This window comes from Eleginops maclovinus, chromosome 5 (assembly GCF_036324505.1).
Source record: "Eleginops maclovinus isolate JMC-PN-2008 ecotype Puerto Natales chromosome 5, JC_Emac_rtc_rv5, whole genome shotgun sequence".
Taxonomy (NCBI): Eukaryota; Metazoa; Chordata; class Actinopteri; order Perciformes; family Eleginopidae; genus Eleginops; species Eleginops maclovinus.
In genome coordinates, this window is record NC_086353.1 from 19,551,883 (window position 1) to 20,068,650 (window position 516,768).

The 516,768-nt window shown below is 40.9% G+C and overlaps 26 protein-coding genes and 5 non-coding genes across 56 annotated transcripts; 20 read left to right on the forward strand and 11 right to left on the reverse strand.

Moving 5' to 3' along the window:
• Positions 1 to 4,180: 4,180 nt before the first annotated feature.
• Positions 4,181 to 12,109, reverse strand: LOC134864250 (C-type mannose receptor 2-like). The gene is made up of 10 exons (XM_063883081.1): positions 11,937 to 12,109; positions 11,779 to 11,851; positions 10,768 to 11,048; positions 10,129 to 10,251; positions 9,364 to 9,463; positions 7,027 to 7,092; positions 6,481 to 6,572; positions 5,670 to 5,783; positions 4,628 to 4,727; positions 4,181 to 4,396 (listed from the first exon to the last, which is right to left on the reverse strand). Exons 2-10 carry the CDS (start codon positions 11,837 to 11,839, stop codon positions 4,329 to 4,331), a joined length of 1,005 nt encoding a protein of 334 aa, XP_063739151.1. The 5' UTR covers positions 11,840 to 11,851; positions 11,937 to 12,109; the 3' UTR covers positions 4,181 to 4,328.
• A 966-nt stretch (positions 12,110 to 13,075) lies between these two features.
• Positions 13,076 to 25,183, reverse strand: LOC134864249 (ribosomal protein S6 kinase beta-2-like). Of its 2 annotated transcripts, XM_063883078.1 has the most exons (16): positions 24,963 to 25,183; positions 23,268 to 23,322; positions 22,939 to 22,976; positions 22,720 to 22,834; positions 22,460 to 22,528; positions 22,187 to 22,334; positions 22,014 to 22,071; positions 21,730 to 21,830; positions 21,167 to 21,257; positions 20,776 to 20,866; positions 20,395 to 20,502; positions 18,218 to 18,280; positions 17,795 to 17,872; positions 17,563 to 17,670; positions 16,798 to 16,910; positions 13,076 to 16,656 (listed from the first exon to the last, which is right to left on the reverse strand). In XM_063883078.1, exons 2-16 carry the CDS (start codon positions 23,319 to 23,321, stop codon positions 16,479 to 16,481), a joined length of 1,413 nt encoding a protein of 470 aa, XP_063739148.1. In that variant the 5' UTR covers position 23,322; positions 24,963 to 25,183; the 3' UTR covers positions 13,076 to 16,478. The 2 variants fall into 2 exon arrangements, with proteins under 2 accessions (XP_063739148.1, XP_063739150.1); XM_063883080.1 differs by lacking the exon at positions 23,268 to 23,322 and having other exon boundaries at positions 24,963 to 25,182.
• Positions 25,184 to 31,828: 6,645 nt separating this feature from the next.
• Positions 31,829 to 31,901, reverse strand: trnak-uuu (transfer RNA lysine (anticodon UUU)). Its single transcript has one exon. It is a non-coding gene; the product is annotated as a tRNA-Lys (tRNA).
• Positions 31,902 to 39,909: 8,008 nt separating this feature from the next.
• trnat-ugu (transfer RNA threonine (anticodon UGU)) lies at positions 39,910 to 39,982 on the reverse strand. Its single transcript has one exon. It is a non-coding gene; the product is annotated as a tRNA-Thr (tRNA).
• Positions 39,983 to 40,758: 776 nt separating this feature from the next.
• Positions 40,759 to 70,524, forward strand: LOC134864738 (E3 ubiquitin-protein ligase DTX4-like). 2 transcript variants are annotated; one of them, XM_063883948.1, is made up of 12 exons: positions 40,759 to 41,070; positions 42,123 to 42,349; positions 54,619 to 54,833; positions 55,464 to 56,329; positions 65,008 to 65,069; positions 65,183 to 65,344; positions 65,507 to 65,568; positions 65,856 to 66,022; positions 66,106 to 66,259; positions 66,346 to 66,435; positions 67,203 to 67,301; positions 67,411 to 70,524. In XM_063883948.1, the coding sequence occupies exons 1-12, from the start codon at positions 41,039 to 41,041 to the stop codon at positions 67,540 to 67,542; spliced, it is 2,268 nt and encodes a 755-aa protein (XP_063740018.1). In that variant the 5' UTR covers positions 40,759 to 41,038; the 3' UTR covers positions 67,543 to 70,524. The 2 variants fall into 2 exon arrangements, with proteins under 2 accessions (XP_063740018.1, XP_063740019.1); XM_063883949.1 differs by lacking the exon at positions 40,759 to 41,070 and adding an exon at positions 41,368 to 41,829.
• trnay-gua (transfer RNA tyrosine (anticodon GUA)) lies at positions 64,178 to 64,264 on the forward strand. The gene is given in 2 exon segments: positions 64,178 to 64,214; positions 64,229 to 64,264. It is a non-coding gene; the product is annotated as a tRNA-Tyr (tRNA).
• A 680-nt stretch (positions 70,525 to 71,204) lies between the features above and the next one.
• On the forward strand, positions 71,205 to 71,292 carry trnay-gua (transfer RNA tyrosine (anticodon GUA)). The gene is given in 2 exon segments: positions 71,205 to 71,241; positions 71,257 to 71,292. It is a non-coding gene; the product is annotated as a tRNA-Tyr (tRNA).
• A 216-nt stretch (positions 71,293 to 71,508) lies between these two features.
• On the forward strand, positions 71,509 to 71,580 carry trnaq-cug (transfer RNA glutamine (anticodon CUG)). Its single transcript has one exon. It is a non-coding gene; the product is annotated as a tRNA-Gln (tRNA).
• A 126-nt stretch (positions 71,581 to 71,706) lies between these two features.
• Positions 71,707 to 76,146, reverse strand: exosc9 (exosome component 9). 2 transcript variants are annotated; one of them, XM_063882800.1, is made up of 12 exons: positions 75,972 to 76,146; positions 75,323 to 75,417; positions 75,105 to 75,224; positions 74,800 to 74,902; positions 74,532 to 74,669; positions 74,327 to 74,409; positions 73,408 to 73,540; positions 73,195 to 73,283; positions 72,973 to 73,119; positions 72,741 to 72,895; positions 72,570 to 72,648; positions 71,707 to 72,158 (listed from the first exon to the last, which is right to left on the reverse strand). In XM_063882800.1, the coding sequence occupies exons 1-12, from the start codon at positions 76,035 to 76,037 to the stop codon at positions 72,065 to 72,067; spliced, it is 1,302 nt and encodes a 433-aa protein (XP_063738870.1). In that variant the 5' UTR covers positions 76,038 to 76,146; the 3' UTR covers positions 71,707 to 72,064. The 2 variants fall into 2 exon arrangements, with proteins under 2 accessions (XP_063738870.1, XP_063738871.1); XM_063882801.1 differs by having other exon boundaries at positions 71,707 to 72,162.
• A 638-nt stretch (positions 76,147 to 76,784) lies between these two features.
• On the forward strand, positions 76,785 to 90,020 carry clgn (calmegin). Of its 2 annotated transcripts, none has more exons than XM_063883520.1 (15): positions 76,785 to 77,029; positions 79,273 to 79,575; positions 79,676 to 79,749; positions 79,926 to 79,984; positions 81,080 to 81,221; positions 81,343 to 81,424; positions 82,364 to 82,556; positions 82,663 to 82,852; positions 83,724 to 83,837; positions 83,930 to 84,086; positions 84,923 to 85,138; positions 86,037 to 86,153; positions 86,721 to 86,862; positions 86,948 to 87,154; positions 88,815 to 90,020. In XM_063883520.1, exons 1-14 carry the CDS (start codon positions 76,790 to 76,792, stop codon positions 87,043 to 87,045), a joined length of 2,127 nt encoding a protein of 708 aa, XP_063739590.1. In that variant the 5' UTR covers positions 76,785 to 76,789; the 3' UTR covers positions 87,046 to 87,154; positions 88,815 to 90,020. The 2 variants fall into 2 exon arrangements, with proteins under 2 accessions (XP_063739590.1, XP_063739591.1); XM_063883521.1 differs by having other exon boundaries at positions 76,813 to 77,029; positions 79,131 to 79,575.
• Positions 90,021 to 90,514: 494 nt separating this feature from the next.
• Positions 90,515 to 107,727, reverse strand: scoca (short coiled-coil protein a). 3 transcript variants are annotated; one of them, XM_063883558.1, is made up of 4 exons: positions 107,592 to 107,727; positions 93,409 to 93,480; positions 93,218 to 93,298; positions 90,515 to 92,023 (listed from the first exon to the last, which is right to left on the reverse strand). In XM_063883558.1, exons 1-4 carry the CDS (start codon positions 107,725 to 107,727, stop codon positions 91,881 to 91,883), a joined length of 432 nt encoding a protein of 143 aa, XP_063739628.1. In that variant the 3' UTR covers positions 90,515 to 91,880. The 3 variants fall into 3 exon arrangements, with proteins under 3 accessions (XP_063739628.1, XP_063739630.1, XP_063739629.1); XM_063883560.1 differs by lacking the exon at positions 107,592 to 107,727 and adding an exon at positions 94,840 to 95,090; XM_063883559.1 differs by lacking the exon at positions 107,592 to 107,727 and adding an exon at positions 94,844 to 95,067.
• On the forward strand, positions 95,289 to 96,669 carry LOC134864512 (zinc finger protein 70-like). The gene has a single exon (XM_063883551.1). The coding sequence runs from the start codon at positions 95,498 to 95,500 to the stop codon at positions 96,524 to 96,526; it is 1,029 nt and encodes a 342-aa protein (XP_063739621.1). The 5' UTR covers positions 95,289 to 95,497; the 3' UTR covers positions 96,527 to 96,669.
• LOC134864508 (zinc finger protein 501-like) lies at positions 96,961 to 99,285 on the forward strand. The gene is made up of 2 exons (XM_063883546.1): positions 96,961 to 97,195; positions 97,642 to 99,285. Exons 1-2 carry the CDS (start codon positions 97,024 to 97,026, stop codon positions 98,754 to 98,756), a joined length of 1,287 nt encoding a protein of 428 aa, XP_063739616.1. The 5' UTR covers positions 96,961 to 97,023; the 3' UTR covers positions 98,757 to 99,285.
• On the forward strand, positions 99,792 to 102,557 carry LOC134864509 (zinc finger protein 501-like). The gene is made up of 2 exons (XM_063883547.1): positions 99,792 to 100,592; positions 100,712 to 102,557. The coding sequence occupies exons 1-2, from the start codon at positions 100,421 to 100,423 to the stop codon at positions 101,803 to 101,805; spliced, it is 1,266 nt and encodes a 421-aa protein (XP_063739617.1). The 5' UTR covers positions 99,792 to 100,420; the 3' UTR covers positions 101,806 to 102,557.
• On the forward strand, positions 103,281 to 105,484 carry LOC134864510 (zinc finger and SCAN domain-containing protein 2-like). Its single transcript, XM_063883548.1, has 2 exons — positions 103,281 to 103,555; positions 103,668 to 105,484. The coding sequence occupies exons 1-2, from the start codon at positions 103,333 to 103,335 to the stop codon at positions 104,624 to 104,626; spliced, it is 1,182 nt and encodes a 393-aa protein (XP_063739618.1). The 5' UTR covers positions 103,281 to 103,332; the 3' UTR covers positions 104,627 to 105,484.
• Positions 107,728 to 128,454: 20,727 nt separating the features above from the next.
• Positions 128,455 to 239,833, forward strand: maml3 (mastermind-like transcriptional coactivator 3). The gene is made up of 6 exons (XM_063883505.1): positions 128,455 to 129,514; positions 179,400 to 180,116; positions 182,354 to 183,286; positions 232,673 to 232,939; positions 234,259 to 234,340; positions 235,724 to 239,833. Exons 1-6 carry the CDS (start codon positions 129,143 to 129,145, stop codon positions 236,827 to 236,829), a joined length of 3,477 nt encoding a protein of 1,158 aa, XP_063739575.1. The 5' UTR covers positions 128,455 to 129,142; the 3' UTR covers positions 236,830 to 239,833.
• Positions 239,834 to 245,233: 5,400 nt separating this feature from the next.
• naa15b (N-alpha-acetyltransferase 15, NatA auxiliary subunit b) lies at positions 245,234 to 261,063 on the forward strand. Its single transcript, XM_063883518.1, has 20 exons — positions 245,234 to 245,422; positions 250,269 to 250,353; positions 250,448 to 250,552; positions 251,535 to 251,692; positions 252,386 to 252,520; positions 253,346 to 253,499; positions 254,524 to 254,643; positions 254,755 to 254,850; positions 255,570 to 255,676; positions 255,882 to 255,954; positions 256,513 to 256,682; positions 256,769 to 256,921; positions 257,386 to 257,514; positions 257,660 to 257,873; positions 257,979 to 258,172; positions 258,285 to 258,393; positions 258,486 to 258,584; positions 258,695 to 258,838; positions 259,101 to 259,198; positions 259,553 to 261,063. Exons 1-20 carry the CDS (start codon positions 245,369 to 245,371, stop codon positions 259,748 to 259,750), a joined length of 2,595 nt encoding a protein of 864 aa, XP_063739588.1. The 5' UTR covers positions 245,234 to 245,368; the 3' UTR covers positions 259,751 to 261,063.
• Positions 261,064 to 265,165: 4,102 nt separating this feature from the next.
• LOC134864519 (ras-related protein Rab-33B-like) lies at positions 265,166 to 270,702 on the forward strand. The gene is made up of 3 exons (XM_063883562.1): positions 265,166 to 265,398; positions 267,558 to 267,736; positions 269,293 to 270,702. Exons 1-3 carry the CDS (start codon positions 265,180 to 265,182, stop codon positions 269,612 to 269,614), a joined length of 720 nt encoding a protein of 239 aa, XP_063739632.1. The 5' UTR covers positions 265,166 to 265,179; the 3' UTR covers positions 269,615 to 270,702.
• Positions 270,703 to 274,868: 4,166 nt separating this feature from the next.
• mgarpb (mitochondria localized glutamic acid rich protein b) lies at positions 274,869 to 289,398 on the forward strand. Of its 2 annotated transcripts, XM_063883532.1 has the most exons (7): positions 274,869 to 275,067; positions 278,418 to 278,518; positions 279,439 to 279,502; positions 281,515 to 281,985; positions 285,343 to 286,335; positions 288,170 to 288,232; positions 288,636 to 289,398. In XM_063883532.1, exons 1-6 carry the CDS (start codon positions 274,995 to 274,997, stop codon positions 288,214 to 288,216), a joined length of 1,749 nt encoding a protein of 582 aa, XP_063739602.1. In that variant the 5' UTR covers positions 274,869 to 274,994; the 3' UTR covers positions 288,217 to 288,232; positions 288,636 to 289,398. The 2 variants fall into 2 exon arrangements, with proteins under 2 accessions (XP_063739602.1, XP_063739603.1); XM_063883533.1 differs by lacking the exon at positions 288,170 to 288,232 and having other exon boundaries at positions 288,636 to 289,397.
• Positions 289,399 to 290,070: 672 nt separating this feature from the next.
• On the forward strand, positions 290,071 to 307,018 carry elf2b (E74-like factor 2b (ets domain transcription factor)). 8 transcript variants are annotated; one of them, XM_063883525.1, is made up of 11 exons: positions 290,071 to 290,425; positions 292,685 to 292,919; positions 296,384 to 296,541; positions 297,279 to 297,531; positions 301,516 to 301,629; positions 302,000 to 302,182; positions 302,409 to 302,495; positions 303,135 to 303,330; positions 304,066 to 304,473; positions 304,570 to 304,744; positions 305,316 to 307,018. In XM_063883525.1, exons 3-11 carry the CDS (start codon positions 296,464 to 296,466, stop codon positions 305,898 to 305,900), a joined length of 2,079 nt encoding a protein of 692 aa, XP_063739595.1. In that variant the 5' UTR covers positions 290,071 to 290,425; positions 292,685 to 292,919; positions 296,384 to 296,463; the 3' UTR covers positions 305,901 to 307,018. The 8 variants fall into 8 exon arrangements, with proteins under 8 accessions (XP_063739595.1, XP_063739597.1, XP_063739594.1 ...); XM_063883524.1 differs by lacking the exon at positions 290,071 to 290,425 and adding an exon at positions 295,848 to 295,943 and having other exon boundaries at positions 290,448 to 292,919; XM_063883526.1 differs by lacking the exon at positions 290,071 to 290,425 and adding an exon at positions 295,851 to 295,943 and having other exon boundaries at positions 290,448 to 292,919.
• Positions 307,019 to 308,818: 1,800 nt separating this feature from the next.
• LOC134864511 (nocturnin-like) lies at positions 308,819 to 323,202 on the reverse strand. 2 transcript variants are annotated; one of them, XM_063883550.1, is made up of 6 exons: positions 323,055 to 323,202; positions 318,797 to 319,050; positions 313,069 to 313,181; positions 311,966 to 312,131; positions 310,576 to 310,907; positions 308,819 to 310,106 (listed from the first exon to the last, which is right to left on the reverse strand). In XM_063883550.1, exons 3-6 carry the CDS (start codon positions 313,171 to 313,173, stop codon positions 309,585 to 309,587), a joined length of 1,125 nt encoding a protein of 374 aa, XP_063739620.1. In that variant the 5' UTR covers positions 313,174 to 313,181; positions 318,797 to 319,050; positions 323,055 to 323,202; the 3' UTR covers positions 308,819 to 309,584. The 2 variants fall into 2 exon arrangements, with proteins under 2 accessions (XP_063739620.1, XP_063739619.1); XM_063883549.1 differs by lacking the exons at positions 318,797 to 319,050; positions 323,055 to 323,202 and adding an exon at positions 314,288 to 314,489.
• Positions 320,433 to 323,043, reverse strand: LOC134864495 (coiled-coil domain-containing protein 175-like). Its single transcript, XM_063883519.1, has one exon. It carries the CDS (start codon positions 322,666 to 322,668, stop codon positions 320,452 to 320,454), a length of 2,217 nt encoding a protein of 738 aa, XP_063739589.1. The 5' UTR covers positions 322,669 to 323,043; the 3' UTR covers positions 320,433 to 320,451.
• Positions 323,203 to 323,918: 716 nt separating the features above from the next.
• On the forward strand, positions 323,919 to 332,987 carry LOC134864489 (uncharacterized). 2 transcript variants are annotated; one of them, XM_063883503.1, is made up of 8 exons: positions 324,912 to 326,437; positions 326,533 to 326,696; positions 327,070 to 327,401; positions 327,523 to 327,587; positions 328,155 to 328,312; positions 328,941 to 329,429; positions 330,583 to 332,032; positions 332,756 to 332,987. In XM_063883503.1, the coding sequence occupies exons 1-7, from the start codon at positions 325,416 to 325,418 to the stop codon at positions 331,902 to 331,904; spliced, it is 3,552 nt and encodes a 1,183-aa protein (XP_063739573.1). In that variant the 5' UTR covers positions 324,912 to 325,415; the 3' UTR covers positions 331,905 to 332,032; positions 332,756 to 332,987. The 2 variants fall into 2 exon arrangements, with proteins under 2 accessions (XP_063739574.1, XP_063739573.1); XM_063883504.1 differs by lacking the exons at positions 324,912 to 326,437; positions 326,533 to 326,696 and adding an exon at positions 323,919 to 324,384.
• Positions 332,988 to 335,590: 2,603 nt separating this feature from the next.
• LOC134864504 (equilibrative nucleobase transporter 1-like) lies at positions 335,591 to 342,179 on the reverse strand. Of its 2 annotated transcripts, none has more exons than XM_063883540.1 (12): positions 342,016 to 342,179; positions 340,525 to 340,654; positions 339,903 to 339,949; positions 339,236 to 339,312; positions 339,017 to 339,109; positions 338,645 to 338,784; positions 338,434 to 338,564; positions 337,360 to 337,503; positions 337,120 to 337,227; positions 336,857 to 337,043; positions 336,084 to 336,207; positions 335,591 to 335,936 (listed from the first exon to the last, which is right to left on the reverse strand). In XM_063883540.1, the coding sequence occupies exons 2-12, from the start codon at positions 340,545 to 340,547 to the stop codon at positions 335,790 to 335,792; spliced, it is 1,221 nt and encodes a 406-aa protein (XP_063739610.1). In that variant the 5' UTR covers positions 340,548 to 340,654; positions 342,016 to 342,179; the 3' UTR covers positions 335,591 to 335,789. The 2 variants fall into 2 exon arrangements, with proteins under 2 accessions (XP_063739610.1, XP_063739609.1); XM_063883539.1 differs by lacking the exon at positions 342,016 to 342,179 and adding an exon at positions 341,025 to 342,004.
• Positions 342,180 to 342,358: 179 nt separating this feature from the next.
• Positions 342,359 to 352,206, reverse strand: LOC134864503 (equilibrative nucleobase transporter 1-like). 2 transcript variants are annotated; one of them, XM_063883538.1, is made up of 12 exons: positions 351,753 to 352,206; positions 350,817 to 350,946; positions 349,410 to 349,456; positions 349,256 to 349,332; positions 349,047 to 349,139; positions 348,808 to 348,947; positions 348,571 to 348,728; positions 347,362 to 347,502; positions 346,750 to 346,866; positions 346,264 to 346,450; positions 346,019 to 346,142; positions 342,359 to 342,678 (listed from the first exon to the last, which is right to left on the reverse strand). In XM_063883538.1, the coding sequence occupies exons 1-12, from the start codon at positions 351,943 to 351,945 to the stop codon at positions 342,673 to 342,675; spliced, it is 1,413 nt and encodes a 470-aa protein (XP_063739608.1). In that variant the 5' UTR covers positions 351,946 to 352,206; the 3' UTR covers positions 342,359 to 342,672. The 2 variants fall into 2 exon arrangements, with proteins under 2 accessions (XP_063739608.1, XP_063739607.1); XM_063883537.1 differs by lacking the exon at positions 342,359 to 342,678 and adding an exon at positions 344,464 to 344,731.
• Positions 352,207 to 354,333: 2,127 nt separating this feature from the next.
• ctnnd1 (catenin (cadherin-associated protein), delta 1) lies at positions 354,334 to 390,105 on the forward strand. Of its 8 annotated transcripts, none has more exons than XM_063883506.1 (23): positions 354,417 to 354,550; positions 363,453 to 363,600; positions 365,917 to 365,991; positions 366,224 to 366,349; positions 366,689 to 366,969; positions 367,477 to 367,567; positions 368,157 to 368,350; positions 369,209 to 369,470; positions 371,432 to 371,503; positions 373,248 to 373,398; positions 373,654 to 373,855; positions 376,162 to 376,279; positions 377,335 to 377,491; positions 379,033 to 379,050; positions 379,280 to 379,345; positions 379,490 to 379,617; positions 381,395 to 381,545; positions 381,625 to 381,820; positions 383,036 to 383,229; positions 384,654 to 384,701; positions 384,824 to 384,906; positions 386,488 to 386,542; positions 388,139 to 390,105. In XM_063883506.1, the coding sequence occupies exons 2-23, from the start codon at positions 363,460 to 363,462 to the stop codon at positions 388,195 to 388,197; spliced, it is 2,868 nt and encodes a 955-aa protein (XP_063739576.1). In that variant the 5' UTR covers positions 354,417 to 354,550; positions 363,453 to 363,459; the 3' UTR covers positions 388,198 to 390,105. The 8 variants fall into 8 exon arrangements, with proteins under 8 accessions (XP_063739582.1, XP_063739576.1, XP_063739578.1 ...); XM_063883508.1 differs by having other exon boundaries at positions 354,418 to 354,550; positions 386,488 to 386,582; XM_063883512.1 differs by lacking the exon at positions 363,453 to 363,600 and having other exon boundaries at positions 354,334 to 354,550.
• Positions 390,106 to 401,963: 11,858 nt separating this feature from the next.
• timm10 (translocase of inner mitochondrial membrane 10 homolog (yeast)) lies at positions 401,964 to 404,716 on the forward strand. The gene is made up of 2 exons (XM_063883561.1): positions 401,964 to 402,211; positions 403,531 to 404,716. The coding sequence occupies exons 1-2, from the start codon at positions 402,141 to 402,143 to the stop codon at positions 403,724 to 403,726; spliced, it is 267 nt and encodes an 88-aa protein (XP_063739631.1). The 5' UTR covers positions 401,964 to 402,140; the 3' UTR covers positions 403,727 to 404,716.
• Positions 404,717 to 404,865: 149 nt separating this feature from the next.
• unc93b1 (unc-93 homolog B1, TLR signaling regulator) lies at positions 404,866 to 420,413 on the forward strand. Its single transcript, XM_063883531.1, has 14 exons — positions 404,866 to 405,049; positions 406,860 to 406,973; positions 407,070 to 407,205; positions 407,280 to 407,433; positions 407,538 to 407,699; positions 409,408 to 409,537; positions 409,758 to 409,851; positions 411,541 to 411,665; positions 413,714 to 413,896; positions 414,485 to 414,758; positions 414,859 to 414,980; positions 415,320 to 415,442; positions 416,689 to 416,890; positions 419,374 to 420,413. The coding sequence occupies exons 2-14, from the start codon at positions 406,860 to 406,862 to the stop codon at positions 419,376 to 419,378; spliced, it is 1,824 nt and encodes a 607-aa protein (XP_063739601.1). The 5' UTR covers positions 404,866 to 405,049; the 3' UTR covers positions 419,379 to 420,413.
• Positions 420,414 to 420,615: 202 nt separating this feature from the next.
• On the reverse strand, positions 420,616 to 424,924 carry cryba1l2 (crystallin, beta A1, like 2). Its single transcript, XM_063883556.1, has 6 exons — positions 424,786 to 424,924; positions 424,393 to 424,469; positions 424,132 to 424,250; positions 422,214 to 422,355; positions 421,512 to 421,654; positions 420,616 to 420,958 (listed from the first exon to the last, which is right to left on the reverse strand). Exons 1-6 carry the CDS (start codon positions 424,796 to 424,798, stop codon positions 420,811 to 420,813), a joined length of 642 nt encoding a protein of 213 aa, XP_063739626.1. The 5' UTR covers positions 424,799 to 424,924; the 3' UTR covers positions 420,616 to 420,810.
• Positions 424,925 to 428,996: 4,072 nt separating this feature from the next.
• crybb1l2 (crystallin, beta B1, like 2) lies at positions 428,997 to 433,244 on the forward strand. Its single transcript, XM_063883555.1, has 6 exons — positions 428,997 to 429,099; positions 430,035 to 430,135; positions 430,536 to 430,654; positions 431,436 to 431,568; positions 431,708 to 431,850; positions 432,771 to 433,244. The coding sequence occupies exons 2-6, from the start codon at positions 430,040 to 430,042 to the stop codon at positions 432,940 to 432,942; spliced, it is 663 nt and encodes a 220-aa protein (XP_063739625.1). The 5' UTR covers positions 428,997 to 429,099; positions 430,035 to 430,039; the 3' UTR covers positions 432,943 to 433,244.
• Positions 433,245 to 458,616: 25,372 nt separating this feature from the next.
• Positions 458,617 to 464,083, forward strand: rtn4rl2a (reticulon 4 receptor-like 2 a). Its single transcript, XM_063883544.1, has 4 exons — positions 458,617 to 458,931; positions 459,441 to 459,667; positions 459,817 to 460,050; positions 460,685 to 464,083. The coding sequence occupies exons 1-4, from the start codon at positions 458,874 to 458,876 to the stop codon at positions 461,537 to 461,539; spliced, it is 1,374 nt and encodes a 457-aa protein (XP_063739614.1). The 5' UTR covers positions 458,617 to 458,873; the 3' UTR covers positions 461,540 to 464,083.
• The last annotated feature ends 52,685 nt before the right edge of the window (positions 464,084 to 516,768 follow it).

Sequence of the window (516,768 nt, forward strand, 5' to 3'; positions counted from 1 at the left end):
AGATGACACAATGAGAGGAACTTTATTTCATTTCTGTGATTTAGGACTCATTACTGCACCACTCTATTAATGATAGTATTTGTGTCTGCAGTCTACTTTCCTCCAGAGCTGACCTCAGATCACCAAGCTAATAATTGTGGATACAAAGCTCGCAAGCTAATGTGCTATTAGAGGTTCATATCTTTGTCAACACAGCCAGACATAAACCCTGAGATTAAGGCCGGAGCTGAAAATAGATGCTGAAGAGATTAAGAATAGACTCTGAGGATCAGGCATGCATTACGCTGGACTGAGTAGAGCTAATTGTGACGTGTCACATGATGTAATTGTAGCCCACCTTAAAGCTTGCCTAATCTGGTCCAGTTTTTTAGGTTGGGCAGGTACGTGTAGGTACGAAAACTGATGATTCAAATAGAATGACCAGACATTTCCTTTAAATTTAAAACAATTCTATCTCTTATCCCTTTACCTACAAAAAATGTGAACCTCTGATAGAATCGGAGGATGAAACCCTCTTTATTAGTCACATACATGCACACAGCAGAGCACACACAGTGAAATTGGTCCTCTGCATTTAACCCATCCTAGTAGTAGGAGCAGTGGGCAGCTATCGTGCAGTGCCAGGGGAGCAATGGGGAGGGGGGATTGGAGGTGTCCGGTGCCTTGCTCAAGGGCACCACAGCAGGGCCTAGGAGGTGAACTGGGACCTCTCCAAGTAGCAGTCCACTTTCCATATTTTCTCAAGTCTGTTCGGGGACTTGAACCCACGACCCTACGATTCCCAGTCCAAGCCCCTACTGACTGAGCCACTGCTGGACCAAAGGTACATTGTTTGCTGTGGACAAATGACACAAGCTAAATATACTGTCGGACAAAAAAAAGGTCACAAGCCTGTGGGGGCAGTGCTATGATCTGGGGTTACTGCAGTGGGTCTGGTCTAGGATCAGCAACGTTATGTGCCAAAAGAAGAGGTCAGCTGACTATAGCTGAATGACCAGGTTATTCCATCAATGGATTTTTTCTTCCCTGATGGCACGGGCATGTTCCAAGATGACAATGCCAGGATCCATCGGGCTCAAATTGTGAAAGAGTGGTTCAGGGAGCATGAGACATCATTTTCACACATGGATTGGCCACCACAGAGTCCAGACCTGAACCCGATTGAGAATCTTTAGGATGTGCTGGAGAAGACTTTGCGCAGTGGTCAGAATCTCCCGTCATCAATACAAGATCAAAAAAATAAATAATGCAAGACAGAAATAAATGTTGTGGCATTGCTTGTGGAAACGATGCCGAATGGAGTTTTACAGGGATTTCTGCATTGAGTAAATGGGATCTATTTTTTGAAAGTGAAGGCTCTTTCCTAAAGCATCTGACATCTTTAAAGCTATTTGATCAGTTATTACTGTTTTTTAACCCTTTTACGCATGTCATTATGAACACACAATGTTCATTCATGTTACGTCCTGAGTGTAATTACTGAATTACAGAGGGATAGAGATAAAGGACCTTTCCTCCAGAGTTCTCATAAACAACGGGAAATTCCCTGGAATAACTGTATTTCCCCAAAACATTTGACCTCTGCGAATAACCACATAACGGGTTGTTTGCGTGCTTCCATGTTATATTCCAAGTACATTTAAATAAACACACTTGAATGAAACCTTAATTTGACTACTTGCTAGGGTTGAAACAAAAGAAAACCTCCACCTCAAAGAAACTGAAGAAGGAAGAAACTCACAGGTAAATTAAAAAGAAAAGGAAAGTTTGAGAGTTTTTTAAGATTTCCTTTCAGTCTTATTCTGCTGATTTCTCTCTGCAGCTTTTAACGTCTTGCCTTCTGTCAACTTTTTTGTTGACTGAGGAAAATTCGCCATCATGAATCCTGCAAATTTATCAATTGGAATGGATTATTCAACTAAGACATCTAATAAAAATAAACAATAATTATATAGAGACATAAATACACTACACAGTCGTCGAGCCCACATCATAAAGTAAATGTGTTTAAAGCCACTTTATATACAATATTTAACAATTGCCAAGCCCTCTCACTAAATCTGCAGTGGCTGGTTAGTTCCCCCAACTGGTCAGAGAGGAATACTACACACTTTTGTCAACTGCTGCTAGTTAAAAAATGTAGTGTACAAACATACAATGTTGAAAAATGTATAGGCAGTTGAGTCACAAAACTCTCAAAATAAGTGAACCACAATATATTCGAAAATATAGGAAAAACACAATCATTAGGCAGTATCCATCACATTCAAAAAAGCTCAATTATATTTCATCAGAACAACATTGATGGTGTATTAAAGACAAATCAAAGATGGTTGCATATTTTCTTTAATTTATGTTTTTTTTTTAATTAACCCAGATGTCACAAAGCAGCACCACATCCAAGTGTGTTGAACACATTGAACTCAAATAGAACAAATGTTATGACTCCGACATTTTATTTGATTTCACTCTATTAGATTGCGGGATTTATATATATTTTATATATATATATATAAAATAAAACAGTAACGTATAAATGAACTAATTTTATGTCAAATGGCTTGCAAACTAGCCACTGGTTTACTCTGCCTAAAGAAACAGATTTATGGGGTAAATTCATCTAGAATCTATTGATGGTTATGTTGAGTTGCAACAAAACAGCTTAGAAAAGCCACAAAAAAAGAAGCATCCTCATGTGCTGACATCATATGTATGGCAATGGGCTGGAGGATTCAATCAATTCAATCATCTCACATGTAAACAGCATAGCACACAAGGGAGGAGTAGTTGGCAAGTATTTTATGTATATATAGCCCATCAGATCAGTGTGGGTGTCCTTGCCTTGCTGAAAGGAACCTTTGGCCCAAGAGTTTAACTAGCACCTCTCAAAGTACCATTCCACAATCTCTACTTTCTCTGTTCAGTGCTTGAACTGGCGTCTCCAGGTTCCCAATGCAACATGCTACCGTTGCTAACGAAGGTAAGCTGATGTCATAAGGACATGTAAACACCACTTTTGGAAATGACCAATGTTGTCCCCACCACTTTGCATTAAGATCATTTGTTTAAAATGTTCTGAACATAGTGTGCAGAAATGTTTATTTGCAGAACAGCACATGTACAACATCGAGGACTGTTCACACTTTTTGGGTGTATTTCTGGTGACCCAAGTGGTGCAATTTGGACCTGCGAAATGTTTAATATAATTAATAATTGAATATAGAATAGCTTTGGAGCAGCAAATGGTTACTGCACTAGTTGTCAAAAAATTATTGTAACCAAGCATATAAATGTATATGTATGTATTGCAGGGACGGTGGTGGCAAAGTGGTTAGGGGCTTGGCCTGGGAACTGGAAGGTCACCAGCTCAACTCCCTGAAAGACCAAGTACTACCATGGTGTCCCTGAGCAAGGCACCGTTCCCTACACTGCTCTCCGGGTGCCGTACATATGGCAGCCCACTGCTCCTAACACTACGATGGGTCAAATGCAGAATCCTCACATTTCCTCACAGGGATTAATAAAAGTACATCTCACTTTTCTTGTTTGCAGAGGGTGTTTAATGCAGTAGTGTTTATTATCTGAAAAAAAGGGTCATCACCACTTTTTCTAACAATATGATGCCCATGGTAACATTATCCTGAACTGTGGAGTTATCGCAAATGTTAGTTTCTGTGTTGCTATGGAAAGGAATCAGTGAATTTTAGGAGAAACGGAACATTTTCCTATGAGAGTCATAACCACAAGAACAAATGGGCATCGGGCTACCATAGTCTGATAACAGAGCAATCCTCAAACCGTAAGTTATTTCAAATAACATCACAACAGTTACTAATTGTAGGCTTCATAAGTGAAATTACCATACATTTTCACAGTTATTGATCATATATCATACAGGGGGAAATGCTTTTATAAATATAATAATTATTGGACTATTCTGGCAATATTGCATGCTAATACCAATGCCAATGTTAGGTGAAAATAACTAACTAAGGGTGAGTGTTTCTTTTAATAACTGACAGTTTACAAATTAGAAAAACAGGATTGAATGTAGAATTATCTATTGAGTTGTATGTAGTATTTGGGCAAAACAGCGTGAATATGAGATACTTATTTTAGAGAAATGTACACACAAAACTACATATTATTAGTTAAAAAAACTAACTACCCTGAAACTCTGGGATGATAAGATCGTCTTTATTTTGGATGGGAAATTAGCATAAGACAGATACTTTGCATTTCAATTGGGCTAAGAAAACATTTGGTTGAATGCATCTTTGACTGAAATTTTGCGTTACTCTGTCTGTACGATAACTCAAGTACATTCTTCACGGCGCCACATTCTTCACACAAAACGAAGGAAACATTTCATCACATGGGTAATTGGTCCATCCAGCTGTAAAGGCAGAAAGAGAGAGCGTTAAAAAACTGAAAAAAATCTAAAAAGATGCAGTTCATAGATCTGATTAGACAGGTTATGGATTATAAAACAAGTTCTTACTTTTCTCATATACAAACCACCAACTTTTCAACAGTTCAACTAAAATTTCCTTTAAACAATAATGGTGAGCATTTTATTCGGTTGGATTAAACTGGAATATACCTAATCTATGTAATGTGTTCTTACCATAATTAAATGTTGAAAGGCATGGGTTGGAACTGTCTGGAGACATATCATCATAAAATCCCTGATAAAACCAGGAGCCATCGAGCCACATCCACTGGTCCTGGAGGGAGACAGAGAAACGTTATGTTTCAATAAAAGTAGTTTGATAAATCATATATTGGTGACGACAACAAGACTATTTAAAGCTATGTTATCATGCCTAACTTAAATGTTTGATAATAGACTTTTGCTTAGTATGTCTGCCAAATATTGTTGATTACACTAGATGTGCTGTGTCTCAATTTGGATACTTACCTTAGTACACTGCTGTGATGTTCACTGTGAACAGTGCAGGAAGAGTTTTATGGTGGTATATGGTATATATTTCTGTTTTCTTTAATTGCACATGGCTGTTGTGCCTTCACTGGATGGGGTGATGTTGGCTGTTAGCTATCTAGCTAGCCAGCATTTGACACTCAACTTTTTGATATTCGTGAGTGCACCTACCGGGTACTTATCGTGCATTATTCATACTTAGCACTGAAAACAGCATATCTCAGTACGGAAGTATTCAATCTGTCTTTCAGTATAGAGGAAGATCATGGGCTATGTATATCATTTCAAGTACTACTAATGCAGTTAAACTGCAACCTATTTAGAACTTTTTTTAGCCATTATTTAAAGGATATGCAAATGGTTTATGTCTGTGAATGTTACTTGGGGACAAAGCTTCAATTAAATATAGTCACTCATACAATGTTATCCTGTTTCACTATTAAATGTGTGTATTTCATCAAGTTACTTACATTGGAAGGCTAATGTTATTGGTAGAAGTGGCTTAAATGTTCTCATTTACATCTCAGCAAGAAAAAGGAAAATTGTATTGCCACCAATGTCAAACTTCCTACGTAAACTCGGAAATCCACACATCAGTCCCAGAACAGTTGCAGAACAGTTGCTCCAAGATGCCTTTGGAAAGATACTTAATCCAAGGAAGACCATCTCTAATACTGTTAACAAACACAGAAATCTTAATGGTTATTGTATTGCTAAGACCTCTCACCATTAGGTAAAATCCACCCAGCCAGGCTGTAGTAGCAGCAGTTTGATAGAGGAAGTTATACTCTTCGAGACTGTGGACGGAAACCAGATTTGCCCCGAGACTAGCACAGGTAGACTGGTGGAGAGAAGAGGGAAAAAAAGCGATTGTTGGACAAAATGGGAAACAGTGATAGGAGGGAAACTAAAATCAGTTTGACTATTACATGTGTCTGTTGTATTAGACTTGAAGCTCCCTTTTGTATTGAAATCTGCGATAAGTGATTGTTTAGACACTTAAAGGCAGAGGAAGCAAAATGAATTACAAATCTGAATCATTCCCTTAAAGTTGGATGTGTATACCATTGAATAAAGCTGAGTGTCAGCCCTTCAACCTCTAAGTCCTTGTTTCATCTTAAATCCAAATTGTCAGTTCCCACTTCTGAAAGGTGATTCCTTAAACCAGGCTAAGATGATTTGAGTCAAATATTAATTTCAAATACAGTGTACATACAAACTTACAAATATGAGACAGACTCTGCCAACTGAGACAGTTGGCCAACTTTATAATCCCTGAACATCAGAAAGTGCACCGGTCCCAGCTGTGAGCATCACTTTATAGTGTCCCTGTTTCTGTTTCTGTTGTGAGCTTTTCGCAGTGTTTTGCAGCATTTTTGTATTTGAAGTGCAGCGCATTTATACAATTGTGTTTTGGGCCATGTTTTGAATCTTAAGGGAATACAAAGTAAAAACAATAACACGTTACTTGTGTGAATACTTCAACGCCAAAATAAATGTATGATTGAATTTTAATGGCAGTTTTTATGTGTATTTACGTCAGCGTCATGCCAGCTCAAAGTTTCCTGGTTGTGGTAGTAACAGCGGCCCTGGAACCCCGTCCAGCCATAAGGACACACCATGAGCAATGCTGTGAGGTTCAAACAAAAGGGAGTTATACACGTTGCACAATTCAATTCATGACATTTACCTTTGATATATTGTCTGTCCTTCGCTTTTGTACTGCTGGTCAATACTTATAGGCAGATTTGTTACAAAAAGTCTCCCAAAGCAGAGAGAACTTGCATACTTTTATTTACTTGGATTTGACTTAATACAAATCTGCATCAGAGCTAAAAACCAAAGAGCTTAACTCATCACCAGCACATGTGAGTGGAGGCTCAAACTTAATAGATTCAAGCTGTTAATGTCACAGTACAAAAAAGCTATATGCATGTAATAATAGTTTGTAAGATGCAACGTATCAAAAAGGATAATGTACATGTAAGCCTCTGTCTCATTCTGACTATATCTTTTCTTCACTGTAACATCATTGTTAATCTCCCCTATGTTTTTTTGGCGTGTTAAGAAATGAATTGACTTACGGACGTTAGAGTTCTTCACACAGATGGACGGAATGTAATTATTGCATTGATAATTGGAGTATCCCTCTATGGAGAAGAGGAGAAGAAAAACAAGTCATGACAAATACGGAGCAGAGCTCTATGAAACTGTGCAGATAATAAATGCCTGAACTCACTTAAGTGTCTCAACGCTTTGATCTTTCATTCTGAAAATGAAGTCCATGTGTGCGAGCTTAATCATTCCCACAGAGTCACTATCGGGGCCATCCATTAGATATGAATTACTTTCTGAATGAACCCCCTATTGATCGTAACATACGTTTCCTACATGTTAACCCAAATAAGAGATTGTTAGAACTTGGTTTTTCTAGCCAGAAATAAATGGTAAGTTAACAGCATTTATAAAGAGCTCAACATCACCCATTCAAATGAATTTGCAAACTGTTGGCAATGACATCGGGAGCAATTTCAGGGTTTAGTATCTTGCCCCAAAAAAACGTATAAAATATTATAGAATAGACTCGTCTTTACTGATGTTTTTTTATGTTGTGGCCAGGCTTGGAATTTCGTCATTTTAAGGGCAAAGCCATTTGGCCTTTTGTGTCACACATTTTTTTAGGGCACAAAGGCCACATGCCAGGGCACAAAGGCCATTTAGGGAAAAATTTGGATTTGGAGCTTACAAATAAACAACTTCACTTTCTGATAATAAAAACACATGATTGACATGGAAAACAAATCACTTTTTTACTACAATGCACATTGAATAGAGTAGTTTTTCATTCAATGTGTGCGGCAAAAAATAAATCATAAGTGGAGCAAAGCGCTCGCAGCCCCACTGAAACATCATCTCATAAGTCAGAGCTGATTGGCTGTAGGTGTGTGTAAGAAAAGTGTAGTTATGCAGAGGAGACGAGAGGGCTTAGACTACATCACCAGCGGTAAATAATACAAACAGAAAATGAAAGAAGTTGACCATCTGCTGGAGCTTTGGTGAGCGGAAGTATAGTTTATGTATCGATGGATCGATTGCTATTGTAACCATGGTGACGAGTGTCTGTGTTTTCCTACACTCTGATGTTTTCATGCTGAGGCATCACGGTCATTGTTATTGTTAAGTTTTGCTTTGTGATAGCACTCTTTATTCCATGTATTGAGGTACAAGAAGCCTTTATATATCCAAGTTGTTCGTGCCCCACCAGTTTTGTACAAATAAAAACGCCACTGGGTGAGGAGAAGGGAGGTTCATAGAGAGAGAGAGACGGGGGAATGCTAAGGGAGAGCTAACGGTATAGAGTATATGTGTACGAGTAATAATTAACGTTCTTCTTTGTTGTTTTGGCGTGGCTCCGGACGACAGTAACCTGTCTCAGAAGTGAATAAACTCACGGACAAAAACAGGCACGAGGCCTCCTTGTATTCTTATAGCGAGACGCTGCAATGATGATTGAATGATGCGATGATGAGGTGTGAGGTGCGTGCAACCAATCCAAGCTACAAGGACTAATGCAGTTCAGAGCCCAGACCACCGCTCTGACGCTTTTAAGGCAACTTCGATTTTAACAGTATCAGGGCCACAAAGGCCATGGTGGCCGTAGGACGTACAATTATTTTCGGGGCATCACAGCCAGACCGAGGGGCAATGAAGGCCATGGCCGTCATGGCCGCCGTGAAATTCCCACCCTGGTTGTGGCTGGTTTCAGTTGAGCTACATAATAGTTTATACTGGGCATGCCAGGTTGGGCGCAGTGCCTTGCTGTGAAAACAGTCAGATAAGTTACACTTCTATGGTTACTTACCCTGTTAGCTTGCACTGCTTAGCCCAGCAGTAATCTGAATGGTTGCGAATCGAAAGGTTAGCGGCAATCGAAGTAAAAGTAGAAATCATTTGAACTTGAGCACAACGCTCGGAAACAATTTTGAGTGTTGCTCAATGCCATGTCTAGCACTTCCATGTTGTTCCATTCTCAGTGGCAACGCCAGCAAAGAACCTTTTCATATAAATGAAGCTTTAATGTTGCCTAGGATTTGCAGATTCGCCTCAAATATAACTTGCATTTTCATCATTACGTCACTGGATTAACAAAACATTTAAATAAAACAACTTCATACGTTTCCTTCAACAAAGCTAGGAGAACAACCAGGATCTACTTCTGAAATGGTGGTGCAGTGCAGTATAAAAACTGAATAGTGTTCTAGAACCTATGGCTCCAATCTAAAAATCTTAGTATGGAAGCAGAGTTGAACTTCTTTGTTCATGGCAAAGGACCACATGATGGCATCTGGAGAACACCAACACATCTGGCAACTACAGGTTGAGGGACATCCGGCTACTTACTTATGTTTGTATTTTCTCACCATTAGAATTTAGCATTAGGCAGGGGTTACTGCTGTCTTCTGAATGGCTGGCCCAGGTGTTGTTGTAAAACCAGGAACCATCAAGCCATAACCACTGGTCCTGGAATGAAAGCACAACATCATCAGAATTGTTGTAGAGGGGAGTCCTATTTTAAAATCGTCAAATCAAAAATCAAAATGATCAAGACATTACATTAAAGCAACAGCATTAAGAGTAAGATACAGAATGGAAACAATGATTCAATATTACTTTATGATGTAAAACTTTCTCTATGTTTCCGATGCAAATACCCATAATCCAGAAAGATTGACCCTAAAACATAGACATAAGTTCGCATTTTACCATTTCGGGTTACCTACGTCATCAAGCCGAATATGAGACGATGTTATCACGCACAGCCAAACAGGCAGGACTTTTACTAGCTTTTACTTCTGGAAATAGCATTTGTGCTTCAAAAATCACATCAGTGATGTGTAGGTATCATAAACCCATATAATCATACAAGACATGAATAGTGTTTTTTTTAGAATATATTAATTTAAATGTGTGTGTCCATCAAAGCATCCACACACAGAAAGATAGATTCCTTTACAAGACACAATACAAAAGCAAAGTCAGTGTAAAACTCATCTGAAAACATGAAGAACTTACTTAAACACTTAATTTTCCTCTCTGTCTCACATACCTTTATTTCTTTGTGGTGCTGTGGATTATTATTGCTACTGCTATTGACTCATATTACTACATCATTAAATGGTAAGTACCTGTAGGTAGAAGCCACCCAGCCAAACCTCTGAATTATAGTTGGAGGTGAGTCGTTGGAGGAAACCATACTCCTGGGTGCTGTGGACGGAAACCAACATGGACCCAACCGCGGCACAGTTGGACTGTTGGAGGAGAAGAAATCATCAAAAAACAAAAAGAGAAACATAAAGGTCTGAATAGTGGATGGTCACGAGGAGCATAACAAGTAATTTTACCGTTTATAAGTTGTTCTGTACCGTTATTGTTATGCAATGAATATAATATGAAGTATCCATCAAATATATTTCACTTAGTCAGGGGTCGTCAGTTCACTTCATTTAAGATATATCTATTTAGTTTGGATTTGTTTTGCGTTTTTTCTCGAAATCCTACCATCATCATATCATATCATGCTACTCACAACCACATTTCTACCTGCTCTCATTAAAATAGGGGCTAATTGGGGTTTGACCATGTACAACATCCCTCCGGTTAGAGACTGCAGATGGCTGTAAAGATTAAGTAAATAAGTAACCAGTAAAAGAAAGGCTAACATTGTCATGTAAAAAATGTAGTATTTGCCTTTGAAGCAATGAATGCATTTACTACAGACATTTTTTTTGGGGGGTGGGGTGGCTGTAGCCTTGTTGAGTGTTTACCTGAGCCTGGGACCAGGTCAAGTCGCTATTCACATACATGTAGCAACGTCCCTGGAACAGCTTCCATCCTTTTGGACACATTATCTGGCTCGGGGAGAGGGGAGCTTGTGTAGTCGGAACTGGTGTTGTTGTTGATGGAGAAGAGATAGGTGGAGTTGCTGTGACTGTAGGGGGCCTTGTAGTAGTTGAAATAGTGGAGGTGGTGTCATTGTAAAGCCCCGTGACCGTAGTGACAGGGACCGGGGTTGTAGTGAGAGTGACAGCCTCTACATTGGTTAACACTGCGAAGGAAAAGAAAGAATATGATGTAAAATCTGCCACCAATCAACATGTTTTGCTTGTTTTAAAACATAAGTAAATCTGATATTTACTCAGATGAGATCACGGACAACCATCAACTAGACAAATGTGTGGTAGCAAACAATCACTTGCCTGGCACACCCTGCTTTATTGTCTGTTTATTCTTATTATGACCTGACTATGACTATTATTATGACTATGCATATCATGCTAAATTAAAAAGTACAATAGATTGAAACTCAAAACTTGTGTGGAAAATGTTCTCTGAGCTGGTATTAATAATGAGAAGTATTGTCATTTTTTCAGAGACTTCTATATAATTATTCCTATACTTGCAACCAGAGGGGTGGCCCCGTTTAATATTAGAGAAAATGCATGTATAAGCAGAAAGGACATCATAATAAAACGGGAATATCATTTAATTCTTCCCACATGCTGTATGTGTAGCATTTTGTTGAATATTAATTAGAATCAGAATCAGAAGTACTTTATTAATCCCAAACTGGGAAATGTTTGCATTGCAGCAGCAAAATACAAAGAGAAGCAAAACTAATAATAAATAATTAGAACAAAAACAATAAAGTAAAACAGTATATAATGCAGAGGTAGATACAAATATTGAGTAAAATCTCCTAAATTGTGGTTATTCATTTTGATTTATTTGACAAGAAATAAGACATTAACCGTTAATGTCATTTTGAGTTTACATACCTTTAGCCCTAACAGAGAGGACAACAGCAAGGAGAAGACACAGGACGAGAGACAACTTCATGGTGACACGTTCCTGCCATAAAAAAAAGAATGTTTATCTAACAGATTCTCACTTTTTATGGTTATGATGAGGCAAAGACGGCAGCAAAAAGGCTTACCTGATACGATGAATGAGGGATAGTCTTCTGAAGGGAGATCTCACACAGTTCTGGACTTTATAGTCCCACATCACGCTAACACATATCAGTCTGATGTGTACTTAACATGCTTGTGATTAACTAATCAGCATGTTTGCAACCAGATCTCAATCTATCACTGTTTAATCAAGTAGTTTCCCGAAAAAGTTGGAAACAATAGCACCAGTAAGAATACTGTATTGTTCCCAAATCCTCGGAAAGTAACAACCGTGTGATTTGAGATAATTAAAAGGCGAGTGCTTATGACTGTTGACTTTGTTTCATGTTGTTTTGTGGGAGGATTTTTTTGTTTCTAGGTGACATAAGTCAGTGACCTTAAGAAGCACCTGCTGATTTTAGTAGCTGGGAAATGAAACAAGTGGCTTCCTTATCAGTAAGCAAAGATCACAAACAAAGTCAAGCAGCTTTTCTGTGAAGGTCGACCGGATGGTATTTACCATATAGCTGTACTTGATGTAGATACAAAAAGTTATCAATGAGTCTTGGATAACTTATCAAATATTTGTTTTAAAATACTGTTGCCCATTTAAAACCAAAGGCATACATTTGCCGTTCTACAACTCTTCCGGACCTGCATGATTTATTATTCACTATTTATGAACCACTCCACTAAAAAACAACTTCATCTGGATAATGGATAAAGGCGATTCTGGTGATGTGGTTGATATGGTGTTCAAATAGGAGGTTTCTGTTGAAATGACTCCAAGTTTGCAAATGTGTGGGAACGGGGACAGAGTGGGGTTCTCAATGGTAAAGCATCATTTGTTATTGGTTTTAGTTAGGTATTTGGGACCAATGATGAGCCTGTTGAGAGCAGAACAAACATATTCTGTCTACTCTCAAGACCTGATGTAAACATAAGTCATACTCATGAGACAGAGCTTCCCACACTTTAAGTGCGGGATCACATTCCTCTTCCAGTGTTCTGAGCAACAAGCAAAGAGATGTGCTCATCATAGAGCCATAGTCACATTCATAATCTACAATCTTTTTCAACCTCATTTTGACCTCCAAGTCTTACCCTGGACACTTTAAATTAGGGAATATATTCAACCAATCAGTTCAATTAGCATGTATGAATAAAATTCTTAATGGAACAATTCAGCAATTACTGGATCTTTATTCTGAACACATTCATCAGAAAAAAAAGAAGAAAATCTTAAAACATCACAACATTAACGTATAGTTTAGCACTTTAAAATCACTCTAGAATTATTCCTTAATTTTGTAAATAAATACAGAAACTGAAGATTATTTAACAGTTGTTCCAGCTGTGCAACTGCAAATTTCAAGAAGATTGGCAACTTGGAGTAGAGACAAAATAGAACAAAAACAGATCCCCATATCCTTTTATCTCGAGTAACAAATAATGTATCCGTAGTTGAAATGTCACTAGAAACAATGCACTGTGACAGTTTCAGGCACATTAGCATTAATCATGTACTGTACCAACTGCATACGAAAGGAAGATATCAAATGTGAAACCCATTTTCCGCGCTCCTACAGGAGCAGCAAAGCAGGAAAACAGGAATTTAGATTCTATAGAGACCCAATGTGCTCAATATTAAATACCTACAGAGTATATTAGGAATTAATCATATGAATAATACAGACAAAACATACTATGATATTTTAATACATATCTTGCTCACTTGAAAAATGCAAAAAAACTAAGCTCATTGTTAGGAAATATTATTTCTTTGCTGGTCAATTTTATTTAACTGCAGCAGTTTTTTGCGCCATGCCAGCAGCTGCAAGCTAAATGCCAAAGTCAGCTTGTTAGCATGATACCAATTGTAATACTAACATGCTGATGTTAAGAAGGTAGTCTGCAATCTGTATCATGCTTAACATCTCAGATTAGCCTGCTAACGTTTGCTAATTGGCATTAACACAAAATACAGCTCAGGCTGATTAATAAGCAGGGATTGGGAATTCTTGGAGAAATGTCAATCTCCAGGTGGCAACAGAGGAAAAGTTAAGGAATAACCAAAATCAGTAGGATTCATCCTCTATAATACAATGTCTGTTCAAAAATGTGTAATGCATCAGAAGTCAGAAGATCGTAATTAGGGTTGTATCTTCTGTGGAACATGAACATCTTTACATTTACTTTTTTCAAGATGTATTATTCATTGATGATATATTGAACACTTTGGGTCTCTATGCTATTCAAGGGATACTTTACACCTGTTTTCTCCAGTGAACACCCAAATGACACAGAGGCAACATGTTAAACCTAATGCATGACTAAGCCAACAAATATAAGCATATTAATATAAGAGCTTTCCCACCTCTTTAATCCAAACGAAACTTATCCATTATGTCTAATTGTACATTACTGGCTAGATGAGAATGATTTGAAAGCTGTATAGTTCACAGTTTAATGAAAAGTTAAACATTTACTTTATTTCCATAACATAATGTAACCTGATTAAAGTGCACTCACAATCCCTTCTGAAGACAATTTCCTCTCAGTAGCCATAAGTATTTGGTTTAGGAATCATGTAAGACTAAATGTTTTTTTATTGTCCTGTAACAAGACAGTGGCATGGGCCAGGGTCTGCTTGTGTCTACTTCAAACTATGAACTATTATGCTAAAAACAGAAATACAAAAATCCCAATCGATAGACTGAGAAGATTTTGGCATCATTGATTTCATAACCTGTGAACCATCTGCTGCTGAACTAGTGTTTGACGTAACCCAGCATCCCTCCTTATGATTATGTCAGGCAACAACATTCAAACTCTTTATAATATGTAGGACTTACATTTTGGGGTTTTTTAAAATACAATTTTACGTGTTTTATGTGCAAAAATAGTTTGTTTAGTAACGCAAAATACTTTTTACACATTATATTTAGTTCTCTAGAGGACAGCTTCTAACATTCTGCCTTGACTGTACATTGTATTAACTATATTCAGGTATGTGTTAATGTGAACGTAATGTTTTAATTGTTATAAATGGGGAATATTTTAGGCAACAATGTCTTTACTCAGCCTACTTACTAAATAAAATATAACCCTCTTGTCAAGTGTATTTGAATATAGACTTTTTGTACAATATAACAGGATGTGTTCAAAGCTTTGGCAGTAGTTCTGAAGATTCTGTTAAGAAAGCTCAGAGAAATGAGAAACACTGATAACTGTTAGCTTATTTTCACAAAGAAAAGCTCACTTAGGTTCATTTGTAAATACTTCTTCCTTCTTGTGCGATGCAGCCTTTAATTCAGTAGATATATGATATAGTCCCACCCAAAACATATGAACAAATCTAAGTCTGTGATTTTAACTTAACCCGATGGCTAAAGGTCCTTTTCACAGTTCATTCCGACTCTAGTGTACTAATCAAGGCTAATGAATTAAACCCAGAAAGCTTTATGCAACAGCTTCCCTTTACAGTGATTGTTCTAGCATGTACATGAAACACTGTTACCAATCATTTACCTAAACCTCACTGCTCGTGATAGATTGAGTGAAGTTGGTGAAGAAACATGTGTTCTTCTTTTTTTGTGTTATGTGATTGTTTCCCCACTTATTAGTGCCACAGTGTGAACTATAAGTGCAGATATATGGACGCTGTAAATTAAAGAGGACATATGATGCTCATTTTCAGGTTCATATTTGTATTTTGTGCCTCCATTTATTTGGCTTATTGTATTTATTTATTTATTTTAATGACATGTATATAGTGTACTTCATCTTCATTACTTGCACTTTGGTCTTCAACATAATCTACACTATTCAATTCTACTCGGTTTCTTCTTGCAGTATTTTATTTTGTATTAGTTTTATGTCTTATATAACTAAGTAAATAAAAGTCTTTGAATCCTTATGTTCAAAAAGTTCAGTATGAGTTTATATTTCTCATACTGCCTGTGCAGCAGCACCTCCTTTCACCCTCTGTCTGACCCCAGAGCCCAGTCTGCACTGATTGTTTTGCTGGCCAACTGTGTTATGATTGATCAACAAGTTAGAGATGTCCTGCCCCTTAGCCTATCATGTGATGTTTATCTTACAGATGAAACAAAGGAGGCAGGGGGGAGTGTGTGCGAGAGAAACTTTTGGATTTTAGTTTTTGCAGACCATTTACATGCACAGAAACCTATAGAACACACTACAGGAAAGGGAAAACCCCAAACAGCATAATATGGCCTCTTTTAAAGCTTATCTCAATACTGTAACCACCTGAGACAAATCAAAGTAAAAGCAAAAAACATTGATCCAGTGAATCTGTGTGGAGTAATCTTCCTCTAGATGACAAACAGAACAAAAGCCCCCATAATAATAACTTATCTGTTTCATAAATGAATGCGAGAGAAAAGCAGTAAAACAATTAAAACGTTCCACTTGATTTTGGCTTTAGTTAAACCACACCAAAGTTAAACCACACCAAATAAAAATCAGGAAACCAGTGCAAAAAAAAACTGTCCATTTACTATGAAAATGTTTAATCTGACCAATGATTTGCATCGCAGGCTGGCTGTTAGAAAGATTTCTCCTCATCTCCGGTGTCCCTTCTGCTTGTTGTTCCTTGCCGGAGTCCGGATCGGCTGACTGGCCCCTCCGTTTTCCAGTGAGGCATGACCTGAAGCTGCTGGTGGTGAGGTGGGAGGGAAAACATCATGCTCTCTGTCCATGCTGGTCTTGAAAGGTCCCGCCGAGGAAAATTTCATAGGACTAAAATTAAAAGACGGAGAAGTCATGAAAAAAATGAATAGTTAGAAAAGGTAAATAAACAAATTCATCATCTTGACGTCAACAAAGATGGTGTGTGTGTGTGTGTGTGTGTGTGTGTGTGTGTGTGTGTGTGTGTGTTACCTGATGGGTGTGCGTGGACTGCTGTTGTGTCGGCGTACAGGTCGTGTTCGGGGTTCGAATGAGAAACCTTCTTTTAAACTCTCTAGGACGGATGGAGCCACGTAGGTGAAACCCTGATGGGAAAGGATCATTAGATGCTACCATATTATTGGCTTTTTCATTAAAACAGGCATTTTTATAATACAGTACTAAAATAGAAGACTGCAGTGCACTGATGTAGGCAGTGACTAGTGCAAGACTGGGTCCTAAAAACCAGAATGAGTCAGCATTTCTCTTCTGATTCCCTTGTCTGAAAGTCAGCATTTTTTTTTTAAATGTCTCTGTTAGGAAGCCTGAAATTAGGTCTGTGGTTAACACAAGCTTGAGAAAATATTAAAGTTTTGTTCTACGACATAAAATGCGTCTGTAAATACCATAGTGGTACATTTTCAAAGTTTCCGTGCGTCAACAAAATGAAGGTTAAAGTGACTAAATGAGACTACTGAATGTCATGACACCGACACGAGACCGCCTTTAGTTTGGCGCTGTCATGCAACCCTGATGTAGTTTGTTTAAAGCCTAACGTTAGCTTTTTACATCTGGCAATTACATTTACGCTTCAAAAATAAAAAGGTGGCGTTATAACGTGGAGATTATACCGTTAAACAAGTAATATCATTTAATCCAGCTGCTTTTTGTCAAGGGAGTCGCAGGATGCTAACTTCCAGGTCGGCCTACAAAATACATCATCACTCTATAGCCCCCACGTGAAGAAAGAAATCTCACAGCGAAAGCGAGCTCTGCACTGTGGCTGAGTGTTGTGTCGTCAGGACTGTCCACTGGTGTCTGTCGAGTGAATCTGGTGTCAAACTGGCTCACATCCTCGTCCGATTGCTACAGGGACACAAAGGAAAACAGATGTAGCCACAGAGTAGAGACAAACGTTTTATTTTATAAGGTGAATGGCTGCATTGATTATTAACTAACAAGCAATTTGACATCACAATAGGCTACTTACCAGGCGTGGCTTGTAAGGCGGCTCTACGACCTTATTCAGCAGGTCATCCCAGTTGATATGCCTGAAGAACGGATGTTTCTGCAGCAGAACAGAAGGGAAAATACATGTTTTTTTCATGTCTGAGATGTAGATGAATCCCTTAAGAGTGAACTGTGTGTCTATGTCCTGTTGTGTACAAGCTCTGGTTGTGCCTGAAGTTGGCCACCATTTCAATCATCATTATTATCAGAGTGCATCTATGACAAGTATAATGTGTGTGTGATTTATGCCTTTACTCAATCATACATTGAGTTTAAAATGATCAACTCTCCAAAATATCTTAGGTGCCTTTACACATAGATTTGGTCTATTTCGGCTTAACGACGAAACCATGTTAACACCAGGTAAAAAGCGTATGGGTGAATATTTCTTGCAATGGGGTACCTGGATATCGGCACAGTCTTCCTTACTGGAGCCAAGTCTTTGGGATGCACTCTTCTTCAACAACTGAAAGAAATAAATAAAAAGAGTTGCACAAGTCACTTTAAAGGTTGATGATTGTGCACAATAATAGCAACGTTTGAAAATAATCACTTATTTTCAGGATTCTCACCAAGAAAATAATAATGAAGATAGAGAGGTCCAGATAGATATATGAATTTGTGTTGAATTTAACTTATCTATATTCGCCCCCTTGTCAAAGCACCCCAGCCAGTTCAAATTGAACCACATGTTAAATTTGCTCTGTTTAACACCCTTTCCCTAAATAGCAAGGTGCGTGTGTTTAATGGATAATAACTTAAGACTTAAGTATCACAGAAAAGGTCTTTACATACAGTGGGGCAAAAAAGTATTTAGTCAGCCACCAATTGTGCAAGTTCTCCCATTTAAAAAGATGAGAGAGGCCTGTAATTTTTATCATAGGTATACCTCAACTATGAGAGACAGAATGAGAAAAAAAATCCAGGAAATCACATTGTAGGATTTTTAATGAATTAATTGGTAAATTCCTCTGTAAAATAAGTATTTGGTCACCTACAAACAAGCAAGATTTCTGGCTCTCACAGACCTGTAACTTCTTCTTTAAGAGGCTCCTCTGTCCTCCACTCGTTACCTGTATTAATGGCACCTTTTTGAACTCGTTATCAGTATAAAAGACACCTGTCCACAACCTCAAACAGTCATACTCCAAACTCCACTATGGCCAAGACCAAAGAGCTGTCAAAGGAGACCAGAGACACAATTGTAGACCTGCACCAGGCTGGGAAAACTGAATCTGCAATAGGTAAGCAGCTTGGTGTGAAGAAATCAACTGTGGGAGCAATTATTAGAAAATGGAAGACATACAAGACCACTGCTAATCTCCCTCGATCTGGGGCTCCACGCAAGATCTCACCCCGTGGGGTCAAAATGATCACAAGAACGGTGAGCAAAAATCCCAGAACCACACGGGGGGACCTAGTGAATGACCTGCAGAGAGCTGGGACCAAAGTAACAGAGGCTACCATCAGTAGCACACTACGCCGCCAGGGACTTAAATCCTGAAGTTCCAGCCGTGTCCCCCTGCTTAAGCCAGTACATGTCCAGGCCCGTCTGAAGTTTGCTAGAGGGCATTTGGATGATCCAGAAGAGGATTGGGAGAATGTCATATGGTCAGATGAAACCAAAATAGAACTTTTTGGTAAAAACTCAACTCGTCGTGTTTGGAGGAGAAAGAATGCAGAGTTGCATCCAAACAACACCATACCTACTGTGAAGCATGGGGGTGGAAACATCATGCTTTGGGGCTGTTTTTCTGCAAAGGGACCAGGACGACTGATCCGTGTAATGGAAAGAATGAATGGGGCCATGTATCGTGAGATTTTGAGTGAAAACCTCCTTCCATCAGCAAGGGCACTGAAGATGAAGCGTGGCTGGGTCTTTCAGCATGACAATGATCCCAAACACACTGCCAGGGCAATGAAGGAGTGGCTTCGTAAGAAGCATTTCAAGGTCCTGGAGTGGCCTAGCCAGTCTCCAGGTCTCAACCCCATAGAAAATCTTTGGAGGGAGTTGAAAGTCCGTGTTGCCCAGCGACAGCCCCAAAACATCACTGCTTTAGAGGAGATCTGCATGGAGGAATGGGCCAAAATACCAGCAACAGTGTGTGAAAACCTTGTGAAGACTTACAGAAAACGTTTGACCTCTGTCATTGCCAACAAAGGGTATATAACAAAGTATTGAGATGAACTTTTGTTATTGACCAAATACTTATTTTCCACAATCATTTGAAAATAAATTCATTAAAAATCCTACAATGTGATTTTCTGGATTTTCTTTTCTCATTTTGTCTCTCATAGTTGAGGTATACCTATGATACAAATTACAGGCCTCTCTCATCTTTTTAAATGGGAGAACTTGCACAATTGGTGGCTGACTAAATACTTTTTTGCCCCACTGTAACTCCTGGACCTTCTAAACGTTTTCAAAAGCACCCAAAAGGTTGACTTTTCCTATCCACGGTGCCCCGCAGGGCTCTCTACTTTGTCCACTGCTCTTCATCATTTACCTCCTGCTACTTGGACAGATCATTCATTTTCATTGTCACACCCAGTTCTACCTCTTTTGTGTGTCTTACTTACCTTCTTGATGAGGTCTCTGGCATCAATGGTAAGGTATGGAGGCAGATTGATTTTACACTTAAGAATCTTATCCATGGTCTTCTTCCTGTTTTCAGCTGTGAATGGAGGCTGGTGGAGAATCACAGGGACATTATTTACAGTAAAAAATAGATCAAAACTACTGCTATCGGTTATCTATAATTAGGGATCAAAGCGACAATAAAGAGGATCACCAATAAATGTCTATTCTAAAAGTTAGACTTTCCCAGAATAAAAGGCAATTCTTAACAGCTACATGCTTTTACCACTGATAAAGCTCAATGGTTGAAACCATTAAAGCCCATTTGTGTCTCCAGACAAAGATTTATGTTATCACGTTTATTTTTCTCCTTTCGCGCTTACCGATCCGGTCATCATATCGTACATCAGGGCTCCGAGACTCCACCAGTCTACGGCTCTGTTGTGACCCGACCTGGTCAGGATCTCTGGAGCCCTGAAAAAGATACACAGAGAACGAACAGAAAGTGAGGAAGTAATCGGAGTAAAGAAATATGTGAGGATATGTGTGATATGGGCAGAATCATGGTAAATAGTTTCAATGATTCAAAAACATAGTGCTTAACAATTACACAACGTTTAAGTTACATTTGAGTTTGTATAGGACAAACTCTTTTATCCTATAATGATACTGGTGTATTACACTAATAACAACACATTCAACAGGTAGCTAAGAGATCGTAGGAGCATGAATTTGGACACAAAGGGATTAAAAATCTAGGAACCAGATACCCACATGTACTCTATGGTGCCACAGAAAGTGTGGGTGACAGTTCCATCATGAATGGATTCCTTACAGAGACCAAAGTCAGTAAGCTTGATGTGTCCTAAAAACAAAAACAAAACTTATTTTCTTAAAACTATCCATGGTTAGTTTGTAAAACTTTTTATTAGTAGTGGGGAAATGATGAACAAAAAGCTATGGTTTACAAAGAACACAAAGAGGGAACAAGAAATAAACAAAATACATAAATGTGGTGGTTTAAGGTCCTTTTTGGTCAAATATTAAACTCATTTTCAGATTCAGGTATGTTTTTTGTGGCTCTACTGCAACATTGATGTCTCTACTGTGGCATTTGTACATGCTTTACAGACTGGCCTTAATCCCATTTTGAAAGATATATTTTGACTTTATTAATTCTAGATATCTCTCCACGTCCGTTACCATTGAGCTTTGGTTTTGGTTACAAGGTCAACAGTAAAAAATGACCGCACCTCCGATACCAATGTATTTATGATCACTCTGGGTTTTAGTAAAGGTTTTACAAGGCCCATTTATTTCCAAGTTGTGTGTGTTACCTTGGTGATTAAGCATGATGTTTTCAGGTTTGAGGTCTCGGTAAATGATCCCGTTAGAGTGGAGGTGACCCAGAGCCATTGTGATCTCTCCTAGATAGAAACTACACACAGACACAAAGAGCGGCAGAATGATATACTCTAAATTTCAATGATAACTAAGAGTAAAACAGAGCAGAATTGTCTGGCTTAAGAAAAAGAAATTAGCATCTTTTGCTGTTTTTCAAGATTTTGTGCAGGTTTTCCTGACGGTTTGCAAGCATTTCCCCTGGAATATGTATCCTTACCAAGCAGTGTCCTCCATGAAGATTCCCTCCTTCTCCAGCTGCATGAACAGCTCACCTCCTGATGATAAACAGTACAGATGGGTTTGTTTCATTAGATAACCTTCTTCCCATTCTATACGCATAACATTAATCCCTTTATATGTTTTCACCCCCCCACATCCACTCAGTCTTACCACTCAGACACTCAAGTATGAGGTAGAGTTTTCCCCCAGTCTGGAAGGCGTAGAGCAGATCCACGATGAACGGGTGTCTCACGGTCTCCAGGATCTCCCGCTCTGCTCGTGTATGGGCTGTGTCTTTAGCATTACACACTATCTTCGCCTAAAGGAAAAAACGAACACATTGCCATGGAAAAGAAGGAGAAATATAAAGAGGGGGACTTCTTTGTGTATGGTTTATCCTACATTTTGTGTTTAAGAGGAGAGATGTGGGATGGGACAACGTACCTTTTTCAGGACCTTCATGGCAAATATGTTTCCAGTCTGGGCACCTTGAACCTTCCTCACCTGGAAAACCTGAAAAGGAGACAATTTGATTTTAAATTGTGATGAATTAATCCGGTTTAATGTTTTTAAATGTAGTCATATCAGGAGAAATTCCAGTGAAATGTACAGAATAAAGTACTATGTGAAGTAAAAATGCGCAGAAAGGGATATTTTATATAGAGTTTATCTGGGTAGGTAAACACTGACACACACACACACACCTTGCCATAGGCTCCTTTTCCGAGCACGGTTAGAAGCTCAAAGCAGTCCGGTCCCACTCTCTCACTGTCTCTGTTGACACTCTCACTGGTCAACTCCACCTCCTCCGTCTGCACACTGGGATGAGCATGACACAGAACAATAGCAGCATGAGTTAAAAATACATTTTGTGCACTACATCAGCATACCATTTTGTAGGTTTTACGGTAAATTCAACTTACTTCTCTGGTTCTGTTACAGTCAAGTCACAGACATCATCCTACAATAGCAAGACAATGAGGTTAGACAAAGGTTCAAATGTTTTTCTGTTTTAGTTTTACATATTAGCCATATTTCTCCTAAAAACTCAGAGATGTATTCCACATTTTAGAGTTAATTGAGGCAGTGTATCAAATCTGAACTTTTTAATAAAACGTGTACGTTTTATGCATAGAGTATCATGCATTTCAAATGTTTTCTAAAAAACAAACAACCTGGGCGAAGGCAAACTAATACTATTCATGTTCCTGTGTAGTTCACATAGACGTAACAATGACAGGTGCATACAGACCTCTGTATCGCTGAGGTCTTCAGTTTCCAAGTCTATGTCGAACACTCCCGCCATCCTAAAAGAAAATATTTGACTGTCGTTCAACCAAAGGAACATTTACTCTCATCCCAGTAAGTGATTAAGCATTTCTTTAAAACTATGCACATCTCAGGGACAATAGAGGGGTGCACTGATACTGTAATTTTGTGAGAAAACCAGGAAATTAGCAACAGAAGGGTGATTTGACAAAAAAACAAAGCAAATTTTTCCATTGATTTTGGAATATTGCAGTATTTAAGAACTTTGGAAACATATGTTTATCATACTTGCAAGTTTTGATCAGCAAGATAATCTAGAAGCAACAAATAGACCTGTGAGAAGTAGAACACTACCAAAGGTCTACTGTAAGTCTTGGGTTGATTTGACCATGCATACCATGAGACTATAGAAATATAGAACTCTTCATAGAAATTATGAATAGTCTAATAATATACAGTCGCGGAAAAAATTAAGAGACCACTTCAGCATTATCAGATTCACTTTTTTTTGTTCTATTTAAGGGGATATCTTTGAGTTCAATTATTATTATTATTATTTTTATTGTATTCTATAAACTACTGTCAATTTGTCTCTGAGTTGGAATTCAACAGATGCTGGAATGGCTGCCATACATGTAGAGTTAAAGATTTTAGAAAAATGTGGAGTGGTCTCTTGATTTTTTCCGGGGCTGTATCTGCATGTATAAGGCCACAAGTTTTATTATTTTATATAGATATTAGTTGTACATGATTGCTGGATCAATATGATGAAGTACCTTAATTTGTCAGTATCAAGTGTGTCAAAAAAGACATTTTAATGTATTTAAATATCTAATGTTTTAGATATTTGACTTTCAGCATGTATATTTATCAAACTAAAACCTGAATGAGTATTTGTCTTTAGTGTCCCAAAAATGCCCAATTTATTCCACACAACAACATTTTTGTTTTTAATCTGATCTGCAAATGCCACTGAACATACAGAATTATAATCAGTGTAGCTTGGGGAACCTGTGATAACCTGGTGGCTTAAGGTTGTTGGTATGCTATCCTGCTGATCAAGCAAAACATTTGTATTTTTTGTTTGTTTGTTTTTTTTGTCTAGCTCCTACAACATATTCCAACTTACTTAAGGTCTTTGACCACATTTGTGTCAGTAAGTGACCGAACATTTTTTGAAAAAAATACACTAAAACAAAATCAGGGTAAGACTAACTTCGTATCACTTGGCCCATTGAAACCCTAAAGTTAGCCTAGCCTCTATCAAAGAGTTGAGTTGGCAAACACAACACGGCTAACGTACTCCTTCCAGGTTAAAACAGACGTGGACGAATCGTGTTTCTGTTTCCACAACGATGTGGCTTTAAGTATGGGATTCAACCTCAAATTACACGAATTAAAGACGCAATTGCTTAAAGACAGCTAGCTTAATTTCTCACGTTAGCAAGCTAGCTAATCAGCTGGCAAACAAACAACATGAGGGTATAACTTAAATGACACAACTCGTTTCATTAGACTGCATTAGGCCCACAAAAGGCGTGTAGGGTCGTTACTTGTTTAGGCAAAATATCAAACTGGTTAACAGACTAAAAATATTAGGTGTGAGCTAACATCAAGTTGACAGCTGGTTTGACAGGTATACAGCTAACAAACATGCTAATGCTAACTAGCGTTTCACCTGTGAACGCTCCTTCATCCGGTGGTTCTTTGTCGCAGTCAGCAGTCCGATAGTTAAAACCCAAAGCAATTTCTATACACAATCAGCCGTGAGCTCCATTTGTCTTTTTACTCTTTCGTCAACTAACCAGCAACCACACACAGAGCTGTTTAAGTTCCCTTTATTTGCCTCTGTGCAGCATGGAAGCTGCGAGACGTTGTTGTATTGAGTGGAACTTTAACCTCCTACGTCATCATATATACTGAACACAGAGTATAATGTGCATGAATGCTATTCATAGGAGGAGATGAACTGACTCCATACCGAGTTAATGTAAGATGGAATGCTTTTATATTTTGTTGGAAAAAAATATATACATGTATAACAGGTAGTCATGATGATGACGATGATGATGATGATGATGATGATGATGATGATGATGATGATGATGGGGATACCACATCTGCTACAGTATCACAACAAGTGCTAATGAAAATCCACATTTAAATTAAAAAACAAGTTAATAATAATATGTATAATGATTATGAAATACAGCAAACGTCACAATCAAAATAGTTAGCAATTTAATGAAAATAATGAAAAAAATGTGTTATAATACTCATATCACCCCATCCTTTCATACGATTCCATTCATATATGTATAACTGAAGCAGTGATCAGTGATTGGCACATCATTATATAAAGTATATTTTCTCTACACAATCTACAATGTATTGGGAGGGAGGCAGATATCTCAGAGAAATGTGTAGCGTGCCTATATAATCTAATCATAATCACCTGCACCTGCCAAACGGAAGCATGCTTATATGTGTTGAAGAAACAAGCACTGAAGCACAGATAACAAAGAGCGCCAAGACTTGATAACACACACTTTTCTTGCCTCCCACGCTTTCAAACTGATGAAATGCTACTGCTCGCATTTTTGTAGGTTATATATTTAAATATATTTTTAAGATGTTCAACTCAATTCACAGACCAAAACCAAAAAAACATTAGGTTTCAAGGTTTCAAGGTTTTATTGGTCATATGCACAGCATATACAACGTAAATGTTGGCAATGAAAATCTTGTGTCCCATGCTCCTCCAACAACTCAACATACATGGTGCGAATAAGATAAATAAAGTAGTGCAAAAAGAGAGAAAAATATTTACAATAACAACAATAAAGATTTGAGGATGTGAAATATATACATATGTGGAATACATTGAGAGTATTTAAATACTTTACACTGTTGAATGAGGAGGTGTGGACAGATGCATATATTATGTATAGCAGATGTATATGGCAGATATGTATAATATATAGATATGTACTATAAACAGATATGTATGGCAAATGTGTATAATATATATATATATATATATATATATATGTATGTATGTACTATAAACAGATGTGAGTAGACATTCACAGAGCTCAGGAGTTCAGCAGTCTTATAGCCTGTGGTATAAAACTGTCTCTGAGTCTGGTGGTCTTGGCCCGGATGCTGCGGTACCGTCTGCCAGACGGCAGCGGACAGAACAGATTGTTGCTGGGGTGATGGGGGTCCTTTAATATCCTACCGGCCTTCTTCCTTCACCGCTGGGTGTAGAGGTCCTCCATGGATGGCAGCTCCGTCCTGGTGATGTACTGAGCAGTTTTCACCACCCTCTGTAGAGTCTTACGGTTGAGGGCGGTGCAACTGCCATACCAGGCGGTGATGCAGCCAGTCAGGATACTCTCGATGGTGCACCTGTAGAAGTTGCAGAGTATCCTGGAGTCCATGTTGAACTTCCGCAGCCTGCGGAGGAAGAAGAGCCGCTGTCGAGCCGTCTTGGATATGACCCTAGTGTGATGTGTCCATGTCAGGTCCTCACTGATGTTTACCCCGAGGAACCTGAAGCTGCTGACTCTCAGGAGTCCCGTCGATGGTGATGGGTGTGTGTGCCTCTCTATGCCTCTTCCTGTAGTCCACAATCAGCTCCTTTGTTTTGCTGACGTTGAGATGGAGGTTGTTGTCCTGGCACCAAGATGTCAGGGCTCTGACCTCCTCTCTGTACGCCGTCTCGTCGCCGTCTGTGATCAGGCCGATGACGGTCGTGTCGTCAGCAAACTTGATGATGGTGTTGGAGCTGTGTGTGGCCACGCAGTCGTGGGTGAACAGGGAGTAGAGGAGAGGGCTGAGCACACAACCCTGAGGGGCTCCGGTGTTGAGGGTCAAGGTGGAGGATGTGATGTTCTCCATCCGCACTGCCTGGGATCTGCCCGTTAGGAAGCTCATGATCCAGTCACAGAGGGCGCTGTTGAGCCCAAGGTCCCTGAGCTTAATGATGAGCTTGGAGGGCACAATGGTGTTGAATGCTGAACTGTAGTCAATGAACAGCATTCTCACATAAGTGTTCCTCTGGTCCAGGTGGGAGAGGGCAGTGTGGAGGGTGAGGGAGATGGCATCATCCGTGGACCTGTTTGCTCTGTAGGCAAACTGCAGGGGGTCCAGTGAGTCAGGGAGGGAGGAGGTGATAAATGTTTTGACTAACCGCTCAAAGCACTTCATGATGATGGAGGTGAGTGCAACTGGACGGTAGTCATTGAGGCAGATGGGTTTTGTCTTTTTGGGGACAGAGACAATGATGGACTCTTTAAAACATGTGGGGACTACAGACTGGAGCAGTGACCTATTGAAAATGTCTGTGAACACATCTGCCAGCTGAACTGCACACACCTTGAGAGCACGGCCAGGGATGCCATCAGGTCCTGGAGCCCTGTGTGCGTTGATCCTTTTCAGAGATCTACACACATCTGCACTGGTTAAAACCAGTGAGCAGGGATCCTGGGCCTTCTGTGCCTCCACAGCCGGGGGCTTCTCAAAGCGTGCATAAAATGTGTTCAGTTCATCTGGGAGAGATGCAGACACTTCCTCAGCACCACTCGTTGTCCTTTTGTAGTCTGTTATTGTTTTTAGTCCAGACCACATATTTCTGGCGTTGGAGCCCTTGTAGTTAGACTCCACCTTGTCCCTGTATTGTCTTTTCGCACTGCTGATAGCTCTCCGGAGTGCGTACCTGGAATTCCTGTACTCCAAATCACCGCCACTGTGCGCGATGGCCCGTGCTTTACTACAGGGAAATGTTTGTATACGTTGTAAATTAGATACCCTGTCTGCAACACTTACTTCTAAAATAATAATCTTTAAAAACAGCTGGGAAAGTAACTTTTATTTTGTAAAAAATAAAAAAGTAAAAAATAATTTATGTCGCCTGTAGTTAGAACATTTTAATTAATGAATAAGATAGTACATTTGTTCACAGTGGATTAATACACTTTAAAGAGTATTAGGTGAAGTGTTAGTTAGTATTTACAGCAGGCGGGTAGGCCTATATGTTGGTATATATCCACCAGTGCAACAGTGTGGCTATTTAATTATATTCCAGACAACATTGGAGCTCTATGGCACAGACAAATAAAAAATGTGTTTGATACACAGGCAATACTTTTTAGCCCATCACTCAAGAGGACCTTGGGCTAATTGAACATACGAGGCCTCCTTCTTCAGTTTGACAGCCTCCTTACCCCTATCTGATTTTAAATTAATTTGAAGCCAACCTTGAAATATCAAATTCAATCTAGAAGCAACTGGGGTGTGATAGAAAGTGAAAAATGTCCTTAAGCAAAAATATAGATAAAGATAAAGTAGAGCTTACTTTTTTTCTAGAATGACTTTTAAGCTGCTAGTTAGTACTAAAATGTAAAGCACAGTACAGAAGAGGATTGAGCACAGAAGGGTGTTTTATTCTTGGGGTAGATATGGTTTCATTACATGTTGTGGTGTTCACTTCCCTTGAAGTCAGCCAACTCCGGATGCATAGAGAGGAAGTCAACATTCATACAGTTTATTTTCATAGAACCTTTAACCCATGCCAATACAATTCAGTTATATACACATAATGTCTGTAAATCTCAGATAAAACATTGAGAGGTCGATGGACTGCACATATTTATTACGTCTGTGTTTAATATTTATTACATCTGTATACATGCCACAAGCCTGCATGCACCTTATGCGTAAATGCCAAACCTTGCACCTTATATGAAAAATATTTAAACAACCTTGTCTTTACCGTACTGTAACCCATAAATATGAACATCCTTTAACTTTAAATATAATAATACTTTGAATATACTGTAAATATATTACAACTGCCTTTTATCTACTGCTTGCACTTAATGATTGGATTCAAACTGCATTTTGTTGTATGTGCAATGAAAACAAAGTTGAATCAAATCTAATCTTATCTAAAGGATTAAAGCTGTTATACATACAATATAAAGGGAATTTAACATAAATCTGAAACAATATAAAAGCAATTACATGTATAAGACCCTAAAAACTAAAAAAACTGTAAAGCTAAAATTACAAGAAAGTCAATATCCTGCTATAAAACATTTTTGAGCAAATGGTTGCCTCAAATCTTCTGGCTTTAGGTTAGTAGTTTGTTTAAAGATCAGTTACCACTGGTTAAAAAGGAAATACACCTTAAGTGGAAACAGTGACACGTAACTGAAAGGAAGTCTGTGGTCTTTTAATATCACAAACAGCAAAAAATTAGGACACAAGCAGAAGAAGTCAAACCCGATAACAATGATCTTTGCTGGTGAGTAACAAAAACATATCAATATCATTTTGGATAGCAGAAAGTAACCTTGTTTTATATATGAAAGGAATTAGTTATTTACTTGTATCAGATCAAGGTCTCCGACAGACATGAAACGATGACAATGGCACAAACACGCAGGGGGATTCATCCTTTTAAATGTTAAGTGATGAGAAGCGAATGATAGTAGTTGAGTTGAGGGAAAATGAGAATCACATGAACTATAATATAATATAGAGGTAAAAAATGGGTAAAGAAACAGAAGAAAGGAAACATAAAACTGCAAAAGGCTTAGTACGCACAAGTGAATTTGAGGACGAGATTTAAAAATACTAACTTGGTATAGTCAGGAGTGGAGTTCTAAAACATATATTTGTTGTTATCAGATGGGTACTTTACATATTTTTGGACCATGCATCACAGAGGTGTGCACAATGCTTAGAAGGCTGTTACACAAGAGACAAATGAATTTCAAGTAAAAAGGAGATATTTCACTAGCATCAGCACTACTTTATACTTTTTCCAAAAATATCTGGAAACTCAAATGATTGCATTGTGGAGATCGTATTGAAACGCAGGAGACGTTCATTAAAGTTGAGCACACGAATGCGTGTCTCGTTTAATCACACAGTCAAAGTTATAACAAAACAAGATGGCGCTGTCCTGTAAACCAACAAGCATGGGGCTCCACGTCATCGTAAACACAGATTAATTAAAGGGACCACGATCCCTTTTTACAGTTGTACTTTTAAGCATAAACCAACGGTCATACTTACAGGCATGAAACAACAGTGTGTAGAACCACACTTAAGAAGGAGGTGAATTCTGTATATTACATTCACTACAGCATGTCAGTTAACACTGTTATTTAAAAACATCTTCAAAAGTTTGTTTTAAGTTTAAACTGAGATAATAATGCATTTGATTCATTTTAGGGTTTATCATGATGGCTGGTTTTTGGATGCCATTTGTGCCTGCTGCTGAGTACCAGTATGTCCAGTATGTCGAGTACGGTTCAACGGTGACTCTTCACTGCAACATATTCTACCGTTATGATACAACCTGGCTTAAGAACAACCCTGATACCAAGCCAATTGTGGTCCTCCGCGCCTGCCTCAAAGAGGCAAAACCAGTCCAAGGTATTAAACAGTCTCCATTGCTGATTACAACGAAGATTGAATCATTAAAAAAACTGAGGTCTAAACTCAACTGAACTGAGGCAGAAGTCATGTATACTGTAAACAACTGTTTACATGGCAAATGTGTTAATAAAACTGGGGTACCAAAAACTAAAACTGGGAGTACAAAACATGTCATATAGTTGGATATGTGCTCAACTGACTACAACTTTTTGCTCAGTGTCTCAACTGAACCATCGTTTTTCATTGGAAATAATGAACCGATCTCTGGCACTGAGGATCACTAATATTGAGGAGAAAGACCTGGGGTTGTACTACTGTATTGCCAATGTGGAAAGAAATTTAACAGTTGGGAGTGGAACCACCCTTCAAGGTAAATGAATATATTGTGTTGACTTGGCCTTGATGCACACTTGCTTGTAGAAGTATATTTACCTGCATTTATTACCCATTATCAACATTAGGGTTTTGTGTGAGTAAATGTAGTATTTTTTAGGCAACTAAATGGTTTAACATTAATCATATTTGATGTGGAGGAACAGAACATTTCAGGATAAGTGTAAAGTGTGATTTCCTTATACAGCGTTGACAGTCAATATCAAGTAAAAGTGATCCTAACAACAACTTTTTTTTCTCTCTCTATTTTTTTAGTTTCATCTCCAGGTTCCCCTTCTTTTGGCTTTACACACTGGTACTGTTTGATTGTGGGTTGTGTTCTGCTGGTTATGGTGCTGGCTGTTTGCATCACCCACTGGAAGGCAAAGATTAACAGGGAGACCACCAACTAGTCACCGACTGCCAATAGCATAGACAACATCGTAAACACCAGATAATGCAGTAAACGTTTTATCTCACATCTGCTTGCAAATGTATAGTTAATAAGAGTCTGATCCAAGCGTTTGGGGAAAGTCTCCAGAACTACAGTAAATGCATTTTAGTTTGTTTCTTACTTTTGTAAAAATATGTTTAACCCCTCCCTGCTTCACTCAAAGAATATTTCAAAATAGATTGTTGAATATTGGAAAAGTATCAAATAAAACAATGAAAAGCATTAATAAAGTAGTTCAAACGTAACAAATAAACACAAAAATCATCCGCCCGAACAGGGACTTGAACCCTGGACCCTCAGATTAAAAGTCTGATGCTCTACCGACTGAGCTATCCGGGCTCTGAAAGTAGCTGAAAACAACAACCATATTTGAAGATTCAAATCCTTAATGATACTACCTTTATTTCTTTTATTAGGTTAGTTTTTGAATCTGACACTACGGATACTGTCATTTGGCAGCGTCCTTCCTAAAAGGGCTTTATGGGGGATTTAAGGTTTGTACATTGCTTAAAATAATTGTCATAACAGTAAGAGGTTACGTACGCACGTGAATGATCTCAAAGCCCGTCTACGGAAAGCCCCTTCACTCTCTATTCACCCCCATTGTACCGAATTTGGCTGCAGTTCACCTAGGGGGCGATCGCGGGCGAGTGCAGAATACATGGACCCCTATGGAGCTAGGCGGCTAGCTACATCATTCTCCTAGCACAGGGGTGGGCAAACTTTTTGACTCGCGGGCCACAATGGGTTCTAAAATTTGACAGAGGGGCCGGGCCAGGAGCATTTGGATGGAGTGTTTGGGTCGGATATACTAAAGCATTACATGTAGTGTGTGCAAACCTTATAGCACAGTAAGAACACTATAACCCAATTTATTAACTATCTTTCAAATGAGCAAAATAGCCCTTATCAGTTAATAAGTTTGTCTAAAGGAATATGCAAGATAGGCTATGGCGTTTACACACTATTTTGCACGATACTGGGAGGAGGAAATGTAAATAGATTAAAATAGCATACACACTGTGATTTATCAAGATTGCGTCTGTTTTTAAAAAGTTTCAATCGAAGGTGCAAAGTTAAAGAAATCAACATTTATTGATAAAATTGAATCACTTTTTCAACATTCAAAACATATTATTACACAACGAAATATTCAAGCTCAATAATATCTACTTGTGTTAAACCCCGCAAAATCATGGATGGATTGTCTTGACTGCGCGATCTACAAACTCGCCACAAAATTAAAATTAAGAGCGATGTGTGGCGTGTTAATTCAGCTACTGTACCGCTGCTGTGCGTAAATGCGCATTGCTCTTAATTAAAAGACGCACTTCCAAACTTTCCATATGCATTTTTTTATAACACAGCAGAAAAACTCACCAATTTCAGTGGGAACAGTGTTGTTGGTCTCCCTTTTTTGCCAGTGCATCAAAGTCTGGAGTTAGTTTTGTTGTGGCAATCCTCAGGACAGATCTGAGGTGTTGGTCAGTTAACTTGGATCTGTGATGGGCTTTGTTGATGTTCATGACCAGAGGCGGCTGGCCCATAGGGGGCGCTGGGGCTCTGCCCCACCAGCTGTTGAGGGGAAAAAATATTTTTTGCATATTTTTTTTAAATCAATGTCAGTTTTACTTAATAGTGTGTGTGCCTACATGCAATTTAAATCATTTAAACAACATTTCCACCAACTAACACTCATTAAACAGTGAATTTCCACTTACAGACAGTGTATCATTCTCTCATGGGGCGATCGGCAAAGTGCCCCTGACCGGCAGCTAAACAGCCAATCCGGTTATGGTTGCTAGGGGGAAATTATGAATAATTGGCCTATCAACGTCGCCAAATTTAACGCCGGTGGGGCGCTGGAAATTTAGCCCCAACTGCTACGTAAAATGCGTGAAGGTTTAGGATTGCTGTAGCTACATAAGGAGCCAGCCATAGTTTTTTTTCGTAGTGCGACTCCCAGACTCTGTCCTACTCTACGTGGGGAAAAAATATGCGCGACGACGCTTTGTTGTTTCTCTCAGGCTGTGACATGCAATGACAACTGTGTGGCACTGATGCTGTTTTCTCCAAGTAAATGCATTTTTCCTTGAGAGAGGGTATTAAAATACGGAGCCCCTAAGGTGACATGAAAAAAAAAAAAAAAAAAGTTTAGTTTCATGTGCTCACGTGAAACTTTCACGTGCTCACGTGAAACCTTCACGTGCTCACGTGAAAGTTTTAGGTGAGCACGTGAAAGCTGTAGATTGATGTAGCCTGGCCCATAGGGCTACTGGAGACAGTCAGTGAAAGAAATGACTACAGTAGCCTACAGGAGTTAGTTGCGCTATATTTCAATCTCGGTCTTTATTATAAGGACATTGCTGCTTTGCTCGCAAGTCGTCACCATTTTCACGTGCGACACCAGTTTCACGTGCACACGTGAAAGTTTCACGTGAGCACGTGAAACTAAACTTTTTTTTTTTTTTTTTCATGTCACCTTAGGGGCTCCATATTAAAATAATCTGTTTATGTAAATTTTTTTGAAAATAACTTGGTTCTAAATTCTTTGTATATGTTACATTTTAATAGGAAAGTTCTGTTTCATTCTCTCTTCTCAACCCACACTCACTCATTCACTCACTCACTGTTGATTTGTATAGATTCAGCTGAAATCATACCCTTGTTGTTAATTTATCCCTTGATTGTATTGTATAGTATTTGATAGCATAAAGTCTAATATAGCTGTAAATTGTTACTTTTTCTGTGAAGCTGGAAACTGTGAAATGAAATTATTATTGTGGAACTGTAGTCATTTTCTGACTGTTCATTTGAATGCTTATGCTAGATTAGGCAGGGAAATCTGTTGGCACACTAGCCCCACCAAGATTTTTTTTCACCAGCCGCCACTGTTCATGACGCTAAACGTCTGCTCACACACGTAGGTCGAGCCAAACAACACCAGCATCTTCTGTGCAGTACTCCGGAGGCCTGGAAACGTGGTCTCGTTAAGTGAAGCGTAAAAGTCATTCAGTTTAAGAGACTAGAACTTCTCCTTTAAGACGGAGTCAGACTGAAGATCGATCAGTTCCAATTGCAGCTCCTGCGGTGCTGCTTCGGGGTCTTGTGACAGGGGACAGGACACCAGTTGAAGTGACTTGTCAATTTTTTCGAAATCACAGAACCGACGGCAAAATTCTCTGTGCAGGTCGTCCAGTGATTTGCAGTATTTCTTCGCATTTCGGGCTGCCTCTTTCTGCACAGCGAGTGTGGGAAAATGTGTGAAAGATTTGTTTGACATTTGCCTGGAGAATAAAACCAGCTTGGATTTGAAGGCTCTCACATTTGTGTGCATGTCGTGCACAAACTGATCTTTCCCCTGTAGCTTCACGTTCAGTTCATTCATGTGTGAAAATATGTCCACAGCAAACGCAAAGTCACAAAGCCAGTTTGTGTCGCTCAGCTCGGGGAATTCGTCGAATTTCCCCATTAACTCCAAAAATGAGCGAATCTCCTCTTTGAGCTCCCAGACTCGTTGAAGCACTTTCCCCAGTGTCCGAACTACGGGGGGACTCGGGGGATCCGACAGCAGCCCGACGTTTTTTCCAGTTAAATTTGGCGATCCATCCGTGGTGACATTGGCAAGTTTACTCCAAGGTAGCTTCATTCTCTCGATGACAGCAGACACCTGTTCATATAAGTCCTCTCCTCGCGTTTTCCCTTTCAGTGATTCCATGCTCAAAAGCTCCTCTGTTATCTCAAAACTGTCGTTAATCCCTCGGATAAAAATTAGGAGCTGAGCTGTGTCTTTTATGTCGTTACTTTCATCCATCGCTAGTGAATATAACTGAAAAGACTCCGCCTTTTTGTTTAACTCACTGACTATATCTTCGTCAATCAGTTCCACGTGGCGAGTCACTGTCCTGCGTGATAAACTGATTTTTTCAAACTTGGCTTTGCTCTCCGGACACAAGAGACTAGATAGAATAGATAGAATCGGAGGATGAAACCCTCTTTATTAGTCACATACATGCACACAGCAGAGCACACACAGTGAAATTAGTCCTCTGCATTTAACCCATCCTAGTACTAGGAGCAGTGGGCAGCTATCGTGCAGCGCCCGGGGACCTGCTGTCTCTACCATGCATTCTTTCAAAAACTCGCCTTCGGAGAAAGGCTTGCTAGCCTTTGCTAATTTGAATGCCAGCAAATAACTTGCCTTGGCACTTGACTTTTGAATCGCAGTTTGTCGGTGAAAAAAGTTCTGTTGACTCTGTAAATTAGCTGCCAACCTCTGAGCAGTAGCCACCCGTTCTTGTGTTGATTGCTTGCTAGCATAGTTTGCATGCTTCGTGGCAAAGTGAACGCTGATATTGTACTCTTTGAAAACCGCAACAGTTTCTTGGCATATCAGACATACAGCCATTGATCGAACTTCAGTGAAAAAGTATTTTGTTGTCCACTTCTTATTAAACACTCGGCATTCGCTGTCCACTTTCCGTTTCTTTGGTCCGCTCATTTTCACAGAAGGGCTCAATTGAAAATAAAGAGTGCCGTATTTACCGCACTATAAAGCGGTTTAAAATCCGGTGCGCCTTATGGTGCGGGAATACGGTAATATTCGCCACTCCAATAACGGTTAATGTGGTTAGAGTGCGCCATCTATTGAGGAAACGTGGGCATTGCAGGGAAAGTGGAAAATGAAGGAGTTTTTACTATAATCTGGACAAGTTCGGCGGGCCGGATTAAAAAGCCTAACGGGCCGTATGTGGCCCGGGGGCCGTGGTTTGCCCATGTCTGTCCTAGCATATCGTCTACAAAATCCAAAATACTACTGTGGTTTCCGAGAGGTCGACAGGGATTTTTCGTCAAAAGTGGAATAATCTGGGGGTCATAGCCTTTTGTTTTCTTACAGGTTGGGCAGTTGCGACCCAGGTTCTGCTAGCATCTGGCTAATGAAAGCCGATTGGTCAATGAAGAACTCACGACTGGTTACGACCGAAGAATACGCTTTGTGGTCCACAGAACATCAACAACGCTCTTAAGGTGCCAACCGCCGTTAAAAGAGAAGAAGAAGAAAGCTCTTAAGGAGGACTCTGAAAGGACATTACAATCGAACTTTTTTATTTGATTATGGTCAACTTTGGATGTACTGATCCTACCACACACATACATTGTATTGTAAAAATAAATTTGAAAGTTAACTGATTACGAGCATGTGTTTGTTTTCTTACCTTGAGCGTATGTTCGATATTGCTATATTGCTACCTTAAGGATAAATCCCGCTTTCTAGAACATTAAACATTAAACATTCCGTAAAAAAAAGTTGATTAAGATAAAGATGCCGCGTCAGTGTGCTGCAATTAATTGCAAAAATTCTCAAAAAGGACTGTCCTATAGCCTCGTTGCACGGTAACCGTAAATTCTACTTCCGCTGTTACTGTATGCGCTTCTAAACTTCCGGTGTGATATCGGTGAACGTCAAACATGGCGAGTTTCTACACTAGATGCCTGCAGGATCTCCCAAACATTTCCATCTCAGATGTCCACCGACTTGTTCGGATGGGCAGTTCTACACCGAAGAGCAAACGTGATAAGGGATACAAAATGTACCTATCCAGTTATATCGACAATTATGAAGGTAAGTTGTAACTATGGCACAATATTATTGTAGCTACATAGCTAACATTAGCGCTTACATAGTGATATTACTGTGGTAATAGCTTTACTTACTTTTATAATTTAACGTGGTCTTTGCTCGACTTTTCAATGTTAGAAAGATATAAGATTATTGTTTTGTATAAAAGGTGCCGATAGCTCAAACCCGTTCCAAGAAAACAGAACAGGGACTGATCCCTTTTGGAGTTTTCTTAGTCCCCCGGCTGTCACGACAAAATCTGTGCTTTTAAAGTGCCTACTGCAGACCTTTGAATGTTTCGTCGGACTGAAATTATCCCTTCGAATTCTCCTCAGCCACTCGGCCTGTACCGCCGGGTCAACGGGAAATGAATGAAAGGAAAGTAGCTTATTGTACCTCGAAGAATTCGTACACTGAGGTACACAACAGTGCAGTGCCGATGTCCCCACCCTTTGAAAGGTCAGTCGTCTTTCTTTTATTGTGAACACACTCATTGTACACTTCTAAATAGTAAAAGCCGGTTACCGGTATCCAGCTGTCAAACGCTATCATAACACGGAAGTGTTCGACCGGAAGTTTAGACGCGCATACAAGTAACAGCGGAAGTAGAATTTACGGTTACCGTGCAACTAGCCTATTTCAGCTTCCCCAAGGATGATGAAAGGTAACATGTTTTCCTTCTATATTCAGTTATATCTGTACTATATGCAGCCTATCTGCGCTCGGCTTCGCAAGAAAGCCGGTATTTAAAAAATTTGGAGGGAAAATCTGCGCAATTGTCAATGCCTGAAGGAAGTTGACAAATGTGACTAGAGACATAACTGATTGTACTTTGCTCAATTACTTCATAAACACAGGTCTGCGAATAATTTGTCAAATGCTAAAGGAGGTGTGCCTTCAGGGTAATCTTAGGATTGATTGCCCATCATCATCCTAACACAGACAAAAAAAAAGCATGCATCAGCCTTGTAACTGGACTGATTTTAATGACTTTTATTTAAAACACAAACACATACACACACCACCCAGAAACATGCCAGCTAAATGAGGCGATCTCAATTACATAATTTACAATGTGCAGGCTAAGGGCCGAGATCAGAATATGGAACAGGGACGGGGGCCTCTCCATGAAAAAGGTGGCAGAGAAAAAAAAATGTCAGCATTTAGGAGCTCAACACATGGTCTTCATGGATGTCATTACTCCATACATAGATAACATAAATACATATATATATATATATATATATATATATATAGATAGATACATAGATAAATACATACAACTGCAGACTTCAAAGCCTTCGTGAATGAGAGATTACAAGAACAGAACAGAAGAAAGTAATACCCAATTCATTGTACCCAATTGAAACGTGCAAAAACACCTATACAGCTAAAAACTTAAATGAAGGGGATGATGTGAGCGGTCTAAAATAGGAGAGAGCAATTTAACAAGAGAACACAGAGAAGAGAGCACACACACACACACACACACACACACACACACACACACACACACACACACACACACACACACACACACACACGTAAACAAAACAATACAGCAAACAAAGTTGTGGCTGAACAGAAACGGAATGAAAACCAAGACACCTACAACAGAACACAGGTCCAAAAAGACTACATTTAATCAGATTTCACTTTCAGGAGGAAAAGATGGCTCATTAATATCAGAAGGGCTGACCTCAGACTTAGTCTGTCCCATGCAGAAATGATGCAGGGAGGATATGTGGTGTGTGAGCTACATTTTGAGGAGCGCTTTCTTCGAAAAGTGAGTTGTGCTGGTGTGTAACATTAGTGAAACATTTTTAGTCAACAGTGACATTACTGTCCTTGACGATGATGAAATGATAAGGTCACATGGCGCCGGGAGCACGAAGATCTATGCATCTCGTCAAATATCGTTTAGCTTTAGCCTAGCTCCCATTTCTGATCTCACTTACAACTTTGGATGGATGACTAAAACAATATGTTAACATTATATAATCGACAAACTGTTTTTATACACGCTTGTATTAACTCGTCAGCATCATACTTTCACCAGTTAACCACACACTTTTATTGTCAAAGCTTTTTTTTTTCTGCTGACCATATCTAACGTTAGCAAAGTTCCCTCTGGTAATAGTACTCACAGTGCTAATATAGCCAACTGAAGCAACCAAATAACGTATTTTTTCAAAAACGACATATTCACATCAGAAAGTCTTCATTAACACTTAATTGTTTGTTAAGATTTGTAAATTATGAGTATCAAATAATGTCACACCTTTTCAAAACATGTAGAGCCGAGTTCAAATCAGTCCCACGGAGCCAAATCAGCTGCGATCGTATGCAGCTGTTGCTGCGAGGGAAAGGAAAGGGAAGGAGAGACACAAGGTGCCGTAAAGCAATTTATCACGCATGACGTCATCCGATTTACAAAAACCTAATTTTAGTCAAAATCAAGCGAATATAAAATACTAGCTATGTGTCGTTTGTGAGGATTATCCATTCCATGTTTAAAAAACTATAGCAGTGATTTAAAAAAAAATTATATCCAAAGAAATGTAGGAATCTATGGGTGGGGCTCCATAGGACCACATTCATTCTGCACTGGCCCACCAGCGCCCCCCAGGTGCAGTACCATACCGGAACGGTTTTGAGAGTGAACGTTCTCGTCAATATTAAAAGTTCTCTGATGATCTGTACCAAGTTTAAAATGTAAAAGTTGGCAGGCCCCAGCGAGATTTGAACTCGCGACCCCTGGTTTACAAGACCAGTGCTCTAACCCCTGAGCTATGGAGCCGACGCCGTACATACGTGACGTCACTTTAAATTAAATAGTTATAGCAGGTTTCTGGATTTATTATTTGTTTTTTTTCTCTATTGTTTTTATTTGCCGTACTTTTTTGTTTGTGTATGTGTTGTCTGTCTGTCCTCACAACATGGAAAGTGCTATATAAATTGAAATTATTATTATTATTATTAGTATTATTAGTATTGTTATTATGTATTTTTTAAAGAAATGCAATATATGTATGTAATCTATTGGAATTGAACTTCGACCAAAAAATCCGTCCTGGTAAACTCCCTACGATGCATTCAACACGAGTTTTACTGTACCTGTATCTGCTTTAAAAGTGTGTGGTTCCAGATTGTTCCACTAGGTGGCAGCACGTCAACATCTTAAAAAATACAAATGTCTAAAGCGATCTCTAAATTAAATAAGCAAAGTAAAATAAGTAATACGCTTTCATTTCAAGGTTAACCATATGAAGTTGTTTATTTGTGTTGGTATAAGAACCATAATCAGAACATGGCTTAAATCCATTGCGCTTTCACAAATGTATAAATTACTGGTAACAGCGCAGAAAGAAATTGAGGGTCAAACAAAACTGTGTGAAATAGGTCAAACCAAGGCATATATTACATTAAGGCCGGCAGTGTTGCCTAGACCATAAACTGTTTTGGGAGACCGTGTTTCTATTGGTTGTTGGCCGCCCTCAAGGTTGGGGCTACAGGGCGTGTTGAGAGGCCGGCTGCTGTCCCCCCACTCTGCAGCTACAAGTTTTCCCACAGCAAAATGAAGATGGACGCGGAAGGATAGTAAAGGGATTAACATGGCAGAGTTATTTTCAATGCATCGCGGAGGTTACATTTCCTTAACCTTAACCTATTTTGAGGCAGTTTAGTCCATCTTTGTTTGGACTTCGCATTTTTTGAATAGAAAGACGGGGCTTTGGTTTTGTGTGACCGGCTGAGGAAAGAAAGTGCCATGGTGGAGCCAGGAGGACGAAAGAGCAGATTTAATTCATGAAGAGGTCTTTGAAGATCCTGGATTTCGTTTCAAGTTTCCAGGACCATGATAGTGGACCAAGAAGTTCACATCAACAGGTTAGTGATTGATTAAAATTAAAACAATTTTGGTGCAAAAGTGTAAACGAAATGACAGATTCTAAATTGGTGCATAATACCATAATACCCAACCGAGTGTTAACATGTAGTGTCGACCACCACAGCCTGCCTAACAATACTGTATTAATGCTTGCAAATGACAAACGTGTCTTTTATGATCAGTTGCTTGAAATTACTAATAACCACTCGACTCTGGTCAAGTGCACACTGTACGGTTTTTGAGATACATGTCTGTTTAGTTCATCCCTCTAGTGTTGTGTTCGAGACCAGTCTAACCTGTTCGGATATGACCCGGGTTGCTTATTACTGAGGTTGCGCTGGTGGGAAGCCACTACTTTCTCAACATTTCGGAATGCTACGCCCCAAACTACAGGAGACAAACACACTCCAGCTGTTGCTATCCTCACCCTGTTGAGTCTGGTTCTGACGGGATTTATAGACACCTCTAGTTCATGCTCAAGAAGAAATACCAAGCGATATTTTGTAAACGCGTTTCCCCACACGGAGGCGGGTTCTTCCGCTGAGGCCGTCGCTGGAAATACACGACTCGACGGAGAAGCTATCGTTGTGTCTGGAAAACTAGCAATAATACAACACACTATTAAGGCCGCTTCGTTGCCAGTTATTGTAGTCGGGTGAGGACCGTGGTTTGCTTCTCCGCCTGGCCATGCGAGGAGCTCGGATCTACGTAGAAGAATGGTTCTGCTTCTCCCGGCGTTAGCTCAGCGGCGGCTCCATGTAAGGAACTGGCTTTGTTTTAGCTTCGGGGGTACAGGCGGCCTGTATTCATTTATAACGGGGGGGGGGGGGGGGGGGGGGGAAGACACTCGTAAAAATAGAAAGGGTATCACTACAATTGATATCGCAATTAAAAGGGGAGTGTGTCTGAATTCGGTCTTGTTTGATGTGTATTTGGCCTCTACTCTGAGCAGGCAGCCTTTATTTTGGCAAACAAATCCCTCAGCTGTGGTTAGCAATGCATGAGGCAAATAAGTGTTTACCTGGTGCTTCATCTTTCATTTCCTCTCCAGGGCCAACAGTAACAACATGCTCCTGGCCTCTGTCGTGGTCGTGTGGGAATGGCTGAACGAACACGGACGGTGGCGGCCCTACGGCCCCGCGGTCTCCCACCAGATAGAGGCGGCCATCCGGAGCAGCGACCCCCGCGGAGGAAGCGTGGTCCTCGGCCAGGTGGACAACCGGCTCTCGCCGTACATCATAGATCTCCAGTCAATGCACCAGTTCAGACAGGACACAGGTAAGACTTGTAGTGGGAGCTAAAGACAGGGGGTTAACCGTGTATGGGTGTCACGTGTGGGCTTCTTATCCATGGGTTTGCAAAAACTTAAAACATCTGCTTCTTGTTCATTTGTTTGGTACACAATCATGGTCATACAGGATTCAAGGCCACACGAAACTGCTAAGTACACATCTAGATATTTTATAATATTATCAGTATCTGCTGATATCCAATACACATATCTATATCTTGGAAGACTTTTCTAAGCTGGTCCAACCAAGCAGGTTCAAAGTAAGGTGATTAGTTCTTTGGTCCATTACTAAGCCGGTTATATGTATGCTTATTTGTTTTACTCAAATAAACATATCAACACACGTAACTGTAAAGATTGCGTTATAGCAAGAAACAAATTCTTTTTTTCTGTTGTGCCAACTGTCCTGACTTTTGTGAACAAAACCATAACATAACCAGTTCTGTTTTGATTGGACTTGGGGCCCCTTTTTATGGTTACATTTGGATCACATCCATAACCCTTTTTTATACTATCCATCTTGGTTGAATGAGATTAGTTACTCAATGTTTATTGTTAAAGGTACAATGAAGAGCAGGTCAAAAATACCTTTAATTGGAAATGGATTTTATGATTAATTACAAATGAAGTTGCAAGCAGCATCACACGGAAAACACAATATGAGCAGTATCACAATATCATAATGCAAATACAATTGAGGATTTCGGGGGTTTAAATGAAACTGAAGAAATTAAAGGTCTCATATAAAGTCATTGAGTGTATACACTACAATTCTGAATCTGTCGATTTCCTCTATACTTTAAACGCTTGCATTGGTTCAGGTCTATCTCAAAGTTAAGAGTGTCGTGGAATTTCTGTCAGAAACAGAAAGTGTTTGAGTGGTTTGCTGTGTTGTGTTGAAATTCAACAATATGATGGTGTGGAGCAGCTGCAAATGACAATTGCACCTCGGAGTGAGCTGCATTCTTTAGCCCTTACCCACTATCACTACTAACACACACACACACACACACACACACACACACACACACACACACACACTCCCACACACAGCAGCTGCACACTCCTGACACCATGAACTGGAGAGAGATCTTGGTTCCGTGGAAAGAATGGAATATTTCAAGGACTGATGAGCAGAGAGTTCACTTTGGTTGTCCACCCTCCCCCAGTTCTCGCCCCTTCCTCTCCCTCTGTTTGGTACAAGTGTTACGTTTCGTCAATGGGGAAAAGTCCCCAGGGCCTTTCTGTTTTGGCTCCGACATGGGAGAGATAAAAAGATAACTTGTGTGTATGTGTGTTTGTCCAGTGGGGGGTTGTTGAAAAGTTGGGAGTGGTTGTTGCAGAAGGAGTGAGATAATTGGGGAGTCTGTATTCTCCTTCTTTCTGTCTTTCGCTCTTCCACCATTGTTGGATTTTGTCGAACAGATGTGAGGTTCTCCATTGTGGCTGCAAGGCACACACAGGAGGCAAGATTCTGAGGGCTACAAGCAGACCTCATAGGCAAAGTGGGGGGGTTGTGGGGGGGGGGGGGTTGGGGTTGACTCGTTGCTACAAGGTCAGTAAAGTGTAAGATCAAGGCTATAAATAAATACAAAGAAGGGAAGAAGTACCGTCATTGTTGGGTGCTGAGCCAGGAACCAGTTCTGGGTAGTCAAAATTTGCTGAACTGATATTCCCATTCCAAATATTGTATTTTTTCCAACCTCCTTTTAGTGTGCAAAAACATTGAAAATAGCAGGAAATGTTTATTTATTCCAGTTGCATTTAATTAACATGAGTGTACTTCTTATATTCTTATATTCAACAGGTCTATGTGAGGATAAACCCTGTGGGGGGGGGACTTTTTTGCAGTTATTGATACGTGTTGTGGCTGACAGGATCCATCCACTTTATTACTTTTTTTCTTGATCACACTTGCTACGCCTACAATATCATCAAGCTGCTCCCCAAACACGCTACGTTACTCTTACAACAAATGAATATATTAACGCATGTTTTGCACTGACTCCAGGGCTTGGCAATTGTCACACCACCTACTGCTCAAACTGTTTTCTTCATCTACTCTAATTCACTTTTTTCATGTGTAGTGTAGGACTGCTTTGAATATGAAAACACTTTTTTTTTTAGCAATCTCAGCATCTAAATGTTTTGAATACATGATTTCCTCAAACAGCAGCAAAGAAAGATCTTACTCTGTTTTTAAAAAAAATCTTTGTTCTCAAATTTAAGTAGCTCAGCAGGAAACCGATGGACTGTCCACTCCAGGTAGGGAATGAGGCCTTACCCCAAGTGAAGGAGTTCAAGTATCTCGGGGTCTTGTTCTCGAGTGAGGGAATAATGGAGCGTGAGATGGGCCGGAGAATCGGAGCAGCGGGAGCGGTACTGCACTCGCTTTACAGCACCGTTGTGACGAAAAGAGAGCTGAGTCAGAAGGCAAAGCTCTCTGTCTACCGGGCCATCTTCGTTCCTACTCTCACCTATGGTCATGAAGGATGGGTCATGACCGAAAGAACGATATCGCGGATACAAGCGGCCGAAATGGGATTTCTCCGCAGGGTGGCTGGCATCTCCCTTAGGGATAAGGTGAGAAGTTCAGTCATCCGGGAGGGACTCTGAGTAGAACCGCTGCTCCTTCGCGTTGAAAGGAGCCAGTTGAGGTGGTTCGGGCACCTAGTGAGGATGCTACCTGGGCGCCTCCCTAGGGAGGTGTTCCAGGCACGTCCAGCTGGGAAGAGACCGAGGGGTAGACCTAGGACCAGGTGGAGGGATTATATCTTTTTGCTGGCCTGGGAGCGTCTTGGAATCCCCCAGTCAGAGCTGGTGGATGTGGCCAGGGAAAGGAAAGTTTGGGGCTCTCTGCTGGAGCTGTTACCTCCGCGACCCTGACGGAAAAGCGGGAGAAGATGGATGGATGGATGGATGGATGGATGGATGGAGGTCTTACAGTTTTTCTTTTTTTGAAAGACTATAACCGACCCTGCCACCGGTTGGTATGAAGTGTTTCTTCCTCTCAAACAGGCGCTTGTTGGACTTTGGCTGTAGTGTTGGCGGTGGCCAAGACGATGCAACAGACGACTCCTTAGCCACTATTTCTTTAGAGGTCCTTTGGTGTGTCTGGGCCGTTCTGTAAAACATTGTCTTTTGTGTGTTCTGTATGAAAAGAGGGAGCCAATGTCTTAGTTTGGGGTACTTTCTGGCCCTTTCGGCAGCGGACCCAGCCGATAAAAAGGCATCACTCTGGATGGCTGTCCAGCTTAACGAATCCGTGCACCAGAAGAGTAACAGATGTGAGGAAAACAATTAAGTCAAGAGGACAAACATAGCATGCTGTTGTCTTTGTGATGTGTTCAAGTGTGACTTTTTGGCGAATACTCAGTTCTTTAATGTTCGTTGGTTGGTTTTTGGGGGGGCTTTTGTGTGTTCTGTACAAAAAGTGGAAGCCCATTTCAAATCTTTGCTACTTGTGCTTATTGGTATACAAGAGTTTTGGAATGAGAGAGAACAAACTCAGTCCTTAAGAGGGAATCTGTGACTTGTGTTCTTTTTAGCTTTATAGCTGCACTGTTCGAATGCAATTCAGTTGTCAGTTCAGTATTATATATCGTTTTATATAATATTAAGTATTGTAGTATGGCTGCCTTGCCCTCGATAATGTTTTACTGAGTTCTTTTGGAGTTTTAATCCTGGTAGCAGCAGATGCTTCTTACGATTCTAAATACGCCTCTTTTGTCATAACACATAAAGGACCTGAGTTACTGATGATGGAACTGGCAGAATCTCATGATTTGACTTTGGACTTTTCTTCACCAGTTTAACGCGATCCAAGAGTTGCTAATAGACTTGAAATGCTTTCAGATTGGAAAAATTATGTTACAAGAAAAAATGCCACTGTTAGCAAATGCCCCCCCCCCTTTTATTTCATGGGTATTACAAAGACTGACTTGTCATCAGTTTCTTTTGACGGGCGCTTTCAAGCTCTGAGGGCATGCTTCTCTCCTTCTCCTGCAGCATGTTGCTCTTCTTGCTCCAGCTGGTCCTGCTGAAGGAGACACATTCCCAGACCCCCACAATGCCCCGGGGCGTTAGGGTCACAGTAGAAGGGGGGCGGGGTTGGATGTGGGACTCCCAAGAGACGCAGGGGGAGGGAGATGGATTGTGGTGACGAGAAAGCACGAGGGCTTGTAGCCTAAAATTAACATTCACATGCACACATGAAACCAGGTTAGTGGGACACCAGTGTTGACATAGGAAATACACAACATGTTTACATGGTTCTGTATGACATGCGCACCCCTATGGGAATTCCTGGCTACCTGCTAAATGCCCCCACTTGTGTTCTGATGGGAAACTGCAGAATAGTGCGACAGTGATAATATTGAAACAATAGATTTGACCTCTGGGGATCTAATATAATTTTTTAGTGCCGTGTTTTACACTTATGTCTTAAGCTAGCAAAGTTCTTGCCTTTGTGATGGAAACTTCTGGAGCAATGGAAACGAAACTGAGGGAGACACGGGGAGAGCTGGAACTTTGATGGCAAACACTGAAGGTTTATTATGAAGTTAACTGCCGAAGAATTGACAAGACATTTGCTGCAGACACGAGTTCACAGAGCGGTCGCCCGAAGTATGTCAAAGTTTAACTACCTAAGCCAAAATATTCCAACAGCTTTAGGTACATGATTTGGAAATGAAGGATTTTTTCAAAAAGCCAAAGCCATGGAGTTTTGTGCAGAAGTGGAAAATGGTGGCAGACGCTGCTTTGTTGTAATGTGTGTTTCATTGTATTATAGATCTCAAGTCCTAGTTCTGAGGGTTTCTCTTATTCAATGACAAATACAAATGTGATAATGAAGGGTTTTTTTAAGAAACCATCGCGAAAGTATTGCAAAAAAGGTTGAATGGTCAAGATTTGGAAATTTAGGATTTGAATGAAATCTTTTTCGCACACAGTGAAAATGAGTTCATTCATATAACCAATCCAGTAGTAGAAGCCTTGGGGGTGTTTCTATACAGCGTCCCGGGAGCATTGTTGGGGACTTGGGCCTTTCTTAATGCCCTTTGGCAGTGTCTACCGTTAAGTACTTGGTTCAATCTTGAACCGGGAACCCTGCGATTCCCAAGCCAAGTCCTTACAGATGAGTAGTGAGTAATGATACAAATGTTGGACACCATGCCATAGTTTGACGTGAAGTCTTCATAACTGTTTAAAATCAGGTTTTTCAAGATATATATATGTAGATATATATATAGGTATAAAATTCCATCAAAAATATCAATTGGTTTTGCAATTCCAAACAAACAGGCATACAAATTGAATGTGTCCAACTAAAAACTACATTGACACAATTTCTCATTACTCATATATAAGCAGTGTGGAATATGTTTCCCTAACCCTGTGCTTTTGTTCCTGTTCTCATAGAGAAATTGTGTCAATGTAGTTTTTCGTTGGACACATTCAATTTGTATGCCTGTTTGTTTGGAATTGCAAAACCAATTGATATTTTTGATGGAATTTTAGCTTTTGCTTTTTGACTCTTGATCTTAGTGTCTCTTCTTCCTTTGTCCTGAAGCTTTCTATATGCCCCCATCTGACCCATCTTTCACTATCTCTTTTCTCCTCTGTCACACTTTATCTCCACTGAAAATTGACTCTGAAAAACTCAGGGGAATGGACTCTTTGAAGGTGAGACAAAGTAGAGACAAACACAGAGAGAGGGAGCTGAAGGGAGTAGTCGGCACGACAACGTGTGGAGAGGGCAGCAGGGTTACACAGCAGTTAAACAGCAAGGGAGAAAATTACTGGGGGGAGATGGAAACAGAAAAGATGTACATAGGATGAGACAGCTTAGGAATCAAGATGTAGGAAGCAGCTGAGGACAGGAGAGAGGAAGGAAAATAAAAGTGACATCACAGAGAAATTGAAAGGGGCAAGTGAAAGAATAAATGCTTTTTAAAGACTTTTTTTTGCCAATTGGGCTTTCTTGAAACCAAACAACTATACATTTGCTTAAAGAGGCCTTAAAGATTATGCTTTTACAGATTTTCCCTTTCCTTTAGTGTGTTATATAGGTTGTTGTGCATGTAAATGGTCTGCAAAGGCTTAAATCCCAAAATTCTCTCAAGAGGTAGTTTCTCTCCCCCATACATGCCCCCCCTGCTTTAAATGCCTCCGTTTTGACTCCTTTGTTTACTTCCATAACGTAGTGACATCAATATGTAACATTTGTTCTTCTACTGGATAGCGGTCCAACTCATTGTTCGTGATAGGCTAAGTGGTGGGACTTTTCAGACACATCTCTAAAATTTGACCAATCACAACAGAGCCGGCTTGTCAACCAATCAGAGCAGACTGGTCTCTGAGTTTTTTGAACATTAAAGCATGAAACATGTCGCAATTGAAGCACAAAATACAAATATGAAACCTCAAAATGAGCCAAATATGTCCTCTTTAAATCACACTATTTCTGAAAAGGAAGAGCAACATTTCCTTTGAGTTAGAGGACTGGATACTGCCAGTTTGATGTGTGTTCACATCATAAATCAGAAGAAAATGACAGGAAGAAACCCCCGGGAAAGTTGAATGAAAGAGGTGGGGAGGGTCGGCTCGCTTTAAGTTGTTGTGAAACTCTAAGTGTCAGGTTACTCTGACTCAAGACTCTGGGGGGACATCACTCACATGCAGGACGTGGGCGTATCATTTGGAGACACCAGTAAATGTGTACGTCACTGCTGCCTTTCTGTAGTGAGTGTTTTGGCAGCAACAGCATTTTAGACTACAAGTTAATTTTAAGACAGTAATCCCTTAATATGCCCTTACTAACACCCTGCACACTGTGAAACACTGATCAGGCATAAGCACCACACACAAATAGAGGATTACCTGTGGCTGATGACTCTCATGTGATGGGGTTTAGAGGGGCTTGCAGAGGGGGCAAAAAAAAGACATGGAAATTGAAGGAGAGAAGGACTTCAACAGAATTTGAAGACACTTTAATACTTTAATCATGAGGGCAGCACTTATCAAGGACTTGTGTATATGTCCAAGTCTGTTCACAGTTTCTCATACCAACAGATAATCATACATACTGTTTTTCTAGAAAAATATAGCATTAGGGCGCCAACATCACTTCCAGACAAAATAATGCATTAGAGAAAAGCAGAAATGAATAGTTTCTTCATGCGTTATAGCTGCTGAGTCATATACAGCACGTCCAACAATAAGAAACAACCAGAGTTACAGTTTCTTTACGTCCCCTACAGAAAAAAGGGCCGTAAAAAAAAACAATCTAATTCAGAAATCAAAGTTTAAGGACATTGATCCCCTATTTATTCAGAGCTCATTAAAAACAAAACTGTCTATGCCGTCTGACGTTTTTCATGTTTTTGGAGTTATTATTCAGTTTTTGACGAACAGAAAAATGTTGTTATGGCATCTCTTAAAAAAGTTACAGGGAAAATCGGCATTTTGGTATGAGGGCAGGCCCCCTGTTACGGCAAGAAGAAAAACTAATATTCGCTAAAGGACAACATTGTAGACTACACAAAGTTGTGCATTTATTTTCCGAGAATATTTCTTTACCTTAGCCTAACTGGGAACACACCTGAATCCCACCACAAAAGAAGAAATGGTGACAGCAACCAAGATATCAAGAAACAAGAAGTGAGGAAACAAGGGGGGTTGGGAAAGTGTTGGAAAAAGGAAATGAGCAGGAGGAAAGGAAGTGAGTGTCTGAAAGAAGTTAATAAAAAAAGATATAAGTGCTGCTGGCTCCCAGCCAGCTTGACCTTCTAGATCATTTGCGAGCCCATCCTGTTTCAGTCTCAATGTTTTTCTGTTCTCTCATGCTTCTACTTCATCGTTCCACTCTCTCTTCCTCTCCACTCACATCCTCTCTTTTGTGAGGGATCTCTCTCACTGCTTCCCCTATAGTTCTTTGTTTTTAAATCTCATTTTCTGTTCTCATTATTTGTTGTTGGTGCTTACATTTCCCTCAGATTCTTCTTCCCATGTCCTAATTTGTCCTTTTAGATGTTTAACCTCGATAGTTACTCCCATTCTTTGAGTTTTGTCGTTTTGAAACGCATCTCTTGGACTCCTTTGTTTACTTACAGTACATAGTGACATCACTATCTAACACCTGCCCTGACAGTCCAACACATTGTACGTGATAGGCTATAAGGCGGGACATCTATAAGCAGTTGACCAATTACAACATATCTGGCCAGCTAACCAATCAGAGCAGACTCTGAAAAGAGGCGCTTCCACACAGGCAGTATGAGAAGATAAAGAGCTTTTTGGACATTAAAGTATCTAAACATGTCACAGTAGAGACACAAAATATGAACCTGAAAATGAGCAGAATATGTCCTATTTAATATAGGCTATCTATTAAAAAATGGATAGATACAAAGACATGAGGTCACACAGTTTTGATGTCAACTTGTGGCTGATTTAGTGGAGTTAGACAGTCAGGGAAGCACAGGAAGTGTGTGTGAGTGTTTGTTTTGTGAAGTAGAAGTACACTGTCATCACCACTTTAAGTGTGAAAAGGAATCAGGGGACATTTATTGTCATTCTGAATCACAGGGTTGTGCAACAAAATGCAAATGTAGCCTAGTGTTTTTGCTTCATTGGTGCTTCATTAGAAAAAACGGAATGAAAACCTTAGTGTGTTGCTGTGGTGCAGGTTGCCTTCCCATTTAGTGTAAACAAAAAAAGTGGACGCTATCTAGTCTCTGACTGGACTGGTGTGAGTCAAGTTTGACGACGCATGATTGTGCTTTATAGCCTCATTCAATCAATTATGACATAAGTTTGTACAAAACCCCTTTGGGAATTTCAGCCATGCATATGGTTGCGTGATGAGGAAGAGGAAGTGCTGGCTCATCTTGGATGCCAAATTTCAGAGAGTCACTTCTGTTGAATTCTTGGTGTGTGTGTGTGTGTGTGTGTGTGTGTGTGTGTGTGTGTGTGTGTGTGTGTGTGTGTGTGTGTGTGTGTGTGTGTGTGTGTGTGTGTGTGTGTGTGTGTGTGTGTGTGTGTGTGTGTGTGTGTGTGTGTGTGTGTGTGTGTGTGTGTGTGTGTGTGTGTGTGTGTGTGTGTGTGTGTGTGTGTGTGTGTGTGTGGGGAGTGGGGAGTGGTCAGTGGTAGTGAGAACAATAAGGACCAGATGGCCAGTCTCTCTCCACCTGCCTTTGGTCCCTTTGTCCTTCCTCTCCTACATTTCACTGCTTTTAATTTCTCTTACTGGTGCTTTTAAATATTCACACATATTTCCCCTGTTTACTTTAGCTTTTAGCTCTCCACCATGTACATAACAACAACGTGTTAAATCCATTCAACTCAAGTTTGTATGGTGTTGATTTAAATGACATTTCAAGCTTTTCGGTAGATTATGTATGGACCATTCTTTCATATTTGGGCTGTGCATAACTACAGTGCGGCCACACCCATACAAGCTGCACTTGATTCCAGCTGTGAGTGACATGTGAAAACAGCAGCAGGCCTACAGTTGAATCCAGCGCTGACAGAAGAGGTGTGGTACTGTGAGAGAGCAACGGCGTTAAAGCTTTGGCGGAATTTCTGTGCATAACACATGGACATAATCGTGTAAATTATTCACGTGTAACAAACAGTCCCACAGCTGTAACTGTCAGAGCCAATAACATCTGCTTTTATATGTTTGGGCATGTACCTAAACTTGACCAGTAAATCTGATTCAGATTTAGTTGCAGACATGGGGCACACCCAAGCATATCTACTTTTTCATAGCATGATTACACACACACACACACACACACACACACACACACACACACCCAGTCTCCTGTGCTGAAATGGAGCATAGTTGAGGATTTAAGGAGGCCCTTTTGGTCATGAAGATATATTATGAATTAATGCCCACGTTTGTAAACTATCTGTCTGTCTGGCCTTCTTTGTGTGAGAGAAATATCTAAGCCAATTGTTGATCTTAATCATATTCATTCATATGCACCTTTTTTATGATTTTACACCTATCAAACTTTCAAGTACTTTGTCTTTTAGGCTATATGTATGCTAATACATTTATTAATTTCTAGTTTGTCTGCTAAATGTATGCTAACTTTGCGTTTGGCTAACATAGCGATAGTGTTTGCATAATATGATTTCAGAGTATCAGTATCCTGGACAGTAAGAATGGGTAATAAAAAGTCAGATCCCACAAAGTCTCTTACATGCATCTTACATTTTTATTAGCATGATGCAGAGGTTAAAATAGCATGTGGTTTTGACAAGTTAGAATGAACTAGTACGCTGGAAATGACACAATAAAACAGATTCATATTAAGCGAAATATCTTTTGAATATTAATAATGGCCAAACATTAACAATTGAAACCTTTATTTCTCGGTTGTCCAAGTTTAATTTCTTTAACTTTCCATTTCTAGCGGTGATGCAAGCAGACGTGCATTAAACCATTAAAAACTACTACTCTATTTTTACGTCTTGGCAATGTTCTGAGCTATTTGTGGAGCTGCCTCCTCTGCCCATGTCAGAATCACAGACAGCAGCGCAGCTTGTTCTCAGTCTGCTGTTTGTCTCGCTGTGAACAGAGAAATAACATTTCACATGTTAATCAGCAGGTCAAGTGCTCCCCGTTGCGCTGGAGTCATTCAACACAGAACCAGAGAGTGAGGCAGGAGTCATAGACTTCCGCAAAATATAATTTGTCTCACATACTTTTTGGAGCCACATATATGTCTAACTGTAACATAGACTTAATCTCTTTAGGGATTCAAGTAGCTATGAACTACACTAGAATATTCATACACAACAGACAATACAGTGGAGTTCATCTCAGTTTCATTCACTCTCTCAGTCTTACTGTCCACATCAAACAATCACCCCCCCCCCCCTGCATTCAACTCGTTCCTTTTGATGCGACTGTGCCAATATCCCCTCTTTGTGCTAGTCTCTCATTTACTCTCAAACAAACACACACACACACACACACACACACACACACACACACACACACACACACACACACACACACACTCTCTCTCTCCTTGCCCTGGCATTGACTGAATAGACTGTTACCCCTGGGGACTTAGGTAGTTTCTGGTTGGTTGGTTGGTTGGTTTAGGGACCCTCCTTCCACCCTTCTGCCCCACTTGGAGACACACCTAGTTGTCCTCTGGTTGTTTATTTGTATTTTGAATCATTTGTTCAGATATTTTAGTCACTCATTAAATGATTGCACTGAAGTAAAGGCACACGTTTGAATGTGAGATAAAAAGGGGAAATTAGACAGGATGCTACTTAGAACTCAATGCCCTACAGCGACCAGTATCACAAGGCTCATATCATCTTGGAGGATATTTTTACCCTCTCATCAAAGTATTTTAATGAAATCATGCATCTATGGCCATTTGTTGTTGTATCATTTTGTATCTTTTAATACTTCATTTTTTAAAGGGCTGACCTCTGTCGGCACATATTGGTATTGGAATTCACGCATCAAGTTATATACGTGTTCCAATCTAATACCATAATTTGACATCAACGTGTAACTGATATTGACATCTTTTTAGGAGAAATATGATCCTATCAATCCTTAGACACCCATTGTTGAGATGAACTAATGATTCACTTAACTGTTAAATACAAACATATATGTACATTTTTAAGTGCTTAAACATATATATACAAAAGCATCCTCAGACATTATTAATAACAAGACTACGAATGTTCAATTTGTAGATTTAGTGTTAGAAATTAACAATAAGACGACCTATATTCCAGACATATATCCTCAAACGATTGGCCACAGTGTGACAGTGTTGTTGTTTCTCCGAACTTTAGGTCACTACCACATCTGATGCCATTAAAATATCCAAAGGCTTGTACAGGAAGTGGCTCTTCACCCATGTGATGTCCTCAAGTTCATGTCCTAAATACAGACCATGGCAGAACTATTTTTGGCCCATCTTGTTGCATTTCATCCCCTGGGAATTTATGATAACTACATTTGTATTTAGTTTTATTTGGTATTGCTGTATCTAAATATTTCATTGTTTTGACCAAATGTTTTATTTGCGATGATCTTAACAAGCTTGCTTCAAATAATCGTGATGTTTGAAATACATCTCTCTACATCCCTATTTTACTAGCTTTTTCTTTGCTCCTAAAAAGTCTTTGTCAATCTGGCCATAAGGCTCTTGGTTACGATTGCAGAAACAGGACAACTTAAAGCTTTTTCATTCTTTTTTAGGAACCATCCGTCCGGTGCGGAGGAGTTTTTATGACCCAGCCTCGGCCCCAGGTCAGGGCTGGCAGTGGGAGTGGGAGAACGATGCAGGTTCGTGGACGGCCTACGACATGGAGGTGGCCATCGCCATCGAGAACGCCCACAGCCGGCAGCAGCCCTGTTTCGACCTGACACCACTTGGCTTCTGCTACGTCATCGATTTTCAAAACATGACACAGGTGTGTTTAAGTTCTTTACAAGGACATCAGTGACAAAATCAACTTCCTCCATGCAAGTACTTCCTTGACTTATTGATATTGAGCTACAGGCTGAACGACCCTCTTACAGCTATGGATAATGTGCAGCGAGCCAGACATTAACCGGGGGGGGGGGGGGGGATCCTGAAGCTAAGCGCAGAAGCAACCTGAAGCAACATAACTTAAAATGAGGGCTGCACTGATGAATGTTTTCTGTAACTTTCCAAGTCTGTTCACATTTTATTTTCCATTAACTATTCTTTAAACAATGCCAGAGCCCTCACTATGATGACATTACTTCCTGTCTGTCTTCTGGTTATTTCTCTGTGTCTTTACCATCTGTCTCTGTTTTGTGCTGCTTCGTTGTTCTTCTTCTATTTCTGCTTTTGTTTCTTTGGGCCACGGTTCTCGTTAATTGACTAGACTTCTTTCTGTACATTTGATTTGACTTCACATGGTCCATTGATCAGTCCGTACCTATCGAAAAAGAGCAGACCACTAAATGTCGAATTGACTAATCAGAATGAACTATTCAACTAAGTGGTCTACCGATGATAGTTAGTTAAAATTAGAAATGTCATCCAACTAATGTTTTGTTCTGTCCTCCTGCAGGTAAACAGACAGAGCCAGAGGTGTCGGAGACTTCAGAGACGAGCAGACATAGCCTACCCTGTGGTGTCCGGTCCTGTCCAAATACCTAAAGGGGGAGGAGGAGGAGCCCTGCTGGGTGTCGGGGTGTCGGGGGCCAGCACAGGGACTGGAAGCTCTATATATCCCAATGGTGGCTTACCGGCTCCTGGACTGGGACAGCCTTGTTCCTGCCAGCAATGCATGCTGGTCCTTAGTGTGAAGACCAGTACAGGAGGGGCAGGGATACAGACTCTAGGTAGACGCTCACTAACCATGCAACGGGCCAGGAACCCACCACCCATCTCCTCAAAACCCCTGAGTCCATCTAAATCTGCCACTCTGGGGCGAGGACAGCAGCTGAACTCCAACGGCAACTCCAACTACTACCAGACGCTGCCGCACGGCCTCGCCATCTCTAGGAACATCTCCTCGCCGAGAAGGAATGCTCAGCTCTTCGCTCAGTCCCTGGCCGCCCTCACCGTCGGAACCTCCACCCTGGTCGTCTCCTCGTCTTCCAACAGGCCACCCCCACCATCCCTCCCGCCCCCTCAGCCTCCATCCTCCAAACCCAACGCGGTCCCTCCGTCCATCCCGCCCAAGCACTCCTCAATGTCAGCCAACGACACAGTGCCAACCGCCACATTAGTTACCCCCGCCAACATTGTGACCACGCCACCTTCCCCCGTGCCATCCCCGTCGCCGATGCCAATGAAGCCGCAGCACCCACTGGCGTCGGCGTCAACAGTGTGCCATGCCCCGTTGCCACAGAGATCAAGCTTAGCAGGGCTGAGTAGACCAGCCTTGCAGAGGATAGCCATGGCCCAGTCCAGAGCGCTCATAGCGTCAGGGTGAGTAAATCAAACACACCCATAACAAGAATACTGACTGAAGTTCAACTTATATACTCTGACTGAGCATGTGAGGTATACATTTCCTCATAAATATCGAGTTGGAGGATCAGAATAGATGGTTTGAATTCACAATCGGACTCAACCAAACTAAAATGTAGACCAACATTTCATGACCCTTCTTTCGTTGTGCATTATTTGAACAAGATGCAAACTGGTTTAACAGAATGTTGTTATTATTGTTATTACATCACGCAGGGGTACTTGTAATACCCAAATGTTCTGAGTCTGTTCAGACATGTAGAAGAGATGCATGTTCCAACACGTGAAAAATGCTCTTGCATTACGGGACATGCAGCGCTAGATATGCACGTACACACCAACATGCACACACAACTCTTATTTTGGATGTGTTTAGCACTTTTTTAAATAAATATTTTGGCGGGTTGAACAAAATCAACCAAGCAGAAATGAAAGTAATGATTGATTTCTCAGGAAGGTGACAGATAGTGTAACAGAAGAATGTTAAAGAGTCAAATGGCGTTCAGTAACACCTACTGTGTGTTGGGTCAGCAGGCTGTGAATTCTAGTGAATTGTATATTTGTAACACTTAATCAAAGACTAAGACAGTAAATCACAAGCATACAAAGACAGAATTTGAAGAATCATTTAACCAAAATGGAAGCAAGCTAAAGTGACCTTTTATCAAAAGTGCATGTGTGTGTTTGTCAGAAGTCAGCCGAGCCTTCTCTTGGGGGTCAGCAGTTTTCCTCAGAGATATTTTGTGTATAAGCTATGCAAGGTGCAAAGGTCTGAACAAAGCGCCGCTCTGCAGGGGTCGGTGCTTCTGACCTTCACCTTTCTTTCTCAAATAGAAAGCCACTGTGGAGACTTCAGGAATCAGGAGAACACATAAATTAAAAACACAGTTGCAGATGAAATGGTGAATGAGCTACGATATGACAAACAGTCCGCCTCAGGCATCTTTTACAATCATTGTCCAGCCCCCTTCTCCCTCACCTGTCATCTCTTCTAAATCATCATTTATTTCTCTGCTAATATCGTCCTCTTTTTTCAGTTTCATATTGTTATTTTGAGCCTCTACTGTGACATGCTTTAATGTTCAAAAAGTATTCTTCTGATACTGCCTGTGCCTCTTTTCACCCTCTGTCTGAAACCAGAGCCCGGTCTGCTCTGAAAATTGATACAAGCATCCATGAAGTTTTGATGATCTCTTAACAACATTTCTGCAAAACGAATGCCACTTCCACCACAAAGTTTCGCCTGATCACCCTTGCTGTTGCTGTATTTCCGCTCTTCCTTTACCCACAGAGTCCAATTTTAATCAGCTTTCAGTTACTCAACTTCTTCACTTTATTTTGTGCTGCAACCAGAAAGAAAAAATACATTTCATCGTGATATAACTTTCTAGGATGTCACACAACTTCCTGGAAGCTTTCCCATTTGTCAGTTTAAACAACAGGTTTTTTTGTGTATCTTCTCTTGGCAAAAAAACAAGGTTGGATGGTTTAGATGTAGATGTTTTTTATTGGTAGAACCCCCCTCCCTATCCCTGTCGTATGTTCCCTGCCCCCTCTCCTCCTTCCCTGGCTCCTCTCCTCCCTCCTCTCCCGTCGCGTCTCAGCAGTCTGGGCCCCTCAGAGCCTCATTGTTGGTCTCCACAGTAACCTTTGTTGGATTACCCATGCCTGGGCCGCATTAGCAGCACAATGCTGAGCCTCTGCTAGTTTTTCGTCTCCTTCCCCCTCTCTCTGCTCAGACCCCTTTCCATATTCTTTTCCAACTTTGTATTTCAGACTTTTTTTAGATTTTTATGAGCTCTTGGTGTTTTTTCTCTGGCTTTGCTTCCTTATAGCAGCCTGTATAGTTATGCTACTTAAAACATAACTCAAGTAAATAAATACGCCTTATGGCCGTGTTGGCTGTGTTGATTATTTTGGGGTGGATGGAAGTTGTGAAATACACTTTTTATCTCAACAGGAAACAAAAATATTTTATTATTCGTCCAGCATTGTTTCGATCCCCTGACAATCATAATTCAGACAAGAGGAGGGGTGTGTTGATACATTTATGTATGTCTGAGCTTGTGTGTGTGTGTGGACAGACTCAGACTCAGACATGCACCAAGACAAGGGCTTGTTGGAATGGTGTGTGTGTGTGTGTGGGGGGGGGGGTTACAAGACAAAGAAACGAGTCAGCAAACTGTCAAAGATTGATCACACTGTGTTGCAAGAAATCAGGCCAACACTAGAGAGGGAGGTTAAACACACACACACTCACACACACACACACACACACACACACACACACACACACACACACACACACACACACACACATATATACACGGAGTGTTGCCTGGCTGTGAAGGCATTTCACAAATGCACGGACCAACACGCACACATTGTCCTTCCCTATCGCAAACAGTAAATATTGACCATCCTAACAGGAGATGCAGCGTAGAGTGTGTGCTCACTCTCTCTCTAGAGGGGGATTATGGGAATGAGACAAAGGGAGGGAATGAGTCGGGGGTGCTTTGAGGAGAGGGGGAAGCACAGACAGCATACAGAGTAAAAGGAAATTAGGCAGGAAGAGGTGGGGGAAAGATAAAACTCCATCAAGTCTGACTGTATTCTGTGAGAGGGGAGCAGAGGAGCACGGAGAGTGTGTTGGCACCTGTTCAGTAAACCAACAGGTTTATATTAAAACACATGTGACCCACAGAGGGAGCTGTAGCAACACACAGGGAATATTCTTATCTGATGAATGAAATAATATTTTTTAAGCATACGAAAAGATTTGATTTTGAACAATAGTTCCCCAGAGAACACATATTTCTCTTTGAGTATTGTTACATCTTCACTAATACGCATAGGATCTTTGACCATTCAGTTAGCCGTAGTCCATAGGCTCATAAAATGTTATATTTTTATTGGAACGCAGAGACAAAACTTTAAGGACTTGGCTGTGACACGGTCAGCAGATTTACCCTGTAGGCCCCCGCTAGGCTTTTTTTTGTAAATCCATGAATGAATATTGATGAAGAAGAAATACAAAAAAAGTATGCGTGATTGGAAAGTTCAAACGTTACATACATGCATTGTATAATACGGATCTCTACAAGAAAAACATTTTGATATAAATTGCGTAAAATATTTTTAAATTTCTAAATCTATCAGCACAACAAGCAACCCCGGGAAAAAATAAATTCATAAGTATTTGTCATTTAGCATTAGCATTTGCATTAGCAAAGCCTTTCATTCACCTTCCAGATTTTCCTCTGTCATCCAAAGGTTGTTTACGAGGTAAAAGAAGCATCACTTTGTAACATTGCAGCACAACAAATAATAGTTTTGTAGTCTCAAAAACTGTAAGAAGGATTTGTCTCTTTTACTTATTTTTTCATCACTTTTTCATCCCCTTCTTATTTGCATTTTAAGAAATGATTTGGTTACAGGGCATACATTAAAAAAAAAAAGATACAGTTCAAACTAAGGTAAAATAACAATAAACAAATCAGAATATAAATATTAACAATAACTTATTGGAGGATTACTCAATATTATTATTTAACAAATAACAAGGAACTGATAAAAAAGATTATGAACTCAGAATTTAAAAATCTGTCAAATGTAATTCATAGTGGAAGAAACAACTGAGGATAAGAAATGAAGTTCATATCTTTGATGAAAGATAGGAAAAAAATAGGTGGGACGTAACAATTATTTTAAATGACTAATAATTACTAATTGAATATCTGTTATTTGTTAGCTATATCCAATACGTTTTTGGATCCCAACAATTATTATTATTTTCAGAGAATGCTTTCTACTAGTTAAACTTCTCTTAATATCGTGTAAATAATGACATCTTATCAATATCAAAGTTTTGAATCAGGGCCTTGAGTATTGGTTGCAACAAGCTACAGAAAAATAAAGCGTGTCAGTTAAAAAACACCACACTTCCTGTCACACTTAATAATTGTTTACAGTAGCAGGGGAATATCAATATTAGTGTTTGAGTTACAGTGTTTGTGTGTCCATAAGAATGTGTGTGAGGCTGTGGGTGTGTGTCACAATGTGTGTGTGTGTGTGAGAATGTGAGTGTGTGTTTTATTGTCTGGTGTCTGAATCAGGCCAGCTCAGGTCCATCTGGGCCCCGAGGGGACAGCAGTAGCAGAAGGGGGGTGTGTGTGTGTGTGTGTGTGTGTGTGTGTGTGTGTGTGTGTGTGTGTGTGTGTGTGTGTGTGTGTGTGTGTGTGTGTGTGTGTGTGTGTGTGTGTGTGTGTGTGTGTGTGTGTGTGTGTGTGTGTGTGTGTGTGTGTGTGTGTGTGTGTGTGTGTGTGTGTGTGTGTGTGTGTGATCCTGTGGGAAGCGGGCGGAGAAAGGAGGGCGGGTGTGAGGTCACTAGGGGTCAATAGACCGGGGTCCCATCCTGGCCCTCCCCCCCTGACAGGGACAGGACCTTCCTCTCTCGTGGGTCTTGTGTTTATTTTCCTCTTCTATGACAGTTTGAATGTCCCCTCTGAGCTGCCTTGGTTCCTGCCTCTGCCCAAACACTTCCTCAATTAGTTTTTATTGTTTTAATTTATAGTTTCTCTATACGGGTAATGTTGAACGTTGTCACCGAAAAAATGTACACACCAGGTAAATTATGACTAAATGTAATAATGCATCTCTTCTTCTTCTTATGTTCTTCTCGCCTTTTTCAAGTTCTTCGTCCTTTTCTTGTTCATCTTCCTTTCCCCCTTTTTCTTATTTTTATTTTCCCCTTTCTTCTTCGTCCCTTTCTCATTCTTCTTATTCCGTTTTATCTTATTGTTCCTCCATTTCCTGTTCTAACTCTTTCTTTTTGTTCTTCACTATCCTCTAATTCTTCTACTTCTTCCTTATCTTCTTCTTTCCCTTTCTTCTTCGATTTCTTCTTTTTCTCCTTCTCTTTATTGTGGTTCTTCATCCCCTACTTCTTCTAATTCTAAACAATGAAGGAATACATTTCATTTAAAATTATTTTAATTAATAAAAATGGAACACTAAAATTATTTGGACCATTTATTTTGGTACATAACTAGCACTATGTTGAAATCTGGGAAGTGCTGCAACTTGTAACCAACTATAATCAGAAAAATCCAGTGTGATAACGGGTCCACTGTGTAAACAAAGGAGCTGTGTGTACAGTATGTGTGTGTGTTATCAGTGGGACAGCTTGAACGTGTGTTAATGAGCTACATGAAGCTTATCCAGGATCAAACTCAACACGCTCTTTCTGTCTCACCAGCAGCCTATTAAATATTAATAGGTCCGGTGACTAGGATATCTGTGTGGGTGTTTGTGTGGGTGTGTGAGATTACTGTTGTTGTCACTCATTGAATGGATCCAGTTCAGATTTAATATAGGTGTTTCCCATCCGTCATCAGCACAGAATCTATTCATAGCTTTATGAGAGACCTTTGTATAGCTCAGCTGGTAGAGCGGAGGACTGTGGTGGCTAATGCTGAAATCCTTAGGACACTGGTTCAAATCTGGCTCGAAGGAGGTGCTCTTTTAATAGAAAATAGTTTTGAATCATTTATTATTACTATTGTTTTCCAACTTAGCTTAGCGTTGTTGAGTAGTCATATGACTGAGAAGAAGTCCGTTAACAGCCTAATGCTAGCTTTTTACCACTGCCAATAACACCTACGATTAAAAAATCATAACGTGGTGATAATATGTTGAAATTATTACATTATTATGTGTTTGCTGCATATCTTATTTTCTGCAATATTCTTAAATCCAATGGGAAATTCCCATTGCTTTTTTGTCAGGGGAGCCATGTGACCCTAACCTCAGGGTTGGCCCACTAAAAATACATTATGACTGCACTACTCATGTGTAGCACTTGTGTGTTTTGGAAGCTTCATCTATGAATGTGAATCAATACCACTTTACATCCGTGTTTTATGTTATCTGAAGTGAGATAAAACCTCACACTTCTTCCTCCCTGGTGCAGACTTACACACATATACAGTGGGGCAAAAAAGTATTTAGTCAGCCACCAATTGTGCAAATTCTCCCATTTAAAAAGATGAGAGAGGCCTGTCATTTTTATCATAGGTATACCTCAACTATGAGAGACAAAATGAGAAAAAAAAATCCAGGAAATCACATTGTAGGATTTTTAAAGAATTAATTGGTAAATTCCTCGGTAAAATAAGTATTTGGTCACCTACAAACAAGCAAGATTTCTGGCTCTCACAGACCTGTAACTTCTTCTTTAAGAGGCTCCTCTGTCCTCCACTCGTTACCTGTATTAATGGCACCTTTTTGAACTCGTTATCAGTATAAAAGACACCTGTCCACAACCTCAAACAGTCATACTCCAAACTCCACTATGGCCAAGACCAAAGAGCTGTCAAAGGAGACCAGAGACAAAATTGTAGACCTGCACCAGGCTGGGAAAACTGAATCTGCAATAGGTAAGCAGCTTGGTGTGAAGAAATCAACTGTGGGAGCAATTATTAGAAAATGGAAGACATACAAGACCACTGCTAATCTCCCTCGATCTGGGGCTCCACGCAAGATCTCACCCCGTGGGGTCAAAATGATCACAAGAACGGTGAGCAAAAATCCCAGAACCACACGGGGGGACCTAGTGAATGACCTGCAGAGAGCTGGGACCAAAGTAACAGAGGCTACCATCAGTAGCACACTACGCCGCCAGGGACTTAAATCCTGCAGTTCCAGACGTGTCCCCCTGCTTAAGCCAGTACATGTCCAGGCCCGTCTGAAGTTTGCTAGAGGGCATTTGGATGATCCAGAAGAGGATTGGGAGAATGTCATATGGTCAGATGAAACCAAAATAGAACTTTTTGGTAAAAACTCAACTCGTCGTGTTTGGAGGAGAAAGAATGCAGAGTTGCATCCAAAGAACACCATACCTACTGTGAAGCATGGGGGTGGAAACATCATGCTTTGGGGCTGTTTTTCTGCAAAGGGACCAGGACGACTGATCCGTGTAAAGGAAAGAATGAATGGGGCCATGTATCGTGAGATTTTGAGTGAAAACCTCCTTCCATCAGCAAGGGCACTGAAGATGAAGCGTGGCTGGGTCTTTCAGCATGACCATGATCCCAAACACACCGCCAGGGCAACGAAGGAGTGGCTTCGTAAGAAGCATTTCAAGGTCCTGGAGTGGCCTAGTCAGTCTCCAGATCTCAACCCCATAGAAAATCTTTGGAGGGAGTTGAAAGTCCGTGTTGCCCAGCGACAGCCCCAAAACATCAGTGCTTTAGAGGAGATCTGCATGGAGGAATGGGCCAAAATACCAGCAACAGTGTGTGAAAACCTTGTGAAGACTTACAGAAAACGTTTGACCTCTGTCTTTGCCAACAAAGGGTATATAACAAAGTATTGAGATGAACTTTTGTTATTGACCAAATACTTATTTTCCACAATGATTTGAAAATACATTCATTAAAAATCCTACAATGTGATTTCCTGGATTTGTTTTCTCATTTTGTCTCTCATAGTTGAGGTATACCTATGATACAAAATTACAGGCCTCTCTCATCTTTTTAAATGGGAGAACTTGCACAATTGGTGGCTGACTAAATACTTTTTTGCCCCACTGTATACACATTGGTGAGTCATTCACTCCTGCGTCGTCATGTGTCACTGAGTGGGGTTAACTGAAAGCAGCTTAGTGCACTAACAGAAAGCCTGTTAAAGCTAAACCAACGAAAGGAAACAACAGATCATCGTCCTGCTGCCGGTCACACTGCCTACTCTGGTCTGTTGGTGTTAGGGACTGTGTTTCGATACACGTGCAGAAACTCCTTTTTAACCCCTTCGATAGCTCAGTTGGTAGAGCGGAGGACTGTAGTGGTTAAAGCTGAAATCCTTAGGTCGCTGGTTCAAATCCGGCTCGAAGGAGGCGGTGTTTTTGTTGTTTATTATTAATATTATTTTCAATCGTTTGATTTCCCTCTTGAACCACAACTCCTCTTTTTCTCAGAGTTACATTTTTTTTAAACATTTGCAGACCGTAGAATCTTCAAATGCACAAGTCCACAATTTAAAACAACTCTGTAGAAACAGTATCTGTGCGTGACAGGGGGGTTAGTTTTAGTTATTGTTTTTTTAATAGTTTTTTATTAAATATTGTTGAACTTTAACTTCAGTACTGACTGCTTATTGGACACGAGTCACAGTGAAAAGCCAAGTTTAGCCTCTCAGCGAGATCTTTTATAGGGAATTTTGTAGCTATATGAGGGTGATGATGATGATGATGATGATGATGATGATGATGATGATGATGATGATTTAGATAATCTCCAGCAATTGGCTGTCTGTGGATTAGCTCTCATAAATACACCGACAGCAGAGAACGAAGCAATACAGACAGAGGGAGAGAGGAAGAAAACACTGTTATTGTGTCTTTAGGACCGTGTCTTCAATCTTTTTTCGGTTTTGAACGTTTCTCAATTGTTACGCTGATTTGAATTGCTTGTCGTGATTTATGGTTGTAAACATTTAGTGCTAAAATGACAGTCATCCATTTTTCAATGTGAGTATCTGTCTGCTACAGTGTAGGGTAACCGCCAACTATATTTTCTGTCTTTTAATGTATGTCTCTGTCTCTGAAATACTCAAGCAGTTTGTGTCTTCTCTTACAGTGTGCCAACCGTCCCAGTGAAGAACCTCAACGGATCCAGTCCTGTCCACCCTGCACTGGCCGGTAAATCCAAAACACACACTACACTCGGGCTGCTTCCTTTGACAGATCTATAAAGAGAGAAAGATATTTGTTTCTGTTCTAACCACACTCATTTTCTCTTTGCTGTGTCTCAGGGATCACAGGTATCCTGATGAGTGCTGCCGCTCTGCCTGTGTGTCTGACCAGACCCCCAAAACTGGTGCTGCATCCCCCACCTGTCAGCAAGAGTGACATTAAACCCGTGCCAGGCTTCGGCCACTGCTGCAGGAAGACCACCAAGAAGCAGGCTCGCAAGGGTAAGCAAAAGCAGTCAACAGAAATTCAAAATAACCATAATTAAACCTCCGTAATCAGCTTTTGTACTCCGTGAGAGTTTTTGAAATTATTCATCAATAGGATAACATTTTAACCATCTGGAGCTTTTCTTGCCTTTAACCCTCTTTTCTTGCTGTGTGCAGGTAAAACTCCAGAGGATGTGGTTAAGAAATACCTGCAGAAAGTAAAAAGTCCACCAGAGGAGGTATGAACAGCATTATTTGGGATGCATAGTTAATGGAAACCTTAGCAAAATAGCAACATTCATATCTTACAGTACTGTAGGTTTTTCTCTTCTCATTTATACCCGACTTGTTCTATATTTGCTATTTTGATTTTATTATCTTGGCTTTTTATTTACTGTTCAAAAAGTCATTTTATAATTTGTTTTCTATGGATTTAATCTTCTTTATATTATTTGTAAAACACTTTTAATTGCTGTATATAAAAAAATGTGCCTATAAAAAGGGTGTTCTTTTTTATCTCTTTTAGGACTGTACCATCTGTATGGAGCCGCTGGGGGGTCCGTCTGGTTATAAAGGCCCAGGGGTGGCGCCTGTGTCTCGGGCGGAGTCAGTTGGGCGGTTAGCACAGTGTGGACACCAGTACCATTTCCAGTGTTTGGTGGCCATGTATAATAACGGCAACAAGGACGGGAGGTACGTTAGAGACTGTTACTCCTAATTGCCGCTCAAACTGCTTTGCAAATGAACTCATCCATTCTCCCCTCCTCTCTTTGCAGCCTTCAGTGTCCCACCTGTAAAACCATCTACGGCGTGAAGACAGGCAACCAACCGGCGGGGAAGATGGAGTACCACGTCATCCCTCACTCCCTGCCGGGGCATCCTGACTGCAAATCCATCCGCATCATCTACAACATACCGCCAGGCCTTCAGGTACTGACAGATGTGTTGCTCTTATTCCCACATCAGGTGCTTCAGTTAGTTTGATCAGGATGCTAACATCAGTCCTCTCCTTGCAGGGACCAGAGCATCCGAACCCAGGGAAGCCCTTCACTGCCAGAGGCTTCCCGCGACACTGCTACCTCCCCGACAGCGAGAAAGGACGCAAGGTGAACACAAAACACCATCAAAACTATTTACAACCATTCTTTACACACAAGTATTTTATGCCGTTGTCCCTGGTAGACCACAACACAATACAGACTGTTACAATTCTGTTGTGAAAAATACACTCTTTTTGTACTTTGACTGCTATTTGTGTACCTCAGAATTCATCATTATTGTTGAAGAGATAAGAGATAATTACTGTTTTGTGCAATATTTTTTACAATTTATTAATGTTATTGCTGGCTGCTACGTCAGTACTTCTTTGACTTATTTCATGCAAAGGATTATTTAATCTTTTAATAATGCCCTCTTTATTTAATATGTTATTCTTCTTACTTTATTTTTGCCTTTGTAGCAGCACTTTTGCTGTAAGAATTTACATTTCCCCACTGTGGAAATGCTTTAAAGGGCCCTGTTATGGGGTCTTCCCTTTTCTGTAGTGTGTTATGTACTTTTTTGTGCATGTAAATGGTCTGACAAGGCTAAAATCCCAAAGTTTCCTCCAAAGGGAGTTTCCTCCACAGGCTAAAATCCCATTAGGCTTTCCCCAGGCAACCATTCACACATTTTCCTCCAAAGGCTAAAATCCCAAAGGGAGTTTCCTCCACAGGCAGCACAGGCAGTATGAGAACAATAAAGACCTATTTGAACATTAAAGCATGGAGACATGTCACAGTAGAGGCACAAAATTCAAATATGACCCTGGAAATGAGCATAATAGGGCCCCTTTCAAACTTTTTTCCTTACCTTTACCCTAACCTGTGTTCAGGTACTGAAGCTGCTCCTGGTAGCGTGGGACCGCAGGTTAATCTTCTCCATTGGAACTTCGAGCACCACCGGGGAGTCTGACACCGTCATCTGGAACGAGGTACAAAACAATATTAAACTTCATTTGAAAGACCAAAGTTTGTGATATACTTACCTTGTTTTTTTGTCACTGGAAGAAAAAAAACCCATTACTTTCCCCTCTCTTCCAGGTCCACCATAAGACAGAGTTTGGCTCCAACCTAACGGGCCACGGTTTCCCCGACCCCGGACACCTGAACAACGTCCTGGAAGAGCTGCGAGCTCAGGGCATCACAGAGGACGACGGACTGATGGAGAAGTGAGAGGACCATGAAACAGGGCGGTGTGAAAGGACGGAGGAGAGATAAAAAAAACATGAAAATAAAAGAAGAAGAAGCAGGAGGAGGACTGAGACTCTCCCTGCCAGCACTTAACAGGGGTGCAGGGGACTTTTGGGGGTTATAGAAGACATAGCTTTTGTTTTGCGGAGGGAACCACTTTTCAATATGTCGATCGAGTCTGGGATCGCTTGTCGGTACAAGTCTGTCAACACACTTTTCGCGCAAGCACATAAACAGCAGTGGGGGGTTTAAGAAGAAGCCGCAGCAGAGAAAGAAGAGGAGAAGGAGGCTAAAGAAAAAAATGATAGCACTCATGGGTTTAGGTACTACTAAATGTCTGAGAATGAATCGGTACTAACACTTAGGACACTAACAAGTTCAATTTACTGAGAAAGAGCGTAACCAGGAAAAGAAAGTAAAAAGAGAATGCAGTTATAATGAAACCTGCTGGGAGAGAACGGACAAAGGAAGAAGTAAGAGCAGCGGGGGAGGGGACAGGAGGAGGGAACGATGTAGCAGAAAGAAACGGAGATGGTGTATGAATGTAGCGTAGGATAGGGGTAGAGTAAAATTAACTTGTATGGTACTCAACTGGGCTATCATTAAGAGGGTACAGAGAGTGGTGGAGGAGGAAAGACAGATGGATGGTGCTCGCTTTTGTACACAGCACCTGCCTGTGAGTGGCTCAGTGCTGCTGCTCTCCCCTGTGGTGGTGCTGAGAAACTACAACTGCAAGATAAAACTGTTACTATGAGTTATCCACCTGTTACGTTGTATCATTGTTACCTATAATCCTCATTTAACGTCATTCCATACTTTACCTCTACATTGACCTAATGGGTTTTTATATGTGTTTATGATTGCGTGTGAAATGACAAAAAGACCAAACGCAGGCCAGGTCTGTTTGGAGTCTTACTTATCGAGCCCTTGCGGTGAAAATGATCCGTACATACACAGGTACCAGTATTTACTTATGTAATTTTATTTCTGTCCCTTGTGACGGTGCACAGTGGATGTAAATGCTGCGAGAGGAGCTGAAGATGTGAATAAAAACCTGAAGATAAAACCAATTTGAGTGTTGACAAAAATGCTGAGGATTTGAGTTTGGATCTAGTCGAACAAGCTTCACTATCAAACTCAAGAGAAAGTAATCTGCGGCTGGTTCACAGCCAGAAAAATCCTCAGATTTGGCGGGGGGGTGGGGAGGATGAAGAGGTAGACTGGAAGTCATGACCTACGGAGGAAGGAAAAACCAAAATATTCCAATACATTTAAATTGTTCAATTTGGCATTTTTTCAATGACACTGTATGGTGGCCGTCAAGTGCAAACGCGCTACAAGAGCCTGGAACAGTTCCATTAGGAGAAACGCTGCATAAAATATGCAAATATATAAACACAAATGTTTCAAAATACATTCAAATTTAGAAACTAATTCACCAACTTGACAATACATACCAAGTATTCAAAAAACATTCAGAGTGTTTGCCATAATATCAGAAGCAATCATGCGATCACATTGTTAAATAAGGCGATCAAATTTAAAGTACATTTTAGGAAACTTTCCAACAACAGTCAATCGGCAAACTTTATAACTATGGTCCCAGCTGTGGACATACTTTTTTAGTGTACTTGGTTTACGTTGTGTTTTTAGCTTCTTGTTTTCTTGTCTTCTCGCTTTGTTTATGCAGCGCTTTCAGTAAATGCTGAGCATGGTTTGTCAAGTTGGTGAGGTCGTTCATTATTTGCACGTGATTTAGCTAATTTTTGTTATTATATCTGTTTATGAAAATGCTGTGCGTTTCTTCTAATGAAAATGTTTTGGGCCGTTGGAGCGCGTTTTCACCTGTCGGCTACCGTAACACTGGGATTAGAAACTCCAATCAGTCTTATAAACTATTATGAATGCAAGCATTTATTTTTTATAACATCCAGTATTCATTTAAATGTGAATTCCTATGTTATGTATCATCAATAGTTAATGACTGTCCTCTTTTTTTATTTAAGATGCCCAAAACTGTTTTAGACCAACAACAGGGAACTTCCAACTGGGCTTGCTTCTGATTGGCTGGCGTCCCCAAAGTCTATGAGAGAAAAACAACTGATTGTAAGCAATACAGAGTATGGGATTTTTAATATTGGACTTGTTCACTGCAGTTTGAGATCAGAATATCTTATCTTTAAAATAAAAATAGTTTAAAATCCTCTTCTTACCCCTACCCTTCCTGACCGATGTCACACAGCCCAGTCTTTGAGTTGGGTCTATAAAGGACCCCTTATCACCATGTTACAAGAAGTGTGTGTGAGAGTGTGAAAGATAACCTGTGTACTGTGTATACTACCAACATGCTCCCAGTTTAGGGTTTTGTTTTGGTACTCTATCATTCATTAACTCTAATGATGATGGCTCCCCCTTCCTTCTTCATCATGTAATTTTATTTTGAAAAGTAGGTACACTTTTGTTTTCAATTTTCTTTGACCTTATTATAGATTAAACTGCCTTTTTTATATTGTATGTTTATGTCGTATTAATTATGCCCTGTTTTTATTTGTTACAATTGGTTTACAGAGACGGTATTGTTAAATACGATGTCTTTTTTTTTCATTGTGTACAGAAATTAAGCTGATCTGTGTCCTTTTGTCTTTGGAAAAGGAATTTGATGGTAGACTTTTATTTGAGTGTGAAATGTAATGACTTGTATGAGCAAGTCAAACCCTTACACATGTGCTCTTCTGTGAGGTAAAGAATGCTTTTATTTTTACATATCATCTGTCTTGTTAGCTTTATCTGCTCTGAACCTTAGTGATGTTGGACGGTTTTGTAGCGGGTGTGTTGATGGACATTTTGATGTTAGTCTTAAGTTCACCACTCTTTAAGCTGCAGAATGGTACAAGTGCCAGTGGCATGATGAAAATGATTATTTTAAACAATTTAAAATGTAATAAAATCAAAATTTCCTCCTGAGTAGTTGCAGATTTCTGTTTTTTGGGGCCCAATTACTGCACAAAAACATTTGTATAGTCAGTAAGTAACTCCATTGTTGAATTTGAATTGTCTGTAGTTATTCATTCTGTAGTTAAAAATAATGTTGTTCATTTCCAAACAAGGTAGAAGTAATTACAATAAATGTTTTGATTACTGTTTCACGTGATGAATTGAGTCTGATTTGGCCATGATTTAGTTATTACAGAGTTAAAAAATATTGTTGATGGAAAGAAAAAATGTAGACATCAACGTTTTGTCCCTGGCATTGTGTGCAATGTCTGAAACCACACTAGCAATGTAGCAAACAGATAACTCACCATTTCAGTTTAGTGCTTTCTTCCTCCTTTAGATGTGGATGTATTTCCCCTCACCTCCTCTCATCAAACAGATAAGGGCCTTTAGTTATAATTAGACGATCATAGGTGCTGGTTAGGAGAGCATCAACAGCGAAGTGTACAAATTGCAAGCTATCTGCTGGGGTACGGATAATAAACACACATGAATCAGAAATAATTAATTACACTTATTTGTGTTTTTCAAATTTTATGAGAAAATCAGCGACTTTATCTGTGTTTTATTTATTTTTAATGATAACAGACTGAACATCCGAATTGAAATAGTACGGTTTTTAGTATCATGTGCCATGTAGGTATCCATCCCCTTCGATAGCTCAGTTGGTAGAGCGGAGGACTGTAGGTGCTAAATGCAGAGATCCTTAGGTCGCTGGTTCAAATCCGGCTCGAAGGAGGTTCCTTTTCCTTCATATGCCAACCTGCGGTGTTGGGCAATAGGTGTTTGTATACACATTAGTTGCATCACCTTGTCTTAGAAACTGTCAGTATTTAATTCAGCAGCAATACATATCCATCCATTGACGTCATAAAAATCATTTGCAAATTATCAATAATCTGGCGCTGATGTTTGTACAGTATATTATTATATCAAACAACTTCGGAAGCACATGGTTCTATGGTGTAATGGTTAGCACTCTGGACTCTGAATCCAGCGATCCGAGTTCAAATCTCGGTAGAACCTAAGTTTTCTTTTGTAGCCACAACTACCTTTTTATGCCCCCATGACCACAGAAACATGCATATCAGCATACTCACAGTATTTTCAGTTAAATGTGTTATATTGAACTAAAATAACTGACACAAAATACATATTTATATATTTTCATTTTTATTTTGTTTCCCAATTAGCAACACAGTTGTCTTTTTTCTTACAAATTCCATCAGTTTGCTACTTGTAAACTGCAAATGTAAACGTATGCTTAACATCGAACTCTGATGAGAATAACTTTTTTTTTTTTTTTCAAAAACCTTTTACAAAAACTGTAAAAAATGTTCTATACAAGCACAGTACGATTTTTAAATCCATTGAAAGGGCTAAAAACAAGAACTAAACTATCCCTTCTTCAGTAAGAATCCAAGTTTCTATGTACTGTAACATCTATTTGATCCAAATTTTCAGCCATAAAGACGTATTTCTTATGAAGACATGCTGCAGTTTTTGAGGCTTATATACAGTTTGTGGTCAAGGAGTTCTTGCTTTCAATTTTTCTTTCTCTGCTTTGACGTCTCTGCCCCCTTCTGGTTGGAACTGGATGCAGCCTTTCTGAGAGTTAAAAACAGACAAAGAGACAATAAGATGTGAATTTAAAAAACATTTAGGCAACCCTTCTTAATTGTTACATTTTTGTGCATATAAATGGTCTTCAAAGCCTAAAATTGTAAAGTTCCCTCCGGAGGGAGTTTATTTCCCTCCCACTCCCACACTGCCTTAAAAGCCTCCATTCGACTCCTTTGTTTACTTGAGTAAAATAGTGACATCTTTACATAACACTTGCACTTCTATTGGCTAGCGCTCCTACACTTTGTACGTGACAGGCTAAGGGCAGGACAATCCTAAGCAGTTGACCAATCACACCAGAGCTGGCTTTTTAATTATGATCATGAAATAGAGCATTATATGGCCCCTTCAACTCAACTCCTATATTAAGAAAAGAAAACTGGTGCACCTACTTAGAAGTTTTGTCCTGTGTCTCTGGATGAAGTATGACCACTTCCTCCTCTTCACTGTCAGATATCTCAACCACATCTCCTGTAATTGAAAACAAAGTACCCATTGTTCAAGTTGTTGCCTTTTCAAAACAGAAATTGTATGTATATAACTTGACACAACAATATAATAACCTTCTCTACTGTCCTCCTTTTCATCTTGTTCTTCTTCCATTTGTTGTTCTTCCTCCTCTTCATCACCATCCTCCTCCTCTTCCAGTCCCCAAGTGTTCTGCAGGCCCTCACCCACCTGCCCTACCCCTGGAGCGGGCACCACTGGGGAAGGGACCCTGATATGTTTGGTTAAGGAGCTGCAGTGGTAAAGGTACAAAGATACATTTTCCTTGTAGATACTTTTAAAGGATACGTTTGAAGCGGGACCTCAGCTTTCTGGACGATGTCATTTGCTGTTTCTGATGCATCAGTCATCTCCACCGAGGTCTCGTCCGTTTTCAGAGCTGTGATCCGCTCCTGTGGCATAGACTCCGCAAAACCACACCTACCACCTGCTTTTCTGTGAAATGTGAAAATAGTGTTTGTATAGTTTCTATTGACAACGACAGAAGTTAAAATACTGTTTAACACTCACCTTGCTCTCTTGTCGTTCTCCAGGGCTTTGCTGATGAGTTCTGTGATTTCAGACACTTTGACGCTGGCTATTTTACTGCATCTCATAACCTAAAACACAGTTGAAATAATATGGTGTTAAAAGTCTTCTGATTTTTCTCACAGGAAATATGAAGTTCTACAGTGACTGATGGCTGCAAAACTAAAAGACACCAGTCGAGTGGGGTCTCCTCACCTGCTCTTTAAGCAACATGATGCCCCCGCTGGACTGGATGGAGCAGATTTCTCTGTGTTTGTTCATGGCGATCATCAGCAGGCCGTCCATCACCCGCTCCTCCCGTTCACAGGGATCCACCAGCAGGTAGGTTCTGCACAGCAAAAAGGAAGCAGAGAAGAATCAAACTAGGCGTTAGGAAGGATGAAGTTCTTCAAGGACTGGTGAGCATCAATTAGTCTGCTATATACTTAGTTTTTTTGTGTGTGTTGTATACTCAGTTGCTGCTTGAATAGGAACAGGAAGTTTAAACTAATGCAGTCTGATTCACAGTCCTGTAGTACATCCTACTGTTATGAATGTCCATTTAACTCTGTGTTATAACAATATTAAAAATACATTATATTTGTATCACCTTTTAAAAACCAAATCTCATCAGAGAACAGAAAGGAAAAATTTACCCAAATAAAGTTTATTAAAACATAATCAAACTAAATAATAGTTTTTTACACAAAGGCAGGAAGGAGTTCATTTAGTAAGAGCAAATGAAAATAAACAATCGACATTTAAAAGAGGATTAACCTTTGATTTGTAAGTGGGCCCTGGTTATCGAAATGTGATTAAGCTTGAATTGCCGATATATGTGCACTTCTTTTATAATTAGTCTGTAGTCTTGCCAATAAAATTAAGATTAACTGAAGTTTTGAAAGATTGTGTTTCCTGAAGCATGATTTGAGTAATTCATTCTAGATCTAAACAGGGAGTGAGGAATGAGTTTCTTAGAGATTCTGTAACACTGACGAGTGAGTCTTCTATTTTGTCCAGCTGTTACATCAATGAGAGTAGGCTAACCATCTCCACCAACATGAGCATGTAATTGAATTTAAAAGGGCGCCCTTCAAACAGGGAGGGATGACTGAATTATTATGTGTTGCCTTACCCTTGTTGGAAGAAGGAGAAGCTGACACTGATGGGCATGTGGTAGATACTCAGAGGAATGGGGTCCCTCTCTTCTGGACTGTACTGAGGGAGCACAGGAAAAAATGCAGAATTACAACCTATACAAAGCAAGATAAAACCACTGGAGTTTGTCCCCGCAGACTCAGAAAAGCTGAGTCACTACCTGCTGTTTGCTGCCGACTCACCACAGTAACTTCATCTCCCTGGATGCCGACATCAGGACGCTTGAAGTGGCACAGAGCGGTGATGGCAGCGATGCTGGCTGCATCCATCAGGTTCCCATCGTGATTCAACATGTGAACGTCCACTCTGATCTGCCACACCTGAACACACACATCACCATCATCATTATGTCAATGAATAAGGTGATTTTTCCCCCTCTACTTGTGTGTATGTGTGTGTGTGTGTGTGTGTGTGTGTGTGTGTGTGTGTGTGTGTGTGTGTTTGTTTTACCTTTACTCCAGACACCACACACAGGGACTCTGTATCAATGCACTTGGAGTTCCTCAAGCATCTCTCCAGCTGTCTGTTAAGCTTCACTGACAACTCGGACTGTCTGGAGACAAAGAAAAGCCCAGACGATTTACACGTTCTTTACAAAAAGGTTGGACTAAAATGAAACATGTTTCAGACACAGTCTTAGTATAATATGTATATAATGTAAGAATATTTTAACTCCCTATTGTCAAATAGAATCTCACAGGAAATGCATGGTATAGTTTGGTATCTAAAAATAATCTCTTTTTGTCTTTTCTTACCTGCCTTGTTCAAATGCTGGTGAGGCCATGGGTGACAGCTCGATGTTGAAGAACATGATTCCCTCGTTTGGTCGATTCTCTTTAGGAGCCACCAGCTCACCTGACACCTGGGCCATGACCCTGAAGAGTGAAATACATTGATATTCCAAGTTATAAAATAACTTCATTTAGAATAAACACAAAAATCCATACATACACATAACTGGCCAAAGTTTAACCTGGTTCTTCCGAGATCCACAAAGCAGCATCCATAGTCAGTCCCGAACGTGATCTTCATCTTTCTGTAGTCGTAGGTCTGTCGTCCATCCAGGCGCTGCAGGGAGAGGACAGCAGGCATTATATGGAACACCATTTCCCTTAAAGCACATATACAGGAACAACTAACAGAAACCTTAACATTTCCAAAACTGGAGACCAATAGTGGAGAGTATCTAAGTTCAATTACTCAAGTACTGTATTTCAATACGATTGTGTGGTACTTTGCTTGAGTCTTTCCATTTCTCACTACTTTAAACTTCTACTGTAATTCAGAGGCTAATAATAATAATACACTTTATTGATCCATTCTTAAATGTGGCAAGCTACTAGTCAGTATATCCAAAGATGCTCTATAAATAAACCGTCCCTGGTAAATATAACTAAGGTATAAAGAAGTAGCTCCTCCTTTACCGGGTGCAACAGTAATAAACAAATCAATGCATCAACAATTACAACAATAAAAACATTTGAATCATATAATTACCCAGCTGAAGACTTTTAAGATTTAAGGATTTTTATACTGTATCTGTCTTTTTTTCCCCATTTGTAGAAAATCCTTTTCGGTGTTAGTTTTGTACGTCAAAGCGCAATGTTCGGCTACCACCTCACCTTTTTCTCTTCTATGGCTTTGAGCAGGAAATCCCGCTCACAGTTAGACAGCGGTGTGTCCTTCATTTTGCAGGTGCTTGAGTAGTTGCAGTTCTATTTTACTTATTTACTTCACAACTGCACTGCCACACGCATGTGGCCACCATCAATATATCCTGAACTCTACCCCGGAAGTTCATAGGACATGCCACAGTAAAAGTGGGGGTAAATACGTGTCTGTTATTTAATTATTAACAATGACTGTGAAAATTCAATTATGTATCACTATTTGTGCTTAACGACTGTGAAAGCCCAGGTATTCATTGGTATTATACTCACATTCTTAGAACAACATAGCGTATGTAAATAGTATGCTTTTACTTTGAAATGCAGCTGCAGACACAGTTATGATGCCTTAATGTGTTTGTTGTAAACTCGTCGTGTGGGGCTTTCGAAGCTGTAAATATTGAATGTAAATCATTTGCTGGAATTCATTCTGACATTTTAATATATTAATGCGTATCTTAATTACTTGTTTGTGCCATAATGGATCCTATTGCCATGGTGGTCTGGTTGGTATTATATAATCTGCCATTTGGTCCTGAACATTGTGTATATTGGTTAAATGTGAAAATATCAAAAATACTTACAGACATTAATGAAGTATTCTAATTGTTTCAATAGCACATGTAATGTTTTAATCATGCAGGAAAAAAGCACAATCAAACCAAAATGATTCTACATTGCTTAGTGACAACTTATCCCTGTGTTCTTATTCTTTACAAGTGTCGGCGGCACTTGAAGGCACCATTCACTCTCCCAGTCTACCTGATATGCGCATGCGTCGTTCCCATTTGCAGCGACTCGCTCTTGCACTCAACCGCGTACCGTTATCTGGGCCAAACTGTCATCTAGATCCCATCTTCTCCACCCGAAAACCGGGCTTTCTCCAACCGTACTCGGCGGGCCTCGGTGATATTCTCAGCGGGCCGAACGCAGAGCTCACCTCCTCTGTTTTTCTAAGGGGAGAAACAGCGTTTATCAGGACATATTCTCTGCAATTACCACGAAGGCGCAAGGTTTGTTTGTGTGCACTCATTCATTCTCTCCATCCTCCCCCTGTGCGACACCACTGCTAATGTAGCCTGCTAACCGTTGCTCTGCACTTATTTCTGCACTGTGTTCCGCCAACCTTCACTTTAAATTATTTTTGCCGTTTGTGGTTTTATAACGCCATGGCATGTTTAATTAAAGGGCTGCTTTTATATAAGCCCATTACTTTACTAGATAAGCTTATGTTATGCTTACGTTTGCTTTTCAGTTAGCATAGCTAGCTAGCATAGCAGGTGCTGCAGCCGGAGCTGTTCATCTAAAAAGAGTTTGGACATCGCAGTGTTCGGTGGCAGCCATGTTAGCTCCACAACCCTGTCCCATGACCTTTTCTGTGTTGTTCCTATACAAGTTCAGTGATACATTTCCCTTACATACTTTAGATATATTTATATACATTTATTTCTAAAATTAAACAAGCCTTTACTGGCTCTGTTAAACGTGAGGCAGAGGCTGGTAGTGGGTCATTGGACTATGACTGTTAAATACGAGCACTGAAGCCTAGAAAAGAAATAGATCTGGTTTTGGTTACTGATATTCAGACAACTATTAAGCCAGTTGATTTGCTTGGATAACTTAATTACGTGTATGGCATATTAATAACTTAAGCCACAACTACATTTTATTTATATATTACACCTGGATAAAAGATTCATTGGCTTGCTATGTCTGAATGTGTGGGGCATAGATGGTCTCCACATTGCTGTTGAATCCTGTCTTAGATTTCAGGGGTTACTATTCTGCTCATTTCCAGGTTCATATTTGTATGTTTAGCTCCACTGTGACATGTTTACATGTTTGAATGTTCAAAAATGTCTTTATATTTCTCATACTGCCTGTGCTGCAGCACCTCTTTTCACCCTCTGTCTGAAACCAGAGCCCGGTCTGCTCTGATTGGTTAGCTGGCCGTCTCTGTTGCGATTGGTCAACCACTAAGAGATGTCCTGCCCTTTGGCGTATGATGTACAATGTTTTGGGAGCGCTAGCCAATAGAAGTGCAAGTGTTGCATAGTGGTGTCAGTATGTTAAGGAAGTAAAAGAAGGAGTCAAATGGAGGGGTTTCAGGCAGGGGAGGAGTATGAGGGAGAGAAGGAAGGAACTTCTCATTTAAAAAAAAGAAAGACAGAAGGGAAAAAGCATGATAGGGCACCTTAATTCACAGAAAGGACACATTTGCCGTAATCATGTCTCAGAGCAAAAAAAAAGCTCAGAATACGTGTGTGCTGCTTCTTATGTTTTTAACATAAAGATATGTTTAATATATTTCACATTAATTTTCCACCCCTTCATTCATGGGCTGTGGCCATGATTTCTCTCAAGCTGTTGCCTTGTTTGCATTTTTTTCACAGATGCTGACAATCCGCAGCATTTTATCCCTTTTCAAGAAAAGACGGCTCTTAATTGTGTTTTCTGTTCATCATCTCCTCCTTTATGTTTATCCTTTTGATTCTCATGAGCTCTGATGATAGTAAATAGAACAAAAGCAGTATGGGAAATGGAGCAAATTAGGAATGAAGGGAGGCGTGCTGCTGTGCTGTCTGCACTGATGCGTTTAGATTACTCTGCTAACTAGAAGAGTGAGCAGGTGTGACCAGATCAATAGGTCATTGCAGTTGTTGTTTGGTGCTACAGATGTATGAATTGTACCAGTATTCAGCTAGATTAGTTAAGTTTTAAAGGCATTTTAGGACAAACAAAGTATTCTAATCTAAAGTAAATTACTGTTAAAAATCAGGAGAAGTAAAGATGTTTGGGAAATTATATGTACAATGAATCCAAAGTGTCTGGTTGCGTCATTTTGCCCTGAAGGCGCCTATCTTCATGATTTAGCAGAGTTTTTTTGAGAGAAAAAACAAGACAAGTGTAATTTGAGAAACCGTTCCTTGTATCAAGCTGCACTGTGTACTAATGTGACCTCAATCTCTTTGTGTTTTTCCATCTATCCTTTTATGCATTCGCTATTTATATCATTGATGCCCCCCCGTCCTGCACACACCCCGTCATTCTCCATAAATAACGTCTCACACCTGCCTCTTCTTCTCCTCCCTTTCCCTTATTCTCCCATACCAGACTGTGTTCCTCTCTGGCGCCCTTATCTCACACTCTGCTAACCCCTTCTGCTTTCACCTCCCCCCTCTCTCTCTCTCTCTACCCTCTCTCTCTCTCTCTACCCTCTCTCTCTCTCTCTACCCTCTCTACCCTCCCCCTACAGATGAAGCTGGACAGGGGTTGGATGTGGTGCCTGCTGCTCCTGTCCTCCCTGGCCGGGGCAGCTGCGGCGGCCCAGGAGAAGCAGTTGGAGCTGGATGTTTCGGACGTCGATGAAGACATGGGGCTGGACGACGAGGAATTGAATGTTCTGCTGGCGGGAGAGGAGGAGGAGGAGGAGGAGGAGATGGAAATGGAGATGGAGGAGGAGGACGATGAGGCGACAGTGATGGATGAAGATCATGGTGATAAGACAGACGGTACAGCCAGTGCGAAGGCTGGAGTGGATGCTAACGTCTCCTTCCAGGTCAGCAAGGGGTCATAGGTTACGTAAAGGTCATATGGGAAATGAAAGCATGCTCAAATCGTCTGTATAACAACTTCTAATTTACAATATTGTTCCACAGGTAACTTACAAGACTCCTGTTCCCACTGGAGACGTCTACTTTGCAGAGACTTTTGATGATGGATCCCTAGACAGGTATGATCTGTCCACAATGGCTGCTAAAAATACAGCGTAATTGTTTAATGCATGCTGCTAGGACACACGAGCCTCCAATGGTACTGAGCGACCAGGATAGGATAAGTTTACACAATCAGTGGTTGCAGTGTGTGTGTGTCTGTGTGTGGAAGCTAAGAGTTTTGTGACCTCCACAGATGGCAGCAGTCAAAGACGGTGAAGGGGGATGCAGATGATGACATCGCCAAATATGACGGTTTGTTGCTGTTGGCCCTTTCTAATCATCCATGTCTGTGTATCAGAGTTTTTACAGGGTTCTGTTATTGTCTTTTCCCGTATTTACTTTTTTAAGACCACTATTGAGCCATTGTAAGTTGGAAAAATAACTATTAGGGATGGTATTTTACAGTGGCCGAGGTGCAAATGCACTACAACGGCCCAAAACACTTCCATTAGGAGAACGTACTGCACTTTCAAAAATTAATCTAAAAACACAAATGTGGCAAAACACATGCAAATGAAGAAACATATTCACCAACTTCTTCAAACCTGCCCAGAGTTTACACGAAACGCTGCAAATAAAAAATGCTGCTAGAAGCTCAAAACACAACGAAAACGGGTACACTAAAAAGTGATGCATACAACCGGAGTGTTTGTTGCATTCAGGGTTCATAAACTTGTCCAACTGTCTATTTTTATTTTCATCATATTTGGAACTTCAACGCGTTTCACCTTATGGAAATGTATCGGGATATTGTAAGGCATTTGCACCTTTTCTGTATTTTCATGATTTAAAATTGTTTATTTACTGGAGACCATAAACAACTGAGATTTTAAAGTCGTACATTTTTACATGTGGAGTCACTAATTCACGAGAAAAAAAACTCTGAAAATGTTGTCTATTTGTCAAGGAACGTTGTCACAGAGTTGCAACAGCACGGAGAATAAGATATCGTTCATCAATGTATTGTGTTGTAGTTTCTAAACGGACCAAATTCACGATAATGTCTTTTTAAAGTCTGGATGCTTCTTATAATATGGTGACAAATGTCTAAAGTAAGGAGTATTTCTGATTGGAAAATCCCATTATAAAGTATAATTTGAATAAATCCTCCTGCAGGAATAATAAAATCATAATCTTGTATTTTTGTCTTTTGAATAATACCGCCCTTTTACTTAAATGGCTCGTACTTTTCACACTTTATCTTCTGGGACCAACACTATTTGTTGTGAATCACTTGGAAATGTAATGGCTGTATTCTGTTAACTACACATAGCTTTTCTCAAGCAGAATCTTTTGGAGCCACACTTCGAACATGATGGTAAAAGCTTGTCTCCTCCCCGGCTGTAGGGAAGTGGGCTGTGGAGCAGCTGAAGGAGAACAAGATTCCAGGAGACAAAGGTCTAGTGCTCAAGTCCCGGGCCAAACACCACGCCATCTCCTCCCTGCTGAACAAACCCTTCGTCTTCCAGGACGATACTCTGGTCGTACAGTGAGTTCAAACACACACACTCACACTCTAATACTTCTTTAACCAAGCGTACCTTTCTATGATTAAGTGAAGGATTTAAATCAGGTTTTGTTTAAATTGCCTTGTTGTGTTCTGTCTACAGGTATGAGGTGAATTTCCAGGATGGTATCGACTGTGGTGGCGCATACATCAAACTGCTCTCTGACACTGGAGATCTCAATCTGGTTGGTGTGCATGTTTTCTTTCTCCACTGCTCCATTTGTAACGCCCAAATGTACTTGTTTGTTTTTATCTTATTAAGTCTTCTAATCCTGTTTTTAAAGGTTAAAGTTAAATTATGGTTGACTTAAGTTTGAAATGTAAGTATTTGGAGCAGCATCTGTATAAACCTTGACATTCACTACCGTTATCTGGCTGCTATCACACTGATTCTTCGTGCTACACTTGTTTTAAATACTGTTACTGTGATTATTGTTGTCCAACTGGATGGGTACTTTCATAAATTGCAATTTGTGTGATTTCTCTCTCTTATATTTTATGCCTGCATTTTATTTAATATGTTGCCTTTTTACTCTGCTGTAATTTCCTCCCTGTGGGACTCAAAGGTATTCACCCAGTGCCAAAATAAAAGCATAGAACTACTTTACTTAACTAAATTACTAACACTAAATAACGATAAATATACTATAAACAAAAACATCAAGAAGATAAATGTTTTCTATTCATTATATTGAACATTTCAGTCAATTAAGTGCAGGAAACCTTTTATTATTACTAATCCTGATATGCAGTGCAGGAAATGGAGCTGCAGCCAATTACAAAAAACCCTGTTTAGAATATTACGTCTAATAATCTTTTTACCACAAGCTTCATCTTTTTTTGTCAAAAAACCCCCGTGTCAGTTGATAATGAGCGATATCCGTGCTATTTTTGCCGTAAAATCGAAAGGTTTCTGACATGTTCTGTCCAATTTTTCGTAAACAAATTGAACACAGCCACATGAAGTGTATCAATAAAAACCGAAGTTATCTTTCTTAGTATTGGTTGAAACCTTTGCACCATTCCTCCTCTATCTTGTGTTCATGTAGCAAAACTCGCTAAACGCTGTCCAGATTTGAACTAAACACAAAATCTCTATTTACCCTTTTAATTCTGCACCGTAGGAGCAGTTCCATGACCGTACCGCCTACAGCCTCATGTTTGGACCCGACAAGTGTGGCGAGGACTACAAGCTGCACTTCATCTTCCGCCACCTCAACCCCCTGAACAAAGACACGGAGGAGAAGCACGCCAAGAGGGCCGACGTGGACCTCAAGAAGTTCTACACTGACAAGAAGACTCATCTCTACACTTTGGGTACAGAGACAATTAAAGAGAATATATGTCTGTTTACCTTTAAGTGCTTTTATCAACTGTCTCATTTTGCTCACACATTCATTCAGCATTTTTTTCCCATTTTCAGTCCTGAACCCAGACAACAGTTATGAGATGTTCATTGACCAGTCCAGCGTGAGCCGTGGCAGCCTTCTGCACGACGTCATTCCCCCAGTCAACCCCCCCAAAGAGATCGATGACCCATCTGACTCCAAGCCTGAAGACTGGGACGAGAGGGCCAAGATTCCTGACCCCGAGGCCGTCAAACCAGAAGACTGGTGAGTACAAACCCTCTCCTACTCCAGCAGCAGCAGATAGTACAGATTGTGGATTTGATATCTTTAAGGGGACACTTTAGGGGCTTCCCTTTCCTGTAGTGTGCATGTCTCTGAGACTTAAATCCCAGTTCCCTCGAGAAGGAGTTTTCCCTTGGGATGTTCATGATTATAGAAAAGGAAATCCTAAACAAATTATAAGGCGGTGAGTTCTGGCAGTCAGAGGTGCGTTGTTGTACAGGGTTATTGCCTTAGCAGGGCTGGAGCAGCCTGTTGGAGAAGGAGCTCTGCTGTCTGTCCAGCTGCTGGTGGAGAGGGTGGGCAGGATTATCCATGATGGATAACAGATCAGTGTCTTCCTCTCCACCACAGCTCCGATCTTAAAATGACCTTATGTCTCATTTTTACCTTTCAAAATAAACCTGATCCTGTGAGAAAATATGTAATTCCGGGCTCCTCTGTTTACACAGAGCCGACAGGACTGACAAAAGAGTTTCTAAGTTGAGGTTGTACAAATGTTAATAGTAGCAAACGTGTTTTATTTTTTGGGGGACTTGGAACCCACTTGTTTATATAGAAATGTTGTAAAATGTATTATTATAAAGTAAAAGTTATGACGATTTATCGCTTCATAGCTGTGTTATTTTGCACCACATTTAACATTTTTGAGTCACCTGTATTTGTAGCAAAGATTGTGCTGTTTTACCACAATAAAAACAATTGAGTTAAAGTGACAGTAGCAAACAACAAATCTGAAACTGTTTGGGATTCAGAGTGTTAGATGTTACGGCATTGGGGACATTATTAACGTGTGTGTGTGTGTGTGTGTGTCTGTGTGTGTGTGTGTGTGTCTGTGTCTGTGTGTCTGTGTCAGGGATGAAGAGGCTCCAGCTAAGATTGAGGACCCTGACGCTCTGATGCCAGAGGGCTGGCTGGAAGACGAACCAGAGTTTGTCCCCGACCCCATTGCTGAGAAACCAGAAGACTGGTAAGTGATCTGATTCACCAAACACACCCATAACAAGGGCTTTAAATGGTTATCCAGTGAGGGAGTGATGGAGCTCTCCTCTCTGTGTGCAGGGACGAGGAGATGGACGGGGAGTGGGAAGCCCCGCAGATTCCCAACCCGGCCTGTGAGACGGCCCCCGGCTGTGGGGAGTGGAACCGTCCCACCATCAACAACCCTCTGTACAAAGGAAAGTGGAAGGCCCCTCTGGTGGACAATCCCAACTATCAGGTAACCAGAACTACAGCAGGGGCCATCAGCTGTTTGTCTTGTTTTATCGCTACCTTCCTCATGCTTTCTTAGCCTTTTAGTTTGAAGTATAGTCAAGAAAAAAATCTAAATCCACCCACAAAATCTCAATATTCAAAATAAACCTAAAATCCTTTGCAAAATTGCTATAATTTGACTGGTATTGCAATTGCGATTTCAAAGGGAATCGTTTTGAGTAATGTTGGACATAATCATTGAAGAATATAAAATATATGATCATGGGGTTTATTTTCTTTCATTTTTTTAAGAGGATCTGTTCCAAGCTATAATTATTTTTGTCTGCACAGCATTAAAGTACTGCATTCAGATATTTTCACATATTTTTCCTTTCAAATATTTCGTTTTTTCCGATTTGAATTCCACATTAGTCCATATTGCAATTTTGATCAAACTTCAATTTGTTTTAAAGCCATATTCTAAATGTAATTCAAGTTGTTCAATAGTAAGCCTTAATTGCCTTGTTAACTTATGATAAAATGCACTTGAAGTATAACAGAAACAAGCAATCCTGAAAAAGAGTCTTGCTCAGGGTTTTCACTGTTTGAACATCACACATACTCTGACATCTCACGTTTGTTTGAAATAACCCAGCTGTCAGATCCTTAAATTAGTTTAATAAAATGCCAAACATGGGCCTGTAAAAACCCTGGCTCTGTACTCAGCCAATATACTGATACATTCAGCAAATCCCTCTGTGATGCTGCACCTATCAACCCATCCTGTCGGAGATGCTGGATGTTTAACAGCGGCTAAAACCTTCCTAATTGTTTCCTCTGCCTCCGTTGTCTTCTCTCAAGGGAGTCTGGAAGCCGCGTAGGGTCGATAACCCGGACTATTTCGAGGACCTGCATCCGTTCAGGATGACGCCTTTCAAAGCCGTGGGATTGGAGCTGTGGTCCATGACCTCAGAGATCTACTTCGACAACTTCATCATCACCTCGCACAAGGAGGTGGCCGACCGCTGGGCCTCTGACAGCTGGGGGCTGAAGAAGCTGGTGGCCAGCGCCAACGAGGTCAGTGTGAGATTAAATAAGGCAGGAACACCCATACAAACGTTGACATGGTCACTTTGTTCTAGGTCTGCACCATTATTGCCAGAATTATAATCCCGATTTATTTTTGACCAATATTGAGATCGCAATTTCTTTATCACAATTATTAGATTTATAGCAATAAAACATTTGTAATGCACTTTCACATTTAAATAAACATCCACTTCCTCGTGCTACAATTAGGACTGCAGAACTTGTCAAAATTATTTAATTGAGATTACTTTGACTAGTTTTTTAAATTCCGGTATGATTCACAATATTGGAGGAAATGATCATTACTGCAGCGTTATACTCATTTGCCTTAAGAAATTTATAAAAATAATGATGTGCTGATAATGCTAATCCTCACCATGTATACCATACCATATTTAGCCCTTTAACAAATATTACTCTTCCTGCTATTTAAATATTGCTTCGTTATAATTGCCATCAGCTGTGCAGCGCTAGCTTCAATCCTACTAATGCACAAGTCAAGGTTGCACAAATTACGTAGTAAAAAATGACTTCTGATATTACATTTGTGCTGTATGTATTGCAATATGAAAAAGAAGAATATTGAACTTAAATGTTGTAGCTTAAAAACAAATGAACCAATCTGATGTGCTTCCAGAGAATAGGCTTAAGTAAAAGAATGTTGAGCTCTTGTGAACCAATCTAATCATAACCAAATTGGGTGTATAGAATTGTTATTAACACATCAAAAATGATATGGTTTTCTCTGTGCTCATGTTCATTTAATTGTAGGAACCAAAAACTCAAGGTTGAGATTTAAAAGTTATTGAATGTACAGCCCTACTCTGTCAGTTTCTGTCATAAAGGCTTTTGTTTCTGGTCTCTTTTCCTCCCTCAATCTCTCCAGCCGGGGATTTTTGCTCAGCTGACGATCGCAGCAGAGGAGCGGCCGTGGCTCTGGGTGATCTACATCCTGACGGTCGGCCTGCCGATAGGGCTTGCTGTGCTCTTCTGCTGGCCAAAGGTACAGTGATGCAGAAAAATGTGTGAAGTGCATGTTTCTGATCCCCGCACGCAAACAGACCATCTAATAAATGAATAAAGATCAATCTAACACAAATAGGAGAACAGATCGCCCCAGTTCTCTGAAGCTCTGTGCGGTTTTACATCTCAAAAAATTCATTTCAAAATGATATTGTTTAGATACAAAGAGCCAAATGGTTAAGGATTACATGTCTGTCATGCTCCCTCTGGAGGGAACTTTGGGATTTTAGCCTTTGCAGACCATTTACATGCACAGAAAACCTATACAACACACTACAGGAAAGGAAAACCCCAAAAAGCATACTTGTGCCTTTTTAAACAACAGTTAGCACTTCTGCACCTCTTGTTTTTAAAATGTGGATTTTTTTCCTACCTTCTATCTTTTTTATGAATTGTCTTCTTTTCTGTTTTGTTTATTATATTTACCCTGTGTGCTAATGCTTATGAAAACATTTTGGATTGCCTTTTTTGTCTGAAATGTGCTATATATTTAGACTAACCCTAAGCTTTAACCGGACTGTGATCCCATGTCCTTTTCACGTCACAGAAATCAGACGACGAATACGTGTACAAGAAGGTGGATCCTCCTAGAGCCGATATAGAGGAAGAGGAGGAGGAGGATGAAGAAGAGGAAGTAGCAGATGAAGGCAAAGCAGCCGAGGGAACAGAAGCAGCAGCAGCAGCTGCAGGTTAGAAGCTCAAACACAGGACGTCCCACAGCGTCTGCAGACGTATTTCTTAGTTCTCACTGTCATCCTGTTACTCTCTCAAAAGCAACCGAAGAGGCTGAGGACGAGGAGGAGGAGGAGGAGGAGGAGAGGAGGAGAGGAGGAGGAGGAGGAGGAGGACGAAGAAACCGAAGCAGGAGGTGACAATCTAGAAGGGGATGATGATGATGAGGAGGAGGAGGAAGAAGAAGAGGAGGAGGAAGAGGAGGAAGAAGAGGAGAGCAAAGCTCCTGAGAGAACATCAGAAAAGGAGGTTGGTGTCATCCTGATTTCTTCTGACCTTTTTTTTTAAAGCAAATCTGTATCTCACGGGAACACCTAGTTAAAATTCATATCACTTACACTAGTGCAGGAACACACCTCATACCTGTAAATGCATTTCAAGACTTTTAGCTCCTACGTCTCAAAGTAACCAGTCTTTGAACATGTTTGTGGTTAGCCACCTCTTGCTAAGCGGTGGTGAGGCGCAACCATGTCACCGTGATGTAGTTCCTCTAAAGCCTAATGTTTTCATTTCTGCCAATTGCATTTACGCTTCAAAAATCCCAAAGTTGTTGTTTATATCTGGAAATGATCCAGCTGAACAAAACGTGTAAGTGTATTTAAATATGTGTTCGCCACAGATCTTATTTTCTAATGTCCGATGAAAAGATCCCAGTGCTTTTTGTGTAGGAACCCTTGCTACACTAACCTCCGGGTTGGGCTTAAAAACGATGTCATCGCTGCAAGACCCCAAACACAATGTCTTGTAGTGGATGCAAATCACCTCATGGACCTGTAAATGCCACACATTAATATATTTATTTATGTTCTCACACTCAAGGTTAGCCAGCAGACATCACACTGTACAGGAGTATTCTGTTTAGACTACGTCCTGTCTCTGGAACTGTGTCCTTGTCTTAGCGAGAAATGTGCACAGTCAGCGAGTCAGGCTGCTCTTGTTTTCATTTTCAGTGAATGAACATTACTTTCATTCTACATTTTACCTTATTTCAAACATGCCTGGCAGCTTAATGGTGGAAAAAGCTCCACATTGATATCAGGACAGCTGAAAGCTACACCCAGCTGTTTCAACTACACCTGCAGTCATTAAAACACAGAATGTAGCAGTGAAAGGGTTTTAGACAACAGAAAACACACACAAAGGTTTGGCTTATTTAAAGAAAATGTATGTGCATTTTTTTCTGTTGTCCTGAATTTGTATTGTCATAGTGTACTTGCCAGTGGTGTGAACCCGGAAATGTTGAGTACCCCAAAGTTTTATGTTAGAAATGTAAAGTACGGGATCCCAGCACGTGAACATTTTCCGAGGAGTGGTTTTGGAGGGGTTATTGAGGATGTTGAATCAATTTCTGACATCTTTAGGATAATAAATGGCAGTTTTGAGTCTTTTCCACTCAAATGTAACCCAAAATGAGTCAATCAGTCCACTGGGAGGACAAATATTGCCTTTCTGGTAACTGCATTTTATTTAATCCTGAAACTGTCTGAAAATGATTCAACATCTTCCATTCCACCCCCAAAACCACTCTAAAATTGTCCAAATCGACCTAGCCATCTTTTAGCTGCTGTTTGTATATGCTAATTAATGCAACTTGTGCTAATTGTCCAACATATGCAAGTAAGCGTCCAGCAGTTTCTATGTGCCGGGGACCCTTACCATACATTTCTAACCTAAAACTTGGGGGTAACATTTCCGGGTTCACACTAGGACTCTGGTTGATAGCTCTTATTGTTTAGTCCCTCTGGATAAGTGTGTAGGTGTAAGGCATAAAGGTTTTAAATCACCTGAGGACGTGTCCAGATAACTCTACACTTTCATCAACATATCGGTCCTGTGGCAACAGAGAGGGTTCTTTGTCTCACCCATAAACTTCCCATTTTAATTGAACACCAATTGTGCTCCGCTTCAGAAGGAGGGAGGAGACATCGCTGAGGAGAGCCACAAACAAGCCGTGAGGAAGAGGAGGGTACGGAAAGACTGAAGAGGTGAACCCCCCCCCCCCCATGTCTACACTCTCCTCCTGGAGGGCCGTCTCTGCTGCTGCTGCTCCGCCTCCTCTGAGTGGAGCAGCATGCGTTTCCTCCACACCACCTGGTAGCCTGCAGTCGTCGTCGTCCCCCCCCCCCCACACACACTACTTCCAGCTGCTCGCTCGCAGGGCAGTGTCTCCCAAACCATATCCTGCATCCTCCCCCGTCTTGTTTCGACTCCCCCTTCCTGCCTGCTTATCGAACTATGAGAAGAATCCTTTGGAGATTCTGTGCATTCTAGATGTTTTTCCTCTTCTTTCCTGAGCTTTCCTTTTTTCCATCCTTCTCTTCTCTAAGCCTTTGCTAGTCTATAAAAATCCCCCCACCCCACCCCACAAAAAAACTGTCCACTCCACTCGTTCCTTCCATTACACTGCACATGATATGGGCTACATCTCACACGTTGGTTGTTTTCATGTCCTTGATTTCAAGGACAAGGTTCCTTCCTGTTTTTTTTTTGGGGGGGGGGGGGGAGATGTTACTGCAGGACATTTCAGTCGCCTCAGTTTAGGTTTAAAAGTTGACCTCTTCAAAACTCCCTGTTCTGTTTTAGATTTTAGCTAGTTTGTAAAGAGCATCAGTTGGTTTGAGTTATAGCAATGTATCAATGGAGGATGAGCACAGCTGGTCCTACCTGTTTGTTTTATGCTGGTATGAATTCAGTTTTAATAACGCAGTGTTTCCAGAAAGGCAGTTTTCTTAAATATGATACACCACTGGTGTGCTTATTCTGAACCTAGGCCTGTTTGAAATGCTTTACCTGATTAAAAAAACAACAAAAAAAACACTGAATGCCTTGGCCATCAGTTATCAATAAGACTGTTTCTAACGGCTGGATATATTAACCCTGTGAAAACACATCTCGATCAGTCAGTACACAGCAGTGCTTTCGCACAATATCAGTTCACAGCCCAGATTGTTGCCTGGGGAAAACATTGATGCTAATTTATTTTGTTTTATATTATTGTATTGAGCTTTTGTAGTTCATGGTCTTGCCAGACTCTGGCAGATATCCCTGTTTACATTTGTTTGCAAATTGTACATTGCTCTTGGAAATAAAAATATTTAATACAAATGATGAAAGAACGGACATTAGAGGCCCTATTGTGCTTTTAGGATTTTGCTTTCCTGTAGTGTGTTTTATAGGTTTAGTGCATGTAAATGGTCTGTAAAGGTTAAAATCTAGAAGTTTCTCTCCCACACACTCCCCCCCCCCCCCCCCCTCCCCCTACCTGAAACACCTCCATTGGACTCCTTTGTTTACTTCCGTAGCATAATGACATCACTATATAACACCTGCACTTCTGGCTAGCCTTTTCCAACCTATTGTACGTGATAGGCTAAGGGACAGCACATCTCTAAGCAGGTGGCCGATCACAAAAGCCAGCCAGATAACCAATTACAGCAGACTGGGCTCTGGTTTCAGACAGAGAGGGAAAAGAGGTGCTGCAGCACAGGCAGTATGAGAAAAATAAATACTGATTCGAACATTAAAGCTTGTAAACATGTCACAGGAGAGGCACAAACACATGAAAATGAGCATAATGTCTTGTGTAGGTGTCAAAAAACACAGAAAGGATTGATATTAGGTTTTTATTTAACAAAAATGTCTAAAAGGTGCAGGGTGTCTAAACACAGACAGTCGGTACAGGGTGGTTGTGGGAAAAAAACACGACAGCAAATAAAAGAAAGACTGTACAACTGTTATCAAAATAACCTTAATAAATTACAAGCATATACAGCATTTATAGCATCCTGTATTGTTAAACACTTCCGAATTTGACATTTGAACATGGATAACTGTTTTCCTGATATTATTGAACTAAATATTTTAGTTCAAAGGAAATTCTTCAGATTACTTCTTCCACCCTCGTCCCTTTAGTCTCTGAGCTAGCAGGGGTTTGAGGACACACCCTCCTCTCTGCTGTACTGAGCGCATCAGCACATTTTACAGTCATACCCCTCCTCTAGCAGGGTGTATTCCAGGCTGAGTGGATCAATAGCACTCAAGGCCTCTTAACTGCTCTCTTCCTCCCCGTCTCACCTCCTCTTCGTGTCATCTGGCCTATTTAGTCCCCTCCTCCCACAGAATGAGAACACAAATGAAACCTTTTATGACCCGATCATTTCCTTTATCACGCTTACATTACAACACCACACGACATGATCAACTAAAAAAGGGTCGCCAATACTTGTAAGTACAGAATGGAAATCATGTATCGTGATTCAAAAAAAAGGCATACTTGCAACTAAGAACAGTTTACACCACTTTCAGTTTCTGTGCTTTTAGTTGCATTATCTCCATCTCCATTGTTAAAAAGTTCTTTGTACACTCCGTTATTTAGTGGTTATTGATTTAGTGACATCATTAGATGCACTTTAAAAAGACTCCTACATGCAATCCAGTTACATTTTTTATCCTCACTAATGCTGTCCAGTTTGCCAGCTTTTTTTTTTAATGGAGGAATAGTCATGCTTTAAACTGGCGTGATGACATCCGAGACCTACCCCAAGACCAAGATTTTTTTTACAAAAATAAATAATTAAAATAAACCGGTGTTGAAATGAGGAGCAGTATTTGAAATATTTATGGAAAACCAAGCAGGGCTACGAATTATTTTACAGATACGACTTCCACAGAGAACGTTAAGAAGAAAGTCAAGGTACAAATGACCCTCAACAATTTTATTTACATAGTTCTGTTTTAGTGTTGCTGATTAAAGGGCGATGTCTACCTTTTCTGTAGTGTGGAGAGGATGCTGCAGCTAAGCAGACCTGGGCAAGACTCTGGTTAGATTCATTTAGTCAGCAGGAATGGGGAGTTTATGTTTATCCATTTGTTGGTTTTGACTCGGGGAAAGTAGCAGTTACAGAAGAAATGCCCAGGTCTGCTGAGATAAAACAAATCCCTCTCCATGCCTGGATGGCGGGTCCCTCTCTTTTCCTCACTTCCGTTTGCTCTTGGTGTCGGTGGTCTGGAACACACTGGAGGCAGACATGAGGTTCTCGATGTACTGACCCAGCACCTGGTTCTCAGACTTTAACTTCAGGTTCTCCTCCTTGACTGCGTCCACCCGCGCTGACAGGTCTGGAACAAAAAAAAGAAAGAAAGGGAAGCTAAAACCAGGGCTGTATCAAGTTGTTTGTACTCTTCAGTTAATAAGTTGAAATTCAAGTAATTTTCCCAGTCGCAAAGTAAGATTAGGCTACACTGAAGCTGCAATCACATGCTACACGATTTGGTCTTTGCTCACCACGGTGAAAACAGTCAGTTCAAGTCTATGGTAACCTCCTCTGCTAGCTTGCGCCGCTACATACATCTGATTGGATGCGTGTCGAAAGGTAAGCAGTGAACAAGGTTAAGGTTGAAATCATTTTAGGTTTCAGCGCAATGTTAGGAGACAGTTTGGAGCGTTGGGCGATGCAGAGAGTAATGCTACGAACTAATGGGGCAGCATAGATTCTCTCCATAGAAATGTTAGTCAATGCCACCCCAAAGCCGTTTTGGGGTGGCGTTTCTCAACCGCTTTCATTTAAAAAGGCAGCGTCTTTTTTTCAATTAATTACAATGACGTGCAGCTGCTTTGAGACAAAATGATCTCCCATTTTTAGAAAAGAGGCAGAAATGTCACGGTAGAAATGTAAGGAAAAGCTTGTTTTTTTCCATGTCTGTTTGTCGGAAATGATCATAACGAAGACGAAAAAGATTGTTGACATTTTCAAGATAAGGGCGAAACCTATCTCTCATACAACCACAAATGTCAAGATGTCGCTGTCATAGAAACAAAAACAAAAGATAATAATGATGGTTTTTTTGAAGAAAGCCCGGGAGGAGACTGTTCAGCACACTGCCAGCGCCTTTCTTCCTAAAATGTCCAGCTGTGTTCAGTTTGTCTATCAGCTGCGTGTATATATAGTTATAGTCAAGTAACAAAAAAAGCAGACACAGGAGAATGAGTGAGCAGACTCTTCTGGTGTAGTCGTACTGAAACCTAATCTTACTTGTCAACAAAGTCTGCCTGCGTTTGTTGAACACTATTAAAAAAGTAAAAGCCATTATTACCATTTTTTCTTGATAACTTGGCGAGTAGCCCGGTGAATGTTTTGGCCATCGCGTTGTGTTTCTCAGGACATTAAACTGAATTCACTTTCTTGAATTAACCTCAGTGATATATCTACTCCATCAAAATCATGTGTTTGTGAATGAGGAAAGGAGATGGAGGGAGAGGTGGAGTTGAGTGCATTAGCACAGTATTATATCGAAGTTGCGCGTGTGCGTTACCTTCGAGAGTGTGCTGAAGTTCCAAAACTTGATTTATTAACCTCGTCTTCTCCTCCATCTCCACCTGGTTCTCCATGTCTCCTGTAAAAGAAACAATTGCTTTTCACATAAACCTAAAAGCATTGTATCATTATTAATACATGATCCGAAGTAAAATTGTGTTTTACGATGATGCATGTAAGCCGGCCTACCATCTATATCGCAGTTCATGATGAAGAGATCGTTCTCCTGTTTAGTATGCAGGGCTGCAGATCCACTGTCCACTGTAAGAGAGGAGGAATAACACTGTGAGCACCATAAGGCAGATCATAAGATAGCATTGTGAATATATCAAAAGCAGGAAGAGATGCCTGCCATTATCAACTTCTCTGTCCATATAAATAAAACCAAGTGCTTGGGATTCAGGGTTTCCCGGACTCAATATGCTTAAGTCATGATGTTAACAAGGGTTGAATGTTTAATCTGAATTTTCTAACGCAATATTAACCAAACAAATCATTTTTAAAGGTTAACACTATTTGAACTAATTATTGAGGTGCTGTAGAGATTTAACAGCTTACACAATGAATTTGGCTGACTTTTAAATGTGTTGAAGTTTGTACAGATCCTTGCATGCACACCACTGTAATAGTGATGTATTGTATCTTTTTGAACATAGATGCAAAAATAACTACTCCCTTTCAATATGGTCGCAATTGCAATATAAGTAAAACAAATGATCGCATTTATAAATTGTTCCCAAATCGTTTCCATCAACTGAATAACATCACCGCCCACCAGCTTGGATTTGCCATGCAACGATGCTACAGGCTGATTGGTATGATTGATGCTATGTTTACTGTCTGTTTGACAGGCTCAGGCATGTTTTCCTGCCGGGGATGATAAAGGCAGCTGGGTGGAGCAGACACCGCACCCAGGGGCAGGGAGTGAGATGATGTGGTGATGCTGACTACTGATAACAAGCAAAAGAACCCTTGTAAGGCCCACTTGGAGCCAAGCACTCGTTGATATTGGGGTATGCTTTATTGTGTCTTATAATAAATAAACCAGCAACAAACCACGTCAAATGAACAGTAGAGCGGCTCAATCTCAGCGGATAACTGTTGGTGCTTAGTTAGCTTGGCTGGGCAAAGATGCACGATGTCGGTGGACCGAGATAAAGACATATAATCGCCCGAATTTTTTTTAGAAAGTCTAATACACCACTGTGGTGTTGCTCAATGTGGCTGTGAGCAACATTTTGGAAGAAAATTGGGAAAAGCAAAGCAACCCGTTAGGAGTGTCCGAAAATGGACGCTAACACATTAGCTATGTAGGCTAACTAGCAATCGGGCTACTGCTTCAACGACAATAGCTAGGTAAATGGCTCACAGTAGGCAACAATAACAAGCTCATATTTAGAAGTCAATATTTCATAAATAAATATCATAAAGTGCCACCGGTCATCAGACGGAGCGCTGCTAACTGTTAACGATACAGACTAGCTGCTGCCAGCTTTAGCTTCAGATGTACATTACGAGGCTGTCTTTCATCGAGAAGCTTAACATGTTATATTACTCAAATGAAAACAGCAGGTACCGACGTTTGGACCTTTATTCATACAGTCTATGGTTTGGACTCACCTACAGCAAGAAACGTCTTCTCCGTTTAGCGGAGTGACCTGTAAACAGACCAGAGGCTCTGTGGGGAGGATGGGGATGCTAACGAGGATGATGGCGACGTCACTGTGCATAAACACACCGGCCGACAGTGGGAGCACTATTGCGCAGACACACACACACACCGGCCGACAGTGGGAGCACTATTGCGAACACACACACACACTCTCAAACACCAGATTATCATTGCCATAGAATCTAGCTACTGTACACGGACAAAAATGCCTTTGAATCTTTGAATCTTGAATATGTTATACAAAGTTGTGATTCTCCCTCCTGAGCAGAAAGTGGCAGTAGTGCCAACCGCCGTAGAAGAAGAAGAAGAAGGCGACCAACAGCGGAAATAAACAAGAGCACATGTAAGGAATTATCTGAGACGTTGAGTTAAATGGAATAATATTTGACTAAATGTAACATTTATGCAACAATGTCTTCAGCTGAGTGCTTGAGAGTGTTTGTCAACGAGCGACTCTCTGCTGCCGCTGAAGAAATCTTCGGAGTTTTTCAGAAAAGTATTTTTAATTACGAGGAAGGGATCAGTAGGCAGGGCAGACTGCTGGATGTCGTTTGGAAACCGGAAAAACATAAGTATTTCCAGCGATGCTTGTACTAAAGAACTATAATGTCTTCAGTAGAATGTATTCTGTTCTCTGTCCCTCCAGATCTCCCACAGCATCATGTCTGTAAGGAGGAAGAGGTTCCCGCTGAGCAGCAGCTCTGTATTCAAGAGAGGAACTCCAGTCCGCACCAAGAGAACCCAGAGCCTCCACAGATTAAACAGGAGCAGGAGGAGCTGTGCCTCAGTCAGGAGGGAGAGCAGCTTGGACTGAAGCAGGAGACTGATGCCTGCATTATGACTCCTACTGATGAGGAAAGTGTACACCAGCTCCTCTCTCACAACTCTCATGTAGCTGAGAACCAAGATCAGAAAAGATGTGATCAAGACTCAGGATCAAATAGACAGCCAGAGCCAAATCAACAGGATCAACATTGCAGTCACAGTAATAATGTGCTAAAAAATAACACTTGTGAAAATGATTTACAAAATAAGTCATCACTGGACACACACCTGAGTATCCACACAGAAAAGAGCCCCTTTGTATGCAGTACATGTGGAAAAAAATTCCAGTTCAATAGTTACCTCACATACCACATGAAAATCCACTCAGAAGAGAAGCCGTTTACATGCAAAACATGTGGGAAAAAAATTCGATATGAAAGTCACCTGAGAAACCACATGAGAACACACACAGGGGAGAAGCCATATTCATGCATCACCTGTGGGAAAAGCTACAGTCGTCAAACTCTATTAAAAAATCATAGTAGAATCCACACAGCTGACACAACATATCCTTGCCTCATATGTGGGAAACTATTTGCCCTAGAATCAGTATTGATCGGTCATTTAAGAATCCACACAGGTGAGAAGCCGTTTGTATGCAAAACATGTGGAAAAGTTTTCCGTTATGGATCTCACTTGGCAGTTCACAGGAGGACCCACACAGGGGAGAGGCCGTTTGTATGTAAAACATGTGGTAAAGATTTTATAACTAATAGTAAATTAAAACAACACATTAAGATGCACACAGGATCAGGAGGAACTCTGCAACTTGAATTAATGACACTGTGTATTGATTATACAGGAGAGTGAGAGGAGGGGCAATAGCTAAGAAGGATTAACTGAAACTAAAGGGCCATATAGAAAATTCTATATCATAAGCAACTGAGGAATTGAACAAGAATGACCAGAAAATAAGGAGGCTTAAGAATGTTCATGCCAGACTGGTTTGTTTCCAAGTTAAATGGCGCATCAGAGTGACACCAGCAGACTCAATAAACTAATTTGTTAGCTTATTCTGTGTTATTGCATGCCTCTTGTTTAAAGTAAGTAAGTAAAATAAAGGATTTCTGATTCTGAAGAAAGCTGTCTCTGTCATCGGCTTTTGTTTTTCCTGCCAAATAGACTTTCACACTCCAGTCCACTAGTTGGCGGCCCTTTAACCCTGGTTGCCAGCCGCGATCAAACCGGAAGTCAAAGGGGAAATGCTAACATTATTAGCCGAGCTCTGAACGGTACTTGAGAGGGGACTACGTTTGGGACGACGTTGTTGTGGTTTCGTCGATAATTGTTACTTTATTTTGGCAGTGATGTATTCTGTTGAGTGTTTTAGGACATTTGTCAACGAGCGACTAGCTGCTGCTTCTGAAGAAATAGTCGGAGTTTTCCAGAAAACTATCGCCGAGTACAAAGAGGAGATCGATCGTCAGAGCAGACTGGTGGAAGTCGTTCGGAGACAGGAAATAAAGATTCACACGATAGGTAATTATCGATATAAAACAGAGCAATTTGAATTATATATGAATCTGTGTTTTCATATTTGAGGTAAATAAAGAGGGTCGTTCACCCAAAACCCAAGGTCTCAGTTCATATTTACTTGAGTGTGCCAAAAAGCAGTTTTAAAACAGGTGGACTAATGCTATTTTATTTTTGTAAGTAGTAAAATAGAAAGTATTTTAAAAATGTTGCGACAGTCCCGGGGTTGGTGTCTATTGCAGTATCAGACATTTTCCTTTCAAATATATATTGGGAACATTCTGTGATATGTAGGCCTATTCATCTTTAAATGGTAAGGGTAGTCTCTGATTAACTAAGGGAACTGCAAAAAAGTGGTGCAATTGTGCCCAGGCTCTCGTAGAACGTTACACGTACTAAAGTGCTCTTATGACTGCAGTAGTATTTATTCCTCTTGTTCTCTGTCCCTCCAGATCTCCCAGAGCAACACGTCTGTAAGGAGGAGGCAGAGGACGAAGTGGATGAGGAAGAATCCTTTGATGAGCAGGAGCAACCAGAGCCTCTGCAGATAAAAGAGGAACCGGAGGAGCTATGCACCAGTCAGCTGCTTATAGTGAAACAGGAGATTGATGCCTTTATCTTGACTGCATCTGATGAGGAAACTGAGCAGATCCTCTCTCACAGCTCTCATGTAGCTGAGTGCCAAGATCAGGTAGAAGGCGAGCAAGCCTCAGGATCCACTAGCAATGCAGTGCCAAAACAGAATCAACATTGTGAAAGCGAAAGTCACAGTAACGATGTAAATAACATAAACTTGTCAGAGATGCACAGTGATTCTCACACAGGTAAACAGCTTTTAATATGCGTCACATGTGGAAGAGATTTCAAATTTCAATCATCACTGGAGAGACACCTGCTAATCCACACAGGTGAGAAGCCATTTTCATGCAACCAATGTGGGAAAGCTTATAAAAGTAATAGTCACCTGATAAACCACATCAGAACCCATACAGGGGAGAAGCCATATTCTTGCCAAACATGTGGGAAAAGCTTCTGTCGACCATCAGAATTGAAAAACCATATTAGAACACACTCAGGTGAGCAGAACCAATTTCCCTGCAACACATGCGGGAAAATATTCACTCAGAAATCAGTATTGAAAATTCATATTAGAACCCACACAGGTGAGACGCCATATTCTTGTCAAACATGTGGGAAAAGTTTCCGCTATTATGGTCACTTGACAGAACACATGAGAATCCACACAGGAGAGAAGCCACATACATGCAGCTTCTGCGGACGAGCTTTCAGGCTGAGAAGTAACTTGACAGACCACATGAGAATTCACACAGGGGAGAAGCCGTATCCTTGCAGCTTCTGCGGCAAAGATTTCAGTTCCAAAAGTAACTTGAGAAGCCACATGAGAACCCACAAAGGGGATAAGCAGTTTTCGTGCTGCTTCTGTCAAAAAGATTTTAGATCTAGCTGTAACCTGACAAGACATATGAAAACGCACACGCAGGAAGAGCTGTATGACGTCAGCACAGAGGGTCCAGAGACTCAAGAGAATCAGGAGGAAGCCAGTTAGGAAAACATGTAAATGGATTGTTTATTTATCATGAAAATGTTCAGAATGTACTTGTTCTTCTTTGAGCTGAAAATAAGTTCAACATTTTGAGGTGTTTTGTAAGGGTAATCTACTGGTCAGGTCCACTCAAGATCCAGCTGGGCTGTATGTGGCCGAATAGCTAAAATTAATTTGACACTATATATATGTGTGTACTATTCATAAACACTGCATCATCAATGAAGCATCTGGGGGTTATGCCCTTGGATGTAGTTCTACTTGTGAAAAACTGGAGCGCCCCAATGCACACAAGTTTTGGCGTGTTTTGAAGGATATGTAACCACTGTCATTTCATGCTCTCCCGCAACATTTGAAGTGAGGCACCATTCAACAGACATGGCATGTTTTATCGTATGCCATAACTTGCTAACATGCTGGTATGTACTGTATATATTGAACTTCAACACTATTGTGAACCCAAAGGCCAGACTTTGAACGGTTCGCTGATTACTGTTGTTACATGATCAAATAAAATAAACATTTCATGGTTTATTGAGTTGTGAGAGTTTCTTTGGCACTTTTTTTATAAAACATGTTTGAAGGGTGATTTGTATTTTTGTGGATTAATCACTACTATTAAAAAAAAAAACAGTTAATGTAAGGCTGTATAGAGAATGACATGAGCAAGGTATGTAGATTTATGCTATTTATTGTAAAATAAGAGGATATTGACATTTAGTTGGGTTACAGTTAAATACAGAAGGGGTGCATCAGGTATTAAACATAATTCATTTCAGGATTCATTCACAGATAAAAATTTGGTACAATTCTGATACATTTCCTGAAAGCAACATGAATAGAAAGCAGTATTTGTGACTTAGGCTTCTTTTGTTTTATTGAATGTTTTTTTTCCTGGCTTCTGCAACTCCAGCTCAATAGGTGGCAGTGAATCACTAACTCGTTGCCTGCAAACCGCCAATAAAGAAGAAGAAGCAGCACAAAAAACTCTGTTACCCTTAGCTCAGAGTGGAATAAACAAATGTATTCTTTTCAATGGGAAAAAACAAACAATTTTATTTAGAAAGTGCAAGTAATACAAATCAATATTATGTGTAACTACAACACTGTCTTATTTTTAAACTTTATTTTTGTAACCGGATGTATACTACACTAATGAAACTTCATGTGTGACGGTAGAAAACTGCCGTTTTTAGTTTCGGTTTCCTTAGCGGACAGAATGTAGAGAAAGAGTAAATATGGAGAGAGTTGTGTTGTTTTACATTAAACACACAATGTCTGATTCTCCTTATTGACGATATAATATCCTAAGGAGGGAGACGACCCAGTGCCACATAATCACTAAACTGACCGGAAGTTCTGTTTTGCGTCGAGGCGACCAATAGGAAAAAGGCGACCGCAGAATAAAAGGATTATTCAACTGAAGAATCGATCTCTTTGTTTGCTGACCGCCAGACAGATAACTGCTTTTCTTTGAGTCTCTACTCTTACGTGGCCTGTGAAAGCGTGTTCCGAACAGTTGAGCCACAGCTGTGAAACTTTTGTAAAACCTAGCTACCGCATCATTTTGTTAAATACTCCTTTTAAAACTTATATGAGGAGCCTCACTTTGTTTTCTTTTAAACCTACTCCTGGACTTGGAATAAAAGAACACTTCTACTAAAGCAATGTCTTCTGTTGAGTGTTTGAGAGATTTTGTCAACGAGCGACTCTCTGCTGCCGCTGAAGAAATCTTCGGAGTATTTCAGAAAACTATCTTCGAATATGAGGAAGAGATCAAACGTCAGCACAAACTGCTGGATTTCGTTTGGAAACCGGAAATAAAGCTACTCAGAATAGGTGAGTAAAACTTGCTAGCTTCAGTAACAGAAAACATAGGTATTTGCAACGTTGCTTGTACTAAAAAACTATAGTGTGTTCGGTAGAATCTATTCAAATTTTTTTCTCTGTCCCTCCAGATCTCCCACAGCATCATGTCTGTAAGGAGGAGGAGGTTCCCGCTGGGCAGCAGCTCTGTATTCAGGAGAGGAACTCCAGTCCAGACCAAGAGAGCCCAGAGCCTCCACAGATTAAAGAGGAGCAGGAGGAGCTGTGCTTCAGTCAGGAGGGAAAGCAGCTTGGACTGAAGCAGGAGACTGATGCCTCCGTGTCGATTGCTACTGATGAGGAAAGTATACAGCTCCTCTCTCACAACTCTCATGTAGCTGAGTGCCAAGATCAGGAAGAAGGCGAGCAAGACTCAGGATCAACTAGACATGCAGAGTCAAGACCACAGAATGAACATCAAAGAAATCACAGTCACGAAGAAAACAGCATTCATTTGTCAGAGATGCACATGTGTAAACAGCCTTTAAAATGTGACTCATGCGGAAAATATTTTTTCTCAAAATCCAAACTGGAGAGACACCTCAGAATCCACACAGGTGAAAGGCCCTTTCCTTGCAACACATGTGGGAAAGCTTTCAGACATAAAAGCCACTTGAACCGTCATAATCGTATTCACACAGGGGAGAATCCATTTCCATGCCAAACGTGCGGGCAACGATTCTATCGAGCATCAGAGTTGAAACATCATATGAAATTACACACGTTGAGTAGCCATATTCTTGCAAAACACGTGGAAAACGTGTCTGGTAAAAATGTCATATTGAGTGGTAACTTGGGAAGCCACACAGAAACACACACAGGAGAAGAGCTGTGCGCCAGTCAGGAGGGAGAGCAGCTTAGACTGAAGCAGGAGACTGATAAAATGTGCGCTAATAAATCAGAATTAATCATTCATACAAAACTACACCCAGATGATTGGTTATATTCGTGCCGAATGTGTGGGAAAGTTTTCAAAAATAAAGCTCACTTGAGAGATCATTTGAGAATCCACATTGGTGAGAAGCCATTTCCGTGCGAAATGTGTGGGAAAGCTTTTAGAAATAAAAGTCACTTGAAAGAGCATTTGAGAATTCATACAGGGGAGAAGCCTTATCAGTGCCAAATTTGTGGGCAAAGTTTCTGTCGAACACACGCTTTGAAAAATCATATGAAATTCCACACATGACAGGAAGCCATATTCTTGCAAAACATGTGGGAAAGGGAAGCCCCACAAAAAAACAAAAAACAAAAAAACATGGGAATTGCTGAATCCCTGCAGCACAGAGCCTCCACAGATTAAAGAGGAGCAGGACGAGCTGTATACACCAGTCAGGAGGGAGAGCAGTTTGGACTGAAACAGGAGACTTATGCCTTTATGTTTAGTGCTACTGATGAGGAAAGTGGGCACAGGCTCCTCTCTCACAACTCTCATGTAGCTGAGAGTCAAGATTAGAAAGGAGCCGTGCAAGACTCAGGATCAACGAGATGTGCAGAGCCAAAACAACAGAATCAAAGGAAAGTCACAGTAACAATACAAACATCACTAACTTGTCCTACATGCTCTGACATACACTGATAGAAAGCTTTTATAGTTTTACAAATGTGAAAAAAAATTGAAGAATGAGCTTGTACTCAAAATACATATTACCTTTTTAAAACGTAATCCATAACCTAATCCAAGTATCACAAAATACAACTAATGTGACCTGATAACTTTCCATTACTTTTGGATTGTCTCTATTAAATGCAATGCCAATACAAACAAGAGAAAAGAAGTATCAACAAGATGGGAGTACTTAAGTGTATGTAAGATGACAGAAAAAGAATAAACAAACACTTTGTATATTAAAAAGTGTCTTCTGCTCAGTGTTTTTGACTGAAACCTAGCTTTCATTAAGCATATGTATGAAAAATAAAAGTCAAATAAAAAATGCACGAGTAATCTGTTTACGTCTTATTTTGTGCAACTGTATGAGAATTATTTTAACATTTGATTAGGGGTGGAGGGTGCACACAGATGATTTACTACAGTAAAAGTAAAAATACTACTGTGTTATAATGCTCAGTTACAAATATAAGTCCTGCATTCAAAATTGTAGTGTAGTAAGTAAATGTACAAAAGTATTAACTAGTATTAAAATATACTTTAGGTACCTGAAGGAAAAGTGTTCGTCATTCAAAATGGCAGAAATAGGCACTACATATTTTAAATGATTGTAGAATAATTGTTCATGTATTCTTAACTGGCAGTTGGTAAAGGCGGGGTTTATTTGAATTATTTTATCACACACACACACACACACACACACACACACACACACACACACACACACACACACACACACACACACACACACACACACACACACACACACACACACACACACACACACACACTGGCTAGCTAAACCTATAATAATGTATTAGAGAATTCATATTTTGTATTATCTAACTGGTAACTAAATCTGTAATATAAATGTAGTGATTAGAAAGTTCAACATTTGCCTTCAGAATGTTGTCAAGTTAATATATATAGTAGCAAACTTTGAAAATAAGCAATTTTTTTAATACCTAGACTTCTGCAACTCCAGCCCAATAGGTGGCGTTGAATCACTACTCGTTGCTTGCAAACCGCCAATAAAGAAGAAGAAGAAGAAAAACCTCAGCAGAAGTAAACAAACAACGCTCTGTTACCGTTAGCTCAGTGCTATAGATGAATGGTTCAAACAAATGTATTCTTTTCGTTGGGTTTATTTATGCAACAATGTCTTCTGTTGAGTTTTTGAGAGATTTTGTCAACGAGCGACTCTCTGCTGCCGCTGAAGAAATATTCGGAGTATTTCAGAAAACTATCTTCGAATATGAGGAAGAGATCAAACGTCAGTGCAGACTGCTGGATGTCGTTTGGAAACCGGAAATAAACGTACTCAGGATAGGTGGGTAACACTTACTAACTACAACAACAGAAAGCATAGATATTTTCAACGTTGCTTGTACTAAAGAACTATAATGTGTTCAGTCTCTTCTTCTTGTTCTCTGTCCCTCCAGATCTCCCACAGCATCATGTATGTAAGGAGGAGGAGGTTCCCGCTGAGCAGCAGCTCTGTATCCAAGGGAGGAACTCCAGTCCAGACCAAGAGAACCCAGAGCCTCCACAGATTAAACAGGAGCAGGAGGAGCTGTGCTTCAGCCAGGAGGGAGAGCAGCTTGGACTGAAGCAGGAGACTGATGCCTTTGTGTTGACTCCTACTGTTGAGGAAAGTGAGCACCAGCTCCTCTCTCACAACTCTCATGTAGCTGAGAACCAAGATCAGGAAGGAGGCGAGCAAGACTCAAATAGACATGCAGAGCCCAAACTACATCACAAAGGCAAAAGTCAAAATAAAGATGTAAACAACATGAACTTGTCAGAGAAGCACCGTGATACTCAACAGCCTGTCAAATGTGGAAAATATTTCCAGAAAAAATCATCACTGGACAGAGATCTGAAAACCCTCAAAATTAAGGGATCACATTCTTGCAACACCTGTGAGAAAACGTTCTCTAGAAAATCCGATTTAATCATTCATACAAGAATCCACACAGGTGAGAGGCCATATCCGTGCCAAATGTGTGGGAAAGCTTTCAGAAATAAAAGTCACTTGAAAGAGCATGTAAGAATCCACACAGGTGAGAAGCCATTTCCGTGTCAAACATGTGGGCAACGTTTCTGTCAAACATCGGCATTGAAAAATCATATGAAATTCCACACGAAGGCAAGCTGTATTCTTGAGAGACATGTGGGAAACAACTCCTGTAAAAATACCATATTTAGGAGTAACTGGGGAAGCCACACAGAAACACACACAGTGGAAAAGTTGAATCCATGCAGCCCAGAGTCTCTACAGATTAAAGAGGGACAGGAAGAGCAGTTTGGACCTAAGCAGGAGACTGATGCCTTTATGTTGGCTACTTCTGATGAGGAAAGTGAGCACCAGCTCCTCTCTCCCAACAACTCATGTAGCTGAGAACCAAGATCAGAAAGGAGGCGAGCAAGGCTCCGGATCAACTAGATGTGCAGAGCCAAAACAACAGAAACAACATCCCAAGACTCACCTTAACAGTGTAATCCACCCTGATTTGTCAAAGATGCACAGTGACACTCACAGATAAACAATCCTTAAAGTGTGACATGTGGAAAATATTTAAGGAATGATTCATTACTGGCTAACCACCTGAGAACCCACACAGGTGAGAAGCCATTTTCCTGCAGAACATGCAGGAAAATATTCACTCACAAATCCATATTCATCACTCGTTATAGAACAGATTTCGCCGGTTTCTTTCTAAAGATTTGGAAAACGATCCACACAGGAGAGAAGCTGTTTTAAAGATATGTGATTGAGCTTTTAGGGTTAATCACAACTTGAAAGCCCACATGAGAATCATATCGACAAGCCATTTTCTTGCAAACAATGTGGAAAGGCTTTCAGAATTAGAAATGACCTAAGAGACCACATGAGAGTCCAGGTGAGAGGCTGTAAACTTGTCAAACTTGTGGAATCGATTACAGTCAGTCATTATTTGACAGTTCACATGAGAACCCACCCTCGAGCTCAATGAGTTTCTTATCTCCTGGTGCACTTGAAATTCCATGTGAAAACACACAAAAGTAAGAAACCAAAATTAAAGAATGGTACTCTTTAATACTCGTACAGTTGAATTCTACAAATAAAGGAATGTGATAAGCTGTATTACTGCTGTACAGTTTCCAAAAACTCCGGTGGAACGCTGCATCAGTCAGTAATATTTGTAAATGGACCTTTCATTAATTCTGATCGTATTCAGAATCAACCTCTTTACACTAAAAGAAAGGAAAACCTTGAGAGGTGTTGTAATGTGTATGTTATTTACCGTTCTGTCCTATTTGAGATCATATTGGGATGTGTTTGGCATATAACCTAAAATTAGTTTGAAACCTCTTACCTCAGTTAGGAGGACACTGGGATTTAGATTTATCAGTCATCAGAGACGAAGAATCGTGTTTTTCTTAAATTAGATGTCAGGACAGGGCCCTCTTTCCAATACCAAAAGCATACAGTCACAGTTTGTAGTGAAAATAGTGGATCTTTTAGCAGCTAAAGAAACAAATACTTTCCAAAGGAGTTGGGAGGGAACGAAAAACATTTCGCCAACAAGTTGGCCATAACTACCTATTATGAGTATATACCACTATTGTGAGTAATTATTGTTGTTGTGTTAGGTGCCCCCCCCCCCTTTTTTTTCATTTAGAATGAGGTGTTGGTTTTTCAATATTGCACTCACTTTTTTGTGTATGTGTTTCTAAAAGAATGTTTTCAGAACTTGTTTCTGCTGCCCCCCACTGTCCAAGATAATATTTATTTTCTTGCAGGTAAATGTTATTAATATCAAATGAAACATTAATACCAACTGCACAGCAAATGTTTTCCTCAGATGTTTCAAGGGATTATTTGTACACAACAGTTATTAGATTTTAATTACATATAAAGCAAATCCTAGTAATGGCCTCATCAGTTAGTTGAATTTCAGATAAGGTTGTTCACTTTTTTTCCTTTTAACTACTGAGCAAAAACTTAAATTGAAACTCTCCATTATCCCCCATCTGTGTCCTGACTTCCTGACATTTAGTTAAAAAATTGTTCCCATAACATTTTGGCAAAACAATACAGGTATGTTTACATGAAATGTCTTCTCTCAGAAGAGTGGAAGTAAATCATCCAAATGCACATGTCGGTTAGCATTTCCGTACTTCCTTTCCATGTTTAAACTACTTTTCAGAAAACTGTACAAATGTTAATTATCACAATGGTAGATTTCATGATGAAAATAAGTTAAAGGGCAGAAGATAACATTTGTACTTTAACTTAAAAGGATGAGGTGCATGTTAATGCAACAAAATGGTTAGAAAAAAAATGTCATATCGCATTTAGATTAGTTCCTTATAAACATTTGACTGCTTACAGGATATCATTTTTCCTGCTTCCAAGTCAGGTTTCCCTTTCACAATAAAGGCCCTAGACGTGCCCTGAATCACTGCCTACCAGAAAGCTTTCCCAAAGAGGCAACCCAACTAAATAGCAACAGCTTATTATACAGGTTTTGAACTGAAGTACACTTCACTGTGTGAACTCTACTTAGCAAAGGAGCCCTGAGGAAGCTAGGAAGGTGAAGCGTACAGTGATGAGAGACATTCTTCTACTAAACCACATCATTAAGTGAAAACCTCCCTACTTATTTATACACTGGGCATTTTACTCTGCCTTTATAATCGCTTGAGATCAGGTTTCAAGTTCTTTGAGGTTCTTCAGTTATGTCTTACTTTGAACATTAATGTTAGCCACTCTGCTACCAGTAGCTAATATTTTTGACGACAGCTCAGTCCTGCCAAAAACACACCAACACTTTTGTGTACAAGCTGGCCTTATGGCACTCTGTTGCATCACTAAACTGCCTTAACTACCTGTCCCGTGTACTGTCATTCACAACGAAACACATGCTGACAGTCTACGTATGGAGAGCATGTTCTATATCTACAAAAAAGCTTTTACAATGAAAAACAGCGTAAAGCTGTTAGAAATGTTGACAGAAGACCATTTAATGATAGGGATTTTTAGAAACCAACTATTATATTCATAATCTATCATCTTCACATTATTGTTGTTGGATTAATCAATTAAATGTCAGAAAGTGTGTAAAATGTTGATTGATTTTTTTTTTTTTATCCAATTGATTTGTGAGGCTAAAACCAACCATTTTAGCATGAAAAACTTCTATAGTGATGAAGTGATTATCAAAATAGTTGCCAATTATTTTTAAATGAAACACTTGTCAAGCAAACTTCCCTGCTTTCAACTACTGAGGTTTGTTTAATGCATACAAACGGCACAAAATCTTTAAAATATACCTTTAAGAAATAAACCCAATTGCAGAATAGTCCCTTTGAGGCTTTACCTGTGTCGTCTCCCAGAGAGATGTTAGTGAACGTCCCATCATCCTCCTCATCCTCATTATCCTGCGTGTCAATGTCCTGAGTGTCCTCTAATTCCTCCAGCATGGTGTCCTTCTTGTTTTCAACTGACAGACTCATTCATCGGCTTTATCTCTTCCTCTCTTCAAACTTTGCTCTTCCTTGTCTTTGGGCCGGCCTCCTGAGTGACGGTTACCTGCCTTACCTGACTGGTGGATCAGGTTACTGAGTTGTCACAGGGATCGGTCTCCATGGTGACCACTGGAGAAAAACATCCGACCCACAGCGCAGTAAAAAGGGGTCAAAGGTTAAGTTCCATTGAGCCATAATAAAGATGGCACACACTGTCACACATTAACCTGAAAGGCATGAAAATACAGTTCCAGCATTTAGTTTGGCCTGCTGCTTTTCTCCCTTTTCGGTCGAAAAGCAGAATATAACAAATCTGCAGTGCTTTCACATTGTGTAAATGCCTTATTTCAAAAGATTTTACACAATTATGTTCATGGATTTTCACCTAATTAGACCATGTGTCAGTGTGGGGTTGACCTAAGTGACATGCGTAGGAAAGTTTCCTTAGATCTGTAGGAGCAGCCTGCACTCTGGTGGTTCATGTTGAGTACTGCAGATCAGTGACAGAACGGGTACACTTTTAGATGTTTGTGTAGTCTTTGCTTTTTGATGTACCTGACCAGAGGTGGTAAGTAACTGAGTACATTTACTCAAGTACTGTACTTTAAAAAAATTGAGATACTTGTACTTTACTTGAACATTTAAATGTAATGCTACGTTGTACTTATATTCCATTACAATTCAGAGGTAAATATTGTACTTTTACTCCACTACATTTATTTAGTACCTTTAGTTGCTTTACAGATGTGGATTAATTATGTGAAATATAATCAAACCTTAAATAACACTTTAGTTACACCTTGATTAGTTTCACAATCTACTTTGCAGGCTACAAAGTCATTAAAACTAGCTGCACCTTTACCAGCTCTGACCAAACACATTAATGCATCAATAATTCTTATCAAAACATATGATATAAATTATTTGAAATGGACCAATTTGCATAATAGATACTTTTACTTTCGGTACGTTAAGTATATTTTGAGGCTGATTATTTTATACTTTTACTTGGGTAACATTTTGATTGCAGGACTTTTACTACTGATTGTTCCTACTGTTATACTTTTACTCAGGTACAAGATCTGAGTACTTCTTCTACCACTGTACCTGACTAAATTGTAGGGGATGTTGGACCCTGCGTGCGGCTGGAATAAATCTAAGTATTCATTAGGGATCAGGGAAACTTTTGGAACAAAAAGGAGAGAAAGTGCGTCAGACAACATGATCTAGAAGTGTTATGTGGATCAAATGAGAAAGTTCAGTTAGATGGAAACAGTAGTTTGATCGAAACCTGGAAACATGCGAGATCGACTTAAGGACTCTTCCAGAGCTTTTAACAAAATGTAATGGTTCACCTCGAGAGTATGAGTTTGTTTAGATATCATGTTTTTGTCAATTTTCACCATTTACCTAGAAGGGAAGTAGGGAACATTGGTGACAACCGAGCAAACTCCATCCGTTGAAGAAGATCATGAAATCAGATTGAAAGCTCTGTAAAAAGCCGCGAAGTGGATTGGTTGAGTTTTATTTTGTCAACATGTCTTTATTGATTTTATACATTTAACACATGAAGCAATCATTAGGAAACAGCTGGATTAGACATATGGCATTGTATAAAAAAAATACAGCATCACATTTATAGATCAGACTATAATAATAATCATAATAAAATCCCCCCCCAAAAGTTGAGGGGAGTCAAACTGTCTAAGAAACATGCCAAAAACATGTGTTACGTCAAATCACGTAAAGACAAGAAAAGGGTAAAAGACGATTTCTATCAGCCAGTCTTTTCTGCTTTGCTATTTTGACAAATGGCCGTTCAATGAATGATAGTGGTGAACGGCGATGTTGGTGACACAACTTCTGTTCAAACTTTTTCTGCTGATAATAGTGTGAAGGACTGGAAATACTTTGGTATATAACATAATAATACAAACAAGAGATGGACCCTCAGCAAGCAAGCAAGTGTGTGTGTGTGTGTGTGTGTGTGTGTGTGTGTGTGTGTGTGTGTGTGTGTGTGTGTGTGTGTGTGTGTGTGTGTGTGTGTGTGTGTGTGTGTGTGTGTGTGTGTGTGTGTATTTTAGTATGTGCTGATCTTCTGCTCACTTTTGTTGGTGCTTTGGTGTATCTACACAGAAAAGATGGAAATGTTGACTTTAATTAAATGTATTATGTCAACAGATTACACATAACTGTATTGGGTAAGTTGAAAGCAATAATAATAAGTTTAAATAAAAAATATTAAGTTCAACTTAATATTATTGCTTTCAAATAACCTAATACAATTATGTGTAATCTGTTGACATAATATAATCAATTAAAGTCAGGGTTTATTTTTTTCAGTAAATGCTTCTTTTTTTTTGCTCGATCATAATTCAGCGTGTCTTGTCGTGTGTGTTCGCAGGCATGTGTGTTTGCAGTGGATTCACTCACCCAATAAAACGTGGATGAACAAACATTTATGGGAAACATTTCACGAGCCAGGGATAGCCATTAATGTGCAAAAGTTTGCAGCATTTAAAATCCTGAAACACCTCTCTGACATAGGAGTAAGAGATGTTTACTTCATTGTTGTTCATTCTCTTTTTGATGTTTTTTTGTGTCCGCTAAAAGCATCTTACTGTTGATTTGTGTCACATTGCTGTCATTTGTCATTTGTTTGATGTGATTTGTCTTTGTAGTTGTTCTATGTGTCTTTGTGCTCATTTCATGTATTTTCATAATTGTGTTCGTTCTCTTTGCAGTTGTTTTATGTCTTTGTCTTCACAGAATAATTGTTTCATTGGTTGTTTTGCCCTTCTTTTTAAATGTTTTGTTTCACTTTTACTTATTTTATGTCTCTTTGTAGTTGTTTTCTGTCTCTTTGTGTTAATCTTGTGTCTCTTTGTAATAGTTTTTTTGTCTCCTTGTAATTCTTATTTAGTTCTGTACATAATTATATTTTTCTGTGGTTGTTTTGCTCTTGTTTGTAGTTGTTTGGTTTCATCTTGAGCTAATTTTTTGTCTCTTGGTCTAGATATTTTTGTTATTTATTTGATTGTTTCGTCTCTTCTGTAGTGTTTTGTGTATCTAGAATTGTTTACATTTTTACTTAACTTTTTTCAGTGGTCGTTTTTGCCTTTCGTTACCGTTCTATCACCTTGAATTAAATTTTGTAGATGAAGGACGTCGGGGCCACTGAAACTTTGGGCCCTTCCTAAGGCCTGAGCCATACATGCCTGAGGCCGATCACATATTAGCTTTATCACTTATAGAGCTATGAGTGACACTGCCAACAAAAATTGGCTGGTGACACTCAAGCAGCTGTTCCACCCAAAAACAGTCATTAACGCTTAAAGGTGATAAGAAGACATATCCATACCTGGTAAAGCATGATGTTTCACTGTTTGGAGGGACGTTTTGAGTAAAACTGTCAGTGTGTGTAATGGCCAGTCTTAAGGTAGCACCTGTCATTCACCGGTGTGTGTGTGTGTGTGTGTGTGTGTGTGTGTGTGTGTGTGTGTGTGTGTGTGTGTGTGTGTGTGTGTGTGTGTGTGTGTGTGTGTGTGTGTGTGTGTGTGTGTGTGTGTGTGTGTGTGTGTGTGTGTGTGTGTGTGTGTGTGTACAACCACTTGCTGTCAAAACATGCAACCAGTGATGTGCTCTTTCTATCCTTGTCTTTGTGTGTTTACTTAATAATGTAAATGCAGCAACATCCAACAACCAGAACAAGATCTGTAGCAGGATCAGCTGCAAACACAGAGAGAGAGAGAGAGAGAGAGAGAGAGAGAGAGAGAGAGAGAGAGAGAGAGAGGTTATATTGGTGTTACGGTTCGCTCCCTTGTGATAGATCATGGACCAGATGCCCACTTTGGCACCAACGCTCTGCTGGTGTTATGCTAGGCATGGGACACACACACATGCACACACACACACACACACACACACACACACACACACACACACACACACACACACACACACACACACACACACAAACACACAAACACACACACACACACACACACACACACACACACACACACACACACACACACACACACACACACACACACACACATAGAGATACATGTGGAGGGGAGTAGAGGCTGTAAAAAAATAGCACCGTCCATCTGTCCATCTCTGGGCTAAACTGGTACTGCGCACATCAGCATGTTTGTGTCTCCCTACAGTGTCCTGATTTGATAAGTGCAATCAAACCTTGAAGTTACAAAATCAAAACAGCAAGAATTATTTACACTATTAACGTATTTGAAACAGTTGTTCAGTCTTTTTTATGTCATGGCAGATGCATGACCTAGTGTCTGTCCGTTGATCCATTTATTCTTTAATCCAGACTCAAATATCTCAACAACTATATTATGGATTGCCAAGATGATTCCCAATAACGTTGTTGGTCTCCTGACATTTCCTCAGGCACTAATTACTAACATTTACATTTGTCACCTTCAGTAAAACGTTGTTGGTATATGAGATATAAGACTCTTGCACTAGCTTAATTCAGTATATATTCAGCCGTGTCAAAAAACAAAACAACTGTTCACGACAATCCTCTCAATCTCTCACCCATGTTTCCATCATTGTTTTGTAGCAACACGTAACCTCTCACAAGACTTAGGAACAAGACTTCCCATTAGGACCCTTTGACGTAACAACATAGGTCCAGCTGAGCCCATTTAGCTTCAATCAATATTTACCGCTGGTCATTGTTCCAAACTGCCAAACAATAAATAAGATCATCCAAAAAAAAACTTAAAACTTGTATTGTACTGTAGGAGATTCCTGGTAATAAGCAGTTGTAAAAACTCCTGACCAAAGACTTTCATTAATTCATTTTTGAAAGTTCATCATTTATTTAATCTTGTTTTGAGCTGACCTAACCAAGACGAGCCTGTACGGCTTGTTTGATATAACTGAATATTTATTCAGTCTATATGTTCTCTCCATCCCCTAAGCAGTAAATCTCTAACAGAATTAATTTTCAAGATTGGTATTCAAATTTTGCAGCATTTTATCCACAAGCACACTGTTATCTTACATCTTAAGGTGAAAGTGCTATAGACTATTTAATTATGTTTTAAAGTTATTATTCTGCTATTTCTGGTCAGGAGAGTGTTTATATTTATTGACAGTGGGAGTTCAGTGTAAGTAGTTTCATGTTTGGCTATTCCTTCAGTTGACGTTTTTGAAACAGAAAGTCTCCTTTTTAAAAGGAAAAAGGCACATGAACATTAAATGCTGTTAGTATTTCTTTCTTTTTTTTCATTCAAGTTTTTCTAAAGTTAAGTTGTTTCTATTTTCTTCAAAACCCAATAACACTTAAATGTATGTCCTCAGACTACAGAAAGGAGGCCACAGGTAATAGAGTTCACCAGCTTTCCTTGTACGTGCACAATTTTATACAGTGTCAACTTGTGTTGCTTGATGTGTGTGTTAGTCCCATTGTGGCTGTATCCATTAACTAAGTAAATTGCTCTAAAATATTCAGCAGCCTGAGGGCAAGGCATTTGGATTGAGGATGAGTTTTTTCTCCATTCTCTCTCTGTCTCTTCTAGTCCCCTCTTTTAAAAAAATAATCGTATCTAACAAATGACTCATTTAATGAACTTCATTCAATTGTGGGAAGGATTTCTATCCAATAATCTATCTATCTATCTATCTATCTATCTATCTATCTATCTATATCTATATCTATCTATATCTATATCTATATATATATATATGAAAAATGGAATATATATATATATATATATATATATATATATATATAGATATATCAAAAAGTGAGTAATTGGAGTCACTTTACGGAATTTTCATTCCATACAGTGTGTAGCCTCACCTCAATCTAATTACATCCATGCAATATAATGTAATTGAGTTAGTTCAACTAACATAATATTTTTATCAAATACAGCTTAAATATTGTGATTCCATTAAATAGTACAATTATATAAGAAGGTAAAATAAAACCATTCATCCATCCATCCACATAGTATCTTTAAAAAAGGACTATTGGATGAACATAATTCAATTATACAAATTATTTTCCATCCAATAATAATATAAATGAAGCCCAAATTGCAAAGAAAATATAATTTAGTTAGTTTAACTAACATTCCATTTTTATGCAATACAGCACAGTAACATAATTTACATTTACGAATTGACATTAATGTACAATTGTAGTAACAGATTTACGAGGTAACTTTAAAAATGTGTTCCGTTTCAATTACTAGTTATCTGTAAAAAAAAATGTACTCATTTATTAATGAAAAATATACTTTACAATAATAAATATATAAGTAATGTTACCTGATTTGGATTATCCCAAGTTCCATGCAAATAAGTAAAAGAAGAAAAACTGTAGTGTATTCTGTGAGAAAACAGAACAATGTAACTTTAGAAAAGAAGAAACCAGGATGTTTAATATCAAAAATGTGTCCTCTGCTCAGAGATTTTATATACAGGAAAACCTGCCTTTCATTACAGCATATTCAGGCAGTAGCCTATACAGAAACAGTGGAACACGTGAGCACATACTAAAGTTTAAAAAAACAGAAATAAAAACTGAGCTGACAGAAAATACTCCGTTTTAGTTTAATCAGAGGCGGAAGAAGCACTCAGGTCCTGTACTTCAGTAAGAGTAGAAGTACCAAAGTGTATGAATACTCACAACTAAAAGTCCTGCATGCATAAGGTTACTCTAGTAAAAGTAGGTAAAGTAGTAAAAGGATAGGCATCACAATATACTTCAAGTACTAAAAGTAGAAGTACGTATTGCAAATTGGCCCATTTCAGAATAATATCTGATATGTTTCATAATTACTGATCATTAAAGTGTTCTCAGAGCTGGTAAAGGTGCAGCTAGTTTGAATGGCTTTGTATACTGCAGGGTAGCTGCTGGATTTACTCCAGGTGGAACTAAAGTCTTATTATTATTTTATGTAACTGTGAGGGAATACTGTTACCTTTCTTTTAATCCTCATTACGTAATCCTGTTACATGTTATCCATTACTCTGCAAGCCTTAATGACATTGATCAAAATCAACTAATAAAATAATGACATTCAAATTTGGAACCTAATTCGCAATAAACTCAAATTACTCAAATGCGTTCGGAAATAAATAGTAAAATATAAATCCTGTTGAAGTAAAACTCCACTCCAGAGTTTGCAGGCAGCATGAAAAGCTACAGTGTTGGTTTACAATCTTCCCCATACATGTTTCACTCACCCCTTTTCTCTCCCCCCTTCTCCCTCACTCTATTCTTCCTTCCTTAATCTCATCCCACTCGCACATACTCTGCGGGGGGAGCACAGTCAAACACACACACACACACACACACACACACACACACACACACACACACACACACACACACACACACACACACACACACACACACACACACACACACACACACACACACACACACACACACACACACTCCTGTAAGAATACTTGAGTGAGTAGACTCTGCAGTCTGAACTGCCATTTCTTTTGACTCCCAGTCTTTCTGTCTGCCAGAAACCACAGGACAGAACAGAGCTGCAGATTCATCAGCAGCCTCACCTGCTCCACTGTCCACCACAATAACACACTCACACTCTTCAGTATTGATGTATCAACAAAACAACATAGTTTTAGAAACTACAAGTTTGATTGCTCCAGGGGAAAACAAAAAACACAATAGATACAATAAATAGATCTCTCAAAAATTACAAATATTGCTAGAGGCAGATACAGATTATATGCCCATCATTATTTAGTGAACACACAGTGCATCTTTGTCAGGTATTGCTATAATTAGTTTTAACTTTTCTATTGTTAGAAATAATATTGATGTTTTCCTATTTTTCTTACTTTTACAAATGCATCAGGCGTGAGTTATACAGGTTTTTGTGCATATAAATGTTCTGCAAAGACTGAAATCCCAAAGTTCACGCCAGAGGGAGTTGCTAATGGGCGGGACTTTTCTAAGCTGTTGACTAATCACGACAGAGCCAGCTAACCAATAAATCAGAGATTCAAACAGAGGGTGAAAAGAGGTGGTGCAGCACAGGGAATATGAGAAAGATAAAGGCCTTTTTGGACATTAAACTATGAAAACATGTCACAGTAGGCTCAAAATACGGCTTCTGGAGCAGCTTGAGACCTTGAGGGTCAAGTTTCGAAAACCCTAGATTCTACATCTCAAAAATTCCACACGACAGTATGTTTTGTTAGATCCTTTTTGCCTTGTATATACCAATGTACAGTATATGTGTCCAGTTTCTATCAAACGCTTTGCAGTCTTGAAGCCTGAGCAGAAATAACCCTAATGATTTGATCAGGAACTTTAGAAAGTTCCATTCGGTGTCAGAGACCAGACACCAAATCAAATTCCTTGTATGTGTAAACATACCACTACCTGTCAATAAACTTGATTCTGATTCTGAGAAGATTTGATACACCTGGTTTCATAGGCATAAGACTACGCCTCATGAAAAGTAAACATTTTGAATTAGCAAACTAGGCGTCCGCCCTAATGTATATTTGTAAAGTTTTTGTAGGAGAAGCTGAGATTTAAAAGAATATACTATCCGCACAAAATGTACACATAAAAAGGAAATACAATACATGAATGTTATTTTACTAATCCTACACCTTTAAACCCTCCAAAGACAAACTTAATGAGACATATGTGATAAGCTAAATAAAAGGCAGGTTTGTTTATTTCCTTAATTGAAAAGGTGGCATATTGAAAGTACAAAGGTTTTCACAACACAGAGACAACAGATGCATTCGGGGCCCCCTGTGAGTCAGGGCCCGGGGCTTGATCAACCCTCCATCATTAGTTACATTGTGTAGACTGACTTCAGCCAAACAACAGTTTACCACCTGGTATGCCTGAACCACTACAGATCTGTATATAAATCTATGTCAAAGTACTTTGTAGGTTGTTTTTCACTAACTACTTGCAAACTTTGTCTGGCTGCTGCAGGTAGGTGTTTATACATCCTATCTGAAAACAGCTGGATGCTTTAGCTCATGATGATGCTGATGAGAGCTGTGACAATCAACCAAACAATGAACTGAAAGACGCTCCGAAAAGAAAACTGGAGGGTAGGGTTGTCGTTCACACAGTTAATCTATTGTTATTATAAATATATTGATTTGAGCTACCTTAAAGTGGCATCAAACAACTTTCCAACTAGTCTCATTTTTAGCGATAATGTTGCAAAGACAACTGGATAGTCCCAAGCCTAAAACTAATAACAAATGTAGCTACTTATTCAGACCAAGCCCCCATTTCCCATTGACTTAAAATGTGAATTTAAACATTTGTTTTGAGCAAAGTCAACTACCCAGAATCAAAACTTTTCTTACCCTTTTAAATTGATTAGGGTCCAAAATTTGTAAATGCGCTCATAGACGAAACCACAGTTTCTTCTCTCTCCGTTCATTTGACTGGAGCCAGAGCTTAAGGTAAACTCATGTGTGAATGCTCTTCGGACCCAGATATCACTACTTTTTGAAATCTTCAGTTGTTCCATTTTTGGCTCCATGCACCACTGAGCAAATTTTATAGGAATAAACTGCCCGCCTCCAACGCTGTTTCAAGTTTTCTTTATACAAGCATGATTCTGACCGACACGTAAAAAAATATATGATATTGTTAATCATTCAAAATGTTGCTTGGAGTAATTTCAGTCATGGACCCCCTCTAAAGCACAGGGCCGCTTCCTCCCACTAAGCTTGATGTGCCATGGTTTCAAAAATGCTAATGAGCGTAGCATTCATTATCTGGTTAGTTTGAGCAACTATTTGGCTCGCTGCTGTAGTTACAAAAGAGTTGGCATCACTGAACAGGAGACACTGCATTTTGTTACAAACTATTTAAGATTTTTCTACTCCTTCGATCACTACTGAAGAAAGTAACTGTAAAAAACATACTTTCTTCTTACCTGGGGTTTGCTACCAAGCTACCTGGAAAAACAAAAACGCTTTCCTTCTCCTGGTTGGTTGCGCGATGGCCAACGCATTTAGTGCTGTAAAACAAACTTTCCTGGTTGCAGACAGAATTGTCTAATGAAAGTGAGGGTTTCAGGTAACCAATCTAAATGCTGATGGTGTCATTATTTTATAGCCTTGGACGTCAACTAATACCTAATAATGATAACTTAAAGGAAAGTTGAAGCGAGTGGTAAATTAGTACCTTTACAGCATAGTACCAATGCTACCATTCAAGTCAATGACTAAAACTCCTCTTTGTGACGACCTGCCTAAACATTTTTGCAATACCCTGTGAATAGCAGTCAGTTTGGAATTGCGCCACATAATGTTAGCTACAACAATATGAAGATCCGTTTTTCAATTCACACAACTTGGTCCAAAGAATCTTGATAAATCACTGATTCAAGCGTTAGAGCTGCAGGATTGTTGCCACTTTGTTTTTCTAGACAAAATAGACAAAAACAGTCTTATTTAATTGTTCTCCTTGCCTTGCGTCATTATGACATGGCGAGAAAGTGCCAAATAACAATCATTAGAGGATTTGAGTCAGTGTGTGTGTGTGTGTGTGTGTGTGTGTGTGTGTGTGTGTGTGTGTGTGTGTGTGTGTGTGTGTGTGTGTGTGTGTGTGTGTGTGTGTGTGTGTGTGTGTGTGTGTGTGTGTGTGTGTGTGGTTGAGTGTGTGTGTGGTTGAGCTATTGACATCAGTCTACAGCTGACCTGTGTGAACACGGAATGTCTGGATGGTTTCATTAAGTCATGAACACATTATGATCTAAATTTAGTCAGACCTTTACATCGTTATGTGTCTGTGTGTTAAGTGTGTGTCTTAAATCTCAGTTGTTTTTCATGCTGACATGAATTGTTATATTAACCCTTGTCTATCATGAGAGACTTTTTCAATTTTGCGAGGTGAGGTCATTTTTGGAATGTTGGAAATCAAAACTCAGCTCCTATAATAGCAATGTATAAACTATGTACCCAAAATATGGACATTATATCATAAAATCATGCATTCTATTGTATTAGACTAATCTAAAGTTTGTTGTTTTATTATTTTCCACCAGATTGAGCCATTTTCTCATGTCAGCCCTATCGAGAGCACACATGCTATTTAATTGCTAAAAAAGTTAAAGTTGATGTTTTGTCATGACCCACATCAAACTAAAATCCTCATACTATTTAACATTACATTCAGTAAAAGTGGAAAATAGTTTTAGGATGTTATACCTTTTTTAATTTTTGTTATCTAATGACTTAGAGAACAAAACATTCATTATTTAATTCATATTTAAGATGTGCACCTTGTGTGTGTTGCTGTGCTTCTTTGTGAATCTATACATATGTGTGTGTTTGTTTCCCATAAAATCTGATGTCACAGTATTGTTTATGACAGCCATTTAATCCCCGTCATTTCCAACGGTCCATCAGTATACTAGTCTCATATGCAAATAGGTCTTGTGTCTATATCAGTTTGTGTGTAGTTGTAAGCATTTGTGTTTGCTTAAGTATAGAGCTCTGTGTGTGTTTGTGTGTTTGTGTAGACGGGGTTAAGATGTGTCAGTCCTGTGCCTCTGTGTGCGTCTCCTCGTATGTCTCAGTAGTGCGTGCATGGCACTCAAGAAATTAACATATTTTGAAAGGAAAGAAGATGTTGTTCCTTAATGAGTGAGGGCATATGCATCTTATTATGGAATCATTAGCATAATTACCCAGCATCCTTTGTGATCATGACACGCATATGAGGTTGTGCGTATAAATGTGTGTATTTGTATTGTTTGCAGGGCAGATTATTTTTCTGTGCCTTTTTGTCATTAATAGTCCACCCCCAGGTGCATATTTTTCTCTTTTTTTTTTATTCATACATCTTCTTTTCACTATATTCCACCACATGAACATGAATTCTGCCTCTATAATCAACAATAACCACAGGAAAATACATGTTTGTCACCTATTTCTAAAATCAAGGCTTTTTCAGTGAAAGTTTGGTTTGAAAATGGTCTTGAAATCTTTTTCTGCTTTGCCTCCGACTCTTCAGAAACAGCTGATCAGGCAGAAAACAACATGATTCTCCTTCTCCAGCCTTCACAGTGAGCATGGTCACCACCTCTTGTCTCCCAGCCAGAGGTTTAAGACGGTCCCGGCAGCGTGCACTGGGAGTAAACACTGGGGTAATGTGTGTATGTGTGGTTAACAATAGCATTACTCTATGAAAAGCAGCAGCTATTGCAGCCGTCAGAGTCTAATGCCCGGCCATGGACACACAGCAGATTTAAACTCACACAGAGATATCCCAATTGATTTCTCAGACATTTCATTTTCTTTTTCCTCAAAATCTTTTCTCCATTTCCCATGAGACAATGTCCAAGATGAAGAGAGATAAAACGAAGTGAGTCCTGTTAGCTTGCCATAATTGTATACAACAGTTAAAGAAGTAGTCTCGAGGACAAATTGTACGGTTCATCCTCAGTTTCAACAGTACCTCGCTGCTGAAGTTAAAGACAGAAAAATGTGCAAATGTATTCCACACAAACTATACATTCTTAATTAAATGCTTAGATAGCGATATTAAGAGTCAATCTATTGCAAAAAGTGAATTCTAAATTTCATACAGGTTTATCATGTACATTTGTCAGATTGTGAAGGTAACATTTTAGTGAGTATAGAGTTCCACCTTTCACATAGAAAAGTGTTTAGGAAAGTGTTTATTTTGTGTTTAGTTGTGCTGCAGCTAGTTTGTTTTTTTAAGCTACCATTTATTGTCTACAATACAGTAGATAGTCACCTCAGATCTAACACACTTGGAAATGTCTCCAATTACCTTGCAAGGCTTCTCAACACATAGCAAATACAATACCTTAGAAATATGAAGGTGAATCGGAAAAAAGTCAGTAACACTCAGCTGAGACTCCTAATGCTAAAAACAGTCAAATTACTTTAGCACAATGGCTAACTAGCTAGCTGGCATTTTCTGGCCATCATGTGAGGACAGTTTAGCTTTGTGTTCGCCTAAAATAAGTCTGTAACCTGGTTACTGGTGAATGATAGATCTAGTCTTAGCTGTGTTTTCAGAACTCCAACTTGGTTCTGGCATCACAGGTTGCTTTCTTTCTGTAAAATAAGAACAGTCTTTGCTGTGTACACTCCAAAAGGAATCCCCTTGCCTCAAATGGCTAATCGTTGTCAGTCCGCTAGACAATGGGTTCTGAGATTGCCTTGTTCTTGATATTGGTGATTTCGTCACATCTTCTGTTACATCATCCACCTTTCAAAGTTACGTTTCAGAAAACAATGCGGAAACACATTTTCTCAGAGCAGACTGGGCTCTGGTTTCAGACAGAAGGTGAAAAGAGGTGCTGGCAACATATCACAGTAGAGGCACAAAATAAAAAATATGAACTAAAACATGTACACACTATGTCTCGTTTAACTAAGTAACTTGTTTTAGTCTTGACATCTTTTAGCGGGTTGGAAATAAATCTGGGTGTGGACAACAAACGAGCAACTCCCTCCACTTCCTCACTAACTACCATCACTGTGCCCTTGAGCAAGGTTGTCTCTCACATCCTTATGTCCTCCCTCTGCCTTTTGTTCTTCCTTTTCTCACCCCTCCTCCTCCCTTCCATCCATCCAATCATGTGCCCTCCCTGTGGCTCATCAATATATCAACCACCCGGATTCTCTCTTTATCTCACTCTCAGAGGCAGTGCTGCGAACATTAAATATTTAGAGACAAACGGTCTAGTGCAACAGCCTGGCAACCACTCCACTGGTAGAGAAAGAGAGCAGGGTCCTTTCTCTCTCGTTCTTTGCCACTCCAGGGAGGGGAGTCTCCGGAAGAGCCCGAAGGGTGGGAGACCCCCGATCTCCCCCTGGGTATCAACAAGCACGTGTCGGGGGGTCACCACAGGGTGAACACTGTAGTCTGAATGTCAAAGCGCTGTGGAAGTCGATGTGGTGAGAGCAGAGGAAGACAAAAAAGGCCCATGGAACAAAAAGAGTTAGAGATGTCAGTGTAGGAGGAAGTCCTCAAATTAGGTTAAGCACATTTTGCTTCTTTATTCTTCTTTTGCGGTTATTTGTGTATCTGTTTGATTGGTTCTATGATGAAACAAAAAAACACGCAGCCAAACAGGTACACAGGCATGGTTGTTGACCCTGAACACTCAATTCTTCCTTCCAGCACTCTTTTATGAATGCACCTTTTGTGTAAACTCGTTCTTTACCTCCTACACTTGAAGTCATGAGCAGAAAAACCAGCATGACAGTGAAAAAATAAATATGTCTCTCCCTTGTTTGACACTGTACCACAAATGATCTTGTGTGCCTTGTTGAAGTGCACAATGAAAAGGCAGAGCCGGGGAAAACAGCGATTAACATCTCTGAATAAACACTTTAACCTCTAAAAACAACACTTTTAGAGCGATGAGTCTTTAGCTACAAGTGTTAAAAACCATCTGCAGTCCTGTTGTACCTTTCTACAGTTTAGCCTATGCATTCTATCCTAATGCATTTCAGAGATGGTTCAAACTGGAAATTATTCCTGGTAGGAAACCTATATTTTACTCAACAATGGCTGTTTTGAAGGGAAAATACTTTTGGACACTCCTCCACCTTAAAATCCTGCAAACATCCACAACCACTTCTCCCCAAATGTCAGAACTGACAACCAAGAGGCTTGGAAAATAAAACCATTTCACTTTTAGAACAAATGTAAAAATGATAAATATGGCAGGGGAGAAGGAGAGGAAACATAAGACTGAGTGAAAATAGGTGAAAGTTATTGAGAATGTTGTTCATTTGGGCCTTCTTTGTGTGTGTGTGTGTGTGTGTGTGTGTGTGTGTGTGTGTGTGTGTGTGTGTGTGTGTGTGTGTGTGTGTGTGTGTGTGTGTGTGTGTGTGTGTGTGTGTGTGTGAGTGTAAGACAACATTCCATTCATTCCTGAAGCACTAAGCCGGCCAGGCTGGGCAGCAGCAACCGGGGCACTGGTTACAGCCACACACACAAACACACACTCAAATCCAGTGGCACACAGCTGGATCTCTTTATCAAACGGTGCTTGTAGAGCTAGCTGGACTACGTGACGCAAAGTAGAAGTCATTGTTTGTGGTGCACAGGGGAGTGGAAAAGGAAGTCACAGTGATAAGTCAGAGCAGGGTTGCCTGGAAACCAGTTGTATCTTTGAGCATGTGTATTATTTGCTCTGGCAGATTTGCTTGGTCCCCCTCAGCTTTGGACAGATTTCCATAAACTTGAGATCTGACAGGCGAATAACAACCGTTATAAGCTAATATCAGGCTAGTCTGAAACAAAGACTGTAAAGAGGATCACTGTTGAGGCATTATCAAGATAATTAGATCTGACATGAGACTTTCATTGCAGCCACCATCGTGTGGCCTGTGGCAGAACAAATAAAAGTCAAACTTGCAGTTTAATTTACAAGTCAAAGTAAAAACACCTTTTATTTTCTAATTCTGATGAGATAAAGGAACAAGGTGATGCTACACAACCACAGCTGACCTCTGCCGTCTTTAGTTTGTTTACATTATCTGTTAGTCCAGTAATGTGCTCAGTTATTAAAATTGGTTGTGAGTTTATCGAGGTCTACCGCGATGATAAAGCCATTTGCAAAAATAAAAAATCAACTGAGAAGTTCCAGACCAACTTACATTTGTGAATTGGCCTGCTAGCTTAGAACAATGCCAAATATTTTCAGAATATGCTTGTCTTTTGTCTAAAATCTGAGCTGAATAGAAAGCAAACAAGGACAATCTCAATGTCTAACAATGTTTTTTATTACACAGCTTAGTTGAATACTTGGTTCTGATTGGTCAATTTAGACATTTCAGAGTTTGTTAACTCTGTCTAACAGACAACTGCTAAGGGCAACACACTGTAGCCAAGGAGGATCAAGGGACTTCACGTTGGTCACCATGACGGTGTTCTTTTTCATTAATGAAACGTGTCGCTTCATTTTTAAGGACTTTGTTGTCATTATCCAACCACGTCAAACATGACTTACACATTTTGGTTTAATTTCCGAAACGTAGGTGGTAAAATGTGTAAATCGAATCCCATTGTTTAAGTAGATAATTCCCTCACAGGAAGCCAAGGCATAGCGTCTCTTATAAAAGGGAATAGTGCGAAACAATGGTGAACCAATAAAAATACTAAATATCTGAATTAGAATACCTTTATTCGTCCCACAGAGGGGAAATTATGCAAAGTTCAATCTCTGCCATGCTAGCAATGTGGTTCTAAAAAGGTGAATACTTCTATAGGAAAGTTAGTCTGCCCATCAGTTGGTCTGGATTGAAATTTCTCATCAACTATTGGATGGATTGCCAAGAGTTTGGGTATAGACATTTTTGGTCCTCTAAGGATGTATCCTACAGACCTATGTTTTTCCTATTGGCCCAACACTTTGGCTTATGACAGTACAACTAATTCCCATCAACTTAAGCTGTACATTGCGCTTGGTGCTTATCAGAAAATGTTAGCATGCTAACATGCTAAATGAAGCTTTTGTGAATTGTAAACATTGTTTCCTCAACATCAGCATGGTATCATTGACACTTCAAGCATGTAAGCATTCCCAGATAGTGTTGTTGTATGCCAATTCACAGATGAAAATCTAAACCTAGGTCCAAACCCTGGTCCTCAGTTACACAGTACTATCAAAATATGAGGATTACGTTTACTTCTTATATGCTGTCTATAGACTAACCCCCTTGATTTTCACCCAATAGTTGAGAAGCAAGACACAGGAACTTTACATGAACATCAGTGTTAATCAATGATGTGCAGGGCTACATCAATTAATTTGACATATCCAACATTTGGTACAGTTTGTTTGTAAATGACAATAAAATACAAATTGCTGTTGGACGAATCCACTGTTGAACTTCACTGTCGCTGGCTGAAATATGTTAGGTACTTTCTAAATCAAAGCATCACTCTCTTCGAGGGTGTAGTGCAATAAAAGCACGTAAAAACACGTTATTTGAGCCCAATATTTTGCCCAGGGCGAGTGAGGCCATCTCATCGCTCAACCCAGAACAACAACAAGCGAACCAAAGCCTTTTCTCTGTCTACAAAGCAAAGTGAAAGCCAAGATGTTCCAAGAAAAATCCTCATGGCTTCAGGTCTGGCAGATGGGGAATGATGAAATAGTCAGAAACAATGTAGTAATCTTTTTTATTCTGCCACAAGTTTTTCTGCATGCCATTGTCATGTCGTTTTTTAAAAAATATTTTGGTGTACCATTTGTGGTACTTTGGACAGATCACATCTTACTATGTGCTCAAACACTGTCTTAAGTAATATAAATACTATTTCAATGGGTGTTCAGTTGAACAACTTTGCTTTTCAGGACAATTCTGCTGTTTAGTTGGAAACTGCTCCTTTTAACTTCTTGGTTCTTCTTCTGTTAACTCCAGACAAAACCAATGTTTTTTCGCCCTTACTATGCCTTATTGTTTTTACCCTGGAAAGAGTGCTATCACTTCAAACAACAAATGTAAAGCATTCAAGAAAAAAATTGGATTACTTAAAAGGAGTTAAATTCCATTTACATTGTCTATCATAAATTGTTCATATCCTTATTGTTTCGAGTGTTTAGAAAACCCCATTGAAAATCCGGAAAGTTGAAAAAAATTGAAATGTCGTGAAGAAACCTTTAATGCTTGGCTAATGCGGATGCATAAATAAAACCAAAATATGACACTTTTATTAGTTTAAAGTTTGACAAGTAATAGTTCAAAATGTTACTCAATTAAAAGTACAAAAGTATCAGCAGCAAAATATAGTTAAAGTACCCATTATGCAGATTGGTTCATTTCAGAATGAAAGTGATTATAACAGCTGGTATCGCTGCTAGTTTTAATAATTGTGTATACTAGAGGGTAGTTTGATATTATTTCACATCATTCAACAACACCTGCAAAGTAACTAAAGATTAAATTAAATGTAGAGGAGTAAAAGTACACTATTTACCTCAAAATTGTACTTAAGTACAGTACTTGAGTAAATGTGCTTAATTACTTTGCAACACTGCCCTACTTTAAGTTTGGCTGCACTTTAAGTTTGGGAGCTCTCTGAGCTCGTGGAAGGCGCAGCCACTTTCTATAAACCTTGAATGGCCACACTTTGCCACTGCTCTGGTGTGTCTTCGATTTGAAAGCAGTGGATGAAAAAAATGCATGAGATACATTCATATAAACATTGCTCTAAATTTGGATGAAAACTTGGCTTGGAACAATGTTTCACAACCTAAACTCATCAGATTCAGAACATAAAACTAATTTCTGATAATAAAAACTATGGTTTTTGAAAATACCTTCCAATCTTTCTTGGGAGCCTTTTTAAATGTATTATAATTACAAAAGTGGAGCAGGGGGAAATCATGGAACCTATGAGGAGGACCCGCAAGGATGTATTTTTCATTTTAAATGTAGCTTAGCCTGAAATATTGGCAACCACTGGTGTATACTATCAATGTGAGAGGGATATAAAACATTTTTATAAATGTAACTGGCAGTAAGTTCTGACCCGCAAAAAGGAAAATGTTGTCTTCTCTGGGTAAAGCTTATGAATACTAACTGCTATTGCACACATGTTTGTATTTCAAGTGTCATTTTGATCACTCATACTGCTCATACAATTTCACTTCATTGATAACATGTTATTACTGAAAGAATATATAAATAACACCCAATGAAGAAGCAGACACATACTGTTTTGATTGTAGATTGTGTGAGTGTGTGTTTTAAAGTGCAGGTCCAAGTCTCTGTTGGTTTACAGTGTGTGTGTTGGGGTGGAATGGTGTTTGTGTGTGTGTGTGTGTGTGTGTGTGTGTGTGTGTGTGTGTGTGTGTGTGTGTGTGTGTGTGTGTGTGTGTGTGTGTGTGTGTGTGTGTGTGTGTGTGTGTCTGTCTGTCTGTGTGTTGGTGTGTTGGTGGGATGATTAGAAATAGACCAGAGAGCACATATGGCCTGAACAGTCGGGGATGATACTCAGAAATCCCTCATGACATGGCAGATCAAAATTAAAACGGGGAAGAGACACACTAAGAGATGCGGAAAATGACAGAGAGCACATTTGTTCTACTGCGACATGACATTAAAATACACATTCTTGAGGATAATATTCCCAATTTTGTCAGTGTGTGTGAACACATGACTGGTGAGAGGAGTGCCATGAAAAAATTTCTGTGATTCACAACATGACTTAATACTACAAGAAATCATCAGTCAAGACTGCATACAAGAGCATGTGACAATATTATTCAAATATTAGATCCTGCAAGTTGATCAGAGGATGTGAATTATTTGGTCATAAAAAAAAGAAGAACCTTATAAGTGCTAAAACAAAAGCAAATTCCTTTTCCTTGTTCTTGCACTGTACTGTAGCAGGAGTATTTTTTAACAGCTATTCAAGCACACTGATTCTTTACTTCTCCTTATTTTGGGGGTCTTTAAATGGAACTGGAGCCTACAGTTGCACCTCAGTCTTGTTTAAAAGAAAAATCACTAAGTAACCTGAAGTGTGAAATGTGATCCTCTAAATTCTTCGAGAATAGTATTTTTCTGGAGTTAAAGCAACTGTTGCCCCTTACATTTCTGCTTCTGAGATTTAGCTGTACATGATTAGACATTTTTTATCAATTTGAAAAGTAAAACAACTGTTATTTCAATTGGATGCTTTTCTTTTTGTTACACTTTTACTTCATATAGGTTATTTCTAATGGAAAATGTTTGAGATGTAAAACCTGAACCTGTCTTATTTTTAAGAAGTATGATATGATCAGTAATGTGTTCTTAATTAATGTGTGTCATTAATATGTCTTCACTGTATTTTTTTCTTTGATGATTTTATGTTATCGTATGACTTTGCTGCCTTCTTGGCCAGATCACTACTGCTTCAATTGTTTAAGTAATCATTCATCAGCCACAACAAATTATGTCATTGTTTCTTCACATGACATCCTTCCACAAAATATGTTTTGGTAATGGCATCCTGCAAATCAAACTAAATGCTCGGCCACTAAAACTGCCAGCTTTACAAAAGTCTGCTTTGCAATCAGCTCATAAATGTATGCATTTGTGCAGAACAATGCTCAGTCTTTAGCTGGTAACTATTGAAAATGTTTTATCCTAGTGTAAGTCAAGGCCCTATTTCCTTGCTCCACGGATGTGGAAGCAATGTGTTATGATAGCAATTACTTTATTTACAATATAATATATAGCTTAACAATTTCCTAAGCTGCATGTGTTTGTATGCATCTCTGAATATGTTTATTGTAAAGGTGTGTGTTTGTTTTATGTATTTATAGAGTAAAACAACTCGAAACAATCCTTCTATATAAGTCAGACCCCTGAAGAAGTAACGTGGAAGCCTAATGAAGGAATCTGCCAGCCAATGGCAACATGTTTTTTTCTCGGGGTCGGCAGAAATAGGGTGTTACTTTATGAACACAACACAAGAGGGGTTGCAGGTAGGAACAGTCCTGTCCGGGATACACTCCGGATCGCAATCCGGGTTTTCTCTCTGTCCCTCAACGGGCTCCTCACAGCCTCTAGCTGGTTTTTACTCAACTCCTGTCCTGATATCACTCCGCTGGCATGGTGGAGAAGCGGACCTGATTATTGTGATGGTGGCAGGCGGCAGCAGCCAGTGACTACAGACTTCCGCCACTGCTTCCCATATCCGCGTTTTGCCTCGTCTGGGCTACTCTAGTTGCCTCACAACCGGACTACCGAGGGCGCTTGTGCTCTTTCCCCCAACTAAGCAACATCTTCACCGGGATTTCTTTCAAACCAAAACCATATGAGATGCAAGTTCACTGTGAAACTCCGGAGCCCGTTCGGTTCAGGCAGCAAAACTTTTTCTCAAAGGACAACACCGTAACACGGCGGTTGGACTGTTGCTGCTGCCGCTGCTCCGCGGGACAGTGTGTGTGTATATGACCGTAGAGTGCCTGCAAACCTTCATACCTTTGCGGTATTGTTGTTTTTTTCAGCGGAGTTGTTGTAAGCAGCGTGGCAGCAGCTTTATTGTTCAGTTTGGGGCTTGCTCTCGGCTCACTCCGGCTGGTGTTATTTGTGTTTTCGGGAGCGGTTTGTTTGGAAACAGTGTCGAGGAGGGAAGAAGAGACGGTCATTCTCCTAAACATATGACTGCAAGGCTTGAAGCCCTTTAAACCTTCCCGGTTGGTGCTCGCTTCTGCGGCTCTTGTCGGTCGCACCTTCCGTCCGCTGTCCGGCTGCTTGGGACCCTTCACAGGGAAGGACATAGAGGGACACTCGGTAGTGGAGGTGGAGGAGGAGGTGTCCGGAGGAGGAGGAGGTGGCGGTGGTGACTTGACGGGGAGAAAAAGTTCTTCCAAAATAGCAGCCATTCGGCCTTGTGATGGGGGACTTCGCCTCCCCCCCTGCCGGACCCAACGGCAGTATCTGCATCAACAACAGCATGAACCCGGGCGCCGGGAACGTGGGGCCCGCCGGAGCGGTGGGCATACCTAAGCACAGTACGGTGGTGGAGAGGCTGAGGCAGCGGATAGAGGGCTGCCGGAGACACCACGTTACCTGCGAGAGCAGGTACCAGCAAGCGCACGCCGAGCAGCTGGAGATAGAGAGGAGGGACACGGTCAGCCTGTACCAGCGGACTCTGGAGCAAAGGGCCAAGAAGTCGGCCGGCGGCAGCAGCAAGCAACCGCAGAGCAAGCAGCAGGACCAGGAATCTGCCTCCACCACGGAACAGAGGAATAACACGCTCATAGCGGTAAGGACAAGCTCTCAATCACGGCCAAGAATGCCCTATGACACCCTTCACTCACATAAAAACACAAGTACACTCTGTCTTTCATTGCCCCTCCATCTCTGTGTCACCTAAAATATTGGACCCCTAATAAGCTGCACTGCTCTTACTACTTGTTCACCACTGTGAAAACTTGTTGAAAACACGTTCACTGAGCGCTGGCAATTGCTTTGGAAACACACACTTTACTTTTTCAAACCAGAGTGCCAACTAGTGCTTTTGTTTACAAAGGAATCCAGCCTCTCGCTGAACAAAACAGGCTGCTGAGGCTTGAATGCTGCAGGACTTGGAAAATGACAAGCCTGACAGCTGATATTTGATATTTTGCAAGATCAGTGCTGCTTTGTGCTCAAAGGCAGACAGAGCGTTTGGAAGGAAATGCTAATTGTCAAGTTTTCACCATAGAAACTTCTAACTTACTTCTGGAGGCTGGCTGCTTCTTTTTGCCTGAGAACAACTTCTCTTTTTGTGTGTATTTGATGGAAATTGTTCTGCAAGACAGGCAGCATTAGCGTTGCAACATTGCTTCATTGCACTCAACAGTAGGAGTTTATGCTCCAGCCTGTTCAGTAACCTTTGTAACATACTCTGAAAAAAATCAACAGCCTGGACACACAGTGTTGCAAACACCTAATAACAGCCAACCCCTTAATCAGAGCACTATTCAGATGGCTGCTTTATTGTTATAGAGCATATTCACATGGCAACTAACTTTTCGGGATTCATTCATAATTAACTGTGGAGCTAGCTTCACGATAATAAAACTGTGATTACATGACCCCTCTCACAAGGAGGCTCCTCTAAATCTGCATGTCCTTGTAAAAAGAATGTGGCTTTAGCTAATATAAATAAAGTAACTCTCACTATCAGCTCACAGTATTTAACACGCATGCTACAGTGATTTCCTGTTGGTAGGGGGCAGTGCTAACATATGGAGGACTGTTCAGTTTCTTATTTGGATCTTGGTAAGGAGTATATTTTTTTAATTCATGGGCCGATCTTAAAATTGTGTAGACAGATGAGGACAGAAACCTGCAACTGTGCACACCCCCACCAATTTACTCCACATCCTTTGTAGAAAAGACCAAAGGATACATGTCGGGAATGTCAACAGTGTTGTCCCTTTTGTTTAGCCTAGTTCCTCCCCTTTTGAAATGCTAAATCAGGACGACTTTTAATTTCTGAGACGGCTTCAGTTGCTTTTTAGGAGCCACACAAGCCTGACCAGTTACAGCCTGAGAGAGCAGCAGATTTTAAGAGCGCAGGACCTCCCCGTCGAACCTTGTGGACATTAAACCGAACCGCCCATTAGATGGCCGGCAACAAATGCTACGAGAATGAAGGGATTACTGCTTAAAGACACAGTGGCACCCCTCTGCTCAGCTCCGCTCCCTGTTAATGATGGTGACACCTCAAATGCACACACAGCATTCAATAGCCTGGTATTGGTAACCTTTTCAAGTTATTTAGGCATGAATTGTAGGAGGAGAAGAAAGGAAATGAGATGAAAAAGTATCCCGGTCTTTTCCTCCGAGGAACCGAGCTGCAGCTAGATGGCTGTATGTAGTCACTGCAGAAGCAGGCATTCTAGGAAAGCCAAGTGTGTTGGTAATGTAACAACACACACCACATATACTCATGCAACACCCCTCCCCAAACCTGTAGGTGTTGTTTTACGCACTGCTTTAGGAAGTAACTGTTGAGAAGGAGCACTTGAAGGCTCTTCCATTGAAGTTGTGTATGAAGATTTCAGTGTGCTCGGCTAAAATGACACAGATGACTCTTTGGGTGTGTTCTGTTGGTTTCCAGTGTCAGTATGTGCCACTTTATAAAATCTCAGGAATGTGTACATTATAAAAAAAGTAAAAACATGAAGATCTATGTTTTTCTTAGAGATAAAAGCAGAATGATAAATTGTTTTTTCACCTATGGCAGATTGTGTTTATACATCGGAGATAATAGACTTGTAATTCCCTGGTTTACACTTCCTTTTGAGTGATTTTCTTTAGCATTTGGTATTGTCTTCTACATGGTCCCAGTACACTGCGCTCTGGTCTAATAGTTCTCAGACACACCCACATGGTGGCAAGGGCAAGCCTATAATTATGGAAAGCGTGTGTTTGTTTTTATAGGATAACTATTATTGAGAAAGGAAGAAAGACATTCAGAGCTTCTCCCTTCTTTCCCACCATTTCTTTCACAACCTTCATAGTATAGAAGCAAAATACAAAGACACAGCACTGGGATAGTCAATGATTCATTTACAAATTAATAAAGTTTGCACTGTTGACACTGTGTATACTCTGGATTTGATGTCCACAAAATTCAATAAATTATGACATGAAGCAAAAAAAAAAAGGTGTCCAACTTTGGCACATTGCAAAAGCTCATAATTACAGTAACCGTGGGGGATACTGAAGCTGTGTTGTCAATTGCTCGTGCACACAAACAAACCCGTAACTTACAAAGTGATGCTCAAGAGTGTCTTCCACATCAACACAAGATTCACACAAGGCTTATTAATTAAACGGTAAAACTTTTTTTTTTTTAAACTCAGATAAACAGATTTGTGCAGAGGGATGTGCAGGGTTCAAAAAATAAAATTGAAAAATACCAAATAAATATCTTACAAGCATTAGATGTTAAAGCAATTATGTGCACTGGAAAAAAGAAAAAATGTGAAGATCAGAAGTTAAAGCAAGACAGTGCAATAAAAGATCAAATAAGAGAATCTCTATAAACATAAGAAGTTAAAGTGAAAGTGGGCACATTGTACTACAATATATAACTTCATGTTTACAATTCAAACAGTGCTGCGATGGTGTTAATAAGACACTAATGCTGAATTGCACAGTTTGAGGGTTTGGCTGGTGGTCGTTGAGTAAGTCCAATTAAAAAAAAAACATAAATTGAAGAAAATGGGGGCTTATTTAACATAAAAAAACGATATCAAAATATCTGATTTTGGACAAAGATGCATCTCGTGCAGTATCATCCAAGTCTCATGTATCCAATCGCATGCTTAGTACTTCCCAAACACATGTATCGTAAAGAACATACTGTTTAAAACACTTAAGTGCATTACTTTTCAATGCAAGTGCTGTTCATGCACATGTGTTTTAATGAGATATTATTAGGTATTGTCCATCTGTGATGACGTTTTTCTTTCGCTTAAACAAGGTATTTTGTGAAACTTCAGTGACTGTATACAACATCTATCGTGATGTGACTTTGTCTACATTTGGCTGGTTCCCAAAGGGCACAGACAAACTACAGAACAGGTTCTAGTAGCTGTCATGTTTTCACTGAGATCCTAAAGGAAGATCAAACTCGTGACCTTTCAGTTACACACACGTGGCTCGGGGGCAAAATGGGGTTAATAAAGAGCAAAGCTAATCATACTAGTTATAAACAGTTTTCTGTCATGCACACACATACTAATTATGTAGTGTAGGCCTACCTGTTAGGGAAGTTATATCTGCATAATCAATAATTGTTCAAGAGGGTATTTCAGAAGGCCTTGTTCATGTTTAAATCTTTAAATATTCGCTCCACCAGTTCTCACCCCGGAATCGAGTATTGTTTCTGCTTTGGGCTAGTTACCTAAGTGCATAGACAAAGTACAGAACATGATCTAGTAGCAGTCATGTTTTCTCTGAGATCCTGACGGAACGCCAAACTCGTGACCTTTTAGTTACAGGCACGTGTCTCTGAAACAACGGGCAACGGGCCACGGTGTTGCTTAAACACGAGATGTGACCTGTACTTTCTGACAAAACATCCAGTCAGATGTGGTTACCTAATCGCTAACAAGTTTACAGCTGAGGGGCCGAGGTGCACAGCGAGGGGCTCGTTAGTTCCTCTAAAACACAGTAGCTCAGGACAGTCTGTCTTCAGCTCTGCTTGCTCTTTGGCATCCACCTCGCCGAGGAATGTCTCACACACACGAACACACACGCACACACTGTTGTCCTGCTCCACTCTTGGCAACAGAGGCCGGAGTGTGGGCGGCTGAGTTTTCATGATTCCGAGGCCTTCCCCTCTCTCTCTCCCTTCCTCTGCTCCCCTCCCTCTGTTCACCGCTTCTCCGGTTTCACCCGTTAGCACAGCGCTAATGTAGCGTAGATGGCTCTTGGTGGCTATAACATTGTTAGCATCAAATGGGACTGTCGCCCGAGTGCTATATATAAACATCTGAGCTGGCATGGAGCTGACACTCACCAATACGCATACACGCAGAGTTGTGACGTTAATACTGTACCCGTGACATCACAGTCATGCTGTTTTTGACTCATGACACCATGTCTTTCAAGCTCTCCCCTTTTGTCTTTAGTCTTGTGTGCGCTTTGTTCAATTTTTGCCACTTTTTCTTCGTGTTCCTTGTAACCCTTGACCCTCAGTCCCTACACACACACGCTACAAACTCTGGATGTTTTTGATTTGCGGCCACATTCTCTTCCACCTACGCTTATTCACATGTTCTGCAGGAACTCACACACGTTCAGCTCGGACCCTTGAATAATCGGGGGAGCAGCAGTCCCTGTATTTCGGCTGTTGGGGGGAAAGACAAACTCCTGTCCGGAAAGTTTTAGTTACTTAAGATAAAAGAAAGGATCTGTTAACCCTTTGAGCCACAAGTATTATCAGGGTGTTTTTGCGCCCCTGTCATACTTAACTTACCCTGGCTTTGTTGTTCACTGCAACATAGAAGACCTCTCGGAAGAAGCCCAATGATGGCTAATAATGCCGTAATTTTTATGGTAATTTCACTGAGTTTTATCTCATGTGACTGTTGACCTCAGGCTTCCATGAATGTACTGTCCTTTACACGATGCTGTTGATGCAAACTGTTTATTTTTAGTCAATTTAAAAAGAAATATTTCTGCCAGTAAGAGGTTTTTGGTAAAATATTGCAATTTAAGGCTTTGGTACGTCACCTTACGGGAGCGAGGTCCGTGATAAAATGGTAAATCTTAAGATATTTGCTGTTTTTACAGTTTGTAGCTATGATAAATGGTGTCTTTTTTGTGATTCAAATAAAGAAAACCTGCATTTCATGGGCTGTGGGGTTCAGAGGGTTAAATAAATCTCAACGCTTAACACAGTAATTCCAAATACTGGTTTTCCGTCATGCACACATTATTACTTACAGGTGTGGTCTACCTGTCAAGAAGTTGGTATTTGTGTTATAAACAAAATGGTTCAAAAGCGTAGTGCAGAAGGCCTTGTTCAAGTTGCAGTCTTCAAATATTTGCTCAACTAGTTTATGTGCTTTATTTAGTCTTCTCTCCTCCTGACAACTGCAATGAATTTTCCTTCTTAACACTTCCTTTTTTTTACTTCAGTCTAGGGTTACTTGAGAGGTCGCATCCATTTATGTTTGAGTTTTTCATTCGCATTGGCTGTGCCCGGTATCTTTGCACCCGTTGCAGATATTTGTGGAAGTAGTGAAGAATGCTACAAAATCACTTTCCCTTTTAAGAATTTTCCAGACTTATCAAACAATTTGAAAGGGTATTAATGTTGAGCATAGAGTAGCTGCCATCTGTAAATGAGGTTGTTCCAATCAAGATGTTGACTTTGTCACTATTTCAGTTTTATTTTCATTCCATTAACCAAACAATTACCAGATTAGTCAGAAAAATAAGTAATTATTGGTCAAAAATAATCTGCAGTTTTTCATTCTTTTCATGATGCAGCATGTTATTTTTTCTGTCCTTTGTTAGAATTTTGTTCTGCTGCTAGCTTGCGTCACTGCATTTGTGTCAAAGCATTAAAGAACCATCTGAACCGCAGTTACACTATTGAAACTGGTGGGAGCCCATCTTCACCTCCTGTGTACTCTGACACAGACTCTCAAACACTAAAATAAAATATAGATGAGGTTGATATCAGATGCCTAGGTCCTGTGATCCCTACTCAATTGTGTGTGTGTGTGTGGGAGTTACTGAACATACAATACGTGTGTTGTATTCTTAATACATGTGAGTAGAATAAACGTATTGTGCTTGAAGATGTTTGAGTGTGTATAGATTTTCGCCCTCATAGTATTCACTGCACAACTTTCTGTTTCATCATCTAACATGTAGCATATGACATTTGCATTTCATCTGTACATGCCACACACACACACCACAGAACTATATTAAAAACAGCCTTGACCGAGTGCCTGTTAAATATGGCTTTTGCTTTTTTTTCTTCTGTACCAGCACTTTGTGAGGTAAGTGACCACCAATTAGTAATCTGTTCTACAACCAAGTACAACCAACGACCTTGTTAAGGGAGTCCTGAAGTTGGCCACCCACTCTCAGTAAAAGAGCTTTTTTCCTTACACTACCTCTTATGACAAGTAAAATAGAAAATATAATATTTTGTCTTAATTTATAGATGCATACAGTAAGGAGAAGGATGCTTAAGACAACCTGAGTTGTAGTTGCAGCCAGCATTAGGTCATATATTCTTCCACTGTTGGGCATCAGACAATCCCATCATGCTAGTTCCAGCAGTTTTACAAAAGTGTGCTTTAAAAAATAATAAGCGAACTACCTTTATGTTAGCCTAGGAAGCTATGTATTCAGTTTGGATTGTTGGTTTGTTTGTCCTTTAGGGTAAGGGTTTATGATTACCACTTGCCTGATGTTCATGAAACTTGGTGGTAGGGTTTCGCACTGGCCAAACAAGACCCCATCACTTTGACCGGCGGATACACCTAATTAGATTGGAAATGAAATGTATACAATCCTCTGTTCTCGCTTGTCAGTAATTCCTCCAATATTATTTTCTCACTCCAAAGAAAACCTAAATAGGAAATGTACCACTACAACCATCTAATGAAGGTTTAATCATTTTAGCGGACAGCATCCTGTAATTGTGGTCGTCTTACTCATGTTTTTTACTCATCTTTGTACATTTTTTTAGTCTTGCCAATGTTAATCTTGTCATCATTCACCTTATTTGCTACAAGCTGTTTGATGATACTAATCATCCAACTCCCTCCTTTTCACTCTCATGTGATTTGTTGTTCACAAGATAATGTTAAACACACACATCATTTGTCAATAATTAACAATATGTAAGTAGCAATTTATTGTTGTTGGTGGAGTTAGTTTTAACTGCGGTGTACATTTTGGTAGTATAGTGGTTGATGTTTTGTAATACTCATACTAGTATTACAAAATGTTATCTGTTTGGGGCTCTTTATCAAACCATATTGGAAATGTATCCTTGGTGCGCTTTCTAACAGCTCATAGATATCTTATACATGACATGGTTTCCCAAAAACATTGGGAACCCATGGTTTTACATGCACAATGCAAATTAAGATTTTATAACCTAACCTACGCCAAGTTGTTAGTAGGTTTACGCATAAAAAAACTGGCCTGATTTTCATGAAACTGGTTGGAATCTTCAAGGATGGTCCAAGGAAGAACCAAATCTAAATTACGAATACACATTATTTTTCATTCACTTATGGCTATGGGACCAAGTGTGTCTTTCTGGCATTGGGTTTTAATACAAAATCTTAATCTGGCAAACTACTTGAAGTTATAGCTGTCCAATTAATAACACAGATCATTTCCCTCTCAAATGTACTGGAGGAGTAGCAGAATATTGAAGAAAGTACCGTTTTATATGATGTACAGTTCTTGTTTATACAGATTGTTGTGTTGTGGTTTCACTGGGAAAAACCCTGTCAATGTTACGCTGTTTTGATCTGTGTGACTTCCTTTTCTGCTTAGACTGCAGGCCTTTTTGTTTGTGATCCATACAAACAAAAAGCATTCACCTCTCATCAACATGACTCCTCATCTCCTTTATGCACGCACAGTTAAAGAACACTTAGTCAGTGGTGACTGCCGAGGAAATACCACCTCCTCTTTGACGGACACTTTTCAGCTTCCTGCTTGGTGCCAGGCAACAACCCAGTGACCTTCCTGTTCCCTTCCTGTTTGTCTGTTTTAAACTCAGAGTCAATCAGGATCTGTTTCAAAGCCCCTTGCCTGGAAAAAATAATTGTCTTGAACCAAATCATATGATCCCCTTCCACCGTTTCTACATCCACCGGTCACACAGCTCCTACCTCCGTTTGACCTTTCATATTTTCCTTGTTCCTCCCTCCCTACTTTCCTTTCCATCATTCATACCCCGGCCACCTGTGCTTTTTCTTTATCCAGCCCTCAGTCCATCTCGTTGCCCCTTGTCTCCAGTGATCCCTGGTTCAGTCTCAGCTAGCAGGCTTAGCGCTCTAAAGCTCTCCAAACGCAGGTCGGTGGTGTGGAGAAATCCGGCGCTAAGAGGGAATTACCTAACACACGGACTCAAGCAGCACACACAGACACAGGCTGTTACTGTATACCCGCTGATGTACACACACACACACACACACACACACACACACACACACACACACACACACAAACACACACACATACATCTGTTCAGTTAACAGGTCTGTTTAAATGTAGCTTGATGATTTTACATATGTGCACACATTTACCCGTATTCATTTGAGCAAAATGTTGGAGACCGGTATCAGTCGCCTCTTCCCTCCTTTGTTAAATGACATTTGTTGTTCTTTCGAGGGCTAGCCAGACCCCCCGCACCTTCCTATTGAGCCAGTGTCATGAATTTTTTATGAATGTTTGTGTGAGCAAGTGTGTGTGTGGGGCCCTCAGCTGCATCAATAGCCATTAGTGCAGCAGCCGGGGTGATTGTGCCACAGTGGCTGCAGTGCAGGAGGAGAGGGAAAAAAACGACATTATCTGATCATACTGCAGAGGGCAATACGGAGGAGAAAAGATGGGGCGAGGACACGGCAAGCAGAGCAGGACAGTGAGGGAGGATATTAAATGTGTGGTCGGACAGTTACGGCTGACATGGTTGCTATGCCGATGTCTGCTAACTGATTTATAACAGGTGATTTCAGAGTGGAAGTCCTATGGTACTGCAGCGGTGGGACCTACAAATATGACAGTGATTGACTGATGGCTTCTAATATTGCCTGAAACCACACCTAGAGCCAACACGTGGTTGAAAAAGAGCCGGGCTAGATGTTGTCAGTGTCAGCTGATTTATTTAGCCTTACACCGGCCTGAATCTGAGTATGGTGTTCATTAAATCTCAGTTTTTTAAAACAATGTTTTGTGCATTGTTCTCCATTTTTGTCCTTGGAAACGGTAGTTAAAGCTCACTTATCTCTGGGTCCACTTACCTACTTTGATTTCATCTTGCCATAAGCAAATTGTCTGTAGTGTGACGCAGTTGAACATGCAAATGGCCCTTAAATAAAGATTTTTTTTTTTATGAAAGAGTTTGAATGTTGGTTGACTATTACCGATCCACTTTGGAGTCTGTTCTGATCTGATACCTGCATTCAATACATGTCAACTAAATGCATAAAAACAGCATTTCATTTTAATTAACAATGAATTGAAATGTAGTGCACTCTATTTGAAGTTCAGGTTGAGTCCTCCTCAGATAATTAACAAGTGTAGGAGTTTATATAGCTCAAATAATTCCTTGAATGTTTCGAAAAACCCGAACAAACCAAGTGCACAGCAACGTCTAAAGAGTAGATTTTTATACCGGGCGACTGTGGCTGCGAGTTCTTTAATGGGAAAGTTGTGGGTTCGATCCCATCCCTTGCTGTCAAAATTTTGATGTATCCTTGGGCAAGATACTTAACCCCAATTTGCTCCTGATGGCATGGCCAACGTTGTGTGAATGTAAGCTTACATGGGCAAATGCCACATTGCTCTGTATGAATGGGATGTCATTGACTGAATGATGACTTGCAGAATGTACAGCACTTTTAGGGGTCATAAAGACTGGATAGCGCTCTATAAATACAGAACCACACACGTGTTCATACGATAATTTCAAAATGTTGTGGCAATGGCAAATTGAACACGCTATCAAAGCCAGAATGCCTTGTGCTTTTCCAAGTCATTTTGCTTTTAAACTTAATGCACCAAATATTTTTATCCAGGGTCGAGAAAAGGCTATCAGCAAACGTCATGTCAAGCAGGAGTGTTCAAAATTTTCGAGACGTATATTCAATGTTATGTTTTAGAAATTCTTGAAATTGTTGTTGGGGAAAAAGGTCACATTTGTAAAATTGAAAAAATTTTTACTAATCTGGAGCAAAGTGAGTAAATAGTCTGTGATGACACTTCAGCATAAAAAGAGATGTAAAATCCCTGTACAGATGTACAACTCCCCTTTAGTTCCTCTGTCTCTGTGGGCACTTACTCTCTGTTCCATTCCGTTGTACTTGTTTTGGTTCGTGATGCGTTGAGCTGTGTTTGGTTATGCTGAATACTCTGTCAGCAGCCTGCCTGCAGATCACTTCCTGAATGTTTCCTAAAATAGCAGCAACAACGATCACAACCAAGGAAACACGCCAGCTGCTCTCTGCAAAACCACACTCACTTTCTGCTCACTCCTTAGTCTGGGTTACAAGGATTACCATTAGCTACTTTTAAACACTCAAAGCAACAAGTTAATCCAAACTGTATTTGCGGCAGCAATTCTTCTATGCTTAAAATTATAAAAATAAAAGTAACAGATCGGAATAAGGAGTTAAAAAAGTGTTTATCTCTAGCACTTCCTTGACAGAATAGAATATACTGTATTTGCCTTACAGGTGATACCAGAACTGACTACATGTGTAAACTGGTACCTTTACACCATCATATTAATCGCCTTTAAATCTAAACCTTTCATCTTACACCCATACCAGCTGTAGTTCATAAAGCTCCTCGGAAAATAAAGCAACCTTTTGTTTGTCATGGAAAATCTAGAATGTCTAAAATGAATTAAAGCAACACAAATTGACCTACAGGAACCAGGAAGGAATCATATCAGGATTATCAGAGGTATCAGAAAAATAGAAGTGTCAGCTTAGTAAGGGAAGTCAACTACTGTTACACAGATCATCAATAGCATTAGAAAATACTTCAATCATGCTCCGAGTTAGACAACAAGCCAAATATGAAGCTAGAGCTAGCAAACATGAGCCTTAGCTTAGCTCACCTAGCTGCAACAAGTATTCAATTGATCAATTAGTCAACCAACAGAATTAAAATCCCCAATTATCTTTGATAATCAATTAAACGTTATCAAATAATAGTAGTTTTTATTGGCATTTTCTATTTTTCTTGGTTTTCTATCATTTACAAATGATCATCTTTGGGTTTTGAACTGCCAAAAAAAGATTTTAAAGACATAACCTTGGACCGAGAAACTATGGAGGACATTACAATCAAGAAATGGCCACAATGATCTGCAGATCATTCCATAATATAAATAATCAATAATGTTAGCCCTATTAGCTTAGCATAGAGACTGGAAGCATCTAGCTTGGCTCTGTCCAAAAGGAAATATCACCCCTTTTCCATTCTAATTATTCTAATTCAACTATCATATTGCTGTTCTTGTGCTTACCCAATAGAACAAGCTATGATAATTAGTGAGCATCAGAGGTATGCTGATGGTATTACTCTTAGAGAGAGACAAGCTACCAGTCTTTATGGCAAGTTAAGCTAACAGGCTGTATTTTCATATTCAAACAGCAGATATTAATTTCATAGAAAGCTCACATAAAGTCCGTGCAGCTGGAGTTGTTTATCTTGCTCTCCCAATCACATTTTCTATTTAATATTGATCACATTTGCCTTATCTATGTTGCCCAATCCTACTTTGTCATGATTGTGATGCAGAGAATGTAAACAGAGCGCTGACGGTTACGTCTACATTCCTGCTAGAAATAGTGACCATGCTGGACCGTAGTTGGGATGCCCAACATGTTATTGTGTGGTTATGACATATGACCTCGTAGTTGGATGTTTTTTATTTTCCGTTTTGTAGATTTGGTATCTACGTCACAGAGAATCTTTCTTTTTTTCCTTGGCGTCTCGTAGTCTGTCTTTTTTTATCTCTACCACTAACTGTGTCCTTGCTTAAATTCAGCTTCGTCTTTCTTTCTGACATTCAGTGCCTCTTCTTTGCCTGTTTTTTTTTTTTACCCCCCTCCACCTTTTAGTCTGACTTCTTCTTCCTCAGCTCCGTGGTTCTGCCCGCCAGCATCACAGTACCTCCGTAACCTCTGCTTTCTGTACTAGTCCTCCTTCTTTCCCATCTCTCTGGACTCTATTGGGAAGCAAACACCAGCAGATGTTTCCCCTACTGTCTGCTGTCACAATTCACTTCAGTGTTTCATGCAAAGGACTGGAACCCACAAGATCAGTGCAAGGTAGCAGAAATAGCCAAGAAAAAATACATTTCCCTGAAGAGTTTGAGGAGATTTGGGTCAGACGGTTTTGTCAAGTGAGCTTTGTGGAGTTAGCAGCTGAAACCTTTTGGTTATAAAGCCCCAAAAAGTCTTTCATTTTGGGAAAAGTTTCAAAATGCAGAACTTCCCTGCACATAGCGAAAAGAAGAGATTATACTCCTTTCCAGCTTTGTAATTGTCACTTATCCCTCTTCTTGACAGTGAAGAGTGTGGGATTCTTGTTTTATTTTTGGCTTGTTGACAGTTAAGGAGCCATTGGGTTTTTTAATGGATGCTTAATGACTGCTGCACAAAACATAACAAAGAAAGCCCCTCGAGGATCCGTACTGTCAGCCAATGTAGGCCCCCGGAGAGACGGAAAAGTCCTAATCTTTGTCATGCACATATGCTTAATATTTTGGTACATTAACAGTGTATTTTCCACACCATTGCTTTTCCAGATCATTACACCTGTGTGCTTAGCGAAAAACAACAGCATGCTCTTTGCAAATACAAGCTGCTCTCAGTATGCAGACAGACAAAGATTCTCTGACTTTAAATGCTGGAATCGGAGTCTGGAAATAGACCATATAGGTGACAGGACTGATCAACGCCTACCAGGTGATGGCCGGTCAGACTAAATACTACATTTCAGCGGGTTTCAGACATGGCAATGGATAGAAGTAACAAATATAAGCAGCTTTCAGAAATACACTCTGTATTTGTTCACAGCTTATGAAGAGGATCATTCTACATCCTACTAATGCTAATGTTATCTTACTAAAATACTGCAGCATTTTTATTATGACGGTCCAGACTGAAATAACTATTAGACCCATTATGTTTGACATTCATAGTGCCTTGAGGATAATCCCTTTTGTGTTTGGTGAACTCCTCAAAATATTTCTCTAGCACCAACATTAGATTTAGTCAATTTCACTTATGGCGTGAAATATCTCAGTAGTGACGTCGATGGATTGGAACATTATGTGCAGGGTTTCGGTTTATTTCCAAATACCTGAAGAGTTAACAACATTCCCATCACCCCTAGCTGCATAACTCGTTAACTACCAATTGCGAAATATTAGCATGCTAACATGTTGAGCTAAAAAGGTGAACGTAATAGCCATTATACCTACTAAACACTAGCTGGAGAGTCTTAAGCTGCATCCACTTGATACGTTATTTGGTCATTGCTCAACGTGAGGTTTGGCGTGGTGAAAAAAGTTCAGTTTTAGTTCTATGGTCACCTTCCTTGCTAGCTTGTACCGCTTTATACAACTATGTTTTTATTGGTGGCACGTCGCAAGGTCAGCGGTAATGAGGTCAAAGTAGAAATGATTGACTTTGGCGCAGCAACAGTTTGGAGTAGTGCGCGACACAGAGGGTAGTGCTTCCACTGCTCTCCCCATAAAAACACAACCGCAACGCCAGCGCAGAGCCGTTTGGCTGCTCGTCGCTGCTTTAAGGTGAGGACCACACACAAAACCAGTTTCCGATTTGCTTGAAAACAATGGATTTTTTATTAATTTCTTGAACATATTTTGCTCACCCTTAACCCCCAAGGGAATGAATTCTTCAGCAAAGGAAGTTACAAATGGACCACATATTTTAGCTGTGTTTATTTGCCAAATCAACCATGGCCAAAGAAAGGACTGTTGCTGCCTTGAGCAAGGCACCGGACACCTCCAATCCCCCCTCCTCATTGCTCCCCGGGCCCTGCACAATAGCTGCCCACTGCTCCTAGTACTAGGATGGGTTAAATGCAGAGGACCAATTTCACTGTGTGTGCTCTGCTGTGTGCATGTATGTGACTAATAAAGAGGGTTTCATCCTCCGATTCTATCTCTTCTTAAGCTGTTGTGGAAGTCCCAGAGACGACTGTTGTACCAGGTTTAAATATTGCATCTCTAGGGGATGCCTTTTAGTTTTTTGTATTGACTTTGTATGAAATGGCCCAAGGCAAAACAAATTGCCTCACACTTGGTATCTCCTTTAGTCTTGTTTCGTTCAACTTCCCGATTGATTTCCATAAAGTATATGTAATAACAACTTACTATAGGATGGTAATGCAATATATAATTCCACTTGTCATGACTGAGACTTATCCGTAGTTCCCACTCACCAACTGTGGTGTATTATCTTTGTGAGTGGCAGTTGAGAGGGCTCCCTGGTTCTTTCTCATCCTGTTCCTTTAGACTCTTGCCAGCATCGTGATCAGGTTTCAGTTTGGACAAAGCCTGAATTATACATCAGTGTTGAGGTGTCGCTGTGGCTGATTCATTCTTACCTAAGCTGTACCTGTTCTCTGTCAAAGCATCACTGCAAAGCTAGATTACAAGTGTTGTACATTTATTTTAATAGTAATCACATAGTGTAGAGACTGCCATGGAAGTGCCTTTGCTAGAAAGGGAATGTATTTAGACATATAGGAAACAACATCGTACCATTTCACTTTGTTCACCCTTAATTCTTCAGCTCTAGCCAAAGTGTGCCAAGTAATATTCTGAACATTTCAAAGACTCAGATTAGCTTTGACTGCCTTGGACCTGAGTGGGCCAGGCAGCCACAGTCTCTTGTTCGGGAGCCTTTTAACTCTGCAGTATAATCTGCTCTGATTATCGGACCTGAATGCCCTGAGCATCAAAATGATCCTGTCGGAGGGTTCTAATCTTCCATCAGAAGTCATGGAAAAACCAGGGGAAAAAAGAAACTGGGACGGGACTATTTGTGAGAGTGTTTCGCTCCTGAAGAGGGCAGGTAAAGGAAACAGACTCGGGGATACGGCAAAGAAATGGCACGGAGCCCGATTTCGTACAGCTGCACGTACACATGAGCTTCCCATTAGCCCCCCCCTTTTTTTCTTCTTCTCTGTCTGTCTCTCTCACTCTTTGTCTTTCTTCCTCTCCCTTTCTGTCTATCTCGCTGACTGTCTCTCTGTGTCTTTCTCTTTGTGTGTCCGTCCCCCCTCCACCTCCCCTTCTCCCAAGTGGCTGTTTTTGTGGATTGTTCTCCCCGCCGTTGTCATAGCGACTGTGATGCAGACCGCCTGAACAGGCTGCCTGTCTGCTTGGATATGTCAAGTGTGTGTGTGTGTGTGTGTGTGTGTGTGTGTGTGTGTGTGTGTGTGTGTGTGTGTGTGTGTGTGTGTGTGTGTGTGTGTGTGTGTGTGTGTGTGTGTGTGTGTGTGTGTGTGTGTGTGTGTGTGTGTGTGTGTGTGTGTGTGTGTGTGTGTGTGTGTGTGATAAAACGCCAGAGTGCTCTCGGCTTAGAGAGGAAGTGTTTGGAGAATTATGTAATGTCCTCTTTTTTTAAAGGGGGAAAAGTAAAGAAGAAGAAGAAAAAAATCTCTGTCTTTGTCTGCATATTCAGTATACTGGGGGGGGATAGGGGTTATGAGTGCCCCACACTTAAAGGAATGGGTGTTTTAGTAGCTTTCTGTAGATATTTAGTCTTTTAGTAAGTACGATACAGTTTTTGACGCACACCGTCAAGCTGCATGTTGAAGCGAGGCTCTTTCCTGTGTGTAAAGTTTCCATGAAGCTGTTGGGCTCCGTGCCAGCAGCCACCCTGTATAGCTGAGGGAGGGGAACGGGGCAGAAAGGAGGAGTTGAACAGTGGGATGGGATGGGATGGGAGGGGAGGGGGAGAGTGAAAAAAAAAGAAGAGGGTGGTAAGAATTTGGGCTCGGCGCCAAATGGGAGGTGTGTGAATCCTTGTGACGCCGCCATTCTCCCGCAGAGAGCCCTCTTATTGGACAACATAAGGGGGTCTATAAATAGGCTCCTAATCTGCGAAAGTGAGAGCTAAAAATAGAGAGAGATGCAAACAGACAGACAGAGGGGGGTCAAGAGAGGTAGTGTTGAGCAGTGTGATGAGTTGTAAAGATTAGTGAAGAGCCAAAAACTTTTGAAAAGTCGGGCAAAGGGTGAAAAAAAGTGAAATAAGAAAACTCAACCAAGGACATCAAAGTCATAAATAATGAGTCCTGGTTCTCTTTAGACCTACTGTCACTTTAAGAGACCATTACGGTGTTTGTTAAAGTGTGAACCCATCTTTTATGAAGTCAAACCCATTTAAAAAAAACTCCCTATAAGTTCCCGAAATAAAAGGGTTACCTTGTTGGGCTGCACAGAATAGTTTATTCATTTATTTTGGCATGTTGATTCATTTTGATTCAATGTTGTTTTTTCTGCAAAATTGCCGTTAAAGTTTAGGTCTCACTAATATTATCATTTTTATAGACTTAGATTCCATTGGGGGCTGTGTAAGAATTATCCAACCATTTCCCAAAACTCCAGAGCATTGTAAAGCTCTGTTGTGATTGGTCAATCGCTTGGAGAGGTCCCGACCCTGAGCGGGACAATGTGTTGGAGCACTGGCCAATAGAAACACAGGTGTATAGCGTTTTTACTATGTTAGGGAAGTAAACAAAGGAGTGTTGTTGTTGTTGACAGGTAACTTCCTACAACATTCATGTCCATATGGTGTTTACAGTTATTGTGTATTGTTTTTATTACCTTCATTTGGCCTTTCACATCTGAAGTCTACAACCTTTAATTCATGTTTTTTGTGTACATCCCAAATTGTGCCTAAAAGGAAGTAAATGAAAGAAAAACTATGCAATAATAGGCCTAAAAATAGTCAGTAAAAATAAGTACTGCAGTCAAGGCAATAATGAGTTCCTTTTTTTTTATCCAGTCATCTTGATAAACAAGCATGGATGTTGTGAAAAAGATAATGTCAGTGCTGTGATTATTTGCATTGAAAGATTGCAATTCTCTTTCTGAGAAACAGATACAAGCATTTTATTTTGCGTCTGGATCACTGGCCTTACACTCCCCATATCTGGTTGAGTAAAAACTCCAAAAATCAGTGGGGTGAAAGTGAAAACAGCAAGAGTTCCTCCCTGATCTTTAACTCTTAAGATCAACTTTTTTATGTCTTTTAATCTCCTCTTTTCTCCGACCTCCCCTTCGCCCCACTCATTCATAGCTTTCTCAAGTCTCTAATTATGTTCACTTGCAGAGTGAGTTGGGAGGGTGGGTGGGGGGGGGGGTGTGTGTGTGTGTGTGTGTGTGTGTGTCCTACAGTCGCCCGCATTTTTAAGCCTGTAATTAGAGCTCTTTAAGATGACAAAAAATCTTAGAAAATGTTTAAAAGAGCAGGCCTTGGCGTGTGTGTGGACGTGCACACGGGGGCCACGGAGAGGGGGTGGGATGCTTCTTCTTAAAAATAATCTTCTCTCTCAAAGGTTTGCAAGACTGCTCGTGGAGATGTAGTGGAGGTAATAATTTGTTGTGAACTAGAACAAGTTTTTGTGTCGGTCAGGACTTTAAAGAGGCCCTATTATGCTTTTTGTTGGGTTTTTCCCTCTCCTGTAGTGCGTTGCATAGGTTGTTGTGCATGTTAATGGTCTGCAAAGGCTAAAATCCCACTGCCGAAAACGCCTCCTTTGGACTCCTTTATTTACTTTCGCAACATAGTGACATCACTATGTAACACCTGCACTTCTATTAGCTAGCACTCCATCAGATTGTTCATGATAGGCTAAGGGGCGGGACATCTGTGAAAGATTTCTAGGTGGTTGACCAATCATAACAGAGCTAACCAATCAGATCATACTGGGCTCTGGTTTCAGACAGAGGGTGAAACAGCGGCAAGTCAGTATGAGAAAAATAAAGACGTTTCTGAACATTAAAGCATGTAAACGTGTCACAATAGAGGCACAAATTACAAACATGAGCATAATGGGGCCCCTATAGTGGCTGGTAACAGAGATAGTGGTGGATTTGAGTATAATGAGTCTATATTTAAAGGTGTGTGTGTGTGTGTGTGTGTGTGTGTCAGAAAGTGACTCATCATTTGCATTTGTGCACGTACAGTAACCCAACACTCGACCCAACCCAGCCAAGGACCGGAGCAACACTTATTATTCATTCTTCCTCTTACTGGGCATTCCATTTTTCATACTGGCATATTATTGCTCAGTTATTGGCCTTTTTAGTCTATCTTTTCATCTTAATATCCCTTCCCTTCGTTCCAATGCCAAACTTTCTTAATGTTGAAGCCTCTCAGTGCAGCCTCTGTTGTTTTCGTGCTCTTAACACCAACAGTATCAGGTCTCAGTGAAACCACTTCCTCACTTCCTCCTGATCTCTGGGTCGCATGAGGTCACATCAGCCTCCATTGTGGCTGCAATACTGTGTTCAATTGCAATGCGAGGCTGCAGTTGACACAACTCGCTGCACTCTGTACATAATCATTCTGGTTTTAGAAGTGAAATACCTTGTGGTTTTGATTTTCACACTATTTGCATTTCTGTTCAAGTGATCTAGCTTTTTTTTAAGAAGGTTGATGTTATCACTTTCAAACTAGTTTGATTGACTTTCTTTGGGTCTATTCATGACTTCAAATCCATTATTAGATTATAACCAAGCTTAGAAAAACTTTTGAGAATAATATGAAAAAACTGTGAAATATAGGTTAGCATATTCTGATTGTATGTGTTGTTGACTGTTTATGATGCCCATAACAGTTTAATCAAGTTCCTAAAGATGATCAGATAGGTCCTTATTTGTATGAAAATACAAGGCAAAGTTATTTTATGATGACCGATAGCCGTGGCGATATGGTATATAAAAAAACCTCTATCAAGTGAAGATGTTAAAGAAGTATAACTTGGCATTACAAAGAACAGATGATTGGATAAAGCAGGTTGATTAGTGTCTAAAAGCCAAAGTCAGAATGTGAAGGTAGGTAAAGACAAGGTTGTTGGACGGCCAACTCTGCTTTTTATTTAGTCATTGAACCTGGAGGCAAGATCTGTGCATCCTTCTCTGTGACTCTCTCAATCTCCTGCTCTGTCTCGCCCTCTCTGCTTTCCCTCCCTGACTGTCATTCCACATTTATGACCGGCCTGTGTGATGTGTACCCAAGACAGATGGGGCACGGCAAGATGGCCGCTGTTGCCCTGGCAACAGAATGGAGAGGGAACAGAGGAGAGAGTGAAAGATTTCTCTCTTTTTTTGGTTTGGATGTTCAGGTTATCGGGGAGATGCAGAGAATGTGAAGAGGGCAGCAGGGACACACAAAAGGAGTGCTTCACTTTCTCTGCAGCAGCTCCTCTCTGGACAGCGGAGCTAAAATCTGAAAATCAATGTCTCTGTACAGTGAACGTCTCACTGCTTGGTATTTAGATAGAACAGTCCGTTTGTTCATCAGCAATTTCACACAGACCCTGAGTTTAACGTCCAGGGACACAGTGTGTCTATGGCTCTCTAGGTGTGTGTGTGTGTGTGTGTGTGTGTGTGTGTGTGTGTGTGTGTGTGTGTGTGTGTGTGTGTGTGTGTGTGTGTGTGTGTGTGTGTGTGTGTGTGTGTGTGTGTGTGTGTGTGTGTGTGTGTGTGTGTGTGTGTGTGTGTGTGTGTGTGTGTGTGTGTGTGTGTGTGTGTGTGTGTGTGTGTGTGTGTGTGTGTGTGCGGAAGCATGGGTTGTGGTCTTTTGCTGTCTGTCTTGATGCGGTGCTGGATTAGAGGGGTTACATAATGCGCTCTGAGCTTCAAGCAACATACGCTAAGAGGATTACCACTAGTCTACTAAAGACACTGGTCCGCACACACAGTGTTCGGGTGTGTACATTTAAAAAAATAGTGTCCACCTGCAGTGTGCATGCATACCCATCTAGTACACAACATTGAGTCATTTGTTTGGGTGCACACAGAGAAAGATACAGATGGTGACAGACCTCTGACTGGTGTTATGTAACAGTGTAATTCTCATCAGTTCTTCAGAGGGCAACACACTTAGTTTTTTTTTATCCACCAGTTGCATGACTTATGGTTTTCAGAGAAACAGAAACCCACAATTCTGGCATCAACATCCGAGATGGTTTACAGTGAACAGTAAAATGATGGTTGGTAACCCAAAAAAAGAAGTGCCCAAACTAACCAGCCTCACTTAAAGCTGACTAGCATGTGGCTAGTGCTACATGCAAAAGTTACTTTGTGTGGTTTTCATTGCAAACACATATGGTGTTTTCAGTCCATAACCCTCTGAAATGTGTTTCTCTTCCCATGGCACATTTCTAAATCTCCCAAAAATGATTTAAACTTGCACTCTTTTTCTATTCCTCTTATTTTTGCATACTGCGTTACTGTTAGCGCTAATCGTATATCCCATGCTAGTTTTCTGCCTTTATGCAGATTTTGTCTTTATGGCTTGTCTTCATTGTCCTCCGGTCTCTTCCTCTAATTGCCCTACACACACACACACACACACACACACACACACACACTCACACCCTGCACTGTTTCAAGGCTTCGAGATCCCATGTGTATGCTAATATGATCAGATATTTTGCCTCATCGCACATATTGACACTTGTGCATGTTCTCGCATTTTTATGCATGCGTACACGCATGTAGACAGATGTAATAATACTAATGTTTATCCACTGCAGTGGTTGCTCTGAATATGTTTAATAGGAGTCAACTTACTCCCCTCATCCCCCGGTCACTGGGGAATAGGTGGAGGTCTTGAAAACCGGCAATGAGGATGCGCTCTTTTTGTGTTTGGTGTGTGTGTGAGCTGCATGTGCAGCACCTTTGCCAAAAAGACTAGTGTCTTATCTTGTTGTGAGTGGACTTGAATCTTAGTGTTGTACACTAGGATTGGCCAGCTGTGCGGAGGTTGGAAAATAAGCAGTTAGAATCCTCTCTTTTGCTCTTTTTTTCTACTAGTATTGTTTGTTTTCATGTGGAAAGCAGAGTGCAACACCAGTCAGAAAGTCTGTCTAAAGATGTGCGCTATTGTCCTGAAATGTACAATATAATACAATCTATCTATAATATGCTATTTATGTACCCAGTTAGCTAGCTTAATTTAGCTACCTATCTAACAAGCTAGCTGGTGAATGTTAGCTATCACTGTTGGCTAGATGGAAAAGTTATAACTTAAAGTTCATTCAAAAACTTTGACACAGTTCCTTTGGCTTTGAATATGAGCTGTTTTGCAGATTTCAGTGCACTTTGAAGAGGAATTGGAAGTAAGGTTGTCACAGAACTTTACTTACATGTCACTGTATGTAAGTAAAGGTTTGCTGTACAGCTTTTGTCCGCTGTCGTACTGTAAATCCACTGAAAGGGACTACACTCTGTTGATGTGAATTGGTTGTATGGTACTTGGGTCAGAGGTTAGTATAAGAGCATGAACCACACTAATGGCAGCTCACAGAGAGCATACATGTGTCTGGTTGGGGGGTAGAATATGGTAGCTGGGGGGGCTGGGACAGAGAATAGCAGCTCAAGCATTTTATTGATGCGTAAAAGGAGACCCTGAAGGAAGGAAGTAATGACAGACCAAACCTCCCCCACCTCTGTTCATCACACACACACACACACACACACACACACACACACACACACACACACACACACACACACACACACACACACACACACACACACACACACACAAACTCGTGTTCCATATCCTGTAGTAATTGACCCGTTTTCCTATCCTCTCCTTTATCCCCTCAATTAGACTATCTTTGCCCACTCCCACACACATGCAGACTCAAACAGATTCAATCGATGAGCATATTTTGACTTGTCACACCAGATGTGAACTACAGTTGGAAAGTGAATGGAAGAAGAGAGAGAAACAGAGGGATGGCGAGTGTGTAGGGGAACAGGTATAAATAAGAAGGCTGTGTTAATGAGTCTGCAATGAGAAAGTGGACCCTCACATTATTGGAAAAAGGGACTCTAATGGAAACGCCATGATTCATCAAAACTCAATGACCGAGCAAACGGAGTCTTTGGTACCTTTTTGGCCTGGAAAAATGATATTCCCATGCAATGAAACTGCATTGTTAATAACCTTTTGAGCTGCACACATTTTCTTTCATATTTAGGTGTATTTTTACACATGACAAATCTGTTCGAATCCACGTTTCTTTTACTTACCTAACCAAGTATTTTTGTTCAAATTTGCCACATTAACCACATGTTTAAAACTGAAAACTATTAACAAAAATGTCCTGATGACACGCTCTGTTTCTCCTACGATCATGACTTGTGGGTTTTGGATCGGCTCCAGGTGTTGTCATTGACATTAAACAACTTACTTGACTTCGTACTAATGTAAGTGGTAAATACGAGAATGATGACTAATCACTTTTTAATCGTGTTTGTTCGCATGTCGACAAACACCTTCATATGCTAAAATAATTAGAATTTTACATCCTTTTGTTCTTAATTGCCTGATCTCTCCCATCTGAAGTGGAGAAGGGTTCCCTGAAGTCGTTGTTGTTGATCTGAAGGCTCTGAGACAGCTGTGGCTCTCTTTGGGCATTGGCACGCCAGGCAGTCTGATCAAAGCCTCCCGTCACCTCACCTCGCCTCACTTCTTCTGTTCAAAGCACACAGTTTCCCTCTGCACTGACAGATTATTACCAGCATTTTAGGCACTCTCAATGTTGGATTCATCTCCAAATAAAGGGGTTTAGATAACTGTTGGCGTGTTTACAATGCGTCTGTTCTCTCTCGGCCCGTCGGACCCTCTCAGACTAATCACAGCAATTTCCTTAGCGATTACCATTTAATCGACCAGAGTTATCATTTATTGGTTTAGAACAGCCAGTCAGAGAGCTCTTTCTCACTGGCTGCTTCTGATCCCAACTCAGCATACGGAATCATGTGAACTGCCTTTGATTAACCAACTACCGCCAACAGCATGCAACGCATGCTATGGACAGTAGTATCGCACTGACAACCAGCGGCACTTTTAGTCAAGGTGGTTTGCTTTTACATTTGGTTCAGTACAAAGAAAACACTGTTGGGACTATGTTTAAAACAGGAAGGACGTCTCAAATTTAAAAAAAATGAAAAAGTTACTGAGTATTTCTAGATTTGTGAATTTTAAAACACATTTTTATTAGTTAAACAACATAGTTAACATTAGGGCTGGTTGATGGGGCCGAAAAACGTTTATTTTTCAAATATTTATGTATTTCTATAACTATCATGATATACTGTATACATTTTGCCCTCATCTGGTTGCCTACCAAACCCTAACCCTACCCGTTTTAACAGAACTCGAAAGAACCCAGAAGGTTGATTATGGTTTATTTTATATTAAATATAATCAGAAAAGGTTGGGTCATTGAGGGTTGTTTACACTTCGTGGTTGGCCTTCTCAGTGCTGGGTAGGGTTGCAAAATTCTGGGAATTTTCAAAGATGGAAACTTTCCCTGGGAATAAACGGGAATAAACTGGGAATTTTCAAAATTGAATGTTGGCTCTACATAGGGAACTTAAATATAGTTGGGGAATGTATATTTTAGCATAATCTTGACTAAAACAAACAGATGCCATTCAAGTATATCCATGCCATTCCTCAATCACATGCACATAGCACACTGCTTACAGCATGGCTGTTGAGACCACACCCCCTACAGGCACTGTGCATTCCTCCATCGCATGTATATGATTTCTAGAAGACTGGACCACACTTTTGAACCCAAAGCACAAGACTATTGAAGCCACACATTTGAACCTGTGGACTACAAAAAGTGAAGTAAGGTTTGATGATATTACGTGGTAATATATTTATTTTATGTTAAATTGCAAATATCACATACAAATCTATTCATCTAGTAGATAGCTAGCTGATAACTTAAATGCTAAATAAGCCATAGCTAGCATCACTTCATTTACCATCTATGAGGCACTCTTATAAAGACGCTAGCTACCTCAAATGTGATGCTGTTGTTATCTGCCTCCTGCAAGATGTTTTGAAGATCATTCTAGTTGTTTAGCTAGCACAACTATTTATATATATGTTCATGCCATTGCATCAATTACCAGTTAGTTCCCATGGTTCCCATTAATTCCCATAAATTCCCATTATTCCCATGTTAAGTTTCCAATATGGAATATTTCCTAAATTCCCCAGCTTAACTTCCCGTGGAAATTTACCGGACATTTTTCGGCCATTTGCAACCCTAGTGCTGGGTGCTACTTTTGAGCATGCTCACCTAAGACTTCCGCCAGTTGAACAGGCTAATCTCCGGATTAGCCCTATGCTAACTTGAACTAAGATAAAAAATAATTCAAATATGTTGCTCTTCTAGGCTTTCAGAATGATAATGTTTAAATTTAATAATAGGCTGATAAGGAAACGAGCTATTCAGTGACACTCATGAAATATATCTACCTTTTTAAAGCCGCAACATTAGCGACAGTGCAGGCCACATCAGAGCCTACTGTTTCCTGGGCGGATCATGGTCATCATAAAAGATTTCACAAAATACCCCCCTGTCACTTTTCATCTTTGAAAGAGTCGTGAATCAGCAGCAGACATTTCTCCGGCCTAATCACAGTAGCACGAAAATGCTGAGGTGGTAACCACTGGAACTGCGGCAACTGTGATTGGGTTGCCCAGTGATTACATCGAAGGCGTAATATCCTTTCAATATCACTCTGTTGATAGAATTCCTACAGTTTTCCTCTTTGGGTCTGCTTTACTTCTCCTGATGTCCTTTTTTCAGTTTTTAATTTGAGTCTGTACACACATTTTTTCCATATTTGCTCTATGGTTGCTTTCATTGTGGATTTAATTTCAGTGACTTTAATATGTGACGAAACCTAATGAGTGCCAATGAGGGCCTCTCCTCTCCTCTCCTTGTTCAGGGTTTCATGTTTTCTTTTTATTTCCTGGCTTTTTGGCAGTAAAAATCGAAAAAGGGTTTGAGGGTCAAAGTTTTCGTAGCAGGTAGCTCTCAGCGAAAACTTTAGCTGCAAATTCTCTCGCGTGGATCCATTTTCTCTCTTTGTTCCTCCCTGTGTCGCTTGCTGTGTCCGTTAATATCCTCTCGTTATTATTTGTCTCTTTATACGCTATACTTACCTACAAGCTTCTCTCTCAATCTGTGCTCGTCTCACCCTCTGTATCTCTGTTTCTCTCAGTATCTCTCTGTGTCTCTCCCTAACTGTGCGCCCAGCCAGCCACAGGAATGTATCTCGAGGAACGCCTGGCGAGACGAACTGGATCAAACGAGTTCAGAGCAGCGCTGGAGCCCGGCTGTCTGTAGCTCTCCCTGCTTCCATCCTTTTTCACCGTCGTTTCTCTGCGCTCCCCCTCCCTGTACTCCTGTTCCATGTTTTCCCTCTGTCTCTCTCTGGCTCCCCCCTCCCCTTTTTAGGTCTCCCTCTATCCTCCTATGCTTCCCTGCAAACCCCTTTTTCTCTCGCTGCTCTTTTTCTCCCGTCTGTGCTCTCTTTTTTGCCTTTCCTTCTCCCTTTCTCTAGTCTTTCTCCTCTATTTCTCTGGCACGATACAGAGACAAAGAGGTCTTTTGAATGGCTTCGCGTGTAGGAGGTGGACCTCAAGGGAGGGGTGTGTGTGTGTGTGTGTGTGTGTGTGTGTGTGTGTGTGTGTGTGTGTGTGTGTGTGTGTGTGTGTGTGTGTGTGTGTGTGTGTGTGTGTGTGTGTGTGTGTGTGTGTGTGTGTGTGTGTGTGTGTGACTGTGTGACTGTGTGACTGTGTGACTGTGTGACTGTGTGACTGTGTGTGTGTGAGTGTGTGTGTGACTGTTTGTGTGCACATATTGGAGCCCTTTAGCCCAAAGCATTAGTTATGAGAGGGGAATGCAATTTGATACACACACACACACACACATACACACCTTCCTAACATCAGACAGCGAGCCGTGTCGCGCTCTCCACCCTGTCTGTCAGTCACTCAGACGGCACTCCTAATTGGCTTATAATGCCCCTGTTACCATAGGGGGACACTTTTGCCCCACCCCCCACTTCTGTCTGCTATAGCCTGTTTGTTGCTCTTCAAATAGGCCGTCAAGCATGGGGGTGGGTTAATATCTGCGTGTGTGTGTTTGTGTGCATTCATGTGGGGGTTAAGGGGTGGGTGCAGAATCAGGTCTCCCCCAGGGACACTGGGATGTACTCCCTCCTTTGTCTGGGGGAAAGAAGAGAGCAATGCGTGTTTATATACCTATCATGGTTTTGATCTCTGTTTGCGTGCTCAAACTGTGCGCGCGTGCGCGCGTGCGTGCGATAATTAGTGTCCCATTTGTGTATTACACTGTTGACTCCTAACAGATTCCAAGGTCAAAGATCTTCCTGTCTTGACTTGAGTCCCGGTGAATGTAAATTAGCGAGTAGCATTTTTGCTAGCTAGATGCTAACAGATCTTATGTAAGTCAATGGCCTAAAAAGGGTTGTTTGTCATTAAAAGTGGACTGAACGTGTCGAAACTACAAAGTGCCTCTCATGTCCCTAAATAATGTATGTTACAAAAGAAAATCACAATTATTAACACATTAGCAGTCTCAATCGAGTCTGAATATAAGTAAATTGGTATAAGGCTGTTGACATTCTTTATTAATTTGAGAGAGGTGCAAGTTTCTTCATCAATTCGACAGAATATTAATAAACATCCATCGTTTTCTTACCAAGTCTTCCACCAAAAACATTGTTTACTGGTTGACATGTTACTTATTATGGTTAATACGCCAATGTTGTTTATTTAGGTAAATCCCACCTTCTGGAACCTCTTCCATAATAACTCACTAGAGCACCAACTGCGTGTTCATTCACAGCAGGAAGTAATCCCCCAAAAAGCAAGATTTACAGATTTTTGGAATCGGACAAATGGACTTGTGGCTCAGACAGCACATAGAGGTTGTAAAGTTGTATTGAGAAATGGACTTCTAAAGCACTGTTGGTTTTGGATCAGTCCAATCTTAATCTTTGGTGTTATCTTATCACAATTGCTTTCCTGAAAACCATCAATGGGTTTTCACTATGAAAGAGTTCAGATCAGAAGCCAAGAATAATAAACTATTCATACTTATGGTTTGAAGAACAAGTAAGATGTATTATCACCCTACAAAGTGGTTTTGGCTAAGCCTCTCCCAGCAGATACAGAGCAGCTTAACATATCATTTGGAATTGTGTGTCTGGTTGATGTAAATCTAACATTGACTTTGTTCTGGGTCTGTGTTCTGTGTTGGTTTCCCCTTTACTGATGGATAACTCTGGCTCTTTAGACGATTATTGCTCCACAATGTTCTTCAGATAGTTTCTAACTTTACTTTCTTGCTGGACAGGTAACACACATTTGAGGGGTTTTTCCTCTCCTGAAAATATTTGCCTTCTTTGCCTGGAAGGGATCGTCTTTAAACTTAGTAGAAGGGTGTATCCTGTGCCTACGAAGAAACACATCAATTTGATTGAGCGAAACCACGCGCAGTTGATACACGATTTATTCATTTATTTGCTAGAAATTGTTGAAAGTATCCACCATCAGAGTGCCTTCCTAGTTCTCTTTGGGTTTGTCTGACCCCTTCATGTTACTCAAAGACTTTTGATCCATTGTTAATAGGAAAATATGTGTTATTGCAACTTTACAGAGTCATTTCGACGCAGGTTTTCTAGAATATTGCTGACAATGTGGGGCAACTTTGTCTGACTTTTTAGTATTTAGCCACCTCGTTAAAAGTTAATGCGGCGAAACATTACTCCTCTTTAATTGTAATGAAAAGGAGCCAAAGTTTCAGAGTGCTAGGAATGAACATTTAACCCGTTCTAAATTGTAAATACCTTTGTAGTTTCGAACTGGTTTTCTGTAGTAACCTGTGTTCACCTTCTCAGGGTTCTACGTGAACTAAACCTTGGTCATTAGCAGGGCTGCAGAGCTGGTTTGGATTAACCCATGCTGACCCATCATAGCAACAGCAAACAGGACTTTCCCGGTTGTTGCTTTGTAGTGAGAGCCGTATCTCTAAACTGGGAATTCCTTTCCCTTTGTCTCTCCCCGTCTGTTTTCCTCTCTATCTTTCTTACGCTCTGTGTAATTGTCCAATGCCTCTTTAAACCACATGCTGTTTGAAATGAGGAAATGGCCTGCCGTCTTCTCATTGGCTGCTTTAGTGGGTTGTAGGCGGGCTCTAGTCACTGCGACTGAGCTGGGGATAAAAGCCGAGGCGGCTTCGGAGCCGAAGGCAGGCTGTGAGCTTCCAGATGATCTCCCGACGGCAAACACACACACACACACACACACACACACACACACACACACACACACACACACACACACACACACACACACACACACACACACACACACACACGCATAAACAACAGTGTGACAGATCAACAGAGATGAGTGAGCTGTGTCTGTGTGGGTGAAGATGAAGTGAAATACGGAATAAAAAAATGAAAGGAGGGGTTGGATAGCAGTCGGATGTAGAGCGCGAGGTCGGATGGCAATGTCAGAGGGGTAAAAATGATAAGAGGTAAGAAAAAGACAGCAGAAATGGGAAATTAGAACAAATAAAAAGGTTGACACAGGTGGTGCTGGAGGATCACAAAAAAAAGGCAAGTGAAGGGATACAGAAGGAGAGAAGTGCATGTCACAGCCAGGATAGAACGAGAGGGAGGACGTGAGAGTAAAAGGAGGAGGGAGGAGAGAGGGAAAAAGTACATGTGACAGGGAGAGAAGGATGGATGTGGGGGGAGGGGGGGGAGAGCAGCGGCGTATGTCAGGTCGAGAACAATAAGAGGCGTTCATGACACGTCTCCAGGGGTATGGACTTGACGCGTTCCTCCTAATAGGAGCTAAAATAATTAATAACTTCCTGTTTCCTCCTCTGCCTCTATTTCTCTTATACACACACACACACACACACACACACACATACACACACACACACACACACACACACACACACTTTCTCTTTCTTCCTTTCAGACACCACACATATGTACACACACATCGGTGGGTAAACGGCAAGTAAACTGGCTCTTGTGTGGATATAAATCTCCTAAATTCACACCCCAATCTCACACATTTAAACACACACACACACACACACACACACACACACACACACACACACACACACACACACACACACACAACCCATGTTATTAAGCACCCCCCTCTCTGATAAACAAACACACTGTGGAGAGATGCAGATCCAGAGAGAGGGAGAGTCCCGTTCTAATGTTCACTCACATGAATAAGTGATGGTGTTAAGAAGCGACAGTCTGGGTGGGAGGGCGGTTGGGCAGCGGTGGGGGGGGGTAAGAGTGTGTATGTGCACGCAGACACACACACACACACACACTTGATTTCTTTGCATGAACGCTTCCTCAGGACCCCGGAACCAGCACTGTGGAACAAAGCCTAATGTGTGTGTGTGTGTGTGTGTGTGTGTGTGTGTGTGTGTGTGTGTGTGTGTGTGTGTGTGTGTGTGTGTGTGTTTCATGGCATGTGTGTGACATGCGGATGTTTATGGCCTGGGGGCATGAGGGGATAGAGAGCGGGTAGGAGGAGGAAAAAGGCAGAATTACAGATAGGGAGGGAGGGGAGGACCAGTGAGGAGAACATGGTGAAAAAGAGAAAGAGAGAGGGTGTGTGTGTGTAGTCATTGAGATGTTGAAAGCGAGCCGCAGGCAGTCTGTGTGCTCTCTCGCTTTACCCCCCACCCTTCCCTTCCCTTCCCCTCCCCTCCTCTCTTTCTCTCTCCCTCTTTGTGAGCCTGGAGAGCAGATAAAAGCCGTCCTAGTCTTGAGGACAATAACGGCCATCACGGCTTTGCTGCAGTCAGCGTCGCCTACCTGCCTCCTCTTGTCTTTTTGCTGCATGAGAAAGTGTCTCCGGTGCCAGCTTAATGTTAGCGCCCAGCCAGCCGCCGCCTGCAAAGCTTCTGTAGCTGGCTTCTATCACAGCGTTGTCCCGTGTCACACCAAAACCCCCTCTGCTCCTTTTTTGTACCCGTCACATAGGTTCCTCTTACACATTGCTAGGTACTGTATCTGGGGGAAGGTTGCACAGCTCTTTGTTTGAACTACTGCATGGGAAAAACATTCTGTCCACCCAACACTGTGCCGTACTGGAGAGATGAGCTCCTTTTTATTCACCGCTAGAGGCAGCATAGCTGGGAAAATAAGGACACCACAGAAGAAGAGTCTTTGATTTGTCATTTTTATTGCAAGTAATAAGTCCTGCATTCAAAATCCTGATCAAATAAAAGAACAAAAGTATTAGCATAAGAATATAGCTAAAGTAATACGTATTCTTGTGCAGAATTTCTTAATTGTATTTAATTCAATATTGTTTTACTATCATTTTCTTTTTAATTTTGCAGCTGGTGAAGAGTTTTAAAAACTGTAGGTATTCAAATGGTAACGTATTTAAATTAATTCGTTGATTATTTTCATATTAAGTAATTACATTTTCTTGAAATGAATTACAACAATGTCGAAATTATTCTTAAGTACAGTACTAAAGTAACTGTACTCAACAATAATAAATCAATCAGAATGTCATTACATGTTAAGAAGCTGAAAGGGTGAGGATGGGTCTAATGGGTCTCTTTATTGTTGCTGGTCTACCACTTCCTCCATCGGTTTGATTGTCGTGACTTGGCGGCTTGATTGGGATTCAGCAACACTAAACCAGCAAGTCCAGCAGTGGCTCAGTCAGTAGGGGCTTGGACTGGGAATACAAATTACAAATGGACCACATATTTTAGCTGTGTTTATTTGCCAAATCAACCATGGCCAAAGAAAGGACTGTTGCTGCCTTTTCACCTCCTAGGCCCTGCTGTGGTGCCCTTGAGCAAGGCACCGGACACCTCCAATCCCCCCTCCCCATTGCTCCCCGGGCGCTGCACGATAGCTGCCCACTGCTCCTAGTACTAGGATGGGTTAAATGCAGAGGACAAATTTCACTGTGTGTGCTCTGCTGTGTGCATGTATGTGACTAATAAAGAGGGTTTCACCCTCCGATTCTAAGTCACGACTCTGTATAAGTAAATCATACAACCTACTTAAAAAAATGGAAACTATTTGAACCCTTAAGCTGCATTCTCATGATATGCGATTTGCTAATTGCTCAATGCGAGGTTGGGCGCAGAGCCTTGCGTGGAAAACCGATAGTTACGTTTTGTTTCTATGGCTACCTCCATTCTAGCTTAAGGAGCTACATACAACATACAACCTCTGCTTGATTGTGCGTTGAAAGCTCAGTGGTAAACAAATTCAAAGTTGAAATAATTTGAACTTTGAGCGACAACAACAGCAACAGAGATGCTGTACCGAGTTTTATGTAAATGCAGCTTAAAAGTTAACTCAACCAACCCTTGTACGCCTACTTTGGGAAGTACGTTGTCTATTACTTCTAAAGGAAGGCCATATGATTGTTAAGATACAGCTTTGATTCTGGGATGTGATTGGTGGTTAGTATCTTACCAAGAAGTTTGATCTTTTGACAGAATATTTTTTAAAAATCTGTTGTGGAAATTTTTCCACTAGCCCTAATTGTACCATTTTCTGTAATGTACTTTGTTATTCTACAGTGCTTGTCCTTATTAAAGCCTCGCTAAAAAGACATGTAAAGAAAACCTCCTATATGTGGAGACTGATGTAATTTGGCAGACAATATTGAGCAAAGATTTAAGCATTGATGTAATTCATACAGTGGTTACAGCCCAATTTGTACTACAGCTGAATAACAGAGAAAAGACAAGCAGGAATAACAATCTCCATTGTCAAAAATTCACAAATAAAGCAGCTAATACCAGCTCAAAGATAAGTCGTGGACGGTAATAAATCTACGTGTTATCCCGGGAAACTCAAAAGGTGTGAATCTGTTTTAAAATACATCTGAATGCTAAGGTGCCAAAGAATATTTACACTCAGCCCTCTCAGCGCAAATGAAGCTTTCTACGGTAACACTTTACAATAAGACTATCTTTATAAAGGGTTTACGAATAGTTTGTAATTCATTTATTAATAAGGTTTTGAACACTTTATAAATCATTAATAAGCTTTATAAGACAAGAGATAAACAGGGCAACTGTGACCGGTTTCTTGCCAAATAGTGAGCCCACATGTATCTGTACTGCTAGGCCTTATATAAAGAGATGCCAAGAAACATCAAGATGGATGGGGGGAGAATAAACTCAGTGAACAACACATACCAAGGATAGGATGCTGGCTGCTGAAGGAGACAAAGTAAGCTAGGTAGCAATATAAGGCTTAGTCATCTTGCCACGTAGTGAGCCTGTGTTATGTATGAAAACTATGTAAGAACTGGTTTATAAATGGTTCTTAATTATTAATAAAGTGTTTACAACCTAATCAATAACCTAATTATAGACCCTTTATGAATCCTTTATAAGGTAGTCTTATTGTAAAGTGGTTTACACACAAGTGAGCGTTAAAGAAACACTCATTATTTGAAGTGGTCATAAAGAGGAACTGGATTTCAATCCGCTAGCATGCTGCATGCCATGTGCTGCATAGCTGTTACTCCAATAGCTCTGGCTTGGCCTCCTTCCTGCGGGCTCCAAACCCCGTCATTTTTTTATTGTGCGGTGTGTGTGATTTGCATGGTTGTGGTGCACTGTGTGAAATCTGCTGTGTGTGTGTGTGTGTGTGTGTGTGTGTGTGTGTGTGTGTGTGTGTGTGTGTGTGTGTGTGTGTGTGTGTGTGTGTGTGTGTGTGTGTGTGTGTGTGTGTGTGTGTGTGTGTGTGTGTGTGTGTGTGTGTGTGTGTGTGTGTGTGTGTGTGTGTGTGTGTGTGTGTGTGTGTGTGTGTGTGTGTGTGGCAACATTAGCAGATGTGTTTGGCTGAAAGTCATTTATATGGTAATGATGTCATTTACCTCTGAAATGCATCTTCCTCAACACTGCCAAATAGGGCTTATCCATACTGGCAAAGCAATGTGTGTGTGGCACATTTCTGTGTGTGCGAAAATATGGATTTGCTTCTGGAGAGGATAGTATGGTGGGGGTGCAGCACCTGCATCCTGTAATATATCAACATGAATTGTGTGTGTGTGTGTGTGTGTGTGTGTGTGTGTGTGTGTGTGTGTGTGTGTGTGTGTGTGTGTGTGTGTGTGTGTGTGTGTGTGTGTGTGTGTGTGTGTGTGTGTGTGTGTGTGTGTGTGTGTGTGTGTGTGTGTGTGTGTGTGTGTGTGTGTGTGTGTGTGTGTGTGTGTGTGCAGCGGTTAGGTTACCGTATGTTGATGGGAATTTGAAATTGCCATGTTTTGGGGAAATGCAGAAGTCATTTGTCCAGAGCGAGACAAAGCCTGCAACTAAACAGCCTCACTTCCCTTTCGCTGAAGTGCAGCAGTGAGCACACAAACACACACAGGGCCTTACTACACACACACACACACACACACACACACACACACACACACACACACACACACACACACACACACACATACACACACTGCTGTTATTTAAGTCAGTTCAGTTAAAAAAAGATGATCTAAACAGGCTGGGAGCAATCCTTAAATATCTAATATCAGACTGTTTAATATTATAAAATGTCTCCATGCCTTAAAGTAAAAAAAAAGGTCTTTATTTTCCTCATACTGCCTGTGCTGCAGAACCTCTTTTCACCCTCTGTCTGAAACCAGAGCCCAGTCTGCGCTGATTGGTTAGCTGCTCTGTTGTGGTTGTTGAAATGCTAAGACATGTCCAGCCCATTAGCCTATCATGTACAATGTGTTGGAGAGCTAGCCAATAAGATAAGAGGTACTTTGTTAATCCTAAACTGGGACATTTTTGCATTGCAGCAGCATAAACAACAACAAAACAACTTTTAATAGCATAATCTACAAACCTTTATATGAGGATACGGTATGTTGGTGGATACGGTAGCCACCGTGTATACAAATACACACACTCACCTGCAGCAGCTCTGCTGTGAGCTCGTTTTTTATGATGGACAGACAGCAGGAAGCATCCTCACTGCAGATTTGACCCAATGAGCCCCAGAGCAGCACTCGCCCTCATTAGAAACACCAGCATGCCTCCACACACCCCCAAAACACATCCCTATATGTGTGTGTGTTCAGGCTGCCAGCCTCTCGCTGGTATCCACGGGCCTGGAATAACCGCACAGAGCTTGTCGCTTTGGCGATAACTATCATTAACACGCTGATTACAGGTCTGAGCATCTTAAAATAACACATGCACACTGGGGCAGCGGATCAATACTTGCATGCTGGGTAATGATGGGTCTGCCTGCTCTTCAAGGATCAGAGAGATGATGCAGGAAGGGAGAGACAGAGGGGGAGGCAGGGAGGGAAACAGGTAGGGGGAGATAAAGGGAAGGTGAGGAAAGATTTAAAGAAATGAAGTTTGAGAAGGGAGTGTGTGGTATAAAAGATGGGGGTTGAATGGCCACACACACAGGAACACAGAAACACCACAGCAGAGAGGGGCTGTTGCATTAAATGAAGATCACTCTGCCATGAGATGGGATGAGAGGGATGGAGAGAGATGGAGAGGCAGAGATGGATAGGGAGGCGTATTGTAGACGTCTTGATAGATTAGTCTTTCTATCTTCTGGCTCCCCTTGTGATTTCTACCCAGAGGCAGAGCGGTGAACAAACACACACAGCAGAAATACCATAATGGCCAATTAAAGGCATTGAAATATTTCTTAACCTAAATAATAGACTGCATATGAACTGTGCAGAAGCTGTTTCCGCACATGTACGTGACTATCAAAAGCAGTGGTTCTTTACAGTGTTGGATTTTTTTTTAAAGTTCTGTAACTAAGGCTGTGCCCTAAATCCCTTCGTAGTTATCACTACATTTACTGCCATTTTAGTTAGGTGTCTAATGTATATAAAACCATCACAAACCCCCACAATGTAACAAGAAACTAGCATGTAAGCAATGGGCATTTCTTTCTGTTGACAATCCTTTTTGCAATCATGTGCAAAATTTTTTTTTTTTAAATGAACAGACGGTCAGTGATGATGCAACAAAATATGCATTCACTGCTCACTGTAAGCGCATTTAACAAATCCTCTTTCGAGGTTTTCAGAGCTTTCAATGTCTATTGCTTATTGTATGACATCATTACCCAAATAATAATAATAATAAAAACACATCTTGATAATTTTAAATATATCATTTGAATATAATAATAATAATAATAATAATAATAATCCATTTTATTTATAGAGTGCTTTTCTAAAAAGTCAGAGACTTTACGAAATTCATTCGTAAAATTCATCAAAACAACACACTTAAAATTTGTAAAACACGACATTAAATTACAGATTTAAAAGCAGTTTAATAATAATAGTCATGATGCAAAAATGACCAATCTATCCAATATCGTGAATTTTATTTTCAATTTTCTGTAATCTGTAAAAATTGCGATAGTTATTTATTATCGTGCAGCCCTAATTAATTACCAAACTGATCTTTGGTGTTGAAGTGACAGGGAGTCCGTTGGATTTCAGTCAGGCACAGGCTGCACACTCGACTGATTGAACTTCAAGTGAAATCCCCTCAGTGGAAGCACCAAGGATGTGTAGCAGCTTTAAAATGTGAATGTATTAACCTCTAAAACAAAAAGATGATGTCATGTTTGGCTGCTCTGGGTGGTTAGACTGCTCTTACTACTGGCAAGCAAAAACAGACGTGTTGGTACTTCAGACTTTGCAGTATTGGAGTAAACATAAAATATCCCTTGATGAATGTAAGCTCAAACACACCCTCTCGGTCTTACAGCTAAACCACCTTATACAGATGCTGCCTCATTATTAAAGGGCTCCTATTATGCTTTTACTTGTCTCTCTTTCCTGTGGTGTGTTATATAGGTTTTAGTGCATGTAAATGGTCTTCAAAGGCTAAATTCGCTCCCACACACTCCCCCCTGTCTGAAACACCTCAATTGGACCTTTGTTTACTTCTGTAACATAGTGATATCACTATGGAACAATCACACTTCTCTTGGCTTGAGCTCCAACACATCATACATGATTTGCTAAGGGGCGGGACATCTCTAAGCGGCAGACTGGGTTCTGGTTTCAGACAGAGGGTGAAAAAGACAAACAGCCAATATGAGGAAAATAAATAGCTTTTTGAACATTAAAGCATGGAGACATGTCACAGGAGAGGCACCAAATATAAATATGAATATGAGAATAATATGTCCTCTTTTAGGGACATATATTATCTGTGTGTGAACGTGTATGCGTACTCACATTTTGCATTTGTTCACTGAATGCACACACACTCGATTGGACTTTGTTCTTTCCAGGTCTAGTTGAAATGTGTGTTTAGGCTGTGTAAACACACACATTCAAAGAATTGCACAGTGGCGAGGCAACAGCAGTCTACTACTGCATGACCTAGTTATGCTCACAGAAAAAAATGAGAGAGAGGAGGAGAGAGTGAAGGCAGCCAGGGAAGGGAGAGCTGGAATAACATTATTTTGTTCCGACAACATCCTGCAGCTGTCTCATCGTTGCTAAATAATAAAGCTAGATTGGTCAATCCCCGGGAAGGTGTTTGGTTATTAAAACATATTTTAATAGAGGAAGAAACGGAGGCAGAGAGAGGGATAAGGAGACGGGTGTCGTGACTCAACTTAGTGGGATGTGCTCTCGTGTGGCCATCGATCTGCACGACTGAGGACATCTGGAGCACACACACACCAGCTCAATGGGTTCATTCCTCCCAGAGAGGCTCACACACACACATGCAAACACACACTTCCCCTTTCAGCATGTCTCCCGGTCAACAACACACATTTACCACACACTCATTCACACCGACGCGTGTGTGCAGCCAGCGAGAATATGCCGTTGCTGCCAAGTAGCCATCAGGGCCCCTGCACTCGCTGCCACAGTGATCTGTTACCATAGCAGCCTCTCTCCCTCACTGGAGCTCTCTTTCTCCCCCTCGGCTCAGAGGCAAAAGTGTAAAGAGGGAAAACTGGTGAAAAAAAGGAGGCGGGGGGGGGGGGGGGGGGGTTAGAAACTGTCGTTCCTGCTACTGAGCATCCATAAATCTGCGAGTGTGTGTGTGCATGTGCACCGCTCTGTCCTCACGACAGGCTCGGGCAGAGGCGGGAGCCGACTGCAGCCAATCGTATGTGGCCTTCTGTGACACATTGCTAACCTAGCCAATCAGAGGAGCCCCTGGGAAACACATACAGTAGACTCACTAACACACACACACACACACACACACACACACACACACACACACACACACACACACACACACACACACACACACACACACACACATTATTGGCTTCAGAAGCCATCCTCCACATGTGAAATGGCTCCATATGATGACACAGCGGTGTTAATCCTTCCGTTAATTCTCCGCCTAATATTTTAACTGTTACATTTTGCACACGTCCCTCTTTTTGTTTCGAGTGTGTTTGATGTAAGCCCACGTTGATTATAGCTGGCCTTTTTTTGCTTTCTCTTTTGTTGTTGTGTCCAGGGAGGACAGGTGTTGGACACAATCTGTCCCTATCTCTCTCTGTATCTTGCTCTCTCACTTCCACAAACACACACACACACACACACACACACACACACACACACACACACACACACACACACACATTATTGGCTTCAGAAGCCATCCTCCACATGTGAAATGGCTCCATATGATGACACAGCGGTGTTAATCCTTCCGTTAATTCTCCGCCTAATATTTTAACTGTTACATTTTGCACACGTCCCTCTTTTTGTTTCGAGTGTGTTTGATGTAAGCCCACGTTGATTATAGCTGGCCTTTTTTTGCTTTCTCTTTTGTTGTTGTGTCCAGGGAGGACAGGTGTTGGACACAATCTGTCCCTATCTCTCTCTGTATCTTGCTCTCTCACTTCCACAAAAACCCACTCACACACACACACACACACACACACACACACACACATGCGCACAGCTGTCAGACCCCTCCTGGTGACCATCTGGCCATGAAGCCAGGAGTCCTCACTTCACTCTTTCTTTTCCTCTCTTGCTGTACTCGTCTCTATTTCATATCTACAGTTGGAACATTGGCCTCTGTTGGTAATAAAATACAGATTTCCTTGCTTTAATGTCATATTGACAGACTAATAGGGCTTAGGAACAATTACTGGACTCCTTCCAAAGTCCCCAACAGAACAGAGAAACTCAGAAACAGCAAAAGGAAAAAACAGAAGAATGTTCTTATCGAGATTTGAAGCCCTAAATCAATCTCATTTAGTATATATGGTGTCCCAATTACATTTTTGTATCTTTTTTGTGTGAAGAATTTCCCCTGCAGCCAAATCAGATGAACTCAACAAGTTCCCCTCCATCAACACCAAGAATCAGTCTCGAGATGTTTTCATTTAAATGTATCAATGACTGGATATTATACTGGATAAGAGTATTCACACTATTTTGTCATCCAATTTAAACAATCTTTGACACTTGTTGCTTCATTTTATACAATTAAACTCCCAAGGTTTAATTGTACTTTTGCTATTCTAGCGTCAAGAGCAGCTAAATTTGTTATACATATTAACCTGAAGTGGTTTTGGAGCCTTAAACTGCCCTTCTATGGTCTTCACCAGCAGATGTTTTATTAGTTGTCATGGAGGTGGCTCAGTTGATAATCCTTTCAAGCAAATACAGCAACAAAGAAATGTGAATTATGCACGTTTCCATTGGCATTGGCCAATTGGACACAATTGGAGTGTGTGGAAGAGAAACTCCCTCTGGAGGGAACTTTGGGATTTTAGCCTTTGCAGACCATTTACATGCACAAACACCTATATAACACTACAGGAAAGACAAAACTGACTTTTTGACAATTATATTGGGGACTGGCATAGCACATGGCTGATTGCATCTTTGGAAGATTTTGGGCAATTTGTTTTGCTATGTTAATAGTCTCCCGCCAAAGAACAAGTAGTAGCTGCTTAGCTGAATCGCTTTGCGGAGAGTGGTCGAGCTATGCAAGACCATGACAACGACTCTTGTTTAGCAAGTTAGCACAGCAGCCAAAGAGGCACAGCGGGAGAAAAAGGTATCAAGTAAACTTCCCTGTATTCTAAATGTGGTAGTTCATGCAGCATTCCCGTCAACCCCCATTGCTAGTCTCTTAGTCACACTTCTTATAAAGTCCACATTTTCTGCTCGGTCTTATAAACAAGTAGACAAGCAATCCAACTCAGCAGTCTCTTGTCAACTGCTGGACTTTCCCAGTGTCTCTTAGCTTTGCACGATCCATGTGAATAGGCTTTTTTAGACTAGAGCTATTTTGTTAGAAAGAAATAGTTCACACAAATTTGTTTAAAAGAGAGCACAACAAATTGCATCCAGCTTTGTTTTGATTGGTCAACCACTTAGACATGTCCCGCCCCTTAGTGTATTGATGTCATTATGTCACAGAAGAAAACAAAGGAGTCCAATTGAGGCGTTTCAGGCATGGGGGGGTGGGAATGTGTGGTAGAGAGTAACTCCCTCTGGAGGGAACTTTGGGATTTTAGCTTTTGCAGACCATTTACAGCCACAAAAACCTATATAACACACTACAGGAAAGGGAAAATCAACTTTTTGTGTCTTCAGTTCCAGAGAATAAAACAAACCTGAAAAAATGAAAGGGTTTCAATCACACAGATACCACACACTTTCGTAAACGTAATACCTCATGAGCTGTTGCTGTTTGCTCTGTTATTTCAAGTCAGCAAACATTTATTATTTATACATTAGTGTCCCGCTGTGCAGCGCCATCAGATCCAGAAATATGGCACAAATCATCCTTTAGCGCTGTTCAGTTCTGTCTGTTTCTCCCCCCTGTTTCTCCTTCTCCCTCTCTGCTGTGTAGTTGTATTGAAGCTGCCGGAGGAGCCCATGTTGTTGAGTAAGAGAGGGAGGGGAGGGAGGGGGAGAAAGACAGAGAGAAAGAGAGAGAGAGAGAGAGGGGGGTGGAACTGTTGATTTACTAAAGACTCAAACATGACCAGTCTCCCCTCCCACACACCCACTCACACTTCCCTCTCCTCAGCTCTCCCTTTTCCTCTCTCTCTCTCTCTCTCTCTCTCTCTCTCTCTCTCTCTCTCTCTCTCTCTGTCTCTCTCTCTCTGTGTGTCTCTCTCTCTCTCTCTCTGTCTTTCTCTCTCTCTGTCTTTCTCTCTCTCTCACCCCCCACCCTCTCTTGGCGTGATGGTACAGCTCCAGAAACAGGAAGGAGCCGCAGCTCTATAAATAGAGAGGAGCTGCTCAGCCAGGAACCACACACACACACACACACACACACACACACACACACACACACACACACACACACACACACACACACACACACACACACACACACACACACACACTCACAGTTTCCCCTCTTGTTCCCTCATTTTCTTTCTCTCTCTGCTTTTTGTTGCCTCTCTGCTTTTTGCTTGCCCTTTTTCTTACTTATACTTTATCTGGAAAATATAAACAGGAACACACTCTAACATATGCACATTCAGAGATACACACACACACACAGTTCTTGACTTTGATGATAATTAGTTGTGCGTTTAATGCTAATGATTTGTAAATCTGTCTGTTAGCATGCACTGCTGCTTGGACCACTGCCTTTTTAGTAATGTTATGCTCTCTCTCACACACACACAAACAAACACACCATGGTATTTGTCATTGAGTTCGGTGGGGTCTGAGATGGATGGGGGTAAATGGGGAGGGAAAAGTGATGGTTTTCTGTGACCACTACGATTTTATGTCAGGTCAGCAGGTTTGAAACTGCTGAGGACATGTGCACACCTACACTTTATGTCTTACTATAGACACACATACACACAGACATACATTCACACACACATTATATATGATATATATGACAAAGGGCTGTACTTTGATAAAATGTAAGACAATCCTATTCTGTGTAGAGGAGAGCTAGTTAGCTTTAGCTTTTTTCCATTCCTGTGAAAGGAGGCGTCATAGAGTTGCATTACGGTGCGTTCAAGCTCCAGTCAGTAGAAATTAAACAAGATTTTAAAAAGACTGTTAAATGTTTCATAATTATATTTTGGGTTATCCATAAAGACGCATAACTTGCTTACTAACCGACTAACTAACTGCAAAAGAAACTTGGATTCATCTGCATAATTTGGAATAAGGTTGAATTTAAGTCAACAAGTTATGTTTTGAAGATTAGAATGACGTGTGTTTTCAAATCAGCGGTGTACAGGCCCCCTGTGTACAGAAGGCAGACTGGCAGGCGCTTTCTCAAACACACACACACACACACACACACACACACACACACACACACACACACACACACACACACACACACACACACACCATTATCTGGGATGGCAGCCAAATAGCTCTTTTGTTTGTACCTTCCTCTTGTCACTTGCTGCTTTCTGTCCCTCACTCCCACAGACTTTGTTTTCACGTTCTGTCCATCTATTGCCCAATGTTCGGGGATTTGGTCAGGAAAAGTGGTCACTGTCTGTGTGTGGGTGTGTGTTAAAAGGCTAGCATTGAGAAATAATATACACCAAACCACAATTTTGCAATAATCAAAGTGAATTAATATGAAATTGTCAGTGCCAAAGTGGCCCTTGTAAGAAAGCAAGCGTACCGACTTCGTTATGGAGAAGAGAAAAAGACAGAGGTGAATTTTTTCCTGTTTTCTTGCTATGCTAAGCTAAGCTAACAACAGCTGGCTCAACCTGTTGTCATTCCCAACCCTTTACATACAGACGCTGGGTGTCGATTGGCGTTTTTATTGCACTGGGAACTCCTAGGTGTCCCTTTTTTAGGTTAAGGTAACAAAACTACTTGGTTAAGTTTAGTAAAACATTGTGGTTTAAGATATACAGCTCCGGAAGAAATGAAGAGACCACTCCAAATGTTTCTTAAATCTTTATCTCTACATGTATGGCAGCCATTCCAGTGTCTGTTGAATTCCAACACAGAGAAAAGTTGTCAGTAGTTTAAAGAATTCAATAAAATAAAATCAAAATGTTTTTAACTCAAAGACATATCTATAAAAAATAAAAGCAGAGAGAATGATAATGCTGAAGTAGTCTCTTAATTTGTTCTGTGGCTGTACATGCGTAAGTTAAGTGAGTTACATAACATATCAAAGTGACAGATCCTTTACGTCAGGGTCAGTCACAGAAAAAAACAACCTGGCGATTTTCATGTACTTGCTCAAGGACACTCCGGCAGTACGGGTGTTTGCTGACGTGTGCTTGAACCAGTGCCCTTGGGATGAAGGACGAATTCTGCCTGTTTTTCTTTCTTGATGTTCTCAGTTCCTTCCAGTTGTAGTAGTAGAGTGCAATTTAGAAAACAGTGTACGCCTTCTCTGTTAGATTACCGGGTACAAAAACACCTAAAAAAAAAAACATTCAATTTGATTTCCGCACTATTTTTGCTGCACCCCTTCAGTTATTCCCCCGAAGCCAGCCTTAGAAAGTTGTCAGTTCGTAAAGACGGACTTGTGGTCACATGTTAAAGACTCCTGCAACTTAACCGCATCATTGGCAAGCGGTTTGTGCTTTAAAATATCTGGATACACGCCACAGCATTTTTTTTGCCATAATCCCATAAACATCACTTACACACACAGCAGCACACACATTTACTTATTAAAGCCCTTTTTGATTTAATTGACTCATTTCACAGTCTAGTGGGCAGTCCAGCAACAAACACACACATATACACACACACACACACACACACACACACACACACACACACACACACACACACACACACACACACAAGGTGCATATTGGCCTGCACCAGGGAAACCAAATGAAATTTCGACAATTATGACTCATATTTGTGTGCCTCTGCTACCTGATTTTATCCACTCCACATTAGTCATGCTAGCAAGCAAACGCGTGTATATGTTCAAACATGTAGATAATGATACATTCTCTTTGACGGATAAATGTTATATGTTCTCTTTGGGGCCACATTTTGAATAACCAGTATCGGCAAAGCGGGTCTCTTAAAGAAAGACTCCATCTGTATATTGACCATTTTGTCTACCACAGAATTTACACTGTGTTACCTTCAATTCGTATATGAACCTTTGTTTCATTTGCATGCCTCCACAGTGACAGAATAATCCAAATAAGATGTTTTAATATAGACTGGCTGCTCTGAAATGTGGTCTCCATTTACTTCAATTCCTTTTTTTTTTCACTGCAGAGGCATGCAACAGGTTAAAGTTTTTTCAGTTGGGTCTCGGTGAGTAATTGATGTAATGATCATTTTGTGGGTGAAGTATGCCTTCACTTTCCTTGGATAGTGGATAGGTCAGTTTTCACTGCAAGCATTAAAGCTCTGTGTGCACCGCTCTGAGCTGGGATCAAAATGTATCTCAAAGGAGCCTGCTGCTTGTAGCTAAAAGCTTTTACATTATTTGTTTCCGACCAACCATCCAAGGCTTGCTGAAAACCAGCTCCTTTTTTCAACAAAAGCAATGCATAAAAAGGCCATACAAAGATTACATTCAAAGGCTTTATTGTATATAAAATATATAGAACATAAAACCAATACAAACAGGGAAAGAAATAACACAATAGAAATAAAATAGTGCTAGAGAATGTTGCAAGATGTGCAAGTAAATAAACATACAATATACATATATATGTTTCCAAAAATAAGATCCGTGGCAAACACATCCTTGTGATACTTACACTTTTCTTAAAGGTCTCCTTTTATGCTATATTTGAACAATATAGTGTTGGGCAATATCTATACAAAACATGTCTGTGAAGTGTTTTGCTCAAAATACCAAACAGATCACCCATTTTAGCATGCCTCATACCCCTCTATTTCAGCCCTGTTCCTGAAGTGCTGATTCTGTGACTGTCGCTTTAAGTTTGAGCTGACCTGAAGCTGGCCACGCCCCTTTGGAGCGTCACACAGCTCTCTGTCTGAAGAGAGATGTTTTTAAGGGAGATACTCAGCTAAATGCTGCCGTGATTAAACCCCATATTATGTTCCAAACCACATCAAGCATTATTTCTGAAACGTTTCTCTCCCGCGGGGTTTACCACAAGGACAGTACCTTTTATACTACACATACTTTCTCCAGTACAGCGTTAGCTCTGAGTGTTAGCGATGCTTGCTAATGTAAACACAGACCATATTACTTCCAAACATGTCGTGTATTGTTTCTGATCCAGCACATAGCTTGTTATTTCTTCAGTGTTTACCACTAGAACAGAGACATTATATGTATTATATATACAACAACTCTAAGTCCCTCCTGCAGACATCCTGCACAGAGACACAGAGGTGCTCCGGAGGGGATTCAGCTTGTGACTGTATATGGGGGATAATAGGTTGGGACGAGTCACGTGGGCGGGACGTTGCCAGGAGTTCAATGTAAAACCAGCCCACATCCCACATTCCTTATTACGTAAAGGAAAGCAAATCTGGATCAGCTCGAGGAAAAAAGAGAGGGTTGTATTTTCTGACACTTTGTGGGTCTCCTTGCACACACAGACACATATCTAAGTATAAAAGACATCAGAAAGTGCATTTTGCATAATAGGGGACCTTTTAAGCATGATCATATTAGAGCCACTTTTATAATTATTGAAGCGTAAATGCAATCACCAGAAGTAAATAACTTCAGGTAAACACTGATAAACTAAAGACTTTTCATCCCTTGTAAGCCACCACCTTTTTCAACCCACATTCACCCATGCAATATTTACTTACGTATTTTATTTGGTATACGTAACGTTAAAATGACCCCAGAGCATATTTTGGGCATTTCACCACAAACTCGTCAAGAAAAAAAACTTGAAAACTAAAGCCGGGCTAAAATGCTAACTCATTACCAATTTAGGACTCATTTCTGCACCACTCTTTAGCCACTCACTGTGTGTTTGTGTGTGTGTGTTGCATTGGCAGGTCTGTCCCCTGCAGTAGAGAAAAAGTGGGGGAGATAATATGGAAGTGGGGGAGGGATGGTTTTGAGTAAAAGCGCTGAAGCCATTTTCCAAGAGGATGCAATTTCTGTGCGACTTTGGATTGGGTTCACAACTTTCTGTGATCAATCTCAGGACTACAGTCAGTACATGTTTTTCTAGTTGTCCACCTTCTGGTAAACATGTAAAAAAAAATAGCCCATAATTTGGAAGCGTCTCAACATGTTTTTTTAAGTGTTGAGAATTGGATATGATGCTCAACCTTTAAAGAGAGGGAGTAAGTGAGCGATCTTGAGTAAGGAGGAGGAGGAGGAAGGAGGATGCAGTGCACAAAGCAGCAGAGCAGCAGGTTGCTATAACAACAGCGCCTTAGTGGTTCCATCTCTCTCCCTCCCTCTCTGATCACCCTCTCATCGTTTGCTCCCCGCTGTCATTTGGCGCGCTATGCCTTTCCATCAAGCCACCTATCCCCCACCCTCCTGCCTCTCTCCCCTCGCTACCTCTTCCGTGCCTCACCCTCTCTCCTCCTCTTCATCTTCATGTTCTGGTTGCTCCTCCACTCAAAGGAAAAAGACCATCTGCCTGACAAATGAGTCTTCCTCCTCATGCGTGTGTGTGTGTCTCTCTTACCTTTGTCCCTCTGTATCTTTGTCATTCTCTCCCTGTCTGTGGGGGGGGGGCGCAGTCAGCAGGTGTTTGTGTCAAAGAATACAGAGGGAGACACAGGAGGAGAAAACAAGCGCCACTCTCTTCTCTGCTCTTTTAACATCCTCACGTCCTTTTTTCTCCCGATGCTCTTTCCCGCGTGCTCTCGCTAAGAACTTGAGGAAACTACTTGAAAATTCTTTGTCTCTGACTTTCCGTGTCTTCGTTCTCATTTTCACACATGCAAACGTTTCCTCTCAATCCTATTCCAGTGATTATCAAACATTAGACACATCGTCAGAGCATGGCAGGTATTATTGCTGGATTTTAGAGCCGTAATTAGGCTTGCTAATTGTGCTTAAAGAAACACATGATTAACAGCGCAGTTATATATAAAGTGTCTGACAGTTTTATTATTCTTGCATGTTCCCTCAGGCTAGAACATGATGACTTATAGTAGGGCTGGGCAACGTGAAAAAAAAAAAAAAAAATCATATATATCACAATGTTTTTTAACTAAATACCTCAGTATCCATACTGAGGCAACAGTGTAAGGTTGGTCCTTCCACAAAAAAATGTACGCAATGAAGATTAAAATAAAAATAAAGGGTCTGCAGGCTAGCTTACCAATCAGAGCACACTTTTTGAACATTAAAGCATGTCAACAGGTCACCGTAGAGGAACAAAATACAAATATGAACCTGGAAATTAGCATATTATATCCAAAATAATGATTAAGTGGATAAAGCCAGAAATTAGAACCTATAGAAGAATTTGTTAAATATCATGTGATTTAACTATAATGCAGCCTTTCACACCAGAAAAAATAATATCACAATATCTAAAACATAATACACTATATAGTCTTATAACACCATAATGATATAACAAAATATAATGCCCAAACAGCCTATCTCTTTCTATCTGTCTTTTCTTTATTTCTGTCTCTATAGTCAGGATTTAATCTAAAAGGTTCAACTGCTAATGCTTTTTTCTATAAGTGGGTGTGTATTCTTAAACCTGTGTGTGTGTGTGTGTGTGTGTGTGTGTGTGTGTGTGTGTGTGTGTGTGTGTGTGTGTGTGTGTGTGTGTGTGTGTGTGTGTGTGTGTGTGTGTGTGTGTGTGTGTGTGTGTGTGTGTGTGTGTGTGTGTGTGTGTGTGTGGGAGGGTGCTGTAGTTCACACCACCTGCATAATTATGGGAGTTTTTATAGGTGGGCTTTGAAAGGCGAGTCTGTTATTATCAACATGAGTCACTGGCATTTAGGGAAAGCCTGTAACACACACACACACACACACACACACACACATACACACATACATGCATGCATGCATGCACAAACACTGTTACACACACACCAAACCAAAGGCGCATACAGGAGACCTGAATAATTTAAACCCATTGATTGCAGGACCGTACACACAAACACAGTTGATGGAGCCGTGTCGTGACAGTGGTGATGTGTGTTTTCCTCAGTTGTTCCTCCTAATGGCTACACGAGACACACACACACACACACAATGTAGTTTTGGCTGTCAATACTAATGATGTTTATCATGCCATAAATATAATTAGGCTGACTGTCACTCATAGTGGTGAACAGGGGGGAAACCTGACAGCCCCACCCCACACATACACACACCAGTTAACCAAGAAAGTAAAAAAAAGAAGAAAAAGATTTGTGTCTTTTTGTGGTGCGTGTGTGTGCTTATCTGTGTGTGTGCTAGCTTGAGTGGGTCCACCTCAGGGTCAGAATACAATCTGAATATATTTTGTCTGTTGTTCCATCTGAATAACAAAGAGCTAAGCGTACATTTCCGCACATACGTGTGTGTGTGTGTGTGTGTGTGTGTGTGTGTGTGTGTGTGTGTGTGTGTGTGTGTGTGTGTGTGTGTGTGTGTGTGTGTGTGTGTGTGTGTGTGTGTGTGTGTGTGTGTGTGTGTGTGTGTGTGTGTGTGTGTGTGTGTGTGTGTGTGTGTGTGTGTGTGTGTGTAAATTGACTGAGAGGAATTAAATAAAATCACATTTTTATTACACCATTCCACATATTTTTATCTCCTTTTGTTTACAGTGTGTATTTCATTACATGCTCTTTGTAAAAAAAGCCATATTGAATTAATTTCCTTGAGAAAGGCATTAGCATCTAACAATGTACAATATATTGACTAAATGATCAATTACAATTAAATTAAGTAACTACTGCTGACAAATGCTCTTTGTCAGCTCTTAAGAATAGTTATATATAAAACAAAAAGATGAAATAATATTTTAATACTAAAAGAACTGTAGCAAGTATTTTTGTGTACAATGAAGTTAAGGTGATCCTGCTTTTACCACATAGCTCATCTTTTGAAAGAATCCCAAACTTGGATTTGGGTCAGAGCACAAAACGCGCACCCTGGGAGCTTTTCATAAATTAGGTCCCTGCTTCCCATCCGTCATTTTAACAGCATTTATTATTCCTCTGCCAACTTCATTAAGGTTTGGAATTAACAGGAGTAAAGAGTAAAATTGAGATTGAGAGTTTATTAAAGTGCATAGAAACCAACATTTTTATGCATTTTCCCTATCAATTTATTACAGTTTAGCCATTTGCGGTTCCTATTGCTATCCTCAGCCTCCAGCGCTGCCAACTCCTTACTGCAGCATAAGTCTGAATACACAGTGTGCCGACTTTTGATATATACACCTCTGAAAAAAATGAAGAGACTACTTTATCTCCAAATGTATGGCAGTCATTCCAGAAAAATTGTCAGTAGTTTATATAATACAATAATAATTTTTAAAAATCATTAACTCAAAGACATATCTATAAATAATAAAACAAGAGAAAATGATAACGCTGAAGTGGTCTCTTATTTTTTTCCGGGGCTGTAAAAGTCATCTTAAACCCCGCTATAGTGTTTTGTCTTGACTAGCCAATGTTCCAATGAATAATCTCCCATCACCAGAGTGTAAACTTTGACACCAGATGAGTTGGCACACTGGGTATCAAATGACTAAATACAGTGTTTTGACACGTTTTGGTTTTTCTTTTGATGTGGTCTTTCAACATATTTGATTCCCACAGTCTGATACAGAATTTACGATCTGTTGCAACAAAGAGTTTCCTTTGCGCCAAGCTTGAAAGTGCAGCTCTTGTTGTTCAAAACTCCAATGGAAAAGTTGTTTTTGGAGAGAACTCCTCCAGACCTTTCTAACACCCCAGATTTATGGTTACACATTTTTCTGCCAATGGGGAGTCAATATTCCCTTTGACATGCTTCATCGTTTCAGCTGGGCTTTGAACCATAAGCCCTGTATCATCAAATGTACACTATATAGCGAATGGTAGAGCTATCCCACTAATACATTGGTTTTCTAGACCCTGTTTCATATCGGCACTCCAATGTAAATCCCCTGTTTTATCAAATTGGTAATCCAAAAAAAGAAAAAACATTTTTGATGGTGTTGATAAAAGGAGATATTTTACATTTCTTGCGTGGCACACAACTTTCCCTATGTTCTGCCCTTACTCATTTGCTTTGTCTTGAGTTTCTGTCTGCTGTCCCCCTACACCTCTCCTCTTTAACCCCGGTCTATGATAGTGATTACCTTAACTGCCAGCCGGCGTTCGTTAGCACCCTGTCGTTATCTCGTCTGTGCCTTGACAGAGGCAGTGAGACTGTTAAGTTTGTCCAACTGTGCGCTAGCTGCCTACAGTGAGGCTAAGATTGGGGTGTGTGTTTAGACTGGGCTTCCTGTTGGCTGATGCTAATGATGGGGAGCGTACTACAGACGAAACGTTCTTTGATCTTTCCTCCTCAGGTCCAGCCTGCTCCGAAGAGGTTGCTCATTGCATTACCCCTAGTTTTACTTTATGCTGATAAAAAAAATGTACGCATGCATGTGCTCTGTGTGAGAACTGCTCTGATCATTATTTCATTTTTGTACAGAATGTACAATTTGTCTTGGTGATATTTAGATTTTCATCACAACCCTTGTATTCTATAGACTCTTGTGGATGTGTGTAGAGAGAAAGCTGTGTAATGCCTTATTGATTTGATATCTCGTGTTGCTTCCCTTGTTAGCACCCAGAAAACCACAGAAAAGTTTTTTATATTGCCAACATGTCCCACCTCTTATTCTTCTCCAGCCCTAATCCATTCTCTTTTTTTCTTTGGTACAGCTCCAGGAGACTGTAAAGAGGAAACTGGACAGCGCACGATCTCCGCTCAATGGAGAACAGAACGGTATTTGTGATGGAGGCAGCTACTCGCCGACTACCAAACGGGTACGGAAGGAGGGCCCCAGCAGTTTGGACTCACTAACGGGTCTCTCCAACAATAACGTACCACCCATCTCTCCACTGCATCACCAAATGGACATTAAGCCCTTACTTGGCGGGCCAAACACTTCCACCGGAAACAACACTACAAACAGCAACGGCAACCACATAGGCCAGGGGTCAGATGATCTTGGAAAGAATGGTGGAAGCCATCTCTCGGACATGAAGCTGAACGGCTCGTTGGACCTTGAGGACAGCTTCGGCCTCCTCAAAGACTTAAAACAGGAGCCACTGGACGACGGAGGTGGGATGGAGTCCTCTGATCCCCAATCTCTTTCCAATCAGAACAAACTGTTCTCCGACATCAACCTCAATGACCAAGAGTGGCAGGAGCTGATCGACGAGCTGGCCAACACTGTCCCGGAGGACGATATGCACGACCTCTTCAATGAGGACTTTGAGGTTAAGAAGGAGGCGGAGTTCGGCAGGCCGGCAAACAATCATACACCAGGCCCACAAGAAGCAGCTGGGAACACGACGGCGCCGCCAGCAGCCGCCCTGCCTCCCCCTCCGCAGCCTCCACAGGGAGGCCCCCAGGTTCCCATGGGCTCTCCACAGGTCAGTACTCAGAGGGTCAACAAAATGTACAAGTCCTCAAAAGGAGAATCTGTAAAAATTAGGGATGCACCGATACATCGGTGAGACATCGGTGAGACATCGGTGAGACATCGGTGAGACATCGGTGAGACATCGGCATCGGCCGATGTTAGCCCTATTTACCACAATCGGCACATGGGTAAAATAAGGTGACATCACCGATGGCAGTCGCCGATGTTTATGTTTTGCTACGTGACCGGGAGAAGTCGCATTAGCGTCGTTATTTTTAAATCTGACGGACCAAATCTTAAATCAGGGCATCATTTTGAAGGCTTAGATCAGTGACTGTGGGTCTGCCGTAACTTTAAAGTCATTCAGAGGGGAGGGGGGGGGGGGCGTCTCCTTTCCTCTACTTTCCTCTACTTTCCTCTCCTTTCCTCTCCTTTCCTCTCCTCTCCTCTCCTCTCCTCTTTGAGGAGCTGCGCCGCACCCTTTGTACCGGGTGTCTGCAGGATCGGTAAATTAAATCCATTCTCGAGTGTTCTTGGGAGGCCGTCGTTTATATTTGTGACTTTGTTATACTTGCTGCTACTCCCGTTAACTTCCAGAAACGTACTATAGCTCGCCCAACCTCTCTCGCTCTTACACATGCACACACTATCCCCCACTCTCTCTCTTAAAGGGACAGGCTACTATTACAGTTTAAATAGTAAAACATCGGCCATCGGCAAAAAAAAAGTTCTTAACATCGGCATCAGCCGACATTTTTGCAATCGGTGCATTCCTAGTAAAAATAATATTTTTTTTCATTTAATTATTAGAGTAATTATATTATAGAAAAACTTCTTGCATGTCTCCACGGTGAACAAAGAAAAACCTGAACAGTTGTTGATTAATTGAATTAACTGGGGGCCTTGTTTAACAACAGCAAAACTCCCCATTTAATTCAATTCACCAAACCTCTTAGTTTTTCCTATTCCTCGTTCACCGTGAAGGCATGCAAGAAAAACAAAGTGTTCTACAAGAATTCAAGGTTACGTCAGCTGAGTAATTGATATATAAATGATATTGTCTTTTTTCTTTTATGATCTTTTGGGTGAAGTATTTTTATCCCATTTAACCCTTAGCTAAGTTGTTACAATCTTAGGTGAATCAGCCTCAATGCGATATTTTTCTTATGTTAAGAGTACAATAAAGGATAGCATTTTACTCACTTCAAAATGTAACAGAAAGTTAGACATGTCACAAGAGCAACAGTTCATAAACAATGTATAATCTGCATGCACAGTGAAACTCGGTTGTTTTCAGCTTTTTTAGCAATTTCATATCTTTTATTGTTACATATTTTTGAACCACTTAAGAAATCTGATCATTTGAATATGTTTACACAGTTGTGTCCGTTATTTTACTTTCTAAATTATTTTATACATAAATACAAATTGTGAGATTTGCAGAATGCAAAACAAAAACACAGGAAATGTTTAGTTATTGTGTTGTGATGATAAAATAATGTTTAATAATTTAGCTGTGAGGTATTTTGGTCCAAGACAGATGGCTTCCAGCAATACTCAGATTTCCCTAGACATGTGTAGGTGTGATGGTCTTTTTAATCTAAATGGATAGTCAAATTAATACTTAGTAAACCAATACAGTTAATTCCTAAAACAAACTATATGAAGATAGTTTTATATATAAAAAAAAAGGTTGTTTTCAGTTAATACATGAATACAGCTCTGCTATCAGGGAGTTAAGTACAGAGCTGATGCAAGGAGGCATTCCTTTCAGTTACATTCAGTCAGCTTTGCTCTTTCCAAAGTTAATGTAAAAACTAAATGATAAGAGGCTTGCATCTCATGGCTATTTCTTGATGAAGAAACAATTTACTTAGAGATGCACCAATCTCGGGCCGATACTGACTCAAATAGCTGGATTGGGATTCCTTGACAATGGGGCTTTAGTATACACTGCTCAAAGGTACGAAACCTTCTGACAACAAGTTTCTGACAAGTAACTCCCCCTAAAACCACACATCATTGTTTTTACTTTGCTGTTTGTGTAAAGACTGAAAAACGAGACAATGTGTAAATTAGAAAGCTTTAGCGGTGTTGGTGGTTGACTTTTTTTTAGCTTTGGAGAGAACTAGGGAACCTGTTGTGTCTTTATTTTAAACCAAGTACATTTCTTCCAGATTTGTATTGCACCATTCATTTAAGAGTGCATGAGTCTCATGGTATTCTTTTTGTTTTTGGACCATTCAGGTCCGACCGTCGTCGTCTGGCCCACAGTTTGCCACCACTGCCAATGGAACTCCTCCTCAGCAACCTTTGCAGCAGTCTCCAGCCGTTGCCATGGCATCAGGTTCCCCATTGCACAACTGCGTGGCTCGCTCCCCTCAGACCCCAACCCAGGCTCAGACGCAAGCAGTCTCTAGGCCAGGGAATGCATACATGATGAACCCAGGCCCGGGGGTCAGTCAAGCGGGCACGGGACCTGGAGCGGCCGGAGTTGCACCTGGAGGCCAGCCTGTAGGGCCAGTGACGCCAGAACTTTCTCCAGCAGAGCAGCTAAAAGCAATGGCCCAGCAGCGTGCTAAACTGCTGCAGCAGAAGCAGCAACAAGCAGCTAACTGGTCCCCTGCAGGAGCTCCAACCAGTCCCTATAACTCTGGTCCCTTTAACCAAGACAAACCCAACAGCCCCATGATGTACCCACCGCAAGCCTTTAACGCTCCACAGGGCCCTCTAGTGGCTGGGATGACCCCGAACAATGGGCCCAAAGCCCCTATGAACAACTACCTCCCTCACAACCACATGGGCATGATGGGCCAGCAACAGCCAAACAGCATCAACCAGAACACCATGACCAAACAGCAGCAGCAGCAGCACACGGCAGCCATGTTGTCATACAACAACACCAAACCGCTGAGTCACTTCAGTGGCAGCGGGGTCGATCACATGGGCCAGAGGATGACTCCCCCCATGGGAGGGAACAATCAGGTCAAGAACCCCATGATGCCTCCCTACATGGGCGGCGGGGGAGGCGGTGGCCAGGGTGCGGGGCCGGGGCAGACCCAGGGGCCAATCCCGGGACAGACGGCCCACCTGAGTGAGGAGCAGAAGAGGATGCTGCTGATGAAGCAGAAAGGGTTGAACCAGAACATGCCCTACAGCGCCATGCAGCCTCATGGACAGGTAAGGCACCTGTTGCTTTCTTCACCTCTGTCGGTTGCTGCTGGGTTGAACTGTTTATTAAGATTACAGTATGACTACTGGCAAGATCTTCATCAAACTTGGTATAAGGGTGTGCAAAAAACCAAGGATAGTGCTCTCTGAGTGGCATTCTGGTAAATCAATACAATGGGGTAAAGAAAAGTTGTTTGCATTGGATTGGTTCAGATCAAGCGAAGTCAACACCATTGCTTCTGCGCAGAACCAGAAGGTTTCCTTCAACTGTCTGTAGCTCGAGCTCCGATTCCTGAGTTGGAAGCTGGAGATGAATGCCATGGTAAAGGGTGCTGGTGTTAAAGAACTCTCAACCTAAGACCTTGGGAGGAGAACGAAACACTTGACAGGGTTTGCTTGTCAATCTTTGATGTGCAACAGGAAACACTGACTGTCCACTGGAGACTTTCTATAAAATGTATAGGTAAAACGGATGCAACACACAGATTCAAATACAGACAAGCTCATTCGAACAGTTGACCAGGGCAGATTATGGAAAAGGGGTTGATGTTTTACAAAACCTTCCAGAGGTGTAGCCAGAGAAGGTAAAATGGCGTTAGTTTCCCCAGCAACAAGCCAGGGCTGGGAATAGGCATAGGAAAATGGCCTGTCGACAGTGTATTGATGCCTCTGCAACACTAGCAGCACTGATAGCCTCTCCCCCCCACCCACTCCTCCTCCCCCAGACACACAAGCGCATGCACTCACACACAACGGCAAACACCAAAGCTAAACGGCTCCTTAGCTCATATCCCCAATCTGTCACAGCTGACTGATGGCTGAGATTGGACCGCTAAGCCAAGCTAGCTGCTGTCATTACCGACAGCCAGCCTCGGGCAGTTTGTTTCCCGAGCACCAGCGACCAGCGCAGCCCGCTGCAACGCTCTGGTGCTCCGGCCAGGTGTCAGGTGTCTTTAATAACCTGCCGGATGGAGGATGTAAAGGAAGTGTAGGAGGACTATACCCTCACAAATAAACAGCCACACAAGTGCAAGATCACACTCCTTCTTGCTATCTCAGGGCCATTGTGCTATCGTCAATAGAAAGTGTGTGTGCGTTCTTGTTGATGATTCACTTGTCAATGTTGTCTCCCTTTATCTCTCTGTCTCTCTCACTCTGCCTCCCTTGCGTTCATGATATGGCTACAGTCAGTCACCTCCTCCTCCTTCTCCTCCCTTCTAGAGATCCCTGCGTCTCCTATCCTGCTCCTCCGCCCCCCTCTCCTCCCCCTCTTTCTCCCCCTACCAGAGACACTCAGCACCAATAAATGAGCAGATTTATTAATATGGGGCCATTGTGGCTGCTGCCTGAAGGGCTGTGTGTTTGTGTGTGTAAGTGAGCGAACGAGCGCGAGTCTGTGCACACGCATGTTTGTGTGTGTCATAGATTCTGGGGGGGGGGGGGAGATTTATCTGAGTGAGCAACGTAGAATTGAAGACCGGCAATGGAGAGGAGAGGGATGCGCGGAATAGAAAAAGAGAAAGACTTAAAGGAGAATGCAGAAAGAGAGAGATTTATGTAGAGTGAGGATGGAGCATAATAAAAAGAAAGTCAAGGGCCTGGAAATAAGTGAGCAATGCAGAGTGGAGTGTCTGAAATGCAAAATATTCTCAGTGCACGGTGGGTGCAGACGACTTAATTTTAGCAAGGATATGAACAACAAGTGGTAACATTTAAAGGGGAAGCTGAACCTTTTTACAAATCAATATCACTTCACTAGGGATACTACCAAGGAATTAAAATAGTTTTATAAAGTCTTTTAATGCTTGGTCGAGTCTGAGATAATAACTGATGATGTCATTGTATTTTTTAATAAAAAGGGAATTCAACAAGGATGTAACTTAATTACAAGCACAGTTACAGCGTTGGGTCATATTTAACTAATTGCAGTTGGCAATTTTTGTCATCCTTTAAATAGATAATTAGCTCTCTTTTATTAAGGTTTCAAACTTTCTGTGCCTAAACTGTAGTCGCATTGGACTAAAAGTTGCACAATTCCTAAGTATGGCAAAGTGACAAATGCTAAAAAACCAACAAAGAATTGCTTCAGGTGATATTAATGCTTTTCTTTCCCACATTGAATATATAACGATTGAGAACATCATCTGAATATAACATGTGTTTATGAAGGTAATAATTCAAGCAAGGAGCAGCGTCATTTTCTCATAGACTTCTATACAATCAGACTTCTTTTTGCAACCATGTCCCCTGCTGGATATTAGAGAAAATTCCTGTTAAAGGCACTTCTGCATTGGCTTCCCTTTTCAGACTTGTGAAGTTGTGGCTAAAGAGAGGGAAAAAGACAGTTTGGATTGGTACCATAGATACCTAACGTTGAATAAGGTGGTGACGACCCATCCCTCGCTTTTAGATGTCTCCAACAGTTTTTCCCCTGCAAAGCCATACTATTAGATGATAAACCAATGGCAGTATTAGCATTACTTTCTAATTTCTACGTATCATTAATATGTGTTTCAGTTCAGAGAGAAAGAGTTAGTTGGACCATAAAGGTAAACTTATATAGGCCTATGTCTGTTGATATCTGTCAAAGCCAAGCTGAATTAGTAGTCTGTGTATGTACTGTATATTTCTTGATGCAGAGTAATTCGTTTTTTATCTGCAGATTCCCTTGGTAGTATTTGTTTTTGTTTGGGCAGGTGATGCTAGCTGTGTTTGGATTCAGGTTCCTTTGTTTCCATTAGAGTGTGTACATTAAGCTTTGGCTATGTGTGTTGTTTTGTCTCACAGGTGGAGCTTAAACATCACCATCTCTGCTCCATGCTTGCTTACTGTGTGTGTGTGTGTGTGTGTGTGTGTGTGTGTGTGTGTGTGTGTGTGTGTGTGTGTGTGTGTGTGTGTGTGTGTGTGTGTGTGTGTGTGTGTGTGTGTGTGTGTGTGTGTGTGTGTGTGTGTGTAGGCTAATCCAGTTAGCAGCTGCTCAGGGAAACTTCAGCCTCGCTCCTCAAAAGCTCGTTAGTCAAGCTTTAATTGTTGCTCCCTCGTTTTGCATATCGCCATGACGCTAATTTATGCCCGTTGTCGCGGTTACCGTCACCACGGTGGTGGATGTCTCAGAGGAAGCAGCGATCGGCGGGAAGCAAAAGGCGCGTGCACGAGTTTGTGGAAGATGTTTGTGTGACTGCCTGTCTGCTGCGGTTGCCTCACTGCATGTCTGTGTGTGACAGAGTTGTGAGACGGATGTGGCTTGTTGCACAAGCGTGTGTGCAGCTGTGTGCAGCTAGCAGCACGTGGGCGGGTCTCTTGGGTTATCTGAGTGATGATTGGATGAAAATGGATTGACAGGTGTTGGGCTCATAGGATGGCTTCTAGTGTCATCCTGATAAATTAGAGTGGGACGTTTGATTGAATGTGCGTGTGTGTGTGCCTGCGTGTGTGTGGAAGTGAGCATGCGTGTGTGCTTGTACGTGTAGAAGACCCGGGCGTCGCACACAGACAGCAGTGCACGAATGAGCCGGTGCTAATAGCCCTGTGAGTCACGGCATCAGCCCACACACACACACACACACACACACACACACACACACACACACAATAAACAGGCTTTGAAAAACACCCACAGGCATGCACACTCTGACAAAGCCCCTCCTGCTTTCCACCTTCCCCACCCCTCTCTCCAGAGGTAAAGCCTCTCTCATCATCCCCTCTGTCCTTTTTTTTATCCCTTTCTTCATCATAGGAGAACTCTGACCTCCACAAGGTATCAGGGGTGGCAAACACACACACAAAGCTAGTTGGTCATATAACGTCTCATGTGCTGAACTAGAACCTGAAAAATATGTTTTCTGGACTGATATTAATGACTGATTTTAGTTTTTAAAACTTTAACATCATTATTATAAATTATTATAGTAGTAGTAACAATAATAAAAAACTTGAATAATAATAATACACTATATTTATATATCACCTTTCAAAACAGATTCAAAGTGCTTTCACATGAAACAGAACTAAGTAAAAATTACAGAAAAAAAAACATCATCACGTAAAACATGATAACCTCTATTTATGCTGTATGCACTTTGAAAACATCGTTATGAAGCGCTTTACTAAGGAGAAAACATTTAAAGGGGCCTTATTATGCTCATTTTCAGTTCATATATTTATTTTGTGTCTCTCCTGGGTCATGTTTCCATGCTTTAATGTTCAAAAAGCTCTTTATTTTTCTCATACTGCCTGTGCTGCAGCACCTCTTTCTGCCCTCTGTCTGAAACCAGAGCCCAGCCTTCTCTGATTGGTTAGCTTGCCGGCTCTGTTGTTATTGGTCAACCGCTAAAAGATGTCCCACGTCTTAGTCTATGAAATACAACGCGTTGGCTGGTAAGCCGATAGAAACGCAAGTGTACCGTTGTGATGTCAGTTTATCGTATACAAATGATGATTAGCAGGGCATTTCAGGCAGGAAGGGGGGGTGTTTCATGCTATACGTTCCTATGAAAGACACATTTAGAATTATTAAAACTCCCAAATATCAAGCACTGATATCTGCGTTGTACTTTACCCAACCACAATGTGAAGGATGCAGCAGAAGGGCTACAAGGGGGGAGAGAACTGGGGACAGCAAGTCTTGTCCTTCTCTCTCTTTCCTCCATCTTTTCCCATGAGCTGGAGATATTACCTTCCCGCCCTCTCTCTCTCCTCACGTACACACATTTTCACCTCCTGCTCACTCTGTCACCCCCCACACTCTGTCTGAGTTGCACGCACAAACACACACACACACACTCACACACACACCACACACCACACAAGTGAATACTGCTCACTCTCTCACTCCTCCATCTCTCTCACACGTGTCAGGGCTTGAGCTGAGCTGCTCTCAGATCCTGTAGAGAGGCTCTGGAGATGGGGAGGGAGGGGGAGGCAGGTTGTGGAGGGGGTGTGTCGGGTGGAGGTGGAGGGGGGGACAGGGTGGAGACTGCTGTGTATTTGCTCTCTCTGTTTCTATATCTCTCTAGCCTCTAAAATGCTTCTTGTCAGGACAAACACAAGACAAACAGCACTCTCTCTGCTCCTGCTGTACGTTTCCTTTCTTCTCTCCTCATCTCCTTTCCTCTCCTCTCGTCACATTTCCTTTCTCTTCTCTCCTTGCCTTCCTCACCCTGTTCTCCTAATATTTCTACTTCTCGCATATTGTGTCGTTTCCTCTCCTGGCATCCTTTTCTTTCCTTTTGAAAATGTTACTTTCCTCTCCTTTTCTTTCCTCACATTATCTTTCCTTTCCATCCTCTCATTTCATCTCCTCACATCCTTTCCTTTTTTAAAGATTTCCTCACCTCTCTCTATCTCCTTTCCTCTTTCCAGATGTTCTTTCCTTTTTTCTTCTCCTTTCATCTCCATACATGTCCTTTCCCTTGCTCTATGTAAAAAAAAAATTAATGATTCCTTTTCCCCATTCGTTTTCTCTCCTCGTCTCATTTCCTTGCCTCATATTTCCTTCCTCTCCCATCTCTTTCATTCATCCTCACTCTCCCTCCCTCTTCCTCTGCCTCCTTAACCATATATATATATATATATATATATATATATTTTAAAAAGTGTGTGCGCGTGGTGTAATGCTAGACTACTCAAAAGTGTGCACATGGTTTTAATGGCACTGTGTGGATAACTTATGTAGGATTTAATGCATGTGTGTGTTCATAATACAGTGCATGATAGTGAGTGTATTATGCTAATGTAGGAGATAAGAGTGGGAACATAAGTGTGTGTTTATGTATCTTGTGTGTGTGTAAGAGCAGCATCGACAGCAGCAGGAGGGAAAACAATTCCCAGGGTCCCCAGACACCCCACAACACACACACGCACACACACACACACACACACACCACCAAAGCTGTTTGGTTTACTCCGACAGCACCAGAGAAAACACACTGAGGCAGACCATCTCCACCCATTCGACATGCCCGGGGGGTGTGAGTACAGGGTTGGAGAGGAAATATCAATACTCACCTCCACCAACAGGCTGCTGTTTTAGAGGAATGTCACTGTAATGTGTGTGTGTGTGTGTGTGTGTGTGTGTGTGTGTGTGTGTGTGTGTGTGTGTGTGTGTGTGTGTGTGTGTGTGTGTGTGTGTGTGTGTGTGTGTGTGTGTGTGTGTGTGTGTGTGTGTGTGTGTGTGTGTGTGTGTGTGTGTGTGTCACTTATATTAACCGCACCTGCAATATTGACCTTCAGGCCTCAATGTATAGGAAACCAGTCAAGACACAATATGTCTGCAGGCACCTGCCGTCTGAGTGTATGTGGCTCTCTGTGTGTGTGTGTGTGGAGGTACAGTATATCATTCTTATTCCTTGTCTGGGCCAAAGGGAGGCATGGAGAGGAAATGCAGTCAGAAGGCTGCATACTAAATAGACTGCTGTCACCCCGCCAGCACCACACACACACACACACACACACACACACACACACACACACACACACACACACACACACACACACACACACACACACACACACACACACACACACACATCCAGACACACACAGATGCACGCACAGAAACATAAATGCATGCTTGGTTGCTCTACCTCTTATATACATACTCACAAACACACACACACACACAGACTCCCCTCGTGCCAGCTCAAAGTTTGGCTGCCTTGCTCGGCTGCCGGTTACCATAGCAACCATTGCCCACAGCACCTTGCAGCCCAAATCAATGGCAGCTTCAAGATGAGAGTAGGCAGGAGTGTGTGTGTGTGTGTGTGTGTGTGTGTGTGTGTGTGTGTGTGTGTGTGTGTGTGTGTGTGTGTGTGTGTGTGTGTGTGTGTGTGTGTGTGTGTGTGTGTGTGTGTGTGTGTGTGTGTGTGTGTGTGTGTGTGTGTGTGTGTGTGTGTGTGTGTGTGTGTGTGTGTGTGTGTCCACACACACGACAGTCTGTCTCTGTCCAATTGTTCCAGGCTGTAAGCAGGTTGTTCTTGTGTATAGTTTAGAGATAATTATGGCATAAGGCTCAGCTGCAGATTGCATTAACAGACCGCTATCAATGTTGCACGAGTTGGAAATAAGCCTACGTTTTTTGGGAGAGGGATGGGAGGAAAGTAATTTGGCTAAAAGAAAGTGTGTGAGGTCAGTTGGTTAATTCAGACCATGGTTTGTTTGTGCCAACTTGCTAATCATCACCTTGTTTGTGTTGATGCCTGTACATTTTGCCACCGAGCCAAGAGACACACACACACACACACACACACACACACACACACACACAGACAAAGTCGAGGGACGACACAGATGTGACCCCGCCCTTGTCCCCAAAATGCACCCCACCCTCCCCATCTGCTCAGTCAGATGCTAACACACACACACACACACACACACACACACACACACACACACACACACACACACACACACACAGCCACTTACCATTAACACCACTCACCACTGTTCAGTGACATGCTCCAGTAAGTATACACACACATACACACATGACCAAAGCACCCAGTCTTGTAAAGTCGTACGGTTCACCTACATGCGTCTGTCGGAGGCTCTGCATTCATATTCCAGCCCTTCCTCTTAACCCCCACCCCACCCATCCCTACGTCTATCACTCTACATCACTCCACTGTGTGGGCTCAAAGAAGGAAGGAGAGAATGGCGGAGGGAAATGGAGAAGGCAGACGGGGGGGGGGGAGGTGTGGTAAGGCTCTTTGAGGATTAGGTTTGAGAATTTTGACTGTCTTACTGAGGAAAAAAGGAGGCGTTGGTGGTGATGGTAGTGGTGGAGGGGGTAGATTGACTCCTCTGAGCAATTTACCTCAAACGGCTCCGACACAGCTAATCCGCTCTTAAAGGAACCTAATCCAACAGTCTTGTACCTGATACTGAGAAAAAGAGAGTGGCAGAGGGAAGACGGGAGAGAAAAACGAGGGAGGGTGGGGAGAGTGTTGTGTGTTAAATTGTCCTCATACTCCAAACTAAATCAAATTATCCGTGTTCACTCCGGCTAAATGACAAAGCATAGCCAGATTATATGTTGATCTTGAACACTGCACAAGATGGACAGCTAAACTCGACAACGTTTTTTCCAAAATGTCATTCTTCTCTGCCATTCCAGTGGTATTCCTTTAGGCTGCTTCATTTTTGTTTTCTTCTTGTTCTTTTTTAATTTTTGTTTACATAACAGGGACAATTAAAGTAAATAAGCCCCAGTTAGCTTCAAGCTAATAAGCATATTTGTCCCTTAGCAGATAGAAGTAAAAACAATCACAAACAGATTTGCTACAATAAACAGCAGAAACATGTCCATCAATGTGAGATGATAAATATAATCAGTAAATCAGATACATGGAATTCAAGGCAATCACTTGTTATTTTTAGAAGCTTGCTAGTAATAATTACTACCGAACATAAGTCAAATCTTCTGTTGGCGCTAATATAAACAACAAGATTGAGGTTATACTTGCAAATACTTTAAATTACCTCCAACATTCTCCTTTACCTGGTTACTGTAAGGGATATAGAGTAATTCAGCATGCGTCCTAGCAAAATAGGTGAGCCTTGGTGATGAAGAGAACCTACTCTAGCTTGAAAGCTAATGGAACAGACTAGCAAGCCGTGCTAAGTGTGACAAATGTATTCTGTATACAAGAAGAAGAAGATAAGTCCTCTTTTTGTAGTTTTTGGCCTAGATAAATAGTGTAATTGTGTCCATCTAAGAAAAGAAACTCTGCCTTTTAAAGCTGTTATGGGGTTCAACAGTGCTAAAAAAAGACAGTCATAGTATATCATATCTTTAAACCGCACAGTGCCCAGAGTAAAAAGCACTGTTAGCATGGGTTAAAAGCCAGGATGGACAGATAGTGACAAGGAAAGAGAGAAAAAGGAGAGAGTGATGATAATAAAACTGTAGAGGAGAAGGAATGAATGAGCTGAATGGCGAGGAGGCTTTGTGTGTCATATGTTAGCAAAGCATGGAGAAGTGGTCTGCCCTGGAAAGAGAGAACTATCTAACGCAGGGAATTGAGGCTTGTGCTTTCTGTTACAGGGCAAAGGAGGTAGAGAAAGATGGAAACTGATCACAACAAGAATCACATGATGCTCAATGATAGATTGGGGAAAAGAGCAACACGGAGAAATAGAAAGGGAGAGTAACTTACATACAAAAGTACAAATAATTATAAAGAGCCGATGACAGCTCTTCTTTCTCTCTTTCTACAGATTTTTAGATAGTTATTTTGTTTTTCATGCTTGTACAAATGTCTGTGCACAATTTAGCACATATTTGAAGAGGCATTCTCCCGCTTTCTGGCCTCCATGCGTCTTCTCCCCCTCTTTTATATTCCTATTTTCTACCCATTCATCATTCAAAAGCCAGGTTTCCATCCAAGCGTGTCGCACATTTCCCCCAATTTACTATATTTGATCTAAGGAAGGTTACTCAGATTTGCGTGACGCGATGTGGAGAACATTTTTAGTCACTACGATTGGCGTTGACGGCACATGGGTAATGTACGTCATAATTTATTCGCTCGATTGGGTTCCCTTGCACTTTGCCACGTTTTACTTTCATTGTCACACAAACTTTCCCTCAGCCAAGCATTTCAAGACTCTTCGAATGTTACATTACATTACGTGTCATTTAGCTGACACTTTTATGTATACGGTAGACATCCCAACCAAAATAATTTTGGGGTTAGGTATTTAGACCAATTAAATTTCTGCTGTGAATGGGAATCAAACCACTGACCCTCTGATTGGTAGATGTCCTTTTGCCCCCTGAGCCACTACTCCGCTACTTACAATTGAAGATGTGCATTAAAACCAGTGGATAGCAACACACCTACTGCCTTCTTCTTCTTCCCCTCACTCTCAGGTAGTCCCCCCCTCTCCACCTGCATTCCCCGCTTCCTCTCTCCCCCATTGCTTTTTTCACCCTCCATCTTCCCTTCTTTCTCTCCCTCCCCCTGGCTCCTTTCCCTCTCTGTGTGCTGTGTTTTTCAAAAAAATAAAATAGAAAAAATGAAGCCAAATAAACTTGAACCCCAAGAAGGTGATAGATGGTTGCGCATAGCTCCCTCTCTCCATCTTTCCTCTGTCTTTATTCCCACACTCCCTCCCTACCTCCCACCATCCTTCCCGCTCCCCTCTCCCACCGGTATTATGGCTCCCTCTCATTCACACACACATATATACACACACAGAAGCCGACACACACTGTTTGTGTAGTTTGATTAATTATTTGGGGCTGCAGGTTACAGATATGCTCAAGTAAGTCATTTTTATATGTTGGAGTGTTTTCTATAAGATGCACAATCATTGTAGATGCTTCTGATGATAACAAATAATGCTTACTTGGTTAAAGTAACAATCTGCAAACGTTTTCACATACAGTACATACTCTTTTTTTTGTTTGGTATTCTCTTCGTCACTCTGTCACTTAAACTCTGTGTTCTTTTACTCAATACCCAATTAATAAAATCATCACCAGTAAAACACAAAACTGGACACATTGATGATTTAGGAAATGGTAAAAAAAAACTTGAATAAAAAATACCACCTTTTAAGTTACAACTAGTTCATGACCTCTAGCTGTTTCTCTATAAACAACTTTATAACACATTGAGATAATATTTAAAAGGGTAATTTTTCCAGACAGATCGATAGAGTTTGTTATTTAATATCTTGGCTTATTTAAAGGCATTGATGTAGATCCGCATTTTATTTGCAATCTTTATCGTGTAAGAAGCATCTCAAGATCACGCAATAGGTCATGTGAGATAAGATGAACCTTAAGTATCCACAAGGGGAAATAGTATTACTCGAGCGAACAGAGCTGCAGTATTTGTAGTTTAAAAGCTGTTTAATTGGAATAAACCGAACTGCAATTTAGTATAAGAATAGATTGATGGAAGATACTTGAATGTGCACAAGGGTTTATATGTATTATTTCACATTTCTTACAGATTTAGGCATTTATAAGTAATTTTGCTATATAATTTGGAATTTGAAATCCTACTTCAGAGTGCAATGCTGGCACTTAACATCTTCAGTTTATATCATATTTTATTATTATTATTATTATTATTATTATTATTTTATTGGATTGTTCTTTGTACAATTAACTTTAAAATAATTAGTTTTTATAACATCTTTTTAAAATCTTTTTGTATCTTTTTATTACATATTCTTACTTTATTATTTAACTATTTTTATTTTATTCATATATTACTTCATTTTATTCTAAAATGGAACAAAAACAAAACCCAATGTCTTGGAATGAATACGTATATACAGTGGTATGCAAAAGTTTGGGCACCCCTTAGGAAAACCACTGCATCAGTTTGTCACTTGCTGAGCTTTTGAAGCAGCAACTTCATTTTAACATATGTTATACCTTATGGTAACAGAAACATCTCAGTAGTGAAATAACTTTTATTGGTCAAACAGAAACATGTTTATGTGCATTCAAACAAAAATAGGCATGTGCATAAATTTGGGCACCCCTAAGAAATAATTCCATTAATATTTAGTATTGCCTCCTTTTGCTGCAATAACGGCCTGTAGACGCCTCCTGTAGCCACAGACAAGTCCCTTAAGCCTGGCAGGTGGTATTTTGGCCCATTCTTCCACACAAAACGTCTCCAGTTCAGTCAGGTTTCTTGGCCTCCGTGCATGGACAGCCTTCTTCAAATAAATCCATACATTTTCAATGATGTTAAGGTCTGGGGACTGGGATGGCCATTCCAGAACATTGTACCTGTGCTTCTGCATGAATTCCTTGGTGGATTTTGATCGGTGCTTAGGATCATTGTCCTGCTGAAAAATCCAACCCCGGCGTAGCTTCAACTTTGTGACTGACTCTAGAACATTCTTGTCAAGAATCTCCTGGTACTGTAAGGAATTCATGTGGCCCTCAACTTTAACAAGTTTTCCAGTACCTGTGCTAGCCACACAGCCCCATAACATGATAGATCCTCCACCAAATTTTACAGTGGGCAACAAGTTCTTTTCATTGAATGCAGTGTGTTTTTTTCGCCATGCATACCTGTTCATGTTATGACCAAATAACTCAATCTTGGTCTCATCTGACCACAGTATTTTGTTCCAAAATGCTTCTGGCTTGTCCAGATGTGCTTTTGCATACCTCATGCGACTCTTCTTGTGATTAACACTCAGGAAAGGCTTTTTGCACATCACCCTTCCAATGAGCTCTTCCTGGTGCAAAGTACGCTGGATTGTGGAACGGTGAACAACTACACCATCAGCAGCCAGATGTTGTTGTAGTTCTCTGGAGGTGGTCTGTGGCTTCTCTGTGACCATTTTCACCATCCTTCGCCTGTGCCTTTCCCCTATTTTTGTCGGCCTACCACATCTTTCCTTCACACGGACTGTTCCTGTGGCCTTCCATTTCACAACTACGTTTCTGACTGTGGAGACAGACAGTTTAAACCTGTCAGATAATTTTTTGTACCCTTCTCCTAATTTATAATGTTGGATTATCTTAGCTTTCAGGTCAGTGGAGAGTTGTTTTGAGGTCCCCATCTTGCCACTCCCTAAGAAAGAACCTAGGCCAGGCACAGCCAGCTATTACCTATGTTAAATAGCCTTTTTCATGATTGGTTCCACCTGTCTTTGTAATTGAAGGTCTAATGAGCTAATCAAAGCAATTTTGTGCAGCAACCTGTCAGCTATAAATCCGTACAGGTGTTGAAATGAATGCTATTTATAAGGGTGCCCAAACTTTTGCACATCCCATTTTTTGCATTTTATTTTATTATAATAAAACTATGTAATGCTACCCTAAGAATTTTGGTCTGGAAAACACTAAAACGTCTACATCTTTGTAGGAAAACAAATGTTGTTGCTGTGATCTTCTATTATAAAGGAAAAGCAAATTGTCATGAAATCTCAGAGGGGTGCCCAAACTTTTGCATACCACTGTATTTAAAATGTTGATTGTGATGAAACCATTTATTTTAGTATTCAACAGGCTTTACTTATTTTTTACATATTACAACTATGTCTAAAAAAATTCTTATCCGCCAAAACATATTGATAATAAGCTATATTTACAATGTTCTGACATATATTGTGTTCATCAGTTCAAATGTATATAATACAGTGAAAGGTTAACAACACATCCCTGTTACATGTACAGCTGGGCAGAGCGAAGTTTGTGACTACCTACTGCTTGTTTTTGTGTACGTGGTGTCACTACAACAACAGCTACTCAGTTGTTTTCACTTTTTAGTACCTTTCAAAGCTCGGTGCACATTCAGAGCAGGACAGCTTGTACCTTTTATCCTTGTTATTGGTTGATTGTAGTTTGGTGACTTGGCATGATTTACAGAAAAGCTTAATCTTAATTCGCAGAATTTAATCTGTTGTTTTACCTAATGAAGAAATTAGAAAAGCAGAGCCTACCAGAATGACAGTATTGCGAGAGCTCTTTTTTACAAGGTGCTAATGTGTCACTTAACATCACTGTCTGACACACATGCACACCTGAAGACACACACAGTTCAAGAGGGTAAGATACATCTTGCTGTTATTTTAGAAGCATTGGTTAAATAAATCCTGTTAAATAATTCTAACAATAAAACACAATCCAATCTGCAGTGAATGGTGTCATTGTGAGGCTTACTGAGCTCCCTTTATAATGATACTGTTAAAATATGTACTGCGTGACCGTACAATATATTCATATACCCCCGTAACTGGAATACTGTTTACACTAAACCGTGTGTGTGTGTGTGTCTGTCTGTCTGTCTGTCTGTCTGACTGTCTGTCTGTCTGTCTGTCTGTCTGTCTGTCTGTCTGTCTGTCTGTCTGTCTGTCTGTCTGTCTGTCTGTCTGTCTGTCTGTCTGTCTGTCTGTCTGTCTGTCTGTCTGTCTGTCTGTCTGTGTATTAGCACGCCTCCCGTCTGTTGTTTTTTCAGTCTTATATCACTATTTCTCAAGCTTCCCAACAACCCGTCAGATTGCACAAATAAACAAACACACACCCTTACCAGGAAAGATGCGTTGTCAGGCTAATTCCGGGACACATTCATACTCACCCACACATTAGAACTTCAGGGGGGGATACACACACACACACACACACACACACACACACACACACACACACACACACACACACACACACACACACACACACACACACACACACGACACGCACAGCAGCCCCAGCCAGCCAAAGATAATCCACTTTAGACACAGAGCCTCAATTTGGCGACACTGAGCGTCAGTCTCACATGCTCGATGTCACTCTGTGCAGCAAAATCCAATTGCCGTGAATGCGTGTGTTTGTGTGTGTGTTGAAAATGTGGTTGAAGTTGCTATTTTTGACTTGTCCCAACGTGCTTGTTTCAAATTTGTGACTATACGGTGCGTCTGGCTGTATGTACTCTTCGTCACTGGGCACTGCAGTGTACCAGTAGATAAATTTGGTGCAGCAGCGTTGGACCGGGGGCGGCAGTAGTTTGCTTTTCAGATTTATTCCATATGCAGCATTAATACGTGTTCAGTGCCACCAAGTAACACTGTTCTCAGTTCTAAGAAGTACACATCTATTTGATAAACAATATATGACTGCACATTATCCCTTAATCCTCCTTAGCAACCTCTGAAATGACCAAATTGACCAATCAGAATCAGTTACTCAACCAAGCTGTGAACAAATACATTAATTGACTGTTCTAAGACTTATACATCTATCAGATTAAAACTTTTGCAGAGGAGGCCACCAAAACAATTTTATTTGTTTTGTTTCAAAATGTAGACACTTTTTGGTATCAGTAATAAGTGAGTTTTTCGTAAGGGAAAAATAAGGAATAACTTTATGTAAGCTCTCATAAGAACTGTTGAACTAACGTTTGATACAATAAGTGATCTTTTTTACAGTATTAGAGGGAATTACTATTTGATGTGGAAAAAAAACACATTTTCATCAAAAAATACTTAAAATAATATTTTTTAAACCTAACAAGGGTTTTTTAATAAGTTGGTTTAATATGGTTTGGCCGGGACTGCTCTGCAGCATCAATACTTCATTCAGATATTTTCACACATTTTGCCTCAAATACAGTTACCATCAGGATTGAATTCCTTCATTAAACACTTGATTTAGGACAGTGTAGGAACAAATTATTTCACAATTGATAATTTTTTTCTGGTCTATGAATGTCAGTAAATAGTTAAGCGTATTGGGATTAGCTATAAAAAAATAATAGCCCAAAGTTATTTTATGTGTGTCTGTAATCATATTTTAGGAATCCGTGGGTCGGTGTGCTGAAACATCCCCATTTTAAGATGACTTCAGTCTACATTTGGTTTCATTCAAATCCTTGGAGACTATTTTAAACATAAAAACCAATTCAAACTACCACTACTTCCGAATTCAGTAGGTTGAGTTGAGTAGAAGCAGTGTTGAGATTTGGTTCAGGTATACTGTCACATGATTCCCTCGCTGTGAGATCTCACCTTCCCTGTATATTTTCTGACCTTTCCCCGTCTACCTTCATTTTGTTGAAGGTAAGCACTAAAACACATTGTCATTCTCTGTATCTCTCTCTCTCTCTCTCTCTCTCTCTCTCTCTCTCTCACACTCTCTCTCTCTCCTCTCTCTCTCCCTTTGCCATGTTTTTCCTCCCTTCTCTCTCTTTCCCTCCTCCCCCCTCTCTCAATCCCACTCTCCCTTATTGTAGTTTTTGCGCAAGAAGGCAGAAAATCTGCTTACTCTACACACAGGAATGTTTGCCAGTCTCACACAAAGTTCAAATTGCTTGGGAAAGCTTTACCTGCGCCATCAACAGCAAATGTGTGCGTGTGTATATACTGTATGTGCTTGCATATTCCTTCCAGTGGCTTAATTTTGTGTGTGTGTGTGTGTGTGTGTGTGTGTGTGTGTGTGTGTGTGTGTGTGTGTGTGTGTCTGTGTGTCTGTGTGTCTGTGTGTCTGTGTGTTAGTGGCACTGCACCTTCATGTGGGAGCAAGACCTCGTACTGCTTTTTATTGGAGATCAGATTTGTTAAATGACGGTGATGAACAAACCCCAGAGCATGCTGCAACACAGGAGTTCTCAATGGTTTAATCGCCAAGTGCCAAATTAGCTCGGCAGCATTAAAAAGGGCATATTCTGTTAATTTTAAGTTCATATTTGTATTTTGTGTCTCTACTGGGACATGTGTCCATGCTTTAATATTCAAAAGCTCTGTATTTTTCTCATACTGCCTGTACCTCTTTTCACCCTCTGTCTGAAACCAGAGCCCAGTGTGCTCTGATTGGCTAGCTAGCCAAATCTGTTGTGATTGGTCAAATGCTCAGAGATGTTCCACCTCGTAGCCTATACGTACAATGTGTTGTAGCGCTAGCAAATAGAAGCTTGAGTAGTGATGTCATTATGTTGCGGAAGTAAATAAAGGAGTCTAATGGAGGCGTTTCAGGCAGTGGGGGAGTGTGTGAGAGATCCCCCAAAAGTATAATAGGACTGCTTTAAATCCCTTCTTGCTGTGGTCCTGCCAGACGCACACCTTCCCATTTTCTCGATGGCACCTGGAAGATTGAAGGCCCGAAAAAGCCCAATAGACAAAAACCAGCTGAATAATGCCAAGCTTCCTAAAATAATAATCAATGTGCAGACAACCAACCCCCCCTGCAGTTGAGATTGCATTCTGTCATTGTTAGCAGTGGGAATCCTGCCTGTCAGCATATAGACGACAGCGAGAAACCCCCCGTCAGCTCACACACCCCCGGTGGTCCCACGACCAGCACCTCGGACAGCAGCCACACACACACTGTTTTAATGATCCTCCTGAGCTGAACAGGAGCGGGACACTTATATAAACTGCAGATTTATTGACAATATTGAAGCGTTATCACAGCTGAACATCCTGTTATTCGGGGTCAGTGAAGTGGTCACATCACTGCAGCCTGGCCTCAGACATTAACCTGAGCCTGTGCTGAAACATAAAATCACATTAAAAAAACAGTAATACAAAATACACTTTGTGCTCTACTGCCTCGCTAGTTGAGTTTTGTTCCCATAGTGTCCTTACTTTTCGTTTTGTTGAGATAAATGTATTTAAGTCTGCCGGTTCTTTTTGTTTGATTGCGTAGTTGAACTGTGAAAGCATGCTATGTGATGGGACAAGTGTGTTTTGTCCATGATTCTTTTTTGAGGTATCAAAAAGATATTTCTTTTAAAAGTCTGCGAAAGTTGATGGATGAGGTCAGGGTGGATGAGTGGATCAACAAACTGGGCCCTTTGAGCAAGAAATCTGCTGCTCGTGTCGTGTTAGAAACCAAAATGTTGTTAGTTAGTTGTTTGTTGGTTAAGGAATTGATTGATTAATTGTGATTGACTCACGTTGGTAATTTCAGTTACATACACATTTTTACCCAAACCATAATCTTTTACCAAACCTAACAAATTTAAATGAATGTTAACCACAATTTTTTCAAAACTTGCCCCTTAGCCTATCACATGCAATGTTTTGGAGCGCTACCCAATAAAAGCGCAAGTTACACGTAATGATGTCACTATGCTAAGGAAGTAAACAAAGGAGTCCAATGGAGGCGTTTCAGGCAAAAAAGTCTATATAACACACTGCAGGAAAGGGGAAACCTCCGAAAGCCTAATAGGGCCTCTTTAAAAAATGTATTTAAAGACATTAAAAGGTTAGAATTGTTATGGTGTGAAACTTGAATAAATACAGTTGTTTGAATGAGGTGTTTTCACATCAGAAGGGCATTGACAATTGGTAATTTTAGTTACATCCCTTATTTTTTACCCATACCATAATCTTTTACTGAACCTAACCAGATGTTGTTTGAATTCCCTTAAACCACATAAAAATGGGATGGAAACTCTGGAGGAAATATGTTTTCGGCGCTGGCGCTCCACCAGGGCACCAAGTATTCAGGTTTGACTCCGGCCTGTGTAAGTATTTCGGCAATGTCATCCCCCCTCTGGACATCTCTCTGGCAGGAAATACCTTGAGTAGACATGTTTTCCTGAAAACACAATTGAATATTTATTTTCCTTTTTAAGGTAATTCTCAGGAGACAGGATGGTCAAATCTACACTTTATCTGTGTGTGTTTGTGCTGAGCGAGATTTAATTTCAAAATCCTAAAGGAAGCAAAATGTGCTCCCCCTCTGGTTGACAGCGGGATGTAGCTCTAAATCCAGAGATGCTAAATACCTGCATTACATCCTTGAACACATGTACGGTTATGTAGGCTAATCCACAGCAGCACTGTCTACTGCTACAGAGCTGGGCGGCAGCAACAGCTGAGCCTGCTGGCTGGACGCTAATAGACCACAGATCATGCTGACAGTATCATTCAGAAGACTATTTCTGGACATTAGAGGTTATGTGTTTCTGTTTTGGGAGAGACAACAACACATACACACCTATAGACAGAAACACAAATGAGCCACCATCAGTCTTCAGTAACAGTTTGACACCGGGGCTTTTGGCTGACGGCTATTTTGCGTCACACAAACACAAGGGCATTTGGGGATCGTTTTTGTCAATTCACAGAAATAAATTCCTGTGTATGAATCACAATGCCATGCTTAGAGCAATAGACATTTTGCACATACACAGACATTGAAAGCAGACACTAAAGTTTGATTTAACATCATTTAGTTTCACATCTCTTCTAGTGAATGGACCAGTAAGCACAGTATATTGCTAAACTAAGGAAGTTCATCCATGTCTCCTACCCCGACCCCATAGGATGAGCCATTTTGGCCATTAATCACCCCACCAGGAGTGTTAGGTTGTTGTTTTGTTTTTTGTTTTTTTTTGGGGGGGGGGGGCGGGTGTTCAAAAGCAGCAGTTTAGGTAACATACCTGCCTGCCACTGGGACTTAAATCATCTTTTTTTAGCTGGATTTTCCCCAAAATGCCTGAACTTTTTCAGCTGTAGTTGGCCTTAGATCTTACCCTTGAATAGAAAGAGACTCCAAAAAATCATTAGCATTTAAAAAAGCAAGGCGGAATAATATTCTGAACGTTTGACTCCTTTAGGTCAGTTGCAATCTCTACACCTCTACATCCTTATTGTCCCCCTGATTGCTGGATGTAGATGGGAAGAAAAAAAAAATCATCGAAAAGTGTGTGTGTCTGTGTGTGTCCGGCAGTTATCCCTGAGTCGCTGCTCACCGGACCAGTGGTTTGCCACTAGCAACATCTATTTGTTTTCCTACTCCATTTCACCTTGACATGGATGGCAGGCCTGGCTTTATGACTGTGTGTGTGTGTGTGTGTGTGTGTGTGTGTGTGTGTGTGTGTGTGTGTGTGTGTGTGTGTGTGTGTGTGTGTGTGTGTGTGTGTGTGTGTGTGTGTGTGTGTGTGTGTGTGTGTGTGTGTGTGTGTGTGTGTGTGTGTGTGTGTGTGTGTGTGTGTGTGTGTGTGTGTGTGTGTGTGTGTCTCTCTGTTTGAAAGGCAGGCTGGTATATGTTTCTCCTTCTCTCATGGAAAGCAATCTCCCAGGTTGAGCTCATAAATCAGGGTAGGGGGGATGGAAATGTAGATGGAGAATGTGTGTGTGCGACTCTTTCACCAAGCTCATACCTGTCGTTAGTGTGTGGGGGGGGGGGACTTGTGCATCTCCCTCAGATGTGTATTTGCTTTTGCTTGACGTCGACACAGTGTCAGCCTCTTTGTTGATGACATGAGCGATCTCTCTCTCTCGTTCCTCTCCTGCACGACTTCCCATTTCCTTCCCCACGCCGGGATTAGACCACGGGGCACCCCGTTGAAAATGAATAGCGATTTAGGAAACTAATGAGCTGTAATGGACAATGTGCCCTCAGAGCAATGGTAATGCAGTCACTCATAAGGCAAACTCCTCCCACAGTGTGAGATGAGAGAAACCTGCGGTGTGTGTATGTGTGAGGAAACAATGTCTGGTTTTGCTGATGACAAGCTCCACGAGGTGACCTACCTGTTTCATCTCTCCTCTCTTTCTGTCGTTCACTATCTCTCGTCCTGTTGACTTTGTGTCGCCGATTTTAAAGAAAGACGCAATTTCACAGTGTGGGGTGTGCAGACAGTAAATGACGTAAAACTCTATGTAACTAAATAAAAACCAGACTAGATAAAACATGTGTTAACACGTCCATCCATGCAGACACCCAATACAGTATAAAGAGAACAGTGTGTGTCCACTCTACTCCAAACCAGTGATGTCACCATACAGGAAAATGTAGAGGTCGATACCAGTGCCAGTGATATTCCATGATTTAATCCAGTTCAATACCACTGTAAAAAAAAACATGATATCCTGTGTACTGCAACATACACTCCTTGTATAACTATTTGTTTTATTTGTAAGTTAAACAGGTCATAATTCCCTCTTAAATCTGTAATATTGTTGTTTAAACACTTCATTCAAACAACTGTATTTATTCAAGTTTCACGCCATCATATCATTTTTTAAAATACTTTTTTTTCTTTTTTTAAAGGGGCCCTGTTATGCTCTCTGAGGTTTACCCTTTCCTGTAGTGTGTTATATAGACTTTTTTGCATGTAAATAGTCTGCAAAGGCAAAAGTCCCAAGGTATCCTCCCCTGCCTCTAACAACAGTTGGACTCCTTTGTTTACTTCCACGACCAAGTGACATCACTATGTAACACTTGCGCTTTTATTGGCTTGCCCGCCAACACATTGTATTTGATTGACAAAGAAGCGAGATATCTTAAAGTGGTTGACCAATCACAACAGAGCCGGCCAGCTAACCAATCAGTGCATACAAAGCTCTTATTTCAGACAGAGGGTAAAAAAAGAGCTGCTGTAACAAAGGCAGTATGAGGGGAAAAAAGAGCTTTTTGAACATTAAAGCATGTAAACATGTCACAGTAGAGGCACTAATATATGAACCTGGAAATTTGCATAATAGGGCCCCTTTATTGCTATGGAAAAAATGTAATAGAGGTGCTGCTAGTATTTTGATACTGGTGAAGAGTCTAACGTCATTAAGCTCTCTTATCGTGAAGTCAAACTTTCAGGGACATTCAGAGTTGATCTTTGTTTCATGTCCTTGAGTTTCTGCGGATCACAAAGTGTCAAATCTTTTTTGGCTCGACTTAAGTGAAAACCACACTTGTGTTTCGTTGGTCCGTACCCCTGTTGACTTTCTCCTTTATTTCTGTGCCGGTGTGATTTCAGACTGCAGGTTAGCAAGCAGTGCTTAGCTTGAAGGATGCTTGTGTACGGTTTGTCTGGTTTAATACAATGTAAGCTCTCCTGTCTCACCATTGTCAAGGAGTCTTAGGAGTGCTTCTTATCCAAATGCTACACCACCGAGCTGATTAGGGATGAAGTGTGTGTGTGTGTGTGTGTGTGTGTGTGTGTGTGTGTGTGTGTGTGTGTGTGTGTGTGTGTGTGTGTGTGTGTGTGTGTGTGTGTGTGTGTGTGTGTGTGTGTGTGTGTGTGTGTGTGTGTGTGTGTGTGTGTGTGTGTGTGTGTGTTTATCTGCTTTTACATCATGTTAGCTTAGCATACGTGTATGTGTTTGCGTAAAAAAGCCTGACTTCTGTTACAACTGCAAGCCATGTGTGTGTGTGTCTTTTGAGGCTCCTCAAAAGCTGCCTTTTTCTCTCTCATGTGGCTTCTCTGGTATGTTTGGTATTTCACAAAGCCTCAGATCCTCCTCTCCTCAAAGGCTGGGGGAGGTGTGTGTGTGTGTGTGTGTGTGTGTGTGTGTGTGTGTGTGTGTGTGTGTGTGTGTGTGTGTGTGTGTGTGTGTGTGTGTGTGTGTGTGTGTGTGTGTGTGTGTGTGTGTGTGTGTGTGTGTGTGTGTGTGTGTGTGTGTGTGTGTGTGTGTGTGTGTGTGTGTGTGTGTGTGTGTGTGTGTGTGTGTGTGTGTGTGTGTGTGTGTGTGCAAGAAAAAAGATGCTAGCTAACACACTCAGGGATCTTTTCTCTGCCTTGTATTCCTGTGTTTGGGGGGGTGGGGTTGTAAGGGAGTGTGCATGACACTGTGATTAACACACACACACACACACACACACACTTATACACACACATGCTGGGGCTCTGTCGCTCCAAGTTCCTTTCCTTGTTAGCGTGCATGGTAGGGATTTCTTGGTTGGCTGGAGAGGCAGCGATTGTGTGTTTGTATGCGCATATGCTGTGTGTGTGTGTGTGTGTGTGTGTGTGTGTGTGTGTGAGCATGTGTGTGTGTGTGTGTGTGTGAGCGTGTGTGTGTGTGAGCGTGTGTAAACGATGTGAGCGTGTGTCTAAGGAGACCAGGATGTAATTAGACACAATGGCAGTAGCTAATGGAACAGCTGCCTCTTTGTAAATGTTGCTTGCCGCTGCCATGTGGACGCACAAACACACACACACACACACACACACACACAATTTGTGTGACCCACCAGTCGCTCGGGGCAGCTCACTGTCTTATCCATTCTTTCAGTCTTTTTCTTTCTCTCCCCTTGTCTTCTCACCTCTCTGTCACCTCTACGCTTCCCTTCTTCTCCTGCCCTTTTTTTCCCCCTCGCTTGTTTTTCAACTTTTCTCCTCGCTTGATCTCGCACACAAAGAACTCTCTTTTCGAGCCTTTTCCCTCTTCTTTCACTTTCAACTCTTCCCTCTGCCCTCTTTTTCCTCTCTCTTTCTCTTTGTGTACTCTTTTCCTTTGTGTGGCATTATGACTCTATCTCAACCTCACTTTTCCTTTTGCCTCCCTCCCTCCCTACCCTTTTCTTGGCTATCAGACCATTTTTCCAGCAATGAGACTCGTCACCCCTCCCCCCCTTCTGTCCTCTCCTTCCATCCCCTGCCTCCTCCTCTTCCTCTTCTTGTGGCAGAGCTCCTATCAGAGAAATGATAACACTACGTCACTCTGTAATCTGGCAGAGGAGGGCTGCAGCACCACACACACACACACACACACACACACACACACACACACACACACACACACACACACACACACACACACACATACAGAGCTCTCTATTTTCTCCATTGCTGCCGTAGCAAAAGACCAGATCTGTCTCGTTTTCCATCTATCACTCTCTCCCTCCATTTCTTCTGCTTCCCGTGTTTGACTCTCCAGACTGGAGACCTTGATGTGTGCGTCTGTGTCAGATAGTCAGCACAGTCGCCTTCCACGTCACGCTGCCGTCAAATCTCCATAGTAACGTGACCTTGCCCATCGTAACCCTCAATCTTGTCCTGCGTTTCCATCGTTCATCTCTCCTCCTTTCTGTCTCGCTATCCTATGAAAGGCAGCTGCCTGGTCCAATTGATAAGGAAGTAAATCAGTCTTTGACCTCATTGTGGGCAGGCCTCGCCATCGTTCTAACCCTGAGAGAGGGAGGTGGAGATGGAAGGGGAGGGGTTGTTTGCCTACATGTAACAAGAGGTCACTGATCATGACATTCCCCGTCATGCTTTCACCAAACCTTCCATAGAGGGTTGCAGATACAAAAACCGATCCGTTAGCATCGCAATCAAACAAACATTTATGATACTTACACATATTGTTCATCAGGATAATCTCCACATATTATCACCACTTTACCATTTTGGAAGCGTAAATGCAATCAACAAAAGTAAAAGCAAATGTTAGGCTATAAAAGAACTACATTGCAATCACACAGCTGCACATCACCACCGCTAAGCTAAAGGCGGCTAATGTTCTCCGTAGTTATGTTTAGTTGTCTCATTTAGTCACTTGTTAGCAGCCGCTGTTTTTATGACACATATAAACCATAGACCAAATATATAAAGATATAAACTATAGGTAATTATGATGGTGTGGTATTTCCTAACGTATTTTATGTCACCAAAACAAAGTCTCTTATGTTGCGTTGATCAAAGACCTTAAGCTAGGCGTCTAAACAAAACATTCTTTCTTTTTTTTACGCTGAATTTCGAAACAAGGGAAACGGAATTGTTAAAATGCTAACTCATTTCCAGGACAGTTAAGAATGTGGTATTTAGTAACGTATTTCATGACAGAGAAAAAAGTATTTTGTTGTATTTAGTTATTACATTGACTTCAAGATGAGGTAACAGTTAATGGTCAAATGCTAACTCATTTCCAAGTTGTAAAGAACTCATTCCTGCACCCCTCAATTATCTCCCCTGGGTCTGTACCATTTAGGAGTCGCATAGAGTGGGCTGAGAAGTCACTTAAATTGAGACCCACTTTGATTCGTGATGTTCCGGTGGCGCTGATTGTTTGTTAATGTCTGCCACCGCTATGTCACCCTGCTCTGGAAAGGCACAAACAGTTCCTGCATAAACTACTCAAACGCTCCACCCCCTTTCCCACTCCTACTCCAACTCTCCCTCTGTTTCTATCACTCTCTCTTTCCTCCCCTGACTTTTTCACACACATGCACTCTGCGCTGTAGTTAACACCCGTCTGCTTTATCTTTCGGTCAGCCCACCACTCCAGCTCGGCTAAGGTGCCGTCACTAAAGAACGGCTCCGAAACAATAATTCCCCTTTATTCCAAATTGGGTCTTATTCTTATAATATTGAATATTGAACCAAGTTAATTGAGATCTTTGAACACAGCAACAGTTTTTTTAAAGGAGTAGTTTGATGTTTTTAGGAATATCCTTATTTGTTTCATTCCCAAGAGCTAGATGAGATTGGTCATAAATTGAGATAAAAGACCAAAGCTTGTGAAATGTATCTCGAAAATAGCAAACAGACAGAAAATGGTTTGCCAAAGTGTCAGTCTTCATTTAAAGACCAATTTCCTATTTTGACCTTGCCTTAGTTCTGTGTATGCTCACCGTCCAGTGAAGGGTTGTTACTTACATTTTGGGCTTTTATTTTTATTTTCATTTGTTTTTTGTTTTTTTTATTAGTTTCGATAATCTGTTGGCTCTCCAGTCTGATGGTCTGCCTTGTTTTGTTTCTTGTTTTTGCACTATTGGACCACAATCATGACAGATCTCAGCTATCACGTCATGACTATTTTTTTGACTGACCTGCTGAGTTTATAGTTTTTCTTAAAAGTGTAATTGACAGTACACTTTTTTACTTATCTTTTATGGAAAAAACATTGACTATTAAATATTTTACATGTTTCCTAAACTACACCATCTTACTGGACTTTCTTCCTGTCAGAACCTTGTTTTTAAGTTTGTTCCTCAATGTTAGATTTGCAGATGTTAATAAATGCCAAGGTTATGTCTTCTTCAATCAGTCTGAGGAACTTCCTCCACCAAGGACAACATGTTTCTGTGCTAACACGATTATATGTGTGTGGCTGTCTGTGCCACTATGTGTGTGCAACGCAACATCAGTGGATATCAATGGATATATGGGACTGGTTGCATCCTATCCCATAAGGATAGGCAGAACTACACAAAAACAAATCAGAACCAGGTAATAAACCCTTCTATGAATGAAATGTATATATATATGGGTAATTTTAAAAAAAGGAAAACAGTTATAGGGTTGATTCAAAGGTTCAAGGTTCAAAGGTTTTATTTGTCATATGCACAGCAGATACAATGTACAGTGGGGAGAACAAGTATTTGATACACTGCCGATCTTGCAGGTTTTCCCACTTACAAAGCATGTAGAGGTCTGTCATTTTTATCATAGGTACACTTCAACTGTGAGAGACGGAATCTAAAACAAAAATCCAGAAAATCACATTGTATGATTTTTAAATAATTAGTTTGCATTTTATTGCATGACATACGTATTTGATCACCTACCAACCAGTAAGAATTCCGGCTCTCACAGACCTGTTAGTGTTTCTTTAAGAAGCCCTCCTGTTCTCCACTCATTACTTGTATTAACTGCACCTGTTTGAACTTGTTACCTGTATAAAAGACACCTGTCCACACACTCAATCAAACAGACTGCAACCCCTCCACAATGGCCAGAGAGCTGTGTAAGGACATCAAGGATACAATTGTAGACCTGCACAAGGCTGGGATGGGCTACAGGACAATAGGCAAGCAGCTCGGTGAGAAGGCAACAACTGTTGGTGCATTTATTAGAAAATGGAAGAAGTCCAAGATGACTGCCAATCTCCCTCGGTCTGGGGCTCCATGCAAGATCTCACCTCGTGGGGCATCAATGATCATGAGGAAGGTGAGGGATCAGCCCAAAACTACACGGCATGACCTGGTCAATGACCTGAAGAGAGCTGGGACCACAGTCTCAAAGAAAACCATTAGTAACACACTACGCCGTCATGGATTAAAATCCTGCAGCGCACGCAAGGTCCCCCTGCTCAAGCCAGCGCATGTCCTGGCCCATCTGAAGTTTACCAATGACCATCTGGATGATCCAAAGGAGGAATGGGAGAAGGTCATGTGGTCTGATGAGACAAAAATAGAGCTTTTAGGTCTAAACTCCACTCGCCGTGTTTGGAGGAAGAACAAGGATGAGTACAACCCCAAGAACACCATCCCAACCGTGAAGCATGGAGGTGGAAACATCATTCTTTGGGGATGCTTTTCTGCAAAGGGGACAGGACGACTGCACCGTATTGAGGAGAGGATTGATGGGGCCATGTATCGCGAGATCTTGGCCAACAACCTCCTTCCCTCAGTAAGAGCATTGAAGATGGCTCGTGGCTGGGTCTTCCAGCATGACAACAACCCAAAACACACAGCCAGGGCATCTAAGGAGTGGCTCCGTAAGAGGCATCTCAAGGTCCTGGAGTGGCCTAGCCAGTCTCCAGACCTGAACCCAATAGAACATCTTTGGAGAGAGCTGAAAGTCCGTATTGCCCAGTGACAGCCCGAAACATCTGATCTCTGTAATTGCAAACAAAGGTTTCTGTACCAAATATTAAGTTCTGTTTTTCTGATGTATCAAATACTTATGTCATGCAATAAAATGCAAATTAATTATTTAAAAATCATACAATGTGATTTTCTGGATTTTTGTTTTAGATTCCGTCTCTCACAGTTGAAGAGTACCTATGATAAAAATGACAGACTTCTACATGCTTTGTAAGTGGGAAAACCTGCAAAATTGGCAGTGTATCAAATACTTGTTCTCCCCACTGTATATGTTGGCAATGAAAATCTTATATCCCATGCTCCTTCAACAACTCATGGTGCAAATAAGATAAATAAAATAGTGCAAAAAGAGTGAAGAATATTTACAATAACAACAATGAAGATGTAAAATATATACATATGTGGAATACATTGAAATTATTTAAATATACTGTACAGTAATTGAAATACTTTACACTGTTGTATCAGGAGGTATAGACCGATGCATATTCAATGATTATTTGGTGCCAGCTGCCCTTGTTTATTGGTCACTCTGCTTGCTGATTCACAGGAACACAGTGACAGATAAAGGTCACTTGTAACACACGTAGCAGGTCTTTTGATTCAGGCACACACTTACCTGGTGGGCGACGCACCCCAAGCTGTGTGTGTGGTCATGTGAGTCTGAAGAGCACGAACACACACGCTTAATCACACAAAGCAACAACATTGCTGGAACCACCCCATTAACTCGTTTCTTGCGTATGTTTACACCCATGTGTGCGTGCAATAGGGAGTGGGGCTATGTTTTCATACTTTTTTTTAATCCTTATCCTCTCCTCCACTCCCTCCCTCTCATCTTTCCTTCACTTCCTTCTGCCTCTATTCTCCACTCCCTTGCTCTTTCAAAAATTCCTTCACCTCTCTCCTCCTCTTTTTTTCTCTCCCTCCGCAGAAGGTCAGGGATACGAGGACGAGAATCACATGATAGTTTCCCTAAGCAGTCAGGCGCAGAAAACTTCCACAATCACCGTCAATGAGTGGAGACTTTTCATACCGCAGCATTGTTTCTTTTTAGCCACCAAACAGTGTAAAACTCTCATTGGTAGTTTAGATTTGAGTCCTTTTTTCACATGTTTTAGGGATCCTCATGTCTCTGCATACGTCCCACCTCTGGTGCCTCCCTCTCCCTCATCTTCCTCCACTCGCAGCAGCAGGGGGAAGCAGTATTATTCTTCTCTGGAATGTCGCATCGGGCTAAATTTAGAGCCTTAGTTTCCGTTCTTCCTTCTCCGACCCTCCCGCTCCTCCTCTCCTGCTCCTCCATTTCTCCCTCCTTGCAGATGAGACTGAAATAGCCGGCGTTGTGTCTTGAGACTCACCTGCAAATATGGGCCCTAAACGCTTCTCCACATAACAGGGCATGGATACTGACCTTGCAGTATTGTAATATTCACAAAACTAAGTCCAGTCTGGCTTAATATTTGGTGGTCAAACATACTGGCTTGTAGGCTGAGAGTGCAAATCAAAGAGTGATTATGGCCTAAAGTTAACAGACTTTCTACTTTGTATTTTGCATTGTATACACGGCAGAAGTGTGGAAAGTAGTTAAAACGTTTGCTGGTCTTTCAATTTTAACATTTCCATTGAAGTAATATATCCCATTGGTGTAAATGTTAATATTCTTATTGACTGTCAGAATTTTGGCGAGTCATTTGGTCAGTAATACCAATTTTCCACCTAAACAAGCGTGTATATGCTGTTTTTTTAAACAAGATAAAATCTTGCTTCAAATAGTCAGTAGACTTCTTTTCCATTACATCTAAACTGCCTTTGTGTTTTGGTGTGTCATATTTCATGTCACTAACAAGCTGGAGATGGTAAACAGTGAAAATGTCACGTCTTTTTATACTTGTAACCTTTTTGGTCTCTCTTTTAGACTCAATGCCGAAAACTTTGGAAAGTTTGGAGCGCGTCTTGGGCAGGAAAGATTGAATTTTTGTCAAAAGAGTTAAAATATTAGTATTACTGTTGGTTGTCAGTTGCAAATGGGACTTACGATGGTTCCACTTTGCACGGAGCCAAGTGATCTATTTCCCTCTCCTTCCATTCTTTATGCCAAACAGTAGAGCTAATGTTCATTCTTGACCTCGGAAAAAACTGTGAGAACAATGCCTTCAAAAGGTCAATTTTGTAATTTTCCTCAAGATTTCAGTGAAATCCCCTGATCTTCATCGGCAGATGGAATTTTTTTTAAGGCTTCATGGAACCATTGGATTTGTGAGCATTTTTAGAGCATCATGTTGTATGATTGAGAGCTTCAGAATAACCTCTTAATGGACTTGAGGTGAGATTGCTTTGGCAGAGTGTGAATTTCTGCCCTGTTGATACTCGGCAAAGCAATAACTGAGTTTTGATTGACATTTCGCTCAACCTCCTGCAAATTTGTTACAGTCACGTTCTGGTTAGGGCAACAGAAATCCTTCCAATGGTGTGTTCACACTGACATCGAACCTGTTGTGTTAATCGCAGCCCTTTTATTAATCTCCAAGGCCACACATCATTTGAAAAGTGATGCCCCGCTTCAGCAAAAAGACAAAGGGTTGTCCTTTCTAGCAATGCCCTGTGGTCGCCATTCAAATATGGGGACAAATAAGTTACAGCACAAAAAGTGAACTTTTACTGTAAAACTCCAGATTTTCAAGGTGGAAGGTAAATAATTGCTGTGATAGCTTTCCACTGTTTGTGACATTGCACTTTCTTCCGCCTTTTATTGTACCTGCAACCTGATTGGTTCTGATCATAAATGTATGAAGGGCACAATGTGAAACCTATTTGTTTACTTCCAATCCCTTGGACATGTTCTCTGCTTATAAGATGTGATGCTCTAATTTTGTGTTGCCATATGCTACATATATGTGTGTGTGTGTGTGTGTGTGTGTGTGTGTGTGTGTGTGTGTGTGTGTGTGTGTGTGTGTGTGTGTGTGTGTGTGTGTGTGTGTGTGTGTGTGTGTGTGTGTGTGTGTGTGTGTGTGTGTGTGTGTGTGTGTATACGTTTACGTGTATGTGTACGTGTGTGTACGTGCTTGGACATGAGTAACAATTTATCAATACGGCCCCTCTCTTGTAGCCATTACCACTGATTCATGCCTCACTCTTAATAGTCGAATCATTACAATTTTTGAGAGAACGGGCTGCTTGTGGATATGGAGTGTGTGCATTCTCTCCCTCCATGTTTCCAATAGAGGTATGTGTGTGTGTGTGTGTGTGTGTGTGTTTGTGTGTGTGTGTGTGTTTCTGACTGCCTTCGGGCCGCTCTAAGTATTGATCTCCATATGGTCAATGAGCAAGGCTAATGACGCTACAATATGCCGCTCTTGCCCAGCCCCAATCAATCTCAGCAGCCCGGCACAAATGGCCCTCTCCTCTCTGAGAGGACCTGACGCATTAGCCCACCTCGGCCGCCATTAGCCAGCGCTAATGAACACCTCCTAGGTTTGAAAGACATTGTCACTAGTGAGGATTAGCAGATAGGCAAGCACATTTTACGGCTGTATCTATAATTCCCCCTGGAAAAGGATGTGTAAATATCAGCTAACAACCTGGCATAGACATCCTTATACACACTGTGCACACATGACAAACACACGTGTGTGCTAACCATCCCATCATTGTTTTTTCTAAGGTGGAAGGGTTGTGCTGTCATTGATTTCTCTGCAGCAGAAACTGGAGGCATAACATTAGTCTCCCAGGACAAACACACACATGCATGCACACAGAGAAATGTGGAACCTATCAATACGCCGGGGTCAGTAATGGTGGGATATCTCATCTGTTAAAGACGCATCCGGGATGGGAAGAAGGATATGAAGTCAGAGAAGAGAAATTAAACCGAGGGGTATCCCTTCTTTCTTCCACGGCATGTTCTTTTTTATCTCTTTAGCTCTCCAAGGAGCAACGTTACTGCCGCACTGGTGGCATCGCCTTCACCGTTGGTCCCTGTAGATTTCCCTATCACTCACTAACACCAGTACGGCACAGTTAAACACTTACACGCTCAGTGAGTCATTCAGTGCACTCTTTTACTCCCCCCTCCCCTCCTTGTCTCTCTCCTTCTCTCTTTCTCTCTCTCCTTTCCTCTAACTGTTTGAGGTCTAAATCCCTCCATACTCAGCGACTTAACCCCTCTCTTTCATTTCGCCCCCTTCACTCGTGCTTGGATCTGCCGGTAACCATTAGCTGCAGCGTGTCTGTGTGTGTGTGAATGTGTGTGTATGTGATCAGTAAACTAATGCTTTGTCGAGTGCCACGTTCCTGGCACGTGGCGTTACTCAGTCAGAGTAAAGCGCAGGAACTGCAAATGAGCTCGCAGCATACACACACTTCCTCTTTACATTTGTCTTTGCCTTTCTCTCGTGGGCACAGAAGAACCAAGGCATATCTAAATTACAGTCATAAATCATGTCACAGGAGTTTCTGGAAATGTTTGCCAAAAATCCACCTACCTAACTTATCCTTACCCTGAATTCCACTAGAGAAACATCTGTGTTAACTTTATGCTAACTTAGCTAACGTTAGGTAGCTACAGCTAATAAAATCTTCTTGGAGCATTAGCATCAGTAGTAGCATTGCGTTTAAATTAGAATCCTGCTGTTAAAACTTTAATATATCGCTATCAAATTAATTGAGTGAAGTTGCTTGTAAAGTTATCATAAGATATAAATGATGCCTCATAAGTATGGGAAATGTTATTGCTTTGCACGTGCTAGTAGCTGGAGACGTGTTGGAAATGAGTTGCAAACTACTGACACATTGTTTAGAACGACGAGTATTGTTATTGAGAAAACCCTAAAGTACACTTTTTACTTTAGAAAATCTTTGAAACAAGTAGCCTACATATTTTGGGTATTAATTCATCAAAACATATAAAAATCAGCAGACATTTATTCAAAAAAGGACTTGTGTTCACGATGCTTTTTGTGAGTACTTTTTTGGCTGTGTCATTGCCATTTATACCTATAGAACCAATGGGTAGAAAAAAAAGGTTCCATAGAGCACACACAATTGATTATTTAGCCTTAATTTGACTTCCAAAGAGCGCCAGATTGATTTTTTTAACATTAAAATGTAGCCAGCATTTTGAATATTTATTTTAGCCTACATATTTTTGATGAATATTCCTTTATTGTTTCATATCTTAAAAAAAAAAAAACTGCTTTTGTCTGCTTTTGTATAATCAAGGACTCGTTTAACTAGCAAACCTGCCACGAGACTGTGTTTGTGCCGTGCTGGAACGGAAAGCGGTTAACGGTCAATTGTACTAATTAAATATCACAACAATACCTTTAACACATGTCAGAAATGTTATTTAATGCTTTGTTATACACAGTTCAAACGTAGAAGAAAAGTGTAATTTATTGCAAGAAACCACTCGAACAGAATGATCTTCTCGGCAATTAATACTTTTTATAAAACCACGAGAAACCCTTCCTCCGCACCACACACTCACCCTGCATCGGCCTTTTTTATAAGTAGCAATTATTAGACTCCAGTCAGTGTTTAAAGATGACTTCCCATCATTGACATGCGTGTGTGTGCATTATGTGCAGTGTGAAGAGTCTAAATAAGGCCTTTTAATTGTTAGTTGATGTAAAAGCTGCTCAATGCATGGGTAAACAGACGTCACACGTTCATCCCCCGGGGTTCGCTCTCGTTCTTCTTCTTCTTCTTCCTCTGTTGACAGGGTGGTTTCAGATAACTCTAGACCCACATCACTGCAACCTCCTCAACCCTCCCACCCTCCTTCCTTTCGTCCATCTCTGTTCATCCGTCTTGCTGTGACTCGTCCCCCCTCCCCGCCCATATTTGTAGCTGCCGCTCTGTCCCACCTCATCTTCCCTCTCTATTTCCCTCCCTTTCCTTGGTCCCTCCCACCCGGGCCATCAGGGTAGTGTGAATCCTTTGGTAAACGTCTGTTGCCTTTGCAGAGCTTGTCAGTAAAGCCAGAGCTAATTAGCGGAATCACAGAATAATTAGTTCTTCTTCTTGTCGTTTAATTCCCCATCACCCCATCCCTCCCCTCCCACCTCGCCTTCGTTTATTCTGCTGTCAACAGTCAGCGCTGTCACCAAGCTATACTGTCACTGTCTGCGTTCCTTTCTGAAAAATCTCCCCTCTCGACTTCTTTCACTCCATACGTCTGTTCCCTTCCCCTCTCTCTCTGTCTCTTTCTACATCTCACAGTGCCTGCTCCCCTTCTACATCTGTCTCTCTCCCCGTGGAGTGTTTTTTCCCGCCCACACCTTTTTTCTCTATTGAGGTTTCTCTTGCTGCTGTTGACTTAAACACATGGTCGAGCTTGTTTTCTCACTCCGTGCCTTCCTCCCACTCTGCTTCCATCTTCCCCTCCCTCTTCTGTCTCTCTCTCCGGCTCACTCTTGTTTGTCCCTTAAGCCGGTGTTTGTTTACACATCTATTTCTCCCTCTAGGTCGGCCCACGACAGTCCACTCCTTCAAAAATGATTTCCCCTATACATCCCCTCCCTCCCGCCTCCTGCCTTCTTCTCTTCATCTCCTCAGGGTGGCTGCTTGCTCCCTTCCTTTATCAACAGCTTTCCCCTCCGTCCCTCCTTGAGCCATTCCTCCACCCACCTCTCACCCGCTTCCCTCCCTCCCTCTTAACCACTCCTCAATTGCTCTTGTTTTGTGGAAATGATAAGGCGGCGAAAAGAAGGGTCTCTGGTCACCACCGAGATAATTGACTCTTTACGGCTCAGTTTTGTGTGGATAGCGCTCCGGTTTAGTCTGCCTTAGCAGCCTCACAACCAGAGCCTTGCAACACGGTTTCAGCCAGTGAACGTCTGCCATTATCTTCACAGCAGGTAGACTTTCAAAGAGGTTATATGTTAGCTTAAATGAACAGATGGATGCTCTTTGATGAGCAATTGCATCTCTTGCTACGTGCTTCGCTCTTACCATGCCACTGAATTCATCACAGACGCACATAATGTGTACTGTGTGTGTTATATGGCATCTTCTCGTAACTTAACATTTAGTTTTCAGTATGTGGGTTTATAAGTGTTTATGTTTAATGTAATGGGGTTGCTATGACAGACAGTATCACCACACTTATGAGTTCATAACCCTAACCCTAGCCTTACCTCCACAAGGAGTTTAGCGTAGCCCAAAATAAAATGTTTTGTTTAACTCTCAGAACTCGTATCGAACTATTCAAGTAGCAGGAAGCTGTACCAAAAAAAGAAAAAGACCGTACTATACAAATGGTACACTACCTGCCCAACATACAGCTCCGGAAAAATCTACATGTTTGGCAGCCAGTCCAGTGTCTTCTGAATTCCAACACAGAGTAAAATAAACACTCTAGATCTGTCTTACCAACAATTGAAAGATCTGAAATAGAGGCAACCAAAAAGGTTCATACTGATGTATTTAGCCTCATTAAGCAACAGCGATTTGGGTCGCTTTTAATTGACAGAAGCCAGTTGTCTACCTAGGCTAACGGGAAACATTTTGTGACCAAATCTTGGTGAGGTAACTTTGTCATTGCAGTTGTTGATTGTGAAGTTGTAAGGTTCTCGAGAAAACTGCATGTAGCCATACATAATGCCAAGAACTCGGCGCAATCTGAACGTTTTGGATGGTCATAGGACTAGTTTTAATCAACTTTGAATGAACAAGCAAACGTCAGTCTTAGCATTAGCTTGGGCTAATGCTAACTGAGTCCTTCATGACCTCTGCAGCAGGCCTTTACAGGCAGTTCCTTTCAACCTTATAACTTCCTGGAATCTACAAACAATTCCAGACAACCCAACAAGCAGCATTACTAGGTGAAAGCGTAGATTACACATGACTAATTTTCCCAACCTTGGACAGGCTCTCAACTAGCTAACTTGACGTAACCTTTGCACAACTTCTAAGATGATTCTAGCAGTTTAACTTGTAGGTTAATGTTGATTTTAGTGCTGCGGGAAAGTTCATTGCTACTGGAACAGGTAGTACTTGACAAGCTGATCCACATTTTACAGTACCGGATTGCAGAAAGACTCTCCAGCCACAGAAAATAAGCTAACATGGTGTTAAAAGATCCCCATACTTAAAACAGGAAACTGGATTCCAGCTGTAAAGATTTTTGAAAACAATATTGATTAGCTCTCCGGATCTGCAATCTACATTCACGCTACACACACCCGCACATTTACAGACACAAACACCACCGCGTAGCCCCTTTTGTTCGGTCTAAAACTGTACAGCTCTCTCTTTCTGTCCATCTGTTCTGCTGAGTCGTGCGATCAGGAGAGGGTCCATACATCACCTCTCCAACTCCCTTGGGGACAGCGCAGTGGAGGAGGGGAGAGAAGGAATGGGGGAGAGATGGGCCTGGTGCACATTCACTTTCTCACACACACACACACACACACAAACACCACCAGCAGCTGTTAGCAATGACAGCAAATTGTTTTTTCCTGCGCTATTCGTGGTACGCTACTGATTGGAAGGTCCTTTCTCGCTCTTGTGTTTGCATCCATGCTCACTCATGCCTGTCCATCTGCAAGTGTGTGTGTTGGATTTGAGCTGCATTAGGAAGAGCCTGAGACCGACACTTAGTTTAATGGAATTTCCATTTTCAGCTTTTTTTGAGAACCGGGACTTATCCAATCGACACACACTCGTGGAGAGTCACATATAGAGGAGAGAACGAGAGGAGGGCAATAGAGAGGGACAGAGTGTGTGATTGATGCAGGGAGGGCTATCGCCAAACAAGCAGAGAGAGAGGGACAAACAGAGTGAAATGGAGAGAATTGGGAGGAAGACACAGTAATGCAGTGAATGTGGGAGGGAGGCAGACAGAGAGAGAGATGAGTAGAATGCAATAATGTGATAAAGCAGCTGAGGAATGGAGGTTTTTCTACACTCCGACGCTTTTAGTCCCATTTCTACTTTTTACGGCAGATTTCATCATATTACCAAAGGCCATTTTGGCTCTATTGTGGATAATAGGCTGCTGTGGAATTATTGCAGATGCTGCCTCCGATAATGGTCACTCTCTCTCCATATTTCCCACTCTGTCTCTCTCCCCCCCCCCCCCCCCCACATTAGAGAGGCAGAGGAGGTAAAGGAGGAGAGATTAATGGCGTACAAAGATGGGCAGAGTCTGGGGCGATGGAGATAGCTGGAGGTGCGGCGCGTAGAAAGGCGGCTAAGTGTGTAAGACAAAAGGCGTCGGGGTAGATTGTGCACCGTAGATAGCACTGGTGTGCATGTGCTCGGAACGATTTGGGAATGTTTCCCTTCTAATACAATAAGTGGGCAAGAAAATTGGATTTCTTCATCATTATATCCCTCCTGCAGAGCCGATAACCCTGCCAGATTTCTGCGGCAGATGTTTTCCTGAAGGCCTTTTTAAAAAAAACACAGTTTGTTGGTGAAATATCTATATCTGTGGCATATATTTAGATACAGTATGGAGGGTATATAAACCTAGCGCTACACTGGACTATCTTACTGGAATATGGTAGGATGGAGGGAAAGGTGGGGTAGGGGGGGCAGTTGGAGAGGTGGAGAAATCAAGATGGAGGTAGGGCGAAGAGGATGGAAGAGGATGATGATGTGAAGATGCGGGGAGAGGGGGGAGGGAAAAAGGGAGGAGAGGCAAGATCGCCTGAAGACACGCAGGAAGAGAGAGATGGAGAGGAGGGATGGCGGGGTGGACGGAGGGGAGGGAAGGGGGGGGCCTATTGCCCCGAGACTACGGCAGAGAGAGGAGGAAAAAGAGAGCAAGAGAGTGATAGCCTTACAGCAGCACCTAATGGCTTCTCTGGAGAGAGGGAGAGAGGGAGGAGAAGGCATAATGAGGGGGCCATGACAGAGGCAGAGATAGATTTAGAGAGGCGGATGGAGGGGGTGGGGGGACAAAGAGAGGTGGAGGTTATACAGCCGTTCAGTAAAGATGGAGTCATGGAAATGAGGAGGAGAGAGTGAAAATAATGGTGAAAAGAGAGGAGGGGGGGTAACGGAGTGATAGCTGCTGAGCAGGGACGGATACCGGACATTAAATTAGCAATTACCAATAAAGATGGATGGAGGGAGGAAAACAAACGTGAACAGGTAGAGGAATAAATGAAAGCAGAGGGAGGAGGACAGAGAGACGCCAATGGGCAAATGAGGCAGGCGAGTTCGACCCTCGGGGTGAACAAAGAAGGGAGGAATAAAGGGAAGATGGATGGAAGTGGAAGGGTGGACGGAGAGCAAGGGAGGAGTGGCTAGATGGAGGTGTCCGAAAAAAGAGGGAGGGATTTGTGGAAAGAATGAGTGGAAGAGATGAGGAAGGAAAGGAGAGATGGATTGGTTATTCACAGAGACGGAGGGTGGAGACGGGGGGTGGCTGGATGGATAAAAAGGTAGTTTACTGTCATAACGCGGGAGGGTGGATCGGTGGGCGGGAGGGAGGGAGGTAAACTGAGATGGGAAGATGGAGAGATGTGTGGAGTGTATCTTCACCTCCGCAAAGAGCCGTGTTATAGCACTGATCGCAGCTGTGAATAATTCAAACCCTCTAGTTGGGAATTCTCTCTGGGAAGAGCCCAAATGTGAAAACACACACACACACACACACACACACACACACACACACACACACACACACACACACACACACACACACACACACACACACACACAGTTTATTGCTACCTCTAGCTACAAGCTTTGTATATTACCTTTGATACACATATATATGAACATACAGACAGTCATAAAGGTTGTGATATGAAAGCACACAGGACACAACAAAGAGCAGTCCACCTCTGTGTTGTCACTCGGACGTACCATTCTCAGCCGCCACGATTAGATTATATAAAACACATCACTCTCTCATACACACTTGTTTTAAAAAACACACATTCACACGGACTCTCTCTTCCAGTGTGCGCACGTGTGTGTCTTTACGGTCTCCATGGCGACCGTTTCCAGGGTGATTTACTATAGCACCTGGTCCCTCTCAGGGTGGTACACTCGTCTGATCACCACAATTGCTCCCCGGCCACCAATGATCTCATCGCTCCGCTCACTCTCCTTCCTCCTCTTCCTCCTCCTCATCGCTCGCTGACATGAGCATGATTTACTCCTGTCTTCTCTCCTCTCACTGCGCGTCATATTCCGCTCTCTGCCACCGTCCAGCCACCACAGTGCTAACGTTGATGAGAGGGAACTGGTTTTGGAGCTGAGAGTAAAAACAACTCTTCACAGCTGGGTCCATACGATGTCCAAATGAGCAACAGGTAATACTACGGTTAAAAAAAAGATATGAATTGACAATTCAGATAGCAAAGACCAAACTAGAGAACTGAACAACATGCTATTTGACTGTAGACACAGTGGTTCTTTGAGAATGCTAACATTATCACAAGAACAGAGCTAGAATGTTTTATTCCAACCATGTTTAGCCCTTTAGTCCCGCCCCTTACACAATGTGTAGAGCATAACTGTTACATACCGATGTCACTATGTTAAGGAAGTAAATAATGGTCTACAATGGAGGCTTTGTGACAGGGGGGGCGGGTGTATGGTAGAGAAACTCTGGAGGGAACTTTTTTTAGCCTTTGCAGACCATTTACATGCTCAAAAACACACCACAGGAAAGGGAAACCCCAAAAAGCATAATAGGGCCCCTTTAACTTTCTTAGTTAAAGTAATAATTTGCTATTAACATGGGAATTATTTGTGCAGGTGGTTGAAAATTAGAATTTTAAATGAGGGATACCAAGGGGACGACAAAATACATTTTGAGTCCGTACTCTTTTGTAACATAACTACAGAGGCACTTGGAAAGATGCAACCTCCTGCTAGAAGTGAGAAATAATGCAAATGTCTGTGCCATGACTTGGTTCTGCTCAAAACTCGAATGGGCTCTTTCTCGACCCATGCTACACCTTTCCACCAAGTCTCATGAACATCGGGCCAGTCGTTCACTTTGTAATCCTTCTTGACAGATTAATCAACCAGCCAAACCAGAAACAAAACCTCCTTGGCGGAGATCATATTAATGTTTTTGTTGGGTCATTTTGAATTAAGAGAATGTGATGCTACATCATTGCAGCAAGCATTGACTGACATCCAAGGCTCTGTGCCGTCTGTGGGTGGCCTCCTGTGTGTGCAGAGAAATACCTTGGTTAAGCACAGTGCCTCCAAACAGCGTTCATGCTGCAGGGATTCATTTACTTAAATTGATCCACTCCTGCGTGCCTACATGCATTTCACAGCATCCCTGCACGGCAACACTTTGGTTCAGTTATGGTTAGAGGATGATGGTTATGGTTAAAGGAAACATGTTGTGTGTGTGTGTGTGTGTGTGTGTGTGTGTGTGTGTGTGTGTGTGTGTGTGTGTGTGTGTGTGTGTGTGTGTGTGTGTGTGTGTGTGTGTGTGTGTGTGTGTGTGTGTGTGTGTGTGTGTGTGTGTGTGTGTGTGTGTGTGTGTGTGTGTGTGTGTGTGTGTGTGTGTGTGTGCGCGCACACACATTCTGAGGATTCAGAAATAGGCCAGTTAGGGTTTAGAGCAGAGAGATGTTAAGAGATTAAACAGACCTCTGTGGGGAGCAAGACTCCTCTCCAGCAGTTTAAATATAACTCTCTTCAGGGACAAACTGAGTAAGGGTGTGTGTGTTTGAGGAGGTGGGGTTAGGGCGTGTGTGTGTGTGTGTGTGTGTGTGTGTGTGTGTGTGTGTGTGTGTGTGTGTGTGTGTGTGTGTGTGTGTGTGTGTGTGTGTGTGTGTGTGTGTGTGTGTGTGTGTGTGTGTGTGTGTGTGTGTGTGTGTGTGTGTGTGTGTGTGTGTGTGTGTGTGTGTGTGTGTGTGTGTGTGTGTGTGTGTGTCAAAGCGATGTCTTCTTTACCTTTGGCACTCTGGGGATAGTCTGATACTGTGAGGTCTGGCTACACCATCTGCTTGGGGTTAGTCTGTGTCTGTGTGTTGCGTTTCATCTACATGTTCTGTTATGGTTGTGCGTCAGGTGCTGCGTAATACTTAAATTCTCTAAACACCACAGGATGTTTTTTTTCATTATAAATACAATGGCGCAGGAATGACTCCTTAAACCTGGAAATGAGTTAGCATTAGCCAGATCCGGTCCCCTCATCTCAGTCAACCATTTTTTTTACATGTTCTTGGATGCCTGGAATAAGTTCTGTGGTAACACAAGTTCAAGTTAATTTCATGTTTTATTCTATGACATAAAATATGTCAGTAAACTTTAGAATGACATTAGCGGTTGCTAACAAGTGATTGAATTAGCCGACTTAACGTCATCACACCAAACATTAGCGCCTTTTGCCTAGCAGTGGTGTCGCGCAGCTATGTGACCGTGATGTAGTTTGTTTATATCCGAACATTAGCTTTTTACTTCTGGCCTTTACATTTACGCTTCAAAAATTACTGTGGTGTTCATATGTGGAGAGTATCCTGCTGAACTAAAGGTGTTAGTATCATGAAGGTGTTTTGGCTACAGAGTTTATTTTCTGCGATATTTTTAAAACCAATGGATAAATTCCTTTGCTTTTCATAGAGGGAACTGTTGCGTTGCTAAATTCTTGGTCGGCCCAAAAAAATAATCAACCAGTTTTAAATAGAGAGAAACATGCTGACATTGACATAAAATACTCGGATATTAACAGATTTTGGTACAAATATCGCAAACAACCTTTTCAGGAGTATGACCAAAGGAATGAAATACTTATGGTTGGTCTCTGATGGAAAACCTTTTTGAAGACTTTTAGTAATATACTCAGTTAAATAAGCCATGTAAACAGCTCAGTAGGAATATTTCCTTACGGAATAACAATATATTTTTATGCATGTTTACATATTTTATGCTCTAGGTAATGTACATGAGTTAGCAAGAGCTAATGGTTATTAGCCTTTGTGAACACAACTTCAACTGTTTATAAAAAATCTGATTGACGTGTACATATTATATGGTTATTATCTAGAGCAGTGGTCGCCAACCCATCAATTGCGATCGACAGATAGATCTTTGAAACATTCCCTGTAGATCCCGAAAATAATAGAAAAATAGTTTTGTATTTTGTAAATACTTTTGTATTTTTTCAGTGTAACAGGCGGCATTAAATTGACTAATAAGATCAAAGAAGGATACTGGCACATTTACTGTTGCAAAATGACAATATACGGCACTAGCAGGTGATAGCTAATAGACGGCAATGTTGTCAGCTGGCATGGCGGAGGCTCCGAGAAAGAAATCGAAAGCGTATCATTTCCAAGATGAATGGGAAGATGAATTTATTTTCACCATGGTGAAAGACAAGTGTGTTTGTATACTTTGCCACCAAACTCTAGCGCTGTCTAAAAGAGGAAATCTGGAGCGGCACCACAACACCAACCACGACAAATTCAAAGAAGTTTCCCCGCCAAGAGCGCAATCCGCGCTAAGAAAGTTGCTGAGCTGAAAGCGGGGTTGAAGGCCCAGCAGTCGCTTTTCACAAAACCTGCTGCTCAAAATAAGGCTGAGGCTTCATTTCGTATTAGTCACCTTTTGCTAAACACAAGAAGCCTTTTACAGATGGCGATTTATTCAAGGAGGCAATGGCCACTGCACAGACGGTTTGAACAGCTTCAAAAACAAAGACGACATAGAAAACCGCGCTCTGCAGTGTCCAGCTTGGCCTCAATACAGTGGCGAGGAGGGTCGAGCAAATGTCAGGGGACGTGGATCGACAAGTGTTAAAAGATTTGTCACACAGTGAATATTTTTCACTACAGTTTGATGAATCCCTGGATGTAATGGACACAGCTCAGCTTGTTGTATTTGTCAGGATGGCGTTCCCGGACTCTACAGTAAAAGAGGATCTTCTCACTCTTTTGCACTTAAAGGAGAGAACGAGAGGCGAGGATATTTACAACGAGTTTAAAAAATATGTCCGCGATAATGACCTCCCGATTCACAAACTGGTGACAATTACCACTGATGGAGCCCCAGCGATGCACGGTGTGCGCGCTGAATTTATTGTGGTGTGCCGTAATGACCATGATTTTCCTGACTTTGTGAATTACCACTGTGTCCTTCACCAGCAGGCCTTGGCGGGGAAGGTCGTGAACTTTTCTCAAGTTATGACTCTGGTGGTCAAACTGAGAAAAGTCTAATTCACCAAAACGCCGAATTAGACTCGATTAGAGGAAAAGCGCTTCAACACCGTTATTGGATGAACTCGATGCCGCGTACGGAGACCTACTCCTCCACGCTGATGTCCGGTGGTTGAGTCGCGGCAAAGTGCTGCAGCGATTTGTTGATTTGCTGCCCGAGATGAAGACTTTTCTGGAGACAAGGAACGAGGAGCATGAGGAGCTGTCAGATGATCAGTGGCTGCTGGACCTTGGGTTTCTGAGAGACCTGACAGCTAAACTGATCGCACTGAACAACGAGATCCAGGGAAAAGACCGACACCTGCCCCACATGATAAGCGCAGTGAATGCGTTCAAGGACAAGCTCGGTGTTTGGAACACACAGCTGAAAAATGGGAGGCTGACACACTTTCCCAACCTGGAGAAAATGTCACAGGCCATCAGTGACAAGGACGCTTTTCACCCTGAGCAGTACTGTGTTCACCTGGACAAAGTGGCAGCAGAGTTCAGTCGGCATTTTGGTGAATTAGACGTCATGGAAGAAGTTGCTGCATTCGTCTTAAACCCATTCCTGACCATTGATGTGGAACAGGTAGCTGCCAAATTTCAGCAGGTATTTGCTCTGCCTAGTAGGGTTGACATGGAGATGGTTGAGTGAGCTTACACCGACTGACAATTTTGTTAAAACACAATTACAGTTCTATTTTAATAATAATAATACATTTTATTTATATATATTTTCTAAAATGCCGATGTTATGTAACTTGCATGGAGCTTGAGTGGATAAGCATAACACTGCATGTGATCTGCTCACTGCTAGTGGTTTTTGTGTGTGTGTGTGTGCCTTCTATGAACAAAATGATTACCTCATACAAAAGGAAATAGGCCACACCTTTATTTTTTGTGTTGGACATAAAGGTGTACTTGGCCTAATTGCATTGAGAATTTTGTTAGCATTACAGTTCTATTTTCTAAAATGCTGATATGAATGTGACTTGAAGCTTCCGTGGATAAGCATAACACTTTATATGATCTGCTTGTCTACTATAAACGAAACACTGTCCTCATATGTGGAAAATTCCACATTCCTTTTTCTTTTTGTGTTAAAATGAAATTGAATAACTTAGAATTGGAGTTGATGTGTTGGAATGAAGTTGATGTGTTGATGTGAAGCTATGGGCAGTTTGATATGCTAGTTACAGAACGTTGGACCAAAGCATTTCACGTAATTCAAATACAAGTTGGAAGTACAATCTGGGCTGTCTTTCTCTTTCAACGCTTAAATAGGTAGATCTTGCCTCTCACCAAGGTGGCGATCAGGGATCTTGGGCTTTCTATTCGCCCTATATACATCAATACATGCTATTTACAAAGGCATTGATTCAGGCTGGATGTGAATAGACACTCCGTGAGGCGTCAAGTACCGTTACCAGTTGTGTCTTTTCCGGCATTATGATTTGCATATTTCTACACACGTGAGACATCACCAGCAGGGTCAGAGTGCAAGGTCAGCCAGTGTGGAGCTCAAGGACGTTCAGACAAACGCTGGCTGTGAAGGAGATGTGACCCTTTGACCTTCAATCTTTACCTCGTTGCATGCATCTGTACCGCAAGGCTGCTGCAACATGCTACTCTCAATGCAGAATACTTTTTTTTTTTTTTTAAAGGAAAGATTGCAGCCGTAGAGTGTGTAAGAGTCTAATGAAGCATTTCCTCGTCCATCCAGCCCTTTCTCTCTGTTTCCTCTCTCTTCTTCCCCTCCTCCTCTTCACACTCCCTCCCTTCCTTCTCTTACACAAGTGGGTGACAGATGTGAGCCACTCTGGAGAGCACACAGACACCCAGCACTCTGCTGCCAGGCGCCGTTGCTCTTATAGAGTGTGTGTGTGTGTGTGTGTGTGTGTGTGTGTGTGTGTGTGTGTGTGTGTGTGTGTGTGTGTGTGTGTGTGTGTGTGTGTGTGTGTGTGTGTGTGTGTGTGTGTGTGTGTGTGTGTGTGTGTGTGTGTGTGTGTGTGTGTGTGTGTGTGTGTGTGTGTGTGTGTGTGTGTGTGATGTACAACTGTGTTACACAGAATATCTTTATGCATCAACTGTAAGGTATCATGCTGTAGTAGTCCTTCCATCTGTGTTTATCTTTGGCGTTTGAATGATGGTTGCATATGTTGCGCTCGGTGTGTGTGTGTGTGTGTGTGTGTGTGTGTGTGTGTGTGTGTGTGTGTGTGTGTGCGCGCGCGTGTGTGTGCGTGCGCGCGTGTGGGGCTGTACCAAAACATTTGAAGCTTAATCCATAATGTTCACTTTAGAGGCAACTCATTTGAATGCCTTTTTGCATGTCTGTTGACTCTGTTTTAAGTTAGTGTTTCTGCAGACACGTGGCTTCACTAATGCTGTTAGTATTATACTACTATCTGTAGTTTTAGATATCCGTGGTGGCTCATGGGATTGTTTCAGACTCGTTAGGTTAGGGTGACGATATCATAGATCATGATCTATCTTTATTAAAAAAAAACTATTTTGAATGTAAAAAAATTGGGGTTTCCTTTTCCTGTAGTGTGTAATATAGGTTTTAGTGCATGTAAATGGTCCGCAAAGGCTAAAATCCCCAAATTCCCTCACTCCCCACCTGCATGGAATGCCTCTATTGGATTCCGTTTATTACTTCTGTAACATAGTGCCACCAATATGCAACACACTTCTATTGGCGCTTCAACACATTTTATGTGATGGGCCAAGAGCGGGACATCTCTAAGCCGTTGTCCAATCACAAATGAGCTGGCCAGCTAACGATTCAGAGGATGAAAAGGTGGTGCTGAAGCACAGTTAGTATGGGGAAAATAAAGACCTTTTTTGAACATTAAAGCGTCTTAACACACAAAATACAAAAACAAACTGTAAATGAGCATAATATGTTAATCTGGGCACTGTGTGGTCGGAACAAATCCCCAGTTCATAACCATACTAGTGTATACACCGTTAAAAACACACACATCGAATACAGTAGATTAATATTTCTGCTCCATGAGACCCACCCCCCCACTTCCGCTCACTTCACGTGTAATGTAATCACCTGGGCTCTCCATGCTTCCTAACTCAATAACGCTGACAGCCTCCACCGCACGCACACAGAAACAAACACACACATCCTCCGGAACAACCTGACACATTTCACCTCTGCTTTTATTCCATCCTCTCTGATCCCTCCTACTACAAACTATTTACTCTCATTGCCAGGGCTTCTAAAAGCCGCTCCTCCTGTTAGTTAGGAGCTAACCATTGAGTCTGATTAGCAGCTGATGACCCATTTCTTTTCAAGTTCAGGGACTTGCAGGAGCCGGTCTGAGGGGCCACGGACTGTGGGGGCTCTTTGTTACATTATTCAGGCACATTCAGAGAGAATGGAAGATGCACTAGTAAACAGAAAGAAAAGCCAAAGTAAAACATGTAGGATATATGCGAGTGTGTGTTGAGGGTGACCAGGAGCGGACATATCCGCTCCTCCAAGCACCATCTGCTCCTCGCCACAGCAACTGTTGCCAGGGTACCTGCTCGCCTCTCCTCCCCTCGATCCCACCTTTTACTCCTCCTCTTTTGGGTCGTCATTTCTCCAAAAAACGTTCTCCATTTTTTCTGCCTCCCCTCTCTCCTCACACATGTTCTTTCTCATCCTCAATTAATTTGAGGTTACCTGCTTTCTATTCAATAAGCTTTATTGGCATGACATTTAATTTGGTGTCGTTAGCAACGCTTCATTGAAGTACTAATAACACTAAAATATTGCCGTTAATTCATTAGCTCTTTTTTTTCATCCTTCTCTTTTTCTGCTCGTTTTAACCGTATACTGCTAATGTGCCACTTTCCCCTGCAACACGCACCTCTTCCGACAAACCAAACTCTTCTTTTCTCCTATATACTCTCCCCCCCACTCCTCATTTTCTTTAAAATGCATCTCTCTTCCGTACTTTCGTTCCCTGGCAATTGTGCGGACATGACTCAGGGCCCCCTGTCTGCAGAGAGAAAGAGAGAGATCCGGAGGAAGAGTGGAGAAAGGAGTTTGATGGTGGGGTGTTTAAGAGAAGAGGGAAGAAAAGAGGTAGAGTGAGTGGGGGGGGGGGGGTCGTAGATCAGAACCGTCATGATTGAGCCATCTGCTGAGAGTGGGCCAGTGAGACTCAAACAGACACACACACACACACACACACACACACACACACACACACACACACATGCATGCTTAAAGATCACCACTGCCACCCGTTGGTCATTTTCTGACACTACGCCTCCCCTTCCTCCCTCTTTGCTCCCTCTCACACCATCTCCCTGCCCGTCCGGTAAGAACACGCCGACCGGAGATGAGACACGTAGCTCTGAGCATCGATCAGTCTGCTCTTGCTGTCTGGTGAACCAGTCTTGAGCAGCCCATTCTGTTAGCTCCACGGGGTTTTTTGTGCTCTAATATATGAGGTTTATCTCCACCTAACTCCTTTCTAAGAAGAGCCGAGCCTCAGTACGGATTATGAGGCTTTGGCTCTTTCAAAACATATTGAGTATGTGTTACAGACTCTGGCCAGCGCTACAATGTGCTGTACTGTAATCCTGCTTCTGCTGTTTCATCCTCACCCTGCAGTTAAATGTGATTTGTTGTACACTGTCTGTTCCTGTGGGTGGCTGTGTGTTGTTGCATTCTTATGTGTTTGCTGGCGTGAATCGCTCTTTCTTCTCCTCTCAGCCTCTCCCCTCTCTGGCTGTCGGCGGGGCCCTAAACGGTGTCCACTCTTGTTCAGCTGCCTAACCTTTTAATAGATTCATAAATGCTCCCCTCCTATTGGCCTGAGCAGGCCATTTCATCCTATTAGAGATTAGCATACGGCTGAGTGGCGGAGGAAGTGCTCTTTATATGCTAATGTTGAGATAATGTATGCAGCGCGGACCGTCCAATGCCCCCATTGGGAGGACTCGGGGTGGCCTGACGAGTAGAATCTTGAGGCAGTCCTGTCGCTATCTTTTGTTTCACTCCATTCACAAACAGCTGGACAGTGTCTTTGTGAGCTTTCTACAACACACGGGATGAATGTGCTTTCATGCCTTAAACATACTGTACAGATGTGCCACTGTCTGTGGAATCAGCGCTGGCAGTGTGCTGAAGGTGCTTTCCTTTTGTGCCTGTGACAAAAAGCAGGAAGGACGGAACCAGAGTTTTAGTGATGGGCATTTCGGCTCTTTTCAGAGATTCAGCTCTTTAGGATCGGCTTCCTTAGAAGAGCCAGCTCTTACGGCTCCCAAACGACTCTCCATTTAGTACCCATCAAAGCCTTCTATTTTAGCCTAATTTAGCAAAAATAAATCGTTTTTGTGCCGGTATGCATTTTTCATTCAGTCGTTTCATAAAAGCCTTATTTTGATGCATTTTTTGTCCAAAAAAACATAAACAGTTACTTTATTTTACATGTTAATCAAACCTTTAAATGAACAAGTCAACACAAAACCACAGCAAACAAATAAAGCCCTTTTTAGATAAAAGTATTGAGTGCTGGTTGGCATAAAGAAATACTAGATGCTTCAGCTTGGATGGGTTGATGCGATTACTGTGAGGACTGACTGGAATACTTTTGGAAGCGCTTGCCTTTAAAACCAGTTCTCTCTGTCTCTAATGCTGCTTTTCCACCAACCCGGAGCCGGAGCTGGAGCTGGAGCCTATGAAGATCTGGCTTTTCGTGTTTCCACCGCAGCGGCGCCGGCTTAAGGCGCCTAAAAAACGGATCTTTCTGGCCCCACTCGGCTGCCCGGCAAGATTCAATACGAACCAATACGTCACACTTACTTCGGAGGGGGGAGATTAACCTGAGCAATAACAGTTCATGACCAGTACAAGTTGTAACAAGCAGTAGCGCTGAGCAAAGTCACTAGAACGCGACCACACACTTTATTAAATCAGGCCACAATAAACAGGCTTAGTTTGATGCTGTTTATTTTTACCTTAATCTCCATCCGTTCACTGTTATTGATCATTGTGAGGAGCAGGCAGATGCTTTCCTGTTGTTTTGTATTATTGCAGCTATCAGGCCGAATGAATACATGGGCTACACAGGTTGCCATCAGACATAAAATCATAACGAAAACTACGCTGGTAAAATATGCCTGTAGAAAACGGCGTATGCCACAATAGGAAAGCAGAGTAGTGAAGACAGTCAGAGTAGCCTCGCTTGCTATGCTAACATCACCTGTCTAATGCTAGAGACACTTTCATAACAGCAACTGCTTGTGTGACAGTCAAGACAGTGAATATGAATCAGTCATAAGAGGGCACGTAAACTGTTACGTCATGACGCAAACGATGACGCAGCTCCACTTGAGCTCCATTCGGCCTCTGAGCAGTGGAAACACAAGCGGTGCTACAGGCTAGAACCAGAAAAGCGCCAGAAAAGCAAAAAATACGGATCTGGTTTGGTGGAAAAGGGGCATAGGTGTACCTGGCCTGTCCCACCATACTGACACTTGGTGTCTTTTGTTTGTCAGCGTCTGCCCCCCTTCCTTCTTTCACCTACTGGTATGATCCAAGTCTGTCCTCCATGTGATTGGCTGCATGGTGTCCCTGCATGGATTCTCAGCCGAGCTGAGCAGGGGTGGCTGAAGAGTCGGCTGTCCCCGACGAGAGTCGGCTCTTCTCGTTTGCCACAAAGCATCGGCTGTAACAGCCATTTCGTCCGCGAACGACACATCACTAGAGAGTTTGTCAGTTCAAAATGGCTTTGCTAGGTGTTGTAACGCTAATTCAGTTCTCTTTTTTTGTACCCTTTTAGCTATAAAAACATTAAATAAGACTTTAAAGCAATAGTTCAACATCTAGGGATATACAATTATTTGCATTTTTGAGTTGTAAAAAACCAATACCTCACTAATATCTGTATGGTTAATATGAAGTTACTGCTGGACAGCAGTTAGCTAAGCACTTGCGTTGGAAATGTGTTCAATTCGCTGGAATGAGGGATTATTTTTATTTGTCAATAATCTGTTTATTACTATTTGGAGTAATTGATACATTTCTTTGTCTATTACATTTTAGAAAGCAGTGAAAAATTACAATCTGTGTTACATCAGGCTTAAGACACATAAATGTCCTGTTTTTTCCACAATAATTTAGCATATTGTCTTAAAGGAAACCTCGAGAATATTCACATACGACGAACTGTAATGGCACAATTTCCCATTTTTTTAAGGAAATGATCAAAACGATTCATCAATTATTGGACACTGCAATTCATTTAATAGCTTATAACTAATAGTTGATTCTTTGCACCTAGCTCTTTCCTACTTTTGTCCATTCACTATGCTAAGCTAAGCTTGCCCGCTGCTAGGTGTAGCCGTGTATTTAACCAAAAAAAAATGAGTTTTCACCTTCAACACCCTTGGTAAAATCAAATTAGCAGACAAATCTCAAAGTATTAAACTATTAGTTTTATTTTCTTGATGGCTAAACAGTCGACCTGACCAGCTGCCCCCTCTCTGTGCTTGCAGGAACAAGGTGTGGTGGGAATGTCACGACCGCCGGGCGCCATCCCGCCTCCTCACCCTGCTGGGGGCGTGGCTTCTGGGGTGGGGCCCAACCAGGGGTCGGGGCCTCCTCCGAGCTACGTGGGCAACCAGCAGCAGGCGGCCATGATGAAACAGATGATGGCAATGGAGCAGGAGAAGAGGGTCCAGATGCACATGATGGAGCAGCAGAAGCAGCAGCTCTTCAGGGAGCAGAGGCAGCAGCAGCAGCAGCAACTACTGGCCGAGCAGGTGAGTGACTTTACATCGCTTGTGGCATGATGTTTTTTTAATTTTAAAAAAGACGAGGCCTCAGTGATTCATCATCTGTCATGCATTAAATCTAATTGGTTTTGTTCATGCAGTCCTGTTTGTGTGTCTGTGAGCAGCTCATCCTCTCCTCTTCCTTACTGTTGTCTGGTGTATGTATAATTACTCCTCAACCAGCCCCCTCTTCATGCCTTCCTTTTCATCTCTGCAACATGTGTGTATGTGCGTGTGTGTTTTATTTTTGCCACATGCCACCTGCTGTGATAATGTGGTGTTTTCTTTTCATTTCTCTCTCTGTGAGGGAATCAAGTGTTAAAGAGTTCTGAACTCTGGAGTCACCACCCACTATGTTGGTTTTAATTGGATCTGCGAAAACATACACAGACTCACAAATATAGGTGTCTGAGAGAAAGTGCGTCCTGCTGTGGTTTAGTGGATGTTCTTAAATGGTCCTCGTCCATTTAGATGAGCAACACATCTTCTGCTTTCCAGGCTCATATTATCAGCTGCTCCTTACACTGATAGCATCCAAAATACTGAATAGCCATAGCTGCAACTTCAGTAGAGCTTCAGGTCCAACGTTGATCCGATATGGACTTGTTTATAGGACAGCTTCTTGAAGATAGTGTACACTAATATAATCCTAAAAGCACACATCTGTCTCACATCTACTTTACCAAACGTCTGTCTCACATCTACTTGACCAAACATCTGGTTTATTTCTGCTATACCAAACATCTGTCATATTTCTGCTATACCAAACATCTGTCTTTCTTCTGCTATACCACAGCGGAATTTAATATCAAAATTCAAACTTTAGGTTGGTCCCTGTATTTATAATTGAATGAAAATAATAATATTATTAATAATATATCTCTCTCTATATATATATCTATATAGAGAGATATATAAGTATATATAGTAGTATAGTATATATGTATATATAGTAGTATAGTGTATATATATAAGTACAACGTGTCTCCTTTAGATAATATTTAATGTCCATAAAATCTGTCTAACTGTTATTTCTGCGTGACCCCTATTGTGTCCCGTAATGATACAACATCTTGGATTGATGGAATAGAATAGGAATAGCCTACCTTCTTTACAATTGTGTGTGTGTGTGTGTGTGTGTGTGTGTGTGTGTGTGTGTGTGTGTGTGTGTGTGTGTGTGTGTGTGTGTGTGTGTGTGTGTGTGTGTGTGTGTGTGTGTGTGTGTGTGTGTGTGTGTGTGTGTGTGTGTGTGTGTGTGTGTGTGTGTGTGTGTGTGTGTGTGTGTGTGTGTGTGCGCATGTGTGTAGCTCCAACAGCAGCAGCAGCATCTCCCCAGACAGATGGGCCAAGGCCAGAGGAATCCATACCCCCAAGTCAATCAGTACCAAGGTGAGACACACCAACACCCGTTTCAACCATCCAACAAAGCACACAATTTGCGCAAAAACCCAGAAATGGCACCACCTCAACAGATTTACACTTGACTTAAATTCACCTGCACTTTATTGATGACCACGTTAGTGAATGGATTTTTGGTAAATCAGTTTCTAGTCCATTGCAGGGCATCCTGACGCACATGCACAATTGGTCTGCAACAAGTATGGTATACATGGTGGAGAGCCAAGACATTTCACAGCTTTAACAGTTCACTCTGTGACATATTCAGAGACAGATAGACACGTAAAACATGTATGCCAACAGCAGCGCTGACTGAGACCAGACCCTGCCTCTGTCCGTCTGTCAGATGCATCATTTGGCGCTCAGATGCTCTTCAGCTTCTTTCCCTCCTCTCCCATTTCTCTCGCTCCCTCCGAATAAAAAAATTACAGAATATTCCTGCTCTGCCTGTTACCACGGCAACTTGTCTGTCCTGGATCCCCCAGAGTTCCGGTGAAGTCAGAGAGATGGATGAGAGGAGGGAAGTGGGAGAGAAAGAGGAGGGGGGCTGGCAACAAGAGGAATAGGTAGATGGTCTTGTAGGTAGAAGAAGAGGTTTGGGAAAAGAAATAGAGAGAGGAGAAGTGAAGGAAAATACAGAAAAGGAGGAGGAGAGTCAAGCTGAAATGCCATTTATAGCCATCAGAGTCTGTCTAGGAGATAATATAGAGGAAACTCTGGCCTAGAAATGTATCGGCTACTGTGGAGCAGCAGTGATTTGAAAGCACTTATCCCCTGCAATCAGATTGTCCTGTTTTCTGCTTTATATACATGAAAAGGTATATGGGATACGTGTGGCTATTGTGTCTGGTTATATTACCTCAAACTTTTCTCATTTCCTACTTACTCTCAAGTCTGGAGTGTGTGATCCTCTCCGTTCCGACTCCGAGAAACACAGTCCGAGCTGGGAGGTGAGGGATTAGTGGAATGATGTCAGCAGTGGGTTTATTAGAGGATTTGGAGCCATTTCCACGCTAGCAGGCAGACCTCCTCAGCTCTGGCACTGCATAGGCTCTCATTGGAAAAAGTGGAGAAGCGAGGTGCCGGTGCTTCAGTGTGTTCAGTTTTATTTTAGCCTGGTCGGATTTGAACTAAATTTGGAGAGAAGCGTTCCTTTCCAGAGTAAACAGGTTGTCACGGAACATAAATCTTTGCCTCAGCTCTGACGTCTTACGTGCCAGTTGGTGATTTAAGTGAATCAAGCATACAGACTGCAAATCTGTTTTCACAACAGCCCAACTCCTTGATTCATTCTGTCTCCATATGCCTCTCGAATTCTTCCCCGACTGCATTTTTTTCCCTTCATCTTTAACTCTTCTGATACTTCTCTCTTAGGTCCTCCTCAGGATCTGGCCTCAAGAAGCCAGGCTCTCCAGAACATCCGGGCCGCCCGTCTCCTACAGCAGCAGCAGCAGCAGAACCAGCAGCAGTTGGTCCAGATGGGTTCTGTCCAGGGTCAGGGGGGCTCCGTGGGACCCCAGACTGACATGGGTCTACCCTACGGCAACCAGGGGTCCAGCCAGGGTTCCTTGTATGGGCTCAACCCCTCCATGAGCCAAATGATCCACCAGCAGCAGCACCAGAGCCAAAGTGTCCAAGCCTCCATGGGTCTTCCACCGCAGCACAACCCCGCCGGAGGGCCACCCCGGCAGGCAGGTGCGGGTCCCGGGGTCGGAGGGATGCCAGGAGGTCCTGGAGGTGGTGGAGCCGGAGGGTACGGAGGCCAGGGGATGTTAATGAACTCGATGACACAGCAACCCCTCAAAGGACCCCCCAATGCCAAAGCCCAAGCACAGAGACTGCAAAGCATGCTGGGAGCAGGAGGTGGAGGTGGGGGGATGGCGGCGGGTGGCTGGCCCCAGCAGCAAGGACAGGGTCTGCAGGCCTTGGGGGGAGGAGTCGGAAGGACTACAGGAGGGGGGGGAGGGGACATGGTGGGGTTTAGCTCCGCCCAGGGTTATGGGATGCAGCCGGGTCAACCCCAGCGCATGGCCAAGCAACACTTCCAGGGTCCGGGCCAGGGCATGAGCCAGGGGATGGATCCCAGAGTGGGCAACCCAGCGGCAGGTATGGGGGGCCCGATGATGGGCCCTCACATGGGCGGTCAGCCAAGGACCAACCAGCCCCGGCCCATGGTCATGAACCAGGGAATGAACCAGGGGGTGATGGGCCAGGGGATGACTGGGATGGGGGGTTTCGGCCCGGGCCCTGGTGGGCCTGGGATAGGGGCAGGAGGAGGAGGAGGTGGACCCTATGGACCAGGGGGAGTCGGGGTTGGAGGTCAGCCACCGGGCTACCAGAGGACAGCCAATCAGGACATGTCATCCTATGGATATGGGGGCGGGCCCTCAGGGGGAGGAGCCTTTGGATTGGGCGATGGTTCAGGAGCGGAGCTGGACTCAAGCGATGGTTGGATGGACGAGTTTTTCCCAAACCAATAGCCAAGGGGGAACCTGGAGAAGAGTTTTTACTGGATGAACTAAATGTCAGAGTCGGACAAATGTTAAAAACCTGAGAAAGTAAAACAAAAAGGAAGACATGATGCAGACTGGCATGTTATTGTTTTGTAAAACATGAGCAAGGTTATACACGTGTTATGTTTTGTGTGTGTGTGTGTGTGTGTGTGTGTGTGTGTGTGTGTGTGTGTGTGTGTGTGTGTGTGTGTGTGTGTGTGTGTGTGTGTGTGTGTGTGTGTGTGTGTGTGTGTGTGAGTGAGAGAAATTGAGAGCGATCATTAAGTCTTGTGCATATTAATGAAAAACCATAATAGAGATTAAGAGGTGTGTTTCATTCCTTTCCCTTTTTTCTCCGCAAAATGAATTGTTCTCATGTTCCAGTGTTTGAAAGCGAGCCCCGTTTACACAGCAGCGCTTTGAGCCCAAGCTTCAGCGGGGTTGACTGAACACCGCAGACTGATGAAGGGGAAGCAAGACTAGTTCTCAAGACAGCAATTTATTTGTGTTTGTGTGTTTGTGCCACCCAGCTCTGTGCTTCAGATCTCTCAACTATGTGAGGAGCTGAAGGGAGTAGAAAGCACTCTCAGCGCTCCCATTTCCTCCCTTAGATTTGTGCCCCCTATATACACACACATGCACACACACAAATCTGTCGCCTTGCACTCTCCCACTTTGTTCTCTCCACTTCATCTCTCTCTCATCCTGCCTTTCTCTCTCCTCCCGTCTCCCACCTTCTCTCCGGAGACTCGTTCCCCGCTCTCTAAGCTGTGAACGTCACAACAGAACAAACGATGTTCCTCTATTGTGCCACACAAGCGTAGTCTGCCCTCTAGTGCTTTTGCTACGCAACCAACCCGGGTGGCGTTTTTTTTGAGGGGGTTTCATTTCCTGCGCGTGGCTGTGGATGACGGGTATGCATGCAGAGAAGGACAAAGAGAGCAAAAAGGCAGAGGAGAGAGAGAAAAGGCAGCTAAAGCAAGCACACACACACACACACCACACACACACACACACACACACACACACACACACAAATAAACAAACCGACAAACAAGCTTCAGCCTGGGAGGATGAGCGGATGTGTGAGAGGCAGCTAACGGAGCTAATATTCCTTTAAACTCCCTGCCTGTGTGACACAAACCACATCACAAGCAAAACGATCGCTGGGCACTGAATGTATTCAAGCACCACAAGTGACTTCTTCTTTTTAAGAAAGAAAAAAAATTGAAAAGCCCACCCACATGTTTCGTTTGTTGCCGTGTTTTATCTCTAACAATGATGCTAGTTATGTGTCTTTGTCGATTTTAAAAGTGCAAAAAAAAAAAGGAAAAAAGTTCTTTATTTTGTGTTGTCTTTTGAAAAATCTGTTCCGTCGCAGCACAGCCTTCCCTTACATTGTGACACCGCTGGTTGTCAATCACCGTAGCCCTGCTTTCCACCGTGGCTTCTCTTGTACCGCAGCTATAAAACGCCCTGGCTCCAAAACTAGAACGTAACTGTGCTATACTGTAACACTACTGTGAAGAAAAACAAGTCGTCCCCTTCCAGCGCTTTTCTAGGAGAATGAACCACTGCTACGCCTTGAGTTTGTTTTGTAAACGGTAGAGAAATAGCTGATTTAAGAGTGACAATGCCAGTTAGCATCCATCAGTCAGTGCTTCCACTGCGGTCTCCCCTTCTCGGAGCTAACCCACGTAAACTTTATTCGTCATCATCAACAAGCTCTCCACTCTTTTGCCCTAATGGTTGAGTAATAAATATGTGTCCGATTTTTAGTCGTCAGATAACACCTTACTCCTCTAACTGTTCTGTGGTATTGGTTAAAAAGAATGAAATGAGAGCGTGTTTGTGCTTGCATTACTTTGTAGTTAACGCATCGAGAGTGAAAGTTTGGAGGACGACGCTGTAATCAACAAACCAAAAAGCCTTCTTCTCTGTAAACTAGCTCCTCGCCATCGACGCTGTTTGTTCTCATGGCTGTTGACGTTGTATAATCCAAACCCTTTAAATACAAACTTTTAACCGCCATCGTCCTGTTAGCGTCGCTGCGTTTTGTAGCACCCAACAAATGAGGTTCGGTTTTTGTCAGTTTTTCGGGGAGCGGAAGTCCTCCGTGTCACTGTGTGGAGTCTGAAGGGTCGGGGTTGTAGCCCTCCCCAGGTTCATTAGGGGAGATTAAATAAAAGTTAAGTTCTTGGGTTGTTTGAGCCTTCCTCGTGCAGGAAATGCAGTGCAGCGCTCACGGCTTCAATGGCTCCGCTGCTCAAAGTCAGACGTGGAGGAGATGTGTAGGATAACACCTGAAGTTCACCACTCCAAACTCTAGGCATGAAGATAGAGCGACACTTCTAGGTCAGTGTTAAGATAGAGACCTTTTTTTTTTGTCTTCTTCAAAGTAAGGGGTCATGAGATGGTTTGAAAGGAAGCTTCCTCCAAATATCATTATGTATCGGGACCAAGTCTGTAGACAACATTTTAACAAAAACTGTTGTTGTTGATGTTCTTTGTTTTATTTTATTTGTTTTTTTACTGGTGCTGACATATATGTGATTATGAGAAAAAGTATATAAAAGATAATGGCTATTTGTAAATATGTTTTTACAGGTTTAAATACATCAGATAATACAGTCTCTACTCTGTAAAGAATTTACTGTTTGTTGGAAAATAGAGAAGTATTTTTATTTTGAAGTTTTTTGGTTTCACGTTTAACCCATCTGAGCTATGCCATTGCACTTCAGACAATGTCTTACTACTAATTTGTATTGTAAACCTCCTCTTTTTTTGGAATTATTTTTCATTTGTTTGTTTTTTTTGTTTTGTTTCCAGTTTGAGATTTGACTCTGTTCTTAAGCAGTGCTTATTTCTTTTTATCCTGTACAGAATTCTGAAATGTTAACAAAAGAGAATTACAAACACCCTTTTTTTTCGTTTGTTTTTTCAAAAAGATACAATAAAGAGAGAATGTTCTCGCTGATCATATTAAACTAAAGTTTCTGTTGTTCATTGGGTTCATTTGTTAGCGCATATCTTTATAGAGAGGCAAAGTCCCGCCCCTCTCATGGGTCCCACATGGAAACTTATTTTGGACAAATTTGTGAGGAAGTCATCTGCTAAAGACAATGTTTTTTACCTTTTTGAATTGTGCCATTATACAGATTAATTTAAAAGATACTTTTTTTTCAAGTCAAGAAAGTCGAAGTTTGTCAAAGTACTATTTAGTTTTGCATGAAACCCCAAAGGGAACTACATTCTTCTTGCACAATATACTTGTATATAAACAAAAATTATAACATAGTATTGCCTAACGTGATTTATCCAACACCTGTTGGATGTGTTTACCAGCTAGCATGCGAAACACAGGCATTGTGGGTTCAGCAACAAATTGCGACTTTTTTGACTTTCAAAATGATTTTGATCATGATCCTTTTTGGCTATTTAAAAGGTTATTGTGGAAGTGAAAAAAGATGCAGCTTTTCACAAAACAGTTGGAATTAAGACTGTGGAAAAAACTGACTGACTTCACCTCGAAAGGTTCTCTTCAGTGGCATTAACTTTCTCTCCCAACTCCCAACTTTCTCTGGGATGTACTCGCATGAGAAAAGGACCTTCTGCTTTCCAGCTAGCTGAATTAAACACATAAGGAAAGATAATTGTACACCTGTGTGTGTGAAATAAAGCTATGTTTCCTCGCTAGCTAGCAAGCTAAGGTAAAAGTGTTGGTGAAGTATATTGTGTGACACGAGAGATATAGTTCACTGACCAATTTATCACAAAACTACTTGTTACCTTCTGACTATTTTTACTTTTAGAATTATATACTTAAAATTGACAAACATATTATGTGTTTTTCATGGCACAATTCAAACTGTATCAGAAAAAGATTTTCCTCCTGCCATTGACTACAGTATTTCCTCTAAAATAAGATCCCATGAGAGACACAGGAACGGGGCGGGACTTCACTTCTCTATTAAGATAATTGTATAGTCATGCTAGCTAGCTTACTTTGTTAGCCTGATTGCTAAAATGCTTGATATAATTTTCAAGAAAGAAAAAGGGTGCTACGGCAGTGAATGGATGATTAGCAATACTCGCCCTGGCTGTAGTTTCATGGCAGAAGTTATTTTGGTCAAGCTAGCTTGCCACATAGTCCTTTCCAGTCAATAGTAATGCTAAACAAACACAAACCTTGGAACTATCACTTCTCTGGACATGCACAGAAATGCTAATCTTATTAATACATATACATACGGAACATTATAGGTTGCTATGTTCCACAGCTCAAGGCTGTTTCTCTGTTCCTTTAAATCAGCCACAGCTAATAGCCAACTGTGTCCTCAATAGTCTCGTACCTGCAGGCAAACCCATTTTCTTTATTTTAGACATTGATATCTCCACTGCGGTTAAAGAGATTTTTTCCATTCAAACTACATTTGAAACACTTATTTAGACATGTAAACTGTGACAATAGGCTACCAATCCCTTAGAGAACTTAGGGATAACCCCAGTTTCAATATATTGTTTGTCAATTGCTTGGTGGTTATTGTCCATGGGCTCCAAACACGACAACACTTTGTCTGTGCACACACAACAACATCAATATCCCATTATGCTGACAATCAAGTCATTTCGTTTTGTTTCAGGGTCGCAAGACTGACGGAGACAAATGCAAACACATTCATTTAGCGCCTAAAACCAGACTGACTAACTGCTGTAGTAATGTTTTGTCTAACAGACCAGATTTGCATAATTAGACTTGCATATGCTAAAGAGCAGAGCTTTAATTCTGTCTGGCAGTAATAGCGACGATGAATCACGGGCTCCCTGTTGGTGTCAGCCGACAGACCACATGCGGTGCGGAGACCTTTTTGTTCTGATTCATCTTCTCCGCCCCTTTCAAACTCACTCACTCATCCCCATCCTCTGGAAGTCACGCCTCTTTTCTTCATCTCTGCTCTTCATCATGGCCACCTTCCTCTTCTCCTCTCCACATTGCCTGCTACACCTTTATTTTTCCCTTTACCTTGTTTCTCCTCGATTCTCTACCCCCCACCCACCAGCACCACACACACACACACACACACACACACACACACACACACACACACACACACCACACATACATATCCACCACACTCCCGCTTCCCGTTTGACGTTGATAAATGGAGACTAGCAGAGATGACAACATCATTACTCATGTTCAGTAGCGACACCACCTAGGACAGAGAAAAACGAGAGGAAGAGGGAGGATGAAGGACAGGACAGGAGGAAGATGGGGGAGGCGGGAGGGAGGAGGCTGCAGTTGTGGTTGTTTGCTACAATCCACCCCCATGCACACACCTTATAACATCTCCAGAGAGCGCAATGGTGAGGTGTTCATTACTGGTGTGGAAAAGTAGAGCAACTGTTGATAGAAGCATTCAGAAGCCTGGAAGATTTAAACTCGTGGATCTCCAACAGTCCTTTCAGAAGGGCTGTAAGAAGCCACTATTTTATTTTTCATTTAAACTGCTGCTTCTTTCTATGAACAATGTATTAGGGCCTTATTTTCATGACACATTGGTAAATAAGCCATGGCCAGAGTAGCTTGATGTATTTATTTATTTATCATTATATCTACTACAATAAGGGAACATTTCAGACGATAAAACCAGCAAGCATTTTTTTTGCTTTCATGTTCAAAATGATCTTTATTTTTCACCTCTTTTCCCCCTCTGAAATGAATTGGTCAACCGCTTATAGATGTCCCTCCCCTTAGCCTATCTCATACAATGTGTTGGAGTCCCAGCCAATAGAAGTGTGAGAGTTACATAGTGAGGTCACAGTGCCACGGAAGTAAGCAAAGGATTCCAATGGAGGCCAATCAGGCAGGGGTGGAAGGGAGTGTGTCGGGGAGAAGCTCCCTCTGGAGGGAACTTTGGGATTTAAGCCTCTGCAGACCATGTATATGCACAAAAACGTATATAACATACTACAGGAAAAGGAATAACCCAAAAAGCAAAAAAGGGCCCCTTAAACATTTTAAAAATAAAGTAAAAAACACAAAAAAACTTGAATAGCACTCTAAAAGGGTCCTATTTTGGGTGTTTCTAGAAACAACATAAACGCTATGAAGAAGATGTTTTGTATTGCAGTTTTTGGCCCCATGCTTCAACTTTCCACCAACGTTCTTGCAATGATGAAAATACAACCTCTTTGAGGTAAAAAAGAGTGGCCAAATGGTGGCACTACAAGAAAGTTAGAGGATCTCCACAGTCAAAGGACTTAATCCTCTGTCAAAGATGGATGCCAAACTGTATGGTAATCCAGCCCTTAATTGTCGAGATGTTTTAGTCTAGACCAAAGTTGGTTGGGCGCCCAGTCAATAGCCTGGCTAAAGTCTTTTTTTTTTAATTATAGAGAAAACGTTACTGAATGTTTTATGTTGAAAAAAAACGAGTAATTGGTTATTTCACGTTGCAGGAGCAGGTAAAACGTCCTCATGAACTCACTCACAATGTCGCTATTGCTCGACAGCTCTCTGGAGGTCTAAACCAGCACAAACCAGTCACACGTTAAAGTCCAAGTTAATGACAGCCAGTTTGCTCCTGAAGCTTAACACTTACACACACACACCAGCCTTGCACAAACCCCAGAGGCACCGTTATGGGCTCTAATCACAACGACAAATGATGTGTCACAAAGAGTGGGAGATGAGTTGAAAGAATCATTCACTCTCCTCTCCCTGGCTCTTGGAGAGTAATAAGGAGAAGAAATGTAGCTGCAGAAATGTGGAGTGGAAAGACATATGGAGGGGGAGAGAGAGGGAACAGGGGATGGGATAGTGCGGAGTGAGAGGGAGAAAGGGTGTGTGTGTGTGTGTGTGTGTGTGTGTGTGTGTGTGTGTGTGTGTGTGTGTGTGTGTGTGTGTGTGTGTGTGTGTGTGTGTGTGTGTGTGTGTGTGTGTGTGTCAAGTTGATAAATGTGGTTGCACAAGCCATTGTCGTGCTGGAGGACTAGGAGGCCACCAGATAACAGCAGAGCAAGGCCTAAGTTGTCTTACACTATGAATAAAACACCGTGAAAATCACACACACGGTCACACACACACACCTGCAGATTTCTAATTACTTGCAGAAGCCTTTAGCTTTCTGTTTCATTGAGTTATATAAACTTACAGTATCAGACTGTGGGATAAGTGCTCTTCATGCTTTTCCCAACATGTTTAGGATAACTGACAAATGCAGATTTAATATTTAGAACATATACACACATATATACATATGGTTAGGGAAGTGAGTACCTTTTTCTCTCAACCTAAAAGTAATTAAAAGTTTGCTTGTTAGCTAATGATAAACAACAAACTACAGTAGGCTATGTGCCCGTAAGCAGTGATGTGGTTTCACTTCTTTTCTGTCAATCTGGCGCCCTCTACTTGATGCTGGCAGGAACTAAGGAACAATTTGCTGTTCACTGTAATGCTACATTTATTTTCCCAATTTACATAATAACAGCAGCCTTAACGTGGAGAAATTAAGACATGTTAGACCAATTACAGGGCACTCAATATTTCACATCAACTTCATTTGTCACAAGAAGTGCTACCTAGACTAGTTGTAGAATGTCTTGCTCTTGGAGCCTCCTAAAGTCTGACAAAAATAACCCTGATATTGTATAGTCATGTCATCGGCTACCAGAAGTCAAATTAAAAATGTTGGACAACCCCAGGTTACAAGTTATTATGCCGATTCCTATAACTTTTTTGTAACTTAAATTAGTTTTGATTGTTATTGCCCAGATGAACCATTACTACTGATTGTGTGTGTTTTTTTCTGTGAAGCAGTGGCTCAAAGGGATAACCAATTACGCATGCATAGCAGCGTTGTGATGTTATGGAATTTGAAAATTTACTTAGGGAAATGTAACCATTCATCACTGACATGGAGCCCACTCAGACCAGTGTCTCGGGCCTGGTGAGAATCGAGCCAAAACGGTAAATTTGGTGTCAAAACTTAGTTTCTTAGCATAGTTTATTCAATTATGTCTTATTATCTTTCTTTATATTTCATACTATTGCAACTTCCTTTCTTAGATTGTTTATGTTTGCAGCAACAGACACCAAAGCAAATTCCTTGTAGGCTATATGTTTGTACTTTGCAATAAACTTGATTCTGGACAATTAAATGTAAGGGTTGTATTTTCATTTTTTAACCAGGTAATTGTACTTGATGTGGGGAAAAAACATATCAGACACAACTTTTTAATGTACGCAGAGTATTTGTATATGTTTGAAAAACATGTTTGAAGGGAAAATTTGACGTTAGTTATCACAATCTGCCAGGGTCTGTCTCATTAAAGGCACCCGCCGCCATTTTGAAAACTGTCGGAGCTTCCGTCATCACGTGAGGAGGAAGTGAGAGGAGACGGAGCAATCGAGCGGCTGAAGCGAGCAGGCGAGCCATCACTCAGCTCTACTCGTCTTGACTACCCGGGCTAACTTTAGCTACATGTGCTGAGGTCGAGGGAGAAACTGATCTCAACCGCAACAATGCCGACAGTTACTTTGCCGCCGAAAGAGAACGCTCTCTTCAAGAGGATTTTGGTGAGTTGATTGTTAAAGAGTTGCATAACGTTATATGTCACTAATGCATAAAACCGGTGAGTCAAAATCTTTATCGGCGGCAATCTGTGTACCAGTGTAGCTCCCCGGCTGCTAGCGCTAGCTCCAGTGTGTTAGCAAAATGGCATAATTGAATGGGCTACCTAGCCTGGCCCTGACATGCGCTGTCACCGTAACGTGAAGCTAAAATGGTTGTTCTTGACTTTGTTGTGATTTTGTCAGACATGTTGATCTTTTTTTAAATGCAGAATCACTCATAAACTAATTGGTACTGATTTAAATAGCCGGGTATCTAGTTAGTTGCAGGAGGCCTCACCGCTTGTCACACACAACAACCCATAACTTGACGCTAGCCTCCACGATGCTAAGAGGATAGCCAGTTTAACGGCCGTGTTTGTTCTTAAGCTGGCTCTTCTAACCACCTCTTATAGCCGCTTGGCTGAACATTTGTTATTATATAATTGCATAGCAAGTGTTTTACCTGTGTGTATATATATCTATGTTTTACTTGTGTCTGATGGCCATGCTATCCAGCTTTGCGAGCTCAGCACACCGGCTGGCCATTTGACGTTAGCTAATCGGCTAATGCTAGCAAACTAGTGTTGGATACCTTGGTTTAGCAGACTTTAGGTAGCTTAGGCTAATTGTCACTCTTAATCTGTCAGTGTAGGACCCCGTTCTGCACACCTTACCCTAACCGATCTAGCTTGACTAAGGTCAGACTGGTAGAGCATGTGTGAAAACGAATGGAAGCAAAGAAGTGACCGGTGCGACTGTGTCAGCAAATCTGTAGCTGCCTCAGGCCTGCTGTGCTCTGGCAGCTAGCTACCCACCCAACCATCCCTCACGACCATGTTTGAATCTAAGTACTGCTCACAGCTTTATGTGGGCCAGAGGGATCGTTTAACATGTGTGGTGTAAGCATAGCGTTATTGCTATGGGATATGACTGTGTGGGAACTTTCTAGGAACTCCATAAACAAGTCTTCTTCAGTGCGTATCTTGCTGTATGATGTTAAGCATCTCTATATCTAGCTACATACTTTCCAGAAAGTGTGGCAGCGACCCCTTTAACGTCGCTTTCCAGTTTAGATAACCTTCATTGTTTTGAAAGGCAAGGGCTCTGCTGGCAGTCTGTGGCTGTTTATCAGCATACTGGCAGAGGACATTATTTCATTCAAACAGACCTGTAACCTGCAAATGATATTGAGAAAGTTAGTCTGTATGTGCTGCATACCTCGGAGGGATCATTTTCCCTTGCTTTTCCTTAAACAGTTGTTGTACCACACTGTTGTGTAGTCTGACATTTGCATTTTCCTAATACAATTTTTGATTATAGTGCATTTCTTGTGGAACCCAGATTGTTTTTTTAAGTCACTTGGTGTACGACAACTACTTTTTGAACATTAATGCAGGAAACATTTAACAAAGTGAAAGAAAAGCCTTTATTAGTTCTTTTCATTTGTGCACTGCTACTTTTTTAATGTATGGTACTGCAGGTTCCACATTCTTCTGTTGCTCTGTATCTCTGCATGAGTATGTACAAAAAGTTGGGATTGCAAAACTTTTTTAAAGCTTAACACGTTCAACCCAAGTATGTAACACACCTTGTCTTTGTAGTTAAGAAGCATAAGAGGATTTAGTCTTGTTACATTGTTACGTCAATTAAAAAATACAGAATAAATGTACTGTTACTACTGGATGTGATAATGAAGTATGAGATTTGAATCCGGTTCTCTTTGGCTGTAGTCAGAAGTGGACCACACCCCATTTTATTTTTTGCTTTCCCAGACTGAGTGCCCAAATGCATTATTAGAAGTTGGCAGGTCTCTAACTTCTGCATGGCAGTGGAGTTTGATGAGTTTCCATTTTGTTCTGTTGTGGGTTAACACTTTTCCCTACAGATAGCTTTAACCTGAAGTTGGCCTTTGCACCAATAACCTCATTAAATGTTTTTCATCAGCCTTGTTCTGAAATGCATGCTTTGTGCTGGGCAATGAGGTTTGATCAGCCACGCCTAATTTGTCTTCATGTTTAATATTTGAGGTCATTTTTTAAAGAGGCCCTATACTGTTCTTTGATTTTGTTTTTTACCCTTTCCTGTAGTTTTGTTATAAAGGTTTTTGTGCATGTCAATGGTCTGCAGAGTCTATAATCCCTTTTTTCCCCACACAACTAAACTTTACTCCGGAACATAGCAACATCAATATGTTACACTAGCGCTTCTATAAGCTAGCATTCCAACACTTTGTACATGATAGGCTAAGTGGCGGGACATCTCTAAGCAGTTGACCAATCACAACAGAGCTGGCAAGCTAACAAATCAGAGCACCAAGACTGGGCTCTGGTTTCAGACAGAGGGTGAAAAGAGGTGCTGCAGCACAGGCAGTAAGATACAAATACAAACTTATTGAACATAAAAGCATGTAAACGTGTCAAAGTAGAGGCACTAAATACAGATATAAACCTGAACATAGGCATCATTGGGCATCTTTACGATTTTTAGACCTGGACATCTCTTCAGCAACTCAATACTTAATTTAACAAATATTGTGCCTCCATAAAGTTTGGATATTTCACTGGAACATATTGCGATTTAGATAACACTTCCATTAACTTCCATGCACTTCCTAAGAGTTGTAACCCAGAGACTATCCTCTTCCACGCACATCCTTCCCACATGATGGGATTGTAGCAGTACCTTTTGGAAAATGTTTTCCCTCAATCTGCCGCGGTGAGCCCTGCAGCCTACAGACAGCACTCTGGCAGGATCTATCTGTCATAACTCTGGTGGGGGGTGGGGGGGGGGAGTTATTTTGGGTGAGGTAGAGAACATGCTGAATAAGCCCAGCTAGTAGTGTTTATCTTACTATGTTTACATCAAAGTATGTGTGTATACTAGCTTCTGTATTTGTGCCTAATGCTTGTGTGACTTCCTGAACTAGCACTAGTTGTAGACATTGCTTTTTTGTTTCAAATTGGGTCACAATATAAGAAAAAACAACAATCAAAATCCCTGAGATAAACATGCTCAAAGATCCTTTAGTGTGCATGACCTGGGATTTAGCTCTGTGTTCACTGTTGGGACAAAGGAGCGCTTCAGTCTGGCTTTATTAAAACAAGGGACCCTGCATCTCTGATTAGATGGCAACCATTCATAGTGTCTGTTCAGAGCATGGTTGGGTTCAGAGATGATGTTGTTGGACAGCCTCACTAGGTTATTATGGTATGCTGACTCATAGTCTCTGACAGGGTTTACCAACAATCTTGGAGCAGATTTTCAGCTGGCAGAGCCGTTTTGATTTTAAAGCTGTCGACAAACATTTGTACCGTGTAGTTGGATGTTTAATGCAGTAGTGGGGTAGTGCTAAGACTCTGTGCCTTGCTGTCATTACGCTGGTTAAAGAAACAAATCTGGACAGTACAGAACTGACTAACACATTTTCATGTAAATGTTTGGTATAGTTTCTGCAGCATTGGGACAACGTAAATGTTCTAGCTAAAATCAATCCGATTTGCAATCTAGTCCTCAAAATATGCTTAAAATTCTTAGAACTGGGTCCAATTCACCTAGTATTTGTTAAGCAACCAATATTTGTATTGCATGTCCGATACAACATATCTTTTTCTTCTTCTTCCGCAATCTTAGAAAAGAGTAGTCATAACTACCCCCTAACAAATATATATATATCTGCAACATTGTGTGATTCTCTACCTCCTTGCATAAGATCTTTAATTTTTCCTATGCTATATCTTTGTGAGGAGCTCGATGCATGTCCACTTGAGGAAAAGCAACGGGATAATCCCATGGCATGACATCGTGATGACCTTTGTTAGTCTGAGTTAGCCGTTTATTAGCAACCGCCATCTTTAAAAGCTTCACATGTTCATTGGTTTGGTAATCACAAAACATAATAATCCTTTCAACTTGTGTTAGCCACAATCCTTATTTCAGGAATTTAACAAAAAGCACTTCTAGATGAGGCCCCCGAGAATTGCCAAAATGCTGACTTGTTTCCGGTTTTAGGACTCATTTCTGCACCACTATGCAACAGTTTTGCACACTTTAGTCACCTTGTTCTCTCATGCTGCTCACTCAGAGCACAGTTTGTGAATATAGCAGCAGCTCATTGCAGATGCCACCGTTTGTTCTCTTCTAGCCTCACGTCTCTGCTGATGGCGCAACACTCTTCAACAGTGAATAACTCACAATTTCAAAACAGACCTTGTTCAGTAATGTAATCATTTTTTCACCATTAGTGAAGTGGGCAGTGGGACACCGAAATGCTCTCTGCCAACTCTACTCTTCCTATCGCTCTCTCACACACACACACACACACACACACACACACACACACACACACACACACACACACACACACGTGGAGATCAGTTCTAAAAGAGAGGTGCTGATTGTGCAACTGCATACTAAATATAACTCTAGGGTAAAACGCTGGTAATTCCTTCAAAGTGGTGTAATGCTGTGTGTGTCTGAGTAAAAATCTGATTCAACATTTAAGCTCGGCTGTGTGCAGAAGCATGATAAATGCTCCCATGCTGAGTTTTATGGCATCATTCTGGAGTAAATTGTCTGATTATTTTCTGCTGATCTAATAATATTGTTGCTGTGTCTTTTTAAAGGGGCCCTATTATGCTTTTTTGGGTATTTCTCTTTGCTGTAGTGTGTTGTGTAGGTCTTTGTGCATGTTAATGGTCCAAAGGCTAAAATCCCAAACATCCCTCCAGAGGGGGTTTTGTCGCACACCCTCTGTGAAATGTCCCTCCACTTCTCTTGGATTATTATGACTTATCTCTCCTTCCTTTGACAGCGATGTTACGAACACAAGCAGTACAGAAACGGGCTCAAGTTCTGCAAACAAATCCTGTCCAACCCCAAGTTTGCAGAGCATGGAGGTAAGCATCAGACTTATGAATTGAAAGATGGATGAAAAAGCAGGCAATATGTTCCGTATTTCTCACTGGGTGTTGTTTCCTTGTCCCCCTGCAGAGACCCTGGCAATGAAGGGACTGACCCTGAACTGTCTGGGGAAGAAAGAGGAGGCCTATGACCTGGTGAGAAGAGGCCTGCGCAATGACCTCAAGAGCCACGTCTGTATCCTTACCGCGTCATCCTTTGTGTGTTTTTGAAGGAGATATTCTCCAGGTTAGGTTGGTAAGACCTTGAGCTGGTGTGTCTTTAGTAAAATGAAGGACCTTGTGGTGCCACACGTTGTGGAGCTCTGTTCTTTGTGGAGGAGAGTCAGCACTTCCTCTATTAGCTGCTCTCTTTCTGTCTCTCCCTGTGACTCCCAGGCCGGAGGGAGATCTATTCACTCTTCCAGCCGATAGTGCTGAGCAGCCTAATCCCATAGTCAACACTTCTCTGAGCAGAAAACACACTGCTGTCTTTTTAACTTCACCAGTCATTTTTATCTTAAGAACCTTTGGTTAACACATCTTGTTTTGTAGGTTTTACTTTGATATAAAAATATATTAAGTTTTAAAGAGCAGAGACTAGATGGCAAATCAACATTTAAATTAATTGGAAGAGATTTTGATCAATGGGTCCTAGGCAATTGTGATGGACATTTTTCTGACCTATTTATAGACTAAAATATTCAACCATTTAATAATACAATTGTTTTTCGATTATTTCAAGCCCTATTTAGACAAAAAGAAACCTGTGACTTTGAATTAGTTGGTATAGTATCACTTAAGAACACGTACAATTTTTAAAATTAAAACAATCCTCATGAAGTGATTGATATCACGATAATAATAGTTGATTTATCCCGGTGGAAATTGGGTTTTGTGACAGTTGCTCAATTTTACAATTAAATAAAAAATCACTAAAAAAATTATAAATCAGAAGAGATAAAATGTCCAGTAAATGATTAAAAAGGAATAGAAATCTGTATATAGTATACGGTGTAAGTTAAGCTAAAATGGATAAGTAAAACTTATGAGATGAGAGCTTTGTTAAACAGCAGTAACCCCAGTAATCACAAGTGTCTGTGCATTTGTTTATAACCGTTTAATAATAGTGTGTTATCGGAGTGAATGGAGATTATTCCTTAACTCCTCGTGCGCCCCAGGCTGGCACGTTTACGGACTGCTGCAGCGCTCGGACAAGAAGTACGACGAGGCCATCAAGTGTTACCGCAACGCTCTGAAGTGGGACAAGGACAACCTGCAGATCCTCCGAGACCTGTCCCTGCTGCAGATCCAGATGAGAGACCTGGAGGGCTACAGGGTGAGCTTTCAGATCATTCTAGTGACCTCATCTGAATTTATAGGGAACATGGCTCGAACATTACATTTCAGATTGCTGGGATTTCTGAAATTCAACATGTTTAAACTTGTGTAGGCTCGTCACTTTTGCTCTCCTCAGGCTCCTTCCCAGTTTCCCTCAGGATACGAACACACACACACACCCCATACACCAGGCTCACTTGTGCTGGAGAGATTGTAAAAGTCACAAAGTGGCTTAAAAAATGAGTTAATGACCGCCTCGTTTCACATTATCCCAAACTTTGTAATGAGAGAATAACATAACTTCGTGGAATACACACTCCCATCTGTCGCTATGCCTTATCCAGGACCAGGTTTGGCACTGATTTAGAGGAGAACAGAGCATCAGCAGGCAGTCTTCACAATGTAGAACAGCTCTCACAGGACACAGCCTGGGATTTAAATCCTTATTAGTAAGAGGTATGAAGATCAAAGACTGTTTTACAAATAGTCCGAGTGTATTAGGTGTGTTTTTTTTTAAGGTTCTCCCTGAGCCAGCTAGAAACAACACAGTGTAGTAACACGCTAATCCCCCCAGCTACACATCAATTATTTGGCACTCACATGAGATTCTTCACACAAGGGTCAAAACTTCTTATTTTTTAAAAACGAGTTGTGATGGTAAACATATATTTTTCCTTCCCTTTTTTTTAAGGAGACGCGGTACCAGCTGCTGCAGCTACGTCCAGCACAGCGGGCCTCTTGGATCGGCTACGCGATCGCCTATCACCTCCTGGAAGACTACGAGATGGCTGCAAAGATCATTGAGGAGTTCCGGAAAACACAACAGGTAACACCCAACGGAGGGGTGCAATAATGAGTCCTTAACCCAGAAATGAGTCAGCTTATGAGATTTCTCGTTTTGATCTACGGTTTAAATACGTCAGTAAATACCCCACTCTTGAACCTCTTGAAGCTTTTATGTGTCGACAAAAACTGTGGTTGCTAACAAGCGACTAAATAAGACTAAATGTAATTACGCCAATTTGGCTATTAGCTTAGCAGTGTTGACGAGAAGGCCTGTGAGCGTGCAGAAGTTAGTTTAAATCTTTTAGACGATAGCTTTTAACTTCTGGCAACTGCTTTAATGCTCCAAAAATCATAAGTTGGTGATAATATGTGGAAGTTATCCTGCTGAACAAATTGTGTTAATATCATAAACATGTTTGCCACAGATCTTATTTTCTGCAATATTCCAAAATCCACAAACAGTTGGCTCAGTATTTGTCTTATATTATATCTGTCTTTTCTCAGTCTTCATATATAAGGTGAGCCGGACTTAGAAACTGTTAGAATTATTTTCTGTCTCACCAACACCCAAAGCATTACCAAAATGTCTTGTCATTTCGCATCAGATCTATCAAACTCGCTTATTGATTTAATATGTGCTTCATAGCCTGGCAGTCTTTCTTCTCAAAGGTTTGAAATATAGCTCCCTCCCTCTGGCTCACTCCGGATTAGACCATTCTGCTTCCTGCGTTTGTGCCATTATATATTACACAACAAGCTGGCGTGACTAGGCAACCGCACCAAGACTGAGGATAAGTCCAACCCACAGCTCCAGTAGGTTTTGCTTGTAGAATAATATTGATTTGACGCCCATTTGTTTGTCCAGACGTCTCCAGACAAAGTGGACTACGAGTACAGCGAGCTACTGCTGTACCAGAACCAGGTGCTGAGGGAGGCCGGCCTCTACAAGGAGGCCCTGGAGCATCTGTCCAGCTACGAGAAGCAGATCTGTGACAAACTGGCTGTGGAGGAGACACGAGGTGGGTCACTGAGGTCTCACCTGGGGAATCTCTTGTTAGGACAACATGCATATCAAGATTATTAACAAAGAAGGTCGCCAGTTGGATACGGGGCCCCCCTGCTCAATATGTCATCAAGTCACTTTGCAAAATACTAAACCCTACATTTTTGTTGTGTTTCAAAGTACTTTGATTGGTTGCTGAGATTCCAAAAAAACTTAAAATGGGAGCCTATTTACCATACAAAGCTACAATTTTACACCATGGATGTATAAAGATAATTGGATACAGCATTGGAGTTATCAATTACATAAAAGTATTTTTCAGCCCAATCACGTCATGTACTGACGACTCACACAGAAGTTGTAGTACCAGTGCTTTGCCACTACGATGTCCGGTGCACCTTCTGGGTGCTGGTTGTACAGCTACTGAGGCGGTCATGGCTCAGGGGTCCAAAGTGCTGATCTACCAATCAGAGGGTCAGTGGTTTGATCCCAACCCCTGCAGTCTACATGTAGAAGTGTCCATGGGCAACCCCTAATAGCTCCGAAAGGTGTCCACGGTATTGAAGTGTGTTTAAGTTGCGTGGAATAAAAGCATCAGCTAAGTATTAACATGATATGTAATAAAGATAATAATAATGTTATAATACAATAGTCCATATGCAAATTAAATTAAGTTCTTCAGTAATCTCTGCCCTTTGTTCTGGCAAAGAATATGAAACATGATGGGCAATGTGTTAAGATAACCTTGTGAAGCATTCTGTTACTCAGACTGTCAATATGCAGCTTGAGCTGGAACCCCCATGGACGAAAACAGAAAAGGATGCTTGTTCATAACATGAAATATCTTAATGCTCAACAGAGCAGGTGTCACTTCTACCTGCTGCCTGTTGGAAGTGATACGAAGATTGCATTTATTTTACATTTTTTGAGAGACTCCAATTCATACTTCATACATTCCCTTTCTCCAGCTCTAATGTTAGGCTGTCCATGTTGTAACCCTTTTTTATGTACATTGACACCCTCCTGTCATGTTTCTATAGGAGAGATCCTGTTGAAGTTGGAGCGCCTCGATGACGCTACACAAGTCTACCGCCGCCTTCAGGAGAGGAATCCAGAGAACTGGGCCTATTACCGCGGATTGGAAGGTGCCCTGAAGCCAGGTGGGACACTTTACGCTTTCTGTTACAAACACCATATAAGTTGAATATTAAAATGTCCACATTGATTGTACAAGCTGCATGGCCAACACTACTTTTTTTCTTAAACTCTAGGCAGTATAGAAGAGAGACAAAAAATCTATGAAGACGCCTGGGAGAAGTTCCCCAAAGGACTGGTTCCCCGCCGGCTCCCCCTCAACTTCCTGTTGGGTAAGGCCAATAATCTCCTTTCAACCAATCCATGTCTGAGCAATAAAAGAATAAGCGAACAGCTCACTTCAGCTATCGTTGTTTGATTGTGTTCATGTTATAGAGTGGTGTGGGAATGAGTTCTAAAACAAAAAAAAGTTAGCATTTTAGAACTTCAGGTTCCCTTGTCTCAAAGGCGACTTTGTTTTTGATTTTATTTGTGTGTGGTTAGATTTGTTAAATAAGGCCTGTGGTTAAAACAACGTGAAGCGATTTTCACGTTTTGTTCAACTTGTAATACATCAGTAATCTAGTAAATGTTTCATAAAAATGGCGGTTACTAGCTAATGGCTAAATAAGACGACTAAACATTAGCCGCCTTTAGCTTAGAGGTGGTGATTTGCAGCTATGTGACCGTTATGTAGTAGGTTTTTAGATAACCGTTAGCTTTTTACTTTTTTTAGTAGTAAGTATTGTTAATAAGTGTAATATAAGTAAACATGTGTGTATAATAAACACATGTTTGCCAAAGATCTTATTTTTCTGCATTGCGCCAAAATGCAAAAATCCCACTTTTAGTCAAGGTAGCCTTCTGGGTTGGTCACTACAATACGTCATCACTACCCCACTCTATTTGTGTTCCCAGTTTTTATTCCACTTCAATTTGTTCCCTTAGTTTCTTTCCGTCTGTTGCAAAGTTGAGTTTTCAGATTTTCTCCATCTCTCGTGTTTCTCTGTAGGTGAAAAGTTCAGAGAGTGTCTGGACAGGTATCTGCGGCTGAACTTCAGTAAAGGCTGCCCTCCCGTCTTCACCACCCTCAAATCGCTGTACATCAACAAAGAAAAGGTGACTGCTCTGCTGCGAGACATGTCAGATAACTGATCTAAATCACAGAGACACTCTTATCCTCACCTCCCTGTGAACCAGCTTACATAATGCATTGAAGCAAGCGAGGTCAATCTGAAGGAAAGATGCTAGTGTGCTAGATTTGAAGTTATTCCCAAGGCTTCTGCAGGTGAGCTAATGTACTCTGTCCTCTTTCTCTTTGCAGGTGGCAATAATAGAGGAGTTGGTGGTCGGATATGAAACCACATTAAAGAGCTGTCGAATGTTCAACCAGAATGGTGAGGAATAAATCAGGGTGATAATGAATGGATGTCTTTCTAACAGTGTGTGCCGTGTAGCGTGATAGAGCGTTTACATTTTTTTAATCATTTGTTTTAAAGAGGACATATTGTGCTCATTTTGTGTTGTATTTATGTTCAAAAAGCTCTTTATTTTTTCACATTCTGCCTCTACCGCTTTTCACCCTGTCAGCTGGCCGTCTCTATTGTGATTGGTCAAACTCTTAGAGATTTCCCGCCCCTTAGCCTAAGACTTACAATGTGTTGAAACGCTAATAGAAATGGAGTCTTATATAGTGATGTCATTATGTCAAGGAAGCAAAAAAAGTCCAATAGAGGCAATTTCAGGATTTTGAATCCATTGCAGGAATGGTACATTTTACCACTGTAAAGAAAATAATTACAAGAGGAAATTTGCAACAAAACGGGATGGACTTCTATAAAATCAGGATTACTCCCAAGGTGTCTCCTTTGCATTCATAACTTACAAGGTTTTGTAGTCTTTTCTTAACAATCGTTAAGACGTGAACTTACCCACTCTCTCCTGTACTGTGGCAGATGACGGTAAAGAGGAACCTCCTACCACATTGCTCTGGGTGCAGTACTTCCTGGCTCAGCACTACGATATGATTGGCCAACAGACTCTGGCTCTTGATTACATCAACGCTGCCATCGACAGCACGCCCACACTCATCGAGCTCTTCCTCATCAAAGCCAAGATTTATAAGGTAACGCACGGCACACATTAGTCCAAGTGTTTACAGAGTCGCTGTGCTAGTGTCATGACTGCTGTACTGACCATATCCTCCCGCAGCATGCTGGGAACATCAAAGAAGCTGCTCAGTGGATGGACGAGGCCCAGGCTCTGGACACCGCCGACAGATTCATCAACTCCAAGTGTGCCAAGTACATGCTGAAGGCCGGCATGGTGAAAGAGGCCGAGGAAATGTGCTCCAAGTTCACACGGGTGAGAAAAGTACACACCGAGCTGACAGAAGGTTCAGAAAAAGTCCAAATAAAATGTTATTAAAATGACATGAACTCTGCAAAGAAGTACAACACCCAAAGTTTGCTATGACTTTCCTTAGGAAATGCATTTTTCAGATTATTCCAAAGCATAAATCTTTAAGTATCACAAGGTTAACGAAACTGAACAATATTTCATGTATCCAGGATTTGCATCTGTTTCAAAATGTTATTGGTTGTCTCTTTGGCTGTGCTTCCGCCTTACACCAAATTTCACAAAAGTTGTTGCTGTAGTTTTTCTGAAATCCTGCTAACATGGCCAAACCTAACATCCCTGGGTGGTACACCGTGACACATACTGACTCACCAAATCTGTTTGCAGCAGTTGACCTGACGTAACAATAGAGCACGCCCCTGTTTTGTCATTGACTTATCTCATGCATATGTTTTTGCTTCTGTGTCCAGGAGGGAGCGTCAGCAGTGGAGAACCTGAACGAGATGCAGTGCATGTGGTTCCAGACGGAGTGTGCACTCGCCTACAAGTCCATGAACAAGTTTGGGGATGCCCTCAAGAAGTGCCACGAGATTGAAAGGGTGAGCCCTTTATTATCAGGGAGTGTACTTGGTGTATTTTTCCTAGCAATGTTTGCATAAGACTCAGCTGCCCAAGTTAAATGTCATGAACAGGTCAAATCCTTGTTTTAAACATCTTCGTCCTTTTCCTCCCATCTCTCATCAGCATTTTGTGGAGATCACGGACGACCAGTTTGACTTCCACACCTACTGCATGCGGAAGATGACGCTACGCTCCTACGTGGACCTACTGAAGCTGGAGGACGTGCTGCGGATGCATCCCTTCTACTACAAGGCCGCCACCTGTGCCATCCAGATCTACCTGAGCCTCCACGACAATCCGCTGACTGACGACAGCAAAGAGCTGCAGGCCGACACCGGTAAGTGCTGCACTGAGTTTTATTTACATTTTAAAAGCTGTCCTGGGCCAAAAGAAAACAGGAAATGGGTGCTTTCATCCTAACGTTAACTTTTCTGTTCTCTAGCTAACCTCTCGGACAAAGAGCTGAAGAAGCTGAGGAACAAGCAGCGGAGAGCCCAGAAGAAGGCCCAGCTAGAGGAGGAGAAGAAGAATGCAGAAAAGGAGAAGCAGCTTAAGAACCAGAAGAAGAAGAAGGAAGATGATGACGAGGAGATTGGAGGGCCCAAGGAGGAGCTAATACCTGACAAGCTGGTCAAGGTTAGAAAGAAGAACATGAAAAAGACCTAAATTGTCAGTGGCACTGGTGCACATAGAATAGCAAGCAATCAGTGATTTAATGTGTTTCCCTGCTGTCACTTTCTGTTTATAGGTAGAAACTCCACTGGAGGAAGCTGTCAAGTTCCTGATGCCTCTCAAACACCTGGTCAAGGACAAAATCGACACGCACCTACTGGCCTTCGAGATCTACTTCAGGAAAGGTTGGCAAGAGCATTTAAATTCACTGTATTTTCTTTAGTTCTTACCACGGTGTAACTCAAGTCTTACCTTGCATTTTGTCTTCTTTTTTCAGAAAAATACCTGTTGATGCTCCAATCCGTGAAGAGGGCTGTGGCCATTGACCCAGACCACCCATGGTTACACCAGTGTCTAGTACGCTTCTTTAAAGGAGGTACGAGAGGGTTCCACTTTGTTAATTAGCGTATTCTAACTTACTACACAGTTTGTTTCTACATTCGTCACACCATTGCTCACATCGCTCTCCCTCCTCCGTTTTTTCAGTGTCTGACAGCAAGGAGCTGCCGGAGACGGTCAGGACAGTTCTGAAGCAGGAGATCACCCGGCTGTTCGGAGACAGCAACGCAACAAGCTTTAACCAGGCTTACCTCACTAAGCACTCCAACTCCATACCACACCGACTGGCTGGTAGGACTCGCATGCACGCACACGTACATACAAACTGTTATAAAAGGTTGGGTTCCCATTAAATATTCTATATGAAGGCAGATAAGGTTCACTGTATTTAAACATTTCAAAAATATTACAGAAGCCTGTGTCATTCCAATGAACAAATACACAATGGCTGAAAAAAAAGTTATTTGATAGTCTTAAATTTGCATTCCACGTAATTTGACTTTGGAAGGTTTGACCAACCTTGTTAACAAACATGCACTCCTCCCTCTTGCAGCTGCTAAGATGATGGTGCATCTTGACTCATCGACGGAAACAAAGGCGACAGAGCTGGCCACTGCACTAGATGAGTCGCTGAACAACAGAACCATACAGGTACGCATCATTTCACTATTGGAATTTGATCACTTGGGACAGATTGGAAAGGCCTAAAAAGCTGCACAATGGAATTTTTTGTCAACACTTTTACTTTGAAGGTGTTTGCATAAGACTGATATTAAATGGTTCTACGAACACAGAATGTTAATAAATGTATGACGTGAAAGGCTAAGGGAGGGGACATTTCTTAAACGAAAATAAAGTCTGTTTTTGAACATTAAAGCATGTGAACATCTAACAGTACAGGTCCAAAAATACATTTAGAGAAAACAACCTTTTAAGGAGCTAAATTCTCTAAATGTTTCGAACTCCTGTGTTTATAATTCTTCTTCTCTTTGCTCCCCTCTTCAGATCTGCACAGAGGTCCTGGATTGTCTCCGAGGCGGCCTGCTGGGCGACTGTAAGGAGCACGCTGAGTCATATCGCGCAGAGTGTCGCAAGCTTTACCCCTACACGTTAGCTTTCACACCTCCCGGTTATGAGGAGAACACAAAGATCGCCAACGGAGACGTCTCCACAGAGACAGAAGAGCTAGCCAACGAGATGTGAGGATGCTACAGAACAACAGTGGATGAGAAAAGGAATTGGGCCAAGCACTGAGCCTTGTGGTACGCCTGGCAGCCATTTTGTTAAGAGCCAGTCATTAGAAGCGAAAAATGGGTGTTTCGATCTTTTGGCTCCGCTTAAATTGGGTCTGTCTTGGCATGGCGTGGCTCTCTCCCACTTGGTGAAATTCAGGACTGTGTGTGTGTGCGTGTGCGTGTGTTGAGAGCATGTGTGCGGTTGTGTATATTTGTGGGAAAGGGGGGGAAGAGGAAGATTACAGAATGGCCATTTTACTTTTTTTTAAATAAAGCTAACCACCGAGGTGACTATGAAAAGAAACTATAGTTATTGGCAAACTGTCGGGAGAAAGGCGACGAACTGACACGGACTTCCGGTTTTCCTCGCTGATCAATAACGGTTCTCCTTATTTTAAAGTTATTTAAATTCAAAAAGGACACAGCTGTCACTTTGGGACGTGAGACTGAGCTGAGTGGGTCTGATCTCTCACAGATCTGTAGGAAGCTGAGCAGGAAGAGTTACTGAGGAACAAAAGTACACACCGAGGACATCCAGTGATCAAATGCCAATCTGCATCTGCTGTAACGCTCCACAAGTGGCAGTGCAGTTGAGTGAGGAAGGCCTGATCTCTGCAGAGGCCAGGCACAAAGAACGTCACCGCACATGTTTTTGTTCTGGTTCATTTGGTCAGACCGCGCTTCCGTCACTGCTCCTTGTTAAACTCTGTTCTCTGTGTGTTCATTTGGGGCACATCGTAGCACAGAAAAAACTGTCAAGGTTGTGTGGAGTGCTCCTTTTCAAATAGACTGCTGTTCTAACATTTTTACCAAGTTCTGAGAGTTGGACAGATCTAAGCAATACCGTAGACACCTTCCTGTCCATAATGGATCAAATAAACATATTATTGATGATAATCATTTGTAGATCTGATTGAAGTGGTTCAAATGAGCCTCCTGGCCGAGTCACTTGTGTTGTTGCTGTTGTCACTCTTAGAAATGGTTTTATCTGCATGCACACAGGGACTCTTAACACTTAGTGGGAACTCTGCTGGATAAAATTGCTCCTCTGGAGGTCAGTATTCAGCATCCAGGCCCGTTGCCTAAGGTGACAGAGATGAACATGTTACAAGGCAAGTAAATGTAAGAGCATCTGGAATTTGTTGTATTATTTTCCCCCTCAATAATCTCTTTTTTCCCCTTTTTCCTCTAATTTGGGTTCTAATGTGAAAGATTGAAATCTGAGATGGCGATGTATGATATCTCTGGATTTTTGTATTAAAACCAAACGAAAGAAAACAATCGACTGTTTTTCATCTGTATTAGTCGCTGTTGTGGAGAAACCTCTGAAGCTGGGCCGGATGTGTGTGAGATCCTCACATTATGTTAACACTTATTTAACTTTCAAAAAATCAACAGAGTCAAGAGTTCCAATAGAATAGAATTTACTGAAGATTCAACAGGGTACAGCAAACACGAAAGTGAGAGGCTAAAATACTTATACAGCAAACTTGTCATCCAGTGAGGCCCAGCGATTCACAGTATATAATGGGCAGTGCTCATCAAACATCCAATCTACGTGTGACGAGGGACAGTCTGGAAAACCTCTCCTCCCCTTTGGCTGGGAGTGAGTAAAAGCCAAACTACCTGTACCTTGCTAGAACTGGAAGGGAAAAACCTCCAAACCAGTAGTGAGGAAAAAATCCCCTAGCTCTAACCTCACATTCTAAGACATGGTAACAAAAATAGTGACAAGCGGTGACAAAATATGCAATCAACTATGTACTAACAAACCAGGTCACGTTCCCTTTTTTTTTTCATTCACAGATCATCCGTTGTGACCTGGAGTTGCAAACCCCTCGCTGTTTCTCAAAACCTGTGACCCATCTAATAATTACAAGCAGCACAATATTATACATTTCATTCATACAGTGTTATGTGATACACACTAGTGATAACTGCAAATGATTACACAATGTGTTTACGTTAAATGTCTACTCAAGACTAGCAGTACATGATCTTGTCACTGCTATCAAACTAAAACACAGGTGTCGTTTATGGGCAAAATGAGCTTGCTGTAAATACAAGAACAGTGTTAGCTGTTGGCATCAAGGCGGTCGTATCCAGTTGTGTTTTCCAGTGCCTTCTTGACCCAGAATACTTTACGTATCGAAGAGGGCCCCCCGGCATTGAGATCTGTGGTGGTTCTACTTCGATGGTTATGCCAGGGTGAGGTTCCATGTTGCATGAGGGGATTAGGCTGCTTTGCTGGACAGCCCTTTGGATGGTTCCAGTTTCAGTAGTTGCAGTACCTACGATTTATGCGAGGAGTCTGGTTAGTAGGTTCTTAGAGCTCAGGAGGTACATTACATCTGCTCTTTCTGCCACAGCTCAACAGGAAAAGGGTTGTTGGGCAATGTAAAGAAGGTTGGTCTACATGCCAATTCGTAGTCCCATTTAGGAATGGTGCACATCATCTTCTCCTGCAGTGGGCAGGGGACGAGGGAAGTACTGAAAGGTTTGTTGTGAATTTTTAAAATTCCGAAACTACGGTGTGTGATTGGGGGTTGTATCCGATACTAGTGGGGAGTCTGTCTGGTCCCTTGGCTGGACAAGTTTCAATATGGAAGCTCATCAAGCCAGTATATGACGCTAAAGCCCAGGGTCTAGCCTTACCCGTAAATGATTCCTAATTCGGACCTTTCACCCATACTCCTAATCCGTCAGTTAAGAAATCCTGTTCAGGGGTGGTAAATGGGGTCATAGGATCTTTGTCTTTGCAATATGCCAGAATAAGGTCAACCAAATCCATTCGACCTTCGATTGTTTTAATTTTAGCTTGTGTGTGGTTGGCTTTCGGAGGTGGTATCACTGTGTTTCTGTTGAAACAAAATGACAAACACTTTGATCCAAAGTTGATGTGAGCATGTTTGCCCACATCATGTTTCCCCCACATAGATCTTAGTTATGAGTATGGTTTTTGTCATCCATCCTTTTTTCTCAATGGGACTACACCATGCCTCATTTGGACATTCATTCTTGTAGTATATTGAAAGTAGCCTTCACAATTTGTATCGGACTCGCTTTATGGATATCAACGGGGAAGTTTCAAATGGTGGTGCCCATAAATTTTTCTGTTTCTCTATCACACATGTAGTGGTATAGATTCTGTCTGGGTGTGGAATTCTTTTGATATGCATGTGTGTGTCTGGTTTCATTTCCCAAGCTTTACCGTCTAGGATGGTGTCCCTGTCGATATACTCAGGAGGAATATCTACTTTCTCCTTGCTTGGGGTCCACAGCCAGTCTAAGTTCAGGTCTTCTTCCATGGTTGATTTCTTCAACTTTGAGTGTGGTTGGCGTTGGCGTTGCTAAGATCACTGAATACGGACCCTTCTGGGCTCGTTCCAGATTTGTCTGAACTTCTATACACCCAGTAACCAGGCTGTAGCTGCTGCTGCTCCTCTGGGATGTCACTATTTCTCCCAAGCGTCACCCTTTACCTGCTGGAAGATATACGTGTATGGTAGTTAAATGTTTGACATAGGTACCCAATTCTCTTTCCTTATTTTGAATGCTAAAATGTTAAACTAATGCTAATTTCTAGCCAGGGGTATCTCCTCACTTCAGCGCCCCCAGGGGAACCACCAGGGGTCCTACGGTCAATTTACCAAAATGCTATTACACGTCTGTTATATAAGTCTTAATAAAGCAACAGAGTCACACAAATCACAAAGGTAAACAAAAAAAACAACAGCTAATACAGATTTTATAAAAAGGCTCTGCTTACCTTTAGTACTAGGGGACCCCGCTATTCGGAGCTGCAGTGGCCTCGCCCGGGTCTCGGGGCCTCGCCTGGCTGGCTCGCCAATTATGTCGTGGAGAAACCTCTGAAGTTGGGCCGGATGTCTTCCAGATCTTTACAACACTATGTTAACACTTATTTAACTTTAAAACAAAAAACAAAACAAAAACAAGAGAGTTCCAATAGAATAGAGTTTACTGAAGATTCAACGAAGTACAGCCAACATCAGTCAGGTCCATTGAGTGATTTCACAATGCTCACGCTTCTATTTATACACATTTGTTATCAGTTGTTTCGCTTTTTGATATGTCTGTGTGTGTTTGTGTGTGTATGTAGCCTACTTCTCTTTCATCCCAGTAATAATCTAATTAGTGGAGTATCAGATGATGTCAGGTACTAGGCACCAGGAAACTCTCTTTTTTTATCTTGATTTTTTCCATTACGTAAGACACCATTATTTCTTCCACCATCCTGAATTCTCCCTACTCAATCATATTTTGACATTTCGGCCTGGATCATTTTAATGATGTCTCGACCATGCTATCCTTATCTACTAACTCCATTTCTCAGACAAAAATATCAATGCGTTAATTCCACCAGTAGAGGGCAGCACGATGTCTCTGAAACAGCAGGTGAGTGGCTGAGGGAGAAGCAGCAGTGGAGTTAAAGAAACAAATGGTTAAATTCAGCATGTAGGTTGAGGTGTTGCTGTGTCTAGCCAGCAACTAATCAATGGAATAACATTTAAAAAAAAATGTAAAGACAGGTAGCCCACATGTTATGAGGCTTTTCTTTATATGGCTTTATTTTAAACAAATTAAAAGCTGCTGGGACTTCTAACATAACCATGTGTATTCAAAGTGTTTTCAAAAGGTGGTGGGAGAAGTACTCATACCTTTTAGTTAAGTTAAAGTAGAAGTACAAGAGTGAAAGAATACTCTGTTTAAAATGGAATGTCCTGCAATCAAAATGTTACTTAAAAAAATGATCTAAATATACTTAAAGTACCAAAAGCAAAAGGACTTACTATGCAAATTAATCCATTTCAGAGTAATATATATTATCTGTTGTCATTATAATTATTGATGCATTAAAGTGTTTATCAAAGCTGGTAAAGGTGCAGCTAGTTTTAAAGACGTTGTATACTGCATGCCAGGGTAGATTGCGAATTTAATCGAGATTAAATTAAAGTCTGATTTAAGGGTTGATTATATTCCACATTATTAATTAGAATCTGTAAAGTAACTAAATAAATGTAGCCAGAGTAAAAGTACAAGATTGACCTCAACACTACTTATAAATGTACTTAGTTACTTCCCACCTCTGGTTATCACTCAGGATGCCAGCTAAAGCCTGGCGCCTACTCGTCACCTGATGAACTCTCCTCCCTCAGTCTGCACCCATCATCACCATGCTGTCAAATGAGGCTCCTCTCATTCACTGCTCAGCTCCGCCAACAGTGTCCAAGTAACTCCCTGGCGGAAGGATACACTAAACTACCTGAAGAAAGTGTTGAACCCCTGAGGCTATACTTTATTTGTTTGTCTGTGATTTGTCGGCTGCAGCTTTAAAACAACTTTTTGAGAGTTTTTGAGTGAATTTCCCTCGGCAAAATGGAGTCCTCTCTGGAGTTTTCCAGCTCTCTAGGCAGTGTGTCCTCGCTGCTGACCCGCTGTCGGACCTTTAAGGTGCTGGTGATAGGAGACTCCGGGGTGGGGAAGACCTGCCTCACACACCGACTCTGCGCCGGAGACTTCCCCAGCAGAGTGGAGGCCACCATCGGCGTGGACTTCCGTGAGAGGCTGCTGGATATCAACGGAGAGAGAATTAAGGTAACTGGAATTGTGATTACATCAACAAACAAACTAACTGTGAACCCGACATAAGAATAACAGTGCACAAGAATGTGACAAACAAAATGGTACGCCGGTTCTTTAGTTTTAACTCGAAAAAAACCAGATTAGTTATCAACGTCATGTTGGCTTTTAAGTTGGGCACAAAGTGCAGAAATCACCACCACCTCTACTACTGGGGAGTAAGAGGCACATTTTACAGTTGTTATAGCCTCTCTTTGTAGTTGTTTTCATATTATGTAGCTATTTTAGTAACTTTGTGAATGTTATTCAATGTTTTTGTTTTTTATAATGTTATAGTATATTATTTGTATAGTTTATTTGTGTCTCTTAGTAGTCAGTTTGTCTCTTTGGTGTCATTTTGTATCTATTTGTGGTTTTATGTTCTTTTTGTAGCATCTTGTGTGTATTTAGTTTCTTTTAGGTAATTTTGTGTGTCTTTGAGGTTGTTTTGCCCCATTTACATAATAGTTGTCTCTTGACGTCTCTTTGCAGCCTTACCATCTTTTTGTAGTCTATTATGTTCCTCTTTATTTGGACTGGACAAATAAAACAAAAAAACCCTCTTTTGTCTAAAAGAGGATCTATTCCTGCAGTTAATCTGAGACTGCCTTAACTGGGACTTTATCATATTTTCTACTGCTTCTTTATTTCCTTTGTTAACGCTCTTAGGCTCTTTAGTAATGAATTTCCCTGCAGTGTGGCTCTGCTGAGTTATTTGTGCCACACTGAACACCAGACAATCCCCTGGATGAAAGGAAATGAGCAGAGCTGCTGCTGTTTGCAGAAATAACCCAGCATGTAAATCACTGTGAAGATCACATACTTGATTCTGGTGGTATGTGAGCTTTTACATCGAGTGTGATTCGATCCCCTCATGTAAACACATTAGTGACACTGTTTGTGCAATGATATTCAATCTGTGGGTGTTGAGCTACTTCCTGACTGTTTTGAACTGACCACATGACAGAGGAAGTGTCAGTGAGTGGTGACAGAGGATTTGTTTATAACTTTTAGAGATTTCACGCTTTGTTCCCAGTACATGGTATTGATAATGGAATGGGACAAGTCGTATGCTCCTTTTCAGAGTGAGCTTGTAGTAAAAGAAACATCTTCTAAAATGTTGATAACCTGTTTTTTTTTTTTAATGCAAAGTCACCTTTTTTTTTTACCAGGGTTGTTAATTCGACAATGAGGCAAGTCAATGACAGGCATCTTCAATCAGATCAAGTGTCAAGTCAACTTTCATGGCAATACACAAGTCCTTTTATAAGCTTATTCAAAGTCAGTTGCAAGTCAAAGTCTTTATAAAGCATAGACTTAGTGATCCAATATTTTTTTGTTAATGTATTTGTATTTTGTTTTACATATCTCATGTTGTCTCAATTGTATCCATTTTTTTTAGAGGTAGTGACACACCGTGGAAAAGAAATCTAGCACCTCTTTTATCTTATTCAGGTAGAGTGTGACAAAGCTAAAACAATCCGATTTTTAAAAAGCACTGAGTGGAGTTCAGATCATGTCAGGACCATCCCTTTTCCTTACATACAAGATTGCAGCAACAAAACAAACAAAAACACATATTTGTTTCCCGTTTATTCTGCCTTACTTCAGTGGGTAATTACATATCAGGTGTATAATTACTATGCAGATGGTCCAGGTCCAAATGAGGGGAAACTCTTCTATATAACGATAGGCCAAAATGTGGCCTGCATCAGACTCCGCAAAGGTGTTTGAGGCTAGCTTATTGCTAGAAAGAGCCTCATGCTACTGAAGCAGTTGTTGCTCCTTCCGGACAGTTAAGAGGATACAGAAGTTGCTGCTAAAAATAACCAATAAAAAGGTTTATGTGTCAATTGCAAGACAGAAACAAATTCAGAGAACAAAGAAGAGATCAGACTTTCTAAAGATTAGATCAACTGACTAACTCGTTTTGATTTGTCACCTGTCAGTGATGATTCACTGCATGTGTCTCAGTCTGGTTTGGGATGTTTCAACACACAGCTTCCCTCTCCGTGCCTTCCTTCTCATTCATTTCCTCTTTTGCACGTTTGCCTCTACCATCTCTGCACAATATGGCTGAATTGACCAAATGTTAATTTTCACTTTCTCCTTTTTATCTCCCCCCTCCCCATCAGCTCCAGCTGTGGGACACTGCAGGGCAGGAGCGTTTCCGTAAGTCAATGGTGCACCACTACTACCGTAACGTTCACGCTGTGCTCTTCGTGTACGACGTCAACCGACCTGCCAGCTTCAGCGGCCTGGCTGCGTGGATAGAGGAGTGCAGGCAAAACTCCCTCGGGCAGGATATCCCCAGGTAATGTACTGCTGCTCACAAAAAACAGGAGGATTTGTTTTGATATTCATTTACAACTTTTCTAATTCTACATCCTACAACCATATTTCTTTTTTGTGCAATTCTTAAGGGAACATTTTCCCAACATTTTTGCTTACTCAAGACAATCCACAGATCATTTTGAGGAGTTTTATGTAATGTAGGCATTTACCCGTGAATAGTTATCGTTGTCACTAGGTACTGTAGCTAACGGTACAAGTTACATGTTATGCCTTGCACAGACTACACAACTTTAAAAGTCGTCAGATCGCTTGCCAGTTCACACTACACAACTCGTTCAGGAGTCTTGAAGTCGTTGTGGTGTGCACACTACGCGATTGAACGGCGACAGGGGGTCACACACTACACGGTCTGTCACCAGGAGAAATCCCCGAGGAGTCTGTCTGGTCTCCAAACTACGTTTTGTCACGGGAAATGACGCGGATTTCAAACGATATTATTATTTTACCTAGAAACTGTCAATACGTTACTTTGCTTTAGCTTGTTAGCACATCAGCTAATGTTAACTTCAGTGAATTGTGTAGCCTAGCTACAACTTTACAGTTCAAAATCAGGTTTCAAACAGCTGTGTCGTCTTGTTGTGTTGGACAACGCTTCTTCTTTTGTGAAAGTTGAAAGGCTTTTCCTCACCCCGTGTCTTGCGCTCTCATTGGCTGTAGCTTTTCGGCGCACCCATCACCAGGCACAACCCTATTCACACTACAGGATTTGGACTCGCCGACAGGTGAGGCCTCTGGGAGTCTCTCACCTCGCTCTTTGAACAGTTCACACATAACGACCAAACGCCAACTGCCGAGCGCCGATTTAACGCCGATTTGCCTCTAATCGCCCCCGAGCTCCAAAATCCCTCTGGGAGCGGCCGATTGGGCTCAAAATCTTGTAGTGTGAACTTGGCATTAGCTAGCTCAGGAGAACCTCTCGCAAAAGATACCCGCTTCCTCCTGATACGGTTGTTGGTTTTAATTCAGTTGGAAAAGAAAAGTTCCTGGGTGAAACTGCTCAAAACCTTTCTGCCGAACCATGACAACTAACTTTATCATCATCATGGAGAAGCAGCATCTAGTCTTGGACTTAAGAGGCTTGTGCTCACTCGTTGGTGGGTGTAGTTTGGTTGAAAGAAAATAATTCCTATGTGACACTCCTAAAAACACTGTCTGTACATTATCTTTTGTAACAAAGTCATGATATCTGGAAATGGATTGACCGTTGAGATGTTGAACTTTTCTCCAATACAACATATCTAAATTAGATGGCTTGTGTAAATCAAAAATAAAAATGATACTGAACTACATCCACCAATGGTCTCTTGCGCATAACATGTATCTACTCATGGACGAGAGTGCTAGTGAAAGAAAATAGTTCCAACTTGAAAATGCTCACTAAAAATTATTCGGGTTATCGTGAGTATGGGGGTCATGATTTCTGAAAACAGACTTTCCTGAAGAGTTTTTATACTCTTTATTTTCTGAGTGACTTTCTTTTAATATCATCCTTCATTTTCCTTTTTCTGCTCCCAGGTTCCTGGTGGGTAATAAGAGTGATCTGCGTGACCCCAGCTGTGCTGACAACCAGGTGAGCCAAGAGTTTGCGATGATCTTCGCCAAGTCTCAGGGCATGATGTTCTTCGAGACGTCCGCCAAGAACTGTCCAAACAAATGCGGCAACAGGCGAACGAGTGACAAGGAATTGCCGTATCATCAGGATAAGGTGGAGGATATCGTTTTTGCGGTAGCTGCCAAACTGAAGAGGCAGAAGAAATCTGCAAGCCCCCCCATGAACGGGTCCTTCAAAATCCCGAACAAGAGAAGACCAGAGAAAGACATGTGGACCTGCTGCTGAGACACAGAGGCATTTTCAGATGGACGAATGTTTTTACTGTGTGTGTGTGTGTGTGTGTGTGTGTGTGTGTGTGTGTGTGTGTGTGTGTGTGTGTGTGTGTGTGTGTGTGTGTGTGTGTGTGTGTGTGTGTGTGTGTGTGTGTGTGTGTGTGTGTGTGTGTGTGTGTGTGTGTGTGTGTGTGTGTGTGTGTGTGTGTGTGTGTGTGTGTGTGTGTGTGTGTGTGTGTGACACAATGACCATACTGTGCATGATATACATTTTTGATCAAAGACAAAAATGCTACTTTTTTACTATTCTTTGAAAAATGTTGTTACTCACACACAACTTTAATATTTATACTCTTAAATAATGTGAGATGTCCTTCTTTGAAATCTATGTATATTTTGATCTTATTGTTTACAATGGGTGCGAAATAAAGACTGTGAATGTAAACATTATTTAGTAGAGGGTTGCTTTGAGGAACTTCAGTGCAGCGGGGTGATGTGGGGTGGCTGTTCAGAGTTTCCCACCGCAGCACCGGGTCCAGATGGACACATATCATGACAGGTCTGCTGCATGACTGCTGCTGTGTGGGTGTAATGCATCACGTGTTGTGATTGTGTGTCGAATAGATGATTCACAGGACGTCACATGACGACAACTGTAGATCCTGCAACACACCAGAGGGACGGGCAGCTGAGTTTATTTGCACATGCATATGTCACGTTGGTGCAACATTCAGCAGCAATCTGGTAGATGTCTTTCACTACAATTGAAGAGGTTCTATTGTGCTTTTTAGGTTTTCCCTTTCCTGTAGTGTGTTATATAGGTTTTTGTGCATGTAAATGGTCTGCAAAGGCTAAAATCCCAAACTTCCCTCCAGAGGGAGTTTCTCTTCCACACACTCCTGCCTGAAATGCCTAAATTGGACTCCTTTATTTACATAAAATAGTGACACCACTTCTTTTGGCTAGTGTTCCAACACATTGTACGTGATAGGCTAAGGGGTGGGACATCTTGCGGAGCCGACCAGCTAACCAATCAGAGCAGAAAAGGCTTTTTAAACATTAAAGCATGTAAACTTGTTACAGTAGCGACAAAAATAAATGAATATGAACCTGACCATTTGCATAATTTGTGCTCTTTAAGAAAGAACACATATGCAGGAATATTTGGTCTTATTTGCCATTACGCAAATGAATAAATGCTATGTGGAAGAGGAAAAAACAAAAGGAACAGTTAAAATATCTCCCATTTTGCTGACCGTTTACTTTGAACACCAACATCATTGTGATTGTCTGTTTGTAGAAACAGAGTTCAATTTCCAGCACTATTTACTACTTCCAAGGTGCATGCAGAAGGGGTAATATCTGAAGTTTATGTTTAAACCATAGTCCGTATACAATATGATATACTTTATCGTCCTGCAGTTCCACATACATGAAAATCACATTTACATATTATCACTCGTACACAATACACAGACGCACCTAATGACAATGGCGACCTATTTCATAACCCTCCTGGCCAACATTTAAATGTATATCTCATTATATGAGGGTTGAGGAAGCCTAATGGACATACAGTATCTCACAAAAGTGAGTACACCCCTCACATTTTTGTAAATATTTTATTATATCTTTTCGTGGGACAACACTGAAGATATGACACTTGGATACAATGTAAAGTAGTCAGTGTACAGCTTTGAATTTGCTGTGCCCTTAAAATAACTCAACACACAGCCATTAATGTCTAAACCGCTGGCAACAAAAGTGAGTACACCCCGAAGTGAAAATGACCAAATTGTGCCCAATTAGCCATTTTCCCTCCCCGGTATCATGTGACTCGTTAGTGTTACATGGTCTCAAGTGTAAATGGGGAGCAGATGTGTTACATTTGGTGTTATCACTCTCACACTCTCACACTGGTCACTGGAAGTTCAACATGGCACCTCATGGCAAAGAACTCTCTGAGGATCTGAAAAAAAGAATGGTTTACATAAAGATGACCTAGGCTATAAGAAGATTGCCAACACCCTGAAACTGAGCTGCAGCACGGTGGCCAAGACCATACAACGGTTTAACAGGACAGGTTCCACTCAGAACAGGCCTCGCTATGGTCGACCAAAGAAGTTGCACGTGCTCAGCGTCATATCCAGAGGTTGTCTCTTGAAAATAGACGTATGACTGCTGCCAACACTGCTGCAGAGGTTAAAGGGGTGGGGGGTCAGTCTGTCAGTGCTCAGACCATACGCCGCACACTGTATCAAATTGGTCTGCATGGCTGTCGTCCCAGAAAGACGTCTCTTCTGAAGATGATGCACAAGAAAGCCTGCAAACACTTTGCTGAACACAAGCAGACTAAGGACATGGATTACTGAACCATGTCCTGTGGTCTGATGAGACCAAGATAAACGTATTTGGTTCAGATGGTGTCAAGCGTTTGTGGCGGCGACCAGGTGAGGAGTACATAGACAAGTGTGTCTTGCCTACAGTCAAGCATGGAGGTGGGAGTGTCACGGTTTCGGGCTGCATGAGTGCTGCCGGCTGAGGGGAGCTACAGTTCATTGAGGGAACCATGAATGCCAACATGTGCTGTGACATACTGAAGCAGAGCATGATCCCCTCCCTTCGGAAGCTGAGCCGCAGGGCAGTATTCCAACATTATAACGACCCCAAACACACCTCCAAGATGACCACTGCCTTGCTAAAGAAACTGAGGGTAAAGGTGATGGACTGGCCGAGCATGTCTCCAGACCTAAACCCTATTGAGCATCTGTGGGGCATCCTCAAATGGAAGGTGGAGGAGCGCAAGGTCTCTAACATCCACCTGCTCAGTGATGTTGTCATGGAGGAGTGGAAGAGGATTCCAGTGGCAATCTGTGAAGCTCTAGTGAACTCTATGGCCAAGAGAGATAAGGCAGTTCTGGAAAATAATGGTGGCCACACAAAATATTGACACTTTGGGCACAATTTGGCCATTTTCACTTGGGGGTGTACTCATTGTTGTTGCCAGACATTAATGGCTGTGTGTTGAGCTATTTTGAGGGCACAGCAAATTTACACCGTTATACAAGCTGTACACTGACTACTCTACATTGTATCAAAGTGTCATATCTTCAGTGTTGTTCCATGAAAAGATATAATAAAATATTTACAAAAATGAGAGGGGTGTACTCACATTTGTGAGCTACTATAGGCAGGAATGACTTGTTATAGCGGTTCAGCTTGCTCTTGGGAACCCTGAATCTTCTCCCAGAAGGTAGGAGCTGGAATTCTGGGTTGAGAATGTAGGTGGGATCAGACACGATTTGTTGTGCCTGTCTCATAATGGACAGCTCATATATGTTTTGGAGAGATGGATGTTTTTTAACCCCAATAATGTTCATAGCAGTCTGTACCAGGCGAGCGATATGTGACTTCAACTGCACTGTCAAGTTACCATACCTGGCAGTGGTACCAAATCATATGAAACTCTCCAACACTGCAAAGTAAAACAATAGCATGAACTTCTGCTCAACTCTGTAGCCCCTAAATGTGTACGCAAAAAAAACATCTGCTGTAGTGTAGACTGAGCACAGACCTTCAACAAGGACCCTCCAGCTGAGTGTACACTGTTGAATCAATTGACAGTAATGTCACTGTAGCAATACTACGGAGTAAGCTATTTTCAAGGGGTATTTCACCAATGTCACACATACAGACTTAAAAAAGACACCTCAGAGTTGAATTATGGGAAATGGAGGGCCCAGCCATTTTTAGGAAATCTCTGCTGCTTTAATATGGACCATTCTTTTGTGAGTCCCACATTGTGAAAGAGCAATAAATATGGAGCAACAAATAATCACTTTAATGTTAGACTCGGAGACCTTAGACAAGTCTTACCTCTTAAAAAGTTTGAAATGTGTCTTAAAAGTCCACAGTGTAAGGGTTTATAGAGATCTGTGTTGACATATTGATGGGTCAGACCATTTTAATACTACACTGTATTATTTGGGCTCTTCCATTTAGAGCCAGCCTTGGTGCAGGCCAACAATAGCTCTGGGACAGGGTGCGTTATGCAACTAGAACAAGTTCACTGTCTCTATCCGTGCCACCACATGGGACTTTAATCCACTTGAAACAAACCAGCGTGAGGATGTCTGATCCTGCAGAGCACAGTCAACATGATTTTCCTCACGTTATACAACGTGCTTCATACTCCAAACTTTTTTTAGATGAGGAATCTGTAATATTGTCACAATGAATCAAGACAATGTTGAGTGTCCCCTGGACAGACATGCAAAAGCACCACTTCCTTTGCTACACAGCAGCAACATAAACTGAACTTCCACTTGTTTAGCCTCTTTGTGTTGTGTTCTTAGAAGTCATTTTAGGTCCTTGTGTTTTTGCTGAATTGTGTTTGGCTTTTTGTTATGTGTTTCGTCCCTTTCTGTAATCATTTTATGTTTCTTTGTAGTTGTTTTTTGGTCTTATTGAGTTGTGATTGTTGTAATTTTGAGTCTATTTATACTTGTTTTGTGCCTATTTGTGATAATTTCACCCTTTTTATTGTCATGTTGAGCCTTGGTACTTAAATAAACCCTTTTTTATTGTCTTTACGCAGATGTTTTGCCTCTCTGGTTACATCTCATCATTTATTTAATTTATTATCTTAATAGTTATCACTTAGTCTCAACTACTCACACAGTATTTAATTGGATTTCACTGTACACTATTTACCTTACATTTTTTTGTTGTATATTTTTATTCTATTTACATGTACATATAATCATGCATAACTTGGTCACTTTCAATATTCCGTGCATAATTTGGCTTATTCTATTTATTTATTTAATCTTCTGACTTGTATATAGTTAACTTCATCTGCACTGTAGCCTGGTCTAGAAACATAACCTGCTGTATTGTATTATAATTTGTCCCACTCTGTTTTATTTTGCACTTTTATCATTTCTGTTTTTTTGTCCTATATATAATATGTTGCACTGAGGAGCCCTAAGATTTTCATTGCCATAACTACACTGTAGCTACTTTGCATATGACAATAAAAACGTCTTGAACCTCTCTGTAGTTTTTGGGTCTGTTTGTAGTTTCTTTGTGGTAATTTAAAGTATTATTGTTGGTTATTTTGTGAAAGCTAAGGGTGTCGATGAAACTTTGGGCCCTTTGGTCTCTGTAGTTAAAGAATGCTTTTGCAAAAACCCACAGCAAATCCATTGATGTAATACATCCATCTGGCCTGCAGGGGGGCGATAGTGTCCTGATTTTTGAGAGGGGGGTGTCCTGCAATCAGCATTGGACAGCAGCTGAGCTGAGTGCTCCTCCTCGCTTCAATCTTCTTTAAAACCTGCTGGAAACCACCGACACGCATTCATTTACCTGCTGCTCATAGCCGAGGAAAGATGTTCTGCAGACGTGCATTACAGAGAGTTGGGCCGTTGGCACGGAGGGCTTTCGCACCAACATCCAGAAATGGTAAGTAGCTCAAAGATTGCCAATTAATGTTAATTCTGAAAGGGGTTTCCAGGATTTGCTATCAAATGTGTTGAAGTGAATATAAATGCCTGTCTTGTGCGTTTACTAGCTCTTCTGAATTAAAATGAATGGACTTATTTAAACGTTTTCTGAATGGTGGTCTCCCAAGTCAAACTGTTGGAAGCGTGGTTAAACGTACATGCACTGAGTTAAAACAAAAATGAAATTAATTTTGCAGCAAGTATTCCTTTTTAAATCTTAAAGATGTTAGTAAAAGTCCGATAAAGAGGTCTATTCATTCTTAGGGTTTCCATTGTGCAGAGCAGCAGCAGCAGCAGTAGGAGGAGGAGGTGTGTCCTGCTTTGGGAACACACCGTTCTTCCACTCACTGGTTATAAAAGAGCGCACCACACACGACAAGAATTACTTGTGATTTAACGTTTTATAACCAAGTTTCATCAAGTGCACAAGCTTTTTTTAAATAAGCAGTCAATCGTCAAGCATTTAGGGAATTGTTTGCAAAGGAATAACGAATTATTAGCTTTTCTTTGTCGTGGTAACATGTTGTCCTAGGAATTGTTCAGTTGGCCACATGGATTTCAGAATATGCAATGCATACGTGTGTCCCCTCCTAAAAAGCATACGAGTAGGGGGAAAAAACGCAACCCCCCCCCCCCCACACACACACACACACACAATTTAATGCCTATATACCTTTTGCATAAAAAAAACTTGACTCAACATGCACATTTATTTAGCCAATGTATGTTTAATTGAAGAGGATTTGAAACTTAAAGTTTCTTTTTCCTTGCCCTACATAATCTTTTATCATTGGGATCTGAGCTTGTGGAATTCACCCTCATCCAGAGGTCAAACCACTGCTTCTTTAATTTCCTGTTTTAAAAAAACCCAACATTTCTGCTCAAAGCAAGAGCACACAAAATAAAATCTACCTGCAACATTGTCTTTTTTTCTTGATGACTGAATTCTGCAAAAGTTAAACTTAAACTTCATGGCTGACAGGGCTAAACTATGACCTGGTTGTCCTACAGGTCTGCATAATCAATCCCCTCCCTCATGTCTGAGCACATGTCAGCTGACAGATGGTAGCAGAAGGGCAACATACATGTGGACTCAACACATGTCATCATAGCAGCCATCTTGTGTGTTGTTGCCTGATGAGCGTGTCCCTTTTTTTTTTTTTACAGGATTGAACCTCTGCAGGGATTAACTGATTACCTGTATAAATAACCTGTACTTGGCTTTGTCCCTGCATGACGCTGCTGTGTCATAGGTATTAGAGGACTTACTGTTACAATGGCTCAGCTTCCACAACAGGACAATGTCCAGCTCTGTTTTTTGGGTGTTCTAGTTATTTTAATATGTCTGTTTGTAGATTTTTTTGTCTACTGATTCTTTATTGATTCTTGATCAAGTTGGCGTCATGTTTTTTAAAACCATTGCGCCCAACGTAAATGAAACCAAATACAGTTTGCAAATGTCATTTTATGTAAAACACTGGTGGATATTGTCTTGAGAGTAATAAACGGTCACTGAGGTCTACTATTAAAAGGAATTGAACTGGTTGTTACTAGTAAAATCTTGATTTCCATCAATAGTCACTTTTAACTTTAGTGGTAGCCTATTTCTTTGAATAAGTACCTTGGGCCAGTTACGCTAGTTTGGCACAAAGAAAACTGGAACTTGGGTAAATGGTAGCAATATCTGCCCAGGGGAACTTCTAATGCTAACAAACATGTATACATGTTATCCCGTTCTGTTTTTTTCAACTGCCACTGCTTTGGGCCAAGAAGCTGTTGTCCCATAACCATCTGTTAAACTCTTTTTCTTGTAAATGTATAACATAATTATTACTGGTAGGTGCAGTTTTAATACCTTTGGCCAGGCTAGCTAGTTTCCCCCCTGGTTTTCAGTCTTCATGCTAGGCTAAGCTAACTGGTTACAGGCTTTGGCATTTGGGTGTACAAGGAAGCAAGTTTGACAAAGCCTGGCTTTCTTTGCATTAGATGGCCTGACATAGCCTAAAGCCCCAATATATGTGATACCATGACAGCGGTTAGCCAAGGGGGAGCTGCAGATTTGGATATCAACTCCTTTTAAATAATTCTGAGTAGCAACTCCTTCCCCTATCGTTTTCACATGGTCATTATGCTACCAAGACCTTTTTATTAAAGGGAACTGTGTAATGCGTGAAGAAGGTAATAACCTTTTGCAATATCTCTATATATCTTAACTTTTTCAAGTTGAATTTAACATTTAAGTTAAATTAAGGTCGGAAGTCTTCTTTAATTCTAAATCTTGAATTGTTTAAACCAATTTAAACAATCTGTACATCTGTGACTGGCTATTGTGTCTTCAACAGGTGAGCAATTATCTGTATATAGATGTTTGGTGTCATTGGGAAAAGTCACAGGGTGAGTTATGATTTGACACACATGAAACATGGGAAGGACGAAAAGGGGCGTGCTGGGCTGTACATTGTGTTCTTTCACCACTTCAGATGGCCTACTCAGGTTGCCGAGTAAACCACATACATGTGCACACACAGAGGGCGTGAATCTAGCTTGAGATAACGTATGTACTGTAGCTGTGTGCACTTACACTCTTTAGTCTATGTGATAGATCTAGGTAGCAAGGGATTAGGCTGAGGCAGTGTTGGGGATGCAGGGTGGCTTTATTAACGGCCTTCTCTGCATGCACCACTGGCAATCCTTTAAACACAAGCAAATCTTTTACAGGCTGCATCCAACCACAATCACCACCGCAATGAGCCTATTAAGAAGCATTTGACTGAGCTTTAGTAATTGTTGACGTGTGTGTGAAAGGACATAACATGACTGGAAGCCCATTAAATAATTTAAAGTTTATTTATTTTTATGCAGATCTTAGCTTGTGAAACAGGAATTGTTGTGGAATTAACTTGAGGGACAATTTGGTGTTTAACCAGGCTGCGGCCAAATTTGTCCAACTCCTCTGCTTCTAATGACCAGGGCTGTATTGTGTAACTGGATTAAGGGACGTGTTGACGCTGTCGGAAGGCAGTAGACTTTGTGCCAGTCCAACTTCTGATGGGAGAGTTTCCTCAATAACGGCCACATGTTTATTGTAGTTTCTCTTTCATTATAATTTCTTATGGTGCTCATCTTGTATCTCAAGTGACAAAAAGCATCTGTTCAACCTATGATTAAGTTAAGTGCATGCACTCCATCCAATTAAATATTATGATTGATTTCTTTAATGTATAAATTCCCAAAATACAAACGTGTTTGCTTTCTGCTTCCAATCATATTTCTAAGCTAACCCTATACCTGCCCTCTTGTGTCTCTCAGCAACTCCAGTGCGACACATGGCCTTTGGGGTCCCCGGTGGCTCCAGCAACATGGCATACTTTGTCCTGTGTGGAGGAGGCCTCACTGCTGCAGTCGTCTATGTGAGTATCTGTGTGAGATTCCTCCACTGTGACTACCTATTCTGCATTTTTGTGGTTCTGCTGTGATTTCTTAAAGTGCCATTTCACTCAACCTGTCCTCTCAGTATCAGTGCAGTGTAATTCAAAAGGTTAGGGAGGAATATTGAGTGATTTCAAGAGGGTAATACCAATTATTGACTGATGCCAAGCATGGGGAACATCCAAGTGACCCTTGGCGCCCGTATGGTGTATTCAAAAGTCTGAGTGTGGAATACTGGCACATCCCACACTCAACCGCCATCTTTGCCAACAAAAGTTGCAGTCGTTTATGCTTTGCTACTGCAGGTGATAGCTTGCTAATTGGCTAGCAACGTTAACAGCAAGGATTGCCAATTCAAGCAGGGCACAGCAGCAGTTTGAGACCACACCAAAGTCATACACTGCAAGTGTACAAAGTGTACAACATGGTAGTGTGATAATTAGAGTATCCCTATACAGTATATTTCAGTGGTGCTGCATATTGATGTAATAAAAATGAATTACTTTCAATTATTCAATTGAAGTTATTCTTGAAACTACATTTCACACATTCTGAACACAAACATTGCAAGCTTAGTTCAAACCACAATAGAAGATGTAAAAAAAGAAACAATGATACAACAATCCATAGTTATGTGGGTAGCCAGTTACATGCATCCTCAGACTGGATTGTGTGTAGCAGACATCGCCACAACTCTGACAATAGAAGGGACATAGAACATTCTTTGTGTTTTCTACACACGGTAAACAAGTCTGCGACTAGCAGGCTCTTGGCAAAAACACAATTGTATACCAGCTGTTCATGTTAGACAAAAGTCAGTGTAAGCTATTTTTTTAATTTTTGCTTTAATCATTTGCTGTGTTGAAATGTAATGCTTGCATATCTGCCCTCTTTCTATCAGGCCTACAAAACAGTCAATGGTGATGTTGAGGAAAAAGTTGCCAGCGTTGACTCCACAGCAAAGGGTCAGTTGTGCACACACCACATCAATTACTGAACCTCCTGAGGTGGCATTTTTAAATAGTGCTACAAGAAATTGTATAAAAATGTGCATTTCTTGTAACCTACATAATTACATTTCTAACAAAGGTCTACAATTTATTCCAAAAAACATATCTCCGAATGAATAAAGTATCGGCAGCGCTTATGTTGAACTGATTACCGCACTGGACTAAAATCACTTCAATCGCTCCCGCTTTTAGATCAAAAGTGGCGTAGCCTTTTTGCCAAATGCAATCTCTGAGCCCTTTGGCTGTCTTTTTTTTAAGCAACAATTTAGCTGTTTATTAGCCGAAAAACTTAATCTAGAGTAAAAATTGGCATCATAACCAATTGGGTTTTAGACTTCATCTACATTGTTCTATCTCAAGTTGCTATCTGACAGTAAACAATGACTAGTTCAGAAATGAGCATATTGGCCGGATATCTGCTGGCTTCATCCACAAAGTATTGTCATTGAACTAATAGCCAATGGGTCTGCAAGTAGTCTACAGCAACATTGTTCACTACAATAAATGATCATGTTAGGCCAAGACGTTCCCCATAAAAGTTTCATCTGTTGGCATGCTAGCTAATGAGCACTAAACATAAACTACATTAGTTTTGCAAGTATTTGATCTCTTGTAAAGAATGGTTACATTTTTGACCTTATGCTCCAGTTAGTCCAATTCTGAAAGACAATCTTCATTGTCCCTTGATTCTAAGGACTTAATAAAAAGACAATGCTAAGATAACCAACTGAGTAACTGTGGATGGAATTGCTGTGTACCCTTGAGTTATTGACTGAAAACCTTTGGCCTCTATTGATTAGTCTAATGTGATAAAGGCAGTTTAATTTTGCTCAATGTACAATTTAACAAGTACTTGAGCTGCTGTTCTGAGATATGGAATGCAAAATAAAGCTGATATTGCTGCATTTCCGAATTGGTTCTGGCTTCACCGTCCAAATATCAAACATGGTTGAATGATCACTCTCAATAGCTTGATCTTGCCTGTCTGTTTTGATTTCTGTCTGAGATTGATTTGTCTATTCAGCCGGTATGAGTCTGGATAGAGACTGGCTCAGCGCCTAGAGCAGCAAACCGGTAATGTGGAAAAGTTGCCTCTGGTTCGGTAGTGTTCATGCAGCCTGGAAGTGTGTTTGTTTTTGGTCAAAGTATAAAGCTCCGCTCCATCCAGCACTAGAGAATGAACTACTATGGCTTTAAACTGGGTTTGTATCACGTTATGTAATGAATGTCTTGGAAATGGAGTCACACAAACCTCTCAATGGTGATTAAAGCGATTGTAATCAAGGATCAAATTGTGCTGACACGTAAATCCGAGTACACATCACTGAGTGTCATTACAGTGCAAGTCATTTAATTCCAATATTTTTAATGACTTGAAATTTTCATAGCAGTACCCTAAATAAACACTTAATTCTATTTTCCACCTCTTAACATGTGTATGAGCTCAAATTGAACAGTTTCTAAGAAGAAAAAAAGAACACCTTCAGTGAGGTCAGCAGTTTTATTTCTGTTAAGAGGATGACCTGTTACGCTTAAGGATTATCTTTCTCTTTCACTTACAACACACAGCTTTGCTTTTTAAGACCTTATAGACCTAAACATTTTGAGACCTACAACTATTTCTTTTTCCCACAATTATATTAAAGACTGCATGTGGCCACACGTTAATATTTTGTCCCTAATGTGTTGGATTTCCAGGATCAAGAAAGTTGATGTCAGGTCATCTGAAGAAGTTAAGGGGATTGGAGGAAGAATTTGACCTTAGTCGCCTAGAGCTGATTACTGAGACGCATCACTTTTTAAATGGATTTATCCAATAGCGTTTCCAGTGGTTCAAAAATCTGAAGTCTATTTCTGTCTCAAAAGTTTACATATGAAAATGGGAGTTTGGACAGTGTAGTAGAAAGTGCATTAACGTTACGACTGTTGACTGTTAGTTTTTTTGCTTTCACCCTATTAATCTGCAGAGTCAGCAGCAGAAGTAGTGGCACCCGCTGCAGAGGTGGTCGCTGAAGTTGTCACAGAAGCTGTTGTAGCTGAGCCTACTCCTGCAGAACCAGTCGCGGAGACTGCTGCGGAACCTGCCGTTGAACTGGCAGCGGAACCTGCTGCTGAAGCTGCCGTGGAACCTGCTGTTGAGGCCGCACCTGAAGAAGCGTCTGCCACTGCAGCCTCTGAGGTGGCCGTCGCTGAGGTGGCAGCTGAGCCAGCAGTTGTAGAAGAAGCCGCGGCACCTGTAGAGGCCGTGGCGGCTCCTGTAGAAGTTGCCGCTGCTGAGGAGACACCAGCGGAGACGCCAGCAGAGGCCCCAGCTGCTGAAGCCCCCGTAGAAGAAGTCCCTGCCGCAGAAGCTCCCGCAGTAGAGGTCCCAGCCACAGAAGAAGCTCCCGCAGTAGAGGTCCCAGCCACAGAAGAAGCTCCCGCAGCAGAGAGCGCTGGTATGGAAGCAGTAGATGAAGCCCCTCCTGCCCCCACCACTGAGGCAGAGACTGCCTGTGCAGCCCCCGAGGCTGAGGCCGCCCCTGCTGCAGAGGTGGCTGCGTAAAAATGTGACGTTGCCATAGTTGCCCAGAAAGTACGGGCTCCGAATTAGTTGTGCTGTGTCCCGCCTCTGGCCCAGGAAAAAAGGACTCATGAACCACTACATTTCTCTTCCAGTTGCTCAATAAATTACCATAGGGGTTCATCAGTCCAGTTTTTCAGGTGCCTTCCTTCCCTTACGTCACCCAAACCAAAACATTTGGCATTAGGCGGTTGGGATTCAGTTTGGAAATACCCATTTCCCATAGGAATTTGTTTAAAATAACTAGAGCAAATGCAAATAATGGTTTGGGAGATGTACAGTTAATAGGAGTGTGGAAACAGGTGATTTAAGGGATAGAAAAGAGTTATGTTCATGTGAATTTGTGTTCTAAAGTGCCCTTAAACAGGACAGCCTCTTTCTTAACTAAATATGTCCGCATGGTGAATGAATGTAGTCCATTTGACATATTGTCTAAGTCTCATTCAACATCAATTGCACTTGGTCTACTCTGCTCAGAAATTATTCACATATAGCTATGTCCCATGCCTCATGCCTATTTGCTTATGAAAGGATTATCATGCAAACCGGGAGAAACACAATTGACGCACATTTTGTTTTAACCGTCACGTTTGACCAAAAACAGTTTGCTCTTTTCCTGGCCGAAGCACTTGCCTAGTTTTCTTTTTTTTTGCACATCTCTTCTCATATTTCTAATCCATAATGATCTTATTCAATTTGTTTTTCTTCTTGCACATTGAACCACACATAATTTGCCAGCCAACTCATTTCTCCTGTTTCTTTGCTCTTGTAATGTGAAATCGTTTCAGGGAACACTGCGGAAAATTCCTTCACCTGTTTTTGAGCAAGTTGTGATTTAATACAGTTGAGTTATTCAAAGAATAAAACATCACTGGATGAGAATGAAGTGTCTCTCTATTGCATTTTTTAAATGTATAGTTGAAACTATTGAGTTTTTTTGCGCTTATTAACATTCTCTTGGTTACATAGGTTCACAATAAGTATTTGGGCATCTCTCTTATCCTGTAACTATTGTATGTGTAGAAACACCAGCTTCCTGTAGAAATGCTTGATTTCCTGGAGATCCCTGTGCCTGTAAGATCAAGCTTGTAGTCAAGTTTATAGTTTAATCACATTGAGTTTTAAAGCTGCCTCATTGTCTGTCCCCGCCCCCCCCGGCCAGAAATCCATTGGCCTCCTTTGTTTGCTTCAAACATGTTGACATCAGTGTTACATTCTCACTTCTATTGGCTGGCGCTCCAAGACATTGTACATGATGGGCTAAGGAGCGGGAAATCTCTAAGCGTTAGACCAATCACCACAGAACTGGCCAACTAAAGAATCAGAGCAGACTGGGTGGTGGGGTGTGTGTGAGAAGCTCCCTCTGGAAGGAATTTTGGGATGAAACCCTGAGGTGCAAATGAGGCATGAAAAGAGGCAAAGTCAGAGGAAAAATAAAGACCTTTTTTGAGAGTAAAACATGTAACAGCAGACACATAATATACAAAATTGAACCTGAAAACAAGCATAATGAGGCCCTAACAACTAGCCATAGCAAATCACAATGAGATTTCTGCACGTATTAAAGGCAACGTACAGAAATATCTACCTACAGGTAGTCTGTAATGCATTGATCTGAAGTATTCAGGCTGTCATGCCAAAGGCCCGAGGCAACTGCATGCAGAGCTCGCTAAAGAGCCTGTCAGATGGATGTGGCAGGTGCTTAACAAGTTGAGGAAAAAAGATGTGCGAGCACTTTGGCTTTTTGTTTGCAGTCTTAATTGTGCAGTGTAATCCCTGGCAGACAGGTTAAGACTAATCCTAGATTATTAAGGTTGTTTTAGGGTGTCCTATAGTAGCTGACAACAGAAAGGATCATGGGAAGTTATTAGTGGCAGTCCAGGGATGTTTGCTAGCGAACAACACATACTTTCAGAAAATATTTTTAAAAGTGTCCCAATAAGGGTTCACCCCAAAATCAAAAGTAATTAGTTGTGCTATGTATCAATCTAGATGTGTTTGTATCAGTTGCAGAGATGTCTGCCTTAGGTGTTATGTAATGTAACTGGATAGCAATTGGCTAATGGTGCTCTAAGTGCTGGAAAAAAAACATTTGAAACCTCACAGCAATGTGTTTTTCCAGAAATCCTGAAACATTTTGAGGAGTTTCATCAATGTTCTATTTACTTCGTATCTAATCACTGTGCGGACAGAGGACTGCATCTCTGGACCATTGGCTATCCTGAGTTAGCTGAAGTTGTGTCTCAGCCGAGGAGGAAGCCATTAATCATGATGGCTTGATCATGAGCTCCAGTAGATGTACGCTTATTTGCAGTGTTTCTGTCGGTGTAGTTTTTTTAAAGAAAAAAGTTCCTACATGAAACTCCTCAAAACAAGATCTGGGGATTGGGTATTGTAACTGGGTCAGGATTTCTGTTCTGAGAGATTGCTGTGGAGTTTTCTAATGTCATTTGGGGCATTTAGCATCATAAGCTCATCTAGACCTATTAGAAAAAGCAAACATTTCTACAGCCGATATACACTCGGCAACTCACACCTCAACAATCTACATTAATAAAAAGCACTACAGGTAAGAAGAAAAATGTCTAATTGGATTTTGGTGTGAACTGTCCAATTAAGGCTTGTGTATTGAAATCGAGGTATTTCAGTCCAATTCTTCCAAAAAAGTGTTAAATACATACCCAATCTAAGATTTAAACGTTTGAAGTGCTGTTTTTGTGTAAAAAAGGTTACACCAGCAACTGGGCAAGTAGTCTCCTGTAGAGTATTCCCTGAACCTGTGGTGACTGTAGACCCTGCAGTGATAGAAACATGACTAAGGTAAGTGGAACTCACAAAAAAAAAACACAGCCAAGCACTTGGCATATACCAGGATTAGTGCTGCAATGGCCTTCGTGCAGTTTACATTAATTCAAGGGCTGCAACATAGTCTTTTTTATTACTGGTTATCTGGCAATTACTTTGAAACGATGAATTAGAACCCAGTGTGATGTCATCAAATTGATGACATTCACAATTGAAATTGTACAGCACCGAAATACACAATCAAATTTCAGTTTAAATCATTCAACAGTCAACCTGTGTATTATCAGGATTCCAATAAAGGATAATACATTGATAATAGAGCAACCTAACTGCAAATAAGTTCATTTACCCTCAAATATTAAGAGCTGTTATGTTTGAACATTTAAAATATCTCTCAGCCAGTATTTTCTGTCGTCCTGTCCCTCAGAGCCTTCCCCTGGCCTGCTCTCAGCTATGAAGGTCTTGACCAGCTCTACAGTGGAGATTGCAGCGGCTTCTGTTGGTGAGACAAGTCTGGTGCAAGCTGTTCAGAATATAGAGGACATAAAAAGTCTGGATGTCACACTGGAGGAGGAGAAGCCAGAAGTCCTGGAAACAATCCCAGATGAAATATCTGAAGAGGTATCGGTTGTGGAGAATAAGGAGGAGCTAAAGGCTGCAGAGGATGGTGCAGCTGATGCAGAAGATGCTGAAGCTCCAGCTGCAGAGGAGCTGATCCAAGAGGAGACGCCTGCTCCTGTAGAAGCACCAGAGGACGAGGAGGTGTTTCTGTCTGAGGAACCTACAGCTTCAGCAACTACGATAGAGGAGGTGGCTGAGGAACCAGCAGCTTCAGCCCCGACAGTGGAGGAGGTGGCTGAGGATCCGGCAGCCTCTGCCACAATGGAGGAGGAAGTGGCTGAGGAACCGGCAGCTTCAGCAGCGGTTGTGGAAGAAGCGAGTGCAGTTGAATCTGAAGAAGCTGCTGCAGAAGAGAGTGTCACCTGCACAGAACCCTTACCTGAAGAAGCTGCTCCAGCGGAGGAAGAAGCTGCACTAACTGAGGAGGCAACCACTGCAGAAGCTGCTCCAGAAGAGGAGACAACACCTGCTGCTGAGACACCAGTGGAGGAGGAGGCAGCAGCAGAGGAGACGATGGAATCTGAGGAGACCACAGCAGTAGTTGTGGACACGAGTCAGTTGGCAGCAGCTTCCTCCGGGTCGGACCTGGAAGTCCTTCCTGCTGCTGAATCTGAGTCTACAATCACATCAGAGGCTGCAGAGCACGAGGCAGAGCACTTCCACTCCTGCCACTCTGCTCCATCAGAAGCAGTGGAGGCGGCGCCACCTGCTGCTTGGGGAGAGCAGCTGGCCATTGAGGAAGCTGTGGATGTAACACATAAAGTCAAGGAAGAAGAAGTGTCCCTGGTGGAAGGACAAGGTAAGAACATACTGTATGAAGTGCTTGTCAAAAGTTTTTGAACACGACATACCTACTTATGTGTTGTCTATGATGCAGCATGATTGTCGAAGTAAGGAAATAGAATAGAATTAAACCCTCTCCATGAAAGCCCTGAGGCGAGTGAAAACAATTCTAACTCTGATCTCATTTCTTTTCTCTCCGTTTAAAAAAAAGAAAAGAATTTAGAATATATTTAAATGCAGTTATTTTTCCAGGCTGATCTTTTGAAATCCTAATTATTTTTGTAAAAAAACTTAAAATAGTTGGGTTTTTCAAGGTGAAATCATTTTGTGGGCAGGAACATTTTCCTGAGGTATTTATTTTTCTACTCTAAATAGGACAAAAATTATATATGTTTTCATCCAGGTGGCGTTAAATGTCCAGACATGAGGTACATAAATTGTGTGTCAGCATTACTGTGTGTCTTTCTTTTGGCTAGTAAACCTGAAAGCCTATTTAGAATGATGTATATCTTTTAGCGATGTTTGTGAAGATGATGAAGAAGTCTCCGGAGACACCAGCTTGTATATAATAAGGTTTATTACAACAGCATAGTATCATACACCAACATGGGCCATACGAGGTTCCCAGAGCCAATTGTGGAAGTCCCCCCAGAACTATCTCTGTGCATGCCATTTATAGAAGAAAATATGTGTACATCCAAAGCATGTGTGCTCACCTGAGGTAATCATTAACAATGTGTGCCCCCCTAAGGTGACATAGGTCCATTCATAGGAGCCCCCTGACGTATGCCAGATGTCGTTTTTCCCTCTCCTATTCCTCTTACACAACCTATGTCCTCAGAGAGTATCTACCTTTGAATATCACCACATTTAATACCACAAGAACATTGTGGTGCACTTCAGCCCCTTGTGGCTGAAATCAACATTACAACAACAAACACAAGTTTTGCAACTTTTTCACTAACTGTTTTGGAAACCTACTTCCCCCAAGGCTTGAATAACACATAGAACATTTAAATGTAGACATATATCCATATTATACTTGTATAATTGACTATGGTATGTAGGCTATGGTTGAAGAAGAGTTCGTATTCTGACTTTCATTTATCTTTGCCAAATAGATGAATATTAGTCTGAGATAAAAAATCACTGTGCGGACACTACAATTTTAAGGAAACTAAATGGCATCACAATAGATCTGACGTACTGCTAGCATGAAAGCACTGAGCAAGAAAGCATTAAAAAGTACATCTATTTTTTCTGGTGATCCATCTTTTAACTGTGATCTAATATGTTTTCTGTACTTTCCGTAAGGCTTAAAAATAGCTAAAACTGATGATTTTGCTTGTTTTGCCAGGTGAATTTACTAAATTGCCTTTGAGTGCTTCAGTAGACAGGTATAACGTATACCAATAATGAATCAACTATATTTATGTTTCAGGTCCTGGTATTGCAAATGATGGTTTACTTAGATGGCTTGATCATACAGGATTCAACCATCTTTAACATGGTTTTCAGTTACACCGGTCCATACCCTGTTTTGAGAAAATGATGTAATTCGGAAATCTGAGGAGTTAATTAGCGGTCTATGAACAAGACCTCATCAAAATAAATTATAAATATTAGAAACTGAGTTTGCAACATATTCAAATATGTAAAAGAAATGTCTACATGTGTTAACACATTGCATGTCATTACTCAGAGGTGCAAACGTAAGGGACGTACTCTAAGGGACGAATTGTTGAGAATCCCGTTAACACGACACAAAAAAAATGAATATATATATATTTTAAACTATTAAACTCCCTGTATTTGGCTCTGACCACATGTATTTCTGCCTGTATCCACAGAGCCAAAGGGGTCTTTCTGGACTGTAAAAAGCTGCTCAGTGATGTAATAGTACAGTTAAGAAGGTAAAAAGCAGCATAGCTATAAGAAGAGTAGAGCTACAGTCAGTAGAATGGACATCTCCAGGATAGCTATTTTCTCAGAAAGCCACATTTTAAATGTAATTTATAGAACTTTATTCAAACACAATGCAACTAGATTTATATTTAAAAAAACAAGACTTTAATACAAATTTAAAATGAGAAAAATGGTAAGAAAGTACATATTTTTAGAAGAATAAAAATAAAATATGTATCTCCTTTATTAGAAAGTAAAAAATGACGTTAAAAAAGCCCAATGAATGCTGCTGCCCATGTCCATTTTACTAACTTTAACTCTAGGATATGTATGCTGCTAAATGACATAGTGACTTACACTGAATGCGCTCATTTGTACCATACAAACTGATGTTGTGCTTGTGTGTTTCAGCCACAGAGACTATGTTGGTGGTGGCAGCCCAGTCATGACAGACAGACAGCGTGCCTTCCACAACACTCAAGCCAGCATCACTGATGGAAACAGGAGCAGCTGGTTTAACTAGCTAATGTGTCCTTTATGAAAGGTTATCAGAAGTATTTTTATTTTGTTTCCCATCTGTTTCTGATCATATTAGCATTTGTGGAGTTATTCCCCTAATGGCCACTAGGCCACTGTTGCAAAGCTTTTCATGCTAGTTAAATTGAGACGTTTTTGTTGTAGAAGGTGGATTGGAAGCGGGTTATTGTAAGTGTAATGTAATCAACCTAACAATATCTACAAACTGTACCATGATATTCAAAACAACCATGTTTTTTCTTCAAGCTGATATAATAGCCATAAGATACGCATTTTTGTCACGTTTGTCATAGTGTACATTTATCTTGAACAATCTTAAGTTTTTTAAGGCCATTACACTTATTGTCATGCATTCCTAGGAGAAAATGTGAAATGTATATATTGAATATATTAGTATAAATCTTAACCTTCAACAGCAAAAAAAAAAGTTAATTATAAAGGTCCGAACCAATATACATTGATTTTGTACCATTTCACTTAATTGTGTTCAAAGTAAAATGTCTAGAAATCTTAAGAGTTGTCCATGCTATTGTTCAAATATGATAACTATATAACAATACAGTAATAATTTAATATAGCGATTTCTATGTAGTTAATTGAGTTGTTCTGTTGTCATGATAATGTGTTCACATATACACTTTAAATAAAGTGATTTACAAACAATTGTATTCAGTTTTGCTGTGCATAAAATTATTTCTAGTGTTAATTGATGTTAACATAGTGATGCACTATGATATGTCAGTACATTAACCACTTGGTGGAGACAGATAACTGCTATGAGATCATTTGTGGAATACATGTTCAGATCCTTTACGTAAGTGAAAGTACCAACACTTTAATATTCAAATATTTCATTACAAGTAAAAAGTCCTACATTCAAAAATGTGGCATTTGAAAAATGAAGACAAACAAAGTTCTACAATTATTTATATTTAAGACTTTCTTTTTTAAAATTCAAACTGTATTTCCACTAATCTTTAGAAAAGGATGATTTTAAAAGTTGATCATGTCCTTGTATAAATGTAGTGGAATAGAAGTAAAAACTAGCTCAATTGGAAATATTTAAGAGAAGTACAATCACTAAATGTATTTAGTTTTCATAAGGGAAAAAAAAGCAAGGAAATTAATTCCTAATAAAACGAAATATTCCTGTATGTAGCTGAATGTGACAGGGAATTATTAAGGACTTAAAAGCCAACTTTAAAATAATTAAATGACACTGAAATGCATGATCCGGTGAACTGGGACTGTTTATTGTACGGCGTGACGTCACGGGTTTAATTCGCCTGAACGAGCAGAGTAAACTGACAACCCGAGTCTGTCTCCATTAACAGAGGAGCAGCCTGTCCTCAACCAGCTGCGCTACTGTCTCCACATGGAAACAACTACAGCACCGAGAACTATACACTCATCTGCCCGCAGGCTCCGGGCTCTTAACAGTGTAAACAAACAGCCAACGTTTGGTTAGCTTGCGTTACCGTTAGCAGCGGGACTCGACAGTCGACAACAGCAGCAGCGGGATCAGAGCAGAGCTGCCCCGGGAGGAGGAGAGGTTACTGGGTGTCACACACACTGCAAACTCTGTTTAGCCAGCCATCTAACGTCAAGTTTCCCTATTTAAACTAAGTTGGTTACCAGCACGGAGCGTGAAGAAGAACCGCACGGTAAGTGAGCTGACCTTACTTTAGCCAGCATTAGCCACATGGTTTGTTATGTTTGTTTTTCTGACAGCTCGTTGTTCTCATAATGCTAACTCAGATAGCTAACATTAGCCAAGTACATGTCAACGTTCATGTCCAGTTTCTTAACGCTTTTCGAGTGCGACGTGCTCGTGAAATGCGTCTTATGGCACAGTATTTAATGAATACAACTATGTAAATAATGCACGAGCTGGCTAATAATTCATTGATACACTTAGTGAGGAGCAAAGGTATCATTGCAACAGTGCGACTCTGTTTGTCTGACAAAATGATAGTCTTTCATCTCTGTTCCTTTTTAAGCATTGCAAAAGAGCGGCCAACCAGCTGTGTGGTGTTCAAATTCTTTGGTTTTGGATCCAAGTTAACTGCTGCTTTTTATTTGTGGGATTGATTAGCGTAAGCAGGCAAATTTGGTGTCAACGCACTGAACCTATAGGCATTGTAGGACGAAATGAATGCATGTTATTGTAACCCTGCTGTGTGATGTAGTATCAGGTGGTGGGAAGTAGGTCATCGATGCTGGCATGCTGTCAACCTTGTTCTTAGTTTTTACAATATTCTAATGGCTTGTTGACACATTTAAATATATATAATTACTGATGTAAAGATTCACACCCCTCATTCTACTTTAAAAAATGTATATTAAGTGTATTTAGAAAGTGAAACATTTGTATTAGTATTATTTTTATAATTATTATTTAATTACTTTTTCTAAATCAAAATCTGATTAATTGCCAAGTGGGTTTCAAATTGGCTTGTTTTTTTGTATATTGGAGCATAGCCTACATACACTGATAATAAGAAAGAAATACAACCAAAAACTAAAAGTATGTAAAACAATTATGAATATAGAATAGGAAAAAAATACATCAAAAATGTGAAAAAAATATCAAAAGTAGCTGATCAAACCAAATACAAAAATGCAAAAACAATCTGAGTTTGAATGAAAAAACCGTAAACCTTCATCCTTTCCTCAGCCCCCCTTATGACTGTAAATTAGCATTATGTAATAGCCTGGTAGTCTTTTTTAAGTTACTGCTCTTTATGCCTTAGAGGTAGTTTTGATTTTGTTTTGTGAGCTGTACTGAAGTGCTGGTAAATGATTGACCAGTCTGTGTTTTGCCCAGTTATATGTCCTGCAGGCTAAACCAACACATGAAGCTGCTGTCTGAAGGTCTGTGCCGAATGTTCTGCTATGAGGCTAAATCATACGAGGCCTGTCGAAAAAGGACTAGATACAGACTCTGAGCAAAGGGAGCGGTGCCTCTGAGATAGATAGATAGTAGTAGAATGCACTGTAATCATTGGCAGGCTAATGGTCATTTACACACTTCCCTTTATTGTTATTTTAGCGTGAATACACTTTAAATCTTCACAACACATTTTTGTCATGTTCATGTTTCGTGTCTTTGGACATGCAGGTCTTTCTCCTGTTGATTTGCTTTTGAATTTGTTCAGAGGGTTTCAACAAAGTAAGCCTTTAAATTACATAAAACATGGAAAAATTAAAGAGGCCCTATAATGCGTAAGTGTGTTATAAAGGAATTTTGTGCATGTATATGGTCTGCTATGGCTACAATTCGCTAAGTTCACACCATTAAATTCTTAATATAGCACATTTCTTTTTGTTTGTTAGTGTACAGTAAATCTAACATCATTTGTTGTCATTTCTTTCTTTGCCAATGCTGAGATATAAAGCAAGACGATTGTGTTTTTTATAAGAAACCAGGACAGTTCCAGGCTTATTCCGACACCAGACACTATAACACTAAAGGATAATTTATCCCGACCATACCATGTCGATCATGAATTATAGTGGAACTCACTTATGTGACGTAGGGTGGATGTCAAGTAAATTCTGAGGTCATGCTTGAGATGTATGTGCACATTGTGTCATTTGTGTGTGTGTGTGTGTGTGTGTGTGTGTGTGTGTGTGTGTGTGTGTGTGTGTGTGTGTGTGTGTGTGTGTGTGTGTGTGTGTGTGTGTGTGTGTGTGTGTGTGTGTGTGTGTGTGTGTGTGTGTGTGTTGGCTGGGCACAAGGCAGGGCGTTGTATCTTTACCAGCAGCCCCAGTTACTTGGAACAAAAGCTCTGTTGTTGAAGGATCATGTGACTGTGTGTGTGTGTGTGAGTGTGAGAAAAAAGTGTTCCACCCTTGTCATGTGATCTGAGCTCGGGGCAGGGTCTAAAGTGCTGACTCTCCCTGAGAGGATTCTTCCACAGACAGGCAGCAAGCATGCAGGCAGAGAGGGAACGACCAGATGGATGGATGTCAGACAGAGAGGAGGTTTGGACGAGGGTCAAACACAGGTGGAGAGACAGAGAAAGGTGCAGAAAACAGCACTGTTGCTTTTCCTACAACCGCTACCACTGGAATTATTTCACTCTCCTCGTGTCTCTTGGTGGATTTTAAGTGGCAGCCAAGTAAAGATGCAAGCTTCAACTTTTCCACAGCAAGGCAAGTTCGGACTGTTTTCCTCTTATTAGTTTTGATGTGTTTATGTCAATTTCATAGTGGGAAAGTGGGCCTGTCAGGATGACACTGCTGTAATGTGTAATGTCTTGAGACTGCTACTGATTCACCATGAACCAAAACAAGATTAGAACAAGCTAATTGTGTTCTTCCACCCTAGGTTTGAACGTTTTTAATGAGATGCGTTTAGCTGAATGTCAAATATTCGTTACATTGCAGCAGAAATACTTTCCATTTCTTGCATACCAACATGCCTAGTCGATGACTGGGTTAGTGTAAAGCTCAGTGACTGACTTTGACTTCTTTTAAAGGATTCATTACTTTCCTTGTACCGTGATCTTCTTTTAGTTTCTGGATTACATGGTTTGCTGCAGTGGCACTCATTAATGTTTGAGCTCAGAAGGGAGAAGGCAGCCACGTGTTAGCAGTTGTCCAGCAGATCCTGTTGTACCTGTTTCAAATCAATTCAATTCAACCTTGCTGGAGAGACTCAATCCTTCTGCAGCACCTCTTTTCACCTTCTGTCTGAAACCAGAGCCCAGTCTGCTCTGATTGGTTAGCTGGCCGGCTCTCTTGTGATTCGTCAATCGCTTAGAGATGTCCAGCCACTTAGCCTATCAAGTACAATTGTTGTGTAGTGATATCATTATGTTATTGCGGGAAGGAAACTTTGGGATTTTAGCCTTTACAGACTATTTAAATGCACAGAAACCTAAATAAGACAAGACAGGATAGGGAAAACTTTAAAAGCACAATAGGGCCTCTTTAATATCTTACTTGGTGAAGATATCATGAGTCCTCAAACTGAGTTGAGCATTTTAGCATTATAGGTCTCCCTCGTCTAGAAGCTAGTGTGAGTGTGTGGTTTTATTCCCCGAAATAAGGATTGTGGTTATACGAGATTTCCACGTTTTGTTCTACAACATAAAATACGTCAGTCCATACCCCACTGGTGAACTTCTGAAGCTTTCTGAAGGCTGAACAAAAGGTCTGTCATAAACGTGTTTTTGCCACAGATCTTATTTTCTCCAATTTTCCAAAATTCTGTTGACTAATCTAGGGAGCCCTTGCGATGCTAACTTCAGTTTCGGCCTACAAAAATCTATAATTACGGCACAATTCTTGGAATAGCATTAAAGAGAAAAAGAACATATGCAGACGTTATTGCCATTTGATGTGTGTTGTTTCTTTAGTGCCAAATTATCCTACTGACGGATAAATAACACACACAACAACACACCACAACAGGTCTGAGCATTCTGTGCCTGTGTTTCACTAAATCTCTGTATGGCTTTGTAATGAAGTTACTTTAATGCTCTGGATACATTACAAAAGTCAAGTGTGTCACAATCTCCAACTCCTCCATGAGCTTACATCACAACTTCTGTCAGTTAAACAGCAATACAACGACACATAGCGCAACACTGTTGCTGTGCCAGAGAGCGAAAGGCTTTAAACAACAGGGGAAACCAGTATTCTCACACATTGAGAATAAATGGAGGAAAATTGCTAAAATACATAATTACTCTGTCCTGATTTCACCACATCATCTGGGGAAAATGTGGATGTTTTACATGTTTATTAATCATCACTCCTGCATTCGTACTGCAAACCCAGATTAATCTAGCTCTCCAAAGCAACACACAGCTCTGTAGATGAGTGTCTGCTCCACGCTGTTGAATAAATAAAGAGAGAGGATTTGCATCCGGGCAGATAGCCTGTTGGTCTCTGTAGCAAGGGAACACCAGCACAGCACGGCGCATCTATTATGCAGCAGTGAGAGTAACAGAGCATGGATCATACACTCTGTGCTGCAGGACGTTCATGCTCAGTATGTTTATGCGAAATGCAAAAAATGCTCTGGATCGTCAATGAAGGATTCTACATTGGGTTGTGACTATCGAATGTGTCGTTACAAATAATGTATTTTTGATGAGAAAGTTATTGCTAATCCTTGTGAGTATAGAAGAATATGTGTGGGATTATTTTAAGGCCCAAAGTGGGGAGATGTGCTGTGGTTGATCAAAGGGTTGTTGATGTTAAAAATAAAGTGTCAAGCTAATTCTTCGTCCAAAAACAAAAGAACACTTTAGTAGAATTGTTCAGAAAAATTGAAAAAAATGAACCAGCTCCTCATAATCGCTTAAATAGAGGATAGAAACGAGAATAATTATCATTTTGGAATATGCTAAACATTTTTGATGAAAATCTGTCTAGAAAGAGGGCAGAGATGCAAATAATTTGATAAGTGGAAACCTATAGGTTCTTCTTATTCATGGCATTTGGTTTTCCACAAGAAAAGTTAAGTAAGAGAGATTGTAGTGCAAATTTCAAACCGTGTCTCCTTTGTCACCTCTGCTGACCTGAACAACAGCAACTCAAGTTCTCTTACTGACTTGAGTGGACGTGCTAGTCATGAACAAGCCATTTTTTTTTCTAGGGCTGCTAATATAAATAACACTTTATCAAATGCAAAATATGGACTAATGCAATATTCAAATTGCAGGAAGCACAATATATCTTTACGGCTACATATGAGTAACCAATCAGCAGACTGGGCTGTCTCTTCAGACAGAGGGTGAAAAGAGGTGCAGTATGAGACCAAAAAAAAGACTAATTAAGACATAAAACATGTAAAGATGTCACATTAGAGGCACAAAATACAAATATAAACCTGAAAATGAGCACAACAATGGGCCCCTTTAATCAGTATCAAGCAGTTTGAGTATATTAAGCTCCTGCTTGCCTTTGCCTCGTATCCTGTCACCCTGCAGAGTAGCACAGAACAGGGATCGAGGGTCCAGTGGTTGATAGCAACTGTTACCATGACTCCAGTCCGCCCCGCCCAGATCTTCCGCTGGACACTGCGTGGGAGTTCAAGGGACTGACTTCCTGTCTTTCTTCCTGTTACAGCAGACGGAAATAGCTGGAAGAGATACAGGAGAAGCCTTCTCTTTTTACAACATCTGAAGTTGGGACAGATGGAGGGAGTTGTAAAGGATTGTTCAGGTTGTTGAGCGAGAGCAGTGAAGTTTTGCACCTTTTACATAATTTCTTTCAGTAAAGCAACTGGATTCACAATACTTAGTTTAACGGAATAGTTTGACAGTTTTAGGCAATATTTTTGTTTGCTTTCTTGCCGAAAGCTAGATAAGGTGATAATAGCACTCTCACTTATTTACAGCTGTTAGCTTAGCCTAGCATTAAAGACTGGAAACAGAGGAAATGTTTCTATCCTGGCTCTTCCAAAGGTAGCATCAATATACCAGTACCTTTGTAATCGTACGTAATAATGGCAAGAAAGTGAATAAGCATGTTTTAGTATTTCTTAACAACTCTTGTGGTGGGTGTTTTTTTTGTATTATCATGAACACTACACAGGCGTGACAAAAAGTAACTTTATGGTGTTGGGAAAAGTTTTGTTTACCAAGTGTGTCTTCTGTCTCCAGGGCCCTCTGTTCGCCAAACTGGTGGAGTCCAGCAGACAGTCGGGGGTGCTGTGACCGCTGACACCCGAGGAGCATGAGTCATGACCTCAGTGGTGCTGGTCGACAATGGTGGGACGGTGGTGGAGTACGTCACCGCTGAAGAGGAGGACTCCCAACAGGTAGATCAGACCAGAGTTATGTTCAAAACTAAAACTGCTACTTAAACTAAAAAATATTGTTGTAAACTTAGAATTAAGTAAGGGATAATGTGTTTAGCCGTAATCAATCCTGAGTTACGCGCTGTCCACAAATATAAAACATTTAATTAAAAAAGTATTCCATGCTGTTTTCTGATGAACTAATGTCTGTTCTCCTTAGCAGCAGTCTGTTATCGAGAAAGAACAGACCTCTGAAATGTCCAAATTGACCAGAATAAAGTATTCATCTAAATATAATAAATATGCTTCTAGAAAAACCTAAACCTTATTGCCCGGTTTAAACACTTATATAGCGATAATAGGTCACTGTAGAGAAAAGGGGGTGGCATGAATATCCTTCAACTACCTTCTTATTGAACCACAGAAACTGAGACGACTTCCAGGAAATGGTGCTACGCAATTGCCTCACAATCAATCCCAAAACAAACAAAAACTGCCAAAGAATCAAAAGCAAACCTTTCCGCAAGACTGAAACTAAATTAACAGACACTCTGAATACTTCCTAAAACTGAACTAAAATGACAATTCAAAGACATATTCATGAAATAAAACTCAAAGCTACATTAACCCTGGATCAGACATAAGCAAGAGTTACACTACAACTGCAGTGCAGAACAGAATCCTGTCTTCTTTTCTATATCTTTTGTATTCTCTTGTTTTTTAAATGTCTCGCTGTCTTTCATACCTTTCCCCTGCAGGAGGGAGAGGGTGAGGGGGACCTGGAGTGTGAAGGAGAGGAAGAAGGCGAGTGTGAAGCTGAGGAGGCCTATGAAGAGGCACAGGACAGGGACGAGGCTGAGGACTTCCCAGCAGTCATTGTGGAGGAGATGCCCAGCGCCAGCATGGCTGGCGAGCAGGGTTACTCGGCCCAGGTCTTGGTGTACGATGACGAGGTCTACCCGATGCAGGACGTGGGCGATGAGCAGGAGGTGGAGACAGAAGTGGTGGAAGGTGAGACGGAATATTCCTGTGTTTAATTTCCTTTTGGCGCTGTTGGTTGGTTTATCTAATGACTATCATACAGCCTCTTCTGCACAACACAACACGCCCCACTAACAAACCTTGGTCAATAAGCTACCTATTTTGTGCTGATATATTTGACACGGTTCACATTTACTCTGGGTTGCATGTTTTAGAAAGCAATTATGTTCTATAGGAATACTTCACCCCTAAAATGACTATTTCTTTATCAATTAATCCGATGCATTTTCAATAAAACATTGCTATTTAATACTCTCTGGAGTCAGGACGAGTAGGGCGCCTACATGCGTTTGAGACTGTCTATGAGCGTGTTTGAAATAAATTCAAGTTTACAAAGTGTTTATTTTTGTTGTTGTGAAACTTTACATATTTGTGGGCTGTGAAGCCTCTATGTTCACTCACTGCCACCTTGTGGGTGTTTTTGGAAAAAGTAATTATTACATGAACTATTTGGGTATCCAGTAAATGCGTTTTATCTCTTATTAATGGCAGCCAGTGTCCATTCTGTTGCACTGTATACTAGTAATAGTAAGTAATACAAGCTGCATTCATTCACTGTCCCAAATTACATTTTAAAACTCCATTTTCTCTACTCTGAAGTAAAAGTGATTGATAGCAGGATGAAGATATTGTCATCATTACCAGTAAATGTTTGTTATCAATACATATTCAGTTGATACTGTACATAAAGTATACAGAGAACATGTACTGAAGTTTACTGGGCCTGGTTCCAAATCTGAAATTGTGTTTAAAGCAGATCGATGAAGTGATTAAATGCAAAGCTAAAAATGTAGTAGTTGGAATTTACCACCACTGATAGTGATTCATAGCAGAAGAAACTAGTGTGTCCACAAATGCTGTTGTCTTTTTGTGGAAATTGTTACATTGTCTGCTTAATAATTTTTGGTTAAAAAAACAAACTTTGCACTCAGCAGCAGTTTAGTTATTGTTGACAATAATATATGTATATACATTTTTTTTAGTCACATAATAAACCTTTGCTCTTCATCATTTATAGTATATAATTCCTCAGACAATTAAGAATTGTAAAAGAAGCCATTTGAATTATCTAATTAATAATCACCCGGTTGGAACATTTTCATGAAATGTTGTAAGTGCATTTGACTCGTTCAAAATGCTTCTTAAAAATGTTAAAACCACAAATTAAGTGTGGAGAAACTCTGATCAAAGACAGCAACAAACAGGAGATCTCAACCAAATCAGTTAATACACATATCATTGTTTTGAGCTGAAGTTGGTTATATGGGCTGTCTTGTTGAAGTTTACTACACTTATCCGGCAATTCCTGTGCAAACGGCAACCCTGTTTTCTGATAATACGATTTTTGTTGAGTGAGATATTTAAATCACAGTACAGCTTTATTTGACGTAGTCACTACGCAAGTAAGGGAGGGCGAAGGAAGGATTTCCTGTGTCGGCCGCGGAGGGATACCATACTGCCGCTGTAGTGTGTCTCGTTGAATTCGAGGAGATTTCCCATTAGCGGCGGAGTGATCTGAGCTCGTAGCTTCCTATACAATTCAGTGAGAAGTCAATGTGAATCTGCAGCAAGGGGAAAACATGGCGACTTCGCAGCATGAGGGGCACGCCAACCAGCTCGATCTGCTCATCAGAGCCGGTAACGTATTTATATGTACTTAAAAAATCGACCCGGGAGCTAACTTTTACTTGCGGGGTATGTTTTTAAGCTCGACCGCAGCGCCTCAGTCCACTCAGTAGTGTGCTAAATTAATGGAGGGCAATCAGGAAGTGATCACCTTGGTTAGCAACCTGCATGGCGTTGCTACACGGTTTACCGAACCCGCTTTAAAACAGGTGAAAAACTTCTGCAGGGCTTGCCAGTCTGCACAACCCGGACGATGTCTGCACGAAGTGTATTTTGCATGTAGGAGCAGATTTTTTCCACCGCTGTGAGCTTGAATAACGGTTTACGGGTCGGCTTTGCACAACCAGGAAGTGTAAAGATGTTGTCTTTCTACGTCTTTGCCACGCTGTCTTGAGTCGGAAGGACATGTGGGTTTATTTTTACTAGCATAACTGTGGTGCACACCGTGAAATATCAATGTTGGTGTTGTGACTGACGTTTTTTGATGCATTTAATTGTGGTTGTCATAAGTTTGTGGGAATGGTGTGCTGTAACGGTCCTCATGCATTTTCCCTTTCATAGAAGTCCATCATAGCTGAAAAAGTTTTCACCATACTAATTTATTATTGTGAATTGTATGTGTTGGGAGTCTATTTTCGACATTTTTTTATGTGAGGTTATTTTTATATATATAAAAATAGCTGTGTGTTTCCGTTATCGTGGTGTGCAGCTGCTGACTGAAGCGTGGGACGGCCTGCCTCACTCGCTTTATTCCCTGTCGTTGTTTCTGGTGCGGCTTCAGCCTTCGATGATACACATTTGCAAATCTATTTGTTCGTTTGATTTCAATAGCTTTATAACCGTCCCTGGTAATGAGCGATATAGTGTGAATACATGGTGTTGTTTCCACCTCTGTTTTTAACACATTTTAAAGTATTTATGTCCCATCTCGATGGCGGAAGCATTGTGTGTGGAGAGGGCGTGGTGTGTTGTTGAGTGATTATCCTTTGGTCCAATAGCCTGGAAGCTGCTTTATTACGTCAGCACATGTCCGATCAGATTTAACCGGAGGCGGAACCTCAACCGAATAATAAGCCAATAGTAGGTAAGGAGGTTGTTGAGTGACAAGAGGATTTGTGAGCTTCTTCGAAGAGAACTGGAGGGAAAGGATGAAGACTGTAAACACGGAAGTCATCAGAGGCCGCACTATTTTTTGTCGGACTTGCTGTTATTCTTGGTATAGGTTTATAAAAGCCATTTAAAAAAGAAACACTTTTGAACATATTACTTTTTCTATATTGTACCCACATAAAATGCACATTTATTACATGCATGTCTATACATTTTAAGTGTATTAAATAAATAATGATAAATGTAAATACTAAGATTTGGGTCGACTAACAAATGGCCAAGTGTCTATTTTTGGTTGTTTAGGTCATGCCAAGCTGCAGTTCTTTGACCTCACACCTTTAAGTGGTCTTATAAAAGTATGGTTGCCTGTTTTGAAGGGCAGCTGAGCTCAGTATGCTATAGGGTCTCTGCTGTGATGGCCACCAGCATGTCCTGTTTGTTTCTGAAAGGAATTGAAATCTAAAGATAGCCCATTTCTCCCCTATGCTGTGCCTGTTGCCTCAGTGAGATAGCCAAACATGGACAAGGCCGGGTGTAACACGATCTCGTGTTTCCCACCCGTGATTGACACCGACAGCAGGTGCCCAGGGTTCCTTCTCAGGAACCCTACGTGGCCAGGCCACGTACCATTACTTTCAGTATTAATTGTAAACTACACTCTTTTATGCCATATTTTTAGAGTAATAAGGATGATATAACTAATGTCACTCAATATCCAGAACCAATCCTGGCAGCGTTCCGAATCCTAAAAAGATTTAACGTGCCATGTAAAAACTGTCAGATAGTTTCAGAAATAAGGGGACAAATTTCTGAAGACATTTCCCCCTGTGAAAGTTGACCTTTTAAAGCATACAATGCTTGGATCAGTATTTGTTGTCAACTAAAATTGCCATCATCTTTGGCCTTTTATTCTTTTCACTAGGAGGCGCCATATAGTTGCATTTTGTATGCTGCAGTGTTTAATCACTGGGATAGAGTATACATTAATCTTCCAGTATTTTTGCCCTTTAGGAAATTATGTAAACCATTAATCTGTAAACTATGGCTTAGGTATGTGAAAGCAAGTTAGTGTAGGGTTCTTGAGCAAGACAGAAGTTTTTACCGTCGGGAATATTAAAGAGTAACTTATATATTTTGCTAAGACGGGCTCCACTGGTCTCAAAGGTTATTTTTTTTGCAAAATGATTTACTAATTAATTATGTACGTTTGTGTTTTAGTGGAGGCTTCTGTCCATGGCAACCATGTGTACTGCTCTGACAAGACCATTGAGGCTGCAGAGGCTCTGCTCCGCATGGATTCACCTTCCAGCATCAGAGAAGACCGTAGCCCAGGTAACACACACTAACTCATAACTCTTCACAACCAACAAGTAGAAATATTTATAATTGGTTGTGATTTAAAAAAAAAAAAAAGTTTTAATTAATTTTTGGTGTTTGTTATATTTTCTGTAGTTTCTACTTGCAGAAAGTAATGTTGTATTCTAGCTCAAATTTGTTTAAAATTTCCAAAATAGAGTTTTGAGGAGTTTTCGAAGAGGCTTATCACAGTATCTGCTTTTGTTGGACAATATTATTGTCTCTGAAGTAATTGCCATTTTTTGCCAGTGAAATAATAATCATAATACTTATTGACCCCTTATGTAATCATAATGTCACTTCAATGCATAATTCTGACTTTTTCTCCATTATATCCTCCATCCAGACTCTTATGTCGCGCCTTGCATCGTCACGCCAGACTTCCTTCACGCTGCCATGCGTCCAGACATGATTTCAGAGACAGAGGTGGAGATATCCACTGAGGAGTGCTGCGAGGATGAAGACGAGGAGATGGTCACCCTGCTCGAAGAACCAGAGCCAGGACACGAGCCTGTCAGGAAGAGGAGGGGTAAGCCATGTAGAGTTCGTGTTTGCATAATGATACAAATGTAAGGCCGCTTTGTCACAAGCTAGTCCCCAATCCTCAACCACAAACATTGAGTTACCCTGTTTAATAACAGTTAAGTTTATCTAACGGCACCATCTAGTGGTACAGCATTGGGTTTATTTTCACTAATCAGGGACTCAATTTAAGCAAATAATTAAGCCCTATTTGAAATGTTTTCTTGTAACAGCTGGACGGAAGCCAAAGACACATCAGTCAGCTATATCCAACGGCTCCCTGGACCTCGGCATCAAGAAGAAACCAAGAGAAGGCAAAGGTAATTACATTTCATTTCAATTCATTTCTTTAAAATACAAGTACAATCATGAGACATTATGGACATGTGTAAAATGGGACACCCAGATAAACTATCCAAAGCTTTAGAATAAGGGTTCAGACACTAAACAGAATACAATACAATATATTTTACTAGAATTGGAAAGATTACAAGCTAAACAACTAAAAAAACACTATAGCCATAACATTAACTTAATTGGTCCTGAGATTGGTCTGAAAAAGGTAAGCTATGATAAACGTGATTTTTGAAAATGGTATAAATTAAAGGGGCCCCTTTATGCTCGATGGGGTTTCCTGTAGTGTGTGTATATTGGTTTTTGTGAATATAAATGGTCTCTAAAGGCAAAGATCCCTGCAAAAAACACAACAATAAACCTTAAAAATGAGAATATGTCCTCTTTAAATGCAGTTCAGAGTAGAGTAACTTGTTTAGATGTCCCAGGCCATTTAATATTTTCAAGCCTCAACATATTTAGTCAACAAATGCTGTTCTTAGCACTTTTGAAGACACACTGTTTTTCACTTACTGTGATAAACACTAATATAGACAGAATTTTTTTCATTTGTAGAGCACAGATACATTTTGGTTAGCGGTGCGTTAAATTAGCTTGACTTCCAGCAGGAAGCACCACCTACCTATGGGAGTTCCTGTTGGACCTCCTCCAGGACAAAAACACCTGTCCCCGCTACATCAAGTGGACCCAGAGGGAGAAGGGCATCTTCAAACTGGTTGACTCCAAGGCTGTGTCCAAGCTGTGGGGCAAACACAAGAACAAGCCAGATATGAACTACGAGACCATGGGGCGGGCACTCAGGTCAGTCTGTGTAGAAATATGTAAATAACTACAGCTGTAACGTGCTAAGATTCTTCTTACTTTTGCCCGTTACTTTAGATACATTTAATTGATAAAAGCCCAATGAGCTGACTGGCAGCCAAATTGAAAGATCAATGTTCAGTTTTGTCACTGATATAGTATAGTAGTAATACAAATAAATAATGTTATATTGGCATAATAATGCAAGTACACCTTTTCAAAAGCAATGAACTTTTAAGTTTAAGGAATATTCAGACATTTGAATTGTAAAGTTTAAAAGAAACAACATAGATATATAATATGCTGCTTTATATTTAGTTTACTGTACACTTTTATTCCAACATGTATATTTTATACTTTTTTAATGCTATTTTATTTCTGTTGAGATGTTTACATTTAGATGTTTTAATTTATAGTCTTTTAATTTGACTGTGTAGAATGCCTTGTCTTTTTATGCTGCCGCAACGCAAACATTTCCCAAATTGGGATCGATAGTATATCTTATCTTATCTTAATTGAATATATTTTTTAAGCTTATTTATTTTTAATTAACTATGGAAATCATGGGAATCTTGATTTAATATTCTAATTGATTGACAGCCGTAATAAATATGTAGTTTACCAGAGTGGTAAAAATTACTTTAATATGACTTTGTAAAAGTGTAAGAATTGTTTCTTCAGATTTGTGTTTTTGGGATGCAGACTTGTAACTCCCGACCTTCCTTCCCCCCTCAGATATTACTACCAGCGCGGCATCCTGGCCAAGGTGGAGGGCCAGCGGCTGGTGTACCAGTTCAAAGACATGCCAAAAAACATTGTCATCATCGACGATGACAAGGCAGACCTGCCCTCCCCCGACGACATGATGGACTCTGAGACCGTGTCCTACGAGCGCGTAACGCCACCCTCGGACATGCTGCTGCAGGCCTCCGAGCTGTCCTCCAAGAAGCCCAACATCCTGCGGGGCGGGAACAGGGCCAACATGGTCCACACCACAGTCAACACCGGCAACAAGATGATGGCGGGAAGCGGTGCAGCGATGATGGCGGGCATTCATAGGATAGTGTCCGTGTCAGGAGCGTCGGACGGGAGTCAGACGCAGCACTCTCACACGGCTATCATCCCAACAGCAACCGGGCCCAGGTGAGTCTTTTTAACGGAGATGCTCGTGTACTAATGCTACATCTCCCAGCAGGAAGGATTGACTTCTGACTGTGCCACCTTTCCTTTCGTCTACAGGACTGTGCGAGTGGCGATGCAGGTGCCTGTAGTCATGACGACATCGATGGGTCAGAAGATCTCCACAGTTGCCGTGCAGCAGCAGACGGGAACGACGGGGGCAGCCGGACACACCACCCTCCTCACTAACAGCTCCGCCATCGGAGCTACCGGGAACACAAACTCACAGCAGAAGGTGTGTGGAGACTCTTATTGTTCATCACTTTAGGAAAGAGTTTATTTTTTAAATCTTTTTAAAATTGTTTTTTTTATTGTTGTTTTAATATTTTAATTCAACTTGGTTTTTTTATGAATCATTTTTATATACTTTTGGGAAGTCTGGAAATAATAACAAATACATCTTGCCCATATCAACACTACTATATCATTTAATATATATTTTACATACTTTTGAAACTGGCATTGTTAGTTTTTAGTCATTGTTTTTTCATTTTCATGAGCTTTTTTCTTTTTAAGAAAAGTGAAGTAGAGCTGCATGGAATAGTCGATGGAAAAGTAATCTGCAAATGTATTTTAAAATAATTGGTTAATGCAAAAAATATAGAAAATGCGACTTTCAGCCTCTGAATATTTATAATGTTTTAATGAAAACGTACTACTTATTCCTGTCTGTGCCATATTAATCTTAATTTTTTTGGGACAAACCACCTTGGACTTTGAGCAACTGGGATGGACATCCTTCTCTTTTTTATAGACTAAAGTATTAATCTAGAAGATAAATCATGATGCTGTTTCCTTTTGTGCAGGTTGTGATCCAGACCATCCCCACCATGGTCCCGGCCACAGCAGAGAACGGAGACAAGATCACCGTCCAACTGGCCAAGATCATCACCATCCCCGCCCACCAGCTAGCTCAGTGCCACCTCCAGACCTCCCACGGCTCCCACAAGTCCAGCATGGGGGGCACCCCAGGGGGCATCAGTCTGCTTGGGAGCCCCCTCACAGTGCGGGCCCTGGCGCCTGTCAACGTTGGCCCGGGAACGCCGGTGATGAGGCTTACCGTGCCGACGCAGGGGCAGCAACAGACTCTAGTGGTGTCGCAGTCGGGCAGCGTGGGGGGGGTGATGACGTTATCCACGGCCAATCAAGCGATGACGACGCAGTCTCGAGTCATAAGCGGCATCTTTAACGGTTCGGAGCTGGTGATCGGAGCACCGGGGGCCAGAGGCGTCACCATGGAGAAGCTGAAGGCCGCGGGGGTCCAGGTCCAAACGCTGCCGGTGGCTGTCCAGCAGAACCAAGCCAAAACTGTCCAATCAGACGATGGGGAGTTGGTTGTAAAATTGGACACACCCAACGTGACAATAAAGACTGAAGAGCCCGAGTGCTGAAACATTTCAGAGTTAGTTTGACCTTGTTTTTACTCCTGAAATAACCAGCAGCCGTCTGACAAACTTTAAAGACTCCAGAAGGCCAGTTTTGTTTTTTCACCCCCCCTCAGAACCACACCTACACCCCTCCAACTGTCTCTGCATCATAGACTTCAAAAGGGACTTGTTGAATAAAAGGTAAAAGGGACCAACCTGGATCACTACATCGTATGCCTTTCTGAGCGGATGGCCGGCACTGACTGATATTGGAAACCTTGAAAACAAGTAGAAACACTACAGATGGAGGCAAATAATTACCGCTAACCAAAATGTGACCTTGAAGTCACAGTCAAACGCAGTGAGGGGTGTAATGACCATGTGTTCATAGTTCTGCCTATACTGATGTTAAAAAAACCAGCAACTTCTATCACTGTGCAGATCAACAGCGAGACAGAAAGTGGAGCTGCCAGAAGCTATGAGAAGGAACGTATCAGACAGAAAATGGTCATGTATGTACATATTTATATATATATATCTACTATATTCAGTTTACGGAGCTAAAGTTAACAGAACAGCCTTAGATTAAAATTTTTCTTTTTGTCTGAACTGTAAGCTGTTTTTTTTCTGTGTGTTTTGATACCTTGTACCAAGCACAGTATTATTGAAACTAAGAAGAACTAATGTTTGTATTTTGTAATATTAGTTCCTCTTTCGCTATCAGGCTGTTACACGCTCATATTGGTTAGAACGACAACCTGTTGTGTGGATCAGTGTGTCCTCCAGCGTCTAGGGAAATCTCTAGACTTGAATTTCACTTTTATTAGACAAAAGCATCTCGGATATTTCTCAATTTGTTTTGACAAAATATATATATATATATATATATATATATATATATCCCAGGTGATTGTTACTTAAAACAGATGTGCAATTTGCCAGCATACATTTTGTGGACCCCCCTTTTTGGCCCCGACTCTACATTTCATTTTTATTTTTATGTACAGAGAGGAAGTTGATAGTGTTCAGACTGAACTGTTTGTATATTCAACATTTGAAGTATATTCTATTTTGTTGTACTCTTGTTTCAAAGTGTATTAAAGTAGATTTTACTGAAATATAAAAAGACATTTGAAACCTAAGTCCAGTTGTTTCTGTTGTGGTCTTATTAATTTATTTAGTTTCATTTATGTGTGTGTGTGTGTGTGTGTGTGTGCTTTGGATTTACATCAGGTCATTTCAGCTAATTTTATCCATCCCTGTAAATATCAACCACATACTTTAAAGCCCTTTTATCCCTTTTGGGTTTTCCCTTTCCTGTAGTGTGTTATATAAGTTTTTGTGCATGTAAATGGTCTGCAAAGGCTAAAATTCCCTACACAGAGTTTCGCTCCCAAACAAACCTTGTATCGGAAATGTATTGAAAGGGCCTTTATTTGAGGGGCACTTTAGACAAGTTTATACCCCGATCAGCCATGACATTTGGATCACCTTCCTAATATTGTGTAGGTCCCTCCTTTTGCGGCCAAAACAGTCCTGACCCGTCGAGGCATGGCATCACTCAACCTCTGAAGGTGTGGTATCTGGCACCAGGACGTCAGCAGCAGATCTTTTAAGACCTATACGTTGCGAGGAGGGGCGTCCATGGGTCGGACATGTTTATTCAGCACATCCCACGGATGCTTGATAAGGGGTCCTCCCTTCAGTACAACATTTATATTTTTGAAATACTTTTTAGATAAGGGTCCACCCCTTATTTCCTAAACTATTAGGAACTTATTTCCCTTGAATAATACATTTCATTTTTGATAATGTTCCCCCCTTATGTCCCGAACTAACTTTATAGAGAAGGCTCCACCTTATAAAATGTTTACTGTTTTAGGATCCCCCCTTAAACAAAAAAAAGGATTTTTGATATTTCATTTTTTAGACAAGGGTCCCCCTTATATCCCCCTTTATCAAAAAAGTTAGTTCTGGAAAAAAGGGGATGGACCCTTCTAGAGTGACATGTCACAATAAGAAATATGATTACGATCTGCTCAGTTATTTGAACTGATTCAAAGATATTAAGTTATTTTATTCGATAATGTTAAATTCAAAGAAAATTCTTACAAATGTAAACGGAAAAATCTTAATTTATTAAATTGTAAAAAATATACAAAGAATAACTACCATTAACAACCAATATGACAAATAAGTAACTTTTCAGATCTTGTATTGTTACTTTTAAAGTTGCCTTAGAATACATTTATCTGGTATTTTAAATTGTTCTCTGAAGTTTACAAAGAAGGTACATTACTTTGGTTGATCCAACAAATGTCCAGATGCGGTTTTAGAGGCCCCTTTGCAGCCCTATGATTTGGTCCTAGAATGAAACAAGCTGAGTTGCCTTATTTTGGGGTTCATTTAAGACTATTAGCATCCAACCTTACATGTTTGAGCCTTTATCGGAGGAGGAAACCGATGAATTTGAAGAACAGCCAGTTGGTCGGAGATTGGAGAGCAACGTTACAGAGTGGTAAGTGTTAGCGTTAGTGTTTCCAGCAGCTGGTGTATGCAAATGTTGGGGCTGGACTACCGTATGTGACGTCACACACAGGGATTGTTGTAATTCACCCGTTTAACCGCTGGGATATGCATATTCATGATTTGCACGTGAAGGAGGAAACAATGGTGTTTGAGGTTCACGGTATGTCAGTTCAATGTACCGAGCTCTCCTTATTCAACTATGCCAAGGGAAATACAGTTTTCCATTCTATGGCACCTTTAAAACAATGTCAGAAATGTGTTCGATGTAGTTAAGTAGAAATCGGTCCGGGTTCTAACGGGAATCACTGGATGATCGGGGGAACATCCCTTTCATTACCAACCTACCATTTAAAAGGCAAGACATCGAGAGAGAGGGGCATAACACCAATATGCAAAGAAACATCAAGCTCAACTGAAACCACACAGCAAGAACTTTATTCTCACTGTATACAACGGCAGTGTGAATCACAACATTTATTAGTGTACATTTTATAAGTGTTAGGAATGACAACACGAGATTTTCACTACACAATTATTGTGTTATAGCTTATAGATTATAAAAATAAAACAAGCAAATTCCTCTTTTCAGTTACACTCCTTTTTTGTGACCGTTTCAATCCCTGGCTCTTTAAGTCCAAATGTCGAAGTGTCCTTGGTCAACCCTAAATTGCCCCCAAAGGTATAGCCATTGGTGTGTGGCTATATCTTCCATTAGTGTCTGAAAGAGTGTGTGAGGGAAAGTGTTGACATGTAGTGCTAAAGCCATCCAAGAGGACAAGAAAGGCACGATATAAATGCACCATCACCATCCATTTACCAATACTTACTATTTAAATATTGCTATCATCAATACTTGTACATTGGAACACCCATTACATTAAAAATGGAAACATTTTTTATTATTTGTGTTTCAGACCAGAGGTCCGGATCGGTATGCTGGTGCATAAATCACAGTGTTACCCTTTGGGGAGGTAGACCATGTTTTTGCAGCTTGTATCTCTAAAGTGATCAGACTCTCAATCGAGTTGCAATTCCCAATCTATCTCTCTAGTTTCTCCGTGCCCCGTCTCGATCCCTGTGACGTCTCATCCTGGTGCTTTCTCCTGGAGAGAAGCCAACCAGGAGCCGATCGCGACGTTTTTTCTCCTCAGTGTCGTCCCTTCCTTTCTCTGCTTCCCCTCACTCGTTCTCCTTAAAGCTGATGTCACAGACCAGAGAGAGATGGTCGGACGGATAGCTGAAGGACGGCAGCCTGTTGGGCCCTATCTGTTCCTCAGTAGGCATGTCCAAAACTGCTTCCACTCTCAGTGTGTCCCGACTGTACCAGATGTAGTCCAGGGTTGCGCAGCACTCCCCCGTAGGACGAATCTTCCAGGTTGTGTACTCGGGCTCAGTGGACCCGTCCTCACTGAGCCTCTTATAGGCAGAGTCCAAACCGAGAGGCGATGCGGCGAAACGTCGGTACACCTCCTCGGTTGGGATGGCGTTGAAATCTCCGCATATGAGCAGAGGAATGTCGGAGATTTGGGCGTCTGCGGAGTCGTCGGCGTGTTGCTGGACCAAAGTCTGGAGATGTCTCAGCAGGTCGGAGCCCTGGGCGCTGCGGAGCCACTCCCAGCCAGACCGAGCCTTCAGATGGGTCGCCGCCACGCACACGCATCTCCCCGAGCTACGACAACGCAGGATCGTCACCACAGCGACCTGCGGCAAGAGGCGAGCGTGTAAGAGGTGCATTTTCATTTTATTTTTTACATTATCAAACACATTCAAACCCTTGACATCGATGCAAATGGCGTGTAGAGGCTAAAATTGCAAAATTCATGCCAGAGAGAGTTTCTCTCCCACACTCCTTTTGTGAATTACTTTACTATAATTTGAATTAATAAACAAAAAGTTGCAGCAGCAGGTAAATTACATCTACATTTAAAATTAAATGTAAAGAATAAGTAATGAATTGCAGAAGATGAAACAAAACTCTACTACGACATTTATTCAGACATAGTATTCTATACTTTTTGATGAATATAAATTCTATTACTTTTGGTAAAAGTTTATTATATAATTTGTTTTAACTATGAATTTTGTATTACATATATGAGCATACATGGTGACATGTTTTGACATATCACTTTTTTATCCCACACTACAGTAAACCATAAATTCCTCCCACCTGATTGGTTGGAATCCTCATGGCAGAGAGCCGTAGGTTAACGCTGTCCAGGAACTCCAAACGCGACTCATCGAAGAACAGTGCGCAGCCGTCGGGGCCGTTGTTGCCCTCCACATCCAGGCACGGGGACCAGGGTTTTGGGAAGAAGTGGCTGCTGTAGCCCAGGCCTGCGAGGACCGGCTGGAGGGTGTCATAGTAGTGGTCGACTTCCTGCAGACACAGGATGTGAGGTCGGTAGGTGAGGATCTCCTCTAAGATGAGGTACTTCCTGCGGGACCAGCTGAGGGCCTCCGGGGGACACTGGACAAAACTGTCAAGCCCCTCGCCAAGAGCTGCATGACGGTAGGGAGAGAAGAGGATTAGCGTGGGGATAAACAGGAGGAGCTGAACAACAGTTAGCCAGATAGGGGCCCCATTCTAGAACCGATCCCTACATCCCCCCCCGGCATTACGGAGAATACACCACCTGTAGTCACACTCTGCTGAATGAGGCCCCTTTAAAGTGGAGGGTGTAAACACAGCGGCCAGCTTCGGGACAGGCTCCCCTCTCTTAGGCAGGAAGAAGAACTGCCATAACCTTTTATAACATGGTTGCAAATGAGCATCCCTTGGACAAAAATAGTATATAACAATAATTATAAAGTTCTACAAAAAGTGGGCAATCACAACAGAGCTGGCCAGCTAACCAAACAGGGCAGAATGGGCTCTGGTTTCAGACGGAGGGTGGAAAGAGGTGCTGCAGCACAGGCAGTATGAGAAAAATAAAGAGCTTTTTGTTAAAGCATGTAAACATGTCACAGTAGAGTCAAAAAATACAAATATGAACCTGAAAACGATCATTATATGTCCTCTTCAAACAATTATGTTTTGTTAAGTCTGTAGAATATGATTGGTCGGTCTCAACTCTGCAGTTCCACAATACTTAATTAAGAATGGTATTTTAGAGCATTTAAGCCTAACGAATAAAATAATTCAAGTTTGTTTGTTACAATTAATTGTGAAGCCCCAGTTCGGAATTGGTCCAGAGTTTTTATCCTGCAAGAAATTAGTTTTAAGAAAACACATACTTTTTGAATATTGCTTTTTATTTTACTTTTTTATTTCATTTTTTTGTTAATTTTCAGTTCCAGCCGTTGGTACGCAGTGGAAGAGACCATTTTTTTAAATCAACAAAATCATTTAAAATCAATATTGTGTTGTTGGTTTATTTATTATGTAACCGTGTAATAAGCGGGAAAAAGAAAACCTTTCCCCTCCGGTGTTCTTTTTTCACTAATGACCGCCTCGCTGCACATTATCCCTTATATAACTGTAACAATTTCTAATAACACTCTAACTAATCCGAGCCCACAATCGCGTGTGTGTATTATTCAGCCTGAAAGCAGACTACCTTGGGCCAGTATGTTCCACTGCATCACCCTGATGGAGCTGCTGGAGGCGCCGTCTCCATCCTGGAGCTGTGTGAACTCCCTGTGGAAGCGAGGCGCTCGGCCCCTGAGGGCCTCTTCACACTGTTGAAGCAGCTCCGCGGGACATACAGGGGACCCCTTCCGCTCCTGCAACACAGACACAACACATCATTGCTTTGACTAAATATATTTTTTTAACAACTTTTTATAGATTTTCCCAGCCATCTATATAAGATGAAACAAACGTACAGATACAAAATATACAAATCAGAATCAAGTTCATTGCCAGGTACGTTAACACTAATTTGATTTGGTCTCTGGTGGTGCAAACACAAACAATCTGAGAAAATAAGAAGCAATAGTAGGTCAAAAACATATCGATAAGGCCCCAGCCGTGGCCCAACTGGCTGGGGCACCTGCACCGTACACCGGCGACCCGGGTTCGATTCCCGACCCGTGGTCCTTTCCGGATCCCACCCCGACTCTCTCTCTCCCACTTTGCTGTCACTCTCTACTGTCCTATCCGATAACTATTTATACTATATATAAATAATAAAATATTTTTTTAAAGCCAAAAAACAATATATCGATACAAAATATACTTTTTAAAGAAACTATTTAGCATTAAAAAAGACAAGTATTTACTCAAATTTAAATTTAAAGGTAAAAAACAAAAAACACTTAGGACAATGAAAATATGGCAAACTGGACTCTTTTCTTTTTACAGAATTCTGACTTCAATCTCAGAATAAACCTTTTTTTTTTTAAAACAATGGTCAGTTCTCAAAGATACATTTCAAATGTGGCCCTAATCCTCTTCCATAATTAACAAATAGAATGTGATGGGGTTTCCATTGTGTAAAAACCAATTTTTTGGACACTATTCTGTTAGTTTAATACATTGAGTGAATCATTATCATTTAGCAGTACAATGTTTTGGCTTGACTCCGAAACGAAATCTACGTATGTACTAATAATATTTTGGTTACACAGAAAGCATTTTGGGCTTGGGATGATCCTTAGCTTCTACTGCGTCACTTTTTTTTACATTTGTCCTGTGAGCAGAAGAGGAAGAGCCACTGACCTGACAGAACGCAGGATCCAGGTTTGTGTCTGCAGGCGGGGGTAGAGGAGAGCTGCTGTGGGGCGGAGTCAGAGCACTGTACAGCCTGGTGGCCCCTCCACCCATTGGACACACTAAAAGGAAGAGAAAGGAAACAGACGGTGAGGTGTTTGAGGATGGAGAATAAAAACATTAAGCATTTTTGTAATTTGAATGACACATTTGTGGCAAAAAATTGGAAACAGATTTGATCATGTTGTTTGACGGCACATTTTATTCAAAGTCCTAATATGTATTAGCACCCTGTGTTCAAGGGCTCAAACAGAAATCATTTACTTGTTACTCAAAGTAAAATAACATTATTCATTTACACAGGATGTCCCGTACACAAAGCAAAACATGGTAACACTAGAAATCTGATTAATTCAGAAATGTATGTCAAGGTTAGAGAATCTCCCTCTGGGGGGAACTTGGGGATTTTAGCCTTTGTGGACCATTTACATGCACAAAAACCTATATAACACACTACAATGAAATACTGGGGTGTATAACGTTGATAATAGTAGCTTTAAAATGCATATTGCTAATGCTGTTAATACTGTTTGTAAACCAGGCAGTATGAGAACAGCACTTTAAGGAGGCCACTTTTAATTTTACCACACCCACACACACACACACACACACACACACACACACACACACACACACACAAAACCTAATTTCCTCCAGGGAATGCACTCTGAATCTGATTTCTAAAAGCAGACTACATTTATTGCATTAATACAATTTCAGAGAGAGCCATAAGTGGAAACTTTTCTAACATTGCAAGCCACAAATAAAACATTTTAAAACTGAGAAGAAAAAGCATGTTTAATTCATACCAAACTGATACTGAAAAACGTTTCTGCTAACTTCTCCTCGGCTCCTCTACACCATAGCTATTGGACTACAGGAAACAAAGTCACATCCTGTTTGATCACTGACGTTCAGGATCAATCCAGTTGTGAGTGATTGAGCCACACACTCTCTGTGACAAGAACCAGCTTCCAATTATTTCCACATATTCTACATAAAAACTGACTTTTGTTGTCTTTCTGGGTCCATGTTTATCCATATAAACCAGCCAGACCAAGTATTAAATAAACAAACAGCAGCACTATAACTCAGACACACAGTACAGCTGATATGATGCATCCAAATGGTTTAGTAATAAGTAAAAGAAAGAATAGCTGCCTCTTACCAATAGTGTCCATTATGTCCACGGCTATGTCCACTCTGAATTTGAGTTTGTTCTTATTGCGTCCTTTTAAACTCTGCTAATACCCTTTTTACAGACACAGTTTGTTACGGTTAACTAGTTTAAGCTTCTGCGTCTGAGCAGAAAGGGTTTTTCTGTGAAATTGGAGACAGTGACAGATGTGTTTGCACTCGCACTCTCCACTGCTGCCTATAAAGCCTCGGAGGACAGGGGGGAGACTAGGAAGTATGTACGTCATCAGGCCATATGGAGTAATTCACGTCATGTGTTGGAGTGAGGGAGAATGGGATTCACTGCGCATCCAAACAGCTGCTCTCTCACAGTCCCACACACACATAGGCCTGAGTGTGTGTGGGACTGTGAGAGATTACACATTTTAGATCGTCTCACCTTTGCATAAACAACTAACAAAAGCATAAAACCAGAGTAACATGGAGTCGAACCCTCACAAAAACACAAATTGCAACAATGATTGCATGACTAAACCAATAATGAGTGTGTGTGTGTGTGTGTGTGTGCGTGTCTGTGGTTTGTAACAGTGACTTCCTGGGTTTGCGTGTGTTAACGACACTTGGGTCACTGTGAGCGCAGTTTACCGTCACTTGTATTACACCAGAGTTCAATGTTTTTTTCCATGTGCAGTAGTGCTAGGTATTATTATACCATTTAGGCACTGGAATAAAACTAGCTGAGCAATTTGTAAACTGTGATTCTAGGCTCCCCTAAAACTAATTAAAACTGGGTTGGTTCACATTTTTAAGAATAACATTTTATTTAAAATCCCTGTGAGAAAAACTCCCTCTGGAAGGAACTTTGGGAGTTTAGCCTTTGCAGACCATTTACAAAAACCTAAGACACTACAGGAAAGGGAGAAAAAACAAAATAGGGCCTCTTAAAATGAACTATTTCCTTATAATTAAATTGGGTAGTTCACACAAAAAGCAAAGGTGGGGAATAACCCTTTATGTATATCCTTTGCATTTTTCTCTCTTACAATTTTTTATAAACCCCTCTACATTTTTAAAGAACTCTGTGCAGCCTCCAGCTGATCCTTTTGATGAATATAAAATATTTCTCTTGTGTCCTTGCTCGTTAAAATAATGTTTTATAAGCAGAGACACAGACACAGTTTTTCTCTCTATCGTGAGCCCTTAATCCAACAAAATGGAGTCAAGGAGCGATCCAGCGTGTTGCTTTGACGTCAATGTGTCAGCACACAGACGAGCGCACATTACAGAGATCTAAAAGCTGTGCTGACCTGTGAGTGGTGACTCACGTCTGTAGATGCAGGTCTGCTTATTCTCTGAACATTAAGGAGTCACAACACATCATGGTGGGTGCCCACGTTAGACGGACCACAGGATTTCTACAGAGCAGAAGTGCCAGAAAAAAAACACCTTTTAAAAGGCACCTTATTTACAAACAGGGTCAATGTGCATTCATTGATAAAGTGTGAGGGCAGCGTGACTCATATTCTGTAGACAACCTCTTGTGGCTCCAGGCAGGAATAATTAAGTGTAGTGGTGTGTGTGTGTGTGTGTGTGTGTGTGTGTGTGTGTGTGTGTGTGTGTGTGTGTGTGTGTGTGTGAGAGGGTGTCTCTATCCTTTAGTGACATATTGACATTTCCACATTAAAGGGCAGCTGCCACATGATATTCAAATGTGAGGGCGTGTCTATGTGCGCAAGTGAGTGTGTGAGATCTTGTCCCCATAGCTGAAACCATTTCCAAGTGATGTGTGTGCATTTGAGATCTTAAAATAATACTACTGTATTTACAAACAGACGTACTTTTGGAGCATTTGAAGAAAATACAACAGTCTGCATGGCTGTGTTCACAAACAGAAATTGAAAAGAGAATTAAGTTGAGAGAATTAGGTAATGAACTCAAACGAAACCCTGAAGATGGTAGGGCATTGGGCTCCAAACATAAATAAACCATTTTTGATTAGTTCTGAATTGACCAGGATGTTAGCACTCGACGGTTAGCATCGCAAGCACTCGCGTGTTAGCAACGGCTTTAGCTTTTTCCATTGGACTTTGATTATTGGAATATAAGTATATACTACAAATAAATACACTTGAGCCTTTTTATGTTAGGCTATAAACAAACTACATCCTGGTCGCATGGCTTCGCGTCAGCGGGCTAATGTGGATGCAGCTAATGTCAGGCATGCCGACGTTAAAGGTGCTTTCACATGTTACCCAATTTACTGACCACGATGAAAACAGCCAGATAAGTTTTGTTTGTGTGGTGATCACCCTTGCTAGCTTGCGCAACTTAGCACAGCTGTTATGTGATTGGTCGCATGTCGAAAGTAAACGGTAAACAAGGTCAATGTTTCAATTATTTGAACTTTTAGCGGGCAATTTCGAGGTGTGGAATGCCAAGGGTAGCTGTTCTACCAAGTCAGGCTGCGCATATTCTCTAGCATTTACCGAGCATCATGTAAATGCAGCTTAGGTGGTCAAATTTAGTAACTTTTTACCAACCGCTGTTTAAATGACTCTGGAATTTGGATATTCATCAGAGAGTTATTAAACAATAACAAAACGTGAAAATCTCATAGGCTATTGTTAACCAAAGACCTTGTTTTGGGCATCTTAGCAAAAAAAGTTCTTCTAACCAACAGATATGTTCCATATGGACTCCCTTTGGAAGCTTGGTCCTACCAATGTTTTCCTTCATCATTCAGTCTAAAAGGCCTATTATGATTATTGCTTGTTTAGTTTTCGCCTTTATTTTTCCTGGAAATTTAAATTCTCACTATATCATATGATTGCATGCTCTGAGTCTGTTAATAAAGGTGTTTGTTCATACAATGCTTGTTTGTGTGTCTTATGATGACTATGACTGATCTATTAAAACTTGTGGAACAGATGGGTGTTGATGGATGCATTGCAGTTTAGTATTATGATACTTTGTCTCTAACAAACAATATTTTTAGCAATGCATCCTAAGCAGAACATGAATAACTAAACCAAATGTCATGGCAATCCAAAAAATAGTTGACATATTTCAAGCTGGGCCAAAGTTTTATTTTGTTTTATTTACATTGAAGGTCGAGACTGGAATGAAAACCATAACCTGAAAGTAGAGCAAAGGAACACTTTTTAAAGAGGACATATTCTGCTTATTTTGAGGGTCATATTTGTATTTTGTGCCTCTACTGTGACATGTTTACATGCTTTAATGTTCAGAAAAGGTCTTTATTGTTCTCATACTTCCTGTGCTACAGCCCCTTTTTTCACCCTCTGTCTGAAACCAGAGTCCAGTCTGCTCTGATTGGTTAGCTGGCCTGCACTGTTGTGACTTAACCTATCACATACAATTTGTTAGAGCACTAGCCAATAAAAGGCAATCATTACATAGTGATGTGATTATGACATTCAGGCAGGGAGGGTGTGTGGGAAAGAAACTCCTTCTGGAGGGAACTTTGGTATTTTAGCCTTTGTGGACCATTTACATGCACAAAGACCTAAACAACATGTAGGAAAGGGAAAACCCCAAAAAGCATAGGAAAGGGAAAACCCCAAAAACCAAAGTTCACCAAAGATATGCCATCCAATTTCAATATTTTCTTAAATTGTACAGCTACACAAGTGCATATGCATGTTTGAGAATATGTGTGCTTCAGACCCTAAAGTCGTCAACATGTATGTAATGTAGTTGGTGGTATTAAATTGCTACTTTAACACCCCAACCTTTAGAGGGGGAGCCTACATACACATGATGCATCAGTAAAGTAGGTGGCAGTTCTTTTTAGTTGTGAACAAACAGGGAAAGGATTTTTGCAATTAATAAATCCAGTTGTTAGAAGGTGATGTTTCACAGAGAATGATGACCTTTTTAGCTTATTTACACTAGCTCAAAGCAGCTAATTTGAGTATTCTCTATAAATACTTCAGCAGACATTACTTGGATATAAAGTCAACATAAAAACTGGTTTGAAAACGGTCATTTTGCAGCGAAAAGACAATCACTTGTCAAATTCATTTGAAAGATTACATCACTCAAAAAGGGTTTCAACTTTACAGCAGCATGAGCCAACAGAAGATAATGAGTGGAAATCATCAAAAAAGTTCCAACGTCCAATGTGACACAGATAACCACAGAAGAAAAAACTCACACGCAGATACAATACTGATTTGTAAAGAAGCCACATATACAGCCGCAGAAAAAAATTAAGAGACCACTTCAGCATTATAATTTTCTCTTGTTTTATTATTCATAGATATGTCTTTGAGGTCAATTTTTATTTTTATTCTATTCTATAAACTACTGACACATTTTCTCTGTGTTGAAATTCAACAAACATTGGAATGGCTGCCATGTATGGAGAGATAAAGATTTAAGAAAATGTTGGAGTGGTCGGAGCTGTACAGCCTGTTGTCAGCCCCAAATATATCTTATGATGTTGAGCTACAGGCCCTGTCGTAGCAGATCACATGACACAAACAAGTTCAGAGCAAAGTTTACTTCAAAGACTAACCTTCTTTACTGGAAATAACGGCAGATTTCCTCCAGCTCCACGTAGGCGTGTGCAGCTGCGCCCTTGTGTTTCAGCTTTCTTTCTCTGCGTCTGTGTGGTCCATAATATTGTGCGACACAGGCGGCGGGAACGTACTGTTTTCGTTTAGAGGGAAGGGGGTAGTTGTTTGACCCCTCGAGCTGCAGAGGAAGGTCACAGGTGAGAAAGAGCCAGTCTCCTCTGCCACCTGCTGGTAGGAGCGAGTGTCAAAGAGCCTGAAGAAAGAAAAGTTGAGTTTAATTATATTTACACGCTGAAAGTCAGTATGACAGCTGATGGATGTAATAGGCAGAATTTAATAAGGGGATTTTTTAAAAAAGTTTGTTGCTTTGTTTCTTTCTTTTTTAGCAAGTCTTAGTAAAGTTAAAATAAGAAAAAGTTGTGTGGAAATACTGCGTTCCTAAAACAGGTTTGTAACTAAATGTATATACATATAGTAATAACAGACAGTGTTTATAACCTTTGACTATTTGAGCATTATAATATTGAAGCCCATTTTTGCCAATATGATGTGCTGGAACGTGGAACTTATTATTACTTAGTAAAAATAAATAAATAATATATTCTATAATAATAAAAATTTGGTTTCAAGAAAGTTCAAATTAGTGGAGATATTTGAAAACTCATTCTTTTTCAAACTATTTGATTTCTATAAAACACTCCACAACAGTTTGAATAATATAAACATTTTGCAAATCATCCAAAAATAGTTTTGGGATTTTCTGTACCAATTTCAACCACATCCAGTGAAAAATAAGTCGCTGGTGAGACTTACAATACACTTCTGAACATCACACTCTTACATTCATTATTTAAAATATATCTTTAAAGAAAATTCACAAGTTGAACAGAGAGCTCTTGGTGAATTGGTATAGAATGACCCAATGAAGAAATGAATCATGTTTTTTGGTAGAAGTCAAAAGAAATATTCTTACGTCTACTATTACTACTTAAAATATGCTGTTTTAATATTGAGTAGAGCTTCACCGATTAGTCGACTTAGTGTTAAATTGATAATAAAGGGCAAATATTTTGATATTTTATTAAAAGTTATTTATTAAAAGTTGTTTTTTTAGGCAAACATGGCAGAAAACGCCGTTTTTAAGCATTTTAAATAATGAGATTTTTCTCTGTTTAATATCATATTAATATCTTTGGGCTAAAATAATAATAATAATAATAATAATAATAATAATAATAATAATAATAATAATAATAATATAATAATATTATTATAATAATAATAATAAATAGGCATTTAAAGACATCACCTTGGACTTTGAGAAACTGCAATCGACATGTTTCACTATATTCCAATATCTTTTATAGTCTAAACGATTATTGAAGAAGAATTTAGGTAGTTATTTGATGATAAGAATAATTGTTGGTTGCAGGTAATATAAAGTATATTAGATGCTGTATTAGAAAATTGAATATGCCATATGGATGCCTTTTACTGAAGTCTAAACATGTATATGAGCCTGAAATGAAAATAAAATTAAGAGACAACACCTTATAATTTCTTCTTGTTTGCTGAGCTTTATTCTTCTTTTATATATCAATTTAACAACAACATTGGGAATTCAATGCACAGATTATCTTTATTCACAGAGACACTAGCTCTGCTGTTGTACAGTAGATTTATCCCCCAGCCGCTTGCTGAAGTCCAACATCAGATCGTGTAAGTGTGTTCTGATGGTGCTTAACTGCTCTCTCCTGGTCTTCAGGTGGTTCAACATGGCGCTTATGGACTCCAGCAGAGTACCGTCACTGTCCTGACAGTCCTGGATCATCTGAAAATCCGCTCTCCATGCTTCCTGTAAGCGCTCAAACAAGACCTTTGTGTTCCGCTGGAACCGGTGAACCTCCTGCCGGTATTGCTCTTTGTCCTCCCTAGCTCTGGTGACATGCTCTGTCATCTGCTGGATAGCGAGGTGCAGCCGGCTGTTCTCCATGCTGACCTGCTGCAGTTTCACGCTATTGTCGTAGACGCTTATCTCCACAGCTCTCATCTCTGAGGCCTGTGTTCCGAGCATGTCCATGTAGCTCCTTCTCATCTCCTCCAGCTCAGCCTTCGTCTCCTTTTTGGGCTGCAGCAGGGAGCCGGTTTCCTCGCCCAGCTTCTGGATTGCCAGCTCCAGCTCACTCCTCTTCCTCCTCAGCTCGGAGGTCAGCATTTTCAGCCTCTGGTGCCTGGAATGCTCTTCATCTGACTTCACCTCCACGTCCTTCAACAGCTCGTCTTTCTCCTCCACCTCCCTCTGCTTCTCCTCATGGCTCATGGTGAGAGTTGCTACCTCCATGATGCACTGCTCTATTTCCTCATGGCATTTAGTCTCTTTTTGTCTGAACTCCACCTCACATTGTGTCATGTGGCTCATAAGCAAGTCAGCATTTGCGCTTTTGGGGTGGCGCTTTTGGAGCGCAGCCTCCTCTTGTCGGAGCTCCTGGTATCTCCTCCTGGTGTTGCTGATGTCTGAGTTCATCTTTGCCACATGTTCCTCCTGCTTCGCCTGCATCTCATCCAAGAGACTCATCAGCCGCCTCTTTTCGTCCTCGTAATGTTCGACGTTCTTCTTCTCAGTATCCACGTTGTCGCACAACTCTTCCTGATTCCTCTCAAACACGCGCTTTGTGATCGTGTCCGTTTCCAGGAGTTCTAGGATCTGCTTGTCCATCTCTTTGATCTCCTTGCTGTGTTTGACCACGGAGGCTATGCGCTCCTCCAGCTGCAGCCTGGATCTCTCCAGCTGCTGCGACACGTGGAAGTGCTCAGCCCTCACTTCATTCTCTTCTTTGCGATGATGCTTGAATATCTCATAGATTTGAGCCAGGGATTCTTGACAGATCAACCTGGATTCTCGACCCTTCTCCATTTTACCTTCCACTGTGGATATTTCCTCTTTAAGACCCTGGACAGCGTTGCTAAAGGCTTCTCCTAACTCAAGCAACTCCTTCTTCAGCGTTTCTCTCTGTTGCCTCAACTCTTGATGCTTTTGGCTTTCCCCCTGCAGCTGTTTCTCGTTCTGGCACCGAGATGCTTCCAGTCTTCGTAAGTTGCCCTCCAGCTTGGACAGGTTAATCATGAGCTCACCCAGATGATTGTGGGTTTCTTGTTTCCGGTCATTAAATCCGTCCAACTTTCTTCTGCTCCTCCTGATCACCTGCTTCTGCCGTTTCATTTTCTCCTCAACCTGGTCCACCTCTGTGGACAACTTGCCTTTTTTCACAGAGAAGGACTCCATCTCCAGCACCATCTTCTGCTGCAGTGTTATTTTGTCCTGTACGACAGCAGCAATGCAGGACTTCAGATCCTCTATCCAATCACGTGTTCGATCCAACTGCATCTGCAGCCCATACTTTAGGGTGATTTGATCATTCTGAGCTGCTATGATGTCTTCGTGCCCAGCCTTCACTTGCTCTCGCTCTGGGTGCAGTGCTTTGTTCTGGCTCAAGAGGACTTCCTGTCTCTTCTCTGTGACTTCCTGTAGTTGAGAAACTGATTTGAGGTCTTTGTGCAGCTGCTCTATCTGCTTAGCGTTAGATGCCCGGGCTGCTGCTAGATCAGCCACCAGTTGCTGTCTCATTCGTTCTCTTATCTTGTTAATTTGGTGCCTTAACTTGCTGTTTTCTATGGTTTCAACTTCTAAATGTTCATGAGTGGCACGACGGTCAGCTTCCAGTTCAGTGATAGCCGCCGTTATCTCCCTCAGGTTGCTGCTGGCTTCAGGTAAGAAAGGTACTCTCTCCTCTTTCAGCTGTTTGTCCAGCTCCTTTAAATGCTCCAGAGCCACCATGACGGCAGGGAAGTCGGGAACCAGGCAAGAAGCCATTTTTGTTGTATGTGTGCTCACGCTCAATGCTATGTCTGCAGATTAAAGTTCAGTTTCTATCACCGATAACTTGTGATTGGGGTTGCCATGGCAACCCCTACCCCACCACGAAGAAGACAGCTACGGCAAGTCCGAAGGGCCATGATGCTGTTAGCAGTGCCGGCTAACTGTCTGAACGTGGAAATAACAACAAGTATTCTCAGCCCCTAAAAGCTTAATTTACTGCAAGAAACTAACGTGACGTAGAGATAAAGCTATAACGTAGGATAAAGTCCAGTGAGCTTCGCATTTGATCATGTGTGGTCATAGCAAAGAGCGACTTCTGGTCATAGCCAAGAGCGACTTCTGGCCTGAACATACCAACACAAAGCGAGTTTAGTGCTTACCTGATTTGCAGCAAACACCGAGCTGGCCTTTGTAAAGAACCTCGGCTTTCCAGATGTGTGTATTACTTGAAAACAGAAATCAGACTCCTCACATCTCCATGAACTCATCCGGTATGATCAACGCCAAACTGTAGATGGCAGCAGCAGGAAAACGAGCACGTGTTGCCAGATTTCGAGATTTCACGTCAGAATCAGAATACCTTTAACAGTCCCACCGAGGGGAAATTTGCATTGTTAAAGCAAAAAGAGCCAGAGACAGCTTAATGTTACTCCCAAGATACTGAAAAAATATATATACAAGAATCACACAATAGCAAAATACACAACAATAAAAGTATAGCAATCAGTAGTGGTGGAAAGCAACTTAGTATATTTAGTTAATGTACTTAAGTACAGTTCTGAGGCACTTGAAGTTTACTTAAGCATTTCCATTTCCTGCAACATACCCTACCTGTATTCCTACATTTCAACGGGTAATAATTGAATTACTTTGTACTAGTACTAAGACATATTGGTATAGATTAACTTAAAACCATTTTTGAAGTGATATGTGATTAGAAACAATCAGCTGCTACTACTATAAATAATGCAATATAATACATATCATTATTAGATGGTATATTCTTCATAATGAGTAAGTCATTGCCATACTGAGTCTGAGTATGAAGTTTGTGAGGTCTATTGACAACAGAACCTGGCAACCCTGACATGTCGCAGTATGTTGTCGTCGGTCTACCGAAAAAGACGTAGAAAGCATAGAAATAGAGCAGGTAGAAGACGTGATACCAATTCAATTTATGTCATCCTATGTTGTTTTTTTATTTTTTTTAATTATTTTATTTTATAAAAGCCACTGAAAGTGAATTTGTGTTTGACGGTGGTTAGCATCTGTGCATGTCACAAAACATAATACGAAGATAGAAAATGTATCCACTTTAAGACCCACAATTTCATTCTATTTGCACATGCATGGTATTTTCCCGGTAACGTCCGTTCTATTCAGCCTAACTCTGTTGGCAGTGCTGCAACAAGCAGCAATCCATCCGCCAGCCTCAGCCTGCAGAAAAAACAGAGAAGGATCAGCCAAACATGGATCTCATCTGTAAACCAAGAAGCAAGTCAGTCGTGTGGATGTACTTCGGCTTGAAAGCAGATGAAAGGGGACAGCCGTTGAATTCCGGCGAGGCTATTTGTCGTCTATGCCGAAAAATAGTCCTTGCAAAAGGTGGAAATACCACGAATTTGAGAAGTCACCTAAAGCGTCGACATCGTGCTGATTTTTTGGAGACTCCTTCTTCCACGACCTCCGGACCTTTGTTTGAGCCTCAAGGTATACCACATGCAAAGCTTTTACTGCAAAAACAATGTATCTACAGAGTACATCACATTTCGTTATTCTTGCATTAGACACTGATTATTTCATCCATTCCCTTTAAACGAACAAAACACAATTGCATAGGTGCATTGGTGTGGGGTTTAAAGATGCATTGTAGTTGATGCAGATAAAGGTTCGACCACGTGGGAGCACAGATCATGTTATAAATTAAAGCAATAACTCAACCGACCCATGTCAATGTATTAAATGTGTTACTTCATTGAATGCAACACTTACTTCTGAACATGCAGTGAGATTGTATCAGACATAACAGCGTCGGTTAAGTCACACCAACCCGCAAGTTTTCGTAAGAAGAACAGTTCATTAATTACTAAATGTCGGGTTATTTCATACATAAAGTAAGTTCCATGTCACATTAAGGGACGCTAGATTTTATTTTCGCCGTGTAGCAGTGTGATTATAAACAAACATCTGTTAACCTTCCAAATATACGTGTACGCATGCGCAGAGGGAACACGACCCCAGTGCTTAAAGTCTGTTTTACGGCAGTCAGTTTTAAGCTGTTGTTGCTATGGCATCAACTACATTAACTAAATCCGTTGTAAACTAAGGAGCCAAGGGGAACATCTGGGAATATTTTGTTATTTAAAATATTATTCCTGGATTGGTCGATATGTTGCCTCGCTGTTCTGATATCCTGCAATAAACAACCGTCCTGGAGTTGGTGCAGCGACTCAGAGCCGCCATCTTTTATCGTTCTGTTATTCCGTCTCTTCAAAACAAGCTGATAATGACTGTGCTATAATCGCGGTATTGCATTGGAACCTGACTAGTTCAACTGTACCACTCCGCGCGTTGTTAACATGGTCAAATCCTAATAACGCCTCGTTTTACATAAAAATATAAACATTGATAGCTGATTCAGCTAACGGCTAACACTATGAATGCTGACCTGAAGGATTCCTGTGAAACAATGGATTTGTTTCAAGTGGACACCAAAGAGGAGATCATTGTGAAAGAAGAATATGAGTCAGAGGAAGAGGAAGGAAGAAGAGGAAGAGTGTGTGCTAAATCCTGCTGAGATTTCTAGACAAGTAATGCTGTTAGATTTGGAACTGGATGAACTTGAAGAAAGCAGGGGTGAAATAAGTAAGCTTGCACAGAAGCAGACACGATGGGCTATGAGCTCCTTCACTTGCTGGTTGGAGTCCCAGGGGCTGCAGGTGGACCTGGCTGTAGTGCTGAAGACCGAGCTGAACACTCTGCTGAGGAGATATTACGGATCAGTACGAAACAGCAAAGGAGAGCTGTATGGGATTCCTAGTTACCTCGCCCTTAGAGCCGGACTCAACCGCTACTTCAAAATTCCTCCTCTTAACCGCCCTGTAAACATAATGAGAGATGTTGAGTTCACCTCAGCAAACAAGGTGTTCCTGGGCGTCCTGAGGAAAATAAGGAAGTCCGGTCTAGACATGTCTTCATCCCATCCGGCGCTGTCCCCTGATGACATCCTCATCCTCAGACGCTCAAAAGCTATGGACTCCAGCACTCCAAAGGGACTCCTGAACAAAGTCTGGTTTGATATTCAGGTACATTTCGGCCGCAGAGGGAAACAAGCCAACAGGAAGCTGAGAAAAGATTCATTTGTACTCCAGCAAGATGGGAAAGGACTCCGATATCTCACTTTATCCCTAGCAGAAGATGCGAAAACTCTTAACGAGAAGGAAAAGAGCTCTATGTTTGAGAAGCCGGGCAACAAATACTGTCCTGTGACTTCTCTTTTAAAGTATATCAGCATGCTCCCATCCAAAGCCACCGCCTTTTACTTGCAGCCTAAGAAAGAACATACAGATCAGATTTGGTACAGCCACCTCCCCCTAGGAGCCAATACTCTAGGTGCAATGTTGTCCCGCATGTCCAAAGAAGCATGCACGTCAACTGTCTACACCAATCACTGCATCAGCACCACACCGTTTCAAGTACTGTGTGAAGCAGAAATGGAGGCGGGATCAATTATTCCTGTTATTCTACAAACTACCGTGCAAAGGTAGGATACGTTCATTAACCTGATGATGATTTCATCTATATGTTCCCCAGAAGAGCTACTGAAATAACCTCAAAATATAATTTTTCTTATAACAGGGCTGAAATCACAATCCAAGTTCACCAGGCGCCAGCCCCCGGGGACCATAAGCCGCTGAGGAAGATATTGCCGAAGATCGATTCAAACTGCCCAGCAGGATTGCCACTAGATAAGGGGGCACCTTTAACAGAAGATCTGTCAAATTCTGCACCACTGCCGCCAAGTATTCAATATTTTAATAAATACAGTCTGTGTGAAACATTCAGATAAATATCCCATTGATTCACACTGAGGCTGCACACAAGGCGCTCGAGAAACACATTGCTCTTGGGTGGGGGAATGAAATAAAAGGATCAAAACAAACTTAAAGCCTCTGTCTTTGCAATAAATATCCCAAAATATTGCGTACCACTACCTGCTATAATGTAGTAAAGTAACATCACATTCTTATGCTGTAACATCCTCTCTCTTTCCTAGTGTTGCATTATTCCGTAAACGTTGTAACCAATACAAAACAGGCTCCTTGAAAATGTAGCCCTCCTCCGTGTTTTTAATAACATTAACTTAACTATTTCTCTGCTTGTTTGCGTCTTCAGGTTTGGATTTAAACAATGAAGAGTTCTTTGAGGATTTTCCGTTGCTTCACAGTTCTTCAAATTCCAACTATGTCCCGGACGCCGTGCTGCCTCCTGGGGAGCCTTGGCTTAATGGCGGCCCCTCCCGGGCAGTGCTGTCGCTGCCCTCCTGCCTCTGCCTGTGCGAGAACACCGCATCTTGGACGTCTGTTCCTGGATCTGCCGGCAAAGAGCAGATGGAAGAGATCAAAGTGTACGCCAAGTGTCACCTTCAGAAGGGAGTCATGTTTGGGCCGTTCGTAGGAGAAGTGTGCAAAGGACAAATGCCGACCAACCTCAAATACGCCTGGGCTGTGAGTAAACGCTTTTTAAGATGCAGTCCCAATTAAAATCCACTTAAATGGAATTTGTGTGTCGATAACCACCAGGAGTGTTTACAGAATTGGTCACTGAAATAGTTTGTCCCTTTTCCAGATCCGGGATGATGCCTCCTTTGTGTACATCGATGCATCTGATGAAAGCAAGTCTAATTGGATGAGGTGAGCAGTTTCAAGTAAAGTTTATCTCTTAAAAAGTAGTTTCTTGTCTCTTTTGTTGTATTATTGTTTTCTAATAACCCAGTTGATGTCTACGTTTACATGCAAACTCACACTACCTAACAGAAGTTGGATACGTAGATATAATTTAGGTTTTAAGACATTTTTAGAATCTTAATTGGTCCATACAGATGCCCTTTTACAGTCAGCTCAGTGTGTTCTATTCAAACCAACTACAGACGCATGCCCCCCCAAAAACCCACATTTCTGTTTGGAAGGAGAAACACACTTAGGAGCTTTGATGAATTATTGGTTGTGAAGAGATTTGTTAATATAAATTCAAGAATGTGGTTGAAGGAATGAACATTAGCACACTTTATGTACATTGTGTAGATATCTTTCAATGTCAATATGTATATATTTTTTATTAGCTATGTTAACAACTTGAGTAATATTGCTTTTTTGTAATAACAGCAAAAACCTAAATATTTAGTCCAACTATACCCTTTTAAATCAGAGTGTGTGTCTGCCAGAGATTAGCTCTCACTTCATGTTTGCTCTTTATTTCAGGTATGTAACATATACCGGCAGTGAGGAGGAACACAACCTGGTCATCTTCCAGTTCTACCGCCACATCTACTACAGGGTTTCCCAGCCAATCACGGAGGGAGCAGAGCTCAAGGTCTGGATCGGAAAGGACTATGCCACCCTGCTGGGCCTCGGGACGGGTGAGTTCCACATACCACAGTATTTTCAACTGACAACAGAGCCAAATTGAACTGTAATTATAAATCTTAAAGTGTTGATAAATACTACACCTCCAAAATGGGCAGTTGTATATCAATTACTCACCCTGTAAAACCTTAATATTTTTGTGCCTGCTTCCAATACGAGCAAAAAATCCAAAATTCAGAAAATGCTCCAAGTACAATGGGGCACATTTAACAACAAAAATATATTAAAATATCCTTATACACACTCACAGTAAAATCCAAGCAGTTCAATCCAAGTCTCATTTATATAAAACAAATCTGTTGTAAGAAAAGCACATAAAAGTCTCACATTTCTCAAAAATATCAGATTAAATGACAAGAATTCTCTTTACTGTGAAAGGTATTTCTATCCCCCAGGGGTATTAAAAAATGAGGTTTACCATTTGGTACATACTGTACAACAATTATTTATATATTTAATAAACAGAAAAACATGCTGTATTGTGATAAAATAACGTATATTGATAAAGTTTTCTGTTGTTAAACACAGGCCCCTATTTACTTTAGTTGCTTTAAAACTGAAAATGTAGCTTGCTAAAATTGGCCAGCATCTTCTGCTTGTGTTTGTGTTCGGTGGACCTAGGTGACAACGTGAAATGTGAAGTTGGAGACAAAGAAACAATCCTGCGCCTTCTGCAAGACATCCAGCTGGTCACCCTGCCAGAACCCAGCAGCTCCTCCCTTTGGTCCGACAACAGCCAATCACAGAGCCCAATGCTGTTCATGAGTGACGTGGCGACCATGTCAAACCCAGACGCAGCCAGTGATTCAACGTGTGGCCCCTCTCTGATCTCCCTCCCCTCTCCGTGCTTTGATAAGCTGTACGATTTCATGCCTGGGACTGATAAACTGCTGAGTAACCCGAACACCACACAGAACAGCCCCTGGTTCTTCTTCGGATTTGAGCCAGACCCCACGGGGCGGCCTCTGGACAGGAGCACCGGGGTGTGTAAGCTGTGTTGGGATCATGTGGGCTGCGGAGGTGGACCAACGGATCTCCAAAACCATCTGATCAACAAGCACCACATCAAAACACGGGATGCTAACAAAGATCGGAGCCATCTCTGCACAGGTAACTACCAAGTTTCCTAGTAATCCAGCTGTAGTCGTCAAGACTTTATTAACCCTCTGAGGTTGACTCTGATGCCGGTGACAGAAAAAAGTTTTCTGCACTCTCACAGGAATATCTCTGCAACGGAGCGAGCATCATTTCAAATGCAAGATATAGCCTAGCGCCACGTCTTCATCACACATGTTGCCACTTGTTTGTACCATTTTCAGGCGATTTGTAATCTATTCTAAAAAATAAATAGATTTTTTTTTTTGAGATTTCAATATAAACAAACATTTATCCATGTTCGAAGTATATTTAGATTTTCTAGGAGTTAGAGATTATAGATTGTAATTATGCATCCCATGAAGCATTGCATGAAGTTGTTGACGTATCAGAGGCTGTTGTTGGGGCTGCATACATTTTTTTTTTGTTTCAAGCATGTCACACTTAAGTACAAAATAACTATATGAACCTGGAAAAGAGCATACTAGGGCCCCTTTAAAAAGTTTGACCGTCAGCCTCAACGTAAAGCAGGTGTTTCAAAATCAATTACACTAAGAAGTGCCAGAGTAACATCGTTTATTGACACTTTTATTGCCCTTTTAACAGTTGAGAAACCAGAATCTTTAGACAGTCTGAAGTTCTGATAAGGTTTTTTTTCTTCTTCCAAAGAAAAACAAATAATATAAAAAAGACAAGCTGGGTAAGCAGTAATATTGTTGGAAAAACGTGGATATTCTATGATTTGATTTATGATGTTTGTTTATAATATTTTCTTTCTGTAATTCATTTACTTATTGTGAGCCTGCATTTAAGAACAGTTTTTCATATTAGTTAAATATGCATTAATGCATGGTGCTGAATCACAGGACCCAATCTGTTTGGATTTTTATTCAGACAATTAAATAAAATATTGTTGGTTCAGCTGTGTATTAGTCGTGTGTGTGTAGAGCAGTACTTTGGGTGCTGAAATGCATTGCTTATTTATTTATTTGTTGTTAAATGACCAAAATAATTTGGTTTTATTGTTGTTTTTAAGCAATCTCATTAAAAAGGAACATCCATGAAGACTCTAGTGTAGTTACAATCGATCTATAGCCTTTTAAAAGTGTAAAACTGTTGAAGCCTTCTTACTAATTGATAATGTATTCCTTTTTTTCCTTCACACCAGGCCAACAGCGCCCGCAGCCAGTGATGCTCAACAGTGGTCTGGTCAGCACACTCCCCTTGGTTTCCCCGGCTCATGTCACCAATGCAATTGTCAACTTTCTAATCAAAGACCTCCAGCCCCCGACTCTGGTGGAAGGGGACGGCTTCAAACAGCTGATGCACATCCTGCTGCCCACCTACAAGGAGCTGCTGTCACCCCCCCACCTGGAGCACCTCCTGAAAGAACAACACAGCAAAGGCAAGACGAGCCTGGCTCTGATGCTGAGCAACAGAATGGTAAGCGGCGATAACGAGGAGATACCAGACTACACCGCTCCACTCGAGTTCGAGTCCAGGAGACGCGGGCGACCTCCCAACCAGCCGAGGGAAGTGCCTCATTTCGTCACTTTAAGTGTGGACGTTTGGTTTCACCACTGGCAGGGCAACCCCGAGAGGTACCTCACCCTCTGGGCCCATTACATAGACTGTCGTTTTAGTTTTCAGAACCTGGCTCTGGCAACACAAAGACTTACAGAGAGCAGTGGGGAGAACCTTTGTGAGGTGGAATCTCAGGGGAAAGTGATGGCCCAGGAGTGGGGGATCTCTAAGCCTTATCTGGTCCTGCTGGGAGGGGAGGGAAGAAACAAGATGAGGCCAGTGAAGAGAGAGAAAGGTGCAGAGGCTGCAGGCAGCGTTCCTCACCCAATCTCGACCACATTCCTTGAGAGGGAGGATTCCGTGTCACCCCAGGAACCGCCGGGACACTCTACGGAAGGTCTACCGTCTGTGCCGTGTTTCTTCAGTGCTGTGCAAGGCTGCATCGAGGAAGTGATGTCCCATCCTATTATCTCTAAAACCCTCGGCCAATTTCAGATGATTTTCGCAACCCTGTTCCTGCCGCCGACTCAGAACAGAACGTCGTACGAGCACCACATTCAGAGTCTGTCGCAAAGCCTCACCAGGGAAGAACATGTGGAGCTAAAGTCCTGGACTCACTGTCGGCCAACGTGGAACAAGTTGTACATTTTGCTGAGCACCCTCGTCAAATACAAAAGCCTGTTCTATGACATGATGAAGAGATTAAAGGCGAGTCGAAAGAAGACACCGGCTCAGAATCTAGTTTGCTCCGCAGCTGCCACTCCAACTCCACCTCCAACTCATCATCTCTGCACTTTGAATGGAAGGTTCTGGAGGACCTTCGTTTGGTCCTCAAACCTCTGGACGTGGCGTGTCGGACTCTGGCCAAGGAGACGTTACCCCGACTGTCCCTCGTCAAGCCTATCCTCACGGGCCTGCTCTCCCGCCACCTCGTGCTGCTGCCGGGGGAGTCGTCATCAATCGTGAAGGAAGTGAAGAGGATGATGAGGCGCAACTTGGCGAGTTGTTACGACAACCCAATGGTCAACAGGGTTCTGTGTGTGGCATGTGCCCTCGACCCACAGTTCCATGGTCTGCGCTTCATGGACAACAAGGTGAGTCTCGAGCTACTGACACTGCGCCTTTTTGTTCTTTCTAGCCACGTATACGATAATAATAATGGCACACTATGTTCAAGCTCTTCTTATGCTCCATTAAAGCGGTCAGAGGCTGGCAATGCAGTTTTTTATGATCGGCTTTTTTATTCCAACCCCCGGTCCTTACCAGTTATGAACACATTTTGGTTACAAAACATGATATACCACCCTCTGACTAGCACATACCTTCTTAAAGCAGAGTCAGTTCTGATACTAAGCATGTCCTTCAAGTTGGTGTTTTAAGGAGGTCGTGTTATGTTTTGGGGAGTTTTCCCTTCCCTGTTGGGTTCTGGTTTCAGACATTTCCATTCAGTTTTTAAATATGCATAATCCTGGGCCAATGAATCAGGTTGGTTGAGATGTAGATTTTGTATTTATTGATGGTTTCATGATAGAAGTTGCATTCTCTCAATAAAAAAAAGACTTAACGCACCTGAAAGTGTACAAAATAATGAGCAATATTATATTATTACTATTAAATAATATAAATATTTTCGGAATATCACAAAGAATATTGTATTAGAATTATATAGTTACATTTAAATTGTATATGTTTTTTGCTATTTTGAAAATGACATATACACCAATGACATTTTTTTACTAAATAAACTTAAGTAAAAAGGTATTACACTATAATAGCGGATAGTAATTTCAAATCTTTTGTTTGTCTTTCTCTTAAAGGAGCGGGAAGCCACTTTTGATTGGCTAAAGAAAGAGGCTGTCAGGATTGTGAAGGAGGACAGGAAAAAGAGCCAAGGTAAGAAGCAGAGCCAGAACAAGAGGAGCCCCTCGCCTGGATCTCCAGAGTCCGAGTGCGACTTCCTACGGAGGAGCAAGCGCATCAAAGAATCCCGCCCCATCAACTTCAGACTAATGGAGTGTGAGGACGATGAGAGTGACGCGGATGAGAGCGAGTGTGCAGAGCAAGCACCTCAGGCAGGACTCTCTGGGATGGAGTTCCTCCTGGGAGACTTGTTCTGCTCCCCTAAGAGCAGGCAGAGCTCCGTGGAGGAGTCTATAGACATGGAGATGTCCGTCTACAAAGCCGACAAGGGGGCATCGCTGGGGGTGGAGCCCCTGCAGTGGTGGAGGATGAAGGCTGGTCAGTTTCCTCTGCTGGCCATAGCTGCACGGGCCTACTTAGCTGCCCCCGCAGTGGCAGGTAGCGCCGCACAGGACTTTGCTCAGGAAGGAGCAGGAGCAGTGCACAGGAAGAGAGGAAACATTCCACCAGAAAGTTTGGACTCCATCTTATTTCTGCATTATAACTACATGTCCACCTCTGAGAGCGGGCGAGCAGCAGTTAGGAGTGACGACAGAATCTAAAAGGTTGCGTAAACACACAACCCCTCTTTTTTTTGAGACTCATCTATTCTACATTGAACTCACCTTGTAGCACCTAGTGCCTTATCACTTTGGATACAATTATATCCTCAGTGCGTATTTTTAACAAATATAACTTTGATTCAAAGTGTGTCAATCGTAGATGACAGACCTTCATGGTAGAATTTTGCTGTTACCATGTGTCTTTGCTTACTTTTTTTTCATTTATGAATTGGGATATTATGAAGAAAAACTCCAAAGACCACGTATCATGTCACATTTCCACTGCCTGGTACAACACGGCTGTACTTTGAATACGTGAATTGTACGTTGTACTCTTTCGATCGAGGTTCTAAGCAAAATGAGCCGATACTAGCGAAAGTAATTTAAAACATGGAAGATCACTAATTGGTCGGAGAGAATCGTTGATAAAGCAACACGGTCATCCTGCACAAACTAGTCATTTTAACTTAACCACTCTCCCACCATTAGTGACCTAAGTGTTTATATTAAGACTAACAAGATTTTAAAGAAGGCATCCTTTCGTGTTGGCATCGCTACGGCCGTCAGCTGAGACCCCGCCTTCACCAAGCACCCAGGAAGTGATCCGGAAACAGGGAGACTACAACTTCTGTGTAAGTCTGTGACATCATTGGGCCCAAAAATACTTTTTTCAATTAACTAACATTGGGGAAGAGATGTTTGTAAATAAGTGTATAATTGTTTTTGAGCTAAATGAATTTCCCATTACGAACACCTTTTCAGCTCTTACTCATATCATTAGGATCTTAAAGTCGTAAAAGGCACTAAAAGCCGAATCTAGAGTTATTTCCCTCTCAACTCATTTGACTGGTCGTGATGTAGCAGAGGGAGGCGGGACTTAATAAAACCCAAGTGTACACACTCTATAGGCCCAGAACCTCGGATGATCCAGGCTGACTTTGTACTCAAGAGCTGTTAATTTCTTTGAGAGTTGCTCGGTGGCACGTACGTGTAATGCCGAAATTGACTGAGGCCTGAGTACAAAATACAACCGGATCATCCTGAACCTCTTGGCCATAGGGCAGGGGTATCCAGACTTTTTCCACTGAGAGCCGTATACAGAAAAATAAACAGAGGTCTGGGCCCCTAACTCTCCACAGGGTTTCATTTATTTTGTTAGAAAAAGTTTTGGCAGCTCCTGAATTTATTTGAAAAACTAGGCTTCTTAACACATGAAAACTGTGTAATATATTGTTACATATATTTAAGAAGTACAATATAAGACTAGCACAAGTATCATGTGTGGGCAAAATTCCATTAGAATTAGCTGAGGGCCATTTAAAAATGGACAACGGGCCACAGTTGGCCCTCGGGCCGTAGTTTGCCATGGAGCATGCACAATTTTTGCCTCCGATCTCCAGCCCTCGGCTCAGCCATATTAATGGAGAGGGAAAATGTCTGGGTTCAGCTTTTACCGCCTTTTCCAACCTTTAGACCCTAATGACTTAAATAAGGGTGTAAATGTTTTTGTACTTGGTAGTTTGTTGAGCTCAACAAAATGTGAATGCTGATTTACAGACGTTACTTTCCCAATTCAAGTCGATGAGAAAAAGTATGTTTTTTAAGTAAAGTTTTGGGCCAAAATGACGTCACGGACTGACATGGGAACTGTGGTATCACTGTCCGTCCCGAAGATGTGCTACCACCTGCAGGGAAAAAAACGAGATTGAAAAAAGGAGCTGGTACCAAAAGTGAGTCAAACCAAACCGTGAGGTGGAAATGGACTTGGCTTGGGAACCAGAAGGTCACCAGTTCAAGTCCCCAAAAGACCAAGTGCTACCGAGGTGTGCCTGAGCAAGGCCCCGCTCCCTACACTGCTCCCCGTGCGCTGTACATAATGGCAGCCCACTGCTCCTAACACTAGGATGGGTCAAATGCAGAATGAAAATGTCCCCTGTTTGGGACGATTAAGAGCATATCCTGTTCTTCTAAGTGATCATGAAAGAAGTTTTAAGAAGGAAAATATTACCATAATAAAAGATATTACCATATGAATCATGAATTATACTTGTATACTATACAGAAAGTACTTTTTTTTTTTTACTGTCTATTGTGTACTGTGGTAATACAAATAAGTGGACAAATGAAGTAATATTTAAAGCTTAAGAATGTAGAGCACTCAAAATGTCAATCAATGTTTACAAACAGTAAATCAATAACTAACGTGTTTTATTAAACTATCAACATGTTTTGCATTATAAAGAACATTTGAAATTTCAGTGTGATACCATAAGAAAAAAATTATACAAAAATGTGTAATCTCTAGTAAAAATGTAAAGGGGAATGAAAGAATTCTTCTTTCTTGTTTATGGAAACGTATAAAACTTGGACAGACAGACAAACACTATTTCTAGAACTCGGCTTCGGACATTTTAGAGCCGTTATTGTCCCTCTGAGTGTTGTCCTTCCTTTGGCGTGCTACTTCCCTGCAGTGGATGAATACGTAGAGGGGATGTATGAACACCAGCAGACTGAGGAGAATGAGGGCAGCGTCCACCTGTAACAGAACATCCATTAGTCTAAGGTCAGTCACAATATTTAACTACACTTGATACAGAATGTCACTGCTGACGATGTGGACCCTGACAAAGATATGATATCCCATCGACGCTTCTTCTGCAAAGTTACTTCTTTGAGCACTTGCCAAGAAGGGGTCTTCACGCAGAGCTCCTTTGACTAGGTTGAAACAGGGGTACTGCAGCAGGGAGATGATAGCAGACAGGGCCATCAGCAGGCCGTACAGCTTCCCGAAGTGACACACTGGAAAACTAACAGAAAGAAACATGCCATTTTAGCACAAACCAAAAAATGTGCAGCTCTTCGGTGGGATGGACTGTAGGCGGTAGCTAAAACTGACGTGAAGCTGATCAGGATTTCACTTAACAGTAGTGCCTTTGTGATGTATTTTTGTAGGCTGACCCCAAAGTTAGCATTGTCCCTTGACAAAAAGCAATTGGATTATCCCATTGGAATGCTGTATATTGCAGAAAATAAACTTTGTGGCCAACGCACGTTAAGGATACTTCCTAGAGGTAAGAAGTAACTAAGTACATTTACTCAAGTACCGTACTTGCATACATTTCACAAGCTACCTTGCAGTATACAAAGTAATTCAAACTAGCTGCACCTTTTACCAGCTTTGAGAACACTTTAATGATCAATAATTACAATAAAAACATAGCATATATATTATTCTAAAATGGACCAATGTGCATCATGAGTACTTCTACTTTTGGTAATTTAAGTATATTTTGATGCTAATACTTTTGTACTTATACCTGAGTAACATTTTCAATGCAGGACTTTCAGTTGTAACACTGTGGTACTTCTACCTTTACTCAAGTACAAGACCTGAGTACTACTTTAACTTATGAAAAAGATCTGAGTATTCCCACCTCTGGGATAATTGTTACTCACGCTATGCTAACAAACGCTGCATTTCCGCCGTAGAGGAAGGATCGATTGATGACTTGCAGAACAAAGGTGATGTACTGCAGGGGGAGGAGAGGAAAGGAGGCGCACAGACAGAAGAGCACACATTGCACGGAGGTCAGGAACAGAGACAGAGAGGAGGAGCGCAGGTCGGCCTCCAGCGCCGTTTCTCCTACAAGAAGAAATGAATGAAGTTCCTCTGTTACACACACACACACACACACACACACACGAGCAGAGAGTTTTACCGGGAGCCAGAGGCTTTACCTTGTGTCTGTCCATGAGGAGTCCGTTCCAGGGAGCACACAGCACTCCAAACAGCTGGGTAATGGCAAACGCATTGGTGTAATGACTCACTGAGCAATCAGGGAGAAAGAAGCAAAGAAACCCAACCAAAAAAAGTTGGATTTTGTTGATAATGACAGAAAGGTGAAATAAGAGGAAAAAGATAAATCCTTAAATCAAGTTATTTTTTTCAAATGAGTTACCCAGGTCAGGGTCATTCCCGGCCAGCCGGTTGAGCATGGGGTTGAGCGTGCCGATGAAGAGGTAGTGCCTCAGCTGCATTATGGACAACCACAACAAGTGCCACAGGAAGAACCAGGACAAAACACAGCTCCTGAAACTCGCCACTAAACACAAAACATTGGAAAAAGGAATCGACAAAATAGTGAATATTGCTTTTAAGTTTAAACTGTATTACCTTCTGCTGAAAGGACACTGACAGTGCAATATCAATATCATGTCCAATATAACTTTTTCTATTTAACTAATTTCACAAAATGTATCTTACTCTTTTGCAACTTTATTAGGCACTGCTGTTAGTAAAAATGATTATACACTTAACTCATTACTTTTATTTATTTTTCACTTTTTTTTAAAGCAATCTCTGCCACAAGAACTTTCATTGAGATTAATGAAATGTTATTTTATGTTGAATACAGTGACTAATTTGCACCGTGTGTTTTATGTTTAAATAAAATAGAGTTTTGATACGGCCCTGATTAAAGGAATAGTTCACCTCTGAATTTTAAATCATGAATCGTCTCATTAACTCTTGAAAATACAGAAAATGTCCCTCAGAGCTACAATGGTTAGTTCAATAATCAATAACTAAATCTACAGAAAATGTATCGGCAGCTATTTTGATACCTGACTCAAGTGTTTCAGACATTTTTGAGCAAAAAAGGTCAAATATTCCCTGGTATTATAGAAGATTCTCAAATGAGACAATCTGCTGCTTTTTCTTTGTTAAATTTGCAGAAACACATAAATTGAATACCTGAGTTCAAGAAAATTGTGGCTTCAATTTTAAAAGAGATAATGTGGACTAAAAGATTATAAACTAATACAGAGATCTATTGATGATAAAAACGTTGGTAGGGTTATTGGTCATACATGTATGTTGTCTATTTTAACTTAGTTGTCAATTTCATTAAATGCACTTTTTTTTGTAAAAGACATTTTTTAAAGTTTTATTTTTAAAATGTAGTTCTCTGTGTGAAGCTTTATTGAGCATCTACAGGCACTCCTGACTATGTGGCAAAAAGAAGGCTGAGTACCATTATCTGAGTCTTGGTCCTCTGCTTCGTCCTCAGGTTCTGCTGGAGACTCCTGTGAAGCTGTCACGCCACCGTCTTTCGTCCTATCAAACTGCTGTAGATTGTAAGTGTTGGCCTTCCTGCAATTCAATCTATATAGAGAAAACGATTGTTTATTCCATGTCCTATCCATGAAATAGTAGCTACTTCAAAGACAAGCTGATGTTCGTACCCGTAGGTGAAGTGTTGCGGCAGAGGGTAGGGGATGTGGTTTTTGGGCATCAGCAGGAAGGTCCTCAGCAGGTGTATGACGCTGCAGGAGGACAAAACAAGGAGGGAGGAGCGCAGAGAGATTCCCTGTCCATGCAGAACCTGGAAAGCAGAGAATATTTTGCCAAACGAAAGCCAATTTATCCCTTTAATCACAGAGAAGTTCATGTTTTTTCTTTTAATATACTATCTTAATATAAAAACTCCAGGGATTTTTTTCTTTTCATAACCCCCTCATTCAGGGCTGTATTTTAATTTTATTTAATAACACTTATACGGAAATAATGATTACAGAAGTTGTCAGGATATAACAATATAGGGGCTCCCCTTGTACCTTGATGATCAGAAAAACAGCAGAAGAAGAGTCAAAGGCTCCATTGTACAGGGTGATGATGGTGGAGCGATGAGCAGAGAACAAGTTCCCCACCTTACCAACACAAAGACACAATTCAGCAATAGAAAATGTGTAGTAATGGTTACTGGAGTGTTTAAAGGTCTACGAAATATAATTAATTTTGAGTATATTTCTACATTAAGTTATCTCAGAAGTCACCTGCATGTTGGTTAGAAGGAGTAAAATTCCCCCCACAGCAATACACGAAAGGGCAGGATAAAGCAGCTCTGAATATGCTATATGAAGCAGGAAACAAATATGACTGAACAGTTAAGACATTTTTCGGTTCGTAAAGGTTTGTCTTCACAACTGGCAGTGTGTAATTCCACATTCTATCTTTTCCTAACTTTAACTGTATTTTCACATTTTTTGCCCAGATTCATGCTACTGAAACTACAGTTAACTAGCTATAAAACAGTACAGGGGTATGGGGTGGGGGTTCTCATTGTAGCTCCAGACCTTTTACACCAAAAACTAACAATAAAACTTTATTTTTTCTCAGTCGTATCTCATTTCTAAGTGGATTCCAGTGGATCTAAGATTGTGGGTAATTTAGTGAACGGTATGGAAAATCATTTGCTAAAATTACTTCATTAGATAAAAGAAAATATCAAACAAGTTTTAAAGTAATTATTCTCACCCTGTAGGGCAAAATAAATACCAATAAAATTCAGTCTTTTTTTTGTACCATTTTGTGTGTGTGTGTGTGTGTGTGTGTGTGTGTGTGTGTGTGTGTGTGTGTGTGTGTGTGTGTGTGTGTGTGTGTGTGTGTGTGTGTGTGTGTGTGTGTGTGTGTGTGTGTGTGTGTGTGTGCGCGCGCACTTGCCTGCACTGGAGAAGGCAACAAGAACTGTCCCAGTCGTGTATAAAGATCTTGGAATATGAAAATGAAAAATACAAAAAATAGCTGTAAAAATGTTAACAGCACTATGAACTCACATTTGTTAAATGTAGATGTTTTGTGTTTGGCTTGAATTCTTACCAGCATCATATCACATAACTAGGATGCATCTCATGAGTTTGAGATCTGGTTGAAATTAATTAATTAAATCATTTTTTAATTATTTATATACTACATTATATCTAAGTGTTTTTCATGGGTGGACTCTTTTACCTGATTAAACTTTCCACTAATATATTTTTTAAGATATGCATTTATATGCACAGGTAGCGGTAAATACATGACTTATTTACTATTAGGTTTTCTGCAACCATTTTACTTTGTGTGTAAAATGGCACATGAAAGGCAAATAGGGTTTGGGATCAAGAGATAAGCCGCAGACCTTGTCCCATAGCTTCGTTCTCAGAACAGTTGCAGAACAATGACCAGGGTACAGAAAAGGAGGTCTTTGCCCGGATATATATTTGCAGAAATTGTTTTTTTAAATGGAACCTTCAGATATTGTATTTTTTTTATGGTCATAAATAGGAAATTAAGAGGAACTCACATTGCCAGCAGCCTGGTTACCATGGTGCCAAATCGATCAAAGAGGTAGCCATTGACTAGAGTCAGGAAGTTGTTGAGGAATGAGGCGACGGTGAAGACCAGAGAGAACTGCTCATCCTGCCTAGTGCAGTCTGTAAGGTTGAGAAAGCTTGGGATAAGATACATTATTGAGAACATGAGGTCAGAAAAAATACTAGAACTAGAATTCTCAGGGTTCAGAACAAAATGTATTGTATATTTTACTCTTAGTGTGCCCATAACTTACATATTGAACAACATGCATTATTAGAGAAGATTTGAATCTAGTGATTGAGACCAAAAACTGATCCGAAGAATGTTTACTGCATTAAGAATTGTTTTGCAACCGGGGTCGCCCCCTGCAGGTCATCATGAATAATTTCACTTTTGACACACTTGGCATTGGCTTTACTTTTCAGACCTGGAGGCTATTCCCACTTCTTTTATACAGTCCGTGATGAAACCTGAACTAGAGTTGCTCACCTGTAGTGGTCTTGGTACCATTGGTACCTGGGATGTTAACACAAAGATGACTGAAGTAGCCATCTTCCTTCAGCACAAACACCAGAGAGGCAAATCCAAACACTACACCGGCAAAACACAGACACTCCAGCATCCCCGAGGCCAGAGTCAGCCTGTAGCGCATCCTGTTACCAACCTCGAACCCCTGCATGCTTTCAAGGCCTATCTCCAGGTCACCAAAAGATGTATTTCCAGTTTAGGTTTGGTCCTGAAAGAAAGTTGTCTCTCTGTTTCTCTTAGGCATGCAGACCCTCTTATTCCTCTTCAAACTGACTTTTGGAGTTTCCCTCAGAAAGAACAGGGCAGTGAAGGTCTCTGTAGATTAAAGTTCTACAGAAAAATCAAGAGGTATTTTTCATCTCTCTGTTACAGCCCACACAGTAAAATATGGTTCCAGACATAACAAATGCTTCTGTGTGGTAGATTAAATAAGTGTAACTCCTATGGCATCACAATTTTACAGCAAGTGGGTGTTGTTAATTTAATATTTAAAAATTGGCAAGTTTCTGATTTATTTTTCCAAGATTGTTCACTTTTGCATTTTGTAATTTAATTAAAACACACCTAGATATCTACATCTACTTTCACTGTGTTTTATTTTCTATTGCCACATGAGGACAGTGCGGCCGTTATCGGCAGGCTGTGCTGATTTTAATCCAGATTAGTTCACTTAATCTATGTGTACTGACACACACGGCACCACTTTGACATAAACACACTTTATAATAGACCTTTATAAACGTAACCGAATGGATTTATTAACGATAATTTGACATAACGTGACTGGACATCTGATATCGTCAATATGCAATGCGTAGGCCATGAAACATAATAGATTACTATAGAGTCGGTGTTTTTTTCTATGTAGAGACGTTGAATACCTCCGTCTCGGGACAAAGCATGCATCATTTCGCCCGCACCTGCTATTATTTACATTTCAAGTGACGTTTACCTTGTTAGTTCCACGTGATCCACACATTACAGTCCTCATGCGCTTCTGCTCCGCAGTATCTGTCTGTCTGTCACTTAGAGATAAAGTTGTAATCGCAAACCTAAGACCCATATGTTCCCAGGGCGGGAAACATATTAGTTTTAGGTTTAAATATATCCGCATAATGCTATTGAGGTGTTATTGTTGTTGTGAATTATAGGATAATCTTACGGATTTGATACTATTTAGTGTAGGAAATGTTCTTTTATTCGAAGCCCAGGAGTCGATTTAAAAGAAACGAAGTGAAGCTCCTCTTGTAAGTTTTAAAAGGAATATTTAATAAAAGGATGCAGCAGTAGGTTTTACAAAAGTTTCACAGCTGTGGCTCAGTAGCTCAGAACACACTTGAACAGGCCCAAAACATGAATAGGGTTCACGAGGTGTTCACTGTCCTTAGTTGCATTGCTCTTTGTCCAGAGGTCGCCTCTTCCTATTGGTCGCCTCAAGTCGTAACAGTACTTCCGGTCAGTTTAGTGAATACGTGGCATAGGGTCATCTCCCTCCTTAGGGTATTACAGCGTCAATAAGGGGAATTATACATTGTGTGTTTAATGTATAACACCACAAGTAATTCCCCTATTCACTCTTTATCCAGATTCAGTCCGGCATCAAGTGTCATCAGTGCTGTATACATCCGGTTACAATAATAAACAATTTCAAAATAAGATTGTATTTCAAAATAAGACGCTGTTGTGGTTACTCTTAATATTGATTATTATTTCTTACATTAGCCAACACGATGACAACATTTTAATTCAACACCTCCCGGAAATCCTGGAGATAATACAATACATTAAAGAAGTAACAAACTGTGACATTTGATAGGATTTGAAAAAATATATATTATAAAGAGTTGCTGTTTTATGCTGAAAACACTGTGAATATAAGAGGGAAATAATGACTGTAATAAATGCAAAAAACAATAAATCTGTAGATTTGATTTAAAGAAGAAGAGGCACCTAAAAACCAGATTGGTCTTTAAATACATTATGTTGACTTGTCCTTTAAATTGTCTGGCTAGGAGGGGAAAGAGGAAACGAGTTGTTGAAAATTCTACGTACAGACCACCTGGTACAGAACACCAGAGATCATGCTACATATCCCCTTAACATGTTTTGTTGAATTACTCCAGCTCTGGCCTGCAAGAGTCAAGATGTAAAGCATTGGTTAAAATCATTGTAATCCATTACCCTGTAGGGCAATGTAGAAATGAAATTGACTTTAAAAAATCAGAAAAGAAAAAACATTAACCCCTTTGTGTTCACACTATTTACTCAAATTGTATTTTCTCAATTTGACGGTACACCTACGTATTTCTTTAACTGCTTAGCTTACAAAATAAAAATGATTGACCTCCCTTGCTCCCCCGTAGATCCGCCCCTGGACATCTTAATGAGCAAATATTTTTTGTCATAGACACAAATCATCTCTTATCGATAAGGTGGTCCTCTTTTATTTTTTCCTTCGCTGAGGTTGGTTACAGAACAACTCCAAGTTGAGTATGTCACAGGTCAGCACATAGTGACTGATTCAAATTCAAACTTTACGGCAGAGTTGCCAATAAACAACCTGTATTAAAAAAAAATCTGTTCATATATAAACAGAAGAAAAGGAATGAGTCCCAAAACACAGAAATGCTTTGTGAGTCAACAGTTTTATGAACTTGTTTTTGGTTAGATGCCTCACATAAGGTCTGTGGTTAACACAATCTTAATCTTTAATAAATACCCCACTGGTGAATGCCTGAAGCTTCCATGTAATAACAGTTGCTAACAAGTGACTAAAGGTCAGTGCCCTAAACAATATGTGCCTTTAGCTTAGTGGTGGTGTTGATGTAGGTCCTATACAGCCTAACTATAACATATTACAAAAAAAACCTCTTTGTAGTTACGGAGTGGTGCTAGAAGGATTCCTAAAACCTGAAAATTAGTTAGCATGTTCCCTCCTCTACTAGTCAACAGGTTTTTGTTTAGACGCCTGATTTTGTAAATTCACAAGCTTGAGAGATTTTCACGTTTTATTCTACAACATAAAATACTTCAGTAATTACTCCACTGGTGAATGTCCGAAAAGTCTACGTGTCATAAAAACAGCAGTTGCTGACAAGTGACTAAAGGACTATACGTCACCAGCGAGAGCATCAGCCACATTTAGCTAAGTGGTGGTGATGCAAAGGCATGCCGACTCCAATGTAGTTCCTTTATAGCCTAACTAAAACATACATTTAGTTATATATTTCTGGATGTTTCCTTTATATTACATTTATCAAAAATACATCTATCACATAGAGCCTCCCAGATATGAAAAAGAGGGTTTCTAGTGGCTCAAGTACATACAATTCCCTTTCTAAATAATCATATTTATATTCTTATAGCTAAGTTAATGAACAATAAAAACAACCAAATACAGTTCAATGTTGATACCATTTTAATGTATGCATTTAGGAAACAACTTTAAACATATATTTTAAATATCTGGTTGTTTGGGACAGGAATGTTGTTTGTTTCTGCAAATTCTAATTTCAAATTGGATGCACCTGATAATGTCAACATTTGGCAGACCCTACACCATTTGCGTCTTCGGTCTTTCTCTGTTTGGCCAGCTTTTTGCAATAGAGGCTGACGTGGACTGGGTGAATAAAGGTGAGCAGAGACAACACTGTGAGACCCACATTTACCTGAGAGAATGATAGGAAAAAAAGAAAACGAAGAAGGGTGTAAAAAAGTCATACTCGATTACCTGATTGCTCAGGTTTACAATTTAGGTAAAACACAACATCTTATGTAACAGTTGCTAAAAACATGTACATTCTATAAATCAGACTCTTTAGTTTTGAATTCTGGAAAAAGTCCATTATGCTGATTCTGGGGTTTTTTCATCTTCTTTGTAATGATGAATTTTTGAGCTGAAGTTAGCAACACTGGAATATTGCGGCAAATCATCTCTGTGGCAAACAGGTTTATGATACTTACAAGTTTTGTTTAGCAGGATAATCTCAAATGATTTTAGAGGCGTAAATGTAATTGCCTGAAGTAAAAAGCTAACGCGAGGCTATAAACGAACCAAAGCACCAACCCATGATTTCACGTCACTGCCGCTAAGCTAAGGTGGCTAATGTTGGGCGTGTTGGCTCATTTACGCATTTGTTAGCAACCATGTTTTTTAAGACACACAGAAGCTTCAGACCAGTGTAGTATTTATTGATGTATTCTAATTTAACAAAACGTGAAAATCTCTTCAGCTTGTGTTGACCACAGACCTTAATTCAGGCATCTTAGCAATCTGTGGTAAAATGCTAACTAAATTCTGGGTTTTAGGACTCATTCCTGCACCACTCTTAACTAAATTGTCATGATCTTATTTTATGTGTTAAATGTTCCCTCTTTTTTTTTTCTTGTCTGGTTTTACTTCCTTTCTTTCTGTGTGATATGATTGTGACTTGCTGCCTTTGTGTTTGCCTGCCCCCTCCAACTGTGTCTCGTCTATGATTAGTCTTGTGTGTATACTGCATAGGCCGGTCCACCATTGTGTTGTCTATGTTCCTGTCCTGTTTCCCCGAGGTCCAGCCTGTGTTCCTGCTCTTGTTCCTTGTGCCCATTGATCTGTACTCATTCTGTCTACTCTTTATTTTTGTAGTTTTGTTTTGCTTTTTCTGGTTCTCCGGGTTTTTAAAAAAATCACATATATTACATTTTCTATACCTGCCTCCCTCTTTTACTGCTTTTGGGTCCAGTTTCATGCCAAAGCCCTGACACTGCAGTTGCAGAGTAGAGAATACTGTTTATTCTTAACATAATTTTGACACTTTATTTTATATATTTATAAGAAATCATTTGAATCATTTAAATTGGGCTGGGTAGTTAACATTTACTGTGGTCTTTCAGACTTAAATCCAATTTATTTTTTCTTTACTGGGACAATCGGTAAAGCAAATCACAGTGTCACAAACCCTTTGAACACTTACATAAAGCGGATCGCCGTGCAGCTGGTGCTGGATGACATATTGGATTGGAAACTGGAGAAGCAGCACCAGAGATGATAATGTCATCACCAACCCTGACAGCTTCCCAAAATGTTGCATTGGAAAGCTATGTGAGAGAGGAGACAATAGCAGAAGATAGGGATCAACGTCAACTAAAAAGGACTTTTTCTACTGAATCTGGATTTTGCTCTAAAGTGTAGTGGATTGAGGATGATGTGTGAACGTACGCTGTGCTGATAAAGGCTTGGTGTCCTGCGAAAAAGAAAGCGCTGTTGACAACCTGCAGGATGAAGGTGAGGTACTGCAGGGGAAGGACAGGACAGGTGAAACACACACAGAAGAGGAAACACTGCATGGAGTTCAGGGAGAGGGCGAGAGGGAGTGAACTCAGGTCTGCTTCTCGCTTTGTCTCTCCTGAAAAACAGATAGAAGACGATGATGGTTAACGGATATAGGAAGTCTGTGAAGGAACAACCAATAGCAAGACAAGGTAGATGCAGGCAAATGTAAAACCAGAAAAAAGTCAGAAGTCTGTATTAAAAAGTAATGAGTGTAAACCACACATATCCATCTACACGTAAAATAAACTGCTCAACATTTTAAATTGGACTTCTTTCTTAATTAATTCTGAACCTGTCAAACATACCAATCAGTGACATATAGTTCCAACATTTAGTCAAATAAAAGCTGTTTTGAAGAAAAATGTAACTTACCTTGAGTTAAAGGCTTGTGAGGCTTGTGCTTGTGTCGGTCCATGATGAAGCCGTTCATGGGGGAAAGCAGCACTGCGCATAGCTGGGTAATAGCAAAGGCATTGGTGTAGTGACTCACTGAAGGGGTGGAAGGAATGACAATGCTTAGCTTTGAGGAGGAAACTCTTTTGGTAAAGAATTAAAATGGCAAAAATGCTTATCATGTTATGTTTGATACAGCAGCAGCTACAAAACATGTCTATATTATTCCTTTTTGTTGTTTAAAAGCATAATCTGGTTTAATTTTAAATCCTTGGCTAGACAAGCTTCAACAACCAAGACTCCTGAGTACACCAGTATTTAAATTTTACATCAGCTCCTCCCTAGCAACAGTGTATCTGAATCAGTGGGAGATTCAGATGTGTTATGCTAGTGGAGTGTTATATAGCCTAGATCCTCTACCTTCAAACAAAAAAGAAAATCAAGTTAGAGCTCTGGTAAGATTTGTCTTTACCAACTCCAGATCATTTAAATAACTTGTAGCCTTTAGGCTCATCGCTGACGCTGACTGCTGACAAGTGACTCACAGAAAAATGGTCGTTATTGAAATTGAATAATTGTATACTTCCTCACCCAAGGTTTGGTCATTATTGGCCAGCCGTGTGAGCATGGGATTGACAAGAGATAGGTAGAGGAACTGACAGAGGAGACTGGTGACCACCCACAGCAGGTGCCACAGGAAGAGCCATGACTTCACACAGCTACCGAAACTAGCTGGATGAAAGGAAAAGGAAGAGCGAAATACAAAAATGTAATACTTCTAGAGGAAAACTTTAACTTTGGTTAATCTTACACAAATATGTCATTATCGTTCAAGGTCCCAAGAGTTACTTTGTAAGGAAACATTGTGTATTTCATTATTTACTGTACCTGCCTTATATCCTAATCTGCTTGAGCTAGAGTTGACCTATTCCCAGAATTACTTTGGATTATTTGGCCCAATTGATGTCACAATCCTTTAAATGCTTCAGAAGGGGCAAAATGGTCAAACTACACTGCCTAGACATCTTAAAATGGTTGCAGGTAATTTTAAACACATTATAAATTCATTGAAAGGTTATTGGTTATGGTAAGAAAAAAATACATGGTTTGGGTTGAAATAAGTATGGTTCTTATACAATTTAAATAATTTATGTTAGTTATCTTACGGATATATATATATATATATATATATATATAATATATATATATATGTTTGGTTTGTAAAACATTCAGGACTTTAGGAGCTATTGAAAGAAAGAAGAGCAGCAAGCATGTACCTCCTTAGTGAGGTCACTTCTACGATGTTAAGGCTGCAAATTGAGGTTTAGATGGTCCGAAACTCACAAAATGCTAGGCTTGTTGTGACAGGGTTGCTACAGGGGCAGTGCACGCATTAATTGGCATGGTAAGTGTTTATGCACATTTGCATTTCTAAGCTGTTGGAGCTTGCAGCCAAGCTAGCTAAAATCAGCTTTCCACAAATAGAAAAATACACAACATTGTTATCAACCCTGATATATATAAATATATATATATATATATATATACAGTATATATATTTATATAAGTCAATGTTTTGACTATTTGTTTCCCTATGGGACACAAACCTAACTTCCTCTTTTGCTTGTCATAAATACTGTTAACCCTAACTCCATTTACCGATCGATGATAACAGCCAACTGAGACAATTAGTGGGGGAGGAGGGACAAAAATGTATTCTCCAGATGAATACTGATAACCGCCATTTAATGGGCGGATAACTGTAAAAAAAGGTGGGAAAAAGCATTGTTGACGATTTACCTTCCTCTTGCTTGGGCTCATACAGTAGCTTTTTGTGCAGATGCAAAGCAGATGTCTCATCCTCTGCTGTCTTATCATCTTTATTCCTCTTCACATCTAATTCCTTGTCATTCTCCTCCTCCTCTCTTCTTTCTCTTCTTTGGCCGGGGCAGCTTACCCTATCAGAGCAAAGCAAGTGGGTAAAAAACAATTCAACTATCGCAACTAAATTCATCGGGATGGTGTTGTTTGAACTACCCGTAAGTATATGTGTCTGGCAGCGGGTAGGGGATATGTCCTTTGGGCATTAATAAGAAGGTACGTAGAAGTTGGAATATGCTACCTGAAGTGAGGAAGACAAAACAACAATGAAGAGATACTCCTTTTTCATGTAGCATCTGTAGATAGAGAGACAAAAAGAGCAGACATACACTTTACATTTGGTTTCTGGATTGAAGAGCTTAATAAAATGTGTTACTGAATTGGGTATCCATTACCTTTATGATGAGAAAGACGGCAGCAGAGGAGTCATAGGCCCCATTGTAGACGTTCATAATGGTGGAGCGATAGGTGTCAAACAGGTTTGCCACCTAACAGATACATTACATTTTATGACATCAGGTACTTGGTTCTTTGTCTCCTCATACACAGCATCCTTCTTACCATACCATTACAATAACAAGATTTTACGGCAGGTTGAACAAACCTGGACATTGGTCATGTAAAGGGTTGTTCCAGCAATTACGAGACATGCAGTCGCAGGGTAAAGCAACACCGACGTCTCTGAATGAGTGACAGAGCAGAGAGTTATACAGTGTACAGTAACTGCTCATAAACTACAATGTACAAAAACAACCTACCTGCCCTTGACAGTGCGATGAGCAGAGTGCCAGTGGTGTAAAAACATCTGCAGTAAGAAAATGTCTATGATTATCAAATTAAATTATTTTGGGACACATTTTTGGCATTAAAATTGCCTGCTTTAATCCTCTTGGTGTAAATTCAAAGCTCAAATGCAACAAGTTAAGTGAATAGTTTGTCTGTTTTGAAGTGGCATTGTATCTATTTATAGTCATTGTCTGACCTAAAGTATGGTGTTCTTCTTGGAGAAGAAGACAAATAAGGAGAGATGGTGATTCCAAACTAGCTCTTTAAAAAAAACCAAATACAATTCCTACGGACTTCAGCACCACCACCTTTATTGGAAGTTAAGACAGCAGAATGGACCTAGACATGTGCTGAGACACCAGATTTTTTCTTACTCACTCCTCAATAATTATGTATTCCTAACAGAATAATTGTCATTCCATGATCAGTCGAAGCAAGCTCTGCCCCTGGCACGGACCGCTCTCTGACACTAACTGATGATGACATAATTGAAAATGGTTTGGCCCATTTGCTGCTAATACACAATATGTACGTCGCTTTGGATGACAGTGTTAGCTTAATCAATGTATATAATTTCATGGAAACCCCTTACGGAAACAGTGAGATATGTCGTGTGTTTCGTATATATATTATGTGAAACATCCCGTCACTTAGCCTATTGCTTGCAATGCGAGAACTTCGGGATTTTAGCCTTTGCATTAACATGGACAAAAAACATTATAACACAGTACAGAAAGGGGAAACAACCAAAGCATAAAAGGGCCTTTTAAGGAATAACTTCAGTAGCCTGTATTGCCAGATGGTTAATGTCAACATAGGAAAGTTGAACATTTTACCCAGGGGGGAATCATTGCTGAGGTCTTTAAATAGACTTAATATTGTGTAATGTTAGGAGGATATTGAGCTAAGCAACATAGGGACATTCCGGTGAAATAGATACTCTGACCTTTCAGTGTGTGGGTGGGGGTGGGGGGTGGGGGGCTGTGTGGATACAAGTGAGAGCAATGGTAGTGGTTGGGGCTTCAGGGTTGATAACAATGTTGTGTATTTTTCTATTTGTGGAAAGCTGATTTTAGCTAGCTTGGCTGCAAGCTCCAACAGCTTAGAAATGCAAATGTGCATAAACACTTAGCCTACCATGCCAATTAATGCGTGCACTGCCCCTGTAGCAACCCTGTCACAACAAGCCTAGCATTTTGTGAGTTTCGGACCATCTAAACCTCAATTTGCAGCCTTAACATCGTAGAAGTGACCTCACTAAGGAGGTACATGCTTGCTGCTCTTCTTTCTTTCAATAGCTCCTAAAGTCCTGAATGTTTTACAAACCAAACATCAACAAAAAAATTAATGAAACAGAGTTTGTTTCATGGCATGCTCACACAGCTATTAGCCTTGCCACTGTGGTTCCACAACGGTCGAAAACATATCCAATGGGGAAGCGTGTTATTGTGTTGGCAATGGTAGCAACAGACATGACCCAAGAAAGGTGCTCATCCTGACCTCTGCAATCTGGAAGAAAGAAAGAAAGATACAAGAATAAGAGGCCACAATGGAAAGAGTTCAACGTTTGTGTTTGATAGAGTATGTTTGGTTAATCAGGTTCAATGTACTCTCACAGCTTGTAGGATATCTTGCAAAAAATTATTATATTCTTGCAAATGTTCAGCAACACAAGCCAACAGTGCACCTGCCCTAGCCCTGCAGTTCAGAATCTGGGTAGTCAACAAAACTACTGGGTTAGGTTTAGTAAAAGATCTTATTTGGATTAAAAATAAGTATGTTCTATAATACAGTAGGTTGGAAATACAGTACTAAGTGTAGTTAAGACAACAAAACTACTAAGTTCAGGTTATAGGTGTAGGAAAAGATTGCATTGCCGTTCAAATGAACTTAGTTAGGCTTAGAAAACAAAACCAAAACAATATTGTTAAAAAATTGGTTATTTTAACAATATTGTATTTGGGTTAACAAACAATATATGAAGGACTTGTGAGTTATGTAACAAATAACCATATACTGCATTACTCATTGTGCTCCTTGGTGAAATGCCTTTTTATTTTGACCCCGTCACCAACTCCTTCCCACATGGACTTTGTGGCTCTTTATAGAACTGTAATTGTCCTGGGTCACGATAACCTGGCTTACACACGGCATAGTGCAATACTCTATCCAATAAAAGTACTCACAGTGTGTGAACTGACTATTTGGTTGCAATTGTGCCCTTTTTAAGTCTGGAAACATAAACCAATGCCATTAAGTGTTGACATGTAGTGGAGTAGGACACATGTATACAATACATATATATATTCATATACCTATAGACACGTCTTGGTCCTCCTCTCTGGTGGCGTTTGTGCAGTATCCAGCAAAGTATCCGTCACTTTTCAACACAAACACCAAAGAAGCCCAGCCAAAGGTAATCCCTGTGAAGAACAAACTCTCCAAGAGTCCAGAGAACACTGTCAAACAGTAATGCAACTTGACTCGTCCTCCCTGGCATTTGAACATGATGCCAAACAATGCTACTTATGCCTGAGCAGCCAAGACAGGTGAAGACGTGAATAAAACGATAAGGGTCAGCGTGACACAGTTATCCTTGTCGTTATTGTTATCACAGTTTGAAGTCCTGCAAGACACCTTGTAGACCCACTGCGAACTGCTTGAGGAATGAATGCTGTTGTGGTGGTCAACAAAATATCCTGTTACAGAAAAAGAAATGTCATTCTTATTCAATCCCCTACGTCTGTCTCTGCACCTCAGCCTGAGGACATCTCCTTGCTTACTCTGATATCAAGTTTGCTAATGCCCTTTTAAAGCCTTGTATGCTTTGGGGTGGGGCTTGTTTAACTAAGGTTGGAATGTAACTTGTGGGTTGTTTAACTGGTTAGCTTAATTTGTGTTATGGTAAGGTTAATATGTGCGGTCTTTTGCAAATGATTGCAAAAGACAGCCACTGCAATCATTTTGGAAATGATTGGTAGCTTATACTAAAGTAGAAGTAAACACTATATCTCTCTGGATGAATGTACATTATATACCTTTTAACCTGCATTTCAATTATGAGTTTATTTTTCTTCTCTGATTTTGGCAGGTTTTGTCCTCCGTACCTTGCCATCCTTTCTATTTATTTTTGTTTCCCTGGATATTTGTCAATAATTCCCTTAATAATATATATTACTGTCTACCTGATATATCAATATTAGTTTTCTGTTGGCCTCCTATTTCTTCAAAATCTATGTATCAACTAGAAAAATGCCAGTTGTTTCCAAACAGTCTCATATTTTGTTGTTGTATGCCACACTTTCTTATAACTGCTGTGTTCTTATTTCTCTGTGCATGAGTAAAGCTACCAGCTGACATCACTTCTAATCAGCTTCTATTTGGAAGCAATTATAATGACATCAGGTTTAAATGATACAATGAAACTTAATTCTTAAATTAATTAATAGTTTTTCAGAGCATCAGATGATTCTCTGGGCTGTTTGTTCTTATTGCTATACGATACTATGTCATGGAGAATTGAGTAAACATACAAGAGGTTTAGAGGAACTCTGACCTGCATTTCTTTAGTTACACTATAGTGCTACTCACTGGCTGTCTGCAGGACTGGAAATGTCTAAATGCTGTCTTGCAAAATTATGAACTAATTTATTTTGTCTGAACAGGTTGTTCTACGGTGGCCAAGAGGTGCAAATACGTTGCAGAAGCCCAGAACATTTCCATTAGGATAATCCCCCTGAGGTATTAAATAAATGCAAATAAAAAATGCAAATGTGCAAACACACATGCACATGAAGAAACATCTTCACAAACTTGACAATACAGTCACAGCTTTTAGAAAACATTCACCAACTTGACGAAACAGCTGCTGCATTTACTAAAAGCGCAGCAAAACTGAAAAGCTGCAAAACGCTAAGTTGGTTATTATGGCTAATTATTGTAAATGTATTATTGTTAGCAATTAGAAGCAATTTGATGTTGAAACTGGTAAAGACTTCGTTACTTATAGTAGAGAATCTATTCATTTAGTCAATGAAAAATCAATAAATAATAATAATCTAATCAATTCAACCAACAGTTGCTTAAGTAATTTTGCTTGAGTGATTTTGCCCATTCAATATTCTTCTGGTGTTGGACTGTCGAAAACAAGCAAACGAGGACATTACTGTCAGAAATTGTGAGGGGATTTTCTTTCTACCTTCTGACCTTTTTTATTCAAATGATTAAACAATTTAATCGTTTTAACTGGGAGATAACATTGTTATTAAAATCAATGTTTGCAGCCCTACTCATTTGAACTTTTATATTTGCTACTGGGTAGTTTACGCTACAGTAGTACAGTGTTAGCCTCTGATATGTTGAAGTTGAAGTGTAGAGTAGAAGTATACAGTAGCACAAATCGGGATACTGAAGTAAAGTACATACAGTGTTTTAGTCTGCAGTAAGGTAAATGTACCATAGTATAGTTACTGACCACCACCAGTGCAATAGCATAACAAACTTCTAAAACGGAGGCATTCGCTGTTATGCTGCTCCTCTGTAATAGCACCACTAAGACCACATGAGGGCAATATTGGAACTCTAGAGGTGGTGTGTTTATTTTTAGAGAGTATTTCAATGTGCTAAACAAAAATAATGTTAGGTGTTGTGGCTGGAAGCTGAGAAAATTCTATATTCGTATGAAGCTGATGGGTTATTAATATTACCATAAACTGTGTTTGGAAAAAAATGAAAATAGTAGTTTTCTTCTTTATTTCTGGCAAGGTATTAGATAATGATTCATTATATATATTTTCTTCTATTAAAATAATGACTTCGTTGTTTAATCAAAAGCCACCCCAAATCTTAATTATTGTAAAGTTTTTAGTTGAAGTGATGTAGCCAATCATTAGAAGCCCTCTTTCGAATTAAGCTTGTGAATTTTAAAAAGTACTAATGCCGGTATGTCAACTTATATTTCAAAAACGCCCCCCGTAGCGCTGCCACTCTGCTCGATTCTCCTCCATGCTCTTCCCTTCCCTGCTGCCCGCCCCCACCTCTTCCCCCCAGCGGAGAGGAAGAGCAGAGACAAGTGAACAACAAGCCAAGGCAAGGAAGATAGGACATTACAGAGGTGGGTGTTTTCTCCTTCTTCTTTGAGAGTCTCTGGCCCCTGCGGTGGACACTTTTTCTGTGCAGTTGTTCGGAGTCTGCTCGACCATACCGAGCTGTTTTTGTTGCCTCATCTCAACTCAGTTCTTCTCTGAGCTGCGGCTTCGGATAGTGTCAGCGAAGCAGCAGCAGCGGCTAGGCTAGGCCTGAATCCACCTCGCAAGCATTTATGGACTTTGAAAAACAAGCCTAACATTCTCCAGAATTGGTAATGGTCAGTCTTTTTTGTCTCAATGCCCGGTACTAATGTTTGGGATGTGTTGTTTGTGAAAAGAGTGAATATCTTTTTATTTTGGGGAACTTGTTTATTTGTAAACGCAGCGTTAGCAGGTTAGCTAAAATAGCACGAGCTAACTCAGCTAGCACTGGTGTATTCCGGTCGTTAGCTTGATGAATAACTTATCTAGAGTGAGACTTGGCGAAAAGTTATACAGAACCAATATATGCAGTTTAAATGGGTTGATATCACGATGATTAAATATGCTAATTAAAAAGCTACTATAGCAGTCTATTCCATGAATGGTCTTAGTTTTCGATGTCTGGTATAACGTTACGCCATAACATGTTGAGTGTTTTCTGTGTTGCTATTGAACAGCGAGGCAGCAAGACTTCTGCGCCAGTTTTTTTTTAACCGAGCTATCCAGGTGAGAGTACACGGAAGTGACCGGCAGCACGCCCCGTCACAGACCGTAAGATAGGGGTCAAAGTCCAGTCTCGGTTTACTTATGAATTTCCTATTATGTATTGTACCTGAGACGCCCGCTATCTACGGACAGTGAAGCTGCACGGTGCTTTCAGGTGAATATGCGGGGTGTGTTATTTGTCGGTTTATTGTATTTTGTTTTAGGTGTGTGTGTTGAAAGTGTACAGTGGAGACACACTGTTTAATGTTTCAGCAGCTGTCTTTTGATGTGGTCTGTGGATGAAGGCAGGAGTGGTGGAGCAGCTAGGGGGATAAGAAAAAAAAGCAAGAACCTGTTGTGTGGGTCTGTAAGTGTGGGGTGTGGTAAGGTGGCAGGCGTGATTGTTGCTTCATTATTCAGTCCCTTGTCTGCTTCTCAATTTACAGTTCATTGGTGTGAAAGGATGTTGGATTTCTCAGTGACCTGGCTAAAATCTGCCTTTAGTTGAGCACTTTTAGAGTTAGCTTGATACTTTCACTCTTACTTAGATTGTGGGTGTGACATTACATGACAACAACACACAAGCTAACATGGGACATGTTTGACAGCTTCAAGTAACTGTGATTTGTTGATTTGCATTGGTACAGTCAGCTGATTGATGAGTTTCAGTGCATGCCTGTCACACTCATCTAAATACCCAGCAGGCATGTCTGCTTTGTTGTTTGTTGACCTGAGATGAGAAAGATTGTGAGCAAGTTTGGACATGCATGTTTTTCAGTAACGTCCCTTCTATGAGATTAAAAAAGGAAGGGCTGAAGAAGTTGTGTTTCTTTTTTGCTGCCTAGAGTTTGTGCCGAGCCATTTTGTCTGTGGGGGCTGAAGTCTTGCTGCTCAGCCAGTTGTTTTAACCAGGGCTATCATTTGTGAGCCTCTGTAATGACCGGCTTTCAGAGCACTCTACGGGTGTGTCCCTCTGACACACAGAAGCTGGGGTTTTCTTTTATTTGCTCCTCCTCCTCCCTGTCTGTCTTCTCTCTCTCCCTTTATTTCTCTTCCTCTCTATACCTCCAACGGTTACACCTGCAGTCTGTGTTTTTATTTGAACTGTGAGCACGGCTTTCCATGCAGGGGCGGACGTGTGAGGAAACAAAATCAAAGTGCACAGATTTCTACAGCCGTGAATCAAAACTGTTGCACTGTACCCTCCCTCAATGTTCATGGTTAACTTTCTTGGAAAGGTTGCACGTCATTTTGCACTTTTATGGTCTTCACTGCAGCAATTTATTTAACCCACTTCCTTGTTAAGTGGTAGCCACACTCTGATTGCAAGTCACCAGTGGTAGATCTTTACCAACTGCTGAGCGTTGGTTCTTAGTTTGCCTGGCTATTATCGTGTAGGAAAACACTGGACATGTTCATTATTTGTCAAGTTTTTACATGTTGTTGAAAAAGCAGCCTAATTTGATATGGATTCTGGTTGTGGTAACATCTCATCGTTGATTGAAGTTGAATTAAAGACTGATGCCTAGATGTAGAGCTGGTTTATGTTGATTTAAATCTAAATGTATGACTTGTATGATTTAAATTTAATTCATTGTAGTTTGAATAAGAAGACTCAAGGAAACCAAGTTGTTCATGTGGGATTATTGTTTGATGTAGCCTAATGTAAAACATCAATCAATAATTGTTTTATGATTTGTTGACTTTTGATTAACATCAGTAACATTTGCCATACTGTTTCCATGTGGAATTATGTGTTTCAAACAGATCTCCTACTGTCCTTACATGTTTGACTGTAGCAGTATTAATAATATGATGGTATGCAGATAATGCCTTACCCTAACATGGGTTGTTGCCTTCCAGACCCTTGTCCTTTGATCGATTATAAAAGATTATGATCTAGCCTATTTACAAATATAGACATTTGCTATGTGAAATAAGCCTGCACACTGCTGGAGGTCAAATTCAGTATTCATTTGGTATACTAAATAAGCATTAATTGTTCATTTCACACAGAAACAATCAGCAGATCAGTATATCAACTGAAAAATAATGATTGGTATTACATAAGTTATTAAGGGAGAAAAACTACCAAACATTTTCTACTTCTACCTTATTAAACATGTGGGTTTAACTTATCAATTTATAATCTTTCTTAGTTCAATATCTTGGACTGTGGGCTGGACATGTTTCCTTATAGCTCTGGAAAATTGAAAATGGGCAGAAATCAACTCTGGAATAATCAAAATAATAATCAATTGCTGCCCTCATTGGACACGCTTTTTCACCCAAACTAAAAGTAAGTCCATATCCTGTCTTGGGAGGAATTCTTAAATAATGTGGGCATGATTGCCAAAAATGTAGAGTCCTTTATGATTTATTTCCCAGCTTGAACTAGCCTAACTCCTATCACCTAAATGTTTTGTTGTATGTGTGGCTGGGTGACTTTAATTTCTAAACTTTATCGTGATATATCGTTATGATTGTTCATCCAGGCTCAAATCAACAATATATCTTTTCGCTACAGCTAGGTGGACATAGACTTAACCGGTCGCTCTGTTTTTGGCAGGTTTTTTGGGCTCTGTTAGTTCCAGTTGCCTGCTCGTTTCCTTCCTCACTAAGAATAGTGAGTTGGCGGACTGTAGATCAGACTGCTGGCCTTGCAGAAGTCCCTGAAAAGTGAATGAGTGTAGGTGTCTGCATGTGCAGCTACCACACTGTAGGCCACATGGGAGATAGCAAGAGGGGGGGGGGGGGGGGGGTGTTCATGGTTTCATGTTAGGACGGCAAGGCGGTAGTATTTGGATGTAAGCCAAGGTCAACACACACACACACACACACACACACACACACACACACACACACAATCTCTCTGTGACCATTCAAATGAGGCCGAGTCAGCGGCGCACTTGGCCAAGCGACAACAGCATTTTACCATAGCTTCACCTCGGCTCTGTGTATGTGTGTGTGTAGAATAGAAAGCATGTCAGCTTGCCAACACCACCAGAGCTGCTGAAATAGCAATGATGGCATATGACATACTGCAGTCACAATACTCGACGGGGCACGGGGTGATAGACGAACAGACCGGCTGCGAGTGCGTACTGCAGACTTTGCAGGGAGTAGTGGACACACATGAGCAGTAGTGGTAAGTGTACTCAGATCCTTTACTTTGGCAAATTCTTCCACAAACGCACTGCGGTCAAACACACACATCAAGACACTAAGGCCACATGAACACAACAAACGTAAACAAGCACAACAACTCATCGCATTTAATGAAGTACGGAAGTGAAACAAAAGTGATCCTTCTTTTTAACCATCACTAAGCACAACACAGTATTAACAATAGCACAATATCTCAAGAATTAATTAGACATTCTTACATATAAATAGCAATTCATAGCAAATACATTTCCAGAAATGGTATATTTGTCTATCCCGCGCCGTGGTCCGTACTTTAATCCAAGACCAAAGTAATTTAATGTTGTTTTAATGCTTTAACTTGCCAATGTTCAGCTAATTTAACTTAGTAAAATCTGGGTTAATTAGGAGTACAGTAACCCATCATATCACATAAGTATATTATGTGTTTTTTGTATTTTGAAGGTGTTACATTTAGGGCTGCAACTAACCATTTTTTTCAGAATCGATTAATCTGTTGATTATTTATACAATCTTCAGATAAAAAACGTGCCAAAAAATGTTTTCTATTATTTTATTCAGAAAACTGTATTTCCAAATTGACAAAATCAACACACAAGACAACCCAAATGTAGCCGATGTTCAGATTTGCTAAAATGTATTCAATGTGTCCTAGTTCACTCCTTACCTTCAAGAAACTCATAAAAACTCACCTTTTCAAACTCTGGCTTTTAATGTGATAATGTTACATTGCCCGATTTGAATGTGACTTTTACTTTATTTATTTGTTGTCTTTCTTTTGATGTACCTTTTGTGACGCGACTTTGAGCACCTGTAAAAGCGCTTATAAAATACATTTATTATTATTATTAATAAATATAGCACAAAAACAATGTCAACCCAACCCACTTTCTGCAAAATCGCAGAAGAATCAGAATCAGAAATACTTTATTTATCCCAAATTGGAATTAATAAAAGGTAAAATAACTCAAGTTAGTCATTAGTTTGTTTAGTATTTGGCCGTGTAATAAGCTGGGTAATGTGCAGTGAGCCGGTCATTGTTGATAAAAAAACACTGACAGTATCATCAGAGACCGACGCGAAGCGGAGGGATCTTGATTGGGTGTTTTTTTTTTTCAGTGGCGGCTTCGCTGCACATTGTCCCTTACTTGTCATGCAATATTGCACAAACAACCAGTGTTGTTTAAGGTGAAGTGCTCCCACGCTGTGGATGATTTTAGTCGGATCCAGAGCCATATATAGATAGGCTCTGGTCGGACCGTGCTTATCCCTGCTTCTGCCATTTTTCAAATGTTTTCTTTTTGAGTGACATAGCCAGCTCAGCAAACAGAGTAACAACATAGAATTCAAATTTGTTGTCAACTATTTTAGTAATCGATTTTTATCGATTAGTTGTTGCAGCCCTAGTTACATTAATGTAGTTAAGTTAATGAACACATTTTTCGTGTAAAGTTTGGCGGAGTAAAGGTATGCGTAGCCTAATATAAATACAGTACAAGTACGACTGAAATAATAGTTACATACTATACTTCTCGTAAATGTACTTGTTAGATTCCAACGCTGCCAATAAGTGTGTTGGTTCTTGGCTCTGGACTAAGTGGCTTAGTAATTGTACAACCATCCCATTAGCAGATATGATTTAGCGCTGCTGCTAATGGACTTCCAATAGCTCAGTGACTAATGCCCCGGCTTTAAGTGGCTAAAGCCGTGTGTGTGTGTGTGTGTGTGTGTGTGTGTGTGTGTGTGTGTGTGTGTGTGTGTGTGTGTGTGTGTGTGTGTGTGTGTGTGTGTGTGTGTGTGTGTGTGTGTGTGTGTGTGTGTGTGTGTGTGTGTGTGTGTGTGTGTGTGTGTGTGTGTGTGTGTGTGTGTGTGTGTGTGTGTGTGTGTGTGTGTGTGTGTTGCAGCCACTACAGACTCTCTTCCTCTCGCTATCAAAGAAGTGTTGATGTTTTGATAGAGCCGTGAAGATCAACCCACGTTGTGGCATGTCGACTTATCTGATGTGTCAGGGCTCGGTCCCTGATGTCAAACTTGACGCCTCCACAGACTTACCTCAAGCATTTATTTTAGGGTAAGAGTTGTGTTTGGGATCACAGTCTATTTAGTGGTGAAGGAATAACTCCCAAAACCTTGAAATGAGTTAGCATTGTAGCAATTCCAGTCCCTCATCTTAAGAGGGTTTTTATTTATTTAAAGATGCCTAAAAATATGTTCTGTGGTTTGCACTAGCTTAAGAGATTTTCCCGTTATGTTCTCCGAAATAATTATGTCTGTAAATACCCCACGGAGGATTTATGAATGTGTCATAACAAGGACAGCTGCTAAATAGTGACTAAATAAGAGTACTAATCATCATTATGCCGAACATAAGCCGCCTTTTAGCTTAGCGGTGTATACATGGAGTCATGCTACCATGTTTCTGGGTTTGTTATAACCTTTAAAAGTTCTGTAATTAATATGGGGCGATTATCCTGCTGAACAAAACATGTCCATTTGCCAGAAAGCCTTTTTTTCTGCAATATCTAAAATATGTTCATAGCACTCTATATCTTACATTTCAAGTTAAGTTTTAATGTAATCTTAGCTTATCACTGGGGGTTACTTATACCCACTTGAGATCATTTTAAACCATCTATCCATTTGCGAGCATTATCCACTGAAGAGGCACTCAGTGTGTTTGTGTCCGGACGCCCTGATAGTCAGAGAAGGTAATGGGGCCCACTCTCTCTTTCCAGGATTCAAGTCTTTTGGCCGGGTAGAGCAAAAAAAACGTGCTAGTGTTAGAGACGGATGAGAGCAGCACAATGAGAGAGTGAAGGGCTCCCTTATTAGGACCGCTTCCAACAGCTGAGACAGGATATGACACGCTAAATCTCACCGTGGAATGTATGACAATGGAGCGAGAATGCGTGTGCTTCTGTCCTGAATTGTGTTTTTACCCCTTACACAAATGAAGGAGACTATCGTCAGCTATGCACACTTGCCACCTTTTGATTTAGTCTTTGATCAAACAATCAGTTGGCCTGCTCACACACATGCACACACACTTCATACAGGAGTCTTTGTTCCCAGTCCTCTAGGGGCACACAAAGAGCAGATTTCCATGAGTCAGTGAACTTTGAAGTAGAAAATGTCTTTTAGTCCTGGTTTGGAGATGAGCCATGATCATGTCATCCCGTTATTAGACAGTCACCATTCAAGAGAACTTCCCCAGATTGCTCATTCCTCCCTCACCAGCACCCCTGTGGACAAAGTCTGAGAGAAGACACTTTGTCCTTGTCTTACTTTGGTCTGTAGCGGCGTCTGCTTATTATCATGACTCTGTAATTTCAGGCTTAGGTCATCTATGGTATTGTATTCCAAATGTTTTCTCTTTCTGGCTCATTTGTACCATAACTGTGTCAAAGTACTCAGCTTTATTCATGCAGAATGGATCATTGGTATTTATAACGGTCCTCTAATTATTTTTTTAGTTTTGAAATGCACTTGGAACAGTGCGCTGTCAGTCAGCACTCCTTTTACATCTGAGTAATCATTAAACTCGCTGTGATAGGAAAGTGAAAGTTCAGGAGGAGGATCAGACCGGTTCTACCAACTTTTGAATAGTGTCAAAGTTTCTGAATTACTGTTATTGTCTGAGATCACCATTGTTTGATTTGCTTACCAGAGAGAATAGGCTTGGAGGTAATTCTACTAATACATAATATCCTATTAAGAACTACAGTAGCACTAAAACACTTGGATTCACCGTTGGAAAATGTTAGTGTAATTTATCTTCAGAATTTTAACATAACTGTTTGCCATTATCGTCCAGCCTTTATGTCTTTAGCACTAAATCAGGAAAACGTACCCATGACAACTTCTTGGTTTGGTCGCTTGTAGTGTTTTATCTATGGAAGCTATTTGATGCTTCTCATTATTCGGGTTTATAGATTGAAGTCCAATGCATATAAAAAAGATAATTGAATTGCTGCAGTTTTATGACTTCACTTGGGACTCTCTTTTGCTTTTAGTTTGTAGAAGTAAAAGAGGTGAGGCTTTAAAAGAATTGATCATAGATTGTATGTGAAAATAAATGCCATATTTTGCCTTGCAGGGTATAGTAAGTGTAGTACCAATGAAGAAAATGCAAATAATATTTAAAAGAAAAGAAAAATCCGGGGAATATTTTTCAACATTCATGGGGAACTTTTGAAAACCAGTGACTTTCGTTTAAAATGAAATGGATTCAAATGTGTTTGATTACGATAGTGGTCTTAACTGGTACATATTTGTGTTTTTATCTTGGTGGCAATATTTGCCCAAATCTAGGTTGTTTTGGGGGGCATTCTGATTTCTCTTAGGGTAGTGTTGCCCCTCACCACCTGTATTTTTTAAACTATTAAATCAAAAACAACTCCTGCCAACTTTTCTCTGATCAAGGGGGCGAACACCCCATCCCAATTCCGAACACATCTGGCGTTTCCAATTCGGTGTAACTCGCTGGTGCGACGCCGTCTCGATAACTCCTCTGAATGCTCTCACACTTTGCACTCGTCCCCCCTTTCCTTCCCCACTTTTTCCGCACCTCGGATTGAAGAAGTGTTAACAAGCTTGCTGTAATCGTCTCTCGTCATGCATCTCACTTTCTCTCTATTTTTAACCGTGAAGGCACAAGGTGAGGAAACGTGGGACAACGTGACGGCAGTTTCTACTGGTCCCGGTCCCACCTTGAATTTGCACTGAATAATCGTTTTTGTAGATGAATGCTCCAGAAGCTCTTTCCTTGTGCCTGCTGTTCCTCTCGCTCCTGTTCTGTCTGTACTCACATTGTCTCCGTACCTGCGTCTTTATCTCCGCGCTTCTCATTTATCTTCCCTTGCCTTTCCTGCGTCAGCACCTGCTGCTTTCCAACCTTTACATTCCAGCTTCATTAGCACTTCCCAGGTGTTCACTGTGCTCTTCTGTCTACATGGGTGATTTATCCGTATGTGTCTGTTCTTTAATGAAATCCCGGTGTTGGTTTGACTCTCTTCTGCTCTCTGGTGTTGACCTTTGTCGTGTCCTGTCCTGTGCTCTGATCTGCTCTGCTCCCAGCGTGTGAATGGAGCAGTGTGCGAGTACGGCCTCCCTGCTGGCCTCGGTGCGGGAGCAGGAGAGGCAGTTTGAGATGCTCAGCCGAGCTCTGGAGGAGGAGCGGAGGTCGTGTGCCGGCACCCTGCCCCGCCCCCTCCCCAACATGCAGGTAACACGGAACAAACTCCCCTCGCCCCTATTCCCTTTTCTTCCTTCCACCATCACGCACATTTTCCATCGAAAACGTCCCTCGGATTCAACTCATCCAAGCAAGTTCATCCCGTGTTTCATCTTCATAGTCACCTCCATCCCTCTGTGTGGCCTGGCTGGATGGTAGTGCACAACATACCTGCTGTCTGGGTTACATTTAGATGCTGCAGAGATACTTATAGGCTGACCTGAAAGTTAGCATCACAAGGGCTCAACAAATGTCAACATTTTTTTTGCTGGATTTATAATATTTTGGAAAAAAAGACATGTGCCAAACAAACATCTTTGATTGCTATACGTTTTATTCAGAAGGATAATCTCCACATATTAACACCACACTATCTTTTTGTAGCTTTAATCCAACCGCCAGATGTTAGGCTATAAAAAAAAAAGACATCAAAGTTATATGCCCTTGCATTTTTGAACATTAAAGCATGGAGACATGTCCCAGTAGAGGCACAAAATACAAATATAAACCTAAAAACGGTCGACTTGGACAGAAAGGAACCAGATTTTAACTCATTTCTGGGTTTTAAGACTTATTCCTACACCACTCTTTAGCTGTCCTGAGGAGGTCATTTGCACCCTCTGTTGCTCCTCGCGTCTTTCGCTGACGTATGTTTTTCCATCCTCCAGCGGCTCCTCAGTATGTCTCTCATCCAAAACGAAAGTCATTGCATCGTCATCCTACCTCTTCACCACCTTTACAACCCGCTGTAGCTCATCATCATGTTTGTCTTGACTTGTCCATGAGAGTTTGCATGCAGAGGCGCGACTCGCTTAACAATTTGTATGTCGTGATATTGGGCTTTTTTACTCAACAGTTTACCTTGGTATCTACATTATGTCAGCCAGCTGGTCTATCCACGATTCGCTGCATGTTCTGAAATAAGGAAGACGTCCTTGGACACTTTTTTTCAGCAACACAAAGTCCGTTAACTGGTTTCCCTTCAGCCCTGCTTCATCAGTTCTGAATTCTTGGATAACATCTGACTCTGTGTGTAGCTGATAAACACTTTTTCACTGTTTTACACACCCTGTTTATCATGTGTGAGTCATTCACCTGGTTCAGGCACTGTCGAGTGACTTCATACTCTCAGACAGGACACACCCACGCACTCTTGCTCATTCTCTTACTTCCTTATTGACACATTCTGCCATTAGTGAATAAACCGGCGTGCGCGCGCACACACGCATACTTTTGAAAAAGCTCTCACTTTCTGTCGCACATACATGTAGGCATGGAGGACACATTCCAGCCCCAGGTAATCCTGGAGGCTGATAAGAAGCAGAAGCATAGGTAGAGTATGTGTTTTTGTGAGTGTTAGAATGAGAGTGGGACAGAAATATAGCCTGTGCTAGTCCTTATCTCTGCTGCGTGTGTTTACATAGCCCGAAGGCTTCGGCATGCCTCTGCCACTCTCCCAGGCAGCGCAACACAACCTGAGTCTGCACTGACAGGTTCCCACACGCTCACATCTGCCATCACACACTTTCTATTCTTCTCTGAGTCCTTGCCTGAACTAAAGAGTGTGATCATGTACCATTGGCACTTAAAATCGTCTGTCATTGCTCCTCCTGTAAGAGCAGCATTCACCTATTTAGCTTTTTAAGATTAAGAATACAACATGCATGAAACCACTGCATACTATCTGATCCATAGGGATCTACCCCCCTTAACCCGACATAGTAGTGGAGGTGAAAGGGGTGCATAGAGCTCCCCCTGTGGCTGGAATTGGAAGTGCACCACACCCATCACCACTCCCTGGCTGTCAATGCAGGTGGTGTCGGATTTGTTGTTGTTTGTCTCACTCTGTTGTTCACTTTCATTTCATTACTTATTATTCCATCGATTCATTGCATTATCACAGTTCCTTCACATAGTTGTTGGATGTAGTTTCATTCTTACAGTCCGTGCACATAAATCATTTTTTAAATGCAATGAAAACTGAATTTTTAACTATCACTGATTTTTAAATGTTGTTTATTTTTTATGTTTTTATGTAGGTGTTTTGAAAAGGTTTGTTTCTGGTCAGGCTGTCACTAAGTAGTTGCTTGTAATGATTATTTTCATTGACAATTCCTTGCAATATTTTTTTGTAGTTGCATCACTGTAAAGAAATGCATGTAATTGAGCAATATTTTAGCCCGTCACTCTGGACGACTTCTAACTGCTCAGGCCATGCCCTGATGTGTATGCGTTCAAACGCGTATAGTCATTCCAAGCAGTCATGGTGTGTGTTGGACTCCCCTCACGTGTATTTCTTCTCCGCAGAACGGCCGCATTCCTTGTGATGCAGACATAGAGAGGCTGACACTGAACGAGGGTTACATCAACGGGACACATCACGTAAGCATCTTCCAAAGACAACTTCTCTTTTCCTGCTGTTTTCAAATTGTAAAAATGTGAAAAGCCTCCATTCAGACCAGGGTTCAAATCCGGCTCGGGACTATTGCCGCATGTCATCCCCTCTGTCTCTACAATAAAGTCACTGGCTGCTCAAAAACATCTTTTTAAAAAAACAAAACATATCCCAAATGAACCCTTTATTCAAGTTTTCTTTCCTCTGGCATGTGTGCAGTTCAGGATGGAGCCTGGTCAGATGGTGCAGGAGACGTATACAGTAGAGGAAGACCCTCAGGAGGCTCAACCTGTTATCTCCGTGGAGACCAATGAAGACGGGACCACGAGGCGCACAGAAACCACGGTAACTTGAGAGGATACAAAGGGAAATGACTAATTGAAAAACACTTGTGAGTTGCATACATCTGAAGCATGTTGGTGACATTTCCTTTAAGATTGCATCTATAGCAGGGGTATTCAAATTACATTCAATAAGATCCAATTAGAGAACATTTCTTCAAGCAAAGGTTTGGAACATCATCATTTAGTGTGATATATATATAGAGCCTGGTAGCTAAAAATCTAATAAAGAAAATACACTTAAAAAACTATATTTTATTGTCACTGATGCATTGATACTTGCAAGCAACATCATTTTAAGTCTATATATACTAACTGTTGTCTCCTCACCTTGCTCTTCCAGGTAAAGAAAGTAGTAAAGACCACCACCACACGCACAGTCATCCCCTCCGTGTCAGACACACTGTCCCTGGATGGGGGGGGTTCAGTGACGGGTATGAGTGCCTGCACTGGACCCGTCTACAGACACGTACAACCGGCTGCACCCATGGATTACCCCACTCACACCGTGCCCCGCAACTACCACTACGGACCGCCGGCGGGCTACGACGACTACCGAACCGGGCCCCCGTCCGAGGCCTACCCCAGCCTGAGCCGGGGGGCTCGTATGGATGATCGCTACAGGTACAGTTTGTTGTTGAAAGCCTTCGAGGGAATCTGAATACTGAGGGAAATTAAGGTTTCATGAAATGCTTTATTCAGAATAAAATAAAATGCAAGATAAATACAACTATTTAATTGGTGGTGGCTTAGGGGGGAAATAGGTGTCAGTGGTTCGATCCCGACACATGCTGTCGATATGTCAAGTGTCTTTATGCAAGATACCTGTACTTCACCCCAAATTGCTCCCATAGGCAAATCTATGGGATGGAAAAGGATGCTTTGGAGAAATAAAAATGAAAAAGCATCAGATACATTTATGTAGCGAAACATAAACAAGTTAAATTAAATAATAAATAAATCTGAAAAGAATGTTTACATTGACCTCAGAGAAGAAATATGTGCATGTTTTACAACATTAGAAGCAGTAAATGTGTACAATATATACCGCGGTGTATAAGCATTAAAAAAAGATGGGTAAAGATGGAGGAATCTTTACAACTCAACTCCTCTGCCCTTCCCCCTCTCCAGACCGGTCCATCCTGACGGCTACAGAACTCTGGATCCGAACTACAGAGCCGTCAGCAGGAACCAGCTGGACCCCTATGCTGCTCAGCCACAGGTACGATCAATAATCTCCAGCTCTCAGTAGACTCTCGCTGAGGCCTCTTCGGAAACTCAATCAACACTTTTGTTGGGTGCAACACAGTTATCATGCTATAAATCCTGTTTTTTGGGATAAAATCTTTATTTGGGACATTTTTCAAGGTAACCACAAGTGTTGCCAATATTAGAAAGATCCACTTGCTACACATATTCAACTATTCTGACTTTACAACCTCCTGTCCTTCCCCTCTTCTGTAAACAACCTGCAGTTCAGTTTAATGAGCTTTTATCCCATGACTGTCTGTCCTAGCTGAGTCATCAGTGACTTCCCAGTTGCTCTAAGGTGCGGTGAAGTTAAAGTTTTCACAAGATATGATGTGGAAATGACAAGTTATCTTGATAAAACTTGTATTTTCCTTTTTTCTCGACTAAGTGTAATTAAAAAAAAAATCCCTTTAAAGCTGTTCGGTCGTTAGCTGACACGCTAAATTCTGCTTTGCTACCCTGCCATATGTTAAGGATAGAATAGAATAAAGGAGTGAGCACGTATACAACCCATAGCATAAGTTTACCAGCAGCATTTGACTTATTTTGTCCTTGTGAAGGTCGGCCGTATGGGAAGTGCCATGGAGCTCTCCTCCATCCCTAGGTTTGTCCCGGAGCCGTACGGTCTGGAGGACGATCAGCGCAGCATGGGCTACGACGAGCCCGACTACGGCATGGGACACCCCATGCACTACAGCACCGTGCCCCGCAACCTGCACGGCTACCAGCATGGGCCCCCACCACGCAGGGCTGGGTAAGACCTGTTAACACAAAGATGTATGTTCTGTGTGAGAAGGGCAAATTATAATGTCCCGTACACTATCAATTACATTTCAGAGAAAAGACGAAGTAAAGGGAAAATATATAGAATTGTTGTCAATAATTAAAAGCAACAACAGGGTAAACTTAGGATGGGAAATGTATCAATCTAATGTTGACATTTTGATAAGTGTTACCTTTCCTTCCCTAAAAGTCTGCTGTTGGAGCGATTGATACATTTTATTTTCTTGTTGTTGATAATACATTTCTATGTATTTAGTGTTATTATTTAAGGTAATTGCAGTAGTTTTTTACGCTTTTATTTTGAAGGCAGCTCTGAACTGGTGATTAGGTATTTATTTGAGTTTTGCAGGTTGTCTATAAAAAAGTGATGCCTTCTTTCTCAACTTTCCAGTCTGTTCCTATTTGCCTTTATCCCCAAAATATCTTCACAACATCATTATATAGGGATGCTAGTCTACAATTTTGATATTGCAACGGACTCTAAGGAAATAACGCGGTATTGTCCGTGGTTAAACACCAGCAATCAACGCGTCTGCCTTTTTATGTGAGGTGTTACCTTCACACTAACACAGTAACAGTTAGACACTCAGTTTGTAACCGTAGGAACACAGAGCACTGAGAGTTTCTGTTTTCTGGTTAAGTTTTTAGCTTTGTTAGTAAATGACACACCTTGCATAGTCCGATAGAAGTTGCTTTCTCACAACTTCTGTAGCATATGATTTTCTCCGTATCCCCCCGGCCCTAGCGCAAACCTTATTTCCACATTTCCTCTCTGCTGGCATGGATGGATGTCTGTGTTTCACCAACACATGTTCTCCCTCCTCCCCAGGAGTTACGAGGGCACGTTGGATGGCGACATGAGCGGCCCGGGGGACGTGTACTACTGGGGAGGCGGGGCCCCGCTGGCGCAGGGTGAGAGGGGCAGTATGGCCTCGTTGGACAGCACTCTGAGAAAAGGTCCCGGCCCTGGCCCCGGAGGATGGCGTCAGCCGGAGCTGCCCGAGGTCATCGCCATGCTTAACTACAGGCTGGACCCCGTCCGGAGCAACGCAGCGGCGTACCTGCAGCACCTCACCTACAAGAACGATAAAGTAAGAAGTGCCAGTGTGTGTGGTTTAAATCGTATCCAGTGTGATTTAGACGGGACTTTATTTAAAGTCCTTTATTGGGGAGTGCAGCGGTAGAAAGCGCTTTCTCTCAGGACTACAGATGATTGGTCATTTGTTTTCTATGCAGGATACGGGCGAGACAGGCTGTTATTATTCTTTCAGAGTGGGAGTAAAACAAGCAGTAGATGGAGGAGGTATTAGTTAACGAAAGCTTTTTTTTAATTGCTTTTCTTCCATTGGATCATCATCAGTCTGAATCAGAATACTGTACTGGGGGGAATTGTGTTTTGTGACTGTTGCTGTATTTTCAAATAAATACAAAAAAAGAGAAACTGAATAAAGTTGGAGTTAGAATGTGGAATCAAAAGATGTAATTTAATAAATAAAGAAAATGTCAAATTAACTAAATAAAATAAAAATATAATTAGATGTTTTCAAATGTAGAATTCTTAATTTGTATAAAAAAATACTTTTAATGATTTTATTATTTCATGAATCAGTAGAGTTTTGACAGACGGCAGTCAGTCAGCTTTGCTGGTCGGTTAATAGTTTAATCCTGCTCGCCTTAGATGGTTAAATTACAGGAGTTGCGAAGTCGTTCTTCCAACTTTAGTGTGTCGAGAATTGATAAGCAGAACATGACTTGATAACAACACTTCTTACCATCAACGCTCAAAACAATCTCACAATTCTCAAAACAATCGCTCTTTCTCCAAAGTTGTTGAACCGACTACAGAGGACGTTCATGTGAATTTGGGACCCTCCCCCGTGGTTGGTTTTGTCCATAGGCTATTCTACTAAAGATAACACACTGCTGCATCCTCAACAGCGTGGACAAAAGAGAGAAAGCAGCGTTACTTTGTACAGATCTACTCTGAACTAAGGCTATGAAGAAATGACTAAAGTATGAAGCCGCAGATGGATAGAAGATGCAGCCTGTCTGTTCTGCAGCAGAGTTCATTTGTGTTAACAGCAGGCCCCAGCAACAAGATGTCCAAACTATCTGGCACAAATTATGAAAGTCAAGGGGTGCTTTTCTTTTCTTTGTCTCTGCTTTGACTGAATTTCTTTGTTCAAAACTGCTCCCTTTTTTATAACGGACTGATGTTGATGTGATTTTGATAAGCTGTGCTGTTTGATAAACAGTGGTAAACCCGACTTAAAGAGGCCCTTTGTAGCCTGGACACTTCCATTAAACTACTTTTATTAATTCAGTAACATAATGACATCACTATGTAACACACACACTTGTATTTGAGGGGAGGGACATCTGTAAGTGATTAATCACAACAGAGCCGGCCAGCTTACCAATCAGAGCAGACTGGGCTCTGGTTTCAGGCAGAGGGTGAAAAGAGGTGCTGCAGCCCAGGCAGTATGAGAAAGATAAAGAGCTTTCTGAACCTTAAAAATCTAAATATAAATGTGAACATGAAATGAGCATAATATGTCCAGTCTATTACATTTAACCGTTCTTAAAGCTGCTCTCATTCATATTTCTAGTATTTTATCAGTGAATCTGTGTTATGTGAAAGATGTTGCTTAACACTATGAACCAGCGAAGAATCACCACCCAACTCTTCAAGTTTCCTCTGCTCTACTGAGCGTTTTAATTTCTAGCTTATTATTTTGGTTTTATGGCCCATAATATCAGTGTTTGTTTCACTCCCACAGCTCTCCTGAGCATGGTTTCCTGCACAAGGCAGCTTTTCTTGTTATTGAAAACTTGCCTCACATGGTTTAAGAGCCTGTTATGACTTGGACACGAGAGAAATCAAAGAGAGACAATGAGAAAAATAAAGACAATTTTGAACATTAAAGCATGTAAATGTGTCACAGTAGAGGCACAAAATACAAATATGAAGCTGAAAATGAGCAAAATAGGGTCCCTTTTAAAGCAGCCCCCATCCACATCTCCACGTTATGACCATGCTTTTGTTTTCCAGGTCAAGAGCGATGTGCGTCGAATGAAAGGCATCCCAGCGCTCGTCTCTATGCTCGACAACCCAAACAGAGAGGTGAGTCTGCTGGTTTTCTCCCCTGGCTTTCTGCTCATTCCTCACTAAATAAAACGGTGTTTGGACAGTACTAGGTGGGGTAGAAGAGAGGCTTATGGGATGTAGTGTATTCCTCGGTGAGACCGTTCATTGGACTGAGACAAAGTCAAGCTAACAAAGGAACTAGAAATAAGCATTACGTGTTTGATGTCTCTCGGTCGAATCCTGTAGGGCAACATTTGTGCTAAATATGGATTCGGCCAAAACGGTCCATGTTTTATTTCCCTCCATGATCCCCTTTCATTTAGCAGAGGCTGTGGCTAGGTTCTGCTGATCTTAGTATGGGCACTACCAGACAAACCACAGCATGCATTCCGTTCTCCAAGCAGAGAGGCATCTAAATTTGACATTACACGCTCTACAGCCAGAGACCAGTTTGATGTCTGAGTGTGTCGGAGGACGTACCGGCTGGAGAAATGGTTCAAACAGCGACTGCACCTTCTGCTTTAGAGGCCCTTTCTCTTTCCTGTAGTGTGTTCTATAGGTTTTAGTGCATTTGAATGGTTTGCAAGTTTCTCTCCCACACATCTGTCTTTTTAAAAATGTAGTAACATAATGACATCACTATGTAACACTGGGACTTTTGGCTAGCGATCCAACTTATTGTACGTGATAGGCTAAGGTCCGAAAGGTAGTGTTTGTATAAAAGTGTTGAAACAAAAACTATTTTTTGGATGTCCATGTACTGGTGTGTAAATGAAGAGGGCTTTATATTATATAATGTCAGATACTCAAGGAAACGTTCTGCATTCCCTTGAGAATTTCTTTTTTGTTCTAAGTTACAGGATACATTTGGGCCAAAAAACTGCTCTTGCTTTTTTGAATCAACAAGACTATTACCTCCGTTCTGACAAAAGGTTTCAGGGTAAACACAAATTGTGCTCTGTCTCTTAAACAAGATATCAGATTTCCAAAGAAAAGCTCTCAAAAAAGAAGGTATGTATTTATACAAACGTACCCAAAATACAGTATAGTGTAGATAGCACTGCTATTAGTTACTGCTGCTATTTTTGTGGTGCCCCTAGGCAGTCGAGACGTTACGCTCATTCTGATCCAATGGACCGATGAGACATACTTCAGATAATTCAGAGATGATGCATCTGATACGCACTCAGGCTGACATGGTGAAGCCAAGAGACAATCAGGCTGCTGCATCTCTGCTACACTCGCAACATTTTAGCAGTTTCATTACACTAAACGATTGGACTGTTTGTCTCCATCAAATCGAGCTCTGAAGTAATGAGCTCCTCTTGATATTTTGTCATAAGATAAGAGGTACTTTATTAATCCCAAACTGGAAATGTTTGCGTTGCAGCAGCATAAAACAAAACAAGGCATTGCACATGATTAGAAATATAAAATCCCAAAAAAAGAAAAGAAACATCTCAAAATAGAAATAGAATAAACCAGCATTAGAGTAAAAATAATATATACAGTGGAGTGTTGTTTAGAAAAAACAGATTTCTCCCATGAACATTTTCTCAGAAATCTCGGATAATAATCTTGTTTGTTCAGAAAGAGTACCCATGACGCTGCAGTATGTGGCCGACTATCGACTATAGACTATGACTTGCGTTAGTAGAAAAACCTCAGACAAGTGTTATCAGTGTTGCACAATCTACCACTAGGTCACACCACTACTGCACTCGGCCTTAGTGCTACTCCATCCTCACTAACGACTGAATAATCTCTCAATGTGTTCCAGGTTCACTACGCAGCCTGTGGCGCGCTAAAAAACATTTCCTACGGCAAAGACCACGACAACAAGATCGCCATCAAGAACTGCGACGGAGTGCCCGCTCTGGTCCGGTTGCTGAGGAAGACTCATGACCAGGACCTCACTGACATCATCACAGGTGAGAAGGTCACATGACCAATCAGAGTGAAAATGCACAGTAGCTAAAATGTAGTTTTAAAGGGGCCCTATTATGCTTTTTGGGGTTTCCCTTTCCTGCATGTCTTTGTGCATGTAAATGGTCTGCTGTAAATGGTATTTTATTGTTTGGATGCTTTATTGTGAAGCTTTTTTTATAAGTTATCTCGCCTATAAAATGATCTTTTCCTATACATACAAAAACCCAGCCATTTTTAATGTTATCTCTCTTCTCCAGGGACGCTGTGGAACCTGTCATCTCACGACTCGGTGAAGATGGAGATCGTGGACCACGCGCTCCACGCCCTCTCCGACGAAGTGATTGTGCCCCATTCTGGCTGGGAGCAAGGGAGCAATGGAGCGGGAGGAGGGGAGGAGAACTGCAAGCCCAGACACCTGGAGTGGGAGACGGCCCTCACCAACACAGCTGGCTGCCTGAGGTAAGGGAGGAGCAGGGAGATGACGTGAGGGGGGAAAGGCAGGAGGGAGGGTTCATGTAGTGAGGAAGATGGAAACATGCCAACTCAACAGGGTGACGGAGCATGGGGGTGTGAGAGGAAGGCAATAACTAGTCAACAGAGGAGAAGCTTTTGAATCAGCTAACCGGCCCAGTTTTTATTGCACCTGTAAAATGTATAGTTGTTCATAATTATCACAAATATGGTAAATTCATTTTATAATGAATTAGAGTTTATAGAGGCCATATTCAACAACACAAAACTATATAAAAACATCTGTTTACAGACTCTTGTTCAGTTTAATCCTTAAACTTTTATATAAAACACTTCGAATGAAGATCGTTTGTGACCGTGTTTTGAATAATACATTTTTTGTGAAAAATGAATGTGTTTGACACAGTTTTGATGTTAAACAACGCCCCAATTCCAATTTTTTTAGTACTGAGGTCATTTTGTCTGAATATAATTTTTGCCTCTGACTTCTTTCTTTTAATTTCTGGATAATATCCTCTTTGGCAGCATTGAAACCACACTTATAGAATCTATCCTTTGAGTGAAAAGGTATACGTTTGAAATACAGGGATGCGTGTGGTTTATTGAGCCTTTACTATTTGTTTGGATATAGTGCCCTGTATCCTTACAGTGACTCTGAGAGACCAGGGCAGGGTGAGGAGGGTTTATAGGGGGAGGCTAGCAGAGGACAGGGGGGCATTGACTCGCTCAGTGTAAACAGTTTGTTCCAGCCTGTTATCTATGCATTCCTTCTGACCACACGGTTAATTAGAGAGAAGCATCTGTGAATAACTCTGCATGTTAAAGACTTATAAAGGTCAGTATTTGCAGAAACAGTTTGGACAGTATCAGACCAAACACTGGAGTTCAAGATCATTAAACATAAAGAATGTCCCTCATTTTCATCAATAAAAGGAGGCAGAATAAACATGAATTTGAGTAGGACTGCACGATATTTAAAAAGTGCGATCATTTGACTGGAATTTAAAATGCTATAAGATTCCCGGAATAAGGAATGACCCTATCTGTAAAATAACTTGCATTATCCTTGAAACAGTCCAGGGACTACGGATGGAAAAAGCCTCTTGGCTAACTCTGTCACATTTACAGAAAGTTGTATCAATGTGCGCTGTCCCTGTTAAATAAATACAAATATCTAAAATGATCATAGTGCCATTTTCTATGAGGATCACTATTAAACACATGCGTTTGTTACATTTTAAAATTCTATTAGTAGATCTTATTAAGCAATGTAGAGAAAAGGTGTCAGAATAAAAAAAAAAAGTGATGGACCTTTAGGAAAAGCTTTTTTTAATATGACTTAGGAACTTCAGAAAGGCAAGGAAATGAACATATAGTACTCCTTAAAAGCCACATGCAGGTGTTGCCTCGATTGGACTCCGCGACACAGTGACAGCAGTATGTGCACACCGTCTATTCATTAACGCTCAAACACATGAAATGTGATAGGCAAAGGGGAGGGCATTTCCAGGAGGTTGACCAATCAGAGCAGACGAGGCTCTGGTTTCAGACAGAGGGGTGATGCAACACAGGCAGTAGGAGTAAAAATAAAGAACTTTTGGAGAATTAGAACATGTAAATATGTCACAATAAAGGCATAGAATACAAATATGATCCTTAAGTAACTTCCTGAAAGTGGTTGCTCCAGACCCCATTGACACTTACGTCCCACAACAACACAAACCTTTGTTTGCCGCCCACAACGTGTACACAAAGTTCCTGAGCTATGCAGCGAGGTTAAATCAGCGCCCGTGCTCTGGAAGGAAATGTGTCCTGGTATTGTGTGAGAGGGGCAGGGCCTGTCACTGGGAATAACGAGCCGAAACAAAAGAGCAAGGCTGAGTATCATTCCACAGAGTCCCCCCCCCCACATCTTCCTCTCTTTACATGCCTTCCTCACCAATGAATGAACTAACGGGGTCTCAGTTTCAGTAAGTTTCCATCCATCCTGTCCTGAGTAGCACTGAGTCAGAGAGAAATAGGTCCAGAGCTGAAACTGGATACCCCCCAAACTGTACACTCTTTGTAAAGCGGAGGATTTAACAGGAGTTTCATTCAAACAACTCTAGGGGGGGGGGGGAGGGAGGGCGTGTTCAAGCATTGTGTGCAGGAATCCCTTTGTAGTCATTTTAGATGAACTCTTTCCTCTCACCTTTAACCTCTTTAATAGCCTCAATTATTTCCCCGACCTTTCACACCGCTAATCCACGTTTTGTTTTACATTCCCCTTATCTCACCTTTCCTCTGTCCGGAAGAAACGTGAGTTCAGAGCGGAGCGAGGCGCGGAGGAAGCTGAGGGAGTGCACGGGATTGGTGGATTCGCTCATGTACATCGTCCAATCCCAGATTGACTGTAAAGACGTGGACAATAAGGTGAGTGAATGTAAAGAAGGACCACTAAGTTTTTTGACAATGTTGTTTCTAACAGGAAAAAGTTAAGACGCTGCTCTGCTCAATCATCAGCATAATAGTGGGGATGAGTTTGACTCAAATTTCCATTTAGTTTTATTCTATAAACTGCGAATAACTGGGTTCATAAAAGTAAAAAGGATGGTATTTTAGATAGTTTGTTTGCAGAAAAAGACAACTGGTCACTTAAAAGATGCAGTGTTTTTAGAAGAGATACTAAAGACATTAATATGTTGTCTCCATCCGTCTTTCACTACCTGGTGACTTCATCAGAATAATAATCAGGAATACTTTATACTTTACACAGGGGACAATGTTTTTTAACGGTTGATACATTTTAGACAAGTTAAAAAAATGATCTAACAAACAATTATATAAACATAGTCAGTAAAAATAGGCTCAATATATTACAACAGTAAACTCTGTATTCAGTAGGAGTAGTGTATTTATATTAATGCTGGAAATCAGTTTATGAATCAACAGTTTTTATTTCTGGGGGAATTAGCAATGTATACCAGTTGCTGTAAGTTGTTTTATTTGAACTTTTAGTTGAAATAAAAAAAAAATATTCATAATAACATAAAGTAGTTTAAGTAACACTGACACATTTTACTATACAAAATAACAATAATAAATATGAGAAATGTGTATTTTACAGTATATACAATAGTACTGGTGTATTAATCACTATATTAATGCCTAAAACCCATTATTACACATATTTGCAATGTAAGATATGAGCATTGCACTCGTTAATAATTAATGGAGAACATTGCACAGTTGAATAAATACTGCGGAGTGTTGCACAGTTAATCCATATTTCACAGTTTAAAAGGGATCGATCTGCTCCTGGCGCAAAAAATCCCAGCAGCTTTGCCCTGTGTGATGACATGAGTTCTGTTTGTGACTGATCTTTATCTCGATCCCATTCCAGATGTTTGAAAAACACTTTGCATGTCATTAATTCCCCCTCGTCTATTCTCTCCACCTCTCCCGGCGTTTTCCCTCAATATTTGCAGCTGATAGAGAACAGCGTGTGTCTGCTGAGGAACCTGTCCTATCACGTGCACCGTGAAATCCCCGGCTGTGAGCGCTACCAGGAGGCCGCACCCCTCAACCAGGGCCCCGCCCCCTCCAGCCAGAAGGGCGGCTGCTTCAGCTCCCGCAAGAGCAAAGGTCTGTGTCACCTAGAGAGTTAGGAGAAGGAGGAGGAGCTACATCTGTGGTGATGTCACTGTGATGGCAGTGTGTCGCCACACTGATACCAACACGCACACACACACACACACACACACACACACACACACACACACACACACACACACACACACACACACACACACACACACACACACACACACACACACACACACACACAAAACCACTCGCTCACAGAGGAATGTCAGCAATTTCCCCAACTCTGAGAAAGCTCATCCTCTCTCCTGCTGCTCTCTGTTTGTGTTTCGCTGAGAGTGCAGCCCCCCCTTTTGTTTTTGAAATGTTCCTTTAGCTTTGATACAATGAGGCAATACAGAAACAACGTTATTACATTTAAAAGACATATTTTGGGCTGTAAGAAGCTACACTTTTCCTTTCTGAAGAATCAGCCAATCAGCTTTAGATTCACATATAATATTCGGTAATTTTATGAAAGGTCAAACACTTTTAAAGATTCTCCTATTTCCATTAAGGTGACTAAAAATGCCTTTTTTGGGGAGGCCTGGCCAAAAGCCGTAAAACCCAAATAAATGATTCCTACAGTAATATTAAAAAGAAATGCAACCTGTGTCTCATTTAGCAAGCAGAAATGAGTCATCCTTTGTTTACATACGTCACATAATGACATCACTAGGTAACAATTGCGCTTCTTTTGGCGAGCGCTCCTCCACATTGTACCTATAGGCTAAAGGGCGGTGCATTTCTAAGCTTTTGACCAGTCACACCAGAGTCTGAATTAAAATGTTAGGAGCCAGACATGCGTTTTTAGTTTGTTTAAAACATTATTTTGTTCGTTGTATTCCTCTCCCCGCTTCAACTCTGTCTCTACAATGAGGGAATTGGTTGCCTAAAATAAAAATCTTTAAAGAGTTACGGCGTAGGCTTGTTTAGAGTACAAATATCTTTTGTTACACAAGGCTATCGCCTGCTTTTTTCAGTGAAAAATAATCACGTCTCGACGATTCTTTATATAATCTTTCGATCAATGGTTTTCAGGCGCAATAATAAACAGATAGTATTGGACATTTGAAATCACACACTGTTTATTAGTTTGGGGACTAAAGACTTTTCTGTGTGTTTATAATGTTCAGGTCGGTTAAACAGACACTTATAACAGCTGTGTGTGTGTGTGTGTGTGTGTGTGTGTGTGTGTGTGTGTGTGTGTGTGTGTGTGTGTGTGTGTGTGTGTGTGTGTGTGTGTGTGTGTGTGTGTGTGTGTGTGTGTGTGTGTGTGTGTGTGTGTGTGTGTGTGTGTGTGTGTGTGTGTGTGTGTGTGTGTGTGTGTGTGTGTGTGTGTGTGTGTGTGTGTGTGTGTGTGTGTGTGTGGAATGTTCTGCTTTAACGGGCCTTCACACTTGGCTGGTGCTGTCGGGTGTGAGCAGGTGTTAACTGGGTGGCTCAGTTATGGCTGCTTTCCTCTTACTTACTATAAATGCTTTCTCTTCCTCCTCCTCCCGTCTTTCTCTCCTTCTCTCCCCCTTTTCTACGCTGGGTTACAGATGAGTGGTTTTCCAAAGGTAAGCTCTCTACCTGTTTGACTGCACTTTGCTTCCGCTGCCCGTTGTTGTCGTAGTAATGGAGTAGCTAACAGGTCGGTAGTACTAACCCGCACGCCTCACGCATCTCTGTGTTCAGTCATAGCGTTCGTCTCACCTCAATAGAATAAACAGTAGAACTAATTCATCTAAATCTGCGTTTTATATTTAGGTTCTGTGTGTTTTCTAAAGCTGGAATGTTCAATTTCAGGTAAGAAAGATGACGATGGAGCTGCAGACATAATAGACATTCCAAAGAGGACCGCGCCTGCTAAAGGTAGCTACACACTTTCACTGTCTGTATCCTAAAGTACAGAAAAACGGAGGAAAATATTGTATTCTTACATAATATTTACATGTGTGCTTACAACTTAATCTTCCCCCCTCTTTCCTGCTATCCTCACTTTCTTCTCCCCTGTAGGTTACGAGCTGTTGTTCCAGCCCGAGGTGGTCCGCATCTACACCTCTCTGCTCAAAGAGTCGAAGAACCCCACCGTACTGGAGGCCTCGGCCGGAGCCGTTCAGAACCTGTGTGCTGGACGCTGGACCGTAAGACCTGCTATCCATTATTTTCTCCTTCCTTTTTCACCAACACACACTGTCTTGAGGTCCATTCACATAATACAACCGTGGAAAAAATTAAGAGACCACTTCAGCTTTATCCTTCTCTCGTTTTATTATTTATAGATATGTCTTTGAGTTCAATGATTTTTCTTTTGTTTTTATTATATTCTATAAACTATTGACAATTTTCCTCTGTGTTGGAATTCAACAGACACTGGAATGGCTGCCATTGTCAGTAGTTTATAGAATGCAATAAAAAAAAAGAGGAAATCATTGAACTCAAAGCCATATCTATAAATAATAAAACAAGAGAGAAGGATAAAGCTGAAGTGGTCTCCCTGTGCACAGCCCTTACATCCTGCAGCCTATCTAACAGTAGGATGTTCAAATCTTAAGGTGTTTTGCGAATCCTCTAACTCTTTCTTCTTGCCATTTTCTGCCAGATCAGATTCAGAACCAGGTTTATTGCCAAGTAGGTTTACACATACAAGTTAGCTTTAGTGTATAATGGTGCAAACGTACAGTAAGAGGAATTAGGTTCTAATAAAAGGAGCAAATGTAAGACTATTTTGAAAGCTTTTTTAAAATAAAAGAATGATTACAAGAAGTATACATTTACAAACAAGTGCAACAATAATGTGCAAAATCTGCAGTATACCTGAATGTAAGGGGGAAGAGCTGGGCAAGAGGTATTTTACCTGTTTGTCGCCAGTTAAAACTGCATTTTTGAAATACTTGCATTCATAATGAGTGCGTTTTGAAAAAAAAGTTGTAGTTATTGTTCACAAAAATACTTTTGTTATAAGAGCAGAAAGGATGATCTATGGCCAGATTTTAGCCTTTTTTCTTCGAATTGTTCTTGACCCCAAATACCTCTAATTTCACCTTATCAATCCACTCATTACTGCAGAGGAAACAATAACTCCTGGCTTAAAGGAGGCATGTACAGTCTTGTAATTCCTAAGTGCTGTTTCTGAGGGGTTCAGACGGCTGCACGTAGATTAGTGAAGGGAATTATCCGGGGGAATGAGAGATGAATACTAGTAGTTCAGGAAGTCTCGTTGTGGAACAAAGCCACTGCCATTATTAACTGTCAAATATTATTACGTTGTTATAATTTAGCTTCCTCTGGACAGGATTATCAACAATTCTGTAAATGTACTGTATGTCTGACCATATGCACATTTAACAATAGTCTTAGGGTTGTAACAATGCATCTGTATGGAGATGTATCCATCACCGCAAAGATATAACGGGAATGCATATCATCATCTTCAAGAAATGCCTTTATTTAGAAATATCCACGACATTTGTGTTCAAGTCTACCTCCTTAAACATGAGAAATGAAGCACCAGACGTCTGTCAATGTTTCATTTAAGCATATTTAAGACTCCATTAAAACAATAGGTAACAACTGTGGAAGAAATGTTTTTGATGGAAAAACGTACCCATAAATGGAGATTACAAGAACCACAGCTCAACAGGAAGTGGGAAAAATGGATTCTATACAAGGCTCAAAGCAAAGACATTTGACTGGATCAATAGCTAACAGACACATGTATGTTCAAGAAAATAATAACATGAATACATATACGTAACGAGCATGTGAATGCCGTGTATATTGTGTCAATAAAGCTTTCAATTACAAAGAAAAAGAGAGTACTTAGTGGAGCTCCTTTAGCAGGAAACACACATTTCTCTCAGAAGATACAACAGTCTGTGTAAGGAAGAGTATCTAAGGAGAGAAAATGTTCTGTTTCAGTATGGGCGATACATCCGCGCCTTGCTACGGCAAGAGAAGGGGCTACCCATGATGACGGAGCTGCTCGCTCACGGCAACGACCGTGTGGTCCGCGCCATGTCCGGAGCCCTGCGCAACATGGCCATCGACGCTCGCAACAGAGATCTACTAGGTGAGATTAGTTGGAACTGAGTCAGTTTTTAAGTAAACAATCAACATTTTTAACGCTCTTCTCATGCTGCTGTTGCCAGGCAAACATGCGGTGCCTCATCTAGTTGCCAACCTCCCCGGCGGCGGGCAGAGTCAGCCGGTGCGAGCGCTGTCGGAGGAGACGGTGGTGTCGGTGTTGAGCACGCTCCAGGAGGTTCTGGGCTCCAGCCTTGAGTCCGCCAAGACCCTCCGATCCTCGCAGGGGATCGAGAGACTCGTGCTCATTAACAAAGACGGGTAAGGGGTCATGTTTGAGATCATTTTCTGCCCGACAACATTGAAAATTCGGTTAATTGCCAAGAAAGTTTACACAAGAAATGACCTCTTTAAAAAAAAAAATGTTAATCTTTCTTTTAATCAAAAATACACATTTTTACATTTTAGCACAAATACATAATTTTAACAACACAAAACAAAGACACACATTCAAATCATAACAGTTTCCTAACCAATAATCCAGGAAAAAACAGACAACATAAAACAGAAATAAATAAATCAACTGAGCAATATGAAAAAATCTAAACAAAAAAGAGTCCTTATTGTTTTCAAAACCAAATCAATTTGCTTCATGGGGCATACTTAAACACAGTAAGAGGAATTAGGTTCTACAAAAGGAGCAAATTTAGGAATATTTTGGAAGCTATTTTAAAATAAAAGAATTATTACAAGAAGTATACATTTAAGAACAAGTAAGAAAGTGAGAAATGACAATACATAAATATAATGTGTGCAGTATACCTGAATTTAAGGGGGAAGAGCTCTGCAGTCTGTGCTATTTTAAGAGGTATTTAACATGTTTGTCGCCAGGTGAACCTGCATTTTTGAAACACTAGCATCCATGTGAGTGCATTTGAAAAAAATGTAATGTAATTATTGTCATGGATTACAGGATTAAAGGATCTATGCTAGATTTGAGCCTTTTATCTAACTTCAATCTACAGTCCTTGGGCAGGTAAACCCCTACGAATGAAACAAACAGTAAAAACATTTCACCGTTTCTATCACACTTACAAAAAATCAGTAAATCAAATAGAATACATACAGTGCAAATACAATATTACAATTAATTCCAACTAATAACTCGACAGCAATTTGCTCAATAGCCATTTTTTAGCACTATGGGAAAAAGAATGAAAGTCTGTGCAGGTTTAAAGCTCAGCTGGAAGCATATTCTTTGGCTAGATGGTTGTAAATGAGAAAGCAGATGTTCAGTCAGTCAGTCAGTCAGTCAGTCAGTCAGTCAGTCAGTCAGGGTGCTTTAATGACTTTTTATCTAACACCAAGTGAGAAGAAAAAAAACCTCCCTTGGTTTCAGCACAGTCTTACTAACCTGAGACCAGCAGGTTATGCAACACTGAAGATGTAAGAGGATCAAAGCGTGCAGAACTGCTTGGGTGCTTCTATTGTTAGATTGTTCTTGTGAGAGTATGTCTCACTCCCATCCCTCTCCAGGAATCGCTCTGAGAGGGAGGTGCGCGGGGCCGGCCTGGTGCTGCAGACCGTGTGGGGCTACAAGGAGCTGCGGCGCACTTTGGAGAAGGACGGCTGGAAGAAGACGGACTTCATGGTCAACCTCAACCCTCCCAGCAACAACACCAGAGCCAACGGGGGATACGAGGACAGCACCCTGCCGCTCATAGACAAAGGTCAGGAGCCTCATGCACCAGAGCACCAGCGTGGAAGCAAGTGTTTAATGTCTGTCCAGCAAAAGTGTTGTTTGCAGGGAATTTGCCGGGCTTCCTAACATTGTTTTGCTAAGCCACTTCAGGCAGCTTTTTGAAATAGACCTTTCCAACTGGTTGTCTTTCAAGTTTTTAGTTTGATCCCAACCGTGATGACTTGATGATTCTGGAGTCAAAAATAAACAAAATAGTTTCCACACACATTTAACAATAGGCATTTAAGATCTAACACAAATCAAAACCAAAGATGAAAACTCAAACAAGTAAAGCAAACTTAAATAGTCATTTTTTTCCTCTATTATACAAATTCTAATCTAAAATAATTTAACAGTTAAGAACTTTCTTGTTCTTTTCCGCTGCTGTATAGCTCACCTTTAGAGCTAGTGGCCCATGTATTGGGGCTCAGTTACTGTGTGGACAACCCAGGTTCGAATCCGGCCAGGAACCATTTACACATTTCATCCGCTCTGTCCCCCTCTATCACTCTCCAATAAAGGCTAATCCCGCCCCAGAATCCTGAAAAACAAAAAAGAGAAGTGTATTGTTGCCATCTTCAGCACAGGTTGCCCATATCTGGGACGATTTATGACCATTGTCGTTCTAGCATGACGTAAAAGTCGCATGAATTGCGACATGACTGCTCAGACTGAGGTCGCATTGCAAAACATCTAACCTGTATCCGATTTAGGACCACATATGAAAGAAGCCCGAATCTGATTTGAAAAAATCCGATTCCATGTGATTTGTGCTGTTCACACTGTTATAAAGAAATCAGATCTGAGTCACATATGAGCAAAAAAATCGGATTTGTGCCACTTTTGCCTGCAGTGTGAACAAGGCCTAATAGTCCTTGAGTCTAATCGCTTGATCTCCACAGAGTCGTGCTTCAAATTTAAAAAAATGTAACTGCTGTTTCAAAAAGAATCCGCACTACTATGATAAGCTGTTCGTATAATATGACAATAGATTTTGAGAGAATGAAATGGGAGTTGTAATTTGATTCTTGCACGGTTGTCTGAACCTGCTTACCGTAGGAGACATTAAAGGGTTCACCGCAGTCGGGAATTTAAGATAATCCTTAACAGGGTTATCTGTCATCACCTTTATGTAAAAGAAAAATCCCCTTCAAATGTTCAAAAGATCTTTTTAAGCTATTTGGCTCTGATTTGTAGGGTTACTCAAATCTACCAATCGCACAGCGTAAATGATATATTTGCAAAAACTCGCTGGCTCATGTGTGACACTTGAAACTCTTCCAAAACACGCCTACACACTGATCTATCTTTGGCAGAGATGGACCGGTTTAACACTGGCTCTCTCCTGAGGGAGCTGTAACATCTCTCATCTCACGTCCATGCTCCGTGTTTTTGTCTTTTTTCTGCACACAGGGGGCAAAGGGGACCGGGAAATGATTCCACTGAACGACATGGGACCAGGCAAGTGTGACAATGGAGAACACACAGCGTTATAATAGGCTGTAATACAGGCATGATTACTATATTGGTGAGGTTTTTGCGTTAAAAACACCTGTGGTTTAATTTATGATTCTCTCCCTTAGATGCTTACTCCACACTGGACCAGAGAGGGAGAAGGAACACTCTGGATAACACACTCGAACCTGCTGACAGAGACGCAGTTCAGGTAAAAACCTGGACACACACACGTTCTACTCACTCTTCCCACACGTTACCCTACATGACTGCACTTTAAGGGATAGTTTGGATGTTTTGAAGTATGGTTATGTGAGGTAATTATCCTTACTCAGTGTATTGATCATTATGGAGCAGCCGCACAGAAGCTGAGCGGTGGGCAGCCAAATGCAATTTAGCCACCTCAAAATACAATATCAATTAAAGTAAGCTATGTTTAGAATATATTTATTCCTCTACTGTTGCTGTCAGACATCTTTTTAAGGGGCCGTATTATGCTCTTCATGGTTGTCCCTTTCCTGTAGTGTGTTGTATTGATTGTTGTGCATGTAAAGGGTCTAAAGCCTTAACCCCTCCATTCGACTCCTTTTGATTACTTCCTTAGTGACATCACTATGTAACACTTAAGCTCCTATTGGGTAGCTCTCCAACACATTGTACATGATAGGCTAAGTGGCGGGACTCTCTAAGCGGTTGACTAATCCCAACAGAGCTAACCAATCAGAGCAGACTAGGCTCTGGTTTCAGACTGAGGGTGAAAAAAGGTGCTCCAGCACAGGCAGTATGAGAAAAATAAAGAGCTTTTTGAACATTAAAGCATGGAAACATGTCACAGGAGAGACACACAATACAAGCATGAACCTGAAATGAGCATAACAGGGCCCCTTGAAGTTGGGTAACTGAAAAATACTGTAATTTTACCTTTTGCCTCTATCGGTTAGTTATTTTTAAACGTTACATATCGGGGGGGAAAAGGCTGACTGAGTACATTTAAAATGATATATATGCGTTTTACTTCTGCGCCGTCTAAAGCAGCACATTGCTTCTTTGATGTAACTCCTGTCTGTTTCTCCAGATTGGGTGCGACCACCATTTACTGTAAATAACATCCTGACTATGGATAAAATACCTGACACAACCCTACTTCAAATATCCAAACCATCCCTTTAATGAGAATAACTCCCTCAGTCAATAACATAAACTAATGCGTGCTCTCTGCATCCCCTTACTTACCTTATCTACAGTTTGTTGAAAACACTTCTAGTGCAGACCAGATCCCCATTTGACACGTATCTGCTTTGAATAATTAGCTTGCCTCTGCTTCATCCGTGGGACACAGTTCATTCAGGAGACATTCTGTGCACCTAGCTGAACGTATTGGAAATATGAAAGTTGTTTATCATGTGCAACAAACGCATACAACTTCTTAATGTTTCAGGACGACACACGGACCAATATCCTCACCTCCTGCTAAAAATGTTAGCGTGTGATCGGAAGTGCTCTCACACACCCACAGACAGCATGTCCGCGCATGTCTTGTGAAAGCAGTGCGTTTGAGCTGTGTGTTTCACATGAATTTCTCACCGGTGTTCTTTTTTCTCCCCCTGAAACACGACCTCACATAACTAACTTTTAAACTAACTAACCCTTCTTTCTTTTCTCTTCTGATAACCTTATTTCCCTTTTACTTTTTCTTTCTCTTTAACCCTCTCTGTTCACCCCCTCCTGTACGTCGCCTTTCTCTATCACACTCTCCTGCTCTTTCTTGTGTATCTCTCCTTCTCTCTCTCAGGGAGGGATGTATGGGGAGAGCCAGGCCTCTTTGCCTCTAATGGATTCTTACGATGGTTAGGCCACACCCACTGTCACACTGCATGTCAGCGCATGGTATGTGTGTCCCAGCAGCTGCTCTGCTCCACTCCACTCCACTCACTGCATGGCCTAATATCTGGTGTAGCTGTGACTATTTGTGTTTGACAGTGACCAGTGTTGTCAATGAGCTTCCATTGTACTGTTTTTGCCCCCCCTGCTGGTGAAGTGTATATTTATTTCTCCCGAGATGTGATTTTATTATTTCTCTGCAGTTTGTGTAGATTTTTTCCTCTCCCATGTGGTGACTTTGTTGCCAGCAGCCACTATTGTGTAATGTGTTGTTTAAAGCCTCGTCTGTGAAGTCTTAGTATGTCATTTGTTTCTCCCCACTGTCTCAAATTATGGCTCAATTCCGAACCGACCCATACACACGTCATATAGATGATGTAGCAAACTCCGTTTTAGTCTCCTTTTGTAAGGTGGAGGACGTAAATACAGCGGCAGGCTTTGGGACTTACTTCAACATGGTTTAGATTCTGTGTAAAAAATGATACATTTAGGTAAAGCTCAACATTTTGTAAGATCTGTTTCTTTTAAGTATCACTTTTCAGCATCCGATGTTTATAAGCTTCTTGGTTTTTGTTCCTGTAAATATAGAAAAAACCTATCAGGCAAATGCAATTTATTTAGTCTAGACCCGGGTCTATATGGTCCCAAGTACCCCCTGAAGTTGTAACCTAAAACGATCTTAGTTAGTTATTCGTAAATGTTTGCACGGAACTATTTGTAGTGATTCATTCCATCATACGTTATCAGGGGGTGAAGATTAGCTGTTGAAGGGTTAAATGACTTCCAGTTGGAGAGTTTGATAACTCCCACTCCCCACTAGTTCGTTTGGAACGGCACTTAATGTGGCGGACACTCTTTGCGAGGGTGTAGGGGTTTGGTTTGGAAATAACCCTACTGCCCAATTCCAAACCAACCCCTACACCCTTCCATTCCGTGTTCGTGCGAAGGGTCCGCCACATTAAGTGATGGTCCAAACCAACAAGTTGGAGTGGGTAATCGGCCCTGACTAACCACCTGCCCTACCTGACCACGTGCAACACTGTTTGTCAACAAACATGCTGTCCATATAAAACACATATGAGTAAACTGCACAAAATAAATGCATCTAATATTGTCTTACTAATGATAACTTGAAGGTTACTATAGAAAGTTATTGTACCCGTGTCTCGTCTAGATTACAGTAGACTTGTCAATTTGATTGTAACATTTTCTATATTTTGTTGGACTGTTGCACAAACCAAGCAGCTCATAAATATCTGCTTTGAAACAAAAAGAGGTTTACGAAATAAAACGTTTTTTTAATTGTTTTAATTGTTTTTAATATATTTTAAAATGTTGTCCCGATAGATGCTGATTGAAACTATGTTGTGAAAATGTCTGACATTTTTCTGCCGGAGAGAGGGTTGTTTGTCCCAAAGTTTGCCGCTGTATTTAGGTCCTCCGTCTGGGCCTCATTCAGCTTTGAGTGCGACTACAGACACATTGGGACTGCGTAGGGGTCGGTTTGGAATTGACCTTCCTGTCACACATGATAACCTCCAACCCTTCTTCACCTCTTGCAGAAAAACTGATTGTGTGCATCACGAGACGACAGCCTCCTCCCACCTACTGCCCTTGCTGAACTGACAAATGGGGGACCACAACACTACGGATTGGACTAAAAACTCCATCCTTTACACTCAACTCTCCTGTCCCCTCTTCACTCTTTTTGCAGGTCCTCTTCTTTCTCTCTTGCCCTTTTGGTTACATTCCTTCATTGCAGCTTGGAAAATTTTAACGAAAACACACGGAGACAAACAGACGTGGATCTACGCTCCCTGTGGAAAACCGGACGAGACACTATGACCACTTTTGTGCACCGCGAGACCCTGAACTCCAAAACCACTCGATCAGACACCACGGCTACGACACTACATTTCCAAACTACACTACAACAATACAACTTGCCTGGACAACACTAATTCTCTCTTCAACCAAAGGCTGTGGTCAGAACAGGACACTTTTGGGGGAAATTTTACACAAAACATCAAATCTTTTTCTCTCTCTGATTGTTAAATATTACAAAAAAGATTTCCTACCATTGATAACCGATGTTTAATGACCTAATAAGATGTGTGAAAGCTTCTGCTTCTGTTTTTGGTTGTGGTTGTTCCTCTTCTTGCTTCGCTCTGTACCACAGTTAATGTGCCAAATGACACTGCTACCGCTGCCAATTCTGATTGCAACAAAGTGAATGCACACATCTTTACAGATGCTACACCGAAACCGGCATCTGCTTCGTCTTGTTTGCAGCTTGTGACAGTCAACATGATGCATGGGGGCTGCTGCGTATTTCTGTATCGGTCTGTGATCTGTAGATGTAAAAAGGGTGGAGGTGCCAGTATCAATACAAAAATACAATTATTCTCCTTTCGTCGGTGTATTCTACGTTTCTGAAGTGATGTTTCTGTTAAGTGTAAGCATCTTAACTTTGTGATTTTTGGGAGATATTACAGGATTCCTGGGCAGCATTCCCGACTGTAAATCTTATGAATGTGTTCAAACAAACAGCATCTCTGTATGTGGGCTAACTGGAGTGCCTCGCTCATCAGGATAGGTCTGATGGGTGTGCCTAACATGAAACGGGGGAGTGTAACCAATCAAGGTGTCTTTTTCTCAGAAGTTGGGGAATACTGTACATTGAAGTCACCTGTTTTCTATTCTGCAAATATAACCTGACATGACCTTGTACGTGTGATGTAATTGGAAGTGTTTTTTTATACGGTATAAAACTCTCTAATTTACTGCTTCAAAGTCTACCTGGCTTTAACCCTACACAACAGTACATGGGAGAAGGCACAGATGTTTGCTTTTACCTACATTTCTTACGTAGTTATGTAAAAGAATGCTTAGTGCCGAGTGAGATGTAGATACTTACTAAGTGGACGATTTAGAGAAGAACCACGGGGGGAGGGATATGTGTGTTTTTCTTCTTTTTCTACCTTTCCTCATGCCAATTGAATCCCGACTGAGAATGCCTAATTTTTCTCAAATGTAACGTGTTGCCTTCAAGAGTGGACTGACTAAAAAAGAGGAGAAAAGGGGAGAGTAAGATTTGAAAAGTTGCAGTGCATGGAGGCATAGAACAGAATTTGCTCTTAGAAAAAAAGCAGATAAAAAATAAAAGCACATTTAAACTATATATACAAGAGAATATTTGTTAATTTTAATGGTTATATGTATTTCCTTTTTTTTAAATATTGATTTGGGTTTAATTGTTTCGGGTGCTCTTGGTGAATGCATATGCAATCAGTTTTTATGTTTTGATTGAAAACATTCATCTTCATGTCTTAATTAAATGCAAAACGTGTTAGCTAAACAGAAACCCTCCAACGCAGCCATCAGATACTGGAACACCAATGGAAAATCTGATTCTGGACTACAACTTAATCTCTTTGCCTTGGCTCTTAAAAATTGCACATTCTCATTTATGAATGAATTATGTAACTAGCAATACTGTTTTTAATAAAAAAGAAAATGATTTCTCAGAGCTTTTCTTTTTTTTTGTCTCCTGATTTGTGTTATCAGCCTGAGCATTTTTAAAGAGAAATAACACTTAACATGTCATGTTAGGCTAGTTTTCTATCATTTCACAGAGCGCCAAACAGGCGGCGCCTCGAAATTAAGACTTAACAAAACAAATAGGAGTAGGACCCGTGTTAGCTTGTGCATGTTACGCTATTTCTATAATTTGGAGAACACTTTTTATTATCCAAAGTTATCCAAAAGAACTCTGGTCGTGCAACAGCCTGTGTAGAGTGCTACAGGTGAGTGGAAGTTTCGTGCTAATGCTATCTCAAGTTAGCTGCGTTGCGCTTAGCTAACAACTTCACCACACGGAGTTGTACTGCTGTCAATTTAAATAGGTTGAATATATAATTTTGCAACGGACTGCATTATTAAGCTAGTAAGCAAGGACTTTGCATGATTATAAATGTTTTGCACATATTTCTGGTTTATTTTTCTGCTAATTTGCTAGCTAAGTTGTCGCCCCGGTGTGCTGAATGTTACCTTTCCCCAAAGGTACGGCTTTGTATACAACATAGACTATGGTTGAACATAAACTAATTTGACATATGGTTTGACATTGCTCGAGCGCAGTTCGCCGTGTGCTGCATAGGCTATGTTTATTCTTCTAGCTAAAGATTAACATTTTACATTAAAAAAACCCCAACAAGCTTTTAAGGATAACAGCGTTGAAATGTAGTAAAGAAATCCTATCGACTGGATATGCATGTATTGACAGTGGCAGCATGCGAGGGGCTTTAACAATTGCCAAGTAAATAAACAATTCGAAAATAAAATCCATTCTAAACTGGAAATTAAGGTGATGTTTAATTTTAGCAGTAGGCCTACCAGTGAACAGGAAGATTTGTATGGTAGCAACAGTAGTAGTTGTACATTTCCTAATAATTCAAGCTATAGTGCTTTATTTGTGATCCCCATCTCTTTTGTCCCTCCTGGTTCCCATTACCTATGTGGACATGCAGCGATACAGGTGGTCAGGTTATGAGCTGAAGCTTCTAGAGGAGCTGCAGAAACAGCAAAACAATGCCCGATTCTGTGATACCCTGCTGCAAACTGAGGGTGAGGATGACCTGTCTGGCAAACTTTTATACTTTTACGTTAAAGAGTAGTTTAACATGACCACATATTTTTTTCTCCTTCATACTTGTAAAGGTATCTCGGTCCCAACCCACAGTTGCATCCTCGCAGCACTGAGTCCCTACCTGTCTCAGAAGCTGTCAGACTCCATGTCTCCTCCAGCAGGCCAAAAGCGGCTGCTCCGGCTCCAGCCTCTGACGGCCCAGACGCTGCTGAAGCTGGTTCGACTTCTGTACTCAGGGGACCTGGAGGTTAAAGGAGGTGTAGAGCAGGAGGACGTGCTGGCGGTAGCCCGGAAGTTTGGGATCACAGACCTTGTTGAAGGACTGGGAAATATGGAGGAGAAAGACAGGTGTGAAAGCATAAAAATGCAGGATGCACAAGTTCAGGCGGAGATGGATAAGAAGAGAGACCAAGAATCTCCAGTCGAGAAGAGAAAATGTGTATCCATCGGCACGCTAACTGGTGAAAAGATAGTGGGAGGTTATTTTACTCAGTCAACCCAAACTGAACATCCAACCCTAGGGCCTTTATCCTTTCAAAGTTCGTACTTTTCAATCCATTCTCAAAACATCACACTTGATAAACATTTTAGTTCCACTTCCTGCCCAAACATATCCATTATGCACAACCGAGCACAGAGCAATGCAGAGTCTACGTTAGACAACTCCTCTGACAGTAAAACAAATCTCATTCCAGTTTTGTCCAGCAACGTTGTGACCTTTCCCGTTTCACTTAATGTTGACTCAATCTTCCCAACACCTCAGGAAGTGGCCGCTCACCAGCAGTCATATACATGTGAGAGGAACACCTTACAAGTGCTGGCTAACGGGAGTCCTAAGAAAGGATCGGTAAATGACAACAGAGCTGACAATGAAGAAAATGCAGAGCAGCCGAACCACAGAGAAGAGACGATAAGACAGGATAAAGGAAAGCCTACACTGAAGAGACTTGCACATGTAGGGTGTAAGAACCTCTCTAGGATGAAGCAAATGCACCACATGATGAAGACCACACAGATTTCTGTCAAGGTAAGAACGAGTGGTCCATTATTTCACTTAGAAAACAACCTCGCAGAGTCAGGTGTGTGCTTTAACTCTTAGCAGTGTTGAACTTTCCTGTCACTGTCCAATACCGTAGTCGAGGAGAACAGGGGATGACTCTGTAGTCTTCCAGGGTCGAGGTTCAATATCCCACTTTGCCAAATAAGACAGAGAGGCTAGCTTTTCTTGGGAGGCCATGGCATTTATTCAGGTTCTTAACTTACAGGAAAACACTTGATAGACATACTTTTTCTGCTGCTTCCTATTCACCTTCTCAAACACAACCCACCGACGCTTGTTCACCCCTCGCTCTCCCATGCCAACCCACACATGCACGTGCCACACCCCTCTCTTTCTCTCTTAAAGGGATAGCAATCTGACTGCATGACCCTTATAGCATAACACTACCCCCACTCTGGATGGCAATTTCACACAATTCTAATCCAGCACAGCAAATTACATGACCATTACCTAAAATGCATACTGATAAACATCCACATCTGCATTGAGTCCATTTACAAGTGGGCAATAGAAAAAGGGGACAACATTTCAGTGCAGAAATGCAGTTGCATAGCAGTCTTTGTGTGCACATATCACTGTGGAGCATAAGGAAACCCTAAACAAAAAAGGCATTAATAGCTGAGCTCTAACATAGCAGTCAGAAGGCATTCAAAACTTAAATTCTCCATTAAATGTACAACTTTAAATGGAAATATCAAAGACAGAAATCTAACTTTAGTCCCATATAGTTATCAGCCTGCTCTCCTCAAGTTTTTTTTCTTTTTATGTATGAACGTATGAAACAGTAACATTTAGCTTGGACATTAGTAAACAACATAACAGTCCTTTAACTGTGGGGCTTAGTGCCTCACCCATTCACCATACCAGACAGGTGGTCCTCTGTTGCGGCCCATCCGTGGCCCCGGAACAGATGGCTCCGACCATGCTGCTCTGCCACACTACCCCCACTAACCTGAATGTCCTCAGGGGCAGAAGAGTCCGGAGGAGTGGAGGGGATCGAAAGAGCAGCAGCGAAAGTGTCCACTTCTGGATCTGATGAGGCGCAGCCTGAGCCTTCCTCAGCTGCGGTGTCAGTGTCAGCGAACAGTTGAGATAGACCCTGGGTAGGATCTGCAGGATCCATGTCCAAGGCAGGGGCCGACACCTCCGTAGGTGTCCATCTGCGGGCATGCTCCATGATCCAGGCATTGTCCAGTGGATCACGGCAGCGGTGGGTATCAGCTGATCATGGTGAACTACTTTCACTTTAGTCTTTGGGCCTTTCTGGATGCGATACACCAGATCATCCAAGTGCCCCAGAACGAAATATGGTCCTTCGAACGACGGGAGAAACTTCCTGACTTTGTTTTTGACTCTCCGTGTCCCTTTAATCAGGTACCACACAGCATCACCAAGCTGGTACTGTGTGCGACAGCAATTTTTGTCGTATTGTCTCTTGGCATGTTTTACAGACTCTCCAAGGGCCTCTCTGGTGGTTTGATGAGCCAGCTCTAGGCGTTGTCGGGTCTGCTGGACATATTCAGGGGCTTAAGGGAGTGTGCCAGAGTCTTAGGGTAGACCAGCTACCAGTTCCACCGGCTCGCTCACTTCCCGGCCGAACATCATGAAGTTGGGGGTGAAACCAGTGGCACTGTGCTTGGTGGATCTGTAAGCCATAACAGCATAGGGAATCATGAGGTCCCAGTCCCAGTGGCAGTGGTCAGCTGTTGTGGCCAGTATCTTTTGTAGCGTCGCATTAAATCTTTCGACTTGGCCATCAGACTGAGGTCTGAAAGGTATTGTGCGTGTTTTCTCAATGCAAAACAACTTACACATTTCCTGAAACACTTTGGATTCAAATTTTCAGCCGTGATCACTGTGCAGCGTCTGTGGTGCTCCATAATGATTAGGGCTGAACGATTAATTGCATTTGCGATAATATCGCGATATGACAAAACGAGATTTTCCAACCGCAAAGGCTGCGATTTGACTGGTCACGTGATCTGGTCACATGACTTAAGAGCGAGCCGAGCGGAGCCGAGCAGGCAGGGAAAGAAGTCAACGCTGTGCTTGAACCTGTTGCACAATGGCCTCAGGCTCATCAGAAGAGTGCACAGCTGGAAGTTTGGTACCAAAGAGGGGCGGCACGTCAGTTGTGTAGAATTATTTTGGCTTTAAAAAGGAAGATGCTGCGCAACGTCAGGTATTGTGCAGAACGTGCCTCGCTACTGTTGCTACCTCACGAGGTTCACGATTGTAATCACGATTGATATATTGCTTGTGTTTGTTGAAAAATACATGAGAAGACGACCTTGAAAAAATAATCGCATATTAAATCGCAATTGCAATATTGAGGAAAAAAATCGCAATTACATTATTTTCCAAAATCGTTCAGCCCTAATAATGAGACACCCACTCTGAGGCCAGCACTTCAGCCACAGTTACAGCCTGCTGGTTGGGAAGTCGGTAAGCTTCCACCCACTTTGTAAAATAGCCCTGTACCACAAGCACATAACTGTTTTTGCGATCTGTCTCGTTCAGGGGCCCCATGATGTCCAAGGCGATGCGCTCCATGGGGGCTCCTACCCTGACAGTGCCCATTGGAGCTTGTGGTGTCTCACGGGGCCTGGCTTTGGATGCACAGCTGGTACAGGTGCTACATCAGAGGGTGAAATCTTCTCTCATCCTGTACCAGAAGTATCGGGTTTGCAGCCGGGCCACTGTGCACTCCACACCAAAATGTCCACCTATTTGGCCGTCATGCATTTGTTCCATAACATCAGGGCGGAAGACTCGAGGCAGCAGAACTTGTGGATAAAACTGTGTGTCATCTAGGCAGTAGAACTGCCTAACCAGAATTCCGTCTTTGAAATAGAGCCGCTTCCACTGGCTCCAATAGGTTTTTTTAGCTGGGCTGTACGGGGAGACTGTTACCCATTGTGGCCATTTGTCGCTGGCCTCCATCCATGCTCTGATGGGGCCTATGTCTGGGTCAGCCTCCTGAGCCTTCTGCAGCTCCTCTGGGCTCCAGCCACAGAACAGCCCAGAAGTGTTGTTGGTCGTATTCCGGTAGATTATTCCATGATTTATATTGTCAACGCCAGCAGGTGAAGTTTCTCCTACCCCAACTGGACTCACTGCTGTGGAAGCTAAGAGTCTCTCTACCCCCAATGGGCTCAGCATCGCCTGGTTGATGTCAGAGTCCAACTGGCACTGCACCGCCTGATCACAAAAACTCACCATCCGAGGGGCGGGGCATGGCAGCTTACCTGAACAAGACTGCCAGCAGGGTCTCCTTGAGAGGCTGTCTGCGTTGCTGTGTAGCAGGCCGGCCCGATGAACAATCTCAAAGTTGTATTCACCCAGTCTCTCCAACCACCTGGCAAGCTGTCCCTCAGGCTCTTTCGTACGTGTTAGACAGCGAAGGTTGCTGTGGTCAGTGCGCACTGGGAAGGGCCGGCCCAGGAGATACTGCCTGAAGTGTGATGTAAACTCCACCACAGCCAGCAGTTCACGTCGTGTAGTGCAGTTCTCCATACTACTCATCAATAAGTGTAACATCAAGAATCTGCAACTATTTAGAACAACGATTAATTGTTAAATCCTTTTTTATAAAAGCAGAAATAGCCGACATTTAAACATGTCAGGCTATTTCCTGTTGGATTTATTTCAACAAAAATGACATTTAAAGGCATCAAAATTAACTGATGTAGCAAACAAATTTGTTTTCATCCATCAAATATTTCAGGCTACCAAACTCCTTGAACAACTTCACTATAGTGGAAAAGAAAATAAGGAAGAAGAGATTTCAGTTTCATGACAGAATAACATTGTCTATGATGTGTTTTAAAATGCTGTCAGACTGTCATAACAAATGTCTTTTTTTATCCTTGATGTTTTCATCTTTTCCCTGTATTTTTTTCCCTGGTGAAGCTGAAGAGGAACACCGACGCAGAAAGAGAGGCATGGGAAATTGTGAACAGGAGAGAAACAGAGGAGACACTGTCACTTCCTGCCACCCTGACACAGGTAGAAAAGTGTGACCATGTTTTTATACGCAGACAGTTCTCACTTGGATTCTATTTGATGTCTGTTACAATTAGAATGCCTCACTTGAAACATTGAACACTAAAGCGGTTTAAAGGGACAGCAGCTCAGCATCATGCATGGTGTTATGAGGGGGTTACATTCTATGATAAATGACTCTTTCTGTGAAATCAATCTCTGTCAGAAACTTCTCTCTGTGAAGAGAAACTCAGGTTAATGCTACCGTGATTAAACCCCATATTATGTTCCAAACCGCATCGAGCATTATTTCTCGGTGTTTACCACTAGAACAGAGATATTATATGTATTATATATACAACAACTCTAAATCCCTCCTGCAGACATCCTGCTGAACACACACACAGAGGTGCTGGGAGGGGATTCAGCTGTATATGGGGGACGATAGGTTGGGAAGTGTCACGTGGGCGGGACGTTGCCAGGAGTTCAATGTAAAGCCAGCCCACATTTCGGTTATGACATCATATCGGCAGCAAATCTGGATCCGCTCATTTGTACCCCCGATTTTAGAGATGTGGTCAGGAGGAAAAGAGAGGGTTGTATTTTCTGACACTTTGTGAGTCTCCTTACACACCGGGGACACATATGTATGTACGGTTGAACCTCCTCCCTCCTCTATCAAGCCTGACAACCAGATTCTTCAACCTGCTGCCCCTGATCCACATCCTCACCCCAACCCCACCTCTGACTCCCAGCTTCTCTCCACTGAATGCTTCGCCCCAATCCAAAACCAAAATGTCCTCCCCCAGCCTCCTGGACCTACTGAGGAGTGTGATGAGCAGATGGAGAAGCTGCTGGACGATATCATGATGGGCCTGAGCATCCTGCCAAACGTGGAGAGAGACTGCAAGAAGCCCCAGTGTCTTCCACCAACCCAAAATGGAGCAACCGCCATTTTCCATGCCCCAGCTTCAAAAAATGAGCGGCCACAGAGCCGGAGGCATCCTGCTCCTAGTGTAGCCGGTCGCGTGTATTTCCAGGATTTTGTGCCACAAAACAGATACAGATATTAAGATGCATTTGTTTTCCTACAATTTATGCTTTTCTCCACCTACCGCAATGTTTACAAGGTATTCTTTAACAATAGAGTGGTGCGGTGATGACATCAACGTTTACCTCACGGTCCCAGTGCTTTACATTACCACTACTAAGGTAATGGCAGCAAATGTAAAGCGTGATGGGGGGCTACACATTTTAATTTCTTCAGCTTGTGTTAACCACAGATTATTTTTAAGCCTTCTAATCATAAACATGTAAAAAAGACAATGGAACCAAATTGGTTTCTTGGTTTTAAGGCCTGCACCATTATGTTGTCTCAAGAATACATTTTAGTAAAATGGAGAGTTTTTTGTGATTTACGTATTTATGTTTTTGGTGTAAATATATATAGTATATGAATGTATGTGGATATAAAACAAGATGAATAAATGACATTCTTCTTACCTGTGTTCCAGGTGTCTATCGTTTAACAGCGCAGAACCAGCCCAACTGCTCAAGCATCCCCTCTGTCCACCCCCCCGCTGTGCTTATCCAGCAGCAGCGGCGCTTTCCTCCGTATCCTACACCCTTCACAGCCATGGTGCGAAGAGATGCATCGTCAATGCCTAAAACTCAAAACTGTCCATATCTTGAAGCCCCCACAACACGATCAGTCATACCCACAGCTCTGTACTCCAGTGGGCAGAAACGTTTTACTGCCCTTACCTTACCCCGGTATGCCAGGAACCGTCCACACAAGGCAACTCCTCGCATTCTTTACCTTGCATGGATGATTTGCCACTTCCTCCCTTTCTCTCTCTGTTAGATCCCCCTACCATCTCAACGAATCAAAGCGGTAAAATCCAGCCACAGACATCTTTATACAGGCGACCTCGGCTCACCGCCAACCAAGGATCACTACAATTCCCTATCACTGCCGTCACTCCCGGACCAATGAAAAGTGCATCCATACCACAGTATGCAAACAGCAGCGGTTGTTTCATGCAATGGCAAAAACATTTGGAAGTAAATCTTCCAAGTTGGGTATCACGGGCCTCCTCTTGCGCTGTGAATGAGGTGGAGGACAGAGGAACAATATCTACTGGCCCTGGAAATGTGGCAAAACCAAAATGTGATCGCAGGATAATGAAGGAAAGTTTAACAGAGGTTGAAAATATTAGACCAATAACTGCTGGTCCTCCAAATGTGGCAGGCGTAAAATCTGATCCCAGGACGAAGAGGAAGAGGGTTAAAGAGGTTGAACACATTGGAGTAATATCTGCTGGTCATCCAAATGTGGCAGAAGTAAAATCTGTTCCCAGGAAGAAGAAGAAGAAGAGGGTTAAATAGGTTGAAGACATTGGAGTAATATCTGCTGGTCCTCAAAATGTGGCAGAACGTGAATCTGCTTCCAGGAAGAAAGCAGGAGGTTCAAAATGCAAACAAGATGTCACTATAGGTGACGCTGAAGTGCCTAAAAGGAGGACGAGAAATTGCAAGAGTCATCAACAAAAAGCCGGTTCTCTTTTGTCATTGCATGCTTGAAGTCCATGATGGAACTGAAGAGCAGACAAGCCTGAGCGTCGGTTTGTCGAGCAACAATGAGCTGAAGAAGGAAAGAGAAATGGCCGGTACGTCTAACAAAGATGTAAAGAAACCAGATGAACCGTCAAGCATCACAGAAGACCTGAGAGAGGGAACCAGAGAGACGGGGGATCTCAAAACTGGCCAACGGACGCGTATCAGGACCAAGGGCTATTTAAAAAAAACTCAAGAGATGCCATAGAAGATTCAGCTTTCCGTAGATCTCAGGTTGTGAATAAAGAGGGAGAACCCGTAAAGCGGAGATGCGAAAGGCCAAAGAAAAAAAGAGTCGTAAGGAGTCCTCCACAGAGCTCTCCTGCCGTTGTAGAAAAAATAAGCCAGGATCTCCAAGGAGAATCACAAGTTGACATTGATTTTCCGAAAGAGGTGAATGGTAAAACTAGAAAACAGGACAGGAATAGAAGTAAAGTGGCCGCAATACCACTGAAGAAGACTAGAAGGAACGAGAACACCATCAAGGCCGTAGCAGACGATATCAAGAATGTAATCCCAGCAGGAAGAAAAGTTGAAAGTTGATGGTTAATTTGAAGGAGTTTCAAAACGTTATCAAACAATGACACTCGAAAGCAAGCAGGTCCAAAGAATGCCAGGAAAATGGAGCAAAAAGAACAACAAGAGATGGGAAGGAATGCGGGAGCAGAAGGGAGTCTCCTGTCCTTTTGAACATCCCAATTGATGAAAATCACAATCTAATCTTCCACCAGACAACAGAAGAATATGGCCGATTACGGCGAGATGACGCCAACGGGACTGGTTTGTTTGGGGATGCGCCGCCCCCTCCCGTTTCTTCCTTCAAGTTCTTAGGACAAGACATGGCCAGGTTAGCAGCTGAGAGGGGGCATCCACTAGAGAATCCCGATCAAGGTAGTGTGTTTGTTTTGGAAGATCTCCTCGCCCCTGTTTTGTTATCAGATTAAAATATTGGAAGCATTAAATAAAATAGGGAAAAGCTACTACTTCTATTTGCACAATTTGAATTTATTAGTGAGGGTGGAAAATAACATATTAATGAAGACATGAGGGATGTTGTAGGTCAAAAAATAGTATGTTGCAGGGATAGGGCTTAAATCTTCAAAAAGAAACTCAGAAACAACAAGGTACAAGTTTATATGTTTAAAGATGTAATTCACAAAATACAAGCAAACAACTTAAAATTCTTACATTGTATAAAATCAGAAACCTTTGAGGAATCAAACCAAACCTCTTCTGAGATTTAAAGTTGGAAATTAACAAGAAAAAATCTAGAAAAATACACAAATACTTTATTTTTGTTAAGGAACCCCTCCCCTTCAGTTTTGAAAGTTGGATTAACCTCTCCACACCAGAGATTTTGTCTCTTGCAGTGTTAGGGTTAGGTTTCAATTCTGACAACACTGTGCCTATGTTTACAGGCGTAGGTCATCCAAATTACAAACAATATTTTCTAAGTTAGACTGAGGGTTATCAAGCATTTAGGCAGTTGATTGAAAAAGTACTAGAGATGTTACATTGTCATTTCTTTTGACTTTTCTATTTCAACAATGAAGAATTGCTACTGTTAAGACAATGGAATCTTTAATCGTAAAGATCAACAGATGGGTTTTTCAAGTGTTCAAATTGTTCTTTGAAAGATGGGCTAAATATTATCAAGGGTGATATCACTAACATATTTATATAGGTAATGTACAAGTATATTTCCCCCCAAAATATCTGGATAAACCATTTCAGTTTCTTCTTTTTCTAGCTCTAAAAGATGCTGGAGTGTTGGATACACATCATAGTTTTTTCAACAATGAGGGCTCGTTGCACAGTGACACCCATCTGCCTCAACAAAACAAAACCCCTTTAAACCACAAAATAAACCCACAGACCCTCGAGAGAACTGCCCCCCCTCTGTCAGACACTGTCGGGTTCTGTAAGAGCTCAGGTTGCGATCAAGAAGAAGAAGAAGAAGAGGAGGAAGTGGAGGATGGATGTCCTTTATTATTCCCCAGACAAAGTGCCTCAGAGCAGAGAGTGTGTGAACAGAATCAACGACATTGGAATAACTCCAGAGGAAGAGGAAGAGGAAGAAGGAGAGGAAGAAGATGTGGACGATGTTGATGTGACTGGAGACGAGGCAGAGTGACATCTTGTAATTGAGTTTCGTTTTTTTGCTATGTCGGGCACTTTTGGGCAAAGCCCTTTGTTCTCTTTGTTTATGTTCACAGAGATGCCAGATTGAAGGAATTTTGCCATGAAGTATTGTATAATAGATTTCGATTGTCCTTCATTCTACGTGTGAGAAACGCTACAGATTTTGACCTTTGTTTATTTCCATATACAAAATTGAAATACGTTTGTAAACTTTGATTACTATTAATAACATGCAAAAGCATTGATTAAAAAGAGAAACAAATGTTGTACACATTTGTCTTTAATTTATGTATGACTTTTTATTTTGGGTGAAATTTTAATTTGCAGACTGAGTAAGGTAAGAACAATTCAGCGACATTGTCTCAATTTAAGAAACTTTTGTTGACAAAAAACATTTTTGAGCCTGATTTTGTAAAGCAGTGTGTTTTGTAAATTGCATAATTATTGTTTATTAAAAAAGTAAAAAAATATATATATTATTTACATGCATTTCTTATTTTTGAACATAATAATCACTCAATTTAAAAGACAATACTTTTTTATAATTATGACAGGTGCTCAGGGACTGTTGCAAATTATAGACGGTTAAATAAAAAACACATAGTAAGATAATATGTTTGCAGTTTTATATTACAGGATTTTAAATGCGATAGTGTCACAATAAATATGCATTAAATACAGTATGATATGTGATCCATATGTTTAAATATCATAAATTAGCAATTTAGTCAAAGAAAGAATTGTTGAATATTTATAACCACTCGTGATTTTAATGTTTAATGTCCTACCAAAATATATTTGAATATCCTGACTAAACTGATACACAGATTTCCCAAAACATTTGTGGAATATGCACACTGAATAACTATTGTATTTATCCATTAATCTGTGGAAATGTAAAGAAAAGCAAAGGGCGCACTCGCTGCTCTCAGTTTGATTCCAACTTTATTGACACCGGAAGTGCGAACGGAAACAGCTCACACGTGTTTTCTTTGCAGGTTTGAAGGTTAAAGAAGAAGCACCGGGTAGTTTCTTGTCGTCTGTCTGCTGCAAAGGATCAGCAGGGTGGCGTGTTAGTGTTCAAAGCCGGGGACAGAAGCAACGAGGAGCAGACATGGATCCCATGAAGGCGCAGCAGCTGGCGGCGGAGCTGGAGGTGGAGATGATGTCAGACATGTACAACCGGTAAGCCATAACAAGCTAACGATTAAGCTAGCTATCACAAATTAATGCTAGCTTTATCACAGTATTAAACTGTCTCCTGGCCTTCATGCGTAGTTTTTATTAAACGTATCGTGTTGCAGTTACAAAGGCTCGCCTTAATGATAGCTAGCTTCGACCTAGCTACACATGAAGAGTCCCTACATGATGCTAGCTACCTTTATAACTGTTTGACTGACTGCATGTGACACATTAATTGATTCTCAGCACTCAGCAGAGCCCACCTACGCTGTCATATTACACTTAGCAACGTGTTTTAACAGTACAATGCAAGCTACCTTTGAAAAGAACAGTTCATTGATGTTGAACGACTGAAATTCCTAAAACATAATCATGGAATGTATGAAATGACAGTAACACATGATCCTACTGAATTGAATTGATAGCATTGACCTTGTCTCAATATTGGATATCATTGAGAAGTGTGGAATATTAATAAATAAATATAGAATGTACAGTATGAAATAGGTTTTAGGGGTTCAATATGATATGTAGATCATCAGTATGTAATTGCTTAGGCTTTTATTAAAATTATTTTGTGTCGCCTAGGTGAAATTGTTTTGAAATATGTTTTATTTATTATAAATATATCTTAGGGATGCAATATTATATAACAAAGAATATTAGTTTATGAAAATAAGTTATATTGATTATAATAATAATAATAATTATTATGAAAAATACTACACTTCAAATACACAGCAAGTATTTAATAGTAATATCGCTCAATCTGTCTTTGTTATGATAGTTTCTGTCTGACAGGCACAATCAAAATCAAGCTTCTCGAATTTCTACAGTGACGTCACCATCCCTTCTCTTAAAAAGTTGAAATATTTGTAACTAGGATAATTAGAGACCGCACAATAACTGCTGAACGATCAGAAAATAGTCTCTGGTTGCCAAGCTTTTTTCTCAAGGCAAAAGCATGGAGTCACTCATCATTGGACATAATTAATAAAACAGCTGCTGGCGCCCGGTAAAAGATGCTATGTGGACATCGGTCCTTAGGCATTTAAACATGTTCTAGTAGCAAGCACCAATACAAGAGTGACTCTGAAAACAAGCATCCAATGTCCCCTTTAAGCAATGTCAAAAAAGGTTGCACTCAAGATAGAACATTTTAAAGTTGTTCCAGCAGATGGTGCTGTAACTATCTGCTAATATTGGTGGGACATCATATTAAGATGTTTAGGCCTGATGATGTATTTAAACACAAGATTTCATATTATTTTTAAATTGTGTTTTACAAATCTAACTGTCTCCTGGCTCCCATTTATTCACAGAATGACCAACGCCTGCCACCGGAAGTGTGTGCCACCACATTACAGGGAGGCGGAGCTGACAAAGGGGGAGTCTGTGTGCCTGGACCGCTGCGTGGCAAAATACCTAGACCTCCACGAGAAGCTGGGGCGCAAACTGACAGAGCTCTCCGTCCAGGACGAGGAAACGATGAGGAAGGCAGCAGTAGGGAGCGAGTAGAGACGCTATTAAATGGAACGGTGTAGAGCATTTTTGGGGGATTTAAAAGTTACGGGGTGGGGTCGCCATATCTGGTTTCTCTAAGGTGAGAGACTTGTGTTTTAATGAGTGGTTGGGGTTGGAAATCAAAAAGCATAGAAATATAAGGGTCCAGTGAGAGAAACTACTTCCTCCGCTACAGTAGAGGATGAGGATCTGGTTGAACGACAGCAGGAGGACATTTTGAAACGTCTCCACCAGCCTTGTCTACGTTCAGCTTTGACTGGTCTTTCAAAATATCGCATGGAAAAATAACTGGAAAGGAGAAAAGGATATTATTTCTAAAGGTATACTTTGTCCTTGTTTTTAGGTGCTCAGAAATGAAGGGTGCTGTTTCTATTGAAGAAACTGAAATTGTTTGAAGTTTTGTGGCACCAACCGTCTGGTACTTGTGGCAGGTTAAAACAAAACTTGGAATGATTTGCATTTAGTCCCCTTTTTACAATCACCCTTTGAACATGGTTAAATCAATTTTCAGAGGGGATGAAAGTAAACAAGGGTCAAAATGTTGCAACACAACATCATACATTGTCTGTTATGCAGACATGGTTCTGAACAAAACCTCAGAATACAGTAATTCATACATGGATGGATCAGAACAAGCAGTGAATGAATCATGTCTTTTTATACAAGACGCTACATAAAGTTTACTCTGTCAGCGCTGGATGGTGCTGTGTTAGCTCAACAATATATGCGCAATATCTGCGACAGACAGCTGCATCACTCTGGCTTAATGTGGAAGTGTGTTGAAGATGGACTGAACTCATATTTGTCATGCTTGTGTAGACTGTGTGTGACGTATGTGAGAGGACCATGATTTTGACTGTGATGTGTTTTTTTTTTTCATGTGCTCACCACTGTGGCAGCTTTTCAGCTACATATTGTTGAAGCTACACAGTGTTTTGATGTTATTAAGTACTTAAATAAAAAATGTCTATTATCTTAACAACACGAATTTTGCCATAAGTGTATTTCTTTCTTTTCCTTCACATTTCTTAGCCATTGAATTACCTTCATGTCTCCCTATTGCTGCGGTAGCACTAAGAGGGCGGGGTTTCCTAAACATTGCCTGGCCCTTTAAGAAAGTCAGGCAGATGAGGGTGAGGAAGTGGAGACTTTCGTTTCCTTCAATAAACTTATTTATACTTTCACGTTGTGCATGAGAAAGGGGAACTGACAGCTGCTAAAAACAAAAGCGGTCCAGTGTAGGAGGGGGGCTGTTGTCTGTGTCGCAGGTGGAATAACTTTTCGGACCGGTGCGAGGAGCCACGCTCGGGAAACACGGTAAGTGATGTTCAAGGTGTTGGTAAATACCGTAGATATGCTAGGTGAGTTAACGCACACTTGGTCAGAGTACTTTTAAAAAATAATAAATGTAAAATGTGTTGCAGACATGAACTGTTTGAATACATTGTTGCATTAATATTACTGCAGACGTCGCAATAGGTATGTAAAACTACTTCAAAGCATTGTTTGATACCAGACAGTATATTAACATTAGCTCCTTGACTCATCTTCCATTATTCTACAGCTATGTTGAGGTGTATGGGAGGTCTTTCCCCGAGTTCTAAAGGCCGTGCTGGGGGAAAAGAGCTCACAACGTGGAAAACACTTTTTATCTAGATGATAGTTCAATGCCCCTAAAAAAAAAAAAAAGAAAGCTTGAAAATGTCATTGCTATGTCTTGCTAACATTTTGGAGAACATGTTTTTGGCTTTATCCTCTTTTATACAAATGTCGGCTATGTTTGTTAAAACATTTCAGACCATCCATAATCACGTTGCTAGACTGTCTATCTTTGTACCTTTTTTATTGTTTTATTTGCACACGTAAAACTGCATAGAATCTGGTTATGAAATAAAAAGAAATGTAACAGGAGGGGTCAATTTTAGAAAAAAAACATAAAACAAAACTTATTTAATCATGTTAGATGTCAAAAATGTGATTGATTGATTTACTAAAAATAAGACAACAAATAAGTGACCAGAAGTAGTACACCAAGTGAGACGAAAAACAAACCATTCGCTGGACACTTAATTGAAAACATAGAAACATAGATAATAAGATTGTGAAATACAAAAGACATCAGGAATTAAATGTGATTACAATTTACATCTAATAAATGTTTTAATGATACCAAGCTCACAGGTTCCAAATTCCATATATGTCCGTCACAATATTTGAGGAAGTACTGACCATGTCTGGATGTGTAAAAAGCAAGGTGAAGATGATCAACCTTTCCAAGTATTAAATGTATACATTTAGAAATTAAATTTGAAGACATTGCCAAAGATGATGGAAGACAAAAAGACAAGAACATATTTATATATGATCACATATCTGATGAATATGTATGTTAGGGTTATTCAATTAGCTAAAATCAAAAATATAGGTCTAATCTAATCTAGTAGTGTTTCTTCTATTCCTTTTTGAGGAAAGTTTTAACATTTTCTGTAGAAGAGAGAAATAGAGAATTCAATGGCAACAGCAAGAGAATGTACCACTGAATATGTCCCAGAAATGAAAAAAACTAAACTTTTACTTTAATGTGTACGTAAGGTTTATTCCTTAAAAGAGACTTTATAACCACATTTACCCTGAGTCTAAACATAACCTATAATATTGAAGACACTTCTTAACTCAGAGAACTTCCACATCTATGATTTATTGACTTTTATCCCTTATTATCCAAATAAGTTAGCTAAAAACTCACATTCAAACAGTTATAGTCTTATCTGTATCACACAAACTCACAGGAATGAATAAACAATAAGAACAAAGTTAAAGAAGCAGTTAAAATCAAATAGTCTCAATAGAAAGATGACTGCTGCCCATGTTATTTACTCCAACATTAAAAGTCCACAGAATACTGATAATCCAGATTTTTCCAGCCTTAGATTTGATCTTAAATGTATCATGATTTGTTGTGGCCTGTTATAATTTCACAAAACACATCTGACTGTATTCTAATGAGTATGACCCGCAGATGGTCTCTACAGAAGCAAAATGGCAGTAATGACACAACATTGATTGGTTATTGTGCAGAAAAAAACTACAACTAACAATCCGGTGTACTGCTGGCTTTGGTCACTAGATGGAGGCAGCTGATCAAGAGGTGGTCAGGGATGTTGATCAGCTTGCAGCGCATCCCAATGGCAGCATAAACGAACTGCACAATGTGGGCCAAGAGGAAAACGAGCAGGAGCAGGTATGATTTCCTTGGATAAACTTCAGTTATTATGTGAAGATTTGATCAAATACCCCCAAACCAACATCCCCCTCCCCCTTCTATCCTTGAATAAAGGAGTTTCTAGGCCCACAAGCAGAGTACAACGAGGAGGAGGAGGAGAGGAAGTACTACAGGAGGAAGAGGCTTGGAGTCATCAAGAACGTCCTTGCAGCCAGTGTTGGAGCCATGATAGTGTACAGTGTGTACATGGGTGAGTATGGAAAAAAAGACAGTAAATTGGATGAAGGAAGAAGAGCATAGTTCTATTCAAAGCTTTCTCTACAGGTCTACTGCAGATGCAGCTAATACTCCATTATGATATGACCTACCGTGAAGTGAAGTACAGCAACCTTGGCCTGGAGGACATCGATCACAAGATGCTGATGGGCATCAACGTTACGCCCATCATAGGTCTGCTATACACCCCCGTACTTATCAGGTAACAAACGCACAGATGATAAAACCTTTCTTTTCGTTGCTGAATGTCCTTGGTCTGTAAGTGCTATATAACAACAATATTTCCTCTATTTATATCTCCGGAAGGTTTTTAGGTACAAAGTGGGTGATGTTCCTCGCTTCAGGGATCTACGCACTCTTTGTGTCGACCAATTACTGGGAGCGGTACTACACCTTGGTCCCATCGGCCGTGGCTATCGGCGTGGCCATCGTGCCGCTTTGGGCCTCATTGGGAAATTACATTACAAGGTGAGCCAGCGTATGTGGAAGGGGGGAGGGCGGATAAAGATGTAACATAAGAGGCGGGGGCTGGACCTACGTCACATGGAAGCACTCAGACTGGAGGTCCACCACCATCCAAGCAAGCCCCCAGGAAGTGCTCTGGACTGTGAGAAAATATTCTTATTTGGCCAAACTCTGGACACTACAACTTCTGTGACGTCACCCGGGCCCTGAAAGACTTTTTTCTCATTGACTTGCATTGGGAAAGAAACGTCTGTAAATTGTTGGTAATTTAAAAAACCTTATAAACTACCCAGATCGAACCGTTTTAAGGCCTTTTTAAAAACATTAGCTCCTTGAAGTTTTAAAATGAGCTAAAAGCTGAATCCAGATTTATTTTCTCTCTCCATTCATTCTACTGAGCCGAACTGAGCTTTCTTAACTAAGAGACTGTTGTTTATTTAATCCTAAGAGTAATTGAGATCGGTTTTAAAGTTTCTGTCCCACACACTCTCCCCCCCTTTTTTTATAAAGTCGTAGAGGCACAAAATATGAACCTGGAAATTAGCATAATAGTGCCCCTTAATAGACATATGTACAAAAAACTTTAAGTTTAAGACATTAGTTTAACATTTAGGAACGTAATCACAAGTGGAATTACAAACACTTAACTATCATTTTTTAAAATATTCAAATGAAATGAGAGATTTTACATTCAAGACCCTTGCTGTGTCAGTCAGTCACACTGGAACTGAAGCATCATTAGCCGCTGCAGGTGAATGTTTTTTAAGTCTGTTCACAAAGACAAATGAATAACAATGCTTTATTTTTCCATCAATGCAAGGCTCAAACAATAGTTTAAAACACGGGCACTTTGGTGTGCAGCGCTGTGTGAGGAATTTTCTCAGCACTTTTTTCTGTTTGTGATACATGCTGCTTAGAAACCCAAGCTATCCAATCTACATTTTTAAAATTTCCATGTGGTGAATATGAATGAAGAAAGACAGAGAAGGGAAATGTATATATATTCCACGTGTGCAATTCATTATTTAAATCCCCAATAGAGTGGTGCAGTGTATTTTTGTAGAACCTGGAAGTAAGCCTACCAAGGGCTCCCTTAACAAAAAGCACTGGGATTTTTCCATTGGATTAGGGACATTTGTAGAAAATAAGATCTGTGGCAAACACAAATGTATCATACTTACACGTTCGGTTCAACAGGGTAAGCCCCACATATTGAAACCACTTTTTAGGATTTATAAGCGTAGATCCAATCGCCAAACTTAAAAAAGCTAATGCCAGGCTATAAAAACTACATGATGGTCAAATGATTTGGCATCACCACAACTAAGCTAAAGGCTCAGCTAAAATTCATTTAGTAGTCTGACAATAAGCCACTTGCTGTTTTTATGAGACATAAGCCTCAGATATTTACCGGTGGGGTATTTACTGACGTGTTTTATGACACAGAACAAAATGTAAGAACTCTCTCTAGCTGGTGTTAACCACAGGCTTTATTTAACCACAGACACATTCAAAGAAGTGTTGACTTCAAAACATGAATCAAATTTGTATAGATGACATCTAGTTTCCAGGTTTTGGGGCTCATTCCTGCAACACTCTTTGTGGTCATTTTATGCTAAAAACCTATACGAAAATGTGGGTAATTCTGTATACAGACTGCAATTGGACACACACCTAATTAAAACTAATGATTGAATTTATCGTCATGCAGGATGGCCCAACAGTACTACGAGTATGTGAACTACAAAGAAGACCATGTGCAGGAACAAAAGAAGCTCCCTAAGGGCGCGTGCCACAGCTACATCATCGTCTTCCAGTCGATCTTCTTCATCATCTTCCATGTGAGTCTTATGCATGCTGTCTTGATGCCATGATCAGAGTGTTTAACATTGGAAAGATATGTTGAACTATGTCTTATATAGGTTGCATTGTTGGAGGAGCTCAAGACCTAAGATTTTCATTGCCATAACTAAACTGTAGCTACTGTGCACTTGACAATAAAAACCCTTGAACTTCAACCTTGAGCAGCTGTAGAAACTAATGGTCTCTCCTCCTCTCCAGCTGAGTTTTGTCTTCGCCGAGTTCCCTATGCGCTTCGTCCTGAACAGTTACCTGATCGACAACGAACATATCCTCAAAAATGTCCATAACTGCGGTAAGGAACAGTGTCACTTCCTCACCAGCGATGAGCAATTACACACAGCAATTAAGGATGACTGAGGATTAGGACTTTCCATTCACTCCATTCTGGCCAATGATTTCTGTAGAGATTTGGAAAGACACTTAGGCCTATAAGCTTTGTACTCGCTAAACCCTTTTTCCAGTCTTTATTGCAACACAAGTTTATTGATATATATATTTCAAAAAACAAGGCATTCAAATGTGCTTTGCAATAATAACATTTAAAGAGAGACATGGTGTAAAAGAATCACATTATTACAATTCAAAACAGTCATTATAAAATAATGAAAATAAAAACAAGCTTGAATAGAATAAGACGTGCATAAACGATAAGAAAAACATTACAGTGCATTTTGGATATTAATTGGTATTTGATTTTAAAAAGGCAGAGGCAAACAGAACCAGTTTTAGGGGAGTTTTTATGCTAAGCTAAGCTAACTAGCTGCTTTCCCCACCTAGATATTTACAGTTGTATCTTTAACTTCAACTACATATATTGATTTTGCATCGATTCTCCAAAACAATATTCAATATTCTATATTGACAATAAGTAATAAAATCAACAGGGATTTATGTCGTTACTCATTTTAAATGTAGAGAAAACTTATAATTAATGTGCTCTCCTAAAAGCCACCAGACTCAATGCTAATCATGACAATCTTTATTTAGCCTCAACAGAATTAACTAACTTTTTTAGGTTAAATAGAATTCCCCCGTTTTAACAAGCACCAACTTTGGATGGTTGAAATAAACCCTTGATTCACAAATACAATTTCCAAATGTATTAAGACTTAATGATGTTTATTCCTTTGCATGATGCTCGCATGCCTTAATGCCAACAGCGCTAAGCTTAAGTTGGACTTGGGTTTGGCGTAATTACGTGTGGTCGTGATTTGTTTGGTTTTATTTTTATGTTGTGGATCAAAACAAGAAAATCTCGTAAGCTTGTAATAACCAAGACCTTAATTACTTTGTGACTGTAATGAAAAAGATGCTAAAAATCCCCGAAGTGCTAAATGCTAACTCATTTCCCGGTTTTAGGACTCATTCCTGAACTCTGTATTGCGTCCAGAAGCATATTTTCCATGTCTCAAGATGAAAAACAATCTGATCTATTTGTGATTTGGCCTGTGGAGGTTAGCTAAGGTCAGTGTTTCTGATACTTTAGAAGAAATCTCAGTTTTTAAATGATCTTTATCCATGAAAAAAGTGCTCCCCTTAGACTTTACTGTTTTGCATTGCTCAAGTTTTTCCATGGTACGTCCTACACTAGAGTGTTTTTTGAGGAAACCAATCTTAAGGGTTGGCATGAAATAGAAGTTCAGTGCCAGGCTAGTATAAACCTTTTATACATCAGTATGTAGCAAAGTGATACAAGAAACCTGAAGTGGCCTCACAGAGCTGCTCTGAAACGTGTGAATGCATCACTTCTGCTCAAGCTGCGATGTTTGTCATTCTGAACTTCATGCATCATCACTTCCTTTTTTATTGTTCAAAAAAAAAGGAGGAAGTAAAAGTTTAGCACCAAGAAAAAACATGATCACATCTGCTTCTCCTGTCAGCTTTAAGAATGTTTTGGGTTATGTGTTACAGGCTTCAGGTCTGATTTACTGAATCCTGAGTGGGACTGAATGCTGTTGCTTGTTTTCCCTTTTAATGGCAGGAGCAAACATCAAAGGTGTGATCCCCGGCTTCAACACCACCGTGCTCAAGAAGCTGCCTCGCTCCATGCTGCTCATCCAAGTGGAGAGTGTCCTCATGGGCTTTGCCTTCCTCTCAATGATCATCGTAAGATCCGCACGCACCCACACACAGACACCTAGAATTCAGTGTTTTAGCTTATTTGACATTTATTCAATGTCTCTTTGAAAGAAACCGGGAATGACAGCAATGCTAATTGTACTAGAATTTTATAACAAGCAAATGAAACAGACTTTAATCTCAGAACTAAAACAACACATGGACCTAATCCTATTCCGTACATTTCAAATTAGATTTAGAACCATAGTGAGTTTGCAGTTTCACTTGCATCTTGATATGTATAGCAATAACTAGAATCAATGTACTGTTGGATGTTTTGTACACTAATTAAGATAAAGCTTTTATTTCTGCTGTCTTGTCGTACCAACAAACACATTTTCTAAATATCTTACTTTAAAACAACCATAAATAAGAAGCGTATGAGCAGTACTTATCCCCCTTTATACAATTGCTTGTTGAAATACCTAACTTACTTTCCTAGAAACGAGGCAGGATTACTAATAGGACAAAATGAGCAAAGCTGTCCTAAAATGAGCCCTGAAAGCTCTTTGTTCTATTGCTGAAGTAATGTGTTGTAATGTACTTCCAAAACACAATATCCTCATATATTAATATAGGAAAAATGTTCACTCTCTTTGATTTCTCTCTGTGTTTGGTCTCCCGTGTGTAAGACATTTCCGGCTCTTAAACCCTGTGGGACAAGCTTTCAATATAAAAAAAAAGCTGCCTGGTGCAAGAAACCATGCTCAGGAGGTCTGTGAGAGTGAACCAAACACTGATATTATGGGCCATAAAACCAAAAATAATGAGCCAGACATTAAAACGCTCAGTAGAGCAGAGGGAACTTGAAGTGTTTCGTTCATAGTTTTAACCAAGATCTTTCACATTACACACATTCACTGATAAATTACTAGAAATGTGAATAAGAACAGCTTTAAGCTCAGTTAAAGGTATACAAATGGACATATTATGCTCTTTTCAGGTTCATGTTTGTATTTTATTCCTTTTTTAAAATGTTTTACTTTGTTTATTGGGTTTTTTAACAGCAGTCATTTTAACAAAGCATGTATCAGAAGTGGGTAAAACAAATATTCACTTAATACAAAAATGGATATGATAACAATGTAAATACTGCTTATGTATTTTGTTCCTTTACTGTGACATGTCTCCATGCTTTTATGTTCAAAAAGGTCTTTATTTTTCTCATACTGCCTTTGCTGAAGCACCTCTTTCCACCCTCTGTCTGAAACCAGAGTCCAGTCTGCTCTGATTGGTTAGCTGGCTGGCTCTGTTGTGATTGTTCAACCGCTTAGAGATGTCCTGCCCCTTAGCCTATCGTGTACAATGTGTTTGAGCACTATCCAATAGAGTAGTGATGTCACTATGTTACTGTGGTAAACAAAGGAGTCCAATGGAGGCATTTCAGGCGGGCAGGGAGTGTCAGAGAGAAAGTCCCTCTGAAAGGGAACATTGGGATTTTAGCTTTTGCAGACCATTTTGATACATTACAAAAACCTATATAACACATTACAGGAAAGGAACACCCCCAAAAGCATAATAGGCCCCCATATTTAAGTCACACTAAGAACAAAGCGTTTTTTTCGGTCAGAGCACACACGGTTTGAAAACATATCTCTGGGCAACCAGTCTGTCATTTCATCACATTTATTTAGCTGCAATTTTATCCAAAATGTATTCAACCAACCGACAGCGCAATAATCATAGTACAGCAACTTTATTAAATGCTGATCTAATTCTACATCTAAAGACAGTAGGAGATGGAGAAAGAGTGTGTTTTTGTGGTGACACACAAGAAACTCTCTCAGATCCTCCAGTCTAAAGCAGTTAAGAAGTCTGGCTTCTGAAGCGGATGGATGTAAATGTACAGAACATTGTAGCTTTGCCCATGCATGTATCCTGGCGTAGCTGTAGCTGCAGGACTTAGGATGGATATAGAGGCTTATTCAGCAGCGTATTTGCATTCGGTTTGCCTTATGTTCCAAAGTGAAGCAAACTTATAGAGTCATTCAACACTATTTAAACTGAATCGATTGCTATTTTGCTGCTGCCCACAGTTCCTGGTGCTGTGTGGCGCCGCCTACCGCCCCACCGAAGAGATCGACCTCCGCAGCATCGGCTGGGGAAACATCTTCCAGCTGCCCTTCAAACACCTGAGGGACTACCGCCTGCGCCTGCTCTGCCCCTTCTTCATCTACAGCGGCTTCGAACAGATGTTCGCCATCACTGGATTCTCCCTGGTGCTGCGCTTTTACTCACATTGCTGTATTTACAAATCGGACAGGAGTAGATTATAGAAACAAGTACAGAAAAAGATGTTTCAATCTCTTCAAACACTGAATCTATTGTAATAAACATGTTATCTATTGGAGTACAAAGTGCACATTTTTACTTTAAATGTTAATTTAAATATTTTTAATTATTATTTTATGTTTTTATGGCATGCTTATGCTCATATACAATGTATTTGTATTATCTTGTATTTGACATTTGGCCATACCTTTTTATGTATCATTTGATCTTTTAATAGCACATTCTTACTTTAACTTTTTTTATGTAAATGTTTTTATTTTGTTTAATCGTTTTTTGGACATTTGACTTTAACTTTTTAAATGCACATTTTTACTTTATTTTATCGTATATAGCAAAGGTTACTTAAAATTATTATGCTAGTTAAAATATCTTTATTTTGTTTTATCTTTTTATTGCACATTCCTTTTCTTATTTTCATGCCATTTATCAATGTGTCTTTTATTTATTGTTTCATTCTCAAATGAAGCAACAGTGATGAAACCCGGGCTAAACAAACTGTTCTGATGTCTCCACAGTCCTATGGCGTCTGCGCTTTGGGCCTGGATAAGCTGTGGCTCCTCATCCTGGTCTACGGCCTCTCCTGCTCCGTCTTTTCCTCCCTCTCTCTCTGCCTCCTCCGCCTCCCGCGCTGGGTGTGTCTGGTGGGGGGTGCCGTTGTGCACATAGTGCTGATGGTGGTTCTCCTGGCTTTCTCGCCAACCCCAAAGACGCCTTCGTATCTGGGTCCTCTGCTGGTGATCTCTGTGCTGTGGGGACTGGGCAGCGCCCTGAATAAGACGGGCGTCAGCAGTGAGTGGTGCTGGTGGTGTTGTTCGAGGTGTTAGTAAGTAACTTTGTTGTCACACAAGCATGACTTCTCTCTCTCTCTCTCTCTCTCTCTCTCTGTCAGTTCTGCTGGGCACGCTGTACGGTGAGGAAAAAGAGCGTCTTGACTTTGTCTTCACCATCTATCACTGGTGGCAGGCCCTCGCCATCTTCATCGTCTACCTCTGGTCCAACATGCCTATGAGGGTATGATTTGTGTTGAGAGAAAGATAATATGTTTGCGGCTTCTTTGTTTTGCCACTTAAACGCCTTAAACAAACAGTTCTACCGCATTTTCCTTCCATCATGATTTGTTGTACTCACATTTGGGACGACTTGCTTGGCCGCCTGTGTTATGTTGATGTTATGCTACAGTATGTACGTTTACTCAAAATAAAATAACAAACATTTCACACATTCAACAAAGAAAACAGGCCTTATTGGTCTCATGCACAATAACTACAGGATAGTTTTGGCAATGAACATCTAAAGCCTCTTCCAACTATACAATATGCTTACAGTATATTCTTTCTTTTCCATCCTCAGGCTAAGCTCTCCATCGTGTTGGCCACCTTACTGCTGGCCTGCTACTGTTACGGGGAGATGGAGCGCCGGCTGGCCAAGAAGGTTCCTTTCAGGCTGCCACGCATCCCTCGGCCACGGCACAAGGTAACCAGTCACCGTCCGTCAGTTGAAGATTAAAGATCAACTTGTATTATTCAGTTGCAGCTTACAGAGTAAGTGAGGGACAATGTGCAGCAAGGCGGTCATCATGGGGAAAAGAACACCCGACAGTCTGATCATGGAGCCCGACGTGAAGCAGAGGGATCTTGATCAGGCCAGATAGTAGACAAACTAATGACTCGACTCCCAATATTAATTGAAATTATTTTATAGACTCAAAAATGATTGTGTTTATCAATTTAATTTAATTTATTTTTTAGCAATTTTCAACATCACAACTTGTTTGGGGCCATTCATAGTCAAATATGTAACACAAAAAAGTGTGATGTGGACAAGATCCGACTCTCTCTCAACCGCCCTGCAGCAGAACGACTCATCCGTGCCTTCATTTCCTCCCGCCTTGAATACCGTAACTCCCTTCTCTACGGCATCATCATCAACCTCCCTCAATAGACTGACTCCTCACACACACCACATCACCCCAGTCCCATAAGCACTTCAGTGGCTTCCCGTTTCCCACCGATCTACAAACCCTCACGTACTAAGCCCTCCACCATCTGGCCCCCCCATCGCACTGTCCTTCTCAACCCCTACCAACCCCCATCAGTCCCTCAAATCCACCTCAGCCGGTCTCCAATTCACCCCTTAGTCCAAACTCTGCAGCTTCGGAGACAGAGCCAAAACTCATCTCTTCTCCTTTGTCTCCTTATAGCACCCCCCCCCCCCCATCAATCCATGCCTGTTGATCGTCTTTGTTTATCCTTATTTATTTGTATTTTCCCCACCCCAACCCTCCCTTACATTGTAAAGCGACCTTGAGTCAGAGAAAGCGCTTTCATTTATTATTATTATTATTAGAAATTCACCAGTGCACATACACTGAGGAATGGCTGTGAGGTCAGTCTCCTTTTTCAAATAAATTATATTTCATTGTATTTTCTTTAGATTGATTGATTCTAGGATTTTCAGGAACAAAGAGTAAATATAATTTTTAAAGCAAATGAAGTTATTTTTGGAAAACTTTGAATACAAATCGCTATTTAAAGCAGAGTACTATATCTTGATACACAAAAGTAATAATATTTTGTTCTTCTTTTACACTATTTACTGTCAAATTAGACTCAAGTGCATAGCCTATAACGCCAATTTCTGAAAAAAGAGCAAACACATTTTGGCTTTGAAACACGTCTCTTTCCCAGCCATCAGTATCATACATTATTTGTGTCCGCAGGTCAAAGGCTACTGCTACCTGGAAGAGGACAACTCGGATGAGTCAGACTCTGAGAGGAGTGATGACGAGGAGGACGAGGAGGGGCAGGAGGATGAGGAGCTTGTGGTGGAGGAGATGGAAGCAGAGGATGGGGACGAAGGAGGCCAAGACGCAGGGGGCCCCGGAGCTGACTCACCCGGAGCCAGGAGGAGAGGGGCCTTAGGTCAGCGCCGCATAGGGGCAAAAGCCTATGTGAGGGAGGAGCAGGGTGGGAGGGGGAGAGACGAAGAAGAGTAAGGAGGACAGATGGCAGATATGCAGAAGAGGAAGAGAATTAGAGATGGAATGTTCGGCCCAGTACTCGATTCATATTTTTCACACATTTTTATACGTTCTTGCATACGATGCTTAACTAAAGCTGTTTTTATTGGCAATTGTTTTAGTTAAGGGCTACTCCGTTATGGGAACATTAGTCATAATCATACAATTATCCATTTTTCTAAATATTGGGAACATTTAATAATATTACTCATTGACTTCATCATGCATTTATTGAAAATTAAGCTAAAACAAATATGTATTTTTTAACAGTGGATAGTTACTTTAAATTAAACTGAGCTGTAAAACTACATTAGAAAAGATTAATAAAAAAGATTATTATTAATAAATATACACTTTTAAATAAATGATTTTAAATGAATAAAAAAGATATATATTGGATTGAAAAATAAAATATTGAAACTATGATAATTAAATATAAAAAACTCTGTTGTAGTATTATACAGACCTTTAACAACAGAACAAGGTACATTTTTTATCTCAATTATCTTGTTTTTCTTTCCTTGGAAGTCAATATCACAACAACAGTCCAGAAGCAAGGGAACATAAAAATGTAAATCACTAAAAGCACACGCTGGATAAAACACGACTACAACAAACACTGTTGTTTTTGTGGCCTATAATTATAGATCATCAAGTAGAAAACATATCTGAAAAGAAAAGAAGTGAATGTAACAGAAAGGGAATGAGAAATGGATTTTTCTAAGTCTATCCTCAGGGTGAAGTCATTTTTAGAGCGCCGGTTCTGCTGAAAGTGAACAGCACCAGCAGCCTTAGCTATATTAGTTTTTCTATCTTTTTAAATGTTTTATTTATGCCCATTTCTACCAAAAAACAACCTAACTGGAGCTACTAAGAGAAGCTCAGACAAGATGCCTGACATTTGGGAGAAATTCTGTTTAAGAGGCTTTTCAGCAGACAATGATTATAAGTGTTTGCTTTTATACAACAGGTACAGGACAATCAGTTATGTATAGCCAAAGTCAGTGAAGGGATAATAATTACTTATACGTGAAATCGTATAATCTACAATACAGTTAACAAGATTAAGAGTCTACAAAAATGCCAAGAAGTCTGGTTAGAAGCTGTGATATTAGCTAAGAACTCATTGTTGGTTCGCTAACATGCTCACAGTAACTATATTTGCTTTAGCAGCTACCTGTTTTATTAGTATTTTCAATTTGGGTGTAAAATACCCAAGTGAAAATGCCAAAGTTGGCTTAGTAAGCTGTAACAGTTGGTGTATCAAAGTTCAATTAAAATGTGTGATTCATTTGGATGCAAACATGACTCATGTTAACTGGCTTAACAGATCCAATGAATGCTGCTCACCACCTTACTTTAGTGTGTTACCATGCTAACATTAGCCATATAGCGCTGTACAAAAAATACAGTATTAACTGTAAATTGCCAAAGCTGGTACAGAAAAAACACATCAGAAGGTTCGACCATTTGTTAATAAAATGCACTCAAATGAAGGTGTACACATGCCCTTAAAATCTTCAATAGATCTGTAACTCGTATTATTAAATGCCTAAAAGATTTTGCCATGATGCACATTTCAAATCATTTTAGACTAAGCTACGGGGTTTTATAAATAAAATAAAATAATAAATGTATCATTGACAATTATAGCTGGCACATGCACATTTAAAGATGTTACTTCCAAAACAAACTAAAGAGGAGGTTCTACATGTCTGTTTAAGAAGACTGTTTAAGAAGACTGTTTAAGAAGAATAAATACTTGAAAATAATACTGAATACCTGACAGCCTTATTGCCTTATATCTATATATCTATCTATCATACTTTTAACTGTCACAAGCAGCCTGCGTTTCTTCATATCCTTTACATTAATGAAGACATTTTCCACAATCATTTTAATGCAAAACCAATTTATGCTGGGAAATGTTATCGAATTCCCAAACGGAAATGTTTGACACCCACATTCTTCTAACAGAAGACCCGAGACCTACTGCGTAACATTGTTCTTTGTGTATATATTACACTTCCTGTATCTACTCTACTGTGCATAGTTGTCACTAGAGCTTGGTGATATACTGTATAGCAGGGATTCCCAAACTGTGGTGCGCGAGCTGCCACCAGGGGGTGCGCGAGATGAAACATGTAATGGTGGTCTGGTATAAAAATATTACACAGTGTTGTATTTTTTAAGTGGGATTTTTCCATAGGCTACAATAAAAAACAGGAAAAATAAACGTTTCCTTTGTAATCCCTTTTATTTTAAATAAAAAAACTATAATTCATTAGTTTTTGATAGAAACGTAAAAGAAGACAGCCGCTGTCTTCTACGTTTCACTGTAGGCTAGGATATATGCGCACCAACTCGTTTCATTCATTCTTTCAGATTAAGTGGCTGAAATCAGGGAAACTGTCAAGTGGAACGTCTCATGACAAAGTTGTTAGTCATGAAGGAGGAGAGGGACCAAGAGAGAGTGAGGATTTGGAGGCAACAGAGACGGAGAGAATGGGAACGAATCCGAGAGAAGAAAATGAGTGGGAGTCAGGAAATGATTGATCCTCGTTTTTATTTATTGTATCTGTTTCTGAGCCCATGCTCTTTAATGTTCTGGACCGTTGCAATTTTTCTTTGTTGCATTATAGTGAAACTTTGTTGATGTTGTTATCGTCATGCGTGTTCTGGTTATTTGCGCATAATTAAACATGAGTCTTTATATGGCGATAAAACAAAGCTTTGTTGCGTTTTTCTTTTTGTTGCGTTTTTTTGGGGGATGCGACAACCTGGCTGGGACGTAGAAAGGGGTGCACTGCTAAAAAAGTTGGGGAACAGCTGCAGTATAGAAACCAAATATCACATTATTTTGGACCTAATACCTCAAAATCAATATTTTAACAATAGTGTTTGAAAGACCATTGATTCTTCAATATTAAATGATAATTTGGATAAATAATAATCAGTAATGTACATTTCTTTAAGGGGCCCTATTATGATTAGTAGGGGTTTCCCTCTCCTGTAGTGTGTTGTAGTTTTTAGTGCATGTAAATGTTCTGCAAAGGCTATAATTCCAAAGTTCCTTCAGAAGGAGTTTCTCTCTTTGTCACTTTATTTTTTTCATTTCTTTTGTTTTCCTCACCATTTATAGTTTTATTATAGAAGTCATATTCAGTTAGGAATCACCTGACTATTTTCAGGGCTGTATTCTCTTTGATGGTCAAGTTCTCAGACGTTATGGTAAGGGTAAGAATATATGCTCTGAAAATCACTCCCGAATTTACAATGATGCCAGAGCTACTTTTCTTATCACCGTGGAGTGAAATTAATGTAATGTCACTGACTCAATGAGTGTGAAACTGTGTTTATGCTACATTTTGTGCTTCTCTCTCGGTAACACCTGTGCATTTAATTAAAGATGGTGTTGAAGTTGACTGCTGTTGTGGGTGGTGGTGTGATGTCAAAGTCAGCGACTTTATATAGTCGGGTTAAGCATTCGTCGCTATGGCAACTTTAAAGCGAGTCCATTGCAAAGAATACTTCATTAATTTCACTGTAGTTAATGTGACAGTTTATATACCCACATATCATTTAAATATAGACTACATAATTGAAAATGACAGAAAGGACTTTTCAGGTTTTCAATCTGAGCTTTATTTGACTTGTATTAACAGAAATATGAATATGAGCTGGGATAAAGAGGTAGCTGCTAAGTCACTGATGGTTTGTGTTGTAGTTTAACCCAAAACCGAAGCTTAAAGTTCAGTTTTCCGGCCTTTTATTCGGGTGTCCAGGTGTTAGCCTGAGCTGCTGGTCCTGGTCTGGTCCTTTTCAGTGCCTGATGCGTCTGATGGACTGGACCTTGGGAGTCTGGCAGTGGGAGCCCCAGTTCCTCCAGTGCTGGTAGTCTCCGCTGTGTCTCTCACACTCCATGATGTACTGCTGGCCCCTGTAGCCGGGGTACTCGTAGCACACAAAGCTGCAGGAGGAAGATGGTAAGAAGGTAAGTAGGAGCTGAAATACATTTTGCTGATCCTATTTACACAAAAAATGTCTCCAGGTGGCACTCAGATTAAATTCAGAGATTAAGGAACTAAAGAAATGCTGCTAGGGCCGCTTAGAATAAAGTTATTTGAACATTTTTTACTGAATATCCCATCTTTCAGAATGTGTTCATGGAATGTGGAATTTTTAAACCTGCTGCTCAAGAGGAGCACTTAAGTGGGAATTCAGCATTCTAGAGATGTGGAGGGGGAAATTAATAGAACTAAACTGAGTCACAGGGTAAATGGGGTCTACCAATCAGAGTTTCAGGTGTTTAATCCCCAGTCCCTGCAGTCAGCATGTCAAAGTGTCCTTGGGCAAGATTCCCCAAATTGATCCCGTAAGTGTTTGTGTGTCGCTTTGAATAAAACTGTCAGCTAAATGTAATGTAATGTTAAAATTGTTTGAACGATTTATATATATATATATATATATATATATATAACTACATTATGGATACTGGAATCAAAATGTGTGGGGTTACTTACGCTCCACACTGCACGTGCATGGAGCCCACCTCGGGCATGGACCAGCCCATGGCCCTCAGTGAGGGGTAGTCGTCGCACAGCTCAGTGCTGCGGCCCATGAAGTTCTCCTTCTCGAAGATCATCATACGGCTGTTCTGGTGGGACTGTGGAAGAGAGGAACCGTGGGGGCAGTGAGGCAGTGTTAGGCCTTACAGACAAACAGTTGTTATGTTTCAGTCCCTCCCTGGGTGACTCCTGGTAACTTCCTCTTTCTCTCCCTATCTATCCTCCTATTTGGCCCATGGATCTCAAAATAAGGGCAATTTAAGTGTTTGTAATGTGGCCAATGCACCCAGGAAGTGAGCCGGGCATTGAAGCAAATTTTTGAAGTGGTGGCACTATTCCATTTCACTGACATCATTGGATCCAAAAATACTATTTTCCCAGTGACTAACATTGGGAAAGAGATGTCTTCAAACCAGAGGTTTACTTTTCTTTTAGATAAATCGACTTCACAGTACAAACATTCCCATAGAAAAGTTGTAATGTGTGCTTAAAGCCAAGCAAAGACATGGGTATTTTTGTACTTGAGAGTCAGGACATTTTGGCCTTATTGAGTTACTTTCAAAGGAAAGAATGGGGCTCCATCCACACTTCATCCAGTTCTCTTTATCTCATGATCCCTGCTGTCATCCGCTATGCTCCTCTTTGGTAGATACTCACAGCGCAGTAGATGGGGCGGAAGGACATGAAGTACTCGTTATGGTAGGACAGGGAGCCGCTGTAGGCCTCCCAGTTGGGGTACTCGCCCCTCTCCAGGATGAACTGCTGGCCCTGGAAGTCATGGTGCTCGAATCCAACCCAACTGGAAACATGGGGGAGAGAAGAGGTGAATTAGTCACATGGGTGAGTAGAAGCAGGGTTTTCAGTGTGGACATAACACAATGCGGCGACATTAGACAGGGTGAGAGTACACGTTTTAATAGATTGCGTAAGCTGTAATCGCCATAGGATCCAAAATAGAGATTTTCAATTGGGACATTTTTGTAGTTAAGGCTTTGCTCCACAGTTTTGAATAAACTTATTATATTTGTTTTCTCACATTGAATTTACTTTAGAGTTGTGTTTTTTTATATAGTTTGTAACCTATGTGGCTTGCCTTCCAAAATCTTAGTTTCTACATAATAGTTTCAGTCATTTAATTTTCCTTTTTCTTAATTCTTAAAATATGAAAGGTGATAATCAGATTTCTGCATTTTCCTTTTGGAGCTAAATCTGTTTTCATCTGCAGCAGTCGGCAGGTGAAAACTGCTCAAAGTAAAGTTTTTGTTGGAAGTGCGTCATAATACAGCGGATCAACACATTTGCAAAGAGGAGAGGAAAATTAAGCTCTTGAATTATTTAAAAGAGCTCAAAAGAATGCAGTCAAGGGAGGGACAAACTAAAAAAATGTTTAAAAAATGTATGATGACACGCAGTTGAGAAAACTTAACTGCATGATTTGGGCCTTTAATACCCATGAGAGGATAAAGAGTCAATGAAACGATGGGTTAATCCAGTTTATTTCCTTAGGTAAACATTAAGTATTTTAAAATATATGACTAAAATACTGTAATTATAGCGTTTTATTTTGAAATCCTTTGAGAATTTCCTTTTCCTGATGTTGGACTTACCTGGACCAAGTCACTACACCTCCACCACCATTATCTCAAAACCAGTGTTATAGTATTTGATCAATTTAAATAATTCTTATAAAAAATACATGCGGCCCCTTTCTTTTTTTTAATTATCTCCTTGTATATTGCTGGGTATTTAAAAATATAATAATGCATCTTATTTTATAAACCGGTCCAACATGTTCCTTTTAACACTTCTTGTGAAGAAAAAAATTACACTATTTGCTTACTTTGAGAATAAAATGTGAATACGTTATAATAAAAAAGACTTAATGTGAAGATAAACTTCATATATGAACATGTTCAGAGGCTTTCAGACAGAGTAATTACCTCCAGTGTAAAAACAGGCCACAGAAGTAACAGTATATACTGCAGGAGTAGATATGACACTGTAAAAGATAGTCCCCTAGATGCTTTTATGAGCAGTTAGTGTTATTCTCCGAAGGGATCTTGCCTCTCTCTTTCACATACACTGAGAAATGGTAAAGTATCACACCGTTTAATCAAAAGGATAAAAACAGTCGTGTGGCCTTAAATTATCCTCTGCTGACCACAGGTGAGGTACGTACACCACCTCTGAAAAGGCTCCCTGTTAAAAGCATCCGTCATCTCCTCAGGTGAAGCTCTTTCTCAGTATTTCCTCTGAAAAAGGCAGCGGTGGCAGAAACACCTGACCTCTCCATCACTGATAATGCTGGGTGCTGCATACATGTAGAAAAAGAAGGACCTCAGAGGTCATACGCTTTTAGTGCGAGCCTGGAAACTACTTCCTCTCTCATTATCTCTCTGCCTCACAGACACACACTTACATAAACACACACACACACACACACACACACACACACACACACACACACACACACACACACACACACACACACACACACACACACACACACACACACACACACAAAGTCAGTCAGCTGTCCACAGAGACGTGCGGGCGTACAGGCTGTGTGACTCACGCTCCACTCTCCACTCGGATGGAGCGGATGTTGTCCAGGCCGCAGTTGTGGATGTTGCAGCACTCGGAGGTGAACTCCATACACTTTCCCTGGAAATGCTCCCGCTCAAACACAGTCACCTGCACACAGGGAGAGAAAGGCATGAGGGTGTGTGTGTGTGTGTGTGTTGAGTGTGTGTGTGTGTGTGTGTGTGTGTGTGTGTGTGTGTGTGTGTGTGTGTGTGTGTGTGTGTGTGTGTTGTGTGTGTGTGTGTAAATTTACCTTAAAGTAAGGGGCTGTACCCATGCTTGGGAAAAACATGGGGGAGGTCATGTGGGTTCTAGTAAATCTGTTCATTTCTAAATTGGAAAAGAAAAGAAAAAAACAAAGTACATTTATAAGATAAATCATATAAATAGTAAAATATATGAGCAAAATTAAATTTATTGGATATCAGCACAATATTGTTTTCTTAAATGTAAACTTTGAGTGCATTTAAATATTTTCTAATAGATGTAACCATTTTTCCTACCAGTTATTTTTTCATTGAACGTGACCAACATGTTTCTAATAAAGCTAGAAACTAAAATGTCTGTGTTAGAAAATTCCACAAAAACAGTAAAGTCCATCCCGTGGGAAAGTTCTGTGTACATTTGTTTTCCCTCTCCTGCTTACCTGATGCTCTCATCGCGCTCCTCTAACACCAAATCCTCTTTACGTAGACTTTGTGTGAACCTGGCGCGCCCGTTTTATACCAGCGTCCATGCGGGGATCCTTGTGCTCGCGCATGTGCGCGTGTTACACCCTCCACGCCCACGATGTAAACTAAGCCATTGTGTCAAGTAGCAGATGAGGTTGGCGTGAACTCAGGATCACACTTCCGGTCCCGGCTTTCAAAATGCATCTCTATAGAAAAATGTAACCCCTGTACAGTGTTACGATGATTATTAGAAGATAAACAGAGTATCACAATGAATATGAAGAACATTTTCTTCCAGATAATGGGATATTTTCGACACTTAGCACCATCAGCAGTTATTTTGGTAATTGAATAATTAAGCCATTATGCTGTGAGTGTTCTTATGTTTGGCTTGTCACTAATATAACAATATTACTACAGTTATAGACTGCTTGTAAGCAATGTTATAGACAATGACAATTTATTGATTGCTATCAATACACAGAGAGACTTACTTTTAATCAGAATCAGTAAAAAAAAATACAGTTTCCAAAGAGGACATTGGGTTTCGTTGCAATTTTTCACATTACAGAATAAAAATATAAACATAGGTCAGTAAATAGATAAAAGAAATACATGTGAGAATATGTGCCATACACTACAAAATATATAAATAATACATATGGGAAAATATATATACTTCAATAAATAGCAGTTCAAATTAATAAATAATGCCTGAAAAAGAAATGCTTTGGATGAAAGCTATCCTTCCTCAGAAATATTTGGGCTTTTACTTTGAAGGCCTGTGGAGAGAGAGCTCCGGTATTCCTATGGCTAACTATCACCAACTTTACTCAGGTGAGCGAGAACCTCCCATGCACTCTTCTGTGTTCGTGTTTGTGCGCGTGCGTCGGTGACCCTGCAGTTCAGCCCTCTCGCGCTCTCTCTCTTTGTAACCCTATGTGGCCTGCAGACTCAGCAGATCGCAGGCTATACAGCAGGCACAGAGGTGAGGCTGGGGAATGCGGCCTGTTGTTGCTCTAATCGTATAGGTCAGCAGTGCCTTCGTATAGAGCAACAATGGCCGGGACTATAGGCAGAGAATGAGAAGGATTTGGAGATATTGGTTCAATAGAGCCACCACTCTAAAGTCAAGGGAATTGAGACATAGGCTCAATTAATGTTGAATAGTATTAATGGGAAATATATGAAATATATATATATATTAGAGTGGTGCAGTGATGATATATGAACCAGGAGTTAGCATCACAAGGTCTCCCTTGAGAAAAAGCATATTCCATTTGATCTTGGAATATGGTGGAAAATAAGATTCAACAGTGGAATATTTACTTACATTTATTTAATTTGTTTGTTATTTAAAATGTTCAAACATTCAGTCGTTGATTTCAAGGAAGGAAACCAGAAGTGGAAAAATGCTAACTCCTTTCGAGGTTTTAGGACTTCCTGCACGTTGGGTTTTAATAAAATACATACATAGAAAAGGAGAACAAAAAAGCCCTGAAAAGGAAAACTATGTGTTGAAATACTGTCAGTCTGTCACAACCTCAGAATATCTTTGCACTGATGTTGTTTTCATGTAAATCCACCAAAGTCCATCACTTTTGGGATACAGATGCCAGTGACATCTCCCCCAGCCTCATCTGGTCCTTGACATATTACCCAGAGAGTCATGCTCACTGTCAAGCAGACACACACTCATGCCAAAGTGCCAACTATTTCCTGAATAGGATGAAAGACAAAGAAAGTAACGAAATATAAAAATGCTAGCTGTGTTAAAGCATCTGAAGGACACTCACAGAAACGGGACACAAAGATCTATAATAGTATGTTTGAGATATTGAACATAACAAATTCCTACTGATAAATTGCTTAAAAACCCCTCAAATTTTCAGGAAGTGCATGAATATGTCTTGTCACTTTTTATTTTGTTTAAATGTATCATTTTTTTGTTTATGTTTTGCTTTTCCTTTTATATGTTTATATAATCAACTGGAAGTCATTGTAAATGATGGTTCCCCCTCAATGATCTCTTGAATATGGTAATAAAAAAATAAATAAATCCATATCTAATGGATGTAATTCCAATCAACTTTTCATATGGATTACGTGGGGCCCACTTGGTGAATGGACATATTTACTGTAAGGTAGTAGTAGCTGTAAAAGCCTCAGTGGTGCCTCTGCTCAGTGATGTGAGCAGGATATGGAATTGATTAGACTTTGAAGTTGAATTTCGGAAATTACTGCCACACTCAGGACACTGATCAAAGGCCTTTTTGAAGAACTTGTTTCTGGTTTCTAGTTCATCTATTCCCATCGGATTAGATGCTTTATTTTATAACTCCAGCTAAGCATGAACACTCTCTCTATAAGGAGCTGGATCATAGTGTAAATCATTAATGTGATGTTTCCACCTGTGCCACGTATAAATGGAAATTTGTTTTAGACCCCTACCGTGCTTTACAAGAGTAAAAGACTTTATATTTGCTGCATTGCACACATGTGTGATTTTTGAACATATCATCTAAACGTTTATTAATCAACAAATTACAATGATGTTTTCCTAGAGATACACATTCCTTTATATTGCTAGCCAATAGAAAAACTTGTGTTACATAGTGATGTCACTACGTTACAGAAGTACACAAAGGAGTCCAATAGAGGGGTTTCAGAGTGTGTGTGTGGGGGGGGGGGGGACTTTGGGATTTTAGCCTTTGCAGACCATTTACATACACACAAACCTATAGAACACACTCCAGGAAAGGGAAACCCCAAAAAGCATAATAGGGCCTCTTCAATGGTTATTTTATTCTCCTTTATGTTAATGTTTGATATTATCTATGTTTGTTCTAATGCTAAGATGGGTTTTAACCCCTATATTGGACCCGTTTTAACTACTATATATATATATATATATATATATATATATATATGAATACTACCGGGTGAAAAAATACTATTCTCTGTTCTCTTAAAATAAAGTTCAAATTAATAAAATAAATCTGATAATTGAATACTTATTTCAAATATTAACTTATTTCAAATCAGACTTAGTGGAGTGTTGACTTAGACATTTTTATTTGAAAAGTACATTTCTTTGAATAAAACCTTTTGTTTAAAATAAATTGTTTCATCAGTAAAACAGAAGTATATTCTTTTACACTTTTTTAGCTTATGCTTTGTCGATTCCATGATCTATGTTGTGATCTTGAGACAAAAACAAGTTATACAGTCTGACTCCTGCAAAGATAGTATCCTCTTTAGATGTTTTATCTGCTCGAATTTCCTTTTGGATGATGGATGTTTGACTTTAACTGAATCAAGTCAAAAGATAAGCGCCCCCTTCTGTCTTGTCGAGAGGATGGAGAACAAGGACAAGATGATACTTTCCCTTTTTTTATACGTTCTCTTAGGACATCTAACAGCCAATCAGAGGAAAGTGTGATTCAGGCCTACAATCAGTACCCAATTGACCTTTCCCTCATGCTAACTTGAGTGTAAGGATTATACTAAACTACATAATACTAATATCTTGCTCTGATTAATGAGGCCGACCTCTGAATCGAAGACATGAGTAGCTTTACTTTCGGGTTCTCATCTGGTGAAGAGCTGTAGCCTTGATTTCCCTCCTGTCCTCAGCAGCACATGTGAACTGCCCTCTAAATTTGGAGATACATTGGACCTTAGGGTTGCTTGTTCCCTCTTGTGCACTTCAGAATAATCACCTTGCGGATGAACGCCCACCACAAGAAAAAGGCCTGCTTTAATTTAATAGCCTTCTCCTACAATGCTGAGAGAGACATTTAGATTATTGTACACCTGAACCTCTTTCCCAAACGGAGCGAGGTTATTGCTTCTCGCAGCTTATTGCTTTTCCTTTTATTGTTTGTCCCAGCTCCTCTTAAATTACAGTTGTGGAATGAATAACTTTGTGACAGGCTCCTAAATGTTAACATGGTCAGGCTGGCCATTTAATTGAAGTTATCTGTCTATTCCTCTGAGGCAAACCATACATTGATTTTTCAGTTTGTCACATTTTCTCCCTCATACTTTTTCAAACCTATACCTCTCTGCCTCTCTTTCTGTCCCACTGGCTCTCTCTGTGTCTCCCTCTCTCTTTGATGATGGGGGTATTTCTATTCTGTGGGGGCTGTGAGCTCAGCGAGTTTGTTTCTGTGTCCATAATCCCCTCTCTCTGGGCGCCAGCATATAAAAGCCGCGAGGGGCCTGCTACTCTCACAGACCACCAGTCTCAGCCCCGAGTCTACTCTTTTACGCACACACTGCCACAGGTAAGACAGTGGACAAACATCATACAGAGCGAGACCAGAACAGAAAGAAGGGAGGTAGAGAGCAAAAATGATGTTATACCTAAAAATGAGAAAAGTAGTTTGTAGTTTGAGCTCGTGATTTGAAAGTCCAACATTGCTTATACTAGGAATAAACATGTATGTTTATTCCCAGTATATCATTTGCTAAAACTAATGCTTGTGAACTAGATTTAACTTTAAAAATCAGCAAAACCTGCTACTGCCTACAATTTCATTTTGGACATGTTTGATGTTTTATTCTAGAAATGTGTAAAGAAGAAAGGGTGACAAGGTAGTAGTCTGTCTCGTAAAATGTAACTGGAATTTAGCTTTGTTAGAGTTTCTATAAAAGTTCCTAGGGTTGGGGTGTCAGAAAAGGGTGGATGGGTATTTGTTTTATTCTTTTCCTAAACAGATGATACTCTTAATCTTTAAATATAGAATCGTGTCATTATTACTTTATTGTGGATAATTTAACATTTGTTTTTCTTAGTAACGGTGATATTCAAACAAATATCAACATCGGTGTTTTTATATAATTGCAAAATAATGTTTTACCCAAACAGGATCCTCCAGGGCGAATAATTGAAGCCATTGTGGAAAACCTGTACTCTTTAAAATAGCCAGCAACGTTGTTCAGCGTTTTGGTCAAATGTATTTTTGTACAATAGGTACATTCTCTTTTAAGCATGTTTTTTCTGCCAAAATGTGCATTCCACTAATACTATAGTTAACGTTAATTATGGAAGCACAAAGCTAAACAAGTTAATATAAGCTAAACAACATGGCAATGGCTGAAATGCCAGACTCAAAACTTCAGATAAGTAGTTTACAAACCAATAGTGATATCGGGTCGGCTTTGTTCATCTCTATGGTTTAACCACTTTGAATTGATTCAAAGCACCTTCTTTCCTCAGTAATCATGTCCGCTGGAGGAGATAAGTCCAAGTCTGCTTCCCAGACCGATGGGAAGGCTGCTCACAACAAGATGTCTGATACGGGCATGATGTCCTACAAGGTGCAGTACACACACACTACACTCCAAGTATGACAGATTATCAAACATCTACAGATATACCATACAGTCTTGTTCACACCATGTGAATCAGCTGGCCTCACACTAGCAGTTTACCTTCTGGGCTGATGTCTATTATCATGACCTGCTGCTGCTCAAAGCTCAGTGAGGGGGTGGTCGACAACTACATGTCACAGGAAAATACCATGGGAGGCTTTTGTGCTTTCAGTCACTGTGGAGAAAGCTGTCCCAAAATCACAGTCACTTCCTTTTACCAAACCTAAAGTCACTTTTACTTTTCCATCAATATCAGGTTTTTACTGTCTTTAGGTGTCGGCTTTAACTTTGAAACCACTTTTGCGACCACTTTTTCACTGTCATTTTCTTCACCCCAACAATCCAGATGTGCGTGTTCGACCAGGAGAACTTCCAGGGTCGCTGCATTGAGATCAACGGCGAGTGTATGAACGTGTGCGAAATGGGAATGGACAAAGTTCGCTCCCTGCGCGTCAACTGTGGCCCGTAAGTAGCCTCTACATGTAAAGCAGCGCGTACACCACCCACCTGCAAGTAATCATACTGCACCCAACACCTACACTCCTCTGAGAACAGAGCAGGCGATTGCAAAATTGTACCTCATCATTATGTGACATTTCCCTCTTCACATTTTGAGCATGTATCTGATGCTTTTATCCCGAATGATCTGCAAAGAGGGCAGATTTAGAGTGAACTTCAATGCCTAAATCTCATAACATGACAAAGCAACAAACCGAAAGACTGAATGTAGTGAAGCCGTTTTCCACTGATTGGATCAATTAGTCAGTCATGAATCAATGTGGACCAATTGCCATTAAGGTTATGAGTTATTTCAAGATGCAAGCAAAAACAAGTAGGCAGAAGGCATGTTTTACTGCTTCTAACAAAACATCTTCAAAAAACAAGTTTTTTTTTTTATGATCTACTTTTATGTTTATGTTTACATGGGGACCTCTAGTGGTTGTAGTAATTGTAATTAGATTAGAGGAAAAAGTTCAGATTTAATGTCATATTTCTAGCATAGACCTACTTAACTTACATATGTAACCCAAGTTAAGTAACTCTATTCCTCTGTAAATGTATGTACCTAAGTAAAACATGTAACTTACGTACATAATACAGATTACATATCAAACACATTTTTTTAAGCAATCAATGATCTTTTTGTTAACCTTTCCACATAGTTTTGTTACAATTCACAACACTTTAAACTAAGTTCATCTCCTTCTCCCCCTTTATTCCTTGTGACCTTTCCTCCCCTCTTCAGCTTCGTGGGATATGAGCAGATGAACTTCTGCGGAGAGATGTTCATCCTCGAGAAGGGCGAGTACCCCCGTTGGGACTCCTGGAGCAACTGCCAGAAGAACGACTACCTGCTGTCCTTCAGGCCTGTCCGCATGGTAAACCTCCTGTCCGGTTTGTTAGGAAACATACGGTCTAAATTCAGCACCTTTTTCATTTGGCCTGCTTAGATTAATCTTCTAATTGTCCTAATTTCAACTCCTTTCCCCTGCTTTTTATTCCCCCACAATTTTGTAGGACCCTGAGAAGCACAAGATCTGCCTGTACGAGGTCGGACAGTTCAAGGGCCGTAAGATGGAGATCATGGACGATGATGTCCCCAGCCTGTTCTCCTACGGTTTTACCGATAGGGTTGGCAGCATCATGGTCAGCTGTGGAACGTGAGTAGCCATTTTACGTTTTTTAACTTATCTATAGAAGGAACTAGTTCGACTCATCCAAACAACTTCCCATAAGACAGTGCACCTCCTGCGGTCCTTATCAACTGTTTTTGGGAAACTTGACAAACAGGCTTACTCATCCTATAGTTTTTGTTTCTGGGGGGGAAATGTCTCAAGACATTGAGATCAATACCAATCTCAATGTCTTGAGATTGGTATTGATCTTCTTGTCTTACTTTCCAAGGAGCTGCAGCTCAGATATCTAAAAAGAGGTCTCTATTTGCAGCTACCAGTTAAATCAACACCTTTTTCATCGTTGTTCTTAGCAAATATTCCATTGCATATTATATTGCTTCGAATTTGCAAAAAGCAGTTGAAACCAAAGGTCTAGCTGCACGTGTTAAGTAATTTTCACATTGTGTCGTCATTGTCAAGCTAGCAGAATTCACACACTATGTGAAAGCGGCGGGTGAGTGTTAAGGAAAAAAAGGCTTTTCCATCAGCAGCTCGCAGATGGTGACATGAACGTCAGCAGCTCTATCTGTTAGTGCTCTCAGAGGTGTGGCAGACTGCAGACACTGTTTCTTAAAGGCTGTGATTACTTCATTTGTTGGGCTCTGTGCTGTCTGAAACATCTGCGGTCTGGCATCTGACAGCATGACCAACAGATCGATGTCTTTATTTGTTTGATATTTATCCTCCATCTACATCTGTGCTTCCCTACTCTTTCTGTCACACTGTTTACTCTCACTGTCACTCCTCTTTCAACCCTATTTGGTTTACTTCTCCTAGAAACAATTTTCACCTAATTTTTCTCTGATCAATCTCACACACTCAGTCACTTTCTGTATTGTCATATCTCCTCACATCGACTTTTAAATTGTTTTTCTAACCCCACGACCTTCTCTCTCTCTCCCCAGCTGGGTTGGTTACCAGTTCCCCGGCTACCGTGGCAGCCAGTACCTGCTTGAGAAGGGCGAGTACAGGCATTTCAATGAGTTTGGTGCCCGCTGCCCCCAGATGCAGTCCATGAGGCGCATCCGTGACATGCAGTGGCACCCCCATGGCTGCTACACCATGTCCTCCAAGTGAAACGCAGTAAGGGCGAGGAAGAGAGGGATTGGAGGAGAGACGGAGGCCAGGAGCGGGCTAAGAGACAGGCGGTGGAGGAAGGGCGAAGAAGGAGAGGAGGAAGGAGAGGGTGTAATATGTTCTCCTCTGTCCCAAAGTCCCTTGGTGCTTTCAATGAAGAATGAAGGGAATACAGCATGTTGTTATTTTTAGCTGACGGAACAATGTAACCTAGCAAGCAACGAAAAAGTTATTCAAAGTGGAGGAGGAGGTAATTACATTGCCCTTCGTGACTGAATCTGATAATAAACGCTCTATCTCCATTTTTGTTCTTCCTCTCTGTATGTGAGTTCCCAATTTTACTCTTTCTCATTCCCTCCATCCCTCACTCCCCCTCACACACTTCCCTTCAACGTCCCACTAACGTCAGCCCTCACTCAGCCTCACTGAAAGGGGGGGGGTTTAAGGATTTGTTAGGATTCATTTGTGTGGTAGGGGATCTGAGCCACAGCAAAAGGAAGTGGTGGTAAATTCTCGGTGCTCGGTTCCTGCTGTCACATCGACCCAATAAAGCATCTCACATCCTGCATCCGCTTGAAATTACGTCTTATTTGACAAACATAGTTGGGATAATTATGTCCCAGATAAATGGATCCGATATGTCCCACAGGAGTTTGAGGAGAGATCCAAATTAATGCAGATTGCTTTCTATCTATTGGATATGGAAATACTAAAAGGAACCTATAATATCAACATAGAAGAAAATAATATGTCAAACTGTGTTTTAAAGCTTGTGTTTGCTGCCCCCAGGTGGCCAAATGTGTAAAAGGGTAGTGTCACCCTTATTTCCCAAACTAACCTTGGCCTTTAGTGGGTATTGCGTAAAGGTTTGGAAACACATTTTACAAATAGTTGCACTTATGGGCAATATGTGAGTCAATGTTTGGATGGAGGAAGAAGTAAAAAGCAAAAAATACATATTTTAAGGGTTTTGTTCATATTTTAAAGGTCTCCTATTATGCTATATTTTAACAATATATTGTAGGGCAATATCTATACAAAATATGTCTGTGAAGTGTTTCGCTCAAAATACCAAACAGATCACCGATTGTAGCATGCCTCATACCCCTCCTTTCAGCCCTGTTCCTAAAGTGCGGATTTAAGCTGACCTGAAGCTGGCCACGCCCTTTTTCAGCATCATGCAGCTCTCTTTGTATGAAGAGAGTTTTCTAAAAGCTGCTGTGAGTAAATGCCATATCATGTTCCAAACCACATCCAGCATTATTTCTGAAACACTTCTCAGTGTTTACCACTACAACAGAGACATTATACTGTATGTGTTATATATACAACAAATCTAAATCCCTCCTGCAGACATCCTGCTGAACACTACGACGGAGTATTAGGGCCACATATGAAGAAAAAAAATATTTTTGCCGTGACGAGATTAAAGTCGACACGGCGACTTTAAAGTCAACATGTCGACATTAAACTCGAAATGTCGAGAATAAAGTTGAAATGTCATGTCGACTTTAATCTCGACGTGCCGAGGTTCGCTAAAACAGCGAGGATCTCTTTATTGTTAAATCCAATTCGGAAGTATAATTTGACCAAATGATCTACACAAGCCATTTCGGATTCAGTGCAGGACCTGTGGGAGCGGTTGCTATGTCTCCCAACTAATTTCAACTATATTCTCGACATTTCGAGTTTTATCTCGACACGTCGAGATTAAAGTCGACATAATATTTCAACTTTATTCTCGATATTTCGAGTTTTATCTCGACACGTCGAGATTAAAGTCGACATAATATTTCAACTTTATTCTCGACATTTCGAGTTTAATGTCGACATGTTGACTTTAAAGTCGCCATGTCGACTTTAAAGTCAACATGTCGACTTTAAAGTCGCCGTGTCGACTTTAATCTCGTCACGGCAAAAATATTTTTTTTCTTCATATGTGGCCCTAATACTCCGTCGTAGAACACACAGACACACAGAGGTGCTGCGAGGGGATTCAGCTGTATATTGCGGACGATAGGTTGGGAGGTGTCACGTGGGCAGGACGTTGCCAGGAGTTCAATGTAAAGCCAGCCCTCACTTGGTTATGACGTCATAACCAAGCAAATCTGGATCAGCTCGTTTTGTACCCCCATTTTTAGAGACGTGGGTAGAGAGAGGGTTGTATTTTCTGACACTTTGTGAGTCTCCTTACACACCGGGGACACATATATATAAAAGACATCGAAAGTGCATTTTGCATAAAATGCACCTTTAACTTAAAAAAAAGGCTGTCTAATTGTTAATTATTCTTTCATATGAATGTCGTAATATTCTCTCAGTTGAACAGTAGTTACAGGTACATCTTCACATTCAACAAATGTTAGAAAAGTGTGTGTGCATACACTAATTACTAAATATCATTTACTGAGACAAATAGACAAATAGGACAATAATGCGCACATTTCAACTAATGCGCTAAAGTTCTGAGGGACAGGATCGAATAATCTTCAATTGTTCTATCAACCTATAGTAACTTATTTATTATTTAGCAGTCTTAAAAACATTGTGAGTTAGGACTCAATTAAATGTTGGTTAATTTTCTGTGCTACTGAACGTGTTTTTTCTTGCTGGGAGCGGGTGGTTCGGATGGTGATAAAAATGGATTGTCAATCGCTTCAGCCATCTGGGAGCTTCAGCCAAGTCTTTGGGTTTAGTAATACACCCATGCCCAACTGAGCAGCTTGTGTTGTTCAATGTAACCTTAAAGCTGCATGGTACGCGGTACAATGGCTCTGCAATGAAGTTGCTGTTGTGTTTGTTTGGAGAGAGCTTTGCCACCCAACTAGGCAGAAAGCGCTACCCTCAGCATCGCCCGACACTTAGCAACACTTTCGATTGATGCCAAACAAAGTTCAAATGATTTAGACTTAAGAACTTGTTACCAGACCTTCCAATGTGCAAGCTCCATGTAGCGCCACAAGCTAGCAAGGAAGGTAACCATGGAATATAACTCATTGTTTTCACCCTGAGGGTCTGCGCCAACCCTCGCGGTGAGCAAAGAGTAAATTGCGTATCATGTCAATGCAGCTTAACCTACTGAATTACACATTACTTTGTAATATCTCAGAGGTATACAAGTATAACATGCACCATTATCGACTTGCTTGAAACTCTTCAAATAACTTAAAGATTTGACCAGATTTGGTATTGTTGGAGCACATTTCAAGGAATTTGAGTTTTCAATCCGAAGTCCAAGCACAATGTCAACAATCAACATTATGCCTACTGCAGAGATAATGATTTGATAGTGATATAGCGAAGGACAACAATTGTTATTGTGTGAGAAAAAGAAAACACTCCGTCTCCTCTACCATAGCACTCTGTGAAATATCACATTATGTTGCAAAGGTTTTTATGATTTCATGCATTATTGATCTACATGGCCAGAGAGAAAACTGATGCCTTTTATGGTCTGAAAAACATCAGTACCAAAATGGACTCTCATTTTTAAGCATTTTATTTTTAAAAGAAGTTCAATTATTCAATGTTTACACCCCGCCCCCCCCCCCACACCCCTGAGTCTGATTAATATTGAAAATACCCAACCTGTATAATTTATAATGTGTTCAGCACATTTCCTGTGTAATGTGGTTGACCCATAATGTGACGTCGTTGATCAGCTTTTTATAGAACAGGGCTTTTAAGGCGCTGAGAGTGCTTCATATCCTGTAAATATAATGAGCAAAGTTTCAGTAAACTGCATTCAATCATTGTTTGCATAGAAATGGTTCTTACGGTACATGGATATGAATCACTATGTCTTTCATTCTTTTTTCTCTTTTGTCAACTTGCTAATCAATCCGTACACTTTTTTTAAAAACATAATTTTGAATAAAACCAAACACTAAAATATCAAATGTAACACAATAATATGTTTTGTTCCAGTGTTTCAAATGCATCATCTCTGCAAAGCAGGTTAAAGTTCATTCTCTCTGTGATTCTTAAGTACAAAGTAGCTATTCCAATATCCTGTGCTAATGCATAAAGCGGTCGTGTTGAGTGTTATTCATCAAAGTGAATATACAATAAAGTAAGATACCAAAAGACAAAGGGTCAATAGAGACTGATACCTTTAAAGTTTGGCAAAATACTTCGTAGCCTATTAATGATACAAAAAACAAGGAGTTCTTACAACACACCTGAAAAAAAATGATGCAATCCGACACAAATCCCCTGCAAAATGCAACCCCTTTGAAGCTTTTAATGTTCAGTCTTGGTTGACTCGGTCAAATGGAAATTTGGTCAGGTCCAATTGGTGTCACTTTTTAGCGCATTGGGTACGTATGTCAACTACGTAATGATGTGATGCAGATATAGAGTGGTGCGGTCATGACGTAATTTTGTAGGCCAGACCAGGTACTTTGGAATCAGAATCAGAATAGGTATTATTACACAAGTAGGTTTACACATACGAAGAATTTCCTTTGGTATATGTGGTGCATACATACACACAGAAAGAACAATACGTATAAAAACAAAATTAAATTAAAATAGGACTGTTATGACTATGTAATGGATAAAAGTCAGTGTCAGAGGGGCTTTGCTGATGAGAATCCCAAGGGGAAAGCAAATGTATTTCTCCATTGGATTGAGATATATCACAGAAAATAAGCTTTGCGGCAAACCCACATTTCTGATACTTAACATATTTTGTTCAGCAGGATGATCTCCACATATTGAAACCGATTTGTGATTTTTGAAGCTTAAATGTACTTGGCAGAAATAACAAGCTACTCTAATGCTGTAAATGAACTACATCATGGTCGCATGGCTGCACGGCTAAGCTAACGGAAGGACTTGTGTCGGTGAAATGCTGTTTAGTAGTTTCATTTAGTCACTTTTTTGTAATTACTGATGCTTTTTATGTAGTAGAACAAAGACGTGCACATCTCTTTTGCTTGTGATAACCCCAGACCGTATTAGAGACTTCTAACCTCGAACACGTTAAGAAAAAAAAGTTGACTTTGCGTCAAGGGAACCAGAAGTGGTGAAAAGCGAAGTTTTTTCCAGGTTTTAGGAATCATTATTGCACCACTAAGTTTGCAGCAGTACTAAAACTTAACCGTTAAGTAAAGGAGAATATCATGGCTTGGGTTAAAATAAAGTATAAGTATACGTAACTTAAGCAATGTACGCATGTAACGTTGTGTTAGTTAAATTATAGGTCTGAATACTTTAACATTAACATAATTTAAAGGGAAATAGGACTCATTGATTGAAAGCCATAAAAGTGTGTATTTCTTCAAAACAGCAGGAGGGAAGTAGACTCAAACTGCAAAAAAGCACTGCAGGATAAAAAAACATTCAAAGGCTACTCTTTGAAATTCTGTTCCCTGCTCCATTAACGATGTTGAAGAGTAACTTCACATTTCGTAGACGTCTGTTAATAATTAATGCTTTTCATCTCAGATTTTTTGGCCAATGTTGGGAGAAATATGAAGTATTTCATCCTAGTTGCAAAGACCTCTGAATTTAATTTGACTATTCTGGCTGGTTTCTTCTCAATAGTTGCTGAGGCTAATGGGTTAATAGGATTAAAGTAATTATCTAAAACAAACTGAAAAAATGTGATAGTGTTATATTAGTATAATTCAATCTATCCTTGCTGCCAGATGAAAGATTAAAATGTGGCTCCACTCTCTCTCCTCATCATGGGGTCGCTAATTGACTGACAGGTGTGGGTAATTCAATTTGAAGAGCAAATTGATCCTCTCAGTTACTACATGAATGGTTATGGATAAGACAGAGACCTCACAGACACATAGGATACAGCTGCAGCACGCTGACGTCACCACACTAACATGTAGGAGGAGAGAACAACAGAAATAGCAAAACCAACAGGAGATGGCCTGCCAGCTGAGAAACAACACATTCACAGTTAAACAAACGCAACTTATAACGTAATTGAATTCAACTGATATACAGTATATATATATTTTTTGTTTATCATATTCCTTGGGTTTCTTTATATCTGCACAGGAACTATGTCTCTGTGATGCCACATGCAAACATTTGGACCCAAATCTAAGCTATTTTAGCAGAAGTTATTTTTGTAAAAGGGGTAAAGTGCTTCTGAGGTGTATTTGAATATGTGATGACGCATCCCTTTCCTCATCATTTTTTCATCCCCTCTTACTAAAATACTTCTTTGCCTGCACCAAAAACCCAATTCTATCACATCAAATTTCCATGCACCCTCCCAAATAAACTCCAATTATCAGCTTTGCGGTCTTTCTCCCTTCAAACTAGAGAGGGAGAGGCAGACTTCACCTGTTACTGACTCTCACCAAGTTTAGATCAGTCTATTAATACAGTGAGATAAGACACCTACAAGGTGCTATAAGCCCTCCTGGCTATGCAGTTAAATATGGATTGGAGGAGGTATTGACGTCAGGCTGACACACACGCGCACGATAACACACACATTTGCACGTTCATCTGTGAGGAGTCACACACATACAGGCAGACACACACCCGCCTTATTTCCAACCCTGCCTCTGATGTCATTCTGTGAATTGGGACTCTTTCAGCAGCAGGGCATTATGGGATAGCTTATAAAAGCTTAATGACTCCGTGTGGTAGGATCCTGCAAAATAAGAGGTTGAGAGAAATAGAGATAGACTGTGTATAACACACGCACACACACCCTCACATACAAACATAGCCTACATATCCGCCTAATCTCCACCTTCACGCTTCCTATTCCACTGCAAAACTTCTCACTCTGTCTTCTGATTTAGTAGCTCTTACAGATGGTTGGATTCTATGAAGGGTGGTCATTCACAATTGCAGATAGAGACAAATCCAATCAATAAGAAGCTGTTGTAGATAATGAAGTGTGTGCTCACTTTCTTTGTCACCTAATCAAATTGCTGCTCCCAGAGGGATTGTGTCCCAACATGAGTAGTATGTGACGACAACCCATAGATTTGCCAGTTCCATAGAAGAGATGAAGAAGAACTACTCAATGAAACCGGAAAACGTAGGGAAAGGACATTCGTTTTATGTTATATGTTCTTGTTTATACTTGCACTGTGGGACTGCCAGAAACGGTAATTCAATGTTCTGTATGTATAACACATGTGGAAACTTTGACAATAAAGTGGACTTTGACTTCATTGAAAAAACCTAAATAGGATGACATAAATCTATATTGTTAAGTGGAATTTATTGAGGTCATCCAAACAACAGTCCCATCTGATTCAGGGCCAAACCGAACTCCTTGAATGAATATCAAAATCAATGGAAAGTGAATTCAATAAAAGCTCATTATTGAATGAAATGGAAAATTCCAGGGTAGGAATTCCATGACGGCCATGGCCTTCATTGCCCCTCGGTCTGGCTGTGATGCCCCGAAAATAATTGCACGTCCTACGGCCACCATGGCCTTTGTGGCCCTGATACTGTTAAAATCGAAGTTGCCTTAAAAGCGTCAGAGCGGTGGTCTGGGCTCTGAACTGCATTAGTCCTTGTAGCTTGGATTGGTTGCACGCACCTCACACCTCATCATCGCATCATTCAATCATCATTGTAGCGTCTCGCTATAAGAATACAAGGAGGCCTCATGCCTGTTTTTGTCCGTGAGTTTATTCACTTCTGAGACAGGTTACTGTCGTCCGGAGCCACGCCAAAACAACAAAGAAGTATGTTAATTATCACACACACATATACCGTTAGCTCTCTCTCTCTCTAGGAACCTCCCTTCTCCTCACCCAGTGCAGTACCTGAACAACTTAGATATTTATATATAGGCTTCTTGTACCTCAATACATGGAATAAAGAGTGCTAGCACAAAGCAAAACTTAACAATAACAATGACCGTGATGCCTCAGCATGAAAACATCAGAGTGTAGGAAAACACAGACACTCGTCACCGTGGTTACAATAGCAATCGATCCATCGATTCATAAACTATACTTCCGCTCACCAAAGCTCCAGCAGATGGTCAACTTCTTTCATTTTCTGTTTGTATTATTTACCGCTGGTGATGTAGTCTAAGCCCTCTCGTCTCCTCTGCATAACTACACTTTTCTTACATACACCTACAGCCAATCAGCTCTGACTTATGAGATGATGTTTCAGTGGGGCTGCGAGCGCTTTGCTCCACTTATGATTTATTTTTTGCCACACACATTGAATGAAAAACTACTCTATTCAATGCGCATTGTAGTAAAAAAGTGATTTGTTTTGTCAATTATGTGTTTTTATTATCAGAAAGTGAAGTTATTTATCCTGAGCTGTGTCCGGGTCCTCGGTAGCACGTCGGACCGATTTCTGGTGAGGGTTGGCCTCCGCCAGGGCTGCGCTTTGTCACCAATCCTGTTTGAATATTCTTGGACAGGATTTCGAGGCGTAGTCGTGGGGGAGGGGGTCTGCAGTTTGGTGGGCTAAGGATCGCATCACTGCTTTTTGCAGATGATGTGGTCCTAATGGCTTCATCGGTCTGTGACCTTCAGCACTCACTGGATCGGTTCGCGGCCTAGTGTGAAGCGGCTGGGATGAGGATCAGCACCTCCAAATCTGAGGCCATGGTTCTCAGCAGGAAACCGATGGACTGTCCACTCCAGGTAGGGAATGAGGCCTTACCCCAAGTGAAGGAGTTCAAGTATCTCGGGCTCTTGTTCTTGAGTGAGGGAACAATGGAGCGTGAGATGGGCCGGAGAATCGGAGCAGCGGGGGCGGTACTGCAGTCGCTTTACCGCACCGTTGTGACGAAAAGAGAGCTGAGCCAGAAGGCAAAGCTCTCTGTCTACCAGGCCATCTTCGATCCTACCCTCACCTATGGTCATGAAGGATGGGTCATGACCGAAAGAACGAGATCGCGGATACAAGCGGCCGAAATGGGATTTCTCCGCAGGGTGGATGGCATCTCCCTTAGGGATAAGGTGAGAAATTCAGTCATCCGGGAGAGACTCGGAGTAGAACCGCTGCTCCTTCGCATTGAAAGGAGCCAGTTGAGGTGGTTCGGGCACCTAGTGAGGATGCCACCTGGGCGCCTCCCTAGGGAGGTGTTCCAGGCACGTCCAGCTGGGAAGAGACCGAGGGGTGGACCTAGGACCAGGTGGAGGGATTATATATCTTCACTGGCCTGGGAGCGTCTTGGAATCCCTCAGAGCTGGTTGATGTGGCCAGAGAAAGAGAAGTTTGGGGCTCTCTGCTGGAGCTGTTACCTCCGCGACCCTGACGGAAAAGCGGGAGAAGATGGATGGATGGATGGATGGATGGAAGTTATTTATTTGTAAGCTCCAAATCCTAATTTTTCCCTGAATGGCCTTTGGGCCCTAAATAAAATTGTGACACAAAAGGCCAAATGGTTTTGCCCCTAAAATGACAAAATTCCAAGCCTGGCTAGGACCCAAATATACTTACTTTATCTGAAATTGTACAAATAATAACTCATTTCCGTATGTTGCATAATTGAAGGATAATCAATTAACTATCATTAAGTCAAAATTGAACTAAAGCGAAGGTTAAATGTAGGGGAGAAATATGAACAGAACTAAATAAATCCAAACTCATTTGTCTTATATTCTTTTTCTTTGTACATTTTCAACCAGATTTGACATCACCTTAAATTTAATTTAGCATGCCCTTATTCACAAGATAAAATCAATCAAGTGCTCGGGCTTTTATAACTTGTGTTTTATGTAATCACACACAATGGGGCTGCGAGGAAATGCGGATGTCTTTCAACCATAAGGTTGTTGGTTTTATCCCAGCCAATGGTGAACGAATGTGTATGAAAGTTAGTTCCATAGAGCAAGGTGTACTGCTCTGTATGAATGGGTGTGAATGGGTGAATGATTTAATGACTGTAAAGTGCTTTGAGGGGTCGAAGAAACTGCATAAGTACAGTCCATTTAAAATCAATCTAAAGAGAAAGTATATAAATAATGCTGATATCTAAAGTTGATACAAAAATGTAAAGGCATTTGTGAAACAATAATATTTTAAATTACACATCAGTTAATATTATTTAATGTGGGTGGATTTATTTGTCAATTTAATGGTTTATTTTATCACTTAAGTTGATTGTCATTTTAATATGTGTTCAATTATTATATATTTTTACATTAAATTTTTACATTATTTTACTGGAGCCAGGATGGAGCCATGAAGGTAAAAAAGCATTGTGGAAACAACCACAACAATGGAGCATACACACAAAGATAGAAATGTCCTTGGAAATGTATTTTGAGATTGGCCTCAACTCTAAAGACTTAAACAAGCTATCCAGCCCAATATAGCTGAGTAGAAATATGAAAGCTTCTGTTGCTTGGAAAAGGGTGAGATGGGCACTAAGTTTGACAGAGTTCCATCCATGTTCTCCCGCTTATCCGTAAGGGTAGGAGCTTCAGCAAACCTTACCCTGGCCACATCAACCAGCTCTGACTGGGGGATTCCAAGGTGCTCCCAGGCCAGCGAAGAGATATAATCCCTCCACCTGGTCCTTGGTCTACCCCTCCTCCTTCATAGATGCCCGAAACACCTCAACTGACTCCTTTCAACGCGAAGGAGCAGCAGTTCTACTCCGAGCAGTGTTGCCATAGTTATCTTGAAAAAGTAATCTGATTACTCCTTTAAAAAGTAACTTAGTTACTTTACTGATTACTTGATTTCAAAAGTAACAAAGTTAGATTACAAGTTACTTTATTAGTTACTTTCAGCAGCTGCCGACAACAGCCCCGCTGCCTCAACATAAACATGAGTCCATCATACTGCCCGACCAAGTTCTTCAACTCTTACTGGTATTTCACCGAAGTCCAGCTGTTGTTGTTTGGGTGGTGGGGGGCCTCCTGCATTAGTCGCAGCTCTCTGTTTCGCACCAGCTGGTGGGACTTGCTCTGTAAGTTTGACTGTGCCGTGCTGCGACTCCAAATGTTTCTTCAAATTTCACATTGTGTTTTTGAAGCTAGATAGCACTTTGTCTCCAGCACAGAGAGTACAACGAACCTTAATATTGTCATATTTAGCTGACACAAACTCAAAATAGTGACAGTATTTCCAGCTAGAAAACGCGCATATCTCTCCTCCCTCCATTGTTGTTGTCGCTGCGTGGTATTACACGTGAGTTGTCCTCATGCTGAAAACGTGACTTAATTGTCGCATAGGCGTCACTCCCCGAGACTCAAGAAGAAAGCAAAAATATATCTTTTAACTAAGGAAAATGACAAAAATATTAATGCACAGTGACTTGGGTAAGTAACTTTAATCTGATTACTGGTTTGGAAATAGTAACGCGTAAAATTAGGTTTTACTGAAAAAAGTGGTCAGATTACAGTAAAGCGTTACTAAGTAACGAGTTACCGACATCATGACTCCGAGTCCCTCCCGGATGAATGAACTTCTCACCTTATCCCTAAGGGAGATGCCAGCCACCCTGCGGAGAAATCCCATTTCCGCCGCTTGTATCCGCGATCTTGTTCTTTTGGTCATAATCTCCCATCGTTCATGACCATAGGTGAGGGTAGGAACGAAAAGTAGACAGAGAGGCCTTCCGGCTCAGCTCTCTTTTGTCACAACGGTGCGGTAAAGCGACTGCAGTAGGCCTACCGCTCCCGCTGCTCCGATTCTCCGGCCCATCTCACGTTCCATTGTTTCCTCACTGGAGAACAAGACCCTGAGATACTTGAACTCCTTCACTTGGAGACAGAGTTCCTTTTTTCCAAACCACAACTGAGAAAAGAATTAGCTACCTAGCTCACAAAACATAAATGTGACCATGGACACTGGGGTTAGCGTTGGCACAATTTGGAGTTGCTACAGTTGCTTCATCTATGAAGCCGTTGTCCTCCTGAGGTAGTAGTTCCCTGGCGGGGTTCGAATAAGGCGAGGGGACTATGTGTTTCCCAGCAAACTCTTGTCTTCATTCTCAAGATCAATTTCAAAATATTATTCTGTGAACCTCTCTTTTTTGTTGCAGAAATTGAAGTTTATATATCGCAATTAAAACCTTTTTCTTATTCACATGATTTAATTTGACTATCATTTTTATTCATTATGTACTTCCATCTTGTGTTAATCGGTCATGTTTGACCCTCCATATGTACGGCTGCTGACGTGATCTTCCTTCAACAGAGTGCTTTGCAACTGTTTCTCATGGAGCTTAATGGGTTTAGTCAGAGTTACAGGCAGATCAAATACAATCACAGAGTAGATGATTCTCTGTATTGTTTACTTGTTTCAAAGCCACAGATTAATGCTGGCAATCGACTGTGTCATCAGTACTAATTTTAACGTGATATTTGAAAAACAAAGTCCTACGAGAAGCCTTATTAATCATTCATTTGCATCCAGCCATTGTTACGCTTACGAATTGTGATGTATAAGTTTGAGAACAGCTTGCACACGTATGTTGAGTAGGAGTGAACTGACGATTTTAGTCTCATTGTCCAATTATGAGTAATGTTACCAATCATTGTAAGTTGGAGGGAAAGGGGGAAGGAGTCGGACCATATGGAGAAAGAACTCTCTCTCTCTGCTGTTCGATTCTGCGGACTCTGCCTGAATCTGTTCGGCAGCTACACAAATCAACTAAATGCACAAATCAATCGGCACATATTTGTGCTCCTTTTCACACACACATGTATGCAAAAACACATACACCAGCACATACTTCAGCCTGACAGTTGGTGTGCGTCATGCAGTGTTGATGCTCATTCAAATTCCTCTATGGAATGTCTGTGGCTGACGGTTGAGTGATGTAAGATTGATATGTAACTCCTCTTCTTTCAGCTCAGACAAATCAGTGGGTGTGTTGAGCTTTCAGGAAGATGGATGGGCTGGATAGGGAGGGGGATAGAAGTTGGAATAATACAATGCTGATTATGTTTTGGGATTTTTTGACATGTTTTACAGCACAGCAAGGGAACGAAAATTGTAGCTGGCAGGTATTTTAGTGACGTGACAGGTGACACGTTGTGGGAAGACTACCTGTTTCACTCCTGGTACCTGTTAAATTACGGATGAGAACATTTCTGCCTCTGTCTCTCTCCAACTGTCCCTTGTCTCCAAAGCCTTTAACTGAGTCTTGTCTCTCTAACAAGACCCCCTGTGTGCCTGTTTTCCTCTCTCATATCAGTCACCGCCTTCTCTGTCTGCAGCCCAGGCCTCTTCCCTTTTTAGTTTACCATGTCCGCATTACGTGCCCATATGCGTCACGCATGAGAAAAGGCTGAGGGTTAAAAATAAAAGATGAAAGGGGAACAGACGGATGCAAGGAGAGGGGAGAGGGAGTCTGATGAATAGAGGTGACGATATGGACGGGAGAAGAGGGAGGCCTAATCTCAGAAGCATCAGTCTGTGGGAGAAAAGTATCAAATCCATCCATTAATAATTGTTTGTTCTTATTTTTACTCTCCAGTCCGTCACCTGTAAAAGTGGAGCCACTAAAACCTCTCTGTCTGGCGCTGTGTCAGTAACTACGGGTCCAAATGAAAGTGTGGGAATCCTGAGTGATGGGAGATAATCAACAATGTCATGTTATTCTAATTTAACCGGAGTCGGATGATGACATAGCGTTTTGAAAACTGAAAACAAGTTATTTGAAACCTTTTTAAGCTGGTTTTGAACTTGCAAGAGTTGAATTTGTCTTGTCTTCTAGGAGAAACTGTCAAATTTGCCCATTTAAAGACTTTTCGCCCTGCTTGTGGTGTTTGGAAAAACAGCATACGCGTTTGCCTTTGGACGTGATCAGAAACTACTTTATACCAAGGCATAAACTTGCTCAAAAAAGCTTAATTTTTTATCAAGTTTCCTGCATTTCTACACCCCCTACCTATTGAAATAAGTCACAAAACAGCTATGAAAAGCAAGAATGGATCAAGTTTTACTTAAGATGCTTGCTGACTAAACTGTGCAGAACCCACCTCTATGTAATGGAAGTAACAGTAAACTCCCAAAATGTGCACTTGTTTGCAATTACCCTGCGCCACCACCTCAATCAGGTCAGATCAAGCTAACGTTAGGAGGGCTGGCTAACACATACAGCATAATAACTGAATAGAAAAAAATGGTTTGGCATTTCTGCAACAGTAAAATGCTATTAAGCTTAAAATAAAGATTGGCTAGAGTTAATGGGCCAAGCAGTTAATGGGCCAAGCAGGTTCATTATACATAGGATATATCTTTTACAATCTTCTATTTTCAATCCATCATCACAGTTAAGCTAATTAGCATATCTCTCGCAGTGATTAACAGCCAAAAGCATGCCATGGCAAATGATCCACAACGAGTTCGCCTGAACAGATTCTCTCTGGAAAGGTACCGTGTTCTAGCTTTGACACCCTATTTGACACCTTGGGTAATCTACTAGGTTGGTGTTGCCATTTCAGACAGTGCTGTCAAAGACAGAAAGTGAAAGTATTCTGATGAAAGTTCCTGCTGTGTACCTGCAGTCTTGGCAGCTGCCACAGGAGGAGGTGGTACTGCTTCCTCCATTCTGAAGGTTTAGCAATGTAAAATAGTCCAAACTGCAGCCTCATATCCTCAAAACTTTTGTTTACTGAGTATGTTACTCAGATAAAACAATATAAATGTTCACTGGATGGCATATGTGTAGAGTCGTTATGAGTTCCACAGTTTTAGTGGTTTATCTGTTATTGCAAATTGTTAACTTTCCTGGCATTTCAGATCCTGCTTTCTTTGGCAATCATCTGTTTTGAATGAGACACAAGCACTGGAACTCAACACGTTTTCAAAAATTTAAAAAGTCTTCACCCAAGGAACAAAAAGTTGGAACAAGAAATAACTCTTGTGAAAGGCTACATGTATCAAAAGGAATCTGCAAAGACATGTAAACTTGACCATGGATTTAAACAACAAAGATTCCTGGTAACAAACACTGACTCTCTTGATGACCCAAGACAAACTTGCACAGGACAAGGCGAGACGAGGACTACACGAGAGGTAATGAGACACAGGTCGCAACAATCAAGGGAGGGGCTGTGAACAATGAGTTTAAACACGCGCCTAAATCTAAACATGAAACACATAACATAAACCTGATTAATAACTTAAGCTGACATCAATAAATGAACAAACATGGGATGTTACATCAGCTTATTCCACTCTCGGGTGCCAGGTGCCAACAAGCCACATGTGGGACAAAGAGTATGTTTGTGCGGGACAATGCGGGAAATGTTACCGGTTTAGAGCTGGTTTAGATTTAAATATGTTTGTCTATCCAACCCTTTAAAATAAATATTTCTATTGAAAATATAAGCTTATGGATATGAATAACAACAATTTAATGTGGTTTAAATGTTTGCACAAACTATGCAAGTGAAGAACTTAAATGGATTTGTTTTGAATGGATTTTTTTTGCCAACAGACTTTAATTCGTATATTCACGGATTCTTTTGTGATCTCCGAGTCTGGAAAAATGCCCAGAGCTAGTTTACAGTGTGCTGACCTGTGGGATTGAGGGCTGCACAGTGTGGTAAAACATTTATTATATCAGCCGCTGTTACTTCACCTCTTCTGGTTTCGGAGGAATATATCTACATATCAATATTTTCTTTAGGGACCAGGCGTTTCTTGTCAGTTTTGGGGAGGTACCGCTTTAAAACGTATTCACCTCCTTGCGCAATTGAAACATTTTTCTGCTCTCTGGGAATCGCACTCCACCGCCTATACCCATAAAGCAGATAAATGTCTCTGTTGATTGATTGACAACTGACACAGCTAATGGTGATAGCCCTCTCTTGTTTTTCTAAACACCTTTGGATAAAAGCCAAGTTTTAGACGGTGACTGTTAGTCAACAAAGAGGGACACCTGGTCATCCTATTCCCCTCACCTGCTACTCATTCCTTCGTTAGCCCCACAGTATATCTACCTCTTCACTTGACCCGCCAGATTATTGTGTGTACTAAGTTCTCAGGTGATCAGTTATTTATTAGTCTGTTTATCTGATCTGCCAATTTCTGACCCTGTATAACCAAGTATTCTGCCTGCTCCGTTTTTATGGATTCGTTTGCTTGATTGACAGGTCTTCTGGTTTTGACCCTGCATGTACCTGACTAAAATAAACGGAACTTCCTCACGTTCCTGCTGTATCTGTTACGTACTTTAGGGATTGAGTTTGCCTGTATTAATGATAATTGCAAAAGCATTGTTTGGCATTAAGGCATACTTAGAGTATTTCAGTGATGTGAATACTTTTTCAGAAGTAAGGCACTGCGTCACAGTAATGTTGATGTCTCAGTGGGAGTTTGATAGAAAGTGAATGACAGATTTATCTTTTCATTTTCAATTTTATTTTAATATATTTGTTTGGGCATTCTTTTTGAAAATGAAAAAAACAAGTATTGAAAATGGCATTTGATATTGAATTTTCAAACAGCGCAACAGAAAAAGAATCACAATGTAAAATCATGAAATGCTTGATGCTTTGAACTCATACATAATATACAAAATTATTTCTGCTTTTCAATATTGCAAGGATATCATGAATGCATGAACCTGAAATAATTGTGCCAAGATGTTATCGATGCAATGTGCTTTTTTCATCTTTGTTTTTAAGTAGGATATTTTAATGTCCCTGCAGGGGCTATTGGGAAATGAGTTGAGGGATTTTTCTCGTCTCATCAGTGACGTGTGTCAGCATGTGGCTCAGTGTAAACCAGCTGCTCCTCAAATATGGATTACGGCTAATATGCTGTGTGTGTGTGAATGTATGTTGGATTTGCTTTTGTTTCTCTCATATTTCTCTCTCAAGGTCCATTTTATTGCATTTTCCAGACACATAATGTAATGGGTTATTCTTGGAAATGCCCTGACCTTGCCTTCATTTATGAGTTTGTATCACTTAGGGCTGTGAGATAGTAACCATTGTGCTGTTTGGATTGTCCCTTTCATTTTAAAAGGCCAGATAATTCAATTTTAATGAAAGAGGAAGAAGGAGAGCCTACTAAAGCAGGAGAGGGACAAACAACCCAACCTCATACTTGAAAAGGAGTGTCCATAGGAAAATGTAAGTGCAGGTACAGACATATACGCATGCACAGGTGAAGGACGCGATGATGACACAAGGCAAGTGTGTGAGAACTGTGCGAGACGCAACATAAATCTACAAATTGAAGTTGATCCACTTACAGTGTGATTTGGCACAGTTATAATCCTGTCTATAAAGCTTCAGCAAACTGATTCAAACAGATGGAGATACAGATTGAGACAGATAGGGTGCTGAGGCAAATCAAACACAGCAACAGATTAGAGGCAAAACTACAAAATGGCTATTTGAATCGCCAAGAATAACAAGAAAGTGGGTATGGGGTCTCTGCATGACAAGAGTAGCACTCTATCCTCTACAGTGAAAAATATTTCTCCCTGTGGGAAACGTTTCAAGATATACCAAGAAAGCGTTTCCTGAATATCCTCTCCAGGACGAGAACAGTTTGTGAGCCGTGTAGCTAAAGAAGTAGCTTCTATAATGCTGTGAATGTTACTTTTTATACATATTTGTTTTCATGTATATTGAATGACTTACAATGAAAAAATGAAAGACATCTTATATTGCCGTATGACTTGGAAGTATGAGAGAAGGAATAAAACGCAACAATATATGGTAGACTGAATAAAAAAAAAAGAAAAAATCAGTACCTGGAGGTGTGAGATGACAATAGATCTACCTCCAAACCAGTTTAGTAGTCCATTCATACAGTATGCTGTATATGACAACTGTTTACCCCCAGCCGATTTTACAATTGGGTAAAGTTTCTGCTGGGTTTATTATTTGTCTGACAAACATCTTGAATGGGGTCATGCAGATGTTTCATTCCCTGGATTTCAAAAGAACGTTTTTAAACTGAAGACGGACAATAACATTTTAAATATGTTAAGCTATTAGTGTTTTGCTAGTTAGGGTTAGGGTCTGACTCGTAGATTTGATGTGATAAAGTTTAATACCCTTACACACTTTGTATCTTCCAGCTTTAACATATTTACATTTTTTATTGAATTGTAGAATTGCCTTTTTTTTGTCCACATTGTTGTAGACGCTGTGCTTATCTATCCACTTCCTGCCAAGGCAATTCATTCTTTCAGTGTCAACATAAAAGACAAAAGTTCGTTCAAAAATGCAAGTCATTAGTAGCGAGAGTTTAAACAAAAAAAAGATCAATACAAACAGTGTTTGTGCAGCTGAATGGAGAATAGACACCCTGTTTGGTATCAAACAAAATTATGTATTGTGTGTATCCTTAAGAACTGAAAATCATTTAAAATGATTTTTCTACAAAAAAGCAGATAATACATCTTGGGTATTATTTTCCAAATATTACTTTTCAGAATTTGCCTTGCATGGTTAGGAACTAGAGACACAGACAGTAGGACATACAATATGCAACAGCCATGACTGAAATTCAACCTAAGAGACCTAATGACCTTATTATTGCTACAGTTATAGGTAGTATGAAAGACACATGTTTACGGACTCACGTCACGACATCCATCATCAACACAACCTCACTGTCGAACTGCATCCTACGGAAGCACTGAAAAATAAATTGTGTTGATTTAAGATTCATATTTTAGAACCAGCACAACATCTTAACAGTCTATTTAAGCTTCTTATGACTTCCATCTAATACTAATACTATCTTAGTTAATAGTTTGGAAGCTGAATTGCACTACTACTATGTTTTTGTAATTTTTAAATAGACTTCAATATTTCATTCCAGGGCAAATTTCAGGATAACACTCCAAGGAAATTCACCAAAAAGTTTTACTTAAATGAACGTGGAAAAAATGATTTTTTTAACCTGTTGAACATGAATTTCCGCTTCCTTAATTGCCGCTCAAAGCTTCCGAAGAGGTTACCTGTTAAGGTACATTTTTTTAAACAATAATGTCTAAAGTATGAAAACTTTTAAAACAACATTGAAAACAGGACCACCTCAATACTTCTGTCCATACTTTGCACCAGTGCATGATGGGAACATTTCCTACATGCCTTTTTATTGTGAATATGCACTTATGCAATTAGTTGCCTGATGAGGGTTGTTACACTGAAACATTTGTATATTATAAATGAATAATTTATTCTGCTTTATATTAGGTATATAGACTATTAGGGATGGGATGAAATAGGCTTTGATAACGGATCTCATAAAAACTCTTTAGAAAAAAGGGATTCTGTTTCAGTCATAATGTTGAGAATCATGATATTCATGCTATCATGGAAAAGAAGGCAAAAATAGGGCCTGATTTAAAGGTACAGCAATTATCATGTCAAGAGGGACCGGACTCACACACTGTTGCTATTCTGAATTTGTTTTAGCCATATTCATGCAGGTGCACCTTAAATGTATTTGTTTGATGGTGGTTATCTTTGATGTAGTACACTTCAAACATGTTACATATGGTGGTTTCATTATGTTTTGGTGCCATTTAAAAGAGTTTTAAGCATATTTTGACGAGTAGCGAGAAAGAAAATTGTGAACAATTATTTTGACTAGGTTAATCGTGACATGCTGGAATAGTCACAATCTGGTGAATTTACTAAAAGGGATTACATATTCTGGTATATTTTTAACCCCATAGTAATAAAACGTTACCATTCCTCTACCATGTATAGTGCTTTTGGGGACCAGTCTCTCACAAACTCATCAGGAGTTCCTCTTAACACATATAACAATCTCTCCAATGACATTTTCATATGTCCCATCACCCGATGTAGCTACTTTGATAATGACAGAAATAGAGACAGAGAGAGTGTGGAGTAATAGCTTTCATATTTGTGATAATTTGTGAGTGAGAAAACAATGAACATATTGGCTGTGAAGACAAATGGAGCGAGTGAGTGAGCGAGATGCTGAATGAGGGAGGGACAGAGGAGGAGGAGGGAGATTGGACAATATTGATCAAAACACATGCAAAACACATATGGCTGAGTGTTACACAATTGTTTTGCTGTTGATGAGAGAGGAGGACAGGAAGTCGACCAAAGAAAGCAAAGTGGGCTCAGCCTCTCTGCTGTTGAATTTATTTTCTTTAGTGAGTTATTGAATGTCTCCCAGTACAAAGGAACGCATGTCCAACATTTAATAGGTTCAACATAGCTACACTTAGAAACTGTACTTCTGTACTGTACTATGTGAAGCATATTTTTTTATTATTACATTTTTTCTGTTATTATTGTCCTTTTATTACATTTCAGTTACAGAAAGAAGAAATACAGAATGAAGGAGATTTACCAAATCGACAGCACAAGGATAAGTATGTCAGTGCTTTCAGACAATATCATTCATCAATAATTCTTGACCAGATTTCTTTTCTCTATTTACACAGTTTAAAGTTTCATCACCCTGTACTCTAGGTCAGTGGCTGGGGCGGTATTGAAGAGCAGACTTCAGCAGCCTGAGCCATATATATATACAGTATATATATATATATATATATATTGTTTTTACTGGGTATCAGTTTTAATCAATACATAGATACATAGATACATAGATACATAGATACATAGATACATAGATACATAGATACATACATACATAGATACATACATACATACATACATACATACATACATACATACATACATACATACATACATACATACATACATACATACATACATACATACATACATACATACATACATACAGTACATACATACATACATACATACATACATACATACATACAAGTTATCATATCAGACAATCTGAAGATAGATCATAGTGATTCAACGTTTTTACAATTAATATGCTATACGTATGCCCGGTTAATGCTCTGATGTGGAGTTTTATAAAATGTGCTACAGCATCCTTCCATTCAACACGCCAACAATAATGCAAGTAATATTTAATGTCTGTTATTGATTAGTTGGACTGGCTTTGATGGCTAGGCTAACATCATACATGTGTTACGAGAGAAACATCCCATCATACGGTCCTTAATTTATGAAGCTGTGTTAAAATGCAAGTCATTAGTAGCGAGAGTTTAAACAAAAAATAAATAAATACAGGAATTAAAAAATAATTATGCATCAATGGATGGTACTGGTGAGATAGTCTGACACTGGATTAATACTTGATAGCAGCACCTGCTGCTAGAAAAACAATATTGGTATTTGTTGAACCATAGTGGCACACCATTAGCCGCTTTTCAATCGCAGCGTCTTTCTTAGGAAGAGTATGGCATTTTTAGAAAAGCCATGCTCACGATTCAATCGGGCTTCGTAAGCATAGAGCACATTGAGCACAGCTCCCACTAAGTATGCCATTGTTGCTCGAAAAGCAGCTCTGTAAACTGGGATGTTATGATGAGGCTCGGCTCAGGCTCAAGTCTGTGGCAAAGCAAACTGGTTGTGGTTACAAGTTGAACTATCTGCGATTCAAGTTAGCCCCAGTTTGGATTTAGACAGCAATTCTTATTAGTTGAAAACCGGCAAAGAGGAATGACGTACTCAATTAGTTTTTTAGAACTTAAAAATACACACAATTGGTGAGAATCACAGTTTTTGGGTGAGAACACAAAGGCATTCTCTTGTAGAAAGGTCTTCTTTAAATATTGTAAATAATGTAATATTTCTGATCAAATACAGTTCATTTTTGCAAAGAAATATGTATTCTTCAGAGAATCATGATTTGCAATTTGATTTAATTTGAAATTGATTGAAAGTTTAGCATTCCAGCATGCATAAATGCAGAGCAAAAGAAAAAAACCAAAACATGATTAATCTACTTTCAAATTAAATCCTGATGACATCATCTCTCTTTGCCTTGATCATTTTTCCAAATTGTGCCAACGTAATACTCATTTCAGCCACAAGAGGCTGAAATGCACCTCTATATGCAGTAAATGTCAGCTCACCTGGAACAAAACACAAATGCTTTTGCTCGCTCAAGAACATGCCAAAGCTGTTTCCCCCTGTATTTAAAGAAGAATGAAAAATGTTCCTTGCAAAAAGTATTTGACACAAATGGAAAACAATTTAAGCATCTAAAAGAAATGATCCTGGCAAACCCTTTTTTAAATATGCATTAACCTGACATTTTTATTTGTCTCACTTCCGTATTCCTAAAGGGCTCTCTAGCCTTTAACAAAATCAAAAATGTTTTGCCTTATAAGAAGAAAAAATAATTACATTGCACTCAAGCAACCAGTGCTCTGCAGACTGTGTGTGGAAGAAGGCAGCAGTATATGGTTAAGCGGAAGCAGTGACGCCGAGAGAGCAGAACAAATGAATGACAGTATCAGGAAAGGGGGGGAGAACTGGAAGATGAAGAGAAATGTGATGTAGCAGAGAGGAGTTGAAGACTACACGCTGAAATGTCACGTGTGTCTTTGTCAGACACAATTGGACAGACTCTGAAACATGCTGCTGCCTCTGTGGATGTGCAAAGATGGGCCCTGCCAATGAAAATGTCTTTGCTAGTTTTCTGTAAAGCAATATGACACGTTGAGTCACCTTTCACGAGTACATGTCCTGGTTTTCTTCCCTCGTTGTTTTTGTGCGTGACACAACTCTGTTATTTATTTCTAAGTGTCTTCTGCTGCATGCACATCACCCTACCTCCTTTTCCATATTAGCCCTGCCCAATGGAAGGCACACATTTCTTTTGTGTCCACTAATGAAATAAACCATGCAAAAAAATCGATCCTGACTCACTGAGTGACCTGATTAAATTGACCACGCTCCAGGATGTCAATAAAGAGAAGCAAATGTGCAAAAAGGGGTTCAATAACTGGAAGATATTATATATATTTAATAGCTTCAAGACCGGCCGGAGAACAGTGTAATGTGTGCTGTAACCTTGGCAACAGACACACCTCTACAGTATCCCATGACCATCATTTACATCCCCTAGGACTTCCTATCAGTGCTGACGTCATACAGGACAGAACTGCGCTGCCCCACCTGTAGAAAAGACTGAAGGATGTGTGGATTGAAAGTGCAATCAGTTCATCCCTCTGATTCTCCCGCCACGCAGAGAAAGATAACAACACCGTGATGCACACTGGATCAAAGCTGAGAAATGAGAAAATAAAGTGAGGTGCAGCGGGATGCAGACTAGGGGACAAATAAAGACAGATTAGTCAAAGAGATGGGCCGGCACATGAGCAGGAGTGGGTGTGGGCCGGGGAAGCCTCTGTTTGATTCTGTGTGGGTATTACACAAACACCACGTTGTGAGCATCACACTCATTGATGAGACGGTGCCTACACACGCAAACCTGCTGTGTGGGTGACTGGCACAACATGGATTGACTGACACTCCATGGTGGCATTTAGACAAAGTTTTGCCTCAACAGGCATACACACTGGCACAGGTGGTGAGGTGGGTGAGTGTGAAGGGGTGGCCTGTGAGGCTGGATGGTCACTGGGGACTGGAACTCGTCCATAAGACCAGATAAGGACAAGGCAGGATGTGTGAGGGAACAACACCACACACAACAGGTTATAGATCCCCTCTATCACTCATGTCAATGACGCCTGGTGCTTTTACACACAGTTATATGTGATGATTTCTTCCCTGGTATACTTATCTGTGAGTGGGAATATGAATGTGTGCACTTCTGTTGTTTACCTCCTCATGACTCTCATTCTGAAAAGTCTGCATTTACTTTAAATGTCAGACATACAGAAAAGGAAATATTTGCCAAGGTTGTCTTTTTTGTTTTTTTACTTTTCCTTGTCAAGTCTTCCACTAAAATGCTTTTACAATAGGTGCTATAGTTGATATTTGTATAGCTTTTTATATTGTTGGTAGTTTTAATGGCTCCAGGTCTGGCACAACACCAGCACCGCTCCCAACCAGCCCTCACCCCAGGCTTGAAAACCTTGTCCTCCTAGCATTAAAAACTCCTGTGCCTCTGGGGTAAACAGCAACTGCCCCCGGTTTCGACTCCCAGTATGGGAAATATGCTTAATGAGCTACCAGCTAGCAGTTAGTGTTTAGCTTTACTTCTGCAACAGCAAAACTTTCTGTCTTTCAGGAAAACATATATCAGAAGGCAGAGCAGCCAAAGGACATCAGGAAATACAATTCAGTTTCACCAAAATCTATTTAGTGCCGTAAAACTGCATCAAAGTTACACATAACCAGCGTTTGGGCTGCAGAGTGGGAATAATAGAGGCAATGCTCCAGTTTTTACAATTCTGTTTTTCATCAAATATTGTAGCTGCTATTATAAGGAAAAATAGTTACATAATGTTGCATTTCTTCAAGGACTTTACAGATGCAAGTCCGAAACAAAGATAACCATTTTGGAAAGAACTTAAAAGCTCATGATATATTGAAAGCCTGCATAACACTATAATCTGTACCTTTCTGTCCCACTCAATACGTAGCTGTGGCTATGTAGTCGTGTAGTAACACAATAGAAAAAAAAAGAAGCTATACACAGAATGATAATAATAATGACATGTTAATATTTGTAGTACACTGTTGGCATTAGCAGGCATTAATATCTGTTTGCAGCTTCCTCTGATGTTTTAAATTGCCCAAAATGGAGGGAAAAAGTGTTTAATGGTATTATACTAATATTTCCACCTCTACTACGGTCAGATATTTATTTTACTATGTGTCACTGGATGACAGAACGATATATACATATGCACAGTGACCAGAATATAAAAACACATGGCTGATGCATTTTGACAGGCAACATTTAAGAGAATATCATACAATACATGTCTTTTTTTTCCCAGTGTCAACATAATAAAACTTTACAGAGCTGTTGTATTGCTTTGCAGTGTATAGAGCCTTAAATCAGTCCTTTAAAATAGTGAACTACCTTTGGATTATATTTGTAAAATGAAAAGGCAAATGACCGTTTTATTTATCACACTAGTATCATTGTCACCATTGATGCTATCTGCTGTCTGGTAGTGTAACACAAGCATCGACAGCTCGAGGCACAGACACACAACAAAACAGACTCGCAAAAGGCGAGAAAATGTAGGCGTCTGCTGTGTTTTGCTGTCTTTTTGGATTAATGGCGTCCCCCTTTTTCCTTATTGATCAGCTTAAAATGAATTAGTACCTAAGTAGTTGTACTTCTTTAATAAAATAAAAACACATTGAGCAATCAAATGTTTACCTGTTTCTTCAGACTTTGTATAAAAAGATCCAATGTAGAAAAATGAGAAAAAAAACACTTTCATCTGACCACTCTTGCCTTGTGTGTTCACTTCTACCTACATCATTAAAGAAATTATGTCAGGAGCTATAATTGTGCAAACAGCTTGTTTGGAGCATGTCGTATTTATCCTCTACAGCACATCATGGTTGTTTTCAATGACTCTTCTGGTACTGAATTCTCCCTTGTGGCTGAATCATAATTCGGGGGCATCCTATTTTCTTAAGACAGAACCATCTAGCTCTCTCTGCATCTCTGTGTCTGGCTGCAGCGCTCCGGATGTAGCCCATAACTGTCTCTTAAAGAGCCAGCCAGGAAACGAGCCATGCGCTCTTCTCCTACCCGTTCTGCGCTCCTCCACACACAGAGACCAGTCATCATCAATGGGCACCGTGCCTTGCACCCCCCCTCTCTTTACTGTCTCTTCACTCAATCGCCCTCCCTCCGTTGTGTTCTATGTGCGTCGAGAACGTCTCCTCCTTTCATTGCCTGAGCGCACGTCTCCAACCAGCCCAATCTTTACGCGCATACCAGCTTTCCAAGAGAATCCCCGACGGTGGGGCCCCTCCCTTTCTGTTCCTTGCCGCCCTCACTCATTCATGACCCGGGATTGGTGACGTAGGAGATTCCTCGGTGCCCACTGCCGTAGGCAATAACCGCATGCTTGAGTATATATGGGACAGTTGTAGCCAACAACCGGCACAGTCGCTCCGACTCGGGAACCAGGGCATCAGCAGAGATAGCAGGCTTTACTTCGCCCTATTAGGCTAACTCGCTTTAAGCTTTGGTTCAGGATGGACACCTCTTCGATTTCTCGGAGCCGACGATGCTCCATTATGCGCAACTGCAAAAGTAAGTTTGTCTTCTTTGGTTTTGGATAAATGGATACTTCAGTTTTAGAGCAATTGCTGATTTTCAATACTTGTGCAACTAATAGGTTTTTAATCTAGGAAAGATTGATGTACTTAAAAATCGTATCAGCGAATATGGATACATGATTATACGGATTATACAAACTCAAATCGAAACTTTGGCGTTCTGTTAGGCAACTGTTTACTTATTGTATGACTTTTAATAGTCACAATTTAAAATGTTAAGAGGAATATAACAAGAACGTTGTATAAACGCTTTAAATAGCTGCTGCGTTTTGACATTGTTGTGATCATTCTGTGCGTAATGGTCCGTTGCCATTGTGTACTATATGCGTTATTGAAAAGACATAAAGCTCTAAAGTTGAGAAAATCTGAATTTGATAAAAACTATAATGCCAGTGCAATAAGAGCAACATTCAGCATGATGGTGTGATGTGTCAGTACCACGGCCATCTCGCTCACCTTCCCCTCTCCCCCCGTTTCCTCCAGGCGGTCTCTCCCTCTGGCTGGTGGTGTGGCTGGTCCTCGGCAAGCCAAGTCCGGCATCGGCGTGCCCGCACAATTGCGTGTGCTACCCGACGCCCATGACTGTGAGCTGCCAGGCGCAGAACTTCACCGCCGTCCCGGTCGGAGTGCCCTATGAGTCGCAGCGCGTATTCCTCCAGAACAACCGCATCACGGAGCTGAGAGTTGGTTCTTTTGGCTTTGGGACTCAGGTGAGAAGGAGTTTTAAAAAATATGTTTTCAGAATGGGAAGGATATAGATTCATTTTTGAGAAAAACAAATTGTATTTCACAATTAATGTTGAATAATATCCACCAAGGAGAAGAATAACAGTTCAAGTCATGCGTTTTCTGGCATCAGGTCCTGTGGCTGTTCTCTAACAACATTACGTGGATCGAGGCTGGGGCCTTCAGTGAGCTGAGGGACTTGGAGGAGTTGGATTTGGGGGACAACTCCAACCTCCATAGGCTGGAGGGGGGAGCCTTCCGCGGTCTTGAGAAGCTGCAGAGTCTCCACATGCACCGCTGCCGGCTCACTGCCCTGCCCCATGACATCTTCCACAAGCTATACAGCCTGCAGTTCCTCTACCTGCAGGTAAGGGCGCTGGAGACACATGCAATTAAATGCAGTTAGACAGTGTTGGCCTTGTTGAGCATCGAATGTATTATTCAGATCTTGTAATCTAATAAAAGTAGCAATACTATGATATAGAAAAACTCTTTCAAAGTAAAAGTCCTACAAAATCTCACTCAAGTATAAGTACAAAATACATTTAAAGTCGAAAGTAAAAGTATTCTCTCCAAACAGAATTGTTTTTTTTTCAGAATCCTATGAAATAGATATTTTGATTATAACTCTTTAATGTTGCTAAAAGATTGGCCTCAAATCATTTGCTTTAAACACTTTTTATATTTGTTGTTTTAATAACAAATGATTATTTAGATTTTAATTTAGGAATATGAATACAAATATGATCTGCACGTTGCTAAAGTAAGCAATTACATACAGTGGAGTAAAAAGTAAAATCAATTGCCTCATAAGGGCAAGTGGAGTGGAGTAAAAGAATAAAATGAAAGAACATTTTTCTTAGTACCTCTCTACCACTGGATACATGCAAACACATATCAGCCACCCGCAGCTTCAACATCCTGTTACATTTGGTACAAATACCATTGCTTCTCTTCTTTTCTTGCTAAACCTTGTTTGTTCTTTGATTTTTCCTCCACAGGAGAATAACCTCCACTTCCTGCAAGACGACATCTTCTCTGACCTCATCAACTTGAGCCAGCTTTTCCTGCATGGCAACCGAATCCGCACCCTATCAGAGAACGTGTTCCGTGGCTTGGTGAACCTCGACCGCCTTCTCCTCCATGACAACCGCATCAGGCAGGTGAATCGCCGAGCCTTCCGCGACCTCGGCCGCCTCACCATGCTTTTCCTTTTCAACAACTCCCTGGCTGAGCTACCCAGCCAGACCCTGAGGGACACCCAGGGGATAGAGTTCCTTCGCCTCAACGCCAACCCCTGGTCCTGTGGCTGCGAGGCCCGTGCCCTGTGGGAGTGGTTCCGTGAGGCCCGCGTCTCTTCTTCCGAGGTTATCTGCGCTTCCCCTTCTGCTCGCCGCAACCAGGACCTCCGCTTTCTTCGTGAGATGGACTTCGCCCTCTGCCCCCTTCCCGACGCCGGCTCCATCGCTGGTTCCACCACCACCACCTTCAGCACCAAGACCCGCTGGTGGTTCCACAAGAACAAGCCTCAGTCGTCAACGAAAGGTGTCTTCGAGAAAGCCTCAGAGAATGTCAAAGCTGGTTTGTACGGGAAAGGCCCATCCACAACAACCTCAGTAGTCAAGTATGAGTTGGGGGAGGAAGAGCTGGCGCTACCCAAGCTCGACGCAGAAGAGTACTGGGCGAACTACGGCAATGAGGACTCAGGTGTCACCCTGCGATGCTTCGAGCTTGAATGTCCGCCTGACTTTGACTTGCCTACATCCTCCTCCTCTCCCTCATCACCCTCTTTCCTCACACTAATAGCCCTTTCTGTTTGCAGTCTCTGCATCAACCTCCACCAGCTATTCGGCTGAATGTGACTTTTAGCGCCACATCCCAATTCCCCTTTCAGCCTGTTTTAAAGGCTGGGAGGAATCCTGTTAGACTCAAAACCCCCTTTGCCCGCTTTGCTGTTAGCCAATTCTCAAGGCACAGCCAGGGAGATAGGGGGACGGTGAGATCCTGAATCTACCACCTACAGGGCTTAATACTTTTCTAAGAGTTCTTCAACTAAGGTCAAGTACATCTACAATACTTTACAGGTATGGCTTTCAATGTCTCACCTGTATGGTGTCACGTTGAGTTTCCCTGCTATCAGGGCTACGAGGGCTGAGTCCATCACCGATATCAGTGCAATTAGTAAATGATGTGCTTATTTTTTTCACAAATAATTGCTATTAGTGCATCCAGTGTACTGGCTGCTACGAATACTACGATAACTGTTAGAATCAGTGCAAGACAATACTGTAACCACTTAAAGTGTCATGTAAATAGGTATGTTCTTTCGTGATATCTGTGGTTCAACTTTCATCTCCATTTAGGAGTGCTTCTACAGGGCAGAGCACAGTGTGGATCTGAGTTTGCTCATGACAGAACAGAGAGGAAGATATACTGTGAAGCTAGGAGGGGAAAGACAGTAAGAGGAATGCAGTGGCTTTGAGAAAAAGGAACGTCAGCGAGGAGAACGACAGGGAGAAGAAAGGGAGGGGTTGTTTAACGAAACAACATTAGAAAGAGGAAGAGATAAAAAGGAGGGAGGAGGGGGGACAGTGTTCATGCAGCAATAAGAAAGGAGGCGGAGAGAACACAGCGAGGCACTGTGACAGAGACAGTGCTGGCCATAGAAGCAGCAACATGCAGGAGAAAAGTAATACATCCACTCATCAGATAGTTGATCCACCCATCGAACTCACCACCATCCACCATTTTCTGTAAATGTGGTGTCGTTTGAGACAACCACTGGGGAAGAATGCTTCCTGTCAGGAAGCCAGATATTTTGCTTTTTTGATGTCTTTCTGTGACATATTGATATACTGTGTTAAGATTGTTGACATGGATGCAGATCAAGATCTTGATAAAAAATAATACACTGAATATTTCCTGAATCATGCTTTTCTTTGGGGCTGAACCGACTTAAAAAAAAAAGGGATTCAAAGGGGAAATTTTAAATGTAAAATTCCAATGGTTTATGCCAATGGCCTGACAAATATTTGGGAACTACCCTCTCTCAGAGCCATAATCCGAGAAATAAGTGCCAACCTTGGGATGTCATGAAGTTTGCAGCCGCTTCATAGAAAAATGTCATACATTTTCACTGATATTTTTGGAGTGTCTTAGACAAGACACAACATGAATTAAGAACTGTTTAAGGTTTTCTACATGGTAATGCAGTGAACGCAAAAACAACATGGAACTGAAAACAAAAACCAAAATTCCAACAAGAAGTAGCAGATTGCTGCTATTTGACTAAACAGTGACTAATGTGGAGTGAGAGGACTGACCACATGGAGCCGATGTCCTCTAATAGGCATCTGTCTGTTTGTTTGTGTGTGTGTGTGTGTGTGTGTGTGTGTGTGTGTGTGTGTGTGTGTGTGTGTGTGTGTGTGTGTGTATGTGGTTGAATCGAGATGAATGGATTCACATGCTGGCATGTCTGTAAAAGGCAAATACGTCAGTAGGTTTGTCACTCCCATGACTCACCGGTGGGCGATGCAAGATGGATGGTAGAGGTGCAAATTGGCTGATTTGTAAATACGTTAAGAGAGCAAGAACAGAGAACAGAAGACAAATTAAGACCAGATAAATTATGTGAGGCAATAGATGAGTGGGCTCAAACCTAAAAGGGATTTCTAAATGCTGAGAATGCAGAAATGACTAGAGATGCTTAGCAGTGGTAGTATTATGAAATAAGGGAGGTGGAAGTTACCATATATAGGCATCCACTCTCCGCCTTTTGCCATGTAGGAAGCAAGATACTGGAGGTGTTCTGATGCTGAATTTGTTCTTTCCTTTTGTTTGCACACCGGTTTCCTTCATCCCTTAACGCATAGCAAAGAAGAAAGGCAGGAAGGAGGGGTCCTTAGCAGCAGTAGAGGTGATGAAGGCAAGGCCAAGATGTAGGAGGAAGAGTAGGAGGTAATGTAAGAGATGTACACACACACACAGATCCACTTTTCATACCCGCTAGCCTTGCCTCAACAGAGACATATTAACACATTCTTCTTTTCTCTCTATGGCTCTGAGTAAATGAAAAGCGACTTGGTCCTTGACAATGTCAATGCAGGTCATAATTATCATATTTTAGGGAAATATTCAGTGTAATCTCGCTGTTCAGTCTCTTGTTGAGTCTTGTGGGAGGAGGTCAAACTGAGCCAGGGTGCTCTTCAGTGGTCATGACAGTGAACTCACTGTCAGACGACCAAAATGCCAGTTATACCATTTTGATGTTCTATTTTTTGTATCTGAGGAAGAAATAATAATTCTATATGACAGAACACTTGGTATGTTATTTTTACTGTAAAAGTATGTCATTAAGATTGCTTAAAGAAAGGAATAAATTCATACTTGTTTGAACAAAATGTGCCAGTGTGGGGCTTTTTCTTTAATGTCTCTTCAAACACCAGAGGCAATCAATGAATTAATGCACACACACACACACACACACACACACACACACACACACACACACACACACACACACACACACACACACACACACACACACACACACACACACACACACACACACACACACACACACACACACACACACACACACACACACACATAGTTGCCATTGTGTAAGTCTTCCAGGCACTTGTTCCAGGTGCAACTATGGGCTGAGAGAAATGGAGAACACGAAACGTAGAGAAGACAACAAAGCACGTACACTGTAGACTTCATTATTTACTCACATGTCAAACTAAAGGACTCTGGAAGGGACAACACTCTAATGACATCACACCTGCTCTTATAATATGCAGAGAGCTTGTATTTATAAGAGACAACGCCCAGTAGGATAGTATTTATTTGACAAATGAGTATTAGCATTGTTGAGCATCACATAATTATATTTTGTAACACTTTTGGTTCTCCTAAAAGACAAGGTAAACTTTAAAATGTGATGACAACTTACACTGAGTTATACACAGGAAACCATCTTAACTGAAGAAGAATCGGAGGATGAAACCTTCTTTATTGTCACATACATGCACACAGCAGAGCATACACAGTGAAATTGGTCCTCTGCATTTAACCCATCCTAGTACTAGGAGCAGTGGGCAGCTATTGTGCAGCGCCCGGGGAGCAATGGGGAGGGGGGATTGGAGGTGTCCGGTGCCTTGCTCAAGGGCACCACAGCAGGGCCCAGGAGTTGAACTGGGACCTCTCCAAGTAGCAGTCCACTTTCCATATTTCAAGTCTGTTTGGGGACTTGAACCCGCGACCCTACGATTCCCAGTCCAAGCCCCTACTTAAAAAAAAAAAATCTTTTATTTATAAAAAATTGCATATTTACATTTTTTCTTTTTTATTGTTTTTCCATTTGTCATTGTACATACCAATTATGTACCACCATTTCATCACACAACAAGCACTTCTCCCTCCACCAAAAACCAAAACTGTTGTCAAAATAAAAAAAATAAACAAAACATAATCAAGAAAAAAACCACCACAATAAGGCACGACATTCCCCACAAAAAAAACAATGTCTTTTCTTTTGTTTGAACTGAGTCCTCTTTCTCTTCTTTATTTTTATTTTTTTCCTTTCAACACAGTCCATATTCATTTGAAAAGTTGAAAGTCAACACGTCTTCCTCAACGGATTCCTTAAAGCATTCTTTATCCATGCTATTATAGAGCATTTGAATGTCCCATTTTGTGGTCCTTAAGAAAAGGCTCCAGACGTTTTTCAACCTTCCCTCATAATGGGCACTGTTCCTCCTTAGTTTTACGGCATATCTTGCGTGGCTCAGAACATAATTCAGCAGAGACACATTGCATTCATCCTTCTTCACAATCGCACCAAACAACCACAACTCCTTCCATTCCATTTCTCTTACATACCATTCATTCCAACATCTGCTAACTAACTCTTTCATCCTTCCAAAATACTCAACAAGCTCACTGCATTCAACAAACTCATGCATACAGGTTTCAACCTGGTCCTTACATATATCACATTCTCTCTTAACCGTGGGATCAAATTGACTAATGACCAGGTTATTAAACACCCTGTTGTGTCTTAACATAAAGTCAAAGTGATCACATTCAAGCCCCTACTCACTGAGCCACTGCTGGACAATGTATGTATGGAACTGTAAAGTTCACATACCTACATTTACAAAGAGTGTTTGTCACTGTAATACATGTAAAAGATAACTACTTAAAGGGGCTCAAAAATGCTCATTTTAAGATTTAATATTTGTATTTGGTGTCTCTACTGTGACTGTTTCGTTGCTTTAATTTTCAAAAAGGTCTTTATTTTGCACATACTGTCTGTGCTGCAGCACCCCTTTTCACCCTCTGTCTGAAACCAGAACCCAGTGTGCTCTGATTGATTAGCTGGCCGGCTCTATTGTGATTGGTCAAGCGCCCTAGCATTCACGTACAAAGACACTTGCAATGCTAAAACAGGCAAACCCTGCAAACAGTGACAGTTGGCTAACTTTATAATCCCAGAACCTCAACAACAGTCCGGTTCCAGCTGTGTGTCCAATGAATGTAGCTTTTTAGTGCAACCAGGAGTAGACACCAAATTCTATTCAGCTCCATTCCAAAAGTAGATATCTCAAACGTCATAACATTTGTATTTAGCTAAATTCTGGAACATAGTAACATTCTTTATAATGATGGTATCTTGCGATGTATGTAAACAGTCCTGCTGATTGCCTTTAGCTTTAAAAAATGACAAAATGATGCGCCCATCATCCCCTCCCACCCCACACGAAGATAGAAGTTTGATCAAAAAGCACATTGATTCCATACACAAAAAATGATATAGAAAAAGGAATTAACAGTGCATGATAGCGATGACAAATGTAATTTTTTTATTATATTCCCCTGCTATTCATGGGTGGAGGATATTCAAATCATTTATCTATAAAAGCACTGTCATTTCTGTTACAAATGCTCTGCAGAGCCTTCAACTACTGTATGAGCTCTACCAGCTGTTCTGCGGCTCAGTAATGAGCTTTTGCTGATTATTGTTATGTTATTTTTTCGCATTTAATAAGGCAGGCTTAGTTTGTTGTTGTCATGGGAACTTTGCATCCCACATTTAGGTATCATACAAACATAATCATTTGTCAAAGGAGTCATAAACACGCTGTACATGCACAGTTTATTAGGGAAGCATAACATTTTTTGAAAAAAGCAGTTATGGGACCAAATCATTACTTATATGCAATGTTCTCTTTGTCCAAGGCTCAGACCTCACTATGAGCAAACAGACAACACAACTGAAATGTGTTACATGAAAAAATGTCACAGATCCACACTGCGAACACACTCGCAGATCACAAAATGTGGCACAGAGCTAACTCACAGCTTGTCATGCCTATATAAGGATGAAACAAGTGCATCACCCTGCTCATTCCAATTGGTTTTCAAGCTTTTGTGTGGCAGAAAAAAATCCATGACGCACCTTCTTCGTCGAGTACATGTAAACTATGTTGATCCCATTGGAGGACCTCCATGTCACTCACCCGTCAGACGGGGGCGGGAGAAGCACCTAATTGTGGAAGCTACAGCACTGTTTGTTGAATAGATGAATATTAATGATTCCCAGTTTATTCATGAGACGAGAAGGAGCGCATCAGAGATGGGGAGGGGGTCTGGTTACTGCGAGCATGTTCAAGTGCGTCACTACTTTTGTCACAACTTGCCTCCACCTGCTGGGCCCCGTCCTTTCTTTCTCTCCCTCCCTCACAAACACACACATATATTCATGAAATGTTTCTCACTTTCTCATGCACATACGCAATTTACATGTTGTTTGCCCTTTCATGTGTATTTTCAGCAGTTAAATTTAAGCATCTTCTCAGACTCTTATGTAACCAATCTGACATTCTGTCACCAGGCCTCTGCTCTATTGCTTTTGCACGCACCCTCTTTTTTAAAAAGTGCCCTTGACGTTAATAGAACATCTCCTGCTCCTCTCACGCATCTCTTCATTATTTTGAACATGTCGCTTCAAAAAGAGACAAGAAACTTCAAAGTCTATCTCAAGAAATCCATTTATACAATCAAATTAATTTGAAAAATGTGACTTCTACACTTCCATTTTCAAACTCATGTTTGGTTGGGTTTCAATTGTTTATTATTCCATACATCTTTTTATTATCCCCTAGCTCTCACATCTTTTCCATTTCAAAGGGATGAAGGTGTTGCTGCAACAAGCAACAACATGAGAGAAGACTTTTGATCTAGTGTGCAGCCATGAAGCATTGTGGTGGCATAATGCATGGATACATATACAAGAACATATGAACACATACACAAGAGGTGTTTTGGAATATAATCCAGAACAAGAAACAACATCTTAAAGAAGCTCAAAATGATTATCTGTGGTCATAACTGATCCTCTGTGTGATGGCCTTTATGCCACCAACTGCAGACAAACAAAAATCGAGAAGAAACCTCCTGAAGTGAGCACAGACAGTCAATTAGCATGTGTGTGTGTGTGTGTGTGTGTGTGTGTGTGTGTGATTAAAAGACAGAAAAAGGTGAAAAGTCACTGACGCCAATATCGCCTGGAAAACCGAGCTGGCTGTTGACAGAATGAGTTGAAAATGCGAATTTGTGTAAATGAGAGGGAGAGAGAAAGATAGCAACAGAAGAGGTGTGACGTTTGAGTCATGTACTTGGATCTCTTTGCAGGCGAGAACATTTGGAAGGCTTAAGTGTGCACAAGCACACACGTGCGAATGCACCCTCATTGGCAGCATTAGCCGTTGCTGGAACGCCTTGAGAGAGGCCCACTGGGAGACAGACGTTCCTCATCGCATCACAGAAGCGGGATCCACGCAGAAGCATGCCCACACGCATGCACGCACGCACGCACGCACGCACACACACCTGCTTGTTTTCCAACTTCCATTCAATAGTTCCTCTAATACGTACATGCTGCCCAAAGTGCTTCACATACTAAAAACAATCAAATACAACGTTTTTAATGAAATTGGCTGCAGAGATAAACACCAATAATTATAATATTATTGTACTTGTAGGATCTGTATTGGAGACAAGGGGTGGGGGGGATAGGTACAGAAAAAAGGCCTTGATGTTATCTGTCTGAAATTGACCCTGTAAAATAAATGAATATATTTATACAAAAAAAACAAGGTTCAACCCACCCCAATTTTGAAAGACATTCCAAATTTAAAGACAAGTATTGACATTTAAGTGTGTATTTCAGCGCTAATAATTTCAGCTGTCATCTTGTACCCCTTTAAATATATATATATATATATATATACTGTATACTGTATATGTTAAAAATGATGCCCTTCTATAGATGTACGCAAGAAAAACACTCCACACAGAAGGCTGACTGTACCAAACACACCCATATGCGAATATGTACTAGCACAAACAAAGAACAGATGGACACACGTGAGTACAAATGTCTCAGAGCGATTCCCTCCGTCCTTTAGAGTGAGCTGAAATACAGAGAAATGGAAGAGGAAAGGGAGAGGCTTGGAGAGAAATAAAGGGAGAGAGTGAACAGAAAAGAGAACAGGGCGGAAAGTCCAACAGAGACAAACTGAAGGGTAGGGAAAAGAACGTACTGATCAAGCAGTAAAACAGAAGAGGACAGAAAAAACACTCTGCTGCCATTGTGGGTCAACATACGACAGTGACTATAGGCACATTTTAGAGACTCTATCAAAGTGAATGTGAAGATCAGATCACTTTATTTGGACAATTCCAACAAAGTCAAGTAGAGTCGTATGAAGCGGCAGCTCTGAAGTTGATAGGCAGGAAGCCAACATGGCCCTGGCTAATAAATTCCTTACCAGGGTTGATGAAGGATTTCATTAACCCTGCAGTTTGCCAGTCTACAACCCTAAAGATTGCCACTCAAACATTAAGGCTTGGGTTCTTGAGCCCGCAGTACTTCTGTCCGGACCAACCCTCATCTCTTGCTTCTGCATCAGCCCAATTGCCAGCAGCCTGGCCACCAGGACAAGCCTCGGCTGCTTGTCAAACATCCCTTGTCCCAGTTCCAGCCCCAGCCCCAGCCCCAGCCCCTGACCTACAGCTCCAGCTCCAGTCCCTGACCATCCCAACTCAGCTCCTGCCAGTGCTCCCACTGTCTAATCAGTGTCAGTCAAGCTGGATACTGTTCCCCGTGTCCAGTTGGTTGTCCCACCAAATCCAACCCATGCCCAGTTAGGTCTCTGGCCAACTTCTGCTTCCTCTGTCCAGTCAGCATTCCGACCGACTCCTGTCCCTGTTGACGAACTGGGCAGACCCCAGTTCCTGCTGTCGAGCTACAGCACACACCATCTACCGTTGCCGAGGTGCAGTAGATGGGGTTTGCTGTCAGAGTCAGAAACTAGACTTTTCGTGGAACATCCTTGCTCTTCTGTCATCCAGAGCGGCTCCGAACGTCTGCCAGGGATGTTCTGGCTTGATCCATCTGCTCCAGATCCCCTGCCTCCTGCCTTCAAAACATCTGCCTAAAGAAACATGTCCTTTTTCTGCCATTACCACACATAATATTCTTTTTTTTCTACTAATATACATTTTTGAAACTGCACAGCCCTTCCATATTTAATTCAATATAATGGACATACTCAAGAGTAATTTGGCACATTTGTATTGTATTTTCTGATTTGTTTATTTATTTATTTTGCACACTTTTATATATCATAATACTTTCTATAATATTTGACCAGTGATTTGCACTTTGAAAACACAGAGACGCTTTACAATACAATTTTTAATATTCTGATGAATGTGGTATCCCTTTCTCCTTTATTGGAGGTGACCGTTTTCTTGTATGGCTTTCTGACACTGTCTTATTTCAGTCTATTTGTTCTGTATTTTTATGTCTTATTACTAATTTGAGATTTTACCAGACTGGTTTTTGGTACCGAAGTAATTTAGGGATTTCAGCTTGAAGTGAGTGAAGAAGTGAAAACAGGTTTTGTGGTTATGATCATATAATAGGTTAATTTGAGTAAAAATATCCCTTATAAGAGAGTTAAACGTGAAAAACGTAAATGATCCTTATACTAGGCTAGTGTTCACCTTTTAGCTTTGACTTTAAATGAGTCTAACCTTTGTTTCCCTTAAGTTTTGCCCTATTAAAATGAGAGCTTAAATCACTGGTTTACAATTTTGTAGAATTTTGTACAAAAAACATTTTGGAGTTCCCGCAACAGCCCTTATCATATTAAGTAAATACAGAGCTGGGGAACAACGTCATCAGCTTTCTATTACATGCTAAAACTGGAGAACCTAGGACCCTGGGGACATCAGAATAACCCATTCAATCCCACAGTTATTTTTTTTGGGCTAATATTACTAACTGCCAAAGGCTAAAAAGCTGAGATAATATTTATATTTTTAAAACTAAGGGAGGCGGGCATGTCTAATCGCTCTCTCATATGTCCAGCAGTGGCTCAGTAAGTAGGGGCTTGGACTGGGAATCGTAGGGTCGCCGGTTCAAGTCCCCGAACAGACTTGAAAAATATGGAAAGTGGACTGCTACTTGGAGAGGTCCCAGTCCACCTCCTAGGCCCTGCTGTGGTGCCCTTGAGCAAGGCACCGGACACCTCCAATCCCCCCTCCCCATTGCTCCCCGGGCGCTGCACGATAGCTGCCCACTGCTCCTAGTACTAGGATGGGTTAAATGCAGAGGACTAATTTCACTGTGTGTGCTCTGCTGTGTGCATGCATGTGACAAATAAAGAGGGTTTCATCCTCCGATTCTATTCTATATAATCATGACACAACCAAATAATAAGTCCTCCTAAACACAGTTCCCAAGCCTCTGTCCTCATTTCTGTCTGTACCTCACAGATTAAAACTGTCACCACCCAACTACATCACTAAACTCTCCATGCACATTACTGCCCCCTTCTTTCTCTCTGTCTTCATGTACATGTTTTTCTGACTCACATGGAACCTCTCCACCTGTTTTCTCCTAATCATCCCTCAATCTTCTGTCAAGCAGAACAGAATGAAACTGTGTACTTCTTCCCACCTCTTTGTCTCTCTCTTTCCCTTTCCAGCTCCATGCTTTCTCACCCCATTTTTCCTACTATTTTTATCTCCTTCTCCGCCTTCTCCGTCACCCATCGGGTACGTTCTGCTCTGTTCTGTTCTAGTAGAGATGACTGGCCGTGTCACTGAGGTGTCACCAGTCAGCAGTCATGTCATCATTCTGCTGCACTGTCGTTTTTACCATTTTCTGTAAATGTAACTACGAAACTGCTGTAGGTGCTCTACACTTCAAGGCCAATCTAATGACAAACTATTGTAGATCACAAAAAAAAAGACGTGTGGTGTCCATCCCTTGTAAGCCTTGTCCCTAAATGAACAGATTATTATGTGATTTTCTAATAACAAGATACCAAAGACCACTTAATGTTCATTTTTCTCAGCATTGAGGGGATCATTAGTCCTTGTTATATATGCACTGCATATTTATAGTATACTGTGTTTTTATTTTTATCTTCTTTTACAATTATAAAAAAATATACGTCAATATTGAAGTGTTTAGTTTTCGTCTTGAGGAATATTTGACTGAAAATCTTGTTTTTGCTGACCGCTGGTTTAGCGTGTCACATTCCTGAAGTGATGTCACAGGGTACTCTGGGGTTGCGTTTGAATTGTCAGTTTAGCTTAGGAAGGTTCCTAACTGAGTGAAATTACCTGGAAGTACCCAAGTACCAACCCAACTCAACACTATATTAATCAAAAGGAAAACTATGGACGTTACTCTTTTAGTGGAATGATCAAACAAAGTCAACATTTCACAGTTTTTACTGAGCGGTGTTGGGTTTCTCCAGCTTTTTAAAACATGTTTTATTGGTGATATACACACTGATAGGTTAAGGCCTGACAAGTTCATTATAAATACATTTCCAGTATCCACCATTCCTTAACCCCATGACGTTTCACATAGATGTCAAGGAATAGAGCATAGGGAAAGACGATAGGAGCTGATTTTTAGACAATTGGACCAACTTAGGACTCTTTCACATCCAACCCAATATCACAGCAAGATGTGACATCATGGTTGTTTGTGGCTACAAGTTCAACAAAGCTAATTTCTGAACACAACCAAACCCAACTGCCACTTAAATGTTGCTTTTATCAAAATTCAGATGTTGAAATGTTGTCTTTGTTTGCAAAATTTTAGTTACTTTGGAGATATCAAAATGCAACTCCAATAAAGATTAAGTTTTTAACCTTGTTCACATGAGCATATGGTGTTGTGTTTTATATGCTAAAAGACAAACCATGAGTGAAATAACCACTCAACACCAGGGCTGAGAAATTAGGCAAAATTACGGGTATCAGATTTTTCTAAAACTCACTATTTTAATAAAGATGGCATAGACATGTATAGCTTACAGTGTCAATTTGAACACACTGTTGCATTGTAGCATATATTGTATGTTTCACTACTACTAATGCTCTTTTATCCACAGTCAGTTAGGAGCGAACAATTTAATATAAACACATCAAATATGCTTATTTCACTTATTGTCCTAATACTATCAGCTATAACATGTTTGTTTTTTTCCCTGTCTAATACGTGAGGCCTAATTTCTCCAATTTTTCTGTGGGAAAAACACACTGAAAAACTGACTCAAATTATATGTGTTATGTCAACAGATTCCACACAACTGTATTAGGTGAGTGATGAAAGCAATAATACTAAGTTGAACTTTTGATTTTCAACTCACCCAATACTGTTTTGTTCCCCATCAACCCCTCAATTAACGGACCTTGTGTACACCTGCACTTCATCCCCTCATCAGTATAGCATGTATTTTAGTCCTGGTAGTTGTTTAGTCTCAGTCACATTCTAGTTTCATTATTCATCCATTTGAAAGTGCTGTTCTTTTTTGTTATGTTCTGCTCTGCCTTCCTTTACCTGAAATAAAAGGTATTTTTCTCTTAAACCTTCCTGTGTCCTGAATTTAGGTTCACCTTGCGTCCTTCCAGCACAGTATTTTATAATATTTTAATTAATGTCTGGAAGAATGGCTGCTCAAACAGGGGCTGTGTCTACAAAAGTCGTATCTTTAGTGACAGAATACCTTTTCAGGAGAGTGATGTTTTTTTAATGGTATTTCTACACCACATTTAAAATGCATAAAAGGCATTTGTATATATGCAATTTTACTGAAAGCATGTGGATCAACCTTGTTAATCAGATTAACTTCAAAACTTTACGCGCTCTTCCTTGGTCCATGTTGCACCATTCTGCAAAAGAGTGAAATGACATTTGGGCCAGTATTTCCTTTCTGCAAACAGACAAACAAACCATACTGAAAAATCCTACTTTGTGGAGGTAACAATTGATCGATAGCACATTTAAACAGTGGGCCAAAGGTAACGATCACACGGTTTTCACTGATGAAATTAAGGGTTTAAAACTGGAGGGTGTAGAAAACAGTCCCCAGTCATTGTTTCTTTGTGCAGATATAATTCCAGGTCAGATGTTTGCTCCTTTTTTTAAGTGATTGTTGCAATCAAAGGAAATGACCAAAAAGAGCAAGCATTTCTACTTTATGCTGTTCATAAATGTGAACAAGCTCAAACACCCCTTAGGGTTAAGATAACCACTTTAACTATAAACCACTTTAAACATATCAATGTGTTTACTTTGAGTGTGACTCATGCTCACCAGGAAGCAGGAGAAGTAGCAGCAAACACAGTTTTACCTGAGGCATGGTGGGGGAACAGGGAAAGATGGACCGTGACAGAGGCTTTCACACTGTAGCCCACTCAGCACAAACTGAACAGCCCAGGCCACCCTGGGATTTGACTCAGTGCAGCACTCACTAACAAACATAGCAAGGACACTTGTTTCCATGCACTATAAGTTAGTTGCCTCTATGGCTCTCCTCCAGTTCTGTCTTTTGCTTCCCAGCCAGAGCAGAGAATGCAGTATTGAAGTCTTTGACAGCTGCAGAGTTCACTACCTCTTGAGTCGCCCAGGGATACTGCTTGGTTAGAATTTAGTTTCCATCAGACTGACACTTGAGCAATGGCTCTTTTTTTCATTGTTTCTGTAGGGATCAACATTGTGGTTGCAGCTTGACAAAACATATCAATAGACAACTCCACTTCTGGTAATAGTGGATACTCTTTGGGAATGCTATTAGTGGCTAACTTGGCAAACTAAACGGCAAACCTCCTCCTGTTTTTGTTGTGCCAATGAATGCCTTTTATTCTTTGCACAATATTCAAGACAATATTTTCCATGGAGATCATGTATGGTGGTGGACATAATGCATAATTGAAGAAATGCAGACATGTTTTGAAACAGTTGTAATGTTTTCTTTCAAAAAGTGTGGGTGGCTAAGTAAGATTTTTTAATATTTCAATTACAGTGTAATTACATTCTTTGTGGAAAGGTTTAATGGATGGCAGTGTGTTGGTTTTCATTGTTTCACATTTTTATGTTTAGGATAATGTTCTCTTGTATACTTGCTTCAACTATGGGTGTAGTTGAATTAGGTGAAATTAAGCCACTGTCACTGCAACACTAAAAAAACAGAACATTTAAAAGTCAGTCTGGCCTTGGGATAAATCAAAATATGATGAAAAGCAGCAAGTATTTCCTCTAGCCTCGGATGAAAATAAATTATGTATTCATTAACTTTCAAGTTAAGACTTGGATAATTTTGTGGATCATCAGTGGAAATGTGTCTTTGGCACTGGCAAATAGGATACAATAGATTGTAAGACGGCCTGAGACTGTGATGGCTGCTCTGCAGTGACTTGAGGCTGCTGATGAGGGCAAAGGACCATAGGGGATGTAAGTAGGTTCTAGGTGATACACAGCAGTTTGAGGGTGTAGATAAGGAGCTTGGTCATAAGAAGGTTTTACTGCTGAAGATGTGGGGTTCACTGTATGAGCCATGGAATAGGAGTAGCTTCTCTTTGCACAGGGTACCGTATGTTGGAAATGACTTCATGACTCACTGTATATGCCAGGATTTAAAGGAGATTAGAGGGAATGTGGAGCAGGTATCAATGGGGCTACCAGTGTATATTCTTGAAAAGGATCATGCTGATGAAGAGGTGGTAGTCGCTGGTCTGGATTTCTGTTGCAGAGGACAGGGCAGCGACAGTTGACATTTCAAATTTACATCAGTCTGATGTTGAAAATTATGTTCAGGCTGCCTATTTGAGGGATCTAAAGGGACTTCATCATAGGGGGGTCTCTGTTAATCCTCGCCATTGTTTGGCACATTGTCTACACAAATTTAACTTCAACATCTCAGATCAAGTGCACCTCACAGCTGCATTCCCATCTATTCAGTGGAAAGCATACCGGAGTAGAGCAACAGTCCCCAACAGAGTCAAGCGAAAGGCATGCTGGTCAGAAGAAATACTCAACTCGCCGTCCAAACTTTTTACTTATAATTAGGTAATTACCTATAAATGTATTCACCTATAATACTTGCTAATGTTCATTTATGAGTTGACTTATAAAGTATTTTGTATTCTATGATAATATGATGCTGTAAAGTAACTAAAGCTGTCAGATAAATTAAGTAGAGTGTTAAGTACAATATTGGCTTCCAACATGAAGTATAGTATAAAGTAGCATAAAATAAAATACCCGGGTAAAGTACAATAACCATCATGTTTTATTATCAATTATACCTTAAATAAGACTGTATTTCTGAAGATGAACACCTTTTCTTATTGAAGACGGCTGCAGGAACAGATTCACTATGGAGAGCTGCAGGCTCGGAGAAAAGAAAAAAAAAAGACAGGAGTGCTGCGCAGGCCAAAGCAACAGAAGGTAACTCTCTCTGGGTTAAGAGACTCCTGGCAGAGTGTTGAAGATCTGCAGCCTCTGTCCACTGTGGAATCGCCAGCTTTTAGAAAGCTGGTCTGCCAAATCCCCGTTAACACACCAATGACAAGGTGAGCTAACATTGCCATAGAGACTGGTTCATATACAGCAGGTTACAGGGCGGTGCAGAGGCTCCAACATGTTATTAATAACACAGAGACGTGATGTTACCGGTATCACATATTATTCAGCCCACTTAAATTGAGCATGAGTTTAATTTCTAGCTCTTTTCCTGATGTTCAGTATGTACTGCCAGATAGATAGCTTTAATTAATGAGCTGCAATAAACTATATTTTAGCGGTTGTTTTGGTGAAAGTAACTCAAAGTAACGCAAAAGTAGTGTAACGCATTACAGTTCAGAGACAGTAATAATATAAAGGTACCTTATTACTTTAAAAAGACAGTAATAAGTCATATGTACTGTATTACATTTTGGAAGTAACTTGCCCATCACTGTTCACATGTTCAAAAATGTATTTACTAAACTTGACTATTCTAATTGTCCTCAGGTTTTACACAGTACCAATCTAATATGCAGATTTGTTATCTTAGAAGAGAAATTACATTTCTGCGGTGAATTGCTTAAAAGGTACTTGTAAATGAGGTTATAATATTCCTCTGTATATAGCCAGCACATCTAAGAAATAGCAGGTGCTTTTGTAATAACAGAATGAAAGCCAGTGTAGTTATGTTTTACATTCTGCCAGTTATCTTCTTGTCACTCAGCATATTTCCAGTGTTATCACAATGAGCACACACAGGTGTTACATAATTAAATGCCCATCCAGACCCCCGAACTGATCTTTGACATACTGAAACAACACTTTGGTGAGTTGTCTTACTCCTCCATGTCGATGGCTGACTTCTATAACACCAAGCCACTACACTGTGAAGGAGTGATGGAATACTGGATTAGACTAAACAATGCTATTGACGTAGCGGATGAGTGCTTGAAGAGGCAGGGACGTAGTTTTGAGGATCCAGGACTTGAAGTGTCAATGATGTTTATAAGGTACTGTCAAGACCCCATCGTCTTCAACAGGATCAGCATTAAGGCGGCTGAAGAGTCGACGACCGGTGAAGTTCAGGAACGCATTGACAACTTCCAGCGTGAACTCAGGACCCGCACTCAGGTCAGTTCTCTAGCCCCACAGAGACATACGGGCAGCCACGCCCAGACAGTCATGTCATGGAAAAGGGAGACGTCACAGTCAGTGCAGGTCAGTCCTGTCTCACAGCCATCACCGGCCTCACCAGCAGTATTCAGTGCAGCGCCAGTCTTGGACCTCAGTCCACAGCTCTCACCCTCAGCAGCCCAATTTAATCCAGCTCTGACTGCTGTTCCCACTCCATATCTTTCCCAGGTGCCAATGTCCCCCTGTCCAGTGCCAGTGCCCTGCACTCAGCTCACACAGTTGCCAGCGTATCCTTCAGCTGCTCAGCTTGGACTTGAGTCGGTTCCACTCCCCACTCCAACTACCGACATCCATGGCATGCGTACTCTACTCAATCTTTTGGATCGCATGATGACACATTAGAATGTGCAGGTTGCAGCCCCTGCGCCGGCCCCATCATGACAGGCTCCTCCAGGGGACTTTCAAAGGAGAAAATGCAGACATGCATTGTAGGAGAGACAATCTTTGTCTCTCATGTTTCAGTCCTGGTCATTGGAAGAGGGACTGCAACATACATGGACGAAGACAAATGGGTGTCAGGCTGACGCCAACCAGGATCAGCCCTTGGGAAACTAGAGCACCCAGATTCGGAGAGGGGCAGTGTGGGAGGTGAACAAAAACCCTCAGTGAAGACAAGTCAAATCTTGTTTTAACACCGGTTCGGCCATGCCAGGATACCAAGTCGTGGTTCAAGGATCAGCAGAGGTGCCCGCCTTTAGTGACTTGTTCTACACCCAGGTTATAGTGAATGACAGGGTGGAACTGAAGGGCATGATAGATTCAGGATCCATGGCTTGCACTCTAAATGAGGAGGCGGGATGTAAACTGAGAGAAGCTGGAGCTCTTGTGGGGGAAGTCCAATCAGTGGAACGAATTGTGCTTGTTGGCTGTGGAGGAAAACAGACACACCCCAAATGTATGTATCCCTTGACACTGACTGTGTATGGAGAGAAATGCACTGTCCCTGTTTTAGTAGTATCGGGTAAGCGCGATGACCTCATCATTGGCTCAAATGTCCTCAAACACTTGATGCGTGTCATGAAAGGCAGTGATGATTACTGGAGGCTCATATCTGCAGGGAGCAAGCATTCACTTCTTGATTATGAGCACTTTTTGGATATGATGTCATTTACCACCAGATGGAGGGGAGACGAGGTTTCCCGACAGGATCAGCACTGTGAGGCTGCCTTGTGCTGTTACACTGCTCCCTCAGCGTGAACACCTAGTGTGGGGCAGGCTGCCCCGCACCGTGCCAGTGTCTCCAGACAGTACAGTCATCGTGGAGCCAACCTCCTCCAAGTCCAGACCGAGAGATGTCCTTCTTGGACGGGTCATGACACCGATGTGGGGAGATCAGTGGGTGCCCATGAAGATGACTAATCTCTCTTCAAAACCAATCACTCTGAAGCGCAATTCTAAGGCTGCGGATGTATCCCCTTGTCTTGCAGTGGAAGATCTCAACATTCAGCATGGCTCCTGTAGGATGGAGGACAGGAAGCCAGTAGAGGTTAGTAGGCCAGTCGCCACTGATGCCGACATCAAAGACAGGCTCTCTGACCTGGGTCTCAGCGACCTTGACATTGACTCATGCCATGCCAGTTTCAGCTGTAAGAAAGAGCTTGCTGAGCTTATTGAAGTGTATGAAGACATCTTCTCCAGACACTTGCTTGACTGTGGCAAAGCGGAAGTGTTCGCACACCGCCTGACAGACGACCGCCCATTCCACATGCCGTACAGGAGAGTGCCCCCTGCCCACTACCAACAACTCCGGCAAGTACTCACAGAGATGGAGGAGATGGGGATCATACGCAAATCCATCAGCCATTATGCGTCTCCTCTTGTCTTGGTTTGGAAAAAGGACGGCGGGCTGAGGATTTGTACGGACTTCAGGTGGCTGAATGCTCAGACACTGAAGGATGCCCATCCACTCCCTCACCAAGCAGTCTGTCTTGCAGCACTCGGAGGCAATGCCTTCTTCAGCATGATGGACCTAGCATCTGGGTTTTACAACGTCCCCATGTGCGAGGAAGACAAGAGTAGAACGCCTTCACAACACCCGCTGGTCTCTACAAGTGCAATAGAATGCCCCAAGGACTCTGCACTCTGAACAGTCCAGCTTCTTTCATGCGGATGATGTTGAACATCTTTGGCGATTTCAACTTCACCAGTCTGCTCTGCTACTTAGACGACCTCCTTGTCTTCGCTCCCACTGAAGAGGAAGCCCTTAGCAGGCTCCAAGTGGTTTTCCAGAAGTTGACAGACAATAATCTCAAGCTGAGCCCAAAGAAATGTCATCTCCTTAAAAAGTCAGTCAAGTTCCTTGGTCATGTGATCGACCAGAGTCGTGTTGCTGTGGATCCAATGAAGGTGGATGTGATTTCAAAAATGCCGAGAGAGGCACTGATGGAGGAGGACGGTTGCACTCCCTCTGTGAAAAAGCTGAAGTCCTTCTTGGGCATGGTATTCTTATACCAGATCTTCCTCCCTGGATACTCAGCCATCGCTAAGCCCCTGTTTGCCCTGACAGCAGGCCCGAAGAGGAAAGGACGGACCAGGGGTCGCTCTCTGGGATGTACTGGTCATGCTGGCAGGAGTGCTGTCATGTTCAGGAAGTTGACCACCACAGATTGGAGTCCCGTGTGTGAGGAAGCCTTTCAAAGGCTTAAGAGTGAGCCTCTCAACTGCGCTGGCCCACCTGGATTTTTCCAAACCCATCATCTTGTCCGTGGATGCATCTCTAGATGGCCTAGGAGCGGTGTTGTCCCAAGTGCCTGCCGGAGAGGATAAGACACGGCCCCTCGGCTTTGCTAGTAAGACCCTCAGTAAGTCACAGCAGAGGTATCCAGCCTATCGCCTCGAGTTCATGGCCTTGAAGTGGAGCGTGACAGAGAAATTCAGTCACTGGCTAAAAGGGTAAGACTTCACAGTGTGGACCGACAACACCCACTCACTTACAGTATATATATTGACCAAGCCCAAGCTTAATGCCTATGAACAGAGGTGGGTGAACAAGCTGTCGTCCTAAAACTTTGACTTGAAGTACATTCCAGGTCCGAAGAACGTTGTGGCAGACGCACTCAGCCCCTTCCTCTTTGCCTCTCCCATCAGCAGACGTCTCATTCAGGAGCCCTACAGTAGCTTGGTGCAGGAAGCAGAAGGTGCTGAAGCTGACAGAGTACAGGATGTTTTCAAACTTGGAATCCAACATACTCAGGTAGTCCAGCAAACTGTGTCTGCCACAGAAGCAGCTGGCTCTTGCAGCCCATCTGAAGTCAAGGCTGCCTTGCTACATCATAGTGACTGGGAGAAGACTGCAGAGAATAGGGCTACTTACCTTGTCCAACATGTCCTACAGCTGCAACCTGCTGGTCAAGACACCTTGCCTTCACTTACCTCGCGTGAGCTGGAGGACCACCAACGTCTGTCTCAAGTGTCCTGCCGTTTGTTGTCTGCAGACGACGCCCTTCCAGGAGAGAGAGGTGTGGTATGGATGCCAGGGCGCTGGCCATGCTTAAGCACCGGGAGAAGCTCAAGGTTCAAGATGGAATCCTGTACAGGGAGACAAGAGACCCTGTGAGCAAAATAAAGAGGCTTCAGTTGGCGCTGCCAGCGACTTTGAGGGACAAGGCACTGGAAGGAGTTCATGATATGGCAGGACATCAAGGTCAAGTCAAAACTGTCCACCTAGCAAGACAACATTTTTTCTGGACAAATATGGAGAGAGATGTGAAGGAGTATGTTCGGTGCTGTGAGAGGTGTGTGCTTGCCAAGACACCAGAGCCTGCAGCACGAGCCCAGTTGGAGAGCATAAAGACCTCAGCTCCAATGGAGCTCGTCTGCAGAGGACAAGAACAAGAGCTCTGTTGATGTGCTTGTGGTGACTGACCACTTCACAAAGGTGGCCCATGCCTTTCTGTGCAGGAACCAGACTGCAACACAGATCGCCAGGATGCTGTGGGACAATGTTTTCTGCATTTATGGCTTCCCTGAGCGCATCCACTCAGACCAGGGGGCCAGCTTTGAGAGTGAGCCGGTGTCTGAACTGCTGCATCTGTCTGGCGTTGCCAAGTCCCACACCACCACATATCACCCCATGGGAAATGATTGCACAGAGCGGTTCAACCGCACTCTTGGCAATATGTTGCGAGCCCTTCCTCTTAGAGCTAAGCAGGAATGGCCACAACAGATCCAGACGCTGACTTTTGCCGACAATGCAACTGTTCATCAGACCACTGGCTATGCACCATTCTACCTGATGTTTGGCCGTGTTCCGAGGCTACCAGTGGACATTGTGTTCAAGTCTGTCCTACACTATCCCTTTGTGATGGATTTCATCAGTTACTCAAAAACCCTTCTGACGTACCTGTCTGAGGCTTCTAGAAACGCTCAGCAGCACACCACCAAAGAGCAAGTACACCAGGCCCGTCAGTACAATAAGAAAGTCAAAGGAGTCTACATGTTGGGGATTGAGCGCTGCTGGCCAATAAAGGAGAACGGGGCAAGAAAAAGCTGGCTTACAAGTGGGAACCCATGATGTTTACTGTTGTCGAGGGGAACCCGAAAACTCATGTCTACAAGGTCAGTGACGTCTGAGGCCGGTGTAAGGTCGTGCACATGAACCTACTGTTTTCAAGAACCGAACAACGTGTCTTAGATAAAATGTTGGTCTGAATGTCATTAAATTAAAAGTCATTGAAATTTAGGGTAATGTCTTGGGGTGGGGCAGGGTCATGGTATGCAGAGTTGCGATTTCGTATCCAAACTGCAAAGGTGTGCCAGTGTGTTTACAAAGCACTTCCAAAAAAGTATGATGATTAGTGATACACCCTGATTCCAAGGTACTATCAGTCAAACATTGCAAGTGGGTCATACCGTTTTGTTTTTGATGTCTGTGATTGTGTGCGGTTTCGTGGGAGTTGCCAAGAAAGAAATGCTCAGTAGGAGCAGCTGTTTTCAGAGAACAAGCTTTTTTGTGCCCATTTGTATGTTTTTGTTGTTGTTTGTGAGCACTGGATGGTGCAATGGTGCACAGGGTATTCAGGTGACCTCACCGGCACAGGTGTGGGTGATTGGGACTGGGAAGAGCAACAGTTCTTTAACAGTTTAGCCGTGCACACACTGTTTTTCTCTGGAAATAAAAAGGTATTGAAAGCTAAAAATGTTGTGGTGAATAGAGATTACACGTGTCCAATTAGTTTACCCAGTTTAGCTAATTCCTCTGTGATATTAAGTGGCAATAGTCACCCAAGCTCATGTAGCCTAACTAACTACAAATAGTAGCTTCCAGTGCCAGGCACCAAATGGCAGGCAGACAAACCGCTGGTGGATAAAATTGATAAGCTATTGCACTTAAAATACAAATCCTTTTTCTCAACAGTTGCTAAACATATGTAAAATGAACCATAAACATCTTAGTGGTCTTTTAAATGTTTGAAAATAACCAAAAGTGTTATTAGATGAGAATATGTCATGAATAACATGCATTATACACATGGAATAAGTGCACCTATGTGTGCCTAATGATGACAGCCGACACCTTTTCCAGACAGTTCTGATGTTGCTGCATTTCACACATGATTAGCAAAAGAGAGGGAGGAATCAGATTTCCCAGATTTCTACGGTATGGCTTTTGATTATTTCTAATGACCTCCATTCATTTCTACACCAGCTTACCATTCCAGTGCTAAAAAAAGGGGTAACTGAGGAGTTGGACTCCCCTTTTACAATGGAGGAATTGTTTGATGCACTGTCCTGCATGAACGGAAGGAAAGCATCTGGTCCTGATGGACTACCTATAGATATTTACAAGTGCTTTAAGGAAATGCTTGTACCGCCACTCTTTGATATGTTGGCCGAATCAATTAAAGCCGAGCACTTACCACCCTCCTTATGTAATGCATTAATAACACTGATTTTAAAACCATGATAAACCCCACTCAAAGTGTGGATCTTATCGTCCAATTTCATTAATAAACTCCAATGGTATGATCATTGCAAAAGTGCAAGCAAAACGTCTTGAAAACCATCTCCCTATTCTGATACTTCCAGACCAAAACGGGTTCATAAAGGGCCGCCAAGCTTTCCATAACATTCGTAGAGTAGTAAATATTATTCATGCTAGGAGGGAGAGCCCAGATACAACTATAATCTCCTTAGACGCTGAAAAAGCGTTCGATAGAGTAGAGCATGACTACCTTTTTGAAGTGCTTTGGAGATTTGGGTTTGGTGAGTACTTCTGTAAGTGTGTGAAATTACTGTAACACTTCCCTACTGCTTCGGTCACGACCAACTTTGTAACCTCTCAGCCCTTCAAGCTCCAATGTGGAACTAGACAGGGGTGCCCCCTTTCACCCCTATTGTTCACATTAGCAATTGAGCCACTTGCCATAGCAATTAGACAATGCAGAGGCATAACTGGCATCACAATAGGAATGGTAGAAAACAAAATAGGTATTTTTGCTGACAACGTAGTTTTATTTCTGACTAACCTTGAGAGGTCTATTCCTAATCTCCTTAAAATAATAAGCACTTTTGGATCATTTTCAGGATATTAAGTTAATGAATCAAAGTCAAATATCCTTTTCCTTAAGGCTTCTGAGAGAAGTAACCCCCCAGTAGTCACCACATTTAATAATGTTGGAAGTTTTATATATCTGGGGATCCAAATCACACCTACAACAGATGACCTTGTATCCACTAATTATGATCCAGTGATATCAGGAGTGACTACCCTCATTAAAAGGTGGTCAGCAATGCATATTTCATTGATTGGCAGGATTAATATCCTTAAAATGAATGTCCTACCTACATTTGTATACCTTTTCCAATGCTTACCGTTACCACCACCAACTAACTTCTTTTCAAATATGACCAACATTTTCAGAAATTTCATTTGGAATAACAGACGAGCGTCTCATCCCTACTCTACTTACTTTAGACAGGGGTGGGCTGAAACTCCCCAACATCAAATGGTACTAATGGGCAAGCCAACTTTGGACACCCTCTTTTTGGTTTGGATCTACTTCATTCCTTTCTTGGGTGCATATTTGCCTTATTCACCTGAAACGTTCAAACGAGCCTGATGGGTACACTTACGACTTCCGATAATTCTCATAGCAGCGATAGCGCCTCACTGCTGTGTGTCCCAATGCACTTCATCACACAGGAAAAAGTCGCACAGAGGACAAACCTTTCACCGCTTCCCAAATGATCAGAGAATACACCAACAGTGGATAAAGAACATAAGAAGAGATCCTGGCCTGGCCAACCCAGGCTGGCATCACTAAACTGGAAAAGGGTGCAGTGCCTACTGTGTTTGCATGGAGTTCTTCAAAGCCAGAGAGGAGGATGGTTGTGGGAACTGCAATATAGTATTTAGTTAGATGAGTGAAGTTACCAGTTCATGACGTATTTATTAACTGTGTGGTGAAATTATTTCTCTGATGACTTCCAGTAATGTTTCCACAGACCTCGATGATCAACATGGTGCGAATGTGTTGAGGTAAGTAAAAGGTGCAAATTGGACTTTTACTCCTCTCTCATGCTATTTATTCAATTCTTTCTTGATCTTTCTCTTACCTTGCACCGAAAAAAATGAACAGCAAAATGCTATTTCACTAAGTTTTGCAGTAGTATTTCTATGTAAAGTATGTGACGAATAAAAACCCTTGTAAAAGACCTAATGTGGCCATCAATGTTTCTCTTATACTTCCAGTGAATAGACGCCCCCTCCGCACCCAGACCATGACTGTGCTCTACTGCCTCCCCCAGTCGAATATCAACTTGAGGAAGCCCGAAGAAAAATCAGTGAGCAAGAGCAGAGCTTGTGGTTTCCAATTTTATAGGTGATGATAAGGCAGTATCCTTTTATACAGGGTTCCCAGACTTCCCAACTTTTAAAGCTGTGTTTATGGCCCTGCAACCTACTGCAGACACTATGGTGGGATGGAGTCAGGCGCAGCGCCTAAAACACACAGGTGGAGAGGTCCTTTGGCAAGGCTTTAGCACTTCTAAATGATCCCTTATGGACCAGTTTTTCCTCTTTCTCTGTAGATTGAGGCAGGGATTTCCTGAGCAGGACCTTGCAACACGTTATCATATATCAAAGTCAACAGTAAGCAGGATCTGTGTTACTTGGGTTAACTTCCTATACTATGTTAGGATCACTTCAAATTTGGCCTTCAAGAACAACTGTGAATGAGCTCATGCCTGCTTGTTTTCAAAACACTTACTCGGACACTAGAGTTATATTTGACTGTACAGAAATTCATGTAAAGAAACCTAGCTCTAAGATCCTTAACTCAGCGATTTACTCACACTACAAAAGTAACACCACATTTAAGGCCCTAATTGGCATTTCACCCTCAGGCAAAGTGACTTTTGTCAGTGATATATATAAAGGATCAATATCTGACAAAGAGATAACAAACAAATCAGGTATCCTGTCTTAGCTTGAGGACGGAGATATGGTCATGGCCGATAAAGGCTTTCTCATCAAGGACCTTCTCTCTGAAAAAAATGTCTCCCTTGTGATCACTCCTTTTTTTAGGCCCAAGTGGACATTTCAGTGAAGTTCAACAGACACAAGCAATAGCAAGACTTTGGATTCACGTGGAACACGCTATCACCGATTAAAGAGTACCATATTTTTGATAAAGTCTTACCTATGACTCTGTTAACCAACTATGAGCCGTTTGTGCCATTTTAACACATTTCCAAGGTCTTCTCTTTTGAAATTGTAATGTTAGTGTAAATATCTTTATGAATCTATGCAAAACCTTAACCTTTATTATTGTTTCTTTTTACGAATCTATACAAAACTTTCACTGTTAATATTGTTTATTTTTTTATGAATCTGGACAATACGTGAACTTGTATTGTTTGTTTTTGCCTATTTAAAATGTGAACTAAAATGTGTTTTCTTCTACCTACTTGAACTGACATGGTTATGTTTACAAACTCATTCAAAGCTCTTAAAACACTGATAAAACTTGTAAAGAATAAAGTACAATTTTATTACACATGGATGATGTCCTTTGTAACATAACTTTGTATACAGAAACCAGAACTGGTCAGAACATCAAAACACAGGCCACTCAAAAACATTGATGGGCACACTGGTCTAGGTTTGTAAAGGTAACTTTGTACATAAACGTTGTCAAAATGGCCTGCTTGTATACTGTACGTATGGAAAAGGAACCAGAACAGGTCAGAACATTTGAAATTACATTAGGAACAAATCATTCAAAAACATTAACAAAAGAGAACTGTGAACATAAACAGATTATCGGTGATTATATGATTTTGTTACACATAGCAGGCAGAAAGTGAATGAAATAGAACGTGTCCAATTTACACTTGATATTCTCCCACTCCTTTGGGTGGAAGTGCACCCGCTCCAAGTGATGGTCATTTCTGCACTTGACAAAAAAGTCACACCACTCTAACCCAGTGATGCCCATCTGCCCCATCACTTTGTCGTATTATTCATGTGTGATCCTCAGGCTAAGAGTACCATCAGCCTTGCAGCGCAACTACTACTTACAATCTCTCACGCTGTCTTTGTTGGGGCACTTGATCTCCAGGAGGCCGTGCGTTGGTGAGGCACTGGGGTCAATAACCTTTCGGTCAGGTGAGGCACCTAGGTGTGGGGCGTGGGGGTTGAGGACAAAACCACAGGGGAAGAGCTCAAAACCAGTGAGAGCTTGATACTCAGCCGCAACAACAGACTCCAGCTCCAGGCCTCTCTTCATCGCCTTCGTCCGCACTACCTTCTTTTTGAGGTTCTCTGCTAATACAGTGAAGTCCGCCACTCTCGAGCAAATCCTCTTAAAGGAAGAGGAAGTAAGACGGTTGGCTCTGACTTTATGCCGGGTCTTGCTGTGGCTCTGTCCCCTGGTCTCGATCTCGAATTGTAATGTAAGTGACTGCCAGCCCACCATAGTATCCCGCCTCAATGTCATCCAGGACTGTTTTGAAAGAGCATGGCTGAGAAGGTAACAAGAACAGGGAATCATTACCCGCCTTTGAAGACAGATTGGTGTGGTAACTCAACACCGATCTCTCAGGAAGGTCTCCAAAGCAGGTAGAAATGAGAACAGCAGGCTGTTGGTTTTTCTCCAGCAGCTTTAACATCTGACTGTTGCTCTTAATTGCGCTAAGGTTTCGGCGGAGGCTGTCAGCAAAGGCATTTGCTGGAAGTGGGAACGGCATGGGACAGTACCGGTTCGACATCACCCCTTCAGAAGTGCGCTGCCTCTTTTGCAGGGGTGCGTTGGTCACTGGTGGTTTGAGCTTTGTAACAGTCACAGAGCTCACTGTTGTTGGACTGACACCCAGGGCCCTCGATGGAACTTGCCAGGCTTGAGGCAGTGACGTCTTGCTAGTTGTCGGGGGACAGACTTGTAACCCATCTTGAGGAAGTGTGCCAAAGTATAGAGCAGCCCGATGACATGGTTGCACTGTCCCAACCCAACTTTTTGCACTTGCACCTGGTCTCCATAATGTATTGCTGCTCTAGTGACAGCTCCAACTGAAAAGATAATACAACTTTAGACACTTGACACTTCAGAGTGGCTCTTAACAAATACATGACATATATATACATACATTGAGTGTTCAGTGAGTTAGGTACATCTGGCATTTCAATGTTCTGCCATGAAAATATTACATCTAAGTGCTGGTAGTGGTAGGTTGTTTACAGTTATGATACTTAGGAACACAAGTTGAAAGATACTTAACATCTTGAACACTCATTGTACAACAAAGTCAGGATTTTGGAATAGCTCATATTAAGATTGAACAGAATGGATTTTGGAGGTAGCTACCTGTATTATTTTAAGTAATGACATTCCATTGGATGTTGTATGTTCATCGTATGTGGTACGTCAATTGTAAACACAAGCTAATTATATTTTGAAGAACCTTCCTTGACCCTGAATACACAGTTCCAAGAACTGAGCAACTCTTGTCTGAACATGAATATTAATACTTAGCTTACCTTATCACTTACACTGTCATTATACTATCATTATCAACAAGCAACAGGAACAAGCACCTAGCCCTGTCTTGCTTTGCTAATTTGAAGTAAGATAATACTTTTGTAGATATCAACGAGGCGTATGTGATATCACATAAATTACAGGTAACATGTTAATGAGATAAAATCAACATGTTATTTTCAGTCAGACAGGGAAAGGTACATTGTTGATATAAACTCATAATGAACATTTAGCAAGCTGGTGTTAGCTGTGGCACTGCTCTGCAAACTTAGCAGTTTGTCCACTTAGCACTATGACACCTGTATGTTGTAAGGTGCTTCATTTTTCCGCATCGAGGGAAAAGACCTAGCCCTCATAAAAATGTGAGTTGGGCTCCCATTAACTGTCGGTTAAAGACATTTTAAGTGTTAAATGAAATGTAACAGCGCAGACAGTAAACATCTCGATATCACAGCTAAGCTAACTATCCTAGCACAACAAGCTAGCAGAAAAGGCGGTAAGTGTGCGTCCTTACCTTCCACGTCGTGGATATACCCTTCGATCCAATCCTGGTTAAAAATGTTCTGTTGTCACTGCTCTATGCCTGTGTAGGTCAGTCTGTGCTTTGGTATGTTTTATTTAATATTTCTAAATTATTAGCCTTAAAACTTAATTGCCTAAGTCATATTTTGGCCAAATTGTGATATCTACCTAGTTCCCCTAAAACTGCTGATTCACTGTGCATATTATTGTGCTAAAAACCTTAAAATATGACTCAGGCAGTTATTCAATGAGGCTAACAAATGCTGTTTCACACAAAATAATATTAAAAAGATCCCCCCCAGAACATGGAGCAATTTGGAACTGACTGGGAGATGCTCAATGCTGTGCATATGGAGTTCAAGTCCAGGAAATTGAGTGCCCTCTGACTCCATATATTATGGAAACTGTAGGCTACAGTCCATGATAAATCCCTTAGCCTCATCAGAATCATTTGGCAGAGACATTTATATAACAATGGTTCAGTGTATTGAAAATCTAATGGCAACACAAGAAATGCCTGAGATGTAACAACCTTGCAAAAGATTGAATGGTCTAAACTAAAGGTAAACATTTGCAGACAGTCTACTTGTTTGAAAAAAAGGCTTGCTCTGACATCTGTTCAATTTAGCATGAGACCGGAGTCCCAAACATTTTTATTGAGAACTTGAAAATGAAATTTCCATTAGTCATCAGAATAAAATGTTTGACTTTCCCAAAACTTGAATCCAAAACAAAATGACTGGGTATTCCGAAGAGTAACATGGAGGTAAAAGATAACAGTGGAGTCAACCATTAACAGAAAAAGCAATGGTTTTGTAACAGTAAAAACAAAGTTGACTGAAACATGAATTTGTCACATAAAAATTACAAAAGAATAAAACATAGGATCTGACATGTCGCAGTTACTTGGTTGTTTTCCTTTGCGCTGAGTGGTTACACCCTGTCAAAAGTTTGCCCGTGGCATATGGCTAGTGTCAAAATGTTTTTGAATTCACTGTATGTTTTCAGGTGAGCTGAAGGGAATATGACTGTACGACTGCAGGCGCTTACAGTTGGAAAACAAACAGTGTGTTGTGTGTCACAGTAATGGTGGAATTTCAGATTTATGACAAAGTCCTTCTTTTCGCTTGGCAGAACAGGCTTGTGTCGTTGTCCAGTCATCCACTGCATGATGCGTCCTACAGTCAAGCCTTCTGGAGTAACGTTGTTGCTGGGGCCCTCTTGTTCTTAATGAAGAGATTAACACAATGTTAGTCTGAATTAAAAAACAATACATTTTAGTCTTCAAGTTGATAAAATCCCTTACATATACACACATCATATTGACCTTTTTTTGAGTATAAGAACATTCGATTAATGAGATTTGAACAAAAGCTACATTTGTTATGACTGGATGGCATTATGTTGTGGCAATTGTTCAGACACCTCCAGTTATTGTCAATATAACTATGCAAGTCATCCATCTGTAAGCCATCCATGTGTAGTTTAATGAAACTTATCCTAGAGGTCACAATATTACATTTCATCAATTACATTCATTGTAAATAGTGATATCAAGTTTCCAAAAACGCCTAGATTTAATGGGTCGTATAGTTTAAATCAATTAACCATTTACACTGCACTATATAAAATGTACTGCAGGATAGCAGAAAACATTAATCTCTTTATTACCCTATCTTGGCTAATACATACCAGAATCCTCAATTTCCTGAAGGTAGTCCTGGAGAAAGTTCATGATGTTTACTTCCTTTTGGTTCTTGGCAGAACCAATCTCACTGAAGACAGGGCAGCTCCTCTCCAGTAGGAAGGCTGTATCTGCCTTTAAGAAGAAGGAAGTGCATTTCAGTCTGCATAAACATTGTAATTCTTGCAAAAGACATTCATGCTCAATTAAAAGCAGTCTAAAACATAAGAATATACCCCATCCTATTCCCCTGGAACAAACAGTGGTAGGCAGAGGTCTTGATGAGACTTCAGGATTTTTGGTAGTTCATACAGCTGCAGGCCTTTTCTGAGCTGGTCGAGCATTGGGATGACTCTCATGGTGGGGTGGAGTACGACAGTTCTAATGGACAAAATGTAGCATCAGGAGAATATACTTTAGTGATAAACCTGTTGGATGTAGAGGGGAAAAAAGCCAAAACTACTTAAAAAATGTATGTTATTATTTGGTGACATGTAAAGAAGTTTAACAACACAGCTTTGCATTAAACCAATGCCATGTTACTTGTAATCCATGTTTTAGACATGACCGAGAAGTAACCTAACTCAAGTCACAAAGTATTGTACAATACACCCTTGCCTTAATGAAAACCAAAAATGTCACCAACATACCTTATTATTCTATTAGTCTTTCTTTTTCCAGAGACACGATTCCAGTGTATCCGCAGGTTACAATATCGTCAACCAGGTCACAGATGTTGTCATTACCGGCGCTGTTAATCTGAAAACAGTAGGAGTCAAGTGAAATGAAGTTGCATTGTATCATTGTTCTCTAAATGCAACAAAACAAAAAAGTAATTGTGCAAGCCATATCATAATGAGGTTAATGCAATTACTAACTTTGATAAAATTGTATTTACCCTCTCAATAAGCTGTGACAGTTTGAAATCTGATACATCACTGGCAGACACTTGTATGCTGTCAGTCACCGGAGCAGACATATCTGAAGCACCACTCGCGCATTAAGTTAGGACAAGGTCCGCCTTGTGCCAGGCTAGCTGCCATGACCTCTCCTGCACTCCTAACCAAAACAAAACAACACAGCATAAACTGCCTGAATATATTTACAATGATTTAAAACAGGGTTAAGTAGTATTGCAATTAATATGCTAAAAGAAAACACGAGGAATTTCACTACGACCTGAAGCAGCATTTCTGCAAAACAGCAAATACAGGAAATTCAAAAGGTCTCTTCTGTCTCCTTTTCCCCCATTTAACTAGCATTTGAGCCCACTATACCACTAGAGGACCCCTGTTGATGTTCACAGTGTTTCAAGTGTGTCTGATTTGACAAATATGGAGAAACAGGAAGGAGAAGAAATCCACACATCAGTCCAATAAAAATTCTTGGAATCAGTCCAATAAAACTATATCCAGTGTGCGGATAATTCCTTTCCTTTTTGTTCTCGATTATATTTAATCCTGCATCTGGCCTTGTGAGAATTTGATGTGCACAAATGTTCTCTTATCGTGAAATGACATATAAACATTTGTACCTGTGAGGAATTCTCTGCTAAGGGCCCCAGTATCGATGCCTGCCTCACCATTCGAGTAGGTCCAGGTACAGTAACTGAGAGAGCACTTGAGGACATTTGTTGGATATTTATTTAAGTGTGGGACTTGGAGCTATTGATGTGGCACATCAACCAAGAAACAAGGTTTGTTCAAGCAGAAGCATTAAAGAGGTTTTTATTTGCATTAAGACAATAACAACATTCTTTATTATAAAAGTGCTGTATATTCCTGCCACCTACATTTCTCTGAGTTTTGGAGGGGACTTCATTCCAATCTACATAGGTGTATGTCCTACTATATCATTGTATATTTTGTAAAATGTTTACTTTTGGTATAAAAAAAAAAACATTACTTGAGGGGTCAAACACTGTTTTCCTCAAATTTGGTAGATTTCAGCGTGTACTTATAGGGTTGGGAATGTATGTCAAATCTTTTCTGGTACAATTACTGTGACCTGTAAAAAAAAAAAAATATGCAAACTAATCTGAGTATCACAATGTAAAAGTGATGTAACTCGATTACTGGATTGCCTCAATATCAAATGCAATACCAATAAATAAAAGAGAAAATAAATAACAACAAAAAGTGTTTTACTTCAGTGTATTATGAAAAACAATGTAACCTTAGAGAAGAAGAAACAAAGATATTGACAATCAAAACGGTATCCTCTTCTGTGAGATTATTTTCATAAGAAAACATGCCTTTCATTAAGCCTATTCAGGCATTAGCCTATACACCAACAATGAAACTCATATAAGCACATACTACCATTTAAAAAAGCAGAAATAAAATCAGAGTCTACTGAAAATGCTCCGTTTAAGGTTAATACACACAGTTAAAACTCACACAGACTATTTTATGAACATAGGTTTACCTACTGAATAGAAAAAAACAACATAAATGATCCAAAGAAAGAGAAAACCATAAAGCAAAATCTGGCAGTAGACGTGTAGATACACACTAAAGGTATTAGCTTACAGAACAGTACAGCTTACAAAAGAGAAATCAAATCTGATGCTTTTACAACCAACAATATGCTCTTTTTAGTTTTTAGAAACATTGTAATCCTGCCAATTACCTATTTTCTTAACTGCAAGGGAAGACAGGCCACTTTCTTCTTTATTTTTCTTGTGAGGCTTCAAGATGTGTTGAAAAGATGTAATACTATACACCCAACCAAAGAATGCTGCTCGTACAGTCAGTGGCGGTTCTACATGGAATTACACCCTGGGCGAGATCCCCTCCCCCCCGCAAAATTTTACGGTTTGGAGGCTCTGAAAATATCGCCCATAGTACCAAGAGTAGAGCAGTGCTGCACGTTACGGACATTTACCTCAGAGAGGAGCAGCATGGCGATGTCGAGTAGCACTAATGTAGTTCAGCTAGCCCCGAATTCAGTTAAATCTCTACACCTGTATCTCTTCGAAAGAAGAACATTAGCAGAAAAACAAATTGTAAAAAAAACTTGGACCAGACAAACCAGAAGTGAATATAACCCAACAGGCACGGGCAAAGAAGAAAACCTACAAGACCAATCTTTTGCTTCCCTTGCTTACTTTTTAAAACAAGTGCTTGTGATAGTTTGTGAACATAGACAGGGGTGACAGACCTGAAACATATATCAGAACGCATTAAGAAACATCAGCGGGCAAGAGTGCATATGGACAACTGTGTGAAGCTAGCCATGCTAGGCCGAATTAGCACTGGTGTTAACCAACAGTTTTGGCGTGGTCATGCTATGCTGACCTTTCATTTTACACAGACGTCAACTACTGCTCTGTGACTTTTCTACTCTCATTAATATAGTTCAGTCAGACAACTCACGTGTTTCATTACAGTATTTTTCAGTTGCTAACAAGCGTTTGTCCAACCAGTTGTCACATTTTCAAAACTCTAAACACAATTAGCACAGCATCGGTCTTTTGTGGCCATACCATTCACACATTTCATTTTCACACAATATGCAGTCAGTGAACACATTTCCACAATACTTACATTTTCTTTACAGACAAGCTATACCTCCCAACAAAATTATGGATTGTTTTTATATTATTTACGAATGTTAACACACAACATCCCACAATAGCAAAAACAATATTCCAAACCTTAGATACAGTATAAAAACCTCTGCTTCTGCAATGATATCAGTTCAAAAACAATATATCTCAGCTGATAATAAATAAACAATTGAATAATTGACACACAGCTGATTTATGTTGGGTAAACTGGGCCAACCACAGCTGATTCCAGTCTGGCTTAGACTCAGTGGCAGTCGAAGGAGGACTTTGAGGAGTGATGTTTTTGGAAACAGAAACAGAAAAAGACAAACACTGTAATGTCTGGACGAGTAAGAGCAAGGGGTCCAGGGAGATGAGCAGGCCCAGTGAGAGATGCAGTGAGAGAGTCAAGGAGCTATGACGACAATATGTCCAGGTATAGTGTATATTCAATTCAATGTCCAGTTCTATAAGCTTTGCACTTTGTAAGTAGGTAACCTACACAGTAATAGGTTACAGTACAGTTTGGTATACAGTAATGACATGATTTACATAAACTTTGTTTCAGAGTTATGGAATTGGAGGCCAACCAGGCCCCTCATGAATTCATATACATAAATGAGGCAGGATTCAATCTGGCCAAAAGGCGTCGACGTGGACGAAATGTAACTGGAAAAAGGGCCACAGTTGATGTGCCAGGACAGAGAGGGGCAAACATTACCATGTGTGCAGCAATTGCAAATGCAGGATTACTCCTTCACAGATGTCAGGTTGGACCCTACAATACCGAGTGCCTCCTTGCCTTTCTCAATGATCTCCACCAGTGCCTGGTTCCAGAGCAGGATCAGGAGGGTGAAAACATGAGGACCTTTGTAATCACCTGGGACAATGTGGCTTTCCATCATTCGCAAGCAATAACGACATGGTTTGAAGTCCATCCAAGACGGTTACGCCTCTTCCTTCCACCCTATTCACCTTTCCTCAACCCCATAGAGGAGTTATTTTCTGTATGGAGGTGGAAGGTTTATGACCATCAGCCACATGACCAGATGTCCCTCCTTGAAGCCATGGATGCTGGCTGCAGGGACATCACAGTTTGATGATTGCCAAGGGTGGATCCGACATACCAAGCGGTTTTATCCCAGGTGCATCGCCTTGGATAATATCAGATGCGATGTTGATGAAAACATGTGGCCTAACCCTGAAGATCGCAGAGATTAGATTCAGTCATTTTGTGCTTTTTTTAGATTTGTTTTGTTCAGTATGTTCTTGTGTGTTTCATGGATATTTTGTTGACTGTAAGCAATACTGTAAAACTTTTTCTGTTCTATCATACTCTAAACAATATTTCTACTGTACCTCCTGTAGTAAACAGTAAAGGGAAATAAAACAGATTTGCTTTTTACTTGAATGCTTTTGAATGTGAACATTACATGTGGACATACAGTTCCCAACCAACAAATTTAGTGTAAAAACGGTGGATTGCATGTTTTGCATGCAAATACCTGTAAAACTGAAACATAAAAGTCTATGCAGTTTTGTAATGTCCACAATAGCCAGTATCTTGAAACCTGGTGTACTTTGATTGACTGCATGTACCTTGTGATGTGAAAACAGATGTTATTCTTTGACAGAATAATTTCATTTTGAGTCAGATTTCCAATGTTTTGGTAAAGTTAGTGTGTGCAGAGAAAGATGTGTTCTATTTTGAAATGAAGAGTTAGCATATATTTAACAAAATTTATTTTTGAGAAGAAAAATGATCCATTTGGCCAATTGTGTTTTGTAGGTGTGAGTCTGTGCTAAGAGTTTAGAAAAAGTATCTGAAGTATGGGTAAGCGCTTGTTAGCGATTGAAAAAAACTGTAATATGTTTATTACAAACAGTATATAGTTTGAGTTTGGCGTCTAGGCTCGGGCCTCATCACTCCACATATTAACATAGAAGATTGAGTGATGATTAGATAACTATCCCCCGAGCCTACAGATGGAAGCTGGGGAGGAAGCTGGGGTGGTGGTGGGGCAGGCGAGCATCACCAACATGAACGCAGCAGCAGCAGCAGCGAGGTGAACACATTAGCAGCGTGGAAACAGCAGTAGTAGTAGCAGCAGCAGCAGCAGCGAGGTGAACACATTAGCAGCGTGGAAACAGCAGTGGCGGCAGCAGCATTAGCGAGGCAGAGGTAGGCGGATCCAACAGCCTAAATAGAGCGCCAGTTTAGGAGACTATGTTTGGTTGGTTGCAAGTGTGACGAGGGGCGTTATGTGCAAATGTATCATTGGTGCTCGAGTTGACTGCCTGAACTAGCTCGCAGGCTTCGCCCCATATCATAGCAAACTTGAAAACCATTGGTTTCTGGTGTAGCCAGCGGATATCACGATAATGGATATTGCCTCCAGGCTTCCTCTGCATGCTGTTCATTGTTTCCAGGAGTTGGATTTGGGAAAAAGATCTAGTTCCTAAATGTTTCACATTTAGCATGCTTCTTTTGCTTTCCAATGTTGCCATTTTACCTGCATGCAAACAAAGTCCACAGGCATGATTTAACTATACTCGAACATAATATCATAAAAGGCCCATATAAATTAAAACACTTCCATTAACCAAAATCCTTATCCTAAAGATGCTGTATTCATATTCAGGTTGGAGAGTGCTTCTGAATAATACTCAATTAGTAAAGTGCTCCAACAGTTTCAACAATGCATTCTTAGCATTATCAGAATATTTTGTTTAAACTCACTAGAGTTTCTCTTTAACTTTCCTGACGGGACATCGGTCTTGTCTCCCTTTCTCTGAGTGCTTTGGCCATATTTCAATAGTTTTACGACGACCTCAGTGTGATAGTAGCGTGGCCTAGCAACAGCTAAAGCCTAGACTGCTGGTACTGCGTGCTACTTAGCTTAAGCTAGTTTGCAGCAAAATCCCTCCCCTCTCTACAGATGACTTTCTACAGAAGATCGCCGTGTTGGAAATTAAAATTCAACGGTTTGAAGTTAATACGGAAGTGAATGGACTATGTGGGAGTGACACCACTACCAGTTTTCCGAAAGAATCGACAAGGGCATGCTAACTCACAGCTAGTTAGCAGCTACAAGGATTCCAATGAACAGGAGGGCTTTGTGATAAATCTACAAGTGGTAGTCCTCCCTGGAACTCTCTGGGTGCAAAGCCTAAGAGTAAATCATCTCCATGGGATTTGGGAGGATGAATAACTGGCAGAGCCCAGCGCTCTGAAGTCTGTGATGCGACCGGCTGGCCTGCATTGATATCACCCAGGCAGAGCACCTCCTCAACCCCAGTTCATACTAGGAAACAGCCGTGGACAGCTGCTAAAGGGAAGACAACACGCAATCCTCTAACAAGCAAGTGTGCCACTTCAGAACAGATCATGCTCCACTAACACAGAACTGAAGATTTTCTTCTGATGACCTGGATAACCTGTCCTCTTCACACAGCAGGGTGAGGACCAAACCTTACTAAGAAATTAAAAGGCTACAGGGAAAGCTAACGACTAGGCCTGAAACTCTGATTGTGGGCGACTCTGCTGTAAGAGATTTAAAAAGTCTAAACAACACCAAAGTACTCTGTTTCCCCAAGGATATGGTCTCTGACTTGACTAACAGGATCCTGCATATTGGGGCTGAACACCCGACTGTGAAAAATGTGGTACTACAGTACCACATTGGAAAGAAGTGCTGAAAGAAGACTTTAAATGTCTGTTGAAAACTGTCAGCTCTCTCAATGCTGAGGTGTTCATCAGTGGAGGAGTGGAGAGATTCAGCAGGTTGTTTGCACTGAACACGTGGCTCTCAACTACCTGTACTGAACATACTGTCCATTTTATTGACAATTTTAACTTTTTCTGGGACCGCAGACATCTTTTTTATTTTTCCAAACTTTTTTTATTTAAGTTTTCATAGACATAAGCATACAAAATGTCATATCAACACATACATTTACATGTATGCATAGTAGAGAGACACACTGAAAAAACAAAACAAACAAACAAAAAAAGAAAATAGATGTTAATAGCTTGCTTGGTCGCCTAACCCATCAAAGACAAATACAAAGATCATAAACATTACCAAACACTATCATAAAGTCTTGTCCAGAGAGAATAAGAAAAAGTTAATACATAATAATAATAATAATAATAATAATAATAATAATAATAATAATAATAATAATAATAATAATAATAATAATAAAAACAGAGAATGCAGTGATCAAACATCTCAAAGAAATGCACCCAAGTCACCATGTCCAAAAAGGGAAGAAAAAAACAAGACGCTGGAAATGATCTACGGTACATCGAAAGTGTGGTGTTCCTTGATGTAATTTAGAAAAGGACCCGCATGTTTTATAAAATCTGGACGCTGAGCCCCTTATGACACACCTTATCTTCTCCATCTTAATGAAATACAAGATGTCTCTTAACCATACAGAATGAGACAGAGAAGAGGGGGATTTCCACTTCAATAGAACCAACCATCTGGCTAGAAGAGTTGTAAAGGCTATTAGATCTGCCTTATAGCGCGGTAGTACCAAATCAGTGGGGGTGATCCCAAATAAAGCTGTTACGGCTGTCGGCTCAATTGGAATGTTGATACTATTTGAAATAGTTTCAAAAATGTCAGACCAAAATCCATGTAAGGAAGGGCACGACCAAAACATGTGGCTATATGTGGCCAGGGCTGGATGGCATCTGTCACAGGTGGGGTCAATGTTACCATACATCTTGGAAAGTCTAACTTTGGTTAAATGAGTGCGATGAACAATTTTACATTGCATCAGCCCATGTCTGGAACAAATTGACGAGGAATGAACCCGGCGTAGAATTACATCCCATAGCTCCTCGGTAATCTCCTCACCCAGGTCCTCCTCCCACCGGTGCTTAGTGTTTTGTAGAGAGTTACGGCGTAATGAAGAAATCAACATATACATAACAGAAATCATTCCCTTAGTACAAGGTACAGGCTTCAAAAAGGAGTCAATGGGGACAGAATCCGGGATATTGGGTATTGCTTGTTCTAATGGCAATGGCCAATGGTTCAATTGCAATTGCAAATAGCAATGGACTCAGATTGCAGCCCTGCCTAGTAGAGCGAGCGAGAGAAAAATAGTCAGAGTGGGTGTTATTGGTCCTAACTGAGGCTGTGGGGGAGGTATAGAGCAGTCTAACCCAGCTAATAAAAGTGTCACCTAGGCCAAATTTCTCTTAAGGTGCAAAAAAGGTAGTCCCACTCAATGCGGTCAAAGGCCTTTTCTGCATCAAGTGAAATCACAGCCTCCGACAGTGATGAAGTGGAGGGGTTGTACATGACATTAAGAAGAAGCCTCCTAGTGTTGAAGAAAGAATATCTGTTCTGTATAAAGCCAGTCTGGTCAGGGGAAATAATAGAGGTTAAGACAGATTCTAGGCGCATAGCTAGCAATATGGAGAGAAGTTTCAATTCCACTGATAGTAAACTTATAGGGCGGTAGCTTCCGCAGGAGAGAGGGTAAGTGTGTGTGGTAGCTTAATAGAATGAAAGGATTCGTTATAAACATCAATAAGAACTGGTGCTAATTTATAAAAACAAATCCTATAGAATTCAATTGGATATCCATCCGGCCCTGGGCATTTACCCGCCTGCATAGCGTGAGCAGCCCTCTGAAGCTCTTCCACAACTATAGGCTCCTCTAGCTTCTCAGCTGAGTCAGAGTCGATCATAGGAATGTCTAGAGCAGTGGTTCTTAACCTGGGTTCGATCGAACCCCGGGGTTTCGGTGAGTCAGTCTCAGGGGTTAGGCGGAGGTCAAGACACACACCAGACTCATATGATTTGTGATGACACGCCCTGCTTTGCCATCACTGGCTGCAGGTGATCACGCTACATCGCTTGGCCTATCTGTGCTGCAGGGAATTTGTTGTGCTCAGTAGTCGACTTTTGACTGTTGTGATGGTACGTCGTTTGATTTCTTTCTTAATATTTTAATCCCTTCATACTAACTATGTCGAGCGAAAAAAGAAAGTGGTCGGACGAATATGGAATATGGATTCACATGTATAACGGAACGTGATGGGAGTCAGCATCCTAACTGCATGATTTGCAATGCCAAGTTGAGCAATTCTAGTCTAGCACCGGCAAAACTAAGGGAACACTTCCTTAAGCAGCATGGACATGGGGAATACAAGAACACAACGCTTGCTGAATGCAAGGTGAAGAGAGCCAGATTTGATGAAAAGGCTACTCTGCCTGTTCTCGGCTTTGTACCCATCAACAAACTGATCCTCACAGCATCGTACGAAGTTGCTTACCTGATCGCAAAGTAGGGCAAACCACACACCATTGGTGAAACACTCATAAAACCAGCTGTGTTGAAGATGGCGAATATCATGCTGGGAAAAGCGGCAGAAGTTAAGTTATCCCAAATTCCTCTTTCAAATGACACCATCAGCGACAGAATAGAGGTGATGAGCAAAGACATCTTGGCTCAAGTAGTTGCAGGTCTGATTTCAAGCCCGGCAAAATTCAGCCTCCAACTCGACGAGACCACAGACGTTTCCAATCTAAGCCAGCTTGCTGTATTCGTGCGCTATGTGAAAGACAACGTGATAAAGGAAGATGTTTTATTTTGTAAGCCTCTTACAACAACAACTAAGGCAGCCGATGTGAAGAAACTTGTGGATGACTTCTTTAGAGACAACAATCTTTCGTGTGATATGGTTTCTGCAGTTTGTTCGACGGAGCTCCAGTCATGCTGGGAAGAAAGTCTGGTTTTGGTGCGCTAGTGAAAGCCGATGCACCACACATCATTGTTCCGTATTGTGTTCTGCACAGGCATGCGTTGGCAACAAAAACCTTGCCTCCAAAACTGGCAGAAGTATTACAAATTGTAGTGGAATGCGTGAACTATGTGCGAAATAGTGCTCTGAGGCACCGTATCTTCAGTGAGCCTGTGTAAAGAAATCGGCTCTGAATTCGAGGTACTTCTGTAACATTCTAACGTTCGGTGGTTATCCCGGGGACAGGTGCTGAATCGTGTTTTTGCCACGCGTGTGGAATTAGCCCTGTTTTTGCAAGAGCACCAACATTGTCATGCAGATTGCTTCAAAAATTCGGAGTTCATTCTCATTTTAGCGTACATGGCTGATATCTTCGCAGCTCTCAATCGTGTCAATCAGCAGATGCAGGGCGATGGAGTCAACATCATCGAAGCGGAAGAAAACCTGAAGGCTTTTCAAAAAAAGCTACCGTTATCGAAAGAATGAACAGAGAACGATAACTTCGCAAACTTTCCCCTGGTGGACGACTGTGTAACTAAGATCGAAGATTTGTCTGGAATCGGGAGACATTTTTGTACCCGCGGAACTGAAGCAAGCAATTGCCACGCACTTGGATGAGCTTGCAAAGTCTCTCGACAGACACTTCCCTACAAGAGAGTCATATCCAGCATGGGTGAGACAGCCGTTCACGTTTGGTGTTGAGACAGCAGATGTCAATGATGAATACCTCGACGAAAACATTGAAATGAAGCAGAGCCAGGTTCAACAGCAACTCTTCAGAACAACAACGCTCTCAATGTTTTGGTGTCAACAAATGGTAAAGTACCCTGTTATTGCTAAGAAAGCCCTGGAGATGTTCATACCGTTTGTTACAACATATCTTTGAGAGCAATCCTTTTCGAGGATGGTGGACATAAAAACGAAGAAAAGGAACAGACTGTTTTGCGAAAATGACATGAGAGTGGCACTTGCCAAAGTGAAGCCGCGCATTTCTGAACTGGTCTCTCAAAGGCAACAGCAGAAGTCGCACTGATTTGCAGTAAGTATTCATTATTATGTTTTTGTTTTGTGTGAAAATCATGTTTTGCTGGTTTTGTTCTTTGAACACAGTGATGATGATGCACGGTTCACTTTGTGCACCAATAAAACATATAGCTACCTATGTCTTGAATTTGAAAAAAATCACATTTTATTTTTCCAATAAAGAAGGGTTCGGTGAATGCGCATATGAAACTGGTGGGGTTCAGTACCTCCAACAAGGTTAAGAACCACCGGTCTAGAGGATCGAAAAAATTGTTAAATGTAGACGGATCATCCGGCGGCTCTGCCGTATAAAGGGAGGAGTAAAATTGCTTAAATTGTTCATTAATCTGTTTGGGTCAGTGGTTATACCTGATGGAGTCTGAATTTGAGGAATTTGATGAGAAGTTGATTTCTGTCTTAATTGGTGAGCTAGTAATGGACTTGCTTTGTCACCAAAACCGTAGTAAGCACATCTGGACTTAAACAGCAATTTCTCAGTGTGAGCTGTAGAAAGAACATCAAATTTCGCTTGTCGCAAAAGGCGTTCCTTATCTAGATCTGGTGATGAAGTTACAGAGTAAGTGTCATCAATCTGTGTGATCTGTTCAGTCAAATTTGTCAGTTTCCTCCCCCTGGCTCTACTTTCGTGGGCACAAGAAAGTCAATGCGTGACAAGGTGTGATGGACATGAGAAAAAAAAGAGTATATCTTATTGGATGGATTATGAAAACGCCAAGGGTCTGAAAGTGAGAACTCTTCCGAATAACTTTAGCAGAGCTTGATAATACTGTAGTTTTTGTGGATTAAGCCAGCAGTTGAAGTCCCCCCCTAAAATGAGATGATACCTAGACTGGTCAAGAATTAAGGAAAATACTGATCTGAAAAAGCAACCATCATCCCAGTTGGGGCCATATACATTAAGTAGAGCTACCTGGGTGCCATTAAGTATCCCAGACACAAGAACGTATCAACCATTTGGATCAGAGGAGATATCTGAGGACGTAAAATTAACTGATTTATGAATCAAGACTGCCACCTCTTCCGCAGCCTAGTGCGATCAGATGCTTTAAGGTGGGTTTCTTTAAGAAAGGCAATATGAACACCCAGATGTTTAAGATGTCCAAGCACTTTGCTATGTTTGATTGGCTGGTTTCAGTGGTGGAGAAAGTACTGAAGTGTAGTACTTAAGTTAAAGTATAAATACCCAGCAAAATATATACTTAAGTAAAAGTAGAAGTACTGCATCAAAAATCCTACTTAAGTAAAAGTCGTAAGTACTGACTTTTAAATTTACTTTAAGTATTAAAAGTAAAAGTACTCACGCTATTGGTTGTTTTTCAATGTCTAGGCCATTTTGATGAAGAATGCAGGTATAGCTACAGGTAATAATTAAGCCTCTACAGAAGTCAGTTAGTAATAACTATAAGCAACATTTGTTCATTGGAAAGGTTGGTGTACTGATTGTGCTTACCCTCTATAATACCTCTGTGCTGCTCACCATCTATAATACTGTTCACACTATAACTAACAATTTTCTGATGACAAGTTATCTACCAGGGATATGATCTGCAAAGATAATACCATTAAGACAAACCCATAAAGACAACATAATATACCTTTAAATCATTTATTTAAGTGATTGCCTATTTTCTGTAGTTTCTTGGCACATAAAAAAAACAATCATAAACAACAACAATCATAAACAACAACAATCATAAACAACAACAATCATAAACAACATGTTAAACTTGCATGTTACTAATTTGCCAGGCAGACAAATGTAAGGCTGTCACAAGAGCATGGCCGTATAAGTGCCATACAGAACCAAATTTGCATTAACAGAACTTTTTGTTTAATTTCATCAAGAGCTGGTTTTCAAAGTTTTTTGAGCCTAGTCTGCCTCTTTTGGCAGAAAAAATGTGCCCTGCCGTACTAAAGAGCCGTTCACATGCCGCAGAGGCAGGCAACGGCGTGTTGATCTTGAGGGACAAATTGGCAACTGTGGGCACTGACTTGAGGGCATCCATGGAGGTAACCGAGTTTGCCAGGTAGGCATCCAGTTTTTTAGTGGTTTCCTGGACATTTCCCTTCATCAGGCCAAAGTAGTCCTCCTCCTCTGACCCGGAATGGATAACACATGATGGGACTGGCTTATCCTGCATGTATCTCTTGATGTAATCCATCAATCATTAGCTATGTCAAATCTACCAGCTTTATCTAACCACTAGGCTACGTTAAATAAATAACTACGGTACTATTGTGGACCATGCTGACGCAGATGATTCCCAGAATTCGGGGAGTTTGAGGGTAACAGCGTTCACCGTCATTTTCGTGTCGTGTCGTGTTGTGTCTCTGGATACGTCCAGCAAACAAACGTCAGGGTCACCAGTGTGGAGATCGTATTGAAACGCAGGAGACGTTCATTACAGTTGAGCACACGAATGCGTGTCTCGTTTAATCACACAGTCAAAGTTATAACAAAACAAGATGGCGCTGTCCTGTAAACCAACAAGCATGGGGCTCCACGTCATCGTAAACACAGATTAATTAAAGGGACCACGATCCCTTTTTACAGTTGTACTTTTAAGCATAAACCAACGGTCATACTTACAGGCATGAAACAACAGTGTGTAGAACCACACTTAAGAAGGAGGTGAATTATGTATATTACATTCACTACACTATCATATTATTTTGATGCTATTGCTGTGTGTCAACATGCATTTAGCTAGACAACATTACAATGTCAAGTCAGTAACCAAATTAAATATATATAACAATATGCGAAAGTCACAGACATTAACTTAGCATAGCAAGAACTCTGCTTACCTCGATATGCTTCTTCAAATTTGATGGTGAATTTTTGAAGGCAAGCAACTCCTTTTTCAGAGGCCGACAGGAAAGGCACACAAACCTCCAGGAATCATCCTTGGGCCCTCTGAATTCAAAAAGGTCTTTTAAATATGGCCAAGGGTGGCGGCTCACTGCAGATGTTTCAGTCAACGTTGGCTCTGGATCCATGATGTCGAATGACAGTTTGTCAGGCTGTCCTTTGAATGACAGAGGAGGCAAGTCTACCGCGCGCTTTGCTATCATCGAAGCTGACAGAGCCACGCCACCTGATTGGTTTAAACATATTTTTGTGTAGGCATTGGCAACGTTATGGCGAGAAACTGCATTTATAAAATGTAACGAGTAACAACACATATTGTAGAAATGTAGTGGAGTAGAAAGTATAGATAATAGCTGCAAAATGTAATGGAGTAAAAGCCGAAAGTATGCATTATTATTTTTACTTAAGTAAAGTAGAAATACGGAAAAATGTACTTAAGTAAAGTAACGAAGTAAAAATACTCCGTTACTTTCCACCACTGGCTGGTTTAGGCCATTACAGTTCCAGCTGGAGAATTTGATCACCCCTCCACTCTGCCGCAAGGTAGGCCTATTAGGATGGCTCATAGACTGGTGCTGGGTGTAAAATATATATCACTATAGAATATGCTCTGTGAATGAATTCAGATCGTGGCAACCAAGCAATAAACAAAATATTAGAAATAAAGTTGTTGAAACGAAATTGTAAACAAACACAAGTAAACTCTAACACACACCAAAGTAATAAGACACTTCTCCTGAAGTCAAGTAACAAAATAATGACATTATAACACTGTCAAACAGTCCGATAATTAAAGACATGCGTCGTTGCGTTATTCGTATTTCAGTTTTTTTTATTGTGTATTTATTTGTTGTCATTGCAAACAACCAATAATCTATAATAAACATTAGATAAGAACTAGGCCTCCTCTAGAAATTGACCTGGATAAGCCTGTTATTACAAACTGTGTTTATTAACTACTTTACCTGCGTTATTATCCAAATCTGAGAGTCTCTTTTCTTTCCTTTTTAAATACTAAAACAAATATACATGTGATGTGATACATGATATTCATTCACTTTGATGACATGGCACATTTAGACTGTTGGAAGTGAGGAACTGATTTTTTCTAAAAGCTTTGTCAGCCAAAATATAGTTATTTACCTGATTGTTTGCATGCTGTCTGTGAACTTCTGGACAAGTCCTTTAATGAAGACGGGTCGATGTGCCTCTTCTGCAACTGGTTGAATAGCATGTCCACGTGTGGCATGATCCTATGGAACAATTCCAGGAAAAAACCGAAAGCCTCGTCTTCAAGCATCCTCACAAAGCCCCCAGCCTCTCTGACATTTACAGGATCAAAGTTCACAGAGTCTTCCCTGATGGTCTGGAAACACTTGAGGAGGTCATCCTTTTGTTCGTACACAGTGTTTACTGCGCGACTGTGGAAGTTCCACCGTGTTGTAGAAGCTCTGGGGAGTCTGTGCGCCACCACTTGGTCGAGCACTGCGGTTCGCTTGGGTGACCTGGAGAAGAAGGCAGAAAATCCACCAATGTCTGAAAAGAAAGTGCAGATCCTGGGGATGTGTGATGTTGCCTGCTGCATTATTAGGTTCAGCTGATGCGCATAGCAGTCCACGTAGTGTGCATTCCTGTACACATCCATTACCTTAAACTGCACTCCGCCAGTGGCTCCCCTCATAACAGAAGCCCCGTCGTAAGTTTGGGCGATAAGTTTGGCTTTTTGTCCATTTGGGAGTATACTTAGCCTCTCCAGAAGCGCTGTAGCGATTGTGTCAGCAGTCGAGTTCTGGTGAGTAATGAACTCGAAAAAACGCTCTTGTACTACACTTTTTGCGTCCATGTAGCGTAGCACAAGCACCAGCTGGCAGTAGGTGGATATGTCCGTCGGCTTGAATGGCGATAAAATCAGCGCTGTTTACCTCCTGCAGAATGTAATCCCTCAGCACCCACAACATGCTGTCCAACAGCTCGTTTTGTACCGTCTTTGACGTGCCTTTAAACACGACGGTGGTCTTCAAGCGCTCCTCCAGCACAGTGTCCAGGGAGGAAACTAAATCCACCAATCCCCTGAAAATACCAGGGTTGACTGAAGATTCTGTCTCGTCATGCCCATGCAAAGCCAACTCAAAATCACCACAAAACCTGACACAACCGATTATTTTGCCTAAAATATGCCGGTTTATATCCACCTCTCATTGTGTTTACTCACGGCAATCCTGTGGCCGTCGTCCAGCTGCATAGCAATGTTCGCTGTGCCTAGCATGGCTAGCTTCATAGAATTGTCCATGTGTGCCCTGATGTTCTCATGCTTCCTCATTTTCTGAGACAGGTGCTTCATATCCCTCCCTCCAGTTGTTGTCCATGCTACATCTGTCCCCCTCGTTGTTTTAAAATCAAGCAAGGAAAGCAAAATAAGGCATTAGCATGACTGCATCCCGCTGGCCAGGCCTTGCTTGTGTACCAGCTACGAGAGAAGCCTCGCATACGGCTTCCCTTTGTCACTAGCCTGCTGCTGTTGGATGACAATATCAGGTTGATCTGGGTCCAGCTCTTTCACCTGAAGTTTGTCCGCCAAACTTCTTCTCTCAAACGGCTCTTGAATGAGAGATTTCACCGAGTTAGGGACCGGGTTGAGTCTTGGGGTCGTGCTCACGCTCGCCATTGTTGTAGTTAAAATGGCGCCTGCAGTGACTGGGCCTGACCTTCAGGAGCCTCTTTATACATTCAGGGCCTGGGGCTATTCTCCTGGATCAGTTTTGATTATGCTGATTCGCTACATTTTATGACAGACGTTCATATCTTGAATCAGCAATTGGCTAACCTGCTACAGAGACCCACCTCCGTGTGGCGATTTCTCTCTAGCCCCAGCACAGTTTCTCAGTGTAAAAGGAAAAGCATATAGGTACCAAATTATTTTTAAATCATGTTTTACACATATTTCTGGGTGCATTCCATATTTTAAACACACACATATTGACAATTTATATTATCAATTATTTTTAATTGTATTATTATTATCAACCTAAACACGAGTATCAGCGAAGACCCTGCGTTATGGCCAGACAAGTTAACAGACAGAGAGCGAGTTGAAATAGTTAAAAAAGGCCCAGTGCAAATTAAGAACTGATTTTCCACAAAATACGGATAAAGCACCCAGAAGATTTAGCAAAGAAAGCTATGCCATGACGATGAGAAATGGAGAGAAAATCAACAGAAAGTGGCTGGTTTATTCAGTCGGTGCTGATGCAGTCTATTGTTTTGGTTGTCGCATCTTCGGGGAATTAAACGCGCCGCTTAGTTCCAATGGTTTTCGAACATGGAAACATATTACCGAGCCAAAAAAAAATTTAGTGAGCTAGTATAAAAAATGTTGATGAAAGGACTGTTTATAATTGAAATTTGTCACACAGCGACAGAGCTGTGAAAAGCACGTCTCACATGCTCGGTGTTCGGCTCCGCCCCCAGACATCTTTTTAAATCATCAATCTGTTCCCTATGCCAAGGACAAGCAACAAGAGGAATCAAAACAGGAGAAAGACACAACACAGCTCATAGAAAACCTTGAAGACCTATCACTGCACCTGCCTGAGGAGAGTCGTGATTATGGGAGACCTATGAGACAAAAGGAGTAGTCTCCACTGCCAACCATCCCCCTTATCAACGCCTTTGAGGATACTCTCCCTTAAACACCAAAACGCCATCCAGCTCTCTGGGCCCAGACTCCCCCTACCAGCAGTTCACTGATCGCCTATTCTCCTGCCTGAAGGAGGTTCAGGAGATTCGCAAGATGACCCCCGTCCCTCAACGGCACCTACTACAATCACAGAAGCAGACACGTGCACCAGCTCCCCCATATTCATCCCCATGCCTACCACAATCATCCAAACCAAAACGTACACCACCTCCTCCCCATTCGAGACCACGTCCGCTGTCTCCTGAGCCTGATAAGGATGTGTGTGTAGAAAAGGCCACAAGCTCTAACTGATATGTGCTGTGTCAAGGCTCAAGGGCGTATGGCAAATTTAGCTGTGGTTCCACGTCAGTCACAGCTTGTCACACAAAATCAGACTGATAGTGTATTCAACCAGCTTAAACTAGCTTTATTAAATGTCAGGTCTTTAGCAGGAAAGTCATTTTTAATCAATGATTTTATCACCAAGCACAACCTGGATTTTATGTTTTTAACTGAAACTTGGATAGACCAAAATAACCGCAGCTGTTCTTATTTTATGAGTCAGGCAAGAATGCATAAGAAAGGGGGTGGAGTTGCTATTTAGTTTGAGCTATGTTCCTAAACATCTATAGACCACCCAAATACTGTGCAAGCTTTTTTGATGACTTTTGCTGAACTGCTGTCTGTAGTGTATTGATTTTGACCGTCTAGTCATTTTTGGTGATTTTAACATCCATGTTGACAAGCCCGAGGACAGAGGGGCTAAAGAACTGTTCTGTGTTTTTGATAACTATGGACTGACTCAGCATGTAACGGTTCCAACACACAACAAGGGGCACACTCTAGACTTAATCATCTCAAAGGGTCTGAACATCTCTGAGGTTGTGGTGACTGATGTTGCACTCTCTGATCATTCCTGTGTTTTCTTTGAGAGCTCGATTTCTATTCACACAAGTGTTCAAAAAGAGATTACCACAAAAAGGTATTGATCTGAAAACACATGGGAGATGTTTGTTCAGAATTTTTCTCCCACACCAGCCCTCGCTAACATCTCAGTAAATGAGATAGTCGATCTTTTTGATTCAAAAATTAAAATTGTTATAGATGCCATTGCTCCAACTAAAGTAAAGGAAGTGTGTGGCAAGAAAATATCTCCATGGAGAAAGGCCATGAGCGTGAGAACAGAAAAAAGAGAGTCTAGAAAAGCTGAACGCAGGTGGAGAAAAACAAATCTCCAGGTTCACTTTGAAATCTATAAAGGAAGACTTGGCTTTTATAATTTGGAATTAAAAAAGGCACAACAGTCTTTCTTCTCTGACATCATTGCCAAACACACAAACAACTCACGTGCCTTGTTTGCTACTGTTGAGAGACTAACAAATCCTCCAGTGTCAGTAGCCTCTGAAATTAAATCCACCAGGGCCTGCAATGAATTTGTTTCCTTCTTCACTGACAAAATTCAGAATATCAGACGGGCAGTCTGTGTTTCTGTATCAGGTACAGCAAATGTGTTCTCCTTGTGTCCACTTGAAATCAATTCAAGCACCATGACACAATTCCATCAGATTAATGATAAAGACCTAGAGCACATTATTCAACATCTGAAGTCCTCCTCCTGCTGCCTTCATATTATACCTACAAACTTTTTCAAAAATGTTTTTCATAGCATGTCCTCAGAGCTACTTCATATAGTAAACAGGTCTCATCACTCAGGTGTATTTCCACAGGCCCTAAAAACTGCAGTCATTAAACTGCTCTTAAAAAAGAATAATGTGGACGCTTCAGTAATGAACAATTACAGGCCCATATCAAACCTCCCATTTGTAGATAAAATCATTGAAAAAGTCGTTTTAAAACAACTGAGTAATTTCTTGGATGCCAATAACAGTTTTGATGTGTTCCAGTCAGGCTTTCAATCGCACCACAGCACTGAGACTGCTCTTGTTAAGGTCTTCAATGTCATCCACTTAGGCTACCTTTACACGGAAACGATCTGAAACAAAAACGCAAAAGTGGCGTTTCGTTTTCACTTTTAAATCTGCATTTAGACGAGCGTTTTAGGGTGAAAATCTGCGTGCATACGGAAACGCAAAAGTGTTTGACGTTTGGCCTTCTAATGTGTTTCCCTCGGTTTTCTGGCGCTTTATTATGCTTGTCACGTCATTTCTATGTGACGAGAAACGAAGTTTTGCGTTTTTCATCCTTTACACGGTGGCGCGACAGTGGAGCGTTTTCAAGAATTCCACTCTGGAGGGTGGTTTCACTTTCTTGCGTTTTCATCCCCCCAAAACGCCGTTTCCATCTAAACGATATAGTGCATCCGCAAAAATGTTTTGCGTTTTTAAGCCGTTTTCGTTTCCGTGTAAAGCCACCCTTAAACACAGACAGCTGCAGAATCTCAGTGTTAGTGTTATTAGATCTCAGCGCTGCATTTGACGCTGTTGACCACAACATATTACTATACCGACAAAAAAACTGGTTGGGACTTTCGGCAACAGTTCTACATTGCTTTGAATCCTACTTAAAGGACAGGAAACACTTTGTTTCTATAGGCAGCTACACATCAGAGCTGACAAATATGACATGTGGGGTTCCTCAAGGCTCCATCTTGGGGCCTCTTCTCTGTAACATCTACATGCTACCACTGGCTCAGATAATGAAAAGCAACAAAACAAGTTACCATAGCTATGCAGATGATACAGAAATTTACATTACCATTTCACCAGGAGACTAAGCTCCAAGTAAAACCCTGAGTAAGTGCATTGAACAAAGCAATGACTGAATGAGTCAGAACTTCCTCCAAAAAGTCAGTGCTGAGCTTGAGTCAGCAATGTTCAAAACAACAGCAAACGCCAGAAATCTAGGTGTAGTCCTGGACTCTGACCTGAATTTCAACAGTCACATTAAAACAATCAGTAAGTCCGCCTACTATCACCTGAAGAACACATCTAGGATTAAAGGACTAATGTCACAGCAGGATCTAGAACAACTTGTCCATGCTTTTATCTTCAGCAGACTGGACTACTGTAATGGTGTCTTTACAGGTCTCACTAAGAAATCCATTAGAAAGCTGCAGCTGATTCAGAACGCTGCAGCTCGAGTCCTCACTAACACTAAGAGAGTGGATCACATCACTCCAGTTCTGAAGTCTTTACATCGGCTTCCTGTCTGTCAAAGAATTGATTTCAAAGTTCTGCTGCTGATTTATAAAGCATTGAATGGTTTAGGCCCCAAATACATTTGTGATCTCCTGCTACATTATGAACCATCCAGAACTCTCAGGTCTTCTGGAACTGGTCAGCTGTCTGTCCCCAGACTTAGAACTAAACAAGGAGAAGCAGTGTTCAGTTATTATGCTCCAAATATTTGGAACAAACTCCCAGAACCCTGCAGGGCCGCTGCTACTCTTATTACTTTTAACTGAAAACATTTCTGTTTTGTGCTGCTTTTAATTGAACTGCTAATCTAACATTGCACTGTGACTTTTATTCTGCACTGTAACTTTTATTCATCTATTTTTTACCTGTTTTATTATCTTTGCTTTTAGATGACTGTTTTTAAATGCCTTTCTATAATATGTTTATATGCCTGTGGGTAGCATTGCTGGAGGGCAAATTGGTGGGTGTGGTCACAGCAGTGGACCAGAAGCAGTCAGGAGGTGCCGTCATGCTGCATCGGATGTCTGTTGACAGTAGATGTCGCCGGTGTGGAGTCGGCGTGGCGCTGGGATGAAAGGTTCTGGAGTTTGCTGTCACTCACGGATACTCAACGGTTGCCCTGGGAACCACAGCGTACTCGCCTGCTGCCCACAAGCTCTACCTGCGTCTGGGCTTCCGCTGTGTGGGGGTCACTAACGGGTACGTCACACCTGGTGCAAATCGGTCCTTCCTGGAACACATTTTCAACAGGGTTCGGCATCATCACTATATCCTTGATGTGAAAAATAAAGGTATCACTTCAAATACACAACAATGACTTGGAAGGAATGCAGATAACTAAACTAAAGGAATGTTTCAGTCTGTTGAATGCTTATCTCAGTCTTAATACCAATAATACCCTTGTATGACACCTCCTTTGGAAGAAATGCAGAATAGCATGCTTTGCATTAAAAGTAAACATAGATATGACACACATATTTAGAATGCCATTATTGTTTTGAATAAGATGGAAAATAAAACACACTGGACACAATTATTACCTAAAAGAAAGAATATGTTTAATAATGTGATTCATAATGCATAACTCAAAACCCATTGAATAATTATAATATACCAATCAGTACCCATATTCACATGGTGCACATTCAAAATGTTCCCATTTTCATTTATTCCGTTTTTCCCCTTTGTTCTGAATCAGCGGTGGTTCACATTGTTTACATGTAAAACGAGGATGCAATCTTTGCCTAGCTCTCTGACACTATGAATAAACACAACACAAAAACACTTTATCTCACTTCCTACTTTTCTCTTAAAGCGCAGCTGAACAACTTACAGTATAGTGGAGTTCAGCATGGCAAACATTGGCTAGGTTTACCTCTGTCCCATTCCAACAGTCTATACCAAACCGTACGTGTAGAAAATGCTATATTCTTCACTGGAACTAGAAAGTCGAACTTTACCTTCTCCGCTTGACATAAGAAATCTGTGTATTACCAGCCAGTGAAAGCATTTTTCACTGACTGAGAAGGTTGGAGCTTTAGGTTGTGAGTTAGGGTTACTTTGTGTGAATGTGCATGATAGTGTAGCGATAAATATTAGAAATGTATTTCAAAATGTATCCATTTTAGTTTTAGACTGAATGTAATCTGTTTTCATTTTCTTTATTGTTATTCCCCTGGTCTGATGATTGTGGTGCTATAAAGCAGAGGAAATGGGTCTGGAAAACAAACCAAGAGCTTTATTATTTAGGTACGATGATTTGTTGGAATTTGCCTTTGAATTGCTGTGCCCGATATATGTTTAAAAGGAAAACAATGTTAAGTACCTTTTCATTATATGGTGACCCCTGCTGATCTGCTTTGACCAATTATGCATATATGACATGGTAAATATGCTCTATGATGTAAATATCCAGCACTGGTAGGTATTAAAGGGAAATAGGGTGAATGTCCTACACAAATGCCAGGTCATAACAGAACAGTTACACAAGGTTTCTGTTGAAATGTTTTTAGAATAAGAACCACAGAAGACTTTATATAACTGTGCCCAGAGTGAAGTCCTTGTGATGAGTTACCTTCAAATGCCTCTTAAAGGAGAGAAGAATTGGGAATACGTTTTTAATTTGCAGGTCTTTCATGAAGCCCTGCATGATTTCTATTTCAAGTCCTTACTCATACACCAAAGCATTTATACTGGGGGACCAGTAACGCGTTCAGTATACTCTTGTTCATGATTGTTTGTCTGATATGGAAAACACTGCTCATACACGATAATAAAATGAGGTAGTGCTTGGTGTTGCGGTTGGTGTCTGCTTTGTCAGGACTCTTCGCTTCCTCTTACTTTTTCTACATCTGGCTCACTGAACCGCAAGCTGTTGAGGGGAAGGGTCACCACAGATTTATTTCACTGCAGTGTGTGTTTTTCATTACGGTATCCTCCAAAAGCCCTCTGAAAATTCATAAATACCATTTACATTGTAAATGCCATGATATAAAACATTTTCTACTACAAGCATTGTGTAGTATCAAATGGCTCTGGGTTACTGCATAATAAAATTTACCATTTAGTGCTGCTATTTTAGTTTGTTCCTTGGTAGAGCTTTTGCCTGCAGCTAGATGCACACACCCATAAATATGTGGAAGAACAAGCTGTGTGACAAACTAAATGTGAATTACTTACACATATCTAACGAAACATTGTGAATGAGATGGCTTGAACATATAGAACACAGGTTACTGCTTTAGTTCCTGACTAGCAATGCATGTCATTCTTCCAACCAATGCAATCAAGGGCCAATTATGGGACAATGCACCCCTGGGCAGCAAAATGCCCACCACCTTTCCCCCCCTAGTGACACAGACTTTATATCTCCTCGTTTTGTTTTTATTTGTGTCTTTTGTCTCTGTAGTTGGTGAGAATCTTTTTGTAGCTTGGTGTCTTTTTGTTTTGGTCTTTTTCTGTTAGTTTTTGTCTGTGGTTATTTCCCTTTCTTTGTGTAGAGGTTTTGAGTCTCTTTGTAGTTTCATTGTGTAAAATACCATGTTCTGAGTGTCTTTGGTTCTCTTGACAGCTCTTTTGCATCTTTTTGTGCCCCTTTGTAGTACTTTTATGTTTCTCTGTGGTCCTTTTGAGTCTCTTCCTGGTTGGTACAATTTTTGTAGGGGAAGGTCACAGGGGGAGCTGACACACTGGGCCCCTTGGATTGTGCAAGCAATCAATCCATGTAAACATACAAGAGAACACTTTTGCAATAATCTTATTTAGTCTTGAAGGATTTTAAAGATAATAATCATTTAAATTTCGAATGAAAACAATTCCATTGTCAGTGCATACGTACACATTTGATGTGCACACTTAATTTGATTCAATATGAGACTGAAATTTAACACAATTAATATAAATGGGGGTCACTTACTGCCAAAGGGATGTAAGGCCTTTTGCAGGGTTGAAGTTACAGATGGGATGCAGCACTCTCAATTTCCTCAATACAGCTTTTTATTTCCTGCTAGTGTTTGTCTTTACGTGGTATTTTCAAGATGGATTGTGCCATATAGAGAATGCTGATTGGCTGTATCATCTCAGCATGAGGTAATATTCACACAAAAACCTGATATAGGAGAATTGACATGCTTTGGAATCATTAGCAAAGGTCATCAACTTGATTTGTCCAATGGTCAGTTTTTCTAAGCAGGGCATGGACGTAAAAAGAAAATCTCTGATATTTTAATAATCAGTTTGATGTTACCTTTATCAAGGTTTCAAGGTTTCAAGGTTTCAAGGTTTTATTTGTCATATGCACAGCAGATACAGCGTATATGTTGGCAATGAAAATCTTATGTCGCGTGCTCCTCCAACAACTCAACATACATGGTGCAAATAACATAAATAAAATAGTGCAAAAAAGAGAAGAATATTTACAGTAACAACAATAAAGATTTGAGGATGTGAAATATATACATATGTGGAATACATTGAAAGTATTTAAATACTTGTGGAATGAGGAGGTATGGACAGATGCATATATTATGTATAGCAGATGTATATGGCAGATATGTATAATATATAGATATGTGTACTATAAACAGATATGTATGGCAGATGTGTATAATATATATATATATACATATATATATATATGTATGTGTGTACTATAAAAAGATGTGAGTAGACATTCACACAGCTCAGGAGTTCAGCAGTCTTATAGCCTGTGGTATAAAACTGTCTCTGAGTCTGGTGGTCTTGGTCCGGATGCTGCGGTACCGTCTGCCAGACGGCAGCAGACAGAACAGATTGTTGCTGGGGTGATGGGGGTCCTTTAATATCCTACCGGCCTTCTTCCTACACCGCTGGGTGTAGAGGTCCTCCATGGATGGCAGCTCCGTCCTGGTGATGTGCTGAGCAGTTTTCACCACCCTCTGTAGAGTCTTACGGTTGAGGGCGGTGCAACTGCCATACCAGGCGGTGATGCAGCCAGTCAGGATACTCTCGATGGTGCACCTGTAGAAGTTGCAGAGTATCCTGGAGTCCATGTTGAACTTCCGCAGCCTGCGGAGGAAGAAGAGCCGCTGTCGAGCCGTCTTGGATATGACCCTGGTGTGATGTGTCCATGTCAGGTCCTCACTGATGTTTACCCCGAGGAACCTGAAGCTGCTGACTCTCTCCACAGGAGTCCCGTCGATGGTGATGGGTGTGTGTGCCTCTCTCTGCCTCTTCCTGTAGTCCACAATCAGCTCCAACCCATATCTATGTAGA

Bases quoted from the DNA above. Each gene is read 5' to 3' on its own strand.
- rtn4rl2a (XM_063883544.1), top strand. From the start codon at position 458,874: ATGGACACCTCTTCGATTTCTCGGAGCCGACGATGCTCCATTATGCGC. The intron at 459,668-459,816 runs GTGAGAAGGAGT...TTCTGGCATCAG, and splicing joins CTTTTGGCTTTGGGACTCAG to GTCCTGTGGCTGTTCTCTAA. The intron at 460,051-460,684 runs GTAAGGGCGCTG...TTTCCTCCACAG, and splicing joins TGCAGTTCCTCTACCTGCAG to GAGAATAACCTCCACTTCCT.
- LOC134864511 (XM_063883549.1), bottom strand. The intron at 310,908-311,965 runs GTAGTCTGCTTT...ACCGTCATGCAG, and splicing joins GTGGAACATACTGGCCCAAG to CTCTTGGCGAGGGGCTTGAC. The intron at 310,107-310,575 runs GTGGGAGGAATT...CTCTTGCCGCAG, and splicing joins TGAGGATTCCAACCAATCAG to GTCGCTGTGGTGACGATCCT.
- unc93b1 (XM_063883531.1), top strand. From the start codon at position 406,860: ATGGAGGCAGCTGATCAAGAGGTGGTCAGGGATGTTGATCAGCTTGCA. The intron at 407,206-407,279 runs GTGAGTATGGAA...CTTTCTCTACAG, and splicing joins AGTGTACAGTGTGTACATGG to GTCTACTGCAGATGCAGCTA. The intron at 414,981-415,319 runs GTATGATTTGTG...TTCCATCCTCAG, and splicing joins GGTCCAACATGCCTATGAGG to GCTAAGCTCTCCATCGTGTT.
- LOC134864250 (XM_063883081.1), bottom strand. From the start codon at position 11,839: ATGAAGTTGTCTCTCGTCCTGTGTCTTCTCCTTGCTGTTGTCCTCTCT. The intron at 10,252-10,767 runs GTAAACACTCAA...CTCCTCCAACAG, and splicing joins TGACCTGGTCCCAGGCTCAG to TCCAACTGTGCCGCGGTTGG. The intron at 4,397-4,627 runs GTAAGAACACAT...CTGCCTTTACAG, and splicing joins CCTTTCAACATTTAATTATG to CTGGATGGACCAATTACCCA.
- LOC134864519 (XM_063883562.1), top strand. From the start codon at position 265,180: ATGGAGTCCTCTCTGGAGTTTTCCAGCTCTCTAGGCAGTGTGTCCTCG. The intron at 265,399-267,557 runs GTAACTGGAATT...CCTCCCCATCAG, and splicing joins TCAACGGAGAGAGAATTAAG to CTCCAGCTGTGGGACACTGC. The intron at 267,737-269,292 runs GTAATGTACTGC...TTCTGCTCCCAG, and splicing joins CTCGGGCAGGATATCCCCAG to GTTCCTGGTGGGTAATAAGA.
- LOC134864495 (XM_063883519.1), bottom strand. From the start codon at position 322,668: ATGGCTTCTTGCCTGGTTCCCGACTTCCCTGCCGTCATGGTGGCTCTG.
- ctnnd1 (XM_063883506.1), top strand. From the start codon at position 363,460: ATGGAGCAGTGTGCGAGTACGGCCTCCCTGCTGGCCTCGGTGCGGGAG. The intron at 367,568-368,156 runs GTACGATCAATA...GTCCTTGTGAAG, and splicing joins CCTATGCTGCTCAGCCACAG to GTCGGCCGTATGGGAAGTGC. The intron at 369,471-371,431 runs GTAAGAAGTGCC...TTTGTTTTCCAG, and splicing joins TCACCTACAAGAACGATAAA to GTCAAGAGCGATGTGCGTCG.
- crybb1l2 (XM_063883555.1), top strand. From the start codon at position 430,040: ATGTCCGCTGGAGGAGATAAGTCCAAGTCTGCTTCCCAGACCGATGGG. The intron at 430,136-430,535 runs GTGCAGTACACA...CCAACAATCCAG, and splicing joins CGGGCATGATGTCCTACAAG to ATGTGCGTGTTCGACCAGGA. The intron at 431,851-432,770 runs GTGAGTAGCCAT...CTCTCTCCCCAG, and splicing joins ATCATGGTCAGCTGTGGAAC to CTGGGTTGGTTACCAGTTCC.
- naa15b (XM_063883518.1), top strand. From the start codon at position 245,369: ATGCCGACAGTTACTTTGCCGCCGAAAGAGAACGCTCTCTTCAAGAGG. The intron at 258,173-258,284 runs GTTAGAAAGAAG...TTCTGTTTATAG, and splicing joins TACCTGACAAGCTGGTCAAG to GTAGAAACTCCACTGGAGGA. The intron at 258,585-258,694 runs GTACGAGAGGGT...CCGTTTTTTCAG, and splicing joins AGTACGCTTCTTTAAAGGAG to TGTCTGACAGCAAGGAGCTG.
- LOC134864508 (XM_063883546.1), top strand. From the start codon at position 97,024: ATGTATTCTGTTGAGTGTTTTAGGACATTTGTCAACGAGCGACTAGCT. The intron at 97,196-97,641 runs GTAATTATCGAT...CTGTCCCTCCAG, and splicing joins AATAAAGATTCACACGATAG to ATCTCCCAGAGCAACACGTC.
- clgn (XM_063883520.1), top strand. From the start codon at position 76,790: ATGCGTCGTTCCCATTTGCAGCGACTCGCTCTTGCACTCAACCGCGTA. The intron at 84,087-84,922 runs GTAACCAGAACT...TCTTCTCTCAAG, and splicing joins TGGACAATCCCAACTATCAG to GGAGTCTGGAAGCCGCGTAG. The intron at 85,139-86,036 runs GTCAGTGTGAGA...CAATCTCTCCAG, and splicing joins TGGTGGCCAGCGCCAACGAG to CCGGGGATTTTTGCTCAGCT.
- LOC134864738 (XM_063883948.1), top strand. From the start codon at position 41,039: ATGATAGTGGACCAAGAAGTTCACATCAACAG. The intron at 66,436-67,202 runs GTGAACACAAAA...ACCTGTGTTCAG, and splicing joins ACAGCGAGAAAGGACGCAAG to GTACTGAAGCTGCTCCTGGT. The intron at 67,302-67,410 runs GTACAAAACAAT...CCTCTCTTCCAG, and splicing joins ACACCGTCATCTGGAACGAG to GTCCACCATAAGACAGAGTT.
- LOC134864489 (XM_063883503.1), top strand. From the start codon at position 325,416: ATGAGTCAGAGGAAGAGGAAGGAAGAAGAGGAAGAGTGTGTGCTAAAT. The intron at 328,313-328,940 runs GTGAGTTCCACA...CGGTGGACCTAG, and splicing joins CCTGCTGGGCCTCGGGACGG to GTGACAACGTGAAATGTGAA. The intron at 329,430-330,582 runs GTAACTACCAAG...CCTTCACACCAG, and splicing joins TCGGAGCCATCTCTGCACAG to GCCAACAGCGCCCGCAGCCA.
- cryba1l2 (XM_063883556.1), bottom strand. The intron at 422,356-424,131 runs GTGAGTCACACA...CCATGTTTCCAG, and splicing joins ATCCGAGTGGAGAGTGGAGC to TTGGGTTGGATTCGAGCACC. The intron at 421,655-422,213 runs GTGAGTATCTAC...TCTCTTCCACAG, and splicing joins TCCGCCCCATCTACTGCGCT to TCCCACCAGAACAGCCGTAT.
- elf2b (XM_063883525.1), top strand. From the start codon at position 296,464: ATGACCTCAGTGGTGCTGGTCGACAATGGTGGGACGGTGGTGGAGTAC. The intron at 302,496-303,134 runs GTAATTACATTT...CTTGACTTCCAG, and splicing joins GAAACCAAGAGAAGGCAAAG to CAGGAAGCACCACCTACCTA. The intron at 304,474-304,569 runs GTGAGTCTTTTT...TTTCGTCTACAG, and splicing joins CCAACAGCAACCGGGCCCAG to GACTGTGCGAGTGGCGATGC.
- LOC134864249 (XM_063883078.1), bottom strand. From the start codon at position 23,321: ATGGCGGGAGTGTTCGACATAGACTTGGAAACTGAAGACCTCAGCGAT. The intron at 22,835-22,938 runs GTAAGTTGAATT...TGCTCATCCCAG, and splicing joins ACTGTAACAGAACCAGAGAA to TGTGCAGACGGAGGAGGTGG. The intron at 16,657-16,797 runs GTAACACACACA...TTTTAATTTTAG, and splicing joins AGTCCACGCACACCCATCAG to TCCTATGAAATTTTCCTCGG.
- LOC134864510 (XM_063883548.1), top strand. From the start codon at position 103,333: ATGAATGGTTCAAACAAATGTATTCTTTTCGTTGGGTTTATTTATGCA. The intron at 103,556-103,667 runs GTGGGTAACACT...CTGTCCCTCCAG, and splicing joins AATAAACGTACTCAGGATAG to ATCTCCCACAGCATCATGTA.
- LOC134864504 (XM_063883539.1), bottom strand. From the start codon at position 341,214: ATGCAGGGGTTCGAGGTTGGTAACAGGATGCGCTACAGGCTGACTCTG. The intron at 339,950-340,524 runs GTGAGTTCCTCT...TCATATTCCAAG, and splicing joins GTAACCAGGCTGCTGGCAAT to ATCTTTATACACGACTGGGA. The intron at 337,044-337,119 runs GTAAAACTCTCT...TTCTTCTTGTAG, and splicing joins GGTAAAGCCTCTGGCTCCCG to GAGAAACGGCGCTGGAGGCC.
- LOC134864509 (XM_063883547.1), top strand. From the start codon at position 100,421: ATGTCTTCTGTTGAGTGTTTGAGAGATTTTGTCAACGAGCGACTCTCT. The intron at 100,593-100,711 runs GTGAGTAAAACT...CTGTCCCTCCAG, and splicing joins AATAAAGCTACTCAGAATAG to ATCTCCCACAGCATCATGTC.
- scoca (XM_063883558.1), bottom strand. From the start codon at position 107,727: ATGAGTCTGTCAGTTGAAAACAAGAAGGACACCATGCTGGAGGAATTA. The intron at 93,481-107,591 runs GTAAAGCCTCAA...CCTCTCTTACAG, and splicing joins CTCTCTGGGAGACGACACAG to TGGACAGTGGATCTGCAGCC. The intron at 93,299-93,408 runs GTAGGCCGGCTT...TTTCTTTTACAG, and splicing joins CATGAACTGCGATATAGATG to GAGACATGGAGAACCAGGTG.
- exosc9 (XM_063882800.1), bottom strand. From the start codon at position 76,037: ATGAAGGACACACCGCTGTCTAACTGTGAGCGGGATTTCCTGCTCAAA. The intron at 74,670-74,799 runs GTAAAACAAACA...GTGTGTGTTCAG, and splicing joins GTGTGGTGTCTGGAGTAAAG to GTGTGGCAGATCAGAGTGGA. The intron at 72,159-72,569 runs GTAGGTGCACCA...ACTCTCAGAAAG, and splicing joins ACACAGGACAAAACTTCTAA to GCTGCATCCAGTTCCAACCA.
- LOC134864503 (XM_063883537.1), bottom strand. From the start codon at position 351,945: ATGTTCAAATGCCAGGGAGGACGAGTCAAGTTGCATTACTGTTTGACA. The intron at 349,457-350,816 runs GTGAGCATGCCA...TTCTTACTGCAG, and splicing joins GTGGCAAGGCTAATAGCTGT to ATGTTTTTACACCACTGGCA. The intron at 349,333-349,409 runs GTAGGTTGTTTT...TCACTCATTCAG, and splicing joins CATCGCACTGTCAAGGGCAG to AGACGTCGGTGTTGCTTTAC.
- LOC134864512 (XM_063883551.1), top strand. From the start codon at position 95,498: ATGTCTTCAGTAGAATGTATTCTGTTCTCTGTCCCTCCAGATCTCCCA.
- maml3 (XM_063883505.1), top strand. From the start codon at position 129,143: ATGGGGGACTTCGCCTCCCCCCCTGCCGGACCCAACGGCAGTATCTGC. The intron at 129,515-179,399 runs GTAAGGACAAGC...TCTTTGGTACAG, and splicing joins GGAATAACACGCTCATAGCG to CTCCAGGAGACTGTAAAGAG. The intron at 232,940-234,258 runs GTGAGTGACTTT...GCATGTGTGTAG, and splicing joins AGCAACTACTGGCCGAGCAG to CTCCAACAGCAGCAGCAGCA.
- mgarpb (XM_063883532.1), top strand. From the start codon at position 274,995: ATGTTCTGCAGACGTGCATTACAGAGAGTTGGGCCGTTGGCACGGAGG. The intron at 278,519-279,438 runs GTGAGTATCTGT...TCTTTCTATCAG, and splicing joins TCACTGCTGCAGTCGTCTAT to GCCTACAAAACAGTCAATGG. The intron at 279,503-281,514 runs GTCAGTTGTGCA...ATTAATCTGCAG, and splicing joins CGTTGACTCCACAGCAAAGG to AGTCAGCAGCAGAAGTAGTG.
- timm10 (XM_063883561.1), top strand. From the start codon at position 402,141: ATGGATCCCATGAAGGCGCAGCAGCTGGCGGCGGAGCTGGAGGTGGAG. The intron at 402,212-403,530 runs GTAAGCCATAAC...ATTTATTCACAG, and splicing joins ATGTCAGACATGTACAACCG to AATGACCAACGCCTGCCACC.